General features: G+C 46.6%; 8 protein-coding genes across 21 annotated transcripts; 3 read left to right on the forward strand and 5 right to left on the reverse strand.

The window, feature by feature from the left end:
* The first annotated feature begins 4,464 nt into the window (after positions 1-4,464).
* IQSEC3 (IQ motif and Sec7 domain ArfGEF 3) lies at positions 4,465-111,218 on the forward strand. 7 transcript variants are annotated; one of them, XM_074583640.1, is made up of 15 exons: positions 4,465-5,078; positions 50,843-50,923; positions 71,708-71,996; positions 78,428-79,521; positions 87,599-87,760; positions 99,200-99,322; positions 100,015-100,181; positions 102,271-102,410; positions 103,278-103,403; positions 104,537-104,636; positions 106,697-106,858; positions 107,650-107,742; positions 108,388-108,431; positions 108,515-108,594; positions 110,673-111,218. In XM_074583640.1, the coding sequence occupies exons 1-14, from the start codon at positions 4,561-4,563 to the stop codon at positions 108,587-108,589; spliced, it is 3,174 nt and encodes a 1,057-aa protein (XP_074439741.1). In that variant the 5' UTR covers positions 4,465-4,560; the 3' UTR covers positions 108,590-108,594; positions 110,673-111,218. The 7 variants fall into 7 exon arrangements, with proteins under 7 accessions (XP_074439741.1, XP_074439753.1, XP_074439731.1 ...); XM_074583652.1 differs by having other exon boundaries at positions 110,690-111,218; XM_074583630.1 differs by lacking the exon at positions 108,515-108,594.
* Positions 111,219-116,992: 5,774 nt separating this feature from the next.
* On the reverse strand, positions 116,993-157,101 carry LOC141742146 (sodium- and chloride-dependent GABA transporter 1-like). Of its 2 annotated transcripts, none has more exons than XM_074583710.1 (14): positions 156,859-157,101; positions 151,508-151,639; positions 150,705-150,805; positions 147,077-147,186; positions 146,561-146,693; positions 145,231-145,365; positions 143,303-143,406; positions 142,887-143,011; positions 141,947-142,059; positions 135,065-135,196; positions 134,220-134,322; positions 133,702-133,802; positions 132,745-132,912; positions 116,993-118,313 (listed from the first exon to the last, which is right to left on the reverse strand). In XM_074583710.1, exons 1-14 carry the CDS (start codon positions 157,094-157,096, stop codon positions 118,245-118,247), a joined length of 1,764 nt encoding a protein of 587 aa, XP_074439811.1. In that variant the 5' UTR covers positions 157,097-157,101; the 3' UTR covers positions 116,993-118,244. The 2 variants fall into 2 exon arrangements, with proteins under 2 accessions (XP_074439811.1, XP_074439803.1); XM_074583702.1 differs by lacking the exon at positions 116,993-118,313 and adding an exon at positions 128,013-130,099.
* A 22,453-nt stretch (positions 157,102-179,554) lies between these two features.
* On the reverse strand, positions 179,555-223,690 carry LOC141742156 (sodium- and chloride-dependent betaine transporter-like). Of its 2 annotated transcripts, none has more exons than XM_074583733.1 (15): positions 223,569-223,690; positions 214,064-214,260; positions 210,003-210,137; positions 208,727-208,867; positions 207,061-207,148; positions 205,292-205,424; positions 202,268-202,402; positions 199,971-200,074; positions 198,405-198,529; positions 198,013-198,125; positions 196,538-196,675; positions 195,033-195,135; positions 186,595-186,695; positions 184,891-185,061; positions 179,555-180,880 (listed from the first exon to the last, which is right to left on the reverse strand). In XM_074583733.1, exons 2-15 carry the CDS (start codon positions 214,254-214,256, stop codon positions 180,737-180,739), a joined length of 1,824 nt encoding a protein of 607 aa, XP_074439834.1. In that variant the 5' UTR covers positions 214,257-214,260; positions 223,569-223,690; the 3' UTR covers positions 179,555-180,736. The 2 variants fall into 2 exon arrangements, with proteins under 2 accessions (XP_074439834.1, XP_074439823.1); XM_074583722.1 differs by having other exon boundaries at positions 184,869-185,061.
* Positions 223,691-232,266: 8,576 nt separating this feature from the next.
* Positions 232,267-271,291, reverse strand: LOC141742172 (sodium- and chloride-dependent GABA transporter 2-like). 2 transcript variants are annotated; one of them, XM_074583787.1, is made up of 16 exons: positions 266,264-266,429; positions 266,097-266,162; positions 264,294-264,512; positions 259,628-259,762; positions 258,450-258,590; positions 257,754-257,838; positions 254,646-254,778; positions 249,896-250,030; positions 240,458-240,561; positions 237,451-237,575; positions 236,764-236,876; positions 236,482-236,619; positions 235,227-235,329; positions 234,459-234,559; positions 233,849-234,019; positions 232,267-232,775 (listed from the first exon to the last, which is right to left on the reverse strand). In XM_074583787.1, the coding sequence occupies exons 1-16, from the start codon at positions 266,277-266,279 to the stop codon at positions 232,656-232,658; spliced, it is 1,905 nt and encodes a 634-aa protein (XP_074439888.1). In that variant the 5' UTR covers positions 266,280-266,429; the 3' UTR covers positions 232,267-232,655. The 2 variants fall into 2 exon arrangements, with proteins under 2 accessions (XP_074439888.1, XP_074439896.1); XM_074583795.1 differs by lacking the exons at positions 266,097-266,162; positions 266,264-266,429 and adding an exon at positions 271,030-271,291.
* A 9,742-nt stretch (positions 271,292-281,033) lies between these two features.
* KDM5A (lysine demethylase 5A) lies at positions 281,034-332,213 on the reverse strand. 4 transcript variants are annotated; one of them, XR_012586611.1, is made up of 29 exons: positions 331,744-332,189; positions 329,752-329,829; positions 328,583-328,705; positions 325,394-325,564; positions 324,764-324,898; positions 319,577-319,682; positions 318,943-319,031; positions 315,788-315,946; positions 313,562-313,681; positions 312,310-312,468; positions 310,637-310,818; positions 308,677-308,839; positions 307,738-307,857; positions 306,313-306,507; positions 306,019-306,200; positions 305,626-305,750; positions 305,223-305,373; positions 302,095-302,212; positions 298,519-298,874; positions 297,887-298,025; positions 296,771-296,950; positions 295,095-295,256; positions 293,540-294,091; positions 292,597-292,740; positions 290,315-290,374; positions 289,035-289,194; positions 288,523-288,743; positions 285,961-286,371; positions 282,110-283,531 (listed from the first exon to the last, which is right to left on the reverse strand). XR_012586611.1 is itself a non-coding variant. In XM_074583748.1 (28 exons), exons 1-28 carry the CDS (start codon positions 331,906-331,908, stop codon positions 283,319-283,321), a joined length of 5,079 nt encoding a protein of 1,692 aa, XP_074439849.1. In that variant the 5' UTR covers positions 331,909-332,213; the 3' UTR covers positions 281,034-283,318. The 4 variants fall into 4 exon arrangements, 3 of the variants coding, with proteins under 3 accessions (XP_074439849.1, XP_074439858.1, XP_074439873.1); XM_074583748.1 differs by lacking the exon at positions 290,315-290,374 and having other exon boundaries at positions 281,034-283,531; positions 331,744-332,213; XM_074583757.1 differs by lacking the exon at positions 290,315-290,374 and having other exon boundaries at positions 281,034-283,531; positions 302,095-302,209.
* A 2,387-nt stretch (positions 332,214-334,600) lies between these two features.
* Positions 334,601-349,074, forward strand: CCDC77 (coiled-coil domain containing 77). Its single transcript, XM_074583832.1, has 11 exons — positions 334,601-334,999; positions 336,616-336,805; positions 338,114-338,256; positions 340,285-340,381; positions 341,703-341,769; positions 342,511-342,605; positions 343,875-344,023; positions 344,373-344,616; positions 345,491-345,616; positions 345,702-345,854; positions 347,643-349,074. The coding sequence occupies exons 1-11, from the start codon at positions 334,953-334,955 to the stop codon at positions 347,787-347,789; spliced, it is 1,458 nt and encodes a 485-aa protein (XP_074439933.1). The 5' UTR covers positions 334,601-334,952; the 3' UTR covers positions 347,790-349,074.
* An 8,334-nt stretch (positions 349,075-357,408) lies between these two features.
* Positions 357,409-425,099, forward strand: B4GALNT3 (beta-1,4-N-acetyl-galactosaminyltransferase 3). Of its 2 annotated transcripts, XM_074583809.1 has the most exons (20): positions 357,409-357,681; positions 398,537-398,640; positions 399,281-399,358; positions 406,772-406,867; positions 407,380-407,470; positions 408,355-408,455; positions 408,806-408,873; positions 409,429-409,507; positions 409,937-410,003; positions 411,493-411,636; positions 412,051-412,160; positions 413,067-413,167; positions 414,463-414,539; positions 415,111-416,113; positions 417,641-417,939; positions 418,329-418,482; positions 419,216-419,288; positions 419,774-419,927; positions 420,668-420,794; positions 421,613-425,099. In XM_074583809.1, the coding sequence occupies exons 1-20, from the start codon at positions 357,528-357,530 to the stop codon at positions 421,719-421,721; spliced, it is 3,189 nt and encodes a 1,062-aa protein (XP_074439910.1). In that variant the 5' UTR covers positions 357,409-357,527; the 3' UTR covers positions 421,722-425,099. The 2 variants fall into 2 exon arrangements, with proteins under 2 accessions (XP_074439910.1, XP_074439920.1); XM_074583819.1 differs by lacking the exon at positions 406,772-406,867.
* A 1,495-nt stretch (positions 425,100-426,594) lies between these two features.
* Positions 426,595-475,693, reverse strand: NINJ2 (ninjurin 2). Its single transcript, XM_074583845.1, has 4 exons — positions 475,392-475,693; positions 430,227-430,458; positions 428,684-428,868; positions 426,595-427,811 (listed from the first exon to the last, which is right to left on the reverse strand). Exons 1-3 carry the CDS (start codon positions 475,422-475,424, stop codon positions 428,705-428,707), a joined length of 429 nt encoding a protein of 142 aa, XP_074439946.1. The 5' UTR covers positions 475,425-475,693; the 3' UTR covers positions 426,595-427,811; positions 428,684-428,704.
* Between the last annotated feature and the right edge of the window lie 11,894 nt (positions 475,694-487,587).

The raw sequence follows: 487,587 nt of genomic DNA on the forward strand, positions 1-487,587 counted from the left end.
AATGGGCTCAAATACAAGAAATAGAGAGAAGACTGCCTGGATTTGCTGTAAGGAGCTCCTATCCAGGAGAAGGAGATGGAGCATAACTGAGAGGAGGGAAATGCCTTGAACAGAATTTCAAATGGAAAAACACGGGAAGTCTCTACCTGTCAAATGACTGGAGAGATTTGGTCACATCAAGTTTCAGTGAGCTGCTGCAAATTAAAGTGGGATTAGGACCTCTCAGAAAATGTTACAAGAACACTCTGCAGTGAAAATTTTTCTGCAGATGAAACACCTGAAGATGTTACTACCTTTCCTATCGTGTATGCTTATTAGAATACCCTTATTTATGGATTCGCTCTGCTCTGACTGAATTAAATAGCTAAACAAATATAAAATTAAATCATGTAGTATTAGACCTTTCCATTAAATCCTGGGGCTTGAATCATTTGCATTTGGGTTTGTTTTTATAATGCATGCTTATTTTAATTACTACTGCTGCACTTTATTTGTAATTGTCTATGCAATGCCCAAGCACCTTGCTAAGTAGATAAGGGAAGCACTTTATTCCATAATAACATAATTAATCCATTATTATTCATTATTATTTTTTCTGGAATGGACTGAAAAGAATCAGGACTTTGAAAAATACAATACCAACAAATTTTCTATGGCAAAAATAATTTTAACAAAATTCATACTTTTCCTTATCTTCACCATTGTTTCCCTCTAGATATCATCTCTCCTGAAGAGAGAAGGAGCAGCATTTAATAACCCGAAGATTGGGCTAAATGCCAAAGATGCTTGAAATCAGAGACCTGTTCCCCCCGGCTTCCTGCATGGCCTTGGACAAGTCACTTAACCACTCTGTGTCCTTATTGCCCTGGTTTTGATCACTACAGTCCTAACATTCACCTTCTTTGGAACAGTAACGCTTACTTCACTGATGTGCAGAGCTTTGCAAATGATGTATGCTAGGTATTGTGGCAGCACAATCAAAGGGACACAATGATGGCCGCATAAAAGAGGAGGCGTTTCCTAGCTATGCAGGATTCTTGCTTACGGAACGAAAGAAGACATTCAGCTTCTTCTGATATCCTTGCAGATTCCTCCTGAATGAATACTGTGTCTTCATTGAATTTTCTCATTATGGAGGATTAAGCAACTCTATTACATCTTGAAGTTTTGTAAGGAGATCCCTGCATACTCTTTCATGTCAGGCACAAAAGCATTCCGCTGCATTTTCCTTTGGCACGTGCTCTCTGTAGAAACCTGGAAGGTCAGGGCTGGTCTTACCATTTTTGTCTACCAGTCACCTCACCTGCATAGAAAACAGGTTTCTTTCTGATTCTGATAGCCTTCTTGTTTTTAGCTTACCAATCCATGGCTGTAGGTCTCTGTTTAATTTATGACAAAGATTTATTAGTAGAAACTAGGCTAATGAGGCTGGTCAAGCAAATTAAAGGTGCAGAAACAGTGAATGAATACATTGGGTTCACTCTTTGCAATAAAAGTCACATCTTCTGATAGGCATTCAAGCACCGTGACACAAAACTTACAAGCTGTTTTTCGCACCCCCAGTTATCCAAACCAGGATGATTTTTTCTTTTTAGTTCATATTCCCTTAAGAATACATGCAACGACCTGGCTGACTACACTTGGACAAGCCAGTACTATGTCTACGACCCGTATTTCTTCATTGCTTTTATCCAGCTGAGCTGCAAAGGAATATGATGTCCACTGCAAAGACAGAACTCTGCACAGGGCTTGCCTGAAGAGTTAAAACAGCCTCCTCAGTTCTGCAAGATAAACAATCTCTGCCTGAAGTCTCTCCTTACAAGGACAAGGTAACATGGTGTATGTATATGTGTGTGTGTGTGTACATACATATGTGAGCGTACCCATAGCCATCCTTGGTTGTTTCCCAGAATGCATTAATGCCAAAAACATGTTATTTCCATTGGTGTCCCTGGACTCTGTTCCTCTGAGGCAAGACTGAAATGGTGCTGCTCAGCGGTGTCTCTGAAAGGAGGCAGCATACCGGCACAATTTCCCAAACGATCACTTCCACTCTTCCCCAAATATAGCTTAGGTGTTTTCACCTCCCCTCTCTTTCTGTGTGTGCCTTTTTTTGCATTCCCCTATAACCTTGCTAAATTCCCCTTGCTAAATAATGCCAATTACTGCTCAGTCAATCCCATCACAAAACATTAATGACACACTAGGCAATGAGATGGAGGGAGGTCTCCCATAAAACTCCCCAATAAAATCCTAAGTGTGTGGGGTTTGAATGCTCTTACTCCTTAGAGTTCACTCTGGGGTCTTCCCCCAACACACAGGGGACATATGGCAATGTTTTGCGATCCCCCAAAGCCATCTCTATGTGCTTGCAAGAGAACTGTGAATAGCAGTTCTTTTTTAGGAGGAGTCTGTGAACAGCTTCTAATCCTGGTGATCCTGTTTGCATCAGTTTACATTCCCAGGGCTATCTGTGAACAGAAAAGACTGGAAATACACCTTTCAGCTCATCTGAAACAGATTCTCCTTTACATTGCTTGGTTCCTCACTTCAGGAAATCCTTGCTACGGTGCAGTTTTTACTGATCTGAAAAGGCAAAACAAGAGTAGTTCTACACTCAAAATCACCTACTTAAAAATTCTATGGCCTTGCACTTTTTGTACACTCAGTCAAATCTACTGACATGCTTGCCTAAAATCAAGTCTGTCTGCTCCTGAATCTTCAGTGTCCACAGTGATTGGAAAGGATGCCACTTTTTTACCCTTTACTGAAATAATCAAAATTGCTCATGGATTTACACAGCAGTTCCTGAAAGTTTATGAACCTTAGCCAGGTTTCTTATTGATGAATATAGCAGAAGCACACAGATAGTTCCTCAGACCCAAGGTTGTAAGTTTGTGAACTCTTAAGGCTGTGGATGAGGAAAGGCAAGGGAAGGTATTTCTTGAGAAATTAAGAAAATCTGCACGGAGTCTAACAGCAAAGGCCCTGCCTGTCACTTCTGTGGTTTTACATCCACAGCCTCCACACATCCCAGCAAAACTCCACAATAAGTCCTAGTTTTCTTCTGAAGAACCTAAAGGTCACCAAAGACTCAAAGGAGTGACAAACTTGCAGGGAAGCACCAGATACCTCTAACATTCATTTTCCTTGGTAACTCCTTCAGTTACCTGAATGAATACATTCAGGAGGTAATTCCTCAGGTTCCGATTTAGTCCTGCCTTCTGCATCCTAACAAGGTAGAGTGAAAAACAGGACCGTTTTCATCAGGGCTGCCAAAACCAGCTACAATTATTCAAGTCACTTTTAAGAAAAAAAATCACTAAGTCACCCTGGAAAAAAAAGAGAATAGAATCATAGAATGGTTTAGGTTGGAAGGGACCTTAAAGATCATCTAGTTCCAACCCCCCTGCCATGGGCAGGGACACCTCCCACTAGACCAGGCTGCTCAGAGCTGCATCCAGCCTGGCCTTGAACACTTCCAGGGATGGGGCATCCACAGCTTCCCTGGGCAACCTGTGCCAGTGTCTCACCACCCTCATAGTGAAGAATTTCTTCCTGATATCGAACCTAAATCTACATTCTCCCCATTTGAAACCATTGCCCCTCGTCCTGTCACTACATACCCTTGTAAAAAGTCCTTCCCACCTTTCCTATAGGCCCCCTTTAAGTACTGGAAGGCCGCTATAAGGTCTCCCCAGAGCCTTCTCTTCTCCAGGCTGAACAACCCCAACTCTCTCAGCCTGTCCCTATAGGACAGGGGCTCCAGCCCTTTGGTCATCTTTGTGGCCCTCCGCTGGACCCGTTCCAACAGGTCCATGTCCTTCTTGTGGTGAGGACTCCAGAGCTGGATGCAGTACTCCAGGTGGGGTCTCACCAGAGCAGAGCGGAGCGGAGGGGCAGAATCACCTCCCTCAACCTGCCGGCCACGCTACTTTTGATGCGGCCCAGGATGCGGCTGGGTTTCTGGGCTGCGATCGCGCATACACCTAGAACAGCAACACCCAGAGGTGCTGTTCAGGGAGGAGCGAAGAGCGGGCTGTTGGAGAGGCGGCGAAGGGCTCCGCAGAGAGGCACGGCCAGGCCGGGTCGCGCCGCCGCTTCCCACCTCCCGCCGCGGGCTCCCCTCAGCACCGCCGCGAGGTCGTCACCACAGGGAAGGGGCCGGAGCTGCTCCCGCCGCCTCGCCGGGGCCGGCGGCGGGTTAACGCCACGCCAGCTTTCCTCTCAGGGACACCGGCCCAACCCCAGCAGCTCGGCGAGACCCCCAGCCCTCTGCCCGGGCGCCCTCCCGCGCTTGCGCGGACCGGCGCGGAGGGGGCGGAGGGGGAGGGCGGGATCCGCCGCAGAGACCCCACCCCCCGCTTCTCCCCCGGTCCTCGCCGTGCCTGGCGCGCGCGCGCGCGCGGGCGGGCGGGCAGGCGCGCGCGCGAGTGAGCGAAGGAGCGAGCGGCCGTTGGTCGCGCGCGCGCGCGCGTGGGGCGTTGAGGCGCCTCCCCGCAGCCCGGCGCCTCTCTCGCCGGAGCGCCGGGCAGGGGGGCCCCGGCCGGCAGCCGGGGCATGGAGAGCCTGCTGGAGAACCCGGTGCGCGCCGTCCTCTACCTGAAGGAGCTCACCGCTATCGTGCAGAACCAGCAGAGCCTCATCCACACCCAGCGGCAGCGCATCGACGAGCTGGAGCGGCGACTGGACGAGCTGAGCACCGAGAACCGCAACCTCCGCGGGCAGCAGCCGGCCCCCGCCGAGCCGCCGGCCGCCCCCGCGCCGCCACAGGGCGCCCCGGCCGAGCAGACCCCGCCGCCGCCACCGCCGCCGCCGGGCCAGCCCGACCCGCTCCAGCACCACCAACAGCTCCCGGCGCAGCAGCCGCCGCCGCAGCCGCCGCCGCCGCCGGCGGGCAAGCCGGCACCGGCGGGCCCCGGCGGCAGCGGGCGGGCTGCCGGCCACCAGCACCCCCCTCTCCAGTCCCACCAGCACCCCGCGGAGAAGGACGGCAGGGAGAAGGGCTGCTGCGCCGCTCTGCTCCAGCACAAGACCCCCCAGGCCATCGGCAAAGGCGTCCTGAGCCGGAGACCGGAGTAAGTGAGGCGGGGGGGGGGGAGGGGAGGAGAGGGGGGCGGGGGGGGGAACGGGAGCGTAACGGGCTCTTTCCGGGCCCGGATCCAAGAGGGAACTGGGTTATACCCCCTGCAGCCTTGCACGGAGAGAGGCAGTGTGTGGGTGGGTGGGGAATCCCTCCCTCGATGCGTTCTCGGGGAGAGCAGGCAGAGTGCAAAAGAAGCAGCCTGGATGCTGCTTCCAAGAGGCATTTGCCTCCCAGTTCACCGCTTTTATTTTAATGCACAAGTGTCCGTGGCCCGTTTGAACCCACTCGGGCTGCTCGCCCGCCGTGCTCACCCACAGCATCGTGCCCTCTTTGTCTGTCATAAATAAGTAAGTCTTTGATCAAAGATGAGTGCGGTTTAGCCCAGGCAGGGAGATTTGCAAAGGACAGCAGCATTGTGTCAGCTTCTGTTTGCCTTAAGTCCCTGGTATCTGTCAAAAAAACCCCCATCATCCCTGAAATGAGCTGGGATTTCCCTGCCCTCACTGATGTAAGGGATCTAGGGTATGCATTGTATCACACATGATGCATATATGTTCATAGAGATATAGATGCTGTACATATGTTTGACATTTAGGATGCTTATTGCACTTGTGCGTGGGTTGTCTTCTTGTCGTTTTTTTTGGTGAGTGGCACCTGACACTGATCCAGCTCTTCAAAAGGACAAAGTATTTGCTAGTACTGAATACTGATAATGGTCTATGTGCATGCATGTATAGTAGTAAACAAGGATGAGCATTCCAGCACTATAGGTGGTGGAAGAGGCTACTATTGAAGAGTCACGTTTTCTTGGATTACGCATCCAGTATATGGCAACAGTTCACCAGCTGGTAATTAGAACTGCACTCAGGATTGTAATTTCCTTTGTTTAGGCACTTTGAAAGCAGGGGAATGCTTTCTGGTTGTAAGCCAGAGTTAGTGAAGTTAGGATGAGAAGGAGCATAGTTTCTGATGTGGCTTCCTTTATGTAAGAAAAGCTAATATAAGTAGTAAAAGTAGATTGGAATTTCCTTCCTAGAATGAACTCTATTGTTTTGGTTATAGTAATGTCAAAACAAATGAAGTACACAGCACACTGTATAGCCCAAAACGTCTTCCTTGTCTCTTTTGACACTTTAAATAAAAGGGACCCTTTTCTCTCATGTTTGTTTTCAATAACAAGCATAGCTACAACATGGAGCTGGATTTTCATCTGGTGTTGAGTTACATTCATAACAGCTAAGCATCTATCATGTGATTCTGTGAAAATCAGCGGAGAAATTACTATTGAAAGAAATACTATTAAAGGAATATGTACGATGAAGGCATGCTTGAATCCCAAAAGGCAGATCCATACTTGTAAAATACTGCACTGTAAGACTCAATTTTGCAGTCACAACTTAAAGGAAGTGAGTGGGCTACTCAGAGTATTAATATAGGTAGTAAGCATGTGCAGGATCTGGCCCCTATTCATCATGCAATAGATGGAGTTTTAAAAAGACATAGGGACAGAGTCTGAATTCATGCTGATTGGTGCAAATCCAGAATTGCATAGTTTAAGTCACTGGAGTCAAACCGGTAAGAAACCCATATAAAAATGCATAATCAAACTCATTGTTTTTTCAATAGTGAATCCCTGCAGTGAAGGCTCTGTTAGAAATACTGTATCAGCAAGGGCTTTCCTTTCTTCTGAACAGAGTTTCTAACATACGTCATTACACAGATTGAAGAATCAGCTTCTATGCATAAGTCTAAATACCTCCTTCTTATCTGAGCTTTTTTGGCAGTGAGGTTTGATTGGGGGAAGAATTGTAGATTTTTTTCTTCATACCAAAATGCACAAAGAGAAGTGGATTAAGAACACAGTTGATCGCTGGTATATCGTATGATAATCTTTATATTTCAGATAAATAGATGGATGGATGTAGCCTTTTTGTGGAAAGTCAGGGCTGCTGCTAGGGATAACAGAGCAATCCCTGCAGCGCTCTTCACTCAGGAAGATTAAAATAGACTGCTTCTGTTTCCTTCTATAGCTTAGGCAAACCAAAATCTTTGTATAGAAAAGGAAACATGAGAGAGATGCAGAACAGTCTACATTTCTCAGTCCTGCAGGTTCTTTTTTTCCCCCCATTGATTGTATATGCTGGGTTTCATCCTCTCTCATCTCTGACTGTTAGAAGGAAATCAAAGAGACCGCAAAACCTAACTTAAAGACAACTTGGATGGAGGTGGGGGAATCTTTCATCACCTATTGACAGCATGCCCAATATCCCTTATGATCCAGCTGGCCAACCTGAGAGTTGTATTTTTGCTTTTGTATGACAGCAGGAGACATATACTTTAATACATACATGGAGGAGGTACCCGCACTCCCTTCGTTCCTCCCCACATCTGAACATATTTTTCTCTATGTTATAAACCCTGAAACTCATTGTTATCTAATTTTTTTTCTCTTAGCTGAGAGCATAGGAACTGACTGTTCACTACAGAAAATGGCCACTCTAAACAGAACAGAAATTATATTTTAGCATGTCAGGATGCAGCGGCTGAAAACGAGGGTTAAAGCAGCACCCAGGCAGTGCCTGGTTGTCACTGCCCAGTAATGGAATTTCCTTCGCCTCTCACAAGACAGGAGGTTCTGGCAGCATGTTTAAGTGTGCTTCTGCTGGCCCTTCTTACCTGAGTCACGGCCCTGGGATTTTGTTCATTTTGAGTCAGGATTGAGGTTTGAGTTTTTTTGCAGCCCAGCTCACCTCAAGCCCTGGACAGAAGTGAAGACCTGAGCTTTTGGACACTTGTGACTATTTCATGTCAACTGGGGCAGTCTTCTGTAAGGGACTTGGAATAAAAAGCAACTGAAGCAGCTCAATTGTTTTAAAGAAAAGTTCAGTCTTATTTTCGTCATTTGCTTTTATCAGAAAATTGATAAGTTTTCTTTTTATAAAGCCCCCCCTTTTTTTTAAAAAAAAAAAAAGTGTACATTTTAAAAGAGAACAGAAAACAAGCCCATCTCTAGAAAGGGAAGAATTCCTGAGTTATACAGAGGCCCACTAATTGCTGCTGCATGTCATTGTGTGAGAAAGGTAGCACTGAGCTTACCTATGAAAGGAGAGGCAAGGAGAAAGATTTTTGCAGAGATTCTCAGCAAGAATTAGGCTGATTATTATTCCGCGGCATCTGTCTCTTTCTACCTTAGGAGTCTATTGCATAAGCGCCTCATAGCTTTAAAAACAAAAAAATAAGGTCATTCGTCATGGAATGTTTTGCTTCAAAAATACAGGTTACCAAATTAGCATAGCTTAGATCACCCTTACAAGGCAGCCTCTTGTCTTAAGGGACCAACCCAAAGTATTGTCAAATCCTGTGAGTATAAATTTTCCTTCCCTCCTTTATCAGAATACTACCTCCTTTGATAATCCCCAGCACCCTTCACTGAGTATCAGGGAAACGCCACAGGGTTGAATTTAGCAGATTAAGTTTAAATGGCCCAAATCCTGCTGGTTTTTATCAGTGAAACTCTCGGTAGGAGCCCTGCCCATGGAAGGGCTTCAGATTTTGAGCCCATGCATTACCTGGAAAACTCACTTTGATAAATACAATTAGAATAATAGCTAATAATCCATGGTAGTTCATTCCATCAAAAGACATGGGCGCAATTTACAAACATTCTGCATTAAAGTAGCATTAAAGTCTTCTTTTAACCATGTCACCAACAGTGAAAACAAGGTATAGAAACAGTATTTGTCTAGCATGACATAAAGAATCTTAGTACTGCCTTTAAATTATTAGCCTGTGCTTGCTCTACAAGATATCTCATCATGCAAAACAAACTGTTAAAACTCTCAGAAGAAATTTCCTAAAATTGCATTTTCCCAGAGGTCTTAAACCTCATTTGGATTTGCATTGGGCTGAAAACTATTTTATTTTATTTTGTATTGGTTTAGGATAGTATTTTTTATCTTAGTAAAGAGGCAAGTGTTAGAGTCACTTAGTTGCTGTTGTGGTCTGAGGCTGTTTGCTATATTTTGTTTTAATTTCAAAAGCTCAATTATGTAACTTTAACATTAAGATATTGCATATGCAGACGTGCTGTTTTCCATAATTTTTCTTTTTAACTATGCATTAATGTTCTATTCTATGGATTATCTCCAGGGTAAAGGCATTAGACAAAATCCCACTGATTTCAATGGATACCAACAATAATTGTAAATATTATGGCTTACTATTAACATATTTTGCTATATTTGCGCATTGCACCAGCACAAAAAAAGAAAAAAGAAAAAGAAAAGAAGATGACCAGAACAACTCTGAATGGCTAGTGCACCCCAGATACCCACTCCTTTCACTTAGGGTGCACAAGGAATGCTACGTTTGCCCTCTGCTTTCATTCTTTCAGATTCAGATTTCCCCCAGCCTATTTCAGAGTTTAACTCCTTGAGCTTTCACACACCAAAAATAGTTGCATTGGTGGTGCAAATCCCTGCTAGCAATGTACCGTTTCAGCATCAAAAGTTATTTGGAGTAGAGTGCTGTAAGCTGGTTTCAAATGACAGAGGTCTGCATTGGCATAGCTACACAGATGCTAAAGCCCTGCTTAGATGATTTTGAAATAAAGAGTATAATGAGAGGAAAAAAGAACGTAGACTCTTGCCCCATTTAAAGATATATCCATACTGGTTCCATTCACATTGTAGTGTAAGACATACTTTATGACGTGGACGTACCTGTGTCACAGGTATCTACATCAGGGCCTGTAAAATCCCGGGCAGAGGAATATGGAATTAATGATTCACAACAATATTTAATAAATAACAGATAAGTGAGAGAAGGAAAAAGTCTCAGCTTAGGAACGGTTCAGGATGAAGTTCTAGGTATAATATTGCTGAGTAAAGACGGCATGAGGAATTCCTCCTACAGGGACAGCACCTCTATATGATGCTGTATAAGGTCCCAGCCCGAGCAACACAGTGTCAAGGCTGAAAATACTATTGTGGGAAATCTCACTGGTGGGATGGAAGCTTCAGGAAGTAATAACAAGGAAGAAATCTGTGTGAAATACTGCCTAGTGGTGCTTTGGATAGATACTACCTGTGTATCTGTCTCCTGAGCCCAGTTAGAGCAGTACCTTGGGTAACAAAGACTCACAGTGATCTTTTAACAAGAGAAGCCAAGGACTGAAAGCAGCAGCAAAAAAAGGTGAATATTTAAATGCTTAAATGAGGAGGGATGCAAATGCATTATTTTGTTTTTCTGATAAGATGGTGATATTTTTATGTCACTCGGCTCTATGTTCTGTTGCAATCAGGCTGCTCTTCTCTTGTGGCAAGGGTGCCTTTCTTCCATATGTTTTGTATTGACCCATTTGGTGTCACTTCCCAGGCAGATCCAAGGTAAGGCTCTATGAGAGGACTTCAGGAGCAATGGATTGGAAGAGGTATAAATGGAAAAATGTCCCAAATGAATAGGTATTAACAACGCCCTTGAGAATTCCTGCCAGGAACGCAGTGCCAGGTGACTCTAAGGCTGGCTGTCCCTTTCTTTGCAGCATGTACAGCATGGAAGGACACCCATTGTTCTGAGATTGCAACAAGCAACTGACTGATACTTCCATGTCCTTCATAAAATGGTGCAAACAGAGGAATATACAATTTAGGCATGGTTCATACAGTTTATGCACATGGAAAGTGGCTACCCATAAGAGGCATAGACTGTACACATTCCCACCTACACCATACTTGAAATTATTTTCACTTTTAGTCAGAGTAAGCCAGAGAAATCTAGCCTTGGGATGCTCTCCTAGTCCTTAGCTGATGCCAGACCAGAGCCTGTCAGCTAGAAGTCTGGTCTTCTATTAATTATGGCTTCTACCTACTCGTTCAAAAAAAGTGTTCACATGATAAAATGCAGTACACTTCTGCAAGTAAAAATACCTCTAGACAAACAGATGTATTAGACTGTAGAAATTTCCCAGTTTTATTTTTTTCCCTTCTGCCTTGGAATCCAAGTAGAAACAGTAAAAAAGAGCTACCGTCTCTCTACCTTAATCTTTCTGTACGTAGTGTTTACCCATCTTCTGCTTTCCCATTATTTTCCCAATAAATGCCTTGTTAGGTTGCTTGTTTTTTCCTTTCCTAGTTCAGCAGTGGTTTATTTGTCTTTTTCCATTCTTGATTATGAAACCTTTTGTTATTTCCTCCTTAGGAAAACATTATAGAAAGCCAGAAACGTTCCTCTGTTTAACAGATGGAAAATATTTCACTTATTATAGAATTACCTATAGCCTGCGAACATTACTTGGTCCACAATCCATGGAACCATATAAGAGCAAATAAGGAAAAAAGAAGAGAGTCATTTATGAAGACAGAGCCTGAAATGTGACCATTTGCCTTTCTTTTTCATAGTTTTAAAAAAAATTATATACATGTTTTTTCCCTCAGAGAGGTATATCTTGAAGCAAACTATTAATATTCTTGTATTCATCTATACTGGAGTTTGTAATTTCTTTTAGCTAAGCCCTAGGTGAGAAAATGAGAGTCTTGGCTACTGGATTTGTTCTGCCCAGTGGCTCTGTTTAAGATCTCTTAGTTAAACCACTGGACTAACAGTCTTAAGATCGAAGTTTAATTCCTCCTAAATGTATTTTTAACAGACTTGTGATGTCGGACAGTCCCTTTCATCTCTGTGTATTTTAAGATCTGCAGCAAAGCAGTTGGAGATCTATTGTTACAGATAAGAGTGGGCAGGTAGATCAGGAATGATCTTTTTTATAAATTTCAGCATAGGAAGCAGCATAAAGCTCCTGTCATTACTTGCAATGTGTACTGCAAGGCAATATGTGTATTTACACATAGAAGAGAAAATGTATTTGCATGAGCATTTGTCTACAGTAAGTGTCTAAGAGCGAAGTTGAAACAGTACCTAGTTTCTGTGCTTTTTACATACAGAAAAGCAAATCGTCTGCTGGAGGAAATCAGTGTATATTTACTGACGTCAGTACAGCCATGACAATTTACATCACCTGAGGATCTGTACCAAATTTTGCATAGCTGTCCTCACACACAAATACACATGCATCTGCTAGTGTAAATGAGTGTTGACAATAGCAATGGATAGCAACTCATCACAGAAATAACAGTGAACAACGAGAAAACCATTAAGCAACATTCTGATTCTTCGTATAATAGGTTTGTAATGTTTTCATATGGTACTTTAAAATAAGGTGGTAAGAGTTTTGTTGCTGCAGGGTTATAAAAATATATTGGCTCTGTCTGATAATGTTTTTTCTTTTCTCTACTCTTTGCATGAACCTTAAGTCTGCTTCTCATACAGGTATTATTTTTATTGCTTTTGCTAAGATTATGCTCATTGATCAGCTGTTATCTTCATGCGCTCTGAAGTTGCACTTTCTGAGAGGAATAGAAGGCAATCAATATTTTCCATGATTAGTCACATCTAAGAGGGGACATTTTGGTGAAATTGAAGTGATTTTGAATAATAAATTAAAAATGGCAAACCTTATCCTTCCTGCCCTCTTCTAGCTGAAAACAAGGGGGTCTGAGAGCGGCAGAGCTAATGAAGCTTGGTTTCCAGAAGATTTGTGTCACAGTTACATTTTCTGATGCCTAACAAGATGTGAGTTCTGATCTAAGCTTCTCCTGGTGTTGAGGCTTTTATAACATTTCTCTCCAACATGGAGACTTCTGTGTGGAGTAATGGCTTCAGTTCGCTCGGCAGCCTTTCCCTTAGTGGAGAACCTACAAAGTTCCGTCTGTTACACCCTGCCAGTGATTTTCATGGAACTTGTAAGAGGTTAGTATCTTTGAGATCACTGTTACTCACTCAAACTGGGTTGAAACTCACAGTGGGATCTGCAGTTACAAAGTAGGAAGTAACATAGACACACACACCGACACAGAGGAAGAGGGAGTCACACATGCATAGAAGGAAAAAGGAAAAGATTATATGGTCACAGAAAACACATTTTGCTTAAGAACCCAGGCAATAAAGACCAACTCCTACATAATTTTTTTATTTAGCTCACCAGTATATCAAAATGGCTGAACAGTCCACTCCAAATCGTGTGATCCTTTCTTGGAGCTGGTGTTCTATGTGTAATAGCCCCTTAAAAGTCTTGGAATATTAAAATTATAAAGAATTGTGAAATTACTGTAGGAATTCAGGGCGAACCTAGGTGAAGGTTTACCATTGACAAATGGCATCTGTTGCTTCTCCTGGCTCTGCATCTGGAGTTGGTGAATCGTCTTAATCCACCTGCCAACATTTGTGTGGGCATGGGCTGCTGCTGAGACAGTTATTACTAGAGAGGTTAATTTATATTTGCTGAAGCACACTGAAGCATCTATGTAATTCTCAAGATTAGTAGAAAGTTGACACTGAAAATACTATAGATCTTTAGGAGGCTTGGAGTTTTCTTTAGGTTTTGCTGTACTCCGATGTTTGTTCAAATTCTGACCTTTCTATTAAAATTCAGGACCTTGCTGTCAATCTGTTTGTCTCTGTGATGTCGATTTCTAGGCAGTCCTCCAAAGTGGCTCTCACTAACCTGCTCCAGTGGGAGAGTTACTCTGACAGCACCTCCTTCAGCCTCAGCATCCAGCATCTTGGCGTTGCTGTGCCTGGGTGGGCACTGCCTACACGCGACATCTTCAGATCTGCCTTCCAGAGCAGTGTGGTTTTGGTCCTGAGGTTCTTAACGGACTTTATACATGATAGCATTTTCCAAAAGAGAGGGTACCTCTGCAGATTTGTAGAGATTGTTACCTTTCTACTTCAGTTATGGAACCAAGCTCAGACCTGTCTTTCCTTGGTTTTGCCCCTCTGTGAGAAATGCTCTTTCCGCCTGTCTTGGGCTGTTCCAGGAAAAGTTTCAGCTCTTCACTTAGTTCAGAATTCACACAAATGTCCTTGTCTTTCATTTGCTGGTTTTTAATTTGCAAATCCATTCCCAGTAGGACACCAGTAAATTGCCTGTGTCTGCCTAGGTACTCACATGGCCTCCTTCACCATAGTAACTGAGTATCTGTATTTGTCCTAAGGGCCCATGTTGATATCCATGCACACTGGACCACTAACCTTCATCTGAACTAGCAAAGAATCTGAGAAATCTTCTCCCTTTTCTCTGGGCATTCCCTGGTTCTTATGCCAAAGGCCTCTCTTCAAGCAGTTTTCTTCTATAAAGCTTTATGCCAATAAATCTATATCTAGTCAAACTCCTGATATAGATAGACTGATCAGTCTATCTATAGATAGCACAGCTCTGATCAGTAATTTGCAGTATTTTACAATCATCTGGGTAAGTCTAAGAGCCAGATTATGTTACCACTTAACTGTAAATCTGAATGGCTGTACTCACTTAGTTAAGTGGCTTCAAATTTGAAGGGACCTGAGAGAACATATAACTTCTGATGTTACGGATCTTCTTGGACTGACTTCTGTCCCACCACGGGAGCTCATTAGTTTGAGTTAGCTCTTAGCCTATTAGATTCTGTGCATACTTGCCATGGCAATCATTTGGGATGGCACAGCCAACTGCTGTAATGTTTCCCCCAAGAATTCTTTATTACTCATTTGGGAAAATACTGATCTCCATGTTAGCTGCAGCAACATCCGCTGCTGGTCCCTTGTTTCTGCCAAGAAAGGAGTGAGCTTCTCATCTTTGTCAAGCTGAATACATAAATATTGACTTCACTAGACATGCTCTGACTGGAACTATTATACCACCTTTATCACCTCATTTACCATGGCTCTTACCCAGCCAAGCAGATAGGGAATACCAGATTGTATCCTTGATGGATGAAAAGCATTGGCACAGAGTTTCAGTCTCAGACATTTAAAGGTATTTAGCCTCCCAAAGGTGGAAGAAAGAATCTTCTTGTTTTTAAGGGAGGGATCAGACTTCAGCCAAATTTCGTTTACTTTCAGGCAGAAAAAAGGAGATATTGGTGACAGGGGAAGAGGTTGAGAGGCATCTACAGTGTTTCTACTCTCTGCTAAGAGCAACCTTCAGGCTGGTTTTAAGTCTATATTAACCTACGCTTCAAATCCCAAGCCTGAAAGCATGGCTGGAGCATTGCCTCAGGACTACATCCCAGGGGTGTGCACATGTGCATGGTCTCCAAGGCCTCTGCAGCAGTCACAAGATAGGGTATACCATACTTCTGGGTTCCGCAGAGGCTGTCTGTGCAGGGAGATACAAGCTGGTGGAAGAGTCAACAACAGTGGGGAGGAGTTACAAGGGGAAGGGGAAAGGCCCTAGTGGAAACTGTAGAATGCAAGAGAGCCAGGAGCCCCATAACCTTATCCTGCAGAGGCTGTGAAATTTTTGAATGCTTGATTCATTTACATGTGCGACTGTAACGATGCTTCAGTGTAACTGGGGGGAGGGAAGGAATGACAGGGGTTTATGTTCTATTTTTATGAAGCTTCTTTCTGAGGAGAAATTAATAATAAACAACACACACTGAACATTATCCTTAACAGATACTGATGGAAGCCAGCACCCCAGCAGGCAGCTCCTGGGTTTAAGAAGGGAGCCCACTACTGTATGCTCAGAGTGTATGTGGCTAGTTCTCATTGCTGTGGGATTGGAGGTTTATCAGATCTCATAAAGCAATGCAATTTAACCTGGCCAGGCAGTGTCTGGGAGATCTCCAAGAAATACCCAGAGTGCTAGGAGAGGACAGTGGAGTCCATCTGCAGATAGCATCCTTTTCAGGGTGTCTCTGCCTGGTGTTAGCACCTTTTTTTCAGATTACATGTTGGGGACATTGACCACCTGTGTCCCTTCACAGGAGTTACACACACAGAAAGCAAAGGTGTTATCCCTGTTCACATGCTGGCATAAATTTGTTATCACATTTCTCTCACTGTTCTTCTTAATTGACAACAGGCTCCATTCTTCATTGTCTTCCTTCTTGTGAAGTTATTTTCTTTTGTGGGACATGGGTTTGAAATGCTAGCAAATCCTTGCTGAGCAATTTACATCCCACTACCTCAAGCACAAATGATAATATGACTTATAAAGCATAAGAAACCAGGGACATTCCTCTGCTGCAGTTTTTTACAAGGCTTCATTGCAGGCTGCCATGGCCAACTGTCATATCTAACACCAGAAACAGCTGCATTTCAGAGATGAGTACATGCACACAGTAATGTTATGTTTTCTAAAGTGCTTTGGGAAGTAGTGCACTTATTCACGGGTGGAATATTGCTCATATGTGTCCTTATCGATGTCTAAAAGTGCAGCAAATAGCAAGTATGTGAGCTTTTCCTCTAGTACACCTCTAACCGTGGCAAGATCTTGCTGCAGGATGAATGATAGAAATACCATGCAAAAATAGGTGGTGGTAGTAGTAGTAGTAGTAATAATAATAATAACACCATCTCTTCTAGATTACTCTTTATCAGTAGACCTTTCAGTGCTGACAATGGTAGTCCTCATTTTACTGAAGGGGATGAAGACATGGGAAATGTTTTGCTTGCGTTCACCCAGCTAGTCAAAGCTGAGAGTAAAACCTGTGTCCCAGGGCTCTGATCTGTCAAGTAGGCTACAATGCCTTGAAAGAAAGACACAAACAGGACAAGAAGTGTTAAATGTTACGAGGTCACTTCTATGGCATAAATAACATTGCTCTAAATCCTGAAATTTGATTCACTCCCTGGACAGCTTGATATCAGGAAAAGTTTTGGGCAATTAAAGATCCATAACTTGGCCAAAACCCCTTAACAGCCATTCATGATTGGTGTCAGTTGTGTACACTAGAAAGAAAGAGCAGTGGATGCTGGAGGTAAAATTGAATATTGAATTTGGGGAGGAATTGAGACACATGGTTTCAGGTTGGCAAGGCTGTGAATGCGTATTGCATGCAAGTCCAGCAAGGTTTACAAAAGCAACTAGTCCAGCAAAGAAATGTGTCAGAGTAAAAAAGTGGTGTAAATGTATTGACGCAAAAAAATGGAAGAAACCACACACGCGTGCTGGAGCGTGTTTTGTTTCTTGCAATGTACAAGTTGCACAGAACGATGAAGGGAGGGGGGCAGCGAGAGAAGGTAGGTTAAGTCTCTGATATTTCAGTCTGGTTTGATGGGAGAAAGCTCACCAAGCACATAGAAGACACCAAAAATACTCCTTTTGTGGGAGCGAAAGGAAAAGCCTCCCACAGAGGTAGGCTCTGCATGTGAGCTAGGGAAGCGGAAAGCAATTATCACATCTGTGCATGTGAATAAGTTGACACAGTACCTTCTCCAAAAACCACTGCCTTAGGAAGACGCAGTTTCTTCTTCCCACAGCTATATTTTCCCTCCCCCAGTTCTCCTATTAAATACAGAGCCATACTGGGGTCTGCTGCCTCCATCCCCTCCTCCCCTGACACGGTAACAGCAGTACATGCAATCACCAAGTCATGCAGACAGTCTCAAAGTCTTGCTCTGTCAGATTTTTCCTGCCTCACCCGAGGAGATCTCTTGCATGACTGATATGTGTGGCTTAATGGATTCTGGGCTGAGGTTTTAATTTCCAGTAATAAGAAGAACATTTGTGTTCCCCTGTCCCTCTTGTTTGTGATACAGAGCTTCACTAGCTCAGTCTGATTAGCTGTTACCTGGGGACATCACTTTGATAGGGATCCTCCATCCTGCCTGGTTCTTCATTTGGTGTGGGGACAGGCCCCAGTGTTTTACAAACCCAAAGGGTGCTCTTTGGCACACTCTCGAGCATGTATGAGAGGGAGGGGGGGCATGCTCTGGGAATTCTTTTCCAACTCGAATACATTTCCCACAGTCAAGGGTTGCATTCAGTATAGACCTAGGCTGCATTTAGTAATGACAGAGATGGCAAGGGAGATCTGGAACAAGGGCAAGAATGCCTTCAGGATGTGAACGTGCCTTGGATGTTTCTGGAATTCCTTTCTCTTACCAGCAAGGAGCTATTTACGTTGGTTGCTTTTCCTCTCAGGTTGTATTGTAGGAGTATACCGATTTCCTCGATTTGAAAGGACTCAGCACCTCAGAGGATCAGGACCCGTCTCTCCTTTATCTTCCAGCTCTATTTTTTATTTCTCCATTCTGGTTTTATTTGCTGCAGTTTTGAATTCCCTGAGGTGAACACTAACCAGAGGCACAATTAGTAACTGTTTCCTTGGGATCCAGTATGCCACTACTTGGAGATACATCACAAAAAATAGCTAAACTATGACCAATTTAATGACATTTCTGTATTACTACTCCCTTTATTAAAGTCATTGTCCTGGTTTCAGCTGGGATAGAGTTAATTTTCTTCCTAGTAGCTGTTATGGTTTGGATTTAGTATGACAATAATGTTGCTAACACATATTGTTTTAGTTGTTGCTAAGTAATCTTTATATTAAGGCAAGGACCTTTTCAGCTTCTCATAGAAGCTGAGGGGGAGCATAGGTAGGACAAACTGGCCAAAGGAATATTCCATACCATAGGCATCATGCTCAGTATATAAATGGGGATTGGCTGGGGGGCAGGAATATGCGATTGCTGCTCAGGACAGGCTGGGAAATCGATCATCGAGTGGTGAGCAATTGTATTGCATCACTTATTTTATATATTCTTTTACCATTATTATTTAACCATCTTTATCTCAACCCATGAGGTATTGGTTGGTTTTTTCCCCCCCTTTTTCTCCCTCTTCTCCCTACCCTCCTCGGGGGTGGTGGGGGGGTGGGGGCGTAGGGGGGATGGTGAGGGGAGTGAGTAAACAGCTGCATGGTCCTAGTTGCCAGCTGGAGTTAAACTATGACAGTAGGTGAGATGTGCTTTATGTCACATATATCCAGTTTTTACATCTGGTGACTTGCATGGGTTTCAGGAATCCACTGAATTAACAAAATCATCAGTAAGGAAAGATGAAAGAGAAGATTTGCCCAATGTTTTTTAAAAAAAAACTAGAAGCAGCTCTGAGTAAGCAAAAAGGAAATCATGCTATAAGAAGGAAAGAACTAAGTAGAGGCTTCTAAGCAAGAGAATGTTGAGCTTGGGAAAATTTTGATGGTGCACAAAAAACTACAGGTGGGAGTGCTGAGGAGGCAAGCAAAATGCAACCTATGTACCTGTTACACAGTTCCTACTATACATTGAAACAAAGAGCCATAGTTACATATGCTACTAAAATCAAGCATAGCCTTCATCAGTATCAACCGTCAGACCACAGTCCATGGAACTGAAAGATGTATAACCTTTTTTGCCGCTCCATTTCTGAGCTGTTGTAGCAGACGGTGTGGCAGGTGCTGTAGGATCATCAGCAGTCACAGGTTTATTTTGACACAAACTTTAGAGATGTATTTATTGATTCCAACACCATAATAGGGGATGCTCCTATTTAAACTGAAAAAGTACATTTTGTCTACTGCCACTACGCTCTGCTAGGTGGGGAGAGCTCTGATGGCAAGAAGTCCATACAGTGGCTATCATGCTAGAAGACTACTATGGGTCTACCTTAAGATAAAGTAAACTGAGCTTAGTGATGTTTTTGTACCCTTTATGTGGGTATTTCCCCAGATGGTGAACCCAAACCAAGCAGAGCCGCTGTGCAAGTCCAAAACTGCATTTATGAGATAGGAGTTGCTGGGCAGTATTGAGATGAATGCAAGAGCTCTGCATTTTAAGGAAGAGACATGGAGAGCTGGAAGAAGTGACGCTTCAGGACTCGGTCGAAGACTGAGTGTTGTGCAAAGGACTAGCAAATGCTGCACGTGGTCAGACAGGTGAAGGAGCAAAACTGCAATAACGTGGGAAAGAGTAAGACAAGATTCTAACACGTCAGCAGAGCTGCATGAACAATCCACACTGGAGCAACAAACGATAACATAGGCAGCTTTCTGCATCAGCAGCAGAGTTATATGGATGAAAACGTCTGAGCTAGCAGGGTTTGGGTGTACAGGCAGCTGCATGGGTGCTCAGGACTAGTGGAGGTTCTGCAGGTGAGGAGAAACTGCAGAGCTGCACAAAGGAAGCCTGCGCTGTGCTTGGCACCAAACAGTTGCTATTAATTTTTCACTTTCCCAAGCACTGGTATTCATACAAATTAGGAAGAAAAAAAATGGTCCTCAAATGCAGCAGGAAAGGCTCTTTAGCTTTGTATTTCTGAACTTAGATAAAAGAGAACTTGGTGTGAATCTGGAAAAGTGACATCTCAATTTTATCCTGACCATCATTGTGATGTGTGCAAGTGTGGGTTGTTTACTTGCTACTGACCCCTCCCTTTCCCTCATCCTTTGTAAAGTTCTTTTTCTCAGGGAATTCCTTTTCACTGAGTAGTTCAGGCTGTTCTTTGTCCTTACAGCCTTGTGATTTCCACTAGCATCAAGCCAGAAATCGCCTCATTTGCTAATAGGTATTCTAGTTAATAATAGCAAATCCATCCACTGAGGATATTTCTGGCCTGCTTTGCAAGATGGGAATGGTGTTTTAATGGCACAATACTGGCACATGAGTGGGAATGCTTGCACCTATTTGTGTAGCCGCATGTTGCACACAGTTGTGCCCCTGAGAACTTGTGATGCCCCACATTGCTCACCAAACCGCAATTACGTTGGTGGAGAGAGAGTAACAATTCCATAGATAGCTGAAAATCTCCTGGGTATAAAGACTTGCTGAATTTCCAGGGCACAGGATTTTTGGATTTGCGTTCATTGGCTGTTTGGGGATTTGACTATGAAGAATCCAAACAAATTTTCTCAATCAGGCTTTTGATGTTGTTTTAATTATTAATTACATAAGAATAGGTTTTCAAGAAAAGATAGATCAAGCCATGTCCCAAACAGCATTAAAAGCAGTCTCCAAAACTGATTTTCTACAGAATGAACTATAGATCTAAACAAGAAAATTACTCACATATTTTGTGTGTTCCCAATGTCTTCTAGACGCTTAGCATATAATTCCTGTTTTGTTTACCTTAGCACAAATGGAGAGTAACCATTAAAGGCAATGAAACCAATCCAGAAGAAGCCCACAGCCATGAACGGACGTAAGTGAGGAGAGAGCAGAGGCCCTTGGAGTTCTAATGGGCCCACAGGCAACGATGCAGATTTAATTAAACTTTCAGTAGCTGGATTGAACAGTTAATAGGGAAGGCTATTTCAGCCTTGGTAGAAATACAGGCTGCATTGCTAACTAAAAAAATATGTTGAATAAGCAACAAGAAGAAGGGTAATGCTGTAGTCAACAGTGGCTGCTGTCTGTAAGAGAACAATTGGACATGGCATGGGTCCCAATGCCACAGCAGCTGTTCTGTGCATTGCTGCATATCTCAAAGTTCATGCCCATCCTGGTTCTATCACGAGTGAGACAAAGATGCATTGAAAAACACTTTTTTTCTTTTAACTTGATTTTTTTAGCAATCTTTTCACAACAGATTTTATTTTCCAGACACTCAAAGCATGAAGTCTTCGTTCCCCTATTTCCTCCTTTTTGTTGGATTCAGTCAAGGATACTGAAGAATCACATATAGGAACATCACATGAAGCCAACAGACGGTACTACTTTCCTTCCACACTCCGGTATTTTAGTACAAAAAACCTCAAAGAAAATAATTATCATCATCATCATTAAAACCCTCCCAAAATGGAATAAAAGTTACCCTACCTTTATCCCTCATCCCCTACTTCTTCCCTGACATGCATTGTCAAGACCAAAAGCCCCACATTCCATTCAGTAAGGATCTGACACAAAAGAAAAAGAAGATAAGTTTGAGTAAAAACTGCAAGAGGAAAGGAGGTATGAAATTAAAAATACAATGTCATATGCAGTAGTCTTAATAAATGCTAAAGAAGTAAAAAACAAAACTCTATTTTGCCTTGCATTTCCCTGGACAGCATTTGTAGGGCCATGCAGGTGCAACAGTCAATCTGTTGTAATACTTGTGTAGTTTTTAATACACTTACTCAGTTGCCTTCATTTTGCCTCCTTCTTTGACAGACTGAGGGTCTTGAGGCAGACTGCAAGCCTTCCCAAGGAGAGATAATAAAGAGAACATTGATACAAGAACTTGTTAAGACAAATGAGTTTCGGGAGAGTGATTTATGTAAACGATCTTGTAATCACTGCAACCCCAACACTGTCTGACAGCAGCTGTTTTTATGAAGGAAGTTAAACACAAGAGTGACTGCTGCATAGCCCTCTCCTTCAGAATGCTGGGTTAATTTAACAAAACAAAGTGAAACAACAAACAGCTGGAAAGAGAAGACGAAGTAGTAGCTAATGCTATCAACTGGTAAGACCTGCTGCATTTCAGAGGTGCGTGCTATCCAGGAGTCTCAAAGACTTAGCACAACTCAGCAAGATGGTGTTTGATCATCAAAAGTTTCTGCTTCTGGGCCAGGTGGCCTTATTGCTGTTGCACGTTAAGCAATCTATTCTCAGATGCCAGCATTGTTGTTTTGCGGAGAGCTAAGGATGATGTGGCAAGTTTCCCATTCTCAAATGTGCTAGTCTTGCTTGATCCTGGAGGTTAACAATTACCTCACAGCTTACTGTATTTCATATGGAGACCATCAGTGAAGGAGCATGCAGATTTGTCTTTGCGGTCCAACCTTCAGATGCCTCTGAATTTCAATTCTATAAGGTTGTACAATTCCCCCTTTTTTTTTTCTTCATGACTGTATCTTCCATCTCCTTCCATTAACAATTCCTTATCTTATCTTTCATTGGAGCACTCCTTGGATTGATATAGAAGCCCTAATATAATTAGTCGCCAAGGCAGAATTAGGATGCCCAAACCCCATGGTAACACTCCACATCTACCTCTTGTACTTCCATCGCATTCTGTTCCTTTCCTTTTTTTATCTTGCTCCTTGTAGGTTTTTCTTCCTATGAATCTCCCATTGGTCAAAAACATCACATAACTGGAAAGACAGAGGATTTTTATTTTGTCTGATATTTACAATGAATGTAAGTGCCATCTCCTTGATCTTTTTGAGATGCTGAGGCTGCCACAGTCTTTCTGAGCCATAATAGGCAAGAGAAAGGCTGAGGAAGGGGAATGAAGTGCAAGTACCACCTAATTTCATCGTTACACTTGGAGCTCTCAGTACCAGCTATTACAAAGTCACCAATTCTAGTTCCTTGCAGACAAAAGAAGCCGTGGAGTAGGTGTCTAGTAACAAAAATCCACAGCACTTCTATTCCATGTACATTGCAGACAGCAAAACACTTTCCAACAAACTTGTAGCCTCTATCAAAGGAGCAGAAGAGCAAAAACCAGAAGTAGAAAAAGTCCCAGAAAGAGAGCAAAGGAAATAAAGAATACTATGCAAGTCTTAATTATTGTAGAAGTAAGGTGTGGTAAGTCAAACGCAATGACCCTAGAAAGCAAGCCGTGTTGTCCACTGGAGAGACAGCTGATTAGAAAATAATAATAGGCTAAGGAACATCATGAAAGAATATGACAAATGCTTTGGGTTTAGAATCTCCCAGAAAAAATCAGAAAGTGGCACAGATTTACATCTCCTCAACCTCCCTCCTCAACCCTAACACCTCAGGAGCCCACAGTTATGGAACTTGAGTCTGTTTCTAAGCATTCACAGAATTTTGTTCAGAGCACTTAGCACATGAAAAGACGAACCTGCTGCATTGGACTAAGAGGGCCTGCATCTTTTATGTTTACATGGAGACTACAAAACTTTGGGGACTTTATAAAGGAGAAAAAACCAACCCTGTAGAGATTCAAAACACCATCACTCCTTCTCTGCTTGCTTGTGTCTCATTAGCTGCCCTCAGCTGTGGTTTAGCTTCTAAAAGTCGAGGACTCAGTCTAGTTACAGACATACTTTCAGAGGTTTAAGAGTTCAGCTCTGGGTTATGGAGAAGAGGGTGATAGAGAAGGGCCCAAATAATTGTCTTTCCCATTTTAAAGTTCATGAAGGAAAATTTAAGGCTATGACACTGAACTGTTAAGTAAAGAATATTGAGGAATATCCTACCCACCTCTGATATCTTACCCATTCCAGATAGCCACCATTAGACTTACAGCCAGATTTCCAGAATGAGTGTAATGTAGAACTGTACACATGTGAAAGTTCAGCTCATCCCTTAGTCTCTTTGCTATTTAGTTTTCCTAAGGAAAGTCTGACATGCACTTCCCTTCTGTGCATGGCCCTCAGCAGTGCCCAGCCCGACGGGTCATCCACAGAGCATCCCCTTGACACAACCATGCTACACCATCTATTCCAAGCATGCTCTCAAGGTGTCCGTGACCATTCCAATGGATTTCACGTCTGCTCTATGGTCCCAATTCTATGGTCTGCTAGAGGATTTGGTGTGCATTTCACAGCAGTGCAATTGAATTTTTATGTTTTCGATAGTTGCATGAACTTTAGAGGGGTTCTTGGCGTTCATATCCTGCACTGAAGTGCTAGCTGAAGCAGTTAAGAAATTCTCTCTCTCCACACACAGCCTTAACGAGGCTTTTTAGAAGCGTTATTACCCCTAGAAAAAAAGAGTTTGTGAATTAAGGAGTTCAGAGGGTATGTAATTGGAAACAATTCCATCAAATAATGGCTGTAGACTGGAATTCCCTTCTTGCCCTGAGGGACGTTGTACTTTGTTTCCAAGCCAGAAGAATATTAATTTCCATTGACAGAACCCTTCTTCTTTCTGAGCACTCAAACTGACCATTACCTGCCACTGAGACACAGCTGCCTCTAGGACAGAAGGCAGCAGTCCCCTGAGATCAGAATTGCCATTTCTTACACAAAATCTGTTGTGCAGGTGTTAGGCTGACCAGCTGAGACCAGATCATTAGCTGGTGCATATGACCATAGCCCCAGTGATTTCTGTTAACCAGATGGAGTTTGACAGAAGACTCCAAATTTAAATATACAAGCATGGAACAACAACAACAAAAAATCCATTTAGTCTTACTAGGAGTTCTAGTGACTTCAGCATTACATCTTGCTAGGGACACTGAACCTTATAGCACCGTGCCATGACACTGGTGCAGTGATGACTCTGAAGGAAGACTGCCACTTACTGCAGCACTCCCTTCAGTTTTTATTGGAAGTCGTCAATCCAACTGCACACCTAGACTGACTCAGTTTACAATAACTGATGTGAGTGCAGCCTGAGGAAGTGTAGCTGTAGGCCACTGAGCATTCCTAAACAGAATTTTTGAACTCGGTGAAGGAGGTCTAGCAACTGCAGTGAAAACTTGTCACAGTCTGTCTGCTTTGGAGTCACCCTGAATCTGACTCTGCTATGAATTTTGTCATCCTAAACACAAGGATCTCACTCCAATTCTTTTTAAAGAAGAGAAACATATCTTTGCAGGAGGTGAGAATACGATGCGAGCAATGTCCAGTCTTATTCCTAAAATATTGCCAACTGCCAGTCTTGAACTAGATGAGCCTCAAGTGGTGCCTGTTTCAGTATTTTCACATTTTTTCTTATATAAAGGCTCCTCATGCTGCATTTTCTACTGGTGAGAGGAAACTAAGCTATCAAACACAAGTGAAAGGGTAATTTCCTTTTTTTTTGTAATCCAATCAACTGCAATAATTTAGTCAGAAGTGCAGAAAGACTACTGCAAAGTGATAAAGTATCACGTAGAAGCTTATGGAGGCTCTAAAAGCAGCAGAATGACATACTTTTGTGGGAACTCATATAATCCAGCCTGTATACTTGCTCTAGGACAACAGAATAAGCTTAAGGAAACCATTCACCTTTCAAGGAACTTTGGTTTCTGAGGACATGCTGCAGTCATATGTAGGATCTTCAGCTTACCTGCAATCTATAGTCAAGCAAGACAGCTCTTAGTTCCTATCCAAAATGGCTTAGTGATCTGAGCATTTATTTTCGAAAGGGTTTCATTTCAAAGGGAAAGAAACCGGCTTCTCAGGTGCTCACAGTGGAGCAGCAAATCTCAGATTTGAAATCTGAACAGCAGCATTCCCATCTGCTTTGAATTAATTAAAAAGGTTGAGTCTTCCGAAGTCACCAGGAGATTTCAAGTGCTTAGTTTCTGTTAACACTTATGGAAAAGGAGCAGTTAGATCCTTCTAGGCAGACTTGAATCACTAAATGATCTTCTGGTATATTTTGTAAGAGAAAAGGTTTGTTTAGATATCCCTAGCTCAAAGCTCCTCCTTACACAGCTGTGCAGAATACTGACTGCCAAATCCCACCTAAGAGATGGCTAGACATCAGTGGCACTCTCTCTGATTCTCTCTCCCTCCTACGCCCCTTATAAAGAACTTAGGGGATTAATGGAAGTATTTAAAAAGTTGCTTATTGTTCTTATTCCAAACAGCTATTCTACCTTAATTTTACAAAAGACATTAGTGGTGCCACAGGCGGCAAGGTATCTTCACTGCTTTCTTTGACCAGCTACGCCCCTTACACATGTTGGGGACTCAAGACACTTAAGTTTAGCATCAGGACATTAATTTTTACCTTTCTTTCACACCTTCTCCAGCAGTCATGTTTCTAATGCTTTCCCCTCACCAATATGAATGCAGTCACATATATATCCATGGTTACCACTACTACATGAGAAAGAGCGTATGACATGTCCCAGATCAATGAATAGCACTGCAATGTCTTTCTCACAGCCATAGCGTGAAAGCTGACATCCTGCCAGTACATGGGGTGGGTGGGGGAGAGGAGGCGGGCATGTCTTCACAGGTAGTTTTGAACTGTACTAACACTGTTTTACAGGGAGGTAAACTTCACTTCTCAGGTGAAGTTCAGCCACCCTAAACTGAGATGGATCATGGTACGAAATGAGGGAGAAAACACTGCACTTAGTCCATGGTGATGGAATTGTGCTACCAGAATAACAGCATATAGTGGCTAGTCTCCAAGAGGATAGGTTCTCCATGTTAAGAAGTAACACAGATTAGTTAGAATTCAGAAACCCTTTCCATTGAGCACAAGCATAAAGAGTTCTTGTAATCTCTCTCTGGCACCATTTGAGAATATTTATGAACACTAAAACTGGCTAAGAAACCACCCACACATTTTCAATGTATGATAAGGTCTCATGAGAACCTGTGTATTTCAATAAAGTGTGACGCTTAAGAATCAGCAAAATGGCTTTTTGTTCCTGGATTTTCAATTGGAAGGTCGTTAAAAAAAGTTAACCAACATTTTAAATTTTTTAAGTGATCCTTCTGGGCAAGAAAAGCACTTCTTGTCAGGAGAATGTTTGGACTCCAGCAATTTTCGACCAGTTGTTGTTTAATGAATTGTCATTCAGACAAAAAACTTGAATTCTTTGACTTCTTTTGCTTCAACCAGGAGTGATATGGGTCATGGCATCTTTGGAGCAAGCTGTCAGGAAACTACTCAACAATTTTACCTCTAATTGTACCCATTAACAGAGAAAGGAAACTTCCTACTCGTTATTCCAAGAATAGCAGCAATGCGTTTTGAAAGAGGATTAGCTGAAATTTCAAGTGTGCCAGTATTCCTCAACTCAGAAAGCTCTTCCATTGACTTCACGCAGCAAGATTAGTCTGCAGGAGGAGGGAGCCTGCGCAGCAGTGATGTGGTGTTCAGAATTGATGACATAAGTTGCAATGTGATGAAAACTCCTAGCTATTCCATATGAGTAAGCACAGTTATAACAAGATGGCCTTCCTACTGGCAGGCTCAGCAGAACTCATGCCTGTGGGAATCTGCAAAGGCTAACAACCTTCTTAAACCTAAAACCAAAGACAAGGCACAATGCTAGAACAACATGGAAGGGGGGAAAAAATGCTGCTTTCCATTCTGTGTGCATCATATGGTCCGTTGCTTTCATGTTCTTCCCTTATAATGGAAATTCCACATAAAGGAATATGTGCTGGGATCAATCACAGAGGATGATAAATCTCATTATGTGGGGGCTGCATTTTGTTTGTCTATGTTGTTCGATGCAGAGAGAATGTCTCAAATACGTACATGAAAGTTTGTTGGTGTTTGTTCCTGTTGGCTGGCTGAGGCTTCTGTTTTGCTGGCTCTCCATTTTATTTTTTCCTTTGCTTGCAGTAGCTATTAGTGACAATCAGTTAGTAAAAGAGATTTATTATTGCCTGTTAGGCATGTTGGAACTTTTCAGTCTGATTATTTTATTATATCAACCCAAATTAAGTATCTTGCTTATGTGATGCTTCCCACCTCCTGATATACCTTCTGCATGAATGGAAGCGGGCAAGGTGTGAGGACTCAAGTAGATTGTTAATGTGTGCCTTGGGGAAAGTTAACATTTTTAACAATCCCATGAAATAGACCCAAGTTCTAGACATATCCTTTATCTGTAGGGGTTTTTTTGTGCATATGTGCCATCTGCTTTTTGCGGTGTAGTAGGAGAGATGGGGAATGTTTGGTTTAAGTAAGCCTGGAGACTGGAGGAAATAATCCCAATGACACCTACGCATTCTCACAGAGATCCTCTTTTAGCTCAAGCAGGAGAGGGTTCTTTCTCCATAAGAAGACATCAGGGGCTCAATTTCTCTACTCACAACATAGAAGCAGATGTTTAACCAGGTGCTGCTGCACCCATTTGTATGCTGCTGCAAGATTTTTATGAGCTTTAGTGGTGATTTCAACAGAAGGGTGCTGCTTATTTGGTGTGCTAACTAATAACTGGAGGTTCTCACTGGGTTATTGAGGCTATATGTTCTCTTCTGGAGAGGAGGAGACTGGTTAAAATACCTGTAGAGCCAGCCTCTTAGTAACAACTGAGCAGTACAGGTCAGCATCATTCCTGTTCCTGTGGTTTATTGGTGATGTGAACCATTTCATTCCGGTTCATTTTGTGTTGCCTTTGCTACTTGTAATGAATAGATTGGTTTGCTCAGCCTGGAAGGACCAGGTTTATACTGCTTAGGTTCAAGCCCTTTTTCTGGTTATGTGAGCTCATTTGCTATTCCAATGACAGGCTACATAGCATCTACAGCCCTGTCAGATCTAGGATAATACTTAATTTAGATATGCATAGCATAGTGCTTCTGATACAGGCAGACTCTTTTGGGACCACAGTTCAGGCTATGTAGAAGAGCACCAGGATTCGGATTCAGATGCCATTCTTTTCAAAGAGAGGTGACAAGTTCTGTTCCTCAGGGCTGCTATCCAGTAAAGGAACTTACCGTGACCTTTAGGGGAGCACCTGTCCAGCTGAACTAGTGGGCAGAAGTGACTTGCACTCTGTTCTCTAGAAAGTTTCTCCTCATTTAAAGGGGCTTTTTGCTCTGGGTATTATCACTAATCAGGGCAGGGGCAAGCAGTATGGGAGGGCTAGATTTGACAACTACAAGCTTTAGCAGTTAAGTGTAGGTTGTTTCTGTCTCTTGACCAGTACACATGTTCTTCACCCCGCAACTTGTTGAATTCTTTGTGCTGGTTTCTTCCTTTCCTGTGAAATTAATTCTTTTGGCTCCTGTTCAATATGGTGTTAAGTACCTACTTAATCCTTTGCAGTAGTTTGCTGCTGCTGAATAGAGAGGAAGTTTGGGCTATTGCTTAGAAACCAGGATTGAGGCGTTAGAAAGGTAGGAGCTTCATGCTACAGACAAGCTTGCTGTGTGACAGTTGGGCAAATTGCTTTGCCTCACTTTACTTTAGCATCCCCCTGTGTGACTAGAGGAGTGTTACTCATTTCCCATGCAGGGGGTAGCACGAGGTGTCTGCCAGTGGGGTTTGTAAAGAGCTTTGAGAATGCTGCCTTTGAAAGATGAGCAGTTTTGCTGCAGTGAGTGCTGGATGACTGGACATGTTTGACAGCACTTTGTGGAGCAAAGAAATGAGTGGGACTGTGCATTATTGTCACAAAGGGGAGACAGTTTCTGAGACAGCTTTTGAAGTGGAATTCTATATATCATTTTAATGCAAGAATATATTTTAATTTAGACACAATACAAGGCGCCACAACTTCCAAAATTAGAGTAGATGCTGAATCAGGCAGCTGTACTGGAACATTCCTAGTGCTGCCCCAGAGCCAGCACTGAGCTTTGGGTCTTCATAGCCTGCGATGGAGAGAGTCACATACTGTGCTTAACAACTCCATTTTCTCTTTCAGTCAGGTTAGGTGGAGCACTTTGAGGTACAAACACTTTTTGGTGAGAGAGCTCTTAGGATGGCAGTTTTAAACTGCTTACCCACTTTCCTATTTTTCCAGCACCTCACAGCACGCATAGTGATTAAGACATATGGGTGACAACGCAACTTCATATCCCTTCCTATTCCCAGGTGGAAGACAGACTCTGAAAAGAGGCAAGAGTTGCCTGAGAAAGCTCAGTGAAAAAAAAGCAGTGAGAAAGTTCTGCTAGTCTTTGACAAAGATTAATAAATTTTTTGTTATTTAAATATGTTTTGGTGATTAAATGTGTAGATGGGTATGGCATTCCAAATACAGTGATACAATTTGCTAGTGAGAATACTAAGAAAAAAATTTGGAGGCTGAAAATTCAGATCCGGCTTAGCATTTTTGCAAGTAAGTTTTTGGGATTCAGAGCTGATTTGGGAAGGGAGAGAGGAGGCATAGGTTCAAGTCCCGGCAGATTCAGAGCAAAGGTTTTTCTCTCCAGTCACCCTGAGTTAGGTAGAAGAGGAACACAGCTCACTCAGTCTTCCACATGCCGTATCAACAACTGGAAAAGCCTGTTATGCAGGTCATACACGACAATCAGAGGTCTCCTTTTGGCCTTCTGGCACTCTCATGAGAGGACGATGTAAGACAAGATATGAGATAACTAAACATAGAGATCATTCCTGCTGCTCTTTTCCCTTCAAACGGAATTTAGCCTTGGTGAGAAGTTCAGAATTGACGTTACTAAGGTCTGAGATTTCCTGTTTACCTCAGAAAACAAGCACAGCACAGGCTGTGTTAGCTCAGGCTTCCACGGAGTGCCTCAACAAATTATCATCACCCCTCACCCAAAGGGACACGCCGCAGGAGCGCAGGGGTAATATACTTGCAGCCACCACCGCTTTGCTCTTTCGAAGTGTCTTCAGCCCAAGCATCAAAGGTCTTTCCAGACATTCCTAAATGATGTGCCTAGCACCCACCAAACGTTCACCGATCTCAGGGAGGAGATGGGGCAGCTAAGAACTACTGTGCTTTTTTTCCTGAAAAGTGAAGCACGCACTGCCTTCTCCTGCAAGCTGTGCCTGCTCTCACCATCAACTTAGTGGGACACAGTAAGTCATGTAGAACTTTGTAATATTGGCACACAGACTCTGTACAGATAAGTGGGATAGTTCACACCTCTCTTGCTGTTGCTTCAGTCTTTTTGTGGCTCGTGCTGGATCATATGTTGTGGATTATATGTGAGCCACAGATTTTTCAGAACTGCATGCCTTCACACATAATCTCGCTCTAAACCCACATTCAAGAACTATTCAGCATAGAGTCATTAAGGGCTCTTAAGATCAGCCTGTTGATTCTGCTACCCATAAAAAAATATTCCCATTTGAAAGTGTTTAGTTACAAATGTAAAAAGATTGAAGACAGAGAGGACAACATAACCTAGGGGAGGCTACCGTGTGAGAAGCCATATTGTTTACTGATTCTCCAGCTTGAAATGGCAATAAATGACATTTCTCATGCAACAGACACAAGAATAAGTTCTGTTCATAAGTAGGAAGAGCCTTCATTTGAATGCAGATAGTTAGCATTTGAGTCAGGACAATCCTTAAGAGCTGAATTGGCTAGGATTCACTGCATGGGACTTGAAATCAGATCACATATAAACTCAGTGGAAATACTGTTTTAGTGGTAGTTGGAGGAGATCCCAGATGAATAACAATCAGATTCCATTTCAACCCTTACTCTTGGACAGCTGCTTCTTTTGTATGTGCTGGGAAAGATTAAAAAGTTTGGAAACAGTATTCATGTGGCGCCGTATCGCAGTTCTGGGGCATTCTCTGTCTCTCTCACTGTACAACCAGAAGTGCTAACAGTTTAAGAAGACCAGGGTTTGGGGTTTAAGGATGTGATGTTAAAGGATTGCATATAGCCAGACAGGGTACATTCTGTTTCAAGCCCATTCTGCCTTGAGAAAACTTCAAGGACAAAGGATGATTAGATGTAGAATTGATGCCTACACAAGCAAGTAGGTGGTCAAAGACATTACAGGCTTTATTTACCCTTTTCTGACTAGCGTATTGATAGCAGTTATTATACGTTTCCTCTGAAAAGAGTAAGAATTGCACAGAGGCCTCAAAACTTCTCCCTTATGTTGTGTACCTGGGACTCTGTACAGAGGTCTTCCGGTGCATCACTGGAAATGTTTTGGTCTTCTGGAATCCTTCCAGTCTTTTTGCTTATGGGGAATCTCCTAGTACATTTATGTTCTGTTTGTTTTATTGTACAGGGCATCTTCTGATATGCTTAACCTTTACCAGAATCTCTGATCCTGTCTCAGAACTATTGATAAGTGGATTGCATGGAAACATTACCATTACCATGGCACCTATGAAGCTCTCCAATAGAGCTGGACAAACTGATTCTAGAGTAAGAAATATCACAAAGTTCACTGAATATATTACTCATTGATTTTCACTTTATTCACACAGCTACAGAGTGAATAAAAACAGTTAAAGTCATTTGCCTGGCTACTGCATAAGAACAGAATCCTGCTTCTCCTGATATCGAGGGCTGACATTCCCATTAAACTTGTTGATTAGATAGGAGCTACAAGTCTCCAAACCAGATCCATCTGTGCATAGGCTACGTAAATGCCATTGATGCCAATAAATTTACAGTAGGGTTCTATTTTGCCTTAAGTGTCCTTTTAGATGATTCTTCTCCACAAAATCCAGAGTCCCATTAGTACTTTAATTTCAGAGTAACACAAATCCACCCTGGGTTTGACTACTGATTGTTTTAAAATAACCTCGTATCTTGAAAACACACAAACCAGCTAGGCATTTTCAGCTATGTAAGCAGTGACAGCTGACTACTCCAGACAGCATCTTAACAATGGTACCTGAAACATGCATGCAGCTGAATGTTGGATGAAGCAGCAAAACTCCCCTATTTTTTTCTCTATTGATGCCTTTTATACAATTCAGCACTGTTTTGCAAAGAGGCTTGAGCTGTCCTATGACAGTAATCACTATGAAATCTCAATAAATGCTAGAAAAGCATAGTCCATTCCAAGTGCAGCCTAACCATGAGACTCCAATCCATAATGCAACCTGTTTTTCAAGATGGGAAATTCTGTCTCCATCCAACTAAGAGTAGATCACTGTTTGGAGGTGAATGTGGGAACAGAATCCAAGTCTTGCTATCATATGACTGGAAGAGAAAGACCGTCTCTTCCACTTAAGTTATTTGAAGAGCATTCTTTTGGCAAGAAAGGAAAAATCATTGCTATTCTGAGACATTGCAGACGAAATAATATCCCTCTAGAACATCCCAATATACTCTTCCAGTGAGCCTTGTCTGTGCTGGGTCAAAACTCTGGCAATATGAGTTTCACTGTCTTAGTACTGTATAGTGTAGACATAAGTGGTACACAAGAGGAAGATTATTAAGGCAGTAGTTGTTCCTAGAGATACAGGAATTAAAGCACCTAGTAACTGAGGACATAGAAACAAGGTCTGAAATGTCTTGTGTGTCATTCCATTAATTTATTTTGGAAAAAAGAGATCTTCATGGTCATGGTCATGGTCAAGTCATGGTCTTCAACATGACTAAAAGGGTGAAAGAATTCAATTGTTCTCCACAAAGGTGCAAAATCCAAGCAAATGCCCTGAAATTCACAGTGGCATCAATTACCCTGAGCTTGAGAATTTGGAAGACATGCTTCAAATAATGGAGTAAAGCAGAAATAGAATAAATAATACACAGCCAGGTATGACATTGCCCTTAACAGACAGAGAGTCATTGTGTGAAGCAGCAAAACAGATGATATCACAGTTAACCAGAGGGTAATTTTGCAAGGGGAAGAGAAAAGGCTTTTAGAATCTGCCCTTTTCTTAAAGAGACAAACCTAAAGCTTTTTATGTACTTGCTTCCCTAGCCTCCACACTCTGCTGTGCTTCCTTAAAGGTGGGAGCCTGGCACCAGCGGAGGGAATTCCAGAACAGCACAATTAATAAATGCTGTCAATGAAAGAAACTTCTGACTTGCAAGAATCAACTTTTTTTTTCAGTATTCAGCTTTATACAAAATCTGTATCTCAGAACTGTAATATACTGCTTCTTTCTACCACATACAGACAAACACCAGTACTTTTAATGACATCTCTTTGGTCATTTTGTAAATGTCACCGAATGCATCCTTGCTTGCAAAAGCAAAGTTCCTCCAGATAGAAACTGCCTCTCAGAGTACCCCACCACATAATCTGTAGTGACCACTGTTATTGTCATCTTGCCAAAGTATCTCTTGCTTATGATGATTCAGATCCCAACAAGGACCACTGTGCTGACCCCCATCCCAGTTGTATTGTGGGCATAATGGCTGCCACACAGACCAGAGAGATTAATTTGTTAGCATCAAGCTTAATTTGAAAATATGGTGGGTAGAAGGAGAAACAAACGCATCAATGAAGTATGAGTTTATACGGCTTGAGTAAGCACTGGCTGGAGTGATGGTGAAAGCCATCAACATTCAGCTGTGAAACAACTGCTAGGAGATGTACAATGAGAAGGGGAATAAAATGCAATGAGAGTTAAGTTTAGACTGAGCTGTGAGATAGAAGCATAGAAGCATAGAATCATAAAATGGTTTGGGTTGGAAGGGACCTTAATGATCACCTAGTTCCAACACCCCTGCCGTGGGCAGGGACACCTCCCACTAGACCAGGTTACTCAAAGTCCCATCCAACCTGGCCCTAAACACCTCTAGGGATGGGGCATCCACAATTTCTCTGGGAAACCTGTGCTAGTGTCTCACCACCCTCATAGTGAAGAATTTCTTCCTGATATCGAATCTAAATCTACATTCTTCCCGTTTGAAACCATTACCCCTCATGCTATCATCTACTCCCTGATAAATAGTCCCTCCCCATCTTTCCTGTGGGCCCCCTTTAGGTACTGGCAGGCTGCTAGAAGGTCTCCCTGGAGCCTTTTCTTCTCCAGGCTGAACAACCCCAACTCTCTCAGCCTGTCTTCATAGCACTGGTGCTCCAGCCCTCTGATCATCTTCGTGGCCCTCTGCTGGACCCATTCCAACAGGTCCATGTCCTTCTTGTGGTGAGGACTCCAGAGCTGGATGCAGTACTCCAGGTGGGGTCTCACCAGAGCAGAGTAGAGGGGCAGAATCCCCCCTCCCTCGACCTGCTGGCCATGCTTGTTTTGATGCAGCCCAGGATGCGGTTGGCTTTTTGGGCTGCAAGTGTGCATTGCCTGCTCATGTTGAGCTTCTTGTCCACCAGCACCCGCAAGTTCTTCTCCTCAGGGCTGCCCTCAAGCCGTTCTCCACCCAACCTGTATTTTTGCTTGGGATTGCCCCAACCCACATGCAGGACCTTGCACTTGGCCTGGTTGAACTTCATGAGGTTGGTATGGGCCCACCTCTCAAGCCTGTCAAGGTCCCTCTGGATGGCATCCCTTTCCTCCAGTATGTTGACCGCACCACACATCTTGGTGTCCTTGGAAAAATTCCTGGGGGTGCACTCAATCCCACTGCCTATGTTGCCAAGAAAGATGTTTAACAGCACCGGTCCCAATACCCACCCCTGAGGAACGCCACTCATCACTGGTCTCCACTTGGATATCAAGCCATTCACCAGAACCCTTTGAGTGTGGCCATCCAGACAATTCCTCATCCACCGAGTGGTCCATCCATCAAATCCTTGTCTCTCCAATTTAGAGATAAGGATGTCATGCCAGAAGTTTCAAATGCTTAGTGTTATTTACTTGTTGGTTTTGCAAGCAATGCAGAACAACTTTTCTCTCAAAAATAAAGAGGATGCCCCTTTCTCACCCCATTTAGGTGGCTTCTGTCAGTTTGCTCCAATTATGGATGTTATTTAGTATTACCTGCCTTCCACTATGAATCACTTCTGATTTTTTTTTAATCAGGTGACTGCTGACTGTCTAGCAAGAATGTCACTTTACAGATGGTCGCCAGATCTCTGTTCAAAATGACCTTGGAGGCCTCAGCCTATAGAGACTACATAGTGATCTGCAACTGCATCTCAAATTCTGCCTTTCTCAAGGGCACACAGGCAAGAGCCCAGGACAGCATTCCTGCTTCTTCATACATTTCAAGAGTATTTCTGCTGCGTGAGCATGCTTATCTCTGCTAACCGTGTAAGGAATCAGGTACCAATTCTTTAGAAGAGGAAGTATAGCTGTGGGAAGACATGAATTCTGGCAATCCAGAATCAAGACATGAGGCACTAAGAGTCATATCTCCCTGTAGTAGCATATGACTGGTGTGGACCATCAGAGCTGCATGTAAACAGCATAGAACTAGACAACCCTGGAGGCAGAGTACCCGTCCTAACACAGGAGGGAGGGTATTTAGCCTCCATGGCACATTGAGTGGCCTCTATTTCATTGCCATGAAAGAAATCCAGTGACTAATGAATCTCTGTCACAATTTGTTTGCTCTGGAGTCACCCTGAGAATAACATCATGTGTAGCTACTCCCTGGATGCAGGGGACTGCGTTTCAGCTACGAGCGAGGCTGACCCTCCTAGCCTAGGGCTGTGATAATTGCTCTTGCCTATTTATACCTTAGAGAATAGGAAGGAAGATGGCTCTCCTTTCTAATCCAGAGTTCTACCTCTGTGCTTCTCACTGTTTGACACTTGTTTGACTAAAATCTTATTTTTACTAGGTTGTTTTCCCTGTGAGAGGCTTTATTGTCTCTTCCCAACACCTTTTCTACAGCTCTGGCATCTCTTAATGCACTACACTCTTTTTATACAGAACAGCAGCTGCCAAAAGTGGAATTTCCCCCACCACACAGCTTCCAAGGTTAACTAGAGTCTAGGAAGAATCTGTTCATCACAAGAATCAAGATTTCAACAGCTCCTAGTGCTAAAGTAACCACAGATGCAGATACGGCCACTGCTGTCGCCTCTTACCAAGAAGGGAAGCATTGTCACATCCCAGCATCTAGGGTCTGGAACCATCACTGATGTAGCTTCACAGCTGAAGTGTGAAAGCACAAATAGCACTGCCAGTTTATGCTGAGCCACATGGTGTCAGCTTATGCTGCAGCCCTGTTGGCGCCAGGGTACTGAAGCAAACTTGTTAAATCTCAGTTGTTAGAGGAGATTGCCCAGCTGTAAGTACCACAAGGTTCAGAAGGTCTACATCAGCCATCTTGTTTAAGGAGCAGAAACACAATCAGTGCCACAGTTCCTCACTCTGATTTCTAGTAATTGCTTTTGAAACTTTCCTGAAATATCTCTGCAGAAATCAGGCTCCTGTAGTACAGGAAAATCTCTTATGTTTATGTTTCCAGAACCACACCTTAAATACAGTTTTTTACAAATAAAGGGAAGGAAACAAAGGACTCCAGCACATGGTGGGAAGCTCAAAGCTTTACTAAGTAGAGAATAGTAATGGATTTGTAAGTCAGATGCTTTAGCAAGTTAAGGCTCCCCACAAGGCACAAACTAGCTGCAATAAGGCACTACAGAGAGATCCAGTAGCATAGACAGATATAAGCAGCTCATTTAATTCAAAATGAGCTGTACATTTGGTTGCACATGCAGGCTATTTAGGTTCATATAGTCAACAGTGGCTGAAGAGCTGTTTTTTTGGCCAGGTATAAGAGTGTAAGCTGACATTTGTATGTCAATTTTGAGATAGGGTATGGATGAACAATCAATATATGCAAGGCATCAGGTTAGGAAGTGATGCCTTCTCCATTTTTGTGGTGATTTTTTCCCAGTGCTGCTGCACCCGACAGGGAGTATAAAATAATCCAACTCTTGGGACTAAGACTAACTTAAACTCTTATCATCTTGATAAATTGACTTGACAGTACATTGTCCTACTGGTTTTAAATCCCAGGAATTATTGAGCAGTTAAGAAGGGAACAACTTCCATAGCTTTTCCAAATCTTAGGTTACCTCACTAATTCCACATGCTGTACTGCTACCTTAGCAAGGTCAGGAGTTTATGAAGCCTCAAGAAACTGTGAAATCTCCTCTTGACCCAAACCCAAGTATCTGTGACAGTCAAGTGCTGAGTGTACAAGTTGCTTCCTCTCCCCACTTGCATTAGTGCCAAATGATACTTTCCTTCCAGGGCAATTACATATGCAAATTCATCTGGTCTTTGTGTCAATCAGCTGCTTTGTCCACAAGCAGTCTTGAACACTGCCTACTTTTCATGTGTAAATGCCCTGGTGGAAGCACATGGGTATGTGTGAAAGGGAAATAGGGAAATTAAATTTCTCCTAAATCAACGGTGACTATTCCTATCTGTCACCTGAGGTATCAGATCTGCAACTGGTCCTGCCCGTTTCTTCTGCTCTTCCCCTCTCACAGCAGAAGCAGCTCAGCTTTGAAGCAGCAGGGAACAGCAGGCTTTAGTCTTGTGTGTGACACCAAGCAGCCTATGTCTGGTTCTGCATTCCTAATTCTCCTTGTTGTCCTTACCAGCTAGGAAACCACTCCACTTGCAATTGTAGGTGTCACTGATGCAACAGCCCCAGATGCCTGCAGGTTTGGTAGTAACTGGGTTTCCATAGCCAAGGGCCTGAAGCAGCCTTCTGCAAGCCAAGCCAAGTCATGATCTTTTTCACCACATTCAACTGCACTCCTTTTGTTATACCATTTTGTGTCAAGCTCCAACATACAGTAAAGTCTGAGCAGCTCAGTACTAGCCAGCAGGACTTAACCCACAGAATAATCTTGGTAATCATTGGTGAGTGCATAGAATAAAACCACTACTTAAATTTAGTGCGTCAGCCCAATGTGGTAGTAACAAGCTTTTAAACTTGTCTGTAATAGGTGGGCAATTCACTGTCGTGCTACTCTGGTATCCAGCATTGAATACAGAGCTGCCAGCAAGGGCACAGAACTGCTGTGATACAAGCAGCAAATCTGGCCGTGCATTTCCATGCAGGGACAAGTCTACAGAAGACAGTGTTGCTAAGGTGCATGAAGAGTTCAGTGGTGAGCCATTTCTGTGTATGCAGCTAATTTGCATGTTTATGGGATTCTGAATTATTAAACAGCACTCCTTCATATAGCTTTGTCATTCTTCACTGCTGAGGGACAGTTTGATTTTAGCATCTAGAAATTTCCAGGGCTTTCTTCCTGTACTAAGGGGTTAAACACGAGTGAGAAGCCAGTAAGAAGTCTAAGCCTGATTAAAACCAGGTCTAATACTCAGTCATAACAAAAATCCTTTCACTGAGTCCAATCCTGATACTTATTCAAAAAGTAAAAATAATTTATTCTTACTGAGGAAGAGACCTAAATTCCATTTATATCTCACAGTTCCGGTAATTGTGAAAAGGGTTGCCAATTCCACTAACACAAGCCTTAGCTTTTTTATGGTGTTCATACATATCAGCCCAAAATAGGAGAGAAGAAAAAAGGTGTTTACTGTGCTAGCAGAGCATTCAGGCAGAGTGCTATTTCTTGATCTCTTTAGGAGGACCATGTACTCACTGGTATTAGGCTGACAAACTATAATTATTATATGAAGAACCGGAGGGGATTTGGACAATGCTCATCAGTGTAATTAAAAGTGAGCTTTTGCTAGCTATTTCCATTTTATGTACTTATAAATCTATTATTTGAGCAAAGAAGAAAGGGTCTTTGTATAGTACAAAACAAGAGGTATGAAAAGATGTTTTAAAGCTACAGAAAGGTCGCTACCAGCATCCATTTGCAGACATGTAATTATTCCATTACATATATAACCTTTAAAAGAAATGAAGATATTGAAGATAGTTGGAAGTGAGGGATGCTGTCCTGGAAAAGGTCACATGTTGTCTTGGAAAAGTAGTTTTCTATGAATATACCATCTTTCCACTAAGAAATTAATACAACTTCTGTTTATGGTAATTATTTAATTGAAATTATTTCAGGAATTTACATAAACTCCGCCTCACACATGCTTCAGATTTACATAGAAGCTTCCTAGTTGTGATATCCGAAGTATAGTTTTGGTTACAACTAACTAAACCTCTGCTCACTCCCAATGTGTTTTGCATGTGTCACTAGAGGATCTCCACGCGATTAGCTGTGCACGTATATTTAGAATATCAGATTGCTCTCTGATACAGTAGCTGTTTTTCCTGAGTACCTGATAGCAAGTCAGAGCAAGTGATGTTGTGACTTGTCTATCACAAGAAGTCATCCACTGTTTTCACTGTTGACAGAGGATCTAAACAAGACTGGTGGTGCGCATTGGGGTATTGCATAGTCCAACATACAGCATTTGCTCCCATCATGGCCGCTTTGCCTTCTTCCTCTCAGTGCTTACAAAGCGCCAATCCGATTAGCAGACAGCCATGATGTCTGCAGCCAATGTTCTTCTGGAAGAGAGAAATCCAATTTAAATGGGGTGAATGGACTCCCCACTCACACGTGATTCGAAGACATTTCAGGAGAGGCAGCTCCGCCAACCTCTGATAATAAACTCTTCCACCCAAGAAGTTTCTTCCTGGGAATTGCATAGCAGGTAGAATCATTTCCCTCATCCCTGTTCCTACTGTGCCTTAGGAAAAGAATTAATTACAAGAAGAGAAGCTTCTGAGCGAATCACTTCCACTGGGCCAATATGAGAGTATGAGAAGCAACCTCCATAAACCTAAAGAGTATTTCCTCAACTAGTAATTCAATAAGACAACAACATAGCTAGATCAGAGATACAAGTACCCCTCTACAGAGAGCTTTCAGCAATGCTAGCTTCTCGCAGGCCATCCACGTGTTCCAAATCTGAAAGTTTTGTTCCGTCTGAGTTGAATACTATTTCCAAATCTCTTCAAGCTGCTGTTTACTGCTTTAAGGATCAGACTTCCTTTGTATAGCAGATACTTGATCTTAAGTTTCCTCCCGTGGACAATTTCTGACACCTAGACTGACTCTGGTTATAATGAAGTTAGTCCACAGATAATTGAAAGTGAGTGTATCACACGTAGTTCACCTCAAGTTAAGTTATTTTATCCCACTGTAGCTGAAGCACCAAGAGCCACAAAACTGTACAAAGAGTAATGCACCACCTAGCATGAAAAGTGCTGGAAGTTGGACCCAGACTTTGCTTCTGGCTGTCACAAGGAGATTATCTGGCAGACTTGATCCAGAAGTCATTGTGGACTCTCCCCCTCCAGTTGATTCCTGGGGCGTGTATGAATACCAGCTGCTCCTTCCATTCCTTTTTCTGCTCTTGCCTGCTTCCAGCACGTAGGGGAAATCTGACAGTTAGCCCAACCACTCAGTGTAGGCTTGACAAATGAATTAGATTTCCTTCAAGTGTTTCTGGGCAACAAAATGGAGTTGTCAGCAGGAATTTTCACTGAATACAGTGAATCCACAGGTGACATCTTTCTGGTCTTCCTCACTCTTGCCAGTGATGTCTAGAGCCTAGATCTGCAAGTAAGGAAATTTCTGTCAAATAGCCTGTCACCAACAAGAGAAAACAGAGTGTCTAGGTCTACAGCAAAGGAGCAGAACCCACTGAGCCAGAACACAAGAGGCCACGGCTCATTTTCACCATCTGCCAGACACTTTGCTGAGTCTGACCTTAAGCCCATGAATGCCAGCTCAAACTATCCCTTCATGCTCAGACCCTCTTTAGTACACATCCACACACATTTGTCCATGGGTCATGTTCTTCAGGCTGAAGTTGGTGCAAAACACCCCAAATTCTTTCTGAAATCCATGCACTCATCTGCCAGTCATGCCTACACTTTTTCCACAAGAATTTCTTCAAGGTAAGAGTGAGGATTTACAGGAGAACTGACTACCACATAAAAGGAGTAAAGGAAGCTGAGAAACCAACTGTTCAGGAAGATATGGCATTAATATCTCCATCCCTAGAAGCAGATGGTGATAAATGAATGGCATATTTGACATATCTGTTGTAGTCACCCAACTAGTTAACCAAAAAAAGATCAGATCACAGCAGCATTGGCTTGGATCTTCTTCCTCCAACACAGGAAATTCCATTTCCTCAGCACGGTGCCTTGCGCTTATCCTTCCAAGCTGTGCTGTTCTGAAGAACCCACAATAGCTCAAAGACACACACTTGCGTCAGCATGTCACATTGAATTTCTGCTTTCCAAACAGTAGTGTATGCGTATGGTATTTTATACTATTGAAGTGAATTTATTTTAAGATATTGTATAGGGTCTCTAAAATGAACATATTCTGGTGAGAAAATGGAAATACTCTGTCAGTAGGAATCCCTTTTTCATGCCATCCCTTCTACTAGAAAAATAAATTTATAGTAGTGCTGTACAAAGGATGTATGACTTAAAATGTGTTTGTACCAAGAAACAATATGATGATTAAGCAGGTACTTAGTAGGTTTTTGATCTTTTGATCATCAAAGTGCCAGAGAAACATCATGGAAGAAGACATTCTCTCAAACACTCATGAGGTGTTCCAGGCCAAGTTCCAGACTACAAAACATATCTGATTTTTCATTTTTGGCAGGCGAGCAGAGAAGATTGGTGCGCCTGTTAAGTTCTCCCCTCTTCACCCCTCCCAGCATGACTTTTGGGGGGCGGAGGAGGGAAGAAGGAAGAACCGCTTTCAGAATGGTAAAGAGCGAGTTGTGGAATGATAGGCACTCAAGTGGACTGAAAGAAGAGCTACCATGAATCCTGGCAAGGCTGGGCATGTATGTGTATGTTATACATTCATCCATCATGCTGACACTGCCAGGGTGTTTCTTCAGCAATTTGTTTTTGTAGGCAGTAGTTACGTCCTGGCATCTAGACATCATCTAGGCACATCTTCATTTTTTTCATACAATTAATTAGATATCTAAGCCTGTGAAAGGTTACAGGCAGAGCTAGACAGTCCCTGATCTGAAGTAAGTTAAGAAAATCCTAGATGTGGATGATGTAACTGGCACTCTGCACACAGATACATAATGAACATCTACCTCTGTAGGCAACAGACCAGAGAGTCGATGACAAGTATGTGGAACAGATATAAAGTGGTTTTGCATAGACTATAGTGGCATGTGCAAACCCTTTACAAATATCGCACTGACCTTCCAGATAGCTAAAGGACTAAGGATAGACACTGTCACTTGAGAGGATGTTTTTGATGAGGAAGTCGACGCAGTGATGACTTGGAAAGCAAAGTAAATCTATAGCCATAAAACTATCATATGTGGAGTATTGGAAGAGGCAGAGACTAAGAAGTTAGGGAAGGGAAAATAAAATCAAAGTAGCCTAAAAGTGTTGGTAAGAGCTTGCTGGGTCAACACACACAAATTCCAAATCATCTTCCTATCATCTTTTGCTCAATTCTTCTCTCTGCTTCCTTTGTTGTAGTTTCATCCTCAGCAATCTTCCGTGCAAATCTGACTCCAGACTGCTTCAGTCTCATTCTCCTCTTTGGGGATTAATATTGGGACATTTTTTGACTGAATACAGAAGTTTTTGACAATTTAGAGAAGTTTACCACATCAGTCCATTCCAAAGAGGCATCCCAAGGACACTCAGGTTGGGATTTTTGTAGTTACTGGTAACGTAAAATAAAATGACAGTCTTAGACTTGTTTCACTCTCATATATCAGTATCTTGGCTACTAAATCCCTTGCCCTTTAACACAGGATTTCTGAGACAGTCAGATTTGTGAATCTGTTTTGTGTAGTTGTTTTTCAGAGACAGCCAACATCAGATGTTCAAGATGGAAGAGCAAGGAGAAGCACAGTAGATAGCCATGGGACACCCATAAAAGCCGCCTTCTAACGCTGAAAAGTTTGAGTGCTATACATTGGCTTTGGGAAGGGTCTGCATTAAGTATTCTCATAGGATGGTCTCTAAAATCTCCAGTTCCTCTCTGAATCTTGTCAAATTCTTGCCATCTACAGTATCCCATAACAGTGAGGAGGCCATCAAACTTACAAGGAGTTAAAGAACTTAAATTTCAGAAAATAACTTGAATTTATTTTTAGTCATGTATGGTTTCCCTACAACATAAACTCTGACCATGCTTGTTGTCCCTCCAAAGCACCAGCTAATGACCTAGAATTGAGTTGAGTAATTAAGACAGCTAGAAAGTTTCAGCAAGGGTATTTTGGAGTGAAGAGTGAAGTACCGGGGAAGAATCAGCTAGTTGCTAGAAGGTACACTTTTGGAAACACTGTCTCTTTCAGATCTCACTTCAACTGTCAGTTCCAGGTTGACTGGAGTCAAAAATAGATCTAGTTCAGGAGGGAGATGATAGAAAGAGTAAGACCTGCAGCTAACATTAGCTAGGTTGTGTCACCTTCCATTGGTAGGTAGAGGTAGCATTGAGCTATACATTTTGGGTGAGTCAGAAGACTGTGCAACTGGCCTTTCGTAAACTTAGCGTTGCTAAATAGAACCTGTTTGTGGTTCTCCAGTCCTCATCTTAGGAAAGATAACAGCCAGTAAAACTTCATCTGAGATTAATTGAGTTCTCCTTTGACTCTTTCTGCCTTTAATCTTCCACTTCTAGGCCGTGATTTTCTGTAACTCCATCTGTTCTGTTGGCAGATATCCGAAAAAATGCAAGATAGAGACAAATAACAAAAGACTCCAGGAAAGCTGAGACATCCAGCACTACAAATAATGACTTTTGGTCGAAACCACTAGCATTTCTTCAAAAGGTGGAGTTTTAAAGAGAAACAGAAATGCTACGTGAGTTGGACTAGTTATTTACTGATAGAACACTGCTTGAGGGATCACCGTTTGCCTTTTAGCATGGTCAGATTTCTAAGAACTGATGTGCACTTAAGCCAAGAGCAAGGCTACTGAATATGCAGGCCAGTAATACCCAAGTACCAGGCTACAGAGGTTAAGCAAGTACAGGCAGTTGGAGGACCCAGTGATCTTAATTGTTCTTGCAGTAGGGGCCATGCCAGCTATCCTACATAACTGACCAGGGCAGCAGCCATGGTGGGATGCAGGGGTGATGCAGCACATCAAAGAAAAGCACGCTCTGTGTACTCATAGTGAGAGCAATTTCCATTCTGTCTTGTTTTGGCATTTCATGTAGTCTAAAATCATTCGTGCAGAAAAACACAGAGCTGCTCTTTATCTATGGGAACAGGCCACACTGGATATTTGTTTAATTAAAACTGACTGCTGGAGAGCAGGGAGCACCACTGTTTTCCATATGCTGTCTGGGCTGGGGGTTTGCTTTTGCAGGGGGCAGGAGAAGAAGAAAAAGGGGTTAGACTTGTTTGCCGTAACACAGCTCTCAGCAGCCAGGCATCTCTATTTCAGGACAGCTGTCATCAGTGCTAAACTAGTGGGCACTGATGCTTAAGACGGGCAACAACACTGAATAAAGATAAAGCCCCAGGCACTTGTCCTAAGGGAAGATACAGCATTAAGGCAATTTGAGGAAAGTTTGGACTCCGTTGGCCCTGTGATGTGCAATCTAGGTAGCTTACATAGACTTTCAATTTTTGAACCTCAGCTCTTGTACCCTCTATGACACCAGTTTTTAAGAGAAAGAGGCTTGGCTCTTTGGGATCCATAGCTGTAAAGACCAAGGCAGCACAAGTCAGGCTGCCCCTTTGCAGCACAGTCCAACTTTCTAGGAAGCCAGAAGGGTAGAGCTAACTCCTGAGCTGACTAGACAGCTTGTGCTAGCCAGGAAGTGTGGCACAGACCTCTCTAAAGTTCATCACAGAGCTGGAATTGCTGTGGCCGGACAGTTCATTCACAGATACCCACATGGAAGCTGCAGGCAGCTGGCTGGAGGATACCTTTTGTTAGGAGCAACGTTAAAGACAACTGAATAAAATTCAGTCAGTTGTTTTCTCTCCAAGGAGAGGGGGATAATGTTTCAATTGACAGCATGGGTTACTACTGGGCCAAGCACAGCTTTCTATGCATTTAAGATAGGTCTGGACTGTCAAATCTTCACCTGTGGAGCATGCGTCCCAGCTAGACAGAGCAAGGCAGTGACAGGCTTAGGCTGTTTCCAGTCCTCCTTTTGCATCTATGCTTGCCCTTGTCCTCTGCTGCTCCTCCACACGTAACTCACATACTGCTGGCAACACTTACCTCAACAGGCCCTTCAGCATCCCTCCCTCTCTGTTAGCCTCTTCCTCTTCCGTACCACCCAACTTTTCACTCACTCAGAAGACCTTTTCTTCTTGCTGGCTTTTCCCTTCCAAGCTTTCATTGGGGTGCAGCCCAAGAGATAATAATTTGGTTTTAAAGCAACGACTTGGAAACAGAACACTTAAACAGCATCCTGACAGACGGGAGAAATCATCTCTCTTCCCAGTCACCTACCTGATCTGCCCACAACGGTTTTTGTTTAGCTGCAGTCTCTGTGATGCAGTCTGAGGAAGGTAAGGTAGAGACAAGTCTTATGCTTTCTGGTGTTTAACTCCTCAGAGGCTGCACATTCAAGTTTTATGTAGCCTTTCTGACTTATGAAGTAAGATTTGTTTAAAAAACAAAATAAAAAGAAAGCACAGAAAGGAAATAAAACCCACCATCAAAAGTCTAACACTGACTTCAGACAGATACTAAATATCTCAAGACTCACTTTAAAGCTGCAAAGGGTAACAACACCAAAAGGGAATGAAATTCCAGGTAGCCACCAGCCATTACAAGCCTGCCAGGCCCTCTTGAATCACAGCAACAAAAATAGCATCTTACCTGAAGACTTCACAGGTTAAGAAGAGAGCTGCTTTCCTAGAGCACTTACTTTAGGCTTGGAAGTCATAGTAAAGCCCTAGGACACTTGCCTTTTGCGTCCAGATGAGAGCTGCTTTGTCCAGATAGCAATTAATACAGCCTCTTCAGGCAGGGAACAGGTGCACTTCTTCCACAGCAAGTTAACCCTTCCTCTCCCAGCTCCTGTCTGGGCTTTGTATGCCATGCTACAAAGGCGAGGGCATAGCTTTGCAAAATATCGGATATATGCAGGATCAAGAGATGGAAAGAAAGAGGAAAATGAACAGGGATAGACTCTAAGGTGGAACCCCATCCCTGTGGCGTATTCCTGGGTAGCACAAAAGAGACAGAGAAGCAAGCTGTAAAAGAAGAATGTAAATAGACACAGAGCTCCAACTGCTCGTAGGCATTTGGGGAACTCAGATTTAAAGATATCCTTCCCTGCCCTGAATCAGCGGAACAGCTTTCAGCACAGTCTTAGAATATCCATTTACACCTCATATATTTAGCCTGTTTTTCACCACCTCCCTGGTGGCTTCTCCATGGGAGTCATGGCCCCCAGAGAGGGAGTCAAGGATCCCAAATGGCTTGCAGGCAGATTTCTGCCTCTGGGCATGATCAAGATCTAGTAGTGGTACGTAAGGTGCACAACTACTCCAGAGATCTTGGGATCTCAGAGGTTCCAGAGGACTCTGGTTTGGGCAGAAAATACCAAAGGTTAGTGTTAAACACATGAGAAATCATGAAAACTAGAGTAAACAGCTGACTGTGCAGCTGCAGTGCTCAGAGCATACTGATTCTCCGAAGAGTATCTGTGAGATGTTTTTTCCTAAAACGCCCACAGGAGACTGAGCTTAAAGTCCTGTAACTTCACACCACCCTTACTTTTCCTGTTTACCCTTTACTTTTCTCTTTGTTTCTATCCTCATAATTAACTAGCAAGGCATTGCATCTCTATACAAGCTTCTATTTCTCAGTTTTTTGTCTGACCTCATTCCTTCCTCTTTTTCCCTATGTTTTTCCTCCCTGTTATTTGCTTTCTTCATGTGTAATTAAGAATTGGAATGGTGCATCTGCTGTTTGGATAAAAGCGGAGGACAGTGTAGCTCATTTAGGGAAGTGTTGAGATTAGAAATGGCTGAAATTTGGGGTGTCCATTTTTTGGAAGACTCCGTTTGAACTCCAGTTGGTGAAGGGTCTAGAGCACAAGTCTTGTGATGAGTGGCTGAGGGAACTGGGGTTGTTTAGCCTGGAGAAAAGGAGGCTGAGGGGAGACCTTATCACCTTCTACAACTACCTGAAAGGAGGTTGTAGAGAGGTCGAGGTCGATCTATTCTCTCAAGTGACAAGTGATAAGACAAGAGGAAATGGCCTCAAGTTGTGCCAGGGGAAGTTTAGATTGGATATTAGGAAAAAATTCTTCACTGAAAGGGTTGTCAAGCATTGGAACAGGCTGCTCAGGGAAATGGGTGAGTTGCCATCCCTGGAGATATTTAAAAGATATGTAGATGTGGTGCTTAGGGACATGGTTTAGTGGTGGACTTGACAATGTTAGGTTAATGGTTGGACTTGATGATCTTAAGGGTCCTTTCCAAACTAAATGATTCTATGATTTCAAAATACGTTGTTATTTTTATCTGGAAGTGGGCCCTTTTTTTCCCAGCGGTTCCTGTAGAGACGAAATTCGGTAAGAAATGCCAATATATAACACTTCTGAAACCAAGCATGCTCTTCAGAATGAATGCCAGCTGTTGTTAAATCATCTGAGAGCCTTGTGCATTTCCACACTGCAGCCGACGATGTCTGTGACTCCAGGGCTGCTCTGCAGAGCCGACTGCCTTGGCACAGGTGCTCCACACCTCTTGAGCTAGCCAACTCCCAGCATTGCTGCTTTAGGGGTTGGGCAGAACAAAGAGCTGGGTGGAAAACCTGATGGCCCCTCTCCGAGGGACTACTTGTATGGCATGACTGCACCAGAGATGTGGGATATGGAGGCATGGCCCTCCAGCAGCTTACCAGGAAATCCATGTAAAGCCCTGTAATTTGAAGAATCTTTGTCAAACCCAAGATGTTTTCACCAGGCAAATTTGATGAATCAGTGTTTTTATGCAAAACCAAAATTTTATCAGAAAATTCCTGACAGATTCTAGCTGGAAGCAGAGTGACAAGATGTAGGAGCTGGAGTATTTGTGTGAGCCTGCTTGAACATAGACTCCAATGTGATCCCACCACTTGCTTTAGTAAAAGAACAACACAAGTAGTTTATGGACACACCAGTCAGGTAGGTACTTGCCACATGAGAAGTTTAAATTAGAAACAGTGTAGTGAGAACCAGCAATAACCAGGCTGGAAGGAGAGAAGGTATGTGAACTGGGTAGTTACAGAAATGGAAGACCAGGAGATGAAATCGATGCGTCATGCAGACATGTCCTCTGTTTACCAGCAGGTTGCATGTCACAGGCAGGGACTGAGGGCATGGGCAGAGGTCAGTGAGGCAAAAGCTAATGTTTTTGTCTTGCCCCTGCTGTATTGCTCCTGCCAATCCTGTTGTTTCTAAGGACAGATTCCTTTTGAGAATGCATTGGAAGCCAAGGAAGCAGAAGAACTAAGCAGTTTGTTAAATTAAGCTAGCTGAGAGGACAGAAGGAGGTGTCTGGGAACAGTATCCTCATTGCCTGTAATTTAGCTATCTTTGTGGCCATGTCTGTCGGATTTTGAGAAAGAAAAAGGTGATAAGCTTCACATTTCAGAGTGAGGGAAACTGTGGCAGGGCCTTTGGAAGAATCTGAGACTCCATGACAAGCCAGGAGACTTAGCTTTACTGTTTCTGTCTGGGTTAGAAGCTGCAAAAATATTTTTAAAAGGAGATGACCCCATTTGAGCCCTGGGTCTCTGCAGTAGCACTGAAAGCAGAGCTCTAAGTGCTATTCCACTGACTTGGAGACAGGGTGATTTTATGCCATCTGAGGATTCAGCCTGCTTTATCTGCCCTGCTTTTCTTCTCCTCTTTTAATTTTCTTTTACATTCCCCTATTACTTTACCCCCTTGACACCGTGTCTCTTTTCAGTGACTCCTTTTCATTGATGAAGGGCATTGCGTTCAAAATTGGCTGTTGATTTGTTCTGCCTATGACACCTCAAGGGCCTCCCTGCAGGTATCTTAAAAGGATCTCATTTTCAGAGATGCTGAGCAGCTCTTACTGTCTTCCAATGCTGTGATAAGTACCCAACACCCCTGAAAATCAGATTCCTTATGTTTCCAGGCAAGGGACCCAAGAACAAGTCACTCAAGACCAGTGAGCAGTTTTGGAAGTTTGGTCTAGGATTTCTTCCTTCCGATTAATTCTTTTGCCTTTCTTATCTAATAAACACATTTTTAGCCTTTTGTTCTCGTGTTTTGCTCAGGTTTATGGTTTTGCTTTTCTTTGCCATGATATCTTCCTCTCGTCATGATCTCAGCCCCCCTACTTGTGCTTGTCCTGTAAGTTTTCTGCTACTGTTTCTGGTAATGCACAGTGCTGATGTGCCGAGGCTATCTCTGTGCCCTAGAGAGGTTTCAGGAGAAATGTCTGCGGAGTTAATTTGCTCACTGTCAACAAAAAAATCAACTTCTTTGCATAACAACGTATAGGAAACATACCTAAGGAAACACATCTAAAGGGAAGTTTTTGACCCAAAAGAAATAAAAGTTAGAGACAGGGAAAACTGTTTTTCATGAGATGTATGGGCTCATGAGACAGATACTGATAGAAGGAAACCTTTTTATTTGGGTGCTTTTGCCCCATTCCCTACAGCTTGACATCAGCAGCAGGACAGGTAAGGCAGGGGAATAGAGTTGTCAGCCCCCTACTCTCCTGCTCCCCACCACCTTGGAGTGCAAAACGTTCATGTAATAATCAGATTTCTGTTTCAGCATCACTGGGAGTCACTCTCCCCTTGGAACAGCCCTGGGAAAGGCATTTTCCCTTGAATTTTCTGCTGAGTGAGCTGAACACTGACCTGCTATGGTGTTTTTTTTCTTACAGGAATGAAACTGTTTTACACCAGTTCTGTTGCCCAGCAGCTGATGCAGAGCAGAAGCCTTCATCTCTGGACTCCTCACCAAGGTGGGAAATTGCTGCCAGCAAGACCTTTTCTTTTCCATCCCCTACTTCCTTTTCATCCATCACTAATCTTCCTGTCCCAGAAAAAAACTCACGTATTATACACGCCTATCCTCCTACATCCTCCCTTATGTCCCAAGTCCCCAGCACTGCTGTCTCTCTCTTTTCCCTCCCAGAGATTACTGTTCGTAGTGTTGTGTAATTGCTCACAAACCCATTCTGGCCTCCACTCACACACACCCATGCACCTCCAAAAAAATACTTTCAGCCTCTCTTCAAACGTCTACTTCCATCAACCCGCATTCACACTTGTACCTTTCCTTACCCTTCTGCATCACTTTGACACCGACATACACATGCTTCACTCTTGTCCTTCAAATCAGTTATCCCACATTATAAGGTGCCTGGACACACACGAGTATAGACCCATAATCTTTAAGCTACAGCAAAAGTCACCAAAAAAACTCAGGGTCCTGTCTCATACGCTGAGACAGGGTGGGGGGGGCACAGTTTTACATGTGTTGAGATGGTCTGAGCTTGCCAATGAAGGACAATTACAAACAGGTACTATTAGCTATTACCAACTTGTATCCAGTGCAGCCAGGTGTGGGTACACCAGCAACTGTCATAGCTTTCCCTCACCAGTGAATGACATCAGTGCCAAGACCAAGGGGTCCAAGGAGCCTCAAAAATACTTGAGATGTACATACTGCGTATAGCTTCCATGCTTGGCCTTGTCCCTCTATTCTTGCCATCTCCTCCTCTCACAACTTCTTACACCTCCATCTCACAGACCTACTCCTTTTCCTCATGCCTCATCACCCTTCTGTCAACAGTAAACAGGTTTCTCTTTAAAGGTTTTGCTCATCACACTGCTAGACTTTTACATCTGACCTTTGGCATCTGTATAAGAAGCCTGAATTACTAGGGAGAGCTCTGGACAGAATTGGGCAGCTGAATTGCAGTAGTGAGGCCGCAGCATTTTTTAAATGATATTTCTCTTGTTTGTTCTGCTCACTGGAGTAGACTGTGGTTTCTGATTTCCTTCCAAGGAAAAGTGTGAAGAGAACAGGGAGGGGTGTGTGTGTATGTTCAAAAGTAGGGTTCAGCCACACTTGGAGACAGGGTAAAGAAGCAGGACTCCTGCTTATTTGTGTATGAGGATGGAAGGGTTAACCTCCATGATGTCTGTGCTGAGGGCTTTCAAGCATTGGTAAAGTTTCCATGACAGCCCTGTGGGACATCTGCACTTGCACCTCTGTGGCAGATGGGGAAATGCTGGCAAGGAAGAGGAGGAGACAGCAGAGGTTTCTGTTGTAGGGACAGCAACCTCTCCCTTGCATTTCTAGAGAGAGAGAGAGAGTTTTGCTTATGATGTGCTCTATTTTGTCTGAACCAAAGCTCAATTTTGCCATAGTGTTCTATCTTCATACTCTGATCCTTGACCCTGTCCCTTTTTTGTCCTAGCCTCCATCTTATTTCTGATTGGTTCCATTAGTTTCTAGCATTTTCTTGTCCTACAAGGCTGTCACTCCTACAGTGAAGACACTCTAGTGTCATTTTTGTCATGCTCATACTTCAGGCCTTCCTTTTGTCCCAGTGACTCCCAAAAGCCGTACCTATCCTTTGAGCCTGAGTTTTCCTGCCTTCCTTGTGCTGGGAACCACCAAATTTCTCACCTTGGAGTTGGCAGGTAAATTGAAGAGGAAGCAATCATTTGTTCCAGTAATTTAACAACTTTGGCAGGTTGCATCCAAAGATGAGTCTAAGCCAGGAAAGTCAGAAGTGGGAATGAATGGCAATGACCCCTACAGCATGTTGCATCTGGGCTTCTACTTAAGGGGCTTCTCATACTGATCTGTGCCTGTCCATTTTATGTCTTTTGTAGCTTGTCCCACTCTCCAGGCCTCCTTCTTTCCTTACTTTTTTTCCCAAGGCTTTCTCTTGTCCTCCCCATTTCTATTGCCCCCAGACCCTAATAGCTGTCCTGAATCTGTCTGTGTGTGACACAATATTCTATGTAGAGATAGACATGGTTGAAGCCACCATGGCTATTTGAAGGTGAGAAACAGGCATGCAGAATTTTTGCTTTTTGAAACAGAGAAACTTTTATTTGTGATCTCTCTATGTGACTGTCTCAGGCGAGAAGAGCATCCCTACTTCACACACTGTGCCGGAAGAAAGGCAGAGCACAGGCAGGACTATTAAACTCACTGGTCAGCTTCATGCTGGACAGAAAGCACCTCCTAGCCTCTGACAGGTCCTGCAGTCAACCATGGGATTCCTTCATATCTGAAGTTACATATACAATGCAGTGAGGAGGACAAAAAAATGCAGGAGAGGGAAAAACACAGGGTCACCGTGGAGCAGATGTCCATAGCTCATAGTTATGCTGCTCTGGAATGGCACAATACACTGCTGGGAGAAGCTCATCAGATCATTTGCAGAGCCTGTCACCCTGCTCAAATCATGAACAGGCTACCCATTGAACCAAGGCAGAACAAAAGTCAATCAAGACTGAAATATATGGGTCAGACAGCCTGAATAGGCAATCAGTTCCTGGGTGAGCCAAGCGTATCCCTAAATAAGCTCATCAGGGCTCCTGATGGGAGAGCCTGGGACACAGGGGCTCCCTGTGCAGCTCTCCTGAGCCCTATTGAATGGACAGCCAGTCACAAGTGGTGCTGTGGTGAATTTGATAAACCAGCTCGGGTTTATTCTTTCTTTTCCCCCTCCATGATCAGGCATTTCCCTAAATGAGATAAATCCTGTCAGAACTGATGCCACTAATAACCATCAGCCGTCTAGTTTTAATTAGAGTTTGCTTCATTAATGCCTCAACTCCTCTCTGCGCAGCAGATTAAATAATGTACTTGCAGCTCATTTACACAAACCCCCAAACTGCAGGGCTGAGCTGCAATCCTTTAATTAAACAGCCTGGCTGATCCCTACCGCTGCCTCGGCTCATCAGTCTAAGCCGATTAAAGAGAATAGGGACTAATAAAGAGCATAAACAGGGAAGTGACTCTCGTCTCTTCAAGGGACTTGGAGACTCCAGTGGTGATCGGCTGCTTTCTCCTTCTCTACCAGGAACCTTACCTCAGCCCACATCACTTCCTTCTGGGACCTGCAAAAATAGTCCTGCTTTCAGCAGGAACCCAGCTTTATCTTGTGGGACAAGAAATCCTTTGGGAGACTGAGGGAACATTGGCAGCAGGAGGGTAACACAGCAGGGAAGGTGAAGATAAAGAGGGGCTTCGAGGCAGTAAGAAGAGTGACTGCCTGACTGCATGAGAGACCAACAAGAGCAGCCACACTGCTCAAGTGTGGGGCAGAAGCAGAAGGAAACACAGGACATAACAGTAGGAGGTTGGCTGTCAGGAGCAGTCCGTGACAAAAGTTTGTCTCTGCTTGTGGTTTGTGATGGTCATTGTTGTTCTTGTGTGGTCCTTCATAATGTTTGTCCTGCAAGATTTCTGACTCTGTCTTTACTACCTGTACAGCTAAAAATGCGTTGGCTTCACTTGGGTGGGAATGATTAGGAACACGTCAGTGTCTAACCACTCAATAGAAGCCAACTCGATGAGACAGTTGTGATCATTCCCACTCGTATTGTTCTGCTTTGCTTCACTGACTGCCACGAGCAGCGCTAGCTCCCTTCTCTCCTCCAGCATATGAATTCCTTGTGGGGGGTTACAACTCCATGAGTTTAGCAATACAAATTTCCCACCTGGCTGCATAGCTGGGTTGCACCAGCAATCAGCAAGACTGGTGCCATAGGCCATGAATATTAGGAGACAGATTTGATCCCAGAATCTGCTCACAAGCAGCTCAGAGCCAAATTACAGTATGAGGTGATGGCGGCAGCAGGCAGATTCCTGTTGCTAAACTCTTAGGGCTTCCCCATTTCAAAGTAGAGTGTAAATCCTGGACATGGACCACCATTGGACTTGTACACCACTGGCTTCATGACCATAACCCATCTTGCAGGTTGGGCTTCCACTGGGGATGCCAAAGATCAGGTTGAGGGGAATGAGGGGACTCCATGGATGGCAGTAGAACCTAACCCTGCTCCTTTACTGAAGTGCTGATTAGACTCTGATTTAGCCAAACCCTATAATTTTATAAAGCAACTGCTCTTTTTCTTGCTGGCTTCTGCCTGTTAACAGCAGCATTTCATTCTAGGGATTTGAATAGCCTAGTAATTGCATTTCCCACTTCTCCCAGTCTCACACAGTGGAGACTGGCATCCCAGAACAATGACCTTAAAATGTGTCCAGCAGCAGCCCAGCTCTAACAGGATTACATACCATTTTCCTTTGTGTGAGGTAATAGGGCTGAGATGAGAAAGATTTGTTTCTATTAGAGTAATGAGAGGAAATGATGGAGTCACAATTGGAGGGAACAGTATATTCATTCAGTTGCCTTTCATAGGCTTTTCGGAGCCTGCCTCTGGCTCGCCTGAGGTGCTGAATAGGAAATCAGCAGAAAATCACCTCTGCTCCAGTGATAGGAAAAGTTCTACATAAAACTTTTAAGCACCTGGGGTAGGTCCACTTTGGCAATGGACGTGGGGATAGCACTGGAGGGCTGACGGATCATGTCACAAAGGAGGCTGGACGGGATCCGGGTGCATTTGTGTGAGGGGCAGGATCAGATGCCAGATAGCTCTTTGGGTAGGAGGTATGTTCCACCTACATTTGTGGGAGAGAGAAGGTCCTTCCTATCTGGAGGAAGTGCAGATGAGACCTGACCTGCTTTTAAGGCAAAGGAGACAAAGAGTCCTCCCAGGAAGAGGAGAGGTCGGGGATCTGAACAGTCTTCTGGAAGGACTTGGATGTGTACTGAGCAGAAGAGCTAGGGCCTGAAACATCCGTGGAAACATCTATGGAAAAGTTGGGCAAACTCTGCTCGTCTTTTTCTGTAATATTTCCTCACTTTCCAGTAGGGAGACTGCTGCCTAGATCAGGGTTGAAACACAATTAGTGCAACTAGCAAGTGTTTACTTCATGATTACGGACCAATTAAATTGTAACTCAATATAGGTTAGACTTCAAACAGCTGTGTACTCATTTCTAAAGTGCCTGCTGGATTAGTCACACTCACAGATTGGTTACTGCCTGGCATCACAGCACCAATTAGTGGTAAGGAGACATTTAAGTCATTGGCTACATCTCCAAGCCAGCCTTCCTTACAGTTGTGGTGAAATTCCCTCTTGCTCCACTCCTGATTTACCAGAGTACACAAATGGAAATACGTGTTCTTACTGGCAGGAGTCCTTTGTGCTCATTGCTCCGTTTTTACATGTGTGAGGGTGAAAAGTGGATGGACATATTTTAGACAGTTCTTTGAAATCAAGCCTTCAAACATCTTTCTTCCCAGCTGTCTGAGCTGCGTAAAAGTATGCTACAACCTAAGCAGCACATGGTTAAAAAGCAAAATCTGACTTCATTTACTTCTGGAGATCTGCTGGAGACTCTTCGTGTCTCTTTACCTGAACTCTCTGTTTCCATTGAACATGTGCTTGTTCTTTGTCCTATGAAGTCATACTGGGAGGCACTGGCACAAAAGAGCCATGAACATTATCCACTGCACAGTCACAGCATCATGTCCCTCTTTGGCTCCCCACTGCTGTAGCCCAGGAACATCTTTCCTCCCAGTACAGCTCTCACTTTGCCCTTGGGTCACTCTAGGTCCTCTAACAGTTAGATCCTCCTGAGAATTCCACAAGACTTTGTTTGGATTGTGAATGCAATAGCCCTTAAGACTGAGACCCATGAAGCTGATGAGAACTGAACCACTCTTCAAGCTGATTCTCCTTTTAGATATCACCAAAGCATCTTGATAAAAAACAGGTGGGGAATGATAACAGGTGGTGAATGATGACTTTCCACCAGTACCCATCGCTCTTTAAGCATTACAGAAAAACAACTGAGCTACCCACCTTTTGTCTGAATTTGTAAAAGATTGACCTTGCCTGACAGAAAGAATGCAAATCCAGTTCATGAAATGGGAAATTAGCCTTTCTGGTTTAAGATTGCTGGCAGGATATTGGATATATAATCTGGAGGTTAGTGCTTCCGCTCAGCTCAGAGTTACTCAGTGGCTCTGGCCCGGGTGTGGAACATGATAATGATTCTAGTCTGTATCAAATCAGATCTATAACCTACCACACAAAACATTATAACAACTCTGACTAATTGGCCCCCAGCTGTCAGTGTCAAGTGCAAGCTCCTCCAGTTAGTGGACCATGGACGCTGAATTCTTCTCTGATTCTTAATGGAGAACACGCCAGGTCAGGCTTACAGCACCTGGACATGCCAGTGCAAAGCAAGCCTCTACGCCCATGGTCTGTGCCTTGTGTGCTCTGAGGACAAATAACTCCATATGCAAAGCTCTTCAGACTGACTTCTTTCATTCGTGCTAAAGTCCTCCACAGCACTTTTTTTGAAAACACACAGGAGAAGTTTGAGCAGCATTTCTGCTTTGTTAGCACATCTTGTTTGTGCTTCTTTTCTCATTTCTTTTCCTTATTGAGGTCACAAGCATGAAGAGAGGATTTTTTCTGCTTCTTAACAGGTCATCTACTTATTCTTTCCTCCCTGTAGACTTGATAATCCTGTTCAAGATATTACAATTGGAGGTTGTGGGGATGCTGCAAATAGGCAGGGATGGGTCAGCAAAGTTCACATAAATATTCCCCAGGTTCATAGTTGTCAGAGTTTTGATTTTAGTCTGACACAGAGATGTGGGTGAGGAGAAATGTCTAGACCCAGATTTGAACTCTTTCTAAACTTGGGAGTGAGTAGATTCCTTGCTTTTCATGGGTATTTTGTACAGTCAGGACTAGCAGATTTAATTGCTTTGCAGCAGCCTAGATACAGAACCACAAAGGTACTTAGTGCGTGTAGATTTGGGGGAAACAGGGAAACACAATTATAAGCAAAAACTGTTTCAGAGAACACCCTTAACATCATAGTTACCAACAACCTTGGGAATCTCTTGCAGGGAGGTATAGGTGGCAATTCTTCTGGTACTATGACCTGGGAGGAATGTCCCTTTCTGGAAGCATCCAAAGAAACAGGAGGTGAGTTTCAGTTGCAGCATCTCAGTCCTGTGAAGGAGATCCACTAGGACGTTTTGGCACTATCGCCCACACAGGCATTTCTCTGCTCCTTCTCTCCAACAGCTGCTGCGGCCACTTCCAGGCAAGTTTGGAGAACATGAGGGTGGGGAAGTAAAGTGAGGAATAGATGGGCTCTTCAAACGGAAAAAAAAAAAAATCTCTGGCAGAAACTGGAGTCTCCCTGTGATATTGGTTGCTTGCTTTGCCCCTGTCAGCACTTTTCTTTGGGAAGGAGGAAGATGGCAGGAGAGAGGCCAAAGAAAACCCATCTGAAGTATCCTTTTTTGAAACTGCAAAGATACCCATCAGCCACATGTTTTCCGAGAGCCTGAAGCTGTATACAGTCTTGACTGGCCACATGTTCTTCCAGTCCTTCCTTTTCCCCTGTTACGCCTGTTGCTTACATGGGTCCTGCCCTAGAGGAATTCGGACTTGGAATCAAGTATTTTTCTCCCACATGTGACATGATCCTCATGTTGTCATGCATTGCAAAGAATTCCCTGCCCATAACATGGCAACTTTTTAAAACCAGTGGAATGCAACATAAACACCTGATATATCCTGTGTTTTCTGTGTGATAATGCCACAGAGATGCATGAGAAGAGGCTATGACAGCTTTGGAAATAGTCCTGTACCTAGCACTGGAAAATGGGCACAGACGGTTGATGAAGTAATAGCAGATGGACTGTGGTGGAGCTCACACTATTCATTCTAATCCTCTACTGATATCATCTGACCTGATCTGCATCAGTCAAGATGCAGCCACTTGCAAAATTGGGCCATTCTAGATCTTGGGTACGCTAAGGTGTGTTCTGTTGAACTTGACAAGGTGGTTGCTGTGGACCCTCTGTCCACACACTTACAAGGCAGAGAGAGATAAGGCAAAGGGATGGAAAAAAGAGCCAATGAGAAAGAAAGGGAGACAGACTCACCCCAACAAAGATAACAGTGCTACTGTAAGGAAAATGGATGGCAAACATGCTCTACAGAGAAGGAGAATGACAGGAGAGGAGTAGGAAAAGCAGGAAGTTAAAAAATAGTGTAAATGAAAGAAGAAACTGGAGGGAACAAGAACATATGAACAGGAGATAAATGAGCAGGTCCCTTGGCTGGAATATTCCTGTTCATGCCAGTATTCTTTGGCAGTGACAGCAATGAGGCTGTGGCCTTTTATTACACATATTCTTGCAGTGTCCTGTCAATACAAAGGCCTTTTGTCTTTTCTGTGCTCTGCAACACTAACTCATTCCTATGCAGGTTCATCTTCTGACCACCCCCATGGGGCAAGCTCTGTGCTTAAATACAATAAGCTCTCCCTTTGGAAAAACATGTCTGTGCTCCAGAGTTCCTTCTTCTGCATGTGGCCCTGGCAGGCTTTCATATGCTCCAGGAAGAACTGAAGAGTCTGAGATGCTGAAGAGAAGCACACTGTAGAGCTGCTTAGGCCACTCTATATGGGCTCTGCAAAAAGCTAGATAGCTGAGGGAGAGGGTGTAAAAAAGTTGTGAGATTTTTGGGACTCTCACCTGGCTTGTTCAAAAACTGCAGAAGAGCTGGAGACCTCTCCATCTTCTGTGAGGAAACATCAACCTGAAGAAAAATATCAAGACATAAACAGAAGCTGAGTTCAGTGAGATTTTTCTTTTGAGACTGAATAACCTGACTCTGGCCACACCATTTGGAAGTGTGTTCTAGTAACTTTTAACCATCTCTGGTTGGCACCTTCATTCTTTCCATACACAGACTGTACCATCATCCCACCAGGAACTGTATTTGCTAGTGACTAGAGACATGTGTCACCTTTGTCGTGTCCCACACTGGTATGTTGCTGCTTTCCTGTAAACAGGTTAGGATTCTGTTATTATTGCCTGTGTATCTGGGTTGACTGCAATCTCTCTCATTCCATCTTTTGGGGAAAGTGGGAAGATGAGGACAGACTACCCTATGTACACATTGCTGGTGTTCTTTTGCACGTGTCTTCTGGGGTGACTGGCAAAATATAACAGATGCCTGTAAATTCCCAGAATACACTAATGTGAGAGTGATAGGTCAAGATGCACAAAAATGGATGGTGCAGAATTGCATTATGAAAAGTATTGCTGGGCTGTTACCCCACAATTGGTTCTTATAAGCATGTTACATAGTGTCTTAAAATACAGCATATTGGGATAGATCCTCCATTACTTTGGTGCAGTCCACTGGCATAATGCCATTTAGCACCAGCCGTAGTTCTGCTCAACACCACAGTAGGATTGGTTTTGTCAAGTCAAACTCCTATTTTTCTTAATGATCTTGCCCCAAAAGGTCCATGTCTGAGTACAAATTATAAGGATGGGAATCATCTTCATAGGGAAGAAAAGTTCGAGTGACCCTAGGGGAATATAAGCTTGTATGACCAAATGTTGAAGCTGCTAAGTCATCCTGTTTTCCAAATGGGAATGAAGAAATATGGAAAAGGAAATAAGGCCTCAGGGAAGAGAAGTGACATGAAATGGATCAGAGTGTGAGTGAAGCACCAGTGACAAAATAGGTTAGAACTTGGAGATGTAAAGCTTTGTGCCTGCTGTACAAGGCTGGGGGGTGGTCACTGGATTGGGGAAAAGAGGAAGGAATGCTAACCGTGCTGTTTCTCTCTTGGTCTTCAGCCATAGGCTAACCTAAAACCCTAGATCTGAACACACTGGCAAAGTTAAAAGCTGTATCATATCTGATTTCCTAAAGCTGGTGTTTGGACGGTATTGAGGATGGTGATTTGAGGCTGTTACCCTTTATGACGAGGAGGACCATCCTTTCTTCTCTGTGGTTTGACACAAGCAGTGGCCTTCTGCTGGGCTGAAGTGATCACAAGAGATGAAATAGCCGAGATACATAAGAACAGAAACAGAATTTATCTGGGTTGCCCAAAGATCTTCCTGTGAAGCAGCTCACTTGCTGCCTTCATAGAATCATGGAATCACAAAATAGTTTGGGCTGGAAAGGACCTTTAAAGGTCATCTAGTCCAACCCCCCTGCAGTAAGCAGGGACATCTTCAACTAGATCAGTTTGCTCAGAGCCATGTCCAATGTTTCCAGGGATGAGACATCTACCACTTCTCTGGGCAACCTGGTACAGTGTTTCAGGACCCTCAGCATAAATTATTGTTTTTTTCTTATATCTAGTTTAAATCTACCCTGTTTTAGTTTGAAACCCCTTGTCCTATCACAACAGGCCCTGCTAAAAAGTTTGTCCCCATCTTTTTTATAAGCCCCCTTTAAGTACTTGAAGGCTGCTGTACAGTTTCCCTGTAGTCTTCTATTCTCCAAGCTCAACAACCCCAACTCTCTCAGACTGTCCCTATAGGAGAGGTGCTCCAGCACTCTGATAATTTTTGTGGCCCTCCTCTACCCGCTCCAACAGGTCCATGTCTTTCCTGTGCTGAGGGCTACAGAACTAGATGCAGTACTCCATGTGGGTCCTCACGAGAGTGGAGTAAAGGGGCAGAATCACCTCCCTCAGCCTGCTGGCCATGCTCCTTTTGATGCAGCCCAGGATATGGTTGGCCTTCTGGGCTGCGTGCGCACTTTGTCAGCTCATGTCCGGCTTTTCATCCACCAGTACACCCAAGGCCTTCTCAGCAGGGTTGCTCTCAATCTCTTCATCCCCCATCCTGTATTGATACTGGGGGATGCCCCGATCTGGGTGCAGGACCATGCACTTGGCCTTGTTGAACCTCATGAGGTTCATACGGGCCCACTTTTTGAGCTTGTCCAGGTTCCTCTGCGTGGCATCCTTTCCCTCAGGCCAGCCACACCACTCAGCTTGATGTTGTCTGCAAACTTCCTGAGGGTGCAATCAATGCCACTGTCTGTCACTGATGAAGATATTAAACAGTACTGGTCCCAGTGTGACCCCTGAGGGACACCACTTGTCACCCATCTTCATCTGGACATTGAGCCATTGACCACTACCCTCTGGATGCAACCATCTAACCAGTTCCTGTTCCACCGAACAGTCCACCCATCCATTTCATACCTCTCCAGTTTAGAGAGAAGGATGTTGTGGGGGACCATGTCAAAGGCCTTACGGAACTCCAGATAGATGACATCCATAGCTCTTCCCTTGTCCACTGTTGTAGTCACTCCATCATAGAAGGCCGCTAGGTTGGTCAGGCAGGACTTGCCCTTGGAGAAACCATGCTGGCTCTCTCGAATCACCTCCCTGTCCTCCGTCCTTAGCATAGCTTCTAGGAGGATCTGTTCCGTGGTCTTCCCAGGCACAGAGGTGAGGCTGGCAGGTTGGTAGTTCACAGAGTTCTCCTTTCTACCCTTTTTCAAAATGGGTGGAATGTTTCCCTTTTTCCAGTCACCAGGGACTTCACCTGACTGCCGTGACTTTTCAAATACCATGGAGAGTGGCTTGGCATTCAGTATTCAGTTACCCTGATCCCTTAGGAAGGAACTCAGAGGTGCAGTCCAACCCAGGGTCTGTCACAACAGGTGGAAAAAGAAGACCACAGAAGCCCTTCCTTGGGTCTATAAACGCCAAGATTTGCGTCCCTAATCCAGCTTACAGGTAGCTGGAATAGGAGAGCAATGGACTGAGGAGATATGCAAGGTTTCCTTGCCTTGTAGAGGCTCTGCTGCCTCCCAGCCCTAAATTCATCTCATTTTAGCAGTGAAATTCTATCTTCTGCATGATTGCACCAGCAGGCTTTTGTCAGCGAATTCGGTGCTGTTCAAACCTGCCTCAGGGATGAGGAGCCAAGAGATCTGAGTTGAAGTGGCAGAAAGACTGCTGCTGAGAAGCCAAGTTTCTCTTTCCCGGGGTGCTGAGTGGGCAGTTACACTAATGCAGGATGCCATCTGTTTTTTCCTTCTCTAAAAGGTCGTGTTTACCAAACATTGCAGAGGCAAGAGAAGTCTGGGGTTAAAGTAAAAGTAATTAAACCCTGCAGAGCAAGACCCCCCTGTGCCTTCACTGTCCACTTGGTGCTTTTCGCACCTCAGTGATAAGCACAGGTGCCCCGTTTGACACAGCCATAAGTAACCCCCTCTGCAGTGACAGGCTGCAGGACCTCCTCCTAGTCTAACCTGCAGGGACAACACAGCAACTGGCCTGGGGCATCAAGCACAGAGGTGTGGTGGGCAGCTGAGAAAGGGGCTCTACTTCCTGAGCTGAGTCCTGTGCTCCTGCAGCTGGTGAAATAGGATGCGGGGCTGGGAAGAGAGGAGGAAAGAGGGATGTGCCCCAGAGATGGCCCGAGTCTTATTCTGAGGTGTCACCCAGACACACATAGGAACTATAAGGAAAACACTGTGTGACAACCACACCACCCAGCACAGACAACCTTGCACCTTAAACACCACTTCTCATACAGCGAGAACCGGTTTAGCTGTTCCAAGTCACTCTCTGGAGGAACCTGTCTGTCTCCATGAAAAAGCGGAGATCCTAGTCCTCCGGTGGCTGAAGTTACTCATGGAGAGCCGGTCCCTCAGACAGGCAGCCAGCCCAGACTGACACCTGGACGATCATCTTTGCACCACAAGGGCGTGGGGTGCATCAGAAAAGTTTAGCCCCTGTAGCGCTGTTCTGTAGCAAAAGGTACAACGACACAACAATGTGGGAATTACACAGCACATGGGGATCATATTTAAATACCAAATCTGAAATAGAGGCCCTGACGTTGGCTTGTTGGACCCTGTGGGACTTGAGACATTTACTAGTATTATTACATTTTCTGTCTGCTTAATACACATCTCACCGAAAACACTTTAAGCAATGTTGAAAAGATGTTGCCTCGTTCAGTCTGTGCTAAAGGATGTTAAATTTAATTGATTTCCAATGTATTTACCGTACTGTACTGTCAAATCTATTTTACAGGTGTGCGTGCCAGCCTTTCTATGAAACAAGTAATATATTCTGGGATGGGTAATGAGCTTGGCTAATTATCATTAATTCCTCTTGGGTAAAACTAGTGTGAGAAGATGGCTTGGTGCCACTGCTTTGCAAGGTGTTACGTGAATGTAGACAAAATCAGAATCTTGTTCCTATATTTGTCTGTGTTGGGGGAGACTGTCTGAGAAAGCTGCAGCTCGCCTGGCAGGGGATGATTTGCCAAGATCGAGTTCCAAGTTCCCTGCCTCCCTGGCAGGAGAGACTTTTGCCATCCATCATTTTCAGCATGCTCCCAGAGAGCATTGCCTCCAAGTTGCCCTAAAACCTGAACTTAAAAGCAAATCAGAAGCGATTCTTTTGCACTCAGACCCCCAGCATGTCAGAAATTTCTGAACCTTGAAAAGATCCCATTATATATTACCAAGCCTGTCTCAGCCACTTTTTTTTCATTGAATTCTGATCAACCCATCCACCATATGTTATGGGTGTCCTCAGGGAACACTGAAATGAAATAAACTGAAAAGGCACTTTGGACCCTGCTAACTCAGCAATTGATTTTATTTTTTTATTTTTTTTATGAGCAGAGAGAGGAGAGAGGACAGCGGAAATGCTGAAATATCTTAAGACAGAGGGAGCACAGGTTCTTGCAGACTTGGGGTCTGGACTCTGTTCTCTTGGCATTAGCTAGTGACCTCTTTGTCTAATTCTCCATATGTCACTTTCTAAGGGTTTTTTATTCTGACATCTCTGAAGCTTTGAAGTCTCATATGGCTCTCAGGCCACGGTAATACTAATTGCTTACAGCACTTTGGAGCAGCTTATATACAACAACCAATTGATCCTCATAAAGAGCTCTGTGAAATGGATTCATAAATTTTTGTGGTCCTTCACAACCAGTCCACGTTGTCTTTGCCTCAGTTACAGGTCACAATCCTGCATACTGACCTTGAATACCATGAAGAAGGAAACAGCCATGTCATCTCTCCTGGAGTGACACAGGGACACAAAGGGGAGGTGAATCAGCCTCCGTAGTATTTTTGTCACACCTCACACACCATAGCTTCCTCCTATCCAACCAGCTAGATTTTTTTGCGTAAGCGTTATACCTGCCAACAGGGCATTTGAGCATCCTATTCTTGAGTGAGTGGTTTCTTACACTGCTGTCCAAGTCCAGAAGGGCCATTGCTATTTTTGTTACTCTGTTATTACTCTTATTTACCTGCAACAATTTTTCTTCTTGTAGGAGAGAAGAAACAAAGAGATGAGTTTTGTGTCTTGACCGCATGGGAGCTGTGTAGCTACGGAGTGATCAGTGAGAAAGCTCAGTTTTAATTTTTTACAGGACTAACATTACTGTCCTTGAGCTTTCCTGGCCCTAGAGCCCTGTTTAATCACTCAACTACGCTGTAAACACCTTTCTGAGAGCTATGAAAATTACTCTTAGATCATGAACTGATTCTGGTATTTGACGGTGAGGCAATGGAATCTAATGTGTGGAGCATCCAACTTTTGTGCTCCTGCCTACAGGTCTAGCTTGAAATTGTCTTGAAATATCTGGGGGGAAGGGGCTGCATGTTCTTTCTCAAGTCATCAGGATGGGAATATTTAAGATTTAATAATCTGTCGGTCAAGATCCAACAGATAATCATGGCTCAGCTCCACATCTGACAATTAGAAGCACAGATCCTTGCCAAGCTGCAAATGTGTGTTTCCAGCAGCAAGGAGATGGTGAGGAGCATGCAAGAAAGTGCACCATCCTGATACTGTAGGAACTGAAAAGCAGTCAAATCTCTCCCAGGACAGAGTATGATACAACAGCTCTGTACAGACATGGGGAGCTGTTACTACTAGGAATGGATGTATGGGCTTCTCTGGTTTGATAATTTATTATCACTGACTTGGGCTTTAAGTTTGCAAAATGCCAGGAAGGGAGAAAAAAGGAAGTCATAAAAAACCTCTACATAATACCATTTTTCCTCTGGCATCTCCCTACATCCTTCCCTCAGTGTACTCCTTATAGACAATCTTTCTGAGAAATCTGCACATAGAAGTTAAATATCAGAAGTCTCACCCATGCTAGACAAAAATAATTATGGGTGCCCAGTTGAATTGTCTTAGTGAGAACTTTTTCACCATCCTGCTTTCTTGAAACAAACACCAGGATTCAGCCCAGAACCCAAATAACCCTGTTTTGAAATGCTAGATTAGCTATAGTATTTCATATAAGTCCTCAGTCAGATTGTCTGTTGTCACCATCTTTGTTAACAAAACGGGTTTCTGTCTGCAGCAGGCACATACAGGTCAGCAGTGCAAAAGTAGCGGGAGATATCTGAAACATGGGAGGTGTTTTCTGCAGCAGATGAAATCTCTCTGTAATAATGACTAAGCTAGTTGCTATGGGTCATAAAAGTCATGTAGGAACATCTAGGAAGAACAGAAGAGCTGAATTTATAGTCTTCCTTTTTTATCTGATTGCAAGTGATTTACATTAATATTACAACTTTCAATCAAACAGAATTCAAAGATGTTACAAAACCTTCCCTACCTGATTGCATGACTAGCAGAAAATTGCTTCATTTATCATGCAAGAGTAGCTGTAAAAACTGTGAAAGATGGTGGTATATGATACTTTAGGGCAGCAAGTAAAGAACAGTGATTACAGTTGAAACTGCAGGGGTGATGCTGGGATACAGAACTAAATTAACCTAGTTGGATTTTGGCCAGGACATTGGGATTCACACCTTAGACTCTGCATGGGACTTTTAATTATTACAAGTGGTTAGAAAAATTTGCTCATCCAAGAAACAGAATGTGCAATGGCTCCATTCCCTTCCTTCATCCCACAGCCAGGGAGGCTGATTGCTCACTGGCCAAGGGAAAGAAAGTGGATCCCCATGATTTACTTAAGAACATTTTTTTCCCAGAGATCTTCCATGCTGTAGTGTCTATCCTTGCCCTACTAACTTTTCTTGCTGTTGGGTTTTTTTGTTACTATGATTACAATAGCTACTGAGCCTTCACTTATTAACAAAAACTGTGCTTTACCAATGCAAATCAACTATGTCACTCAGGACAGAGGGAAAAAAACAGGATTGTTAAGATTTTAGCCTATATTTCAATCTTTAGCAGTGTGTTTTGTCACTCATATGAGGATTTCATCCATTGCTGCTACTGGACAACAGAGAATAGGCCTTTTCACAACAGTTCCTCTAAACAGGTTCAAGGTGGGAGTAAACCTGGGGGAAATACAGGATGTTAAGTGGAACCATAGGGCCGTAATGCTAGCATTCAGGCTGCTAAGCAAACTCTGTCTTTACCCCTTTTTTCCATTGCCTATAAGTCACTGAAGTTTACCAGCTGAAGCTGAAATTTCCCAAGTTCGATCTCTTGCTCAAAGGTGAAGTAGGTTTGTCCTCCTTTTTGGAGGCTTTTTTTTCCCCACTGAGTAAAAGTAGTTCAGCCGTTTTATTTTTTTTTTCTCACAAAAAGAACGTGTGGAAACTACTCCCACTTCAGCAAGACTATTTCTTATTGCTTTCTGAACAGCACAACAGCCGAACCAGCAGGGGGTTAAAAAGTTTATATTTAGCATAAAAACGTCCAGCTGAAAAATGCCTTTGAGTGCTTTACTGGAATCTGATTTTGATTTGACCGAGTTTTGACCCTCAGAAAATCCCTTGCATAAGCACAATACATTCTGTATGGGCGTATTCACTGGGCTGAGAGCATGCGTGGAGGAGGAAGGCAAGGTTATACGTGTCCGTGTGGTTAGCTTACATCCTTATTCTAGCACAGTGTCTTTAGGAGCTTCAGTTATGCTCTGTGAGTGGGAGAACTCAGCTTGGTGGTGCTTCTCACACAACCGTGACTGAATGTGTGCACTTAGTGCTTGCAGTCTTAGGGCCCTCCTGTGTCTTGAGGAATGTCCTCAATGCCTAATGAGTTGCTGAGCATTTTGGGTTGGTCCAATGCCCTCTGTCTCATTGTCCAGGGTAAGAATCAAGTCCAGCGAGAATACTTAGGGTCAGACAGAGCCCAGTGTTCAATGGGTAGGTCCGTGGTGATGAGACAGGTCCAAAGTCAAGCTGGGGAGTCAATCTGCAGGTCAGAGTCCAGATCAAGTGGGTGCATGGCCATGGAAAGGGGAAGGAGTGCTGGAGACCAGCACTCTTACAGCCTTGCTGGGGGAGGGACTGATGGCTCTGGGCTGGGCTGAAAAGGGGGAACTGTGCAGGGGATATTTGTGGGGGCCCCAGATGAGGCGGGTCAGACCATTAAGGTCTATTAGTGCTCTAAGGGCCCTGACAAAGGCTTTCCAGAGAGCCTGGGGAATCTTCATATACGGAGGTATTCAAGAATTGACTGGAGAAAGCCCAGATCATAGAATCATAGAATCATAGAATCATAGAATTGTTGAGGTTGGAAGGGACCTTTAAGATCATCGAGTCCAACCTTTAGCCTACCCTGACAAGAGCCACTTCTAAACCATGTCCCTAAGTGCCCCATCTACCCTTGTTTTAAACATCTCCAGGGATGGTGAATCCACCACCTCCCTGGGCAGCCTATTCCAATGTTTAATAACCCTTTCAGTGAAAAAATGTCTCCTAATATCTAATCTAAACCTCCCCTGACGTAACTTGAACCCGTTTCCCCTTGTCCTATCACTTGTCACCAGGGAGAAGAGGTCAGCCCCCATCTCTCTACAACCTCCTTTCAGGTAGTTGTAGAGGGTGATAAGGTCTCCCCTCAGCCTCCTCTTCTCCAGGCTAAACAACCCCAGCTCCCTCAGTCGTTCTTCATAAGGTTTGTCCTCCAGACCCCTCACCAGCTTTGTAGCCCTTCTCTGGACACGCTCCAACACCTCAAGATCAACCTTATCTGTGTTTGGAAACGGCCCTGCTTTGAGCAGGGAGTTGGAATACAGACCTCCAGCCTTCCCTCCCAGCCTGGGTTATTCTGTGATTCCACAAAGCCTCCTGGCTTTTCTCCTGTGTTAGCAGTGCATGCAGGGTATCCTGTCGCTGTGAATGTTACTCACTCAGACTCTAAACTGTGTGCGACAGAAAACCAAATAGGTAGCATACACTAGAGGTGATGTACAGCCTTACAGAGCCACACGCCCGAATGCTGCAAACTCTTACGCACACGCGTCACGTTCTACCACGGGCAGTCAGTGGAGGCTGAACTCAGAAAAATAGAGTTAGGCCTATGTGCAAGTGTTTAGAGGACCATCACGTCAGGGAATATTTGCTGGCATTTAGAGTCCATTCATGCTCGAAGGGAAGTCAACTAGCTCTCTAGTCTACTGCCTCAGGCCCTGATCTGCCCTAAAGAAAGTCTGCGCAGCACACTGTGCACCGTGGCCTTGACTCAGCAGAGCAATTTTGGGATATGTGGCTTGCTGAATCAAAGATTATGCATCTAGCTGAAATTGCTTTGTAGGGCACAGTCCGGTTCCCACTGAAATACTTGTGAGGCTTTTGGCACGCACTTCAATGAAAACATGATCAAGTCCGTGTTCACCTGGTCATCCCTTGAGCCGAGGATAAAAATTACTGCTCTGCTGGTTAAAATGAGAATGGATAGAACAGAGGCTGCCAATAAAAAATGTTGCAGTGAGGGCTGTAAGAGAAAAGTCTTTTATTAATGTTTCCTGCAACGTGGATGGACATAGAACATAAGGAGTTAAAAATAAGTACACGCTTTACATGTACGTATTTAGGTGTAGAAAAAAAGAATGTTCCATTACATAGTATCAGGAATAGAACAAGGAAAGATTTTATAAGTTGTACAACCTAAAAGGACAGTTTTATGCCTCATTTTAATGGTGGTATTTCCTGGTTGATGAGTATGCAGATATGTCATTTTAATATGCTTTGACAAAGACTGGTTTCTTCTGTGAATTTATTTTTTAAGTCTAACTGGTGACTACATGCATGTGTGTAAAAGAAGAAACTTTTTACCTTTAAATCCTTAATTTTTCTTAGTTTTGAAGTTGTGATACTTTATTTTTAGAAACTGTGGGTTCTAAGTTTGATTCTTAAATCTACTGAACAGAAGAGCTGCCATTGGAGAGAATGAACTTCCTTTTAAAGTACTAGTAAGTATGCACAAGTGGTCCGAGGCTTAGGAGGCAAAGTCTATTTACAGGTAGAAGATTTGGGCTCTTAAGTGCTTACAGCACTTTTGAAAATGAGACTTAAATGCCTCTGAGTAATTTGGGCGCTACAAAAAATCATATCTAATTTCCCTGATTTTGCTCAGACATCAACACCAATCATAAAATGATTTGTTATCTAGATGACAGCAGAACCGGTCATATGTGGAGCAAATCCAAGAGAGAGAAATATGATTCAGAAGTGAATTAAATAATTTAATGGTGTTTAAATATGGGAGGCAGTACACATCCTTGATTTCAATGGAATTAAACGCATTGGTTCTGTGGTAACTATTTCCAAACTAGATGTTGCTCTCAGCTAAATACTCCTCCCCTGGAAATCGGTGGAGCTGTATCTGATGGACATAGAATCATAGAATCATAGAATCTTCATGGTTGGAAAGGACCTTTGAGATCATTGAGTCCAACCATATACACACACAAAAAAACCCCCTACAATCTCTGCCGCTAGAGCATGCCCTGAAGTGCCAAATCTATACGTTTCTTAAATACCTCTAGGGATGGTGCAGTAGAACCCAGAGTCCATGTGGACTGGCCTGCACACTCTTGGAAATACCTCTAGGGATGGTGCAGTAGAACCCAGAGTCCATGTGGACTGGCCTGCACACTCTTGGAAATCATAAATTATTCCTCTGTAGCCACTGGAAGGTGACTAATGTAACAACAAACAAACACTCTCATTGTTCAAACAGTCCCCCAGAATACCAAAATCTTGTTTGAAATTGGATGAATCTTGAAAATATTCAGCAAGAGAGGTTAACAGACTTCCTCAGCACTTCAGTGCATCAAATGTGCTAATCCCATCCTGTCTAGAGCAACCTGTCAGCTCTCTTAGAGTGCACTGTTGCCAGACCCTGGTTTCACACAAGCACTGCTGTGGCTGACAGGAGAAAGGGGTGTTTTCCTTTCTCCACAAGATCTCAGTGGCACAGCAATCTGTGGGTCAGAAAGAAATGGCTTCTTTCATGGAAGTTCTGCAGCCTGCTACAGCTGTATTGCAGACTGCTTTAAAGACTCAGGATCTCAGGGCTGGATGGCTGTGTTGCATCTTCATACTTCCAGGTCTCCAAGAGTTTCTCTGGAAACTCTGCAACATTTAGCTGCCCCTGCACCGTTTCCCACATGCCCTTAGAAACTCCAGGGGAAAACTGGACCCCTGGAATCCAGGCTCCATGCCAGGTGATGGAACTCTGGGATGCACAGGGGGATGCTGAGCAACAGGCAGCAAGGGCACAGAGGTGACTGCTAGCTGCTAGCTGCTCCAAGGAGCAGGAGAGGTGTCTGTAAGCCATGACACCCTCCTTGGTGCCTCACCTCCAACTGCAGTACCTTGAGCAGAGGCAGCCGGGCAGCTCCAGGAGTCACAGGACTGGTTTGTACAGTGTGTGCAGCACAGGCGCCTGCTCTCAGGGAGGGAGGTATCAGAGTTTTGGCTGCATCAACTTAAAGTCCTGATCCATCTCTGAGAGAGACCCCTCACAGCCCAGGCTCTCTAAACATTTAAAATGCAACTCAGTGAATGAGTACAGAGAACAACAATAAACATAATCATAAATAAAATATAATAAAAACAAATAAAAAAAGCGAAACATTGCATTTTGTTCACAGTGATGATCCCAGCGGTTCCACAAGCAAGAAAGCCGTGTGTGAAACGGAGGATCCGAAGGAGGCCGGCAGACAGAGTGGCCAGGAAGGCAGGTCCGACACCCTGACGCTAAAAGCCCAGCATGCGGAGCTCCAAGAAGAGCAGGCAGCGGGGTGTTCCCCTCTGGTGCAGAAGGCGAGCCTCCACCACACGGGCTCCCCAGTGAGAGTGCAGCGCAGCAAAGGGACGGCCTCGTGTTCCCATGCAGCTGCCTCCGATTATGAGCTCTCCCTTGACCTAAAGAATAAACAGGTACAGAGGCTTCCTCCTCAGGCTGTGGGAGAAGGGGACGGGGTGGGTGGGACTGCATTCGCACTGTGGTGGGATGTCTTTCAGCAAATACTTTAGCCTTTTGTTCACCTTGAGCATTTGCCCCGCCTGAACAGGCCTGGCCCTTTGGCTACGTGGGGCTGATGGAGGAAGTAGCTTCCCCCCCTCCGACCATGACACCCTTTCACCCAAACCTGCTGGGCTCTGCTCCTCGTTGCCTGGGTTCTGTGGTCCAAAATGGACCCAGATACTCAGTTGTGACTGTAGGCTTAGAAACAGGTTGCGGGCAGGCAAGAGCTGTGGCATCCAGAGATACTGCCTTGCTCACAAGCATACAGTGCTTGTAGAGATCCCAGCAACTGATTGTCCCAAAACACCTTCCTCGTGGGGTGGTCTCCAAGAGCCATCTTGCCCTCTTGGATCACACTGGGCAAGTCCCCAGAGCGCTTCCGCATTAGCCTCTTCAAAGCATGTGCTTTCAGGGGCAGTGGGGTTTATTCAATGAGTGTCCTACACAGTGTCTACCACAATGTTTGTGTATTGCTACCATCCCTGCCTTCAATATGGTGATGGATGCTGGAGAGACAGGCAGGTGTACCAGGCTGAGAGAAAATGATTCAGTTCTTGAAGTTGGAAGCCTTGCCTCCTGTGCCTGAGGCTACAGCCTGGCTCCAGAGCACAAGTCTACCCATGTCTAGCGGCACCTCCTGATGGGATCCCAGCAGGGGATAGCGGGACGGGGCTAATAGCAGCTGGCCTCCTTACTCAAAAGCAATGAGGTGGAATGTGTGCGTGTTTATTGTCCCCTTCCCCCCCGCCCCGCCTCATGTCTCTACAGATTACAGCCCATGAGAGCTCTCTTGTGCCAAACAAAACCTAAAGAATCGTTTCTGACTTTTCCCAGGTATGGCAGCTCAAACAGAGGCTGTTTGATATGCAGACCCTGCAGTATGTGAGATGAGGAGGACAAGCAAGTGCTAGTGACGGTGTCCAGATTACGTTCAGTGGGAGAATTCAGTGGGAGCTGTGCTATTGCAGATGAAGGGTCTCAGCGAATGAGGTTCACACAGAAGAAGCTGCTGCTCCTGGGACATCTCTGCCACTTCCCTCAAGGCATAGCTGCTGTCCTTAAACATACATATCAGATCAATGGCCCAATAAATTCCTGAGCAAAAAAGAGACCTCGGCTCTTTAGCTCTGTCTTTCTCAAAAGAGAGAGAATGCTCAACTCAGACAGAATTCCTGCTTCACACCAGGAAAAGAAACAAGAGACTAATTAACTGGCTTCACAAGCTAATGTGATATATCCTCAGGGTGGGCCAGATCTTGGCTGCTATATATGGGCTTAGCCTCCTTAATGTCCTGGAGCTGCTCTGATTTGTCCTGGGGAGCATCTGTCCTTTGGTATTTTAGCTTTAAGGTCATGTTGTCCTATCACTGTTCTTGCAGCAGAGGCCAGACCTGCCCTGGCTGCATGTGAGACAGAGAGACATGGTAGCTGCTTGTTCATTAAATTCTGGTGCCTCGCAGTGCTGACCTTGCAGGGACCTAGCCTATCTCATAGGTGAAACCACTTTTCTCACAGCAAAAGGGGCTTTACAGTATGTGTGCTGCTCTAGCCTGATGGATGTCCTCAGTGGATTGCCTCCAGCTTTGGAAGGGGAGATTTTCAGGCAGTGAAGAGTATTACTTCTTCCAGTCTTGCACTCTAATAAGTGTTTTCATAGGTATTCCTATCAACTTTCTTGTCAGTTCTCTTGAGTGGGAATAAGGGTGATAGGACCCTCACAGCGCTGTCCCAGTAGTTCCCTAGTCATAGCACAAATTGTAATACATTAATAGAGCTTACAGTAAGAAAAACAGGTGGAAGGAGACATTTTTAGTCTCACAGTGCAGCTGAAGTCACATTTAACTTTCAGGAGAGGACTGAGTGCTAGTAAGGAAGAAGGGTAGCATACAGCCTACTCTGCAGGGCTTGGAGGTGCAGGTCATCTACCCGTCATTACTCCTCAGCATCATACTAGAGGGTTGGTGAGTGGTGTCATGGCTCTCCTTGCTCTCTGTCCCATGAAACAGAGCATGCTGACAGTGCGCAAAGCAGAAGTACACTATGCTAGGAGGCTGGAAAGGAAACTCAAGCACTAAAGTTTCCCTAGGCTTAAGCTCTATTGTATGTTGGGAAAATGGAGGGGATCACAGAAGACAGGAGCACGCTTTCAGTTGTACATAGTCTTCTGCTGTGCTGAAGGGCGGCAGATGTCCCATGTATGAAGGAAAATGTCCTGTTAACACAGGGCCCTTAACAAGGGCAATATCCTTACATTGTGAAAGGTTGGTGGGAGGGAGGGGTGTTAAGAATGGGTGATAGAGAACATGTATGCTCTGTATGTCTTTTTTTTATATTATTTTTTGCAATGCATGCATTGACTGGAGTGACTCAGATTCTGTCACTGAGCCTGATTCTCTTCTTGCTAACATGGTGGCATGTCACCATGCTCAGTGGCAGTCTGGGTGGAAAACCAGTGCTAACTGAGAATAAGATCAGGCTTATTTTCTCCTGGCAGATTTATGAATTTATGCCTATGGGCAACAAAGCCATGGGGTGTGCACCTCAAATGTTTGGCCATATTCAGGCTTGGCACTTTGGCTTGCCTTAGGCTTGCCTTGTTAAAGCTGCCTTCATGTGCAATCCCTCATGGCAATTGATATTTCACGGCCATTTCTAATTCAGCCACAAGGCCTGAGTTGCTCAGACTGAGTGGTCATATTGAGGTCCAGAAATGTATTAAGCTAATTATTCTTTGAAATCCCTCCCGACCCCCCTCCCACTTTTCCCTTCCTTTGGCGCCGGCTGTCGGATCATTCCCCAGAGAAGAGTAGCTTTAAGTAGGCAATTATTTGTGATTCATAGGGTTTATTAGGAGTGAGAGAAGGCCAATCACGTCTGGCCTTTCTCGCCTCTCAAATGGGAAGAGAAGGTTCTTCCAGCAAGCCAGACATACATCTCCATTACCTGTGACTGCTGTGGTGCTAATGGATGCCCTTTCCTCCTCTCAAGAGGAAGAAAACAGGCCAACAGCTATGTGAAATCCTTAATTCCTCTGGAGTGTCAGTTAACTTGACCTGATAGCAAACATGAATGTCTCAGACATCAGTAGAGAGTAAATGGCTGGGGTTCATCAAGGAGAGAGAGATGGAAACCCACTCCTATCAAGCCAGGGTGGGGAGGGGATTTCTTCACGGGGGTGCTAGTTCTGACTTTGCCAGTCTTCTCAAGCACCCTTTGGACCGGTCCCTGGTCCTTGTTATCCCAGCCACAAGACACTGTAGGACTCCCCTGGCTTTGGACAGGGCCGGATGGCAGTGGACCACATGCAGAACCTGTCCTTGCACTCCTGGTTTGAACTGGAGAACAGACTATGTTGGGAGTCCTCTCACTTTACATCTTCTTCTGCTCCTTAATGCCTTAGTCCTTTGGGAGGACTGAGATAATGGGCTGCAAAAAGCTGGTTATGTTTTATCAAGGTACTGACAGCCTGCACCGTTCTTTTAGACTTTTAGAAGGATCTCTCCTCTTAGTAGTTATTAAAGTCTGCCTTTTCAGGAACTGTCCTTGCATGAGATAAACTGGCCTTTTACATCAGATCAGCGATGACATCTTGTCTTGGCCTCTAATAAGATCAGAGCATATGAATTTCATGTTTTCAGAACGGCTGTCACCTCCTTGGAAACCTCAGATAATTATAAGGCTCTTGCTTCTGCATTATTTTGCATCTTACTATTATTCTGTCCCTCAGATAGCTGTGTCTGTCCCTCCCATTTGTTCCTCTTTCCCTCCCAACACAATTAGCTTTACATTTTGATTAACCAGACTGTTATATTAAGTGCTCATGGTCAGTTGTCAGTAATAACTGTCTGGGCTGGGCCTGCACAGGTTATTGGTTTAATTTGCATTTATCTGCCTGGCCTTCCTCCTGAAGGGAAGGGCCAAGGGATAATCAGTCTCTTTCCAGGAGTCCAACTTTAAAGAGATGTGAAAGGAGTGCTGTTTTTATGGTGGGATTTAAGATAGTCATTTTGGAAAGAAAGATAAAGAATCTCAGCAAAACCCTTCTGCTTGTTACCCAGAGTCTCTTCTTGTCCTTGTATTCCTCTTTCCAGCCACATCAAACTCCGGGGATAAGCAGGTACCTTGTTTATCCAAAACACCTACTAAGGGGTCTTGTGGTGAATGAACCTGGATCCATGGTCATTGTGTGGGTGATTTTTAGCACCAGTTCTGCAGACCCTTTCTAGGAGGGTAACAGGGCAAGTATCAGGCCAATGTTTTTTAAATTAAGGGTAAGCTGAACTCTGAGCCAGCTACCTCTATAACTGCAGCGGCCAACTCCATTGCTAAACAAATTGCTAGTATTTCTCAGTGCTATGCTTTGATACTTGCTTTGGACAGATGTAAATTCAAGGGCAGGACAAGGCAAACAGAAAACAGAAGCCTACCCTATGTTTGAGTACAAGGCAAAGGGTCCCTGCTTCATTTCCAGTGAGGGAAATATGAAAAGATATGCCCGTTGTGCTCCCTTCCAGAAATGGCAGCCTCTCATCCAGTGTGCGGCAGGATCCCTAAGACTTGTTGCTGCCTGGGGTGATGGGGTGCCAGTGGGCAAAGCCTTCAGTACTTACTCCAGCAGCCAGGATACCAGTGCTGGGACAGAATGGCTGGGGTCATGTTGTTCCTTACTTTCTGTCATCTCCCAAGGTCATATTGTCTTCACCTACTTCCAGAAGAGTTAGTATTGGAGAGATGCCAGAGGTGATTTACTTCTCACAGCTGCCATTCCAGGGCCTCACTTGTACCTAGATCACTCACTGATGGTTTTATCTGCAACTTCACTGATGGTTTTATCTGCAACTTACATAGTGTTACAAAAAAGGAAAAGAGGAAGCAGATGACATGACATGACTCTGCGAGCTGAGGCTCATGCTTCAGTCTCACTTTGACTACCAAAACAGTTTGCATTTAAACTCAGATCTTCTGTGAGCTCAGTCCTTCATCCTGTGAGTGCTGGGCCAGCAAGGCATGGTGAGGGGCGAGTGGTGTCTGTCTGGGGATAAGGATGCAGTCAGTAAAACTCATCCTTTGGATCTGCTAATGAGCTCATACCGTATGAATGATGTAGTGCTAATAGTTCAGGACTGATTTTACCAGCACTCCCAGTCCTGCGCTTTACCTCTTTTTTTGGCTTTTCCACATGTGCACACACAGATCTAAACACTACAGTCTGCACCTGTGAAGTGCCAACAATGTAGAGTTTAGTTCATAGTTCAGGCAAAACCTCAGTGAAGGCAACTTGAGTTCATCCTTCTTTTTTTCTGCAAGCCCATCATCCACCATCATCTTCACACTGCCCCTCTTGTCCTCGGTCAGTCACTCACTGGAACCAAGTCATCTAACATTCTCCAGTAGCATGTTAGTGAAGGTCCAGCTGCAGAGGAGGGGTGAGGGGATTACTGGGAAGTATAAATACTAGACTATGGAAGAGAAATTACCATACATACTTGCTTTGTTGAAGCCGGTTGAGATGCCACTTAGCTGTATGTGTATGTATTTACATATGTGTTGTTACCAGCTCAGGAAGGAGTAAATCCTCCTACTTCTACTTGTTCTTAATATCTTGTCTCAACATTTAAAATCCGAATTTTTTACCTTTCAAAACCGAGAGTGTTCCTTTTCTTGGGTAGTTTTTATTTCACTGCTGTCTGACACCTGAAAAACTCAGGTATCAGAAAGGAACACACTTTGGGATTCAGAGTGCTTTTTAAAAGACACTGAACAAACCCAGCCTCTGCTAACTTCTATGGAAGCTGATGTTTCTCACTAGCTCCTATGATCAAGCCAGCATTTTTTGCATTTAAAAATTAATTTTTCTTTCCTTTTTCTGAATGGTTTCTCCTTTCCCTGAGAGTATTTCCTGAGGTGACTAAGGAGAGGAGGAGCATTAGCAACACTCTGAGACAAGGGATGATGCTTGACATTACCAGAGCACTGCTGACCAGGAAGACACGTTGCTGAAACGCTGTATTTGCAGTGATGAACGTGCCCTAAAGGCCATCAGAAGTGGGTCTGCAAGGGAAGCGCAACTCCAGGCTCCAGCTTGTATGAGTGATGCTCTAGGAAGAGGCAAGATCATGTTACAGCTGTGAGGAAGCTCACAGTACTGATGCTTTAGCCTGTGATGCCCTAAGGGGGGCCTTATGTTGAAATCAAGGGCTTGGCAGTGCAGGAAAAAGCTAATTCGGTGTTAGAAGTTCCTCTGACAGTCATTATTCACTAATCAGTGTAGGAACTGGTGTAACAGAAAGCCATCAGAAGTCAATTAGCAAAAAATAACCTCTCCTGTTTGTATGTCTTTCAGATCGAAATGTTAGAGCACAAATACGGAGGTCACCTGGTATCTCGAAGGGCAGCCTGCACCATCCAGACTGCTTTCCGTCAGTACCAGCTCAGCAAGAACTTTGAGAAGATCCGCAACTCACTGCTGGAGAGCCGCATGCCACGCCGCATCTCTCTGAGGAAAGTCCGGGTCCAGAACTCGGAAAGCTTCTCCGCTGAGAAAGCCCTAGTGGAGGGGTACAACTTTGTGGGCATCCCATTGGTGAGGTCCCCATCTTTGCCAGCCACCATCAGTGGAGCACTGACCGAGCTGGAGGACTCCTTCACAGAACAAGTTCAGTCCCTGGCCAAGTCTATTGATGATGCCCTCAGCACCTGGAGCCTGAAGACCATGTGCTCACTGCAAGATGGGGGCTCATACCAGATAAGGGAGACCTTCAGTGCCAGCTCAATGCAGCCAAACCAAGACTTAGAAGCTGAGCTGCAAGACAAGGAGAAGGAGGAAGGGCTCCTGCCAGATACCCTACCCAAGAGCAGCAGCACTCTTATGATGGCTTTTCGAGACGTCACAGTCCAGATTGACAACAAGAACATCTCTGTCTCATCGTCTACCTCGGTGTCCATGGCAAACTGCCTCAGCAGCAATGGCCAGGCTGGGCTCTCTCAAGCTACCAAGGCTGAAGAAAGCCCAGGAGAAGGGGAGGGAGAAGCCAGTGAACCACCATCTGCCCCAGAGAGCTTACCTGAATCCGGAGCTCTCCAGAACAGCCACACTCTCACCGAGGTGAATGTCAGTACTAATGGCACAGGAGACAGCAGTGCTGAGCCTGGGCAGATGTCAGTGCAGAAGCTCCAGTTTGATGCTAGCAACGAGATGGGGCAAAGCAAAGGCTCTGAGTCTGAGAATGCAGACAACTCAGAGCAGCTGAGCAGCAGCAGCACCTCCACTTCAGCCAAGTCAGCCTCTGAGGTGTCCTCAAAAGAAGCACTGCAGGCCATGATCCTCAGCCTCCCAAGGTACCACTGCGAGAATCCAGCTAGCTGCAAGTCCCCCACACTTTCCACAGACACCATGAGGAAGCGCCTCTACCGCATTGGGCTGAACCTCTTTAATATGTAAGTGACTCTTCCTCTTTCGTGTTTCCCAGCCTATTTCATGCCTCACAAGAACAGGTGACAGCAAGCTCTTAGTCTAGATCCATATCTGGGGAAGTTGTTTTGTATTCAAGGGCATGGCCATCTGGGTATGCAATGCAGAGCACGAGTTGGCTGCCCAGAAGCTTTTTTCCTAAAGTCCCCCAAGTGCTGTCCTGATCATCTGCCTAACAGAGGAGCAAGCCCAGTGCCCCATGAGTAGTGCTCATGCTCTCCTGAATTCTGAACCTTCAGTCCCAGTTGCTGACCATTTGGCATCCACCAGCTGAGCCTGGGATCTAGGTTCCTGCTCCACTCTGTTGCAAAGGAACAAGGATAGCTGGGGATGTAAACCCAGCCCTGGTTACTTAACATGGAGCATTCCCAAGTGAAGGGAAGTAGAGCTGAGCTTGGCTAGCCCGGTATCAGTGCTCCGGCTGTCATTTTCCTTATGGTATTTGGGTAGATTTTCACCTGACAGACCAGGTTTAGTCATCTCAGTCTCTCACACATCTGAGTCTGATATCCTATGAAAAGTCTGTAGGTGTGAAAGCAGAAGCAGAGCAGCCCAGAGATTACCGTCAGAAGAGGTTAACTGAAGGGGTCACACATAGTCTATTTTGGATTGGCAGAAAGCATCTGAACTGCTATAAGGAGCTTTAGATTTGCTCGTTGCCTTTCAATGAGACTTTTCTCATCAAAGCAAGCCATGAGAAATACTGGTTTTTGCTCCATCATCACACACTTATCTTCCGCTGTCTTGGTTTCCATTTGAGTCCCCTGATGAAGATGCTGGGGATGTAATGCACTCATACTAGAAGAATGTTTTGCCACACATTAGCATGGGCCTTTTGGTGAGAGTGAAGACTAAAGATTATGCAATCCTAGGCAGAAGTTTTGCACAGACAAGAGGGCAATGCACAGGGTTTATGTATGTGTAGCATGGAGGCTGTGGACTCCAGGAGGCAGGAACCTGGAAGAGAGAATTTTAGGGCTGGGCTCAGACTGCATCCAGAACTGAAGTGATGTTAGAGCAGACAGATTTGGAACTCTCACAGAACTGAGGAGGTCATTTTACTAGCTCTAAGATCAGGTTGCTAACAGGTGGGTCCATGTTTATACATCAAAGTCAGGCTCTGGGCGCACACAGATTTGCCTGATGAACACAAGAACGCTGGAATGAGAGAAGGTAGGCACCAAACACAGGTGGGGGTTGATTATGGTATAATTCCAGGTCCACCCAGATGTTTTGGTGTTTGTGTTGGGATAGGTGTACTTCTGGAGGGGACATGGGGCTCACAGCTCTGCTACTAAATGTTTCAGTATTCTCAGCTGTGCTTGGCAGGAGTCCCTCCACCCAATGCGTTTTCCTTTGGTTCTTGCACAGTCGACATGAACACTGATGTGAAGATAAAGCAGGAGTGAAAATGCTTTTTCCTGGCCTCTCCTCCTTCACTAGTCTGCCTGGCACACATTCATGTGACATATTAGCAGCACCAGGTCTGTCTTGGGGAAGCAGCTCTGCCATCCTCCCTTCAGTGATCTGAAGGTCCCTGTGGGATAGAAGACTTAACGTGGAACTCCAAAACACAACTTCCTAGCCAGACCTCTCCTGCACCCTTGAAACGATCTACTGAAATAATGTGCGGTAACCTGTAAGGCTCAGTTTTCTTGACAAAACATTGGAGGATAGGGAGGCAGGGAACTGACCATAGCCAAACAACCAAAACCACTGCAGTCTGCAGTGAACCCACAGCCAAGCAACAAAAAACTCCCCCACCAGCACACACAGAAGGGAGGGGGGCCAATAATGCAGAAGAATGGAGGCTTGCAACAGCAAGGACCATCGGGAGGAAGAGACTTCCCCTGAAGCCTGAAGTGCCCTTGCAGAACCCCTTCACTGCTCTGCAGACTGAAGAGGAAAGACCAGTCACCTGAGGAGAGACACTGGAGCTGAGTAAGGCAGCCTGATCTGCTCCCCAGGGCAACTAAGAAAAGGTGACAGGTGATAAGTAGTAGGTGACTCTCTTCTGAAAAGTATGGAGGCACCCGATGGAACCTCAATCCATCCCACATCCAGTGTGAATGCCAGTGCCAGCAATAGATGCCCAGAGCCTGGAGGAGGATCACAGTTCAGCAGGAGAGCACCTGGAGTGCAGCACAAAGGAATTCCAGTCACTCCAGCCAGTAAATTAGCTTCATCGGGGGCCCAACTTAAATGCCTCTATGCAAATGCACGTAGCACGGGGAATAAACAAGAGGAGCTAGAGACGTGCACACCTGCAGGGCTATGATCTTAGTGGCATCATGGAGACGTGGTGGGATGGCTTCAATGACTGGAGTGTTGGAATGGAAGGACAGGCAGGGGAGATGAGGGGGGAGTGTAGCCCTCTATGTCAAGGACCAGCTGGAGTGCATGGAGCTCTGCCTGGTGATCAATGAGGAGCCAACCAAGAGCTTATGGGTCAGGATTAAAGGGAGGGCAGGGACAGGCGATGTTACAGTGGGGGTCTGTTACAGACCACCCAACCAGGAAGACCAAGCAGATGAGTCCCATTATAGACAGATAGGGGCAGCCTCATGTTCACAAACTCTGGTCCTCATGGGGGACTTCAATCATCCCAATATTTGTTGGAGGGACAACACAGCAGGGCATAAGCAATCCCTGAGATTCCTTGAATGCATTAATGATAACTTCCTTCTCCAAGTGATAGAGGAGCCAATGAGGGGAGGTGCCATGCTGGACCTTGTTCTCGCCAACAAGGAGGGTCTGGTGGGGAATGTGAAGGTAAAGGGCGGACTTGGCTGTAGTGACCATGAAATGGTGGAGTTCAAGATCCATAGGGCAGCAAGGAGGGCACATGGTAAGCTCACTACCCTGAACTTCAGGAGAGCAGACTTTGGGCTCTTCATGGATCTGCTTGGTAGAGTACCATGGGATAAAGCCCTGGAGGGAAGATGGGCCCAAGAAAGCTGGTCAATATTCAAGAATCACCTCCTCCAAGCTCAGGAGCAATGCATCCCAACAAAGAGGAAGTTGGGCAAAAATGCCAGGAGGCCTGGATGAACAACGTGCTCCTGGACAAACTCAAACACAAAAAGGAAGCCTAGGGAGGGTGGAAGCAAGGACAGGTACCCTGAGAGAAATACAGAGAAATTGTCTGAGCAGGTTAGGAAAGCTAAAGCCCAGAGAGAACTAAATTTTTACAGGGATGTCACGGGTAACAAGAAAAGCTTCTACAGGTACGTCAGAGATAAAAGGAAGACTAGGGAAAATGTGGGCCCTCCCTAGAAGGAAACGGGAGAAGTGGCTACCTGGTATATGGAGAAGGCTGAGGTACTCAATGACTTTTTTGCCTGTTTTCACTGGTAAGTGCTCTAGCCACACCTCCCAAGTCGCAGATAGGGACTGGGAGAATGAAGAACCGCCCACTGTAGGAGAAGGTCAGGTTTGAGACCATCTAAGGAACCTGAAGGTGCACAAGTCCATGGCACCTGATGAGATGCATCTGTGGGTCCTGAGGGAACTGGTGGATGAAATTGCTAAGCCACTATCCATCATGTTTGAGAAGTCGTGGCAGTCTGATGAAGTTCCCACTGACTGGAAAAGGGAAACATAACGCCCATTTTTTAAAATGGAAAAAAGGAAAACCCGGGGAACTACAGGCCAGTCAGTCTCACCTCTGTGCCCAGCAAGATCATGGAGCAGCTCTTCCTGGAAACCATGCTAAGGCATGTGGAAATAAGGAGATGATTTGTGACAGCCAACATGGCTTCACTAAGGGCAAACTGTGCCTGTCAAATTTGTTGGCCTTCTACAGCAACGTTGCAGTGTTGGTGGCTAAAGGGAGAACAACTGATGTCATCTACCTGGATTTGTGCAAAGTTTTTGACACTGTCCTGCATGACGTCCTTGTCTCTAAATTGGAGAGACAAGATTCAGTGGACAGGGAAATGGCTGGATGGTCGCACCCAAAGATTTGCAGTCAATAGCTCAATGTCCAAATGGAGACCAGTGACAAGTGGCATTCCTCAGCAGTCAGTGTTGAGACTGGTGCTGTTAAACATCTTTGTTGGCAACATGGACAGAGGAATTGAGTGCACCCTCAGGAAGTTTGCTGATGACACCAAACTGTGTGGTGCAGTCGACACGCTGGAGGAAAGGGATGCCATCCAGAGGGACCTTGACAGGCTTGGGAGGTGGGCCTGTGCCAACCTCATAAAGTTCAACCAGGCCAAGTGCAAGGTCCTGCATGTGGGTCAGGGCAATCCCAAGCACAAATACAGGCTGGGCACAGAATGGTTTGAGAGCAGCGCTGAGGAGAAGGACTTGGGGGTGTTGGCTGATGAGAAGCTCAACATGAGCCAGCAATGTGAGCTTGCAGCCCGGAAAGCCATCCTAGGCTGCATCAAGAGAAGCGTGGCCAGCAAGTCGAGGGAGGTGATTCTGCCCCTCTATTCTGCTCTTGTGAGACCCCACCTGGAATACTATGTCCAGCTCTGGGGCCCCCAACATAAGAAGGACATAGACCTGTTGGAGCCAGTCCAGAGGAGCGCCATGAAGATGATCAGAGGGCTGGAGCACCTATGCTATGAGGACAGGCTGAGAGAGTTGGGGTTGTTCAGCCTGGACAAGAGAAGGCTCTGGGGAAACCTTGTGGCCTTTCAGTACCTGAAGGGGACCTACAAGAAAGCTGGTGAGGGACTTTTTACAAGGGCATGTAGTGATAGAACAAGGCATAATGGCTTTAAACTGAAAGAGGGTAGATTTAGATTAGCTATTAGGAAGAAATTCTTCACTATGAAGCACTGGAACAGGTTTCCCAGAGGAGCTGTGGATGCCCCATCCCTGGAAGTGTTCAAGGCGAGGCTGGATGGGGCTTTGAGCAGCCTGGTCTAGTGGGAGGTGTCCGTGTCCAGGGTAGGGGGCTTGGAACTAGGTGATCTTTAAGGTCCCTTCCAACCCAAACCATTCTATGATTCTATGACCTGTTAGCTTTGGGGAATGAAGCCTTTGTTTTATTCTCTGAGCAGGATTAAGGGCCACATGGCTCCCCTTGTGACACTGTAGCGCACCTCCATCCAAGGGGCTGGGAAGGCCATTCAGCTTTCTGATCTTATTTGGTTGCTGGTTTCCTTGTCAATTTCCAGCAAGAAACCATTTTACTATTGTAGGATTTGCGATGTGGGCACCATCCCGCAGGTCATGGAGCTGAGGCCATGCTTGCATGTGCACACATCCTTTTTGCTGACCAGTCCCCTGGACCAAGAGCTGAAAGCCTCCAGTTGCTAGCACCGTCTGCCATAGTCTATCCAGCCTTGCATTGCCTTTTCAGCAAGCAGCACTCTGGCTCAGAGCAGGCCCCTGGGAGCACATTGATGCTGCGCTGCCGTGGCACTTTCCCCATCCCCACTCTACAGTGAGGGGGTGGAATCCCTGGAATGGAGAGTGCTTCATTATGCGGCGCTGCTGTAATAACTCAGTGTGTGTGGGCAGCTGGCTGCGTGGGCAGAGGGAAAGCCAGCAGGACGTGAGGAATCCCGCAGCATTTGCTGGCTGTGCTTAACACCCCTGCAACACTAAAGAAAATAGCAGGGACCAGGCTCAGGAGAGATGGAATTGGAGTTGTCTGCTGCACATCTGGGCAAAAGCCGCATGCTGCAGTACATGGGATATATATGCAAGTGTTCAGTGGCAGAGGTGCTGTATTGCTATCAGGATTTTGTGGGGAACAAATTGAATTCAGGGAAAAAATGATGAAAGGCTGCTGTTAGCAAAAGAATAGTGTATGCATGTATATTTGAGTTATAGTCTAGGCAGTGCAGGAGGGCTGTCACAGCCGGACTGTTTTATCCTACATCCTTTTGCATCACGTGTGCCATCTCTACTGAAATCTGCACATCTGTGTGAGTGTGTGAGCTGTTTTTTTCTGGCCACATTCAGCTCCCAGCTCCTCTGGAGTGAATCCACATTCAGTCCAGTGGCTTTGGAGTCACACCAGTGTAGCTGAGATCACCCTTGTGCTGTGAACACCATCCTGTCCCTCACCAAATACCAAAGTGTGCAGGTGGAGGTGTATTTCATGAATCTCTGTTGCTTAACTTGGCTTTATCCCTGACCATATGACCTCTGCACTTAGCAGAGAACTTTGCCTATGCTCTTCAAAGGTGAACCAGGAGATCTGTGTGATAATACGGACGATACATTGTTGCTTTTCCCTGAAGAAGGCCTGGGTTTTTCAATATCAGATCTTGCAGCTCTCCTGTTCATAAATGTCATGGGCCGACTTGTTCTCCCAGCCACTCTCCCTAGGGATGTCACGCTGCCCAGGATATTTCCTTTGTTCCATTGCAGAGTAAGCAGAACTATTTCAAGCCTGCCTACTTTTTTGTATCCATGAGGCCCCTGTAAGGAGCAGACCATTCTCCTGAATGCCGATCCCCCTAAAGCTAGACATATGTTGCTCACCCACATCCTTCACCACCTGACAGTGTCACAGTCTGTGCCTGTGCATATCATGCATTCACGTGCTCTAAGATCTCATGCTATCCTTTCCTCACCCCATGAAACTGCCTGAGCAAACTCACTCCTTGAGCCTTGACAAAAATCCCTGAATTTGGGTTAATGATGGAAATACGGCATCCCTTCATGAAGAAGCTACCCTCTTTCCTCTCCATCTCACCAGCTCAGAGAACCAAAGGAATGTGGAAATCTTCCTGGTGTTGCACTAATTCCCCTCAGCAGGAGTGCATCATGACAGACACCCTTCAGTGGGGCAGACTGAAATATAGGAAGAAAACCTCCTGCACAATACACACATACACACTCATTCCTGCCTGTACTGTGGGACAGGCACCACTCATAGGCTCACAGACACTCCCAGGATACATAGGAGCATGTGTGCTCACAGGAGACATGAGGAAAAAGGCAAAATGTGCAGACACAGGGTCTCTGATGGACATGTATGGTGCAAGAGAAATCTGCATGTACAGGACATAGACACACGCAAATGTGTGCTTGTTGAGATACGCGCTACCCACCCACCCCCCCCCAGGAGCTGCATATGCGGGCACAGACACTGGCGCAGTAAGAAGCAGAAAATCCCTCCCACAACAAGGCAGTCAGGCCCACTCAGCACCAGGCCTGCTCTCGGAGAGGCACTCACAGCCATGGAGGGAGAAAAGCCCTCTGCCTGGGAGCTGCTCTCAGCTCTCTCCCAGCTCTGACAAGGCATTCTCCAGGTGCGTGCTCTCATCCACCCACACACAGAGATTTCTGCCTGAGGGGGTAAATCAATAGAGAAGGGAAGAACAATACAGCCAAAGGTGGGGGGAGCGGAGGAAGAGATAAGCAAATCTGAGCATGGGATTTCCGTTCAGGCAGCCAGCATCAGGCTCAGGTGAGGAAGGTAGAAAGTGTCACTCAACACTGAGCACTAAAAAATGTATGAAAAAGAGATGCAGGAAAAATGCCCACCTTTGGTCGTCCCCCTTGTCTTGAGCCTCATTTGCCCATAGTCCCTGGCAGCAATGTCTCCTAATGCTGTCCACTGTCACATTTTTGCCTTTGTCTGCCCTACAGAAGGTGCAACCCCAGCTCCCCTAAAGCAAAGGGTCACGTGCCCAGCTCTCAGCTCCTGGGGGGAGCTCTCTGTGGGTTGCATTTGGAGCAGCTGAACGTACTGATATTTCTTGTGCTGTCTGTGTGGGACACACAGTCTAATCATGTCCTCATGAGAGTCACTGATGTGACTGGTATTGTGCAGCAGGGTCCATTGTAGCAGTGGTATGGCACTTGTGATCACCAGGTGACAGCAGGTGCTACAAGCGACACGACATGTCCCATGGCATCTGATTGTCCTTAGCGGCAACTGGGAGGGAGTCCCCCAAGTGACTTTTCCTTGCCCCCCACCAATGTCAACCCTGCCACACACAGGAACTCATAGGAGCCCATGCACATAATGGGGTCTGCATTGCTGCAAGCCATGAGGTCAGGCAGAGGCAATAATGCCTCAATGAGATCATGCAAACTCACCATGTCTCTGTCCTTCCCTTTCAGAAACCCAGACAAAGGCATCCAGTTCCTGATCTCCCGAGGCTTCATCCCGGACACCCCCATTGGGGTGGCACACTTCCTGCTCCAGCGGAAGGGTCTCAGCCGCCAGATGATTGGGGAGTTCCTGGGTAACAGCAAGAAGCAGTTCAACAGGGACGTCCTGGAGTAAGTGTGGAAACTTCCCCTCCTCCCTGCACTGTAAAGGAGTTGCCAGCCAACTCTGACCCTGGCTGCACCAGCAAGCACCCCATCCTCCATGCGCTTCCATCCCCCCTCTGCAGGAAATTCACCGTCCCCCCTCTCTATTTGACACCTCTCAGTGCATTTCCCAGCAACGTGTTTCCCCCTTAATATCAGCAGCTCTTTCATTTCAGTCTCTCCTCAGAGGGCCTGCAATCATCTAGCGGGAGCTCAGCACCGTTGTGTGGTAGGACTAGTGATGCTGGGAAGTTCTGTGGCTGGGAAACTCTGTGACTGGGGTCTCACCCCATCCAGATAAAGCACCTCTGATGCTCTCTGGGAAGTACTAAGAGAGGCAGAGGAGGAAAAATATCTGCTCCTTGCTGCGAGACCAGCAGGGGAGCAGCGAATGCTGGCTCCACACCTGGTTCTATTTCTGTCAAGTTTTGAGATGGGTGACCTTTTCAGTTTGTCCAACTGCATTACGGGGGTAATAAGAGGGGAGTTGGTCCTGTTTGTGGTAATGAAGAGGCCTGCATGAGGAAGCATGCTACTAATGGTTTATCATTACCTCTGCAGTCACAGAGCACTGAGGAACACCCACACTCCAAAAACTCCAATGGGCTGAGCTGACCCTTTTCTGAGCAAGATCTCAGGTTTCCTCCCTGCTTCTGTTCGGTGGCTGCCTTTGCTGGATTGTTCCCTTCAGTTCTCTCACCATGGCCCTCTCCTGGTTGCACAAGCCATGCATCTCTCAGCCTACACTTCTCTTCCAAGTCTTGCAATTTGGGCTACAAAATCCTGTGAATATCTGACACCTATACTACCTCAGCACCTGCCTGTTGCTCTGCCTTCCGTATTGTAACCTTTGCTAACTTGTTAGCGCCCAGCGTCACAGGATCAGGGTCTGAATTATTGGGAAGGAAAGCATCTTACCTGTTTATCTGAGCGTTGTCCAAGATGACAGGCATTCTTGCAAAGATAGGCCTGGGGAACTAAGATGAGCCTTCATTTCCGAGGGGACGTCAGGAACAGGGACAGTGAAAGCAGGGCGAGTTTGCACCAGAGTGTGAATGTGAGGGTTGCCATGCAGGGTGATGCGATGTGTGTAGTCAGGGGGCAAAAAGGTTGTTCAGAGACCTGTTTCAAGGGATGACCAGCACTCAGCTGGGTCGTTTCTTTTATTAGGCAAAAGCACGGTTCTTAGTAAGAGCAGCCTTTCCATTAGGCAGGAAGTCCTTTGCACTTGATCCTTTATTATATTCTCCCATTCTCCAAAATGTTTTCTATCTATCTCCCTTGAATTTGCAGTGGCTTCTCTTGAACCAAGCCAAATGGAATGCTAAATCCAATACACACACTATTTCTACTCCAGGGAAAGACTGGAGGATGCCAGTTCAAGAGCCAAATCTGGGCACAAATTTCAAAATTCATTCCTGCTGAAATTGCTGCTTATTGCTGCAAGTACCTGACCTTTGGTCCAGCTCTTTTTTTAATATACTGTATGGGTATTGATTTGGCCAGCAACGAGACACATGTTCTCTCCAGTCTCTTCATGCTGAGAGCTACAATTAAAAGTAATTGCCTCTTTTTCTCCACCAAGCAATGTGTGGGCTGCTTCCCCTGACAGATACTCTGATGAAGTCCAAACCTTGCCTCTGCACAGACAGGGAAATATTGCAATAGCAATAGGCTGGCACTTCCTTGTAGTCCTAAATTTGCCAGCATCCCGGCAAATGACCATGTTCTTCTGCCTCACATGTGACTACAAACTCTGTAGTCAGCAGGTCCTGGGAACAGTCCCTATTGCAAAGCTTGGTGTCTGCCTCCCAGACTCAATGCCCAGGAGCTGCTGTGTTGTAGTTGCCTGCCTCCTCCATGTTGTAGGAGGGCCATTAAAGCAGGTGGCCCTACTCCATCATGCTCATTACTCTTAGTTTCCACTGCACTTCTCAATGTAGCACTCCAAGTGTTCGAAGAAAGAGTGACCCTGCCATCCTATTTACAGATGTAGAAAGCAAGGCTCAAAGATGGTGTCATGGTTTTGGCCGGATTGGCCAATCAGAATGACAGATGGCCCTCACCCACTCTATCCTCAGATAGGAGAGGAAGAGATAAGGAGATCTATGAGTTTAGAAAAAGAACTAAACTACTTTAATGAAAAAAAAAATAAATAAGGAAATAAGAAATAATGAGAAAATAAAAAAAAAAGTATACAATACATACAAAACCGTACCCAGCTCCCAGGATGATGATCGCGTCACCAGCAGACACAGGGCAAGTCCCAGACTGGAGTCAGCAATGAACAGGAGCTGAATTCTGGATCTGGAGTCAGGAGTGCTCAGATCGGGATCAAAGGCAGACGAACAGGCAGGGTCCTCGGATGTCAGCCATTGAAGAAAAAGAGCGAGCCACTTGCCCCTTTGATCCCTCAGCTTTTATACTGAGCGTGATGCATATGGGATGGAATACCCTGTTGCTCAGTTTTGGGTCACCTGTCCTGTCTGCTCCTCCCAGCAGGTGGGACCCCTCTACGCTTCTCCGCTTCCAACCCTCTAACGGGGCAAGCAGCAAAGTTAGCTGACCTTGGTTGTTATAGCAATAAGTCTAAGCAAGAGCCTCTGTGCATACCGTTCCTTGGTATAATCAGGTCTTATCACTCTCAGAGTGAACAGTTTCTGAACAATATGCTGTTAATTTCAGAGTTTAGTCAGTTAGAAGAGGCCCAGCTAAAAAGTAAAATTACAAAACAGAAAATGGGTTCTGTTTTACCTCAATCCAGGCCAGATGGGAACTGAGCTATTGAGGCTGTGTGTACGTGGACATATCTTGGACATGGCCTGTGTGTACGTGAACATATGTCAAGAAACTGGGTCTGAATTCGGGGTTCAAACCTGTGTCTGATCTCTCCAAGCAACAGACGATGTTCTTGCACTAACAATCCATGCTGCCATCCCCTCTTCACAGTAAATTGCTGATTTGTCTTCCTTAAAGGCAAAAATAAAAGTAAACGTAAAATATACAGAAAATGTTTTAAAGCGGGAAGGAAAAACACACACAGAGCTGGTTGTAGCTGTGCTGTTTGCAGGTACTTTTACTCTCTTCCTGTGTCAGTTCTGAGCTTGGGGATAGCAATGGTTGTTGGGTTTTGCAAGCAAATTTTCATCAAGTGCTTGTGAGAGCTGGATGGGTAATGACTGCACACCCAGTGGTGTGACATGCATGGAAACAAGAGAAATTCTGACCCAGGATTATCATCCTGGGTATTTTTCCCATCCATGCTGCAGGAAGAAGAGGGATAGCAGTGTAGTATAGTGTGCTGGCATTTCCAGTGCACTATAGCTCAAGGGCTAGTCACAACTTCTGAGCTGTTTGTGTGGGAGCAGAGGCAGCTTAAGGACCTTTTGGCATTCTAGAACTGTCTAAGACATAGTCTGGTTCTCATTCCCCATCCAACTCCAATCAAATTAGCTCAGGAACACTGGCACAGGTTGGGAGAATAGACTCTACAAGGGCTGTCTCGCAGTCCCCATATATACCCACACTTAGTAAGCCAATGTTAGGGTGCGGGGTATTTCCTGGCGACCATGTGGCAGACAGGATAGCTCCTACAGTAGCTTCTGCACAATATGCCTAATTCCACAGTCATTTTTGTGGCCCACAAGTGCAGAAGAATAGGCACTGCTGGTCCTGGGAAGCTCAAATGCCCAGGCAGGGTGGCCATGAGCAGGCAGTAGTTGTTGAACAGGCACTGAGCAGCTGCAGTGAGCAAGCCTGCGTGCAGGGGCAGTTGTCTCTCATCTTTCATGTCCACGACGTGGCCCTGGAGCTTTCCTGGCCCATCTTCTCCCTCCCAAAAGCAATTTCAATTATTGATGCCACTTGCTGTGTTAGTTTAGCTTTCGCTTGATATGAAAAATTGTGTTAGAATTGTGTATTGTAAGCATTGTTTTTATTGCAACCAGGTTGAATTAACCCAACTGCATGAATAAATAATAGGACAGCTTTTAAAACATCTGCAAAAGTGTCAGCCTCCCTTGTGCATTTGGAGGAGGGGCAGAGCTGCCCAGGTTACAAACTCCAGACTCAGCTGTAAGTCCAGCCATTAAGTCTATATTCTGCAAACTTCTCTTGGTTTACATAGGTATTAAAGCTGTGCTGACTGACAAACAAGCCAACCACTGCCTATTCCTGGAGTCAGGCAACAGAGCTCAGGAGTGCACAGTGGCATTTGGCACTGTGAAGATGATCCCTCTTTACTGCCCACCTAGTAAATGCAAAACCGCAGAGAAGTGCCTTGCTGGTCGCAAAGCCTCTTATGTACCCAGGCAGGGGGGGCGAGGGTTAAGCATGGTATGAGGATTGAGCACTTTGGTATGCTATTTTGCCTTCTCACAGCTGCATGCCCAGTGCCTAAAAGCCCTGAAATTATATTCTCCCTTCCATCCTCCTACTCTATCTTTCAACCTTTAACTGATTTTCTTGGAACCCAGAAAAGGTGTCTGGATAACTCACAAGTAATTATACACGCTAGCCAGAGGAACAAGGGAGAGAGCAGGGGATTTTCAACAGTATCTGACTATACTTGGCACACATCCTTTGATAACACTAAACTGTTCAAGCCTATCTGTTTACAGTGATGCAGTATGTCATTTCTCTTGCAGAAAAGGATTCAGTCTTTAAAAGCAGGATTTATCTCACCTGTTGTTAGCCACTACCAAATTTAGTGTCTTCTATCAATTTATGAATTCCTTTAGTAAATGGAGAGACACAGGTCCCTCTAGACCGTTGTTTTTCTCAATGTGCTAGTTTAATCTGGACATACAGCTTTTAGGCATTTTATGTTACAGGGGATGTAACATAAAATCATCATACAGATAAATCCCATCTGTAACCAATTTTGAGCCACCAATCCCACATTAACAACCACTCACTGTGATCCAGCCTCTCACGGTAAGATCCAGCCTCTTCTCCGGGAAGTCTGCTTCCACAGCCTGCCCTGCAGCCAGCCGCGAGGAGTCACTGGGGACCTACCCCAGGGTTTCAATGTCTACTGGTCCAGGGAATACAGCTGTAAAGAGGTATCCTGGGCACTGATCTGGTGCTGAGCAGTTTTTATCAAATCTACTTTGCAAGTACTGCTGAAAAGTCATGTTGTTACTTTGAAAAAGCCAGGCCCAAGGCATTAACACGTATTTTTAAAATGAGACATACCATCATTCTTGCATCCTTTCTTCATTCCTTTCTTTTGTATTAGATGCTCAGATGTATTGTTTATTTCTTTATGTACAGTCTTCATTCTGTCTTTATTTGTTGCTTTTGTTCTCCTTCATTCATGCTTCCCTTCACTTTAGTTCATTCTTCCCCTCCACCTGTTTCTGACTCAGGAATTGCTTCCATTTATATTTCATTCATGAAGGGGATAATGTGAGGGAGGCCATGAATGAAGTCAGCTGTGCTGCTGGTACTGGGTGGTTTGTGTTCAGGTCGTGGGACTTGGAAGTGCAGAAGTGGCTGTCCTGGTGCATTTGCTGTCAGAGGAGAAAGGCAGGGATTCAAGCAGAGGAGACACCGTGCTGAGTTGGGGGCTGGTTGGTGTTAGACTGTAAGTTGCTGTTAGACACACTCTCCCTGTGGGTGAGCAGCTCTCCTGTCTTGACAAGTGTGTATTGTCTTCTCTTTCTCTCATGGGAAGTCAGGGGGAGAAAAGCTGCTCTTAGGACTGTAAGCGCAGAGCTGGGAGCCCAGCAAAGAGACTGTCTCTCAAAGAAGTGTTAGATTCCTCTTGGGCTGTCAGAGTGAACTTGACAGGTTAGCCCAAACTAGCCTCCGTTCCCGTTCTCACTGAGGGCATTACAGAGGATCAATAAGACACTTGCATTACAGGAGGGTTTGAGCAGCGCAGTGCTGCAGCTTGTGCTGTGGAGCAACAGATAAGGAAGTGATGGAAACAGGACAGAGGGAAGAACGCGTTAGGCAGTTCTGACCTCCTGCTGCAGGCAGAGCTGTGGCACAGATCAAACTTGTGAACAAGTGCAGCTTTCCGCACCAGGCTTGCAAAGGCTGAAGGTGCAGCCTTACCATACCTAGGTTCCCAGGAAAATAGTGTTTTCCCTTGTCCCTCCGGGGACAAGGGTTCCCAATGTCCCCTGGAGGGGAGGGTGAAGGCTGGGCAGAGCCCTCCCCTGCACGGCCGGCGTGCCTGAAGAGGGAACAGCTCTCTACCTTGGGAGGTGGTTCTGGTCGAAGTCATAGTACAGTAGGCAATTTCTCACTTAGGAAGGAGTGGATGCCCAAGTGAGTAGCCATGTGAGCTACCAACAACCCTGGGAGGGCAAGTAGGCGTGACTCAGACCCAGAAAAAAACAGGCAATACATGTAGTGCAGCATCCTCCAGAAAGGGAAGACTGGTGTGGGCCGTGGTCTCCATTGTAGAGAATACCCTCACACAGGGAGGGCCTGGAAAGCAGGATTGGGACACATGCCCATGCCCACTGCTGCAAGGAATCAGTGAGTCCTGTTCACTCTTCTTTCTGTGAGCCTCAATTAACACGTGCAGGGCAGCCTCCTCACAAGGAGCTGAGCTCTTCCTCTGCCGTCCACCCTAAGCCTCGTTCATCCTTAGAAAGCTCGTAGGGTTAGGGAAGCTGAGAAGAGGGATGTTTTTTATTAATGTCTTTGTGCCTCGTGGTTTTAAACTTTCCATCTGGCTGCCTCCCACCTTGCTCCCTCCCTGAGCGTGGTCTGCAGGTTCATTACAGACGCTTTTAGTTGCAGCCCAGCTCTTGCTGCATTGTCACCTGAGCGGAAAAGCTGGAAAATAGGTCATTATGCTTGGGTGAGCAGATCCCAGCCCCACACGATACAGCTGCTTCCTGCCTTCACTGAACCCTTTCGCCACAAGGCTTTTATGCCATGCTTAACCTTGTGCTAAATCCTTGCAGCTCTGATGCCACTATGTCCACCCCCTTTTGGGGGGATCTACGCCCTGCTGCCTAGGAGGCGGCATGGCCACCACAGAGGTTATGGCTCAGCAAAATGATCCAACTAGGAGAGCACCCTTTGGTCCTGGCACCTGGTACCTGGCATGCAATTCTCTGCAGTTGTGAGTTGCCTGTCTGCTGAATGCCTCAGGACAGACCAAGCTCCCCATGTATCCAGGTGACACAAGAGTGTCCAAACTCCACCACCTTATTAGGCAGGGTGTCAGCACTTTTCCTTCAGCAATATGATCCAAACATTGAAAGTCCTACCCCTGCGGGTACTGGTCTGAATGCACCTCTGGATGCACTGTGAGCTCAATTCACATGGCTTGTTACGAGTCTGTGGGGAGGAAGGAGTTGAAACAGGAGGAGATTTTATAAGGTGATTACTCTGCCCCTGCTTCGTTACCCTTCATGCCTCCTGGTGGTCCTGGAATAGGCATCTCAGAGGCGTTCTGCTGTTTGTGGAAAAATGAACTCAGCACTGGTGTTGGTACATGCACAGAAGCTGCTAGTTTATTCTTTTAATGCAGAGAGCCATCCACTCTCACCTCAAGCTTTGTCTCTTACATTGGCAAACCTGGTTGTGGGGAGAGACACCTCCATCATGCATATGGTTACACTGCCTTTTACATTGCAGCTCTGGAGGCTGACAAGGTCAATGTACTTTTTGCAGTATACTTGCCAAGATATCCTATGTCAGCTTCCAGGGTCTCTACCTTGGAAAGAAAAGACCTCTTTGCTCTGGTTTCACAAAGAATAGTTGCATTGCATTTCAGGGGAGCTCTGACATAGGCACCACAGTGCATTCGGAAAGTTAAGAGGAGTCTGTACAGGAATCTGAGGTCAAGTAAGGCAGCCACCTAGAAGAGGAGCAGGAACATGGCAGCCCCATGGCACAAGGCTCTTTGGCTCTTTGAATGGACTTTGCTGTGTCAAATTTGCTTACAAAAAATGTCAGACCACTATGATCCAACCATTCTTTCTACTGTCTGTCTAGCAGCAGAAAGTAGAAGCATACCTCATGGCTCCTCTAGGAGCTATTCCTCAGACCTTTGGCACAAGCTTTGTCAGATAAATCAAATGCAAGCTCAGGCTGACTTTGCTTGCGTCAGACTTTCTTCCTAACCTGTCCTTTCTGCCTGGTCAACTTTTCTCAGGAAGCAGGGTGGGAGGCACCCTTCTTTGGGCCAAGAGACAAATGGAAGAGACTCCCAGGAGTTCATTTTAGAATTTACAAAGCAAACCTGCATCTCTCATTCTGTGAAAGAAACTCTCAAAGGAGAAGCTGAACATAACTCATGTAGCAACGCCTGTTTGAGTTTGAAAAGAGATATAAACAGCTGCCTTGCCCTACTTGTCCTAATAAAGGCTTGATGCTTTCTGTATTAAGGGCATTGACTTTATTATTTGAGATTTGTACAGAAAAGGGACGACATGTTAGAGCAGCCTGTGAGGAGGGGGAAGGATTGATCAATGAGGGAGGGAGCGAAAGATACATGAGTTAGTGCTGGTGGATTGGGGTTACTAGGGTGACCTTAGCAGGTCTCACTGGCGTATGCAAAGACTCTGCATTCACACGTCTGGAAGCAGACAGTTACAGCAAAATCATTGGGGTCAACGCTGACAAACATCACGCATTGGAAAAGATTAAAAAATAATAACAAAGGTACAACTGCAGAGGTGGTTGCAGCTGTGAACACGATAACAACTAACCAGAGAAAAACTTTTCTTACTGTCAAAGATAAATTCCAAGAAGCAGAATGCCTTGATGTCAACCCAAGGGACATTTGAGTATAAGTATCAGAAAAATAAAAATAACAAACGAAAGAGGCAGTGGAGGAAGTTTTTTGCTGTTGCCGGAAACCATTTGTGAGTGTTTCTGCAGTCCACCTCTTGGAAAGGAAAAAGAAGATTTCATGTAATATTTCCTATGAAAGCAGCCCCATTGATTCTCTGTCCTTGCACCTTACCAGTTGTTCCTACATTTTGATTATATGGAGTTTGTGCAGGGAAAGAGCCCGCATTTCCTAGTTGAGGTTGTAACAACTTCAACTTTAGAAGGTACTGAACATTCTGTGTTCAGCCAGAGCTCTTGGTAAGCTATTCTCTGTGTGTCCCTCCAGTTAAACAATGATATCTCAACTCTTGACTCAACAGGGGAATGGAGAGACATCTCTGAGAATTTGAACCCTGTCTCTCACCCATTTGAGGCATCATGCAATTGATTTTTGTTCTAGCAAGGCTGCACACGGTATTCAGCAGCCTAGCTCACAAAAGACTTCCCAACAGCCTTGAGCAAGCTGCAGCGCTATAGAAAAAGACCAACAGACAGATCTCCAGTTTGTCACTTCCAGAAAGAAAGAAGAAGAAACTGATGACAGCACATCCCTTTATTAGCAGAGATTTGTTTAGTAAAATTTCCAGATAATCCTAGGAAATTGAATGATCCAGATGGCAGCTAATCCACTCCCCCTCTCTTTTCCCTGTACTACTACTCATACAGTCCCAGAAAACCTGTTTTGGGGAAAATTTCCTCCTAACCCTAAATTTGGGGTCAGTTTATCCTTTGCAACATGAGAAAGCAAACCAAACACAATGCAGAAGATGAGATAAAAGCGGGGTGAGAGTGGTGGGGAAGAGACAGAATTAGCATCCAAGGTATATAGAAGCAGAAAATATGAAGTCCTTGAATTCTTAATACAATTTTAATGTCCAGGTGGTGCCATATGAGTAAAGATTAGGAAATTAGTAACTTTGTAGTTAAGGAAGGCTTAAGGAAAACAGGATTTTGACACCTGCAAATTTCTTGGTCTGTCAGATAGAATGGCAGCTTTGAGGACTTACTTATTTATGGGAAAGAATAATGGCAGATGGGAAAAGGTAAATGGTACATAACAAAGCCAGTGGAGACTAGATTAATTCAATGTCTGTCTTTGTTAAAATAACTGGTTTTCTAGTCAAGGGACATGCAGAATGTAATTCTAGACTTCAGCAAAGCATTTGACATGAGAAATTGTTAGTTGAGAGTAGAAGAGAGAGAAATTAGGAGAGGAATCGTAAATGCGGGAGAGAATTGGTTGATGCAGACATTAGTGCCTACATACTCTGCTGAAATGGGAAGTTGGGCCTAAGGGAGGTTATGAGCAGAGTTTTCTGAGTCTAGTCTTTTGATTAATGCTTTCGGTAATGACCTGGACACAAAAAGTAGGAATATGCCAACAAAATGTGCTGAACGTCACATGGGGAAGGTGTTGTCATTACAAATGACCAAAATATCATGCACTAAGAACAATTAGATTATTTGACTAATCCAAACAGCAAGAACTGTAGTAGTAGGTTTTGGAGACTAACAGGAGGACTTTTATAAGATGAGAATATCTTAGTGGGAAACAAAAGAGGTTTCATCCCCTTCGTTGGGTATCTAAATTGTCTATGAATTACCAGCGTGCAGTGTATCACTGTAAAAGGAAAAGCAACACCGGATGTATGAGGTGAAGGATTTCTACCAGATAACAGGAAAGCATGGCACTGGAGTATGGTGGAAATGGAAAAGATTGTGTGGAATTGGTAGAAATGTATAAAATGAGTATCAGTTTGGACAGAATGAATTGTTGAGGAGTCCTGGTGTTTGACTACATGGGCAGAATTTTACCCAGCCTTGATGTTACAAGCCGGCTGATGTTGCAGAGTTATTTGTGTAAAACAGCTACCATTTCCTATTTTCTCTGAGCTGTCTCTGATCTTTAAAGACATAACGAACGTTGCTGCTGCAGTGGTTGAGTGGGAGTGAAGAGTGGTGAAGGTGGTGCTGGTTGCAAATGAGGATGTATACTGGACAGAATGGAAGGTGAGGAGAGGACAAGTGCAGGAACAGCCCAGTGAATAGAGATAAGAGAAAGATGGATAAGTGGGTAGTGAACAATTGCATGTGCTGAGAGCGAGGGAGGAATGGACAACGTGTGAATGATTGCCAGATGATAGGAAAGGGAGAAATAGATGGAGCTATATCTATATTGACATTGGTATTGATATAGGTGTCTAAATATCTATGTCAATATAAATGTCTAGATATCTGTATCTATATAGATACAGATAAATATCAATACATATATGTATGCTTTCTTTGTATATGTATATGTAAATGCTGTGTATGTGCTGTATATGGTATAATATATATATCATGGTATATATACATACACACATGCGCATATATATGTATGGTTCGGCACAAGAATTTCTCACCTGCTGTAGAATGCAGGAATCACTTGTCTGAAATTACTGCCCATTTTAAGTATGGTCTGGGCAGCTATAGTGATGTCCCAGGGCCTCTCCCATGGTATTTTCTTTGGGGACTGAGCCTTGGCACTGTGGTGAAGGAGTCTGCCTAGAGTCCTCTGTGGGAAGAGGTGCTGATGAAGGCTGTGTCCCCTTCCCACAGCTGCGTGGTGGACGAGATGGACTTCTCTGGCATGGAGCTGGACGAAGCCCTGCGGAAATTCCAGGCCCACATCCGTGTGCAGGGGGAGGCGCAGAAGGTCGAGCGGCTAATTGAGGCTTTCAGGTAAGAGAATGAGTCCTGCAGCCCCACTGCTGCAATCAGGTGGAAGTATAGAGCACACCCAAGGCATAAAACATGCAGCAGCTGTGGAGCGAATAGCCAGGGACCTCCCTTCCAAAGAAGGTGGTCCTGGAGGTGCCTCTGAAGGCACTCTGTGCCACACACCTCTGTGCCACTGCTGCAGCAGAGACTTGTCATTGTCGGATATTCAGTGGCATGAAGGGCACAAAGGGCCAGAGTGAGGCCAATCCTGACATGTCTGCCAGCAAGGGATTCCCTGTTCAATCCCTGTGACTCACAGGAAGAGCAGCAATGGGGCTTGCAGGGTTGCTCCCTCGATGCATCCAGAGGAGTGGTTTGCCCTTAGCAAGGCAGGCTGGAATAGACATCTCCTATATTACCCTTTCATAGTGACACCAGCCTCAGTAGTCCTCTCCAGTCTTGCTTGGTTTTTTGGTTCCTTAAGACCAAGAGAATGGGTTCCTTAAGACCAAGACCAAGAAGGCTGAAGTTTCAGTCACCTACTTCAGCCATTGGTGGGTAAATCTGCCTTCAGAGAGCAGTCGGGTCCTTCTCATTTGCGTGAGAGGTGGAGTAAAAGGAGGAATTGGATCCACCTGTGATTAAGCCATTGCCACCCTGGAACAGAGGACTTCCATGTTCCGTATTAAATGTGTGCATCCCTCCTGCTGCAGCCAGAGATACTGCATGTGTAACCCAGATGTGGTCCAGCAGTTTCACAACCCGGACACCATCTTCATCTTGGCCTTTGCAATCATCCTCCTCAATACGGACATGTACAGCCCCAACATCAAGCCTGACAGGAAGATGATGCTGGAGGACTTCATTCGCAATCTGAGAGGTGAGGGTCTTGCTTCGATTTTTTTTGCCCTCTTGTTGCTCTAAATTCTGCCTAGGTGAAAGCAGCAAAAACCTAGTGGAGCTGCCTTTCTCCAGGGGTACTGCTGCACCCTGTGAGCTACACATGGAGGGCCCTTTGAGGTGTCTTCTAGAATGCTGGGGAAGGGGAAAATCTAAGCTTTCTGTTCTGCAGAAAGCTGTCCGGCCTTCTCAGAAACCAGCCGTTTTCCGTGAGAGATGGTTTCATCTTTTAATAGATCTCACAGCTTGGATGCAGTCCATTGTATTACATTTTCCTATTGTTCAGCTCCATCCTTCTTAGACCCTGCTGGATTGTGCTAAACAAGACCTTCCCGTCCTTGCTGCTTTGAATATATGAACACATTTTCCTTCTATTCAGGCTAAATCTTCCCCTTCTTAATTGCTTGCAATTACTTATAGTAACTGTAGGCCTGACAGAGTTCATGCATACATTACCTCTTCACAATTTCTGATACTTCAGTTTCCCAAATCAATTTTCTTCTGTTTTTCAAGGTCAGTCCTTCCCATCTTGGTAATAGGTTGCTAAAAGCACTTTTTCATATGTGGTCACAACATATTCATATATAGAGCCATTGCCTCCTCCTTATTTTCAGATCTGCTAATGCAGCTTCGTATTGTTTGGCCTTTTTGACATCATGTCTAGCCAAATTCTTGTCTAATTTTCCAGCCATGTTCACTCCTAGGTCATCCAAGGTCTGACGTCTTCCAAGTGTCTTTTACTGCACATCTGCAATTCAGATGAAGCTCCCTCAAAGTTTTTCCAGTGTAAATCCCTGTCTAGATTTTGAACTTCTGTGGGTTCTTTGACTTGTTTCTTTGTCATGGCTGCTGTTCAGAAAGTGGTGTCTCAGCCTCCCACACTTTCCCCAATTTGTCATCCACTTCAGACTGATATAACGTGACACTGAGGCCCTCTTTCAAGTTATTTCCTGAGATACTGAATGGGGCTGATATCTGCCATCATTCCCTTTGGTATTACTGCTGGTAGCGCTAACTCAAAAGGGTTTTTTATATTCACTTAGAGTTATTTGAAAATCTGCCACTTCACATCACAATGAATTCAGCCAACGTAAGGATCACTCACCTCTAGTATGTAACACACCACAACTCACTAGAGCAAGTGAATGTCACCCCATTACAGATAAGGGGGGACAGTTCATCCCAGACTCACCTGCAGGCCAGTGCCCAGGTCAGTAGCCTCACCAGCCTGTGTTTGAAAAAAGACAGATTATTCAGGCTATATTTGCAAGGATGTGGATGAAGGAGCCAGGAGATGACAATGCCTCTCCATTCCTCAGCAGTTCCTCACCTGCATCACTCAGGGTGGTACATCTCAGACCAGGGAGCTGGAGGGAAAGCAGAGAAAATCAATACAAAATAACTGAAGGAATTTGGTTCAGAGAAAAGACTGGCAGTTTAATTTGTGGTGTTTGGATCAAGAAAAGGTAAAAGAAAACTTTTCTGTGAGGCTCTGCAAGGGTCAGACAGCAAAATTTGAAGAGTTATCTAAGGAGATGCAAAAGAGGAAAGGGACAGGGCCAAGACAGAGATATCACAGATAGAATAACGGGGAAGCATTACTCCTAGGAGACATCACAGAAGGAAAATGGTGGAGGCCACCAAGCAAACAGGAGAGCTGACGCTTGCATTGGCAGGAAGAGCAGCTGAATCCCGTCATAGATCTCCTCCACATCTAGCACTTCTGATGATGTGAAATCAATGCAGGGGTTGCTGCTGAGTGGCCTAAGATATATGAATGTGAAATTGTGGCTATAAAACCTTAGGGAACACATGGAAAGGAGCCACCATGCAGAGCAATGGAATAATGAAATCTTCTGCATTGGCCTTAGAGATGTCATTTGCTCCTGCTGGTGCATTAGATGTGTTAGAGCAAGAAAGAAGACAGCCTAAAGCGAAGTATTGCTCTTTCCTTTCAGCCTTCCCAGCATTGCACAGTGCAGAGACAGTAGTTACCTGCCAGGGACCATCGGTTCTTCCCTTTCCTTTTCTCCCTGCCTAGCCTGCCCAACATTTTCTGTGTTTGGCAGGGGTGGATGACGGTGCTGACATCCCACGGGAGCTGGTGGTGGGGATCTACGAGAGGATCCAGCAGAAAGAGCTAAAATCCAATGAGGACCATGTGACTTATGTCACCAAAGTGGAGAAGTCCATAGTTGGAATGAAAACGGTAAGCACCCATATCCCCGCTGACACCCACTCACGTCTCTCACACCCACCTCCCTCACTGCCCTCTTTTCTGCCTTTTTCCTCTATGCGCCTACTCCTCTTCTATAATACTTTCCTTGCTTGTATTGATGAATTCACTCCTTTTTCTCCAAACACTTTCTTCCTTGCTATCTCATTCTTTCCTAATTTTGGAGGATCTCCTTGGCCAGAGTTTACAGTATCTAGTGCAGTAATTGTTTGCCCAAGAATCTCACTGCAGGTCCTGCCTGCCAATGCAGGTCTTGCTTGCCAATACTCCAGTGATAGCTCTGCAGTGTTTCAAACTTCCAGGCCTTGTGAGGGTGTAGGAAGCAGAAGGCAAAGTGGTAGAAAACAATTTCCCCCATCTGTCTCTAGTGAGTTCCCAAAGGATTGCTGGGGTTAAGAGACCCCCAAATGCAGAGACAGCTTCTTAGCAGTAACTGATCTCTAGTGCAAAATCATGCATGCTGTTTACCCAAAATGAGCAGAATAATTTCTCAAAGTCCAGAAAACCTGCAAAAGTCCAGTGGAGTGAGAGAGGATGAGCAGTCACTCAGTGACTGTAAGCCAGATGTATATGAAGATAGGAGGTGTGAGCAAGAGGGTTGCCTATAACCTGTGCCACTCCTCTGATTTATCCAGATCACAAAGGCATAGGTCTCTCTGCTGTTGCACCATCAGGAAAAGTGATGGTGAGGAGTGGTGGTGAGGAGATGATTTGAGTGGGCAGAGTGGGCAGAATTGGCTCGTGCTGCTGTCACTGGGCAGGGTTGTACAGGCTGAGGGTGGGGGAGACCCACAGTTGCACCTCCCTCAGCCTCTGCATGCTCTTGTGGGTCTTCTGCAGGTTCTGTCCGTGCCCCATCGCCGGCTGGTCTGCTGCAGCCGCTTGTACGAAGTGACTGATGTGAACAAAGTGCAGAAGCAGGCAGCTCACCAGAGGGAAGTTTTTCTCTTCAATGACCTGCTGGTGGTGAGTGTACTCTGGGACTGAAGTGATAAAACTCGCCCTGATTTCAATGAAGAAATCTAAAACCAGTCCACAACATCCATTTCCCCCTTGTCCTGAGGACAGACCATCTCCTGGTCCATCATTATTTTAAGACACAGCTCTGGATCCTTCACTGTTAAAAAACCTACCAAATCTAAAACTCCCTTGAAAAAGCAAACTGTCACCTCCCACAGCCATCCAAGCAATGTCATTGCTCTCTCTCATGCCTTTGCCAGCAGGGAGGTTCATTTCATGAAAGGGAGGTTCATTTCTTTGTCTGTTTGTACTATAGTAGTCAGAGCCCTCCCATGCACTTTAAATCTTTCGTGCCAGACACTTTACAACCACTGCCTTTAACATTGCAAAGGCTGCAGGAGAGTAGATATTACTTACTGGAGTCCCAAATGTGTATAGTACTTTTAAAAGTGTTCTGCCCCAGCAGCCTTGCAACTGAGTTCAGACAGGTACAAGGAGGGCAGAGATACACTGAGACTGGGAGAAGGCCGAACAAGATGGAAGTTCTGCTGAATTTAATGGCAAAATGAAACTGTGGATGTTGCAAATGTAAGGCTAAACCCAAACCCTTTTGTAAGAGCGGAGGACAAGAGAGCTTTCCCCACCTGTTCCTTTGCACCCGTTTGTACAGTTGTGAACTTGGGGGAGCATTCTGCTCTTTGATATCCTTCTACTCCATGGGATAAATCAGATCCATAAGAACCAGTGCTGAGGGAGTGAGGGCAGCACAGCATTCACATATGCTCTTGTTCCCAGCTCTAAGGTATTTCTGACAGGCTTCCCTTCGCCTTTTGATCTGGCCCTTGGTGAAGAGAATTACCCTTGCAAAGTCAGAAATGTGGACATCAAAAAGCCAGCACCCCTGGGAGACAGAGAGCTGAGTGGGCCCCAGGGCTATGCATACAGAATTTCAGAAGTGTTGTTACAAGTGCAGCATGCCAGGCAGCTTTCTGGGCACAGTGCCTGTCAGTCACCCAGTGTTACTCCCATGTACAATTAACAGAGCTTGCAAAAAGCTTTTTTGCTTTGAGCAGTTTGCATTGTTCTTGCCTCACTATTCCCCAGTACCCTGCCCAATGATGCATCTCTCCCTCCAACAGATCCTCAAGCTTTGCCCCAAGAAGAAAAGCTCCTCAACGTACACATTTTGCAAGTCGGTCGGCCTGCTAGGGATGCAGTTCCATCTCTTTGAGAATGAATGTAAGTCCGTTGCTCCTTGGTTGCCTGGTGCAGTTTGTCAGAGAAAAGGAGAAGGAGGGAAGGGCCTGTGTCACCCAGTGTGAGTTTGCATCAGAAGAGAGATTCCATCAGGGTCAATAGTGGAGGGGAGAAAACTGAGGCTTAGTGCTGAGGACATCACTGTGCGGTAAAGTGTGATGAGAAGAGGCTCCTGGTGGCAGGCTGAGGCTCCATCTGGCTTGTCATGGTGGCAGGAAGAGCACTAGTGAGGAGGAATGAGGGAATCAATCCCCATATATATCTCACTGAGCTCTCAGGAACCAACTGTAGGTGGAGAACCTTGTTGACAAAACTGCTGCTGACAGCTTTAGCCCTTCTCCCCTCATGCCCAAAGTCACAACTCCCTCTTCTACCTTTGACATTGACAAAGGCTCAGGTGTTGCTGTCACCTCCCGCACTGTGCCGTGCTGTGCTGTGCTGTGCTGAAAGCTTCCCAAGACAGAAGCAGAGCCCTTGGACCAGCACCCACCAAAGCATGGCGAGAGGCCAGCCCTAGTCGGCCTGACCTTGATGGTCTGGGAATAGAGCCATGATATGTCATGATTGAGGCTGGTTATGTGGTGGAGGAGTTCCAAAAGCAGGCAGGCTTCCTGCTGGCGCAGGCAGAGGGGCTGCACAGTAGTCCCAGGCAAGCATGGCTGATGCCCACTGGGGTTTTTGTGAGCACCTGCAGAACATGCTGCAAGGAAGGAAGACCGTGGCAGCACTGTGGCTATACTAAGTTTTTTACATCCTCCCTCTACCCTATTGTCAGCATGAGTCACTCTCTCAGTACCCTGCCCTCTGCAGCATGCAGAGGCTTTCACATCCCTATATGTACAAGAGTCATTCACAACAGAGCATCCCCAGGAGACATCATCAGAGCTGGAATCAGGGTATCGTGATGATCCTGGGAGTGCCCAAGGATCTTCTGGCAAAGGCATCCTGTTATGTATCCCCTGCAGAGGCAGAAAAGCAGATGTCCTAAAGAGCTCGTGATCTGAAAAGATGAGACAGACACAGGGTGGGAAAAGGGGCCTGGGACACAAACAGGGGGAGCTGATGTCTGACAGCAAATAGCAGGTTGGTCCTTTGACTTGTTTGGTAAAGACTGATAAAGGAAGAGGGTGGTGAAGGCTGGCATATGCGGGAGCAGTGGAGGAGAAGAGAAAACAGGACAGGGGAAGAGGGAAATTAAATGTAGAGAATGGTGAGAGGGGAAGAGAAAAGGGATTGAAACCACCAGCCATTGAGCAAAAGGTAGAGAAAGTCCAGTCACAAGCGTAGCAAGTTCTCTGCACACTCTTGTTCTCCTGCTTCTGTTGGCTGAATCTCCAGCCACCCCCTCCCTACACCCAACCTAATCTTTAAAATGCAAGCCCTTTTGTTACGATATTTTCACTCTCTGGGCATGTCCTTTCATTTACATTCCCACGTGTTTTGCCTGTTGGGGAATACTAAGCAGAGATCTACAAACCAACATCTTTCTCTTCACCGTTCTCTCAGCACAGCACAATGAGCTCCCCACCCATGCTGTGCTAACACCCCTGCCGTGTCCTCTGCTAATGGAAGTAGAGACCAGGGAGAAGTCCTGCCACTGTGGATGTTAATGGCTGTTCTGGCTTTGAGTCGAGGAACAAACCTCTCCTGCTGCATCTCCCGCAGGAGAAGAAGTGTTGTTGGCCTCTCATATATACTGTTTACTCCTCCACAGATTCAGAAGGGCTTTACAGTCCTACCTCTGTGCTCAGGTTCCCAAAGCCAATGTTGTACTAAGTGTAACTAAGAGTTAGTGTTTTCTGATTTTGGCAGCACTGTGGTGCTGGTGGCACTTGCCTTGCTGCTTCAGCTTGGCCATTCTGTTCCCTTGGAGGGCTGCAATGCTGCAGGTTCCCACAGTTTGCACTATGACGAACGCTAGGTGTGCCATTCCTTTGGGCTCATGTTAGAAATCCTCTGTCCTGCAGAGGTACCAAAGCAGCCAGCTACTCCAGCAAGAATGCCTAACGCCTCTTTATTTTGTTGACACACCTTCTTTACAGATTACCCCCATGGCATCACACTGGTGACTCCAGTTTCAGGCTCAGAGAAGAAACAGGTACTACACTTCTGTGCTTTGGGTGCTGAGGAAATGCAGAAGTTTGTGGAAGATCTGAAAGAGTCAATAGCAGAAGTGACAGAGCTGGAGCAGATACGAATTGAATGTAAGAGCCTCTAATACAATTCACACTCCAATGCCATCGCACTGCATGTGTCTACAAGGGAGAGAGGGCAAAGGAAATGGGTTCTTCAGGAACAGGGGGAAAGAGGATGAGTAGCACATGTCTGCACAGGATTGTTCTTGTGTTTGCCAATAGGGTAAAAAAGCAGTCAGGCTCTGTGCCTACCTGCCCACAGGAGAAATGGAAGAACTTAAGTACTTATGATGCTTATGAAACAGGGTGTATGATACAGTGGCCTGGAACAGTGAAGCTAGACTGTCAGACCCAGAAGACTCTTCTCCATCCCATACTCCTTTGACTATGCAAATATGATCTGTATGTAGCTGGGAAGTACAAGACAGGTCTGGTAGCCTTAGCAGAGTTATCCTTCATTCCAGGAATGTCTAGGGGACAAGCAGTCTGTATTGTGTCCCTCTGTGGCCTGTCTTACACAGATTAGGTGTCCATGTAGCCTTTGATGGCCTTTCCATGTATAAACTGATGAGCCAAAGTAGCTCAGCATCAGTGATCCCCTCCTATGCAGCAATAACCTATTCTGTATAAATGCAGATCATACATAGAAGGTCGTGTGGAGATATGTAAGTTCCTCCACATGTCAAGCCCTCTCCGGTTTCTTTTTTTTTTCTTGGCTGTTCCTCTCTCCCTCCCTTTTTGACATTCCCTTGTAATTTTCTTGCATTAATTCTCCTTGCTGACTTCCCATATTGTTCCTTCAATATGCTGATGTCCTCTTCATCCCTCTCCTTACTCACTTCCATATATCTTTCTTGCAGGGGAGCTGGAGAAACAGCAAGGGGCAAAGACTCTGTCATTAAGGACCAATGGAGCCCAGATGGAACTGCAGTCTAAGCAAGGCTCTCCAACAGGTAAGAGGACACCCAGCTTCTCTTGGTCAAGCAGTGCTGCCTTTGCAAATGTGTTCTCATTGATTCCTGTGAGAATAACTGAAAAATTAAATGTTCAGTTTTGTATCCTTTAGCCTTGGGCAAATAGTGGAAATATGAGAATATATGCATTCTTCAAATACCCTAGAAAAGCCATTAAAGTCTGTATCCAGTCTGTAGCCGTAACATCTAGCAAAGAGACATTACTGATGGAGCATAGGAAACTGCTGGAGAACCTGGCCCACTTTTTCTTTCCTGAACTGATGCAACACAGTAACTGTGCTATTAACTTCCTCCAGCCTCTTCACCAACACTTTGGACCAGCCTTTTTGTATGAAAGGCTTTGTGTCCATTCGTGCCTTGGCTTGTATGCCAGCAAAAATCAAGTGCAGAGGTGAGTGGCTACCAACTCACTAGAATGGCACTGAGATCAGCACCTAAGGATAGGACCCCAAAGGGCCCACTAAGCAGCTAGCAGGTTGCAAGGGGGTCTGGATTTGTTCTTGCAGTCAAGACTCTTGTTCGGTCCTGCACCTCTCCCTTTAGCTTTCCAGTCCACAGTATAAGGGACAGCTCTTGACTAGAGGTACAGACCTCATGAGTGAGATCTTTTCTTTTATTTCAAAGGCAAGAAAGATTTGGGGGAGAAGGTCTCGGACAGCACAGTGGAGGTAAGTAGAGTGCAGAGCAGCTGAGGTAAGTAATTCTCTCTCACTTCAGCTCTTCTCACATTCTCTGTTGTTTCTTTTCTCAGGTTTTAATCAATGCCTCCCCAGCCAGACTGACAATTTTACCAATTTCCAGAGATACAATTAAAAGTTACTGCTAGGACGGGTAATACAACTTTCAAATCCAAACTAAACTTCAAAGCATTTTCAATCCGTTTTTATAACTGTAACATCCCTCATAGACCAAGCTCCCAAACGCTGTAGACTAACCCACCCCACTGCTTATGGGGAGACCGAGAACCCCACTTAAGATTTTTCTGACATGCTAACTCCATGCAGCATCACATGCAAATTCCCCACAGCCCAGCTTTCCTGCACAATCTCTGCAACTCTGTCTCTCCATCCCCCCATGAAGGGGATTAAGCATGGCCTTTGTATACCAGAGTCTTTCCCTAGAGCTTCTACCTTCCTAGGTAGGGAGCTTGGCTGTCCTGTGTGCATCTATCTTTGCAGGGATGTCTAGCATCCAGTGGGTTGCCTGTTTCTTCACAGACACCCATACTCCCACTGCCTGTGAGGAAACAGGAAAATGTGATCTTCACACTGAAAATCTTATATACTACTTCCAGCTCTCTCCCTGTCTGGAATATCTCCATTGTCCTGAATTTGCCTTTTTCCAGGGTAGTTCTTTCCCCTCTTGTCATAGTATATTTACTTAAGGAGTCCAGCTTCTCTGTGGGGAGTGGGTGCTGCTTCTTTTACCTGAAGGGCACCCCATTTCCCTGCAGACAGCCCTTTCCTTGGGAAGATGCCTCTCCCAGCCAATTTCCTACTCCTGTTGGGAGGAGTGTTTCCATGTGGAGAATGGCTTCCAGGTGTCCTAATATCATTAGCACGTCATGGCCCAGCAACCAGTTTTTCCTATGGGATGCTCCACGACCTGAACAAATATTGACTCATTATTTTGTCCTGCTGTGCAGTGAGTCTGAGCAACCTCCATGCTTGAGTAGGGACAGACAGCTTATCCTTGTTCCAGCATGGTGGGAAGCTTGACCACTCCACAGCTTCACCTTCCCAGTTGCTGGCGCTGCTGCCCAACATGCCAGACCATCAGGGCACCCCCACTCTCCCTTCTGCCTGTCTGCACCCCTGCCTAGCTGGAAGTGCCATACCAACCTGCAAGCACTTGTTTTCTACCCAGGGTTTGTCACTTGACTGACATTCTGTTTTGAACCGGCAACTTTGCTCTAGTTTGGGGTCTCCATCAGCCCATATCCTTGCCAGGAGGAACTATAACTTCATCCACCATTCGGGAAGCACCATTTTCCTGCTGCGCTTTCCCCGCTAGGGACCACCAGTCCAGGCCAGCTCCTCCTTTTAAACTGGCTCCCTTCAGTGAGCTCCCTTATTTGACTCCATTATCAGCATCTCTCTGTGGGGACCCTGATGACCTCCTGCTTCCTTTCCCCCTTTCAGCTGCCCAAGTAATACTCTGCCAGCAGAGGAGCATTTCCATTTCTTTGAGATTATCTAATCTGCTGCCATTTCATCATGAATTTCTTTTATCATTGTATGAGCTAGACGGGCATTTTTTCTTTCTTTTTTCTTTTTTTGAAAATCATTTCCTTTCACTGACAAACCATCAAATGGATCAGAGGGAGCTGCCTTTTGCTAGAGTATGTCAGATTTCTGCTTTTTCCTTTATAAACAGATTATCCAGTCATGTGGTGTACCTTCCTACTCAGAAAGGCAGGGAGCTGGGAAAGGCTTGAGTCTCTCTGTCTCTCTCTGTCTCAGATTCAGCTACTGTCATTTTGCTGAAATGTACAACCTCGATTATCTGAAACCTTGCTGTCTGGTTCCCTTCCCCTTTTTGCTGGTGGGGACAAGGGCATGACCTCCAAGGTCTGTTCATTACCATGAGAATTCATGGACACCTCCACTCCTAGAATTGATTTGCGTTCCCTGTGCCGTTTGGATAATCAAAATTGCACTGCATTTGGGAACGCTGGCCCTGCCGCCTTTGACGTGATGGAAAGGACAGGGGCACTTAGGCCTAGATGGGGACGATGGGGCTGTTGGAGGGGCTGTGCAGCCAGGGCTTCGCCTGTTCTGTTTTTTTTTAAAGGGGGGAGGGTTTAATGCATGTGAGGCTGACTGGTGGCGGGGGTGCAGGGCAGCCAGTAGCAGCAGATGGGAAAAGTCTTGTAACATTTAATGCTTCTTTGGCTGTTTCTAAACTAGGTGTCAATTCACAACAGGCTTCAAACGTACCAGCACAACTCCGCCCTGGGGCCCGAGAGTGGAATGCAGCCCAGCACGCGTCTTAACATGCCACGGGAGCGGCTGGAGACAGCACTGGTGCCCTCGCACCCCGCCTCGGCGGGGACACTTGTACAGTGCCAGCAGATTGTCAAAGTCATTGTCTTGGACAAGCCGTGCCTCGCTCGAATGGAGCCGGCCCTCAACCAGACTCTGACACGCTACGTCACCTCCGATTCCTGCACCTCCACCCCCTGGCGTGGTGTGGGCAGTGGGCTCCCTGGGACCCCCATGAAGCTGGTCCATCAGCCTCCCCTCCCACCTCCACCACCTCCCTACAACCACCCCCACCAGTATTGCCCCCCTAGCTCCCTGCTTCAGAGGCGCAGGTACTCCAGTGGCTCACGCAGCCTTGTGTAGCCACACCACCAGCACCAAAACAGCACAGACTTCCCCGCTTCCCTTCCCCACCGCCTCCCGGGGACCCTTTCTGCCTACAGAGATCTAGTTTGTGATTTATTTTTTAGTAAAAGAACAAAAGAAAAAAAAAAAAGCCGACTGACCTAACTCTTACCCTGTCTCCCCTCAAGATGATGCTAATTGTGAGGAGCCATCTATAGAAACTGCCGACCTACATGCCCACACATCCTCACACCCTGCCAGCCCTGCTGGCCTCCTGTGCTCGTGCCGTCCCCATGTAGCACTTTGCTGCCCTGTTCCTGAGAGGCTTGATGACCTGCTGCTTTCTAGGCACTGTGTCTTCCGTTTGCTACTCCTTGACCTCCTTCCTCACCTTGCATTTACCTGGCCATAGATTTGTACCCACCCCAAAACTTCACCAGCCTCGGAGAGAAACGGACTCACCCGTGCCATGGACCGACCTTGGGGCACTCCCGGGGATGGAGTTCCCCCTGCCGCCACTGCTGCTGCCTGCTAAGCTGGAGCTGAGAACTTGTACCACTTGCCATGCTTTCTCCTCATCGCTCTTCAAATATTATCTCCTTGCAGCAGCCGGTTCCAAGCGAGGGAGTGCACGAGTGAAAGAGAGCTCGAGAAGAGGAGAGACTGTCCTGAGCTGCAGTACAACGCAAAGATGGCCTCACTCTGAACACCAAAACTCTTTCTGTTGTTATTTTGGGGCATTGTACCAGAGACCTCTGCTGAGACCTAGCAGACCTCATCACATGTAAATACACCTGTATGGTAGCGTATGTATGGCGCATGCTTACTAAAGGAAACACCAAGCAGTTCTGAGGGAGCAGAAGGGAGGGATTAAGCTCGAGGATCTTTCTGGAATGGATGAGTACTTTTCCAAAGAGATGGCACCAAGAGGTGCCCTCCCACCTCAACACACACACACACACACACACACACACACAAAGATTGTCTTCTCTAGCATAAACCAGACCCACCTCTGCTTTCCTCCTTCTAGCTGGTTTTGTGTTTCCTGCCCACCTGCTTTTTTATATTCTGACAGCAAAGCCAGGTGGTACGTTCACCTTCTAGGGTGGATGTTCTCTTCACTTGGGCTCCTCCTCCTGTGTTAGAGGGAAGGGGCTTTTTGGAGACCACCCACGTGAGATCCCATCTCTATCTCTTGCCTGGCTATACTCTTGCTTCCATCAGCTGTTCCTATAGGAAAGCTGCCCAGATAGCAGACTCCAAGGCCTCGTCTCCTCGCTCCCTCCCTATCCCAACTTCAAAGTGAGGGGTGGGGAAGATCCTAAGATAGGGATGACAGCTCAGCTCCTCTGTGTTATTGGGGACATTGATGTGAAGGAAGATGACATTAAAATGGGCTATGGATGTATTTTTAGACAAAAAAAAAAAATCTCTTTGAGCAGTAGGGAGGGGAAGGTATTAATTAGCTTAAAGGCTTTGGTCTCACTCACTCACTCTGTCTCCCTTCAAGGCTTAAGAAGATCAACTTTAGGATTTTAAAATAGGACAGAATGCCTTTTAGGGCCTTTATTTTTATTTTATTTTAAGAGGGAAAGAAATGCTCTTCCTTCCCATGCAAGGCTGAGACTTGAGCGCTAGGTGCTGATGACACAGCCGTTGGGTGAGGAGTGGCAGGAGTTGTTGGCAGCAGTGGGGACGTGCAAAATGTCAGGGAAAGGGGGACAGTGAAGACAGAGGCAGGGCTGCGCCAGCGTGCGTACCTCTGGGGCTATTGCCAGTGGCAAAAACCACAGTGCATCAGGGACTGTCTCCCCTCAGTGTTCTTTGGGTGTCTGCTGGCTCTGCTGAAGCGTTCAGATGAAAGAGTTCACGTATCTGACCTGGGCATGAGCCCAGCTGGAGTTAGGGAAGCAGAGAGGGGCTGGGGTGCAGCCCTCCAGGGCAGGAGCCTGCTCGCTTCCAGGTCCCCTTATTTCTGAGCCTGACCCATGTACCCAGGTGTGCCAACAAGTCTCTCTTAAGTTGTTTGCTTTGCTATCTGGAGCAGGGCACTAGGCTGCCACTTCTATATGCAAGAGCAGATGTACTGACCAGGAGCCAACAGGCACGGCCTCAGGGAGGACTGTGGAAGCAGAAGACAGAAAAGATTGTAAGAAATCCTGAACAGAAGCCCAGTCTCCCTCCAGACTAGAGAATCTTTCTTCTAGCCAGCTGCCCAGGGCAGTGAGGAAGCTCCACATCTCAAAGCTGGGCCCAGGGAAAAGTCCTCCCCCCCAGCCAGGGCTCAGCCCCTCACCCCACAGACAACTATGAGGCACAGCTGGCCTGATCTGCAGCTGCCTCCCTCCAACGTGACACCCCGCCGCCTCACGGCAGCCGGGATCTCATCTGACCTGCCCGTAGCTTCCTGGGAAAGCATACGTGTGGCATCTGCCATTGTCACAACAACATAGCACGTGGCCGACATTTTATTTTTACTCGAAGGTGTGGTATCCAGGAGGCACTGACACTGCCCTCCCTTCTCAGCGGCTACTTTGCTGTCTGAGAGGAATGGCAGTATTTGTTTGTTTGTTTTTTCCCAGAGTGCAGTGAGCCACTGAAGATCTCTCTGCGTGTTAAAATAAATAAATTAGATTTTACTTGACATTTAACACGAAGTGACAACAAAAAAAACCTTAAGGTACTTGATGAAATAATTTTTTAGATAAAATATTTATAACAATGTCTATGAAGTTCCTCCAAGAGAGGTTTGCTGCTTTAATAATTGATTGGGAGAGCTACAAGAATGTAAAGAAGGAATAAGGAAGCTTCCATGAGACTCCCTTCTTCCTGATGGATGAAGGACGGAAGTGAGTTAACCGAAGTGCCAAGGTACCTGAGGCACAGCAGTCTCTCAGGGGGAGTTGCCTGCATTTCCCTGACCTTGCAAAGGATACTGCTGGCCTTGAGCTTTGGACAGAGAAGCAAACGTAGATAACCCTGGCTGTCTTCTAGCCTGCTGGCTACAACATCTTCTGTCAGGTTTAGCTGGAGAGACGCCAAACCACTGTATTCCAGGTTGTCGTGGAGCAGGTTGCTCTAATTTCTGTTGTGTAGCTGAGTCCTTTGGACTTCACTTCAAAATACCAAGCTTTTTTTTTCCATTGAAGGTTTGTCTTGAAGGATGACAAGCACTTTAAAGCATGTCTACACCTCATCTGATCTATTGTATTGTCTGCTCCCACAGCCCTCCCCCACGCAAGCAAGACATACAGACTCGGTGTAGCTGTAGTACTGTGAATAGACACCCTTGCACACAGACTGATCCTTGACAGGGTGCAGGCTAGAAGGAGCATGTCAGTGACAACCTAATGAAGGACAAAATGTGTACCACAGCTTGCCCATGGGGACCAGCCCAAAGAAAAATCAGCAGCTTTTGACAGCAGTGATTCTGATCACGAACCTAGCACAATCGTTCGGGTGGAGGGATGAGGCAGGAAGCTGCCGCAGAGATTAGATCAACCCAAACGTACCAGTGGCTTTTTGTTGCCAAATTCATATCCTTCTATATTAAAAAAGGAAGGGGGAGAGAGAGAAAAGAGAAACCCAGTAAAAATTATTCTGCAGTGAGTCTCGGGTATTCAGTGGCCAAATAAGAAGGTGGCTCTGCTGGACGGTGGGAGAGAACAAGGTGTTACTGAGGTCTGCAGAGCTGCATTACACACACCGTCAGGCTCTGTCCCGTTTCTCTCTTGCTTGTGCTACTGCTGGTCCAGGGAAATTAATCTGTTTACAACAGCAGCAAAGGGACGGAAAAACGTGAGACGGGAGAATCAAGCTTAATGCAAACAATTTGGGTTTAATGCAGTGTTCGCTGCTGTAGTACTTTTAATGCCATAGTCTAGGCCACTCTGGTAGCAACGTCTCCTGCTTTCTGTAAGATCTTCAAAGCATCCCACTGTTCCCGTTTTCTCTCCTTCCTGTAGATGAAAGGTGTGGGTATGGTCCACAACCAGAATTTCATCAATACGCAAACTTCTTCACAAAAAGGTACCACCACATTTGGAAGTATTTGAGGGCCTCTGAGCTGTAAGAGTTTGAGTTTTGTTACATGTTTTTCAGAAGGCTCCACCTGCAACTATCTGCACGTGTTTGTGAGGTCTCCAAAACAAATCTGAGCCCTAAATCAAGGAAGCTGCTGCTTGGCAGAGTCTCTGCTTTGAAATGCAAGTTGCTGAGCAAGCTCCTCCATCTCCCACTCCACCAGCTGCCACACTGTGCTGGTGGAGGCTCCAGGGACTGCCAGCAGTGTTTCGTGAGCTAGAGCTGTCCTTGTCCTGCCCGCTCTTTCACAGCCACGCCTGGGACAGCAGCTTGGAAGTCACCCAGCTCTTCAGAACTAGTCACAACCCCATCTGAATGTGTCTTTTTAAAAAAAACTAACAACAGAAGTGTTACCTGTGTGTAGGCTTTTGAAAGCACCTGTCTGTCTGTACCTGTTTCCTGCTGTAAATATCACCAAGAAAAGCTTCCTTTGGGAAAAGTGGTGTGGTCACACCTAGCAAAGAGTCCAAATGGCTAATATTTTGTAACAAAATAACAAAAATAGATCAGAGGTATTTTATCTGTTCGATTAATAGAGTTTTAGAAATTATATTGAGATATGTCACTTGTGCGCTAATGTCTTCTTTGCCTCAGCCCCCGCTCCTGTGCCACAGCGCTCCACCGGCGTGCGCAGGCGCACGGGCGACACACCAAGGCCGCGCTCCCAAGGAGTGCTGGGCATCGTGGCTTCCTGCTGGCCTCGGGGCCAGCCCACTGAGGCTACTGCTGATTTTTCGTGGAATGCAGCAGGAGCTAGCTCAGCGCTCGGGCTCTCTGAGGATCAGACCCAGAGGAAGCCAGGAAGAAATAATCTTGTCCAAGAGATGGCAACTCAATGTGAAGTTCACCCCTGCAGTGAGGCAGAGAGGAAAATGGTGAGGGGGCAGGGGAGAAGGCAAAGCCCTTTGGTGCTGCAGCTCCTTCCTTTCCATCTTGCTGGCACACAGCAGAGCCGTCCCCAAACCCTCTGCTCACGCCTGTGTAGCTCTGCACCCGCCCTGGGGAAGGAGGCCCGCACGCCCCTGCGAAGCGCAGGCTGCTGCGCGCTCCTGCTGCGGCGAGGAGAGCAACCTCACAAGCCGCACGTGCCAACGCGTGCGTTGGGTGCCAGCTGGCCACAGAGAAACCCCTGCACCCAGAGACATCAGCACATACACTGTGCGTGAACGCGCACACCCTCCGCCAGCACGTGGGACTGTACGGCAGCTAAGATGTAGGCACCTCTACTCTCCCCACAGCTGAACACGCTGTACAAAAATATCAGGCGTGTGCAGCCGTGCACTGCCTGAGCGGGACAGCTGTGCTGGCTGCTCTCACCACCGCGGCACATCTCACAAGCTACGTAGGCTGAGGCTTGGTTAGCATTTGGATGGGAGACACGTAAGGAAAATGACATTTCCCATGCAAATCAGATATACACGCCTATTTACACAAAGCATAACCCCAAGGTTAATGAAACCGACCTTTGCGAAGTTCTGCACAGGGATGAGAGAGATGAGCAGAGACAAACACGTGCGCACAAAGCAAAGCTCTCCTCTGCAATGGAGGGGGGAAGGCAACCTACTTCTTTGCAGCTGAGTCGAATACATGCTGGTTTCAGATTGCTCCTGCTAAAAAAACTCACTGTCTATAGGTTGCAAATTCTTTGCTGGCTTCAAAGAATCTCTTAGACCCCCAGGCCCATGGTGAAACTTGGGAGGACAGAAATCCCTCTGAGAGGCAGACAGGAAATTTCCCAGGAATGCAGAGGCTTCCGTTTATGTTTCTGTGTGCCATGGATATATTATAAATCAGCCCATCCCAAACAGTCATTTTCTATGATGGTTTGAAACAGGAGTTTATTGGAGAGGTTTCTGCCTGATGTTTAGATCACACACCTGGCTGTAAAGATGAAAGCAATAAAAACAGATTGTCTATATGTGAAATACTACTAACTTGCTCCGATGTGCAGATACTGTTATTAATCGGAAGATGGCCCGTCCCTTTGGGACGGATACCATGTAGTCACATATAGATAGTGCTGGTACAAAGAGATTACAATCCAAAAAGCATATACCGCAACTGTCACATTGTATCTGTACACTGTTGCGTCCATACAGTGCACATAATGTGCAATAACATACACATGGCGTGTTCGGAGTTGAGTTCTCTTTTCCACAGAGAATTTTGAGACGCAGTTTTTCTCTGAAACTTTTAAGACGGGCTTTAAATTAAGCGCATCCCGCAGGGGCTTTGCTGTAAGCGGGTTCCACCCACCCCCTGTCAAGCAAGATGGAGAAGACTTGCCGCTGAACGCAGCGCTACCCAGCCTGCTCTCTCCCGCTTCACCGGCGGCGTCCCTGGGGTCAGATACCCATCCCCAGGCCAACGCGAAGAGCGGAGCCCTCGGGGAGCAGAGCGGCGGCAGGAAGGTTACCGCAAACTTGTCGGGGACGGTGAGGGGCCGGTGCCTGCAACGTCACTGCTGCGTGCGGGGCACGGTGGGCCCCTTTCCACCTCACCTGGGCGACTCAGAAAGGACCGTGCTGGTGCCTCAGGGGTGCCTGGGGCACAGCTGATCGCGGAGTCGGGCTCCACCATTCCCCACAGATTCAGGTTTGCTGTCACCGCCAGCTGCTGGGGGAGAAGTGCCCCTCTGTACGTCACTGCCCCGATCCTGAGTCTAGCAATCCGTAGTCGTGGCCATACTCCTGCCCGACCTAAGAAAGGTGGCTGGAAATAAGCAGGTGGCTCAAGGATGAGGATGACTGGTGAGTAAGGCTGTGGGATTTAACCAGTTTAGGAGCTCTGTCACACTTTGCCAGTCTTGGAGCATCTCTCTTGCAGCTGACGAGTGCAACTGAGGTTGAAAGCTGGCTGAGGAGCTGTATTCTCTGCCTTAATTCATACAATCCACGAGCTGGGATTGTTCTCAAGCATTTAGGGTAGGTTCTTATTTTATGCAACACCCGTGCTCCAGCCTTGGGGTGTGACAGTGTGGCACAGTCATCAGTGACTTCTTGAAAACAAGTGTCCCATCTTCCTAAGCCTTTCTGCTCATGAAGAATAGGGTCTCCCAAACAAGTTCATTTAAAAAAAAAAAAAGGGAGTGGAAGGGGAGAGGGAAGGATCTTCCTCCACAGGACTGCAGGGACAAAGCTGTAGAAGCAAAAACACTTTAGGTGAAATGTGCCCATCCTGATATTCCATGTAAAGCTTCCTATTCCTTCCCAGTATGGAAGGCTTGAACTTTCAGTACATTTCAGCTCCTCATCTCAAATGCGCAGAAGCCTCATGCTGACTACTCAGACTTGCTGATCAAATAGGACTCACACAGTGCCAGCAACAGGAGAAATTTCCTCTCTCCTCTACTCGCACGGCTGCACGCTCAGGATTTCCCTGAGCTGGTGGCCCCCTCTTTGCCACTCTCATGAATTTACAAGTGCTAAATCAGAGAGAACAGGGCAGCCTCCTCCCACACCCCGCTGCAAACTGGTGCCCACCCGCGGGGCGCTAAAGCCGTCCGTGCCCTTCCATTGCCACCTCGTGCCATTTTGCACAGCTGGCTGGGAAAGAGCCAGGTCAGGCCAGGGCGACGTGTGCTGAAAGGCGAAGGCTTTGCAGGGCTCTGCTCAGCCGATGCGCAGCCCGACAGACAGTACGGTACCGGGATGCTCACTCGTCCCACGGCCACCCTCTCACTGCTGGTAACCCCCCGCCACAGCTGCCTCCGCAGCCTCCTGCCTCCCGCTGCTGCCTGCGACAGGGGAACTGCTTCCCCTTCCCTCCCCTCGCCACAATTTTGAAATGAGCTATTCGTTGCATCCCATAAAAAAAACTTGGAGCAAAGCACTTGGGGCAGCACAGGAGGAGGAGGACAACATGTTCCCTGGAGGAGAACACAAATCCATATATTCTGAGCAGACATCTCTGTGCTGGCTCTGGCTAAGCCCAAAAAAGCTAAGCCCAGTGCAGGCCACGCCAACATGAGGACGTAGCGGGGGGGCTGCCAGACGGCCTCTGACGGCAGTGAGCTGGATGCTGGCCCTGCTGGGACGCTACGAGCAGGGCTTTTTCCCCGCCAGGACAAGAAGCCCTGGCAGAAATAGGAGCAACCTGGGACAGGTGATGTTACAACCAGTGTAACTATACAAGTAAAAGGCAAGAAAAGCCACCAAAACTTTCTTCAGCTTCCCAGGCAGAGGGAAATAAAGGTAGAGGAAAACAAAACAGCAAGCTGTGCTGCAGCCCTGCCGTGCAGGGAGCCCAGACCCAGGCTAACCCTCTTGCTGGTTAGGTGCTAGGTGCTAATGTTATCAATTCCCCAGGACACTTGGCTTTGAAAAGTCTTTAGGAAATCCAAATGCAGAGAAAGCCTGCTAAAAACAGGGAAAATGTCCCTGAAGTGAGCCTGGCCCTACCAGGGCCTGGTGCCCGGTGCTGGTGTCTCCACTGAGGCATTGCCAAAAAGTGGCTGGTGCCCAAAGCCTCCTCCCGTTTCCCCAGTCTTCGCTCTTGTGCAAAGGGAAGCTTTCCCATTGCTCCTGGAGCAGGCCCAGAAGGTTTTGGACCCTTGTACATCCCCTTCAGAGCCCGGGAGTCAGCAACATTGTGTGGGGGGGGAAATCCCAGCTTGAGCTTTCTGAAAGTGAGCTTTCAGCCCCATTTACTGGCTGACCGATCCCTGACACCTTAGCTCTCCTTCGTCTTCCCTGTCACAGCCTGTCACCCTCCGCCTACAGCGGGAATTACCTTCTTTGCACCCAGTGGGCCACAGCAAAGCTGCACAGCCGATGGCAGCATGAGCCAGAGCACGGGTCGGTTCCTGTGAGACGGATTTCAGCCGCCATGAGCGGGCAGCATGCTGGTTTCAGCGCTTACATCGGCTTTCTGCACACTTAGGATATGCCTCGTAGGACCCAGCATTTGACACAGCCCTTCTCACCTCCCTGTGGGGACTGGTTCTCCATCACATCTTTTTGTAGAGAGGGAAGAGCATTGTGCAGTAAGGGCCACATGAGCCCAGGTAGAATTATCTTCCCTTTCTAAAGGGAAAGAAAAAAACCCATCCCCTGGGATCTGACCTCGGCCTTCAGCCTCAGCTCACATCTTCTGGCATCCCCAGTGAAAAGGACAACCCATCCAGCAGCTCAGGACAAGCAGCCAGGAAAGAAATGTGCAAGGGAAAAGCAGGAGCCCTTATTAAATAGCTTGTTCAAAGATAAACCCCCGGCCATCTGTCGACTTGCCCTAGAAGAGGCATTGCTATAATAATTAGCAGAGGGAAAGGCAGCAGAGATGCCAGGGGAAAAAAAAAAAACCAGCAGTTTTCTAACACTTCACACGGGTCTGCCATGAATACAGTGGGAGGAAGGAGCAGAGGGAAAAAGTGCAAAGGAAGGAAGAAAGATCACGCTGCCTTGCCAGGGCAGATGCTGCCAGCGGTGAGGGGCAAAAGCTTCCCCGGGGCCACAGGACACTTTCAGCTTGTGCAGTTTGTCACTCAGCATCCCAGGAGCAGATGCTGCCGCAAGGGACCAGCAGCATCCACTCTCTCTCAGATCCCGGGGTTCTGCCCTGAAGAGAGGTCCCCTCAGCTCGGGGGTGTCCTGGGGATTGTGGTGCTACTGGGGATGGGGGATCCCCGGGGGGGGGCTGGATGCATGTGGCACCCCACGGGGCAGTGGCTGGGGCGCTGTCAGGGGGACCGGGCTGCGGCACATCTCTCACCATGGCTGTGCTGCCCACCCAGCACGCTCCCATTTAAATGGTGGTGGCTAACGCAGTGGCTAATAATGCCTTCCACTCCCAAAGAAATAGACCCTTCTTTCTTTTCAAAGATCAAAGCATCCAGAAACCCCTGAAAAATCCATCGGCAGCACCTGCCCAGCACTCAGACACGCTCCGCAGTGCCAAGGCAGATGCCCAGCCACGGGACACCCCCTGGGCTGCAGAGCCCCTCGCTCTCCCCTACACCCTTCTCCTTGCCCAAGCATCACCCGGTGCAGCCCCTTCTAGATCCCAGTGGGCACCACTGAGCTTCAGCTACCCAAGCACCTGCAGCGGCTGGGGCTGTGATAGCTGCTCTGTCACCCGGCTCCCCTAGGAGCATCACACTGAAGTTCCCCTCACAGAGCCGAAAAGCCGCTTTAAAATAAGGCTCTTGGATTATAATTCCTAATCCCCTCATTTGCTGTAAGCGCAGAGGGGGGACAGAGATGCCGGCTCTCTTTCTCTCCTTCCTGCAGGACAAAATGTGCTTCTAAAGCACATCGACGGATCCCTGCCATGGGGCTGGGCTAGCACCGACCTGGAGCGGCCGCTCGGCTGGGACGTCATGGCACTGTCAGGAGAGGCAGAGGGGGATGTTGTCCCCTTCCCACCAAGAGTGCTTGTCCCTCTCTGTCTCTTGTCCTTGTCCCCACAGAGGAGTTATTTTTAAAGAGGCATCCACTGGCGTCCACCAGCATGTGCCAGAGAGGGATGCACAAGCAGGCGTGGAGGGCTTAGCCATGCTGACAAGGGCAAGCTGTGGCCGAAAGCACACGAGCTCTTTGGGGATGGGCAGGTGGCCAGCACTGCAGGCATGCTGAGGCCTGGGTGTCCCCGTGTCCTGCCCCTCATCCCCCAGGGCTGGCGCAGGGGCTGATGGACCTCCAAGACTGTGTATGCAGCTTTGGAGCCATTGAGCAGATGGGAGGCACCGCTCTTCAGGCTGATGGCAAGGGCTGAGTTTACACTGAAGAACCCCATATCTGGACAAATATGGGGCAGGTTTTTGTCTGAAGCTGGGTCAGCAGCGTCAGCACGAAACTCATGGGTGCTTTTCTTTAGAGGGTCATGGCGGGGGTGTTTGTGTTTTCCCAAACAGCACAATGCAGTGCGAACGGGCCAAAAGCCTTCTCTGAGCCACTCACCCTTCAAAGGGAGAAAAACATCCAGCCAGGCAGCCGTGCCCTGCTGTCCTGGTTTCAGCCTGGACAGAATTAATTTTCTTCCTAGTGGCTGATGTGTTTTGGATATATATGAGAATAATGCTGATAACACATACTGGTTTAGTTGTTGTTAAGTGATGATAACATTAGTCAAGGACTTTTTCCCACAGAAGCTGAGAGGGAGCATAGATAGGACAAGCTGGCCAAAGGAATATTCCATACCATAGATGTGTATAGATGTATGTTATTTATATTGTTATGTCTATTAGTGTATAAATGGGGGTTGGCCGGGAATCTGTGATCACTGCTCAGGACGGGCTGGGAAACTGATCATTGGGTGGTGAGAGCAACTTGTGTTGTATCACTTTATTTTGTATATTCTTTTACTATCATTATTATTATCCTCTTCCATTACTTCCATTACTGTTCTATTAAACTGTCTTTATCTCAACCCATGAGTTTTTTGGGTTTTTTTTTCCCCTTTCTTTTCTCCCTCTTCTCCCTACACTACTCGGGGAGGGGTGTGAAAGGCGTCAGTGAGCAGCTGTGTGGTCCTAGTTGCTGGCTGGAATTAAACCATGACACCTGCTCTGCTGGCGGATGCAATGTCCAGGCAGGAATGTCCCCCAGGTAGGTTACTTGCCCTGTGGTGTGGCTATGGAGCCCTCTGAGGCCAGCCCCTCCCTGCTATCATTACACCAGTGACTCAGGCACCTTCTGCTGAATTGGGTTTTCTCATCTGGAAGCACAAACACCTGGACTCCCCCACAGGTCCCTGGAGAAAGCTGCTGTGGAACAGGAATACGGCCAGGATGAACCCCTCCATGGCTGCTGTGCACAAGCCTACAGCCATGGGGGTGAGGGCTACTCGTCCCCATGGGCCATGGTAGGGACATGTGCTCCCCTGTGAGTGGCTGTGGCTTTGCCCCCGTGGCCAGGCTGCAGCGAGCCAAGGGGCCAGGGCTGCTCCCCAGGGCCCCAGCCATGGCCGGTGCTGTTTTCTTGGCAGCGCAGCAGCATCATGCCGGGCTGTCGGGAGGCATCTCCATCAGCGTCACGGCTGTCAGGTATCGGCGGGGAGAGCACTAACCTCTCCTGAGCGTCTCCAGACATGGACACTTCCTGGCTGACAGCATTGCAGGGTTGATGGACGGCTGCTTGGCAGGAGCCCCATGCTGCCCTCAGCAGTGCTGCTTCAGCCAGCACTGTGGTGGGGACACCAGGATGTCAACCCTGTCCCCTGACACTCACTCGGGTGTCTGCGCTGGGGACACCACCTGGGGCTTCCCCATGGGCATGGCCGTGGGGCTCAAAACATTTTATCCAGCTGTTAACAGCTGCACATGGGTCCCAGCCCCTTGGGATGTGCCAGGGCAAGCACTAGAGCCAGGGAAAATGCCACATGGCCCTGCAGGCAGCTCTCCTGATGCACACCACTGGGGTATGGGTGGGGACATAAGAGGACCTATGCTGGAGAGGGCACCTGATGCCCTGGAGGGAGAGACACCAGCCCCGGGGGTTGCTCCTGATGGGGTGAACAAACCCTGAGGGCCAGGGTGGCAAAGCCACTGCCCCTGTGCAGCTCTGAGCATGTCCAACACCTGCCTGGACCTCTGACCACAAGCACCACTTTAACATACTATTAAAGAAGCAGAAAGTGGAGGAAAGCTGTTAAAACATAGAATCGTAGAACCATAGAATCATAGAAAGTGTTGGGTTGGAAGGGACCTTTAAAGGTCATCTAGTCCAACCCCCCTACAGTAAGGAGGGACATCTTCTACTAGATCAGGTTGCTCAGAACCTCATCAAGCCTGGCCTTGAACGTCTCCAGGGATGGGGCCGCCACCACCTCTCTGGGCAACCTGTGCCAGTGCCTCACCACCCTCATTGTAAAGAACTTCTTCCTAATGTCTAATCTAAACCTACCCTGCTCTAGTTCAAAACCATTGCCCCTCATCCTATTGCTACACGCCCTTGCAAACAGCCCCTCCCCAGCTTTCCTGTAGGCCCCCTTCGGGTACTGGAAGGCCACTATAAGGTCTCCCCAGAGCCTTGTCTTCTCCAGGCTGAACAACCCCAACTCTCTCAGCCTGTCCTCATAGGAGAGATGCTCCTGCCCTCTGATAACTTTTGTGGCCCTCCTCTGGACCTGCTCCAACAGGTCCATGTCCTTCTTGTGCTGAGGGCTCCAGAGCTGGACATAGTACTGGACACATGGGGTGTACAGCGCTGTGGCTTTTGCTTTCACAGCATCCTCGTACTCCTCCTTTGAGGCAACGGAGTCTGTCAGCAGGGTAGAGGACAGCATCTGACACCCCCTGTTAGATGCCAATGAAACAGCACTGGCTGCCCGCACCAGGCAGAAGGGCTGCTAATGGAGGTGGTGGGAGTCTCCTGGGAAAGAGGAAGCACGGACCCTGCACAGGAGTGGCTGGGTGAGCAGGGAGGGGGTGGCACCCCAGACTCTGAAGATCCTACCCCACTGCTTGCTGCCAGCCTGCCCACTGTGGCCATTCCCTGGCCCAGCAACCGGCAGTGCAGGAGATTTGGGGCTGACCAGTCACTGGCACCAAGCAGGGCTGAGGAGAGAAAAGCTGGCATGGGCAGGCAAGCCTCTTGCTAGAGAAGGTGAGACAGGAGAGCGAGAGGATGGAGCTGCTGCTGTGGACAAGATGGTGGAGGGGAGATGGTAGCCAGCCCCCACAGGAGCCCTCCCATCTTTCAGCCCTCCCTTGACATTGCTTCTCTTGCCTTTCCAAGGGATTTGAAGCAGTGCAATGATCAGCATGGTCCTTGCACTCATTTTTAAGACCTAGCTCCCACGTGTCATCAGTAGATTTCAGAGCTTCCAAGCTTTTTCGTCCTACCCCTGAGCTGCTCAGGTAGACTCTGATCAATACCTGGAGCTGTACACAGGCGGGATCAGACATCGGGAGAGGACAAACATGCTGTATGGACACACCACCTGGCCTCCAGTGCCAGTATTGTCATCCAGCGCTGAGCGCCATGATCCATGCTCTCAGCTCCTGAGGAAAGCAGGCAGTGCACTTGGTGCAAGCTCTGTTGCCATGAGTGACCTGGTAGCCCGTGGGGCCACTGCCCTCAATACAAGCAAAACCACAGCGGCTGTGCCCCTTAGTGGCATAGACCCCCCTCCCCATTTGTCCATCACCACCAAATGCAACCAGGGTCCCAGAGAGAATTCCCCCCGGGACAGGAGAGGGATAAGGACAAGTTGCTCATCCAGAAGGACGCTGGCTTTGAGGGTACCCTCCGACGCACAGCACAACTGCACCCAACACATCGTTTAATAGAGGTGTGGAGAGACTACAAGCAACGCGGCGGTCGGCTAGCCGAAGCCTTACAGCGCCACACGGCATCGGTATCCTGTTGTGGACGTGCCACACGTGTTTTACAACCAGCTGCCAGCTGTTGGAGAACATCTGGGAGAATGGCAGCAGGAAGAGCTCCCCTCTCCAGGGGGAGAAGATTGCACCCACATCTCCAGGGGGAGCGGCTCTTGAGCAGCAGCAAAGCAATCCTGCCTTTCCCATCGCCCCCCATCATCCCCCGCTGCTGCAGTGAGGGTGGGGGCAATGGCATTTATTTTATTTTTCACAGCCCTCCGGGAAAAGAGGATTTTGGAGGGATTTGAGTACAGCTCCCTAAATAGCTCCTTAGAATTAAGAGGTTTCACGGGGGATTATTTTGAGCGGCTGCCCGTGGTGGGAGGAAGAGGCCAGCGGGTGCTGGGGGGAGGCAAGGGGGCAGAGAAAAGGCAGGAGCGAGGTAGGTGAGCACAGGGGAATGGGATCCCCTTCTGAACCACAGCATGGGGGAGAGGGGAGCGTCCCACCCACTGGCCACGCACGTGTCCTCTCTACTGGGTGGGCCAGAAGGAATGAGGAGCAGAGCGGCGGTCAGCAGAGGTGATGCACCGTGGGAACGGCACGAAAGCGGTTCTTACAGAGGAATCGCTGGCACCGAGCACGGCATGTGCCTTTCAGCTGCTACCCGAGGCCTGACATCAAAAAGTCAACGCTCCAATACGGCTGCTTTGCTGGACCTGCCCATAGTGGCATTTCTGAGGTGTGAGATGAGCTCGAGGGGCTGATCCCACCCCTGCCTTCTCCCTAGGAGGAAACCTGCGTGCGATGGAGGTGGGAAGGCTCTTCTAGCACTAAGGATGGGATGAGTTTGAAATGCTGGAGAAGAGGATCAGTCAATCAGACAGAGCTCGAGTAAGGGCAAATTCCTCCCTGCAAGGCTAGGAATGCCAGACTTCACAGATCCAAGCATTCATGGTGGAAATAAAATAGTGCAAAAACAGGAAAGGCCACAAAAACCTTCAGAACAGGCACAGCTCAGCAGAGACTGGTGGAATATGGGTTGAAACGTCTCTTCTAGTAATACCCAGAGACAGCATTGCTTGGCACAGCACTTTCTGGTACAAAGAGGAAGAGAAGATAGCTGGAACTTCATTATAATTTTGATATTGGGATGGAAATTGGTTCTTAGGAACAAGATCCTGCGAAAAGCTGAGCTCCTCCATGGGGTCCTGAGCTCCTGAGCTCCAGCGTTCAGCAGGCAGAAGTGTTGAACACGCACACAGCGAGAGTTTGAGCCACAGGCATGCAGGAATAAGTAATAAGGCCGGAGGGAGAGCGCATGAGAGAAGCAGGGAAGTGAGGCTGGCAATAGTAGAGAGAGCTAGAAATGAGGAAAGAACATAAAGGAGAAAATAAAGGAGGGAGAGCTGTGAACTGACAGTAGTAGAAGCAAAAAAGTAGGAAGAAGCAAGCTGAGGCAGATAATTTCCACTGGACGGGTGACAGTGGGGAAGAAGTGAGGCAAGAGAATGAAAGGGAGCAGGGCAGGAGGGAGAACAAAGGAGAAGGTCACAGACAGAAAACTAAGCAAATGTTTAAATATCATCAAACACTGTTATTATGAGCAGCCCGTATGTGGGGTAGCCCCTGCTGCTACACCTGGAGTGCACCTGCCACACACAAGGCCACGAGTCAGAGAGATTCTGGGACTAAAATCCCAGCAAAAAGGAAGTGTAGATTTAGGGATTTCCTCAGGAACCAGGAAAGGGACTTTGTTGTCTGGACCCTTCCTTCTCCATTCCCCTGGAGGAACAACCTGGACACTACAACCTTTTGAAAAGGCTCTCCCAGCAACGAAGCTCTTTGGCCAAGAGTTTCAAAAATAACTGTTGACACTGATTTGTTCTACCTCAGACCTGAGCTGCCCCAATGAAGTTGGAAAAATTGGGGTCTTCCATGGTTTTAAGGCCTCACTCAAGAATTGACTCCTTTGCCCATCACCCACCTGTGCAACTCTCAGTCTGTATTTAAGGGCGGTGGGGGGGGATACGTTATCTGGATGTACAGGCAAAAGTAGGTTTCTAGTAAAGGTCATTACTGAAAAAATCAGAGGTTAGCATCTGTTTTCAACGCAGATGTCCCTCTCAAAGTATATACATGTATATAAAGAGTGGTTTCCTTTATCCCTCAGTTTATAAAAATAGGTGAAATGGAACAGAAAATTTCAGCTATGCTAGTGCTGGCAATTACGGGACAAGGAAAAATGACACGTCTGTGACTAGATGAGATTAATTGTGATGAACTATGATTGCAGCTTTCGGTGTTTGGCTTTCGGCATTACAACCAATCAAGCCTGTAAATTCAGCATTTCCTCATGTCTATTTAACAGCTATGATTTTTTTGAGGCAAACACTCTAACGATTAGATGCGGGACAGGGCGTGATCGTGGCTCGTGGTGTTGGGGACTTCCAAACATGCACTCAACGCCTGGCAGCCATGACCCCTAAGAGCTGGGACACAGGATGTGCCACGTGTACAAACACAAATTGGTTACACATCTAAAGCAACTTTAATTGAGATGCATTGGTGAGTTGGCAGGGGACCCAACCCCAAAGGTTCTTCAGCCTTAACCACACAACTTCTTTCCTCTTTACATTGCTGATCCTCAGGCTGGAAGGCCAGCAGAAGAGCAGGTTGGCCCCGTGCACTGGCTGGTCCCAGGGACAGGCAGCACGGGGCCAACCTGCGTCATTTTGAGACATTCAAAACCTGCCTGGACGTGATCCTGTGAAATCTGCTCTAGGTGAACCTGCTTTGGCAGGGGGGTTGGACTAGATGATCTTCAGAGGTCCCTTCCAATCCCTACCATTCTGTGATTCTGTGATTTTGCGGCTCCTGTGGGAGTGCAGGGCAATTGCGTGAAGGCTCATCACTCAGCTGGCACCTGGGGTGGGACCCCTGGGGGACTTCAGCATGTCACCTACAAGACCAGACCCTTTGGTAGGAAGTGTGACTGGGACATACCTTTTCTTGGACACTCCTGTGTGAATTTACTGATTCTGAGCTGAACCTGGAGGTGCGAGCAGATGTGGTGATGCTGTCAGGGTGTCACAGGAGGGGAGAGACTAATTGGCACTGAACCACGCCGTGTGTGCACACGTATGACGGGTGCTCATCAAATGCTCTGAGTACACAGGTGTCTCCTTGTGGGGTCACTGGGAGGCTGTCACAAACGGGAGCATCACTGTCACACCTGCACATGGTGCTATGATGGGCCACCTCCTTTCTCAAGGCTTTCTAGCCAAGAAATGTGCTGCTGCTTTAGGACTGCTCTGAGACACTTCCCAGCCTTCTCCGGCATCTTCTACAACAGCTCACGGCCGCCTGTGATGCGTGTGCTGCTGGGAGTCGTGATGTGCCGGCACCAGCAGCTGGCTGTACAGGCACTTCCCAAGGGAAGTCAGCACTGGTTCACAGGGGTGGGCTTAAGCATGGTGTCTACGTCCTACCAGCTCCCTCAGGAGCTCCTGCTTTCCACCAGCTGGGATTTAGATGTTGCCACTTCCTGAAAAAGGTATAAGCTAAACCACCCGTGGGCACTATGCTGCATCTTACTGCTTCCCACCCAGGGAGGGTGTTTGGCAGGAACTACCCTGTTCCAGTTGGGGGGAGATTTGCACAGTGCTGGAAAGTCTCCCTGTCACATGGGAAACCTCTTGCCTCTGCACAAAGCCGACTGCAGCAGAGCACGGTCAGTATAGGAGACCAGGACAGCCTCCAGCAAAAACTCCAGCCTCCAGCAAAAAGCCCTCTTAAATGCATTTTAGGGTCAGGGAGTGGCTACTGCACACAGCTGGTGAGGGCAGGACGCTCCAGAAGAAAAAGGCTGCCTACTCTGCTAGGCTCTACCTCACTGTGCCAGCCCCGATGGATGTGGTGATAATGGCTGGAGATTGCACAGGGCTGAAACATGGCACCCGTGAGCAGCACTCACTGTCCTGAAGCCCTTTTCTAGTTTTGGGGTGATGTTCTACAGCTACCAGCACGCTGGACTCCTCACTGGAATCCCTTGTTCTGCCACATCCCCTCCAGTTATACATTTGCTGGTGTTGGATTATGCAAGATCAGTCAACAACAATCTGGGATTGAACCTGGTGCCAGCTGGCTCTCCGGGGTGACAGCACAGCTGTGTGCTATGGGATGCTCTGCAGAGGTTCACATGGCAAGGCAAGAAGAAGAACAGAGAAGTGGTCAGCCATCAGTCTAAGCTCTCTAGAAACATCACCTCTTGTCAGGAGAAGGAAGACCTGGGCACTGGCCGCTCCTGCCTGAGAGCCTGGACCAGGATGTTGCAGGATGAAGACGGTCACCACACAACCCCCTGGTGGCAGCTCGTGCAGGGCCTTGGTAAGCCACGACGGGAGGAAGAGATGCAAGAGTGTTCCTCCGCCAGGTCCTCTTTTCGACAAGCAAAAGCCACCACGGAGCCGGGGACAGCGAGCTGTGCCGGAGGAGCTCGAGGGACAATATGGCACGAGCAGCTACGGGGCAGGGCGAGGAGGTCCGAGCTCTCCTCCTAGACGGGGGCATCCAAGACCCTCCCGTTCAAGGACGTCTTCAGCTGGAGGCCATTGTTCTGAGCGTGCACCTCTGGCTTGGGTTGTGTCATCTGCTGCAAACGCTGCCCAGGAATGAAGGGAGAGAGAGCATCAGCCGGGGGACCAGGGGAAACAGTGGTGGGACAGCTGGGGCATGGCAGTGTCTGAGGGTTGTGATCCCTCACCCCAAGCCTCAGAGGTGGCCCTAGTTATAGGGAAGGGGACAGTGTGTGTGGCAGGAGTTACTCCTCCATCAGCGTTCAGCAATCCACCGCCTGCCTCTGCCAGTTACCTCTGCTTTGGTGCTGCACTCAGCACAGCAGCTCCTCCTTTTATCTGAAATACCCTTAGAACACAGGCAAACCGTTACCAGGCAATAGCAGCTGCAAGTAGGACTGAGACCTGCAATGTCACAGGCTTCAGGGCAGACCCGTTTTCCCAGTTTCCGTAATTTTTCAACTGGGATAGACTACAAAGCATCGCTAACTAGCTACAGCAGGCTGAGAAGGCTGCGGTCTGTGCCGCTGATGCAGATGAGACCGGTCTGCCTGCACAAACCTCTGCACCAGCAGCAGTTCCTGTCACCTTGAGCTGATCAAATGAAAATTGCAGAGCCAAGTAAAGTGAAAGAAGAACCCAGGGAAATATGGTGGGGCAAGTCATTACTGGAGGCGTGGGGACCGAGCATCAGGAGTGATGAAGAAGAATGAATCACTTTTCCCTGTCAGGGAGGGACTAATGCCGCAAGTTGCAGAAGAGAAGGCAGAGGAGGATCGAGCCTGACCTGAATAGACATCACTAAGTCAGGAAGAAGCTCTTCCCAGCAAAGGGAAACAAGCTCCTGCTCTCCAATACCGCTGAAGTGGCTGTTGCTGGGTGAAGTCCCTGAAATGTTCACTGAGCTGTTTCTGCCATTCATGGTCTGTCTTTTTTTTTTTTTCTCCCCTCACATTCATGCTCAGTAGGATCAAAATGACTTGTAATCTTTCCTGTCTGTCAAAACCACTTTATTCAGCGTTGGCATCTAATTTCCCTCCAGCTCCAGCTCTATTACAAACTAATCCAGGATCTGTGCATATAAAAGGCCAAAAATTCTCTCTGTCTCTCTGGTACTGACACACGCACACACACAGAGAAGCCTACTTTCTTCCTGCTGCCATCTGCTGCTCACTCCTGGGTCTATGAACAGTGGGGAGGAGGTCTGGGTCTCCTGACATGTGTGGGTGCTGTTAGAGGGAGAGCGGGACAGAGAGGGCGCACACCAGCTGCTGACTGGTACTGCTGGTTTGCAGGAGGTGCTGAGGGCATGGGGGGAAATACGCTTGTGAGCTGCCCCTGGAAGCCAGGACATGTTCTCACAACCCCTACTGGAAACAGGATTGAGCCCAAGCAAAGGGTTGAAGCCATATCTGTATTTGCAGTCTTCCCTTTTCCCTCTTTTCCAGCTCATATTATGAGGGGATAAGAAGCCCTTGAAACAGCTGAGAAAGGACATACTATTGGAATTGCCTCTGGCCTTCAACACAAAATGGCAAGAACCTAAACTTGGCCTCAGATGAGAGACCAGAAACTGAAAGCAGATCTGAGACACCAAACCCGCCCTGTTCCCCCTCCAGAGCCCATCCAAATGGAGAGCAGGGAGGACGGAAAGTCAACGCCACCTGCAACTTGACCTCAGAGGCTGAGACCCTGAAGCTGACCTCAGTCCAGCAATTCCAGCCAAAACCTTTCTGAATTAAACCTTATTCAAAATACAGTATCCACGAAGCAAACTCATGGGATTTAGATGGCGTCTGGCGGCTGTTGCAGCTGAGCTGGGAAAGCCGTAAATCAGCACCCCAGCGGTGACTTCTTACACCTGTAGCTCGCAGCAGACAGCATCGAGCCAGGGACTTTGTGCTCTCAAGACTGAATGTCAACACTGTAAATAAAATCTTAACAGTAATTACTAGGTATGACATACAGAGACTCATGATTCACTGCTACATAAAACCCTGCTCAAATTATTTTTAAAAATGTTTTCAACAAGATCAGAGTTGTTGGTGTTACGGGTCCTCAATAAAAGTCTGCATTGCTTCTTAACCCCGTGTTCACTGAGTGCCCTTTACAAAGCACATGACAAACTACTGCTGTGCATATTTGTCACTAGCAGGTCCTAGCCCTGAGATATTTCAAGCTTCACGCTTGGAGGACACTGATCTCTCTGCTGAGACATGTCAAGTAACCACACTCATAGCCAGGGACTTCTGGGAACTGGGATTTCTCTGGGTTAAGAAACCTCAAAGATTTCTTCCCAGTCTCTTCCAGGGCTCCAGTCGCCTGCACCAAAGAGATATCCAGGCAAAGAGGGCTCCATTTTTGTGATGGTGACAACATAAAGCTCAATGAGGGACAACAGACTGACCTAAGGGGAAACTACCTGGAGGTCTACCCAGTTGGCCAGATGCAGCCAGTCACGTGCTGCCCAGCAGTACTCCCAGCCATTTAGACATGTTAGTGCCTAGTTGTGCCTGTAAGTCCTCTCCAGCAAGCCTATGTCACCAGAGACCATCCTGTGTGCTGGGGCTGATTTGAGACCTCCTGCAGGGAGCAGAGCTCCTGCGGCACCGACCTGAAGCATTCTGACAACTTTGTCAGAGCAGACTCTGCTTGGTTCTTCTTAGGCTTCGTTCAGCGGGGGGCTTACTCTACGCAGACAGCATAAGAGGAGTGGTGAAGACGTTCATACCTGCCGGAGAGTCCCCGTTGAGGTGAAGAAACAGTACAGCATGTATCCTGGAATCAGTACCATGGAGGACAGAGCCATAAGCCAACCGATGCCTTGTCCCCACGCAGGATAGACATATTTTCCCAGTGTCAGGGGGGTCATTTCTACCACGCTGAAGAAGAACACGCCCTGGGAAAAGAGCACCAGCCATCGCAGGTGAAGGCAAGCAAAATCAGCGTCCATCCATCCATTCTTTCCTTCACTATGCTCTTAGCTCCCAAGAGTCTTACAGCAACCTAACAGCTCCTTAAACTAGTCTAGATGCTCTCTGCCCACCAGCTGGTAATTTTAAATCATTTCTCCCCCAATGATCCTATGTAAAAAGCTAGAACTGGAATACCCCTGATTTCCTTCTTCACCAGACTATTTGGACAATCAGTGCCCCCACACCAGCTCCTAGGCAAGTTAACAGCATCGTCACACACGGTCTCAGGAGTCTTCATCTTCCTATCATTGGCCTTTTCACGCCATTCTCTGTACGTCTGCTGGAAGTGCAGGAACCAGCAAAACCTAAATTGCTCTGCAGTCAGCTCTACTACATTTGCTGATGTCTTTTGCTCTGACAAGCCTATCAGGGGCTGAGGCTGGAACTGGAGTAGCTGAGAGTCTTCACCAGAACCAATAATACCTTTTTAAAACAGTAAATTATTTGCTTATCTTTTGGCATCTCAGGAAGCAGAGTGAAGAACTGATGGCATAATTTCAATTAAAACAATCATCTAGAGCTTTTCTTATGGGTGGTTTGCAGCAGGCTGAGTGACAGAGGCTCCTGCATTACTCTACCCATCTCAGGTCTGCCTAGAACCACCTTGTACCAGACCTATACTGGGTTGAGAACACAGTGTTTCCCCTACAGCCCATCCAAAGTAAGAGGTCCTTCTGAATCCACTCCTGTACATAAGAAGCCTCTGTTCTTACCAGGCAGACAAGAGGAGTGAAGAAGGCCCAGCAGATCTTCCACCAGATGCAAGGTTTGTAGCCAATCATTTCTTCAATGTTTCTGTAAAATCTGTTCACACCTACAAGAAGAAATGAGCGTTGAAAGAAACAATCCCATCACAGCACCATAGTCATCACCTCTTCTCGTGACACAGCACGGGCCAGCCACAGCAAGAGGGTGATAATGGTGTCGCATGAGAAGCATTAACTGGAGGGGATGGGGTAGGCGACACAAAAATTTGTGCTAGCAGCTTCCATGTTCCTGGTGTCCTCTTGAAGGACCAGAGGGCAGGACCCTAGGCATCTGCCAGTTTGCGCAGAGGCCTTTGCGGTGTCCTGGAGAAGTGTGATGACAACCTCCCACTCCTGATTTTCTGGAGTTATCAGCCAAAGCTATTTTCAGTTACAAAGTTTTCATTGGCTTCACTGTGGGAAGCTTCTGAATTAACTCACTGTGCCCATGGAGAAAACAAAGGAGCACGGTCTTTTGTGCTTACCATAACACCAAGAAATCGAGATGGTCTCAAAGAAGACAAGAAAGAGAAGACACATGCCACTGGCTGAGTAGTAGTCAAACAGCTTGAAGACATAAATGCCACCCTGAGGAGACAAAACCAGGGTCAAGGAGTTTAGTTATAGATTATGGTTGACAATATCAGCTGGCTCCTTGGATTGCTATTAACTGTGTCTGCTGGCTTTAATGTTAATTTCCTTGGACAGTAGAGCCAGAGTTCCAATTCTTTCCACTGGAGTCTTGTTCCCAGCAGCAAAACTGATGTGCTCTTGCAGACAATTAGCTGGCCCGTTTAGGCATGGCCAAGGGTAACGAGAAAAGCAGAGATTCACTAAGATTTCTTACTTTTCTCTGTTTTAGATGGAGTCACTTAACTTAGTAAGCTCTGCCCCCCGCAAGGAGTTTTGCTGCCTTGCCTCCTCATGAACGTACAGTGTTCCACAAGTGGTCTCCAGACCACTCAGCCCTAACCTCCAGATATGTGAACCTTGGCTTCAGCCACAGAGGTTCAGGGCCCCAACAGACTCGTCTTCTTTATGTTACCTTAACCCTTTGCACCAAGCGTTCCCTCATCTTGGGCTCTGGTGGCTTGAACCCTTGTTGCAGAGAGCAAAAAAACGAGCCAGACTGACAACAGGATGGTGGTAAAAATTATGGAAGCATCCTAAGTCAGTTGAGATGTTGCAGTGATGAGCAAGCCCATTTATCCAGCATTAGGATGGCTCCCAGGTGTGCTGACACCTCTCCCTAAGCTTTTGGTGCTGCTGTGCTATGCCAAAGTGACTAGAGAGGTGCCATGAATGGAGCTACAAGCAAGGCTATCTGTACCTGGGTGATGTTGGAGAATCCAATGAGATAAGAGATGAAACAGACTACTGCGATGAAGACCTTCTTCCTTGCTCTCAGGAGATGAGGATACTCATCCATCAGGGCTGTAATGAACCCTTCCACAGTGCAGAACTATGGGAAAACATATACACCAAAGACATATATAAGTACCTTAGCCTGACATCATAACCTCCTACCTTTAACTCCAAAATTGGGAGCCTCATTGCATAACATGCTCTCTTCAGACAATAGAAAAGGAGGCACCTCTGCACAAAATTGGTCCAAAACACCTTCTGAAAAATGCCTCTCTCCCTCCTCCATGAATACAGAGGGAGCTAAAAGCACCAGGGTTAAATACCTAAAATCTTAGCCGAGATAAATCTCCGCTTTCTGCCTCCTGTGGAAAACCTCCTCTTCCTTCCCCCGAACTCTCCCCACCACCGCCTTGCTCTTGCGTGCTACAAGGCTCTCTCTGTCCCAGCAATGCGTCTGTCTGCTGCTGGGACACGTGTAGGACCTTGCTTGCTCTTACCTTTCCCATGTGTGTTCCTCCCAGCATATTGCAGCAACTCTTGTTCTGTTCAATGATGTAAAATACTCCTTAAGGAGCTGCATTACCCACTGCCCAGTCCTACATGCATGTACATAATAACAACATCTCCGACTACCCATCCTTCACTTTATTTCACGTTTTTTCCAGCACACTGCATTAAGTTCATGCAGTACATTAAAAGCCCATCCTCACAGCACATGGTCTTTCTAAAGCTGAAAATACCTGGCTTGTGCAGTGCTATACCCAGAACAGTGTATTAATGCTGTCTGCACCATAACAAATAAAGACGTCCCCGTGGGTGTTACCTTCAGATCAGCTTTCCTACTAGTTCTGCCCTATGGCATGAGGACAGTTGGACTGTATATATGCGAAGTGCATCCTTCCCTCCTATTTCTTGTTAAATTGTGAGATTCACTTTTATATTTCACTCGCAGAGACCACTGGTAACAGAGAGTTCTGGGAGAGCACATCATGCCTCTAGCAAAAATAACTGGGAAGTTTATGAGGGCAGCAAGCTCCTAGTTTCCCTGGTTGCCCTCAGTAAATGTACAAGCCACTGCAATGAAAATGAAAGAGTTTTCATTGCTCTTGGATGCCAGGGACGTCCCTGTCCCTGGGAGAGCGCTTTAGAAAGTGCTGGCATTTTCAGATTCAGCTTTGAATAGGGAGACAAGAATTAAAAAAACCCTAGAGTGGAGGTAGAGGTAGAGGTGTGTAGACTAAAAAGAGCACCGGAGGGCTGGAAAGATGTATGGAAGAAAAACAGGGAGTGTGAGCCTTGCCTATAGCTGGGAGGGACAGTGGAAGAGCTTGGACACCTCTAGCTGCTGGGGTTGGCTTCCATGTGAGACAGAGAAAGGCAAAGGGTGATGTTTCTGCCCAGGCTTTTATATCTGCCCAGTGCAGTGTGGAAAGCTGGCATTCCCACAGCATCAAAGCTCAACTGCTTCAACTCGGATTTTTAACGAGCTAAGCTTTTTATGTTGGACACAAGTGCTATTAAAGTATCTTTTGCCATTTGGGCATGGGTTAAGCTGCCTTTATACTCATTGACAGTGAGCTCTTCACCCCATCCCACATGGCTTGTTGTCTGGAAGAGTCAGGACTGAGCTGGCACCACAGAGTGAAGAGCCGGCATGACAAAAAAAACACTGTCGAAAGCTATTCCTTCCATGTGGATGCATGGCCAGGTGCTGCCTGAGACATGCGCAGGGCCAGGAGGTTTAACACCAGGCAAGACAAAGAGGGAAAAGGGTTTGGAGGGGAAGCAGAAGTGGTCAGGGGCAGAGGGTGGATGTCAGGGGTGTCCAGTGGAGAAGAAATGAAGAAAAAGATGCTTCAGATAACGAAAGGGAGTAAAACCAACAGCCCTTTGGTGCAGAAAGAGGGATCAAAGTCAGGGAAAGCACAGAGAGAAAGACAGGGAAATGGGTGATGGGCACCAGGGCTACCAAGTGAGTTGAAATCTCTTTGCCTCACATCAAAATTAAGCTGGTGTGTAATGTGTAATGGATGAGGTGGGGAAACTAATGGCGGTATGCTGCTTTTTCTAGCCATAAACGAGGCGATGGCCTTTGTACCATTTACTGAAAACTGCCTCATGCCAACCTCAGGCCTCAGAGATGATGCAGATGGAGCAGGCTCACCTTCCCAGCCCTGGGGACGGTGGCTCCCTGGCTGGCCTGGTGTCCACATTTGCCGGCTTGCATACCCAACCTGAAATGCTCACACAAGATAAGTAGGCACCTGGGTGAAAGCGTGCTGCTTTCAGGAGTGATGGGAATCCGGGTCACTGTCATGCCTCCTGATCTCAGCCTTGCCCTGTGCACGCACTTCTGCGTGCAGGTGGACACAGACACGTGCGCACACACACGCGTGCATACACTTAAGTCAGCTTTCCAAAAAGTTTCGTTTTTCTCACCTTCTCCAGCCATAATCTTTAGCACATATTCTGTTCTTCCTCATGCCTCGCCCCATGACACTGCTTCTCTCCTAAAGATTTTGTTTCCATTCACTTTTCTCCTTTGCTCTTTCTCCCCTTCAGGGGGTTAATTATTACACAAGCTCATGGGTCAGATAATCTGGGCTTGGTAGTCAGTATAGGTGGCACTTTAGTGTGAAATGGAAATCTGTCTCCCATCCTCTCCTAGTGTCAGGGGCTTGCTATCTCCTCCTCAGCCAGGCAGAGCACCCTGAGCGGGACCCACAGGGCCACGGGGGGATCGACCACAGCCGCCAGATGTGCAGCAAAGGGCCAAGAGAGTGGGTCTCGCTGCTGGCAGCTGGAATTCCTCATGAATAACCTGTGAGAGGCGGCCTCACATGGGACAGACGCAGGCTTGCAGTCACAAGGCTTGCGAGCTCCCCTGGGGAGAAAATGACTGACCTGGAAACTGGTAGGTTAAAAGAAAGCATTAGCATATTATGCAAGAGGGTCTAGACGCAAGAGAGCTAAAACCCGGATGGATGGGAGGCAGAGTGAACATTAAGGCACACGAGCGGCGAGTGGGGCCACAGGAGGGAGGCGCGTGTCTATCAATATAGGTCATCCATCCCCTTCAAGTAGCTGCAGACGAGACGAGCACCCTGGCAGAAAGAGGCAGATGTAGCTGCGCTGCCTCTGCAGAAGACTCGCTGTCGAAGCTAATGGACATGGGTGGACCTACTCCCACCATCGTTGGGGCTGGTTGCTGCATTGCAAATGCAGATCTCAGCCCTGCCTTCCTTCCCTGGCCGGGCTCCCCAGCATCTCCGCTCTGCTACAGCCCCGTGCCCGGCTGGTGACAAGGGGCAGCCCCAGCACAGCAGCCCTGGGGGCGCAGGGTGCAAGAAACGCCCGATGGCCCAGCCATGAATGACCAAATGAAAAACAGCTGCTCACCGTCTGCCAATACCACAAATGGTATTTAACTGGACACTTCAAAATGTAAATGTGATTGCAGCCGTTGTTGCAGCCTGTGTGATTTGTCTTATATGCATAAGCTGCCATGTTATTAATTATGTCTTTGATTGAATCAGAGCTCCAGCATGCAGACACAAAGCTTCTTCACATGTACTTATCTGTGCTTTTTTTAAAAGCTTGTTTTCCTTTTGATGCTTCGTTCCTGCCGCCTTCCTCCTCCTCCTCTGGGCAATGATAACCCCCCACAGACTGCCTGCCCTCCGAGACTAGCTGTCAGAAGGGACTTGGAGAATTTCAAATGTTTTTTTTTTTTTTTTTTGAGAAGCAAATGCAGCAAATAAATTCCACACAGTGCTTAGCGGGCTTATTGTCATGTATCGAACTATTTACCAGTGCTGAGTGAATAATCCATGGAGAGTAATTTTTTTTTTTTTTCTGTAAATGTAGCTTCTTTTGGAACATTTAGTTGTTATTTGAAATTATTTGCCAAATAATGTCTGTGGTAACGCAGACGTGAACTTTATGACGTGTTTATGGGAGTGTGCCATAATTGAAAACCAGATTTGGTTGATTAGATTTTCCTGGAAACCAGGTGTGACTTTTCAAGAACAGGCCTGAGTCTGACGGCAAACTAAATTTGGGCTTATGAAGGCTACCTGTAATCCACGAGAGCATCCATTTTGCACTGGTGGTTTGCACTGCGAGGAAAGAGCACGCGGGCACAGAGAAGGATGTGACAGACCAAGCATGGGCTTTTGAAGGAGCCTTTGATTTTGACGCCCTCCAAAGGGAGGCACGCTGCAACGCACTGCTTCACTGGGTAGCTACTTTTATGAGGAATTATCACAAAAAAGCTATCACCGCTTGTAAAAACACAGAGACCGTGATTTCTTTTATTTTGTGAGGGCTCTGCGGGGGGCTTTTGCTACGTCCAGCTGCTTCCCCCTCAAATATCTTGTAAGAATTATCTGATGGCAAAGCAGACAGGGTACCCAGGCGCCAGCCTTTCCCAAGGCACGGCTCCTTCCTTCTGCCAGGATCTACCTCCGCTCACCCATGTGGAATATGGACTATGAGGTGAAGTCTCTGTGCTCAAAGAGCAATTAAGGCTGGCTTTGCTATCTCTTGTGCAACCCAGGGGAGTGAATGCTTGTCTGGCTATCACAGGATACATAAATGACGGGGTAGTCTTGGGGAGCCAGGACAGCCCTGCTTTTCGTCAGCAGAGACAGTAAAATCAAGATAACAGAGACTTTGTGTAGTTCTTGGTTTCCTTGAGAGGCTACCATGCCCGATAATTGACCTTTGCCTCGTAACCTGTGAAATGCATATTAAAGTTGACACCCCTGTATAGGCTAATGAGGATTTTAGAGATCATGCTAAACATATATGACTATAGCACTCATCTCTCCACCCAAATCATGCTACACGTCACCTAGGGGAGGGAAACCTCGTAATTTGGGGGATAAAAGGATGGAGAAAATGACTGTTAAATTGGGAGAGAAGAAACTTGATACCTGGTGGACCAGTGGATGGGCTGTGTTCTCTTCCTCCACCCCAGGCAGGGACGCCTTTCTGGGTAAGCACTGCGCCTTTCACCCTCCACTGAATGTTACCCTGGGTTGTTGTACTAGCATTATTTTTGCTAGCAATACTAACCTTAATTAAGTAGCGCTATTGTAGTTAGTGAATTTATCAACGGCAATCTCGAATCTGCAACTGTCGGTCTCAATAAAAATAACTAATTTCAATTATTTGTGAATCTGATTCAGTGAAAGTCCTTTGGTGGGACTCTGACAGTAAATCAGTGGAAGTCCTGGGACTCTGACAGACAAATATCGCAACTACAGTCCTCTTAACGTGACAACCCACGAACCAGGCCAGGCTGCTTCAACTCTGCCTGGGGCCACTTTTGTTATCAAGAACAATGCCAAAACAACTGCATCACACTGCCATCCTCGCAGCCCTAATTCAAATGCCGCATCAGTGCTTTTCTCAGCACAAGCTGTGCATGCTGCGCCAGAGCACTGGGTCTGGCTGGAGACCAGTATCTGGTGCAGAGATGCTCCTCCCAGCTCCTGGGAGTAGAGAAGATGGAGACTTTCTACCCTAACCTGTGAAAGTATGCCAAAGTAACGACATTTTCTTGCCTCACAGGAAATGCAGTTTGGTCAAGGTGACACCGTAAAGAAATACAAAGCATCCAAACTGAGCTTCTCACAAAATACCCAGAGAGCTGCCATGACTTGAGGGAGGTCATCCTCCCCCTCTACTCTGCCTTGGTGAGGCCGCACCTGGAGTACTGTGTCCAGTTCTGGGCTCCTGGGTTCAAGAAGGACAGGGAACTGCTGGAGAGGGTACAGCAAAGGGCTACAAAGACGATTAGGGGATTGGAACACCTCTCTTATGAAGAAAAGCTGAGGGATTTGGGTCTTTTTAGTCTGCAAAAAAGACAACTGAGGGGGGATCTTATCAATGCTTATAAATACTTAAAGGGTGGGTGTCAGAAGGATGGGGCCAGGCTCTTTTCAGTGGTGCCCAGGGACAGGACAAGAGGTAACAGGCACAAACATGAACACTGGAAGTTCCACCTAAACATGAGGAGGAACTTCTTTCCTTTGAGGGTGGCAGAGCACTGGAACAGGCTGCCCAGAGAGGTGGTGGAGTCTCCGTCTCTGGAGACGTTCAAAACCCACCTGGACGCGTTCCTGTGCAACCTGCTGTAGGTGACCCTGCTCTGGCAGGGGGGTTGGACTAGATGATCTCCAGAGGTCCCTTCCAACCCCTACCATTCTGTGATTCTGTGACCACAAACTGTTACCATGAATGCATGGAATGAAGCAGTTAATACTGATTTCCCTTATTTCACATACCGATTTTGGGGGTGAGGTAATCATGTTTTATGAGAACAAAGCAGTTATTACTTGAAAGAAATCATTTTCCTTTTTTCCTTGCCCCAAAGCATTTTGGCAGGGATAATTTCCTGCTAGCTCTACTTAAACCCTGTGAGCAGAGCTGCCAGGGTCACCCAGCAAGGTGGGGACATGCTGTGCCCAGGCAGCAGCACCGGCACTTCACTAGGGACAAAAATTGATCTGAACGGAGAATAGGGACGTGGTGATTGTCTCTTATACAGCTGACTGGTTCTGCTGGGCTGCTGGAAGCTGGTCATTACTCTTATTTTTAATTGGCAGCAGGACAAGGACTGGTGCGTTGGGTAGTGGTCAGATACCAGTATATGTCTACCTTAGGGAAGAGCACAGAGGCGATGACCACACAGGACCTTTTGTTTCATGCAGCTGTGTCTCACCAGAAAGAGCAAGAAAAGACCCTGCTCATCACTGTCCCAAGGTGCAGAAGGGGACAACACCATCATATCTGAAGATATCTTCATATCTTACCCCACTTTGTCCCTGGGTCGTCTCACCTGACTATCCAGACCCAACATCATCAGCATGGAGAAGAAGAGGATCGACCAGAGCGGGGACAGGGGCAGCTGCGTGACAACCTGCGGGTAGGCGAGGAAAGCCAGTCCAGGGCCTGTGGTAATGAGAAGAGGGATGAGCCCACGTTTATAAAGCATTTGACGGGAAGTCTGAGCTAAGGGCCACAGCTGAACAGAGAGACAACGATCACAGTCAAGAATTGCAGGTATTTGATATAGGAGCTAGAAACACCTGAGCCTTCGCCCATGACACACCAACACGGTGGGGTGCGGAGGGGTAGGCTGGTGAGGCAGGAATGACTGGCAAGGCTTTGCCTTTTCTCTTCCTGCAAGCAAGACAGTCATTAAATTACTGCTACCAAATGGAGCCGCAGCACTTTGCTAGAGAGATAAACTGATATTCAGAGCTGTTTATAACTTTCCTGATGTCTTTTTTTGTTTTCCCGTCACAAAATGCTGTTTCTTGAGATAAAAGCCTTTTCTGGGAAGACAGCAATTTCAAAATATGTCAAAAAGACACAGTCCTATCCTGGTTAAAAAATTATTCTGAGATTACAATTTCAAAATTTCACATGGAAGAGGGACTCCAAATTTTGAGCACATCTACTGAAAATATAGGCAGTATCTATTCTCTGTAGGCAGGCCTCAGAAAGCAAATGTCCTAAATATTTCACTGCAGCAAAAGCACATGAAACTTCAGCATTAAAAGAAGGTGAACATTAAAAGCAGGAGGAGATGCCCCTTGAAGCCATACTGCAATGAAGACCAGCCACAAGTGCGTGAGACACATCTTGGTAGCAGGCTGTGCAAAAAGGGCTTACATGTTTGGGTCCTGGTGAGGAAAGACCTGGGAGCATCCCATGCTCACTGGCAAATTGCTCTCAAAGGTTGCTGGTGCAGTAGACCCTGGGTTTTTGCTTACCTGAGGAGGCCAGCTCTGAGATCGACTTCTTCGTGATGTGCGACATGAAGCCAACAATAGAGAAAATAACAAACCCGGCAAATACACTTGTCGTGGAGTTTACACAGCAGACAATAATGGAGTCTCTGGAAGAGAGAAAGAAAGAAAAGAAGCCACCTGCAGGTCCCTAACAAGAGGCCAGGAGTGAAGGGTGGGGTAAACAAAAACCCAAGCCCTGTTGAGAGCAGTTCCTGTGCCATGGAGAGGCAGCATGGGGATTAAGTGTCCTGCGGGTGGGGAGCCCTGCTATGACGATCACAGAGTCCCCTAGGGAGTGAGGAGATGTCGGAGATCAGGCACCCCAGACTCACCGTGACCCCCTCCCCCACCCATGAGCACTCCCCACCACGCAGGAGGCTGGAAAAAACCCAACAGACCTGTAGACATTGTTGTGGAAAGTGTTGTAGCTCCCCAGAGCAATCAGGGATCCCAGCCCCAGGCCATAAGAGAAGAAGATCTGCGTGGCCGCGTCCATCCAGACCTGTGGAGAAGGAGCCGGGAGAGGAGTGCAGCAGGGGACATTGCATGTTGCAGATATTTGTCCTGCAGCAGCTCAGTGCGGGGCTAGTGAGGGAGCTAGATGGAGACTGTGGGTCTATGGGCTTGGCCACCCAGCCCACTGGGGTGTTAGGACGTGTGAGCACGCTGTCACTAGGGCCATGGGTGCCCACAATGCTGGCTGCTGACCCAAGCTCCAAGGAAATGTTTGGGCCAGTGTCTGGAAGTGTCACAGCAGCCACCTTAAAGCCTGTAGCTGTGCTACTGCCAACCGGGCTGAACAAGTCTGAAGAACAGACTTTTTTCTGCACCTTTCAGAACATCTCTCTCCAGGGCGAGGTGGGCCTCCGAGATGGTGGTGGAGGCAGAGAGGAGAGCAACAGAGGTGTTTGGTGCAACCCTGTTTCACCTCTGGGGTGGTGATTCTGTGCCTTTGTGTCACACAGACACAGCTGGAGCACGCTGCCTCCTGGAGCCACCACTCATCCTGCAGCTCTGTGGGGTCAGCAAGGACCCTGCACCTCACCCCATGGGAAGGGGGCTGCCAGGGGCCTTTAACACAGGGCACTGAGTCAGGGATGTGGGATATGCCTCTCCTGCTTGCACTGTCACGAAGGAGTGTGCTAGAGAGCATTGCCTCCCAGAGGAGGAGGAGGAGCAGCAGCAGGGGCTCTGCATCCTCCCTATGTGGCAAGTGCATCGAGAGTGCAGCCTGGCTCAGCACCAGTCATACATCCCCAGCCCTCCAAAACCCATGGCATGAAGCTGCTTCCAGGAGGGAGGAAGCATCATGCATCCCGTTTTCTGAACCATGTCCCTCCGCCCCTGGTGCAGGTCAGAAATTACTCGTGCATCATCTGAATTTGTGTGTGTGTGCCTGTGCCCGCTTTCTCACAGCCGCTCCCCCCGAGGGGTGCTGCTCCCCTCGGAGTCCCACATCCCGTGCTCACCCCCTCCATTCCTCTTCACTAGCGTGTCTTTGATTTTCCAATGTGGAGTTTCTTGTGCAAATAACTCCAAAGGACACCTGGCAAAGCTGGTCCCGGTGCCTTGAGGGCTTAAAGCCTAGAAGGCAGATGAAAAGGGGACAGACTGTTCTTTTCTTAATTGCATAGTATTTAAACAACTCTTCTGATTTTGAGAGCCCTATTTCTAGTGCAGCTGGCAGTACGGTTTCAGTGAGTTTCCTGCAAGAGGGATCACTGGGACTCCTTGGGAAATTATGGGTGTCCTGTTGCACAAGTGACTGGTGACCTTTGGAGCCACGGGAGCATCACTGCTGCAAAAGGCAGAGTCTGTGTAGCCTGAAACACTTGGCTCTTGCAAGCCTCTGCTCCTCCTGGGTCCCTGACCTCCTTCTGCTGACCAAGGCAATGTTACTGGCCACCACTCCTCATCTAAGCACCTCCAAAAATTGCCGCTGTGTGCACTGTTGCGCTTGTGTGGCTTCTGAGCTCCCCACACCGCATCGTCCTTTCTCTGGGACTGCCAGATCAAGATCAAATCACCAGCCCTGGGACAGTCAGTGAAATGAGGTGTTCCCAGCCCAGAGGGCAGGTTCCTTTGCTGGGGTAACTTCTCAAACGCCATGAATAGCACTGCTCAAGTACAGCAGAGCTGCTGCACGGATTTCCACCCACGAAGGGCCTGCCCTTTAGTTTTGTCTCAGCCTGTGAGGGTTGTGACTGCTTCAATGGGGAAATACTCCATTTCATTTTTAATACTTAAAATATTCAAGGAAAGTGCCCGGGGAAGACTAATGTGGAGACAACCAGGAGGTAAGAGCTTTCTGCACTAGGCTACGAACCTCGGAGTCGGAGAGCCTTCTGAAGTCGGGCGTGAGGTAGAAGAGGATCCCCTCCTTTGCTCCCGGCAGCGTGACTCCCCGGAAGAAGAGGATGAAGAGCATGAAATAGGGATAGGTGGCCGAGAAATACACCACCTGCGAAAGACACCATGGGAGAGAAGTCCTCAGTCCGCCAGCGCTCAGAAGCTTTCCTGCCTGTGGCAGTGTGTGTCCCTGCGAGGGAGCAGGGTCTCCCCACACACCACCACTTTCGGCGGCTTTTGCTCATGTTTTCTGTCTCCCGTTCCCTTACTAGTAATATTTCTGGCCATTTGAGGTTTCTCCCTGCCAATGACACGCAAGGACGCACTAATCACAAAAGTAGCAGGCTAAAGTCTGGATGAATTGCCCAGAGACAAGGGAATTGCACAGGGATAAATTTAGTCCACAAAAGTAATCCCTTTAAGTCATCGCATCCTTATTTTGCAGAGCTAAAGCTGGCGTTTCTCTAGTCCAATGCATCAAGCAACACAAGTCGTCTTGACTCCACCGCTTGCTTTTCAGCATCGTTTCAAGGGAGTGGGAGGTTTGTGGCATCCCTCATCGTGAGGCCCGTACCGGCAATCACCAGGGCTTTGCTGCGGCTGCGTCGCTAAAACCTGTTTGAGAGCCATCAGGAAAGTTAACAGCTTAGGTGACCTACGCCTGAAGCCCTTCTCTCTGATTATTCCTTTCATAATATTGTCCCGCTATGCCATGCTGTGTTCTAAATAACACATCTCAGTATCTCAGCATCGCCGTTTAACTAAACTAAGCAATTGCCTTTCTGCTGTGCTAGCCTGAAATGCTACACAGTGAATAACAACGTGCTTCTGATCTGAAGGTCTCCCACCAATACCTAAAGGGCAGCAAGAAAATTTTCAAAGGAGGTGGTGAGGTTTTTTTCACACCAGCAGCATTATAAGACACCATGATTTTCAAAAGGGTGAGCCCAGAAGAGACCTTGCTCTCTCAAAGGGCTGTCCCCCAGCTGGAAATGTAAGTAATCTCCAAAAATCTCTTCCCAAGTCCTTCAGAGAGACTGAGTGCTCAGACCCATGACTTTACAGGAGTAACAAGAATTATTCTCTACGCTTAGAATGAAAATTACCATAAACATGGTAGCAATACTTACAACCACGAAAGGTAAATGTCAGGAATTTAACAGCATCTAACACAACTCTGCCTCGAAACGCCATAACCTAATGTTATAGGCATTCAAACAAAAATGAGTCACGAGGACATTTCAACAGCCGAGATCCGAGCGCGGCAATGAGAGGCAGCACTGAAACACCCGGTCCTCGCGCCGTACCTTGCCCGTCCACTCCACGCCCTTCCAGATGGAGAAGTAGACCAGCAGCCAGGCCAGGGCCAGCGTGCCAGCCAGGGGCCAGCGGACACTGCCAGGTTCCCCCAAGCCCCCAGACATCTGGTGCATGTTCCTCCTAGGGGTGGGAGAGGTTGCGTTAAGGGGAAGTCCGACCCTTGGGGGAAGAGGGACAGGAGATCCTGGAGGTGGCTGGAGGGCGAAGGGCCAGGCGCAGACAAGCATGAGAGCCCACAGAACCCTAAAGGGACCTGAGGCGCATCGTGATGGGATAAAGGAAGGAGAAGAGAGGCGGAGAGGCTGTTATTCCCTCTATCCATCTGACCCGCGGCTGCACAGAGCACCCCATGCCCATGTCCATGCCCACCCTGGCCGATGGCCAGCTCTGACCCCCTCCTGCCAAGGCTGTCCAAGGAAAGGTGCCAGGCTCCAGCCCTGGCAAGCAGGTGCGATGGCCGCGGCGAGGGGGAGAAACCTGGTGTAGGCAGGCTGTGGACATACTCCCAGAACTCGGTGACGGCGCTGGTGAGGTTGGTGGTATCTTCCAGGGAGTAGTTGGAGAAGCAGCGGTCGGTGTTCCAGGCGTTCCCACAGCTCTGCCACGGCAGGTCCTGCACCAGCACAAGGACAGCAGGGTTACCATTAATGTGCCCTCTCCGAAGGGCCATGGAAAGAATGAAAATTGTCGTCTTCTAAACTGAAACACCCCCCCTTTTTCTTTGGTTTTTTTTTTCAAAGAGGATGGGTGGCTCCTCTGGATGGGCAGGAACCCTGCAGCCAAAAGCACGAAACCATTTTCCAAAATAATGATAAATTGGGACACGGATTTTCCAGGAAACAATATCACGATGTGATTAGGGCAATGCTGTAGCGCTAATAAAATGTTAGCAATTCCCCAGATAGAGAGCCATTTCCAATTAACTGTTGGTAATTAATAGCTACTAATTAAAATAGCTACCAGGGGGTTATTGTGTTTATAATCATTATGGCTTTTGGCTAGCTTCATTCAACAAGTGGTTAGAATTTACTGCACAAAGAATAAACACTGATTTGTTTCTGATCTCCCATGAATACCGAGCTTCAATGCTTAAAAAGCCACATGGCATTGAGGGACAACGGTTTATCTACATGAATAAACTACTGTAACATAAGCACAGGCGTAAATTTAAAGCACAGTAGTTATTTCAGGCTGTCCCTTGGTCTGATTATAAGCGGGACAAAGGGGTTCCAGCGAGATGTTCACTGTAGGTAGCGGTGTGACGGCAGCACACCCGCTACAGATTTAATACAATCATCTCTGTCACTGCAAGCGCTGAAACCGCAGCGTCAGGGGCTGCACGAGCACACAAGGTAGCTCACCCATGCCCTGCAGTGCCATGCCCAAGGCAGGCCAACGAAAGCAGCTCAGGTACATCTCCATGTGCAGCAATCTCATTTCCCGAGCACAGTGCATGTTGATAAATGCAGAACGGCTATTCTGGATGATTTCCCTCTGCAGAGAAGACCTGAGTCCCCAGCTCAACAAAGCTTTAAGAAGATGTTTGTATCCATTCCTATTCATCCACGTACACAGACGCCTTTAGAAATATTATCTGTGTTTTAAGTGCTTTTTGGCATCAGTGCCTTTAAGTGCTGCCTTCACCCCCCATCTAAATCAGCACACTCCAGCAGACGATACCTCCTAATGCACACGCTGCCTTGGCAGAAGAAGGGCTATGGAGGGGCAGGCGGGGACAGCCCGGTGGCCACCCAAGCTGTTTGCACCCGCCCGCTGATTTCATTGTGGACTTGCTAATTGCACTGAAGCAAAGGCAATGGCTCAAGCAGCACCACGCAGCAGCCCGTCAACCAAGCGGTTTGCACGTCAGAGGCGCCGCGCAGCTCTCACAAGGAGGGGCAGGCGGGGGGATGGTTTGTTGCTGCTCCATTTCCTCCGAATTTCAGAGGACAGAAACTGCGGAAGGCGAGCTGGGCTCCCGCTCAGGTTCAAAACACTCCTCCTCAAATATAGGAGGAACAGGGGACAAGCATCAGCCTAGATTTTTGATCTGCACCTTGGCTCCTTTCGGGAATCTGGAAGTATCCCCAGTAAAAAAAAGGCCTTGAGCCAAACACCTGGAGCTGTCTGTGTAGATACGAGCACTGGCACCAATCGGGTCTGTGACACCTGACTGTACCAAAGCCTCATCCTAAAACGCACCCTGCCCAGGGTGTAACGGGGATGGGTTCCTTTGGGAGCAGACTTCTGTTCATTTGGGAATCCCCTGAGGATGCACCTAATCATCCACGACTGAAAATTTTGTTCTGGACCCAGGAGCCTACAGTGGGTATTGTCAGTAGAAGCACAGCTGGGAATGCTAAACACAGTATTTTAGCAAAAGTCTTGATAGATATTTGAAATTTTTGATCAAACTAAAAGGGAAACTGAATGCACAATTATCATAACAGCATTTCAGGGTTATACCTAAATGAAAAAAAAGATCCCATTTGAACTACGGAGTTGATGTCTTTAAAGCTGCAGGTTGCTCAGAAAGATAAGTTAAGGGAGGTTTTCCCAGCTGCTGGGCTGAAATAAGTCATTCAGCTACCAAGAGGTTAATGTGGGGCGTGATTCTAACCTTGTACGGTAGAAGATCCCGCTGTGGGAAAGGAACAACCTTTAACCTATACACAACCTATAAACCACAACGCCAAAATACACGCTAATGTTTTCCACATCAATTCAAGCAAATTTGTTTAAATTCAAAGTTTAAATCTAAAATATATATAAATCCAAACTAAAAAAAATAGCACTATGCTAATAATTTTTCTTTAACTTCCTAAGCAACTTTGGCTGAAAATACTTATATTCGGATTATATTCCAGTATTGTCTCTCGGAAGTTACAGGGCATTTTTTTCACTTCAGTGCTATTAATTCAGCTTATGTCCTAAAATACTTCGTTCCTGTGAATTCATGGTGTGAAATGTGATACAGAATCTCCTCGTGCAATGCTGGGTGCCTTGGGCATGGTCCTTAGAAACAGGGCAAACAGAGAGTGCCTAAGCTTACGAGGGATGAACAGAAGGGGAAAAGGCACATAATTAGACCTACTTGAAGATCCACGTGTAATCATAGAATCGTAGAATGTGTTGGGTTGGAAGGGACCTTTAAAGGTCATCCAGTCCAACCCCCCTGCAGTAAGCAGGGACATCTTTAAGTAGATCAGGTTGCTCAGAGCCTCATCCAGCCTGGCCTTGAATGTCTCCAGGGATGGGGCCTCCACCACCTCTCTGGGCAACCTGTGCCAGTGTCTCAAAAATTGGGCTAAAAAATCCCAACTTGTTGAAAAGCGCTAGCATAAGTACTCTAGCACAGCTCCACATTGTCTGGTCATCCCAGGAGAAAGAAGTGGGTGTTTCCAGTCTCTGTGGGTAGCTCTGTTATCGTGTTATTGATGCCTTTGAAGTTATCTGCCATGCTTCTGCAGAGACTGGTGTCACTCTAGCAATCACAGGCACCCAGTCTCCTGAGGACGTGTTGCTGGGGCTGTGATAGCCTGGGCACATACTCTTGATCTTTAAACACAAACTTTCTTCCGCGAGCGAATGTCTAAGACTGACTTTCCTTTCTGTTTGGGGTTTGTTTTTTTTTTTGTAAGACACAGTCACAAGCAAATGTCTAAATGCTTTCTGAATCATTTTCCCATCAGAAAAAAATCCCCAGGATTTCATTTATCAAGAGAAGCGTAAATGAAGACTAATTAAGGTCAGGACTGAGTGCTGGGTAATAAGAACATGTTGTGACAAAACCAGTTGTGGAAATGTGCAGCTGTTAGATTCACAGAGCTCTAGAAATAAGACAGAGACACGGGGTGGGTTTTAAAGACTAACATGAGTGGGAAACAGTTTCCAGAAAGGGAATGGGAACATCCCCTCCAGGGGGGCATCAGTACCCATCAGCACTGCACGGTTGCCTTCAGGGCTGATGGACCTCTTTGGGAAGACCCAGCAGGGCACTGATGAAGGCTCTTTGCTCAAACGGCAAGCAGTCGGTGCATGTTTTGTGGATAAACAACCCCTCCCCACAAAGCAGGGAGTAACGACCCAGAACACAGCCAATGCCGTGCTGCAGACACGTCTGTGACTCACCGCGGTGAAAGAGTTGAAGAGATAGTAGAGAGCCCAGGCGATGATGACGATGTAGTAGATGTTCAGCCAGAAGGAGAGAACCACGGCTGCCAGCCCCACTCCTGCGAACGAAGGCAGAGAGCAGCATCAATCCAGGTGTCTGGTGCCCAGCTACGCTCATGGATGTCAAAACGAGTTTTGTTTTGTGGCAGAACCAAAAAAAGCGAACCAGCTCATCAATGCAGCACCTGGTACAGCTACACCAAACTGGTCAGCAAGGGAAGCTTGTTCCGCCACATCTCTCACCCACCCATTTCCACTGGGTGAGCAGTGCTACCTTTCAATATGCTACAGGTACTGTAGGGAAAGAGCTCCATGAAAACAGGATCTGGTCACTTTCCTGGCAGAATCGCTCTTTCCCATAACCAAGGCATTTCTGAATCACCACTGGATTCCAGAATGCTGCTAATCCTGATACGGTGACAGGTTCACATTCCCTATCTACAGCTTTCCCATGCAATTAAAGTGAGTCCACGTAGGGAGGCTTGGGGCAGGTCTTCTGCAACCAGAGCCCCTCCATCGCAGTCCCTGCTGCTCATAAAGTGCATTGTCACCACACAGGACTGCTTGAAGAGAGCGCAGTGATGTTAGTGACTGCGGACATCGGGGCCAAGGACAGCTTGATAAAGACAGAGGGGAAAAAATTCCCCTCACCTGCCACCCCATCCCAATCCCCAGGGAATTGCTGATTTGCTTCCCAAACCATCGAAAAGTTTTTATGTGTTGTTATGTGCCATCGCCTTCACAAACTTACAGTACAGTACCTTTAAACATGGGTGCTAATTTCCAGACTCCCAGGCCGCCGACAGAGGTGTACTGGCCCAGAGCGGTTTCCAGCAGGAAGAGAGGAATCCCAGCAAACACCAGCGTCAGGAAATAGGGGATGAGGAAGGCCCCTGAAAGAAGGAGCAGTGTTACCAGATGGCTCCTGCTTTTACCAAGAAGTAAATGCCTCCAGCTGTGGTTTCTTGCTCCGCAGCACCCACGTGATGATGAGCAGACTTGCTCGGAGGTGCCAGTTTGCAGCTGGAGTTGGTGTGAGTCTCCCATTGAGATCACCACTGCCTTCCCCTTATCGGTTCCTACCACTATGGATATACGTGTATCGTCATATACACGTATATATATTTATATACTGGCATCAGTAGCTACGTGTCTCACTTTGTCATTAGATATTTAGGCACTGCTAAGCCCAACCTGACAACAAACCCAAAAGCTTGGACACAGACATTGGTAACTTGTTCTTGTCGATGTTTTCTGCCTTACCTGCAGCAGCTCCCAATTCCTCACCTTGAGGGAAAAGGGCACAAGAATGTCTGGCATTGGCTACTACTTTGTTTATAGCTATTTCAGTCTTTTAAGAAAACGGTGGCTAAGACTGTATTTGCCCTTGTAACAGCCCTATACACCTCCTCACCCTTGTTCTAGATTTTACCCTTAAAGTTCCCAGTGAAAACATTATTCTTCTCTACAGACCCATGGAAATAATCTCGTCACTAGAAATGAGGGAGTGTTGCCATTCACTAGAGATATTACTTGCAACCCTGTTATTAGAGGAGCAAATAGAATAGGAGAGCCTCTCTGTGTGATTTGAAGTCTGTACATGTTCAGGCCAGCCTGACTTCTAGGACTTGGGACAAAGCTCATTTTCCAGATTCCTCATGAATGTGCTGGATCATGTCTTCATTCCTGAGGAGGACAAACTCTTGCAGAAGATGCTGGCTGGGGACAGAGAGGGGACACTCAGTTTGCTCAGCAGCAGCTGGCCATGTTCGGGGTGGTGCTGGTTTCTGCACTAGCCGGAGGCCTGAGCTGTCAGTTTGAGTCGTCTTCTCCCGGTATTAGTGGGAAAGCAAACACGGAGCCAGCGAGCAAAGCCACACTCTGGAGAGCTGCAGCCCGGCTTGCACCTGGCAAAGCCAGGCTCCAGCAGCTGCTCTGCGAGGGCAGGGAAGCAGCGAGGCACAGCCAGGGATGCTGGCTCAGGGGACACCCAGCTGGGGACGCCTGCCTGCCAAGCGGGGAGCTGAGCCCAGCTGGGAGAGGCAGGCGCCAGCAGCCGTCATGGGAATCCGTGGGAGGCAGCGTGCAAGAGGAGCTGGCGGCGGGTGGCGGGAAGAAAACACGCTCCAGGCCAGCAGCTCGATGACCACGAGCCTGAATCACAAGCTGGCGTGGAAGCGCAGGCTCTCGGCTTCACCAGCAGCCTGGCGTGGAGGAGGGAACAGCTATGAGCATGGCTGCGGGAGGAGCGCTGCCCGCTCGGCATCCTCCCCTGCTCTCTCGCTAGTCAACGCTGCCTGCAAGGTCCAGACCCCTTGGAGCCCTGCAGAAAGCCAGGGTCTGTTCCGAGGACACGGATGGTGCCTCGCTACCGGTGCGCCTCATCGTAGGGCTTGGAGACTGAGCTTATCAGCAGTCACAGTGCCTTGGTCGCTTCTGTGCAAGCGGCTAATGAAATTTGGCCACAGCTCCGATGATCCTGCATTTTTCACCTAAAACAGGCCAGGAAGGTTTGTAGGTGAAAGATTTTATTAGACTATTGAGAAAAAAAACAGACAAACTTTTGGACCCAGGTCATTTATCCTGGCTTGACTAAAGTCCTCTAAAATAGTGGAAAGTCTACAAACCAGACCGCAGCCTTGAACTGAGGGCTGTTGGCAATGAGACCACCACTCTGGAGGGTCAGGTCCCCAGGCAGACATGGATAACATCCCCTTGTGCTGCACAGACAGAGGGGAAATCAGATCTGAAATTTGTACCTAAAGTTTGCATGCCTGTGCCTAAATCCTTGGCACAGAGAGAAAGGGGTGACCTTTAATCTCTGGCCCTGGAGGGACTGTTGAAAGGTCTGGTTCAGTTCCTGGGCCGGCTACAAATGACCTTGGGAAAGTCCAAACCTTTCTCCAAAGTCCATGGGTGAAAAGAGGTGATGGCGTTGGTCCTGCCCTGCCTGCTGAGGGCACTGGCCCTTGGAGTCAGGGAAGGACCACACAGTGCCTGGCTCTCCCTGTGTAGCCCCAAATCTGCCTGCTGTCTCCAGCTCCTAATGCCATACAGCAAGGAATAATAATTAATCCTTAAAACGGCAAACCGCTGCCCACGGATCAAAAGTTGAGCATTACAAGCTGTTACATGCCGTTGCTGGGAGTCTCGACGTGTAAATGAGAAAAGCATGACGCTTATTTAAAGAAACGTTCTTCTCTCAAGTTATTCAAGCTCAGGATCTCACAGACAATTTTTAGCACCTACTGAGCCACATTTAGAGTCAATTTAGAGTCTGGTAAAATCCTGTTGACATCAGAAGCATGAGGTTAGGAATCGGTGTAGAGGCTGGAGCGTTAGTCATCGCTGGGCACATTGAAGCTGGTCGCAGAGCCAGCGGGGAGCCCAGGCTTCACTTTGGGTAGAGCCTGCCCCTGGCCGCGGACGGGCCCTGCGCTGGGCTGCCGTACCCCGGCTGAAGATCCCCTAATTATATGCTCGGTTACAAGGCCGAGCAAATCGGCCGTGAGCTGATGCGATGTGACAGCGGTAAGTGAGACGACAATATTTCCATTCAGTTCAATTTGCCTGTGCGTAATGGAAGCAGCGCCCACCGCCGCGCTCGGAGCAGTGCACATGCAGGAGGCTAAAATTAGACTCCCACCCACGGTCTGCTCCGCTCCGCGCCGCTCCGGAGGCACCTCCGTCGGGGCAGAGCCCAGACGGTGCCCACCCGATTGCCAATCAGATGCCGTGCGACCCTTCCTCCCTGCTCCCCATCGGCTCCCAGTGACGCTTTCGTGCGTCAGCTCTCCTGCCCGGCTCCGGCAAGCGGCAGCCTCCACTTTTGCTGCTCGTTATTGCCGGCTGCGGGAACAGTCGTGCCTGCGAACAGCCAGACCGCGTAGGGGTGAGAGGAGCGGGCGACACAGGTGGCCATGAACTGCATGAAGGGGCAAGCGGGGCAGGGCGTTTGAGAGGGGGCAGGCACCGATTCCCGCGTTTCATCGGTCCGGCATTTTTGCTCGCAGGCGGCTGATCTCTCTGCATCCCTGCAGCTGCCGGGGCAGAGATCACTCTCTGCGCCTTTGCTAGTGCTAATAATAGCCCTCTGCACCTCCACAGCACCCAGGATCTTGGCTGACTTTATAAACAGGGTCGATTTTAGCTTCAAAACACCCCTCATCTAATTATAGATATTGTCATCCCCACCTTTCTGTGTGAGGAGGCAGAGCCACAGGCAGCGCGCACCCGGTGTGTTTGAGATGGCGCAGCAATCACAGGCAGAGACTGGGCTAAAAACCAGTGCTGGGACTTAGCCACAAGGCTAACGTTGTATGAGGATGGCTAGTGCAGTCAGGTGCCGGAGCGTGGCTGGGTAAAAATGGCAGGCCCACAGTGTGTCTCTGGAAATGGTGGCACGGGCTCCTGTAGGTGCACCTGGCTGTTTGCCATAAAGCTCAACGGGCTCAGACCCACAGTCACGCCTCTGCACGAAATGACATACTGAAATAGAAATCTTTTTGTCCATATGGATAACTGCCTGGTCTCCCACTCAGACTTGCCCCATGTGCTTCAGAGAAAGGCCCGAGATCCTCCTAAATGCCATGAAGCTATATGGACAGACCGCTGCAGGGAGCTAGTCCCCTCTCTTCTTTCCCAGGGTGGGGGGAGAAGAGCATCCTATGCAAGGATGGCATGGACAGCAGAAGTGGGCCGGTGATATGAGGAGAAGTCATGAGAGCCAAAGACAAAGGGGGGTTTGAAAAGGGAATTCAAGGCAAAAGGAAAAGAAAAAAGATGTGGAGAAGAAGCATAAGAAGAGAGCCTCAGAGCAGCATGAATGAAGGTGGCACTGGGGACAGGGACTCTGGGCAGTGAAGAGCTAAGAGGGAAGGAAAGAAAAACATGGGAAGACTAGCAGGCAATACTAAAATCATATATACAGCCTTAAAGGTGAGGCAAAGGGGTTTCGACTTGGGTGGGAAGTCTGAGAAATGGTTCAAGGAGGTGAGCAGCACTTCAGGGGGGACAGAAGGTTATTTTAGTAACAGGCACAAACAATGTCAGAGCTGGGCATGGTGGGGGAGAAGAAAAAGCCTCTGCTCTGCTGACACCAAAGCAGCTCACACTCACCTCCACAAAAGCATCTCCTTGCCAAGGCTGGAGAAAGAGTACCATTTTAGAGGGGAGCTGAGGCACAAGAGTGTATTTTCTGACTTGACCCAAGACATGCAGAAAGTCTGCCCCTGGGCAGGGAGGTGATCTCCCAGATCTCTTGATTTCTAGCCCAGCACTGTTTCCCCGTCTGCCTGCCTTTCTCTAGCCTTGCAATGGTTTGGCAAAGTCTCAGCTGAGGACTGGTAAGGAAAGGATGTATTGGGGCAATAACAAACAGAACAAAAATGGCTGGTGTCAGCTGTTCACAGAGGAGGGCACTGCTACCAGCTGCATCGGTTGCTATAAGTCCTTTGACAGCTGCCCACTTCTCTTGTGGCCTCTCTTTTCCAAACATGAGGATGGAGATGATAACCGTGACCGTTCTCACAGCACTGTAGTAAATCAAAGCTCATTTTCTTCCATAGATGATGACATTTACATGTGCTTGTGTACATGTACATATGTATGCGTGCTTGTATATATGTCTACACAGCCCTGCTATGGCCCATGCAAAGCTTCTAATGAAAATACCTCAGACATGTGACCCAAACTTAGACGCAAAACTGTTACCCCTTGAGAATACGCTAGTCTGAAGAGAAACCCACCATTAGCAGATATAAACTGATTTCCCTGGGAATGCCCCAGCATCCAGCTGGGTGCCTATGTGCGTAGCCCTCCTCGTAAATAAATGAGGTCCCCAGACACTCTTTATTTTAGCCCTGCAAATTTGGACTGCAGAAGCTTGGCAAAACTCACGCTTCTTGATATATTTCTTCGAGCTGCTTCTTCCCAACCTGCACTTGCTAGTAAAGCCCTCAGACTGTGTGTCCCGACAGCTTAATAACTCACATCGTTAGGGAGCGCTCTCAGCCAGGGGACCAGCTGCTTGCCCGGACCCACACCAAACCGAAGCCCGTTCAGGGGTCAGGGCTGCTCAGGGATGAGTGTAGGTGCTGTGCATTTCTCTCACCTCCTCCATTCTTGCCGCAGAGGTACGGGAAGCGCCAGACGTTGCCCAGCCCGATGGCATAGCCCACACAGGACAGCAAGAAGTCAAATCTCCCCTTCCAGGAGCCTCTGTCTGGGATCTCCTTCTTCTTCTTGGTGACCACAGCCTCGGGGGTGATGGGCTCTGACTCTTCCAGGGCTGCCTGCTTCACCTCAGTGGGAGAGCTCAGCTCCACGGAGGTGTTGTCCATCTTGCCCATCGTGGCTCAGACGTACGGCTGCTCTTGCTCAAGCGCTGGAGGAGCAGGAAGGGCAGCCTCCACCCTGGACGAGCACGGATTAAATGGGAAGGGCTGGGCAAAGCTCCTGATGAGAAAGTAGAGAAAGAACGTGTCTTGTGTTAGTGTGGCGGGCTTCGGGGAGGGCCCTGCTGGGTCTAAAGTGCACTCACTGGATAGACTGGTGCACACCAGGGCAGTCTATCCGTGTTTCCCTGCTTTCCCCAGAGAGAAAAAGGAGGATAATTTTGCCTTGCTCCACAACTGCCCTTCTGAGGAGCCATGGTCATGCAGACTGCTAACAACAGGCTCAGATCTGGCTGTTACCAGCACATAGCAAACCCCTCAACTCTCATCTTATCTCCTCTTCATCCCAGCACCTGCTCTGCGAGAAAAGCCCCAGGACCAGTATGCATGCAGGGAAGTCACAACCTGTGGGTGACCCACCACAGAGCAGTCCAGGCAGAGAAATATATCTAGCATGTCTGAGTGACGATGGAGAAGGGCATGATGGAGGTGCCACATGCCCAGCTCTGGGGCCCAAAACCGAGTGCACCGGCCACGGAGCCATCTGAGAGATCGCGTGGCCCAGGCAGCTGTGCAGGGCTGTGACAGCGTAGCTTTGCAACGGCATCTGCGCTACGGACATGCCCCACATTGTAATCCCATGGCCTAATCTCCCCTCACGGCAGTGACATGGCCGTGATCACAGCTGTGCACTTGCAATGCCTGGCAAGAAAATCAGTGGTCTGCTCAGCACCTCCTAGTACAACATGTCACGTGTGATACTGTAATTGCCAGGGGTATTGAGATGATGCTTGCTAGTGACTATAGCCAGCCTGTGAACCGCCGAAATCTCACCAAGTCAGGTGTCCAAAGTCCTGAGGACTAATCGGACAAGTCTGACTAAAAATGTAATGAATATTTCCATTGATTTTAGGCCCTAAGAAGTATATAACCAGCACACCAAAACAACTCCGAAAGAAAGCAAGAACAGGCCATGTTATCACACCGGTGTCAAAAACAATATTGCATTCACACCTTGAAAACTAAATGCAGTTCTCCCTTCACCTTACAGAAGCTATTGCGAAGTCAGAAAAAGGCACGGAAGAGAGCCAAAAGGATGCTCAAAAGTGTGGAACATCTTTCTTGTGAGGAAAGGCTAAATGAACTAGAATCCATCGTCCTGTGGAAGAGGTGACTGACAGGGGCCTATGAACATATCAGTGTCACAGAATATAAGTATTCAACATTTCTGACACAAGAACCACAGAGGATTAGATCAAGACGGCAGGTGGTAGGTTCAAAAAGAGCAAAAGGTGATACTCCACAAAATGCACAGCTATGGAGTGAGACTCCCCACCCCAGAACATGCTGGATGCTAAGAGTTTACATGACTTCAAAAAAGGGAATTAAGAGGAAAAATAAGGGAAGGGAAATCCATCAGGAGCTACCACCGCGGTTCAGGAAATCCCTGAGCTGCAGGTTGTTGGACGTTGAGGGACTCTTCCAAGGACTTATCACTCCCTGCTCTTCCTGGTTTTATCCTCTCCACTCAGCATCTGCCCTCAGCCAGTGCAGAAGACGGGGTCTGGGACTGGCACAGCATTGGCTCTCATCTGGTTCTCAGCCCATTTTACACAGAGCCGAATTTAAGGGGCTGCAAGGGTCACCAGTGAGATAGTCTCCCAGAGAAGTCTGTTGACAAAAACATTCCGATATGTACACATAAAAAGAAAAACAGAAAAAACCAACAAACAAAAAGCAAACATGACGAACACAAATGAGTGGGTATGTCAGGAAACAAAGCTATGCTATGAAGAGGTGGCATGCTCTAGCACTTAAAGCTGGTCTTACTTGAGCTGTTTACTCTTGGCAGTCTTGTCTCCTAGGCAAACAGTGCCCATTTGCCCCATGGGATGCCTCGGGGACTCATTAACTGACATTTCTAAAGCGTCCTGACCAGAGATGGTCTCCCAAGCCCAGGCTCAACAGCAGTATCGGCTCCTGCTTGCTACAATTGACACTCCGTGATTACAGCAGATGGATTTCGTCCCCCTCCAGAATTTGTCACTGAGGCTAGAAAAACTGTGTTAACTGTGAAGGGAATAGCTGAACCAGAAAATAACTGTAATTCATTCTGATATGTCAGTGGAGAAGCCACAAAACTCCTTGCTGCGGGCTGAAGGCTGTAGCCGAAGCCCTCTGAGCTATGGAGACAGCTCCGAGCCTCACAGCTCCTCTAACCCGAGGATGGTTGCAGGTAAGCCCAGAAGTAAGTGGCAGCACAAAAAAAAACAGCCTTCTAGGGAGAAGAGACCATTTCACATTGCCCATGAGGCAGACGCCAGAAGAAAGCATTGCTGGACACCTGAAGCAAAGGCTTTGATTAATGGATCCTCTTTCTGTTCTACACCTTCTGATGGCACTGCCACACCGGCTCCCGGCTCCTCAGCAAGGCAGGGAGCAAAAGGATTATACAGAATATGTAGGAGGAAAGTAAAATAGACAATTTATAAATCAAAACAGAAGAAATAGCACCAAAACCCCTGGGAAGAATTCAGAGCTGGGCTAAGTCAGGATAATTAGCTATGCCTGGAGACATAACAAATTAGGCTCAGCAGAAGCCATTTTGCCTCACTTTTTTTTCTGAGACAAAAAACAGTAGGTGAGCTGCTATTTTAAAAAAGTATGTATATATCCTGCTCTCCCTGTGCTCTTTCCCCTGTGCTTGCTGCCACAATTCTGGAGCGATACCGCAGCTAGATGATCACACTTCATATTTCATACACTTGGGGTAAAAAGACAGAGGAGCAGACCATACTGGCAGATGCTTCTTAACTGAGAAGTAAAGTCCTTCATCTCGAGCTCATAAAGAATAAACTAGATTTATAGAGGTTTCTCCACAGTCAAGAAACAGAAAAACAGTCAGGACCCACTGAAGGTTCATCCCACTTACTGTCCTGTCTTCTACAGTGATGGATGATTAGGGCAGAAGGGCTCATGTGTGTCCCGCAGCCCGGCCACGCCATGTCCTTCCTCAGACACACAGCTCTGACCAGGAAAAATACAGACATTGGCTGCTCCAGGCTAAGTGTTTGACTTCTATGTTTAGACATCAGCTCACACCCTGGACAAGTGGTCCTACTGGGACAAAAACGCACCTGCCCCTCCACTTATCCACATGGGTCTCCTCCAGCTGACAGCCTAGAGAGAGCAGAGTCGGTTCGGCAGCTCTCTGTCATGTCACATTATTCCTTCTGAAAAGCACACGGTGCTTTGGGCACAGCAAAACGCCCCAAGGACTCAAAATGATAATCAATACGACCAGAGATATAAGGCTGGAGGTGGGCTCTGCTTCTCAAGGACTTGAAAACAAGGTCAAAGAGTTTAAACATGACACTACAGCAGGTTTCTCATTCGGCTTCTTCTAAATACTTCTAAATATTCTGAAGCCAAGACTATCAAAACAATCACTAAACACCAGGGTCATAAATCTCTGGCAGTAAAGTAGTGACCCGAGTTCCACTGAGTCGTGCAGAAGGCCTGGTCTTCTGCTGCTCAAGTCAATAAAAAAAATTCCGTGGTCCCCAGTGGGTGCAGAGCCAGGCTGAAACGCATTCCGAAAAACAGTCCTTCCCCTCTTTTTTTTGAGGAATTTCACTTCAAATAAGAAAATAGCCCTGAAAAAGTATTACCTACACTTGAAACGCTGCTGCCTGAAAGTGCTAACGACGGTGACCTTTTTGCTTTCCTCTGCTTTAGTGTGAAATATTAACAGTCTCCTCAAATTTGACAGAAACCAAAAATTTCAAGGGTATAAGATTGCCTGAAATGAAACAGCAAAATTACCTGTGGAAACGTGTGTAAGAAATACTTTCACACCTCTCCGCCTCTTATTTGTCAGTGCTTTAACAACCACACAAATCACTTGTGACCCATGCAGGTAGAGCCACAATTAGTTTAATTACACAGCGCAGGCTGTTGTTCAGTCAATTAGACTTTTCCTTCCATCCACACCATTTTAATGACAGCCAAGTAGCCCCAAGGCTCTCACATCTTGTTTAGAGCCGTGACCGGCTGATCAGGGCACAGCAGACTCTTGGCCGATTTTCTGCTCGCTGCATATGCTCGAGCTTCCCGCATTGGTGAAAGCCAGAGGGACTGGGGAAAAGCCCCCGCCGTGGGAGCTGGAGGATGCTGGTGGGGCACTGGGCCCACGTAGAACCCATTCTGGGCTGGAGCACCACTGTCCTGCCTGGCTGGGTCAGGAGGACAGAGGGGCTTGTGTTTCACAGCCCTCTCCATGTGCTGCCTGAGAGGCAGCCACCACAGCCACCCAACCTTTTGTCTCCTTTCTCCTGAAGAGAGGTGATTGCTCACTTACAGGAGAAACCAGCACTCACAGAGGACACGAGAAGAAAAATAAATCAGGTCTCCTGGGTGATAGGGCTGCCACGTGGCCTCCGCCCCCACTTTTCCACCCTCCTGCATGAGATTTAGGTTGTTGATATCTGGGTCTGACCTGTAGCTGTTGCCCAACCTCTATCCTCCACCAGCAGCCCCAGGCAACCCATGTCGCTCCCAATAACATGGCAGGTGAAGCTGGCACCACACCACAACCCTATCCAGATGAGCAGAGGGGGCAAGGTGGGCATGAGCCGTGTTTTGTAAACCATTAAATGAAGAGGACACCCACATGAGGCCAGAACACACCTCACAGCCCCTGGCCATGATCCTGGGAAGGCTGTGGCAGTCCATCATGGCCCTGAAAAACGCAGGTGAAGAACTGCTGAGCTGCTGGCACTGGCTGCAGCCTGATGCATGGTCGCTTTGCCAAGTGGCACCTTGATTTTTGTGTTATTCAGGCAAGAGGACTTGCGTCAGCTATCACAATGCCCTCCCTGGTTCCACTTGAATCTCCTCTGGCTCCTTATCCTGCAGTGGAAAGCGGGATCAGATCCTGCTCCTGGCCGCAGACTGTGCTTCACCCACCACTGCTGCTCTCGCCGCGGTGGCCGGGACCACTTCACATTGCCTCTACGGAGTTTTGTGCCTTTCTCGAACGACACAAATGATGCAGCCTCTGAGCTGTTTTAGAGCTCTCGTTTAAAGCTCAACTTGGCACCTGAGAAGCTTCCCCAAGGAGCAGCACTCATCCTTGGCTCCCACCCACCATCCAGACCCAGCCGCAGCAGCATGAGGACCAAGGCTGGACCATGTCCCTCTCCCCTCGTGGCAGCCCCCACGCAGACTGCAGGCAGCTCCCTGAGCCCCCCACCTTCTCCGAGATTGGGAAAGACAGACAAGTGGCTTAAAGGCATCCCTGCCTCCATCCTACCCAGAGAAACTACCGTATTAAAAAGATTAAAGGCCTGTTTCTGCCCATTTTAAATGTGCTGGTTAAATTAAGAAGCATTTTCCTTTTCTTATATAGTGCAAGTTGGCACACTGGGATGCCAGTTTCACGATTCTGGTAGTTTATACAGTTTTGCTGTTATTCTTTTGCCCTGCCTGAAGCAATGTGGAGATTTTTAGCCCAGACCCCTGCACCCATTCCCAACCCCAGTTACTTTTTGAGCTCACTGGCGAGTTTCGCCCACCCTTGAAAAAGGAGCAGAGCCCTAAAAGACATCCAGTTCCTTGAGAAGCAGGGAATGCGGAGAGGGAGACAGGCAGGAGCACTGAGGATGGGCTAGTGTGGGGGGACTAGGGAGACAGTAAACACCACCATAAGGGACCTGTCGTGAGAGGTGGAGGGACAAAGGACATTATGAAGAGAAAAGCAGGTATTGTTAGTCCCGCTGAACAAAAAAAACCCAACTCACTATTCATCCTCTAAGACAGAAGCTGCTGTTTTGCATATATTTCTGCACTTTTTTGTAGGCACAAACCAGGAATAACATTCATTGGCCTCCTCTGCCTGCCTTGCTCCTTGCTAAGGAGCAATCCCTCTCCAGGGAGGCTAATGGAAAAAAACTTCCAATGACTTCAGCGAGAACATTGCCAGGACAGAAGCGCCTGCAAATGAACACAGAGGGCATTTCCAGCTGAAATTTCTCACTTGCCTTATACTTCCCCGTCCCTTTCATTTACAGCCCAGCATGGTGTCCAGGCACTGCCACCACGGTGTGGGCAGGCATCCCCGATGGACCCTTCATTCTTTCCCCCAGAGAAGCTCAGCCGATGCAGCATGAGATACTGCTCCCACCGGCCAGTACCTTACCAAAACTGGGCCTCTGAGTGAAGATTTTAGCTAAAACCCTGAGCTGCAACAACCATCCTCAGTGGCACCATAGGCCTTCACAGGGGTAGATTTCCCCATCTCGCCGGGAGTCACAAGTACTGTGCAAAAGTCATGGCTGTGCTATGCATGAGAGGGGGAAATAGTAATTTCATATATGTAGAGATGCATTTTCTGCATCTCCAGAGACGATGCAAGCAATGTCAGCGGTTATTTGCTATATTGGGCTTGATATGTTTTGGGGTGTTTTTTGGTTTTTTTTTCTTTTTCTTTTTTTTTAATGAAGTCATTGAACAGAGCAAATTGGGCAAAATTGGTCTTGCAATGGAAAGTGATGACCTTCACCTAAGAAAGCCACCTTGGATTTGTTGCCACAATTTTATAATGAAAAACTGAATAAAGAAAAAAAAATGACAAGGAAAGAGCAGAAACAAGAGTAAGAATGATCCAGAGACTGCCCTGAAGTGTCCAGCATGGCAGGGCAGCGATCCCTCCTCACCTTGCGTGGCGGAGGAGCAAAGGGCTGGCCACTGTGTGTCCCCTGTGGCCAGGACGCTCGCAGCCGGGGACAGGACCCATCCACAGGGCACAGATGAGTCTAGCCCGCTCCACACTGGCCAGAACACGCAGCTTTTGGAGATGAGCAGGTAAAATCCCTGCACTGCCTCAAAAATCTCTGCTACTGCATTCAGCTGAAAGTACAAAGGGGAAGATAGATGGGAGAAGGAGGACACAAAACGCGTACCTTCTCCAGCTCCTTCTGGGCAAGGTCACAGCAGCGACCGAACGCTGCATCAAGTCACCAAGAGCTCATCCAAAACATGGCGCCTGTGAAACTGCCCGGCGCCACTCCAGCACACGTAATTCAGCCCGCATAAAGACCAGAGCCTCACCACACTGAGGACAACATCATTTTCCTGCTGCAGCGCAGCCAAGCCAGAGAGGAAATCTGTGTCCCACTTTCAGATGCCAAACTCTTTGTTCTTCTTGTCTATGAAAACGGAGAGATAATCATGCCCCACAGCCCCAAGGCTGCTGAGAGCCTCCACTTGTTCATACCCTTTTTTGGGGTGGAAAATAGAGAACAGCAGATCCAGCTCCCTCCACAGGAACCACGCACGAGCATTGTTAGCCAGCAGCCCCTTGGCTGAGGTTTTCCTTGAAACAGCCCAGAAAACATGCTCATTACCCAGTAAGGGCATCATCCCCTGCCGTCTAGGATCAGCCTGCAACTAGCTGGGCATTATAATCTCTACTACTTTAACACTCAGAGCTCCTTTCTCCTCTCCCTACTTCTTGTGCTAAGTGCTATACAGTGGTGCAAAATGAGCATCTCTTCCCCTCGCGGCCTGTGATATCAGGAGATAAGGCAGGTGAAGGAAAGGCTGTTGTGCCCATGCCTCGGCTGGAGACCCAAGCCACAGCTCACACAGCCGGACCACACCAGGGTGCGGATCCTGACCCTCTGGTGCCAGGCGCAGCTTTTACTGCATGAGCATCTCCACAGGGGCCAGACACAGCTCTCACTTGCTGTATCCCCAGTGAACAGGACCCAACGTCATGGGGAGGTTCACCCCCAGTAGAAGGACATTAGTTGTTTGCTCCTTGTGCCCATTCAGTTTTTCTAGAAGAAAAACACATTTGCAGCTGCACGCCTTCAGCCTGATTTTTGTTCTCCTCAACACAAAATCCCAAAGTGTGGCAGAGCTTCTCTTGGAGGGAGGAGAACCACAACTAAATGTGCCCCAGAGGTCTCCACCAGATGCTGGGAGAATCACAGCAAGGTCACCAGCAAACTGGGGAGCCTTCGTTAGCCAGGCTGCAGCTGTCTTCCTCCAAGCAGTATTCATGGGCTGGGGAGCAGGGAGAAGGTAGGAGAGGAGGGAGGGAAGGGGCAGATGAGTTTAGCCCATTCTCCAGTGCCATGGAGAGTGGGGAGGGCTTCACCTAGGGAGCAAGGCACCTCCTTCAGGGTCAGAGTCTCTTGGAGATAGATCGGAAGGAAGGGCACATACATACTCCCCTTGAAACTCTCCTGCAGCTGTACAGGCAGGGAAGCTCAGCTCCACTGTCAGAGACTGTCAGAGTTTGCAGAACCCCTGCAAAGTGGTGCCAAGAGCCTGAAACACTGTGTTTCGGGCTGATCCTTGGGACTGCAGCACACAAGGCTGGGAAGGGCAGCCCCAGCTCCAGGCAGAAGCAGCTGTACCTATTCATCTCCTATGGATGCCACCTAGCCTGCCCCCAGAGCCCTCCTCACTGGAGACTTCTGTCCAGGGAAACCTGCCCAGGGTTTCACCTAAGTCCTGTTACAATGTCTTTACTGAGCCATCATTTAAGCTCACTGCATCTCCCTCCAGCCCAAAGGCGCTGTGAGAAGCTTTCCACTTTCTGGGTGCTGCTCCAGGACCACCATCCTCCCCCTCGCCCTGCCTGGCAGCACCGGTTCCCCAGATGGGAGCAGAGGGCTCACGTCCTGCCTCTCCACTGCAGCAGAAATGCCCTCCCCAGCCTGGGCTTTTGCTCGGGGTGAGGGGGTTTTGAAGTGGAGGCTGGCTGCTGCAGCTGCCCATTAACACCAAGGGGAATCCAGTTGGCTCCACATGCCAGTGGCAGCTGGGAAGGACACTGTCTTCCCAGCAACTGGCATCTTTCTTGACCAAGGGGACATTCTGATGTCAGTGGCAATGGCAACTGAAGAAATTTAGGCATAGCAGCGGTGCAGCTGATGGTAAAGCATAGACAACGTCTGCTCCTGCTTTGGGCAGCATGCCCACTCCATGCTGCCCAAGTTGAGCACCAGGCAGGCCTGTCTGCCCCTATTTGCTCACCTCTCCAGCACCTTTTGGGAGGCAGAAACCATCCTCCACCCTGCATTGTCCTCAGGGTGCTAAGCCCCTCAGCCCCACATCCAACCCACTGTGGATGGAGGAGAGCTCAGCATCTGCAGCAGCCCTTCCCCAGGGACGCTCACGGGGGCAGGTGGCTCTTCCCCACCACTGCTGCAATGCTCCCTCCCCCGACCCCAGCACTCACATCCCCAAGACCAGACACTGCTGTCCCAGTGGATGCACCTACCTGACAGTGACGGCCGGTGGTGGGTCCTTGGGGTGCACCGAGTTGCTCACAGAGACACCAGCCGGGGGAGGCACATACTGACCTGCTCCCGCATGCAGAGGGGAGCTATGAGCCCCTCCTGCCACGGGGCCCCTCTCCCCCTGCCTCACCCCACGCAGCTCCTCATTGCCCGTATCGACGAGCCCTTAATGAGCTTTGAGCTCACGTCCAGTCAAATCAACACCCTGCATGTCGCGGGTGTGGGGCGGGGGGGTACCCAGAGCCACTGGAAAAACACACGTCGCTGAGAGAGAAAAGGCTCCAAGGGCATGGGCAGGAGGGAGGGCAGGAGCATGGGCAAAGGGCCTGGGGCCAAAAAATGGGGGGAGGCAGCAGGCGAGTGGGTTTCATGGGGTTGGTTGCACCCATGTTGCTGCAGCAGTTCCTGCGAGGGCGGCTGCAGCAGTTCCTAAGAGGCCATGCTAAAAGCACCGTGCACACCCCTTGCCCTCCATGTTTGTGGTTGGACAGTGGTCTCCATCTTCTCCATGAGCAGGGCTGGATGCAGAGGATGCAGAGGTCCGGCACGCCGTGGGCGGCAGGGAGGTTGGGTCTCCGTCCATGAGCTTCTGCTTTCACACAGCCCTGCCCAACGTGGCCCTTGCACAGGGCCAGGCTTGCGAAAGCACAGCCCTGCGAAGGGGGAGCAGGGCAGGCAGGGCCCAGAAAGAATCATCCCAAAGGACACCATGGTGTCATCGACCAGGTGCATGACTGGCTGTGAGTCAGGCTTTTGGAGTGGAGGGGGAAGGGGAAGGAAAAGGGATATTTCTCTTTTGAAGCATCAGGCACCAGCCACCAGGCAAGGAAAGGAGCCATATGCGAACGACCAGTTGCTTAGTGTGTAAATCCTGTCATTTTCTCTAAAAGGGGTTGCGTTGAGTCTTTATTTCCCTTTTCTTTTTCTTTCTGGGGCCCAAGACAATTTGCAGCCACTGGGAGCATGGAGAAGTCTCTCAAAGGCAGCGTGCGGGAGCTGCCGGCTCTGCCAGCATCGCCTCATTAGCAGCAGCATTTTCAGAGGCACAGGGGAAGGAGCCCAAGTGAACTAAAGTATAATTCTGCCCAGAGATCGCCAGCAAAAATGACACCTTCTCACTTACCAGCTCCTCTCTTTGTGTGAAAGCAGAGCTAGGTATGCCTAAATTAGCAACAAAAGTATACTTAGCAGCTTTCACTGCCATGGAGACAATGTGGCTGGTGACCTGGATTCCCCCCATAACCCCCAGTCTGTACCCAAGGGCTTGCTCCACCCCAGGCATGACCCCACACCAGCTCCCCAGGTGCTCAGGTGGGCTGAGGGTACCCCAGTAACCCCACATGTTTTGTCCCTCATTAGCAAAACTCACCTTCTTTAAAGGTCCCTGGTGTCTCCTTAGAGCAGGCAATCACATCCATAACCCACCACAGCTAAACCCAACGCAGCTCATCTGCCAAAGCCCTTGACCCATACGGATGGGAGGGGAAACATCCTGCTGTACATCTTTGCCGAGGTTGCTGCCTGTGGTCCCATCTACATCTGTGCTAATATCCTGCCAACAGGCTGTGTTTAAAGATCACGTTTCAGGCTAAGCAGGCACTAGAGGAGCACGGGCGAGGCAGTAAGACACCCACCTGGTTATTTTGGCCATTAAAAGAGAAAGACGGTAGTGCCAGGAGGGCTGGCAAGGCTGGCAAGGGGGAAAATGGAGAACGAAAATTATTTTTGCTGAGTAAACCCAGGAGGGTTTGAGAGTCGAGTGGGAGGATTGAACGCAGGATGAAGGCATCCTGAGAAAAAGGCATCCTCTCCAAGCTGAAGCAAATGCTGTGAGCAGGAATCCCTTCTGAGAGCGAGCTGTGGGTCCGACAGGGCACCCTGATCCCCCTCCCCTGCCTGTGTTCCCCATGCCACTCTGTGATCTTGAGTGCCTCCTATTTAGCAGCTAATAAAGTTAAAAGAAAGGTAAACTACATCTACGTCAGAAATCTTTCCTTTAGACTCTTGTCTGGGATATAAAACAGCCAGTGAAAATGTGCTGCCTGCGCTCCCTAGAAAACCCATTCTGCATTTATGCACGCGAGCACAGCCTTGCACTGGCCAGACCCGCAAGGACAGGGAGCCTGTAGTGCAGAGCAGAGAAATCATTATCGCCCATCACACCATGGAGCTCTGCTGGAATTGCTGCCGGCAGAGTCATAGAATCATAAAATAGAATGGTTCAGGTTGGAAGGGACCTTAAAGATCATCTAGTTCCAACTCCCCTGCCATGGGCAGGGACACCTCCCACTAGACCCAGGTTGCTCAAAGCCCCATCCAGCCTGGCCTTGAACACTTCCAAGGATGGGGCATCCACAACTTCTCTGGGCAACCTGTTCCCAGAGTCCCACAGGAGCAAGATCCTGTCCCTGCCCAGTGAGCCATGGATCACGGTGTTTCGGGGAGCTTCTTCACAGCTCCTGGTGAAAGCGGGACCAGCAGAGGTGGGCTTCCCCCGTCCCATGGGGAATGCACAGGCACAGCCCTGGATGTGCTGGACCATGTAGGAGGCTCAACTCTCCCTCACCTGCCAGGCTTGCTTTGCAGCCACCACGGGGCCCAAGCCAGGAAAGGGCTTTTTGAATATAATGCTGTGTTACCAGGTTAGATTTGCTTCATCCAAACAAACCAAATTAGAGCAGGTACCTGCAGATGGTAGTTTCAGTGACGAGCCAGCAGCAGAGCCCCTGGCCTCCTTTTGTCAAAAGAAATTAAACTTCAGCTACCGAGATATCATAACTCACCCTTTCCTGAACACGCCGTGCCTGGCATTAGCCTGTCCATCACTGTTCCCTCTTGGTCTTCAATCTCTCCTCAAGCCCCACTGCTGATGTGACACCTCCTAACATAAAAAGACAGAGAGAGACGGTAGCAGTTTGCTTGCAGAGCAGGTGTAGATCTCAGGCCTGAGGGAACCAGCGTGTTATATGTGTTTTCACAGCTCCCCACAGAGTCCTGGCTGAGGAACACCTGAGAACCACAGCAAGCTGACTGGAAACACTATGTGCCATAGGCAAAGACATTCTCTCCTTTCACTGGAAGCACAGCAAGCCATCTCCTCACCTCACACACTGCTGGCCTGGAGACAAAACAGGCCAGAAAGCAGCCATTGCCACTGAAGGGATAAAAAACTGATTTTGAAAGCAACAAGTGTTTTCTCTACATGATTTGTTGTGCAAACAGGCAGCGAGTATCGAAGGCACTGGGGAGCAAGAATTTCTCTCAGCATCAGTCTGAGCAACACCTTCCTTTCCCAGAAGAAAAGAAGGTGGGACCAAGAAAAAAATAGAGGATATGGATATTTCATACTTGTCTGGAACTAGACACGGACTGGTAAACCCAAATGAACTTGGGATCATGCCTTAGAAGAGAAGCGGAATTTGTTTGGAAGGGTGGGATTTGGAGCTGTTCTCTTGGTTGTTGTCCATAAACATTCATGAGACTAAATTTTGATTCACCAGTGTGTTCCCAGAAAATGGGAGCTTGGCAGATACTCAGACAAATACTCGCTGGCTTGAGTATTTGCATTTGAAGCATTTGGGCTGCCACCTCCAAAGCTTTTGGTGGCTTGGGAAGTATCCAGCAAAAGAGCCCAACCCCACCATATAATCTGGGTGAGTAAACACAAGTGCAAAGAGTGTTTTCTGAATAACAGCTATTGGATGCAATGATAGCAGTAAAAGCAGCCAAGTAATCAGGCTAGCCATCTCTTGGTTTAAAATTCATTTGCAAAAATCATTAGCACAATCATTGTAAAATAAGCAGAAGTATAATCACTTGAGGATAATTTGCAAAGAGGAAGAGGGCTGCACTCACTGAAAAGAGCTGCTAGTAGCTGTGAGGTGGCCTGGCTCTGACTCAGCCCACTAAGTCCACCACCTCCACAGGGAAGCAAAGCTGGCCAGCACAGCAGGTCTGGCAGGTATTGCTTTTTTGAGCCCAGTCTAAGGCATGGCCTTCTCCTCCACAACCCCAGCAATCCTGTCAACCTGTTGTGGGGACCAAGCTGGCTTGCCTCCTTCCTCCCTGAGCAGGCTCAGAGCTCAGGTCTGGTCTGACTCCTGCCACCCAAGTCATCTTCCCCAACACGGTTGTCAGTAAGGTATAGACAGGGAAAAAGTGGGAGACCAGGGTAGGTAAGAAGGACAATTCCTGTGCTCAATCCTTCCACCTTCCACCTTCCACCCACAGGTGCTATACAGGACTCCCAACACAGGTGGCCTGTTGAAAACTCCCCTGGTGGGGTCTAGGGTTGCTTCATCAGCAGTGGCTGAGCTGTTAATACCCAGTAACGTAATCGCCTCCCAGCCTCGCTGGCCTCTTCTCCACAGGAAAGCTGTCAGAACCTGGGCTCCTCCTGATTTTGGCCACCTTGTGCAATTGCTCCCAGTTAAGGTGGGATGAGCCAGTCCCACGGCATAGGGAGAGGTCTTGCCCCATGCTTTTATAGTTCTCCACAGGCTGCCAGCCATGCTCCCAGGGCACACAGCTTCTTTGAAATATCCTTCCCCCAGAAACCTGTACAATACTTTCCGCAGCTAGCACTTTTATTTACAGTTGCCTTCACCCACTGGTCTTAAATCTACATTTATGCCACTTGCCCCTGCAGCTGCTAGGAGCCCTTGGGAGCAATTTCATCTAGAGATCACTTGTTTCAAAGGCTGGGCATTTTTAAATCACTTCCACGGCCAGCAGCGCAAACAAAGCAGAACATGGTGGAAGAACAAAAAGTGTACAAGAAATATAGTAAGAACAAAACTGAAAATAACTATGAGAAAAGAAAAGGAATTTCCACCCTGGAGGAGATTAAAGGTGACCCACAAAAGAAAAATAGATTGGATTGGAGCACTTTTGTTCAGGGCTCGCCTATTCAATTTTTTCCCCTGGAATACTCTGGAGACAGGGAGAACTAGTGAGATAATGTCGCTGGAGATACCAGCAGTAAGACTTCATCATCTGTGAAACAGACAAGTTCTGTTAAGCTCAGTGTTTTTTCTGCTGTTTGTCCTGTGCACTTCACCTTAACTCATGTGGTTGAGAAACACCTGGGAGAAAAGCTTCCTCTGCTAAAGATTTATCAGCACTGAGCTTTTGGTCAGCAAGTGAGACCTGAAGGACCAAGAGTCCTCCAGCACAAAATGAAGAAGATCAATCTGACAACTCCTGAGATGTCTTATGGGAGGACGGGGGGTATTGGGTAGAAGAGAAAGAAAAGGCCACTAAAATAAAATCCATGCATTCAAAGAGGTCACAGTGGCATTTTCCCTACTCTTTCTTTCAGTGAAGAGCATTCACCTCCAGTTTTTTTGGGTAGAGTACCCCTAGGGGTACAACTGATTTTTCCACTTGATTGAAATATTTACTAAATAGGGCTGTATGAAGTTTCTGAGAGGAGAGAAACACACTGCTTCACACAGGGTAGCATGGCTACAGCTTTTGGTAACGGCTAAAGCACAGTGAAAGCTCATGCCTCTATACCTTCACAACATCTCCTTCCCTGGCCACAGCAAAGCTGGTGGTGGTGCTTGAGGATGGCCTGTACCTGTGGGTAGCCCAGCCCGTTCATCTGATTGTGCTGATAACTACAGCACTTCACTGCCACGCAGATTCAGTATCCTGCTGGCCAAAGCCAGACCTGACTTGCCCTTCCAAAGTGAGAGGTTTAATTACCAGCACCTGCCTCCCAGAAGCTGCCAGAAAGCTCTCGAGCTGATTGCTGGTCAGTCTCTAAGCACTGGCAAGGGTACGACACCTGACTGTGGAATTTCAGCTTTCTCCAGAGGTGCTTTGAAGGCCAGAGTCCCCAGAGCGCGAGAATGCCTGGGGCCATGTGACACAGGGACACTGGTGTCCCCAGGGGGGCCCAGAGGACCCAGGAGGCCATGTACCACTGGTGTCTGCAGTAGGATTTGGGAACAGACTCTGAACACAGCAAAGACTCCCCTTGCCTCCATCTTCCCGGCTATCTCCCCTGCCACAGGGCTGTCTGAGTGAAACTGGGTGGCCCCAGGAACCGGAAACGAGAGCTATCACGGATCCCAGCCATGGGATTTCTGCAGGGAGAAGGATTTCTGGCAGGACTTGTGTAACAGCAGGGTTACAGTACCTACCCGCTGCAGGGAGCTCTCTTAGGTCTTGTCCACGCGTAAGCAATCGGTGTTGCCCATCTAAATCAAAACCAGTTAGGCTAAATTAAACCAGAGCAGCCCACTTTGCAACCATGATTATTCCAGTTTAAAGACCATTTGGGTGATAGGTGGACGCGGTCATGTTGATGAAAATGTGCCTGTGCCTGCAGGTTGTTTTGATGAATGTAGTTAAAAAAACTGAGCATCTTTCGATCAGTGAAACTGCTCTCTAAGGGACTGTGATGATTTAGCTCTATTGCTTTTAATCCATCCAAAGCAGCGTGAAAAGTAACACTGCATTCAACTTAGCTCAAACTTGATCCTGATGGACTTAATATAAATTAAAGTCAGTGTGAATGGAACATAAATAGAAGTGTCCTCACATACTTTGGAAGATTTAACTCAAATCACATACTGTGTTAAACCAACCTAACTTTAAAGTAAATGTGCCCTTAGGTCTAGTTACATCATTGGTATAACTCTGCCAGGAGAGCGTATGAATTTTTTTCCCTCTTTATTAAGAGGCTTATGCTGATAAAAGCTCTGAGGTAGGTGCTTTAAATCAGCATAAGTACAGTTATACTGATAGAGCTTGTGCTACTCCCCAGTACAACTGTACGGCAATGCTCTGCTATAGGGAGAAGCAGCCTTCTTGCACAGCTGTGTTTGACCTCAAAATCACAGGGGCGTTGGGAAAAATGTGATACAGGTGGAGGAAAAAGAAGACAGATATTGGTATGACGTGCAAGCCAGGGCAAGTTAACAACAGAGGCAGTACAATCACTGCCCACTGCAGGGCAGTACACGGGCCCTGGGGACAAGAGGAGGAGGAAGAGCAAAGGCCCGGTTCCTCTGTGAAGTGCCATGCAGCTGCAATCTCATTTATCAGCACGTAGGAAGGGACGGTGCCTGCAGCGAGAGGGAAAACGTCTCCAGCCTGCAGCCTTGCTGCTGCTTGCCCATGTGATGCACACAACCAAAATGAGCCCTTGTTTGCAGCAATCGTGTTTCACCGCGCCCCGGGGGATTTGTTTCTATTGATAGAATCGGACGGTGGGAAATTGCTTTGCTGTCGTTCGATGTGCCATACGTCAGCCCGCCCGAGGGACTTTGGCCAGAACACCCCGAAGATGCTGCTGACACCTCTGCCCAGGGTCAGTAAAGCACCCTTCCCTTCCTTCCAGAGAGGGAAGACATTTTGGGAAGTTTTACCAAGATTACAAATTACCTCTACTTATTGTCAAGGTCCGGAGGCTCACAAACTCAAAATGCCAGCAGCAACAAATTTACTTACCAGTCTCTGTCACATGGACATCAGTGGTGTGATTTAAGACACAAAAAATACCAAAGCTTAATTGTCCCCCAGATGCCCTGACACACATGCACCCATGTGGAGATGCGCAACATCTCAGACGAGTATCTCTAACTTTCTGAAAGGGACCGGCCCCCTTTCGCCTTTTTTCTCTTCGCAGGAAGCCTCGTGGGAGCGCGAGGACCAAATAGCAAAGGTTTCGCTGCTGCCTCCCCTGACCGCAGGCTGTGACAGCTGCTTGGAGAGACGGAGAGATCCCTCAGAAGTAACCCCCAACCCTAATAAAGCCCAGTTCCAACTCTCTGGAAACCAGGGAAGCTGGAAAGGGGGATGGAGCTCAACCACCCCCAAACGCAAGGGAAATGCTGCCCCTGTCTTGAACTGCAAAAGAGGCTGGGGTGGGTCTCATATTGAAAATTACATTATGTAAAATCTTAAGCACCAAATAACTGTTAAAAGCTGGATCTTTTAACTGCTGGCTAGGGCAGGTAAGTCAAAAAAAAAAAAAAAGGAAACGAATTCCTGTCATTTTCCCAGCTTGTCACTGTAAAGTCAGTATGTTCTGAAAGCATTCAAGTATCCTCCACCCACAAGCTCTGAAAAAAACTATCTGTTCCTGACCGCACCGTTTGCCCACGTGGAGACACATACTCCTGCGCTTGGGCTCCTGGACAAGGAGGTTTACAGGACTGGACAACTGGAGGCTGCCCCCAGGCTCCAGTTTTACTTAGCTGGTAGCTTACGCTTTGGCTGAGCAGGAGGTGTAAAGCCGAGCCCTACAAAAGCAACCGGCAATGAGAGAGCACAGTGCTGGTGGCAGGACAGGCACCCATGGGACAGGACTGCATGGGGCACGGGAGAGAGGACTCCACCACCGCCTCCCTGTTACGTGACTGACATACACGTCACACCGGTGCCAATGGGAGCCACAGTCCCCTGGCCTGTCTGGGGAATTTGTACCTTATCCAAAAGTGTAACACAGAAAACTAACACTGCCTGGACATGTCTTCCCCAAAGTAATGAGACTGCAGCATCCCAGCACAAAGCCCTCTGCTCCTAGACAGCCTGGTCAAGAAACACTGGGCTCCAGCTCTCAGGTCATCCCCACTTCAAAGCTAGTGCGTGGGGAGGGAGGCGTGTGTCGCACGACGCGGCAACGGCCCTTCTCCAGGACGTGGGAAGGTGACAGGTTGCTTTTTTGTTTGGGTGTGAGTTTATTGCTCCATGAGAAAAAGAAGCTCATTTCATCTCCTGTTGAAATACGATGTCAAGAAAGGCACCAGACTGCCCGTAATCACTCATCCTTCTCCAGAGACCACTATCCACACTATGGCACAACAAAAGCCTCACACTTGGTAAAGCACAATTTAGAAAAGTCTAGTGGCCACTGGCAAATAACAAATAAGCATGAGCACGCCTCCAGTCTAGAGCAGCCATCCTACACAGCTAGAGGGGTAAAACTCCCCATCCTGGCTGTAACCCAGGCTGGGGAGGAAACTATTCTACAGCCTGTAAAAAAAAAAGGAAAAAAAAAAAAAGAACTCAAGAGACCATTTCGCAGCATGGTCTTGGCACATCACCAAAACCAAGACAGGAGAGAGTTGCCCATGACTGGCTTTGCACAGCCATTGAAAGCATTTCTCTCTGGGAATCCCTTTCTTTTCCACATAGCTTTCCAAGCACAGGCTTGACAAACCGGAACAGACAGCTCCGAAAATACGTGTCCTCCTTTGCAGAGAGAGTCATGGGTCAGGGATTCTAAACAGAGCCAGAATCATGCTCCAAGAGCAGTCAAGGGGGCAGAGCTTATTCTGGGTTTCAACACAAAATGGCACTGTTAGCCACGTTTTCCCTCTTCCCTTGGCCCCCGCAAGAGATCCAGGAATAAAGTCTTTGACTTTGACGCCCCAGTCCTTCCCTGCAGCCCCGCAGGAGGAACTGTACGGTAGCATATACACATCTCCTCATCCCCCCAGGTCTTACATTTTAATCTTTATTTTTTGAAAGCTTGTATTGATCTACATTAATTCCCTCTTACCCTGTTCAAACCCAATTTAGCTAATTAGTAGGATGTTACTGTACATAGGCACATGCAACCTAATAAAGCAAAGAACAGCAAGATGACCTGACGCTCTCTATACCCTCATGACTGCAGACCGCCTCTTTCCTGGCCCTTCTTGGCTGTGCACCCAAGTCACTCTGCTTCTGTCTCTTATTTCTACCCGGGCAAGGCCCACGCCCCTTCAAGATCAGGAAAGCACCTCACCAAACCCCTCCTGCCACACACCAGGGAAGCAAAAGCTCAGGAAAGTCCCCAAATGCAAGCACAAACCACACAGCCACTGCAGAGTACCCGAAACTCACACAACACAAACATGACCTAAGATGTGAGAAACCAGTCTCCCCTCGTCTTCTAAGGGTTTTCACAAACAAAAATGCACTATTTCCTCCAGCTCAGTCCCTATTGCCCTTTGTCCTCTCCTGGCCTTGGCAAGGTGCAATACATGCACCAGGATCAAGGGAAAATCAAGAGCTTTGATCAGGATGGAGCTGTGGCTCCAATCCTTGGTAGATAACCCTTGCGCTAGGGCTATCATGGCCCTAGCTTCTCTCCACCCAAAAAGCTAAGATGAGGGCTAGAGGGAGGGCACAGCTGCATCTCCAACTCATTGAGAGCTACAGCAGATCACTGTTCTTTGCCTGAGGGCTCCCATGGTCATCTGGGGCAGAGAGAAGGTTTGAGACCAAAGCTCCAACCAAGATGAAATGCCACTGCCATCCTCCTCCTCCCAAAAAACTATGTTGAATGTTGGACTCGTGAAAACTGAAGACATCCTGATGATGAGAAGAAATACATATTACTTCATGCTGGACAATGGTAGAAGTGCAAGAATTCCTATAAGAGTCCTCCAGAGCTTGGATCCATCCTCCAGGGCCAGGATGGAAAGGGCTGGCCAGCTGCCTGCAGCCCAAGGCCATGCTAGGGACACCATGGTGTCTCCCTTCCTAACCAAGAGCAGGGGGGAACAGTCCAGCCAAACCAGGAAACACGTTCATCCAGATGAGGATCTCAGGGAAGAGGCTCAAGAACGATGCATTTCTCTTTGGGAAAAAGAAACTTGCCAGCAGGGCATGGGAAGGGGTTTGATTGGTGCACACAGGGATGGACACAACCTCTCTGGCTGGGAGGGTGGATGAGCGGTGGCAGGAGCGTGGCAAGCAAATAACTTGTAACAACTTGTTTGGCTTGTTTGCCATTTGTTTTATCTTTCGTTTTTCAAATTCTGTCCAGTACAAGTTTTCAGCTATCATTTCCTTTTTTTTCCCATTTGCCATTGTCGAAGGAAGAAGGGAGGGAAGGCTGAAGGGGAGGAAACACGAAAAATGGGAAGAAAAGAAATAGAGAATGAAGAAAGGAGAAGGAAAATACAAGAATCTTTGGCTTGATTTCTTTTTTAACAAACTATTTTCCTGGCTTCCCTTTCCAGAGATAGGGGTGAAAATGGTCTTTTAATGAAAAAAAAACCCAAACGTGAAAACCCAGAAGTGGTAATTAGGTGGTTGACAGAAGTCTGTTCTTTCTTCTATATACAGTGTTTTTCCTCCAACCAGGAGGAAAGCAGGTAGCATGGCTACCTCGTAACTTCCCTTGGACTTCAGCTTCAAATGCATCATGTCTTGGCATGTTACCAACAATTACGGGGGGAAAAAGTCTCTCCCTGCCCTCCATACCATCCCTTCAATGGCATATTTACACCCTGGTGGTGCGCAAAGAGGGAGCAGTTTCCTTTCAGACTCGGAGATCTCCGAAGTGCCCACTTCCAGGGGATGATGGAGACCTCTCAGATCTGTCGTACGCACACAGCAAAGCCCGAGATGTTTGTATCAGTTTAACAAACCAGTGCTTGGTCCTTCACCACGCCTGCATGCTGGGGGTCTCAGAGCAAAAGACAGCCATTGGTGCCATTTTCCCCTGTTCCCCCCTGCTGGGTGTACCTGGGTCACTGAGCTTTCCCTTAAGCTTCCTGAGACTGTCAATCCCATCCGAAGCATCTGGATTAATTTCCTGATCCTGGGAATTTTGTTATTGCTTTCCATGAGGACAGCAATAACTCCTCTGACTTTATTAAAATATGCTGCTTCCTGGCAGAGTTGGGACGGGACTATCAGATTGTACATCGGCAACAGAGGAACCAGTTCATGCAGTATTTATTTTCAATAACACAGCCCCACTTTTGCGCTCAGAACTGAAAAGTGATTTATTTCTCTCTAGGATTTTTGCAACGTTACCCGACTACTCAGAAAAAAGAGTGAACACATCTCCACCACTTCTCTGGCAGTACGACACTACCTTGCATCTTCAAGACATGGCCACAGGAGCAAAGGGGTTAAATGTCCCACCAAGGGTCGTCCAAGAAACCTGTGCTAATGCCTAAGGGTGGATCTGGATGGCAAGCCCCAGCCCTTTAACTTTCCTTTCTCTTGCTTGAAGACGAGAAGGCAGGTTTCCTTCTCAAAACAAATGCCACCATTGGACTACGGGTGCTGCCAAGGCAGCCGCAGCCCACGCCTGAAACCAAACCTCTCCTGCACGACCCTGCCGCAGCTCCGAGCGTGGGGAGGCAGCCGCAGAGCAAGAACCCGCCGGACACCCCAGCACCACCCCAGGGCCAGTGATTTCTCCAGCTGATGGGGCCGTGCCACCCTGTCGCTGCTGCTGCTGGGTGGCAGCCACTGGGTCCATGCAGAGACCCACTGCGGGGAGCTGCTGCCCCCACCAAATCGTGAGCAACACCGCTGGGAAGGAGAGGAAAAAAACCCAACAAAATACTTACCCACCAGGCCTGACTGCAAGCCTCTGGATGTTAAGCTCTTCCCCTGACTATGGCTGCAATGTGACATTTAGCGCCTTATAAAACAAAAATAGAATAAATGGTGCCTTATGTGATGCTGCAGTCCTTTGCAGGCAACAAGAATGAGGTTTGCCAGCTCTCTCTGCCTTTTACAGTAAATCATCTCCAATCAAACGATAATACCTCAGAGAGGTAGAAATTTTGATACTTGACTTTCACCGTTCATTCCGCCAGCAATTTTTAGGTTTTAGTTTTTAAAGGAAAGGAAATTAGATAGGGGAAAGATCGCCCTATGCTAATTCACCAGTTAAACTCACAGGAAACCGCAGAAGATAAGGTTCCCATAGCAATTGGAATAGGTACCGCATTGCACAGATGAGGCCCGATTTTCCCGCTTACTTTCAGCGCTGGTGGTTTATCTCCACACAGCACAGGGAAAAGCAATTACTTGGAACAAGGAACAAGGGAAAGGAGCCTGTGACATCTCTGATTCTTTTTAATGGCCATTCTCCGGCGTGGTTTGATGCGCCACTATTGCAACACAGCCACGCACCGGCGCGTGTACCCTCCACCACAGCAAAGCTCCTGGGGGGGATCCTGACACTGTCTTTTCCTGTGGTTTTAACTGTGAAATTCTGATAGGCGTTCAAGTAGGTTTTGGCAGGGAGGTTTACAGCCCCAGCCTCCACAGGACAGAGCTGCGTGGCACCGCACCAAACACCGCTTCCAAGCGCAATCCCTCCCAGCCATCGCCTCGCATTCGTGACTACCCTGGCAACGTGAGACCTTTAATTCAACAAAATCTGCTTCCAATGAACCCATCTTACCTATTAATTATCGCTTTATCTTGCCTGAGCGTATGATTATTGCACCCGATTATGTCTTCCTCATCCCCTGAGCAGTCATCTGCAGCACAGCCGAGGGAGCGCAATCCTTCTCCCACCTTCGCCCCAAAGCTACTCTGCAGCACAGAATCAGGCCCATCAACTCCTTCATTAATTCCTCTACAAAATGCCCCAGCAGTGCAGTTAAATTTGTGGGCGTGCAGTCCCCGGGGTCTCATTTCTCCCTGCTCTGCTGCAGCTCTTTTTTTTTTTTTTTTTTTTTTTTACCAACTGCTCTGGGACTTTTCCTGCACTCCCTGAATTTTGTGAAAGAATTGTCAAATATTCATCTGTTTCACTCTCGGATGCGTTTTCACTAAGCCGTGTAGTTTTGACCAAGAGTGAGCCCCTACACAGTTTTTCCTCAGCCCCTTTCCAGCCTGAGACTGTGTTGAGAGCCATCGTCAATAACTGTGATTGCATCGAGCACCCTGTCACTCTCTTCCCTTTCAGTGACAACTGAAGCCGTAACTACTAACGCTGCAGCCTCCTTTTATCACCGCCTATGATATGTTCCTGGCTCCCTCTCCCTCGTATGTAGGTGACCTAGCAATGCACTTTCCTTTGTCATCCTCCAGCTTCTTATGTACTTCTGAACCAACTTCCTTACTCCCTGCTCTAAGGCCCCGTCGTTCTGTGCCTTTGCATCCCTAACTTTGCTCCTGCACACCTTTATTCTCTGCTCTCTCTCACCACTGTGGTTTCCTTTCCTCCTCCAAACACGACCGCTTTTTTTTTCTTTTTTTTTCCTTTTTTTTTTCCTTTTTTTTTTTTTTGTTAATAAGTTGTTTTTCTCTTCCCCACTAGTGTCAGTAATGAAGGACTCTTCTGAAAAAAAACCTTGTTGCTCTCTCCCTGGCTGCTGACAGGGAGAGTTGTCCCCAGCGAGTCAAAAGAAATGCTGTCCCTGGTGGGTGCAACCAGCTGGCTGGAAGGAGAGGGTGTCCCACATGCTTCTGTCTCAGGTGTGAAGGAGAGAAGGGAAGAGCCCGGGAGAGAAAAGAAACCACTTCGGGAAGGAGAGAGCGAATCAGTCCGGCGTATGGAGGAGACTTCCCCTGTGCCTTAGAAATTGGTTTCTCTCTCTGTGACGCTGAGCACCTCCTGGACTGGAGGGGACCATCCCTTGCGCTTCAGTTCGGATAGACCCGCCACGTGCTTCTTCGGCTGCGGCAAATCCTCTGCTGGGGAAATCAGCTGTGTCAGCCGCTGCGGAGAGGAAGTCTCTGTTAATTAAGCTGATAAACAAACTGACACCCAATAGTGATCCACAACCATTGCTGGGGGCAAAGGCATCTAGAGAGCTAACGTTCTCAGCTCCCTGCTCCTTTCCTGACGAATGGCTGTGAAAAGGAGAGAAAGGAGAGCAGGCTCACTTTAACTGCTCTCAGTGACCATTATTCCACCTGTGGGCTCAAACCTGGGCCGTGGATTGACAACCCGACATACAGGGCTCCTCACAAGCATGGTTCTGGGAGAAAGGATGTTAGAGAGTAGCCCCACAGACATTTTCTATGACCATGGAAAAACCACCCAAAGCTCCCTATGCCAAGGAGCTGTGCTTCCCACTGATTTTTGGTGGGATCTGTGGAGCCTTCCAAATGGTCTGGCCATCAGAAAGTGCCGGGCATCTCCGACTATGGTCCGAAACAGGGTGGCGGGTGATACCTACCCCTGTGGCGCTTCCCTGGTAAAGCAGCCCTTCCACAGACTGGTTCCTGCTCCCAAGCCATGCCAGCTCCCTCTCGCAGCCAGGCAGGCCATGGTGGGGCAGGCACCAGCAGGGGCTGTGGGGCAGCTGCCTGCCCTCAGCTCCCCCCATCCTCCCCAATGCCACCAGTGCTGCAGGCTGTTCCACACACACGGACGCTAGTGTTGTCTCAGCTTTGGGGCAATTTATCCTTAAAAAAAAAATGCAAAGAACTTGGAGCTCTTTGGGCAAAAGTTGCCAGCCCGCAGAGAGAGCTGCTGTGAATTTCTGGGTTTTCTCATCCCATTTTTGAAGCCCCTCTGGTACCTCACTGTCCTGGTTTAAGGTAAAACAGAACCAATTTTCTGTTCTGTAATTTTACTTTTTAGCTGGGCCACTTCTAACTCTGAAATTAACAGCATATTGTTCAGAAACTGTTCGTTCTCAGAGTGATAAGACCTGATTATACCAAGGAATGGTATGCAGAGAGACTCGTGCTTATACTTATCGCTATAACAACCAAGGTCAGCTAACTTCGTTATTTACTTTCGGAAGCAGAAAAGCATAGAGGGGTCACACCTGTAGGGAGGAGATGACCCAAAACTGACCAACAGGGTATTCTATCCCATCAGCATCATGTTCAGTGTAAAAGCTAAGGGATCAAAGGGTCAAATCTCTTTCTTCAATGGCCGATGTCCTAGGAGGACCCTGTCTGTTCGTCTGCTTTTGATCCCAATCCGAGCTTTCCTGACTCCTGATGTGGAAGCCAGCTCCTGTCCAGTCTGGGACTTTCCCTGTCCCTGATGGTGACGCGATCATCATCCTGGGAGCTGGATACGGTTTTGTATCTATTATATACTTTTTATTTTATTTTATTATTATTTATTATTTCATTATTTATTAATATTTTCATGAAAGTAGCTTAGTTCTTTTTTCTAAACTCATAAATCTCCTTATCTCTTCCTCTCTTTGTCTCTCTTTGGAGAGAGGGGTGGGGAAGGGGCCATCTGTCATTCTGGTTGGCCAATCCGGCCCAAACCACGATGCGCACACACACCCCTTCCTGAGCACTTAGGCTCATCCCAAAACCAAGTAACATGCCGTTTCCTGCAGCCACCTGCCCAGCTCCGTGGGCCAGCGTATCACTTCCCTGCTGAATACAGACTTTCACAGCTACTTTTTCGTGTTCAGGCCAGTGCACGCTCCCCCCTTGCAGAGAGCATCACAAGCAGAGCGGGGCATTCATCTGTGACTCGCTGGATTAATTTCAATGCTTTCACTCCTTGTGAAGTGCCTGCCAGGATCCCGGATTTTGCTCATTTATTCAAAAGTATTTGCCCAATGATTTCCGAAATCAGCCTTGGCCTGCAACTGCTCTGTGAGCAGTTCATTGCGAGTTTTCGGTCTTTGGAGCTGGAGCTGTCTTAATCAGCCACATTAGGAAACAACATTTGTGTTTCTTGGTCGGTCAGCTGTAACAAGAGGAATCAGTTCGTTGCAGTGACTGATCATAATTACCAATTACAAACTTGCTTTCAGTGAATATTTTGCAATATTCAGTTGAAAGGCACTGTGTCAGGAGCATCTGTGTCAGGAAATTAATTCACTACATTTCTGGGGTGTGACTGGAAAAAAGGAACAGGTAAGTTTTGAGAAAACCTGTTTTCAAAACAAGAGCTACTTTTCCAGGATGTATCATGTGATTGGCTTTGATTCTCCCTTGAATCAACCCAGGCTTAGCAGCTGATTCCTTCCTACATGCCTAAACCACATCCTTGGAAGTTTCTTCATGTTAATGTAACTGAGAAGTCCGCGGAAATTACAACTAATATCATCTAAACCAGGGCAAATATAAAAGCCCTCAAACTGAAATCAATTTCTCGGATGTGCTGTAAAATTAGCATTAACACTACTCACAGCCACATTTAAGTCCAAAGGCTCAAAGCACTTTGCAACAGGTGAGAAATGTTGCTTGTGTAGCAGGAAGGACATTCTGGCAACTACTTCACTGACGGCTCCGAGCCCTCATTTAGACATATGAAACATCAGAGCTGTGGGGAGTCAGACATTTTGTGAGCCTCCCAGTCAAACTCTTCAAACTGATCACGGGAAAGGACAGATGCATTACCCCTAAATGGCTGGGAGCACAGGAGAGGGCTGTAAGAGGCAAGACTCAAGGTCTGAACTTGGAGGAAATCACATCACAGCACAAGATTCACCTGGAGTTCCTCTTATTGGGAGGTGTACAGCTCCTAGCTCCCTCCTAACCTTGCCATCTCTTCATGGCTACCGACAGCAACCAGAAGGCCCAAGGGCCAAAGGCCGCTGAACAGGAACTGTTTCATAGCATCGTACTTCTCCACCTCCTTTGCCTGCATGGCTTGTGTCCCTCTCACTGTGTCACTGAAGACTTCTTGCTAGTGTCCCTGTCTGGGCATTGCACTGTATCTTCTCCTGAGCCTGAGATGGGCATTAGCCAGCTCTGCCACAATTCCTGTCACTCCTTATTAAGTCACATCTCCCAGCCAGCAAATAAGAGCCCCCGTGGGCACAGATTCACCTTCCCTGAGGCAATGAAGCCGATGAGGACATCCTGCACCCATCCTGGCCCTGGCTGTGTTGGCAGTGCAGGTTCCTCTTCCCCATGACCCCACAATGTGACTGTCACACCTACACCACAGTCACAGGGATGCTCCTGTCCCCTGTTCACCTTCTGCCCACCCCAATCAGCTGCAGATGAGCCTACAGTCAGTGAGGATGAGGAAGGACCAGAAGAGAAATTGTGCAGAACTTAATATGCACTGTACACCACTCAGGTCTTTCTTCATGGGTCAGGTGGTGAGTCATCTCTATGACATTACCTTCCTAGACATGCATCTTCCTAGGACAAGGTGTTTACAGTGAAAGAGGACAGATTTGGGCATGGCACAGGGTAGACCTTTACAGCTCTGTGAGTATGTCTTCCTTAATAGCCAGATGTCATTTCTTCACAAAAAATAACACAGTCCTGACCCAGGACTAAAAGGGGATCAGGGCCAAAGGACAAGAAGTAAAGGCAAAACAGATCCTGGTTTTGCACCTGGATTGCACTGGTAGTAGTCAGTAACGAAAGAGGAGACAAGGGTGGTGGCATGCCATCTTTACTTACATGGCCAGCAGGACCACCTGAATCATAAACCAAACAATCTGCCTGTCACCTCAGGTAGCTCACACTGAGGGGGTTCTCTGCCACCCAGTGGAGCCAGTGTTAGAGATGCTCTGCATATGTCTACACGCTGCCCAGAGCATGGTGGTGCAACGTCTCATGGGAGACTCTGGACATTTGATGATCGCCCTGGAAGCTGTGCTGAGACTCTTCAAGCCCTCCAAATTGCTAGCTAGAGCTACAGGGCATTCTGGGCAAGGGCCACTCTCATCCAAGTTGTCTTCTCAGAGGAGAAATATGCCATGTACATCTTCCCTGCAGCCCTTCCCATGAGACGTCTGGGGGAAGCAGCAGCAACTCACCCAGTGACCACAATCCCAATACCTGCTTCAGGGGTCCTTTGGTCTTCACGAGGATGAAGAGGGCGTAGAGAGGAATGCAGACCATGGAGGAGAGTGCCATCAGCCAGCCCACCACGTACCCCCAGGGTGGGTACACGTAGAAATTGTTGTATTTCAAGGGTGTGTACTTGATCAGGGAAAACAGGAAGACAGCCTGAGGAGCAGAAAACACAGACGTAGCCAGAGCAAAGGGAACAGCAAAGCTGGGCAGCCTGGCCACCCTGCAAGCACCAGCTGGGTGGCAATCATAGAATCATAGAATCTTCATGGTTGGAAAGGACCTTTGAGATCATTTAGTGCGACCATACACACACACACAGAAAAACCCTACAATCTCTGCCCTGAAGTGCCACATCTAGACATTTCTTAAATACCTCTAGGGATGGTGACTCAACCACCTCCCTGGGCAGGCTGTTCCAGTGCCTGACCACTCTTTCAGTAAAGTAATTCTTCGTAATATCTAATCTAAACCTCCCCTGCCACAACTTCAGACCATTTCCTCTGGTTCTGTCATTATTCACCTGGGAGAAGAGGCCAACACCCACCTCCCTACAACTTCCTTTCAGGTAGTTGTAGAGGGCAATGAGGTCTCCCCTCAGCCTCCTCCTCTTCAAGCTAAACATGTCCAGCTCCCTCAGCCTCTCCTCATATGACTTGGTCTCCAGACCCCTCACCAGCCTGGTAGCTCTCAATGAGTGTGATGTCTTGCACAAGCTACCATGGACCTTGCTAGCTGCAGCGAAGCAGAGCTTGGTCCATGCTGACCACTCAAGGAGTTATCTCAGAGCCAGGACCAGGCTTCTCTGCAGTGTGAAGCCTTTAGACTTCTTAAGGTTCAACTTAAGCAAAGTTGGCAGCAGCTTTGAGAGTCCAGCAACATTGAGACAGCCATTTATTCATATCAAAGTCAGGAATTGTTGTTGTCCCTGGCAGAAGCCCTCCAGAAGTACCACGTGGGCACAGATTTACCCCTCTTGGGGCTCTCTAGCCACAGAACTCTAGATGATTTGGGCTGGATCAGGCTTGCTTTGAAAATGTCCCTGGTATTGAACTTCTGCTGGAGCCTGAGGACAGAGGACTAGAAATCTTTTTTAAGCTGTAGCTATAGATCCCACCTGTGTTCCCACTGAGGTCAAAGAAAACAACTCTCAACACCAGATGCGGGAGCAGAATTTGGCTCAGAAATCATGTAAAAATCAGTGGAGCAAGACTGGACATAAACTCAAAACAGGCAAGAACTCGCCTGACTTAAGGTGCATTTTCTTTAAACACAGTTGTCACAGAAGTTTTAAAAGAGATTTAATAACATAGAAAGCAAATGGCCGTGGAAAGACATTTCTGAACCACGGGAGGTCACAGGAACACAGGCTGAAGCAAGTATCTCAGAACAGGGTAATTTTCACTGCTATTCTATTCAAAAGTAATTTGGCCAAACCTCTCCAGACTTTGAGGATATATTTCCCTTTGCCTTTGCAGTAAACAAGTTGCTTTTCAGGCTCAATTAATTTTCCAGGCAAAAGATAAGGCTTTACAAAAGAAATAAATTACCTCCTCAGCTATGGACAAGCTTCTGCTTCTCCATAGCAGTTTGAAAAAATTACAGCAGCACCTTGAAGATAAATCAGCCTTTTCTACTGAGAACCAAGGGACCCAGAATAGTATGCCATGTTGTCATAATTGCACTTACCAAGCACAGACCTGGGGTGAACACCAGCCAGCATATCTTGATTAAAGGCCAGGGCCGGAAACCAATCATGTCCTCAATGTTGTCGTAGAAGCGGTTGGCACCTTGGCCACCAGCCAGCACAGAGACAAAGTCAGAGGTCAGATCATTGTTGTTTCCTCAAACCGCTATTCGCATCAGATCCCAATTTTCGTTATCCTCAGTGTTTAGTCCCAGCAAAAACATGGCTATCCTAATAACATAGTAGCAAGTAACAGGCTTTTCTGGCATTGAAAAGGCCCATCTGTGGCTAAATACAGATTAAGGTCTTTAACTTCAGCCATAAGTTATCAGAAAGCTTGACGAAGAAGAAATGCCCTGTCCCTCAGAGAGCAGCAGCTGTAAGTGAGAGGATGCAGCCCGTGCACCACTAAGAGCTGGTGAGGACTGGCACAAGGCAAGGAGGGGTGTCTGGTTTATAGGTCATCAAGGGAAAGCTCTTGCATGTTGAGCCCACAGGATTGTGTGAGCCCAGAGTGCTAAATGGAACAAAGAGAGTAGGGGACACCAAACAAAACCCTCTCTTTGTAACACATCAGCACACCAGGGAAGTCATGTCAAGAATCTGAACTGAGCTGGGCATTTCGCTTGTTATCAAGAGCCTGCTTTCCACAGAATATTTTATTTTTGGCCTAAACGCGGAAGACCTGGCAATTCAAACTCTGCTGGAAACCAAATCTTCTGTCTGCAAGTGCTGCTGTACTGTCCAATGGGAGATGTCTTGCGGGTGCCTGATCTCCTTCTCTTCTCATTACTTTCACTTACTAGATTATGTTGTTCACAGTATGTGGTACCCACCTGAATCTCAAGGTGCACCAGAGTGGGATATACATCTGAAGAACACCTAAAAGTCCTGCCACTGGCCAGACCCTAACCATTGACTCTTCCCAACCCAAAGCACAAAGAGAAAATGCCTGCAATGGTATATAGAGGAGATGATGTAACACAGATGGACTTCAGCAGACCTTGTAGTAAGCTCTAAGATGTCTTCAAAGATCAAATGTTTAGTGTTGTCCAGAAAGAGATGTGAAATTAAGAAGAATCAAAAAGTCATTCATAAGATGCTCTAACATCTTCCTAACTAGAGTTAACTAGATGTACTATATTGTACTGCCTCAGGTGAAATAGGCAACAATATTAGACAAAAAAATGGGAGAAAGCCTGTTCAGTTAAGCACCTCTGGGATAATACCATATTTATCTTATCGAAGTTTTGTCACAGTGCTTAGCTGATAAAGGGATCTGCCTTCAGGGGTGTTCATCCAGCTGTGAACTTATGGTCATGCCACGGTTCCCACCTGCAAGCATGATGAGATGAGACCTGGCTTCTTTACATCTTAACACCAGAAGGCTGGGGTGGGGAAAATACACGCCTAGAGGATTGGCCTCACCTGCAAGTGTTTAGGGTTTCATAAAACCATGTTGAGCTTCTTGTCACCAACACTCTCAAGTCCTTCTCCTCAGGGCTGCTCTCAAGCCATTCTCCACCCAACCTGTATTTGTGCTTGGGATTGCCCCGATCCACATGCGGGACCTTGCACTTGGCCTTGTTGAACTTCATGAGGTTGCCACAGGCCCGCCTCTCAAGCCTGTCGAGGTCCCTCTGGATGGCATCCCTTCCCACCAGCATGTTGACTGCACCACACAGCTTGGTGTCGTCAGCAAACTTACTGAGGATGCACCCAATCCCACTGTCCATGTCACCGACAAAGATGTTTACCTGCACCAGTCCCAATACCAAGCCCTGAGGAAGGCCACTTGTCACTGGTCTCCACTTGGACATCGAGCTGTTGACTGCAACTCTTAGAGTGAGACCACCCAGCCTTATCCACTTATCCACTGCATAGTCCATTCATCAAATCCATGTCTCTCCAATTTAGAGACCAGGATGTTGTGCAGAATAGTGTCAAATGCTTTGAACAAGTTCAGGTAGATGATGTCAGTTGCTCTTCCCTTATCCACAAGCACTTGTAAAAGGCCATTGTAAGAATGTAAAAGGCCATTGTAAAAGGCCGGCAAATTTGTCAGGCCCATAGTGAAGCCATGTTGGCTGTCACCAATCACCTCCTTCTTTTTCATGTGCCTTAGCATAGTTTCCAACAGCATCTGCTCCATGATCTTGCTGGGCACAGAGGTGAGACTGACTGGCCTGTATTTCCCCAGGTCTTCCTTTTTCTCTTTTTAAAAATGGAAGTTATATTTCCCCTTTTCCAGTCAGCAGGAACTTCACCGGACTGCCATCACTTCTCAAATATGATGGATAGTGGCTTGGCAACTCCATCCACTAGTTCCCTCAGGACTCACAGATGCATCTCATCAAGTCCCATGGACTTGTGCACCTTCAAGATCCTTAGATGGTCTCAAACGTGACCTTCTCCTACAGTGGGCGGTTCTTCCTTCTCCCAGCCCCTGCCTTTTCTTTCTGAGACTGGGACAGTGTGGCTAGAGCACTTGCTGGTGAAGACTGAGGCAGAAAAGTCATTGAGTACTTCAGCCTTCTCCATATCCCAGGTGACCAGGTCTCCTCTTTCCTTCCTGAGAGGGCCCACATTTTCCCTAGTCTTCCTTTTATCACTGGCGTACCTGTAGAAGCTTTTCTTGTTGCCCTTGACATCCCTGTCCAGATTTAACTCTCTCTGGGCTTTAACTTTCCTAACCTGATCCCTGGCTCCTTGGAAAATTTCTCTGTATTCCTCTCAGGCTACCTGTCCTTGCTTCCACCCTCCCTAGGCTTCCTTTTTGTGTTTGAGTTTGTCCAGGAGCTCCTTGTTCAGCCAGGCCTCCTGGCATTTTTGCCTGACTTCCTCTTTGTTGGGATGCATTGCTCCTGAGCTTGGAGGAGGTGATCCTTGAATATTAACCAGCTTTCTTGGGCCCATCTTCCCTCCAGGGCTTTATCCCATGGTACTCTACCAAGCAGATCCATGAAGAGCCCAAAGTCTGCTCTCCTGAAGTTCAGGGTAGCGAGCTTGCTCTGTGCCCTCCTTGCTGCTCTATGGATCTTGAACTCCACCATTTCATGGTCACTACAGCCAAGGCTGCCCTTGACCTTCACAGTCCCCACCAGCCCCTCCTTGTTGGCGAGAACAAGGTCCAGCATAGCATGTCACCTCATTGTCTCCTCTATCACTTGGAGAAGGAAGTTATCATTAATGCATTCCAGGAACCTTCTGGGTTGCTTATGCCCTGCTGTGTTGTCCCTCCAACAGATATCGGGGTGGCTGAGGTCCTTCATGAGGACCAGGGTTTGTGAACGTGAGGCTGCCCCTATCTGTTTATAGAGGGACTCATCTGCTTGGTCTTCCTGGTTGGGTGGCCTGTGGCAGACCCCCACTGTAACATCGCCTGTCCTGGCCCTCCCTTTAATCCTGACCCATAAGCTCTTGTTAGGCTTCTCATCCATTCCTGGGAGGAGCTCCATGCACTCCAGCTGGTCCTTGACATAGAGGGTGACACCTCCCTCCTCATGTCCCCTGCCTGTCCTTCCCGAAGAGCCTGTATCCTTCCATTACAACACTCCAGTCATAGGAGCCATCCCACCACATCTCTGTAACGCCCATGAGACCATAGCCCTGCAGGCACACACATCTTGAACTCCTGTTGTTCAGTGGTGAGTTTTATTTTGGTTTGTGTTTTTATGTCTTAGAATTAAATTCTTGTATTATGTTTCCTTTAAATATTTGAAATCTACAAAATATGTTGTGTGGGCTTTTCTTTTTTGTAATTCTTTGCATTATTTTCTATATCCCATGACTAATGCTTGCAGGAAGGCTCTTTTAAACCCAGCTTTTTGAAGTATTTAGGCTGGGGGGGCAGGTTCTTTGAACACCTCATTGTTCCCATCTTGAGTTGGCAAGTTAACAAGCAAGTAGCCTCAAGCAAAGACAACAAGCTGTGGCATATCAAGGGACACAGCCTTGTGTGGGAGCCCAGCCTACACCAGAGAACAGAACCCTAAATTTCCAGGCTGTAAATATCATGAGGTTTCAGATAGCATTTCCGAAAATATACTGGGGATGAAAGGGAGATGGCATAAAAAATTTATTTTGCCAAAAAGACAAAGTCTGTCACAGGGTGAAAAAAAAAAAAGGAGAGCGATAAAAATGATGTAACTTGCAGTTTAGAATATGAGTATAGCACAGTCTCTTATACCATACAGTGTTTCCACCGAAACACTGTGATATCAGATATATGACAGATAAATACATTCATAACACAGCTTTGTGGAAGCCAAAGTTTCACTACAAATTTGGATCTAGGATCTAGTGGAAGAGACATAGCAATTAAAGAAATACAAAGATGCCAAACAAAAAGAAAGATGTAACAGACATCCATCCTCCACCAAGAAAATAACCCAAAATTTATGTTGTTAGTTACGGTGTGCTACCAGTCCTTATCCCTATTCTCTGTAGTACAACCATTGGGTCCTTCATTTCCACAGCCACTATGGCAGCAGTAGGTGATGCGAAGAAACACAATGGGGACTGACATGAACGTCCTCAGAGGGTATAAGAACAGGAGGTTTTAAATGCTTTATATTTCGCAGGCAGATGAAAAAGTAATCAAGCTTAAGAAGTCATCAGTTCAATCACTCAACATTGCCTTTTGAGCAAATTAGAAGCTGGAGGACATGTGCAGTCCCCCTTCCTTCCCAGCACGTTAGAAGGGTTAGATAAAGCTCCTGCAGAGAAAACCATAAAGATTTCCCCAATGAGATTTTTGTTGGAATAAACAAAGATGCTTGCTGTTATCCCCAATATCCCAAGACAAGGAGGAATGGTACGCAGGCACAGAGCAGTTACTCATGCACGCTGGTACCACTTCTCTTGTGCTGACCAATCCCATATACCTTCAAAGCTGTTGCAAGCTTTTCTGACAAATCATTTTATTTTATATTTACAATATCCAGAAACAGTGAGTTTCACAAGTCTGCTAGTTTGGAATCTGTGAAAAAGCCCTCCCTCTTAAATCCTTTCTCCCAAGCTGCATTTATTTGCATTCATCTATATCAAATTTCAGCCACAGGATTTCAATAGGTGCTGACGCCGGCTCTATGCCATAGTGCTAAGCTTGTGTCCGTTCCCTCTCTGTCCCAAACCTGCAGAGCCAACACCTGCGCCAAACCTGTGCAAAACGCCAGCAGCAGAGATGCTGTGGCACCGCAACAACTGTGCACCCTTTGGGTACCAGGTGCACAGAGCAGGCCCCTTATGGTCCGTAAATAAATGTGTAAGATTGCCTATAGCCGGTGCATCCGAGAGGATAAAGCACACACGGCCGGAGCAAGCCCGAGAGGCAGGATCCAGGCAGAAGGAGGTCGCCGCTTCTGGTAGCCATGCTGCACGTGAGCAAGAGAGCGAGAGAAAGATTTATACCAGCACAACACGGGTTCACCCTAGAGCCACCCACAGATACCTGCTGGCATCAGTTTGCTTTAGCTTTGTAAACAGTCCTAATGGTTTCAGCCCCAGCTCTCCTGCAGCGATGGAGGCACTCGCTTTCTCCTGGAAGAGATAATCCTAATGGGCATGCTGTGACTGCCTGGAAAATATCCTCCCTGCAGCACATTTCGGTGGCACCATGTTGCGAATCCCAGTGCTCAAAACCTGTGCCCGCTTACATGAGGGCTGCCTGTCCCAAAGTGGAAGGGAGAGAGGAGACGGGGGAAAAAAAACAGCCAAACCCCCTCCAGCGATCCCCTCTAGGGAATGTCATCAGCAGGTCCGATGCTGGGCGATCCTTTCCCAGGCAGAGTGCAGTACGCGAGGAAATCCTCAGATCTTTGCGAGAACAACTGCCTGGCAGCAGAGGGAAGCTGCCAAGTGGTGGGTGGTTGGCGTATGTGCTGGGAGAGGGGAAACTCAGAACGCATATTTGTGTTAGCAAAAATGCTGTAATTCTTCACAGTGTAAGCAAGAGGCTCAGCCTTGCCAATTCTGAGGCTGGGGAAAAAAACCAGTAATTGGCACCAGGCACTTTTTTTTTTTCCACTAAGATGCCTCACCTTGGCCTCTGACTACATTTCGGACCAGAATCAGCCCAATGAATGCAAAGCAGAACATCAAGAGGATAAAATCCCACTGTGTGGAGTGGGGCAAATGAACCCATGGTGATGGGGGAAAGGGCCATTTCTCAGTCTCCAGCTGCTCCGTCCCCTTTCCAGGTTGCTGAGGCAACATCACCTCTCCTGCTGCTCATTGTCTGCCATGGCTCCTCTCCGTGGGTCATCGGAAAAGGCATGTGGCCTGAGCGACCCTAAAAATGGCAGGGGAGTCCCATACGTTAAAGCATAATTCAGTTTAATGTAACCCAGCACGGTGATGATGAAGGCCTGTCACAGATGGATGGGAATATCCACCCCCCTGTAAATCCAACGGGGACTGGGTAGAAGGAGACTCTAAATTAAAATCTGGCGGGTCTGGTATTGCAAGCCCTCAGGTAAGCTTCCCTTGTAGGACATCTCTCTAGAATAAATCTCTCTTACAGGTCTGCTTCTCTTGCCTTCCCCAGAGGTCAAGTCCATGCAGCTGGACCTTCTACCATTTCAGTAAGACAGGAGTCCATCCAGACCAGCAATTGGCTCCTGCTGTACATAAACAATTTGGAGAAACTGATAACCCCTTCATCAGCAACTGCACTACAGCCAATGCAACCTCTATAAAACTGTAAGCACCAAAGAGAGCACACAGGGACTGACCCCTGTCTCTTCTAAAATAAGACAAAGGTGGCACCAAATCAAATTAGCAGATGGCAGATTCAAAACCAGGAAAAGAGAGTGACTCCTCACACAACACCTGACCAAGCCATGGAGCCCCTTGCTGCAGCATTTTCCGAGTCAACAGGAAAAATTAACAGAAGAAAGATAAATAGATTTGGCTTCTGGCTCTGAAAATCCCTGGGAAACAAGATGAGTATTGCATCTGGCTCTGGGACCTCCAGCACAAGACAGACATGGACCTCTTAAAGTGGGTTCAGAGAAAGGCCAAGAAAATGATCAGAGGACTGGAACACATCTCTTATGAAGACAGGCTGAGAGAGTTGGGGTTGTTCAGCCTGAAGAAGAGAAGGCTCCGGGGAGACCCTGTTGCAGCCTTTCAATATATAAAGGGGGCTTGTAGGAAAGGCAGATAAAGACTTTTTACTAGGGCTTATAGTGACACAACAACGGGTAACAGTTTTAAACTGAAAGACGGTAGATTTGGATTGGATGTAAGGAAGAAGGGAAGAAATTTTTCACTATGAGGGTGCTGAAACACTGGAACCAGTTGCCCAGAGAAGCTGTAGATACCCCATCCCTGGAAGTGTTCAAGGCCAGGCTGGGTGGGGCTCTGAGCAACCTGATGTAGTGAAAGATGTCCCTGCCCATGATAGGGGGTTGGACTAGATGACATTTAAAGGTCCCTTCTAACCCAAACCTTTCTATGGTTCGATAATAAGTCATTAGAAGCTGTAAGAATATTCTCAGAAAGTATCATTGCTAACTTTTCTGCTATTATACTCCTTCCTGAGCATCCATTCTTGGCCATTGAAAGAGACAACATGATGCTCATGCCTGCAATCTTTTCCTTAGGTTAGGATGGCCATGCTGCTTGGCGCGGCTAGGAACCAGCAGACGCATGATCGTGGGATGTTGAGAGTCTGGTCTAAGCTGGGATCTTCTACATCTTTGCATGATCCTGACAGGTACTGAGCTCCTGTAGCTTCATGAAGGTAAGAAGAGAGAGCATCTTCTCTGCATCACACACAACTAGACCCCTTGCCCGAAAATGACCAGCCTTGCCGTGTGCTTCAGGGAGATGAACTGCAGCCTGTGTGCTCAGGCACGGTTCAGCAGGGAAGAGATCTCCCGTAGGACATCACAGGATCCTCTTCTTACTGCACAGACTAACAAGCACTTGGTTTCCTTCTGACAGTTCACGGAGCTCAGTTTAATCCTGCTCCTGAGTAGTTTAGTTACAGACTTCACTGAGAGCCAAAGCAGTCCCTTCCATTTCTTTTAGGAGTGCCGGCACAGCCCCTGCAAACAGGAAGCATTGCAGGAGTCTGCATCCCAGCATTTTGTGTTAAATTAGCTGACAGGACTAAACTAAAGGCACAATGTAAGCAGACAGTAACAAAGACCAAAGAACAGCAGTCGCTCCTCTATAGCTGATTTTCTAATTCAAAGGAGAGATGGGAAGAGCAGCAAGGTAGTTCAACATAAGGAACCTTCAGAGAGGCGAAAAAAGCATTCCTACTATAAATGTGGAGCAATTAAGAAATGTTGCGAGGAAACACAGTGGAAACCAGACAAGAAAGAGGGTAATTACAGCATTCCTTTGCCCCCTTAGGATCTTTTCTGTCTATTCCAACTTCTCAACACCCCATCCTTGCCTTGAGAACAGGTTTTTGTCCTCCACTTACCATACACCCATCCTACACAGATGACTTCAAAAATTGCCAGGAAGAGCAGGCATGTGCCACTGGCAGCATAGTAGTCAAAGAGCTGGAAGATGTACATGCCACCCTGTTGAAGAGACAGAGAAGACAGAATCATGGCAGGACTATTCCATGTGAGGGGAAAAATGACCGAGGGAAGCAGAATAGCTGCAGAAGCACTGCATGTAGACCAGGTGGGAGAAGGAGAAGAGCCTTCTATCGGGGCTGCGCCCTCTTTGTACCAAAAAGACAGTCAGGTTTGGTGGCAGGAGAGCTTTTCATGCTCATTTCATGATACTGCTAGGCTAGGCTGGTCTCTGTGTCCATAAGAACAGGATCCAGTTTGTTTGCTTGTTTTAAATCAGTTAGCAAGTTTCCAGCATCATTTCAAAACCCCATGTGGAAGTGCAGAACTTTGCACCCATGAAACTGAGATCCTGAGGATCAGGATATTCAGATACCTCATTTTTGCTGCATCCATCTTTACATATTGCTCAAGGTCCAGGCCCTGCGATGGCAGATGCATGTGACTTCCCTGCTGCCTTTGAGCTGAATCCTGCATAGTTGCCATCATCCACCTCTACAGGTCAGTGGATGACTCCACTCTCATACTTTCATGTGCTTTCACAAAGAGAAAGCCTCTCCAATACAAGTCAACCAGATGCTTTCAAATAGTGCTGAAGGGCTCTAGACACTGTCAGTGTAGCACAGAAGTTACTCCTTCATCCCACTACGTATGAGGTGACATTCTGTGACAATGGGAATAGATGCCTCCATGCAAGGGGGCATGCAAAAGTCATAGGAACCGTTAATGAAGTTTCACTCGAAGCTCTTGCGATTGCAGCGGGAGCTGCCCAGGATCATTCAGCAGTGCCTAAGAAGTTTAGCAGGACTTAGACGTCACTACACAGCACACGGAGGCAACACAGAGGAGTTCTAACACCCCACAGTGCAGCACAGCACAGCAAACCACTGTGCAGGAAGAGGTGCTTGGCTATTAGCTGCAGAGCAGGGCAAACACTGTGCACATAGCATCGCACTGACACAGCTCTCCTGCTTCTGGTCCCAGGGATCACAGGGCCCTCACTGGCTCAGACAGGATTACAGTGCAGCCACTATCCCCAGCCTTCCCTCCCACTGCTCTGCTTCTTGTGGAAAGCAGCCAGCAAATGATTGCTGCCCTTAGAAGAGCTTCTGCTCGTGCAGCTCGGATTGTTTTAGCCACCAGGCCTGGTATTTGCACAAAGCTGTATGTCAGGCAGCCTCTCTGGACTGTGGGACCGTCTCTCTGGAAGGCTCAGTTATGCAGCAAGAACAATAGCATCACGCAGGATAAAACCAGCATTGTCTGTGAGAGACACGGGCTAATGCATTAGAGATGAAGAACAATTAGCAGCATCAAAGACGAGCTTGCTGTGTCTACCCGCTCCTCCAGAGCAGTCTAGCAGGGTTTCTGGTGCTCAGCTGTACCCCAGCTACTCCTTTCTTACCTCAGTGACCAGCAATAAGCCCAGCAGGTAGCATATGACCGCGATGGCCAGGATCAGCAGCTCCCGACGCCCCTTCTTTCGAAACACGCTAGGGAACATGTCAATAAGAGCTGTCACCATGCTCTCCACACAGACAAACTGCAGAAGACAGGTTAGAAAAATCAGTGTCTCTCCTTCCCCAAGCACACATTCCCTCTCACTACCCTTTTTTCCTCCAGCCACCAAAATACTTATTTTTTTTGTTTTCTCTTTCTGTCTGTCTTGCTTCCAAGTGCCAGCGGCAACTGCAAGGGACCCAAACACAGCTTGGTATATCAGTGAGGTCTCCTCTGGAGCTGCAGACTGCAGGGGTTAAAAGTACAGCCCCATGTTGGGGGGATGAACTGTGAGACGTACAAGGAATTGCCTCAAACCCAACAGAGCATGCGGCTGCACAGCAGGAATGACCAAGGTGTGGGACAAGACTGTGCTCCTCGAGCAGGGTGAGGAAGCATCTGAGATGGTACAAGGAACCCTTGTGACAGAGGGGCGATCCCCCTGCCACCGTGAAAATAAGGGTAGCCAGGTGATTGTTGGGGGCACAGCTCTAACATCAAGCACACCCCTTGTACAGCAGGACCAGCTGTAAAATATGCCATGACTGCCTGGGACAACCCAGTAGGGCGGGTGGCCAGGGGTCCCACAGGTGAATCTCTGGCTTTCGCGGCTGACCATGGAGCAGGATGCTTGCTCATCACTACGTGGCTTTTGGTCTCACAGTGCATGTCACCCATGGGGTATGTGAGAAAGCATCAGCCATTCCTAGAACAGCCCGGACAGCATGAAGCAGAGCCATAAGCCGAATGAGACAGGAGGGGACCTTGACCCAGAGAAACAGAGGAAAGAGACCTCATTCTCCAGGCACAGGGGCTGCGGTGCTGCAAAGTGGAGCCCGAGCAGAGCACCCTGCCTGGCAGACTTGCCAGGGCATCCCCTGCTGCTCCCCTTGTGCCAGCATGCCAGGGTTGCACACTGTGCTCCACAGGGTGCTCTTACTGGGTTTTTCTCCTGGAACAGCAGCTGTATGGGAGGGTAAGAGATGGGCCCACCAGCAAGGGATTGCTCTGCTGAGATGCAGTTGGGAGAAAACAGCCCCATTCCCCTTCCCAGACTGCCCTGCTCTGTGCTGGGCCTCAGTCCATAGTGTGCACAGTTTTGGTGCTGGCACAGAGGTGGGAGAGGATGTAGCTGGGACACACTCACATACACACAGGGAGAAGGATGCCAAACAGCGGTGCCAGCACACAAAAACACTAGCCTCCCATCAGCCCTGGCTCTGAGCTCCCACAGTGTGAAAGTGCTGCTGACAACGTGGAGAACATATTTGAGGTACCAGCAAAGCACATAACCACCTTATCCTTTCTCATGGCCTTGGGGAGTGCTCAGGGTAGGGACAGGCACCTGGGCGTTAGATGAGGAGGGGGCATTTGCTGTACCTGGCTGTCCAGTCCCAAGAAGATCAGCATGAGGAAGAAGAGGCAGGACCAGAGCTGAGACACAGGCATCATCGTCACTGCTGTTGGATATGCTATGAAAGCCAGCCCAGGACCTGCCAACAGACCACAGGATGACCACATGTGTCCTCCACACCACTGCCTGCCACCACCACCGTGCAGCATGGACTGAGCTTCAAAGCTCATCTCACCATGTCTCCTTGCCCACACAGGGCTGAAAGCTGTGTCCAGGAGCACTGGCCCTGCAGACCTCACTGCAGACACCCATAGTGATAGAGGATGTAGATAACATCCTGGGCTTCGCTTCAGAAAATTCCCCTCCCCTTCAGGCTTTCTGTTTTGCCTTGCCTCTGAAATCTCCTGGAAGAACCTACCTGATTCAGCCACTTCTGCAATGGGTACACCCTGCTCTCGAGCCATGAAGCCCAACACAGAGAAAATGGCAAAGCCAGCAACGAAGCTGGTGGCACTGTTCAGGAAGCAGAGCATGATGCAGTCCCTGCAGGAGGGGAGACCAGAGAGAAGTCAGTGTTTCCTGCTGCAGAATGGGTCCACTTGGCATCGTGTCTGTACTCAGCTTCAGTCAAACAGCATGGTCCATGGTCCTTGGCATTGACCAAGGAACAGCAATGCTGCTCTTGAACTCCCTCAGAAATAAAAAGCCCAGAACAGAGGCAAAAATCAGCCTGCCTACTTTATACCCCGCGGCTCAAGAGTTATAGGATTATACGTGGCACAAAGAGAGACATAGGGCACCACCAGTGGCTTGTGAATAGGATGCCACAATGATATATGTAAGCATGGCAACAAAAAAGTTGACAGGAATCAAGAGAATAAGAAAAACAACAGAGAAAATGAGAAAAGCAGCAAATTAGAAAAGGGAAGAGGTTGCAAAAGCAAACATAGTCAAGAAAGAGGAGCATCTGAAAGCGTGAACATGTACGGGTTCAGCACGTCTGGTAAACAAGGACTAATAGGGCCCTAACAGGGTATGAGTTGGCTGGGTTGGAAACCCCACACGCCGGGATCCTGCCTGGGCAGCTGCCAGAACCAACCCACAGCATCAGCGGCTATGGGACAGTGTGGACACCCAGCACATCTGGGCCACCCAGAGCTAAACTGCCAGTCCAAGGCACCTAAAGCATTAGAGGAAGGCATCAGTGCACAGCTCCATTGGTGACAGATGTGTTTTGGGAGAGCCAGGGGAAAGTATTAATTGCCTGACCAACAGCCATGGCAGCATCTATTTGAGAACAGAAGAGGAGAGATGATTGATGTCTCTAGAGTACCATTACATTTTCCCATCCACGCTGGAGCAACACATGAAGGAATAACAAAGCCCCCGCTCCTCGTGGCTCTTTGGAAGGTGTCAGAAATGGTCCTGATGGCTTCACTGAGCTCCATGTCAGGCCATGGATAAAATAGATCTGTAATCCAAGGGCAAGGAGGAGGCCAGACAGACCTGATTAATCTCTGTGAGAAGATCAAAATGCCACTGGCAGTACGTTACCCTGATGTCAGTAAAGCACTGGAGACAGGGAGGCATCATCTTCCTACCATTTTCCCTGCCTAGCAAGTGACAGCAGAGCTGGCTGTGCCACCCCTGCTCACCCACCCTGTCAAAATAGCCCATGGTGTCTCCACAGTGGCTGGAGACACTCTCCATTTTCACTCCCTCCCTCTCCTCTCATCTCTCCCGTTTCCAAGCTGACTCATGCAAGAGAACAGTAGTAAAGCCATTTTCTGGATCTCCTGTGTTTCCCTCAGCCACTCTGCCCCACAGCGAGTCCTCTGCAGGTTCCACACTCTGAGCAGCTCATTAGTCAAAGTAGCATGACCCAAGGCCTCCTGTGGGGACAGAGCCTGCCTCAGATGCAGCTCTGTGCTGTTTGCCTCTGAGCAAAGTTCCAGAAGGATGTGAGGATCCAGGCTCCTCTTACCTGTAGCAGTTGTTGGTATACTTGTTGTAGCTGCCCAGGGCTGTCAGGCACCCCTGGCAAATGGCATAGGAGAAGAAGATCTGAGTGCCTGCATCCATCCAGACCTGGAACAGAGAAGGTCAGTGGTCTCCAGACCTGGCAACAAAATAAGCAAATGGCTATGCCCTGTCTAGAAGCAGTCCCTTGATCCATGCAGAACAAACTGCATGAGACAGAGAGGGGCTCAGTGAATGTAGAAACTGGGATACCTCTCTGGGAAAACTGAGCTATAGAATGGAAAGTCCTACAGTAAAAGGCTCCTGAGGGGACTGTATTTTCATATCCCACTCAAAGAGTCACGGGGCACACCACTCCCCCATCCCGCACCTTTACTTTCTGGGTGGAGACGGCGTCCCTGATAACATGGCTTTGGCTGACATTGGTACTGCAGGTGTCTGTGGTCCATAAGTGGCTCAGGGTTCACAGAGCCACTGGTGAGATGTCCCAAGAGAGGGCCAGTGAGTCCTTTGCATGATCAATGTACTCCCCTGCTCCCAAATCTGGTTCCCCACATCTCTGAGGCCACGGTGCAGCGTGAAAGGGGGATGAGCGATATCAGGCTGGTGGGGTGTGGTGGACCCAGGTTCCCCTTTGCTCTAGCATTGCACGGGAAAAGCTGAGTGGGCTTGTTCACCGCTGCTCCAGCCCTCACCCCCATGGAGGAGTCCCTTGTTTGCTCAGCGTGTTGGGGGCTGACCTGCAGCACCAGAGTGGTGCCCTCCCAGGGAAAGCCCTGAGCTGCGAGTTAGCAGGCCAGCAGGAAAAGAGCCCACCTTTCTGTTTGCCTGTGCGATCCCTCTCATCCTCCTGTTCCGCGAAGCAGCCCCCCCAGCTGCAAACATCCAGGCAGCTGCAGTTTGGCAGCCTTCAAAAAATCCCAGCCCAGGCATCGCTGCTTAAATTCACGTGGATATCTCATAGATAGGCACGTCCATGGGAGCCCTTCAGGCATGGGCACACATCCCGCTTTACCCCAAAGCCCCATATTCTGCCTAAACTCAGTAGCAGGATCTCTCGCTCCTGCTACGCTGGGTTGCAGCAGCCTGGAAAGACCATGTCAGCTTTATAGTTAGGCTGTGAAAGATAGGGAAGTTTCCAGTGAATAAGCTCTGACCATGAATAAAACACACTCAGCCCAGTCACCCCCCTGTTATTTATTTTGATATTAAAATGCCATTTACGTTCAGCTGGCTCTTTGCGTTCAGCACACCACAGATTTTGTATTGACAACACATAATTGCATCTGAAAGCCATTTGGGGGAAGACAGTGTGTTTGGCAGCTGGTTTGGGAGCAGTTGGGGCTTTGGCCATCTGGGAAGATGCAGGAGGTAAACTGAGACTGTGGGTTAAGCATATTGCTTGGCTGCCTCCGCAAAAAAAAAGGTTCAGCGGTGGAACAACTAGCAGCAGTGTCGCTTAAATGCTCTTCTGGGGGGCGGTCCATTAGCACCTCCCTGGGATGAGGGAGGCAGCCTGCACAGCATTGCTGAGCCCACGTGAGGAAGGGAAGCAACCTGCTGTTAGAGAAAGGTGCCGGAGCAGACACCCCCAGGGGAATCGTCTGGAGGGGGGTGGTCCTGCTGTCTGCCCTGTGCAGACCCCAAAGGGTGCTGCCCACCTCCTGCCAACTTGGGCAACCTTGCAGGTCCTGGGTTTGGCTGCTCCCCCTGCCCTAATCTGGACTTGCCCTCCCTGGGGACACAGCATCCTCCCTGCCAGGGGCTGTTACCATGAGCTCCAGCTCATGGTCCCTTCAGCCAGACGCTGACCCAGTGAGTGGGACCAGCCCCTGGGACGGGTGAAGTGAACCTGCTGCACAGGTTACCTGCTTCCATTCAACCTCTGCAAGCACAGGGGCCCTGCACTCCCTGGGAGGGCCCTGTTGGAGCCAAAGTAAGTGCTAACCGGGCCAGAAAAAAATGAAAAGTGATAGATTGTTTCCCCCCGCCCTTCCTTAATTATTTGCATTTAAGACCCGGTAAAACCATCTGTTACATGCTGAATATTTCATATACTCTTCTGCTTTTGCTGAGCCCATGAGGGGGAATGACCTAATACGCCCATATGCTGCAGATGCACGAGCAAACAGGCTGTGCTGTGCAGGGGCACTAGACCCCTCTCAGCCCTTTTAAGGAGGTCTAAATGGTCCACCAGTCTACTTTCAGAGAAGACAGCTAGATCCTCAGCTAGCAGCAGATCCCAAGGGCCAGGGCGCTGGAAACCTTCCCGTGGAGAGCACTTGCCTGACCCTCGCTCACCTGTGGGTCTGCCAGCCTGGAAATGTCCGGCTTCAGGTAGAAGATGATCCCCTCGGCAGCACCCGGCAGCGTGACCCCTCGCACCAGCAGGATGATAAGCATCATGTAGGGGAAGGTGGCAGTGAAGTAAACAACCTGCGGACGCAGGGAGACAAGAAGAGAGAGGGTCAGCGGGGAGGGGGGGGCACAGGCATCATCTCATCTCATCTCACCTGCAGGCCCCCACCCCAGCAAACATCCCTGGACTCTGCTCTTAGCTATAGCTGCTACTGCTAGCGTAGACGAGGGGTGGTAAAGAAATTAATCAGGGTTACATCTCACCGCTGATTCAGTTAATCTACATTTTGTTCCTCACCCAAGACCCTGCCACTGGTTGCTCTGCTTTATTTTCTCTTTGCAGACACTGTAATTTCCCTGCTCTCCAGCTGTTCTCTTCATCTTTCTAGCGCTGCAGAAGAAACCCAGATCTCTTCCTGTCGCTGAGTTTTAATGAGGAGTTATTAAAATGGTCCTGCTCCCAGCAAGAGTTTTCCAAATTAAATAGGAACTTTTGCTGCCCAATTTGAGGCTCCTCTAAGGGGTCTCGTTTCCAGGGGTGTTCATGCAGTGCTCTCATCCCTTCAATGCCTCTGAGCTCACAGGTGAAAAATGGGGGCACCTCAAAGCCTTTAGAGAAAATATAGAACATTATTTTTGTAAAACCTTCTTTTCGCTTCTTCTCGTGTGCGATGTAAATAAATATTATCGTAGAATTAATCATCTCTAATCCATTGCCTAATGTAACATATATTTTTTTCTGTTTGCAAAATATCCGTGAGCAAGTTGCAACTTCCTAACATTTATTCATTATTAAAATTCATCCAAGTAATGCGAAGGCTTGTTTACTCTATGGATTCATAGTGAGGGGCCTAAAATGACGTTTTTTCTGCTTAGTGATAATTGGTTGAGTAAGTCACAGTACGTGGCACTTCTGCTGTTCCCCAATTGAATGAGAATGCAAGCACTTTTGGCACAAGGACTAAAATCTACCTTCAGAAATCACTTCTGGGGAATATTTATACACATCAGCTGAATGCATAAGGAAAGGAAACGTGAAATAGTACAAGAGTGGGCAAAATGAATAAAAGAAAAAGGCCTTTAAAGAAAATGAGTCTTCATGGAGTTACTTGAAATTATTTTCCGGAGGTTGCTATTGTTTCTTTAAGTTTGGACTCCTTAAATCACAGAAGCATAAACACAAGGGTCTGGCAGAGTTCTCCCATTAGAGCAGCCTTTCAGTCAAGCACAACATCCTGTTTACTCTGCAACTGTTGAACAAAATTATGCACCTAATCAGAATACCTGAGACCTCCCTACTGCTTATTCTAATATGTAGGCAGTGAGGAAAAAGGAGGAAGGCGTTGATTTTTTTTGACAGTGCCCCTGTAAAACTCAAAATGACTACCTGCAGAGAAGACAAGTGGCCTGTGGTGTGTCTCAGGACAGAAAAACCCACCCTGTATTGCTGCACCATGTTCATAACATCTGGCTGGTAAAAAGTAAGCCCTGTACCCTAAAACTTGTGATGGAAAAGTCTTCTGTGGCCCCAGGAAAACCATTCCAGCTACTAAGTACACTTACTCTTTCTTCTCACGTTCGTGCCTGACTTTGACAAACCCAATTGGCCCAACCAGCTTGACTGAACTTCTTTAACTTTCCCCTTGTGCAGGCAAGCTCTGCACACCAGGGCAGCACCAGGCAAAGGACAGACTCAGCGGAGAGGGCTGAGAGCTGAAGGGAACCCGGGATGACTTAATTACACTTCCACGCGGATCAAACAGCCTCTCAGACCCAATCTCCCAAGATCAGAATGATACCTCTTGTGAAGATGGCACTGCGATATTCAAAGCAGGGAGCATCAGAGATTTAAGATTTGAAATATGGAGCATCCCCCCTCCCCATAGATGTGCAGCCTGGTTCTCCCTCCTTGAGGAATGGTGGACAGCAGGTCAGCACCAGCAAGAGCCAGGGTCATCAGCAAAGACTGGGAGAAACCAAGCGAATAGACCAAGCTATTGTTTTGCTCTGTTAAAATGAGTGCCCAGTGTGGTTTTAAGGTGGGACATGGGATTTGACACTGGAACACCAGTGTCCAGTACTACAGGGAACATCTGCCAATACTAGGGATAGTGATTTGAAGGAAGAAGTCTGTTGCAGAAATTAGTTTCCCTCCCTTTGCCATTGGGACATCCCATGGATGCCCACAAGACCCAACCATTAATGACCCACCCATCTCATTGCAGCTCCAGGAAAGAAGGAGGTCCTGAACAAGCCAAGGCCATAGCAGCATCCCTAACACCCACCCCAAGGCATCACATATTCATTCACTCCAGAAGGATAACCAGCCCACCTAATCTTCGGGACCAACATCAGGAGGGAACACTAGCTCCAGCCTCACCAGCAAAAGGCGGAAAGTGACCCGCTGAGCCAAAACCCACAGAGCCAGGAAGAGTACAAAGGAGAGCACAAAGACACCTCTCCCACCCCAAGTATTTTTCAGGATAAAGACGCAGGAGAGATTCATTATCTATTCACCGAGCTGGTTACAGGCAGCAGCCTGTCTATTTTGCTCAAGTGTTTAATTATTGCCAGGGATAGGAAGTTTGCTACTGCAGAGGATCTTGTTAAAAAATACCAGCAAGCCACACCAGGGCAACACACTGGTGAGTGGATGATTCCCAAGGGCGCTTGGTAAGTATCCATCAGCCACTGTGGGTATCTCCAAGGGAAAAGGTGACCCAAGATGACCCTCAGTTCCCAGGTCTTTCCCTGTTTTCTCCTCCCTGTTTGACCTACTCTTTTACTCTTCTTCTTATGGGTCAGACACAGCTGGTGTAAATCAGTATGGCCCACCAGGCTTTAGATTTGACTTTGGTGCTGTGTGTCTCCTGCCTCTACTTCATGAAGAGGGAAAAGAGATTGAGGAAGAAATGTAAGACGGGTACAAAGAGGCTTATGGACCAGGAGGACAATCTCCATTCCTACTTTGCCTGTGGACTTGACCCCTTTCCAGATGCAGAAGTAGCAGATGATCCACGCCAGCAGGAGACACAGAGCCAGCTCCCAGCGCACAGTGCCCAGTTTGTCAATACCATCCGTGAGCCCCAGGACTCGCTTCCTGCCGGTGTCCAGGGACAGGGAGAGAAGCATTAACACCCCAGACCCCAGTCATCTGTACAGACCTTTCCCGTATTACCCCATCCAAAGACTTAACAGACTATCCACAACACATCTGCCCAGGGCTCCCAGCCATGCGAATTACCCCAGCTCTGCCTAGACCTCCCCTCTCTGTTGTTCCTGATGCTGCTGCTCCATCATGTCCTGTTGCTGGCCCGAACCCTCCCAGTCTTCAAGCCCATGGCACCATGATGCCTGTCAGACCCACGCAACACGAAATTACCACCCACTCCCCATTATTCCCCCACCCTGGCAGCTGCCCAGCAGACACTACTCAATCTGAAGCAGGCCACCAATGCCATCATCACCCCACGGCCACCGCTCTTCCTCTAGCCTCCCGATATACTATGGACACCCTATATATAAGCATAAATGGCCTTTATGATTCCCATGCCCTTCCTTCAGCCTCATTCCTTGAAGACTCACCATCATGAGGGTGGGCCACATGAGAGCTCGGCACCGTGGCTCATGCAGTCCCCAGAAGCCTGATCCCACACTTAGAATTTCTCTGCACACCCTTTTCCAAACCATCCCCCTCATGGTCCCCTTGCCCTTGCAAGCTCTGCAGAAAGCCTGAACAATCGTTTCAGAGGGGTCACAGGTCTCGCTAAATAGTACGTGCAAAGAGTAGGGCAGGAGAGGGGGTTCACCACTGGGCATTCTCTTTCTGCACCCATGGGTGCATATCATCTTCTAGGTGCCCTGTGGCAGCTGCAAGGGACAAATGACACTCAAGCCTCTCTCTCAAAGGCACCTAAGAAACATAAATGGAAAAAAAAAATTCTGCTGAAGCTGGGGAAAAAAAAAATTCTGTTGAAGCCAAGCCCCTGGCATCCCTCTTCTTTATGAGCCCTTCCTCAGCTGAGTGTGGAGAGGTAAGTGTGGCCCCAGCAACCATTTCAACCTCTCCAGGCTGCAGTGATGACACTCTCCAGGACACTCTCTTTCCTGCTGCTGAACCACTCCCTCAGAGGTGTTCTCTTGCCTCCAGACCCATGACCAAACCTCCTCGAGTCCTTCTCTGTCATCTCATGCATGTGCCTCAGATCCCTGTTCTCCAGGGAGGAGCCTGACCAGCCTGATGGACAACTTCTCTGAGGCTCCAAGCAAGACATGGTCAGAAGAAGGGAAGAGGCAGTTTTGTCCCTTTCTGTTTCACTGTAGAGGACTGTTCAGTCTGTCCTGGCCTCTCATGCTTGCCTGACAACAGGAGCCTGCAATACTCAATGCAAGCTCCCCGGCGGCTTACAGCAAGTCCTCATCTTCTTTTGGTGCCTCTTTCTGTGGCCACACTCACCCAGGCACCTTAGCGCCCAAAAGGGACCATGCCTCTGTGTGTGTGCACACCAGCACCCCTGGGCAGGCAGACTGCGAGCAGCCTTCAGGGTGTATCTAGTCCTCACGTCCCTGGGCTCTGTGCTGATTTCCTTCGCAGCCCAGGTGCTCCCCATGTTTGCATCTGACATGTGAGACCTCACTTGGTCCTACAGACACGCACGGCCCTCCACCCAGATACTCCTACAGCAGCAGCCTTTGGATGAGAGAGGAGCCTGAACAGAGGGAAAGTGATCTCATACTCCCAAAACTCAATCATGGGGGAGGTGGCGTTCGCAGGCACGGTCCTGTTGTCCAAGCTGGAGCTATTCAGAATGTCCACACAGAGATCTACCAAAAGAAAAGGAAGCTGATGAGCCAGAGAATTTCTCCAAGGCTCCTCCATGAAGGATGCGCCTTCCCCTCTGTACCCTAACCCTCACTCTGGCAGCACACAGACCCTTCACCCCATGCTATAGAGCATCTCATTAAACTCTAGCATCTCATTAAGCATCTCATTAAACTCTGGCTCTCCCCAGCTATGAATCCCAATCCAGCAGTAGCCAGAGGGCTTCATGAAGGGGAGAGGGGAAGGAGAGGAGGCATTCCTGCCAAATGGAAACCAGATGCCTGCAAAATATACGTTATTGAGGGATAGCCACTATAAGTAGCCAGGATAGAAAATCCCATTCTCCTCCCACACCACGCACCATTCCCTGTCCACACATGCACACATATGTTCACACACACCACAGATGCTTTCATTTTCCACTCTACCATCCCTAACCCTGTCACATAGCGTGAAATTACTAAAAACAGAGGAGATGCTGTGCATCCAAGAAATACACCTCATCTTGCATTTGGCAAGCAGAAGAGAATCCACTGGAAAACCGAGGAAGCCCAGCTCTGGCTGGGAAGCTTCTGCCTGTTAAGAGAACATCTGTGGCTTGCCTGACAAACCAACCCATGCTGGGGAAGCTGAAGGAATCAGATCCACTCTTTAAAAGCCTGGTTACCTCTGCTGGGATGAAGGGGCAGGGGAAGCTGTGAGTGAATGGCCCATAGAGTGGAGAAATTTAACACATCACAGAAATGAACCATCTGACCCAAGAGGAAAAGGGAGGGAACAACACTGCTGCCAAAGCTCTTTCCAGCCTGGCTTTCCACTGAAAGCAAAACAACCGGTTCAACATGGTAAAAAAGGCCTGTCAAGGACATCAGATCCATGAGGATTATCTCACATCCACCCCACCTTCCCAGGCACAGCCCAAGTGCCTTGAATAAAACCGAAGCCAGGTCTTCTCTGCTCGGCACAGTTATGTGAACTGTGGGCATGAGGAGATGAGATCCCTGGCCAATGTAATGGTGTAAAGGCTTGTATGGATGCGACTGGACCAGAAAACTGTGCCTTTGGAGTTTTGTGTTACTGCTTCCTACACTGGGAGACCTGTACTGCCAAAATCTTCCAGTGCAGGCTTAGCCTGATTTAGCCAAAAGCTGAATGCACAAAGGAAATCGTTTAGTATGTGGCAGCAACTGTCCCAGTGACTCTGAAGGAGTGGGGTAGAGTTAGATAAATTGTTGTGCCAGAGCTCCTGCCGCATGAGGAGGACTCTAGATATTGGCTTGAAAACTCTCCCAACCCACCTATCTCTCCCACTTGCCAAAAAATGCGGATTTTTCACTGAAAAAACATCTCCGTGCAGAAATAGTTTTACTGTCCCCTGCTGCTAGGCATCAGGTCATACCACTCACCCTGTCTGACACTTGGCCCGTGGTGAATGAAGACAGTTGCCTTTGCAGGAGTCCCTAACCACATTGCAGCTCATGAGAGCTTTTTATCTGAATAAAAAATATTTATTTTCTACAAACCCCAAATAATTCCTGCCAATTAGGTAAGCGTTGGAAGCTGACCAAGGGAAGGTGTACCTGAGTTCCAGGGGTTATTGCAGTTAGCCCATGGTAGCACTGTGGTGAAGGAGCTGAAGAGGTAGAAGAGTGCCCAAGACAGGATGACGATGTAGTAGATATTCAGATAGCACTCGATGACTTGTGAGGCATATCCAATTCCTGTGAAGGAAAGCAAAGGAAGTGAGGATGGGGCTGCCAACCAACTCCCAACGTCTGGCTCAATCACAAACAAAGACATGGACCATGCCATGGTAAGAAGGGTGCAACACCAACAACATGGCTCACTAGAGAATAGGGCAAGAGAAAACAAAAGGATTTTGAGGGTGTGCATGCAGACAGGAAACATTGTTGGTATCTCTAGATATGGTGGAACAGAGAGAAAACCTTTTGCTGGTGGGAAAACTTTTTTCTGACCGCTACCATGCCACTGCATTACACTGCCAGTCCTGCAGGGAAGCCAGCTGTAGCCTTGAAAGAAATGCCACTGCTGTCCTCCAGGCTGTGTGCCAGAGCCCAGGGGTCTCCAGCTCAGGAGGTCCCAGACTCCCCAGGGAGTTTCAAAAAGCATGGCACGTCTGTACTTGAGCAAACTAACCAGGCCTTTAATCTGCCTGAGCACAAGTGTCTCTGTCTGCAAAGCTGGGGTAATAATAAGGTCTCCTTTGGATGGGAGAATTGTGGACATTAGATTCCTCAACATATTAAGGCCATTAAACAACTTTTCGCAGAGCCCCAGGAGTCCTGGTTCTTATACCTGTGCCTTAACCACAACCCAGCCTATTTCCAGGCTGTCAGACCAGTGCGTGGAGCGTGATTCCCCCAGTTTGCAGGACACCAGCCTGCCACAGCAGCTCCGAGCACAGCGATGGGCAGGGGAAGCGCCATCAGCCAGCCAGCCTTCCTCATCCTCTTCTCTCTTCTGTATTTGTCCTGGATTATGTGCAAGTGTTTGTATATTGACACTTCCATCATCCTCCCCCTTCTTGCTGGCCATCGTGCTGCTTCTCTCTCCCTGACTCTGAGCGTCTCGAAGCAGAGCTGGTGGCTCAGGTGGCCCAGCACAGCCCCCAGCCAGCACCACATGCCCTCAGTCACCTACGGGGGGCGGGGGGAGGTCAGTGCACTGCCCCTGCACACACGGCAGTCACCAGGAGGCATAGCAAAGCTGGGAGAGAGAGGAAGGGAGGGCGGGAGAATGAAGGAGAAAGACATAAACAGAATAACTTTTCCAAAAAAGGCTCTGAGTCACTAATTGTTAGAAAGCGTTGCCAGCAATTCCTGTAATTTGACTCACCTTCAAAGATGGGACAGATCTTCCTCCAGGCAGTGACCCCTCCCTGGCTGGTGTACTGCCCCAGCGCCGTCTCCAGGAAGAACAGGGGGATCCCGCAGGTGAAGAGGAAGATGAGGTAAGGGATGAGGAAGGCTCCTGCAGAGAGGGGTGAGATGCTGCCTCAGGAACCTCTTTAAAACCCTACCCTCATCACCCCTTGCCAGGTACCTGGGGCCACAACTGGACTCAGCTAAACAAACACAAATATTTCTGCGAATTAACTGTGCAACCTCTGCTAAAAAAAAAAACAAAACAAAACTAAGGTCTCCAACACCATAATTTCTTGGAAAAAAATACAAGCATGGTCTGTCTTGTGCTACTGCAGTACTTCTGAGTTTGGTCTTGGCCACAACCTGGAGGTAAGGAGTAGCAGAGCCGCGGCAGGAGTGGTGGGGGGGAAGACAGCGCTGGAGAAGTTCTCCCTGCTTCGCTCTCCTGACCTTGTTCTAGCTCTCAGCCGGAGTCGGGCAAAGCGAAAGGAGTCCTTGTTTCACATAACCACATTTGTTCTGCTTTCCCCAGGAGTCACAGCAAAACTCCCACTTGCCCAGAGGATACAAACCTGGAGGCTGGTGACATTTCTTGGTAAGACATAAATTTCCCAGGACATAAATTTGCTTGCGACTTATTTCACGTGAAATTTGAAAAGCAATTTGCAACAAAAGAATGGATGTAGGGGAAGGGTAAAGCAGTTTGCACCAAAAGAATGGAAATAGTGGGAGGGCAACAGAGGATCTTTCCAGCATTTTCAAAAAGGAAAAGTTTAAATTCTCTCTTCAAATTCAATTTTTTTATTAAAATATAGATTAAAATAAATCAGCCTTAAATAGCTTTCAGATTAACAATTGATAAAATGGAAGAGGAAGGGGAGAGAGAGCAGGTTTTTTTCCAGAAACAATGACCAACAAAACCAATACATCAGAAAAGACAAGCAAAACAAAACAAAACAAGTGTTATGCCCTGTTCAGCCGCCTGAACTATTTTCCCCTTCTTTTCAGTTCTGCTGCCGAACCAAAACACCCAATACTTTTCTTGTTCTGCTCAAAACTGCTCCTGAGATCTCAGTTTCACTGCTGACCTTCCTTCTATCATCTCACAGTCTTTCTCTCCACAATTACTGTAGGTTTTCACACTTTTGCTCCCTTCCAAACAGGCCAAGGTGACTGCCTTCCTCGCTGGAACAACTGTCGAGGTCTTGCCGTCCCATAGAGGTCATGAGCGTCTCCCACCGACAGTGCCTGGAGAGCATCTTCATCTGTTTGCAACCAAGATGAGGGCCCCTTTCTCAGCCCAGCCAGACATTGTCCCCCAGGCCCTCTCCTCCCCTGCCAGCACAGGCACTAGCAGTGAAATTCCTTCCCATGACAATTAGCAACTAGGAACAATTCCCCTTGTTTTTAAGCCAACAACATTACAATAAAAAGCAACATCCAGATCTCCCCTAAACACAGCTGTGCCGTAGCTGCAGGGGAGCCGGGGCTAGAGGGAGGGAGGCTGGTTCACAGCCCAGGTCCAGGTTTGCAGAGCAAGGAATGGGAACAGCATATGCTAAACTAGAGGCAGCTGCTGCTTTTGGTGCCGCAAGACATCTATCTGCATGCCAAATCTGCAAGACGGCTTTATTATCCTGCACGCAGATGAGCCTTTCAGCAGGTCCCAGACCCTCTCCTCTGATATCGTTTGTCCCAGAGGTTGAGCCATTTTGGTCCCTGAGTAACGAGGGATTTTTTACACCTCTATTGTCTTGCGTTTCTAAACTTTCCCAGAGCAGTTATGAGCTGAAACTCCAGTTGTGGTCTCCTCCCAGTTTGCTGCTCCACTGGAGGAGACTCAGCCCGGAGAAGGGCCCCCAAAACCAGACCTTCTTTCCTGACAAGTCAACAAGTTTAGGATGCTGAGCAATTAGATCAGATTTGAAAGTGCAACCATAGATAAGTTTACGCTCAGTTGCTTTACAGTAAGTTAGCATAGCATTTTTATGACATCTGTCTTTACAGCTTTATAACCATCTCACTACATCTGGAAGTGGAGAAAGGTGATAAGACAGCAGTCTCCAGTTTGGGTTGGAGTGTATGTGTGGGAATTTGTAAGTGGAAAATGTCTATTTTGCAATTTCAAGGACTTCTCCAGTGGTAACAATATCGTTGAGTGTCATGGGAAAGACAGTGCCTTGTCCCGTACGAGTTTGTTGGCCGTCTGGTTCCCTAGAGCACTAGAGAGAGGTGTGCCTTCTACAGTAGTAGAATACTTTCTGCAATGACAGTGTGTGAGCTGTGAGGAAAGGACTCTCCCAGCCTAATCTTTCCCAAGCCTAGCCTTGTTGGCTTCTGAATCTCAACCTTAGATGTTCCAGAGTAGTTTAATTTAAATAAAAATAATAAAAAAAAAGTTATTCAATAGATATCTAAAATGAACAAAAGTAGCCTTTTCACTTACACTAATTAGCATACAAATTGCAAGGACTACTGAACCGGATACGATAGGCATAAACTATGCAAAGATATCATCTGAGCTGAGGAAGGAATTTTCCATGCCAAAACCACAACTTCTTTCTCAAACTGTCACTGCAGAATGGGCTGTTCAATCAGATGCACCACCAGTGTTTACTAACCCATGCCAGTCTGACCTGCTTTTGGTGCCTCCAGTGCCTATCATCAAAACCTCAGAGAAGGAGACTGGAGGATCTGCTAAAAGCCATCCCAGGTTCAAGAAAAACTTCCGTTTTCTTTAACCATCCTCTTATACAACACCCGTTTTGTTCAGAGGAGACATTGTATTGACTCCTGCTTGATTTAGATAAACTCCAACAACAGCACAGGGGACAGGAATTTGGTAGTCCTGGGATGACAAACAGCTGAATCACTCATCCATTGGTGACAGCTCACAGCACCTTGGGAAAGAAAGGCCTTTTGTGGCATGGTCTGCAGAGAAAGGAATTTTAAAGTGGGGGGAATATGCAAGTTCCAAACTGTTATTTCAAGGTGTCTCTAGAGAACAAGGGAAAAAGAGAAGTTATTGCTGTATTTGACACGTAATTTATTATTCCTCCTTTTCTTTTATAAAGTTAGATTTTGATTCACCAAGAAAAAGTTAGTGATGCTCAATTATTCCCTTCCTCTTTCCCAGTTTCATTTTATTGTTATGAAAATGTTTAATATTTAACCATTTAATGATCTTGTTGCAGTGCTATTGGAAAAGGAGTCATGCAAGAAACAAAGGGCAAAAGGAACAAATTCTTCCTGGGGATGGATTTTCCTTACAGTGGAGTGAACACTGGGACAACTGTTCCTGAGGAAGAAGTAGCAATGTCCTTACTGTCCTCTGAGAAAAATCTTTCACGTGCATGTTCTCAAAGATGGCCCTTCCGTCTTATGTTTATCTATATGACAAGCCAAAGTGCTTCAGTATCAGGTATCTGATACCCTCCCTCATCTCTGGAACTGATCGAGTTCTGCTGATACAATAAAATAGTGTGTTTCTCTAATAACGACAGGGCAGTCAGCTCTGTGAGAGGAGCTGGTGGGAGATCAAGTGCCCTGGAGAAGGAAGCAGGCTCCCAGGCACAAGGAAGAGAGTTCCAGGCCTTGGTAGTGATACCAGCACCATCAAAGCCTTTCCTCCTCTGTAACAAGGACCTGAGAGAGCTGCGGGTGACACAGAGGGTGGGAAAAGGGAATTACGTAGGAGGAGGTTGTTGCTGGCTTTTTTGACCACTCTCACTTTTCTAATGGTTTTGGAAGACCACCTGTCTCTTGAGGTGCCCAAGAGCCTTGAAGAGTTACTAAAGTTCTATTCAGCATCCAAACTCAGGAAAGCTGCTTTGAGAAACAGTACCCGCTGGGGAACTGGATTCACTCCTCAGTGCTGTTCCTCTTGGTTTTGTCAGGAGCTAACTTGCTGGAGGAGAGGGCAAGGGAGTGCATGTAGGGGCACATGAGGCATAGGAGAAATGGGCCCAGGCAAGCGTGTATCTCTTGTTGTGCCTACAGACCTAGGACAACTCATGTATGCCATGAACTTACCACCACCGTTCTTGTAGCAGAGGTATGGGAACCTCCACACATTACCCAGACCGATGATCTCCCCCGCCACAGACAGCACAAACTCCATTTTGCTACTCCACTGGCCTCTCTCTTCCATTTCCTCCTTTTTTATCTCTTCAGGAACTGCGATGGCCCCATTGGGCTCTCCTTCCTTAGCCGCAGCTCTTGTCATGGCTCTGTGGGGCAGAGGAAAAAGAGAGCATAGGGAGCTGCTGTGGAACATGTTGGTGGGAAGAGGAGGGAGGTGTCCGGTCACCACAACGGATGTGGTCCTAGTATCGCCATGAGGTTCTGCTCATCCTTGGGAAAATGGCTAATTTAGTGTCAGGATGAAGCATTTTCCCCAAGTTATGTCTGTGGTACAGAAGGTCTATTCTGAAGGGACAGAGAAAAGGTGACTGGTCAGCTGAGAAGGACCCACCTGCATCATCCCTTTACTGGGCTCACCCCTGAATTCACCCTTCTCCTCCACAGCACCCTTCCTCATTCTTCCCAGACCACCAGCCTTACTGTACCTCCATCTGCCCTTCTGCACGCTGACTAAATGCTCTGCATCTCCACCCCTGCTGGAAGCTTGGCTGGGGCTTTGGAAATGGCAGTTCAGAGGAAGAGAAAAGGAGCTGGAGCTGAAGCAGCGTACAGGGTCAGGAGTTTCCCTTCCCCATGTGCTTTATACAGCAAATGTCTCCTTCCGGAGCGGTTTCAGAGAGCCGGATAGAAATGTTGCAGACTAAATCTGAACGAGAATGGGCAACCTACCATCTTATTTCAAGGCATTGTCAGGAGTGCTGTTTTTGACCCCCTGGACACCACGTTACACTACCATACAGCCTCCCACCTCAGCAAAACACATATGCGTTTGTTTGACCGAGACTCCCTTCAGTAGCAAACCAGGCACAAATAACAAACCTCCCCCTCCATGCCCAACCCTGCAAAGAATACAGAGCGAGGAAACAACGCCCCTGAGATGAAAAAAAGGACCTCATACTTGTGAGGTGTTTCAGGTCTGGGCAAGATTACTAAGATTAGGCAAGCTCAACTATTTCAGTGAGAAGGTTAGTAGGAAAAAGCCCAGCTACGGAAACACAGAGTGAAGTCACCGTTGGAGGAGGCACCTTGAGTGCAGCTGGACCCGTGGGGTGGTACAAGGAAGACATTCTCTGGTCTATACTACATCCTGAATTACGTTTAGCATCATCTTAATTAAGCAAAGTTAGTGGCTGTTTGTTACAAGATACAATTTTCTATCGTACACGAAGTCCTTTAATTGGTTAGTTAATTTAAACTTAGCCAAAATTCACACAGACCAGATTGACTCTCCTTGTTGACAACATTTTCATACTGTTTGCAGGCATTCGATTATGAGAAGAAACTAAAGTGTGAAGAAAGAAAGCTCCCTTTGACTTAGCTATAAACATTCTCCTCAAAGGCTTGGTCTAATGAATTACCTAAGGTAGGGATGCACAGGTGAGTCCAGACAGAAAGCACAGATCTAACACGATCAGGGTAGCTGATGAACTGTGCCAGGGAAACCCTAACTGTAGCTACATCTTGCTGGTGGCATTACTGAGCAGAAGCTGGCCTTTGAAGGAGTGATTGGCACCAGCAAGGACACAGATTTCCATGCTGGGCTTAGGAAACTACACTGGAAACAAGCTTTTGCAAAGCAGCAGCATCTCTGCTATAGGCTTCCATTCCCACCAGCTGCGAGTGCTAAGAAATCAGGTTTTTGTCCCTTCACATTAACTTACAGATTTGTTTTGTTGGTGATTTGATAGGGCTTTTTTTGTACCCTATCTATCACTACCTCCGCCTCCTAAGGGGACATCCCTATCTCCAGGGAGCAGCAGGGACAGGAATCTGCATCGCCCACACTACTTAACTCTCCTTCTGCCCCCAGATCTGCTCTAGACCACATCAGCTTGCTCTCTCCCAGGCAAAGTCCAAGCACGGCTCTGGAGGTAGCTCAGTCCAGGGACCCCCCCCAGTCAGCACAATGAGCAAGACCTCACCACACTTGATGCCCTCTACTTTATAGGACCACCAAATCTATCCATCAACCTTTTGCACCAGGATGGCGCATCAGGACTGGGATGGCAAACTATTCCCTCCCTCCTTGTGCCTAGTCTCTCTCCAGTCATTTCCCTCTGGGCTAGCATCAGGGCATGAGCCATCTCATGGGGACAAGGGACTACCAGGGCGTGTGAGCTTACTGGGAATAAGCGCAAGTGTGGTCCTAACATCAAACTGGCCCAGTAGCCTAGAAACACCATGGCAGTTGTTTTGGCGTAGCTTTCAGTGAGGCAAGGGGGAAGCAGGAGCAGGAGCTGGTTGGCCATTCTTGTGCTTGCTCCACACAAGACAGCATCATTACCACCGTGTCTCATTTGTTTCTGTAAGTTGCCCAGTGCAAACAAAATTATTTCCTAAATGGTAACCCTCTGGATATATCAGGCCCTGGGGCAAAGACAGATGCTTGCATATGAAAGGAAAACTTTTATTGAATGCTCACAGCAAAGCAAGCAGTTTTTGGCACAAGGCTTGTTTCCTCCCTCTGTCATTCAAGTAAAGAAAGGAAACCAGATCTCACAGTATAGTACACCAATTGCTCTCTAAATGCCGAGGGCAAAAACAGTCTTTGTTCCCCCATCTGCCTTCGTGCTGGAGGGCTCATCCTATTCCCTTTGAAATCAGCAGCAGATTTCCACTGACTCTGAATGCAGAGGGCTGAATTCTATGCAAGGCATTAACGCTGCCTTTAGTAAGAGGGGCTGCAGCAAGAACAGGGGAGCATAAACCATGGAGGAGGGCAGTCAAGGGTCAGCAAAGACCATCCGCTGGGCTATATAGCTGCCTCTTTAAAAACATTGCAGAAAGATTCTGGTCCCCTATTAAATTTGAGAAGGTTTTAGAGTTATTTCCAAGCAAGGCTTACAGATGGGCAGAATCGATGTGGGCACAACCAGTTTCACTGCCAAAAGCAGATGCACCGGGGCACTAAGAAATCAACCTCCCTCTTTTCCCCAGCCCTTGCCTTTTACGGTCCATATGCCGGAAATCACCTATTTACTGGTATGGCTTGTGCTGTCCCAAACCGACCATGTACTACAGCACACGTGGATCTACCCTTGAGTGTGCTGCTGAATCACTCCTCTAACAGGCTTATACAAACCTCAAGCCCCACATTTAAAGAAGGTGGTGCAACCCAGAAATCAAGGCACACACCCTAAATGCTGGCTGACGCAGAGCTAGCAGCTCTGCAGCTCACCAGCAGCTCACCAGCACAGAGGTCTTCCCAGTCCCAGCTTTGCCCCCGTCACTTAGCTCGCCTGCTGGGTTGGATGGGGAGGCGGAAACATCAGGTCCTCCCGCCAGTCTTTTCTCAGCTTCTGAAACCCAGGCAAGGCTCCTTTCCCCACTGCCTGCCTGCAGCAAGGCCTGCCAGCTGGCTAATCAGTTCATTCAGATGCTGCAGCACAGCCTCCTCATCTTTGAGAGGAGCAGAGCTCCACGCACTGTCAAATGTGAGCGAAAAAATAACACATACTTAATGAAACGTGTTTGATCTGCCACAGTCCTTGGCACATTCCAATTTGCTGCAGTCCAGGGCACATTATCAAGTACAATGACGCTTAAGTCTGGGCTTATTGAGGATGTCATGAGAAGCTGACAGGAGAGGTCTTAGCTAATTCTTTGCTTTTATTCTTTTAATGCAAGGTGGATCCAAGAGCCAGACGATTTCTACTAATATTTATGTTTTAACTGGTTTTGTGTTAGACCAGGTTCACACAGTGGCAGGAGAAGATCGCAATGAGGGAGTCACCTCCTCCCACCTAACCCCAGCAAGGGAACGCCCCGAGTGCCAGCCCGCAGCCTCAACCCTGTCACCAGCCTCCAGCCCAGGGATACCCAGACCTGTCCTCTGACTCCAGAACAGGCCAACAGGAAGGACAGAAGCTGGGATGCTGCAATGGGGAACAGGAATGGGACAAATACAAACCAGCAGGGAAGATGAAGTGATTGTGACTTCGTTTTCCTACTTTAAAAAGGGGGAAAGCACCCCACTTCTGCAATCATACTTTTTCAACTGGGAACAGGTGGTACATTAAACTGGTGCCCAAAGTCTTGGCTCTTCATGCCACGAACTTCAGCTTCTCCCTTCCCAGACAAAGTGATGCACAGCGCTACACACCCCTACTACTTCCCTCCTCTGCTTTGCCTGCTGTTTCTAGGAGAAAGCCTATTCACACACCTCCTGGCTCTTTTCCTGAACATCTTATCCTACTGTGCCCCTGCCCTATTTGTTCTGAGGCCAGATGGGGACTCAAATTTAACTTCTAGTTTCCAGCTAGGAACAATTTGAGTCTCCCACAGCAGCCATAGCCACCCACTGTGTTACATCCTTCCCGATGGGCAGACATTCTCTTCTCCCTTCAGACACCTCTCTCCTCAATACACGAGTTTGGAGAAAAGACACCGCCCCTTGCTGCCTGCCTTCACTTTTTCTGCTGTTCTTTCACCACAGTTTGGAGAAAATAATCCTCTGACTCCTTCGTTCTCAGCCTCTTTTTTAACTCTGCCAAAAAGTTTTTCCCCTTGTTAAGATGCCACCTGACACAGTCCGCAATCTACTCCCTTCTCCTGAACCCACTCAGCCACCACCACCACCACCTCCTCGGCTCCCTCAGACCTTACCAGTCTCTTCTGGAGGTGCCCTGCTGTATTTTCAGCCCTCAAATCTTTGAGGAGGTGCCTTTTTCCAGGGCTGAAGTACCCTTTACAGACAGGACCCCCAGCCTGTTGGCTTCCCACAGGAAAGAGCGGGCTTCCCCTCTGCCCAGTGCAACAGGCAGCTCTGTATGAAATCGCTGGCTTGGTACTGGGCTTGGTGCATGGAGGCAGTCACATTTTCCCCCATGAGATTTATTGCTGAGAAAATAAGAATACACGTGGATTCCCCCAGGCACTGAAAAGAGAGCAGGCAGCCATAAACACAGACCACACCAAAAAGTTCCCTTCTTCAATATTTGAATGAGGTAGCCCAATCTCCCCTTGGTCATGAATTTTGGGCTGTGTTTGTTCCACACCTACCACTGTGCGATCCTTCAAGTATGGCCACAAAAGGCAAGGAAAGCCAAAGACACCTCTGAAGTGCTATGGACAGTCGCCAGATGTGCAGGAGAATAGCATTTGTTGGCTTTATTTGGGAACAAGCTGGCACTAAAGGGGTAAGGCAGGAAAAAGGGAATGACAATGGCCTTTGAAAGCAAAATGCAGTGGTACCCTCAACCTCTCCCAGGGCAAAAAGGGCTTATTCAGGGCTGCTCAGGTGAGACAAGGAAGAAGAGGAAGAAAGAAGAGAAAGAAGCGGGGGAGGGGGGAGAAGAGAAAGAAGCCACCTGGGGTTTTGGCAGCAGAGGAAGAAGCCCTCAGAGATTCTTCTAAAGCTTTTCTTCCCACAGACCTGCTGCCTGTTCCCGACTGCCATCACACAGGAGCTCCTACTGCTATCACACAGGAGCTCCTACTGCTGGGAAGTTAACATCCTCCATTTGACCTCTTCTGCTGTTTTATCTTAAGGCAAATGAGAGGAGGACTATCTCAAGAGCGAACAGAGATGTCATCAAAAAGCAGACGATAATGCTTATAAAAGGAAGCACAGTTTTAATGCACCTTTGGACACTCGTAGGTGCTGCCTGAGCTGCAGAAGGCAGAATTGCAGGTGATGCTGCAGACAGCTGTGCTGCATTTACATTTCTTGGTTTCATTCTGAAACAAGCAGCAACCGAGCACGTAAACTGCAATTTAATGTGGCGAGGGAGGAATCAGAAAGCAAGCAGGCTGGGCTGTGTTACAAAAGGAGGAGCAGGAGGACGCAGAAAATCCTCCGGTTGCACAAGATGAGCCAGCAGTTAGTCGGCAGCCGAAATCCTGCGTTGCATTTCGATGGCAGGAGGCGGGGGCGGTTGTGGGAGCAGAGAAAGAAAATCAAGGCTCAGTGAGGAACAGCAGTGCCAAGGTGCAGCCTAAAGAACAAACCCAGTTAGATTAGTGCGTGGGGGCTGCTACTGGAATAGGTCGTATCTGCAAGATGGACAGGAAAATATTAGCCGTAGAAGTAAGTGCTTTCCAGCCAATCTAAGAGCAGCTACGTGAGCAGGGATGGCTGCTTCAACCACGGCTGCTTCCCAACCCGAATGCTGCTGCGGAATGGCTCACTCCAGCTGCAAAAAGGAGAAAAGCAAGGAAAGATGTAACAAGAGAAAAATTATCAACTCTGGGACCACAGTAGAAATTAAAATGCCTCTCATTTCAAGCTGTTGAAAGCTAGTTGGCTTTTTTACACCTTCTAATTAACTTCCAGGTTGTGTGGGCTGCAGGGCATTCTCAAAGCATCTGTTCAGCAAGGTTCATGGGGCACAAGAGATTGTGACAAGGATCAGATCCTGCTTACATTTTCTCCAACGTGAAATAAGAGCAACGCTTCCACAGTCAGTGAGTTTGCTGCTTATTGACACCAGCAAGAGTGAGATAAGAAGCAACTGTGAGTTTACTAATGACATGTACATCTGTGTTACAAGCTGCAAAGATTACTGAGCATTATCCTTCAGAGCACACACCCCCACGTCAGGAGGGGACCAAATGGTTCCTGCTCTGTCCTCTGCTGCCGGGACAGGAGAGCCTCCCATATACCTAACGGTGGCCGGACGTTCCTGAGGGCCAGTGACAAATCCCTTGTTAAAAGCAGTATAGGCTGTTGTTCTCAGTGCCAGTTCAGTCTCTGTCAGGGTCTGCAGCTCAGGGTCTGCGGCTCACCATCCCCGCTCTGGGCTACAGAGACACAGAGGTGGTTTCTTATTTCAGCCTAGAAAAAAATCAAGACTGACTTATGAAGTCTGTAAACGGGGTGTAAATATGATCAGAAATCTGATACTGCTTTTGCAGCAAACGAGATATGCTCCAGACCTTCACTTGTCCCATAGCCTGACTGTATCTGCTGCCACATAGCAAAGGCCCCGTAGCACACAACCACAGCAGGACCCATCTTTCTTACAGAGCATCACAGTGACAGGAGTGCTGCAGACACAGAGCCAGTCTGGTCCCAGCCCCGCTGGAGCCCCGACAGCCACCCATCTGGTGGCCAGAGGTGTCTGTGCGAAGTCCTGCAGCTGCATCAAGCTTGTTCAGAGTTCCCTGTGCACAGCCAAAGCATGGGGACAGCACAGCTCCCATCGCTGGCTGGAGGAGCCGAGCAGGTGAATGGCACGGGGGGGACGACAACCACGCTGCTCCAGTGCCCGCTCTGCAAACAGGCGCAGTAGGGTCACAGCAGGGCAGCGACCTCCGGTGCAGCCCAGAGGTACCCCCCAGGGACAGGACAGAGTCCATAGGAGGGGACATGGTGGCTGTCACCCCACCAGGGCAGCAAATTCACAGAGCAAGGCACGCTACTGAGTAGTCCTGGGCAGGTCAGGTGAAGGAAGGGAGGCTGCCAGCCCCCAGCCCAACAGCCCAACAGGCTTAGCTGCCTGTTGCTGATCCAGCCCATCCTGAGGCTGGAGGTTGAGGAGTAGGGAAGGGTGGGCAGCAAAGAAACTAGCTTTTGCAGGTGCATGCAGGGCCCCATGCATCCTAATCCCTGCAATGCCTAAAATCTGAACCTTGCAGTCACCCTCCTGGGGTTGCCGCTTTGGGGCGGTGGAGCAGAGGAGCCAGCGCCGCTGGGAGCCAATATCTCCAAAAGTCTCCAATTCAGAGGTGGGACAACGGCACAGGAGATTTGGCATCACACTGCTCTAGGCACTTCTAGCTAAACACCCCCAGGCAACACCCTGCTCAGCCTCCCAAAAGCACAGCCTGGGGACACCCACTGTCGAAGTGACGAGTGATGGGGAGCATGAGGGAAGAGTACTCATCAAGCAAAACTCTTCCGAAAGGCAGGTGAGGCTATGGCATGAAATGTTACCTTACGTCTCCCAGCACAGAGGAGGAGGGGAGCCGTCAGATTACTTGTCAGAGCAGAGTGCCTGGGCACAGATGCGTGCGCAGCCATCACGGAGCAGCAGGGCCATGCCGCACGGGCTCCCTGCTGGAATCCTCCCCGCAGCACCGAGCTCCCTCTCCAGCCCTGCGCAGGGACCCCAGCACCCCGCGTCCCGCTCAGGCGCGGGCTCAGCATCTGCCTGGCTGACCCAAGGAGGCTCAGCCATCTCCGGCTGGTGCACAGGACAAGACACTGCATGGGAAATCGGGACAGGCAGAGACACGTGTGGACTATGACTCTGAAAGTGCTGTAACCCCTTCCTAGCTGTACCTGCCGCAATGCACACACAGTCCTGGGGACCTGGCATAACAGGGACAGCATCCTACCTGCACCCTCCAAGAGGAGAGGTATCTGCTCTCCAGCCTGGGGCACCAAAACCTTCCTATATCCCTGCCCGGGAGCACGGGCAGGTAGAGATACGGCACAGGGCTCGTTACCCTGCCCTCTGCAAGGACCACATCTGCACCCATGAATCCAGCAAAGGTGAGATGTTGCAGAGCTGCAAAGGTCAGGTCCAAGGTTCAGCCTCTCATATCAGCGGCTGTCAAAGAAGAAAAACTGGGGCAATGGCATTTCCAATGGCATTTCCAATGGCATTGGATGAAAGCCCTGATTAGCAGTGATTACTTTAAAAGCACTGTTGATTTAAGGATACACATATCGGGTGTTATGAAACCCTCACGTGTTCTGCCCGAGTTTGCTCACAAATATACCCACAGATCCCCAGGTTTTGGCACATGCACAAACTGTGCTGTCTCCCTGCCTCACCCCGACACGGGAGCAAATCTGATGAAGCCTCTGAGACAAGAAGAACAAGGAGCACACTCCCAGACACATCTCTTAGAGCTGCAGCCCTCAAGTCAATGCGCCGGGGCCAGCACCTCTGCAGGGCAGCACAGGAGGAGAGGGAGTCACTGTCTCGTGTTTGCAGGAGGTGAAAAGCCTACAGCCTACTTCACTCCTAGCACCTTTCCTCCTGTACCTATTATCACCTAGCCATCACTGCTCTCCATCCCCACCCCTGTCTGGCCCCCTCTCATCTCTCTTGATCTTTCTGCTGTCTGAGTCCTTTTATTTCTCTCTCTCTGCTGCCGCAGCCTTCAGTACCAATTAAACATCCTTCAGGCATCCCTTTGCTCCGCAGCTTCCCGGCAGCCCCCAGCAGCATCGCTGCCTGTCCTCTCCTATAGGAACCACTGAAAGAAAAACCTCTTCCCTGGCTTGATCCAAACTGATTATTCGCTCCCCATCCTCCAGCTCTCTCTTCCTTTGCTTAACGTTGGGAAGTTTTTCCCCTTGCAAATTTGCTGGCCCACCCCCCAGAGCACGGTAGGCAGCCGGCGCACAGCAGCTGGCTGTGGGAGGACCGTAGACTCCAACAATCCCAGCGTGACACGCACATCCAGCCAGATCTGCTCAATGAGCAAACGCCCAACTCACCTGAACCCACCGCAGGTCTCCCACAGGCAAGCCTGTCCCGTCCCGTCCCACCGGAGTCCAGACAGGTGATCCACTGAGTGCCAAAGAAATACAGCAGAAGTTAAGGCAAAGACTCCCCTCTCTCCTCCTCCTGTCCCTCCCCCTCCACCAGCTTTCCCCACCAAATTATCACCCAGCTCATGTGTGGGTGGTGGGATGGCAGGAAGGGAGGTGCGTTGGGGCGGGAGAACTTTCTCCCCAGCTCCCTTACAACATAAACCTCTCCAGACCTTGAACTGGGGCCCTGACAGGAAAACAAAAAAAGAAAGGGGCTATGGTCAGGCAGGGTAAAGGCCCAAAGTTTGCAAAGATCAACCACAGCAGTCAGTGGAGCAACTCCAGGTCCTCTTGACCTCAGCAGGAGAGAGCTCGCCCCTTGCAGACCCTGCGACATGACCCAGGCTGGCTGCTGCATGCCCCCACTGCTCTGGGGCTCCAGTACTTTAATGGGATAGTGGCATCCCTTAAAAATGTACCCCAAATGTGCAGAACAAATCACGTCCATCTCCAGGGACCGCTAAAGCACTAAACCTCCTTCAATGGCCAAGCTCAAGGCTCACCAACACCATCAGGCAAATGGAGCAACAGGCAGAAAGGGGGTGGAACGTTTGTCCCGCGCTCACAGAGACCCCTCTGTGCCTATGCCGTACTCTGTGAGTGCAAACACAGCTCACAGGAGAGAGCTCTGGCAGCAGGGAGAGATACTGCCAGAGTCTATTTTTACAGTGTCTGTGTGCTCACTAGAAGTGAGCACTCCCTCTGTGCCTTTGCCTTGGCAGCTTTCTTTGCATCCACCTCAGCCCTGACGCACTTTTCCAGGGCTTCTCATGACCAACACCAGCAGCAGGCATTCCAGTTATACCATTTTTCTCGAGATAGTTCAGCTCATTTTTTTTTTAATGTTATGTTTAATGCTATTGCTCTTTTGTCTTTTGCTTTGTCTGTGAATGTGCCTGCCAAATTCTTATTGACCTTTTCATGTACCCACAGCAGCAAAGTGGGATGGAAGCTAGGACACATCCAGCACACGCTCCAATCTGCTCGCCTGTGTCAGAGCTCATCAGATGAGCATTCCTTGGCCCCTTCAGTGGGAAACCTGGGAGCTGACAAAAGCCCTCACATCCACAGAGTGGGGAAGCGATACGTTTATGTGCCTGCAGGCTCTATAGAGGCCGTTTGTAATGTGGTCTCAAAAAAATCCTCCATGGGTGCCAGAAGTCAGTGAATCAGATGACAATAGAGCATGCCAGATTGCCTTGAGGACAAGAAACGCTAGAGCTGTGCGTGAAGGGAGTCACCCTTGTGCCTGGCGGGATCCTCAGGATAAACCACTGAAGCCAGCGCTGGAGGCAGTAGAAGGAAACATCTCCTTCTACTTTGGGGGTGTTTATTTACTACCTCAGCTGACACTGGGGGCAGCCAGTCTGAGCCCACGCTGCTGGGCAGTGCAAAGACGGGGCAGAGGAGCTCTGGGTGAGCATTGGGGGGCACCCACAGGGCTGGGGATCTCTGAGCCAACCCAGCCCCATCCCAGAGCTCCCAGCCGGGCAATGCGGACAAGAGGGCAGAGGGCTGGGGTGGCAGCCAGCACAGGCAGCGCCTCTTCACAGGCAGCCAAAGACAACATACTCTGTTTCCAGGATTAAACTTTCCAAATGTGCCATTTTTCAAAGCCCTGGCTTTTACCTGCCACTTGGGCTGGTTGAGCGGGTTGGTCCAATACCCAAAGAAATACAGGCTGATTCTTCCCTTGCCTGGCCTGGCATCAACATCAGAGGCACCAGGCTCCAACTTTTGCCTTTTAGTGGCTTTCTCTGAAGTCCCGAAAGATTGCAAGGTGAACGTCATGTGCTGGCTGCGCAACACAGGCACCGCACTGCCTCCGTCCCTACGGATGAAGGACAGTGCCGCTGCCTGTCCTGCCACAGAGGACTGGTGTGACCCAGCACAGCTGGGGAAAAGGTGCAATAGAGGTTATCCAGATATGAAAAGGGGATTGAGATAAGCCTAGGTAAGCAGAGCTGACCTAAAAACTTGATTTATCCACACTGAAGTGTTTCACAGGAACATCACGGTTTTTTGCAGAACTGTAGATGGGAAATGACCTGTGACATTAAGGTAAAACAAGAAGAAAGTCAACCTAAATGAAAACTTTATCCAGCAATGTGTGAAAATCATTCTCCAGCGGGAAAAAAGCTGCTATTTCTGCTTTCCAGCCCAGAAGTTACACTCAGGCTTCAGAGTTTCCCACCAGGCAATAATTCACTCTGGTTTTAAACCCAGGTACAGGCATGGGGCACGTTTATCCCACTGCGGCAGCCTCCACGTCAGGGATTGCGCTAGTCTGATGGCCCAGACTGAAAACCAGAAATCGCCTTCTGACCAGTTCAGCTGTGGGTGTACGAACTGTACTCAGCCCCATCCTGGGAGAGAGCAAGGGAAGGGGCCATGTACTTCCTGATCATTAATTGCCACCTTTGCTGGCAGAGACAGCCCCTGAGCAGGCACCCTGGGCTGTGCAGCTGCACGGGTGGGACAGGGCTGCTAAAGGATATGGCAATCTGTCTGTGGGTCTCCCCACAGCACGGGTTCCTCCTCCATTGCCACGGGCAGAGGCAGCTTCCCATGGGGGCTCGCAGAGGGATTTTCAGCAAGGCACAGATTCACGAGCAAGTGTAACAAGAGGAGACACAACCAAGGCTGGCACAGAGGTCAGACACTTGCGGGAATGAGCCTGGGGAGCTTCTGGGAGGGAGATCAATGACAACTCCAGGAAGAGCATCTTGACACAGGGATACGTAGGGAGCTGAGGGGGAAGAAGCAGCCCTGCAGGCAGCAGGGATGGGAACAGCGTGGGTGAGGATGCTCTTAAATACTCTGTCCCCAAAAGGGAAGCACTTCTTGCAAGAAATCCTGGAAACATTCAAAGCACCCCCTCCCCAGGCAGCATGAACCCTTCTCAGAGCAGGGACACCCCCCCTGCCATGTGTGGTTCTGACACCGGCAGCACCCATCTCTCCATAGCCCTCCCCATAGTGCACCTCGAGGCGCTTTGCAAAGGAAGGGATTGCAGCATCCAATTTTGCAGGCAGGGAAACCAAGACAAGAGAAAGCCCCATTGTCATGTCAAAGGGCCAGCAGCCTTCTCACAGGTAGGTCCTGCACATGGCCTCGAGCTCTGAGATACTCCCCTGCCTTGGCATCAATGGACTTGCCACATGGCTGGTCCTCCCCCTGCCCAGTGACTGAGGTTTGACTGCCTTTGTCGTTTTCAGACATTTTGAACCCACTGGCTTGAGGATCTAAGTGATGGGGATGGGCTTCCCCATATCACTGAGCTTTCTGGGAGCCACCTCAGGTCAGCAGGAGCAATTGGCCCTTGTAGGAGAGGGCTGCCCCAAGTACACTCAGGGTGCACAGGAGGAATGGGAAAGTGCTGCTGTCCCACCATACAGAGGGACCTGCTCCCAATGCAGCCACCAGCCCAGGGCCTGCCACATGGGTTTCCATCCCCTCCTGTCAGCAGAGAGGGAAAACCCTTCTCACGATGACCTGATTCCCTCAGCCTGCCATGCCCAGGGCAGCTGGAGACCAAGACTCACCCTGCCACACCAGCCTTTGCCCTGATAGATGGCTGACCCCAACCTCAGAGACATCCTGCACCTCCAAAAAGGTCTCCTCCTCCTCCTCAACCCGCTCACCATCTGCCAGCTGACCGTGCACCCTTGCCTCCATTTTTCCCTTCCCGTTTCTTTCCTCAGAGCATGTTTTGGTTTTTCCCATTATTCCTCCCCACCATTTCCTCCCTTTCGTCCAGCTCTAACATGCCGGCCAAAGAGCCAGCCCTAAGCACCAGGCTGCCAACATCAGCCCACGCCGGGGCCACACTGCCCAGCATCAGTGAACCTTGGGCCCCATGACGCTTCCATCCCCCAACAGCCAGCGAGACAGAGCTTCAAGCCAAAACAAGTCCATTTCCCCCCAGCCCAGCTGCTGGGAGAAGTCTGTCAGCATGACACCCTCCTGGTGCAAATCCAAAATGTTCTTCTCCTTTCCGAATGTTAGGGGCCAGGGGAGGCAGACGCTGGGGTTTGATGTTGGAGACAGAGAAGCCCGCAGCCCTGGCTGCCCCCCTGGCTGGGCCACCTGCAGGAGAAGCCACCACTGTCCTCGCTTGTCCAGAATAATGCCACCTTTTGGCACCTTCACTAACAAAACAGGAGAAACACCGATTCCCCCGCGGGCACAGCACTGCTGCTCCTGTGGTTGGGAACTTGCCTCGCCGACTGAATGCTGTGTTTGCAGAGGAGGTTCCCCTAGGCATTCGTATGATTTTTTTTTTATGTTTATGGCTAATTTCTGCTTAAGTAAGCCTGTGACTTCCTACAACAATTTCACCATAACTAATCACAAGTGAACATAACTCAAGTAACAAGCACTAACGAGGCCCCACAGAACCGCGATGGGCTCCGGCAGCTGCAGCACCGCTCCTGCGCTGGGCTTCTGGAGAAGAAGAGGCTCTCAGGAGCCTCCACCTTTAGAAGGACAGGCTGGGTGAGACATCCCCTATCTCACAGCATCGCCGGTGGGGGAGAAGATGAGGCAAGGGCGAAGAGCTTAGGAGCCCAGTGTTGGCAATAAAAGTGGTCAGGAGGGAGGATTGGCGATGCTGGGGAGATATCTGTGATCTATCAGCCTCTCTGAGTCTAACAGCAATGCTCGCTGTTGATCAGAGACCAGGGAGGACCACAGAAAAAAAGGCAGGCAGAGGACACATGGGTACATGCCTAGTGGCTTCTGCTTTCCCCTCTCTGCTACCCCAGGACAGCTGAGCCTGTTGCTGTGGGACGTGCGTTGTGACAGCAATCACCTCGTCACGAGGACGCAAAGGGCAAGGTCTGTCTGCAGGGACAGAGAAGCTTATGTTGCTGCCCAAAGAGATGTGACTCTGGACAGGTCAGATGGAGATGTGGGTAACCAAGTCACTGGCAACTTCTCAGAAGTAATGACTTCCCGAATCCGCTCCCCAACACGCGCTTCCCTTATCTGCACCATGCAGATCCCCCTCCTGCAGGCTGCTAACCACATTAGCAGACAAGGGCTCAGCCAAACACCCGGCTCTGAGGGATATGCTCATTTGCACTGGCCTGTAGGACACACTTAGCAGATTATTTGGGGATCTCTGCTTCACAGGATTTAGTATCCCACGTGTTAAAATGCTAATCTTACTCTGTTCTCTCCATTTATACATCATGGCCTGTCTTCTCCCAACACATCCACCTTTCCTGTCGCTGAAAAGTGCAACTCGACTCACACAACATGATTCTTCAGTAGCCACAGAAAACTGTCGTGTATATCACTAGTAGAAAAAAGGAAGGACCTCTCAAGGCATCTGTTCAAACACACTGTGAGCCCCAGGGTTCAGGATGCTCCCCACGGGAGCAGATGCATCCTGCTCCACAGGTCCATCCTTGAGAGCTGAAGTCTCTCCCCTGCCCTATGTGGGCATCTCCATCCATGGAGGAGGATGGCAGCGTCAACAGGGGACTGATGAGGGACCTGAGACTCTTCCCCAGGCACCACTGACACAAGCACCGCAGCATGGGAAAAGCAAAGCCTGGTTTTCACGGACGGATGGGCAGAAAGGTCAGTCATCCTTTCCAAGCACTAACGATCTGGGGCAGAATCTCAGGGACTTCTTTATTTTTATGTGAACTTCTCATTTGAAACTAAAAAAAAAAAAAAAAAAACCCACCAAAATATAACCCATGAAAAAACCTGGGTCTTTAACCTCATCCCCATTTTCCTGAAAATAATGGGTTGAATTCTCAGGCTAACTTGCAGGTTTTGGATTCTGAAGGTGGGAAATTTCCAACAACCACACATCTCCTCTCTAAATGGACATCAGCATCTTACCCGCTGGACAAGGTAGGAATAGGAGTAAATTCCACAGACTGCAAGAAGAGTACTGGGCTGATCTTGAATGCAATGGAAATCCCTTTCACCATATTCCAAATCACGAGCAATCACCACATGCCAAAATCACCATATTCCAAATTTCACCAAAATTCCCTCTAACCATGGGGTCTCAAAAAGTTCTGTGAAAAATGTCGTGCCTGGAAGTTTCAAATATATTAATTTCAGATTTAGTCCATCAACCTTCACAATGAACAATACAGAATATACTTGATTCATATTTCAAGCCAGGCATCACAGGTTCCAATATTTTGTCTTAAAGTCTTATCAGAAATAAGACTGATTCATTTAAGAATGTCCAGCAAAACCTTTGGTTTTCTTGCTTATTTGGCCTGCCTAGCTCATCCAAAGCTTTACAGCAATCGGGTCATGCGAGAACACAGGCTTGGGAGGTTTCCTGGCTCATATATAACCAGATCAATAAACCACATGCCCAATTCACTGGACACCAGACTGTTTTGAAACAAAACAAGTCACAAGCCTTTCATTAGACTCCCACTTTGCCTACATGCAGCTGAGCAGATTTCCTACGTCAGCCATATTTTGGAGATAGCTATGGACAATTACTGTTTTCTGTTAGGGTTAAAATATCTTCCCAGTGGGCCAAACCTCTTACAGATATTACTGGAAAATGAAAGTATACTTCTGTTGAAGATTAGAATTACATGAATAAAAAAAAAAATCTGTTGCTGGAGCTTCTAATATGATTCACACAAAAAGCCAACAGGAAAAAAAAAAACAACTTCTGTATTGAACTCCATTCTCTCATTTCTAGAAGTAATTTCTACCTGCCAGTACCATATCCAAGTGAGAGGGCAGCTGGATGGCTCCATCCCCCATCACACTGTGGATGTCTTTCCCTGGGTTTCTAAACTCTTTCCTACCCTCAGCTCGCTTATGAGCACCACGGAGTGCTGTGGCAGCTGGGGAATTTGGAGCTCTGAGACTTTGAGGCTACCCAGGAAAACTGTGACAGCCAGTTCAGCCCTGACATCCCGCTCCCCAGCCCTATGCCTTCAGCATCCCCGGCATTCTCCAGAGGTAGGGAGGGAGGCATGCAGAAACCCCGTGGCTGAGATTTTGATAGGGGAGGTGCGGGGCTGACCATGGGGAGTTCACCCATGGTTGCACACACAGCCTAGCAAAGGAACCTGGCCTGCCCCAGAGCCCCCATGGAAAATAGACTGCGAAAAGGGAAAACAGGTTGGAAATGAGATGAGGTTTCTACAGCTACACTAGAACAGAGCCAAGGAAGCCCCAGGGGGCTCTCAGTGGGCTCTCCGTCTTCGAGGTTAAATCTGCACTATCACAAACCCTCCCAGCAGCAATCCCCCCAGCACTTGGTGCTCATCGGAGTTTCACAGTCTGTATGAGTGAAAGCTCATGACCCCTTTCCATCATCAACCTGTCTCCCATCTCAGGTCACCAGGCTCCAAGCACGCTAAACTGGGGAAAACCAAGCCCAATAATTTGCCATTGCCTATAGGTCCTCGGGACGCTAAACCAGTATGTGCCACAACTGGGGTCACCGTTCCCTGGGGGAGGGCATCGGTCTGCAGAGAAAACCGAAATGGGCAACCGGAGGAAAAAACGCCCGGGTCATTGTGACCCAGGGGAAATGTTTGCCCCCGGCCCTATGGCTAGTGAACAGGCAGCCACCGGCCCTGCGAGCAGAGCCAAACAGCCACCCAGCTCAGAGCATCTTCCGAAGCGGGGGAGGCGGGTTGGGGGGGGGGGGGGGCGGATCTCGGCCCCGCTGCGAGGGTGCCCACCGCCCCCCAGCCCGCCCCGCAAGGGACCCTGGCGCCGCGCGGCGGCCGTAGGTGAAGTCCTGGGGCCACCTTGTGGCTAGTGGCGTGGATTGCCGGAATTTGCGCCTCCTTCTTCCCCCGCGGCACCGCAAGCCCCGGCCGCAGCGCGGTGCCGGCTGGTGTCCGTGCGCGCTTCGGGCAGCCCAGCATCTCCGGCTGCTGGCTCAGCTCTGCCCGGGCTCCAGCTTCCTCAGGCTTTCCTGGGAGCCATCCAGCTTCCCGGGGCTGCGTGTCCTCTGGCTGCCCTCCTCGAATGCTGGGGCTACAGCACTTAAAACACAAGCTCTTTGATTTTTTTTTTAATTTATTTTGGTGTTGGTTTTTTTTTTTTTTTTTTTTTTACCCAAACAGCCTGGAAACGAGGGGCCCTGTTTGTTGACATAACATGCGGATACTGCTGCAACCACACAGCCCTTCTTCCATAGGCAGGAAAACCAAAATGACCCGCTCTAGAGGACCTGGAAGGCAGTCAGCACAGAAAAGACATAGATCTGCAGAGACGAGGGACAGTTTCCCATGATCCTTCACTCGCACAAAGAAAACACAAACCCACGCGCTTCTCTCAGACCCCGGGAATAGCCCAGTGACTCATCAGCCAGATGACTCTTTTGGCTGGGAGCTGGCAGTGGCTCCAGCAGAAGGTGGCATTGCACTCTCCACTTCACCTACATACCCCAGGCCTACTGCTTGTGGGGGCCTCCGAAATGGTGTTCCCCGTTTTCCTCCCTACCCTAACCAAGCTTGTTCTCCTCTGGCCACTCTCCCATATGTGCCAGTGCAACAGAGATCCAGAGCTGAATGCCCAGCACATCCCACCAAACATGCTGTGAGCAAGGGATGCTGGTGAGACAAAACTGAGACAGAGTGGATCTAGAGGGAAAAAACAAGGATTTAATGGAATGAATGGAGAAGCTCCCAAAGTCCACACTGGAGCCACACCTCTGAGACTCTCTAACACCCTCCACTCCAGGATCAGTCCTTCCATTCTGCCCACCGGAAGGCTGAGGATGCTCAGGAGCACCGGTGCTTGATCTGCCGCTTCAGAGCCCTCTCCAGGGAGAGGATTAAGGTGCATTGCTAACTCCACGCAGACCATGTCCACGGCAGCCCTCTTCCTCAGCCCTTCGAATCTTCCAGGGATGGGAGCTCAGCCCAGAAATCCCTCTCTCCTTGGCGAGCGAAGAATCCTTGTGTTAGCCAACAGGTGGTAAAGGCTGCATAGAAACCGTCCTGGGGGGAAGGAGGGAGAGCCACACTGGTCCTAGCAATGAGATTCGAGCTCTGTCAGCATCAGGAGGCCAGCTCTGGTGGAGGGAAGGGGCTGTCCTGTGCCCAGCCTGGAAGGCAAGTCCTCAAGTGGGCAGGTGAGTTGGCGGAGCCTCTGGAAAGCAAAGGCAGGCATTGAACACAGCTGCAAGGACGAAAGGTGACCTGGGCCCTCCCCTTCCACTCATCGGTATCATTCAGCCAGCCAGGCAGGGCTGGTCCCTAAACATCAGAGATGACCCAAAAAAGGACAGTCAGCACTTCAGAAACTGAGGGGATAAACTCATCTTTGAACCACTTGTCCCAAGGCAAGCGCTGAACACATGAGACCTGAGACAGTAGAAAAGCTCTGTCCTCTGTTTGCTCCAGGCCAGGGCTAGAAAGTAGTCCAAAGACAGGTTGCTGCCCAGGAGCCTCCAGGTCATCCCATCCATCAGCGCAGACTGCAAAGGGAGACCCTGACTGGGACGGCAAGTGCGTAAGGGGCTACCCTCTACATCATGCAGTGTCGACCTTGCTATGCTCCTGCAGCTTTGTCCACTCCTCCCTGTCCGTGCTGGACACGGGAATAAGGGGCCCATTGCTGTCACAACCCATTCCTGAGCACTTACAGGAGGTAGAGAACAGGTGGGATCCTGGGCTACCAGGATGTCTGTGAAACCTCCAGTGAGCCATGCAGGGACAGGATGCCTGTCTGGAGCAAGGTCTGCTTTGCCAGGTCCCTGGCTCTCCCAAGGCATGTTCAGGGCAGCCAGCAATGGATCACAGCATCTCCAGGAGCTGGGCAGGCTCAGGCCGCTGACACTCAGCTGCCCGCAACGCTCATGGGATCTGGAGCTTCCTCAGAGCAAGTCCCCACGCTTCAGTCAAGGGCAGCCTCCAAATTGACTCAAGGCACTGGAGATCATTTTTATCCTCTCCATCTAATGAACTTTTTCCTAACAGTGCTTGCAAAGAGACAGAAGCAATAAACAAAGGGCACCAAGAGGCAACAGCCAGCTTGGAGCAGCCCTCCAGCCAGGCAGAACTTAATAAAACCAGCAATCAGTTGTAGCAATGGACTCACTCAATCAATTTATTCTAGGCTCCCTGCTAATTAACCTGCAAGACACAAATGATCCCCCTTGCTAGGCTGGACTTCAACACAGAAGCACAGCCCATGCCCTGATCCCAGAGCACCAGCCTCACCTCTCTGAGGGAGCCTTTGATGGTGGAGAGTTTGTAGACGATCCAGAGAGGGATGCACACCATGGAGGAGAGGGCCAGCAACCAGCCCAGGGTGTCCCCCCACCACGGGTACACATACTTCTTGTTGTAGGTCAGCGGGGTGTATTTGATGAGAGAAAATAGGAAGGTTGCCTGGCAATGTGGAAGAGACCGAGAGAAAAAGAGCAAGAAAATCAACACCATTAGCCAAGAGAGGTCTTCCTGGTGAGTCCACACCTGCGCAGAGCCTCATGGTAACAAAGAGCTCCCCAGGACAGCAACGGAGGAGACACCAGTTAAGGAAGTTGTGCTGGGGCATCTCCCGTGTGCAGCACTGGGCAAGGCAGCAAGGAGCTTGCCCCACCAACATATGCTGTTGTCACTGCTGAGCTGGGCCCTTCTCCCCCTTGTTTAGCCCCACACCAGGCCCCAAAAGCCACAAACACACAGAATAACAGGCTCCCAATGTACAGGTCACATAACCCCCTATACATACGCGCATCCCTCTGTATATAGTTGGGTATCTATATCTCAGAGGCGCCCAGCTCTGCCCATCTCCCTCCCCATGGCTCCTGTTCCTGTGGGCTCTCACCATGCAAACTGCTGGGGTGATGAAAAGCCAGCAGTATTTGATGATGGGCCATGGCCGGTAGCCGATCATATCTTCAATGTTATCGTAGAAACGCTCAGCACCTGTGGAAGATGGGAAAGATGCCTCACTGCTGCCAGGGAAGGAGGGCAGAGGGGTCAGCATGTCCAGGGGAGGATGGTGAGCAGGGCCCTGCTCCACCACTCTTCGGGTGCTCCCCAGAAAAGGAGGCAGTAACTTCAGCATAGCCAACAGCCCAGTCACGGAGCTCACCAGGAGTGTGGACAGCTTCAGTCTTTGTCACGGACTAACATCCTCTTGCCCCCCAGAACAGTCTGGTGGGTCAGCAGGGACCACCCCTCAGTGGCATCTCTCAGGCTAGGACCTAAACCCAGGTGTTACCCATCACTTGTGAATATCAAGGCGGAGAGACAGCTCTCAAAACTGTTTGAGGGTCTCAGATTCCCCTATACTTAGGTTGGGAAAAGATTTCCCAGACAGCCCCAAGTCCACACAAGAAAGGAGGGCCTCAAAAGCAGCCCTGGGTCTGCACATATGAACATGCTGGGGATATCTGCCAAGCAGATCCCCCAGGGCGTTGCTGTGAGAAAGCCTCTGCCAGCTGATTCCACAGGCACCAGAGCAAGGGTTTAGAGGTCTGCCTTGCACTGCAAAGCGATTGCCAAGAGAAGCTACGGACCAGCATTTTTAGGATGGACCAAGCGAGAGCCTGAGAGACCAGAGCTGGGGACCACGCTGGTTCATACTCACCATAGACCCAGGCGATGCAGAGAGTCTCGAAGATGGCCACAAAGAGCAGGCACATGCCACTGGCAGCATAGTAATCAAAGAGCTGGAAGACATACATCCCACCCTGGGAAGGGCCAAGCGGGCAGCGAGGCGAGGTGAGGAGGGAGAGAGGGGAGAGGAATCAGGCACAGGCAAAGAGCTCCAGCCAGAGCAGGAAACAAACTCAACATCTTCCCCAGAGCCGGAGGCACCTTCCTCTCTCTGGGACACGGTTTAAGCCAACAGCAAAGCCCATGTCCCCTGTGGTCAAGGACTGATGGAGACGTGCAGCCACCTCAGGAGTCTCTGCAGCCCTTCATTCCAGGGCAGGGCAGGGGAGGGCAAGTGACTGCCAGAGGTCGGGGGGATATTTTAGGAGAAGGCCAAAACAAAGCAGCCCTTGTAGCTAGAAGTGAGGGCAGAAACCCCCTTTAGAGACACAAGTAATCTAATTTACTTTAGCCCCGCCCCCCCCCCCCCCCCCCCCCCACCTTAATTTGCAGAGGGAAGTAGCTGTGCATGCAGTTTTGCAAGCAGCTGCTGCTGTGGGCCCAGAGGCTGTTTCACTGCCCAGGTCCGCAAGGCTGCCCACAGAACGGGCCCGCAAGGCGAGTCCAGGCACGCAGCTGCAGGTGCAACGTCGAAGGCAGCTTTGTCAAAGTTACGCCCGAATGAAAACACAAGATGCAGAGAGCACCGTACCAGCATTGATCCACACACACGTAAGTGCTAGCACGAGTTAAAGGTTTTTTTAAACCAGAACAGTTTAACTCCCAGGCAATTAATCACAACAAGGGGAATATATATGAAATCAGTGTAATAGATGTGGGCACGCTCAGGCACACCAAATTTCCTTACACCAAGTGCTCACGTAGCTCCATCCAGGAGAAAAAAGAAGGACAAAGGCGCTCCCCTCACAACGCAACAGGATGCAGCTGTAAAGGTTTGGCTCACGTAAAGATAAATCTATACCCAAAATATGGGCCGTCCAAGAGCTCAAATTATCAGTCTTGGCAGGAGAAGTGTCAGTGACTGCCACAAGGGGTGAGGGCTGGCATGGAAAATGCGAACACCACGGGGAGGGAAGGGCAGCCTCCCCCAGGCACTGTGCAGCACTTTGGGGCTCACCCACAAGCTCTCGACCCCAGCACGGACCCCAGCACCCACCAGCCCCGTCTCTGCCAGGGAGGCACTCGGACCCAGCAGGCACCACACAGGTGGTCTGAGCCCAAAATACCTCTGTGAGCATCACCAACCCGACCAGATAGGAGAGGACGGAGACCAGCAGGATGAGGGTCTCCCGGCGGTTCTTCTTGCGGAAGATGGTGGGGTACATGTCCACAAGAGCTGTGACGAGGCTCTCCACGCAGACAAACTGCAAAGCAAAGAGACGCCGCCTCTGTCAGCCTGTCCTGACCAGCTCCCCAGCCCCACTGTTTCCCCCTCAAGCCAAGTTCACTGTCCCAAAGGGACAGTGGCTTTCGTCTGGCAGGGAATTGCCCTGCCCCTGCGCCTTTACCTGGCTGTCCAGTCCCAGCAAAACAACCATCAGGAAGAAGAAACACGCCCAGAGCGGGGAGAAGGGCAGCATGACCACAGCCCGAGGGTAGGCGATGAATGCCAGGCCAGGCCCTGCAGGGAGAAGGGCTTTCAGAGCAGGCAACGGCAGGGCACGGCTGGCACACACCTACCGGAGGCAGCCACCCAGCCATGGCACAGCCTGAAGCCATGCAGCCCTCTCGCTCCAGTTATACCAGCGCTGTGCATGAAAACCCAGGCTCCTCGAGGAGCGGAGGAGCCCAGCAGGAAGGGAGGGAAATGGGGACACAGCAAGCTCCGGCTGCATCGCCATGGCAAGTACTGGGAGCCTGGGAAAGCCTCTGAGCCCAGAGGAGCGCGGCACAAGCCTGGGCATATGCCATGCAGGCACCTCACCCCCGCACCAAGAGACAGCAGCTGCCTAACCCTTATTGGCATCTTACATTGACCTCAAGACACGGCCATTGCATCTTAATATTTCATGAACGTGCATTTGTGTCTCCCTGGTTTTTGGAGGCAGAAAGCAGAGCTGCCCGCCAGGATGGGAACCTGCAGCTGCAATATGGTTTGCCCCATGGCGGGTATCCTGTGGGCACGCTCCCTTTGCCGAGGGGGGCCAAACAGCAGCATCCCGGCAGCAGCCCCATCCCACTGCAGCCCCACTCACCCGATTCGGCCACCTCAGCGATGGGCACACCCTGCTCCTCCGCCATGAAGCCCAGGATTGAGAAGATGGCAAAGCCGGCCACAAAGCTGGTGCCGCTGTTGAGGAAGCAGAGGGCCACGCAGTCCCTGGGAGGAGGGGAAACAGCATCAGCCGGGTGGGGGTCCAGGTATGACCCACACCCCATGGCAGGCCCCCCAGGCAGCACCTGCTCTCCCCTGGCAGCCACTGTGTCCACGGCAGCCCCTCTCTCCCAGCACCCCCACAGCTCAGCTCAGCACCAGGAGCTGCAGGAGGATGTCCCAGGGTAGGCAACACAGCAGGGTCTCCCCCAGGGAAAGCCTTCTCCAAGGACAGCATGAGGTTGCATTCCTCACCTAAGCTCCTCACTCATAAGATAGTCTTGCTACACATCTAAATGCCTGATTTTTTTTCTTCTTTCCTCTCTCTCTTCTGGTCCTTCCTGTAGCAGAGAGTACCAGAGATTACTTTTTCTGATAAGGGGACACGGGGTTTTTTTTGGTTAATAGATTTCTCAGACCAGTTATAATCTTCTTAGTTCTCAGCACTACTAGATATGTCCTGGTCCTGGCATTATGAGAAAAAGATGGACAGAGCCATCCAATTTATTTTCTCTGATCTATTCCCTTTTGTCTCTGTTTCATCTCGTTCTTATCCATCTATGCTTTAAACTAAGCATCTTTTATCTATCCAATTCCTCTTCATGCTCCAGTCTCCCTAGTCCTCTTGTGACTGCAACCCTGGGGACAACAATAACATTTGCAACATCTTTCTGAGATATTCTGAACCAAACTGAACGCATCCCTTCTGGCATTTCATGGCCCACTCCAACTTTATTAAATGCTACTCTGCAAATCCAGTGTGATTTTCTGTATCAGTCTTTAGGTACCTAGCATTATGGGGGCTTTGTGCTCCTCCCTGCACATTAAACTAGATCTATTCACAGTCTGCAAACATTTCTAGAGAGAAATTACAGTTCACGCAGAACCCCTACACTGTAAAAATTCAGATTATTCCTTCCAAAACACAGCTCTCTGCATTGGCAGGGACTGCACAGCACCTAACACCATTGCTCTGCCTTTGCACTTCTAAGGCAGGAGAGACTGAAAGAGACCTACAGGGTGAGTCCCCTCAGATCTCCTGGCTGGTAAGGAGGGTGACGCTCCACCAAGCTCAGCTAACCCAATGGGAAGCCCACGCCAGAACCTCATTTCTCCAGTTGCTATAAACCGCCTGCTGTCCACTCAAATTACATTCTCAGTCATTTTGTATAAACTCACATTTGTTTCAAATAGTTCTTCTTCCTTCCCAGTATTTCTCCCTCTTTCCCCTGGACGTATGCATGACAGCTCAAACCCTCCTTGGAAAGGCATGGGCTGGGAGGTGCTCTCCAGTCACCTGGCAGGTGGGAAGGGGTGTCATGGTGGAGGATAACATGTGGGGAATGGCCAGAGGAAGAGGTCTCTCCAGATTTTAACCCGAAAGGGAGCCAGGGAGCACTGATGATATCCCTTACTGTCCCAGAAAACAAGAAATGGTCTATGCTGTTTCGTGCCATCTTGGACTGCTGCCATATGAACAATGGTTCCTTCTTCCCACTTCCTTTTCCAGGTCACCAAAGGTTACACCTAGCCTGGGATAACTGGGTGAGGCACCATGCTGGTATCCCTTTGCCCTGTTAAAGCCTTGTCCTGTCTTCCACACAAACCAAGGCTGCAGAGCACAGGACCGACTCATTAAAACTGGGTCCGTGCCTGGGAATGGGCTGGTCGGAGGTTTGACACCAAAACTAAGAACAATTTCCCTAGCAAAGCCAAACAGCACAAAGGATCTGTGAGAAAACAGACATCTCACCTCTTTCTGTAGCACTCCCAGCTGCAGCTACAAAAGCTCTTCATAACCTCGCTGCTAAGCAGCCCCTGTCATCATCTCCATGCTACACATCTAGACTGGAGATGGAATGGGCTAATTCCCAAAGACATGCAGCAGGCCAGAGGCAGATCCATTATCTCTTCTTTTCCTACAGCTTTTTCTCTCAAAACTGCATCTGGGAGAAGGGACATGAAAAGGAAGAGGAGTCCCAGCCCAGCTGCTGTTGGAGAGGCATCCCTACAGCAGGAGTGAACATCTTCTAAGGTGAAGAGAGAGAAAGATGCCAAGCAAGGACCATGGAGCCAGTGTTCTGCCTGGCCCTTCCATTGCAACAACCACAATTCTAAATTTAAAAGATGGGAGAAGAACCCAGTGCCAGGAGCAACGTGGTCAGCAGAGAAAGGGTGGGATGAGAGATGAGTAGTTTTATCTAGAGGCGGCGTCTTCCACTTACCCTAGGCATTTTACTCCTGGGAATGCAGATCATCCAGATGCTGCACACATCTACAGCAAGGTGAGTTTATTTTCACCTGACCACTTCAACTTGACAGCCTGAACCTATCTGGCAACCTGGCCCACCTCTGTTCAAGGGCGGTCCAGCATAGGGAGAGTACGCAAGAAACAGAAGTCATATCTGCAGGCTTATATATAGACCATAAGTAACACATAGGAATCCAGAGCACTGACAACTCTGCAAGACGCTAGGTCCAAATGAACCTAGGAAGGACAAATCACAAGGTGAAAGGACTGCAGTCTAGACCCATTAGATCTCACAGCTCTGCTTCCTCTATTGCTACTCATGCACCCATGTAATAGGGGAGGCTGTGGTGTGGGCTGGGGCCACAAAGCTACTGAAGAGGATCTGACTGTGCTGGGTCTCAGATAGTGTGGAAGAGGGGTTTGTTATCCATAGTATGGACAGCAAGTTCCCTTAGGTAGAAAGCAAAGAGAGCTGGATTTGGAGACAAAACACCTGGAAAGAGTTTTCTTATGCCTTGAGTAGAAACAGAAAACACAACACTTCAAAAGGCCAGTAGCCTCCAGCAGTTCACCAGCCTATGTGCACTGATGTTCAGGGAGGGGAAGGCTCTAGGCAGCAGAGCCGTGCTCCAGTTACCTGTAGCAGTTGTTATGGTATTTGTTATAGCTGCCCAGAGCTGTCAGGCATCCCAGACAAATTGCATACGAAAAGAAGATTTGAGTGCCTGCATCCATCCAGACCTGCAAGGGAGATGCAAACACAGGTGAGAAGACAAGGCCAGCACAGAGCACAGACACTGCATGGATGCGAAGAGGCAGTGCCCCAGGGGCCGCCGTAACCAGCAGAAAGTCCAATGATCAGGAGGTCAGCAAAACCCAGCATTTAGACGAGTCTTTTCTAGGGGCAGATTATACAGTGCCGGGAATTACAGTGCTCAGTGAGGCACCCAGGGGGTGCTAAAAGTGCTAAAGGGAAGGGATGCACCAGGAGCCTTGCAAAACCACAGCACATATAGCTCTTCATCATCATCTCTTTCTTCCTTGGACAAATCTGCAGAACCCTGAGACCCCTCAGAGCCTCCCAGCAACAGGAGACAAAACAAACAGTTTCCAAGAGAGCTGAAGGAGCCCTCTGCTAGCAGAGGAGGTGGCCTTGCTTTGGGCAAGCCTGGTCTCCCACTGGGTGGCACAGGTACATAAAGCTTCTGATGGTGGCCCTTGTGGCCCTTCTCTCCAAGACCTAATTTAAAGTCTCCAAAACTTAAAAGAAAATTAACAGGGGAGGTGAGAAGCACTAGAAATAAACAGAGTTGTTTGCAAAAGACAGCTCCTAAAAGAAAATACAAGAACTCCGTTAGTCCCACGAGGCACCTTTGAACTCCACTTCGCTCTCACTGTCAATAACACATCCCAGTGCTCCGAGGCTGACATTTGTCAATGCCAAATTTGATCTGAAAGCCTAGCTGTGTGCAGTCACCAATGCAACCGCCCACCACTGCCTTCTGCAGAGAACAGCAAAAGCAGGAACCAACAGTGAGAAATGGAGCAATGACAAAGATTATTAATCAAACCCTCTGTTTCCTAAGATCTTTCTTCCTAAGGGGTTTATAAAAGAGAGATAAGACAATCATTCAACCAACCCTGAAGGGCAGCCACATTCTAGACACAGAAGAGAAGCTAGCCAGGAAAGAAAAACAGAAGTATTACCGGGACAACTTTAATGACCAAAGCCTCCGTTTGGCCATACCCTTGTTCTCCAGAGTAGCAGTGCTGGTGAGCACTGGCAAACACCAGTCTATTTTTTCCTATTTACCTCTTCTCCTTGCTACGCTGACCGGCCTTACAAAGGGATGTTACAATCCCATTAGCTGTGATTTTCTGGAGGAAATTCTGTTTTTAACTCAAGGGGCAGCTGCAAGGAACGAATCCTCTTGCTGCCCATAGCTGCAAGACCCAGCAGCGCTGTCCATGGGGAGAGAAAGCAAAGTTCTTCTAGGGCTAGATTTGGTTAAACTGCTCTCCCTGACTGTCCTGCAAGCAGCTTCAGCCCCACCACCTTCCCTTCGGACCATGAAACCCCTGTTCACAATTTCACAGGGAGTCAGATCAAATCTCTGATTTATAGAATGAAAAGGGACACTTGATGAGGTGGGACTGGGACTGCTAGTTCAAGGCACTGGGTCATTGAAAAAGTAATTGGTCTTGGTGTATTTTACTCTTTTTGGAGGAGCTGCATGGGGAGGTAAGTTTAGAGAACAGGGTTTTAGGTCATTTTTGCATTTCAAAAAGATTAGAAAGAAAAACAAAGCCTTTTTTATAATTGATTCCTAAAGCATCACTGTGTTTGTGGGCAGTAAGGGCAGAGCCTTCACTTTTCAGCTACTTTTTAGGCACAGTAAGGCACTGAGGTGAGAGGGACCAACTGACACCTTTGCATCAATAATTTAAGCATCTTTGCACAGATCATGGTGAAATGTTTTGTTAGGTCTGCTTTTTATTTTGCTGTTCATTGCTAGAGCTCTGTTTTTCCATCAAATTCAAGCTCAAATCACAACCCCTCATGGATTTTGGAGCCCTTGTATTCCAATTTGTCAAGATAACAAGACTTTTGCCATCAAGCTGCCTACCCCATGCTTGCCATAACATTGGACCCACTTGACAAGTTTCAATCAGATTTAACAGTTGGTAGAAACCTCAAGGATATCAACTACTTATGAATTTCAAAACAGTCAGGGAACTGTTCAAAACAGGAAAAAGACAGGAACCCAGCATCCCCACTGAGTAGAAAGCTACAGGGAGGAAGAGTCAACCAGTGTTAAATATCAGATAAATTACACAAGCAAGAGACATGAGAAATATCCCAGGGACAGGAAAAGAACTGGTGCTTTACCAGCCATGGTAGAAGCCAAACATCAAGACACCATGCTTCATTAGCTCTGTGGCTTATGAAGTGGCTCATTTCTAAAACCCAGTGATACCCCCGACCGTGCAGCAGAGACCAGCGTGGGGTCTGCAGGCTCCCTGCTTCGCTGCCTGCTCTGCTCAACACAACACCCGTGGGGTGCACACTGGGCTCTGTGGGAGCCCAGCCCCAAAGGGATTTCTTGAGGGAATACAGCACCTGCCTTAGCATATGCTCCCATTTGAAGCAAGGCAGCCTGTGGCTGAAACTGTAAATAAAGCTAAGCTTGGCTTGCAGAGCTTATGATCCTACTTAGTCAGCACAACTGTGACCATCAGCTCAGGCTGCATGCACTTTATTTCCCATTTTAAAAGTTAACTGCAGCTCTTCAGCGAAAGACCAAGCCACCTTTCTGTCCTTTCCAGTCCCCCGGCAGTTCCCAAATTGCCTGGGGGCCAATGGACTGCAACAGGGCTGATGCCATGGGTGCTCCTGACCCACTAGGGATGGATCCAAGCAGTGGCAGCAACTCCCAGGACCGCAGGATCACTGGGGTCAGAAGGAGCCTCAGCCCATCTGTGGTCCAGCCTCCTCCTCAAGCCCCTCATGAGAAGCACCACTGCCCACCTGGCCCTGGGGGTTCACGGAAGCTACACAGACCACTTGCTTGCAAAAACAGCAACCCAAATCTTCCCTCCCCAACCTGCTGCCTGTGCTCACTTCTCTCCCTGCAGTGACTCAGAGAAACGTTTTTTTCAGCCCTTCCAAGACAACCCCCCTTTCCCTCCTGTGCTGCTGATCAACAGCCTCTCATTATTTTAATATTTCCACTCTGACTAAAGGGGCTCGCTGGGGTCAGGCAGGGCTCTCTTTTCCCTGCAGATGAAAGTGTGCTGCTGTTCTCTGGCCACTGCTCCCAAAGAGACCGGTAAAGTTTATCCTGTTCAGATTTCGCTGGCACATTGGCAGCATGGGTATTTTGATTTGATTGTTGTCTGCAGTTTTCTAAGCCATCCAGTTTATTTAATTCATAATTCAATTTCCTTGAACATGTTGTTTACTCCCCTTTGTAATAGCCTCCTACTCTCTGTTTTTAGCCAAAGCCTTCACACCTGAGCTGCAGTTATCCAAGATGGTTATGGCCTATAAGAGGACATATTCCTTCACCCCTTAATTTTCTCAGCAATATTCGCTTTATTACATGTACTGGAATTTAATAGCCCCCTGTACTGAAACAGATCCTTCCTTAGGAAGAGCTCAAAGCACTTACAAATAACAGTAAAGACCATTTCAAGGAAAATATTATTGAACCCCAGTGTATCTCATACATCAAATACAGGTGCCATGCTGAGAAGCGCCAAACTGTCCCGATCAGCAAGCAGAGATGACACAGCCCAAAGTGGGTACACAGAATCATAGAATGGTTCAGGTTGGAAGGGACCTTAAAGATCATCTAGTTCCAACCCCCTGCCCTGGGCAGGGACACCTCCCACTAGACCAGGCTGCTCAAAGCCCCATCCAGCCTGGCCTTGAACACTTCCAGGGATGGGGCATCCACAACTTCCCTGGGCAACTGGTTCCAGTGCCTCACCACCCTCACAGTAAAGAATTTCTTCCTGATATCCAATCTAAATCTACTCTCTTTCAGTTTGAAACCCTTACCCCTCGTCCTGTCATGACACTCCCTGATAAAGGGTCCCTCCCCATCTTTCCCATAGGGCCCCCTTTAGGTACTGGAAGGCCACAATAAATGTCTCCCTGGAGCCTTCACTTCTCCAGGCTGAACAACTCAGTGTAATGCAGAGCAGAGAGCAAAGACCACCCCAAGTCTTGAGCTGCAGTTCAACCAGTATTTCTTTCCCTCCCAGCACCACAGCTCACAGCTCAGCCCATGGCGCTAGTGCTGCCCACCAGCCGCACCATGCAAACACCTCACTTCAGCCCAGCCTTACAAGGGGAGATCTTGATTCCTGAGATTTCACCTCAAGACGCCCAGAGCTCCATTCCCAGATTATTGCCTTTTCCCCTTCATTCAGGACTGGCCCACAGGCCCCAGCCCAAAGACCCAGTCCATATCCCACAGCACTGCGGTGGCACCAGGCTGCGCAGCCCTGGGGCCCTGCTGCAAAGAGCCCACCGCTGTGCTGCAGAGCCCAGGCCAGCACCTTCCCTCCTCCTCATTTACCCCAGAAGAGACGAGGCAGGGAACAAGACACTGACATTTCCGTAAAGCGTTCCTGGTCCTTCTGCCCTCCCTATGCCAAGCAAAACATCACATTCCCAGCCCCAAGCCCCAGCTGTTTGGAAAATACATCCTTGGACTCCTTGGGAGTGGGGGACGGGGCACTTTTTCCCCAGTTTTCTTCCTGTGCCGGCACTCAAGGACCTCATGATGCCCTGACATCAAGTAACCCCTCCACCTCGGGGCACCCGCTGACCCACAGGGACATTTTACACCCAGAGAGCCCTCCCACTGCTGGGTTTCTTCAAACACCACAAGAAAACAAACAGGTTTCTGGTTCATCCCGAAGAGCACAGCTGCCTGCCCCAGGGTGGCGCAGAGGGGTGAGGGATGCTCTCAGGGATGCTCCTTGCTGACTGGGAAGCCAGGCTTTACTGTCCTCCCTGCCCTGCTGCTTGCAGGCGGACAGTCAGACAGCTTTATTCTTTCCTGCTATGTCAGCGCTGAGATCAGACCCAGCAGGGCTGCCCCAGCCACATGGGTCCCACGCCAGTGGGGCTGGTGAGAGGCTGGGAGGAGGAAGCCCCGCAAGGTAAATACAGCTGTGGTCCACCCCACGAGGATGCGCTGCTCCAGCAAGGGGGAGGAGAGGACTGCCAGCGCTCCCTCCCTGATGGCCCTGTACCTGCCCTCCGTCCCCCAGACAAGGACTGCAGCGGTGCCGGGGCTTGCAGACCCTTTGCGGACCCTCTGCCGGGGCTGTGGGGCACGGGGCAAGTCCACGGTGCCAGCAGCAGCCCCGCCGGCACACGTATCCACGCACAGGCACAGCGGGTCACCCTCCGGCACGAAAACAAACACACTCGCCTTCAGGAAGGGGAAGCGGGGGGCCGGCAACAGCACAAACCGAGCGCGTGGGGTCAAGTTAAAGGCTTGCTGGGAAAAAAATAAATAAGGGGAACAAATAATATTTAGCAGGCCCACAGTCGCCCTCCCCTCTTGCTGGGAAGCAGCAGAGCTCGCTGGCCACAGAGCAGCGGCAGGAGGGGCCTGAATTTGGAGAGGATCTGGGGGCGCTGACCCTTTCCCCAGCGTGGCTACAGGGGCCCATGGTTAACCCAGCAGGTCACAGCCCTGCAAGATGCACACACCTCCCGTCCTCCCTGTGGTGGTCCGAGGGACTTATCCTCAGCGCAGCCTCGGCAGCAAGAGCTGCTCCGGTGCAAACCATGAGGCGGACGCCAGCAGCCTCCCTCTCCGGCCACAGGCACAGCGGGCAGCCCCCCAAAGAGCCGGGGGCATCTTCATCTCTTGCTTCCCATTCCTGCCACATCCATCAGGAAGCAGGAGCTAGCGGGGACCCTGCAGGGGCAAACGCTTCTCCAGAAAGCGATCACCACGGAAATGGGTGCAAGAAAATGAGAGGGACGTAGGGAAGGTTATTAGAAAAGTAGTCCGGATGAGAGAGGGGGAGACAATGATTAGCAGAGGTTGGATGAAGGTAACACTCTGAATTTAGCTGCACAGAGCAAGTCAGGGCTCTCCGGCATGGCTCTGCGCAGGGTCAGGTGTCCAGTGCCGTGGTGGGGACTGCTTATGGGGTGTCTGCAGAGCTGTAGGTCCTCTGCAGGTCCTCAGCACCACCGGTGCTTCCCTGCCACCAGGACCAGGGGCACAGACCCCACCAGTTCCTTTGGCACATCTGGGCTGGATGGGAAGCGGCTCGTCAGAGAAAATTCTTCCTTTATATGATAGATAAAGTACAAGCATATACAGCAAGGTGGTGGGTTTTCTGGAAATTTCAAGAGGAAAACAAGAGTGGGAGGTTTTGAGAAACATTCGCTGCTTTTCCAGAGGGGGGTATTATACTCAGAGGCTGCTGAATTTAACTCCTCCTTCATTCTCACTCATTAAATCTAATGAAATTTAGCTAAAATCACTTGAGACGATACCAGAGTGAAAGAAGACCGTTATATTTCTCCTCTTTAAAGCAAACCCAAACACGCAGCCGGCACTTTCTCCATCAAGCCCATCAGTCTTCTCTTTAAATCTGTCTATTAAAACAGTGCCTGGTTGTGGTATGAAAGCACCAAGCGACGGAGAGCCTGCCAGCGCCTGAGAAAAGTTCTTCTAATGAAGTTTCCCACACTTAAACCTTATTTCTACTCTGAATTCCTCTCGTTTCAGCTTCCTGCTAGTGGATCACACTGCGCATCCCTCTCCTTAATCACATCCGTAAATCCCCAGCGTTATCTACTGAAATAAACAATTGATAAAACTGCTGCAAAGATAATTGCAACGGATGGAATGATCGAAAGTGGGAGTGGTGAACAACCCCGAGACCCCCTTTCGGTTAAAACACATCCCACACTATGAAATAAGTAGGAAGCTTTTAGAGCACAGAAAATGCAATCAAGGAGGGGGGGGAAAATTTGGGCCTAGTAATGGCTGACATGCTAACATCATAATACTAAATATTATACAAATAAAAAACAAACTATGGGGTTGCTCTTTTGACTTTTTAGTTCAAAATAGATCCCCTCTCTGGAGGTTTTGCTGTTATCTGCTTGTATTTGAGCAGAACTGGACTTCATTATTCAAAAGTTTTGTTTGGCAGTTTCTCTGTGTAGTCTGATCTACCTATCAACTGGCATTTTATTTACCATTTTAATTATAAGCATTTCCTAGATTTAGAAAATGAAGGTGCAGGAAGATTTAGGGCACCGTAGACTTCGTGGCTGAAGAGACCACCATCAATCAGCTAGCCTGAGCTCTCGTAGACAGGATTTCCCAGTTTTGTCCAAGGTCGTTTGGCAGGTGAAAAGCAATGATTTTCACACACCAGTCTGATATTCTGACACTTACTCACATCTCGGCTGCTGCTGCTCCCCTGGTAGAATCTGCTAAATAATTCATCCCCTCTTTTCACCTAGTTTTTCATATACTTTAAAGGAGTTTTGATTTTGTCTGCTTGTATATTATTTGCCCTTTGTTTAAACCTCCCCTTGAGACAACTTATCATAAGGCTCAGATTGAAGAGGGTATTTTTTTTTATTATTATTTTTATTAATTTTTTTTTAATTTCCAGAATCCCTTCCCAGGCACTATAGAAGCTTCTATTTTTCCGGGCAGTGCAGGATGGCGGGTAAACAATTACAGCTCGCCGTCCTCTGAGCACAAATCAATTATAATCGACTTGGCCCCGATGGGCTGGCAGGACTCACGCTGTCCCTGCACAGAGAGAGGGGGGCACTGCCGCACACGCGTGGGCCTTGGGGCACTAACCCTTCCCTTCCCTCTCTGATGGGAAAACACAAGAGAAACTCCGAGCCCTGCCACTTGGTTCGGTAGGACAGTTAAAGCACAGTGGAGGAAGGCAACCACCGCTACTGACTCCGGCTTTTCTCCTGCAGAAGTGAAGCGTTAATCCGGGAATGGAGACGGGGAGGCAGGAGCCAGTTTTCCTCCCCCACTGGAGGACAAGCCATCCTCTTGCTCTGAAGGGTTACTCTGCCTTTCCACCAGCGCATTAGCATTTTCCAGGCTGGAAGGAAGCTGTGCTTCTGAAGCTCAGGCTGTAATTGGAAAAGTTTGCCAGGACGGACCTAATAAGGACACAGCTAGTACCAGCAAAACCATGCCATGCCTGAAGTGGTTTAATTCAGTCCCCCGGGCGACACAGCCACAGTAACAACAGGACTCTTCATAAGTGAATGAGCGCCGTTTGAAAACGTTGTTTCATTTTAGAAGCCTCTCGCACCTCTTTGGCGTGAATGGAGCCACAAACACTGCATACACAGACCTGTCCTCACTCCCTTCTGAGCCTTGCTGCACCTTCACACCGAGGAGCAGCTCTCCTGCCCACCTCCTGTCCACAGACAAACCAGGAGAGCAGCCGACACTGTAAAACGCGGGTTTTCACCCCCTGCCCAGGCGCAGCCTTGACCAGAGAACGACTTCCAGAAAGCTGAGCAGGACCTCAGAGTCCTTCCCATGATAAAAACCAGACCGCCTGGAGCTAGAATCCAGACACTCGTGTTTAGCTCCCTGGATCGGAAGCCGTAAGTCAAACTGACTTGCACAGAGCCACACTGCACTGGTGGCACAGGGCAGACACAGGGATGCCCAGCAGCCCCTGACACGCTGCTACCCCCACCCACAGGGAACGGGGATCCTCTCTCCTCCATCAGGGAGGGCAGGATCAGCCGGAGTCAGTCCTCCACCAGCAGTTATGTCCCCATTTGCAAAATTAATAACGAAGGCAGCACTGGGACTAGACCAGAAAGAGTTAATGGGGTTACAAAGGGTTTTGCTGGCCTATTTTCCAGGCAGGCACCCTTTAATCTCCTTTGGAAACACCTTCACACAAAGGCTGGTACAGCGGCTCAGCTGGAGCCAGGATTTAACATGGAAGAACTTGTCCCAAAGAGATTAAAAGCAGCAGTCGGGCACTGACCCTCCCATCAGATAGGCAGGAATTTCCCACTGGGGACTGGGAGGCAAGGAGGGCAGCTGGGTCCCGGGGAACTGCTGCAGCGTGCCACTGCTCCCGCCATCCATGCACCCAGCATGCTTCCCAGGGAAGCTGGAGTGAGCATGCCAGGAGCAGGGCCGGCATGGTGCAGAGCAGCACGCCGTCCACTGGCTGCCTCCGCAGCAGAGGAGTGTCCCCAAGTGGAGGGGACAGCTGGCGCCACTCATGATGAAGGGTTAAATCCCACTGCCCGTACCCCTGGGCAATTCAGACCCAACTCAGACTAGCAAATACGGTAACAACAAAGGTGAAGGCTGAGGGTGAGAGAGCGCAGGGACAATCAGAGTACACACCGACATCACAGTCCCGCCTTATGCCCACAGAGGGGGAAAAAGAGGGGACAGAAAGAAGAAATTGGGAGAAAGAGAGTGAGAAAAGGAAAAGGAAGAGAAGAGGACAGCCACAGGCATCCATGCAAGTACAACAGCTCAGCCATTGGGTCCCCCCTCCACCTTACCTGGGGGTCCCCAAGACGACTGAGGTCTGGATAAAGGTAAAACAGGATTCCCTGGGATGCCCCGGGCAGGGAGACTCCCCTGATCAGCAGAACGATCAGCATGAGGTATGGGAACGTGGCCGTGAAATACACCACCTGGGAGGAGGAGGAAGGGACAAGTGTGAACAAGCAGTACAGGCCAGAGCACACAGAGCCGGACGGCAGCACAGCACCGACCCCTGGGGTGGGGAAGACGGGCAGCGGCCGGAGATGGGTCAAGCTGCCTCGCCGAGCACCTTGCTGTCACCTGCAGTGGAAAGAAATGCATTTTAAAATGCACCCAGGAAACTTGTGACGTACCATGGCATGTCTGGAGACAGAGAAAACCTTTCTAGTCCTAAGAGCGATCCAGACCCCAAGCCAGGCTGTCATCGGGTTGGAGTCAGAGTAGCTCCACCGAAGCCAGCGGTGTGATATCTATGTGCCTCGGTGGAGGAGCTTTCTCCAGTATCCATCTGCGCATCCCTACCCCAAATAGAGGCCTGAGTCACACACAGAAAGTCTCTTCTCTGCAACATTTAGTGGCAAGGGTAAAGAGGTGTGCAGATAAGAGATACACCCTGAAACATGATTGCTACCAAAGGGCCGCCAGGGACAACACTGGGGGTCCCCAGCTCAGGGCTGGCACCAGCAACTGGCTTGTGCCCACCACTCCCCCACCGCAGCGACTCGCAGCTGCTGCCTCAGGTCGACCCCTTTCAAATATCCAACATGGGCACTTCAGGCAGAGCAGGGCAGCGCGCCTCAGACTTGTCACCAAGGACTCAGACCCGAGCAGGACCTTTAGCTTGTGTCCTCTTGCTTTTTATGCCCCTGGGCAACACAGACGTACTCAGGTAGGGTTGAAATCCCTTCCTCTAGCAAAGGAGCTGTGTCCCTTAGGGGAACACTGCAGGCCAGTATCAGCTAATCCTTTCAGGGACTGCACATCTGGTAAATATAACATTTAATTTGGGGATTACTGGGTTATTTTCAGGACTGCAATGGCTAATTGCAGTAGTACACCTCAACAACAACACGCTGTGGTCTGTGGTTCCCACACAAACAACCCAATGTCAAGAGCTGATGCAGCCTCCCCGGCAATTCAAGTACTGTCGTTAATCCCTTTGCATTTTGCTCCCGCACCTTCAAGATTTATTGACCACCTTGAAAAAAAAAAAAAAAGTTGCTTAGTCTGTTTTATCATCAAGATGCATCAAGAAAAATGTGGCCAGCAGGTCAAGGGAGGTCATCCTCCCCCTCTACTCTACCCTGGTGAGGCCACACCTGGAGTACTGTGTCCAGTTCTGGGCTCCTGGGTTCAAGAGGGACAGGGAACTGCTGGAGAGGGTGCAGCAAAGGGCTACAAAGACGATTAGGGGATTGGAACACCTCTCTTATGAAGAAAGGTTGAGGGATTTGGGTCTTTTTAGTCTGCAAAAAAGACAACTGAGGGGGAATCTTATCAACACTTATAAATACTTAAAGGGTGGGTGTCAGGAGGATGGGGTCAGGCTCTTTCCAGTGGTGCCCAGGGACAGGACAAGAGGTAATGGGCACAAACTCAAACATTGGAAGTTCCACCTAATCATGAGGAGGAACTTCTTTCCTTTGAGGGTGGCAGAGCACTGGAACAGGCTGCCCAGAGAGGTGGTGGAGTCTCCAACTCTGGAGACGTTTAAAACCCGCCTGGACGCGTTCCTGTGCAACCTGCTCTAGGTGACCCTGCTGTGGCAGGGGGGTTGGACTAGATGATCTCCAGAGGTCCCTTCCAACCCTATGATTCTATGATCATGCTAGGCCAAAAAAGAAATGTTGCTCCTTCAGGTTTTTCCTGTGTGGATGTGCAGAGTGAGGATCCACATCAGCACGCTTCCCCTGAACATGACCCCACAGCTCTTTTCTCAGCTTGGGCAGTTACGCACCAGAGCGCTAAAGCTCATCTCTTGAGGAACCGCAAGATGTAATGATGTGAAATGATCTATTTCTTGTGCCTGCCCATCCATCCAAAATGAAGTGATTCAAAATCTACCTAAGGCCCACCATCCCTGAGCAGAGGTTACAGGGTCTGCCACAGCTATAGCAGTTTCTGCATTAGAGGAGGTCCTACTAAGAATGAGCGTATGGTTTCCCTGGACAACACAACGAACTTCGCTCTGCCCCTAGGTACTCATTATGATCTAAGTAGCGATTCAAAAAGAGATTTCTTCTGGATCCACTCTGATGTACTCCATCTGAATAAAGCAATGTCCAGAACACCTGACCCTGCAACGCGAGTCCTCCTCTAAGTCAAGATACACACTCTTCAGTGATTCAGCATTGTAATGAGGAAGGACAGAAGGATTTGAGAGATCCTTGAAAAACACCACTACCAGATTATCATCACTGCCTGCAGCTCCAGGTTTTCTATGCATTTCATGTGCTCTGCTCTATATATCACAGCAGTCTTGGGTAACGCCACAGAGGTTGGTGACAAACACCTCCTTGCTGGGGCTCACGATTGCCTGAGACGTCTGTGTGAGCAGACCCATCTGTGTCCCTCGAATCTGCATCCTGAAGGCTGAAGGAACCCAGGGACAGCTTCGTTCAACACAGGCAAACACCATCATTCATTTCCCTCTCAAATTTTCAAGGAGTCTCTGATTTAGAGCTTTTCAGTGACAGTTAATCAAATCTTCAGGACCTACGAGTTTAACAATCATGCCTGTATTTACCACACAACCAAATTCTTCCTTCGGGAAATGACAGGATGCAAGTCTAATCTTTCTCAGCTCATGAAAGCAAGATTAAAACCAAAAATCATAAAACCAACCCATTGCCTTTAGATCCTAGTGCACATTGTTCCCGGATGCCAGTTTGCACATTCTCGGTTGTATCTCTACATAACATCAATTTTCGGAGCTCAGAACACAAACTGGTAGTTGTCTGGCACATGATTTGGATTCACATTTTGGTGACATTCTATGTGTTTTACAGCCTGCATGAATTAGCACATAAAGCTTTTCACTCACAGTGAACAGTCACTCACATCTGCACTGAGACCAGAGGCCTGAATTTGGAGAAAGTTTTGCTGGACTAAGGGTGCCAAACTTCTATCTAACAACAGGAACATCTGGATCCAATGAGATATTACTCAGTGCTTGGCTTGGACCCAATCTTTTTATTTCTTGGGCATTGTTAGCACTAACTACATCACTAGGAACCTTGCCGGGATCAGTGTGATCGTTCTGTCACATGCTGGTCAACAACATCCAGGGTTTTTATTGAACCTGATCCACATGCCTCGGCAAAGTGGTTCCATCTGTGACAACCTCCTGCATCTGCAAGCGCTCTTCAGGGACAGGCAGTCCCCACGTGGGAGGATGCGAACTGCTGCTGCTCTTCTGAGTAGGGTAATTTCAGCTCGCGGTGTTCGCCCTTCCGCTGGCAAATCCCCAGGACTAAGGTACATCTCTCTTCCCCAATACGATTGTATGCCCACAGACATCATTTTAGCTGGATTATTATGCAGAGGGTTAATAAACCTGTGGACACTGTTGCTTTACTAAAAGGTTTCTGTTGTCAAGGAGAGAAAAATCGCACCATTGCTAGTCCTTTTTGGTAAAAAGCACTTGCATTTAACCTAGAACTTGTATCTAAAATAGATGGAATTTGTTCTCAGCACTTCCCACACTATGTTTGCTGTATCTTAGTATCATATTTGCTGTTATTATACTGCCTCTGCTTTCTTTTACCAGGCCACTACAGCAAGCAGTTGCTCTTTTCTTCTAATTTTACTCCATGGAAACAAGAAAACATCATGACTGCAAGCTGCTTGATTTCCCCGTCATGTTTCATAATCCCAGACCATTCTGGAAGCAGGAGAAACTGCTAACATCCATGCCATCAACTTGATGGAAATGGAAGCAGCTAAAATTTACACCCCATCACACATGATGTCTTGTTCAAAGCCTGCTTGAAAAGACACCGTTTAGATGACATACTAAACCTTTTCATTTCCATCTGTTCTTGCTGGCTCCAGACAAAGCTGGCTGAGAGCAGGTCAGGAGGCAGCAGCGGAAACTAAGTGATGGGGTCAGTGCAAATGACAGTGGCACACTCTGCAACAGAGGGAGCATGAGATGGAGCTGGACGGTCACACCAACCCTTCCAAGAAGCATTCAAAGAAATATCTCCGTGGTGACCACTGTGGGGGACGGGGGGAAAGATGACCTTTATTGCAGGGGAATATGAGTGATTCTAGGAAGAGTTGTGATGAACAAAAAGGAAAAAAGATTATCCCCATGGAGATGAGGCGGAGAGCGTTAAGGCCATCAGAGTTACCTTTGTTAATATCTAATGAATTTGAAGATTTTCCAGCTGCACTTGCCAGCAGAGGCAAAGACACACTGCTTGCTCACACTATGGTGGGAGGGAAGGGAACACGCAACCACCCCATGAATAGGAAGATTACAGGGTCTCCTGGGCCTATGGATGGAGAGGGATCAGATGGGGATGTACATCTTGGAAGTTAACGCTCTGAGACATCTCAGTACTCCCATCGTTTCCCAACCAAACCACAGAGCCTGGCTTATATTCCTGCTGCAAGTTGAGACCCACAGGCTCCTGCCAGATTAGTCAGAAGGCGGTTCCCAGGGGATCACTAGGACCTCTCTGACCGTACAAAAGGTGAGTACATCAAGCACTCCAGCTGTGATCAAGTGAAGAGTCTTGATGTGAACCAAGGACTCACCTTGCCTGTGGACTTGACCCCTTTCCAAATGCAGAAGTAACAGATGATCCACGCCAGTAAGAGACACAGAGCCAGCTCCCAGCGCAGGCTGCCCAGGTGCTGGATGCCATCGGAAATCTTTAGTACTCTCCTCCTGCATTGGGGGGAAGCAAAGGAGCATCCAGGTGTCACTGATGTTGGCCACTAACATTCCCAACACTACACTGGTTCTCACCACACCTCCACAGCACCTGATGGCTTTGGGGAGAAGAGCTGTCTTACTAACAAGACCCAGGTCTGAGCTGCAAGCCTTAGAGGAATCAAGCTGTGCTCCCCTCTTAAAAGTACTACAAGCCTGACAAATCAGTCATGGACACTCGCTTCTACGCTCACTCCAGTGCTGGCCTGTTGGGCCAAGACATTTCTTCTCCTGTCCTCCTCCCACCCTTCACCTGTCCTGTCCTCTAGAGTAAGAGCTCTCTCTCTGCAAGAACATGCAGCACTTTGCACACACAGGCTCTGCCTGAGCCTTTTTCATGCACATTACAAAGTTCACCTACCTTTCTGACATGCTTCAAACGTCAAAAGTGAATGATACATTGAATTTACCATGCAGAATCCATCAGAACCACCCAAGAAGCAATGCTGTCCAACCCCTTCTCCATACCATACTTCTGTCTTTAGGAGCAGCTACATGCTTCACCTCAGGACACAGAACAGCATAGCAGCCCATACCATGACTAAGACCCAACCAAGACCACAATAATCCCCATTGCACAGTCAGAAGAGGCCACCTTGGGCATCTTTTTTCAGCCAGTGTGGAGACAGGATCCTGGACTAGATGGACTTTGGTTCAGCTAAGGTCTTATGGTCTCATCCTGGCCATATAGCAGCTTTCCATGCCATGTGTATGTCAAATCTTCCTCATCAATTGCAGAAGTACAGACTCACCCGCCTCCATCTCCTGCACCGTACAGATGGATCTGAGCCTGAAACACCATTGTGCAGTCCCAAAAACCCAAGCCTGAGACAGGCAGAGAGGGACACGCACTATTCTGGAGCACAGCAGCAATGCCCACCCTGCTGCAAAAGACACCAATTACCCCAAAATAAAGGTCACGTTTCTGGATAACAGCGGTCGAAGACACACTGCCTCTTTTTCCTGCCCCACCGCCTCGCAGCAGATTGAGAGGATGAGAGAGGGGTTGGAAAAATAGCTCTGCTCTGCCAGATACATTTTGTCATGTTGCTCTGTCCCTGCTTCTAAGGACACGGACTCTGTAACCAGTGGGGAAAGGGTGTCAGCAGACCGTAACTAACTGGGCACTGTACTGCAGCCAGAAGAGGCCTCAGAAGAGGCCACCACTGGAAGGTCAGTGCTTCTCGAAGAAAGGGTGGCCTCCTACCTCCCCGCCCAGGGTGGGCAGGAACAGATGCTCCATGGGAATCAATGGAGAGTGGAAATTTCCAGTCCTGTGTACCGATTCCCTAGTAAACGGACGTGGTCACAGCAGCGATGGGAACACAGCTTTTCCAGCATCCAGCCTCAGGAAAAGCAGTCCAAGGCAGGCCACCATCTAATCACATGTGAGCAGCAGGGAGAGGGAGAGTGCAGGCTCAGAGAACACACAGGAGACAAAGAAAGTTCAAAAACTTTGAAATTTAACAACAGTATCCCTGTGCTGAGCCAGGAGTGCGTGGGAGGTACTGTGTGCTCCCCGCGCTGACAGCACCCGGGAGCGCTGCCGAAGGCAGAGCCCTCCACCCATCTAAACGCACAAGGGAAATCCACGGTGGCAGCAGAGGGGTTACTTGCACAGTCTGATAGCCAGGGCTCAGCGCTTAACTGTGCCCCTTCTCCCAGGAGATGCTGAGGATCATCGGAGATCCCAAGCCAGCAAGCCTATGCCTTCGTGCCATAAACAAAGTTACTCTGTACCTCAGGGTAACTAACACAAGGGGAGAAAACAATGAAAAGGAGGGAGCAAATTTCACCGTGAAGTGAGTTGACATCAGCACTTCATTTCAATTTTGGTGAGCTTCTCCCCTCAAGATAGCTTGCATATTAGTCGCTTTAAAATAAAAACATCACTTTTTCTGCTTTTAAGATGAAGGCTACCCACATACAAAAGTCGCCATCCGCCATGCCAGAGCCTCCCAGGAACCTGCTGGTATCACACAGTAGCAGGGATTCAAAGGAAAGATCACCTACTCCATCACCAGCGTGAACGCATGCAGTACACCACAGGGCTTTAAGGCCTCCTCTTCAACAGCTGACCATGCTACAGCTTGCAAAACTTGCAGACAAAAACCCATTGCAGAGCTGCTGCTCTGTGGATCACCGGAGACCTCACCCCACTCCCACCTATAGCCTTGGCACCTGTGTCCTGAGCAAGAGTTAGACTGGATGCAGCCACCAGGCAGGTCAACGGCTGCATGGGGCAGACTGCTCCAAACAGAACAAGAGCAACGGATAATCCAGCAGATATATAAACTGTAATTCAAATCACAGGGTAACGGCCACTGAGCGAGCGCAACTAATTTTGTTGAGGTTTGCACCCTGGGTAAGTCTGAACCAAAGCTTCAGGATGGGGAGCAGGCAGCCAATTCACCTACTTTGCAGGAGGAAACAACTGTATAAGGAAGGTCACAGCCGGCAATGAAGAGCAAGGGAGAAGGCAGGGAGAGAAGCACGCACAAATGAGAGTTCTGCACAAATGGAGAAAAGGAGAATAAATGAAACATCAAGGACCAAAGAAGGCAAAGCATCAGTGAGGTGAGGTAAGGCCTCGCACAGTCAGCTAGCCATCACTGAGGTCAGTGAGACCAAGAAGCCCAAAAAGTCCAGAGGAACAGGAATGCAACATCAGAGAAGGAGAAAGTCAGATGGCTCTGAGGCATGCCAGCACAGCTCCAGACAAACACCACAAGCCCAGCGATGTTACCCTCACGGATGGCACTGCTGCCCCTGAGAGCCTTCACCCTGACCTGCCCAGCTTCCTCTCTTGTGTCCTCTTTGGGCAAGGATGGGTTAATAGGAAGTACTGCTGCAGGGTTTGTTCCTTGCCTAGGGAAGTCCTGGAGGAAAGGGGGGTAGAAAAAGGGGGTACAGGCCTGTCCTTTACTTACTCCCAGAATTCGATGACAGGGGAGGTGGCATTTTCATTGGTCACATTGAGTGTTGAGTTTGCCTTCTGGAGCTCCATGCAGTTCCCTGCGGGAGAGGTCCAGGGAAAAAGGGAGAGTAAGTAGCAGTGGCTGGAGTACCAGAGGATCTGAAAAATCCCTCCCATTCCATCCACAGTGTCAACATTCGTTGACATTGACTCTGAGACAAATTTTGTGTAGTCCCAAAAATGCACAAAAGCAGTCTCCTCCAGGGTAAGACTAGCAAGAAACCTAGGACAATTCAGATGATGACATTTATTTTTTCCTTCTAGTGGGCATGGCGAGCAGTCCTGACTAGCACTGGGTCTATAGCTAACACAGAGCATGGGATGACTAGCAGATGCTAAGAAGGAAGGTGCCCACAGTGGCTGGAGCCCAGAGCAGGAGCCACTGGGGAGGCCACCACTGCACAGCCCTGGGCAGGAGCTGCAAGTTGTTGGGCAGTGCCAGCACTGGTGCTCTCTAGCAAAGACACAGATCAATGGAACCTCTTCCCCAAAAGCACCGGCATCACCACAGTGACCCAGCACTCCCCACCCCTACCAGCAGTCCCACCCAAGCAGGGGCGAGCCGCTCTCCTGAGGTTTGGCCCTGGGCAGCAGCAGGTTTCCCTCTGCCAAGAGCTGGTGGAGGACTGGGTGAGGGCTCCACACCCACCTGTGTTCCACTCGTGGTCACAGCTGCCCCAAGGGAGGTCAATGGTGAACGAACTGAAGAGATAAAACAAGGCCCAGGCCAGGACAATGATGTAGTAGAAGTTCAGCAGTATGACGATGACCTGTGAGGCGTAGCCAATTCCTGCAGAAAGTGAGCCCCAAAGGCAGGTGACCCACGTGCCAGGGGCCAGGAACAGGACTCCCCTTGGGAGGTGCTCACCCAGTGTTTTCATCTGTGGCTCCACGTTTTGTCTGCACTGCCAGATGAATGCCACTGGGGTGGCTGCCAGAGCCATCATCCCCTCCCCAAAGCCCACCATGCTGCATCAGCAGGGGTCCAAGCAGGGGCATCAAGGACCCCCTCTTCCTACAAACCCACTACAGCCTTCCCTGGTGAAAGGGTGGCAAGGGGAGGGAGTCTGGGCAGGGGATGGGCATATTGTGGTTGGAAAGCCACAGGGGGACAGAAACATATGAAGGTGCTCCATCTGCTGAATAACACCCCTTCTACCTAAATTCACTTTTTATTTTGTTCACTCATCCCTTTTCACTGTTTGGGAATGTTTTGTATTAACACCACACACCTTCTCTGGCAGGTGTCAGGGGAGCACCTGAAGGTTTTGGTATATGGAGAGGAGGCAACTGAGACTTTCAGAGAAATCATGGAAAGTGGCTTGAGGCCGGATAACTGTGCTGAAACAGTGCTACAAGTGGATCTGACGGCTAACAATTTATTAAGACAGCTGACACCTTTCACCACTAAGGTTTTAAGCCATTTGCAAACTCAGGAAAATGACATAGCATTGACTTAAAAAAAAAAAAACAGTAGCATGTTTTAGGTTCTTCATAACCTCTAGAAGCATTTTCATCAATTAGCTCTTGGAGGACAACCTTGATTTGGGTATGAAGCTCCTGGCCAGAGCCATGGCAGTGAAGAAGTAAGCTGGGATGTAGCATAACAATAGGAACTTCTTGGTTGGAAAGGCGATGAATTTTTCCAGTGTAATTTTGGAAAGGGTGCAGCTGGCAGTCCTCCTAGGCTGGGATCCCCAGGGGTGGGCAGAAGATGCATGGAGGTATGTAAGGAGCTGGGCTGTGGGGAGACCCATCACTGCTCATCCCACTGGGGCCCCACGATCCCCCCACCTCGCTGTGCCCTCCTGGGCTCAGCCCACTCACCTTCGAAGAGGGGGCAGATCCTGCGCCAGGCTGTCACCCCTCCCTGGCTGGTATACTGCCCCAGCGCCGTCTCCAGGAAAAAGACGGGGATCCCGCAGGTGAAGAGGAAGATGAGGTAGGGGATGAAGAAGGCACCTGGCAGATTCAAGCAGCAGATAGGCAAAATAAGCCCCATGGGGTGACCAGGGTCAGCCCATCTTCAACCTGACATGGAGCAGGTTCCTCTTGGTGGGGGCACAGCCTGGGAGGGGTGGGGGCTGTGGGGGGAGAAGGCCATGGACAGGGGTGCCAGGAAAAAGGGATTTTCCTCACGTTTCATCTCCCAGAGTGATGCAATTGCACAAGAAACTCAACATTTAGAAAAGGTGGAGAGGAAAGGAAAGTTTCTAGGCCTGAATTTCTGCAGAAAAGAGCGGAACAAGTTCTCAGTAGCTGTATAGAAAGAACACCCTGTTCCAAAACTATTGTGACTTTTCATCAAGTTGGTGACTCCTTTCAAGTTAGTTATTCTGACTGAATAAGCTGACAAGCCCACAGATGACACCACCAAGGCACTGAGGAGCACATAGAGACCGACACCTTCACCCAGGCTGTGTGTTTGCTCAATCATTTGCTCACCAAATAGCAGCAGACACCCAAACGAAAAGCAAGAAGTGCAGGAAAGTATGTATGTACCTCACGCCAGCGGCCAGGGCTGCCTTCCTGGCCAAGCCCTGTCAAAAAAAAACAGGCAGGGAGAGATAAAACGCATCAGGCTTTTGATTACCCCAGGCTAATGTTAAATGCAGGAATGGCTTTTACCCCGCAGAGCACAGGAGGCAATCCTGCAAGGTGGTCCGCGTTCCTTACTGCACTAACATGCCACGAAAGCCGCTCAAAGGCAGGGACATGGGGCAGGAGGAGGAGCTGGCATGTAAAGGTGTAGCCCCGAGTGGTAGCAGTGGGGCTGCGGCAGGCTCGGAGGGACACGCAGGGTCAGAGGTGACAATCCAGCCAGCCACTAAAACACTTTTTCCCTGCATAGGCCTTTTCTGTGCCAGCAAGATGCTAACAGGCCCTGGGGTCGGGTCTGTGGGGTTGTATAGGAAATAACAATCCCAGTGCACAAGTAAAACCCAAGAGATTTCATTAAGAAGCTTAGCTAGCATGCAGGGGCAGGGAGAGGGAAAGACGGACTTTGGGGACCAGCCATAAGTCCCACCCCGCGCTTTTCCCAGAGGGGTACAGAGCCACAGCCCTCCCCTTCTTGCAAAAAAAAAAAATGCAGCCAACAAAATAGACAGGGAGAGCATCTCGGCAGCTCCCTGTGGGCAAACAGCAGCTGAAGGGATGCTGATACCTGGCAGCCCCGGGGGAACAACGAGCACCTGCCCACAAGCTCACTCTCTACCAGTAAATAGAAGTTGGTGAGGGCAAAGAGCAGGGGAAATGGTTGTATCAATGCCATCCCCTTCACTCCCAACTGGCGTGCAATCATATCATCATAAGTTTTCCTTTTCTCGTATAAAAGTTTGTATTTAACTCAACTGCAGCCAGGGGATCCCAGGGACAGTCTCTGAGGTGGCAGGTCGAGCTCCCCAGCCTGGGTTTCCCGTAGGTGCAGCCTGCCCTCTGGCCCGTCACCCTTCTCAGCACCTCCAATTATCCCAGGTTTCACGCAGTTTTCATGCTTTGGGAGTCTTAACTGGAGGGTCCCGACATGCGGGCTGTGAAATAATGCGAAATTACAATGGGGTAAAGGAGGGATTTCCAGAGACATGTTTGGACCAGGGGCTGTCATCTGCCCTGCTCCTCTCGCCCCCCGGTTTGGAGGGGGACAGGCAGGGTGGGACGACCCCAACGCCAGCCAGCCCCGCTGCCACCCCCATCTTGTTGCAGCTGTCAGAGGGCAGGGAAGGGCAGCAGGCAGGGAGGAAAAGGCCAGGAGAGGTGCCCAGCAGGGCCACCCTGCCCAGACACCCTGTTCTGTGGGGGCCAGGGAGGGCAGCCCATGGCGGGGGACTGCAAGCGATGGGGGTCCAGAAGCACAGCCCCCCCGGCGCTGTGGTGTCCCTGTGGCGTCCCTGTGGCCCAGCCCCATCCAAACTCCCCGGGGGTGAACGCCAACACCTGGCAGAGGTTTTCCTGCAGGGACGGCGGTGGGCCCTTGGGACCGGCCGGTTTGGGGAGCGCTGGGGAGGGCGTGCGGCACCGGCAGCGACACCACCAGACAGGCTTCCCCGGTATTTCCCAATCGTCGGGGCCAGCTTGCCCAGGGAGGGCCTGACCCCAACATGGGAAGCAAAAGCCAACAACAGCAAAAAAACCACTTTTTGCTCTTTCCCCTCCCACCACCACCACCACATAGGACCTAGCTATCAAACACCAAGCGCTAAATACGTAAGGGAACTACTCTTTCTTTGTTATGTGGGAACATCCCAAAAGAAAGGAAAAGCAGCCAGCTGCCTCTCTCTGCATAGCTCAGATTTTGCAGATACCTTTTTTGCGAAGAGCCTGACTTATTCAGGGCAGCAAAGCAAGAGCTGAGAGCAGTTATCGCCGCTGCCTGCGCACAGTTCAGCCAGGGGAGGAAAAGTCAGGCAGTGGGGCAGAGATATTTCAGCCGGACGCTAACGCTGGAGCAAGGCTGTACGTTGGCCGTGGTTGTAAGCTGACCATGATTGACCTGGAGCTGGAAATTAAATAAGGGTCCCTCACCTTTATTGATGGACCAGAGAAGCAAATGCCCAGACTGGCCTCCCTAAAGGAGTGCAGGAGAACACCTCTGGCAGCTTTTAAAATTAATCTCGAGGCATTACAAGGGATGTGACACAGCACCAGCAGGCTGGACGCCGTGGTGAAGGAGGGAGCCCCAAGTCCTGCACAGCCTGGTCACACCACCCATAAAAACCATATGGGAAACCCTCTCCTCTCTGCACAAAAGTCTCGTGTGCCATCCTTTCTCCAACCTCATGGGAAGGGGGCCGGAGATGAAAAAGTTGCCCGAGACTTCAAAGTCCTCATAGTCTCTGTTCCTTCACAGGGCTTTGCTTCAGGCCCATTTCTTGGGGGAAAAAAAGGCTGAGAAATCGCTTTGCGTCTTGCCTCTGCTGTCCAACCGCACACAACTGCTCCCCTTTCCCCAGAGCCCTCCCTGAGCTCTCCCATGATGCCCAAGGCAAGGGGTGCCGGGACAGGATCCCAGGTCCCACTCCCCCTGATGGGATGGCACTTGGGAAGGGTGCAGCGGTGGGAGAAGAAACGGCTCAGCAAGCAGACAAGAAACGTTCCCCGTGGAAAAAAGAAAACATGATAAATCCTCCTTTCTCAACAAGGGGAAGAAAATGCCCGACCACCTGGTGAAAAGAAACAAGCGCTGAGCAAAGCACGGCGTGAAAGTAGCTAAACAGCGATTAATCCTCTTTTATGCCACTGGGATGAAAGCAGTTTAGTGAGGCCCATGAGACTATTCCAAGCTCAAGCCAGGGGATTTCAGCCCTGGGTCCCCAGCGCTCGCTCCCTGCCAGCTCCCAGCCAAGCACCGTTTCCCCTCTCCCCTGCCCTTCCGGAGAGCCCAATTAGCAATTAATCAGCAGACAGGGAGAGCAACTCCCTCTTCTCCATGGGCCTCCAAGCCAAGCTCAAGAAAAGCTTTGAGCTTTCATTTTTTAAATAGTTTTCTCTCTTAAAAGGCAACCACAAACTAAAAGCAGGCACAAACACCTGGAAAAGCCCACGGCAACCCTCCACCTGCAAAAGCAAGCCCAGATCTGTGGCCAAGAAACAGGGCAGCCTGGACTCACGGAGGATCGGCCACCGGTCACTACTGGGCACAGCCTGAGCAGCACTGACGTGCTGGCACCTTCCCGGTAGCAGCGATGCTCCGCTCCCTCTCTCTCCATCAAGCATGTCCATCCGCACACCTCACAGCCCTGCTGTGTGGCTCAGAGGCTCATGTCCCCTCTCCCACATGCTTGCAGCTCCGGTGGATGCTCTGAGGGCATCATGGGGTGCAGGAGGGGTGCTGTGCTTCTGCACCAAGGCAAGGAAAACCCTCTCGCTCTGCCCTGTCCCTGCTTCAGGACCAGTCCCTGAGGGTGACCCCTCCATGACCAGACACCGGACCAGGACCTGTGGTCAAGAGCCCCTCAGAGGCTCCCCAAGCCTCCAGGAAATGCTGCAGGTCCTCACAGCATCCATGAGGACTACGATGTCCTGCATCCTCCTGCACTGCTCCTGGATGCGTTGCCGGGACTTGCCACCTTGTTTGCACAGGGTGCCTGATGCTTCTCAAGGAAGAGGTGCCTGGGATGAGTCACATTGCTCAGTGAGCCGAGCCCCCTACGCGGGTTATCCTGCCTCCTTCTGCTGATGGACACCCACCTCACCAGCAGGACCAAGACTCCACACACCTTGGGGAAACAGGGCCAAATAGGAACCCTGGGACATCACTACTCGGTCACCCACATCCCACAGGGTCAAAACAGCCCCCATCCATGGCCCAGACAGCAGCACCACACCAGTAGGTTGGTATCCTCTCTTTAGACTCATGACTTGGTCATTGCTGAGAAGCTGCTGCCAGCAGTGAGTAGGGCCAGACACCAGTGTCGCAGAGGCAGGAGGGACCGTGGAGGGATGCTGGTGACCAGGGATCCCTGGGGCTGACCGGGGACGGGGCTGCACTCACCTCCACCATTCTTGTAGCAGAGGTAGGGGAAGCGCCAGACATTTCCCAGGCCGATGATCTCCCCAGCCACGGACAGGACGTACTCCAGCTTGTTGTTCCACTGCCCTCGCTCCAGGGTCTGGTCCTCCTCCTCCTTCTCCTTCTCTTTTTCCATGCTGGGTTGTGTGGGCACCATTTCACCATTGCTGACGGCTCCAGGGACTCTGCAATCCATCGCACCTTCAGAAGGAGTTTCCTCCATTACGTTCAGCACAAGCCATACAATGAGGCAGAAGTTTGGGCTATGGGAGGCAAGAGAGGGGAGAGGGCACATGTACACACACACTGAATCATGCCTCTCTTGCTCCTTATAATGATTCCCGCTGGCAGCAAGGCACTAAAAGCATGCATACACTTTCATTTCTCAGTCCAAAACTAGTCCTTAAAAACCACTGTCAGTTTCATTATTTTTAATTGACTCATCTCAGAACACTTCTGCTTCTGGAAGCCCATCCTCTAAGCACAGCGTTACATGGAAGACCCAGTAGTTCAGCCAGGCTGGAGCTCCCACTGCAGCAGACATGGGGAACAGACTTGGGGCTGGAGGGGGATGAGAGCAGGACCAAATACTTGACAAGATATTTTATAAGGGTTTCTCTTCTCCCCTATTGTTGCTTACCAAGGTCTGGTTTTGCAGACCATGTAATGAAAGTGACAAAACACAGAGAAGTCTTAGATGCAGGAAGAGGACAAACTGAAGTATGAGGGAAAGAAATTTCTGCTTTTGGTGGTGGTGGCTGTTGCTGGAAATCTACTAGGGTGCAAGAAAAAGTAATTTTTCAGGATGGTGCTGTCCTTGTAATTGCAGGAGAAGAAAGAGTGCAGATGCCATCCATGGCCATGTGGCATCTCTCCTCTCCCAGAGTCTGCCCCTCCAAACATCTGCCTGTTGCCTACAGAAGGTCCCCACGGCTCTTGGGAAGCTTTGGTACTGTGAGAGTTTCTCCCGTCTTCATATAGATCTCTAAGAGAAGTAGAGGATCAGCACGGAGTAGGTGGGCACCTCTCCTGCGGTCCCACCTTCCCCCCAAAACCGCCTAGAGGACACCTCTCCTCCAAAGAAAGCCAGGGCATAGCATAAGTGACTGCTGGTTCACCACTGGTGCCTCAGAGCACAGCGAGGAGACAGGCACGGATGGCACCAGCTCTGCTGCAGCCATTTAGGAGTCTCAGGGTGTATTTGAGCCAGTTCCTCATGGGCAGGATGCCCTTCTGGCCGCCGAGCCCCGTGGGGCAAAGAGTGAGGACTGTGGTTCCCACCAGCGCCTGGTGCCAAAGCTGGGATTGCTGAGGACTGTGTGCCAAGGAGGCCACCTTCCTTCTGCACGGTGCCAGCCCTCGAGCCTGCTCGTGTCCCGCAGAGGCAGCTCCCCCAGCCCCAGCCAAATGCTGCCATTCATTCCCGCCTGCAACCGCCTCGCCAGGAGAGTAGGAAAAGGCACTGGCAGCAAATGACACTCTCCCCCATCCAGGGAGAGAGGAGGGGAAAAAAAAAAAAAGAAAAAAAAAAAAGGCAAAGCAGCACTTTCAACCTCTTTTCAACCTCTCCCCTCCCCCTACAAAACACTTTGGGACGTGAAGAGGAGCAAGAAACACTGGCAGGCGTTTGACAGCGGCTGCAAGGAAGGGCTGGGAGGACCCCTCCACGCTAGAAAATGATTAAACAGGCAGAAAGCGCACCGTGACCTCTCCTCCACGGCAGACCCGGGTGGGTGCGGGGCGCGGGGGGAGCAGGGCAGAAGAAGACAGGGGCAGAGGTGTTACCTTGCGGACGGCGCTGTCGGGGCGCGAGCCGAAGGGAGACGCGAAGGCAGGACCGAAAGGTGCTGGCTATTTAAAGTGTGGAAAGAAAAATTCAGCGGTGGTGTAATCCTAGACTTTGCCCAACCCACATTCCTTCCCCCACCCCCCAGGGCTGGACAAAAACCTACACATGACTGATTTCATGGCCAGTGCAAAGGGGCTCGTTCCCCCCCGCCTGCGAGAAGGGCTCACGCCGCCTCCGCCAGTGCTCTCCCTCCCGGGCCGGGGACCGCTCGTCTCCCGCTCTCCATCGTCTCTCTGCCCAACACTGTCCCTGGAGGCGTGGGAGAAAGGGGAGACCACCCCACACCGGTGCCCTCACAGCCCTGCCCAAGGGAGACGAAGCCCCGAAACCTGCTGGGAAGAAGTAAAAGCCAAAACTGGAATTCACGGTGAATTCACTTCGCGGGTTCTCCCCTTGGCAGGGAGGACACGGACACAGGGCAAGGTCCTGCATCGCAGCCTGACCTGTGATGCCCAGGCTGTGCCGTGGCCGGGAGCAGCGGCAGGCAGCAGAGCTCTGAGCTGGAAATAAAGGCTGCTGAACTCTCTGCTGTTCCTTACAAATGACCCAAAACAGCCTCATTCAGAAATTCAACAGGTTGCAAACTCTCTTCCCTCGCACACAGGGATTTTTGCCACTGGTCTTTCCCAGGAGCAGCACTGCCCCATTCCGGGACATCACCCCAGAAACCACAACAGGAACAGGCAGTCAAGCAGCAGATGAAAAAATCATGCAGCAGGGAGAAAACCAGCCCCAGTTGTGCGTACCCAACATGGGGTTGCAAAATTAGCTGCGGCTTGTTGGGAAGGAGGTCTTGGGATTACTGCAGGTAGTTACTTCATGGCATTAGCTACATGCTTTGAGGCCATAAAAAAGGCAAACAGAACAAGATATTGTTCAAGGTAGATGTGTTACAGCTGTGATGGTCCAAGGATGTAAGCAAGGCAGGGTTTTAAAATATTTTTATTACATCCATTGATGAATACCTGGGGCAAGAGAGAGGAAAAAATAAAAATCACACTTTTGGGTTCAGAGTCCTTGTATAAGGCCTGCAAAACAGCGGCAAAACCTGAGCTGTGTACAGGCAATGTGAGGAGGTATTAGGAGGACGAGAGGAATGAAGCAGCAAAAAACTGCAGCGTCACCACATCAATTTATGATGTACCCACACAGCACCGGACTTCCGACAGGAGAAATAGGGAAAAGGAAGAGGGACGGGCAGAGGTGACACAACAACTCCTCGACTCGGGAAGAGATGCCTAGGATAAAAAGAGGATGACAACAAAGGTCTAGGAAACAAGGAAAAAAGGAAAAGAGAGAGGATGAATATACCATTTATTACATCTGCAAGAACTAATGGCATCTGATGAAATATTCAGATTTAAACCAAAAGGAAATGCTTTTTCGTCCCACTGTGCATAATTAATTAAACATGGTACCCATGGCCCTTGCCACAGAATATCATTCTGAAAGGAACTAGGCAAATTCACAAAGGGCTGCTCCTCCTCAGCAGCAGTGATTAAGCAGGATGGCCCAAATAACACACTCAGCGCCAGTCCTCAAATTAGTGACTGCTGGAAAACAGGGAAGAGGTTCCACAGGAGGAATTAGGCAAGATGGAGAGAATCGGAGAAAATCCCTGCACAGAAACCATCTCACAGCAAATAGCATAGTTGTTAAATTGGGTAAGGATACAGGGATTAAAAAACACCAGCAAGGTCAAATAATACCTTGCCTTGTGCAACAAATTGGTGTAAGGAGAGAGGAGATTGAATATGGAAACATTTAATTCATGAATACGAAAATATAGAGATTCTAAAAACTATTGTGTGCATCAGCATCACTGCTCAAATATCCCTGGATAACAACCATCACCACAGCGCACCGATGGCAATAATCTTACCAACAAGACAAGCTAATTGGCAGGAACTAATAGACTATGATAGGACACCGTGTAATCAATAACAAACTATTTGACTTGCGCCCGGCGAGATAAGACTGCACTGAACACAACAATAAGTTGAAAATGAAAACAAATGTCCAGTGTAAACATAAGCAGCAGGGGGAAATATTAAATCTACAAGTGCAAAAGCAAGCTGGAAAGTCCTGAGCAAAGCATATTTAAAGTAAAACATCACTTTACACGTCTTCTGGGGTGAAACAAGAAAAAGTCCATATGGTTTCGGGAGATGTTACTTGAGAGATTTAAAAACAAAAAATTCATCTTTTTACTGAAGATAGGAAGAGAAGAGAACCACCAAATAATGCAAAGGATCACTTAAGACGACAGAAAAAGACTTTTTCAATACACATTTTTGAAATTGCAGAGGGCAAAGAAACTCGGAGGGACTTGTAGTCAGCCCATCGGGGCAATGAAAATCTAAAGGGAAAAACGCAAAGGATGAAATCTTGATGTCTAAGATTTTGAGTCTGTAACCATATCTAAGCCAAGTGGAAGAAGGGGACAGTCAGAAACAAAACCTTAGGAGACAGGTTTTCAAGAAACAAATAAAAGAGGTAGAAAAATGTGAATCTTTAAAACAAATAATAAAGGAGCAAGCCGAGATGACATGCACGCTGTAGTAACAGGAAAATAATTTTGCCCTGAGACCTACTGAGATAATGCCATTTAAAAATATTTGGATAGATGCACATACATATATTTATTTATACGGATAAGGAGAACACCAGGGAAGGGCTTTCACAACAGCCTGTGCCACCCGGAGCTGTGCAAGCTGAACCTCACCGGGTGGCTGCAGAGCATCTTCCTCCCAGTGCCACAAGCGCTGGCGCCCATCCCACGTGCATTGCGTTCATGCCACCCCCAGGATGGCACAAGGGCACATTTTGTGAGTGGCTTCCCCTGACGGAGGTACGAAATGAAAGTCTGCCTGTTTAGCAACCCCCCAGAGCGCAGGGCTGAAGACGGTGACAGCCGAGCAGCCACCGTCCTCCCAGCCCCATCCCAGGCAGCTGGGCCCTGACCCACTGTTTACTGGGACAGCCTGTGCTGGAGCGGTGCCGCCCTGAGCGGGTCCCGAAGCAGCTCCCGCGTCCGGACAGGCTGCCAGGCTGCCCTCGCTGGTGCAGAGCAGCACAGTGCTGGTGCACGGATGGCTTAGCCCCTTCTTCCCCAACAACCATTTTGGAGAAGAGCAAGAGCACTGGACCAGGGCGTCTCTGCCAACGTACCTGATGCCTCAGCCAGGATGAGGGCTGGATAATCCTGATCCTAGAGGCTATTGCTTCCTCTCCTGATATTTACATTGCATTTTGCTTATCTTTCTCTTTACCTTACAACCTGTTGGAGCGAGTCCAGAGGAGGGCCGTGAAGACGATGAGAGGGCTGGAGCACCTCTCCTATGAGGACAGGCTGAGAGAGTTGGGATTGTTCAGCCTGGAGAAGAGAAGGCTCCAGGGAGACCTTATAGTGGCCTTCCAGTACCTAGAAGGGGCCTACAGGAAAGCTGGGGAGGGACTCTTTATCAGGGACAGTAGCGATAGGACGACGGGTAACAGTTTTAAACTGCAAGAGGGGAGATTTAGATTAGATATCAGGAAGAAATTCTTTACTGTGGGGGTGGTGAGGCACTGGAACAGGTTGCCCAGGGAGGTGGTGGATGCCCCATCCCTGGAGGTGTTCAAGGCCAGGTTGGATGGAGCTTTGAGCAGCCTGGTCTAGTGGGAGGTGTCCCTGCCCATGGCAGGGGGGTTGGAACTAGGTGATCTTTAAGGTTCCTTCCAACCTGAACTATTTTATGATTTACCGCAGCTTCTGTCTTCAGCTTTGTCCCATTCTTCTACCAGCAGCTGAGGTTCTTCTGAGCAAGTGCTCGCAGCTCAGGCAAAGCAAACCTGGAATGAGCTTCCTCTGGAGATAACAAGGTTCTTAGACATTTTCTGGGTCAGATGTGCACAGGAACTGGCCCCAGCCCATCACACCAGCATTGGCTCTGCATGCTCTAGTAGGAACCACAGGACCCACTCCCAAGTCTGGTCTTGCATCTACATCCAGCTGAGCAGGGAACAACCGTTAATTAGACTTTTCTCCTCCAAAGAACCCAGACACCTCCAGCCACCCAGAGAGATGGTTCAAACCTAAAAGGAGGGGTTCAAAGGCACCCACTTAGAGGGATGATGAGGGGAAAAGAGGAGAGGAAAATGGTTACTGGGAGACATACACAGTCTCTTACTGCTCTGCAAGTAGCAGCAAGTTTCAAATGAATTTATGCTCTTAACCCACCAAACCACTTTTAGGAGAGGGGCTAGGGCACAATTGCTGCTGCTTCAGCGTTCCCGAGGTGAAGAAGCCATCAACCACATGACCTTTGCTGAGCACCGAAAGCAGCCATCCTCCCCACTTCCACCGCCCCCTCCGCGCCTCTGTCACACATGACAAACTGCCTCCATGTGTTTTGGGGCCGTGTAATCTTGCAAGCCACCCCCCAGCTTCCAGGAACACAATTTGCCGTTATGTTATCTGGGAACCAAGGGCCAGAGCAAATACGACGCGTTTCCTCTATCTGATAACCACCCTGCTACTGGCTTTTTCACAGCCTGAAAATATTATTCGGCTTAAGTGACCATGGCTGTAGCAAGCAAAGTTGTCACAAATATGCAGAGAATGGGGATAAATAGAGGCTGATAATGGCTGGCGCATTACAGGAACCTGGAGACCGCTCAGTAAATTAAGAAGCCAAAGTAAGCGCAAAGGATTGACTCCTGCTTGAGCCACTAAGCTCCCTCCCAGAAAGGCATATATGTTTGGAAACTACGACGGCAGGAGCCAAAAGCCATTGCAAGAGCCTGCAGATCCCACAGTGACAGAGGATGCTACGGCAGCCATTTGGACAACCTCATTCGGATGCAGACTCCATAGCAAATACCCACCTCCAAATAATGACCAGAATCCTGATGCAAGAAAAAACCTGTCCCCACTGGATGCCTGCAGAGCAGTGGAGGCCTCACTTTTGTGCCTGGGCTGCTTGTGGGGCAAGATACGACTGTCTCTGGACACCGTGTTCTGCATACAGGAGATAAACGGATGATGCTCCTGCGCTGGCCAGAGCGCAGGGACCAGCCTGAGCGCAGAACAGCACGCTCACAGCGCGTACAGCACTGGAGAACCCTCTCCTGCAGATATCGCTGCCGAAGCCCCGGCTCCTCTGCACGCAGAAGCTAAGGGTGAAGCTTGCACTGTGCTCGGTGCACAGGCTGACAGCGTGCTGGTGAGTCCCTCTCTATGCACCTCTGATGAAAAGTGGTAGAGCACAGGGGGAGATAAGTTGAGACCAAAAGGACCGTGCTCCCAGATCTGCCTTGGCCGTAACATGAATTCCTAGCCACAAAACAGAGCTGCCCATTCCCATCGCTACTGTCTCAGCTACATCCAGTGCCGATGGTTGTTCTCCCAGAACAGGATGGACACAGCAGTGCTTCTCCAGTGTGCACCTGCTCTTCTGGAACAGCAAACCCAAGACTAAGATGGGAATGTGCAGGCATTTGGGTTGCACACACAAGCGCGGCAGGAGTGCCCGGGCAGGCAGATCTGAGTGATTCACGTCTTACCTCTGCTTTGACTTTTGCTTAGTAGCTCGTCTCTGTTAAACACTTTGCACACATGAGCAAGGAACAGGGTTTTTTTTCTGCTCAGAATTCCAAAGTATCCCCATTTCATTTATGGACAAAATGAAAGCACTACAAGGTTATGCAGTTATAAGAACATATATATAGATACCTATATATATGCTGATAACATACAATATAACGTACAGTTGACTAGCAAGCAAAGACTCCTGCACCTGAAGACTTCAAATCTTTTTAGTATCTCCTTCTGCTTTCCTCCCAACTTCAGCAGCTACCACCAGTTCCTCAGGGCTCTTCCCTAGTTCCACTTTAGCAGCACCCGGGCAGCCTGAACAAACTCTTGCAGAGTAACTGCAGGAACAGAGCCTGAGCACGTTTTAGGGAGAGAGCAGGAATCACCACCCTTCTGAAGACTAGTCATCAACCTCCTGATGTGAAAACTGACGGTTTGCATCCAGAAAATAAAACGCGCCAGCTTGTTTTCACAGACAAGGAGCTAATTAGAGGGCATTTTCCTATCAAGAACCACATGCAAAGCAGATCATAATTTCAGGCTAGTAATGATAGCGATATTGCTTAAGTGTCCCAGAAGCGAGATGTATAAGATCAGCAGATTGATTAGGTACAGGGTAGACTAGGGGGTAGAGAAGGAGCTTTATAATGGGACCACCAGAATGATGGTCTTTCCTTATGCTCTGCACACCTTACTCCTCTGAGATGAAGATACAAATCTGAAACAGGCTGTCTGCAGAAAGAATGAAATCAAAGCCATGGATAGGACTGAGATTTTAAATGCCCCTCTGCCCTGTCTGCCTGGAAGAGGGATGTTCCGGCAGGAAAAAGGAAAAGCTTTTCTCAGAGGTAAGACAGGGTTGCACCCGCTTGACTGATTCTTGCACAGAAAACCCATAATCTGGTTTTAAACAGGCAAAGTCTGGGTAAGTTTCTCAGAGAATCTGTTCATACTTATTAACATACACTAAAAAAAAAAAAGGATACTTTTTAATTCATGAGACCTACTGGGCTGGTAACTACTCAGAATACAAAGTTTCCATTCTGGGAGAAAATCCAATAGGCAGTCATTGGTGGGCAGAATGAGAGAAAGTTTTCTTAAAGTTTCTCAGAAAGAAGTTTTCCAAGTAAGAGATGGCAAAGCGAAAGACTTTGGCATTTCAAAAACAGTCAATAAGAATAAAACATGGGTTCAGTTTTTCCTGAAATCAGAAATACAGGAGATTTTTTAGAGAGCCCCTGCCTTGCCAGGAGGCATTGCCTCTTCAAAACATCCCAGGCAGCTCTCAGCAGGCATGCCCCAGCTGAGCTCCTGGGCAAGCACAGGGAAGCACCACCTGAGAGTCCACAGCCCACCCCCAAAATGCCGCCAGATCCAGGGCACCCCACAAGGCTCTGCAGAACTTCCCCACCATCGCAGAGCACACACCTGCTCCCAGCTGCTGCTCGTCAGAAGCAGTTTGTGTCTCTTGTTTTGCTTCCGCAGTCGCCTCCAGCCTGAGGCAGGGCAGGAGGAAGCGGAGGGACCTGTGCTGCCTGTCTTCTCTAACCTCCCCCTTGGCTGCCCTGCGGAGGTCCCTGCAAGGTAGCGTAGGTAGACACACAGAGCGCAGAGTTACCCCTGCAGACAGCTTAAAAAAGGAGCTCACGCACTGGAAATGTGCTCCCTACCACTCGTCTACCGAACTGGCTCAGTACTTGGTGGGGCTTTGAGACATAACACGAGCAAGACCTAGAGCCTTTAAGACATCTTCCCAGACGGATGGGATTCTGCCTGAAGCAAGTTTCACACCGAGGCTCATCTCCTGCCTACAAGTCATTCCTGTTCTGGTGGTCCGTTGCAACATATCATGACACTCAGTCTCTTTCTTTCAGGGTTAGACATTTTTGGCTCAAAAAATTTAGGTAAGGAGTCATTTGCGAGTTTTGATAACTTAAGGCAATCTTATTTTTCTATTGATGAATACCAGAGATGAAAAAGCTAAGCCTCAAATCAGAGCCAGCTGATGCCTGAAGAAAGCTAACCCTTCCAGTCAAGAGGAGGAAGGGCAGCGGAGCAGGGGGTTGGTGCCCAGGCACCGAGTTATTAGCAAAGCCATGCGCTTCATGGAGCAGGTAGCTTCTTGGCATTGCTTGGGAGCAGCCGTCTCCCCGTGGAACGAAAGGGGTGCTGCTGTTCATGTGCTTCACTCTTTGTCATTTTTGAATACCAAATTCCAAGCTACCTTACCCTCTTGCCACCATGAATTCAAATGCTGCTGCCCACCTGAAATAAAACACACAGGGGCTGACCTGACCAAGAGGTCAGAGGGAGAAATACGCAAAAGCGCAGTTTTCCATCATGAACTTTAGTTAACTGATTAATTAACTTCCTTCAGCCAGACAGGCTCAGAGCATCATTCCTCTTGCTAGAAGACACTTCATTCCTGGCCCCTGCAAACTAAGGCAGAGGGTCCGTCACTGCTCGCAAATCATCTGATGAGTGCTGGCAATGTGGTTTAATTAAGTCAGTCACAGCCCAGGTGTGCAGTTTTCATGGCAATCAGAGAAAAAAAAAATAAGTGTAAAGCATCCATGATGGTGTATCCAGATGAGAGGAATAATTAAAAATATGGAGCCAATTAAACCTTTCATCTTGGTATTCACCATTACTGGGATCTAGAGGAAAAGGAGACTGGTCTTATTTACCCTACAAGTTTCTTACCGCAACGTTTGAGCTGCGTAGCAGCACCAGCATACATCCTACTGCTAAAGCAGAAGCTGTGGATTTACACCAGAGCAAACCAGAAAACAGCCCTTTTTTTATTGCGATCCAAATCTGGTCCTAATAATGCTAATGGACATAGTGCTCGGCTTGCTGAGTAGGAAAGACAGAGGCTAGCGGGACTTCAGGAGGGAGGAACTTACTGGAGGGATAAAACCAGGCTTTGTCTGCCACGGTGAGGGACCCAAGCGACACCCCACGCAGCCCATTGACTGCAGCAGCGCTGGGAATGGCCCACAGCCACTGTCAAAAGTAGTCTGAAGATGCACATGCTCCCGTTCCCTTCCCAAGCTCAGCCCGGCACTGCCTGGAAGGCTGAGTCACACAGAACCTCTCCGCTTCCAGCAACTGGCTGGTGGAGAAGCTGGAGGATCATCCAAGGCTGACAGGACAGCAGGAAGGTGCTAACCTGCATGCAGGACGCTCCGGCTTGGAGGAGGGGAACGGCAGCTCCATGATTCCCTGCAGCGGGGTAAGGAAATGCTGAGCTGTGAGGTAGGAAAAGCTCCAGCAAAGCAGTTCAGTGTCCCACAGCTTCTCTGGAAGTAGACAGGCAGCCCTGTAAGGGCGGGAGGTGAGACCTCCCCTGCTGGGAAGGGAAAGCGGTTTGGGAGGAGAAAAAAGACCCTGCAAAGGGATTTTCTCCTGATTTCCTTTGGCCTCACTTCCCTGGGAGCAGGGATTTCCCAAGGTGTAATGGGAAGGCCCTGCAGGAAGAAAGCAAAAAGCACAAGAAACAAAAGTGTTTCTTTGAGATCACGGAGCTGAGAGAGAAACAGGGACTTAAAACAGCTGTTTATTAGAACAAAGCGAAGCAAGTTTCTTTTTGCAGAAATCCCAGGTGTTGCTTGTGTGGGAGCACTCTGCATGCTCTAAACAGGAGTTACAAAAAAAAAAAAGTGCCTGCTTTCTGCTCCAGACAGGAATCTGACCCATCATCTTCCTAGAATTGCCTTACTTACTCAGCAAGAAAAAATAGTTTTGGGGTTTTTTTAATTAAGTTGTAAATAGCTTTTCTGTTGCTGTGTACTCTCCTCCATTATTTGTTATTTGTTTAGTTTTGTGTATTCTCTAATTTTCTAACACCCCTCAATCCTGGGGCTTGTTCATTCCAAGTGTATTCCTACCAGAAGCCAGGGAAAATCAGTGTTCTAGACTTCAATTTCTGTGCACACGTGCACATTCAGGAACAAACGTACACACAGAGAGAATGGTTTGGGTTGGAAGGGACCTTAAAGATCACCTAGTTCCAACCCCCCTGCCCTGGGCAGGGACACCTCCCACTAGACCAGGCTGCTCAAAGCCCCATCCAGCCTGGCCTTGAACACCTCCAGGGATGGGGCCTCCACAACTTCTCTGCGAAACCTGTTCCAGTGCCTCACCACCCTCACACTAAAGAATTTCTTCCTGATATCCAATCTAAATCTACCCTCTTTCAGTTTGAGACTGTTACCCCGTGTCCTATCATGACACTCCCTGATAAAGAGTCCCTCCCCATCCTTCCTGTAGGCCCCCTTTAGGTACTGGAAGGCCGTTATAAGGTCTTTCAGACCACTCTATTGCCTCGTTACTATTTAATCCATAACCTGTCACTCATTCCCTTCTAACAAGTGCGGCTTACAAAAATACCAGAGGTATGACAGGCCACTAAAACATCACAAACATCATGGGGAGCACTCTCCTAAACCCCTTATTTCTTCTGAAAACCACCTATGACCTACTTACTTCTGCACCTACATTCCCTGCAGACACAGTGAGTGATAATCCAAGGATTAGGGCATCAGTGCCGGACTACTTCAGCTTCTTCCCTCCTTCACAATCATCAGACACGCCACGCACATGTTCATTACCAGGAGGTTTTCCCACTCCACAGGGCAGACTCTGGTTTCCCTCTGGAAAGCTACTCCATGGGTCTCCTTTCATACAACAGTAATTGTGAAAGAGAGTTGCCAGAAGTAAGATCTGCCAATCTTGGTTAAAAACTATAGAAAAGGCCCCAGTGTGAGGCACAACACCCAGAAAACACACAGCCCAGCTGTCTTTAAACCTTCCCAGTATGGATACAAACCTGGATAATGGTTTGCAGCTGCACCAGTAGAGCACCACCTTCCAGCAACAGGTGAAGGACAGAAGTACCATGCACTCACCTGGGGGTTCATCAGCAATAGGCAGGGTTGCTACCAGATGATTCCACTACTTCTTCACCAGGTACCCTCACACACTGGTGTGCAGCAGTTTTCTCTCCCAAGAATGTTTCTAGGCAAAGCTAAGGCATCTGTCTCCTGCCTCCCTCCTGCACGAGAGACTATCAGGAAAGCCGGCGAGGAAATAATGGGATGCAACGCTATTGATACACTGATGTCTCGATTTTGATCTTTGCAGTATTTCGCTCTGATAACGCCATTGCAGGGACACACACAAGAGGCGGCTAACTAGATTTCCAGCTGTATAAAGGGAAACGTTAAACCATTAGCTGACAGAAGCGAACAGAATGCGCTGTTCATCTCACATCCCACTAAAATCTGAGCCGCTTCTCAAATTTGTAATTTGCATTTGTGTGGGGCCCACCGCTATTATCATAGAGCAGCAAACACCCCCTTTCTCCAGAGAGGAAAGCGGTGTGCCCCGTTCCCAGCGGGTGACTTGAGCTGCTGCCAGACTGAGCAGGGACTGCGGCAACCTGGGAACAGAGGCAGCGCTTGGATCTGGCGCATCACCCACCCAACAAAAGCGGATGCCGGGCTGGGCAGTGACATCAACCCTCTCAGGAACCGTGCGTTCAGAGATGGCTGCTCTCCTCTGATATTAACACCCACAGCAGCTCCCTCGGGCACTTGGCTTTAGAAGGCTTTTTTTGAGGGGGGTGGAAGGTGATGTATGGAGACTGCCAAAAATTGGCTTCCGAAAAGCCTTCAATTTAGACACAGCGTCCCACCTAGGATTGAAACTATTCACCGCAGCAGGGCTTTTGTTTCAAACATGTTTCCTTACAAATATTTGTTTTTCAATAAATCTTTCCTACTTTCATTGCCTTTACCTCGCAACTTCACATGCATTTGTATGGAGCCATCTCATTACATAAGGCTCAATGCTCTCCACCTCTTGCTGTGTGGTTTCCAGCTGTCCCACGCATTTATCGCCCTTCCAAAGCCAGCACGGCTAGAATTTTGATAAGGGCTGGATTTATTGCATCTCCCCGCTGACTCAGTACTCCAAGAGGAGTTCCTGTTCGGTTCAGGCAGGCTGACCAAACACATTCTTAGTGACCGCAGCTGGAGAGAACTTGAAGGAGTTCCCTGCTTTTCATTTTCAGCTAAGTCAAGGAAGCCTCAAGTCTTGCTTTTAGCAGACCACAGTTCTCAACTTCTTACAGGGACGTTTGAGGGAGAATGATTTTAAGACACGTTTTCCCCCCTTTTAAAATCTTTTGTTTCCAACATACAAAATGACTGTTAATGTACAGCAGTTCTTTCAATCAGTCGTTATTTTCAAAGGTATGCAACATGTCCCTAGAATGACGACAAGGCATGTCTGATAAGCGATTGATGAATACCTGAATAGTTTTTGCTTTATTGTGCTACAACTCTCTGTTGTGCTTATTCTAGCTGTTATTAGAACACCACAAAATAAAGGTGATAACTGTCCTTGGAGACCTGCCTAGTAAACAGCCTACTGTTGAATGAACAAGGCTGTAGCCTGCTTCATTTCTCCTAGAAGATCAGATGACCCCATTGATGCTCATTCATATTACGCCTTTCTTCCAGTGTGAAGAACTGTGTACAAGAGGACCATGCATCAATAACAGTGACTTCAACCAGACCAGCCTGGACTTGTATCTAGATGTATGGGACTGACACAACTGCTCAGTAACACAAATGGAGTTCAGGTATGAGCAGCACTTGCAGAAGCTTGGTTCTGCCATCTAGATGTCCACACATCTTACAAACATCAGTTGAAATAGGTTATTTTTTTTCCTTCGAATCTTAGATACCACAATGGTATCTAAGATACCATTCATTCACAATGGTGAACAGACCCTAGGAAAGTGTCTGTATGGAGGATCATTTTCTTGATGGATTGTGATCAACCCTTCTGCACATCATGCCCATTCAATGAAGAGGAAGAAATAGGTAACTACAGGACAGGGGGCCTCACTCTGGTCCCTGGGAAGATTACAGAACAAATCCTCCTTAAAGACGCATCCAGGCCCACAAGGGATAAAATGACCGGCAATAGTCACTGCTATAGTGCTAGCCCAATCTGGCTGCGTTCTGTGATAAGTCCTATGGAGCACTGGCCATTTACCCTGACTTACAGCAAAAACACATTTACGGAGTGGATGGACACCCTACAAAGGGGGTGAAAAACAGGGTGGACTGCTGTGCTCAGACTTTAGTAGTCAACAATTTAAAGTCTAGAAGGTGACCAGCTGCAAGTGGAGTACCTCAGGTGTTGGTATGGGAGACAATACTCTTATGTCTTACCCACCTGAGTGATGGGACAGAGCACACCCTCATCAACTTTGCAGATGATGATGCAGGTAGGACAACCCAAAACAGGGGAGAGGGCTCCCATTCCATTGGATCTTGACTGGCTGCAGTGATGTGCTGATGGAAAATTTATTAGTGCTGCATCTGAGAAATAATAAACCAAGGGACCTGAGGCTTACAGTGGACACACTAAATAGGAGTCAGCAGCGTGTCACCTTGCAGCTATGAAGGTCAACCCTGTACCAGCTGCAGAGCACGAGCATGGCCAGCAAGTCAAAAGAAGTTATTTTCCCCCTGTATTAAACACTTGTAGGCCACAACTGGAGTACCATGTCCAGTTTGGGCTCCTCAGTACAAAACCAGTCATTGACAAGCCTGAAACAAGTCCAGCTGAAGACCACCAAGATTGTTAGAAGGCTGCAGCACACTACATGGCTCAAGGGAGGCTGAGCTAGGTTTGTTCAGCTTGGAAATTAAGGCTGCAAGACCTTCAGTCTTCAACTACCTAATGGATGGTTACAGAAAATACAGAGCCAGATTCTTCAGGCAAGATACAGCAAGTGAGTATCTGACTGTGCATCAGACAAAAGTTGGAAGATGATACAAAAAGGGGAGGGGAAGACAGAGAGGTTCTTGAATGCCCATCCCTGGAAATACTCAAAATTTGATTGGGGACAGCCTAGAAAAACTTGACCTACTTTCAAAGTCAGCCCTGCTTTGGTCAGGACATTGATCCGGATGACCTCCAGAAGTCCCCCCCAACTTAAATTACTCTATGATTCTAAAACTGAAAAAGATCGATGCAAGCTTCACAGTGTGGCTAACAAAACACACAGGTATCAGTTTGTTATCTTTTGCTGTGTGACTGTATTCCAATCACTTAGGATAATTTCCATCACTTTTACCTTAAGCCCTCATTATCAAGCAGTCCAGGCTGCACAAGCATTCAGGTACAGATGCTCTGTCAAAAGCATAAATCCTAGAAGTAATGGTACTGAAGTTCAGGAGTGATGTTTATGCAAGTAAAGCTGCCCAATTCCAGGCCCCGGTTATTAAAAAAAAAAAAAGCTGGAAACTGCATGGTTTGGATAAGATTTACAACTCAAGTCCTGGCCATTTTTACTTCTAAACAGCTCAGGTCTTTTCTTTCACCTTTTGTGTCAGACACATGAAGAGAAATAACATGAGCAGTGGCTAGTATCCTTTGTAAAATACAGTGTTAAGACATGTACCTTTCTAGAAACACAAGCGGAAATTTTGTCCCCAACACATGAGAGATTTTTTCCTACAGCTGTGGCAGATCTGTAAGAAAATTATTTCCTTAGCTTAACTTTGGCTTGCTTCTTTGCATATGTTTTTCTAAAAATTCAAAGCCCTAAGATCTGGAGACGATACCACAGCTTTAGGTTTTTCAACCACTAACTACATAGCTACAGATTTTTCCAAAAGTTAACATTTATTCATAAGTTCATACTATCAGCAAACCTGTGAGAGGAATTATGCTCTTAAAAAATAAGCTTAAACAATAAGATGTAAAGCTAATAATGGTCTTCGGTTTATGAACACCTTACCCAAAAGCAGATGAGACATCCATTACTAGAAGAAGCGTGGCAACCTCCTTTCAACAGTGTAATAAAGAGCCTCTCCATGTGATAATATGAAAAACAGCTACTAAAAGTGTGACCTTTTGCACATCACTTGCACATTTCTTTCTGTTGTTTACCCTTTTCTATGCTTGTTACAGGCAAAATGATTGACCGTTGCATTGTATATCTGTTTGTTTCCTTCTCATTGTTACTAGTGCTGCTGTTAACATTCTCCACGACACATTTCTCCACAGAGAAACAGGAACATTCAATGCAGATTTACTAAAAGATCTCTTTTCCAGTTGATGGTAATTACATATAACAATGACTTTATCGCGACAGAGAATGTAGGAATGGTTAAGAGGATATGCTCAGTGGCTAACAGGATATGCTAACCATATTTTCCCTGTTGTGTCATGGATTCTAGGAGTCAGGAAAAAATACAGAACACTGGGATTCTTTAAGAAATCTTGTACTAGTCTACTTCTGGAACGATTAAACATCTGTGACAGATAGTCTATCCACTCCATATAGGGAAACATTTATGTAGTACCATCAGTTAAAGCTTGAAGGAAAGTAACATCTGTTTAAAACCAGTTTACCAAAACTAAGCGTACATTGAGAAGAAAAAAAAAATGTAACTGGAGGCAAAAAGAGGGTATGTCTAGCTATAGCATAGACTCCTTCATAAATAAGTAAACAAATAATACTCTTATGTTTGCTAGGGTGCCCGTTCAGCCATGTGCTCAACCACAGCTTCTTTTTGCTTTTAACACCATATTAGTCTTTAAGGAGCAGGAATTAGAAGTCTGTGCCCAATTTGCACTCCAAGCTCCCAAGACTTTCTGCCCTCTGTCTTGGTTCTTTTTCTTTTGCACCATCTTCCTCTTCCCAGGTAGCAGGCACAAATAAAACAAACCAATAAAGTTAATCTACCTGAGCTGAATTTTTTTTTTTGGATGGATGGATAATTCTGCCAGATAAATAAACTTCCAAATATTCGAGAACAAGAGAAGGGACACAGAACAGTCAAGACAGAACACTTTTGTTTTTGTCAATATTTCTTTAAATCCCAATCCAGCTCCTAGTAAGACTGGACACTACTTACAACACTCCTAGAACTGCAGAAGAATGGAAACACAATAGGGAGCGAGTGGAGAGGGGGGACAAGACAGCCCAGTGGCTGGCTTCAGACATTCACATACACAAAGCCAGCATCCACCGGAGTCCTTAAGGCCCAGATGCCCCACTAATAGGAACAAACCCAAACACAAAGGTAGCACATGAAATGTATTTACCTATTTAAACACAGGCAGCTGGTCAGGCTAGAATGGGGAAGGTAACTGCTAATTCCTTGTACTACAAGGAAGGAATGGAGTAAAAAAACCCAAGCCCACGGGCAGGTTTTTGCTTTGTGAACCTCTGTCTGTGCTGCTGGTTAACAGTGGTAAGTATAAAAAAATCAAAGAAAAATAATCTATTTATAGAACAAGTCAGTAGTCTGAGACATTTAGAAAAAAGTAAAAACAAGTCCTTCTTTAAAAATGGATTTACTAAAACAACTGTCACCCAGAATGACCCCAAGCCCTCTGTTCCTCTGGCAAAGCCAGGGACAACTTCAACCAAGAACTGTTGCTGATTGTACACTGGTACACATCCAGCAAAGCCAGCGGGGAGGGGGATTTGCGCTGCGAACAGTATCTGCAGACTGCTTGCTGGTATCGCTTGAGGCCATGCCCGTAGCCTGGTGATACTGGAAATAGTTGAGAGTTAAACTTTTCACAGAAGCACATGTCAGTGTAACCTCTGAGGTAAGTGGGCTGTCTTCTTTCCTTCCCATCCCTGGGTACAGATCACAGAAGCCGGTGCCCTGGGTGCTGTACCTCCTTGCCAGCTCCATCCTGCGTGAGACAACTTTAACGTGCAGGAGTGCAGAACTCTATGCAAAGCCTAGAACAGGAGAGGGCACCCCTGTGGAAAGGGAAGCACTCTGCTTTTCCCAAGCTCTGGTCTAGCTAGACATCTTCAGCAATGTTTTCTGGCCCTCCTCAGGACAGGAAGATCAGCTATTCCCCACTAAGGAAAAGAAAATTTTGCCTAGTAGAGTAGAGTTGGGTTTCTTTTTTGGTAAACAGAACCTTTGCTGATTTCTGAGATCATGAGCTCCTCTGCTCTTTAGCTACAAAAGAGAAATAAAAAGAAATTCATCCACTTGCTCCCATCCTTATAGTGTAGTGTTAGCTGCCTGGATATGGAGGCAACTTAACCCTCCCAAGACACCGCCCTACTCACTGGGTTGGCACGGGGAGGCAAAAGATAACTTCCAAAGTCACCTCCTGAGGGTAACCTAGCATGCCTAAAAGCTCCAGCCTATGCCCACCAATTCCAGGCCAGCTCCACTGCCAACATGTACTTCTAACACCCTGAAGTGTCTAATCTAACAGCCTCGGGTTTGCTCAGTCTCTAAGAGCAACAGCCACACTCCAAGATGGAAACACTCAAAGTCAAAAAACACTGGCTGGAGCTCCTAATCAGGCGGTGTCTGCATAGATGAGTCGGTACCACTGTGCCTTGACGTCCCCATTGTATGAAGGAAGCCAGCTGTAAGGAAGGGACCAACTCTGCTGCAGGTCTGTACATCCTTGGAAATGAAGCTCAGTGGCTACATTAGCTTCAAACCCTCTCTTTCTGTAGGGTTTCAGTGGTCCATTTCCCAACAAGTTCCAGGCATTGAGTAGTTGCTAACTTGTCTCCTTAAGATCTTCCATTGGTAGTTTGTAGCTCAATAAGAAAGGAGGAGGTGGTGCATGAGCAGGGCTACTTGGTCCTTGTATTGGCTTCTTTGCACAGTTTATACAGATGTAATCCTCATTCTCAGCCATTTCTGGAGAGACACCAACACAAACTTGATGAAACCACTCATCACAGCCACCGTCACACTGCACCCAGTCTACCTGCAAGAGATCAGATCAGCAACACATTGTACATCAAAAAGACAGACAGACATCATTTCTATGAAGACAATACTATTTAATTCTATTAAATCCACCTGATATACCTAGAACATAAAAGCTTTTGGGCACAAATTAATGCTTTATAGAGCTTGTTTTAACAAGCTGCTTCAGTTGAACACTCTTGCAAGAAGCCTTGCCCATCCCAAGACCACTAAAGTACAAACATGCACTACTACTACTGAGGAATATGGTACTCAGCTCTCCTCAAATGAAAGACAGGTACGCTAGAAAACATTTAAAATAGGAGCTTGCTCAGGGGCAGTTTCTTCAGCATAGATGATATTCTACAAATACACATCCTAAATTACATATATCCCTTTAGACTCCCATCATCAAGTAGTAGCTTTTGCAACTTAAAAATTACAGAAGACAGGACTTGATTACTGCCTTTGGCCACAAAAGCCACATGACATCAGCAGCTTTAACACTTTTCTACCAGCCAGATACCAGGTATACAGCTGGCCACTGAATGCCCAAGAAAATGCGCACAGACTGTACCTCCAAAGCGTCAGAACACTTCAGCAAAAATACTTCAAACTTTGAGCTGAATTTGCTACAGAATTAGGAAATGCATGAAAAGTAAATTTAAGCTTAAGCAGGAAAAAAGTTTAATTATTAGATTTCTGTAATGCCCTGAGTAAAAGTATGTGTTCATTCCAGTCAGTGGGCAGAAACTGAGTTCAGCAGGATAATGAACACAGACTCTTAATTTTAATGACATACGCTAGTACAACTATAAAAGTTGTTACTATTGTAGTTTTGCTTTCACCTTAGAGGAATGCAAAAATAAAAATATATTAGAAAAGTAACAGCAGCAGCAAACCTATCTAAAAGGAAGAAACGTGATCAGCTCAAGATTTTGCTTCATTTTGTAGAAAAACTATTCCTGAATAAATTTTTAAAAGCAACTATGAACGGACACTAAGAATTGCAGCTTCGGTCATTACATTCCCGTATCTGCCATTTTTAACTTGTATGGCATTCACCTGTTGAATGTACAAAACCATGCCCAACCTTAAGACAGTCATTCCATTAAAAGCTTTGATTATACAATCAGGAATTTTACTCAGTTTCATTTATGCAAGTTTGACAAACTTAGTATGACCTTCTTTATAATATGAATTTAAAGGCACTCTCCTCCCTCTTGCAATTTCAATTTCTGTAAAAATATACCAATATAACCTAATTATCATCTGTAAAGAGAACAGTGGTACAAAGACAGTATCATCTTTGAGAGATTCATCTTCCAGTCTAATTTCTAACCTTGGCCTAAGATTCAGACTTCAAAACTCATCTCTTAACTGGTCTTTTTAAGCATTCAGATGAACACTTGAACTTCATGGTTCAATTTTGCAAAACAAGAAATAAGTTACTGGTATTTCAAAGAATCACAGAATCGTAGGGTTGGAAGGGACCTCTGGAGACGATCTAGTCCAACCCCCCTGCCAGACCAGGGTCACCTAGAGCAGGCTGCACAGGAACGCATCCAGGTGGGTTTTGAATGTCTCCAGAGATGGAGACTCCACCACCTCTCTGGGCAGCCTGTTCCAGTGCTCTGCCACCCTCAAAGGAAAGAAGTTCCTCCTCATGTTTAGACGGAATTTCCTATGCTCAAGTTTGTGCCCATTACCTCTTGTCCTGAAATCTATTTGAACCTACTCTCTCTTGTGCAAGGCAGTGCAATATAGTGCCAATCCCACAGTGGGTTTTTTTCATCTTTCTAAAAAGCAAAAAAAAATCCAGAAAAAAACCCCCATCTTTTTTTGACCATCAATTAGTCCATGTTGAAAGCTGACAATCAGAACAGGCAGTACCATAAAATGAAGCAGATCAAGTTTCTTTTGTAATAATCTGACCAGGTCTAAAATCACTGATGGTTTATCTCCACTGAGAAAAGTGAAGCGCTGCAGTTTGTAGATACCTCAGTCTGCAACATCACTGTTCACAGACGGCATGCAAGAAATACAGAAAATGTATTTCATTCAGGAGTACCAAACATCCCCCACTTCTGCTCAGAAACACACTTAAGTCAGGAACATTTCCAGCTGAGTCACAGCATTGACTCTTTGAATCAGACAACGCATGTTGCATAGCTGGCAAAAAAATTACACAGCTTGAAGAGGTTGAACTTCCCAACCAAGACACAGTACCTTTTCCCAGATTCTAATTTTCCATCACCATCTTCTGTTTTAAAGTACCTAAGAGAACAAGCCACAGCATCTATGTACCTGCTCACATACGACTCAATCCTCTCTCATTTCCAATCACACCACTTCTGTTGCTCACGCTGTTCAACCTAATTACTAAATTTTACTGGGGTTTTTGACTTCACATGGAATTGCCTACAACAGAACTAAGCAAAAACTCACTTTGTCCTTGCAGGGCCTCTGGCAGTTCTGCGCAGCACACACAGCGTTCTCGTCATCTGACTCCTCTGCTCCTGACCAGTCGTACTTAGAAGGAATATCTAGAACCTTCTTCTCTCTTTTTTTCTCTGTGCTCTCCTTTGCTAGTTCCACCTTTGCTACAACTGCCTTCTCTCGCTTTTTCTTCCGCTCCTCTTCCTTAGCCAGTTTCTTTGCCAGCTTGTTCAGCTCCTTTGTCTTATCCATGGTGAGTTTTAGCTTCTTCTTCTTGGGTTTTTCCAGTTTTTTCAGATCTTTAGATTTTTGTTTCATATCTCCAAAGAACTGCTCTGCTCTCTCCAGCTTTCGCTTCCGCTTCCTCTCAGAAGAGTCCCTCCCTCTCATTTTCAATGGTTTCTCATCCATGCTGTCATCCTTCATAGAAAAGGTGAAAAGAGATATTTTTTTTTCACATGCACATTTCCATATACTGCAAACCTGTGGTTCGAGAGGTGTTCTTACTTCCACCATTACCCTGACATTGTACGAAGCAACCTATTCAACGACATACTGTTACAAATTCTAAACAAAAAGGGGCTCAACTTTATTTTCACCATACTAGAAAAAAAGTCATAAGTGGTATTGACTGTGTCACAGTCCAATGAGTCAAAAATGTCCAGTGGAAAAAGTAAATCATCAGCAGGAGTAAGGAGGCAGAATAAGCAATAATTACAGCTCCCTTCTAACATTGCTTCTTAATAAAAGTTGAGAAGTTTAATCATGTGTTCGACGCTCTCACTTATTTTTCATCCTAGGTCAGTCTTGCCTGTAATTATTTTTGAGAGAAAGCAATTGCTATTCTGGAGATTAAGAAAGAGCAATTGGTGAATTCTTAAAATGTATCATCAACTCAAGCAAGAAAAGAAAGTAACAGATCTGTTATTTGAATAGCTTCCAAACTGGCACATATTGTAAATATCCTGGCGTCATTAACAACTCTTAAATGCCAGATTCAGATCAGAAGTGGGGCTTAAAATTGGCAAGCTCTGTCACTGCAGGTAGCGTCCACAATGACAAGTCCTATTTATATCTGAAAGATTCACATGTATAGCTCCTTTGTACAAACAGGACTGACTCAATTTCAGTTAATCCAGCTATATACTTTAACCTTAATAATTATTAATAAAGGACATACTATAAGCCAGTAAAAAAAGAATCTGTTTACTACACATTACTTAATATAGCTACTCCACCCAAAACCAAATCCTCTAAAGATTATTTTACAAGAGTCTACTTACTTTACGTGTAGATAGACATAGAAAAGTATTCAATTTGAAATGAGTAGTTCTGGTCAAACAACTATAAGGGTTAACCAGAAAGTGTCATAACACACACACACACATCCCCTCTTAGCACCCCACCCCCCAAAAAAAGCTATGTTCAGTAATATAACAGTATGGCATACTATTTATAAATTGCTATTTGCTGGCATTCAAACTGTTCTTCAGCCAATTCCTTGCCAAATCCATTACATTAAAAAAGCATTAAGCTTATGAGGTGAATTACTTGGGTCAAAACACGGTAAAGCAGTACTTCTTTGGAGGCAGGGTCTGCTTTATACTGCTGTCCTAACTGATGGCAGTTTGGCAACACTTTGACTTATCCATTGTATATGGATGGCACTCAGAAAATGAGACAGCTGATTAATGTGCCCACCTTCCATCTTACCTTAGTGTACGCTACCAAAAGGTCAAGACAGACCCATATTCAATATATTTCCTGCCCAGTTCAGTAACATAAAAAGCAATCACATACTCCATAACTACACATGGCCAAACTGACTCCCATCTTGAGGTGACAGATAAAAGGATGGGTTCCAGTACAGCTCTTCAGCACAAGAGTTTACCTCCTCTTCCAGTACATACCCCTTATTCACACACACCACTTAGCCACTCAGTGAATGAGGACAAGTAATTTGGACCAGACCTCAGAATCAGCACATAAGCCTGCCTCATTCACTGTCAGCTGAACCAAGAGATCAGCACGGCTTCACAGTATATTAATAAAAAAAAATGCTTTATCTGTTAATCTAAGGAAGAACAGGAACCTTATTACCAAATCATGTTTTATTAAAAAAGGTGTTATTTTCCCAGTAACAATGGAAGTTCAGCAACATACAAGTACCAAGTTATATAAGCTAAGTGTATACTTTCCATCTTTCTAAATGTTTCTTGCAATTCTTTTGCAGATCAGTTCTGATTCTGAGCATAATTAAGAACAGCATTTCCTTCCCTAACCTTATCTTTTCTAAAATAAGGTTTGCATATGGAACTGCCTGAGAAAACTGTTCTAAATATGGTTAATTGTGGAGGACAGTGCTACGGCATGAGTGATCAAGAACTGAATTTTTTGGATCACTTATTCTGTTATTTTCTGGAATCCACTATTTCCTGGTTGAAATCATGTCAAGTCAAAACATGTCAAGTAACTAAGCAATCAGCTACCCAAAATTATATTTTTTTTTAAAAAAACACCAAAACGATGTCATTTTTTTTCTATACTGAAATATTTCTTCAAGCTCCATACCTCCATGACATGAAGGAACCTGTCCTCAGAAGGTGGATGAGTAGCCTGTAAAATCCGCCAGATGTGCTGAGTCTCATCCAATGACACTTCTAGTAGATCTCCTACCATCATGAGATCTTCTAGCTGTGCTTTTGCTCCGGGTGACAGCTCCAATACAGGGGGCTCCAAACTGCGAGGTACCAGTGGACTCTTCCGAGGCTGCTTCCTTGGAGTGCTAGAACCTTTCAGACAGGAGGCAGGTCACAAAGATAAAAGAAAGATCAAAACCAAAAGACATTGCATACTTTTTAACACAACTATCTAAAGGAGGGAGAAAATCCCAAGCAAAAGAACGGTGACACAAGTTTGTATCTCAGACATCAGGAAATAACTGCAATGTAACTCTACTATACCTTCTTACAGACAACACATCCTCTACAACCAGCACAGGTAACAGAGCAGTTCCCCTCCTTATTGACTGCTCATCCCAGCTATCTGTTCAATTTTATCTCAATGTATGGAAAAGCAAATACCTTGAGAGCAGCTTTTAGAAGCAGACGAATATGCATGTTCAGCACAAAATGAGGGAGCAGTCCACATGTGTGTCACCACTTCCTCTGATTTAATGGGGATTTCCTCATCGCAAAACAAATTGGGCTCCAAGCTGCTAGAAGATTTTACACTGGCATTGTCCTGAAAAAGACCCACAGAAAACATGCAACATCTGGATCCAGAATATACCTGCTTGAAAGTAAATTCTACTAAGACCAACCAGTCTGCTGTTTCTAGAATCCTACTTTGAAGCACTCCACCAGAGACACCAAGACCACGTGCAAAAGGTACAAGTTACACCCCTACTTAAACAGTGGATGTCTCTATAGAGATAGGTCAATAGATTTATAGCCAGTTTCTGAGAAACACTTGACAGGTTTCCTCACTAAGCAGTCACTCAATTATGGTCCTCAGAAGTCAACATAATGGCAAGAGGCTGACTGTTAGCCTACATATTTTTTTTGCTTGAAAATGTGACTGCAAGACCCTAAAGAATGGTATCTTTAGTAAAGAAGGGGTATGCTGAGTAAATAATGGCTACTTATACAAAGAAGTGATTAAAGATCTTACAGTTGAGGAAAAAACAAGACGCTTACAGGCACAGCAACAAACTGTAATCAGATGGATGACCACACAATGGCAAACAATCAAATGTTGCCCTGCGATTTGGACTTTTATGTTAGTCTTAAACCATTTTAAATTAGGACCAAACACCAAAAGGAAGAGGGCTGTAATACCCAAGACTGTTGTGAATATTTTCGTGAACAGAATAATGATGGCATCGGCTTGTGCTCAACGCACGGTGTAGGACGGCTGCTTGGTTTTCAGATGTATCACACTGAAATGGGACAAATGCCTTCAGATGCAGATGGATCCATTAAGAGGAGAGAGATCAGGAATCTCTCAAGCAGCAGGAGAAGCTCTGTTTGACTTTGCATTACATTAGGCAGAAAATCCAGAGAAGGCACAAGCCCACCTGAGTAGATTCCCTGATGTCTACTTAGTACTTATTTGTCCCCTCTTTCTCCTCAATCCTGCAGGTGAAATTAATAAGGATAATCTCCTCAACCAGCTGTCTATATCCATAGTGCTTTCCAGAACTTATATACCCCATCACATTTGCGATGAAACTGATCAACAGTTTTAACATACTTAGCATGCTGTGTAAGACTGAAATCTTTCAGAAAACAATAAAATAAAAAAAAAAGAAGCTGGCTTAAAAGAAGAGAAAGGCTGTAGAGCAGTTATTGACAATATTTACCTGAAGATTAGCTGTATGGGTCCCAATATGGCCAACTCAGGAAATTGTACCACCCAGACACTGTCATTTCATGACATAAAAAGGGAATTTAAGAATAGTAATCTCTCTGGCTTTCAGTTACACGTTTAAAAGGAAGTGCACACTAATGATTTCAGTACTAGAAATCGGAAATTCAGAATTAAATTGCCCAGATGAAACTAGAATATATACATTCAGAAAGAGGAAGATATTTCTCCCTACACAGTAAAGGTTATATGTAGTACAATATCTTGTTCTAGATATCATATTATACTAGTTTAAAGAAAGTTCAGGACTAATAGGGAAACTAATAAAAAGATATCACCATTTGTTGGCTATAGGCAACAGAGGTGTAAAGAAATGAGAAAAAACACAAGACAAAAATGAAGGCAATTAAAGGTGAAGAAAATTTACAGTAAATTTGACCAGTGAATCAACCTGACTGCTTGGAGTAAGTCTTAAAGAAGTCTAGCTATTGCACTCATAATGAAGTGTTTGCTGGTAAGAGTCATGTTTTAACTACAAGAGGCACAATATAATCAAATAGGCTTTTTCAAATGTGTTTTTGTAACCACTGTTGTATTTGAGATACCCAAGACAGTGGTTTTTGAAACACAGTTTATGGACCCTTAGGTATCCAAGGATTACTGCTACAGGGTCCACAAGAAGTTATTAAGATCAAATTCATACATGATGTATCATAATCTATAATTTATTTTTTTTAAAATACATCGCTCCACTGGAAAAGTGTTTATAGGACTAAAAAAAACCCAATCCTTGAAAGCCAACAGTACAAAAATAATTAAATTCTAAGCAACTTTGCTATACCTTTGGAACTTTGCTGCTTTACTTTTGTTTTTTCTTTTTACTGCCTTTTTTTTCTAGTTTAGAACTGAAGAATTTTGTTGCCTGAAAATTTGTCTTCTATTCCAACCACGTTAGTTGACCTAACAAAAGACATTTCTGGTCCCTTATCAGCTTTGACAGATTTTTACTTTTAGGTTTTTACAATTACATAGAGTGATAAACATTCAAATCAAAAGGGTAAGTAACAGATTTTGAAATCATGACAACAGAATCATTAAACAAATGAAACCATGCTCCTGCAAAAACCCCAGATCCTGACAAGCATATGCCATCTTTCTCGACACAGGCTTTATCACAGCCTCAGAAAATGCCACATCTTTCAGAAATGCCTTATTATGACTCCTGATGCAAACAACAGTTTGGAATTTTTTTTAAATAAAACTAATTTAATTAAAAGTGGTAACATCCCATTGCAATGTACTCTTGTTGGCATTTCACATGGGACTAAGACAAACGTGTATTTGCATAAGGCTGCGTAGAAAGAAAATACTAAAAATAGGAGACTGAGGCAAATCATACCTGGAAAATTTGCTGTCCCTTCATAAACCAGAAATTCTGCCTTTGAAGAATTTACGTGAACATTGTCTTTTAAGTTAGATACAACACTATCACTAAAAAGAAACCACTGCATAAGAAGAAAGAGTGGCATTGCTTTTGTCTCTACATATATCAAAAGGACATTTCAGAAGTTCTGAAGTGAACTACATCACACTGAGAACACTTGGCTCTCTATACAATTGACTTTTCTCATGACAGTTAAAATATTTTTAAATTCTAACTCCAGTTACAATTTCTGAAATGAATCCAGACAAATTTCCAACACGATCCATTCATCTAGTCCTGAGTATATCCACACATCCAAAGTTGAACAGATGTACCTCCTTTATATTAGGGTTAAATGATTAGAAAGGTATGAAAATTTGAAAGAAGCTCTGGCATCAGGAAACTTCTAACAGGGCATGCAGTTTTCAAAGACTGATTTTTTTTTTTCGCTGTAGCCAAAACTGTTGAAGAGCTCTCCGTATAGACGCTTACTCATATTTATGATTCATAGTATCTCTGAATGGGGCATAGAGACAACATTCATCCTCTATGTTATTATAAATACAAATCCCTTGAGAGGTGTATCTTTTTCCTCAACACTAAAACCCACCTTTTGAAGCTCAACCACAGGACATTTGGAAATTTTGAATAAAAACATTACAAAACTTCCCAGTAGTCCAGAGCTGAGACATTCAAACAAAATCAAGAAGTACCTCTTCTGCAACAGCAGCCCCAGCAGGATATGCAGAGACAGCTCAAGATAAAAAAAAAATATTCTGAAATACATTGAATTAATAAAAGAAAAAGGTGCTCTGGATTAATTCCACACAGACAAGCCACACTGGATTACTTACCTTTATGTCGTAGCCATACGTCTCCCTGATATCTTCATCAGAGTCTGTCTCTTCATCATCATAATCCAAAGTCTGCCGTGGGGATGAGGATACACTCCCTATCACTCTGTTAAAGGCCGATTGCTGGAAACTAGTCAAGTGTCCCTAAAAGGAAAATGTAATAAGAGAATTAAACAACAACAATTCCAGTAAAGTCTATAAAAAAGCTGAGTTACTAACAAAGAACACAGCGGTTCTTTTGGCCTGAGGATAACTGCCTGGACAGTCATAGAAAAGCCTAGTTACAGCAAGATGTGAAGAAAGATAGGGAAATATCCAAGGAAAAGGTACTATTAGATTTTATTTCCATGTTTATGAATAATAGTGACGAGAAAGATCTATATACTGCTGCTCCGTGCTACCAAATTATAGTCTATGGTGGTACAAGCTTCTTCAGCACAGCTTCATCTGATTACTGGTCTCAATCTCAAGATGAAGGAGTCAGCCATAAAAGCACCAGTGATTGCTTATAGCCCTTGCCAAGATTTACTAACAAGACACTAAAGGCCTGAGAATCACAATCCATGAGAAATTATAAATATTGAGACCTTTGGTCCTGTCAAGATGGAAACAGCATTTGGAGACCAAAGTAACCACTGCTTTACACATCTTCAGGCCCTTAGACAGCTCTTATATCCGAACCAATGCTTCTTACAAGTACCTTCAGCAGTTGCTATTGACAATGAGTACAAAGCAACGCGTCGGTTCCTGGAGCAGCGTGTAACTGACTGAAGCCAGCCATAGCCTGAGGCTAAGGAGCACTGAATTAAATAATTTTGATACGTCTAATTCTCAGCTTTTAACTGCCCTCCCCTCTTCCCCAAGCTTCTCCAAGAAAGATATGGCATTTCAACACACTGAAGAAGGACAAGCATGGTAAGGAACAAGATAGCCACATCCCTACCTGCAGGTCTGGGTTAGCTGCTGCTTTCTGTAGCTCTGCACTGATTATTTTCTCCGTTTTCTCTCGTGCTGCCTGCTCCACCATGCGCTGGCTCAGGACAGAAAGCTTAGCCAAAGCAGAAGACAACTCATCAGTGGCCAAAGCCTGCCGTGCTCGGTCCTGCCAACTCATGGCACGTTCTGTCAAGCACTGCAATGCCTCCCCTTCTGGCAGCCGTACAGGCAGCTTCTGCAGGGACACCAGCAGAGACAGTATCGTCTCAAGCCGTGGCCTTCGAGAACGCATGCAAAGTGGACACAGAAACTTCACTTCTTTGGCCTGCCAACTAGAGCCCTTCTTCTGAGAACTTGTTTTGGGAAGGGGCACGCAGCCACTATGAAACCAGTCTTTGCACAGCTCACACTGTAGCATGAATCCACTAGCTGTTTTGCGGCAGATACAGAATTTGACTTCTTCGATCCGATCCACCATAGTCATCTTGGCCAGGTTGGCTGCCCTGAGAGCATGCATGGCTTCAATCTCCTTCTGTTCCCTCTCCTTGAATATAGCCACCTATCCAGCAAAGACAAAAAAAAGTTCATGACCTTCACAGCTAAGACATCACACTGTATTAGTAATGCAGGAAAAGAAAAAAAGAAGTTATCTTCCTAGTTAAACTAGCCCAAAATTTAGCAATCCTGATCTAATGAAAAGTTTAGCTAAAATACCTCCTCCTCAATCACTCATTACTCTCCTAAGTCCTTCTGACAGAGATTCTATGTAAACATTAGGTAACCATCTCCATAGCTACAAAGTTTCTGAAGTTCATAATTAAATCTGTCATAAGGCCACCAGAAGAACAGGTTTTGACTCCAGGAAAAAAGTCAGAATCAGTTCCATCTAATTTGTGTACCAAGACAATGCAGATGAGCATTGTTTCAATACTGACTTAGCACCAGGAGCCACTGAATGACCACGCGTCTTCCTGAAGCAGCTTGCATTTCCTCAGTGTCTCCATTCAAGTAACTATAACAAAGCATACTAAGGTAAAACAGACTGTGTACAAGCCACATTAATGAGTTTGCATATATTTTCTTTGTTGCCGGAGAAAGGGCAGCCAGATGACAGCAAATTCCTCTGATAAGCCGCATCAATATTCACCCAACAAAAAAAATCAAATACAACATCCCTTCCAGTCCAGTTTTTATGGCCAAGCATGTACAGACTGCCCTCAAAATCAACCTAATACATCTTGGTACTGCCTCATCCCACGTTATTTTGATCTGATTTCAATAAATGTTAATAATATTAGATGAACAGCTACAGATATTAACCCAAGAGCACTTAAGTCTTACACGTAGCCCAATACATATTAAATAGAAGCACTTACACTCTGAACTGTGCTTCTCTCTACTTTCACTGCAATTAAAGCTGAACTATATTCTTGCGTCAAACATCGTATTATGAGATATTCATCTCCGTGAGATTAATTCATCAGTTCTTCCATAAGGTTTCTTCTATACAGATCAGAGACAAACCTACGTAATAGGAGACACCATCTTTCATTGCTCCTTACCACAGCTGCAGCGTCCCTGGCCTCCTCCAACCCATCTTCCAGTTCACTTAGGGATTCCAGGTCAAGATCTTTCTCCTTTTCCTTCTCCATCAACTCCTTTGCCCTCTTCCGCCTATTCTTACTGCTCCCATAAACACCAATATCAGTCCGAGGGCTCAGAACCTGTAACCACCAAGAAAATTTACACTGTCAGAGCTAAGGATGCCAAGAACAGAAAAAAGTTCTAATCTATAATGTTGTTATGATTTCAGGAACATATATGAGAACTTGTAATAAAATCATTACAACAGTCACCAGAGAGCAAAAAATATTCAGTAATCTAACACCTTTGATATCTGTCAATTAATGCTAGGAAGAGGAGAAATAAACAGAAAACAATACAAGTATTTCATACATACGGAATTTGAATGTAATCAGCACCACAGTGAAGTGGCAGGTCAACTCAAAAAGCCACTGTTTTCGTAATTAAATTACAAAATCTGTTCAGATTAAGTTGCAGTACATATAGCTAACTGAAATACTGTACACAGTTAAGATACCAGTAGTATAAGATTCACTTCAAGCGCTTTCATCAATTGCAAGTCTTAAAGATCTGTCATGATTTCATATTTACATCAGCAACTTGGTGGCTGAAACAAAACTAAAAATATGCTATAAGTCTTTTAGTATCAAACATGTGAGCCTGCAAAGCATTTCTAAGGAAAAGAATTAAATTTTAAGTCATCTTGATTAGTTGGAAGGCATACTTAAACACAAAATCTAGCAAACTAAATTTAATATAGAAAATTTCAAATTAATACATTTAGGAAAACAGTCAAATGCAAAACCAGAATATAGTAAATAACTAGTTAGGCAGAAAAATACAGAAGAGAAAAATTTGGACCTACAGCGCATCATAATCCGAACAAAAATCAACATGATGTTGCAATAGGGGCAGGTCCCATTGGGAAACATTTAACAGCAGTATCCCCTTTGAGACACAAGATGTAATTATTGCACTTCACATGGCCCTAGGGAAGCCATAGTGAGAGGATTCTGTCTGGTTTTGGACATCACGCTAAAAGTGAAGACAAACCGCAGAGAATAGCAACAAGATAAGAGTATGAAAAATACAGCCTACAAGAAAGCGTTGAGAGAACTGGAATTGTTTTCCCTAGAGAAGGGAAGCCTGTCAAGTAGATATGATAAATCTTCACACACATGAATGATTTTTATTAAAACAAAGACAGTGACTACATCCATTGAAGTGAAACAAACAGTAGCTGACTTAATTTTTCTTACAGTTACACAGCGTATAAAGTATCTAATCTATTTTCTTAGAATCTAAGCAGTGGAACTAGTTGTAACATTCACCAATTAAAGACAGCTTCTATGTCCATTTCAGGCCTACATTTCTACAATTACAGACAGACATCCTTTTCTTTCCCTCCCAAAAAGGAGAGCTTTAATCTATTTCTTCAAAAGTAACAGTTGAGGGCATCTATACGTAAAACATGACTTGCCAGACTTTTTGCCTTTTTCATTCTTTTAATCTGAGAACAGCTGCAGTTTTTTATTATATTCTATTCTCAAATGGAGCTGTAATCTATTGTAATTGAACCAGCTGTTCCCTCCAGACCATGGAGGGCCATCAAGATCAGGTTCTGAAGGTTGACACAGAAGTGCCTGTTGCTCACCTGTAACAAACTGTAGCTCGAGTTCTTCTTCAGGAAGGTTCTTCCCGTGCGCTCTCTCCAGGCACGTGCTGCAGCTACCTGTGACTCCAGCTGTGGCAGGGCATCCAGACGCACGGGTATTGGGCGGCCTTTGGCAGACAAGCTCTCCAGTTGCTCCAGGTAGGCATAGTTGCTTCCATTCTGAGGTAAAAGAAATTTTTCTAAGCCAACGATTCCACCATTGTAACAGTGGCTAGCTTAATTTCAAGCCATACACTATTTTCTCACTGACTAAAAGAGAGTTCCACAGGAAAGGAAAGGAAGTTTCAATATTACTGATATTTTAAAAACTCTCTCAAGAGTTTTTATTTTAACAGCCATTCTGACATGGCCAGCTGTCTTACAGAGCAAGACAATATTTCATTTCTAGATGGTTGTCACGAATGCTGTCTGCTTAACAGCAAGCTACAGTATCTGAGAGTTGTACAGGGGCTGATGTGAAATCAATTGGGATTCTCACTTCAGTTCCCAACAAATATCTGATACAAGAACAGCAGCTGCAGTCCAGAGATCAACACCTAGGAATATCACAGAAGTCATGTCCCATATGGATCAAGTTACATGGGTAGAGCAATAAAAGGGGGGAACTACTGAACTAGCAATTTCACAATTTCACCTATTCCAGATAGAAAATTTCAGTCATCAGTACTATTAAATCTTACACCATTTTGGGAAGAACAAAAAAACCCACGCCATTTCTATAGCCAGCTCCAAAACTGAAGAACTGTAAGCAGAATATATTCCACTGCAGGTAAGTATTTCCAGTGACAGTATGCAGAACAGTTTCAACACCAAAGCCCTTTGAGAGTTACATTTTTATCACAATGAATCTGCCAGCTTTTAGATCCCCCCACAAAATGCATCAAAGGAAGGGAAACAGAAACTGGATAGCCAATAGGGAAGCAGCAGCACAAAAAGATAAAGAAATTCAAGCACACGAGCTACAGTAAGCACATTTAACAGCTATAGTAACGTTTCCCTTCAGGTCACCTTTGCGAGTAGAGGGGCTAGGAATAAAGATCATGTCTAAATAAGAAGACGCAAGCAGAAGATTCCAGTCCCTGCTGTAACCCCTACCTGAATGGCCTCCACTTTGGCTGTCCAGTCTCTAGCCCGCTGCAGGGCTTCTTTCAGTGCCAGCACATTGGGCAGGTAAGCAGGGATGTTCTTTGCTTCATTCACGATGCCCTCCAGAGCCATCATACTTTGGCGTGGTCTAGAGTAAGAAAAACCCAATTCCAGCCTTGTCTCAAAACGCCAGTCAACTAAAGACATAAGTTTGACAGGCTGGTGATGCAACTTCATCGCTACGCTGCGGTGTAGGATACCACGGCTCTATTCTTGGAGGGTGCTACTTGCTACCAAATAACAGGAGAGGTGAGAAAGCTGATGGACTTTGTACAATCAAATTCAAAAGGGCACAGCATCAGAACTCCTTAACACCGAGGAAGCTACCTTGTGTAGCATACTCAGTGTTTTTTGTTGAAGGGATGAATAGCAAAGACAGCGGCAACTCACAGCCTCCTGCCACTGTGCAACATGACAGGGAATCAACGCTTTTGCAACTCAACAACCTCAACTCCAACTCTTGAGCAATCAAACTGCTGGGAGGTACAAAAAAGAACTACAGCTTCACCACACTCCTGAACAGAGGCTAAGAGTCCCTGAAGTGTGTGATCTATAAGAACAGTTTGCAAAGGAACACTCACCTGGCCTGCAGGCAGACCTTGGCCTTCTCCTCCCACCTCTCCGAGACAGTAAGCAGCTCCTGCAGCTCAGCCATGGCTTTCTCTACAGCGTGGTGTGGTGCCAAGCCCACGCCCGAGTCAATCAGCTTCTTCATCACATCTAGGGTGACCCTCTGGGGATCCAAGAGGGTGGACCTCACCTCATCCAGCCACCGTGCCTGCTGCAGTTCTTGCTTCAATCTTGGCAGTTCAGGAAGTTCTACATAAAGGCCAGAGCCCATGTCTATCAACTCCTGCAGCTTGGAAGAGTCTGGGATCTCATCCATCATAGCTTCTTGAGCACGCTCGTGAAATTCTTCCACGTCATCAAGCAGATTCTGAAGTAACATATAGTACAAATCAATTAGGAAAAAACACACACAGAATAAAAAGGGAGAGCTGACCAAGGGATCAGTCAGCTGCGAATTTGTATGTGATCATCACATAATCAGTCAGAGCTTCTACACGGAATGCCGGCTAGTCTGTCACAAGCCATCAAGTCTGACACATTAAATAACAGACCGTCTAAACTCATTTGGCCTAATGTTCCATACACTATGCACGTTAGGTGGATGAAACTCTGCACTTAAAATAGTACAACTGCAACTAACTACAGCTGCCAACAAAACAGAATATTAAGCACTGCCTGGTCAACATTAATTTTAAAATAGTGGGGGGAAACAATCTGCAGACAGGATTGTTCCTTCAATCTAGTGTCAGGGGCATTACAGTAACGATGGTAATACACAACAGAGCACGACATGCTGAGGAAAGCCAGAGTTATATGAGGACATGAATACCAAAAGATCGTTAAAGTAACAGTGGTCAGGTTTTAAATTACTATTTCCTAAAGGAGTCCCTCTACTTAAACACACTTGGGTTTTATCTAAAAAAGGAAAGACATGAAAATGCAAAATCCTCTAATGAAAGGAGACAATTTCACAGAAATCCAACTGCACTGCTGCAGTTGTCCTCATCCTCATGTTTTGGCACTGCAATGAAAAAATGAATCAAAGAAAGCAAACAGACAGGAAAGAATCTCCGCAGGAGATTCACTCAAGGACATTCAATCAGTATACTCAATTGATTCACTCCTGAGTCTCTTACAAAGAGATGGGTATTTCCGATAGCAAGTCAATGGCACAAGGAGGAGCAAACCCTGCATTTCCTAACCCTTAGTTTACTGTCCTTTTTGTCTAATGCTGCTTTTCATGAGTGTCTGGAAACCAGCAGGCATTTACAAAAAAGAACAAGATCCACATTATAGGATTTTGATTTAGGGAACATATGCTGAATGCTTCATTGTGACAACAGTAAGTTATTACTGTTTAATAATTAATAATGCCTTTTGTGTTAGAAAATACTCATCATCCAACATGGCAATTATTTTGCAATTCATTACAATGGATAATTGCACCCAAAAGCCAAATGCCATGCTGAAAGTTAGTGAGTGCTTCGGCATAAGTGATCATCATCTGACTTCTTTCAGAAACTAAGAGACTATGGTTTGTAACCAGTAAAGTGATAATATTTATTTTATTGGTTAGTGATTATGTTGAAGCTTCAAGAACAATACACATGCACAGAGTACTTTAACAGAACCAGTTTCGTAAGGCTGGAGGGGAAGATGAGAGACACTATCTGGGTGAAAATGCTTAAGACAAAAACAGGAATTAATACTGTTGAGTTTACTGTATGCCTTCAGCTCTGTCATCTACTAATTATGTCTTAATTAGAAGCAGGTTTTAAATACACTAGAAACAGAACTCCTTTGAGAACAACCTTAATGGTCTAATAATAGATGATGATAAAATTTCATGAATAAATATTAGTAAATATTTCTGGTTTGTATTTGGAAAGAAATGTAGTAAAATCTTCCTATCCTACGAGGATGATAACGTGCTTTCCACTCTATTAGCTGCTGGGAAACACATTAAAGGACATCTTTGAAGGATAAAGATTAGAGTCAACAGGCCTGGAAAATCCGTATCCTGGAGTTCTATAGTTTTCTGAAGGTACCTGTTTTCAGCAACAGCATGCCAGTATCAAAGACAAGAATAAAGTCTAATATAAAGTCTCTCCATGATATCAACAATGATATCTTAAACACCAGTATCTATCATATGTTTGGTAATGTTTATAATTTTAGGACCTCAGTCTAGCACTATAGACCATTCTTCTTAAAACTGTATCAGCACAGAATATGTGGGTTAATAAACGGTTAACATGCATCTTAAGAACCATTTCTCAAGGTAGAAAATCTTTATTTATTAAGGGTGTTTCTTGAAGGAGTTTTCCAGAAGTTAGTTAGTAGGCGAAACACTATTTAGCATTTCATCATCAGTGACACAGAAACAAATTAAGATTACTGCTGAAAACACTTGCTATGATACGACTGCCAGAGTGATAAATGATAATAGCAGCCAGAGGAATCAGTATGATCTGGATTACTTATTAGTCTAGATTCATTCAAAGACAGGTGAAAAGATATATATGAAGGACAAGAAATGCAGGCCATGCATACAGATTAAGGGGGCTGCAACCAAGAAAGGAAGGCTGAGAAGTATTTACTGAACAGTTGCCAATGTGGTACTGCTTTCCCTCTCCCCTGAAGCAGCACACCAATATAACCTTCAGAAGTTTCTACCAAAACATATAAAGGGTACAATTTACCTGCAAATTCCACCATTACAGATAGCATTAAAGATGCTGGAATAAGAGTAACTGGTTCAGAAAGAGAAAATTGGGCCGCCTGGACAGTGACAGGTGGGGAGGACCCTTTATCTTGATTTAGCTACAGTGAGACCACCACATCTGACCACGTCCACTGCAACGGGTACCTTAAAAAGTGTATGCATAATCAAGTAAAGCGCCCTGTTCCATTGCCTAAACGCTGACTGCCATGTGCAATACCCCACTCTGTCTCAGATTGCCACAAAGAGAGCTAGGGTATTCTTCCAGAACAGTAATGGAGGCCAGCTGGAATACTTTAGAGCATCTCACAGGTCACTAGATATCCATGCTCAGGCTACCAAATTGAGCCCTACGTCATATTCAGCTGCTATGACTACACCAGCAGAAAAGTACAAATGCCATCGTTGCCCACTTTGAGACATGTTGCAAATGAGCAGGAAAACGAGCAGGAAATACGTGTTACCATTCCACTATGGACAGACAGCAACACATCATCAGCAAAACTTCAATGACAACAGCAAGATTACCCAGTAAAGCAGGTAGACACTGAGCTAGATGTATCCAGAGTATCTTACTTCCTTTCTTGAGGCCACAGATATAACTACAAAGCAACTACTTGCTTTACATTAGAAGCTAGAAATGAAACACCCCATTAAATCCATCTCTGCAGTGCAGCACTCATTCTTAGGGGGAAAAAAAAAAAAAAAGTCTTTCATCCTTTACATCAGGCAATATTATCTGTTTCCCCAAAAAAAAAACCACCCCAAACTAAGAACCCACAACCCACCCCCCCAAAAACCCCAAACCAGAAAAAGTAAAGAGGATAACACTAACAACGTATCCAAGGAGCAGATGCAAACTTACCTTTACTTGTCGGGCCTGGCTGATAACACAGGGCAGGCTAAACAACTGCTGTACAAATGCTTTGAGCTCCTCCATAGTTAGCTTGGTCCGTGTCCTTCCACTATCTTGGCTCTGTCTGCTGTATGAATGGACATAATTAAACAATATTACGTGAGAACGATGATGATTTACTCCCAGTGACTGAAAGCTATCAAGATTACTGAGAAGTTACAAAAAACACTCCACCGCTTGAACTCAAAAAAAAAAATCAAGCTCCACAAGAATTCCAAAATCTTGCAAACTAAATTTAATGTAACTCCTCTAAGCATCTTCAAGTGAATTTACCCTGCTTTTCAGAGGTAGGAATGTCTAGATGATTTTCAAATTGGGTTTGTTCCAAACAGGTAGAAGAACATAGCCCAAAAAGCTTGCTTCAGGCAGCTCAAGAAGTTGACTGCTATGACATGCACTGACAAGATGTCTCAGGTATGTAACAGCAATAAGCTCTGAAAAGAAGTCTTATTTCCTAGAGCACACTCGCTTGCAGCCAGAGAACTGCTGAAACCCTTGCAAGAGGAAATACTGCTACCAAGTAGGACATGTTCTGCAAAGATATTTCCATTAAGTATCACTTGCAGCAAGTCCCACTGAACGCAGTAAAAAACTTAAAAGTGACACACTGCACAAATTAAACACTTGGTATACACATCACTGACAGGCACAGCAACTTCACAAGCAGGACAGATTTTTAAATACTGAAGAGCTGTTCCTTGCTAATGAATCTACATTTTATTACTATAGAAACATTAAAAACAAAATCCAATCTTTCAACCTATGGACTTAAATATAATTGTAAGAATAAAATTCAGATTAATGATCAAATATAATTACACACTATCTAAAACTCAAAGGGGAAAAAAAGAATACTGCAGGCTTTGACTTGCTCTGACTGTTGTGCCTCCAATACTCCTACGTGAGAGTGAATGGGGTGCTGCGCTCCAAAAGACACCACTGCGGGAGGAGACACTCTTTGCAACATGGCATTGGCATTCCGCCCCTAGGCCAACCATGGACTGCCACAACATGAGATGCTGCGCGAAAAGACAAAACTACCCCCGCCTATGGAAAACTCCCAACCTTCCGCAGTGGGGAAAGAGCTTCACAGCTACGCATTACCTATTTTTCAGGTTTATATATGATCAGATGCATAAGGGATAAGATTTTCTTTTGCTACATTTGACCATGAGTTTGTTGCTGCTTTAATCCCTGCCGAATTGTTCTGTTTGAGCACTCAGTTTTAATAACCTGCTCCTTTGTGTAAATGTGATCCTTCTCAATGTATTAAATTTGAACATAAATGTTAAAGAAGCTGAGAGTGACCTCTGCGTTTAAATTTCTTACCACTGTTCACCAACGAGGTTTCAAAATATTTCTCAAACCTCCATTTTGTAACATATTGCTATTTAGCATACAATAGCCTTCAGATGTATAGACAATTCCTTTTTTTTTTTTCCACCATGGAACTCCTTTCAGCTTTAGATCAGACACACTTTTCAAAGTTGTCAAATCTTTCTACCCCTTGTGTTTCTTGGGATAGTGCTGGAAATCCACCAAACAATTAAGTGACAGCAAGTGTGCTGAGAGAAGGCTTACATGCGCCAACAGCAGGAAGAGGAGGAGGAAGCAGCAACACCAGGAACAGCTGGGACCTACCAAAATAACTAAACTTCACTAGGAACACAGCAATGTGACCCCTGTAGCATTGCTTCCCTCACCCACACCACAGTTCTAAGTGACCATACATCTATAGTAGTGGAATCCTAAAAGCAATAAAAACCAAACAGGAGAGCCTTCTTTCCCCTTCAAATACAGCAAAAACGCTTCTCTATTTTATAATAGCTTTCCAATTACATCAAGTATTATACTTGGATCTATGGTGTAACTCTAACATTTCAGTGTTCAAATTCAAGCAATTATGACATGCATTATGTTCTGTGTAGCAAAGTTGAGTATTATAATTAACAAGGTATTTACTCTTTACTCTCTCCCTTGAAAAGCCTTAAGTTATACACAAAAACAACACATGCAAAAAACCAACCAACTACAAAGCCAAATTTGAGGAAATGTAAGCTATAAAAGTTTACCATACAACTGCTGGCACAAGAATTACGGTCAACTGATCAAATTCTTTTCTATGGGACTTTTATTCAGTGCACGGAATACATAGCAGAGAAAGAAGAACATGCTGCTGAACGTTCATGACAGCAGGACAAGGGGACACATCCAGCAGATTGCTGAGGTAGGAGCAGGGGACAGAGTAACACTGAGGCAGCCACAGGCAAGGAGGCAACACAAAGAACTAAGGGAGTCTAAACTGCCAGAAGTCATTGAGGCAAGACACTACTTCTCAGCAACACCTCACTGCCTCCCATGGTCCTTCACAAGTAGAAGACGACTGCCTCAAACTATGGACTGTTTTTGCTCTCTCCACCACTCTGTTCCCCAAGATCCTTTTGTCCCAGTCAATGCTGGCAAGACACATTTCCTTTGCATCTTCCAGTAACTCCACCAGCATCACAATGCATTCTGCAACTTAAGAACAGCTGGCAAAATTAGAAATACTTTTGAGAAATGCTGTACCAGAAGATACAACTGCACTTGCCTCACCAACCACAACTGGTATTTCCTACTTTTCAAGCATTTTGCTTTGCAATCCAATGTTTTAACATATTTTCTTTCCATAGCTGTAAGTTATGGACTTAGCCACGCTACCCAAAATACGCACATTCATGTCAAGACTTAGCTTCATTACATTTTTTCCTCTAGTTGCCTTTCCTTACAACTCTGCTGCACATTCAGAGAAATACCTGATCAGCAACCAAACACACAACTTCTCCAAAGCATTTCATGTTTTAGTACATGAGTCAGCTGGAAACAGTATGTTTAACACATTCCGACCAGGTCCACTTTTTCATCCCTTTGTGTCACTGTATCCACCTCCCCTACCTCTCAATGAGTCACAGCACTAAGAGCAGGAAACACTGAGAGAAGTTAGTAGGCATCAAGAGACCTCAGGGTTCTTACATTTCCAGGTCCAATCAAGCAACAAACCAGACAGATGGAAACTGTTGAAAAAATGCCCGTCCTACCTGTGTTTTTGCTTTTTGCTCAGAAGCAGCTGTGCTACTGAAGCACAGGTCTCTGCTTCTTTCACAGCATCTCTGAGCCTCCGGAAAAGATCATTCTCTGGATATTTCCTGTCTTCAGCATCCTCCAACATTACTCGCAGCTCAATCACATCTGTAATAACAGTATATAAATAATTTGTATACAAAAAAAAAGAAGATATTTTAGACTGCTTCAAAGGCTTTCAACCAAGGTTCCAACAGGCTAATTCAATTTGAAACACACAATGATGAGTTGCATTACACTCTCAGATGAGCTAATTTCTTTTTTCCACTAAACAATACACAGTGTTTCTCTCATTAAATGAGAACACAGAACAAATGTAGGAGTTTCAGGACATCCTACTACGAACAATAGAAGTCTGACCTTTCTTGTGGTTGAGATTGGCAGACAGAGCCTCTGTAACTCTACTGACCCAAGTGTCATAAGACTGTGCTCTAACTTTCACTCCATATAGCAAAGAAGGAAGGTCTTCTAGTGGGTACCGGTACCTGGAAATACAGAAAGAAAATTCAGAAAGAGTATTAATGCCCATACAAAAGCCAGCATATTGCTTATATTGAGTTTTTCCAGCTACCACAGGGCCAGAAAGACAGAACATATATAATACCTGCTGCCTTGGAACGAAGAAACAAGCAAAGAGGATAAAAATACTCCATAAAGGAAGAGAGAAGTGTAGCCAAATGTTGTATTTGGTCACTGGTCTCCAGCAAACTACTGGATACGGAAGAAAAGTAGGGGAAAAAAAATCCTGTGTACCTTAGACACTTCTTCTGCATGGGACATGGACATAAATCAGACGGATGGTATAAGCACACCAGACGCTCAGGATTACAGGAACATGTAAGAGCTGACAAGAAGCACGTGGTTCTGCAAGCTGTGCACTGACGCTCATCATCTGGAACCAGTTCAAACACCTCTTCTTCAGACATCAAAACTCCCTAACAAAAAAAAAAAAAGATTGACACTTGCTAAAAACTCTAATCCAGGTGGGGGGAGGGGGATGCCAAACTCCTTTTGCAAGCAAACTAAGAGAGTTGCCTTATTACTCACCATCTGCACAACAGACTCCCTTAACCGTGTCTCTTCCTCTATCATTAGAGTCATCTCCTTGCAGACCATGGCAGCTAGCCCAACATCCAAGCACTCTGGATCCGCGGCCATTTTGAAGATCAGCTCTTCATGGGAGAAAACACAATGACGTCCCAGCCTTCGGTAATGACTCACACACTGACGTCCAATGGGAAGCTACAAAAAAAACCACCACCTATCATTTTGGGAAAAGACATTTCAAGACGATCTCTTAGCTCCCACCTTCCTTCCTTTGACAAAACCTGGCAAAAGAGAGTTGTATCTTATCGGGCACAGTCAATTATAACAGCCTTAAATCATGTCACAGGTGATGACAAAGAGGATATCCATGCTGGGGCAGGATCTGCCATAACCTTATGTGTCTGATTTTCAGACAGAAGTTTAAGAGCTGTCCTAAGCTCTTTTTACTTTCAGTGGAAAGAAAATGGCACCAAAAGGAAGTCATCTGGTCTATGCTAAGGTGACTGTATTGTCCTCTAGATACTACTATGCTTGAACTTAGACATTTAACACAAGATGCTTAGAGTTAGCCAAAATTAATACCATTCATTTTGTCCCTTTTAAAGCAAAAACCACAAAATGGTAGATGAATTTGATACACAGATTTTTGGTTACATTTTGCATAAGCAAAGGAAATTTCATGTGGCTAGTGTGAGTTTAGCAGTTTTTCACAGAGGCTATACGCAGATTACATCACGAGCACAGGTGAAAAGAAGAAAAGTGAGACACTTCCAATCCTGCAGACAGTTTCTCTGATGAATGAATAACCTTCTCTGATTAAGGTCTAGAATTCCTATTTGAACATAACAAAACAGAAGTTAGAGATAGATAAACCAGGGATGAGATCTCAATTTCCAACTGTAAACCCTGGATAGCGATAGGACACACTTTTGACAACTTACTGAAGAATCCACACAAGCTATGCTCTGGTGTGGCATGACTCTTAGAACAAGCACTGATATGATTAAAAGGTGCAATGATCTGGCACAAAAGGAGAACAAAAGACTGTTACATGCCTACCTCCAACATTCACATGACAACAGCTGCTCAAAACACTACATTAATCTGTATCAAATTCAGAAAGAGGCACCACAAATACTAGCTAAAGGTATTGCGAGATGTCACTTTTTGGTTAAATCTATACCTAAAAAGGAAGGCCACAGGCCAAAGTTTCAATTTGAAGCTGCTTAAAATTATGTGCTTATCGAAATTATTTTGTGCAATGGAAACTCACATCAGTCTTTAACTGTTGTATGTACCAGGAACTATAAACATAAAACATACTACGTAACATAAAAAACTACTCTTCAGGTAAGAAAGTTGCTAACGCTCTCCTTGCAAAGGTGACCTGGCAGAGACATAGCAAACATACACAAAAGAACACACCCAGTCAGCAGTGCAGAAGTTCACAGCTTCAGCAAAGTTATATCCCTGGTTAAATCCAGAGTGATAGGCACGAGGAAAGGTCACAACAAATTCGCCAGCACACTGATTGGTCCTGTACACCTAATACAAGAGGATAAAGGAAAAAAGAAAAGAAAAAAGATGAAATTTGCAATACAGCTTAAGACACAATTACAAGAAATTTGAACACCACTTTTTTTTTACCTATGGAACACCACAGGCAACAGCTGCCCCAGAATTGGTAAGGATTGGTTCTGTCTTCTTAAACTGAATCCTCAGCCTCAAGGCTTACTCAAAAAGGCTAAATATATAAGCCAACAGTTGAAAATGCTCTTTATGAATCCCATAAGGGATGTTTCTCTATCATCATTTCAACCATCACACCACAAAGTGCAAAAGCTTCTGGAAATAGTTTATGGTTTGCTTTGTTGGGATATTTGCCAGATAAGCAATTTATCCTAAGACAAAAGCAAAAGACAGTGACTGCTGCTTGAAGGTCTGCAGTCAGTTATGTTTGGTCAGAAAACCAGTTAATAAAGCTGAGATTTCTACAGAACACTTGATAGGTACTTCACTGTCAAAAGATATTAAAACCATTTCACAGACAAACTTGCTGCCATGGCAGGGTTTTTTAATTAAAAATGAAATTTAACACATAATGTACACTTGTTCTATAAGATATTTTATGTAAGAATCTTGGCTCATTTCTGATATAATTTGAACTTCATGGTGAGTCTAGAGAAGATTCTAGAAAATAGCTTTAAAAAAACCCACTCCATAACTAATGAATTGAATATGCAAATGTCCACCATAAAAATTCTTCAGACTTTTAGCAAACAATTGTTACGCAAATCTGGCACAGAATGAAAAAAAGAGAGCACATAGGAGTACTTCTGTAAAAAATGCTCATGTGCTACTCACTGGTACACCATGTTCCATCAGCACATTGGGGTTCATAATAGTGACCAGCTGATGCAGGAGATCAGGCTGGGATTCAAATAGCTCAGGAGCCAATTCCTTCATCACATCCTCTAGCTGCTCTGCTGCATGAGAGGGCACACCATACCACGTCTTCGGCTCTCCCCTAACAAAACACAACCACAGCAGTAAACACATTACTTAAAGAAAAGTAACAGTGCCACCCAACGACAAAGCACACCTTAAATCTAGCACCACTGTCCACACAAGCAAAGTAATTTGCACATAGACACAAAAAAGCCTTTAACCAACAACCGTCTTCTTCAGAACTTATCATTCTAAACTGAAAAATCAATTATACTACAACACAATTCTCCACATACCTGACAGATTTGCCATGACAAGCCTAACATGGAAGATAATTGTGATTTACCATGCACTAAAGGCATGAAATGGGCAGTCATTTTCCTTTAGGAAGAAGAAAGATTAACAAACAAAACCTTGGCCATCACAGCTACTCTTTAAGAGAAAAGAGATCATGGTACTCCTCCACTCACTTCTTTAGGCTTGGAGTAGTCCTATGTCTGAAACCAATGGAATAGTATACCAGCTAAGCAGAAGTGCAAAGAATAAAACACCAGGGAGTGAAACCAAATATAAGCAATCCTTCAAATATGCATAACCAGTTACCGAAAACCAGTGGTCCACTGGACTCTTAAGATAAAAAAAAATACCTAAAAATATGAATTAGTTAAGTATGAGGGAAGAATGAGATTAACAAGACCAAAACTAAACAGAAAGTTACCTGAGAACATATTATTCTAGTCCTTCCAGACCAGCCTTAACCAAAATAAATTGTAATGATCTAGAATCTATAGTGCTGGGGTTTATTTTTAAATTTTATTTTATTAAGGAGTACAAGCAGTATTCTGCTGAAATGTCTGAAGCTATTTACATAGCACTATTTAACTGTATTAATAATCTGTCACCAGCCATCCTGAAAGTTAAAAGAGGAATAGTGCAGCGTTTTGTGTGGTTCCTACAGGCTTCAGTGACACCTGCTGGCAGGACACAGCTAGTAAACCCTAGTAGAACTATCTGGGCTGTTGGAATTCACCAGCTAACACAAAACCTTCACATACTGATCTAGTTAATAGCATGCTGAGGACAGTAACTGAACTCTAAAAAAAATAAATTAATCCCCCTCTTGAGCCTGTGTGTCAGATCTTACTAGCAAACATGCTTCTCCAAAAGCGTGCAATCACGGTCTAAAATTTATCAACTCTTCCTTACCAGATGTACTACAAACTTCCTATTCTAAAGGGGTGCTTCCTGCAGATTCCCCTTCCTTCCCCCCTGCTGCATCCACCGTGACTGAGCATGATGAACTGAGAAAACTACAATGCAAGTAGCTAATCTGTCATGATTCTTCTTTTCAAACCCAAGAGCCGAACACCAGAACGCTTCCAGGATGCTTCTGAAAGTCAGAATTCCTCTTCAAATTTCTCTTCTCTTGAATTCCTGTGCATACATAGATCTGCTGCTGAACTGTCAGCTCTGATGCCTGTGTGAGCCAATAGGAGCAGCCTCCATTGCCAGCATAGGGGCATATCAACTTTAAGTCATAAAGCAGTGAACTGGTGAACTGTAACTCAGTTCAAAATCAAAAGTTTTCTTAAAAAAGATGTGAGCCTGTAAAGCATGATTTTACAGTGACATTTGGCAACACAGGATTTTGTCAACACAGGATTATTTAATGAGTTAATGAAAAATACTGAAGGTATTAAAACACTATCTGTATACTCTTTTAATGAGCTTCAGTTAAGAATATGGACTGATCATCACATTTACTTTTTTGGTTTAAAAATGACATCGGTGTGCACAAGCGTTTTCAAGTAGAACTACAAATTTACTAATGGCATACAAGGCAGTATAAGGTAGATGCACAAAGGAGTGTCCATACCAGTGCAGGTAGTTGATGGAATAGCTCCAGTGATCCTCAATATGCCAGCAAAAGGAGGAGAAGCACATCCCTACATACAGCCAAGGAACCTTCATGCCAGAGATATCTGCATTGATGTGAGCAAGGACTGACTGTTCTAGAATTGGCATGTTATTCAAGTTCCAACCAGAAAGCGCATAATCCTGCCAAAAAAAAGAGAAAATTCTGTACAAATCAGAAAATAAGGACACCAACTCCAGAAAAGGAAAGTACAAAGGAAGAGGTCAGCCTATTCATTTCTGCAATAGACAGTGGGTAACATTCTGCAACAATGAAGCATCAAAACTAGGAAATAATTCCTTAAATACCTTAGTCAGCAATTAATCAGACTAAGATTCAAGGCAAGTCCTAGTATTTCAACATACATAGCCTATCTTAGTCAGATTAAGGCTTATGCACTTAGACTTTGACTTTTTTTTACCTCAAAGTTTATAGGTTTCATGCTTTCCTGGTAGAACAAAATACCAGCAACACTAGTAGAGGAACAAAAGATAGAAGTCTTCAATAAAATAGGATAACTTTAGAAAGTTTTCTGGAGAAGAAATTCCTACACACTCATTTTGAGAAGACAGCACCACCAGTTAACCAATCCCACCTTTAATTTCAAATATACACAGTTTGTATGAAAAATGAGAATTCAAACAGACTGCCTTAAAAGCTCACTACTGTGCTTTAATACTAGTCTACTTTCCACCTTAAAAAAAACCTGTAGCACAGATTCAGTCATTCAAGGCATATCCCATAGTTGCTGAAAGGACTGGTCGCACCCTCAGCTCAGCTGTTCCTACTGTTTCCTTTGCTCTAGTGCTGTAAGACAATGAAGTGAGCCAGATGACTTAAGTGATCTGGCTAGAAAATGTTTTTTTAAACTTACTACTTTCATACAAATAGATCAACAAGCAGTTCTGACTCACTAAGCAGCTACACAATTACTGCAGCAACAAAGGCACAGGTAGAAAGGTGCAGGTACAGGTGGTAGACAATAGTGAGCAGAATTACCTCTTCCAGTGAGCAGTATAAATTGATTTGCAGCTATGTAATCACAAAACCACACCTTTACTCTCATTTTGTCTGTATTCAGACATATAAGCATCCAGAAAATTGATATGCTACAGTAAGGTCTGAGTCAAAACAGGTAACATACTTACCAGATGTTTTTTATAAAGTTTTCTGTAATAGAATGCTGTATCTACATCTTTTCATTCTCACAGTCAGAGAAACAAGCTAAATCAAATTAGTTTGGTTTACCTATTATGAACCTCCTAAGGAGGTCAGAATCACGTTTCTGTAGCTAACTCAATAACCAAAAGGTTTGGAACGAGAAAAAAAATCTTATTGGTCTCCTCATACTTAGACATACTGTAACAATTTGCACATCTTTGCCTGCTAAGATTAAGTGATAAAAAACAGGTGTGACTTAAATCATGAAAAGCAGCTTAGCTATCAGCAACCAGATCTGTAAAAGAACCTAAAATATCAGATTAATGCCCTGCTCAAAAGTAATGTTAAATGCATGCAAAAGCCTTAAGCAATTTCTTCATGAAAAAACCCACACTGATTTCTGACCTAAATTCTTAATGTGAAATCTTATGCAGAGCAAAGAATGTGGTCAGTTTGCGTATCCTGTTCCTCACCTCCTCCTCTGGCATCAGCTTTCGTCGGCCATCCTTCACTGGGAAGCCACTTCCAAAGTCCTTGGATGATATATCAGCCCCATATTCCACAATGACATCTTCTTCTATGCTACTCACCAGTCGCCAAAATTCTTTTTCTACAAGCTCAGTGGGAACCATCTGAAAGCAGATAAGAATTACGTGCAGATAAGACCCATCATAAAAGTTATCCTTCAAACAGTAAATCATTACTAATCCCCCATGAATTTTCAAACACCGAGGCCACTCCCTCTCTCTCCTCCATCTCTTCAAAGGCATACAGTTTGGTCTGTATTCCTTAGTAGTGCCTGCAATGTAACAGAAATAGGATGCCACATCATAAAGGACGGAACAAAAAAAGAGATGGGGTTACCACAAGTACAGCTAAAAAGACGGGGAGGAGACAGCCAGCAAAAGCCAAGCAACAAACAGAATGAATAGCATGCAAATTCCAAATTATTTCAGAGGATAATGACCACAACATCTGAGTAACAGTAAAGAAATTCAGATAAAGAATTGTGTTCAAGAGTGTAGTCTTCATATAGGTTGTCACAACTCTTACTTATATGCATTTATTTGTGAAGCTTATTTGTAAAATAAGCTTTGTTCAGTGTCCCAAAGTTGTATAATAAATTGGAGTCCTTAAAAGGTAGAAGCTTTAGCAAGAATGTCCAAAGAACGCTGAGAGAAGGAGCTTGGGGCTGCATGCGGTCTACAGGAGCAGTCTACAGTACAGTGGAATCGTGGAAGTGTGCCAAAGCAGAAATGCTAGTTTTAAAAATGCTGCCGAGATGCAGAACAAAAAAGCCCCTGATTATCAGACTCACTCACTCTATGGACATGTCTACAAGCAAAGACTACAACAGGGAGGAAAATAAGGATTTATCCCCTGAACAAGCTGACAAAAGCCATAGGAACGGCAGGAGAAAGATCCCTCTTGCCAAACAAGAACAAGATACTTGGTTCAATTAATCAAAAAGGGGAACAACTGTACTAGAGTACAGCCAATCACATATACCCTAACAAGTAATAAAGCTATCTGTCCATCACATAAAAAGGGTGAAATGAAGTTAAAATGAGACCAGATGCCAGAAAGCTAAATCATTTGTTTACATGTTTGAAGCTTATGGTGCCTCTTTAAACAAAGCTAAGATGCCTCAGCAAAAATCCAGGATCAGCTGAAACCTCTTCTCTTTTTCCCCTACAAGGAATCACAACAAAAGTTGAAACTCACATGGACCGGCATGTTGAAATAATCAGACTTGAAGTTGTCAGCCATTTCACCAAAGCTCTGGAGAGTATATTCCCTGACAGCTTGTTCAAATCCAAAGGCCTCACGGGGTTTGTTGCATTCCTAGGAGACAGAACATAAAAATATTGTTCCCTGCAGCAGATTATGACATAGTTAAGTTTTTAGCAAAAACACCCTAGTGTCCACCTAAGTCCTAACCAAACACAGTAAGCTATCAGTTTTGAGTGCTCTTCTCAGCTAAGGAAGTCCTACCATAGCGGAAACAGAACAGAATTAATTGTACAGAAGCTAATCTAACACGGTAAACCCCAATGCTACACACTTCTGCTTTCCCATCCAAAACTAAGTTTCATCATCTACTGCTGCCAGCCAAAGAGTAAGACAGCACACAAGATGCTTAGACAACCATGAGACATTTCTTAGACACACTGGATTCAAGCACCTGCATCATCCCACGAGTGCAAAAAATACCAGTTCACATTTCAGCTACTCTCCCCACCCATTTCTACAGCATCTTTTTAAGCCCCTTTGTATCTATCCAACACAATGTTTATATATACACAAGACATATTTGAACATAAACATGACATAGAAGTATCTGATAGTCAGCTCCTCAATCATAAAGAAACAGGACTGGAAAGGAATTCAAGATCAATAGTTTCTTTTTCTTCAAGAGGAACTATCCTTAGACTATGTCCAACATTTATCAAAGTAATTCTTAAAAGGAGCATGCAACAGAGAATCTACAACATCTGTAAACACTGTCAAACAATGCTGACCTGAATACATACGAAAAGCCCTTACCCTATTCTTCCTGCCTTCTGTTCCACCACTCTGCTATTAACATTACATTAAGCATCTATGCACAATTAACACTTAAAGTAAAAATGGAGGCAAAAACCACTACTAAGCATTTCAAATATCTTTCTGCTATTATTTGTTTACTCTCTATTACATAATAGAGTGATGTTTTTTCCCTTTCTTCCTCTTACTTTCAATGTATTTCCAGAATTTTTCAAGTACTTTCTGTATCATTTGCTAGTAACAACCTATTTGGTACCTTAACTTTCCTGATTTTGTCCCTGCACACGCTTATTTTTTCTTGGGGACAACATATCCCTGTCCCTGTAGTAGTAGTACTGAAATTTCTTGTGAGTTTCCATATTCTTAAGCCACTGCAATCACTATATTTACTACTATATTCTCTAAATTACCTTCACATTGGATTGCTGTAGTTTGCTAATATTCCTTTATTGCTCTCTCTTAAGGGAACAATAAACAAGCAACTTAATCCACACTGCGAGCGGTGGCCCCAAGGGTTAGTTGCATCTTTTTCCTTGCCTGTAACTATGAATTTCCACCTCTTTCACAACAGCATTTGCCCGAGTTCATCTGACCACCTAATCTCCCTTGGTGAAGGGTTAGAGAGCAGCGAGCTGATCCACCTCATTATGGGGCTGCACAACTATTCATACACCACCATAAAGAAAACAGCAGAAACCCACAGCCAGGAAGGGTGTGAGGGATGTGGGGGAAATAAGCATATACACATGAGCGTGTGACTGCCCCTTTTGGAAAAAACATGGTCTAAAAAGTTAAAGCCAGTCACAAAATTAAAGATTTAGAAACGGTAAACTTTCTTCCTCTGAATCCTACATCGACCCATTTCCCAAGCTTAGAAAATTTTTTTCTTAAGACAAATACCAAGACAATCAAATGATGTTTGCTGCCTTTAGGCTGTTGGAACTTGGTAGCTCTTTTTTTTTTTTTTTGAACAATGAAATTCAACTAGCTTCCACTTTCAGAGCCTCAACAGTTCCTTTTTTAGTCTAAACAAAACCTAAAATAGCTAAAAATTGTTATGTCTCATTGTTATGCTGAACCACCTATCACAACCCTACTTCTCACCTTAATTTTCCACTACCAGCTTATCAAATTGAGTTTCACCTCTTAGCACACTAAGGCCAAAGTTTTAGCTGTCACATGGCTGTATAATAAACAAAGGTTATGCCCAGGAACCCCAAACTCTAGAAGGAACATTTCTCTCTCCTTATGGCTCATCAGCCAAGAACAGCTGGAGATTCATAGCTCATCTTGACAATATTCCAAACAAAACTATGGCTCCTACCTGGACAGAACAGCACTGAGCTAAACTGCTCTTCTGATCTTTCCAGGAACACAAGCATACATACAAAGCTTGAACCGTACCTCAGCAACACACTTCGGACACCTCCAGTCACCCTTGGGTACATCAGGTAAAGGAGGAATCAAGCAAAAAGTGTGATAGCTGTCATCACATCCATCACACAGTAGCAGTTTGTCCTCATTATTTCCTCTGCCACAGAATAAGCAAACATACAGATCAACCTGTGGGGAAAAAAAAAAAGAAAAAAGTTACAAAAAGTTTCCTCATCCAGAACCTGCCTTCCTGAAACTAAGGAACAAAGTATATAATCCTGAAGTCCGATATATGAACATCAACCTGGTCTTCTCTGTTTTTTGAGAAGCACTGATAATGAATGATTATGCTTCAATTTCCCAGCACCGTAATACGTGCGGGGAAGGGGCCTTTGGGGGCTGCAAAATAACTATCCAGTTCCAGTGAATAATTGTTTTCTATATATTTCTCATTTACACTATTCTAAGGCAAAAGAATACATTACAGTTTTTAGAACTTTATACTCTCCCTCTCTTTGGGCCTCTATGACGGAAAACAATTCAAACTAAATCCCTACAAAGCACACATGGCTGAGGAATCTCACCAAAAACGATTTCAGAAACATACATGCCATCACTTGCAACAGTACAGTTATCTTTGCAATGAAAATAATAAAAAAAAAAGAGATAACAAAACCAACAAATCTAACAGATTTCAATCTAAAAATCCAAGGGGAAGGGAAGGAAACAGCATGTAGAGGTACCAACTTCTTTCTCATTTTCTCCAAAATAAAGGATAAAAACTCCAAATGATGAGAGAAGCATTAATCCCAATACAATAGCAAACAATTTCTGCAGATGTTTCTCCAAGATAATCTCTCAATAAGAACAACACTCCCTGGGAGATATTCTCAGGGACCAAAGAGAAAAACTGTATCAACAGCTTGCAAATTTTCTTTGCTGTTGCTTCCTGCATTGTCCAAAGGACTTTTAATTTAATATAAATATTTAATGTAGTATTGAAAACCTGTAAGATAATCTAAATGAAGAAACTGTGTATTACTTTATCACAGCTAAAAATTACCTTATGTATAAATTTTTAGTAACATGAACTTCATGAATAACACTTGCTCCAAATTCTGTTTTTACTCCCATCAGTCACTGGGCAACTCAGGCTGCGCACAGTTAGTTCCTTCACACAGCTCGAAACAACACCAGAAGCATTGCAGTTGGTTTTTTGGGGTCTGTTACTTTCATCAAGATGTCACAAAAACATGTGCTTTTCAGCTGATTAGGTTCATATCACTGTGTTAAATACTTGATGTCAACCCCATTTTAGTTATACCAGCCTAGTTAAGTATGCAACTTCCTAACTATGCAATAATATATTTGAAAAGATCACTTAGGTTTCTTAAGATACAATTCTTAAAAAACATGCAGTTCTATTAAGAAACATATAATTTTCCTGTTTAAAAAAAATCCATGCACTCACCCTTATGGAATATCATGTCTGTCTGAAACACCAAACTAGTTGTTTTTATTGCAAGTATATAAAAGGGTGGGAAGGTACCTTAGCAGACATTTCTAGGTTCTTTTCCCAAAACTAAAAATGCATTAAAATGGCGATCATAAGAGGAAGCTATTCTACAATATTCACTAGTTACCTATCACTGATAATACCTTCTCCTCTTCAAATTTGTATTAACACATGCAATCTTTTTTATGTTAGCCCAAGCGATGATTTGAAAGACTGCATTGAAAGAGATATTCACAACAAGCAGATCTGTGATTACACAATAACCACAAACAAGCCTCCTAGGCCATGTAACAAAACAGAGAAAGACTATGATGATATAAAACTATTTGTATCAAGGGGGGAAGGGGATAAAAAGGAAAACGTGTATTTTATTTCACAGTTAGCATTTCACAACGTTTCACTAAAAAGGTAAGTGAATGAGGGAGACGTATAAAAAAACTGCACCACAGTATTTTTCAGACAAAAGCTGTATCAGGCTAAGGTATCACCTGCGCACTTCAAAGACTGCTTTCCTTGAAGATCTCCCATCCAAGCATTAAAAAAAAAAAGTGTGGAACCAAACAGTACTAAGTCACAGAATTTCACAAGATTACAGTTACAGCAATACAATTTCAAAGTAACAGTTCTGCTGCTATGGTATTTTCATTTTTCTCTTATAAATAAAAGAGTAAACATTCTATAAAGAAACAAAGACTAGATAAAATATTTTTAAACGAAAGCATACGTAAACTAAACAGTCACAACACTTACACAGCCTAGGAACACCATATACTCAGAACTAGTAGTACAATAAAAAAAATCAAGTCGCACAAATTCTAACTTAGCTGCAATGGCACAATGATCTGGTTTTTAAATATCCAACTTCTCTCACTTTTTTTTCCCCCAGAAGACATTTCCACATATAAAAATATCATTACTAGAGACTTTTAGAGACTTTCGGATGCCTTGGCCTTCTATGGTTGAAATTTAAAATAAGCTCTTGTAAGTGTTCTCAGGCAAGAAAAAAGAACAGCTCAATTACTACTGAAGAGTCTAATTCTTAAGACATTAAAGGCACCTATCTTTATTCATGGTTGCGTATACACGCTAACTTATGACACTTTAAAAGTAAGAAGTCATGTGCTATGAAAGACATTAAGAACAACACTTTTCCATGGTCAAACATCAGAGCACTAAACATTTCACTTTTCCCCTTAGGGGTTTCTCTCGCATGGACTTGTATGACGACTAGTTTAAACTCAAAATAGAAAAGACATGAAAGCCAGTATTGCTAAAAAACAAACTCCTGAAGTACTGGAGCACCTCAAAATATCTTTTTAAGGAAGAGAAGCAGTATTCCAATTGTTCTACAAAGTGGAGCTCAAATACAATGCGAGCTACTGAAGGCATGTGAGAAGTGTGTGGCAAAGCAAGCCCTCAAACCCACGATCGGCAAGTACCTTCATGTTGCAAGATCCTTCCTGACCAAAAAATTAAAACAGAAACCTAGAGCATAGATTATTTTTTCAAAATACTGTTAGTTTTTATAACAGTATCATCTGCTGCAGTGTCCATCCACTCATCTGGGGGAGTGGGGGGTGGGAAGGGGCACGTTTCAGAAAAAAAAAATCTCTTAGTAAATTAACAAATTTCCTATTATCAGAAGTCACCGCAAAGGAATCAAACTTACAAAGTTGACGGAAAGAGTTCCTTTGCGTTGCCTCATCTGCATTCCAAATGCTTCTGATCTGGTTCCCTTGCGTCTTCGTGTAACCTCATCTTGAAGTAAAATAAAGTTAAATGTTATTAATATCACATCAAGACAGATTTAACTTGCAAACTCAACTCAGATGTCCGGCCTGGTACCCTGCCATTCATATCAGAAGCTACCTGAAAGGCCAAAGAAAGCAAAAATGCCTTGTTATACCTGGTCAATCTAAAATAAACTTTTAAAATCACTTTAAAAGTAAAAGTTAAAGTGATCCCCAACTGCCTCATGAAACAGAGCGAGTTACACTCATAATTTGTGCACTCAGCTGGTAGGATCAGTTTCAGTATTGTCAAATTTTGTTTTCCCTTCCAGTCACTCAGTTCATGCAACAGCTGCTTAATTGTTGTTACTGTATAATACATAAAGAGCTGAAACTATGCCAAGTTACATGAAGCACCCTGTAAATCTCTCCTATGAATGAAGTCCTAGAATACTTAGCTTTCCTTTTCCAGTTATAATGATTTGCTTGCTTCTTAATGTTGTCTCTAGAGACACGCAGAAAGATTGAACAGCCTCGTTACTTTACAAAGCGATGAACCGAAGATTTAATTACCCTCTTTATCCTTTGCTCCCAGTGCCAGTCCCATCATCTTGGGTCCAGCTCCAAAGATCTGCAGCTTCTTCAGTTCAGTATTTCTACTCATTTCTCCTGTCTCTGCCTAAAAATAAGAACAAGACCACATCAGCACATACCATCAATACTTCCCCATCATGTTTCTTCATAATTCGTTTATATTCTATTATCTCACAACATTACTTCATCAAAAGAAAGAAAACAGAGGCACAAAGGGACACAGTTTTCTGTTCCTAAAGCCAATGAACAAATGCAATTGGAATACAAGACAGAATTTGTCCCACCTTTCCAATATGCCACAGTACTATTTTCCAAAATCACCACGATTCAGTCAAGTGCTTGGATGTTAACACGTACACCGTTTCAACAGGATTTTTTTTATCCACTTCCTTGAGTGGACACATACACATGACACTAATGAGTTCCAACCTACTTCCTTAAATTTGGCTGCTCCTGGATTTATTTGTGATGAAATGTTATGAGTACAACTCTGGAAATGACAGCCACTCATGCTGCCCTTGCAACCTCAAAAATCAGAGACGAAAAGACCCATTAGGAGACAACTCCATGCCCCTGCCAGCATCATTACCTGAAGTGTCCTATTCAACTGAACTTCCCATTTCCCATTACTCACCTACGTCATTTTCCCCACAACATTGCCACTAATCTAACAGCACAAAGAACCTCCGTATTCTGTTTTTATCTGCAATGCAATCACCTTGGTATTCTTCTTTATGTTGCCTCCTTATACTTTGAAAGCCCTTTCTAAGCTGGTATAGAAGGCCACTAAGTTCTCATCATTTGCAATCTTCCTCCTGAAATTCACTCATCTTAAAAGATCTCAGCAAATCTAATTCCAGAACGGTTATTTTCATGTAACTTACTGATGGTACTTCACCTGTCATTTTCGACAGTTAAGGCATGATATATCGCACATGAAATAAGCTCCCTTGGGCTGACATGCATTCTTTTTTTAATCAATAAGAAAAAAAAAGTTCAAATGCACTTGCAATAAAAATAAAAGAGAGAAGATAATTTTCATTTATTCAGTCCAAATCAGTTGTTTTTCTTGCTTCCGGAACACATTAAAAGAGATATCGTTTCCTAGGCATTATTACTCTTTAGTGATATCTAGACTCCCTGTTCACACTGAACTGTGTATGCACTATGCTAACCGGCATTTTTCCAAGCTGATTATTGCTGATATTCTAATTTTGAACACTGATGCATTCTATGTTGCTATCTGAAATTGCACACTAACTCCTAAATTTTTATCATAAATTCCTCACTTTTTGGCTAAACAAGCCATACAGAAACACTGACTTTTTTGCTGTACAGGAAAGCCTATCACCTGGAGACTCCACAGTCCCTCAGTTCCCATTTGAAATTCATTAACATCTCATTCATTCTCTCAACTAATAGAACCTGACAGAATCAACCCACATTAAATTTCTCAGCCAGTACGATTTTCCATCATTTCAGCAACATTTATGAACAATCTCCACGATTTCTCTCTCCTGCTATTGTGACCTAAGAATTTTCTCAATGATACCTGAAAAAAAATTTTGCTATCATATTTACTAGAAGTAAATCATTAGCATGCAGCAACCTCTCTTCAGTTTTATAGTTTTGTTTAGAAATGCATTGCCTAAATATATTTTCATAACTCCACTGCCCAGATTTATTTGGATTCCACCAAACCTAAGTGGATGCAATCCATTCGTGCCCAGGTGGAAGCTATACAGTTTTCAAAAAGAACAGGTTGCATATTGAAATGTTTTTAAAAATCAGATTCCTATATAACCTTAAGAACACTACCACGATACTGACAGTTCAAGTTGTGAATGCCAAAAGCATTCAGAAGCCTCACTAAGAAGTCTTTCTGTGGCATCCTTTAAGATTGCATAAAAACACTAAACTCAAAACTCTAAGTGCATGGAAGTAGAAACCTCGCATTCCTTGCCATTTTCTCATTGCTAACAGCACAAAACTCCATCAAACTTTTGCATTATACTATTTTCCATGTAACAAAAAGCAAAATGAACTTGATTAAACTGCAGTTCTATTCTCAGCACCTCTTCTTCCCAAAGGATGCCAACAGATACCTCTGTTTGATTTACCTACTCCACTGAATGTAGAATCCAAAGGCTGTTCTTCTATATGGATGAATCCTAATAACATGATGCAGTTACACTGGATTCACACACTACCTTTTTTCTGCTGTCCTACCCTCATCACCTTTGAAACATTTGCATCCCCATCCCTCCACCCCCAATACACAACATAGAATAGTTACAAGCAATAATCAAAATATTTATGTGTTTTGGGCATCTGTCAGCATCTCCTAGAATTCCTTTGTTTCACACAATTACTCCCATAGAAAGAAATCTTTCAAATTAAGAAACAGAAGCTTATTTCATAAATTCTGTTAGTCTGAAACCATCAAATTTGTAGAAGAAACTTGAAAGCAGATATGTCACTTAGAATTATTTTTAACTTTTCAAAAGAGGTCTCTGGATATTAAGTTAATATCCTCTGAAAAGACAGCACTTCATTATCTTTTTGCTCCAGTACTGCATTTCTCTACCAGAAATCATCATGATGTAACCTCATTAGACAAATCCCTTGCCAGTTAAAATATAACCTAACAGATCATCTATGAAGATATACTACTCTAAGGAAGAAGTATTCTCCTAAACTTAACCTTTCCTTAAGGATATTCCCCTTTCCTAATCTGAATTCATTCTACTTTTTGTTGCCCTTTTCTTTACAAGATTTTAGAAATTCAGTTGCCCTTCTCCAGTTTTAATTTGTGGTAGCTTTCTTCAGAGAAAATAAAAAGAGAATGAAGCATTAAGTTTATTTTTGAGCAGAATCTCTCATCACCAAATTATCCTCTTCCAATTCAGAGGCATTGTATTCAACTGCCATTTGACTGTAGTATCCAAAGATTCCCAACCCATCTTTCACAAAGGAGAATTCTCATTCCCTATTTTCTTTAATTTTTCACTTTCTCTAAAAATTAAAAAGAAAATGCTTTTCAAAAGTCTGCCACCCCCTTCTACTGCTGAGGATCTTTGTTTATCTCAGTAATTTCTGATTACTACCTTGATGCTTTCTTATGCATCACCCATTCTTAGGTAAGTTATCTGCAAGAAGATGATGCAGAGCATTTTTGGAAAGTACTTTTAGCACTTTGAAGAAATCTACTGAGATGCAGAGGTCAATATAGTTATCGATGCTCACTACCCAGGCATTGGACTGTTTAGCACACTACAAACAAATAATTCAGATGTTTCAGCTAGCGCAGAATGACATTTATTTAGCAGGTTTTTACATTACTTGCATATTACCTGTTCTCTGAAGACTATCTAGACAATCTCTGGTACAATTCCAGGCAAGCATTGCAAACAATAAACAGAGTCCTGTCTACAATAAGGAGGTGCACTGAAATCTGAAAATTTCTCGGCATTCTCCAGATATTTACACTTCCACTATTTGGGGCTACTGAGGACAAATCTGTTTCTAAATACAGTTCCAGAGTTGACTTAAGAGTTATACACAGCTTCCAACACAGCCAAAAATACTTCTGTGTGCTATGTAAGTAGGTTGAGTTTTTCCTCCATTAAAGAACTAATTTCAGCCACTTAAAAAACTGTCATGCTTAAAAGACTGCGTGGCTGCAAGCCTAATAAAAGGCTTTTAAATATATATAAATATATATATATTTACTTTTTGCAGATGATCCAAGTAAAATCACCTCTCTCATTTCTGAAATGCAGCCCCTTTAAATGAAATTAAGCAGCTATACTGTGCCAGGATCACCACAGAATCACTTTTCCCAACAAGGAGAAACGAGAAGTATCATTATTCCGCTGAAATGAACAGGAGAAGAGATCCCACAGGGTCTTAATAATGTAGTGACACTTTTATACCACGTATGAGAAAAAGGTCATACTGGAATTATCCCACAGTATCTGTTCAAAACCAAAGCAGAATTCCACATTACCAATGCTGCAGGAACTGAAGCAGTCGTTCTCAGTGTTTCTTGATAGCTCACTAACAATATATGAGTCAAGAGATCTGGTAAGATCACAGTTTGGGATTGCTTGTGTGATGCATTGTTATATGGCTACGATAAATAACATCAAGTCAGCTTCAGTAAGTTGAGAAAAAAACAAAAAAAGTTTATAAAGGATATCCAAATATCTCAGTGACAAGAAAGATGGATTTGAAAAAAGCAGTTTAAGAGCATTTGAAAAAACTTTGCAGTGCCTAAAATAAGTCTAGAATGGCATCAAGCAAGTATTAAGTTTGCCACATATAAAACCAGCTTTCGCCCACATTCTGCTGACTGGCCAGCAGGGAGCTGAGAGGAGCCTTAGGATGCTGCCTGCAATAGATATCTTTTGAGAAAGGTGAAAGCCTGCTTTAAACAGTGCAATAGAAGCAATGGAGCCATCAGGCCTCCAAGATTATTTCTAATGGTATAGCATTTAAAATAGTGGTGATTCAGTTTGAATTGAGATTTACTGGAGGGTACTCCCAGGATTTAATATCGCCTGGTAGAACATCAGATGTTCCTGTAACACGACTAATCCAGAAGAAAATAAACTGCTTTTTAGTAGAAGAACTGCGGAAATCCTATATAGTTTCAGCCATCACCGAGCATCTGCCCTCATATCTGTTTCTTCAGAAAAAACAAGTCTGTCCAGCTTGAGATAATTAGTCCCAAGTGCAGTTTCCACAATTAATAAAGACTTATCGGCACATATTTGCATTCATGTAACTAAATGCATATTTAAATAAGTTTTAAAAAACTTTTCAAACTTTGCACAAGCAGAAACTTCAACATCATTTCATAAATGGCTTTTTATCCATTTAGTTTTCACAGGTATATTAACTACCAAGGTACATAGGCCACCTGTCAACAAACAAAAAGCAGGTTTTGAAAGTTTTTAGATAAACAGAACATCTACCGTAAGCACATCAGTCCCCATAGAGACAGACATCCTTCTCTGGATTTTATTTAAATGAAGACTGTTTCCTGGTGGTGCTTTTCAGCAGGCTCCCACAGCCAGAAAAAAGCTGTTGCACTGCCAGCACCGATGCGCTGGTGCAAGGACTAAGTGTTCTCTGGCCATAACAGCCAATTAACAGAGGTACCTGGGATTTGACACGCCTGGTTCTCTTCAGCACAACGTTCATTCTTGAAGCCTGCTTTGGGGAAGCCTGGGCATCTGAGCCGAGGTCCTCAGCCTCCACTTTTTCTTTAAGGTCCAAGTTTGGCTTTTGGATGCCCTAAAGGATCAGAACACAAGACACCAGGTTGATTCATCAGGCAGTGCTGATCATTCCGTGGTCTGTGAAATCATTCCATTTGCTAAGAAACAGAATGAGTGAAATCACACAGTGTTACACATGCCATTTGGACAAGAGGCCAATTAATCCACACACCCTTCAAATAAGGAAACTGAATCTTAACTACCAGCTTATCAAGAGAGAGAGAGAAAGACATCTTTCTACTTAATATCATCTTTTGTCCTGTTTCCTTCCCAATAGGCTTGGCCCCAGTCCTATAAAGAAACAGCTATCAGAAAATAACTACACAAGGTCACATTACAACTTCTAGCACTATTCTGTCACAGCTAAGTATGAGGGTGGTTCTAGGTTTGTTTACATAACTGAAACTTCTAAAAGCATAGACCCTACATCCTAGTTTCATATGCAATAACAAGTAGTATTCTATGCGTAGTTTTGGTCCCCTTTTCATATCCTGAAAGAGAAGCATCTCACCATAAGGCTGACCCCAGACTGGAAGAGCTCATAGGGGTATAAGATCCGTTCATAATGAGACTTGAGTAATGACCCCGTGCCTTTTCCTGGCAGGTAGCCAAGCCGACTTGCCACTTTAGACCATTTCTTCTCTTTAGTGACTACTTCAAAGCCTCCTTTGCTGGCAACAATCTGAAACGCATAAATAAAAAAGTTAAGGGTTTTGAGCTGCTCTCACCACCTTCCATAAACCAAGAATCAATTAAACCAACCAAATGTTAAAAAGTTTTATTAAATAGTGACAGAATCCTGAACTTAGTTTTTGTTTCCTGAAGGACTAGTACTTTAATAACTAAGCACTTATTTATCCTCATGACTTTATACATTAAACATGACAATTTTCCTAGTAAATGTAAATTGTGTACTGTCCAAGAGAGGAGGAGTCCAACAGTTAAGATTTATGACATGTTGGAAAGAATACAAACCCCACCATCAGAACAAACTGAAAAGTTAACTCTCACCAGACTTGTACTCTGATGCAAAACACAAGCCTGGCCAGGAGTGAAGCCCATTCTAACAGACCCCAGGCAGAAGGGAGCACTGGAGCTCACAACTTCAGTGTAACAGAAACTCTCAAACCCTGAATGGAAGAGAGACTACTGTAAAAAGAGGAGAAACTGAATTTACCTTTCAATTAACTCCACACAGTTCTTACATCAGACTTCAATTGGTTTCAGTCTAGTAATTCATATACAGAACTATCATTGCTTACAAGTAACTAATACGTACACTGAATGAAAAATGACAGACCATTTGCCTCCAAGCAATGATCATTAACAGCACATGACTTGCTTCCTCAGAAACACTGGCCACATTTCCACTGCTTCCATTCCCTTTACAGTTTCACTGTGAAGTAGCTTAAAACCCAAATGGATTGTAATTTCATTTATATTATTGTAAGACTAATAGCATTTCTACAACAGTGTAGTTCTGCATTACGTTTCTTTAGACATGAGGACTAAATTTCATGCTTAATGCTTCAGATCGTTAGAAACCTCAATGCAAAAACATTTTGTATTTACAGTGAAATTTATAGTTTACTTCTGAGGCTGAAGGTAAATTCAAATGTCTAATTGTGACAGCGACAAATAAAACAGTTAATTCTGGTTCCTCCTATAATCAGAGTTAGCTGCACTTAAAGAAAACAGTAATAATATTGTTGATTATTTTTCTCACATTTACAGCAAAGTACTAGAAAAGCCTTTTTAAATGAAACTATTCCTAAATTTCAACTTATCTTCAAACTGTCCGTGAATAATTGATTTCTAAAATTATCTATACACGAGCAATGGCTACGGAGGCCACTAACTAACTCAATAAGCTTACACCTGCTTATCTGCAGTCAACTAAAATGTTCCAGCTCATAACAGTGACCCAGATATTTCCCAGTACCACTGTAATATTCTGCATATCCCAGCAAATCACCACAGATGTCAAAATAATAAAAAAATACAAATACTGTAAGACATTTTATCAGCTTTTCTCTGCATTTTATCAGCAATTCCAGACTGTCAAAAAGAATCATATCATAGAATACCAGATTGGAAAGGACCTCAAGAATCATCTGGTACAACCTTTCTTGGCCAAAGCACAGTCTAGACAAGATAGCCCAGCACCCTGCCCAGATGAATCTTAAAAGTGTCTGATGTTGGGGAACGCACCACTTCCCTGGGGAGATTATTCCAATGGGTGATTGCTCTCATGGTGAAAAATCTTCCTCTCGTGTCCAACTGGAATCTCCCCTGAAGTAACTTGTACCCATTACCCCTCACCTTTTCCATGCAACTCCTTGTGAAAAGGCAGTCTCCATCTTCTTTGTAGCCACCCTTTAAAAACTAGAATGTGGCGATAACATCTCCCCAAGCCTTCTTTTCTCAAGACTGAACAAACACGATTCTCTCAGTCTCTCCTTGCACGGCAGTCCTTTGATCATCTTTGTGGCCCTTCTCTAGACTCCCTCCAGCCATCCATATCTTTTCTGCATAGTGGGGACCAAAATTCAGCACAATATTCCAGGTGTGGACTCACAAGCGCCAAGTAAAGTGGGATAGTGACTATCTCTGCTGATGATGCCCTTGTAGACGCAGCCCAGCATCCTGCTGGCTTTCTTTGCCACTGCAGCACACTGTTCACTCATACCGAACTTGTTGTCCACCAGGACCCCCAGGTCCCTTTCCACTGAGCCGCTCCCCAGACAGGTAGATCCCAGCCTGTGTTGCACTCCTGGATTACGTTTTCCCAGGTGCAAGACCTTATACTTGTCCTTGTTGAACTTCATTGAGGTTCTTGTTAGCCCACTCTTACAGCCTGTCCCAGACTATGACTTATTTCTTTAAAAATAAAATCTATTCAGATCTTAACATTTTTACTTATCCAAGAGAAAGAAACCTTGATGGGGAATGGAAACAGATGCTCTAAACTAGAAGCACTAGAACTACCATATCTTAATTCCTTACTTCGCAAGAAGAAATTTGTATTAACAATCCATCCTTAGCAGGTAGGTTTATAATGGTATAGATTTTGCCAGTGCAAAAACAAATGCCAACAGAGATTTAATTTATGTGCAAACTTAGAAAAACAATGCACCAAACATAACTATAGGAGCATAAATTTCTAGCCGGCCTTAAGTGTAGCCTGTCTTGGAAATTACAATAATTATTCCAGAAGTTAACATTATAAATTCTCAAAGATCCACGTTTATGTCATGTGGAGAACCTCTATTGGGAGAGAGGAAGGAGCAATCACAAAAACAATTCATTACAGAATTGCTAGGTCAGGAGCTGAACTGCACGCAAGTATACCACTGCCTTCTGAGAAACTACCTCAAATTCCTGCAGCTCTGCCATATGTAAAAAAGGAGAACTAAAAAGCAAGTGGTCAGGTGACATCAGGATGTTCAAGCTGTACACAAGGTAATGAATACATGCTGCATAGAATCTAACCAAAGGCAACTGATTTAACTGTGCTTGACATGTTTGCCTTAAGCATCCAATTTAGAAATTTTCTTTCACTATAATTTTTTTTCCACTCATTTAATCTCCATATTAATGAGACTAATGCTGTAAACCAAGCCATCTCTGTTGCTGGCTTCTTGAGCTTGAATGAAAAACGAGGTTCCCGTCAGACCAAGGCCTACAATTGCTTACTCACCTTGCTCAGACCATAGAGATCCAGTATTTTTCTCTCCACCACAGGGATTTTTAAATTGGATCCTTGGAGTTCCCAGAATTTTGCTAACTGATCCAAGAAGTCCAGCTTAACTCTTGTCATTGCCTGCAATCAATAAAACCAAACCCGTATGTCCCAAAACAAGTGTGACAATACCTTACAGTCCTTAGAAAAAACATGACAAATATTCAGGGTTTACATTTTCGAAGTGCAACTTGGCAAGTGAGACATTTCTTAGTCATGTAAAAAAAAGCAGAAATAGAAATATTGATAAAAAGAAAGATCTTTACAACCAGAAAATTGTATATGCTTTTCTCTCTGCATTTAAGATCCTATAAACCAAACTCCTACCTAACAATTTCCTAGTTCAAAACTAAATACATACTTATGAAAAATCAGCATTCCAGGGAGAAACACAAAAGCAATTATTAAAATATACATGGGGGGGGGGGGGGCGGGGAGGAGAGTTACAAACAGTTTTTATATATGCCTTAACCATACAGAAGGACCTCCTCCCTTGAGTATTTCTGGAGTACTCAAATCACTTTCCATAAGAAGACCCATTTACAAGCCAAGTGATTCGTGACATTTCGGTATATGAACAGAGCAATGCTTTGAAAATGTTGTAGAGAAAAGGAAAAACCAGGACAGAATGGGACCCCTACTGCTGTCAAGAAAGCTCCCATACATTTTTGAATCGTAAAACTAACCAACTATAACAAGCCAATAAAAAAATCAGTTCATTTTAAGCCTTAAAACACATTATCAAGACAGTATAGGGTAACCAGGGGCTTCAGAACAGCAGTAGGAATTTTAAGAAAAAAAAATTAATTGCCTGTGGAGCTCTGAAGGCCAGACACTGGCTGCTCTTACTACACAACATGGTACTTGGCATTCATTTAAGACATTTCCAGTTGAATGTGAAAAACTCTTGTGGTTATTTTGGGTAATAAAATAAAACCCAGACTTTTCTCAAAGCCATGGAGAGTTATTTTATATGAACTCTGCCACTGCCAAGAATAAACATTGATGTGGTCTATGGGTTTCTGAAGTCTCCCCCATCTAGAAACCTGCCAAGATGCAAATCTCAAGCACGGAGACCTACTGCTTTCAGTGCAAACACAAAATTATGTCAACAGTTAAAAGCTCACCTCCAGTTCATTCAGGCGCTGAATTCGTGGAGTGAAACGAAAACTTTGTACTTCACACGCAAATGGAGGCTGCCAGTCCTAAACAGAGACAGAAAGACATTTTATTTCTCCAACAAATGCACAAAACAGAAGACCCTAACAACATCTGATTAAACAAGTTCCCAACAGTAAATGTGTTTCTCAGTACAACTGGTGATATCATTTTCCAGTTTTATGACGTTCTTGTGCTTTTAAAATAATGTTACCACAATATTTTAGTTTGAAGAAAGATATGCTCACAGAATTAAAAATATAAAGGAAAATAAGCTTCAAAGCATTTCAGTATCCATCACCTCACACTGAGTTTAAATATAAGAGATACCCTATACTTTGTTTGTTATTTATTTACTTTTTTAAAAGTTCCCTATATGCTGCACATTGCAAAATTCTCACCATCAACAGTGACAAACACCAAATAAAGCACATTATTACACACCTAACTTTTTTCATCTTTGTCTACAATCATTTCAATAAAGATGAGACCACCACTCAGGAGTCCAGCTCTTTAACAGAAATGCAAGCTTAATTAACAACTTTCTCAATCCAGTCAGTAGTGGGTTCAACCACAAGTGTCTCCCAGCCCCATTTCTGAAAACTGTGTTATAACATCAAGAGAAGTATAACTCAGCTTTTTAGTACTTTTAAAGAAAGCATAAGTTATAGTCGATTGTCTACTTGGCAGTAAATACAACAGAATAAGGACACCCCATTCCAGGTGGACAAGCCACACTAAATATTTATTATTTGCACTGCTGCAGCATATAAAGGCCTCAAGCACGATCATAAAATATTTACAGCTTCTAATAATGTAAAAGAATTGTAAATCAGTAAGGTCAGTATAAAGTGTCTGATTTAGTCCTTATTGCAGGTTGCAAATCAACCTGATGCATGCATCCTGCAAAACCCTGCAATGCAAACAGCTAAGCAATCATGGAGAAATACAAAAGCGTTCAGTGGCCAGGAAAGTTCTAGTTATTCTCAATGAACAGTGTCTGGATCAGTTTCTTGTGGCCTCTCAACCTAAGCCATTCTGCTTATTTTAGAAAGGGCAGCCCCTTGGAGGTCAAGTTTTCACCAGGTCATTAAACCAACTAAACAGATTCCAGCAACCCAGACAGGTCAGAAGGAGAGGAAGGATCACGAAATCCAATCGGTAACCCGTATCCAAGTTGTTCTCAGTTACACGCTTTCTTTCCAGGTTTTTTCCGCTCTCAGTGTTTTAAAGTCTCTGGTTTTACAACTATATTTAAAGTTCATTTGTACTTTAATTATGAAGTGATCTAACCACCTTTTGCCAAATTGCCTGACATTCTCATCTAAACGGTTTACCAGGTCACAGGGCAAGTCATCCTAAAATAATGATCAAGTCATCAGAGAGATTAAGCTTCTACCTTTTAAACTGCTACGTATAAACACAATTCCCCTGCCCAAACAAGTTGGCCACCCTTCTACTAACAGTTTAAAGATTACGTTTATAAACAATGATCTATTAAAAAGAAATACCCTTTCTCTCCTCCCTCTCTCCCCACCCAGCACACACACCCGATTTCACCTACAATGCCTTCGCAGTTTTCACAAGCGGGATGGTGGGCTTTTTGTGCTTGGGTTTTTGTTTTCTGTTGTGGGTTTTTTTTTTTTTAAAGTAAAAAGGGAGTGAAGTCCCGGACAACGCCACGCACTACTAGTTTCTCACCTGCTCCGAAGCAACCTCTACAAAAGCCAGCTCTGAAGTCTAAGACCATACAGGTCCCCTGGCGCCCCCAGCACGGACACCGAGGCCTACAGGACGACGACACACGAAACCCCAGCACCGGGAGTGGGGGGAAGGGGCTCCCCCGCTTCCCACCTCCACCGCTCAGCCCTCAGAGAGCCCGAGGCACACGACGAGCCCCTGCCGGCCCCGCCGGGCCCATCCCAGCCCCCCGCCGTGTCCCCAGCCCAGACGGGCGGTACCTTGGGGGGCCGGATCTTGCAGATGCCGGTTTTCTCTGCCAGGCCGCGAATGCGGCCGATGAAGCCGAGTGGGTCGCTGAACTCCTCCCAGCTGGGCTCGAACACGGGGCACTCGGGCGGGGGGACGAACTCGGCCGCATAGCGCGACCCACCACCCCCCGACATGGCCGCAGGGGGTGGTTGACGCCGACGGGGGGGAATGGGGGAGGGGGAATGCACCCGGGGCCGCGGCGGCAGGGGGGCCCTCAGGGGCGGCCGGCGGGGCTGGGCCGGCGGCTGAGGCGCATCCTCCAGCGGCGGCTACCAGGCAGAACGGGCGCCGGTGGAAGTCGGAAGCCGTGCGGAGCGGCGGGGGCGGTGGCTGATGCTGTTGCCGAGTGTTGTTGTCCCGTCCCCCGAGGCTGCCTCCCCCCACTGCCGAGCCCCTCTCGCTCGTTTTCCAGCTCGCCGGAAATTACGCGTCTCCTTCTAAGCCCTCCCCCCGGAAGCGCCAAGCGCTGTTGCCTTCCGACCCAAAAAGTAGTCCCTCCCCGGCTCTTCCGGCCAGGCGGCTCACAGACGCCCGCCACCCCGGGCCCGCCGCTCCACGGGCGGCGCTCCACCGGCAGAACCGTCAGCCCTTCAGTCCACCCTTACGGGGGTGGGGAGGAGAGTCGAGGAGGGGCGGGGCCGCCTTCACTTCCGCCGCGGAGGAATGTGCGACGAAACTCGAGCCATTCGCTTCCGGTGCCGAAAAGGGGCCGGTTCGCCCATTGTCTGAGCCGGACGTCAGGAGGAGGGGCTTAAGCCACGCCCCCTTCCCTTAGGCCCCGCACCTCCATCACAGGCCCCGCCCCGCGGCAGCTGCCGCGGGGCGGGGCCTGTGATGGAGGTGCGGGGCCTGTGAGGGAGGGGGCGGGGCCTGTGAGGGAGGGGGCGAGGACTGCCGTTACCTCAGGGCCAAAATGTCAGTTACTCACAAGGTAGGATGCACTTAGCACCTCTTTTTACCGCGTTACGACATAAATCTTTTTTAAAGACTGCGTGGTTTGGGTTGTTTTTTTTTAACCAGAAGCCTGCCTTCGGCGTTCGCCGTGCTCCGCGCCTCACTTTCCCCGTTTATTCCCGATGCACCCTTTCGGCGGCGGGTAAAAGTTATTTTCCGTTCATTTTTCCTGCTACCGTGAGGCGTTTTGAGACCTCCTTCAGACAGACCCAAGACGTTTATCCTCATCGCTCCCCCACCGGATCGAAGAGGCATCACCTGCATGTGGCATATGGGAAACAAATGGCTCTGACGCAAATGGGTTAATTTTGACAAAAGTTATAGGTAAGATGCAAACTGGTCTTATAAAATATGGAGTTTGCCAGTGATTATTGGGTTGTCGCAACATATTCTTACATTTTTCTAAGCGTTTCCGACATGGATGCCTGGTACTTCACGACTACGAAGCATGTGTACTGCAGATGTTTCCTTATCACTCTCTAGAAATTATATTTCGAAGTACTCCTGCTATTTTTATTTTTCTTTTATTATTTGGTTGTGTCTCTCATCTGATGAGCTATACGAGATTCTTTTAAGGAAATGTATGTGTATATTATGTATATGTAATATGTATCTGTATGTGTCTACGTTAACATATGTGTGGATGTGTGTTATGGTTTGAAGAACCCACAACAATTTATTGTCGTTTAGGCAATTATTCTATCACCTGATGACCCCTTCCTACCCGGGAAGGGGAATCGGGGAAAAGACAAGGAAACCCAAGGGTTGAAATATAAGCAAATTTAATAAAATAAGACTGAATAATTAAGGTTACTAATACTAAAGAGACAATATTGATCCAACACCAATATAAAATATACAAGGATTATACTCTGCCCACTCTATCAGCAGGAAGCTGTGCACTCCCAGCAGTGGAGAGCAAACGTCGGACACTGCGAGCGCTGCAGCTTCGGAAGGAAAGGAAGGGCTCAGGGGTCCGGCATCAGGGCAACAAGTTCTCCGTATTGCAGCCATCGTAGGAGAGAAAGAACTCCTCAGCAAACTTTCTAATTTATATTGAATGTGACATTCATGGTATGAAATTACCCTGTTGGCCAGCCTGGGTCAAGTGCCCGGGTCTCGCTCCTCCTCATCCCTGCGCCTGGTGAGCTCGAAAACACTGAGACCTTGAAACCCGCACCCCACAGCTGGCTGCAAAGTAAATATTTTCACAAAATCAGACGGTAGAGTTTTCTAAAAGTGCAGTTTTCCCAAGCATTAGAAGAGACTTCACTGAAAAGTAAAATTACTGAAAGATAAATTAGCCCTGTGTTGCTCAAACCGGGACAGCCTGTTCTACGCCCAACAGCGGGATCGCCAGCGCACCCCATTTCCAAGATATGCGGTGACTGAGCCAGGAGGGAAAAAACTCCATGCTGGAAAGCACCTAATCCATGCAAAAGCTTCACTTTGACACCCACCCGGTCTTTTACCGACCTACCCTACGCTTTTCTCTCTTTGATTGAGAAAATTGGTAAGAAAAAATGGACGTTTGGGTGGGATATTGCGCCGCCCTTGATGTACACAGTCCCCACTTGCAGACTGCATTTACCCTGACAACATAGAAACAGGATTTCTAACCCAAAAACCCGCGTTTCTCCCCAAAATAACCCCGCTCCCCCCCTCCCCCCGCCCACCGAGGGCCGGCGGCGCTGCCAGCGGCGCGCGCACCCGCTACCCCGCCCACTGCGCCGCCCGCGCACGCGCAGTGGGCCACCCACCCCAAAGGACTACAACTCCCAGAGGCGCCGGCGCGGGAGCCCTGCCGCCCGTGTCGCCAGCGCTGATTGGTAGAGGCCGTCGGCGCCGCATGGAAGGCTGCCTGTGATTGGAGGAGGCGGCGAGCGGCAGGCTGTCTCGCCGTTTAAGTTGCTGTGGGTCGGTTGTGGCGGTTGTTTTGCCGTTGGGGGCCCCTCGTGGTAGAGGGCTTTGAGGCGGCGGCGGCCCTGGCCGTATGCAGGTGGTGCCGGTCTCCTCCTGCGCTGCCTCGGGAGCTTGTCCCTGGCTCGTTTGGTGGGGGGCTTGTGAGGGGCTTTCACGCCTGGCGATGGCCGTTCCCGGCGCGGCCTGCGGCGCGCCCTAGCCCGTGTCTCCGCCGGCCACCTCCGCCAGCAGCCCGGCCGAACCCCGGCTGGAAGCTTCTGTCCCCTGCCCGCGGGGAGCCCGGCCCTTCCGCAGGGGAGCCATGAGCGCGACGGACCGCCCTGCGGGGACCTCCCCTCGCTCCAGAAGGTAGTGTGGGGGCTGTCTCCCTGGTCACCCTGTGCCCAAACTGCTCTACGGCCTCTGGCCCCCGAGCTCTTCCCTTTTTGTCCGGTGGCCAGGTCTTAAGGCACTGCATTGTCTGCTCTTGTACCTGCTGTGCTACCTTATGCCTTTCCATTTCTGCTGTTCTTCAGCTGAGTAATAAAGTATTCATCTTGTGCCTGTTACCTGTTTCCTTCTGTTGCTGTTACTTGTTTTTTTACAAGTGTGTTGTTTAAGGCGTTTCTGGTGAGAAACCTCCTACGTTAAATAACCGTATTATTGCGTACTTAATACTTTCCTGCTAAGAGTTAAAGCTTGGCATGTTTTCATGGATGTAGCACACTGAGGCTGTATCTAAGCAGCTTTGGTAAGCAGTCCATGAAGGTTACCATTGTCTCAGTGTCACCTGCCAGATCATTTTATGATCAAAGTTCTGACACTGGCTCCAGAATCAGATTCTGGACTGTGTTTTTCTTAAGCAGATCTTCGGTGAAGAGGCCTCTTAGCTTTAATTCTGTTACTCAAGGTATCATTTAAAAAAAAAAAGTGTTTGTCAGATCAACATAAATAAAAAAAAGTGCTCCAAGAGAGTTTTGAACTCTGTGTGCAGCTGTATTTGCAAATTTGTTGCTTGTTTGAGCGGATTAAATGTTTGAATTCAGTCAACATTAGTTAAAATTTAGATTAGATATGAGGAAGAAATTTTTCACTCTGAGGGTGGTGAGATACTGGAACACCTTGCCTAGGGAAGTTGTGGAGGCCTCATCCCTGGAGGTGTTCAAGGCCAGGCTGGATGGGGCTTTGAAAAACCAGGTCTGGTAGAAGGTGTCCTGCCCATAGCAGGTGGGGTGGAACTAGATGATCTTTAAGGTCCCTTCCAACCCAAACTATTCTATGAAAATAAAAATCAGATATATAATTACACATACATGTTCTTGACCTGATTTGTGTGGTGTTGACATGCTTTCCATCTAGTACCTCAACATAAGATTTGAGAACTTGGAAGCTTCTATTTCACTATCAAGGGTGGACAAGCTGTGTAGATAAGAACATCAAGTACGCAAGAAAGGAAAGCATGTAGACTCCTAGACCTACACCTTAAATTATGGTGGCTGGTGCTGTAGAAAGTGTTTTTCTCTCTGGGTATCAGGAAGTGATTCTGTCAAAGATTATGTCTTCCTGTGTATCTTGCAGTGGCTGCTGCTTCTAATTGCACAACAATGGACTTTTTTGTCTGCTTTGTTCTCTCTTTCTTTTCGTTCCTCCTCTTCCTTTCACATTCACTCTCCCCAAATAATGTATGAGACTTGTCTTCCATAACATTTTTGTTTCTCCCTTTTCCATCAGTTGTCCCCATCTCTGCAGTATAGTAACCCTGCAAGCTGTTCTACATCAGAGCTTTTGGTTCTCCTAAATGCCGCAATCTCCTGGTTTAATACCCAGAGCACAGACAAGACAATCTGTGTTTAAAATTGAATCTGTGTTAAAACTGAAAATTTATTTTTAACTATTTTAGAAGGTTTTTTATTTTATTGTCTGAAGCTCACACGTAATTAGAAACTGTTTCTGTCCCGGCTGGCAACCCGCCATGTCTCCTCCAGATACGCTAGTTCTCAGTCTCCATGTCAGGAGGACCTTACTCCTCTCCCTTCAATCAATGAGCGTTTGGCCTTTCTCCGCCCTTCCCGGGAGCTGCTAGAATACTACCGCAGGAAGATTGCTGACTTCGATGAGGAACATGAGGATTTGGTAAAAAGGCTGGAGAGATACAAAGAAACGTACGATGAGCAGGTTAGGAAAGAGTTTTTGAATGCTGATCCTTATACAAACATAATTTTAGTATTTTTCTTCAGTTGAAAACTCAGCACAGGTGGTCTTAAGATTTACCAGTAATGTGTTAGAACTCAGCCTAAGAAGAAATAAGTAGATATCAGGGTTTGATTGTAAAATATAGCTTTCTGTCCTCTGTCAAAGCAAAGGAAAACATGCCTGTAGGATATTCTTCTATTCTTATAGTTTGGTTATATCTTCACAGGGAGTTGTTTTTGAGTTTTTTTTATTTAATTAAAGCCTGAGTTTAGATGTTCCATTCCAGTGTGGTCCACCTTCTTTCCCTTGTTTCTCACAGTGAAGAGTGAGTGCTTGTTTGTCCAGATTTAATGAGCTTTGAGGTACAGATATAATTCGTATTTACTGCAATGGAATTCATAAGCTTGGCCATAGGCTATTAAGCAGTAGTACTACACAGCGAATAAATGTGAATTTAAAAGAAACTCCAAAACCTAAAAGTCTTTGCCTTTTAAGAGGAAGAAATCTTACAGAATGTCTGTAACTTCAGTGCTCTGATATGCCTTACAGCATATGTCTCTCTAGCAGTCATGTTTGTAATTGTGAATGACCCTTTGGGAATAGAATGATCACTTCTGAAGTGGTTGAGGTGCCTCCTCAAGTACTGGCCATGCTTGAAGCAGTCCGAAAGCTCTCAGGAAATACGTGGTGCACAACTTTCAACATAAGGGGGAAAAAGAGGAGCAGGTTCCAAAATACTGCCTTCTCTTCTACGGGCATGGTTTTCTGAAAGGTTTGTTAGTTTTCCATACCAAGTAGAAAATCATTAATGAAACTTAGTAACTAGCCAGATTTCTCACTACTAAACCATACAGATATTTTAATGTTTATTCTTCAGTAGTCTCTTTGTAAGCGTCAGTGCTATTACAGAGGCTTTGCTAGGTTTTTGTTGATGTCAGACTCCCCATACCTGTGCTGCTCTGACTGCCAGTGCAACCACTGGAAACTGGAGACCCTAGCTTAGGCCTTAAATTTGACTGTTGTATGACACTGACAGTGGTTCTCAGGGCTCAGAACTCCCTGTTGAAACATATTTTTTTTTAACAGTTTTTCCAATACTGCCCTCGTCTGGTCAAATTTGGTAAGAGAATAAAATAATTCTAACAATTATTTTATTCTAACAAATAAAATAATTGAACTGGCAGCTGTTCTATACCAATTAGTTACAGGCTCAGGGCACAAGCAATTTGAAGCTTGTAAGTGTTACCCAATGCTCTGTATCATTTCAAGTACCTCATTCTCTCTGTCTAGCACAAATTGCAGCAGGAAGTGTGTCAGCGGGAAGAGGAGATTGCAGAGTTGCAAAAGGCTTTGAGCGACATGCAAGTCTACCTCTTCCAGGAGAGGGAACATGTCCTTCGTCTTTACTCAGAGAATGACCGGCTGAAAATCAGGTGTGCTGTCTTAGGTGGTGGGCTGGGTCACTGGCAGTGGCAATTGCATGCGTTATGTTCTAGTGCTCATCTAGATTTGGAGTCTTCAGAGAAGCAATTGCACAACACTTCCTAGGGAGGGCTCCTATGAAATTGTACCAATCTTGGAGGTGGAACACGATCTACTGGGCTGCTAAATAAGTTTCCACTTACTATTATTCCTCCTGTTCCAGTAGGAGAAGGAAGAGCAGAAGTTGTACATAGATTTAGATTTGAATTGTGAGTTGACAGTTTGAATGTGGAGGTTCTGATTTAAGCAGACTGTGGTGGGTTGACCTTGGCTGGATGCCAAGTGCCCACCAAGGTGCTCTATCACTCCACCTCCTCAACCAGACAGGGGGAGAAAAAAGTATGATGAAAGGTTCATTGGTCAAGATAAAGACAGGGAGAAATCAAGACAGTAAAAGTCAAATCAGAGTAGGATAATGAGAAATTAAATACTAAGATGCCTTCCCCCACCCCTCCCTTATTCCCACGTTCAACTTCACTCCCAATTTCTCTGCCTCCTTCCCCTGAGCAGTGCAGGGGGATGAGGAATGGGGCTTGTGGTCACTTCATCACATATTGTTTTTGCAGCTCCTTCCTCCCAGCTGTCTTCCCCTGCTCCAGTGTGGGGTCCCACCCATGGGAGACAGTCCTCCACGAACTTCTCCAATGTGACTCCTTCCCACAGGCCGCAGTTCTTCATGAACTGCTCCAGTGTTGGTCCTTTCCACAGGGTACAGTTCTTCATGAAGAGACAGCTCCAGCATGGGTCCCTCCCAGGGTCACAAGTCCTGCTAGCAAACCTGCTCCAGCATGGGCTTCTCTCTTCCCATGGGTCCACAGGTCCTGCCAGGAGCCTGCTCCTTTGGGCTCATCCACTTGCTCCTGTGTGGGGTCTTCCACTGCAGGTGGATATTTGCTCCACTGTGGACCTCCATGGGCTGCAGGGGGACAGCCTGCCTAACCATGGTCTTCATGGGAATCTCTGCTCTGGTGCCTGGAGCACCTCCTCCCGCTTCTTCACTGGCCTTGGTGTCTGCAGGGCTGTTTCTTTCACATGTTCTCACTCTTCTCTCTTCCAGCTGCTTCTGTGCAGCAGTTTTCCCCCCCTCTTCTTAAATGTTATCACAGAGGTGGTACCACTGTCACTGATTGGCTTGGCCTTGGCCAGCAGTGGGTCTGTCTTGGGGCTGTCTGGCATTGGCTTTATTGGACATGGGGGAAGCTTCTGGCATCTTCTCACAGAAGCCACACCTGTATCCCCCCAGCTACGAAAACCTTGCCATGCAAACCCAATGCATAGACCTTGCACCTGCCTGGCAGAACTTCCTCCCTCAGCCCTAAAAACACTTGAGCTCAAATAGAAAATACAGACCAAAGCAAATAGTTTCCCCTCACTCTATGAGATTGTGTTGACAGCTGCTACTTTTTAATGCCATTTAGTTGGTGAACTGGAATATAACCTGCTGTACCAGACTAGCTGCCAATGGTAAAGGGGTTCCCAACCTTTTTCAGAACATTTGTGGGTGATAAAGTTTTGGTTTGTTAAAGGTTTAAAAACTTAACGTCGAAATGTGTGTTGGTGTGCTTTGGCACTTCTCACAAGTGTGATGAAAAGTCTAATACAGCCCTTACTCTAGTTTGCTTTAAGAACAACAGGCACTTACAATCTGTTGAATGAAGTATCTGAAAGGGTTTTAGGTAGTTCATAACTCTGGAATGCAAACTCTTTGCCACCATGTGCTATTGCTCTATCAGCCTGTGTAGTATTGTCATATTTGAAAAGACAAGAGCTCCCCAATGCCAGTGGAATTGGTGGTGTTCTTATTATATTGGCAACATCAGTATTGTCTTTGGGAGTTTGTTTTTAAAGCAGTATTCTCAAGACCTGTAACACTTTGGAAAACTTGTAAGCATTAATGAGTAAACTAGAAGGACAGCGTGTCACAATGTCTTGATCTCCTTAAAAATAGCAATGTGCTGACCACTTTCTTTGAATTCCAGGGAATTGGAGGATAGAAAAAAAATTCAACATCTCCTGGCTTTAGTGGGAACAGACAAAGGAGAGGTTACATATTTTCACAAGGAGCCTCCACATAAGGCAAGTTCCATTTTTCAGTAGAACTCTGCTTTTGATGGTAACATGAAGATCTGTACCCTAAGGCTGACCACAGACCAGATCTGTCCCACAAGTCAGAAGTTGCTAAACGAGCCCAAAGCAGGAGGCATCTGTAGTTCTTTAGCAACATCAGGCTTTAGTATAGCTGCTGACAGGTAAGTAGGAACAGGCACACTGGAAGTAGGTCCTCTTAGCATCAGTCCCCTTCTACCTTCAAAACATACCTCCAGATCAGCCTTCTAAATCTCAGACAGGAGTCCGAAGCCATCTGGCAAATGGTCATTGAGAAGCTGGAGAGAACACCACAAAGAGAGAAAGAAAAAAAGGTAAGTGCAGAAAATGACTAGGTGTGGTGTTTGAAGATCAGCTATCTCAGAGTGCCTGTCTTCTTAAGGCCTCAGTAAAGAATAATGCAGTGTTGAGGTTGCTGCAGCAGTTTCCTGGGCAGAAGACTGCAGAAGAGCCATCCTCTCTAGGCAATATTGTATCGCATATTTCAGAAGTAATGTCAAATTGATTAAATGGCAGTGCATATGAAGCACAGTGTAGTTCAATCTACTTAGTCATGAATGATTCGGACATACGGAGACTATGATGGAATATAGGATTTGTCTTGGAAATAAGGTGCAGAAAAAGGATTAAATATGCTGGATTGTGGTTCTTCTGCACTTCTCAAGCAGTTCAAAAATCTTGCAGAAGCTTTAAAATTCCCTAGGGTAGCTCTAAAATTAGGTCTATTATATAACATCAACCTCAAGATAAGCATTGAGGTTATAACCTCATGGCCTTTTGTTTCTGTTAAGTGGGTTTCAGCTCAACAATTGAGTTGTTTCGATAGTTTTATCGGTTAGCTTTTATCCCAAGCTTGTTCAGTAGCTTGAGTGAATGTGCTGTTAAATCAAGCTTCATGTTTCTCTGTCTTGCTAAGGCAAGTAGGAGTATGTAAGAAGGAAATAACATAATCCTCATCTTCACCTTCCCTCTTCTCTCTGTTCCCAAAATGCTCCTTTTCCTGCTGAGGGTTCTGATTTTCATCCTAATGAAGCCAGCAAGGGCAGGATTACTTTCCATTTTTTCTGGTGAAAAAAAAAAAAAAAAAAGAGGGAGAAATGGCAAAACTCAGCCATGATAAAGGAAATTTTTCAACGTGGACATTACACTTGTGAATGTCTTCCATGTCTTGTGGTAGAAGTAAGGTAATACTGTTCTCTTGGATATCTCTCTTTACTCTTTAAGATTTATTCTTGACCATTGCAACTTTAAGTCAGCTGTTCAGCTGAACTATTTAATCTTTTTTCTATAGGTTACTGTTCTGCAAAGGCCAGTTAAATCCAGAGATCCACATGAACGAAATGATACTTCTGCAACAGGTACTACACCAGGCTGATCTAACAGCAGCTCAGCTATTGATACTTGTTTCTCTGTGTGTTTTTGTCTTACTGTGAATACTTTGGTATGCCTTCATTAAATTCCTTAAATGTATCCCTGTGTACATACATGCAGTACTCTTGGCTTCCCTTCAAAATCTTTTAAAATAACTTGAGCTGGTTCTCATGTCCATCATCCACTCAACTAGGGAAGAGGCTGGTATGCCTGTGGAATGGCTGTTCTGGGACTATACAGGTACCAACTGGACAGGCACCCTTATCCACAGCTATTCCAAGGTGTGGGGTTCTGCCTGCCTTTAGCGTAGACAGCGGTGTGGATCTGTGTGCCTACTTACTGATTTTTTCTTTTGAAAGAACTGCCTTTTCCACATTGACTGAAATTAGCTAACAAACTCAAAACTCATCCAAGGCTAGATGCTTGTGCACCTGTGTCACCTGCCTATTCATCATTCATTTAAGAAAATTTAAGATTGCTTTCTATATATGCCAAAAAGATTAGCAAGTTGCCTAAATATTGTGGTGTGATAGCATGGGATAAAGTTATGCAATCACCCTAAGTTCTGAAACTTTTCATCCAGCTACTCCTTCTGGAAGTCCTTGTGACTGTAGCACTGTCAAGCTTTTTCCTGTTCTTGTAGGCCAGTCAGCACATACAACATTTGATCCTTGGAAGGGTGCTGGATTGGAAACCCCTTTTCTACTTCTGTTAAATTTCTGCAATAGGCACCAAGAGGAGCACTTCAAAACCAGCAGCAAAAGGAGAGAAACCAGAAAGTCCTGAGAGATATCGGAGAGACAATCAAACACTCCTGCTTCAGGTAAAAACATTTGCTAACTGATGGACATAATTCCTGGCTGTCCAGGAAATTATGATAAATATGCTGTTTGCTTACATAAGATGTAGACATAGCAATTTTATCAGTCCCCACATTTTATTATGGGTTTACACTTTCTGTCAGTTTACTTAGCTGTTTCTTTGTGATGAACATAGGCTTAGATTTAAGAACGTGCATCTGATTATGGAAGATTTACATAAGCAGATGTTCCAGTAATGTCAGCTGGAATGTGTTACCCTTACATACAGAAAGTGTAATTGATGTTATCTCCCATAATTTGATTGTGACTATCAATTTACATTAAACCTACAGAAGATCTGCAGGGTCGGGTATTTTGTGGAAGTCTGACAAAAGTAATGTGTCTGAGTCGGAATTAGGCAGCCCCAATAAGATGCGCTAGTATAATGAAGTGCTCACTTCAGTGAAAGATAGGGTGTAGATAGCATGACAGAATGAAAGATAAAATGTATAGAATCATTGGGGAAGATACCAGAAGATCTATGGAAAGCAAGAGAAACCATGAGTCAAGAAAAGCAAATTAAAAAGCAGACTTGTATAGCAGATAGATTTATTTTTATTTTTTTGGTCACGAGCAGTGGTGACTGACCTAGTGGCCAGTTAGCTGTCTAACAACACTTACTCTGGAGCAAAAGCATCATATGAAAAATAAGCGGTCTAAATACACACCAAGTTTTTTCAGATAGTTTCTTACACATAGGCCAGATGGACATTTTTCAATTACTTGCTCCAGTTTGTCTCCCTGTGTGCCTTAGATCAAGATTCTTTGCATCCCTCTCCTTCGCTTATTATCTTGTTTACATTTAGTGATTCATTCTGGTTGAGTAATTTCTTTTGTTCAAGATACATGGATTTACTGCCTTCCTAGTATTTAGATATTTTTATATCACCATTTCATTGGAAGGTGGTAGCATAGGGGCAGAAGTGTATCTGCATATTCCACAGGATTTGTCACATTCTATGTGCAATTTAAATCTTTCCTATATCTTCTATCTATTGTTGCTGCTTATAATATGCCTGTCTTGCTTATAGCATTTTTTTTTCTTCAAATGTTTTAGTTGTTTGAAATACTTAGCATTAAAACAAAAATAAAAATTTGAGAAATTCGAAGTCTCAAAGGTATTATTGGGTAGAGCCTTTGATCTGAATCTTGGAATTTAAAAGAGACTTGCAAGGATAGGAGCAGAACTGTTGTGAGGTCTTATTCAGTAATGTCTTTGTATGCCTCTTCAGGTGGAGGCCCTGCAAGCTCAGATAGAAGAACAGACACGATTATCCAAGGAACAGGTTGAGGCACTACTAGAGGACAGGCGGATTCACATGGAGGAAGCCCAGGTCCAACATCAGAGGGACCAGGACAAGATCAAAACTATAACAGATAAGTGAGTGTGAGAGAATGACTGTGATATAGTCATGAGATGAGAAGAGAGGGGAACAAAAGAAATGTTTTGGCTTTCAGTATGTTGCTTTCTCCAGCAGTCAGAAAAGCAAATTATGCAGCCATCTGTTTGGTAGTGTGTGTGTGGAAGGAGACGAATGGAGTAATCTACATATTAAAAATCCTTTTTCACATTGGAAGAATATTACTTCTTTCATTAGATGAGAAGAGCTAAACTCATTAGGAAAGCACCTTTTCTTTCTTCCATGCTTCTTTTAACTTGCAATGATGACTGAGGAAATTGAGGAACTAGGAAAGAAGTTAATTAACTCCACTGGAATCCCTTTTTACAGACTCCATAAGACTCAGAATCTCTTATATGAGAGTACCCGTGACTTTCTCCAGCTCAAGTTTGATGCCCGAGCTAATGAGAAAGCATGGATGGCAGAGAAGGACAGTCTGTTGAGGAAACTTGACAAAGATCTGGATCAGCTTATTATCAGCAAGGAGCCAGGGAGAGAGAAGAAGCAGAGAGACACCAAGAAGATACTTCGCGCAGATGATGGGGCTCATAAACTCCACAGCAGAGAAATAAAGGTAATCTTTTGTCCTAGGTAGAGGCTCTTTAACAGTTGTTGACTAGAAGATTGCAAGCATCTGGGTTTTGCCAAGATAGGCAGTAGCTTGCAGCTGTTCCAAAGCTGTACTGGATTGTTTTGGTTGATACTAATGTAAAAGAAAAATCCTCTCCTGCCTCAAAATCAACATTGCTTGCAAATTTCAGGTAAAATGTATAGTTAGGATTTATGGTAGCACTTCACTGTCCAGGTTTTTTTATGCCCAGAACAAATCCCTACTCTGCAAAGCCACGTGATATATGGGCCAACAGTTCTTAACCTGCTTGTTGCATATGCCTTTCTTTTAGTGTAAAAATGCTCTCAGCTAGTGGACTTAGAATTCAGTGCCTATATCTTCCTTGCTGCTGTCAGGGCAGAATAAGTCCTTTCAATTGATGTCCCCCAGCTCTTCTACAGTAGTCAGGATTTTTCTTCCACTTCTAGTATACTTCCAGTGAGAAGTTGGGAGATCTGAAGTGGGTAAACAGGCAATAGGGAGTTGTTTTTATCTACCACTGAATGCAGATGCTTTTGAAATGCAGTACTGGGCAAGCAGCTGTGAAAAGGGGAATTACAGCATTAGTTGAATATTACTTTTAAGGGGAAGAGGAGAGGGTTCTTTAACTGATTGATGAGCAGTCATGCAGAACTGATAACCTAATTAAAAGGTTTTGTTAAAGGAAGTGGTGTTAGAATATTGTCCTTACCTAGTTATTTCATTAGCTATAGTGCCAGTTGTTAATTTTTTTTTGCCTGTCATATTGTCAGTCTATCACACGTGCTTTTCCAGAGCAGTGTGAATTTTGTGAGCACTGGCTCTTGAGCTGATTCTTTTTGTTCCTCCTGTGTCCTAGTCACTGCAAGAACAGCTAATGCAGGAACAACGCCTATCAAACATGTATAGAGAGCAGTGTGTCACCCTGGAAAATGAGCTGGCTAGAATTCGTGAGGAGGGAGATGTTGGCAGAGAGCTCTTCAAGGTAATTAGTCTGTAATCATCTGCTAGCTATGTGATGATCTTGCAGCCTTTATTTTGTATACTCTATTGAGTTTTCATCTCCATAGGAACGCTCAGAAAAGATGGGGAAGCGCCTGAAGCTGATGACTCAGCGATATGAGGCCTTGGAAAAACGTCGTAATATGGAAGTGGAAGGCTTCAGGAATGACATTAAACAGCTTCGGCAGAAGCTGAAAGATGTAGAGAACCAGCTTTTTAAGGTAATAGCTAAGCATTTCTGAGGTAGACTGTTACAGGATTACCCTATAGAGATGTATTCTCCGTATTTAAATGCAGTATTTCCCTAGAGTTTAGGAAATAATTTCTTTCCTAAGTGCTCCTTTAGATACTAGTATTTGACAAAACTTGCCCTCTTATGTATTTTATGAAGCAAAAAAGATTTGTCTTTGTTAATCAGTCAGGCATCAAGCTTGCCAGGAACTGTCCTGATTATACATTAGCTGTGTATTTTTGTTGCAACTCTGAAAAGTTCTTATCCGATACCTGTAGCCCACTTAGCTGTCTCAAAATTGTAAAGCAGTAAAGTAGTTTGTTTCAGAAGTATAGCCTGCAAAGAAAATGATGATTGTTTTTTTTTTTTTTGTGGGCCATAGCGTTTGGTTTCATTCCACTAAGAGGTAGATTATTGACTACTAGATATTGTGAATATTCTATTTATTCCTTTGTTAATATCTTATTTGTAACTCTGCAAAAATCACTGCAGAAACAATGGCTGGAAGTTGAAGCTATGTACTCTGTAGTAGCTTCCAGATGTGTAGATGAACATCAGAACAGCTTAGGGAAGCCACAGCCTTGCTTGGAGTTTAGCGTGAGGTATTTATCTGAGATATGCTTGACAGGATGATCCAGGCATAGCTTTTGTCCAACTGACTGTCTCTCAGGAGTCTGGCAGTGCCACTGATTCACTTGTTTCCTGTACTTCTGGTGCACAGTTCAGTTTGCTTAGACTAATGCATTTGTCTTCACAAAGACAAATGTCTTTGTGGCAGCGGCTATAAGTTTTTAAACTTTATTCTTTAAGGACTAAACAACATATGTGAATGGGGGTAAAACTACCTATCTTTCTACAGAACTGTATGTTCTCTAACTGTGGGTGTGCTCAAAATTGTATTCTTAATTTCTTCACACTTTTAACCACAAGAGGGCAGAGGAACAAAATACTTGCTAGAAGTCTCCAGAGTGATCTTTAAATTCTTCGTATCACTTGAGGTCAAAATGACTACAGATGACTAAATTTCCTGATTTGCATATTAAAATCTTTGACCAAGAACTACATGATGACAATAAGACACTCGAAAGGGTTGATGGAAGAGAGGGCTCGGAGAACAGCTTCCAAGGCTGTGCTGCTCTGCTGTTTAAAGTGACTGGGCTGGCATGCTATCCAGTTCCAGGGTGACAGGAAATGGCAGCAGTGGCTAGCTTGCCATCAGGAATTCTGATTATCCAGCAGACTTTGTTCAGCTCGGTATGGGCCCTATGGCATGGCCTGAGACGAGGTGTTGTACTTGAACTGCTCTTGAATCGTGCACAGTTCAGAAGGCAGCAGGTTGGCCACAGTATTTAAACCACCTCTAGTTCTAGCACCAAAAGGTGATAAAATGCCATCATATCAGGTGAGGTACTTAGAACTAGATAAAAGTTAGTTGCTAAATGTTTTAACTTGCCGCTTTTTGTGGGTCTCTACATAATACAGGAATTAGAAAGGAGTCAATAGGCTACGGGTAAACTTGATTATATTCTATCCAGATTTCTTCCCTGCCAGTAATATAAAACCATAATGTATGAAAGCTTTGTTCTTTGTTTCTGGTTCTGGAGCACCTTTCTGTTGGTGACAACCATTAGCCTAGTGATATTAGCTTAAGCTTCCTCTTGGCTAGCTATGAAGGGTCTCCTTTAGAGGTCTCTCCTTCTTATTATCATCATAATACTCTAAATTGTATTCTGTATAGCTTTGTTTTTCTTAAATCTGTTTTTCTTTTCCTTTTTAGGTGACTTTGAATATCGGACCAGACCAGGATCTTGCAATTCTACATGAGGTCCGCCAAGGAAACAGACTAACCCGTAAAATTCAAGGAGAACTAAAAAACTTAAAAGCTAAAATCTATGGCTTAGAGAATGAACTACGGGTCTGCTGAAGCTGAGGTATTAGCTGACATCCTAGTTTTAGGAATGGGACATTGCTAGGCTGGAGTAGTCATATGTGAGAGCAGCTCCTGCCTGTCTGTTTCCTGGTGTCCAGTGATAGGAGGCTTGAGGAAACCTGCAGTTAATGTCGTAACATTTTACATGAGCCGCTCCTAACATGCCAGATTATATTGCTGTTTCACCTGAGAGATGGCACCTGATAAGACTGACATAGAAAATACATGACTAATACATAAGGAATATGCTTATGACTTACATCTTACCTTCACATCTGTGGTACGGGTCAGTGTATACTGGCCTTCACCTTTATTTGGAGCTTGTTATAAACCATACATGGTTATAATGAAATTAATAATCATGGAAGGATCTAGTTCAAGATCTGAATTGCTTGACTGACCTTTTCCTATGTGAGAAGCAGCTTTTAAAATGGTTTAAATTATTACTGTTTTAGTGCTTAGGCACTTCAGGATGTAACTGGAAATTTTCTTTGAAAAAGACCACATATAGAAAGTATGTACTAAATTTTATTATGTCTGACTCTCCCTTTGACAGTATAATTATTTTAAAATTACTTCCCTTTGCTTGGTTCTAAGCTAATTGGGACAAACGTGACTGATTTAATATGGTGGGAAAAGATAGCCTGTTATAGAACTCATCTGCCATTACCAGCAACATCTATGCTTGTTTTGAATGTTTGAGGGGGAAGGAAACACTACACTGAGTGTCATATTCTCATCCCCTTCTTCGCAGTTTATCCTGACGCACAGAGGAAGGCCATCATAAAAGGCATCTAGTATCTTCCTTAACCACCATGTTCTCTATCTTTGTAGCTTTAAACAATATCATGGTCATGTAGCAACAAATCATGGTCAGCTTTTGCTACAGCAGTTGTTGCTACTGAACTGGAACTGAAATTGGGGTGGAAGAGCGGGTGCCTAGTTGCTACATGATAAATATAACTCTAGCTGTGTGATGATTATCTTTGTACCAGACATCAGGACATCGCAATTCTAGAAAACAGATGAAATCATGAAAAGGGTTACGACTTGGCTTCAGTCCAGTTTATAATTGCAGGTATTCATGCTTTTACTGTAGCATCAGCAAATCTTGTCCACCTTGTAGACTGAGAGCAGATCTGTGTTGGAAAAGGGATTTCAGTGCCTCTGTTTACTCCTGTACCTTTCCTACCTCATTAAATGTGACAGAAGCAGAATAATGTATTTCTGAAGTATACTCCTATAGGCTACCAGCACTCCCTTTCCCATTGAAAAAAACTTAGTGTGTGAGAGCAAGCAGTTTCTTTTGGATGTGGTAGTGGCCATGGAGGTCCTCATTCAGTGTTTGGGAGAGGTGGATATGCAAAAGATGGTTTTGTGCTGTCAAGATTTGGAGAAAGAATTGCTTTTACAGTACTAGCTAAAGCAATGCAGGAGGAAAAATACCCTTAAGTCCCACTTCAATTGTGTATCTTTTTTGTGACAAACTTGCTGTCCCTTATGGTCCTGTGCTGTGGCTTTTATTTTCTATGTGTTCTCGAGGTCAAATTCATCACAAACAGACTTTAGTGTGGGTGGCTGACAATCTGTACCTAGATGCTGAACTACTATTACAACTTACAAGAGGCTGTTTTAAAGTATGTTGCACTAATTAGTTTAGCTGAAAATGCTGAACTGGTTCAGAGCGCGATTCATGAACAACTTGTATGTTGATGCTATGTGGACAGTTGAGGAAGGTTATTAAATAATGCTATCCATCAATTAGTCTCACTCTTAGTTGACTAGTGCTTTCTCAGATAAGTCTAGCTAATTAAAGCGAGTTTGTATGTGAAATAACATGCCACTGGTTTGGAGATAAGATATCAAAGTTATCACAGGTCCTGGAAGGCTGCTTCTGAAAATTGCTACGTAGTGAAGTATTAGCCACTTACTCAGCAAGATCCATCTACTTAAATTCAGCTGATGGGACGCTAGCAAAAAGGTCTCTTGAACCTATAGAAATCAATGTGTTTCTGTTTATTTTCAACTCTTCCAAGCTAAAGAATTGTCTGTGAAATTACTTTTTCCTCACTTGAAAGCCATGAAGAGTGTCTGGATAAAGACTGTAGGCTTTGACATTCAGTTTGTTAACACTGGGAGGAAATATTGGGGGAAGAAGGATGTAAATGTTTAATTTCCTGCCTTCCTTACCAGTATTCCTTATTATGTGAAAGACTGAACAGAATAAAATGGCAGCATTCCTAATATATCTGCTGGTATGTCAAAATCAAAGTGCAGCTTGAACTTTATTCTTACTTTATTCTTCATTTGTCGCTAGGCTACAAACCCTTCCTATTTGGGGAGAGGGGTGGTGGGGGAAATTATGGTAGTGCTGATCTGTAAATCCACTTTATTTGGAAGCTTGAATATTTGTCCAAGGGCAGGAAGTGCAAAGTATTGTACATGCTCTTTCTGTGTGACATCATGTGATCGTGTGAAATGTTGCTTTGTGTTGCCAAAACAAATGAGGACCTTCAAGCCAAGAATTGCTTTAAAAAGCCAAGTGCTTTCTACCACTGACAACTACCCTTTAAGATGTCAGTAAAGAATTATTGGTATTTCCAAGAGGGTTTCCTGAAAAAGTTTCCAAGACCCATATTAGTCAATTTTCTTCAACAAATTTTGGGTAGAAAACAAAAAATGGCCTTTACTCCAAAGACTGATCAGCTTTTTTTGCTATTTTAAGTTAGTAATATGTGACTTGTATCATTTCAATACAACTAAATGGCAGATTCTGTATGTCGGAGCACAGAATTTGAAAGATCTCCAAAATGACTGATTCTTGGAATACAGAGACTATCCTGCAGAGGATTATAGGTTAGAACTGGACAAATGTTCTTATTGTGAGCCAAGATACTAAAATGTTTCTTGCGTAAATAGGAGAAAAGTGAGCAGTAGGGTAAAACTTTATTGTTGTGTAGGTAAGGAAGGAGCGCATACATTTCAGAAAGGATGTTGAAATATTGGGTAAAGTACAGAACCACAGATGATTCAGCAGAAGAGAAAAGGTTGTGCAACAGCTCATATTTTATTACATTAAGACTGATTAATATACACGTATCTTGAAGATGAAAAACTACCAAAGGCCTCTCTATCCCAGCAGAGAAAGGCAGAACAAGAACCAGTAGCCTGAACCTGAAGTTAAAAATGTGTGTTAGTTTTGGTAGTTGTTTCTTTTTTTATTTTATTAACAGGAAGATTGGGCTTTTTCCCCTCATTACAGCAAGCTGTTTGTGGAGGTAACAAATTTTCCGTCTCTGTCTTCAAATAAAAAATGATTGCAGCTCTGGTGAAGGTGGCTTGTTTTAATAAGTTACTGAGTTTTACACGTTAGAAATTAATGAAATATAATGACGTGAACTAACAGGAAATCATTTAATGGTCCCTTCTGGCTTTAAACTTATGATTTATTTATATGCAATATTTGTAGGAGTTTTTCAGCCCTCATGTGGTTGCCTTAATTATAATATATGCGGTGTCAGCTCACCGTAGACAGCAAGGTTACACAAGGTAAAAAACTGAAACAAAATTTAAAAATCCCTCATGATCTTCCTATACCTCAACTTGCAGTAATTCCCAAATTAATTGATGCTGTGACTCTGCTTAGAAAGGCAGATTAACAGCAGCCACAGATATGATAGCCGTCAGAATAAATCTAAATAATAGTACAGTATATACTTGTATGCAATGGCTGTACTTAAATTGTTTACATAAGTAGTAATACCAGTACAGAAACACACCTATTTTATCGGTATGGATGGACTCTGTGGGCAGCCTAATATTCTGGAATTGTAATGTCTGTGTGTAGGCCAGGAAGTAATTCTTTGATAATCAGATACTTTTTTGAGGCTAGCTGGGACCAACATCCCTGTGTATTTTGTTCTGGTAAATCTGTTCATATTTATGAAAAGCAGTGTCATCAGACTTTTAATTACAGCTCACAAACACATTTAATTCTGCTACACTTGAATGTATTTGTGCCTGCTGAGTCAATATGCTAATAAAGATGTCTCATTTGTCCCTATTCAAAGTGGTATCACAGCTCAAATTTTATGTAAGGACCATTTTAAGATTTTTTTTTTTCAAATTCTGGATTCTACACCTAGGACAGAGTAATGCTGGGCACAAGTATAAACTGGGAGAGGAGTGGCTGGAGAGCAGCCCTGCAGAAAGGGGTCTGGGGATGGTGGTGGAGAGGAGACTCAACAGGAGCCAGCAGTGTGCCCTGGTAGCCTCGAGGGCAAAGCTGCATCCTGGGGTGCATCAAACACAGCATGGCCAGCTGGTCAAGAGAGGGGATTATCCTGCTGTATTCAGTGTTGGTGCAACCTCACCTGGAGTAACGTGTGCAGCTCTGGGCCCCTCAATTTAAGAAGGATGTGAAGGTCCTTGAATGTCTCCAGAGGAGGGCAACAAAGCTGGTGAAAGGGCTGGAAGGAATGTCCAGCGGCTGGAGGACTTTGGGTTTGTCTAGTTTAGAGAAGAGGTTGAGGGGTGACCTCATTGCTCCCTACAGCTTCCCAAGGAGAAGTGGTGAAGGGAGGTGCTGAGCTCTTCTCCCCAGTACCCAGTGGTGGGACGTGTGGGAATGGTTCAAAGCTGCACCAGGGGAGGTTCAGACTGGACACGAGGAAGCATTTCTTTACCAAGTGGGGAGTCAAACACTGGAACAGGCTTCCCAGAGAAATGGTCAACACCCCAAGCCTGCCAGTGTTTTAAGAGGCATTTGGACAATGCCCTTGACAACCTCCTTTAACTTGGTCAGACAGTTGGACTAGATGATCATTGTAGTTCCTTTCCAACTGAAATATTCTATTCTTTCTATTTTTTCTGCAATATTTTGCTTTTATATTCCCAACTTGCTTTGATTTTTAAAAAATATCCCCTTTACCCCCTCAACAGTTATTCTTAAATTTGCGAGTCTAGCTGTAGAAGTATATGCATTTTTTTAGCATATGGACTGGGATTATGTACCAAAGCGAACTTGGCTGTAGTGTAGAAGGCGTGAGAGGTGAAAGCTGCAATGATTCCTTTTGGCTGCTGTATTCACAGGACTTGGGCACAAAGAACAAAGTTTGTTTCAATTCTTATGTTGCCTCAAAAGTTTAGGACTTTGTCTGATAACAGGCCATCGGAGGTAACTGGAATTTAACCCACTGGCAGGAAACATTTCTGCTATGACTGAAGTATTTGAGAAGAATCAGATGGAATTCTGGTATTTCCCATTTAGCACCAAATTAACTGTTTGGAGAAAGGGCATCTTTGATTATGAGTTAAGAGTGGCTGCCCTTCAAGTAAGCTCCAAAAATATAGCTTTATAAATGAGCCCTCAATGGGCTTGACTAGTCACTTACACTGACTAAATTGCATGTTTTAAGAATTACGATGCTGTTGGATTGTGGACAGATTACAAATGTGTAAATATGGGTTTTGGTTGTTTGGGGTTTTTTTTTATTCAGGAAACCCAGAGAGGCTTTCAACACAGAAGTCTTTCAATGTTAAAGCAAGACAATGATTAACTACGCAGGCATGAAGGGTTTCATTGTTGAAATGGATTCGATTTGAATAAAAAGCTCTGGATTTACCCTGGTGAAGCATGCCCAGGATGTGCTGGATTCTCCTGCATTGATTCAGAGAGCAAAGTGCCTTTCTTTCACTGCAAACATTTATCTCCATAGTGTGTCACTCCTAAGTGTCCAGTAAAACAGTATTTTTCCTCTTCAGTGCTAGCATGGGTGGATAGAAGTCTGCTCAGTGTTGCCACCTAGAGAGCTGCTCAGCGTTGTGTTCTGTAGTGTCCCTAATAAAATGACCGTGACACATCTTTGGAACTTCTTGAAACGTAAGGATGATGAGCGCAGTCACTTAAAATATAAAACAAGTACTGGCACTTTTAAGACAAGGAAAGGAGGAAAGTTAGGCAAGACTTCAGTCAGATTTGAAGAGAGATGGATTTCCAAAATGGGCAAAGATGTAGATATATCTTTCATTATGGTAAATGTCTTATCTTTTGAAAGTTCTCAGCTTAAAGTGTATAAAAACTTTTTTTTTCTGTAAGTGCAAATGGATGCTCTAGATATTGCAAGACTCTTCTGATGTGCAGAAAGCAATTTGGGCCAATTCATGGGGCAGGACCTGCGATGAGGAGGTGCTCCTGGAGGTACTGGGTGAAGTTCATGTAAAAATGTGTCCTTTGTAGAGCTGAAAAGGAAGGGCAGGCCATTTCTGTGTCACTTTATCTGGACAGCTAGGGCTTGAGACCTAGGAAGAATTACATGGTGAAGAGACAGAGGAACAAATGAGGCTTTCCAATCAGACAGGTAAATTGTAGGAGAGCAACGGTGTGACAGTGATGCTGCTGTCAGTGTCAGAACCGAGAGGGCACAGCCATGTGAACAGGGAAAGCGAGAGGAAGTCTCAAACCGTGGCTCAGGCCAGTTCATACAAATGTTGTCAGCATAGCTGCATGTGTAAAAATTACACTGTTGATTAATATAACTGTTTTAGCAAAACCCACCATATCAATATGACTTAACTGGGCAAGAAGGTCCTTTTTGCGAAGAGTCTAATTGTGCGACCGCGCATGCCGATTCCCTTACTGTGATGTTGAACTGCAACATCAACAGGGCTTCTTCTGTGACAGCTCCTCCAGTAATGCCTTTTAGAGCCCAGTTTGTTCCTGAGGAGCCAAAAAAAAGGGAAATAATGGGGAACTGTATCTTCAGAGACTGCCTTTTCCTCTTAGAAACGCTTCTGCCTTTGAGCCGTTTCGATTATGAAAGTTGAGATGAAGTCATTGTTTGTGATTCAGAGCATGGCTGAGGTCAGGAAGAGGGGTATGGAGCCACCAGGGTGGTGAAAGCTTGGGGACAGTATTGGGTATCTTTGGTGTGGAGCTGGTAATTAGTGTTAAAATGAAAATTACACAAGAAGAAAGAAAGGAAGGAGCAAGCGGCAGATAATTGAACCTTTGGGGAGCCTACAGAGAAAAGATGTTGGCACAGAGCTAGAAGTAATTTACAGAACAGAGAAACAGTTGTTAGATAACTAGAAGCAAAAACATAACAAGAAGAGGCAGGGATGCAGATTGGAGCTAGAGAGAAGAGCCGGGAGGAACAGGAGATGCGCATCGTTAAGTGCTGCATTCATATCAAAGGCTGCTTTTATCACAAGGAAACATAGCCAAAAAAGAAAACAAACAAAAACCCAAACAAAGCAAAAAAAAAAAAAATACTCCGGTTGGCTCATCTGGCAAATGGTTTCTTGGAAGCGGGTATTCAGGGTAGGCTAGGAGCGGGGTATCCTGAAGTGAGCAGCGATCTGTCCCGATGCTCGAGGATGGTCCATCAAGGCAATCGGCAGTGTCAGCTCCCTGGTCTGAACCATCTCACTGTGAGACAGCCCCGAGTCCTGCACGACTTGCTCCCTGGGGGAGCTATCCCAGAAAAATCCCTGTCAGCGCTGCAATTCAGCATCACAGTAAGGGAATCAGCATGGTCCTATAATTAGACTTCTGGCAAAAAGGACCTTCTTGCCCAGTTAAGTTGTATTGATATGGTGGGTTTTGCTAGCACAGTTATATTAGTCAGCAAGGTGATTTTCACTCATACAGCTACGCTGCCAACCTCTGCATGTGGGGTTATCACAAGCTGTAGTTTCCACTGCTCCTGTAACGCGCCCAGTGAAGGTGAGAGATGTGGAAGTCTGAGCACACACTTGCGCAACTTGGGATGCTTGAGAAATTGGGAGTATGGGACTGCTGTCAGACTTGGGATTTAAAAAACATTTAAAAACATTCATAGAACTATAGAATGGTTTGGGTTGGAAGGGACCTTAAAGATCACCTAGTTCCAACCCCCCTGCCCTGGGCAGGGACACCTCCCACTAGACCAGGCTGCTCAAAGCCCCATCCAGCCTGGCCTTGAACACTTCCAGGGATGGGGCCTCCACAGCTTCCCTGGGCAACCTGTTCCCATGCCTCACCACCCTCATAGTGAAGAATTTCTTCCTAATATCTAATCCCAATCTCCCCTCTTTCAGTTTAACACTGTTACCCCTCATCCTATTGCTACACTCCCTGATAAAGAGTCCCTCCCCATCTTTCCCGTAGGGCCCCCTTTAGGTACTGGAAGGCCACAATAAAGGTCTCCCTGGAGCCTTCTCTTCTCCAGGCTGAACAACCATACCGCCTACACCATACGTGTTTGGAAAGGATTATTCTGGACTAACTCCCCAGCTGGATGCATTACGTACATCCCAGACAGCACTTTCCAGTTTAGTTTCACCCGGGAGGAATCCAGTTTGCATCCTCTGAGACCACTTGGTGACGTGAACTGAACCAATAGCATGGGGGGGACAGCTGGGAGAGTCATTTCAGAAGTGTGCTCGAGATGTGAAATGAAACACTAAGCACGCTCAAGGAAGGTCCTGATCTTCATGTGGGCCTCCAAAGTCCTCCCTCTCGTGGGTCTGAAGGGTGTAACATCCCATCTAGTCAGCTGCTTCAGAAAGCAGATTTGGAGACTTTGTGAGCCCTGTTCCTCCTGACTGAGCAAAGCACTTCAAAGTAAATACACTTGCTGCACCAGGTGAAAACCATTTTGAAATGGATTCAGCTGTGTGTAACTGGGAATTTGAATTGTCCTGCTCTTATCCTGCTTCCCTCTGCATAGAGGAGGTATCACTTCCCATCCTCTCACCGGAGGGATCCACCAATGCTCCTACTGACAAGAAAACCAGCTTCAACGAGGCTTTGAGGCTGGGGGAGGGCGCCCACCTCCTATGCCACTGAAGCAGCTTTCATAGAATCATAGAGTGTTTTGGGTCGGAAGGGACCTTAAAGATCACCTAGTTCCAACCCCCCTGCCATGGGCAGGGACACCTCCCACTAGACCAGGCTGCTCAAAGCCCCATCCAGCCTGGCCTTGAACACTTCCAGGGATGGGGCAGCCACAGCTTCCCTGGGCAACCTGTTCCAGTGCCTCACCACTCTCAATGAAATATTTCTTCCTGCTATCTAAATCTACCCTCTTGCAGTTTGAAGCCATTAACCTTTGTCCTATCACTATATGCCCTTCAAAAAGTCCCTCCCCACCTTTCCTGTAGGTCCCCTTCAGGTACTGGAAGGCTGCTATAAGGTCTCCCTGGAGCCTTTTCTTCTCCAGGCTGAACAACCCCAACTCTCTCAGCCTGTCCTCATAGGAGAGGTGCTCCAGCCCCCTGGTCATCCTTGCGGTCCTCCTCTGGACCCGCTCCAACGGGTCCATGTCCCTCCGTGTGCTGAGGACTCCAGAGCTGGACGCTCCTTCGCCTTGGCAGGAGCGGCGACCTCCGGCAGCTCTGACCCCGCGGGACCCCCGTGGCCGGGGTGGCTCCGGGCTCCGGTCCCGGCGCCCGCCAGCCCCTAGAGCGGCCCAGGGGCGGGGCGGGACGGGGGCAGCCCTGCCGCCGCGCAGCCCCCGCCTCGGCCCCCCGGCGGGGCGGAGGCAGGTGCGGGGGGCGGTGGCAGAGCCCGCCCGAGAGCTGCCCCCGCGGTGGCGCGGCGCCGCCCCCGCACCTGGGCCCGCCCCGCGGAGGAGGAAGGCGGGGAGGGGGGTCCGAGGCGGCGGCTCCGTGCCGGTGCGGCGCGGCGCGGCGCGGCGGCGGGAGCATGGCCCGGGGCGGCAGCGGGGGCCAGGCGCCCTGAGCGGCGCCATGCGGGGCCGGCTGCTGGCGCGGCTGCGGCGGCGGCGGCTGCGGCGGCTACTGCTGGCCCTGGGCGCGCTGGCCCTGGGGCTCTGGGCCGCTTACCTGGAGCTGGTAGCGGCGGCCGGCGGTGTCGGCGGCGGCGGGGCTCTCCCGGACCGCAGTGAGTTACCCCCGTGGGGCGCCAGGGAAGGGGAAGGTGGGGAGCGGGGGGGCGGGTCCCGTCCCGGTGCAGAGCCCGTCCCGCTCCGCTCGGGATCCCGATGCAGAGCCCCCCTTTCCAGGCCGGCGGGGGAAGAGTTGCGGGGGGGGGGGACCGCTCCCTGGGGAGCCCCCGGGGGCGGAGGTGGGTCCCGTCCCCCGGGAAGGAGGAGGGATGTTGGGGGGTTCTGGCTTTTCTGCCTTTGGCCTGTCGGCTCTCGCCCTCCTCCTCCTCCTCTCTGTCAGGGGGACCTGTCAAAATGTGACCTTGAGCCCGGAGTCGCGGCTTGCGGGTGGCTCTCGCTCTCTTGAGCTCTGGTGTGAAACTGGGAAGCGTCAAAGATGCTTTGAATATCACTGCGATGAGAGAAGAAGGGTATGCAAAGGAGGAGGGAATGCGTACCCTGGAGATGCGCTGCTCACCTCCTAACGGGTTCGTTCTCTGCAAACTTTGAGGAGCGCAGCGGAGCGGATACTAAGTGCAGTTAGCTGCTTTCTTTTTTTTTTTTTCCCCACGAAGTAGAGGAAAACAGTTATTTTCTATCAGTATCGTGTGAGTTTTCATGCTTCGCTTCTTTTTTACAGTTACAAGAAAGTTTTGAATGGCCCAAGTGTTTTGTAAAAGCCTGTGTTGGTGTTGCCGCTGGTTTTTAAATAATATTAGTGATGGGTGCGGATCTAATTTGATAGTAGTTTTTTCAAATAGATGTGAGTGTTTAGTCATACTCTTCGGTATCATAGTCCCTTCGTTATACACTGTAAACCCCTGATTATTACTCCCGTGAGCCAGGCTTGGTTTCAGTCTTAAAGCTTTAGACTGTGGCTGTGCAAGGAGCTCCATGGACATCTACTACAAAGTCCATTACAGGACTTCAGCTTGTCCATTTGTTCCTTATTATATGTGACGTTAAGGCTAAAAATGCATATTTATCGTTCCGACAGCGTAAGAGATCTGGTTTCTTTGGCTAGGATAAATCCTCTAGTTATAATCTACCTTTTATGCCTGGTGGAATTAGTTGGGACCTGAGAAGATGGGTTGCGCTACGCATCTACTTTGTGTTACACCTTTCATGCGGTCTAGCCAAGCCTCTTACTGTACCACTTTGCCAGTACCCCCCAAAGATCCTTAGAGAAGACTGTGGAGGTATGTAGAGGACTTCTGCGGTGCAGCAAGGGAGAAAACAAACCCCTCGGAGGTATTTAAAACAGTGGTTATAAGGAGAGAGGGGCTGAGGCAGGTGTTTGGAGCCGTACAGCTGACGATCATTTTGCTGACAGCAATGCAAAGGGAGAGGGAGGGGATGGGAGAAATGGGCAGAGAGTGTGAGGACAGAAGAGATGCGCAGGAGCAAACAACTTTTCTTATTAATTGGGTTCTTCCTCTTTGGTTTTAGACGCAGCTTTACATCTCTGCTATAAAAGTCATTCTGTTTTAAGACTGAAACTGGAAACAGTGACATGACTACGGTCACTACCAACTAAAACAGAAGATGAGGAAAATAATTATGTTATATTAAAGCTCAATTATATAAAAGTCCAGATTCTCCCACATCGACCAGAGACCTTGCCGCTCATGGTATGCGGAAAGCATTTCCAAACACTGCTGGAAAGGGTGGGAGGGTGAAACCCTCTGGCAGGCAGCTCCTAATGAGCTCTGGAGCATCACGGAGGGAGAGCAGCTGTGCCTAGAGAGCTGAGGCTCTGCGGGCATGCTGGGCACTTGGCATCATGTTTTCCTGGCCTCAAGGTCAGGATCCTGGAACCTGCTAACAGGAGAAAGTTTAATTTTTGGCCCTCCCCACCCTTCCTCTTGGCCCCAGTACCTCTAAAAGCCTGTTTTGTTTTAAGAGAAATGAGAAGTTGGAGTGAAAGACAAATGGTATTTGTTTTCTTTTGGCTGTTAAAACTAAGTAATGTTTTCTTCTCTTGGGACTGGGGCGGCTGTGTTTGTATCTCCACGTGGTGACTCTTTCCAGAGATCCCGGGGAGCCGGCATAGGAGGGAGTGATTCTCAGAGCAATTAATACTTTTCCGCTCTCATTTCTGCATTGTTTTCTGTCACATGTCCCAGGTGGGAACCCTACTGTAAGTCACACCTGGGACCAACCAAGAGCTACCACCTCAACTTATCTGATGCAATAGCCTCCCCAGTTATTGCTGATAAAATACAAAGCGTAACTTTTCTGGGCAATGGGTAAGAGTCTCCCTCCATTAGGGCCAGAAAGCTGAAGAGCTGCTGGGCTTGGAAGGAGAGCTACAGTCCATCTCCTATGTCCATAACAGAGCTTTCTTCTTACCTCCCTAAAAGGCATTGCAGAACAGCCTGTGTATGGTAAGTCAAGTATGTTTTCTCTTTCCAGAAAGGTGAGCCCTTCTTTCGCAAGGCTGTAAGGAGTCACAGAAAATATTCCCTTTCCTCTCAGCCATGCGTGGGATGGAGCACAAGCCGCTGTGATGCCCCCATGCCACCCCTGCTCCTGGGTCAGCGCCTTAGAGCAAGTCTTCAGGCACAGTGGTTTCTCCCCAGCTTTATGCTCCTTTGCTCCTCTGACCCCACCAGATCAGCGTGGTGGAGGAAGCAAATGTCAGATGGCCTGGGTGTGGGCGTTCACGTAAGTGATGCTTAAAAATTGAGGCCGTGACTGTTGTCCCTTGGTGTACATGTAGCTCTGCCATGCAACAAAGTTAAGCACATAAATAAGTTTAGATGAAAGCAAACAAAGGGCCTAGGAGAGTATACTGTAATCATTGGTACCCACTGGCTTCCATGGTGCTGCATCGCCGTACGCTGGGAGAGGTTCTGGCCATGAGGCTCGTTTCGCTGTAACGTTGAAGTCAAAGGTTGAAACACCAGCTGGAGGTGCAGAATTTGTGCTCAGTATACCCCATGGGTACTGTGGGATTCGCACATTCCTAAGTTGATGCAGGCCCTTTTCTAGCTGTCAGGAAGGTTTGGGGTAGGCTGGACAGGGATGGATGATAGTATGGGCGCTCATGAGTGATAGCTTTCCTTTGAAAGCGATGCTGAAATGAACTGTCAATCTGGTTTAAGAAAAAACAACACACGCACACACACAAAAAAAAAACCATAACAAAACCACCACCATATCACTTTTTTTCTTGTGATGTGACTAAATCAAGGTATTCCTACCAGGGAGCCTCATTGGCAGGACTGTTGTCTCTCATGGACAAGAGGGTGTTTCTGTTCCTGTTGTTGTTGAGGGGCTTGCCTTTTTCTTTTTTTTTTCTTTTTTTTTTTTTAATTGAGCGTATTTGGCTGGTCTGCTGCCCAACAGGTATTTATAGGAATCTTAAACATGTTTACAGCTGAGTGAGGAAAAGCAAGCAGGCTGATGCGAGCTGAAGATGGGCACAACTCTCCTCACATGAAATGTGGCCTGTTGTCATCCAAAACGAGTTGTAACAGGCAGGGCACTGCCTTCCTGCCAAGAAACCCGAGGAGTTGGAGACAGTGTGTTTACTCCCTCTGCTGACAGGCACTAACCTCTGTGGAGTGGGCTCTCCAGCAGAAATGTTTTTCTCGTCTTTACTAGCTGCTACACAGCACCCTTTGCTCCTGCAAGTGACCGCTGGAGGCGGGAAAATTTTCCTATTTCAAGGGTGAATGAGGTGTTGGGGAGGGAGAAAATACCAGTAAAGCACAGAGCAGCCAGGTCTGGAGAGCGAGTCTTGTGCCCTGCCTTTTCTGCTGTACTGCCGTTGGCTTGGCAGCACGGCTGGAAGGGGCAAGGGCAGGGACGGGTCTTCCTCAGGGAAGACCCCCACCCCAAGACACTCTTCCCAGAGCTGCTGCAATGCTCTGTTTGGATGGAAAGGCTGGTGGGTCGGGGACCTTCCCTGCTACCGCTGTTTTAATCTTCTGCGCCCAGTAGTGCCTTGTCTTGCCCGCCCATCCATACCCTTCTGAGTCTGAGGGAGCCAAGCTGGCATCAGCGAGCTGTGCTTGCAGGTAATGAGGATGCGTAACAATCCACCTTTGCTTTAAAACCTTGTGTCAACATAGTAAAAGCAAATCCTGAGCCTTGAAGGAGCTTGGAGGTGAGGTCATTCCCAGCCGTTGCTGTGCAGACTCTGTTTTTTTTCTGCTGCAAAGACCATGGTATCTCGGGAGGCTATAAATCACTTGCAGTAATTTCCTTTACTACAGGTGTGAGCGTCACAGTGAGCCAGGCGCAAGCAGGGTGTGCAGGATTAGATTAGATTGTCAGAGGTGCAGTTTGTAGGAACAAGGTATCAGGGGCCCATTAACCTGCCTCTCCCAGCTGCTTCAACCTGTCCCCATTCCTCCGCATTTTATTGTTGCACGTAAATAACGCTGGGAGTGTCTTATCTTCCTTTCTTGGGTTGTGACAAGTGGGTTTTGTCTCACATCTAGTGTCACAGAATGCTGCTTTTCTAACTCAGTTGCGTGCAGCTCCACTCTCTGAAGTGGGAAATAGAAGGGGTTCAGAAGAAACCATGCAGATGTGCGAATGAAAAAGTCCTTATGGCAAGACTTCCACCTCCCCAGTCCGTACATCTTTAGTGTCCCTTTCCTTTCACGGAAACTTGGTCTGTTACCCCCACCACCACCACCACCGTGGTAAGCTCTCTGATCGTCAGGCATCCAGGCTACTACAAAGCCGTGCGAGTTGCTTAAAACCTGACCCGAGTGTTGGCGTGAATGGGCAGGTGTGTGTGTTTGTGTGAGAAAAGTAGCTGGCAGAAAGCTCAACTTGCTTATTTAATGTAATGCACCAACTTCCTTCTCCAGCCTCCCTGCCCAGGCACCCCCAGAAGCACCTATACATATGGCTGAGCACACCGAGGTGTGCAGGTCCTTTCACATGCGTGTGGGCTGACTTTTGCAATCGCTCACACGCAAGCTTACTTGCCTATACATGCACAGTATCGCTCTTTTGCATAGCTAATTGCTCTAAAGGTTACTGAGTGCCTGTGGTGAGAGAGGCGACCATGTGGCTCTCCAGCGGTGGCTGAAGTATCTCTGTTTCCACTCGGTGTAACTCGGAAACTGTTAACCCAGAGGAAAATTTAAACTAGATATCACCCCCAAAGCACCTCATCCTGACCGAAGAAAAGTGTTGGCAGCCGGGGAACATCCATACCATGAAGTGTGCATGTGACACTTCTGTGTTTTTGAAGACATTGAGACCTTCATTCACAGGGACCTGCGCCAAGCAACATCGTTCCCCAAAGCACATTGTGGGCCACTGTAGCCATCAGGAGAAGGATGGACACTGCAGGTGGGGCAGATTTTTCACTTCCAGGTGATCTGTTGGTTCTCCCTGGAATATGATGAGAAGTGCTGTCACATCTCTGCTCTGCACTGGTGTACGTAAAGTGAGTCAACATCCCCAGGCCCACATTCACAGCACAGACCACTATCACAGACCCAGCAGAGAAGCCAGGGCCGCTGAGAGCGATTTGGATCATACTCTAGCTTGGTTGTGAGATTCATTGACAGCAGCCAGGGGATGCCTGGACCTCATGCTAGCTGTGCCATGCTTGTCCTGGGCCAGCGTATCCTTTTGCTGCTGCTGAGGCATGTACTGCAAATCATTTGTGAACTTGGCTTTTTCCACCTCCTGACTTGAAGTCTCGTAGGGATTTGACTCTTAAATAACCCTTTTTGTGGGTTATTTAAGGGGTGCTTGGGTCCCTGTGCACCGCATGAGAGTGACAAGTGTTTGTCTTCTTGGAACCTGGCCTGCCGTTTGTCTGGCCCCAGAAGATCCCCAATTTGTTTGCAAAGATTACATGTTATCATTATAAATAAACTCTTGCATCATCCCTTTGTGTACACATTACCTTTGACAGATTTGTGTAGTGGCGTGCCAACACAGCACGTATTCCCGCACCACGCCTTCCTGTCTTGAGTCAGGCTGGATTAGGATGACTCGGATGTCATGGACCAGTGCCCTCCTGTGCTTCTCCTCCGTGCTGTGGCGTTGGCGGAGGAATGCTATTGTCCTCTGGAGATGTGTTTCTGCGTATGGTATAGTAATGTGAAGGCTCTGCCTTCTCTTGCCTGCAAGTTAAGGCAGATGAGAAGGCAGAGTGGCGCTGGGAGAGATGATGGTCATTGTCTTTCATCTGGTGGTTTGGCATTGCTGATGTCTGCAAATATGGTAAAAGGCAGGATGTTTTCCAGAAGGCAGAGGTTACCTTCTAGGTCGTGGCCGTGGTCCCCAGTGATCCATCCCCGGATCCATCACTCCATCCCCGGAGTGATGATGGGGTTCTTTCTCCAGCACTTACAATAGCCTCAAGAATTTATGGGGTTATAGATTTTGTTGTACTTTGAGTTTCCCTTTCCTATTTGTTCTTGCTGTGCATTGATGTTCCCTTTTCCAGCCACTTCCCAATTCAATTGCTTTTTTTTTTTTCAGGCTTGCAGTAATAGCTGAGAAGGGCTTTCCAGAGAAGGAAATAAGCTGTCTTATTTAGATGTGGTGTGAGATTTAAGAAAGATCCTTGTAATGCCTTGGGTGGAAACAGATGTGAACCTGGTCCTTAGATACTTATGCTTTTCATGATGTTAGAAATTCATAGTCTGTGCATGTAATCAGCCAAACCAAAATACACTGGGATTTGACCAGAGCTCCTCTGTACTTCTGTTTTCCTGAGAAGACTTTCCCAGGCCAAAGCACAAAGGCTTTGATATTCCTGATGTGGAGAGAGTCCCCTACACTTTGAGATGCTAAGATGGTCTGGGACAATGTTGTTAAGTAAATCAGCTTTCTCCAAAGACACCTCAGAACAATAATTCATGTTGGCATAATAAAGAATTTAAATCAACTCCACAGAATAATGATATTCAATTAGTCTTTGACACGTTTTCATTTCAGACAATCCAAAGATTGTCAGGTGGACCTGTGAGTTCCCCTGAAGCATCAATGCCCCTCTCAAAAGGTCACTAATTCTAATTTTATCATTTCCTAAGGCTTATTTATTTCAGCTTTCTGTGACTATTTCCCATTTGAGATTTTTTTGAGGGGAAAAGAAGTCAATGTGGCTTCTTATCCCTCTTGTTTTTAGAAGTTGGAAAAGCTGTCACCTATTACTTTATATTGTAGGTCTATTGGATCCCCTTATGTGGCAAAAGTATTGCATCTTCTGCTATTCTTTCTTTTCTGTGTCACTGTTTTCCATCAGAGATGCAAATGGTACGTCCCCGGCCCTTCCATCATCCATGGGGATTTTCCTCCTTCCTGGTTTCCACCTTGGTGACCTTGATGTTGATTTCAGACAGTCTAAACATTCTTGGGTTTTGTTTGGTTTTTTTTTTTTTCAGTTGAGCCATTAACAGCCAGTGCTACTCAGTAACGTAAAAACACTGAATACAGATCAGAGGCTTGACTTTGGGGCTTTCTGTAACAGGCATGTTTTATCTTTTTAAATTTATTTTCTGCTAGCCCTCTGGACTGTGAGTATTAGGAACTAGTAGGCTTATATGGAAGCCTGTATTTCACTGAAATTGTGTAAATTCGTGCACACTAAACAGTAGGGTTTTTTTGTCAGATACTGTTATATCCCATTTACCAGTAAAAATATTTGATCTGCATCATCACCTGTTAGGCTGCAGAATTGCCTAGTAGAGCTCTCTTGAAGAAAGGATAATCTACATTAATGATATGTGTATTTTTTCCTGCCATTCTAAATAAATCTGTTTCTGCCTTGCTTCAAGAGGCCACTTGTTTCCATGTCATTAGCGTGGGCTGTTTGACTTGGCCCGTATATTTGGTGTTGGCAACTCCGACAGCTTCCTCGGCGCTGCCGTTCATTTGAGCCTAGTTAAGATATCTCCAGCCCTTCTCATAAATACTTCACTTCCTAAATTAGTTTTATTTGTATTTTGTAATGTTATTTTCTGTTAAATTGCAGTAGTCATGTCTGGGTGCTATTAACCCCATCTAAGCTGCAGAACAAAATTTATAATGGGCTGAGAATATCCTGTCCAGACCACCCTGCACTAATAGTCTCAATTACCTGCTGCGGCAGCTTGCTGTCAGCATTAGCTGCCACAGTCCATGCTTTGTTGTAAGCAGGCCAGTTGGAAGGGTTTTATTTGTTTTCAATAAAAAATGCAAAATAAACCAATAATCTGCCAAAACCAAGTTTTTCTATCACTTCCCATAATTTCCACAGAGGTGTACCTTGAAAATAAATTGTCTGCCTTACATAAGGAGGAAATATTTTGCCATTGCTATGTCTTGAAAGTATCAGTGTATGCCTGTTTCGGAGGAAATTTTGTGAATGGCAGTTATGACCCCTAGTCTGTACTCTTGTACCAATGGGAGGGAGTAGTTGCATCTACTAAAAAATTCAAAATAACACCCGAGCCAAGGTGTTAAAGAATGAACGCACTATTAAGGTCTTTCCTACGACATATGTTGCCTCTTTCTATTGGAGGGGGGAAGCAGTGAGAAGATGTGCCCTTAAAACTAGGGAACAGAAGAAGGGTGAACCTTGGAGTGGAAAGAACCCCTGCTGCCTCCAGGCCCCAAGGATCTCCCTCGGTGTCCTCCAACATGGGAGGTGGAGGGCAGTCCCTGTGCCCAAGGGGCAGCAGAATGGTGCAGGGGAGCGATCCCCAGGAAAGGGGCCCTTAGTTCCCCCGACCCTCCTCCTTCTCCCACAGTAGGGCATCTTTCAGGCCACAGGCCTCCCAGTGCCCAGAACAGCCATCTTGGGATGCATGCATCGCCATCACAGTGGCCTCCTGATGTCACAAGCCACCTCACTGCCTTCTGTTCTGGCCCCTATAAATACGGGGACCCCGGCTGCTGGCCCACGATTCACTGAGCTTTGACGCCCCTGGGTTCCGAGGGTGATTGGAAGAAAGAGGTTCCACAGCAGCAAGGCGAGTGGCTGCCCACTTTTGTGTGGGAAGGCAGGTAGGCGGTTGCAGGAGACACGGAGGAAAAGGAGGCAGCGTCAGAGGGGAGGCACCATCAGCTGCGTGGTAGCGGTGGCCATCACTCACATGGCTGATGGTGTGGAACCTATGGAAGTAGACCTTCCTGAAGATCAAGAAGAGCTGATGGAAATGGATTAACCTGCAGCATGACTCACCTGGCGCCACGACACCATGCCAGGGGTCCTCTCCGTGATTGCCATGGCAGCAGTGTTGCAGGAATGCCTGGCCAGTGCCCTACCATCGGCTCAGCCTCTGTGTCTGGCCATCCTGCAGGCTCACCCGTTCCATCTCCTGACATTAACGTTATTTTGTTGATTGTTACGGGTGGTGTGAGCCTTTCCCATCTATCCGCACCCTCATTCCTCCTGGAGGGGTGGCATCTCTTCTGCTCTGAGTCCCAATAAAAGCGGATGAGATGACGTGGCTTTTGCTGGGCCATTGTGCTGGGACAACAGGAGGAATCCCTCAGAGGGGCACTGAGGTCCATAGGGCCTGGAGGTGGATTTTCTTCAGTCAGAGGATGAGAAGGCTACCTGATGGATGGTTGTAGATGAAGCCAGACCCTCTATGGTGGTGCCCAAAGAATAACAGGTCAAGCAAAGAAGTCAGAGGGATGGCTGTTCCTGTGGAGAAGCAGGTGACTGCTGCTTCATTAGGAGTCCTTTTCAAGATTGGGCAATAATTGATTAAAAAAACCAAACAATAAAACGAGAACAGTAAAAATGCTTTAGTTCTCTCTTATTTGGTACTTTGGTGACTGCATCTGGACTCCTCTGTCCCCCTCCTGGACTCCCCAGTCCAGGAAGGACACTGGTGCGTGGGGTGTGGGCCCAGCCCAGGGCCTTTGGGATGGTGAGGGGCCGGGGCACATGAGGGCATGCTGAGGGAAATGCCTTTGGGCATGAGGGTGGTGAGACGCTGGAACAGGCTGCCCGGGGCAGTTGTGGATGCCCTGTGCCTGGAGGTGTTCAAGGTCAGGTTGGATGGGGCTTTAAGCAACCCTCTAGTGAAAGATGTCCCTGCCCATGGCAGGGGGGTTGGACTAGGTGATCTTTAAAGGTCCCTCCTAACCCAAACCATTCTATGAGACAGGTGATAGTATAATGTGCTGCTGTGCTCGGTTCCCCTGCATTTTTGTGGCTTATGCTAGCAAAGGTCTGCAGTTGCCATCTCTCTCTTATATTCAGTTTGTACAGCAAAACCAACCAATGTATCAGCTGCGGATCGCTGAATGACTGCTTATTCTCGAAATACTAAGCCCGTGTTGTTTCTTTTTCAGTTTCTCATCTGAAACTGAAGCCCTGGGCCCGTGGGATGCTTTAGTTCTGAAGGACATTTTTTGAGGCGTTTATAATTTGTCTGATATAATTCACTATTCCAAAAATTGTTGAGTCCCTTGACACTGATTTTGAGACAGGTGCCCAGACAGCAACCTCGGCCTTACTGTTGCCAACTGCTTCACCTTTCAGGTTTGGGGTTTTTTTTTGGTTTTTTTTTTTTTTCCACATAGGTTATATAGACTCTTTTGCTTAAACCCAGCAGGTTTAGCTTTTCCCAGGCCTCGGGTGATGATCCTCTAGGACCGTCCCCCTGCCCCGAGTAAAAATCTACATGGAGCTAAGTTCAGGTGGGTCCTAGAAAGAGCTTTATTGCCAAACACAGCTCAAATGGTGGTCTGTGGAAAAGGTTTTGACAAGTTGACGCCTGGTTTGTCTCCATGTGCTGACCAGACCACCAGCTACGAGCACCTCAGGCACCAGAAGTGGTTTGGTGTTGGCCATCGTTCTCCACTCCCCTTGCAGGCAGGGGAAAAAACTCTCTTTATAAAGGTGTTTAATTCTTCAGGGCCTAAGCAAGCAGGTTTGCGGGAAGGGAAACATGGGAGGGTGTTGCTTCATCACCTCTTTCTGCCGAGGCATCTGGGATACTCCAGCTCCGTCACCGATTCCTGGGGGTGTTCCCGGTCCCATTCCTCAGGGCAGGAAGAGCTTTGTAAGGCGTGTGAGTTGAAGGACAGTTGTACTGCTCCGGGCTGTGCTATGTTGGGAGCTTATTTATCCTTGGATAGGTGTATTCTAATTCTGTCTCTGCTGTTTTGATCTCCTGCCTCTTCAGGGAATTGGGCGCACTTTGTGAGACCAGGGTTTGACAGACTTTAACCTTGGTAAGGAATGTTTTCCTTTCCCCCGTAGTTACTGGCCATAGCTGCTCATGTGTATTTACTTGTCCGTGTTGTTCACCTGCTGTAGTAGTGGTGCTGAGATCGCTAGCATTCAACCTGAATTTAATTTGCTTTTCCTGCCGGTGTCTTTCATTCGTTGGCAGTTTCTCGGTTGCAGGCGTGGTGCTGCTCACCTGCAGCTAATAAATGCCTCTGCCTTTCATGTTCCTTTTCCCTCCTGCTGAGCTGTTGTCTTCATCCCTGCTGCTCCTCTGAGGAAGTCCTGATGGTGCTAATGCTGCCGCCGCTCCGTAGTTGTGCTCTCTGCACTTGCGATTCCTCTGAACGTGCCGCTGTTCCTTGAGGGTCTCGCAAGGTGTTGCCAGGTGCGTCTCACTGACTCACACCGCTTGCTGCAGTGGGGATGAAAGTCTTGTGTGTGTGCTGGTGGGGCAGGGGAGGGTGCGCTCCCTCTTTAAACTCCTACTGTCCCCCTGCCTCAGTCTGACTAGTATTATTTCAGTTTGTCTGTACTGTCTGATCGCTGTCTGCATTCCATCAGCTCCAGCCATGCGGCTGATTTCCTTTGCTTCGCAAATTGTAATTGCTTTGCCAATTAACTCTGGGTCTTCCAGTACTCTCTCTTGAGTGCTTTGTCCCAAAACCCCATGTTTCCCAAATGACATGATTAGTTGGGTTTTTTCCAAAGCTTAGATCCTTTGTAAATTCTGTTTTCACCTTTTTCTTGTAACTCTCTGTTTAAATTAGATATTTGACATAGGCACATCAAGGAGGGGAAAGAAATATTTTAGCAAGTCTTGCAGCTAATGCAGAAGAAGAAAGAAAAGTGAAAGACGAGACAAGCAGGAGAGAAGAGGCAGCATTGGCCAATAAAGATGACAGGGATTATTTAACAGAAGTAAGAAGCAGCCAAAAATGGGGCATAGTGAGATGAGTGTCGGAGGAGAGTGATCAGAAAATGCCAATGGCCTCTAAAAAGTTGTAAGGGGGAAGGAACTGAAGGCTAAATTAGAAGCAAATACTTGGGATTTCAGTGGAGCGGAGAGGCTGGAATCGACAGTCTCGGGTACAGAGATAAAAAAGAGAGGAGATGTAGAAAGGAGTTGGAGGGCACAGAGTAAACCACTGTCTTGGAGTTTTAAAGGGGGTGGAGGAAAACGCAGGGGTAATAATTACAGAAGCTGGTGGGGACCCTAAGCAGCTCTGCTGAGATGGTTAACAACATATTTGGTGTCATAAGCATGTTTGGTGCCTTGAAAATTAGTACCATGGTGGCTTTTTACTGTAGTCAATGTCTGCCAAGACATCTGGTTTCCCTGTGTAGAGCATTGTGCTCAGTGCTGCAGCTGCTCCGCGTGATTTGCAGAGTGTGGTTACCTGTTTTGTCCCTGGGTGTCTAGCAAACATTCAGCCCTTTGCCAGTTGTTTCTCTAGAAAAAGGATTTGATAATGTAGTCAACGCTTTTTTCACATGTCCCTCTTTATTTACAAGGGATGTAAAGTCCCTTTTCTTTAGGGACAGTGAAAATCAAAGATGCTCGGTTTGGGCATGGTCCTATAGTCCATGGTCAGGTAGGATTTAGTTCAGAGACTCTCCGGATTTGCAGAGGTTCATGCTACCTCTGCTACTTTCATAATCCTCAGGGCTCCATTACTGTCTTTCTTTCCATGCCCTTTTGGGGTTTTTCCCTTACACAGAGGGACAGGTGTTTGCTGGGACCAGTGCATGTTCGCATCCAGGCACAGGGGAAAACTCACCTCTCTCAACTCCCACCCCAAACACTGACTCCCACAGCAGAGAGTGCGATGCTACAGCTATCAGCCTCAGCAGCGAGGGCATCCCACCGCCCCCAGGTAACCCTTCTGTAGTAGGCAGTGTGGTGGAGAAAAGACCATTACGGGAAGGAGCTCGACCAGACTCTTGAACAAGTGGTGTTTGCAAAGTGGTGCTTGCTCGGCATGGCGTGCTGGGCTCCGAGATGCATCAGCTCCAGATATGTCCAAAAATATGTAGAACACACGGACCCCTATTGCGAGTTTGCAGCCCAAATTATCGCTTTGGGCAGAAAGCGAGTCCTGTGAGTGCTGCCCGGGTCCAGGAGCAGATCCCCTCGGGAGCCACAATTTTTCCTTGCTTTGTCTCTGGGTGATGGGGGAAGGATTTGCTTCATCCCGAACCAACGTGGCTCCCCCCTGCCCCACCACCCATTTATATTTAGCTGGCAGCATGTGGCCGTGTGGGCTGTTTGAAGGTGGCGTCTCCCAGCCCTCACCTCCATGCTGCCCAGCTTTCCATAGTGGTTAAGCTGCTGCTGCTGCCTGGGTGGAGAGCCGGAGGCTAAAATTAGCAGGGAGCTCTTCTCATGCCAAATGCAGTGTCTGACCCAGCCAAGCCTGGCGAGAAGGAGAGGAAAATGGTCTTAGATCTCTCCAAGCAGAGCACCTGGCGTGTGCCTGCCCGCTTCTTGGGGGTCTCCTGGTGAGGGGTGGAGATGCCCTGCCAGGGGGGTTGCTGAAGCGGTGGAGAGAGTAGGGCATTGCCAGGACAGTCTTGGGACATAGTAAGAAATCCTGATTCTTACTCCCTTTGAGCATCATATAAACAGTCGCGGGGGCGGGGGGGGCAGTTTTTGCTCCTGGATGTCTTCGGAGCCGCAGGCGTCTCCCTGCTTAGGGAGAGGTTTTCTGGGCAGATGTGGGGTTTGGCTGCTGTAAGAAAGCTAGTGTGTATTCCCTGCTCCCACCCTGACAGAACAAGCTGCTGAAGATCTTGCTGCCCCCAGTAGCTGCCCACCCTAAATGAGCACTTGTAGGCTCTCTATTACAGAGTGGGCTTCCAGTAGGGCGGGCTCCAGGAGTGGCTGTGGTCTGGTGGTTACAGCACAAATTTGGGGGAGCAGGGATGGACGCCAGCCCTGTCTCTCTGCTGCTGTGCAGCCAAGGCTTCAGAACGAGCTGCTTCAGCAGCTCGTCCCTCAATTAGCCTCTACGGCACAGATGTCGATGTTAATTGTTATTTATCCTTTTGAAATACTTGATGTCCATGAGTGGAAAAGCATTAATTGGGCTCCAAATTACTTCAGTGCAAGGGGAAAGTGTGTTGTTTCACTGTTGACTATTCTGCCAGACCCAGCCTGCCCTGCTGGTATGGTCCTGCTGGTTTGGCCGCCCCAGGCATGCCACTACCCCGTCTTTTGAGAAGTAGCTTTGCTGGTGTGTGTAACCCGGTGGCAGGAACTCATCTGGGCCCCCAGAATACAGGTCTCACCTCCGGCCTTTCCCGTTCATTGCACTTGCCTGAATTGCACAGCCTGGGGCAAGAAATGGGTGGAAGGATGCAGCAGAGGAGGGGACTCGGTCCCTAAACCCAATTCAGCCTTTTATCTGTGGCCTTTGGAAAGACCCGTCCGCAGTATGTGCAAGAGCAGCACAATGGCAAACCATGACCTTTGCAGGGGGAATTGCAGAGGTGGGCATATTATCGGTCCTGACAGCTCAGGAGGAGGCAGTCTGAGGGACACCATGGGTGTCGTGAAGCAAAACAAGCCCCCCTGACAGCCTAATGAAGCTCAGAGTAAACATAAACAAGGTTTGCATTGGGATTTCTGCTTTATCAGCCAGGGTGTTGGGCACTGCTCATGGGGAAAGCTTGGGCCAACTGCAGGAAGAAGGAAAAAAACCCAGGAAGGCATGTTCATGGTCTGCCTGACAACTGCTTCTGCTGAAAGGGAGGTGAAATTCTCCTTTTCCTACAAATGGCAGAGAAATGAGAGTAGCTGTGATAGCTGTATCTTATGCATTCAACAAGCTAATTCGGAAAGTGGCCCCTCCAGTTGCGTGTGGAGGTGTGTACAGAGGACGTGTGCTAGCCGCCTGCCCATTACGTTAGGTGTACGGGAAGGAGAGAGCTAAAGGAACCAGAGGGGATGTGGTACCGGCAGGGTCTGTCCTTGCTCCCGTCTCAGCTCCAGGCATAGGTGCCTCTCTCCTGTGAGCACCGCTCTGCAGTTTTCATGCCGGTGAAGTAAAGGAAACAAAACTTTCAAGCGAGTCGCTGACTTGCCTTTCCTTTCCCCTGCCGGAGGTGGAATGAGGGGTATCTATGTGAAGGACATCAAGGTATTTTTAGTGCGGGTAAAGAAAGGCAAAATAAAAAATATATGGGAAAATATGCTTCCTGCAGCTGCAAGAGGAATTGCACTCTGTGTCAGACCAGCTCAGGGCTACTGTTTTTGCTGGGAAGGATTCACTTGCCTGAAACCCAGCAAGGTGGAGAAAGCATCACCAGCTGCAGACTTACTGGGGAGCTGGGGGTGAATGCAGCTGTGTCCTGCTATTTCCCCTTCGTGCAAATCTGGCAAGTCCTCTAGTACGAGATTTCTTCCCGGTGCTGGCACCCGGCACTCCTGGCTGTCTGTGCTGGCACCAGGAAGGCACAAAGGCTGGGGCTGGAGTGACCCTGCGGGGCAGTGGCGTAAGCCGGTTGTGTCACTTCAGCTCACAAGCCTGAGGGGATGGACTTGTCTTTTCCCAGATGAATGCTGTTCTGTGATGGAAAAGTGGCTTTTTCCTGCACTTGCTGGTAATAATAAGAGGGACCTCCTCACTCTTAATAATCATCATTTGCTGAGGAGAGTGGGAAATTGTTCTTCCATGTTCTCTTCCCCTCACTGAACTCCGTTCTGGCATTGACTACTGGCAAAAATACTAATTTCTAACCAGACAGCCACTTGAAATGGCCTGCCTTTGCTGTCTGGGGCTATCCAGGAAGAGTCTGTCTTCCAGCTGCAGCGCTGGGCTCCTCTGTCCATGCTAGGCAGGCTGTCAGCATCCCCGCCCGAGGCCCTGCAGAGATGCTGGGAAGATGCTACATGATAGTAAGTGCTTGACAGTAGGTGCTTTAGGTGCTGTGCAGCATGGAGGCTCCCCCGCTGCCCTAGAGAAGGCATTGGGAAGGGGCTAGTGCTCCCCTGAAACTGGGACAGCACGTATTGCCAGCACTTTGGCAAAGGAAGGAGGGCTGGAGTATGATTTGGAGGGTGTCCCCATGTCCCTGTGCTAAACTTACTGCTGCAGCCAGTCTGTTTAAAATCCACCGTTGCAATATTCTGCTGCCTCCCCTCTGCAGACCCGGGCATTTGCAAGGTCTGCTGAGATCTCTTCTCAAAGTCAACCTGCGAAAATCCACAGAGATGCCTTTCTTGGGCTCTGCAGGTCTGGAGACTGCTTATAATTCTTGTCTGAGACACAGAAACTGGAGTGGTTCAAGTGGGGTGACCTGCCACTATTTCCCCAGGGTGGGTCATTACCAGGCTGAGCAGGACCCCCGTATCCTGCTGTGTTAGACCTGGGTGTACTTCTTAGTTGATGAGTGATAATGGTGCAAAGGCAGCTTAAGGATTTAGTTACTTGAAAGCTTTTTTTTGGTTGGTTTGGTTTTTTTTGGTCAGGGAAGTGGGGCTTCTCATGTTGCTTCGCCAGGGTTGAAGTCCCTGAGGGGAGGACAGGTCAGGTGAATGATACCAGGCTGGTCCTCAAACTGGGCAGTGCTCAGGAGGTTCTCCCAGAGCAGACATAGTCAAGTGAAAAAAGAAAAAAAAAAAAAAAAAAAAAAAAGCCAAACTGAGAAAGTGGTGATGGGGGGAGGAAAGGATTTGAGCTACCTCCTGTGCTGGTCACAAATGCTCAGGAGAGCCCTTGTCCAGCCCTGGGAACCTCAGCAGTTCCAGCAGAGCTGCTCTGCTCCAAGGACAAGGCGGAAGCATGCAGCATCAGTGCTTCTTCTCATGAATGTGGTAGATATGTATGTACAGTTGCAGGCACGTAGGCTAGGATTCTTCTTTCACACTTCACATTTTACCAGCTATGTCTGTTCTGGGTGCTTGGGATTTGTCATCTCACTATATGGCTTAAATGAAACCATACAAATCCCTGTGTGCGTTTCTTTGCTTTCCTTTGTAAATAATCCTGATTTTTTACATTGTTATTACTTAAAATGTGTGATGGTACTGTCTGAATCTGTAGCTTTGTAAAGAAATGTCTGTAACTTTACTCTCTGCAGGTGTGTGTATTTCAGGTTCTAAAGGCATTTCCATGTGTAACATTTTCCACATAGAGAGCGTCTCTGTGTGCTCCAAGTACTACCAAATCAGCCCAGAGTCCAGAAAACTAGCAACTGAATCTCCTAGAAAACAAAAGTCTAACCCAATTTTGCATTGTATGCTAAGATAGTCTCATGATAGTGCCTTTTAAGTGTCCTGTGCTCCGAAGGCACCTGTGCTCGTCATGGTTGCTGAGCGTATCTAACCAAACCTGTTTGCTCTGGGTTAAGAACGATTATTTCCCAGCAGAAGAATTGCAGCACATGCACTTCACTTTGGGTTGTTTCAGGTGACCAAGGAATTTGGTGCTGAGCTCCATTGCATGGCAGACAGCTGGGCTAGTGCTGGAGCAATTTTACATGCACTTCATTGACCCAAGGTGGCCAGCATGGAGCTGATCTGTAACGAACACCTAGTTGCAGCTCTTCACTCCGAGCCTGAGGCGGCCACAGTGTGAAGTGGATGTTACGTGAGGTGAGGGTTTTAGCAGCTAAGCAGTGTGTTGTTGCTCTTAAACGACCTGCTGACAGTGCTCGGTGTATTGTTTTATAGACCTGAGGCATGTCTTCCACGCCAGCTTTACTCTTCTGCATAAAAGCCTTGCAGGCCGCAGTGGTTTGCTTTGTGTAGAGCCAGGGTGTGGGACACTTCATTACACTCTACCCCAATGTCTTAACATTAGGATTAATGTTAAGACCCAGCTTGGGGTTTGTGAGATCACAGACTTGGATGCTGTGTTAAAGCACCCTGAGTGACACAGGCTGTGTTCTGCACTTGCCATCAACTGGAGGAGCAAGTGGTTTCAGGCACTGTTAAATAAGCCTTCTCTCCAGTGTTGGTCCCTTGTTGATGTAAGGTCTCTCTTCTTGTCTTCCCTCACTCATGGTGATAGCCAAGGATCCTTTCTGTGTCAGATACTCATGCAATGAAAGTCCTAGAGGCGCAGTAAATAGTATTTGTCTAATAGGTGCTGCTGTCTTCCCATGTAAAAGTGTCCTAAGGAATCACTGTACATGTGTAGGCACTTCACGGATGTGTGCTGCAATTTCTGTTCCCGCTCCCTGCCCAGGAGAAGTCATCAGCACCTGGATGACCCCAGCGTGTGCATCAATTCTTGCAGCACACGCTCGATCCTACGTGCTGCCGCACCAGTTTCCCTCACCTCCCGCCTTCCCCACCGGCACCGGCGTGGAGGCACGCCCAAAGCCCCGCTTCGCCCTGCAAAACGTCTCTCCTCCCCTCGAAAGGCTCCATCCCTTCATCTCTGAGGCTGTCAACCCGCCTCATCTCACAGCTTCACGCTCCTCACTCTGCTCTCTGGGCGTGTAGATGTGCTCCCCATCCATTCACTCCTCTTCATACATATCTGTCCACCCCAGCATGCGAGGACCTGCATGTTGCTGACCTCACCTACTTAATGCTCTTCCATAGTATTCCTTTGCATGTTTTTGTGACCTTGAAAGCCTTGCTCTCTCCTGCCAAGCTCCTGAGACTGCACAGCTTGCTATGTATTACAGTGTTTTTCCCTTGTGGGCTCCTTTAAGGTGGAGAGCAGTGTTCGCCAATGTGGTAGGTCAGATCCTGGAATAAATAAGACATGACATCGCCATGGCCCTTGCCAGTTTCCTTTCTAGGGTTGCAACCCTGTATTTCCATTTCAAATTCTGACACCATCCCACAGCGGTTCCTCACCGACTTGGTCTGTGCACCGCGGAGGGGAATCGCAGCCTCCCCCTGCCCTGCTCTGCCAGTGCCTCAGTCCCCTCTCCTTCCCCTCTCCTCCTCCTCTGCACAGGCCACTCTCTTTGCTCCTGCCCTTTCCCACCCGTGTACATGGCTACCAAAGCGTGTGCCTGTTTGCACCTCAACATGTGCTTTGGCTGCAGTGAGCTAACTCTGCTGAAGTAGCAGAGCTGGAAGAAGGAAGAGCCTCTGTGCCCCTGAGGAGAGCGCAGCAGAACACGGGCAACGTATTGGCAATATACAGTCATTTGCCATTTTCTTTGTGGCCCCCTTAGCTACTCAGTGCAGCTTGCCTCAGGGCTTTCACACAGCTTTTCCTCTCCTTGACCTGCAGTATTCCTTGCTTTTCCCACCTTGGGGCTTTCTGTACCACGTATGTGCCTCTGCAGTCCAGAACTATACCCAGAGACACCTGTATATTTAGAGCCTGTAGTCAATCAGGGAGTGTACCCATGTTCTTTTTTAGTATCCTGTTCCTCAGTTGTTTTACAAAGGCTTTCTTAATCTCGTTTTGCTCAGTCAAAGCTGCAAGATCTTCCTGTTTCTCTCCCCAGATGTTTCTGTAGATTTCAAATGCTGGCAGGTATGCAAGTACCTGAAGGTGTTGGGCACCTTCATAAAGAAAACACAAAGAAACTATTATATCTCAGAAGGCAGAGATCTTAGAGCAAAGAGTTGTCACTTGTAGCTCACTAAGATAAAAAGAGTATTGTAGCTGGAAAACAAAGTTTAAAATTCTGAGAAATCATTCTTAATTTCTAAGAGTCTTCTTTGTGCTCCTGTTAGCCAAGATAACAGATATTCTTATTAGTTGTCAGTCACTGCAGGACCTTCTTAGAGGTTAACAGGGCATGGCAGCACACAGACAGCACCAAGGCAGTCTGTAGGGATCTTGAAATTTCAACCCTGTAACAAAGTCTCCCCATTTTTCTGTATAAAACTTCACAACTTCTGCCTCACTGATGCACAGGGGAGAGCCAGGTCTGCCTTGTCTGCATCTGAAGGGAACTCATGCAGAGGGTCTCCTTGACAGCCCCTGTGCTCTGCAGTGTTTGGCAGATTTCCCATCCTGGCACAACCCATCAATGCCGGAGTCGGTAGCTCTCTTGCAGGAAGGCTTTGATGGAGAGGTCTGTATAGGGAGTTGGTGTCAGTTATTGTGTGCTGCTTCTCCACTCGCCAGGGAAGGCTGTACTGGCTCCCAAGAGCAGGGTGTCACAGGGAGCCTTTCTGCCTTCTCCCAGCTCTGGCTTGTGGTCTTTCCCTGCCTCACCTGAGAAATTTAGCTTTAGGAATTGTAGATAAAAAGAAGCAGGGGTGCTTGTGAATCTATCAAAATGCACGATGTCAAAACCCCTCTGCCTTTCATTGTGGTGCTGGAGGTGCTGCAGAGGGGTCACGGCCAAGGGAACTGGCTGTGAAGTGGGTGACGCTGGCTGAGGACGGGTGGAAACAGAGAAATCAGGGGGATGAATCCAGACCCCAGCTACCCCCCTGTCTCAGACTGGGTTGCTGCTGGCCTCTGGGGTCCTGCCTAACTCTCCTAATGACCCAGAGGGACGTGCAAGTGAATGATAGACTTTGTTCCCACAAGACCACTGTCACCTGCTCTTATCCGGTCACCAGGTCAGTTCTGCCACTGTCCCCACTCAACTTGTCTTGGATGGAGCTGGCTCCTAGGCCAGCTGCAAATGGAGTTTAGCTACTCCTGTCGCAAATAACAATGCCATGGGCAGTGCCACAATTTAGGATACTTCCTCCTGGCCATACGCATATGGTTGTTTTTATCCATCTACTCAGTCTGAGGGCAGGTGCTGGCTCTATCACATCATCTGGGCTTCTTTGCTTTGTAGGTAGCTCCTAGAAACCTTCTTGTGTGGCCATGGGCTGCTGGTAAGCAGCAATAATTCTGAGGTACCCTGTCACGTACCTGGCCTGTATAAATGCGACCTGTACCACAACACTGATGGGCAAAGGTCTGCAGGGACTCAGGTAACAATCCTGAGCAATTTTCTTGGGGATCTGGTAGTGGTGGAGGAAGAAACTTGGTAATCAAGAAGGACTCAGTATAGTTAGAGGTTAAAACATGATGTGAGAGAGGGAGTTACAGCTGGACTGGGTGCTAGCATAAACCATAATATTTATGCATTTCCAGGCACCCAGGCTTACCTTTCAGCAAAAAAGCATAAGCCAAATGGTTTTCCTGTGGACATCAGTGGCAAAAAGCAGCTTACTGCAGCTGGTTCTTCAGTGCCTTGTGTGAAGGGGAGGGGGCAGGTAAAGCAAAATGGAGCTCTTTCCTTCCCCCAGGGTACACTTGGCTTCTGCTAGGACAGACTATCAAACCTGCAAAAATCATAACTGTCCACTGTGTGGGCCTAGTAGGAACATTTCAATGCTGGTTAATTTGAACGAGACCTGTATTCAGATGCTTCAGTCTGATGTTGTTGGAGTTGCATGGTTTGGGAGAAAAAGCTATAGGTGACACAGGTCTTGGACGAGTGAAATCACTCACGGTGTTGATAGGGAAGGCACTGAGGAGAAGGCTGCCATGCTTGGACTGTGTCTCCTGCAAAGGGTTGCAAAGGGAGCTAGACACAGGGAGGCCAGGCATCAATGGGAAATAGCTAGGGCATGAGCTAGGATTAGGGCTACAGATAAGCATCCGAGGAAACAACCGCAGACCAGTCAGGATTAGTGGGTAATGGAAAAGACTAGGACTGGGGCAGCTGGGTGGGGATAGTCAGAGGCAGCAGGTCAGCGCCATCCCCGAGGTGGATGAACTAACCCCTGGCACCCCTTTTGGGATGGGGAGCTGGTGAGGAGCTGTCTGCAAGCGTGTTTGTACAAGTGTATTTCCTATATGGGCAGCCAAGTGCCATCGGTTGCTTCCAAGAACCTCATGTAGTTTCCAGACCTTCAGCAGGCCCGTACCTCAGCCAGGCTATTTGTGGTGCACAAGGACATGGTAACAGTCAAGCAGCCCACGCTCTTCGGATAGCTGTATGAAAACAGCACTGGAGTGGCAGGAAGAGGTCCATGTTGCAGCAGCATTTGGCAGCATTATGCGCTACAAGGGCAAGAAGGTCCAGGTTGCTGCTCGTGTGTCCTGCAAGGCTGTGGGCCAAGCACAGCTCTGATTTGAGCACGTGAACCTCCGCTGGGATCCTCATGTACATACTAGCACTGAACTGAATCCAGGAGGAGTAACACCCTTTGGCTGCACCCAGCTTCAGCTACTCTGCATCAGGGTCATCTTTTACCCTCTTGTCCTTTGCCCTGTTGTCAAGCCAGGCTGAAATGCCTGGGTATCCCCAAGGATTGACTTTGGGCAAGCCCATCTCATCCCCAAGAGTTTCTAGAGGAGAGAAGCGTAGGATGCTGTGGCAAGGTCCCGACTGCCATAAGTGCCCTGCTTGACGTGGATGAACTTGCTGGTTTTGGGGCACCTGGGTTTGAAAGCTGATGCCTGGAAGTCTGTTTTTGCCCAAAGCTGCTCTCATGGCCGTTGACTGAGCAACCCTCACAGGAGTGTAAAGAAGGTCAGAACTTCACCACAGGGGCCAAACGCTGTTCTCAAAACTCTGCTTCTCAGGGGAGTTACTCCAGATTTACCACAGCGTTTCTGAGATCAAAACCAGGCCATAGGGAGCTAATTAAAGTCAGGCTAGTATAAGACTCGATATGGTCAAACCAATACATCCTTCATCTGCAGAACTGGATCCCTCTGAGTTCCTGGAGTTGTCTGGAAAGGCCACCATGAAACCAGACACTATTTACCTGCAACTGAAAAGTCCAAGCAAACCTCTTTCAAGCATTGTCATGCAGGGGGCTGCTCAGGAGGGTGAGCAACCCAGGAGTTACACACAAGGCTGCATGGTATAAATTGGCTAAGCAACAAAGCCGTCTGCCTCACTTGCTGCAGCTAATCAAAACCTAAGTAGAGTGAGGGCCAAGGGCTGGATCTAAGCCCACAGAAGCTAGTGGAAGGGCTCCCACTGGGTTGAAGCCAATGTGGTCCAGAGCGGCTTTGTTTTAGAGGTGGAAGAGAACATAGAGAGGCATGACTGAGCTCTGACATTCCCTTGAACCCAGACACATCTCCCTCTGGAGCAGAGCAGCTAATTCTCTGTGCTTCAGTGCTCAGGGATATCATGAGGTCTGAGAAGGACCAAGGGGAAGGAACAGCAAAGGTGGCTGAGGCGGAAGAGATTCACTTGTGACGGGATTTACTTTTGTAAGACATCTATATCTGCTTTTTCTTTTTTTTTTTCCCATGAAGAGAGAAGGCTTAAAGCTGGTCCTACAGCAGAATTCGAAGTGGCTCTAGAAATGAAATCAGTCTCTTGGTTTCCTTCAGCCCCGTACCATAAGGGAGTTAAACCATTAAATTAAAAAGCATTATTTGTAAAATAAGTCTATCGTGTATGTACTGGGTAATTTCAGCATAGTTAATTCAGTGCTGCAGGAGCCAATGATGCAAGTGGCGTGGCTGGATTTTTTTAATATTTTTTTTAAGGGTTGGATAATTTTATGACTAATAGTAACACTTGCAACTGCACACGGTAAGAGAAGAGTAATCACAGTTTGTGCTGCAGGGCATAAGCTGACTGTTTGCATAGGTCATGAGGATGCTTTTTTTTCTCCTCTGTAAAGTAATACAGCTAAAGGTACTTTTGAAGGTTGTTTTCTTCTGCCTTTTAAACATTAGATGTTGGCCACTGGTCAAAGGTAGATTATCTGATGGGATGAACCGATGGTCTGATCTGCTAATTACTAAATTCCTACGTAAGCCTTTTATTTCCTGCACAGGGAGGTACTGTGCCTACGCTGCGCCTTTTCAGAGAGACCTTTTTTTGTAAGACGGAATTAAAGCACCATCTCGGGTCCCTAATTGAAACCAGCAGTATTCAGTAGAGCTTGGACCGCATCTGCGTGCTAAGTAGCCCTAGGCGGGCCTCTGCGGTTTGTGTTCCATGGACGGGAACTGTATTTCTGGCAGAAGCTCTTACGAGTTAAGACATTGCAATAAATAATCTACCATATTTATTTCACTTTGTGTGTTTGCTCGTGGAACTTCTAGGAGCAGATCAAAAATCTCCTCACATGTACTTGATGTTGTTTAGAAACAGTTCATTACATGGGCATTGCTCTTTTTTTTTTTTTTCTCCTCTTGATTTGGTTAAGGCTAGCTCTTTGATAATCGAGGCCTGTTGTGAGTGCTTGTAAGAAGTGAATTAAAAATTGGCCCTCTCTGAGTAAACAAAAACATGGGTTGGAAATACAGTGGGGTTGATTCTTCCAGGGTGGTTCAATTGCCCAGAAAACTGGGAAAAAGCTACCTTAATTACTGGGAAGATGAGTGGTAAAAAGAATCTTTTTAATGTTGCTGGTTGTGGCAACTCGGTTTTGCCCTGTTCCTTTCACTCCTGTAGCCGTACAGCTCCCTACAAATTGTGTACAGCTGTGCACACAAATGAGCAGCTGGGCAGTTTTGACCATTGGGCAAGATCCCTGCTGGGTGGTGTTTTTAGTTTGGTTTTTTTTTAAGAGCAAAAAATAACCTGGCTTGTTTTTTCAGCTTGTGGTTTGCAGCACCATCGGTTAGAAAACATCCTTTTGATTTAAAAACTGAGCGAACTGGAGCAAGCCACTAAAAGAGAGAAAATATGGGATACTGAGATGCTGTCCTATATCACCTCTTTGACTGTAATTGCATTTTGGTGTCTCATGGGTCCTGATTAGAGCCTGCACATCGTGTCGCTGAGCAAGTGTGCTCTGCTGCAGCTCCTGCCGTGCTAGTGGTGTTGAAGCAGTCGGGATTTCACCAGGGATTTAGTCTTCCGTCTCAGGTTCACAAGTACCAGGGTCTCCCCAAATCCTGCTCCCACCAGTCCATTTGAGTTCAGTGCTGCATCTTGTCAGACCGGCGAGGGGAAAGGACTTTCTTTGCTGGAAGAAATGTGACCCTACACCGTAAGGACATTAGGACTAAGGGTTGCTTAGGCCCTGTCCCTTGTAGCATGTCAGGAGTCAGCAGGTCTGTTTGGTGTCTGTCGCACCCAGCCCTTGCTGGGGCTCTGCGAGTCTGCTGGAATGGTTTAATTGGTGCTTTTGTCATGTCTGAGATGAGGAAGTCCTGGGTGGGAAGAAGAGCTTACAAATTTTTCTCATATGACAATTATTCTTTTCTCTATCTCGTCATTGCTTGTTTTCTTAGCTTTACCCTGGGGTGAGGGATGAGTCACGAAATCTCATGGGTTTTCATGAGAAGAGCCCTGGGCACAGAGCAGGGAAGGACCCGGGAGCAGGGAAGGACCAGGGAGTGGCGGCTGATTTCTTGGGGGCTGTGACGGAAGCAAGAGCTGTCCACAGTCACCAGATGAAATGTGGTGGTGCCTTGAGCTCTGATGGCATGGGAAGCTGCTGGGGAAGCCCTCTCGGTGGAGTTGTCCCCCAGGGGATGCTGGGCTGGATGGGAAGCCCTTGTTGTCCCTCATGCAGGCCCCATCAGGTCTTCTCCACCCAAGGTGCGGCAGGAGGCTGGGGCAGGTGAGGAGAGCAACGTCTTGGCTCGCTCACCAACCTGCTCAGATGGCGACCTGGCCTGGAGTCAGCCCTGGGGCTTGACGTGGCATCACCACAGCCTGGCCCGGGCAGGTGCTTGCTTCTTCCCTAGCAGCAGACAGATTGCTTACAGCCGGGGAAGAGGAGACGAAGGGGAGAGGAGGGACTGACTAGCTATCATTTATTAATGCTTTCGCATTGCATTTCTTTCCAGTGCTGTAAGACCGGGTCAGGACTTGCAGGCAGCTGATGAAAGAGGAGACAGAGCTCACCAGGAAACACGAGAGAACTTGAAGGAGGAGCTTCAGGAGGGTCACTGGGAGATGGGAAGGTCTGGGCGCTCCCCAAAAATACTCAGAGGTTGGAAGAGTCTGAGAGGGCAAGGGAATGACAGGGGGAAGGAAACTAAATAAAAAGCAGGGGGAGGCCAACTGAGAAACTGGAGACAGTCATCTTGTTATTGCAGAGTTGGTAGAAAAAACGTGATTTTTTTTTTTTTTCTTAACTTCTGTGATGTTTCCTTTTTGCTAATAATTTTAAGATAGTGTTATGCCTGGAACATCTTTCCTGTCATTTGAGCTGTTGCTGGGTGCGAGCTTACCTATACAGAGACCCTACCACATTGCTAGCATGAGTGAACTCAGGTTTTATGAAGAAGACCTGTAGGAGTTTCTAGGGTTAGCTATGTGGCTCAAAGTTAGAAGCATCCTAAAAATTTCTTTAGAGTTTGGTGGAAAATTATGCATGCTCTACCTGTTTTTTGTAACTTTCTTTAACAGTCTGTAGCAGGGATAAAGTTGCTAATTAAACTCTTCTTTCGTTTGAGACTGCCCAAAGTAGTTAGAGATGTTCATAAAAAGCATCCCTCCACAAGGGTCGCTTACAGCAGCTGGCTGCTTTAGCGACCAGATTTCACCAAGGGTCTGGGACATGCTGTGTGTCTCATCTGGTTTTGTGACAACCATGCTTTTGATCATATGCAAGGATGCATAAAAAAATGCTACTCTTGACATTTCCCAATTATGCAAAGTTACAAGCATTTGAAGTTAAATCCAGTGAGGCTTACTTTGCCAGCTTCAGAGCTGGAGAGATGGAGAGATTCCTAGATGAGAATAATTTTTTCTTTCACTAGAAAGCATTTTTACGTATTTCTAATGAGGCTCAGAGTGCCCAGGGGCCTGATTTTTCCGATAGGACCAGCAGCATTTCTGTAACAAGTCCATGTGAGCCTAAGCGCGCAGATCCTGAATCAGACTCAACATCCTTGTAATTTTTGGTGTTTTAGAAAGTGAGATATTCCTGGTAAGCAAACAGCTTTGCATTATTCTCACCATCAAATAGTGACTGAAAAACAGTCAAGGAGAGCATGCCAGCATCTAGGACATGCCCGAATCTCACCTACTGTGTGAATGCAGTCGCGTACGTGGGCTAATATGTCCCTATTGACACTGGTGCAGTAATGGCTTGTACTCATTCCATATTTACTCTTCACGATGTTTGTCCTGCTACTCCATCGGTGCTGCCATTAGGATGACTGCGTTTTGACACATCAACATAGCTGCTTTTCAGATGGGGTGAAAGCCCTGTCTTTGCAGTGATGAGATGTCAAAACCAGTGCTGAAGGAACACCCAGTATCTCAGTCAGCATTGCAAAAAAAAAAAGCATGATAAAATTCAGTCAAGCAGCCCAGATCCTTAAAAGCAGGTAGAAATCAAGAGCGCGAGGGTCACTCCTGGTGTCTGCTAAAAGAGGGGAAGGGTAAGAGAGCCTTTTTGGGCCATTCTGAACTAGTGCTGTCTCCATTTCATGCACTACGCCAGGTCTTTCTCCTGTCCGAACTGCCGGCGAGACCCAGGGCAGAGCAGCAATGAAATGAACCTGGCATTTTGTTTTTTCACCAGTTTACCTGTTAGCATATTGCATCACAGCAGGACTTTTTTGGATGGATAAGCTCCCAGACAATAGGCTGCTGACAATCCCATTGCATCATTTTGGCATCAATTCTCCAAGCAGAACAGCGTGTCTAACAGTGGCAGTTACGTGTATTATAAAATATAATAGACAAAGCCCTAACATCCTCCAGCAAACAGGATTTACATTCTGCTCCAAGTTTTCTGAATCCTGTGAAATGCTGATGTGGTAGCCTGAATATTATTCTGTGGTTGCTTTATTTGAATGAAAAAATCGGTATCTCATTAGTATAGTAAGGACATGAATAATAAACTTAGCTTACAAGACCTCTCATTATTCCTTCTAGCACTCAATCTCTTCTCTCTTGTCCCTCTATTCTCATTTTTCAGGATCACAAATATTTTTGATAACAGACTTGAAACTCGCTGTGGGGAAGGTGGATTTCTAATGGGGAGGCGGAGACCACAGAAAGACAGAGGAAGGCTCACAGAGATTTTGCAAACTCTGAAGTAGTTAATTGTATTGCCATTTTAGGTTGGGCTCTAAAAAGGCACATGTGTGGCTTGGCTCAAATCCCAGCACTTTCCCTTGGGACTTCTGCTTCCAAGGTACTTACAGGCAGATTTTTCAAAAGCAGTGACGTTGTAAACTTTTGGGCTTCAGAGTTATCGATGTATTTAGATGACTGGCTGGTTTAAAACTACTTTCACAAATAGTTTTTGCCTCATGTGGTGAACAGACTGGAGTTAACTTAGAGCAAGGCAAATAACAGCCCTGGACTTCAGGAGAGCAGACTTTGCCATGTTCAGGGACCCGTTTCAAAGAATCCCGTTGGAGACAGACAGTCTTGGGGAGCAGAAGAAAAACCCCACGTCCCCATACAGGCAGCTGTGAAGGAAAGGACCTTGGGATCCTGTTGGACAACAAGTTTGAACATGAGCCAGCAATGTGCCCTTGTAACAAAGACCAACAGCCTCCTGGGCTGCATTAGGTCAGATTGAGGGAGATGATGCTTCTCTCTGCTCGGCCCATGTGAGACATCTGTATCACTGTGTCCAGTTCTGGGCTCCCCAGATGAGAGAGATGGACATGCTGGAGTGCCAAGGGCCATGCAGATGATTACAGGACTGGAGCATCTGACATGCAAGGAGAGGCTGAGGGAGCTGGGGCTATTCAGCCTGGAGAGCCTGATGGGAAGAAGTAAGGAATAAGGAGACGGACTCTTCTCAGTGGCATCTAGGGAAAGGGCAGGAGGCAATGGGCACAAAGAAAGCCGGAAGAAATTCTGTTTAAACATGAGAAAATCATTATTTTTTTTACTGTAAATGTGGTCAGACTTCGGAACAGGTTGCCCAAAGTAGTTGTGGAGTCTCTGTCCTTGGAGGTATTCAACACCTGACTGGATGTGGCCCTGCACAACCTGCTGTAGGTGGCAGTGACCCTGCTCTGAGCAGGGGTTTGGAATAGAAGATTTCCAGAGGTGACTTCCAGCCTCAGCCAATTCTGTGGTCTTGTATTAGCATGCAGAAAAAATAGATTAAAAGAGTATTCAAGAATGGACTGCCTTGGGCTATTTGTGGAGCCTGGGAAGTCACAGGCACACACAGTCCTCATCTCCATCCCAGGAGACACCACGTTAGGAACTCCTCCCATAAAACAGTGAGTAGCATATAAACTGTACTGTAGTGTTTCAGGGCACCAGAGCTGAGGTCTGATGCTCTCCTGGCTATGTAAAAACTGGAGCTTTGTGAGTTACTGGGGTCAGAGGCACACAAAGGACAGATGATGAACAACTAGTCCTTTGGCAAAACACGGTAGAGGGGCCAGCTGCTTTCACTCGCCTTCAATTTTGGCAGAACATGCTAGAAATGGGTATTTTGACATATGTGGTTAAGTTGTATAAGGCGGTACACTCATACCATCATGGAAAGGGAATGAAATAGAACAGAGTCAGTGGAGCTCAGTAGGAATCACACCAGGAGCCTGTGGAAAAGGTCAGTAAAACTTAGCAAAGAGGCTGAGAACAGACTTTGGATGAAATCTCAGGTCAGCATGTAAATAACCAATGTCATAGCATTTTCATTGGATATTTATTCTGGAGCCAGTGCAGGAATTAGTGTGTGAGTTTCCTTTACTGAATTACACAAGAGGTGGATTGGACAGTCGTTACGGTTTCATTTGTCCTTAAGTTCATTAGGTGCTTGCTGGACAAGCGCTGGGCAATAGGAACCCCTCTTCCTTGACTTATGGAAATTTCCAACACGTTGTAAAGAAAACAATAATTTTGCGATTAGTCCTCGCAAGCCACCTTAAGCAGTTGGCAGGGTGATTTTAATTCTCTGGTAAAAGCTGTAGCACAGTTAAATATTCCACTGAAACAGGATAGCTCTGTAAGGCATGCTGGCCCAGCTCCAAGGCGACTAACCCGGCCGTCTCCTTCTGGGTGGAGGATCACCTCCTGAAAGCCCTCAGGAATGCCTGCTGGTGGCAGGGATTGCTTGCGGAGAGCGGGGGCCCCACAGCAGCGTTTGGACGGCCCCTGCAGTCTGGGCTCCGAAAAGTTCAGCTGCGTCGCAGCTTCTGAATGGTTCCAGGTTTGTTCTCTCTGGGACAAAGAGTGATTTCTGTGAATTCCTCCTAGGTTCCCACTTCCTCAGTCGCTTTTTTGCGCAGGCTGGTTTGAGACCCAAAGCGGGACATTGACATGAGCATTTAGTCAAGAAAGCGGAGAAACAATATTTCAGAAGTTGGTATTTTGGAATTATGTCATTGGGTAATGGCTCTATAAAGCCATAATATAAACCCTGATTCTTCCCCATAGCAACCCATGTTGTGTAAATAAAGCCAGCCCAGAAGTGTCTGGGCCTTGCAGCCCTTCCCATTGCACAGTCTACGTTTGCTTGGAGGCAGCATGCCCGAAGGGAGGACTGGCGGCTTGTTTTGTCCATGCCAATTTTGAGCCTGTGTCGTGGAGGAGCTTGAGCGTGCTCTTGTCCCCCTTAGTGCTCTGAGGCTTGAAACCTCTAAGATACTGAGGCTTGAGGTTTTTAAGATATAGGTATATAGGATTTTTTCTAGCATATCAAACTGTTATTCCGTCTTGCATGTTTATCTGCCCTGACTAGTAGCAGTATTTGATGATGATTCAGAGGAAATCAGTGGTGGAAAACACACCTTTGCTAAACAGAGGTGGTGGTGTTGGGTTGAGAGGCGCATGCACAGTTCCTCTGCAAAGAGAGATGTAGGCTGGAATTTAGGGTTAGAGGCCAAATAAAGCTTTGGGCTTAGATTTGGTCTTGTCAGCATCTGATGAGAAATTTCAGACATTCTTGAAAAATATCCTGAAATTCCATCTTGCTTTTTGCTGCCATTTTAATGAACATTTGATTATATGTAAACCTGAACCAGAAGCGTTTTTTAATTTTGAACCAGAATCGTGGAAGTAAACTTGTACACAGGGATTGCATCCAAGTTCCTGAAATTCTTGGAGTAGTTTTAGAGCCTCATCCAAAACCCATTAACATTAATAGAAGGACTTCATCTGACTCAAAATTCAATCATCGAATTGTTTCTAATCTGACGTACCTAGAAAGCAATGCCTCAACCACTGCACTGTTAGTTCCTCTTTGCTATTTAGAAGACTTGTTATACGTCTCTGGTTTTGATATTCATCAGTACGCCTGCTTTTGATTCCTCCTCAGTGTTGCTGTCTAATAACTGTTCTGTTGTTCTGCATTTAGGGGTATCTCTGTCTTCAGGGCTTTGTTCTGTGTCAGAGCAGGATGTCCCATGCAGAGCCCTGGGAAGGCCAGTTGTTGTGCTAACCTCAAGCACATAGGCAAATGAATATCATTTAAACAAATCATAAGATATTTCTGGAGTGGCATTCAGGAGTGTCGGTTTAGCTTGCTTCCTTGCCTCGAGGTCAGGTCAACCCTACCTGCACCATTTCTGGCAGGTGTTTGTCCAGCCTGTTCTTTATCTTAATTCCTCTCTTCATGTAGTCTCATCCCTAGACTGCCTCCAGTCACCACTGAAACAGATAGCGGAGGGTAGTAATTTTGTCGCAATGCTCTCGGAGACCATGGAAACAATACATTTCAGCAGGAGCAGGTTACTGCTTCTGAGGTGAATTCAGGGGAAGAAAATGGCTACAGCAGCTTGGAGCAAAATGGCAAATAGAAATGGCAGGTAGAGAAATAAATAAGGTGTGGGGGTTTTTTTCATAGAAGCAGTGGATGACGCTTTCTACAGCACAAAGTTCCACAGAACTTGACTGAAAATCAAGCTGCAAGCAGATATTTTGCTACATGGAGGTGGCAAGCTGTTGAGTCTTCAGGAAAATCCCCATCCAAGATATAAGACATAGTGCGTTAGCTATGTTCAATAAAGCAGTAACAGATGCTGACTTGAGGGTCTATTGCACAGTTGATGTCCAGCTTCACATCCTAGACAGCTCCTGTATAAAATAAAAAATAAATCTCTTGGCAAGCTCTTTGAGCAGGCTATGTGCTGCGGTGTTTGGACCAGTTGAGAAAAATGCACTTACCAAAGTTTTCTGAAAGCTGTGTGGATGACCTTCTTGAACTTTCTTGGGTACAGCCTTGTTGCAAAAAGAAAAACAGATGGTAAAGACTGCTGAATATAGAATTGCCATTTTCTTTCATTCTTTATTTTTGCAGGTACCTCCCAGTGCTCAGGGGAGGGAAGCCACATACATATGTTGCTTTTTATTCATTGTGTTTATTCAGATACCATGGACATCAAAGCAACAGATTGGTTCATGGTTGGAAGCATTTAGAAATGTGCTTCTTTGTGCAAGAAGTCCTTACCATTGTTAATGATGACGCTGTACATATGAATAAAAAGTGAGCAGGAAGCCTCCCAGGTCTGTCTCCGAGTGCAGTGCATATGATTTGCTGCACTGAGCTCGTGATGTGTGGAGGCAAACGTTACCTTTAATTAACTTGTTACCACAGTAGAACAGGCCTTTATTGCCTCTCATGTCTCCAAGGGCATGGCTTTACCAGCGCCTCCAGGCAAAAGGGAGAGTGCCAGGAATACCACTTTCAGTGATCATAACAAGGCGGAACATCTGCTTTTCATGCTAGTCACCTTAAGGGCCAGACAGGAATTTTTGAAGTTGTTATTATTAGTTTTATTTAAATAAAAACAAAAAAGCAGGCTGCATAATGTGAGTCAGCAGTTGAGGATGTGGTTGCTGGGAGTGAATTGGTAGAAACCCATGTAGATGTTCCAGGGTTAAAGGTATTTTTGCTCCAAAAATAATGTCAGATGTTACCATTTACCAAAAAATGAGGGGAGGAGGGAAGAAAACCATGAAACTGGAGTCCACGAAGTAGCAAATTATTTTGAGCTTAAAAGCAGGAATAAGAATCAAAACTTAGACTTGTATCGAAACACCAGATTCAGTGGTGTCCTATTAACCTGCCAGTTTTCCCAAGCGCTGCAAGTATTGTAGTTCAAGCAAGCCAAACATCTTGATCTCCCATCAGTAAATGGTTTGATGCAAATCCCATGTTTTCAAGGCAATGACTGGCAAAAGCCTGGCTTGGTAAGTGCGATCCGTGATGCGAGCTACTCAAATACCCTTAATCTTAATGTGACTGGAAGCAGGTCTCTTTAACACCGGCTGTGGCTGTTTTGAGAAATCCGTTGCTGTGCGTGAAGAATGTGAAAAGTGAGAGACCATTTGCTTTTGATGGCCGTATCCGACGAGGAGGCAGATACAGAGTCAGCCTGCGCGCAGCGCAGCGTCTCGGGGACAAGCACACCGTAATTGCGGGACAACTGCCACGCGTTCTGTAAATTAAAGAGTTGAACTTGCCAGCGGTTAATGACGTTAACTGCACAGCTCTTACGGCTTTAATATTGAAAACATATTTTATTATTTAAAAGCTTCTACGTGTGTTTTCTGTGGTTAAGATGACCTGTGGATTACTGCGAAAGAGAAACAGGATGGAAAGCATTTCTCCCCGCTTTGCTGTGGAAGTTAGCAGTGCCAAAATCATGGTCTTTATCTTAGATATCTAAAAGCAGCAGTAGGTGCTCTTCTTCTCAGGCTTCATTTGAGTCAATGTTGCCTCCATCCCCTGAAAAACCAAGTGCCCTTTCCCCAGTTTAACCCTTCAGGGCTCCTTAGCCCAGCTTTGCAGAGGCAGAATAGAGGAAGGTGAGGAAGGATTAAGTTGCGTGGTCAGAGAGGTGAGGATGGGCAGGAGAGGACACATCTCCATTGCTCAGGGCTCCTCTCGGCTGTCATCGCCCCAGGCAGGGGATTACAGCTGCGCAGCCGAAGCTGGGTCTCTGTGGCCGAGCACCTCAGCTCAGCCGCCCTTCCACGCTGGCATCAGCTCTTGAACCTCCTCTGCCTTCAGCTTGGCAAGTGCAGATAAGTAACAGTTTGCATTTTTTTTCACTCTAGCACACACTAGGCTGAAACAGAGGCATTTCTGAAGCTGACTCATGAGCTCAGCCCCGTAATTTTGAAGGATAGTGCAACTGGCAGCAACATCATGGGCTTCCTCACTCAAATCCAGCAATGAATCTCCTTGTGCACATATCCTTGCTGAGCTTTCAGGAGGCAGGCAATATTTGCCGGTTAATCTTGTGGCATAGTTGGATTTTTCGATTCAACTAGGGCAATGGAAAATTTTATTGGCAGCAGCAGGATTTGAATTTTATCTTCCACAAAGCAGGTTGGTGCCCCAGACGTTGCTTATCAGTTCCTCCCTTCCTGTATGAAATACATTTCCTATACCTAGAGGGCAACAGCAGCAAGGTATTTATTTGGTGGGTGAGTCTGGAAGTCAGACTGCATGAGTGCCCTGGGTGGTTATATCTGCTCATTTTCGTCTTGTTCCCGAGTGCAGCGCTTTGCCTTTTCCTCTGTCATGCTGCATGTACTTTTAGTGTTCTGCAGATTATCATCGGAGTTTGCAAACTCACAGACAGCAGGGCCATGCAGTTTGACAAAGCAGTGGATCAGAGTTGTAACTGGAGGAAGAATGGAGTCATTTATGTCTGCACACACGGTCTCTAACTTGTGATTTATCCCTGGAGAACGTCAGCAATTGTATTTGCAGGGTTCTGCACTAACCAGAAATGGAAAGGTTTGCAGGGCTCCCTCTGTAACACCAAGTTTCATAACTTCTTGAATCCTTTTAACTCCAGGAGTGTTCTGATCTTGATCTGAGGGCAAGGAGTTCACTTTTTACTGCCTATGCCTTTTAATGACTTAAATAAGTAACCAGAGAGACTCTCTTGGCCTGGCTCTACCCTTGAATGATTTTTATTTTTTTTTTTTGGTAGTTTCTCTGGCCCCTTGTCTGTGATTTATGACTTGACCTAACCTTCACTCACCCCTATGGCCAGAAACCATTGACTTTTCCTTGTCACGTTATCCTTCCCCCACGTCTCTGTTTTCAGGAGGTCAGTTTCCACCTCGTCTTTATGCTTTGTACACTTGGTGTTGTGAGGCTGCATACATGTGTGGGTAGATCAGGAGGTGGGTGTTGCTTCCCCCTACAGCACGGCGCTAGCAGTGGGGGTTTGTTCTGGTCAGGATGTGTGAAAGACATGTCAAACTCTCTAATTCCCCTCTTCCTCGGAGCACAATGCAGCGCTGCCTTGGACAGGTGATAAGAAGATGGCTGCTACCAGGCTGCAAACGGGAAACTATGATGCCTGGGGTGCAGCTTGTCCCCAGGATCTCACTGGACAGAAATATTTGGTTGCTGGACCACAGCCTCCCTTGCCCGGCACACCCAGCATCATGTGGCGAGGTGAAGGCACTCCCAGTGCGCTGCCCGTGTGAGTGGGGTATAATCTAAATGGGATTTACTGGGGCAGGAGATAGAGGTGTGAGGTGCATGTTCAGGGCAGGAGGCTTGATGCATATGCCTGTGAGAGACTGCATGGCTCCCTGACTTGAACTTCTATGTCACGTTCAGTTTCAAGCAACCTTCCTCAATATCTTTTGGACTAGTATGTTTTCAAGGCAACTAATGGTAATATTTGGGGGTATTGGATAGTGCACCTGCATACCTGTTCAGCCAGGAAAAATAATACTGGGAGAGGCCTCAAATCACACTGAAGTCCCTTGGGATGAGAGCAAGTTGAAAAAAAAATCAACCAGGATGACAGGAGAAATAAGACTGTCCAAGAGAGAGTTGAAACACCATGCCATGTTGAGGGGTCTGTGGGCACTGCGGGTAATGAAGAACAAAGCTCTGCTTCACGCCTGCCAGTTTTTCCTTGCCCCGTCCCTACAACAAAAGAGGAGGACAGGGCTGGATCAGGAGGAAAACACTTTTCGTGGAAACTAGCCTGTGGACCTGCTGTTTCCTGAGGCTGCCGAGTGGAATCATTTAGCAGGGTTACAAAAGGGCTGGATAGCATATGGCCATTAATAGCATTTGCAGCTATGTAAGCAGCAGTAACAACAGCAGGGAAATCAAGTCTCATCCTTCAGAGGGGAAGCTGATCACCTGAGTGGGTCTGGGATTTCCCCCTTGCACAAGTGCCAGGTACCTTCACAGACTAATTGAAATGTCGGGTGCCGGCTGGGGCCAGGGGCACGACAGTGGCTTGATAGATCTAATCTCCAAACCCACAGAGCAGCTCTGGTCACACTCCTGCCCCGAGGCCTGATAGCTCCCCGGGTACCGCTATCTGTTATCTCTGGCTGCGGCTTTCTGCTTTTATAGGTTTTTATTTTTAGGGTGTTTTTTTTTTTCTTTTGAGTCAGGCTTCAAGTGCATTGCTCTGGCAGAGTCATAACTGCTGGGTGAGATCTCCCCATCACCACTTGCTGCTCCTGCAGCTTCCTTTTCTGACTTTTAACTTGAGGGCAGTAAAAGACATAGCTGAGAAGAGGCAGACATGCCCCTGGGCTCTGAGCGGACCCAAAGCAAGAAACATCTTCGTCTTATTTCCTCTTGTTACAGCTTTTCTGCCCCTTAACAGTGGGTCTTCTTGCTCTGCGGGAAACTGCCCCCAGACCGGCTGCCTCTTGCAGGAGTTTGTGCTCTGTGACACGTCTGTCTTAGCCTTCTCTTCAGCCTCTTTTCCTTTTCTTTGTGTCCTCCTGCCTCTAATTCCAGAAGTGAGCTCAAGTCTTGAGGGCTTCCTGTCTGAAATCCAAAAGGGGCAGCTGAAGCTCAGCCCCAGCAGGCATTTGAGTCCTCAGCAGGCAGCTGCCAGCCTGCCTGATGGGAACAGGGAGAAAAAGGACCTCTTTTCCCCAAAGAACCACCACCCTCACCTTCCTGCTCTCTGCTTGGAGAAAAGAGAGTCATTGCCATGAATCTGTCTGCTCTTCTGCTCCTCCACAGTGCCTTTGAGAACATCTCCTTGCTCATCAGGTCCCTCTTGGCACAAAATCGTACAAATCTCCCCATCCATGATGCTCTGGCACCAGCTGCATCTTTGCAGTCAGGGCTGGCAAAAAGGCAGGTTTGAGGTCACACCATGTGTGGTATAACCATGGGCCGCTGGAAGCATGGGTGCTGCTCCACCCTGGCTACTGGGGTCTGCTGTGGTGCTTGTGTGGCAAGCTAGCCCATCAGAAAGCCCATGTGCCTTTCTTTTTCTGGGCTGGATTTTGGGTGAGTCACAGCCCTGAACTGTCTGTTGCAGCCATGGAAAGGCTGGTCCTCATGCCAAGGAGGGGGAGTATATGACAGCAAGGCTGGCTGCCGCTTCTGGCAAGCTGTGCCTGCACCAGGGTTGCCTCCCTTGGAGGTGTTCGGGGTGAAAAAATAGCCTTGGAAAACAACTGTTGTGCTTCGGGAAGTGATGGGAGGTAAATACCCAGAGGAGAGAAAGGCCAGGCATTGGCTGGTACGTCTGTCTGACAGGCTAATGGCAACAAAGCCTGGCCCAACATCTTCAGCTATTCATCTGGCTGTGGGACAGGCTCTTCCCAAGCCTTTGATTTCTGCCTTTACAGTTTTTTGCCTTTTCTGATCCCAACCAGAACCAGGTTTGTAGAGGGGCTGGAGCAAAACCATCAAAGCTAATAGTTCTGGCATTCCCTCTTAGTAATACTGAAGTGTTTGCTGAGGTATTTTAGTTCCTGCCTACTCCTTTTTTCCAGGTGTATTCTTTTTGACTTAAATAGCCATCAAGAAAGTGCTCCAGCATCTGGGCTGCTGTGCAGAGCTGATGGAGACCTCAAGGACAGGTAGAACCTGTGGTGAACGACCTTGCTCTGGTGCTCTTCAGACAGAGCAGTGGATGTAGCTGCAGGGCTCTGCTCTCTGGCTGTCGCGCAGGAGAGGATACCTGCAAGGTGATGTCTTGAATCCCGTGGCATGTGCTGGGGACAAAACCTTCAATATGTCCTCAATCAGCAGCTGGCCTCGGCAGGTCTTCTGGCTACAGGAAGCTGGAGGAGCTCTGTCTCTTTTCTATAGCTCCTTCCCTCCTCCTAGTGAGGAACGCATGTGCAAAGCCAGGTTCTTTTCCAAGGGTGCCACATGAAGATCCCCAGGGAAAAGACGGTCTTTTGGAGAGGAACTGGAGCACCAAGAACTTTCTCTGAGGGGAGTGAGTGTTTATCCCATTATTTTCTGGAAATAATTTCCTACCACATTGGGGAATTAGCCTGCCAGAGTACAAATTACCCAGCAAGGAAATCACTACCTCCAGATTAACTCCTAGCTGTTTTGTCTCTTCCGTGTTTGGCTGATGTAAGTGTTAGGTAAATATTTGTACAACGCAGAGAATTGCCACGCTTTCTTCTCTTTTCCAAGGGTCAGAGAAATGTCAGCTGTTGGCACTGGTGTGCAGCCGGGCTTCTGTATTTGCTGCGAGGCGGGCTCCATGCCAGCCGTGCGCAGGAACCAAAGCGCAGACAAGCCCTGGAGTCGCCACTGTGGAGCAGCTGGCTGTGGTGGCCAGCATCCTCTTCCCAGGAGAGGCTGGCTCCCAGCGCTTCGTCCTGAGCTTGTTCCGCAGAGAAGTGAAATCCTGAGTTTAACAATGAAACCAAATAATCTCTCCCCGCTTCCCAAAAGAAAAAAACCTACTTCTCTTGGTGTCCCCTCTCAGTGAATCACTGAATCGACTTTTGCTGCTGTTTTTTTATTTTATTCCTGTTTTACTAGGTTTCTCTCTAATTTAGCCAGTCACACTCTTCTGGGTCTCTCCTCTGAAAAAGTGTGCTCCCCTCTCCCACTAGTACAATGAGCCCTTGAAGCAGTGAGTGATGAATTTCATGCAAATAACAAAGTCCCATTGCGAGTGGGGCCGTGCGTCCTGCTGCAGGACACTCGGGAACCATGGCTCCTGCCTCGTTGCTCTGAATGAGGCGGAAGCTCACCAGTAATACATTATTTTATGTGAAGACACAGTCCCTGAAGCGCGAGATATGCTTAGCTGCATTAATCAGTAGATTACTCACCCAGAGTGTCTGAAAAATCTTCTGCAGAAGGTAGATGTCGATATTTTTAGTCATAGACTTAAACCTGTAGCTTCAGATCAGAATCCAGGGGTGGGAAGACCTAGACCAGAAGTTTGTGGCTGTTCAGCATCTAACAGGGCCTGAATGAAACCCACACATTGAAGCCAACACTCATGTCAAGAAAACAAAACACTCTAGTTGCCTCTGAGTCTTATCTCTCAGTTGCATCTCCAACTACTTACTTTCACATTTTCCACATCTCTTGCACATTCTTTTCATTAATTGTCCTTTTTTTTTTCACCACGTCATAGGAGGCAGCTTCAACATCTTTGCCTTCTACTCACCTCTGCCAGACCCCGCAGCACCCATATTCAGAACCAAGTAGACACAGAGTTTTGCAACCCTGTTTGTAGGTGCAGTAGAGGACAAGAGCTTAGCACGGACAGGGGCAGGGATCTGTCCAAGGGTCGATGGTGAATTCTAGTTCCTGGGGTTGTTTTGGATTCACCTTGGCCTCTACGTAGCTCAGAGATGTTTTGGAGCTGATCTGAGTCACTTCGCTTATAAATACCCCAACCAAAGCAAACTGATGGAGCATGCTCCTACTTATGCCACAGTGAGTCTCCTTTGCTGCTGGGCTGGGTGGGCAGGGTGAAGGGGTGAAGATGGGCGGGTAGGGTGAAGATGGGTATGCTGGCCCCAAAACAGTAGAGGTTTCCCAAGCAGTGGGCTGTGCTGCCCCCGCAGAGCACGTCGCTGCCCGTTCTGGCTGCAGGAGCAGTGCAGAGGGCTCAGACCATTCGTCTCAGTGCTCGGACTTGAAGCTGGCAGGATGGTTCCCTTTTTATACCAAGGCAGCCAACTCCTCAGGACCTCCTAGAGCTTTGGGGATGATTTCCGTTGTTAAAGAAAATGGGCAGAGAGTCTGGCTCTGCTCCCGTGGATATTAAGCTGGTCTGCCACCAGCCTGGGAGAAGCAAGTGCTTGCGGGGGTTTTGGCAATCGCTCTCTTCACAATTAAGCTATCATGCAGCGTGGGCACGGCGCTGAGCTGCTGGCAGCTTGGTTAGTTGCTGACTCAATCCCAAAATGTTTAGCAGATCTGAAAACCGCATAGTGTGAGCCACCGTAACACTGCTGGGAGGCGTGAGCTCTGCTCACCAGCGCTGTCTTGTTAGTGATGCGGACGGCAGTTATGGATAGCCACAAGGTTATGCTGCGTCTGCTCGTCTTTGTCCCTTCTAAGCCCGGGAGGCCAACGGAGCCATAGAAGGAAACCAAAATTGATCCTGGCTCGTGGATCGAGCAGGCTGGGAGGGATGGGGGTGTCAAACGAAGTCGCTTTGAGCCTGGAAGCTGACTTTACTTAAATAGCAACATCCTCAACCGCACCACTGCTAATATTTTAGGCATTACAGCTGAATGTCCCATCAGATGCATTCTTTGCTGTAATTTCCTTCAAGAAAAGAAGATTGAAAGCTTTTATTGTGCAAATAGGTGCATATTCAGGATAATGTTCTTTTGATGGTTAAACTAGTTAGTAATCTGGTTATTGTCTTACTTATTTTTGTTTGGAATTGCTAATTAAAAAAAATTGATGTTCTTTAGTTTGACCAATAAGATTATCTGGGGGATCCCCAAAGAGGTTCCCAGTACTGTGGTGATTAATGGAATCTCTGACATGTATTTCAGAACTATGATGAATCTTTAATATAACAAATTAATAAGGAGGAGGGAAGAGCTTTTAAGGAAGACAAAGCCAATTTCTTTCTCTGTGTCAGTGTGCCAACTTTGAGTAACGTAAACAGCTCCTGGTCTCTGCTGGACTGTTCCAGAGTGTTAGAGGTCTCTCAGCCCTGTAAAGGACCAGTTTGTTCTGGTAACTGCTGCAGCTTCTTTTTTTAGCCTGTACTCTGACATCTCTTTCTGTTTCCTCTGCGCAGGATACGAAAGCTGGAGGGAGCTGGCTAAGGCTCTGGCAGACACCAATGTCCCAGGTGGGGACCCAAGCCTTCACTTTTACTATCCACAGAAGCTGGGACACCAGGTGAGGAGGCTTGGAATGTCTTCTGAACATTTCAAAGGGCAGACCGTCCTTTCTGATGCTGGCCCCAAGAGACAGTTCTCTCTTCACGCAGGAAAGAGAGCATGCCACAGGGCAAAATGCAAGCTGACTCACAGCAATGTGGATGTACAATGATTTCACTGTACTCAATTAAGTTATTTTAGGTATACTAAGCCGCAGCAGTGGGCTGAAGCTGGCTGGGTATGTGGCACAGGAAGGTAGCACTAAGGAGGGAGCCTGTAGGTCTCTATTGAAGCACATCTCGGTACTGTTGCCTGAAGGAAATGTTGGAAGAACTATTGCGTGGACCTTTTTGAAACAAGGATAGGAAAAAATGAAAAGGGAGAATGACCTAAGTTTTAACTCTGTGCTAGCAGACAGTTATAAAGTGCTCGTGTCCTTTCCCTTCAGTAGCTCACGATGGAGATTTGCTGTCAGTAAATCCAGGGAGCATTTTCACCCCACTATGGCCATGAAAGCTGGCCTGTCCTTTGGAAAGGGAGCTTGGGAACGTGCTTTCTTTCTCACATGTTCTTGTGACCAGGTTTGAGCCCTCTTGTGTAAGTGCCAGTGCTGGGTCATTTGTCAGGTTATTTGGACTTTTTCTCTACTTGTATTTCAGAACCAAGAGCTGCAAAGAGGTGGGAGGAATAAATTGAATTATGCAGCTGTGGACAACCCTGTCCCATGGATGCCAGAGGTGGGTGCCTTCCTCCATCGTTTTTGATTAGACTGCTGTAGCTAGAGACCTGTGCGGTGATAACAGAAGGTAGGGACCTCTGCCTGGAAATTCACTTGCTTCACTAGAAGTTCATTCCCTATCACCCTTTCCTGGCTTAATGGCACTTACAGACCTGAGTAATCATCTGGAAAGACAAGAGTGTCCAGATTCCTGATAATTTGTGGTGTCCACCAGCCATCAAGGCACCAAGCACCCACCCATAATTCCCTGAAGCCTGCTACCTTCCTGAAAGGTGAAGTTTATTCAGGGCTGGGACTGCGTAGAGCCAAGCATTCAACAAACAAATACACAACCATGGCATGCAGAAGTGTCACACTCTGCAAATGCTCTGGCATTTGCTTGCCATCAAACCCCTGTGTGTCATACGTAGAGATTTCTCCACTTCAGTGACACTTCTGATGAACAGAGACCTTCTCTGGTGACCCCTGAAGACTGGGGTAAACATTCCCTTTTGTTTCCTTCATGCCTCGTTTATTCTTTCCTCCCTTGTTCCCTTATCTCACCGTTCCTTTTCAGATAAGGGAGCAATGTAGCCTGCTGATAATGAGAGGGCCACCAGCCAGGGGGCATTTAGCTAATGGAGTCAGCTTGCTAAAATTCCTCTAGGTGATTAGAGACCTGCACAAATTAGAAGGGCCTCTGCGGCTTCACTGGGGAGGGAGCAGGCTGCTCTCCCTGTGCTCAGGGCAGGAGATGATCAATGGCCGGCGGAAGGAAAGTGCCTCCCTCCAGCCATCGCACTGAGCATTTTAGGTCCCTGCAGCATGAGCTAAAGCTTTCCTGGTGCTGGCTGTTTCACAGTGCCCAGAACCAGACCAGCCCATTGATCTGTTCTGCTGCATCGGCTCTGGCAAGTGCCAGTCCCAGCTGGAGCCTGGGGGCTGCCTCCTGGGTGAGCAGCTGCAGGCGAAGGGCCAGCGGGGTGTCGGGGCTAGGACTGTTGCTGCTCACAGGGACAACACGGAGCATTTACTGCTCCCCTCTCCCACGGCACCAGGTGATACAGGCTCTGCCTGGCATCCCTCAGCTTCTCTGAGGTTTTGCCTGATGTCTCTGATCCCCTCCTTGGTGATTTCTGAAAAGCATGTTAGTTTTGAAACCTGACAGCTGTGGTGTGCAATGAGCCCAGGGAAGTTGTTGAGGGCCATCCCTAGAAGTGTTCAAAGCCAGGCTGGATGGGGCTTTGAGCAATCCGGTCTAGTGGAAGGTCCCTGCCCATGGCAGGGGGATTGGAACAAGATGATCTTTAAGGTCCCTTCCAACCCAAACCATTCTATGATTCTATGAGCCTTTACTATGTTAGAAATGCAACTGGGGGGTACGCACTGTGGCTTGGGAGAAGGTACGTCTTTAGCACAGGACTGATCTGCAAAGCCCTCTGCTTGGCTGGTGGGGCACCTTCATGCCCTTGCATGCCCTGGTTCTGGGCAAGGCACCCACCAGCCTGCAAACCTGCCACCCTGGTGTGATGCTGTCAAGGGGCGAGTGAGTGGAGAGGTGTTCTGGCCAAGGGGAAGGGGTAGGAGTTGAGGTGTGCGGTGCCAGATGGCCCCACACCTGGAAGGGTGCTGCGTGCCTCCTGCCTTGTCCTGCACTGCTCCCTGTTGGGGAGGAGAGCTCTGCCAGGTAGCAGGGCTGTTGCCTCAAGACGGGCTGCGTTGGGAGTTTGTGGGTACCCAAGTCCCTGGCTGTGCCCTGTGTTAGGTGATGTGCGGCAGATGCACTATGAGAAGACTTTTGAGTCCCAGGCTGTACGGATACCAGACTGGGGAGCTGGTTTGGATGGCCTTGCCCTACTCAGACTCCCTGCTTTTCTGCCCCATCGGCCCTGCTCTCTGTGAAGCACCTGCCTCCTTCACCAGTTTTCTCTTTGTCTCTATAAAGCAAAGTTTCCTTTGCTGCGGCACTGTCTGTACCCAGAGGGACAGCAGAGCCACCCTGACTGCAAACAGAGGCCAGCGGTTCACCAGTACTAGCTGCAGGAGATGGAGAGGGATCCACGGGCACAGCTCTGTATAGAGCTGTTTGCTGTCCTGTTAACCACTGGCTGAAATTTCTCCTGGCCTGAGGATTAAGTTTTTCTGTAACCCTGCCCAAATTAATTACCCAGGGTCTATGATCCCATTGTGCCCTCCCCACAGCATCTCTAAGAACTTAATTGCAGCCTCATTCCTGGGGTGAGGGGCGGCAGGTTGCCTCTCACAGGTCAGAGAGCAGGGCTTTGTTTGAATAGAGAGTTATATACCTGACAAACATAAATAATTAACAGGATTGCAGGGTGAGCTGCCAGCCAGCATGGCCAAAAAAGGACAGGTTTCAATTTTCCTCCTTCATCAGGAGATGAAGTCGGCGGTTTCAGTCTTCAGCCTTGGATAATGTGGTGGGAAAGTGTGCCTGTAGGAAATCCCTAATGAAGTTATACCATGCGTATGGGGCAAAGCAGGGTTCAGCCTCACTCCTGGGTTCTTCAAGGTGCCTGTGTAGATGATTCCTACCACCACTGTCCCTTCCAGGCACCAGGGCAAAGTCTTCCAGCTCCCAGCATCACCCACTGCCTCCTCAGGCTGGAGAGAAGTGGGGCGTTTTGTTTCATTGATTCAGCAAGGTTCCCGGCGATCACCAGGGCAAACCTGCGCTGTGGGACCGTGAGTGTCATCGTTTGGCACTGACGTAGGTATGGGGGGAGGATTTTCAGAAATGCGCCTGGTTAGCCTGATTGTTCTCATTTACCTCTGCAAACCCCTCAGTTTGGCTCTGAGAGGAGAAAGGTCTGGGCAACGCTGCGTGGCATTTAAAACGCGTCCCCCCTCTTCATGTCTGCGCAGCTTCAGGACTTCCTCCTTGCTGGAAGGAGGTGTGAGGGATGTCCGGGAGCACAGACCCTTGCAGGCAGCGCTTGCGTAGGTGCTGCGCGAAACCAGAGCGTTGTGCTAGGGCATCCTCCTGCTACCGAACCCACCCCAAGAGGAAGCATCCTTTCCTTAGAGGACTACAAGACAAAGCTATGGCTGCTCGCTCTGTCCCTGCTCACGTCCCTTCCTGGCCGCTCGTGCCCATCAAGTGTCAAGGCTCGGTGGGACAGGGGGGCTTTGTCGCCCACTTGTCTTGATGGATTCCCACAAGTGCCCAGCACGGCAGAGCTTGCAGCGAAGCCCAGCTGCTGGCTGCTGAATGTCACTCAGTCAGGGGAGCTGGGCCAGGCAGGAGGAGGGGCCGCGGCCGCGCTGCGGAGACAGAAGAGTCTTATGAACTCAGGAGTTTCCAGTTGGCAGCACAATGTCGCCTTTCTTCCCTGGCTCAGTCCCTCTCTGTGCCCTGTTTATCATCCCCGGGCGCTGCGCTGCACGCAGCTACGCAGCTGATTTGCCTCCGTGATGCCAAAGCCACCGGGGATTAAATTAGGAAAGACCTCTTTTCTCCATCCTGCTCCAGTTCCAGCGCAGCAGGTCATGTCTCCACTGCTGCAATCCTCCCGGCTTTGCTGCTTGCCCCGGCCTCTGCTGCTGCTTTGCCTTTCTTCCTTGGGCCTCCTTGCTCGGGAGGCGCCGCTGGGTGTTTAGTGCCACCCCCCTGGGTGGTTTTGACATGATGGGGTTTGGACGCGGGAGAGAGGTCTGTGCTCTCTGTGCGCCTGATCCTCCTTTACGGTCTGTTTTCCTAGGAGGGGCTGATAATCTAAAATTCCTCACTAGAAGGAAGCGGAAATACCAAAGTCACTTAATCCAAAACCAGGGCTGCAGGCGGGTGTTAATTCAACACGCACGGGGGGAAGGGTCGGCGCTGGGGCTCGGAGCCTGAAGCCGCGGAGGCTGCTGCATCAGCACTGAAGCAAGAGCCCGTCCCAGCTCTCACCTCCCTGCTCTTGTTAAGGTTTGGCTCTCCCTTCCCTCGGCAGCGCTGTCACTTTGTGTCCGTGGTGTTGCGCTCAGGAGGGTACCAGCCTGCCCAGACCTCCTTGGGGAAGAGCAGCTCGTGCTCGCGCCATGCTGACTGTGTCCTTAGTGCATGACCTGTGCCCGTTTTGGATCCGAGCTGAGTTCTTGCAATGCTGCTATTTCAGCAGGCTGGAGATAAGCAACTGGGAGGTGGGGTTGGAATGGGGGGGAAGCCGAGGGCCAGTAGGAGCCCTCTAAATGGGAAGGCTCAGACCACGTAATACCAGCTCCCACTGAAAGCCCAGACTCTTGGCTTCTATTCCTGGTTCTGGCCAAATCAGTCTATCCAAAATTCTCAAAGCAGGTGTTTTTAAGGGGAGAGGGGGAACTTAGCTTGTTGCTTACTGGGTCCTAAATTTCCAGCCCTTTGAAAATCAGGGCCAGGTGGCTCCAAGCTGGGAAGTCAAATGCAGTAGCCATGTTTTAGAAAGTCCATCAAGATTTCTCAGGAGCTGTGTGCATGAGTTGTGAACGATGGTGCCGTTTATCTATCGCTACAATCTGCAAAAGCCCCAAGCAGGGGATTTTTACTGCATGTTCCAGAGGAGGCCCAAATAGCAAACAGAGGAATTTCTCAGCTGCCTGCAATGGGCAGCCATGAGTTGAATTGGAGGGACAGAGGTGATAGGGTTTCAAAACAGCTGCTGCTCTGATGACTTGTGGGGACCTAAAATTAAAGCCCAGCTCAGTTTTCAGTCCCAGAGTAGCGCTTTGGGCAGCCAGCACTTATCTGTCAATAATGTTCTTCTTTTTCCTTTCAGAGGAAGCAGAGAGTAACTTACGCTGCTGTAGTGCAGGAAAAAATGTGTTGCTTTATAAAAGACTCTGAAACCACATGCAAGAAATGCTTATTATTTACCAGTTAATTATTTCTAATAGCTGTGAGTGCAGGAAAGTGAAGCAATCTCATTACCTCCTTCTAGAATCTCCTCTCAGGTGGCTTTGTAAAGACTTTGGAGACAGGAGTGTCAGGCTAGAAATCTCAGGGACCATCTCTTAGAGCACTGATGGAGCATCTAGTATGGTGGTGTCTGCCTGATTTTTTACTAGGCTGCCCTCTCTTGGGCAGGCTTGATGAGGCTCTGAGCAATCTGATCTAGTTAAAGGTGTCCCTGCTTACTGCAGGGTGGTTGGACTAGATGACCTTTACAGGTCCCTTTCAACCCAACAGATTCTGTGGTTCTATGATTCTCTCCCTAATACTGCCAAACTCTACAGTGAAGTATTGCATTAGAATGGGAGTGGTCCAGGTTTCCTCTGCAAACATTTGAGCAAGTCTAGCCACTCTTTTTGGACGTCCCTCATAGAGATCTGGTTTGGCATTTGGGCTACCCCATGCCAAAGCCAGCCCAGCTCTGTTGCAGTCCTGAGCCCCCAGAGCATTCCCTGGGTCTGTCTTTGCCAGGAGGGGACTGCAGCACCAGCCTCTCCACAGTGTGGGAGTGTTGTGCTACATTTTGGTAGAGATCTGAGCCTGCTATCTGCAGAGTGCGAGCAGCTCTCTAAGAAGAAAAACCAGCATCACTGGATAGCAGCAGACTGCCGTAAGACTCCGTTTCTGGCAGTGACTCGCTGTGGGAGCCCAGCCTGTTCACTTCAGTTCATGTTCCACAAGAAACAGCAATTGTCATTATTTGATTTGACTGAGAAAAGTAGTGTAAGACCCTTGAGTGTGAACCTGGGTTTGGCCAAGGGGCATGGGACTGCCCGGCAATTACATTTCAATTCAGTGTTTGTCACACTTGCCGTGATTTATGTGTACTGCAAGACCTTACAGAGTCCCAGGTTTCTCTTGGCTGCATCCATCACCCTGAGCCCTCTGCATAGTTCCTCTCTGATTTTGTGCAGCACCACTCTGGGGAATTACATCCACTTTGTCTCACTGCTTTTCCTCTTGCCTGATGGGCAGAATCCAGGCTGAGGGATGTCAGCAGAGGAGGAAAGAAGAGGAGATGGTAGCCGGGGACAACATGGGCTTGCAGACATCAGTCAAGTCCTGGCAGTGCAGACACTAGTGAGAGAGGGCTGACGAGAGACCACTCAAGAACAGCAGTGGTTGTGAATGTGTTTTGCCTGGCACACAGAGATGGTTTTCACGTGCATGACTAAAGCCCACAGCTCGCAAGGAGCATTACTGCATGAGCTGGTGCCAGGCCAAGTCTGCTCTGCGTCCTTCCTTCAAGCCATGGTTTATTACAAAACGAAACCCCAGCCCGCTATCCTGGGAAGATTAACTAACTCTGTGAAGCAGTTTCTCTGCCAGGAGCGCACAGAGGGGTTGGGCCCTCCTTCACGGTGCTGCTTCAGCCCTGCTAGAGACTCCCCAGCGAAAACTAAGAATTTGCTGCCATCTGTAGACGTTTGGGTGCTGTTCCAGCAGTTTCCCCAGCCCTGCTCGCACAGCCCTTATATAGGCAAGACAGCCGCGGCAAAACCTCCCCAGTCCCAATGCAACCTATTCCTTTCTTCAGTGTTTCCCCATCTAAGGTAACTTCTACAATCTCCAGCTTATTTATTCTCTGCTGTTGGATGCTGGTCCTGCGAGGAGGGTTTCAGCATCCAGCTCCACTGGTTGCAGGCAAAGAGCTCGGTCCTCCCTTCTAAATGGCTCTGACAAAAACAAAGGCTGTGCCTTGAGGAGCGTATCGCTGAAATCCCACGGCGGTCAGCAAGTTTTTCCCAGGAAAGCTGTGCTCCAGGTCTCCACTGGGCACTGACAGCCTCTCCTGGCAGGGCTGGCTGGGTAGCGGGGACACCCACCCGTACCTGGACACCCATGCTGTCCAGGAGGGAACCCTGGCTTCCCCTGGCATTTCTGTGCCTCTGCAGGCATGCAGAGGCCATGCTGCCCACTGACCTGCTTGCACTGCTGCTCTCCACCCTGCTGAGCCCCCATCTCCCTGTCCCCACTGTCCTCCATGAGCTTTACCTTGCAGACATGCTTTGAGAAGGTCATCTGCCATCACCGCTCCCTAGGGTGTTCTCTCTTCCTCGGGTTAGGAAAATAGCCCTAAATGGTGAGGGAGTCCAGAACACCACCTTGGAGGGCATAAGACCCTACACTCTCTTTGCTTGGTCATGGGGGGGTGCTATTTGCCACCCTACAAGGTGTCCCACACCATGACCTCAGAGCACAGCTCTCTGGTTAAACACCTCCTTGATGGAGCAAAATGAAGTGAACCCCGGTCACTTAACTGAGATGTCACAGTTCCCTAGTGCCATTCAGATTGTCACCTGTGCCAACCCCAAACTCTCAGCAGATGAGAAACAGGGGTTTGGAGCCATGTCTCCTGCAGACCAGCCTGTCACAGCAGCGGCATCTTCCTTTGCTGTCACAAGTGCTCCAGTCCCGGGGCCGTGACCAAGGTTGGCAGAACAGGGGAGGGATGCAGGGGAGGGACACAGCAATTCATGGTGTCCCACTTCTGCCCCCCAGTTCCAGGGCCAGGCCAATCTGCACGTGTTCGAGGACTGGTGCGGCAGCTCCACTGAGCAGCTCAGGAAAAACCTCCACTTCCCCCTCTTCCCCCATGTGAGTAAGACCGCAACACCCTCTGTCCCACACTTCCCATCTCTGCTTCCCAGCTGTATCGCCCCTGCTCCCTTCACATCCTGTCCCCATCCCTCTCCATCACCTCCTCTGTCCTCCTGCTGAGGGAGTAGGAAGCTTTCACAAGGGTTCCACGGTAGCAGCTCTTCTGCTGCATGGGGGAGGCTCATTTTACCCCTGCTGCTCTGCCAGGTCTCGGACAAGGGGTGAATGAGCCCTGTATGTGGTGCTGTCCCTTCAAGTGGCTAGGGAACACCACGTCCTGTCCCCACCATCCCACCGGCATCCCCCATGCAGCTCTCCCCTCCTCAGTAGCACTTGCCCCAGTTTGTCTCTCACCTGGCCCCCTCTTTCCCTCTGCCTTTTCCAGACATCTCCTCCTAGAGGAAACCTCATACTTCCCTCTACCAACCTGTCCCAGGATTTTTGCGTTCCCCCTTGTTCCTGTCACATCTAATTATTTTTATTGTTTTTTTATTCTTCATCTACTTCAGACACGAACTACACTGAAGAAGCTGGCTGTGTCCCCAAAATGGACCAATTATGGTCTCCGGATATTTGGCTACCTGCATCCTTTCACTGACGGTGAGGGCTCTGAGGCTGCTGTGCCACCACTCGTGTCTCTTCTCACCTGCCCCTCCCTCCCCTCCTGGTAATGGACACTGGTACCTTCACCCCAGCAAGGCCAATGCCAGGTCCCTCGCTGGCCCAGCTAGCTGTGCGTGACGGGCTGTGGCCTTGGCATGGGTAAAACACATCTGCCTCCCCTGTAGGGTGGAAATGAAAAGCACAGACGAAAACAGATGGGAAGTGCTAGATAAAAAACAATGCTGTCATGAATGCGCAGCCCCATGGCGTGTATGTGGGCATGAGCAATCCCCCAGCTTTTCCTCTCTCCCTCGCATGCGCAGGACCGTACATGACATCATTTATGTTCCTGCTGCTCCCTGGGTGCATGAATGCCATCTGACAGCAGCTGACATCTGTATCGCCCAGCTGCATGCTTTTGCCTGGAGCAGCCTGCTAGCACTCACCCACGTTTTCTGGTCCCCTGGCCCTCAACTGCCATCTCTGTAACCCCAGCCAGAACAGAGAGACTCAAGCACCTCTGTCTCCCTTCATGGCTCCATGTGCACGTTCCTCCATCCAAACGCAGCTTCTCACACAAAAATTTGCTCTGGAAACAAAAGGGGAGGCAGGGAGACTTTGCATCGACTTCTAAGCTTTCCAAGGTAGATGTCAGGTGAAGCCAGCGCAGGGGGGATAGTTGCATCTGTAAAGTTTTGTTTTCAATCACAGCAGAGCTAGAGAATTCAGAGAAGGTCAAAGGGGTGGGGGTGGTAATATCAAAAGGGAAGGTATAGTCTCACCAGGAAAAAGGGTGAAGACAGCGTTTTAGAGGAGCAGAATCCGTTTTGTACGCAAGCCCTTACCCCAGAGTCCTACTTATTCCCTCCATCTCTCGACAGGGGAGTTTCAGTTTGCCATTGCTGCGGATGACAATGCTGAGTTCTGGCTGAGTCCAGATGAAAAGACCTCTGGTCTCCAGCTGCTGGCCAGTGTAGGCAAGGTACAGTGCATGCTGCATGGCTTCTTCCATCAAGGCTTTAAAGTTTCTGTGGGGATGGGGACCTTCCTGTCTCACATACTTCCTTGGATTACCCAAGTTTCTTTTCCTGCCCAACTACAGACAACACCACAGATGCCAGATGGGTACGACATACCTTAAACCAGTTACATGTTGGTGGTGCTGTTGGGAGCCCCACGTTCATGATTAAGGGACTTAAATCTGTTCACAGGTCGTGGATCTCACAGACAACTTACCAGGAGGAGTAGCTCAATTTTCCCGCTTCATCACTCCCAGCGCAGTAACCAGGGAAGAAACTCATCGTAACTAGAGCATTTTCTGTCTCTTCACAGACAGGGAAGGAGTGGACCGCGCCAGGGGAGTTTGGGAAATTTCGCAGCCAGCAGTCAAAGATGGTGAGGTGAGTGAGCAGGGCCCCTCTCTCCCAGCCATCTTTGCACATGGCCAGGAAATCACAAGGACAAGGAAAAGGAACCCAGGCTTGTTCTGAAGAATTTAGCAATATAGAGAAAGGGATTAGTCTGGGATATCGCCAAAGCTGAAGTGACACATCCGTACCTGTGCCAGTTGCTTTGCTGATTTACTGCAGGAATGCAACACTGACTTTTTCTTCCCTGGAGGAAGCAGCCACCAGCAGATCCAGACTCCTCTATATGAACTGTATCCCGAGCTTCCTGCCTTGGAACTGGCCAGGATTCACAGAGGCCAAAACCCAGCAGGCAAGACTGAAAGGGAGTTATTCAGAATTTAACTGAGAAGGGTCTGGAGTGCTCCAGGTGCACAAGGGAAGCTACCTATCTCGCTGTCAGCATCTGGATTTTCTTGGCAGTCCTAACGCTGCTCAAGCTGAGAATTAGGTTGTTTCATGGGTGGGGTTTCTCTCCACTCATTGTCTGCTGACAAGCTAAGAAATGTTCCTTAATGCTTTTGGTGACAGACACGTTTTTCTTCACAGGTTGTCAGCTGCAGGCAGGTACTATTTTGAGGTGCTGCACAAGCAGGATGACAGAGGAACAGACCATGTGGAAGTAGCAGTGAGTCTGTGCAAATGGCCGTGCTGTATATGCATCCCCGTAGTGCTCAGGAATTATATTTGTTAATGATTTCCCTCCTTTCCCAGCCCCCAGTTCCTCTTTGCATGGGTATCTAATCCCTTCCAGAGCTCTTACCTACTTCTTTGTGGGATTGTCCTGGCCACATGTCAGGGCTCTTTCCTCTGCTTGCTTGGGATAGTTCTGCCCTCTCCAGTCTCTGTTGCAGCACTTTGTCCTTTCCTGCTTTAGATGTGTCCTGGGGGATCTCAGCTCATTCCCAGTCTTTTGCTGCTAGATAAACTCGGTCATAGTAAGGAGAAAGAGGAAGCTGCGAGCCCATCTGGTGAAAAAACATCTTGTGCCTGTTCCTTTTGTTCAGGCTTGATTAACTCCATAAGCACTTCATTTTAATGTGTTTCTCTGTTCCAGTGGAGGCTGAATGACCCAGAAGCGAAGTTCAAAGTCATTGACTCCCAATACCTCTCTCTTTATGCTAGTAAGTATCCTCACCACAGATTTCCCTGAGCATCTCCCCATTCTTCCCAAACATATCAGTGGAGTTTCACCATGAATCATAGTCTAGGCAGGCAAATACCATGCGTACAGATCATTACAAAAAAAAAGAAGTGGAGACAGGTCAGGAGAGAGATCTCTGGGCTCATTATTAAATATAAGAGAATTGGAAGTAGGATTGGAACATTATTTCAGGGAAATCTAGAGGCAGTGAGGAAGGGCAGAGCGGAGAGGCTGCAAGCGTGAGAACTGTTCCAGATGTGAGAGTAACACGGGATGGAGGTTGCCTGCAGAGAACTCAGGGGAACGTGAGGCCCATAACATGGGAGCTGTGGGGGTGCGCTGGCAGCTGGACATGACCAGGGAGAAGGGGCCACTGTGTTACTTCCAGGAGATTTCAATCTGTGCGGTGGACACAATGGGATACACTAGTGATACTGGGGGATGCTGCTTTCTTCTGTATCAGTCTCAAGTCTCTTCAAGTTGCCGCTGGATCGCAGCAAGCACATCAGCCCATTTCCTCCTGTTTTATAAACCCATCTTAGCACATCAACTGACTCCTTTATCAGTTAAGGAGCTCCTTAGTCCTGTTTACCCTTATCTAGCTTTGTCAGTATTGCTTTCCGCTGCCAGCTTCCCCCTTTCCATATCTACCACTGTTGCCTTACAATATCTGTGGGCTTTTTGTCTTGCCAACACTTTTGCCCATGGAATACTCCCTGATGTAATCGAGACATCTGTTTGCTGTATCTTGGATCGCAACCTGCTGCTGTGTTTTCTGAAACCTGCCATTTGGCCAGGACTAGGCTTTCCATTAGTCTTCTGTCTCCATCCTTTTTCCTTCTGCTCTTGTCTTCTTATTAATTCCCTGTAGAAAGGAAGACTCAAATCCCAAAAGATCCCTTTGTGGCTGGGCACGGTGCTACAGTCTCATCTTTATCTGGTTATCTTCTGCCCATACAGTGTTTCCTTCTGCCATGTCAGCCTCTGGGTGTATCACATGTCATCCCTTTCCTTATGGGTTCCCATGTTGTTTGGTACCCAAAAGTTGCTGAGAGTAATCCCAGTGCCCTTGGCAGCATGTTGCCTTTCCCTCCTGGATATTTATTCAGTTCTCCTCATCTCAGAGTAAGATCCATGGAGACATGAAGTCCTCGGGCAGCAGCACCCAAGAAAAAATGTAACCAATAGCCAGTCTTGAATTTAGGCTTCCCATTGCTCCTGGCCTCCATTCTCCTGCTGAAGCATCGTCCTCCTCAGCCACTGAAGGACTCACCCCTTTTCCTCCTTTTCTAGCACAGGCGAAAGCTCTGCTCAAGTTTCTCCTCCTTTTCATCTTGTCTATCTCCTTTTAAAATGAATTTAATGCTAATAATGCTGTTTGGAAAAGGCTGACACTGGGGAAGGGCATTTTTGGGGACAAGGGATGAATTAGCCCTTCCTCCCCCTTGCGTTCTCTCTCTGGTTTCTAGATGAGACACTTTTAAAGATGGATGAGGTTGGGCATATCCCGCAGACATTGGCCAGTCACACGAGCCGGCCTGCTGACAGCGCAGGCAGCAAGGCGCACCCAGCTGACATGTTGAAGCCTGACCCCCGGGACACTCTTTACAAAGGTAAGACTTGCAAAGCACTCGAGGAGGGAGCTGCAGCCTGTCACAGCACGTGCAGTAGCACAGCCGAGAAAAATTGCCCTCCTACGCCACCGTTATCAAAGGCCACGCTTTTTTGCTCCCCAGTGCAGAGGAGAGGGGCAGTATACAATATCAGTCACTGTAGGAGACAAAGCACAAACTAAACCCGGCTCCTCCTCTTGGCATCCAGCTCACACGACATCCCCAGGTGTAATATTTTAGTGTAAGTGCTGTAGAGCAACGTAAAGAGATGAGCTGTGGAAGATAGTTTGCTTTATGTATCTGTTACTATTTCACATGGATAAATAGAAACCAGGCACAGAAGTAGCTAAGCTGGCGCATCGGTTACAGCAGGGCTCCACCAGCAACGCTTGCCTCTGTGTTTCTTCTTCTCAGTGCCCCTGCTCAGCAAGTCTCGTGTGCGCCGAGCCTTGCCAGACTGCCCGTACAAGCCCAGCTACCTGGTGAATGGATTTCCTCTGCAGCGCTACCAGGGACTCCAGTTTGTAAGTTTTAATCCTTAAGCAGGTACTTGCCCAGGGGAACACAAGGAGGAAGGAGGGAGACCCCATTAACCATGGGGGCCTCTTCATCGATCTGAAGTTCCTGGGCAGATTTGACCGTCTGCTGGTCAGGTCTCTGCATCCTAGTACATGTAAAAGGTCAACACCAAGTGCTAGCCACTGCTCATGGGCCTCACTGGGCTACAAGCTTGTGTGTCTTACAGAGCCCCTCAAACCTCAAAAGAGCTGCGCTTGCCTTCACCTGGAGCATTACAGTCACCGAGGATTTTATTGTCCATGGGGTGAACTGTAGTCTGTGTGGACTACTAAAGCCCCTAACAAGCTTAAAACTGGTCTTGAGAGGGAGCTCACATTTGCGGGTCACGCAACGTATCAGGGATTAATCCCCTGCATAGCAGAGCAGACTCTGAGGTCTGCTGGGGACAGGTCACCAGCACAGTTTGCCTTCCCTGGATGCTAGTACAAGCCTACGCTCTCCAGGGGACTTGCATCCTGGGTGACCCCGGCTCCCTCAGCCTTGCCTGAAGGTCTCCCCCACACGCTTTCTGGGCTTCTGCGATCCCTTGCATCTCTTCAGGAGGACTTGCCCACCTCTCTCCCAGCTAGTTCTCGCTTTGTTGTAGGACTTAAACACACAGGTACGGAGATGGACAGACAGATGCTGAGAGAGAGAGAGAGAAAAAGACATATCCGTGCACATTTCCCGTCACTCTTCCTTCTGTTTTCTATTCTCACAGCCTGCTACCAGGTGCCTTGGAGAGGCAAATAGTAAGCAACCCCTGCTCCCTCTCAAAAGGGCTGGTCATCCTGCAACCGTGTCTGGGTCACCTTGTGGCTGATATCTGGCATTTATAGGGGTTTTACTTTATTTTCCTCCCTTCTTCCCAGGTTCATTTGTCCTTTGTTTACCCAAATGATTACAGCCGCCTGAGCCACATGGAGAAAGACAACAAATGCTTCTATCAGGAAAACCCTTATTACTTGGAAAGGTAGGATGCTGCAAATGTGGGTTTACTAGCAGGGAGGGAGGAGATGGTTTGAAGGCTAGAACTGGAGTGGAATTTCATACTCATTTCTCTAGGACTCTCTTCATTCTTAAAGATCCCCTAAGCCTTGCAAAACATTAAAGCATTTATGGTTTCTTTCGATAACTTATGCTCCCTTTAAGTGAAAATAAATTTAGGTCTCAAGGGGAAGCTGCCGCTCCTTTTCTTGCTCTATTAACCCAGTAGCTGGGTCAGAGCGCGTTTGTTCCACTACATCAGGGAGTGTATTTCCAGCAAACTTTGCCTGCCAACAGCTGGAGCCTCCTGATGGCTGTCGCTGTGAAAGCCAAACCGTGCTTACCACCAGGCATCTCTCCAGGGGAAGAAATGCATGTCATTCGTCTGCACTGGAGTCTGGCTCCCAGCTGTGGCCCTGCGAGGGATCCTGCCGTTCGCATGCTCCCCCCTGCCAAAGGCAGACACCCTTGTGTGAGGACTCCCCTCCATTCAGGAGGACTTTTTTTTGCAGGATAAAGAGAGTCAGTTTTCCAGTGAGATAATTGATGGTGGCCTCCCTGTGCTCAGCATCTTCTCCCTCCCTACAGGACTATTTTGAGGGCTGGAACAACAGATCATATTGTAGGTTTGGGAGGGAACTCCTGGGACTGGGGTTCATGGTGAAGGATGGAGAAGGTGGCTGCCGTGGGCTGGAAGGTGCCACTCAGGTTTATTGCTTTGACAATTCATTTGTATTGTGATAGGATTTGGGCACTGGGGGTCCATTTTGCTTGGCGTCAAGCACACATGGAGGGACACGATCCTGGAAATCCCTCTCAAAATCTTGAAGCGCAGACACATGAGGACAGCGCATGGACGGTGGTATGAGAGAAGAGAGAGGGAGGTCATTGCAATTACCTGCCTGAGCCGCTTTTGCAGCATGATGACTTGCATTTGTGAGCACTAAATCATTAGTGAGCTTTAAGGAGCAGCTTAAGGGAGGCTAAAGAAGTGTTTCAGGGTATTGGGATTTCCTCCTCTGCTTATGAGAAAATGTCTGAGAGATTGGGATGATAGCAAGGAAAGCTGATGTCTTTGGCAGTTCAGAGTAAGGTCTGATTGCCCAAAGATTTAAAAGATAAAGATGATGATAGCCTATGATTTGCTGGGAAAGGAGGATGTAGAGATGCTGGGTAGATGAAATCAGAGTAATGGACTATTACCTCTGAAGCAGTGGCCATAATTTATTTGGAGAGGGCAAAGTAACTCATCAAACTTGTGTTTTGCCCTTCCCTCTGCAGATTTGGATTCTACAAGTACATGACAATGGATCAGCCAGAGAAGAGCCTGGACTCTCGAGAAAAGACAGAGCAGCCAGGTAGGGGCCCTAATGTCAGCCCAGAGGATGCTTTTGTCGGTCACTTTTGTGTGTGATCTTCTAGCACCAGCTGCAAGAAGCTGTTGACTTTCTGTACCAAGGAGGTCACAGTCCTTCTCTGCCAGATTGCTGTGGCTGGGAGATTTTTGCAGCCACTTTTACTTCTCGTAAGGGCAGGCTGGGAGGTCACTAAACAGTGGACTGTAGTGGACAACGTGACAATTGCCTCTCGGGCCCGCAGCTTAGCTGAGGTGCAATTCCAGCAAAAATGTGGGCAGAAGTGACAGAGCCAAAGGTGTGCAGCATGGCAGCCGATGCTTGCACCTGCCCTGCAAAGCTGTGGCCAGAGAGACAGCTAAAGGCAAAGGCAGACCCCTTCACGGCCTTTGGCAATGCTGGCTAGTAGGTCCTGAGGAGCTCCTGTGTGTGAGAGCATCCCTGTCCCTCTAAGCAGGAGAGACAATGCTGAGATGCAGCGAGAAGTAGCTCCCCCTGGTAGGGTGGGTGCCTGGATCAGGACAGGGAAGGCAGCGGGAGGATGCCAGAGGTGTAACTGCGATTACTCCTGCAGGCTCCCAGGAGGGGAACCTGGATGACCTGCAGTACGCGGAGCAGGACGCAGAGACTACGAGCCCGCCCAAGCGCCCCGGCACGGGGAGGGCAGAACCAGCAGGCAATGTTCCCAGCAGAGTGGTGGGTAGCGACAAAGTTCAGGAGGAATATTCCCTCCGGGAGCGTCGTCGGCTCCTCTCAGTGACGGGTGGTGACGTAGGAGAAGGGCTACAGAGGAGAAGGACGAAGAGGTCTGGTGTCAAATCAGCTACGCTGGCCTCTGCCAACCAAAGCCTCATCCAGGCTGGCCTAGAGGGGAACCCAATAACAAAGAGACCCCGTTTAAAAGCTGGCATCAAAGACAAATCCAGGAGCCCTCTGCAGCACGCCAGGGCCATCCAGGGGAAAGCGCCTGTCAAAAAGGCGAACCCTCCTTCTAGGACCATGTCTCAAAGGCAGCAGCGTCTCGGCGGCCCCAGGAACTCAAGGGTCACAATTCCCAAAGGGTTGAGACCACAAGGAGACCTCAGCACCACTAAAGATGAGCTGCAGCCAGCAGGCACCGTGCCAGCCAGGAAAGGAGGCCGAGTCTCCAGCAAAGCCGGCAGACGTGCTGTGAGTGCTGCCAGCCCCAGCCAGCAGCCTGGGCTGTCGCAGTGGCTGAATCAAGTGGAGACCTACATTGCTGAGCATAAGGCAGCCAATGGTGGGGACATGGGTGAGGGAGAGGCACAGGTGGTATCTCCTGTGAAGGACAAGTCTGGACCTGTGGCAGCAGAAGAGGAAGAGGTGGATGGGGAGCTAGAGGAAGAAGATGAGGATGATTTTGATTACGTACCAGTGTTCGACCAGGCGGTGAACTGGGAGCAGACCTTCAGCGCGAGCAACCTGGACTTCCATATGCTGCGCACAGACTGGATTGACCTGAAATGCAACACGTCAGGAAACTTGCTGCTAAGAGAAAGGGAGGCTCTGGAAGTCACACGTGTCTTCCTGAAGAAGCTCAACCAGAGGAGTAAAGGGTAAGGCACAGTGTAAAAACCAAGGGGCAGTGTCCCAGAGCTGGTGTACCACACTACACAGGGAATACCTGTCGTGTGAGGAGCTAGTGGGAATCAGGGGGTAAAATAGATGTGAGAAATAAGACTTCAGGCAAGGAATCTGTGTAAAAACTCAGGCTTTACATACCTCTTTTGGCTGAGAAATGGGAATTGTTGGACACCAGACCATGCCTAGGGGCTGAATATCGCCCTCTAACAGGTGGTGGCAGTAAGCTTGAAAGATTGGAGGTTTCTGTCCAGCTGGCGTCACAGGCCTTTTGCTGGCTTCCTCCTTGCACAGTGTGGATATTGGGAGCACATAGGAGCATTTTATCAGCTGAAGATTAAGAAACTCTGCTGATATGATGTAGGACTGGAGCTCCTTGTGCTCGTGGTTTGATGCCTGCCACATCTCACCTTATGAATCACTTAGGACATAGGACCAGAAGGGACCTGTCAGATAACGTGGATCAGTACACTGACCTCAGAGACAACCAAGTACCCTACACTGTCATCTGAATGTGTGCACCTCCATCATAAAACTAGCTAGATTTCATGGTCCTAGTACTGATTTGGGAAGGTGTTTCTGCTCCTCGCTTGTTTGGTGACCCACTGGAGATCAGGTTTTGCTGGTACTCTGTTTTCACATGATCTTGATATGGTTCTTTTTCTTCTCAAGACTTACCATCTTGATTGCCTTTATGGCAGACGTACCTCCTCTGAGCCTCTATAAGCTATACAGTCCAACTCATGACCCTTCTGTTGAGTTAGCCTTTATTTCCGTAATTTTCCTGTATGTAAGTGACCAGTATCCTGGCTGTTTTATAGAATGGATGCTACTAGTTCCCAGTCCCTGCTGGAAGTAACTCTCACACTACATCTTAAGATCTCTTTTGTTTTTTCAGGGCCACATCAAGTCACAGTCACAGTGTAATTGATAAGTGCACGCAAGCTTTTTTCAGCATTTTTATCTGATGAGTGTCTGTTTTACAGCAGAAATTCTTGTTATGACCTGAAAGGACATGACCTGGCATTTCATCCTGTTTTGACCATTCTGAACCTACAGCTCACCCCAGTTTTTACTGCATGATTGCTTGGTCCTGCTCCATGTTATTGGCGGATAAGCTGTCATCAGCCAATTTCACTAGCCCAAACATACTCCTTGTGCCAAGTTCGTTGTAGGAGGTGTTGAATACACTCACTATTACCAGCACTACAATCATTCAGACACATATGTTATTTTTTGTGTCACCTTTATTTCATTTCCCTTGCCAACTATTTTCTCTTGGCTGGAATCCCAGATCTAATCCCACATGCTTGTGGATTTAGGAAACAGGTGCTAAACCTTCCCATGGGACCTTGGAAGCGGTGCAGCAAAGCGGGGGGAAGCTGGGGACAAAAAGGTTTGTCCTAGGCAGGAGGGGAGAGCCTGACAGAGCTGAACAGGATGGAGGTGGGAGAGGGGCTGATGTGCAGGGGCCATGCCCACCCCAGCCATATCTTCTGCAGGCGGTTTCAGCTGCAGCGTATCGTGAATGTGGAGAAACGCCAAGACCGCATGCGGGGCAGCCGCTACCTGCTGGAGCTGGAGCTGCTGGAGCAGGGACAGCGGCTCATTCGCTTTTCTGAGTACATCTTTGCGCGAGGCTGGCAGGGCGTTGGTGGCGGTGAGGAGGAGGAGAGGAAGATGAGGAACCTGGCATGGGGTCGCCGGCGGCACCTGATGGCTGTGGCGAACGAGCCAGAGCTGTGTTGGCCCCAGGGCTTTTCCTGGAACCACCGGGCCATGATTCACTTTGTGGTGCCAGGTAAGGGGGACCTGCCTCCCCGGGACATCGTGGGATGGCACGGAGGGTGGTTCCCGTGAGGGCAGTCCTGAACAGTGGGTCTGGGTCAGCCTCAACCGTCTTATTTGGATCACTTCCAATTTCTGTTCTGTCCAAGTTAAACCCCCTCAGAAATATGACAGGACCCAAACTCCTGTGGCTCATAAGCTTGGAGAAAACTCCTGCCACACTCTGGGAAAGAGCCCACACTCATTGGCTCTTTGGTCCAGGTTTTCAGCCTGAGCCTATTTCAGCATCCCTGCAAGATTAGCAGGGTTTGAGAGGAGGCAGGAAGCCTTGCCTGTTGAGAAGCCACGCCATTCTTTGAAATCAGTTTTGCTTGGATTCTCTCCCTTTTGCAATATAACCAGTGAAAAACCAGGCACGTTGGGTGCTGCAGTTCATCTCTGACATGGAAGAGCTGTTCCGACTCACTAAGGATCCATACTTCAACATCATCATCACGGACTACAGCAGCGATGATATGGATGTAGAGAAGGCTCTGAAAAGGTCTAGCTTGCACAGGTGAGAGTACTGCTTGGTCACAAAAAACTGCTTACATGCATATGCTGGCAAAGACAGCACATCTGCCAGTCGCTGTGTGCTGACCAGCCACAGCATCCTGCAGCTGGAAACCCAAAGATGACATCCATCCATACCTTGCACATATACGTGCATATATTGCTGTTAAAATGTACATGCATGTATACCGCATATAATCGTGTTATAAAACTGTAAGGCAATACCTATTGTAGTCATCCATCCAGATGCATCTCTTTTCTCCTGGCTTTTGTTCAAGTTTGAAAGAGAGGACAGAAAGCAAGTCTCCCGGTGATGGGGCAGGGGGAGGACAGAGAAGACAAGAAAGCTGTGAGAAATGGAACAGAGTGTGTGGAGACCTCCAGGGACTCCACTTGCTGGAATAGCTCTCTGGCTAACCCTACTCTGACCTGAACCAGCCTTGGCTGATCCTTTCCTTTATGTGCCAAGGGTTCCCAATAAGACGTCTAGTCCTAGGATACAGCTGGACTAGAGCTGAAAAGGCTTTCACTTGGGAGTGCCCTGTCCTCAAGTGAGAAGACCCTCGGGGCACACTGGGCCCTAGAGCAGCACTGAGCTTGCACAGTGGTACAGCAAAGACTTTCCTCCTTCTTACGAGGGTGCACGGCAGCGAGGGGCGGCTCCACAGTGTGATGCCCACAGTGTAGCACTTGCCAGTGTGCATGCACTGATCTTCTCTTTCCCGTCTGACCCACAGCTATCAGTACTTGAAGCTGACGGGGAATTTCGAGCGTTCTGCTGGGCTGCAGGCGGGGATAGACCTCGTGACGGTAAGCCTGGGGGCCGTGGGGTCGACAGGAAGGTTTCTAGTATGCGTCCGGTGCTACCTCTTGCCATTCATACTGAACACACTGGGTTTTAGGGAAGGAAGTAGCCTGGCAAACCAGATCAAACATAGATGTGTTTCCTGTCCCTTTAGAGTAAGCAACTCTTCCCTTACTCCACAAAGCCTGTGGCTCATTTGCTTCTTGGCCCACCTGCTGGGGCTATCAGACAGGATAGTAGTATTCATGGCTGTTGATATCAGCAGTAGCAGCTTTGTGACACTGGCTGTGCCAGGTCATAGTTATAGTATTTCACACCCATCATAGAACAGCCAGTCAATGGCTGTTTTGGCAGCCCCTAGGACCTCAATTTCTGATCTAGCAACAAATGGCTCTTTAATTCACTCCCATATCTCTTGTCTTCTTCCCCTTCAAGAAAGACTTACTTAAAATCAGCCTATGTTTTTCCCAACTGGTGTTGTTGGTTCCAGGACCCGCACAGCATCATTTTCCTGTGTGACCTCCACATCCACTTCCCAGCTGGAGTCATTGATTCAATCCGGAAGCACTGCGTGGAAGGCAAGATGGCCTTTGCACCCATGGTCATGAGGCTGCACTGTGGCATGTCCCCACAGTGGCCTGATGGTAAGAGGGAGCGGAGTCTCCTTGTCTCAGACCTCAGGGAGCGGGGAAAGGAGAAGGGTGCTTGCCACCTCTAGATTTGTTCCTCTGGTTGTGTCAAGGTCTGGAGCTTACCAGGGCTCCTAGGTGAGAGTGCAGTAGGCATAGGATGGGGTTTGATGGTATCAGGTACTTGGAATTTGAGATGAAAGACCCAGCAGAGCCCTTTATATGATGTTTCTCCTGGTCATCTTCTAGGGGCCTCTATGGATTTGAGGACCTTGAAAAAATCTGCCTTTACTCCTTTCTGTCTATTTCTCTCTTTTCTTAGGGGGCGCAGCCTGTCCTGAGCAGAGCTGGTAGCCTAGGGGTGGGGGAAACCAACCCAAATCAGAGGGAGGAAAGTGACACAGATCATCTGAGCGTAGGATTTCCTTTAGATGGAGGTGGCCATCCTGAGCCATCCAGGCACAGGGACAAACCCCTTGTAGCTGGGACAGTCCATGTGCATCAGGTACTATGCTGCCAGGCAGGAGATGTGAGAGGCTCTGCTGGCAAGTTCACAGGGCAGCTCATGCCATCTGTCCACAAGCCTTTCTCATTTCCCAAAGATTCAATATGGTTGGCTCTGCCGTGGTGCTCAGTTGGCTCTCTGGTGTCAACATCATGATAGAAGTAGCTTGAGTCTCACTCCAGCAGCCCTGCTGGAGTCATCAATGGTTCAACGCACCAACATGCCTGTGCCTCTTTTATGCTGTCCTCAGGCTACTGGGAGGTGAATGGGTTTGGTCTCCTGGGCATATACAAGTCTGACCTGGACAAGATCGGAGGCATGAACACAAAAGAGTTTCGGGACCGCTGGGGAGGAGAGGACTGGGAACTCCTGGACAGGTAGGCATTCATTGTCATCATTCATATGCTCAGGAGGGAAGACCCATTAGATCCTGGAAGACCAATGACCAGGGGAATGGGGATCTGAGGAGACTGAAGTGACTAATGCCACCATAAACTTGGTCAGTGAGGGCCAGTCTTTGAGCACATTCTGACCTCAAACCTAGTAGGCGAGTGGACCCAAAATACACTACTAGAGCCACCAATAAAAGAACAGAGAAGCCGTTTCCTGGTGCCTTCCAGCCACGCTGCTGTTGGGCACAGGCAGATAACGCACTGGTGATGGTGAAGACTTTGCCCTCTTCAAGCAGCGCAGTGCACAGTGGGTCTGGTTTGGGTCCCTCAGACTTCCCCTACTATGTATAGCAATTGCCCAGACAAGCAGTTGTCAGAGAGACATTTAAATATTATCAGGTACAGTTACAATTTCTGAGACGTTTATAATGAGGGATCCTGCTGTACAAATCCTAGGCCTCTGGGTTTGTAGTTCTAGGTTTTGGGGCCTCTCCTCTCTTTTCTGTCAGATGACTGCAGAAAAAACTAGCATCCTGAGCAATCCCATGTTGCCAGCTGTCTTTCCTCATAGCCTGGCGTGTGCAGCCCAGCCACTCCTGACCAGTCCTGTATAAACAGGGGTGCATAAACACTCAGCAAGTGTCATTGGACACCTGCTTATGGATGTGAGATACGTCTGAGCTATTCTGGACTCTTCAGTTCAATCGCAGTCTCCTGACAACAGGACAACTTAAAAGAGATTTCCTGGGGCTGAGCCCACTCAGCATCATTGTGATCAAGTTTCCCCTTCTCCTTTCTGCCAGGATTTTGCAGGCTGGGCTGGAAGTGGAGCGTCTCTCCCTGAGAAACTTTTTCCACTGGTTTCACTCGAAGCGGGGCATGTGGAACCGGCGCCAGCTGAAGACACTGTAGCCTTCAACCCCAAAGCTGCCCAGCAGCGCCGTCCACCATCTCGTCTCGACGTGCACTTTATCAAGGCACACAGCCGAGTGCACAAACTCTTCCTCTGCCTCCAGAGCCCTCTGATGGGACAGCACAGCTGAGGAAGGGATAGTCAGACTAGGGGAGCGGGAGCTTCTCTGGTGAGCCATTGTATCCAAGACGTGGGATCCGTGTCTTGCTGGGAAGGTGTGCGGGGGAGATGTTGACAAGTGAAGGACTCCTATTTCCTGCCGTGCGGTCTGGCGGATGGTACAGTGGGAGAGGTGCCATATTTCCCGTTGAGTCTTGCGTGGTGCAAACCAGGCAAACAAATCCCAGCTAATCCCAGAATGGTTTATTTGCAGTAACACAGCTTCTCTTTCAATACTTGAAGGGAAAAAAACCCAACAACAAAAAAAAAAAAAACCCTCCCCATTTCCCCTCCTTCCCCATCTCTCCAGTGTCCATGCTTTTGGACAGAGGACCAAAATAAGTTCTCTGAACTGTATTGTGTCCACACGCCCATGTGCTGACCCAAGGAAATCTGGATGTGGAGGAGCTGATAGGCACTTTAGGCTGCTGGTGCTTAGATGTTTCTCTGTGCTTTTTACTTCAGGCATTTCGAAAAACCATGTTCACATTCAGCAAATCGTGGGCCATAGTTGGAGACTCGAGTACACATCCCTTATGAGAGCCATATTTGCCTGCAACTGGGCAAGGTGGCAGGGGTTGATGTTACAGCTCCACCTCCATTATTGGTCCACTGCCTGAGGATAGTGGAGGGGTTATACAGAGAAGCTAGGAGGTCATCTCAGGAGGAATTTTGCAGCCTTATCTGACAGACATGTGTGTTTGTCGTAACGATATCAGGGAAACCCTAGCAGGGAAGAAGTGGCAATATTTTATTAGTTGAAACATTGTGATTTTGTCAGAAAAAAAGAGGAGACAGAGTATTCTGCTCTCTAAATCCTGTACGTTTATGCAGCATCTAAAGGTTAATTTAATAAGTTATGGCCTCACAGTTATGTCTCGTCATAGTTTGACTTTTATGTAAAGAGCAGGGTTCTTGGTTGAAGAACTGGCACAGCTGTTGGTGCTTCGTCTCTGAAACAGCCCTGGGAGCTCTGGCCCAGTACAGAGGAGGTGGCCTCAGGCCTTGGCACTTGCACTGAGTGCAGGGAACAGCGAGGAGAGAAGAGGGTTGAGTGAATAAAAGGATGGGCAGACCCATGCCAGCATTGATCCAAGACCTGTGGAAAGAGCCTCTGTCTGCAGCTGGCCTGATGCTATGGGGAATTCTCAGCCCCTGAAGCTGCTATTAACGTAAGGCAAGACTTTTTACCCCTACAACCATTTTACAGGACTATAGAGACCCCAGCGCAGTCAGTGCTTTGCACTGGGGCTTTGGTGTCCACATTCTGTGCTGAAAAAGCTGCTACTGGTCCCACGCTTCAGGGAAGACCGTGCCGGAGGATGCTGCTCATGGCACCTAGCCCTGGGGGGAGTTGTTGAAAAGTGAGTAATGGAGTTATCAAGGATACAAGCAATGCTGACATGGTTCTAGAGGTTTTTTGCTTTTTACACTGATAGAGTGGATGCCAATTCAGAATAGGCATTCATTTATTATTAATTCTGTGGTGCTTGACAAGTCCATCAAGTTCCCCTATTGGAGTACAAAACTGAACGTGCAAGTCCTGGCACGTGAGATAGAAATCTTGTCAAGTCATCTGCTTGCCTCTGTCTGGGTTTTGTGACTGGTGGAGTCAGAAAAAGACAACTAGATTTCAGAAAGTTTCGCTGCAGAGTGTGCAGCGATGGTGAGAAGTAGACGAGAGAGAGCTGTGTCTCTGAGTCTGCGGAGCCTTTGCCAGAATGCAGACACTGAATATCTCAGAAGAGGCAGCCTTAGCCTTCTGCCCAAGCCAGAGCAGTCTTTTTATTGAAGGAAAGTGTTTTACTCATGTAGAGACTGAGAAATGAAACACTGCAGTTGGGGCAAGAGGGAAGAGGCTGACAACAGCCAACACTATTATTTTTTTAAAGAATGTATTATAGGAGTTTAGGAGGCCAGAGCCCTGTGATGCAACGTTGCAGTAAGCTCTGTTTCTGCCTGGAATGTGCAGCGTCAGTCATGCCCTCGGTGCGTGTCGGAGCCTGTGCTTCACTCAAATGCAGGCACAGCCCCGCGAGTGTGCAGGTGAGCTGCTCTCCAGGCTCCGGGGCTGTGCCTCCACAGCCTGTCCGGGCTGGCTCTGTCACGCAATCCCTATGGAATGGGGAGAGGCTGGCAGGGAGGGTGAGCGCCGGGGCGTTAGCGGGACCCGTCTGTTTGGCCCCGTCAAGCAGAGAACGGCCTGGTGCCCATTTTGCAGATGGAGGGCTGATGGATTCGGTGGCGGCCCTTAAGTCACGCACAGGGAGGAAGGGTTATTTGTACCGTGTGCATTCACATCTGGCTTAGATGTGGTCTGCAGCACCTAAAGTTAGCAGCTGGCGTTCATCTGCAGGCACTGGCAATAACTGGGTGCATCCAGAAGGTAACTCACTCGGCTTCAATGATACGAGTAACCCCTCTTCTTCACCATAGAGGACAGTCAGCAAAGAGTGGACTGCAAAGTAGGGTGCAGCCCTCACTCCAGCACTGCCACCAGAATTTGAGGATTTTTCCCCCATACTTTAGCTGTGACTGTGCTCCTTCTTTCGTACCTTGTAACCCAGGCCAGTGGCAAGCAGAACTCTACCTCATGAGGACACCTTGGTGGAGATGTAAGGAGTTAGTGGGTTCCAGTCCAGTTTCCTGATGGCCAGTATCCTCACTGTCAAAATTACCATCACAAATGTTCTTCCCTTTCTAGCACAGTGGGGATTCTTAGTTGGTATTCAAGCATTGCGGTAGTAAATGTGATTAAAACTAATTGGCGCTAGTTGGCAGCCTCCATGGAGGAGCTTGGAGAGAGCCCATGGGGACAAAAGCTGTGTTCCAGCCCACATGCTCAGAGACCACTGTGGGCTGTAAGGGAGAGATGGGGCTATACACACCTCGGCTTGCCGGCCAGCAGCAAATCTTGCAGCTATTATTCTGAGAGAAATGTATTGTGTGAAAATTATGATGTGACTTGTTTTGTCGTTGTCTTTAACATTTGCCCAGTATGAACATCTCGCCTCTGCTCATTGTCTACAAATGTCTGAAGTTGATTGTTTTTTTTAGATACCGATGCCTTGTGTTAAAAATCTGAATTGTACCTTTGAATTATCTGCCTTAAAGTGGCTCTGTGCCTTCAAGACGCCTCCTGGGCCACCTCTCTCTTAGAGCTGGGGGATATACTGATTCTCCCTCATGTTTTATAAATACCTTGTCTTCCTACAAGAGCTCAGTTCTGTCTGTGTGTTACTCACACCCGCCTCGCCATGCAGCAGGGGTTAGAAACCAGGTGTTGCTCCTCTGGCTTCACATAACTGAAGGCGTGGGCAATACCAGAGAGACAGGTCACTGCCCAAGCCAGCGAGGACTCGGCAGCCAGGGGTGGGTGGGAGATGCAGCGAGCAAGGTTAGCCAGGAGTGAGACCTGTTTCAGTCCCTTCTAGGGCTGTAGAAGGTGGGGTGGCAACAAAACCATTTTTCTTCCTGTCTGCCTGGGTTTCTCATGTGAAACAAGGTAGAAACATTGGAAAAATACACATCCCGGCAAAGCAGAAGTGTGATGCAATCATAGAGAGGGAATGTGGAGAACAAAGTGGTCCCTCTTGCAAGCAGGGGACAATTCCTGGAGAAGAATGCAAGTGAGGGACTAGACCTGAGCTCAGTACTTGGCACAGCCTACACAAATGGGATGTCAGCTCTTTCACGGCAACTGCTTATTTAGATTTAAATTTGGCCCCTTTTCACTTCAACTGTGACTCCTTTGAGTATAGAAAGCTTGGCAGAAACGGGAGTCAGACATGGAGAGGGAAAAAGGTAGCCAAGGTTGTTAATGAGTCTGATTCCATTACCATGAGAAATGATTATTAAAGGTGATGGGGGGGGGAAAGTGTTCCAGTGGGCTGCCCGTCTTCTGCTCACCTGGGCTGGGTGATGGGAAGCCCTCTCTGCTCGGGCAGGCCTCGTGCGCCGCCGTACCTGACCTGGCAGCTCTCTGAGACGATGGTGTTGAAGTTAAGATCTGGTAATGAAATTCCCCTCACTGCTTCTTTCCCTAGCTGAAACTTTTTTTTTTTTTTTCTTTTTCTTTACGTTCAGTCATCAATGCTAATTGCTTTGCCTCCTGCTCTGTGAAGCAATGAGTCACAGGATTTGGGATCTGCACACGGGATGCATAATTTTTTACCTTTTCATGAACCCAGCTGGCCAGTAGTGGCTGAAAGCCCTTAGCTGGTGGTTTTGCACAGGCTAGAACTAGTTTTGCTGCCTCTACAGTGAAGCCTTTTTCTAGAGAAGAGCGGGATAACAGAGGCGTCCCAGAAACAGTCACCCCTGTTGACTGTTGGTCTCAGCAGAGACCAAGGACCAGGATAAGCACAAAACTGTGTTCCTGCAGACCTGCCATCCCCTGGGACAAAGTGGGGGATGAGTCCTTACCTCCTTCACCAAACAGATCCCAGGCTGCGCTCAGCTCTGCGCATTTAAATTCTGCTAAATGCATAACTGGCGTTTTCCACCCTACTCTTTCTATGCAACTTTCCTTCAGCTGCAAAAAAAACCAACAACCCACTGTCATTTGCAGGTACTGGCTGATGCTGGCCCGTAGCCTCACCCAGCAGGCTTTGTGGGCAAGGTCATTCAAACCCTCTCCAGAAAAAAGCACCACCCGTGACTTAAATAGAAGTCTGGTTCTGTAAAGTCAAATACAGAGTACAAATGAAATCTGCCCGTATCTGGTTTTTTTAAGCGTCAGAGATTCACAGTGGCTCCTGAAAACCAATATGTGGATGTTTTCATGACATTTCTTTCTCAGTGGTGGCAAGAGTATGCAAAATGAGAAATCCACGTTGAACTCTGATTCTGCCGTACCATGAAAAAAATCATTTAATAATCAGAAAAGCATGTCATTATTTAAATAGGCTTACACCAGGCTATTAAAATACCAATTTTTTAGCATGACTACAGAGTTGCAAAATTTAGGATCGAAAAATTTTACTCCTTCAAAAAAAATCTGAAAAATCATTAATTCAAACACTTTTTTTTTTTTTAAGGAAATAAATTGTTTCTAGTACAAAAGAATTCCCGCATTGTCAATATAAAAATGATATATTTAAAAACATTCATGTTAGTGATAAGACCTTAAATTATAATGGTGATTTTTTAATAAAGTCATACACTATGCACCTGTCATTTCTCATTGTGGCAATAAGCCTAGAGTGTTTCCTTGTGTATAATCTTCCTTCATTTTCTACTAAATATTGTCAGGCTATTCTGACATTATTCCTTATAGGTCCCAGGCGATGACATCAGACCAAAATATCTATTTTCTGTCATTGTTAATTTTCCAATGCTGGAAATATGTGATTGTTTTCTTAACTGTGTCGCATTTAATTTTACTTTTAAACAACTAGGAAAACATTTGAACTGGTTTTAGCTACGTTGACATACGCACACTTTCCTATCCTCCCATGAGAACTTTTTTTTCAGTTTGAGAAACCCATTCCAATATTTGGGAGGTAAACTACTGGGTAGCACTGCTTTAAGTATAGCAACTTGTGCTTGAGACAAAAAAGCTGGACTTTTCTTGCATATTTAGCCTACAAAGTAAATCGTTTGGTCTTCTCTACAAAATGAGCCAATACTGAATATGTGAAGCAGGCAACTAAAAGAAGAGATGAGATTTACAGAACTGTGCTTTGAAATTGTGTGCCTGCTGCTTGTTCCTGCAGCTCTCTCTAGCAAAGTTTGCTCTAGCTTTGAAAGGCGAGGTTTTCACCCCTTCAGAACTGCAAAAGCATTACAGTAAGGGACCGGTATACCATGACACGCACACGGTTTTGAAAATTTTAACCCAGTTCTCCAGATTCGTCGATGGGCTCCTGCTGAGGTCAGTGAAAACGTAGAGGAGGAGAGCTTTCCCCGCCAGCCGCGCTGCTCAGATCCTGCAGGGAAGACAAGAAACACCAGGAAGGTCACGGCAGGCTCCTCCATGCTGCATGGGCAGAGAGGAGCAGTCACTCTGTACTGGGTCATTTGGCACCAGGGCCACCCTTACGGATGTGGGGTGCTGCTCTTCAGCACTCACACCCTTCTGGATCCCAAGCCAGCAGTGGTTTTATAGAGGCTTTTGGCCTTTGCATCCTGCCTATTGAGCTTTCTTGCCAGCTGTTGCCACAATGTATTGCATTTAAACTATGTTTACGTGTCGTAGGTCATGTAAGCAAGAGATGTGAACTTTGCTTCTTGACCTGAAGGACTTTTGACCTAAGAACATGTCACTCGCTCGTTGACCTGACATAGGAACCCAAGCATTTGGTTGGACCCTTACTCACAAAACTCTTGAAAATGAGAGTTAGATTCTTAAAACAGCCCGGGCCAAGCCACACTGGCTGTTGTGAAGAGCTCCTTCACCCCCACCTCAACAGCACCTTCCTTTTCTTCTGCTCAGATAATGCTGCCATCTTTGGATACCTCGCAGAACGCACCTCATTTTCTTCTCTGAATTTAGCTCCCATCCACAACTGCTATCAGTATCTAGCATGAGGTCTGCAGCCTTCTGAAAACCACTTGCTGCTGATAAATCCCAGCAGTTGGGATGTTTGGTGTTCTTGCTTTAAAGACCGAGCAAGGAGAAATCCTCCTCCTCTGAGGGAATTTGTTCAATGGCCCCAGATGCTTGTGGGACAACAACATGCCTCTGGAAAGGCTTTGTTAATCTGTGCAGCTTTGCCTTCTCCTTCTCCACCATGCAATGATGTTTTCTGAGACAGCGCTTCCAGGGGCTGGCAGTGATGGGAACTCACCCGTTTCTTACCTGACTCCATTGCCCCGTGACTTAATAAGGTCGAAAATTCCTGGTAGGGTAGAGGCCAGTCTTCTGCACCCCAAAGGCTGTGATGAAGATGTTGAGGATGACCGTGATGAAGATGAGAGCTGTGGCAGCGTTGTTGAGTATATTCAGGCGGGGTTGCTTTGCAACATCATTCAGGTTCAAACGAGCTGTGTGATACAATACCAAAAAAAAGGGAGATTTGTAGCTTGGCTCCAAGTCCTCCAGCCCCTGCAAGCCTTCCCTGCCTGGCAAATGTCCATGATGCCCCTGGGCATGTGGCCACAGAGCTGGGGGAATAGTCCCAGGAACTTTACAGGGGCCACAGCTTGCCCCAGGACAACATGGGAGGACAGAGCAGAGGAAAGACATGTTTTTTTTATGTCATGTCATCATGTCTTTGTTTTGCCATGGAGTTGCCATGGCCCTCCCATGGGCAAACCCTAAATAGCCAAATTACTGCTGCATGCTAGCCAGGCATGTGCCATGTGATTCGCCCCACTGCATGGCCATGGGACATGGCAAGGGAAGGCCAGGTGACATGGGCGACAAAGTCAGCAATGTCGTACTCGGGTTGGGAAGCCAGTTCCCCTTTGACACCCAGATCTCACATATGTGCTGACACAGCTATCAACACCCTCCTCGCCCCTAGACCGAGAGGTATCTGCGTCCATGAGTGGGATCAGCCTTAGCTGATGGGCATTGATCAGTTCAGACACAGGAATGCGCCAGTTACTGGGGCCGTCTGGCCAATGAGCCATGGAAACGGCAGCCTTGTGGCTCCCTGCCTTCGGTTGTGGTCCCCTGTCCCCCTTCTCTTCGCAGCTGGCTCCAGCCACCGCAGCTGCCACTGGGAAAGGCTGTGCCATGTCAGGCAGGGGAAGGAACATGTCACAGGATTTCCTGTAACCTGTGATCCTGTGTCCCACATGAAAAAACATATAGGATATACAGGAAAAGACAGCATTCTGCAGACTTTAATACTGGGCATGTGTTGGAGGCTGAAATACAGCAACTCCTGTATCAGATGGAGCACTGGGCAAGCCTGTCTGAAATGCTGGTGTTAACATACTGTCTGTATGGCACTAGAACTGTGGGATTGGTTAAATGTGAGGTTAATATAGGGAATATCTCTGCCTAAATTGTTATGTTAGGTCTCAGCTTGAGTGAGGCGAAAGATACAGCTAAAATGTAGTATCTGCAGGAGCTGCACGAAGGGGCACGTTACAGGATGGGCAGCAAGGGGCCCGAAACCCAGCTCTCTCCCTACAGCAGGGATTCAGCAGTGGGAAAGTGAAGGAAGAGTAGTGCTCAGAGCTTTTGTGCAAGAGAAAAATCCAACCCCCTCCCCACTTTGAAGAGCAGTAACACAGAGCTCCCCACTGCCCGCGTCGAGCTCTCTTCAAACATCCTACAGCCCTGGTTGGGGCCAGGGGAAATGGTTCAGGGGAAGAGGCTTCTCCTTCTCACCCCCATGTCGGCCAAACAACACCCTACAAGGGTGCACGTGCCTTGGCGGCCTCCTTACCCGTGATGATGAGGAGAATCCCGATCATCACCTGGAAGAAGAGGGAGATGCTGATGAGCACGATGAGGGTGGTGTAGTACTGGAAGGAAGTCCCCTGCTCCAGCACCGCTTTGAGCTGCGTGACATTCGCCATGAAGAGCGCCACGTCCAGCATGCTCTCTGCCACGCTCTTCTTTGTCGCATAGTGGTTGATGTTCATCGGCCCATTAATCCGGAGATGAGGATTCACGCCCTGGGGAGACAGGAGAAACTGCATGAACTGGTAACAATTGCTAAGCCAACAGACCCATCCATGTCGAACAGGCTGCTGCCTCCCCACGGGGTTTATCTAGAAAGCCGGGGAAAGAGTCAAAGTTGCGTGTTTTAAAGGTGTTGAGAGCATCCAGTTTCCCCTCACACTCACCTCGTGATATTAATAGGCACGAGATATTTGCAGTGATCAAGAGCTCAGCAAGGTTAGAAAAATACTGAGTATTTTTGTGAAAAACAAGCTTGTTCAGAGTTACAATAATGTAGATTATCCATAGCTAGGGATTTTGAAAGGAATATTAAATTCTCTTCCTTCAGGGCACAGACAGGCCTCAAACTTAGAAGGGATCAGAGTGAGATCTTCTCTTTGGGTCGGGTGTTCAAAGGACTGTCAGTGGCTAGGCTTTGTATCTCCTCTGAACATTTTTTGCTGGCTACTGTCTTAGATAAGATGCCAGAGCAGATGAGACAATCCACATTTTTGTTTCTGAAACCAGGGGCACTATTTCTTCAAAATATCAGGCACTGAAGTGCACCAAGATGAGGGGTGGGATCCATCACACCTAACTTTAACTAATCATTCAGGCACGTTTTCTGTCAGTGGAAAGAAATAGGTATTTACAAGGGGTAAATCACCTGGTTGCCCTTAATCTAATTACAGCGGTGGGTCATTTGGCTGCTTTTAGCCAGCCACCTTTTCTCTATCTTGTTAAGCGAGTTCCCCTGTTAGCTGTTTTGACCCAAATGATGGAAAAAAAAAGATAGAAAAGGTTGTTCTCAATTCACCCAGAGTGTCATGAGCTGGTAATAAACCACCAGTAAAGGCAACAATTACAAAAGATTTGGATATATTTGCAGCAAGCTATGATCTTCTTTCTAAAAAAGGAAGAAAAACAACACTTCCACATAGCAGATAGATAGGCTTCAGCTCTGGGTAATCAGCCTCTTGTCAGCTGGAGTGAAGACCAGCAGCCTTGCCCTCAGCGCTGTCTGATGGATAACCCTTTAAATTTGGGTATAAGGAGTATGTGTGAGCCTGAGGTAGCCTTTTTTACCAGATGGAGTACAAAATATAACCTTTCCTCTGTGCTTCAGGTATGATACAGAAGGTTTATGGCTACTGCTTCATGCTGCTGTCTCTGGTTTCTCTGTGCATCCATGGGCAATAGTGGCTTTCTCTGTTCCAGGGTGGGAGCGGGAATAAAGCCAGTGATCCTGGGAGAATGCTGCATGTGGTTGTGTGTCTGATACTGAAATATTGGGGCTGAATTTTGGAAGGGGTTGTGCCAGCAATCCTCCTCATGTGAGAGAGATGCGTAGTAAAAAGCAGGCAGGCAGGACTGTGTCCAGTTTGAGCTACTGGTGAGCTGTGATCCCTAATAAGGGGCTGGCTTGGGGTAGGAGAGTGCTTTTGGGGATTCTTTTTTTTTTTAATAGCTTAAAACATGTAATTCTTGGGGTTTCTAACAGTAAAGTCACTGTGGTTAAGAGGCTTCTTTTAAAAAGCGTGTAATTTCTTGCTGTGGAAGGTAGAAGTTAAAAGATACTGGAAGGAGATAAAAGTAGAAGTCTAGAGAGCCGGTAAGGACTCAAAGGCAATGCGTAGGGGTTCAGGACTTCTTAAACATTACTGTCTGGGGTAGAAGAGAATTATCTTGCATCTCAGGGAGAGGAGGCCAGCAAAAAGTCTGATCCTGGGAACGCATCTAAAAAACCTAGATTTAGGTACTGCCCCTTCTCAGCTGGCTTAAAAGCATGTGATCCTGTTGCAACAGAGTGGTACCCATACCAAGTGGTGCAAGGTTTGAAATATGATCCCTTTCAAGTGGTTTTTGTCCTTATTCCTGAAGAGTCAGCCCTCGTCCCAGCAGCGTCACAAAGCTGGGCATTGATTGTTTATCTGTGTGTAATGATGAGTTAAGGGTGCCAGAACAAAGACGCTGTACAAACAAGACAGAGCTTTTGTTAGATGAGCGACTGGTACAAGGAGGCTGAGACATCTGTTCCCGGTTGCTTATGTGAGACAAATAAAGCAAGTCAGGAGCTCCTGTTGAATGAAAACACAACCTCCTCCACCTGGCGTGTGAGTGCTCTTTTACCTGGAGGGCAGAGCTGCAATTTACCGAGCTCTGTGTCCCAGATGATCAGGCAATGAAAATAGACAGCTTTCACAGGGGCTTTTCTCATCTGGGTGAGCACAATGGCATGTTCCCCTGTCTGGGACGTGATACCACAGGCAGGGGATGGCCACCGCTCTCTGATGAGGAGTCATAGGATCTGGGAAAACCTTGCACTGAGCAATGAAAAACTGTGATTCCTGTTTCAAAGTTCTGTCAGCGCAGGCTTAGTAGATTCACAAAGGCAGCCAAAATGTTACTGGATGATGAAAGCTGGACACAAAGCTTTCAGTTAGGCAGCTAAAAAACATCAACCTGCAGGAACCCCTGTGACACAGGAGCCCCTGTGCCACCAGCTGAAGTTAGAGAAATCCAGCTCCTCTGTTGATTTGGCCCTTACGGAGTATTCTGCCTAGTCCAGCAGCTATGAATGCAAGCCTGAGGCCTCAAACAACATGAGGCTTAAACAAACCAGGAGTCTTCAGAGATCTGGCAATTCGATGAATGCAGGATGGCTTTGCTTCGGATGCCTGGTGCCGTAGCTCTCACCAGCTAACCGCTGCATCTGTGGGGTGTGAACGCGTGGCTGTGACTTGTTTTTTGAGCTGCCACGATACATCCAGTTTTTTTCAAAATGACACCATTTCTGGTTCTGCTTTGTCTTAAAGTTCCATCCTGTAAACTGCTGTGTCTCAGGAGCTGATTCACAAGCAGCTCTGGTTTCCCTGCAGCAGGATTGCCTGCACAGCTGTAGGGGGTTACGTGGGATCACCGGGGAGATTAAATAACTCCATTTTGGCAAACAGAGCCCTAAGTCAAGTCCAGACCATACCTGAAGGCTCATCAAAGTGATTTATGTCATCAGGCTAGAGCTGGTGCCTTTCCAGTCACTTTGAAGAGTGGGAATCACTGCCTTTTCTTCTCCATGTTGCGACAAAGAGAGGAAACCTGGGCCTGGCAGTCAGACACCAAGTTCATCGTGCAAGCTTTGTTGCACAGCCAGCATGTCTGCTGGAAAACAGCACCTACCAGTATGCAGTGCTTTCCCAAGACAGGGATGTATCGTTATTGCCCACTTCTTAAGGGTAGGGAAATTAGGACTTGAAAAAAGTAAAGCCCAGTCACACAACAACACTGGCTGAACTGGTGCTGGAGCTCAGCTCCCCTGTCCCGTTCCCGGATGTTTTGGCTTTCCATATGAGACAGCCTCTTTCCCTGCAAAGACTCTGCTGGCTTCAGTCTGACCTCAGGCAAATCCCCTTTCTGCTTCCTTTTGCGTAAATGTGGCACAGCGATACGGATCACAACAGGGGCTGAGTGAGGCACCCGTCTACATTTCATAAGTCAGAGGCTTTATTCTTACTCAAAGCACCCCCACCCCCAAATATTTAACTCTCACCTCTACTGTTGTTTTTATTTTTTGTATGAATTCTTAGAGAAAGAAGGATGAATATCACCACAAGTACGGAATTATTTTTATTTTTTCTCCCCTCCCTCTTTTTAAACTCGATCTCTGGTTTTGCTGCAGGGAGCTGGCAGGTCCCAGGGCCTGTGAAACCTGGCTCTGGCACCAGAGGGCATGCTGAGCTCCACAGCTCACTGAAGCCACCTGAAAAATTTCCACTGAAATTAGTTTTCGAGGGAAATTCTTTGCTTTTCAGTGTGCCTTTATTTTTACAAGAAATAGCTACTTTCCTCTGAAAACTTTTGGAGGGGGTTCATCGAAATATTTCTTTCGAAAGCTTGCAGATTTTAGGCCGAGGGGAGCATAGAGCTTTCTTAAAGCTACTTGGATCATTTCTACAAAATCTACAGTTTCCCTTGTATTTTTCAGGGCACAAAAAAAAAATAAAAATTACAGAGCAGATCTAATTGCAAATCTGTGGGCTTTGTGACCCTATCCCCAGGGGAGAACGGCCTGAAAGAGACAGTGGGACAGCATGAGGCTTGCAAGTACAAGAACGATAATCCTCTTCATGGGAGCGCTCTGGCAGAGGGGGGTGTCTGAGGAGAATCTCTATTATTGGCCATTAGTTCCAAGGGAAATGCTGGAAGAGGCCAAAGAAAACAGAGACGTGAATGCAGGCCCTGCGCTCAGAGGGGTAGGTGCAGGCACGCCCGCCATGGGGATCCCGGCCGATGAACAGCCAGCCCCACACAGGCGAACACGCGCACGCACACACACACACACGGCATCAGGCACCGGAGAAAATCCAGAGTGTTTTTCCACGGTGTTTGCCAGTTGGCGGCTTTAGAAGCACTTTTTAAACATCAGTGGGTGAAGGTTAAAGCACACAGAGAGTCATCATCTTGCGAGGCAGGAGAGGAGCACAGTTCCCTTTCTGCAGGCAGAAAGCAGGGAGATTAAAGGCTCTGCTCTCAATCAATACTGCTGCTCTTAAGTGTACGGTTATTAGCTACTCTGCTTTTCCAGAGAAACTCACTTCCCTGCAGCTCCTGGCCGCTTCGGGGTGAAGGCAGCCAATCTTAATACTTTTTGGCCTAGGTGCCACGCCGAGGCAGAGACGGTGGCAGGGGCAGGGTGACAGCAGCGATTACCAGATGTCTGCTACCCCCCCGCCCTCCGGCGGGTGGGACTCCCCTCGCGGAGCCGTACGTGCCAGCCGGCAGGCGAGGAAGCGGGATGGTGCATGGCCGCACGTGCGCGAGGGAAGGGACACGCCGGGAACGCTTTGGTCAATACCAACTGCGTTGCGAACTGTGGGAGGCAAAGGCGGTTTCTCCTCCAGCTTGGCACAACGGCAAGCGTCTTGGCTGCCTTCCACCGACGAAAGTAATAGTAAACCTCGCCATGGATGCTGCCGGCAAAAGGAAAAGTGAGTGTTCAGGGCCAGTCCCCTTCTTCGGCCTCTGTGGAGGCTGTCAGCTAGTCCAGTTGTGCTTAGGGTTTTTTCCTTTTAATATAGCCATCTGTTCTGCTCGGCAGGGGTTCTGTTCAGAGCCAAATGGTTCTGTTGCCTTCAATTCACATTGGATAAATCCCAGAAAATAAATCAGGGATGCTTTCCTGGTATCTCAGGCTCTCCCATGCATGGGAGTGGTCCTGATGGAGATCTTTTTCTGACATGTTCCTACACTTCTGCTCAGCGTAACAGAGGGCTCACTGACACCAATTGTTTGGATGAGAGCTCTCCAACCAAAAAGTAACTTCCAGGAGCTGAGGGCCAGCACCTCTTCAGAAGTGGAAGCCTAGGCAAATGGCAGGCACAGATCCTGTGTGCTTGCAAAGCGCTGTTCGTGTTCTCTGCTTTCACCAAACTCCCACTCTCCACTTGCTTTATCCACCTCCTGTGTCTTGTTTCCCACCCGCAAGCAAATTTGGTGAGTTCTCTTGGGCAGAGATGTCACTGCGGTGCAGCACTCAGGACCCTCATCCTTGAGCTAAGGGGTGCCCAGTTAGGACACTACTATTGATAAAGGGACGAAAGCGCGGTTGGGTGAAGCTGCCAGCAGCGCATCTCTCGTTTACCCAGCTGAAAGGCTGGCCTCACATCCCCCCTTGCAGCTCCCTGAAATGAGGACACGCAGGAGCAGGAGACTAACAGCAAAACCTAACGCAAGGTAGAGCTGAATGGTTGGAAGCGGGTAGGGAAGCTGGGCAGTCCCCGTGCTGTGGCTGTCAGGGAGAGCAGAGGAGCGGGGGTAAGTCGTGAGGTAGCAGAGCCCCACGAGATCCGGGGCACCTCTCCTCACCCTTGCCCTCCAGCCAGCATTGCAGTCGGCTTCTGCTTCCCAGCTGGCTGTGGCACTCACAGCCTGCAGAGACCTGCTTGTCGCATCAAGCATACATCCTCTGCTCTCCACTTCTCCCTTTCTATGCTCCTTCTTGTCTCCTATTCATCCTGAAGACCCCCTCTGTCCCCATCTGCATCTTCTGTTCAGCTCCTCCTCTCTCCTTTCATCCTCTCTGTCGGTTCTCTCCTTCTCCATCCTTTTCTCACCCTGTGCCTTTCACCTTGTCTGTCTTTCACGTTTTTTCCTGCTATCGAGCTTTTCCCTTCCTTCATGCATCCCCTTCCTTGGGTTGTTGTCTTTTTTTCCTTTCTTTTTTCTCTCCCCACCCTTTTCCCCCTTTGGCACTCTGTGCTGCTGTATGGTGAGTTTCTTGAATCCGTTTGCTCTGTTATGCTGCTCACGGCTTCCTGTGCTACAGGGCAGCATAAATTATGTATCGCTCAAATAACTGTCTTACCAAATCTATATTAAACTCCCTCGTTAAGTGTATTTATGATACTGAATTGAAGGGATCCAGGAATCGACTGGCAGGCTGCAGGACTGAGCTGGAATAGAAGATAACTTTTCTTTTCCAGGTAGCTGGGAGGAGGAAGAGGCGGAAAGGGCGGTCACACTGGTGGAAGAACCTCTGTCCATAGCTTGGGAGCAGTTAGTGGGTTTGGGGGCTCAAGAACTGCTTGGCACCAGCAATTACAATGTGCTGATGCATGATCTCTGATTGTTGAACAGAAGCAATTGGGTGTGTATGGGGGGGGGGGGGCGGGCAGACGACAGCTCTTTGAATGTATGGAATTGGGAGTGCACTCAAAAGGATTAGTGGGAACAATTATTTCCAAAGCCAGGATATAGAAGCTGGAGCCAATTCAAGTCACTAGCGTTTAGCACCCAGAGCAGTTTTATCCTGGTGGTTGCAGGGGGAGGAAGCAAGAGAAAGACTCAAAACAGCTTTACAAGAAAAAATTAAAAGTAGGTTAGCAGAGAAAATGTGTTTATAAAAAATGGAAGAGCAGCCGGGAGGCACAACAGTAACTACTGCATTGTGCTTACAAAGCTAAACACGTTAAGATGAATAAATCCCCAAGCTGGATGGCTTATGGCCCAAAATATTAAGAAAAGCTGGGCCTGATTGCATGCTGCTGCCAGATCCAAAGAGCAAATGTGTTCACATAAATCATTTTAATACAAAACATTCCAAAAGCAAGGTCCTAAATCTAACTCCTTCCAAGTCTAAGGGTGTCCTTAGACATCCAATGCTGAGGATCAGGTTGATTTCTAAAACCTAGGGAACACAGTAACAGCTGTAGTAGATCATACCAAAGGTCCAGCTCCCCTCTGACTGTGGTTTGTAGCAGATGTGTAGGGTAAAAACAAAAAAAATAAAAAAAAATATATATCTATCTTGGAATGGGACAAGCATATAGCAATGGTCCCTTGTACTCTGTTCACCCAGTGAACCTGCAACTCTGTATACAGAACCATCCCAGCTCTGGTCTGATGTCGCTTTTCATGTACGGAAGCCCAAGTTTAATTTGTCATTTGCTGTGTGGCTTGGGCATCCTATTTGCTCTCTCTGGATCTTGGTTTCCCCATCTGTAAAATAATGAGAATGCTCACATAGGTGATATCTAGGAAGGGAGCTAGCTAAGATCTACTGTCAATATATGCCTGTGTTGTGTATATAATACACAAGAACTGAATTCATTATGCAGGTAAGACACTGAAGCTGATGAAATTAGGTAGGTGATTTTCTTATTCCCGGGGGCTTTGCATCGTGCAGTGTTTCCCCGGTAAATCTCACTCTAAGGCACTGGAGTTCAGGTTCATCTGCAGGTTTTGACAGGTGTGTGCCCCCTGGTCACCCTCTGAGTGCTCAGGGCTCTCCATAGAAGGGAAGCTGTGAGAGTGCGGGTGGGAAGAGCGGAGAACATGACTGAGGGTTTCCACAGAGGCACGGCTCATGAAATCGCATCCACAAACAGTGGAACTCGGGCGTTTTGGTCACTCTATTATTTATAAGGTCTTTCATCCACAAAGCATTTTTTCCAGTTTCACGTGTACTGACATTCAGTGTCTTTGCCCTGTGGGTCAGCATCTGTCTCCTACTGCAGTGCCCACCAGCATCTCCAAACAGGCCCTGCTGATTTAGTCTCACCTGCGTGCATAGTATTCTCTTTCTTCAAAAACTGCCAGGCTTAGATTCCTTCTTTGCCAGGAAATGGAGCCAATCTCTGGATCTAAAAAGGCTGAATCTGCTGATTTTGTTGAGAACTGGCACCCTCTGAGTCTTGTCAGTTTGCAGCTGAGCATCTGGCCTCGTGCCACCAGGAGAGGTAAAAAAAAAAATAGGTGCTGTTGCTGATCTGAACTTTCATAAATCCTTAATCCCGATTGTTTATATGGGTGGTTTTTTCAAGGCTGGCCAAACTAGGTATTGAATACAGAAACTGGCAAGGTAGTAACTGGAGTTACAGGGGCAGATACTTGTAGTCAGCAATAGACTTCAAGATAGGGAAGTCTGCAGAGCGGCATCTCGGGTCTGTGCTAGGCTGCTTGGGAATGTCAGGCTTAGAAACAACATCAGCTGTCACTGGAAAGACTTTTAAACACATTAGGAGTGCTCTAACAAATGGCTGTTGCATTTTAACATGAGAAAATGCAAAGTGATGCATGGCTATGGCTGTTCAGATTCAATTAGCGTTAACGCCCTTCCATTAAGCTCTGGCTTGCGGGGCTGCCTCTTGCTTGGGAGCCTGCTGTGCCAAGGAAGAGCCCTTGCCAGGGCTGGGGCGATGGGTAACCTAGAGAGGATGTGAGGTGCCACGCTTGAGAGGAGCATGGCTGCAGTCTCCGCAGCGTGCGTGGGAGCACCTCTGAGGATGTCCATGGCGTCTCTCTGAGCCTGGCTGAAGAACTGTCATGTGTGTTTGCTGTGGGTTTGGTATTGCTTTGTGTGGGGTGAATACATTAACATTTCTGCTTGTGGCTTGGTTATTGTCTGACTGAGGCTATTGCTCCTGTTCTTGGATTGATTATGGCAAGTCATTTAGCTATGCTTTAGAGGGTTTCACTGCTGCTGTGGCTAAAAAGGACAAGAATGGGATTGTGTGGGTAAAGGCACTTCTAGGAGTTGTAGAGGTCTGAGCTTGGCTCTCAGCTGTTGCGTAATGTCTGTCTTTGGATCCTTGGTAAAAATGGGGATAAAACTATTCCAATTCTTATTCAATAAGAGCTTTCCAGCACACAAAAATGCCTCCTTTTGTGTGTGTGTGTGTGTGTACAGTAGCTAGCACAATGGAGCTCTGGTCTCAGTCAGAGCCCCTTATCCTAACTCTACTAGAGATAAAAGGTGGAAGGTTCCTCAAAATTTAACTGAATTTTAATAGGATTAATTGCTAGCTTGTGCAGAGTAGAATCATAGAATCTTCATGGTTGGAAAGGACCTTGGAGATCATCGAGTCCAACCATACATTTACACATGTAACTATTACCAGTGTTTTAATAAGTGAACCAGCTGAGGAGCCAAAACACATGATCAGGCCAGTGACCGGTGTCCTGCCTTTGAGTCTTTTGCTTTTGCTACAAAGCTTCACCTACCTTTCAGCAGTTATGGGTGGCTAGCAGCAACTAGAAGCACTATTTTTTTCATTACAAGATATGAAAGTAGCTGATTTCTAAAGTACCCAATATGGGGCATTTCCTTTTCCTGCACTTGCTGTGTCAGCCCTTCAAGGTGTATATTCAAGCTTCTTAATTGAGCATGGATTCACTAGCTTAAATTTCATTTATCCGTTGCGTGGCAAAACATTAAGCAATTGTTTAGGCATGCATTGCTTCAAAAAGGGTCAGTATGAAGCAAGACTGAATCAAGAAGGTACTTGAAACAAATTCCCACTAGGGAAGGCATCTGTTTTTCACCTGTATTTTATGGACCATTGGAGATGTCTGCTTCTTAGGCATCCTCAAAAGGCGGCTGAGAGAAGTGAGCTCACGTGTTCAAGAGGTGTCTTACATATATAAGTGACATCTCTGAAGTGGTCTGCCGCTCTGCTGGGAAACATTTATAAGTTCAGAGTTTTAAAGCAGTGGAAAACACTGAGTGAAATCCCTTGGAGAGGCCTAGAGGTATTACCTTCTACGCAGCTAAGGTCAATCTCTTGCCGCTCTGAAGCCTGTGAGCAGGTAAAGCGTTGAATAAAATGGCTCTTTGCTCCGCTCATCTTCTGGAAAAAAACCTGTCGCTGTAGAGCAAGTCAGGAAGGAGATATGCCCTGCTTCTGCAGTTGAGTTATGTCCCACAAGGAGGGAAAGCTATTATTTTCTGATTTAAGTGACACCCAGACAGCACATCACACATGGGTATCCTGTTACGACAGGCACAAATAAACTTGCTTAGGAGCACTCAGGCAGCCCGCAATAGAAGTAACCCAGGATTTGATCTAGTTTTCTGAGAGATGCAGCGTTTCCTCCCTTCCTTCAGACTGCAGCTTGCTGAGTCCTTGCCCACTGTTGGAACCAAATAATCCCACCCTTCAGCTCCTCCTCTCCGATCTTCCTCTTTCATTGGCACACCTAGTGTCTTTTGTTTGAGGGGACGCAGACATTGTTCTGGGGACTATATTGCAAAGGAAGCGCTCGGGCTTCTCTGCAGTCTTGCTGCTGTTAGCTGAAGTTACATGAATCTGAACGAACAGGAAAATCCAGACAGGGTCAGGGTGAGTTTTGTGCCAGAACCTGTTTTTTTGGCCATATGTGACAGAAACCTGAAGCAGCCAGAACCTTGAGGTGGAATCGCCTCGCATCAAAAGGTGGGAAAATAAAAAAGCCTCTAGTCTGTAAAACAGGAGTTATGAGAACAGTCTATTAAACTAAAAAAAGGGTAATTCTTTAATTAAAGAAATGGTGGGGCGAGACATTAAATTTTAAAACAGAGTGTCTTTGCATGGTGAGTCTATTCCTTCAGTCTTGGTTTCCTTCCCAGCGACTTCCCTGGCATACCTGTGTGTGTAATGCTGCTGGTCTCCTTAAGGGCCCCTGGAGAGCCTTCTCCCTGATGCTTGCTGGGTTACTCGCGCTCTTGCCCCTGCATAGCCCTGTGGTGTGTGCTCTGGGTGCCCTTTGCCCTCTTCTAGACTTCTGATGGCCAAGGGAATAACAGCTGGCATAGGGCAAACGGGCAGCCGTCCTCCCACACAATCCCCAAGGAGGGAAGTGTCCCGGCCCTGCCCTTTTTTACTGAAGCATGCAACTTACAGTCCCTGTACAGTAAATTGGATGCAACCAAGCAAAGCAGTTATGCCGTCTGCTGTAATTAGTGTTAGTGGAACTGTATTCTGGAAGAAACTAGGCCTGTGCAAGACCCAGCTCCCCACCCAAGCTCACGTACCAGCCTACGTGACCCGTCCCCACGTGGAAAGGCAGCAGCACTGGGCTCTGTGGGATATTCTCATGTCCCGTGCAAGTCCCTGGAGGCAGCTGCTTCAGCAGGCTGACCCTGACAGTGGGAGAGAGTGAAGGAGTTGGGGGCAGCAAAAAGATTGCTAGGAGCAATTTTTATTTTTTTTAATTTTTTTTCCTTGGTGCAGATTTTTCCAAACCACACAGACCCAATGAGATCTCACACAGAGGGTCCAAGCTCTGTGACTAAGCCCTGCAGAAGCTGAACTCTTGTAGGGGACCCAGCATTCCTAGGCAAGGTGTTGTCACTAGAGAACACTGGGGCCCAGGGACACAGCTAACTCGGTCACCAAGGGAGCCCTTCCTAAATTCAGAACAAAGGAAAGATCCAACACGGCACCCTTACAAAACCCTCGGTACAGGAGGAAAATCTGAAATCAGCATATCTAGTGTCGTGGTGCTTTATATGGGTTTAACAACTTGAGGCATGTGAGTTGGGAAACTTTGACTGTATTGTTCCTATTAATAATTTAATTGAAAGTTGGGCCAAGGCCCTGCCTTAGGATGTACGGTAAAGCTCAGGGAGGAGGTTTAAGGTGGTTATAGAGTGGAAGGTTTTCCTTGGTAATTAGAAATATTAGGTTTGGCTTTCCCTTGTCTTCCTGGAGGAATTTCAAGGGTGGGGTCATCCTGTTGATTGGGTTTATAGCTTGCTATGTTGACAGAAGGATTCAAAGGATGAGGTTGTTTTTTCCTTTTTCTTTCCATCCTTCAGTGCAGCTTGATGGTGTTGCAACAGCCACAGTAAATTCAGGGCAGTGATATAGTGTGCTATAAAAAATGGCCATCGGTATATCCGTACATTAAACATAAATCGTGAATTACTGTTGGGCAGAGATCAGAAGTGAAAGAGCTTGTGGCCAGTAATATCTCACATTTCTGAAAAATGGTACTGGGACTTCCCTGTCCAACTTCCAATGAGTTCAATGAGAGTTAAACAATTAAAACACTTATCTTTGGCCGTTTCAGCTCAAGTTCACAGTATTAAATTAAATCGTACTCCAACAGTGTGGCTCTGGACGCATCTCCATTAAGACACTTTATAAGATCAAAGTGGCAGAATTGAAGTGCCAGGATCAGGGGGTTTTTTATAATAGTAGGTAACAGGCCTGTTCCTGGAATAAGTAGTCAATGTGTTAATTTTGGTTAACCAATGGTTAACTGGAATAAGTAGTCAATGTTAAACTGAGATCACCAAGTCACTGGCACAACAGAAGAACTAGATGAGAAAATCATCAACTTGCATTTCAACTAGAGGATACTGGAGAGGGTAAGGCGAAATCATACGTTTCAGGAGAAATCAATTAAAATGAGGAGGGTGAGGCACACAGGAATTCAACAGAAGAGGAAAGGACCTCTGCTGCTTTTGCTCTTTATTTAGGAGTTAGTTGCTTTGTGTTGGTCTCTGAGACGGAGTGGGGAGGGCTATTGCCCCACTGCCCTCCATGTTAGGGGGCTGCAGAGTTTTGTCTCCCTCTGACGGCTGCTCCAGCTGTGGCATCACAGCTGCCTCCGCCTTCGTGCCTTGCCGAGTTCAGAAGCTCAGCTTCGAGGTCTCATGTCCCGTGTTACAGCCGTCACATCTACATCAGTGTGCCTTCCTAACAGCTGGCCTCTGCTCTCAGGATTTACTGGGAGGAGGGTGGCAGGAGAAACGGCCGAATTAGATGAGACAACCAGCAGGTGGTGCTCAGTTGTAAATGCAAAGGGTTGCTCGATTGTTAAGATGGTAGCAAGAATTTTTTTCAGTGCAATCGGTTATCCTACACCTCTGCTAATATGCTAGCATTTTTTTTCTAGTGGCTTATGAATTTAGATATAATGATGACTCAAAGGGGTTATATGCTACCTAGATAGAGTCCTAAGTTATGAAGTATTGCAAAAGTGTGTTGTATAATTTGGAAACTTCTCTGACCAGCTGCAAAGTAGGGATTGGAATCTAAGGGTAAAGAGTTCAGGAAGCATAATTGTTTGGGCTTTAAAGATGCCTGATATAACTTATCTAAGATACAGTGCTGTGGGAATCCACACAGTAAAAGACATAAGCAGCAACTGTACAGCGCACTCTCCCTCCTTTTCCCTCTATTAACCACCTCTTTTAGAGTTCATTTTGTGCTTTTATGTTGTGTTAAAATAATACACAAGACCTTGGACTAAGTTGTGACTGGAAGATTATAGTGAGTAACGTTTACAACAAAGCTCAGGAAGGGAGCTCTGTAAAAAGAGCTACTTCAGAAGTCGGTCATGCATGTAAAACTGGCTCTTATTAAATTTGATATATTTTTTTTAATGGTTGCTGTAGCCCTAGATTGTATATTCTTTTGAATATTGAATACCAACCACCTGACACACATTATTCCAATAAAATTTCTCTTCAGTCAAAACTGTCTCTCCTGCTTTAACACTACATACCCTGAATGTCAATAGTAGCCTTTTGAAGTGTTAAATTTCTCTTCCTTGCACCACAGGAAGGGACACTGAAGTAGAGCTTGGAGAAGTATTATGTTTTGGGCTCAGTTCCTCATACAGCTGTTGCTGTGGCTGTTCAGTTTTATGTAAAAGCAATACTAAAGGACAGATTAGATAGTGTTTTAGAAATAAAACTGGCCGTGGCCCAAATCCCGTGCAACCCCATTTACTCATAGCGCACAGAATGCAAGCGAGCATAGCCTTAATCTTCCTGTTTCAGTTTTTAAAACAATGATTTAGAGCAATCATGCTCTGAAGGGAGTGTTCCTGTATATCCTTAAATGGTGAAGGTCTATCGGTCTCAAATCTGGCAGGAGAAGGAACATACACCATCACTTTCTACCCCAAGACACAGCCAACAAAGCTTAGAGAACAGTACCTCAAAAATAGACGGTTTAAGCATCCCAGAGAATGGGGTTTGGTGATTCCAAAAGTGTTGAGGGCTTGCTATAGATGATTGAATAAAATGGATTAGTGAGTATTCATTGGCTACCAAAAAAGCTCATGTGGCTGAAGTCGCGCTTGTGAGGGCTCTGCAAACAGCCCGCATGTGTGGGGAGGAAGCTCAGATTGCTGACTCCTGTCTTGGTAGTGGAGACAAGGTGTCCTGTATGGGTTTGTCTCCAATCACAGCGGTAGAGCACATCAGGCCTTGTTGTTAGCCATCCAGTCTAGTGTTCCGTCTCAGCCTCATGGAAGCGATAACTGATTTATAAATCCTCTGCTTCAAAATTAATAGTGGTCTCTGCTAACCATTAAGCTAAGTGCTGTTCCTTTTAATGAGCCTAACAGGGCTGGAACTTCTAGTATAACCAGTGGGAACTTCTCAGCCACGGTAGTTTGCTTAGGCAGCCGTTCCAGGCAACAGTGCGGCAAAATGCTGCTCTCCAAAAATTATACTGTCTGAGGCCTTTCTAGTCACTTGAAAGGAGGTGGATGGAAATAAACGTTGAGGTCCATTATGCTGATATATCTAAAGTGTCACAGGAAGCGCTTTGCATCGAGGAAGCCAAAGCAACATTTAAGCAAATTTTGGCTGCAACCAGCTTCAGCCAGGGACCTGTTTGACATGTACCTGACTCGATGGCCAGTTGTGTCCCTGTTGAAAGCTGTGGGGAAGAAAGCTTCTGCTGACCTCCTGGGGGGAAATAGAAGCAGGCAGTGCCGGGGTGTGGGTGTCTGTCCAAGGGCACTGATTAATAACTCCTATTGGCTTTGGTGGATTTGGCACGCGCTCAGCATTTCTGCAAGTCAGACTGGGTTTACGTGCATTTAAGGCAATCTTTTCTAGTGTAATTAATTCATTAAGAAAGATGCATTTAATTAGGCTGCAGAAATAAATTAAGACAATCGGAGCGCAATTCAACGGAAGCTGTGCTTGCTTTGACAACCAAAACATTGTCTTTGAAACAGTTTCCTGTGAATTAATCTCATGAAGGAGTTTCTCTGTTAAGTATCCTTGCTGACAGCAGAACTGTCAATTGGGGAAGAGTGCTACATCAGTACATTGGAAAAAACAAAACAAAACAAAAAAAACAAACAAAAACACCACCAAAAAAAAAGCCCCAAACCAAAAAACCCATGAGATTAGAGAAATCTAAAACCATAACCTGGTCACTTGGATGCACCTCATAGTTACAGGAAGTTTAGTTAGTGATGTCTAAAATTGATGTCTAAAATTATAGAAGCAACTATGGATGCTCAAACTGAATGTGAAATTAGCATTGCTGACAAGCCAAGAGAACTCAGATGGACATCCAGATCTGTCACAGAGGTTGCATCACTCAGATGCGTCATATCTTAATGCAGAAAGTGAGATGAAAAATGCTAACTGTGGCCAGGAAGAAATTCAGGAATGGTCATTGTCTCTAGCTCTGCTGTCAGGTCTACTCCAGCTGCTGATACGGCACCTGCACTTTTGAATTTGTATTCTCTTATCACTGACGCGCTCAAGGGTTTGGCAGGTGATTCATGTACACTGATTCACAATTCATCCTGGGTGATGTTTGCAGCAAAAGGTATTATCTTTGGCGTTGTATACATGGGGGGGGGGGGCGGTAAAAAACACCACCCATGATCAGATTCTTCCCTCGCATAAATCCTCTTCACTGTGACCTACACACTCTGCCTGTGAAGTTGGAATCGAGATTTTGTTCTGGCAATTTACACGCCATCATCTCTCACTTATCTCTGGGTGGTTTACTCAGGTTACGGATTAACTGAGCAATCATTTGGCAACACCCTGCTCTCTGCTTCTTCCAGTCCAACTTGGTACAGCTGCATGATGCTATGCGGGGCTGCACAGACTTACTGACTTGGCTCAGTGCTAATTTAGGAATCTCCGCTGCCCGCTGTCTGCTGTATTGCTGAGCTTTGCGTTTCTCCTTTATACCTTTAGTGCTTGCTCGCACAGCCTGGACACAGCAATGCCCTACTACAGCAAAACATCAGTTATAACAGTTACCTAGAAAATCATGACCTAACTGTATCAGCAAACAGATTTTTTTTTATATACTTTTTTTTTATTTTGTGGGAAGCCTATCGAGGTCAGAAAATCCCAGCAGCTCTTCCCTTTTCAGTTACTTTTGATGGAGGAACTGTGGACTGACTGCACAGGAGGAGGAAATGGCCTGCAATAATCATCGCCTCTCAATCCAAGGACTCCCAAGACCAAAGCCAACAAAGCATCTCAGCAGTTCTCAGAGTGCCAGCACAGTTGGTGGTTTTGAAATGCCACAAGAGCCGTGCTGGGGCATCGTCCCTATTTTCTTACAGACACCAGAATGAGAGCCACAGGCATCTCTGAAGGGCCTGGAATGTCCAAGTACCAAATGCACTAGTTCTGGAGTTTACATTTTTTGTGCAGGGGGATTGTCGCAGAAGTGGCGTTACTGTCCTGTTCTAAGCCTTGAGCTTCTGTGGGACTTATACGTGAAGGCTCAGGGCCACAGCCAGACTTCACTGGCATTAATGGAACATGTAATTGATTTTGTGGTGAGGTAAAAAGATGCATCCTGCAACCTTGTGAATAAAGAAAGGCCTGTTCATTTAATGAGGCAGGATTCAGATGCACACAGTCCTGGAGCACCTCAGAATGATCAGCCACTTTCCCAAAGCCAGCTTACACTATCATTCTGAATGTTTACCTTCACAGTACAAACAAAAAAGAGGTGTATTTATTGACAGGGTAAACAGGTACACTTCTCTCCAAAGAAACCAGTCGGGTTAGTCAGCCTGGGTGTTGACAAGAGATGGAAGGAAATCATTAAAAGAGACTGCATAGTAGGTATGATAATTAGCCATGTGGTTGGTACCAGACAATAGAGGCTTATGCAGAGCCTAGGGAATGGGGAGAGATAATTTTACCTTTCCAAACAGGAGGGCATCAAGCTGTGCTTCCCTGCCTGGGAAGTAGGTCAAGAGGAAGTGCACTTTCAATTCATATTCATCTCATAATTATTTCACGTACTGAAAAACAGCATTTCTGTCAAGGGGAAGATGCCTCTGTGGCTAGTCTTATGGAAGAACAATCCTCCACTCAAAGCAACAGCATGCATATTTGACGCTTTCAGCATCAGTGCCCATCAGCAACTGCCTTCCACATGAACTCTCATTGCACTTCTGCTGTTAGTCCTGACCTTGCCAAGCTTCACAGTCTCCAGACACCGCCACCAGTGGATCTGGAGTGCTAGATCCTAGCATGAGAGTGTGCTGCTTTACATTTGCCAATGGGATTCAAATCAAGATGTGATATGCTGTTGCTGCTGGTACTAAAGCCAATTGTCATCTTTCACTGGCACTATTGGAGAAGCAAATCCAATGGTCATGGCAAAGCATTTGTATCAGGATGCGTATGTCAAACAGGAGACTTTTAGAAATGTCTCTCTTTGAGTCTTAAGAGGGGAAAAGCGAGTACTTGTAACATGCATTTGCTTATTTTCATATGTAAGAGAGAATAACTTAAGTTGGAAAGGACCTTTGAAGGCCATCTGGTCCAACCCTGTGCTCGAAGCTAGGCCAATTGTGAAGGTACCCGAAGTTGCTTGGGTCATATCACTAAAGTGTTAAATGGATGAAGTGTCCAAAACCTCTCCGAGCAACCATTGAATGTTTGACTGCTGTCATAGAGGCTTTTTTTTTCCTTAGCAATCTCAAAGGTGTGTTTTAAAGATGGATGTCAAAGGTTAAGTAAGGATAAATCTACATTTGTCTAGGTAGAGAACAAGTGTTGTATAGTCAGCTACAGTACCTGTTCTTGTTTTTTTGGTATATAAGAACCACTTCTGAAGTAGAAGAGAGCCTTTCCCAGCAAAACCAAAATCAAATACTTGTGTTTAAAGTAAATTTTCCCATGATTAGAAGAATGTGTAAAGCAACAGCGAAAGAAAAAAAAAAAAGCCAAGCAACAGCATCTTAAAGAATGATGACAACATGGTGGCTCTAATTTAGCATTCAACTATAGAGAAATGTAAACATAAGACTAAATACTGCCACCCCAATTTGACAAATCTTCTGTTCTATGTTGAAAAACAATGTATGTAGGATGTGAAATACTGCCGTTAGAAAGCACATTGCTTTCAAGCTGCAGTGTGCAATTTCCACATATGCCACTGAGTAATGTTTCTCAAAAAAAAAAAAAAAAGAAAAAAGAAATGACCTAATTCTAAAAAAGTATTGCCAATAGCACAGAAAACCAAATCTGCTGCACCAAGTTGTATATCTTCCAGATCTTTTTCTGTAGTAAAATATTTAGTAGCTAGTTCTATTCTCTGCCCCAGATAAACCATTTGTTTTCATAAAACTTTCTTGGTTTCACCATAACTGAGAAATAGTTGCAGTATTATTTCATCATCATGTTTTCAAGATAACTAAATCGAACACTGGTGGAGATAGGACACTATGGGGTTGATTTTAGTCCAGAAAGTTGAGACTAATCCTTTATGTTAATTTTTGCCCGCTAAGGAAGCCAGTAAAGTCGGAAATTTCTGAACCTCTTCTTACCCAAACTTCAAAATGAGCTAATATGAGGAGGCTGATTTGGTGGAAAAAACCCACTTTTTTGTTCCTCTACTGGAATCACTTTCTCCCTAATACTATGCAAAACATAAAACTTGGCCCTTGCATCGGTTTTATTGCCTGAAGTAACAGTATAACTGCAGACATGCCCGGGATGAATCAGTCTTTTCTTAAGGTTAACAATTGTCATTTTCCCACTGACAGACCCCTGACTTCTGCATACCCCAAATCCCTGATTTCCCCCTGCTGTATTCTTATTTCTTCTCTGCTGCCAGCCATCTTTACCTGTTTTCTGCTATAACTATTTTATTTTCCTCACTAATAGCAGGACTAAAATCAAGTAAGTAGCGATAATGTTGCAGCAAACTTTGTACAATGTTTATTAGCAAGACTGTTTTCCCAAAACTTTTTTCTTTTTTTCCCCTTCCTTCTGATTGCAGCACATCTGATTTAAGAAAAACCAAACCAAAACAAAACAAAAACAACAAAAAAAAACCCAACAGAAAAGCTATTTAGGAGTTGTGTTTATACATGGTTGGATGCTTTTCTTGTTATGAGGGTATACTTACCCTCAAACAAAAAAAAGTCTACCAAGAATTAGCTTTATATTCATAGCACATCTTCGCTAAATCAACGCTCAATTGTAATCAAGACTCTAGTCTCATAATCATTAGCTCTTTCAGTTCTAGTAAACTTCTTTATCATCAGGAACATTTGCACTTTGCTTCCTTATAATTCTCAAATGGCAGCATTTAACAGGAAGGAAGAGCATCAACTAGATAACTTCATTCATCTGTTCTGTTCTTAGTTTTTTGGGTGTGCTTCACACATTTTGCATCCTTCACCAAGGTAGTCCAAAAAATCTGGCAAGCTAATGGAAGCTCACTCCCCAGTCCAACACAGCTCACTAACAGCACATCTAATCATCATTACTGTTGTTTAAGCACAAGCTTCTGAAAGATTTAATAGGAGTAAGTAAGTAAGTACTCAGTATTTTAGTGCTCCTTTGAACTTCTAGTCTTTTTAATCTAACTTTCCCAGTAGCCTCTCATTTCTTTGCTAATAGTGCCTAACAGATTTCCAATAATTTTCAAGCTGAGTAGACCTGGTTAATTCCTAGAAAAGTGACTGCCAGGGCAAGCCTAGTAACTTCTGCTAATGACTAAGTAATCAGACTAAATTAGAACAGGAACTGAACCCTACTCCAGTATATTCTGAAGAGGCATTGAAAATAATCACCTTTTTTTCTTGTTAGTATGTTAAACCAAGAGTTTTCCATCCTGCTTCTAACATGCCCAAGCAGAGACACAAGATTTACTTTCTATTCTGTTTACTAGATCTCTGTCTAGTCATATATTTGGTGCTCCTAAGTGGCTTATTTCACAAAGCGACACGGAAAATGATGAATGAAGGTGGTTGGGAAGAGAAATTTGGACAGAAGTAGTGAGAATTAGACAGGAAAATGTGAATGAAAACTGGAAATTATTCTAGGAAAGTTTGCTAGATGACTGAAAACCACAATTTCATAATTGTGAATAACGACATCTTTGGTTAGCGGCACCTCCTTATTAAGTGAGGAAGTAAAGGCAGCTATTAAAAATATATCAAATAAATGGAGAAGAGGAGAAGAAAGAGGAAGGAGGCAGCAATTATGTAAATTGGAGACTGTGGAAATATAAAGAGGGGAAAGACTTGAGAGGGAGCAAAAGAAACCTCTATCTCACAGCCTAAGGACAGTCAGGCATTTTAAAGGATAACAGCAATAAAATAATTCCTAACAATAGTATAGCCCACTTGCTAGCAGATGGTGAAAGTCTTAATGACTCAGGAAAGGCAGAAATACTCAATAGTTCTCTTTTGTGTTTAGAAAGAAGCAAGATGATGTAATCAGGCATCATGGGAATGCAGAAGTACCTTCCAAGCCTGCCAAGTAACTATGAAAGATGATAACAGCAACCATAAAGTATTAAAAAGTAAAACACAGCGTGCTTAGGTAGCACCAGATAAGCAAGGGAGTTGTGTGAAGTGCATAGCCTTGTCTTGCTAACTTGTCTTTGAGTAATAAGGAAACTTTCGAGTCTAGAGGAGAGTTAACTCAAGGAAGAGCAAAGCAAGATGTCCTGGATAATCCTGGCCCAGCTTTTTTGATAGTAGGTGGCAAATATTGAGAAAGCTTGATATGGGATTCAACTAGTAGAGGAGGAAAGAGAACATACCATATTGTGCCCAGTATAAAGTGAGATCTGGATTTTTTGGCGTTATTTTTCATTTCAGAAAATATTATTTGAAAATATCCATTATGTTATATGATACCCTGCCAGGCCTATTGCCCTTTACAGCCCTATATCAGCCCCAGTGATGTGTTCTGGTGGCTAGAATTAGTTGGTGCTATAGCTGTATTTGGCACAGGTATTGAGTGCTAGAGCTGGAACCATCCAAACTAGGACCAATGTGTTGACTGCTGCTGAGACAGTTCAGCATTTTTATCTGTGTTAATTCTTAAGCCCAAAGTTGGCTTAAAACAAGTGTTACGAAAGACCCTTGCAAGCCTGTAGAATAGAATATGTGAGAGTTAACCTGTGGTGGAAGGCAGGTGGGCCGTGAGGCAACAAATATGGCTAAGGGAGCATGTAAGTAATATAATTATTTTTTTTTTATAAAAATTTATTCATTTTTATTTTTGGAGATAGGGAAGGCAAGAGGACATCATTTAACTTCATTCGAGGCCAGGCTTGATGAGGCTCTGAGCAATCTGATCTAGTTAAAGATGTCCCTGCTTACTGCTGGGGGGTTGGACTAGATGACCTTTAAGGGTCTCTTCCAACCCAACATATTCTATGAACTTGATGTGTTACAAAGTGAAACCAGCCTCAGTTGAACCGATATGGGTAACGATTCTAATCAACATGGTCATATGCCAGGTAGCTTTGTCAGGCCAGTTTGCATTGGTTCGGCATGAAGTAATAGATAAAGGTAACTGTAATCAGTTTCATATCTATTCTTTGTATTAATTGCTAGGTACAATATGAGTGAAGTACATCTTATGAGCATTAAGAACCATAAAACTGGAAGGCAGTGATTTGGAAATGGATTTAAGGGTCCTAATGGAAACAGAGCTGAACATGAGCTTGCTGTGGGACATGGCAGTTCTACAGCCATGCTCCTGTCATCACTGTGTTCATAAGATTCATTAGTTTAATATCAGAATAACATGAGAAACTCTCTCACAGCTGAGAAACCCATAAAATCTGGAGAGTGCATAGGAAAAGAGCCATACAAATTATGCAAATACTAAAAAATGCCTTACAATGGGAACCTGAAAGAGCTCCAGCTGTCCTCCTTAAAAGAAGACTTGGTTCAGACTTAATAAGTAGCACAGAGTCTAGCTGGTACTAAACCAACTTTGCGTTATTGCTGGAGAAAGCACATTAAAAACCCTATAAAAGGAAGCTGAATCAAGGTAAATTTAAATTAGAAATGAAGACAGAGGGATAACTTGCCAAGAGAGAGGGGTAAATTCTCTGTCTCTTGAAACTTTTAAATCAAGATGTGACACCTTATACGCTCTAGTCAAATACCAGTTGCTGGATTCAGTACAGAGGCAGCAAGGTGATACAGCATCAGCCTTACACAGAAGGTGACATTAAATAATTCAGTGATCCCCAAGGACACATGAGTATCTGTTACTCTTCCTAAACTTTTGAAATGTATTGCTCTACGCTGGTAAACTTGAGTCTGCTTTGGTGCTGTTGTAGCAGTTACTCTATCTATTATGCTGGGTGTAGAGATAAACTTCTTAGCTTAATCAAGTAATCTATGTAACATTTTTGTTCCAACAGCTCTGTGGGATCAGGATGCTGATGCCAAAAAGTGTAAATTTAAGAGATTCCAAACCTAAAGGGTACTCATAAGGACCTTGCCATGTGATGATGATAAAGTACATTTCTCTTAGTACTGGATTTTTTTTTTTAAGGAAGCTGTATTTTCCCTGAAGTTACTTCTCTGCTTTTGCTTAGCTTCCTGTCAGAGAATAGCACACATTCTAAAATCTCTCCCATATATCTGTATCTTTTCTTATTTCCTCTCTACAAATAATCTAGTGTGACTTGAAAAGACAATAAATTGCAGCGTCAAATAGCCAGTGAAGGCGGTGTATCATTTGGATCCAGTTATGTTTTGACTTCAAAAGTTTCTTGTATTGAATTGATTCACCTAGCTTTAATGAAATCCCAAAGATGTAAATGGTTGGTCAGTGGGATTATACAAGGCTTAAGTAGATTTACGTCCCTTGAAAAGGCTGTGGAACTTTACTAATGCTATTGCAGTTGCATGACAAGCTGGATGGGTATTGAACCACCTGAAGGATCTTCCTGTTTTGTCTTTCCCTGTAATGGTTACTTTGACAGAATGCAACTATGGAACAGCACCTGAAGGTGTTGTTATGTCCAGCTCTTGGCCTCAGCATTGTGTGACCTCCCGCAGGATCTTTCAAGTATGTGAATAACCACAAGCATCAGAGGGATGTCGTATGTGTGGCTCCATGAGCATAATCATTTGTATAATGAGGAAAACAGTCCCCTGCTTCACTCTTCTACACCAAAGCCACCTGAAGCAATGCATGGATAGGTTAATCTCTTGAGAACAGATCAGAAAGAGGTTGATTCTCAGTATATGTTGGAACAGTGTGAGCGCTAGCTGGCTTTGGCTGGTAAATTTGCAACTCTTCCCAGGGCTTGCCTGTAACAACCTCAATTACATCCTAGCAACCATCATTGAATTTCTTGTAGTGTAGTTAAGACTGTTGTATTCAGCTGGAGAAAACTTGCATCTCAACCAATAGTTATATATAATCAATAAATACATAGCAGGTAACTGACTGCTTTCTGCTCTTCCTCTGTTTCCGAGACAGGGAAAAACTTTATGCAGAAAATCTCAGTTCTCCACCCAAAAGTCTCATAAAACCTGAAATCTCCCATTTTATTAATTGGTGCACTATAAGTACTAAGTGTTTGTTCAAAATATCTTGCTACAGAGTTTGGAATTTGCTCTGTGTTTATTAAGACCACACACTTGGTGGGTTTTACAGCACTAGGATTACAGAATCTGGTGAATATAGATACTGTTGCGATAGCCAATGCTTTGACACTGAAGTCTTAACTAGAGAATGTCCAAAGTTGAGCATGTGAGCCCCTGCAGCCTGAGGTGAAGAGCCAAGCTTTTCAGCAGAAAGCTGTAACTGATCCAGATCTTGTGTGGCTCGGATCCAGAGGAGAGTGCGTAATATGCACTGATTACTTGGTTACATACAGTTTATTTTGTTCTGATCTGGAAAGATGGTGCTAACTTTCAAAATTGTCTGGGAAGGAAAAGTCAAAGGGAAAAAAATATCTGTATTACATTGAGAGAAAATGTTTTAACTAATCCAACAATATTTTAAATGTTTTATAGCATAAAAAACCAGGACAATCAAATCCAAAATAAAGAGCTATTTCAAAGTGAAAAGATGAAACGTTTCATTCTGAAACATCTAGGTGGAAAATTTTCATGAATTTTCATTCAATCAACACAGTTTTGAAAAGATTTATTAGAACTGCTTTTTTTTCCAATGCAAAAGAAATCCATATCAAGATTTTTTTCTTACTAAAACTCATGGCTAAGCTGTTATATTTGTCCAAGTAAATGTAAATGTTAACAACGGTTGTTCAATATTTCATCATCAGCTCTTTCAGAACAGTGAGCTGCCTGGGGGGGCAGGAGGGGAGGAAGAAACCAAACCAAAACTTTCCTGTGACATATGCATATGTCACAGTTGTCAAACGAGCAATAGCAACCAGCTACCCTTTTTTGACATTTCTTGTTTCAAGGGTATTCTTCATTCCAAAGAAGACTATAAAATCATTCCAGACTAGATTTTTAAACCTGGAGAGAGGAAGAAATAACTTCCCAGTATGACTTGCTTTGTAATGAACCCATATTGTGCATATGTGTAACCCCACTTGATAACGTTAATGCTCAATGATTTGCAGATCATAATCAAAAAAGAAAATGAAGAATCACTGTTTGAGTAGCAGCTACCCAGGACAACATCCATTAAGTTTAGATCATGACTCAACAATGTGGTTCAGAAAACATAGTTCAGCAGTTGAAAACACATTGGAAATGGTTTAAATTTTTTCTGGTTTTTCATCTTGGCAAATACAACCATAGAAAAAAAAAACCCACTACTGGCCAATTGCATAGAGACATTGAATACGTGCCACTGGTGAATAATAGCATATATAGTGGATACTGATTCCAAAGAAATTTTAATTGGTGCTCAGCTATCAAACTCTACTCTGGCAAAAGCTCAAGTGGTTAGTATCTTATATTTTGTGGTCAAATGATGTCAGCCTCTGTGGACCAGCTGGGTCTGCAGGATGAAGAATTAAGGGCTTGCTATCAAAAATACCCTGTCCCTGTGAAGAGTCAGGTCAGTGGAATGTTAGCAAAATCACTGCAGTGGGTCTGGGATTTTCCAGCTAGGGTAAGAGATGGCTACTACTTCGAACAGATCATGAGTTCTTTTAAAACTGCATTTAATCACATGGAGTACATCTAGAAATGGAGAGGAAAACAGAGAAAGCACTTCTTACATCAGCTATATATTTGACAGTTAAATGAACAGGCAGCCCCATTTGGACTACCTAGTGTTTCTGGACAGCTTGCAAGTCTGTAGTCTCTGGAATATATCATTGAACTGACTGAGAAATCACTGCACTGTGGAAATGACCCATATGAAAGAAATTATTCCAGCTACCTGGAAAATGCACAGAAAGGATCTTCCTGGCAATTCTTTTCCTTTGGGAACCCAGGATCCCATAGAAAGACAGACCATAATGAAATCTAATAGTAGTGTCTAGTACAAATGGTTTTCATTCTATTCACTTTTTTCCACTTCAAAGACCCCCCCAAACCATTTCTGGTACTGCAGCAGGGGGCTATGCAATGTGCATGCCTCACAGATGTGTTTGAATGTCCCTGAGTAACAAAGTAGATGCCGCCCCACCACCATTTTTCCCCCATCCCTCCTACATACCACAATCATCTTTAGAATGAGTTTTCAGTCAACGTGCCAGTGCGTCTTGACACTGAGGAAACAGAGAGAGTAGACCGTTCCAGTATGGATGTTTACTGTGTATTGAAGATGCCCCAGCTGAAATGATTTAACTATCTACCTTCAGAATCCCTTCATCAAAGTCAATAGGAAAAGGGTCACGTGGTTCCCTGTGGAACCCCTCATGATGGGGACATGGTCGTATGTGACTAATTTGCCTAATATCTGCCTCCAGGCCTGCCCCTGCTGGTGCTATGCTCCTGTGCACTTGCCGCATTCTGCCACTGCCTTCAGGGTTATCATTCATCTCCTCTTACTCACATCTCTGCACCTTTCCATGCCGCCATGTATTCTTGAAAGCTTTCCTTTGGTACAGCAAATGATCTTGTGTGCTTTTAATCCTTTTTTTTTTCTTCTCCTTTTTTAAGAAAGGAATTCTGCAGCTACAAAGGGATTACCAAGTCTTGGTAGCATGAGCGGACAAAGTGAAAGTCTGGGGGAAAATAGTCAAGGCTATTGATGCAACTGAATCAAAAGTTGGCATCAAATTTCATAATTCAAAACTGCTACCAAATCCAGTTCAGGCTTAAAGAAATCAGGAAATAAAAAAAAATTCTACAGAGTACTGAAGTCAAAGTTAATCACATCTTCCTTAATAATACATGATCAGAAGAAATGTTGTCTTAGTAAAGCTAAGCTATGATCCCAGCCATTCAGAAGCACTATCAAACTCCATTTGTAAGGCAACAGACTAATATCCAGCAGATGCGGTGGACTGAACCTTGTAAATTATCTTCTTTCTACCATAAGTGTAGCTTTATTGGGACTGATAAATAAGTAGGTTTCATTGAAATCTACTTTGGAATTAAAAACTGAAGTATTTTTTTTTCTTTCTTAAATAAGATAGCTAAACTATTTTCTTTTGATCTCCCTTCACAATAAACAGAGAGTGTCTTGGGATCTTTGGGAAAACCTACATGAGCTGAAAAGCAGGGTACCTGTTAGGTACTCCAGTGAAAGACTGAGACAAGATTTCAAATGAGTTCAGAAAGACTTTATACGCGTCAGCTTCGCATGTCTCTGGAGTACTTCTTGCTTTCTCTCCTATAAAAGTCATCAGAGGGAATGGATAATTTCAAGACAAAGCCCTCACAGGGACAACAAATAGAGTCAAAAGGTGAATCTGCTTTGTACCCACAGGAGAGGAGTCCCCCTGTCATAGAGCAGAGGTTGATGTTGAAGAGTTCCAGATGTCCTCCAGGTTATAGGTTGAGGCACTGCATGTAAATCATGCCTTTCTTTCCAGCCTCTGTGGGTTTGGCTGGAGATGCAAATGTCCTTGCTGTTTCACACTTCAGATATTTAGAAATGCTTCTCACACTGAGAGAAGTTTTAAATCAGCAATTTAAGAACCTAAAAGAAGAAAGGCTAATACCCATGTTGTTCTTAATTAGGAAGCCATAGTTATTGAGTATAACTAAATCAGAGCCTGGAGTGTGAATTTTGCGGGAGTTAAAAAGTGATGATTAATCTCTAAATGAAGTTTCCTCCCCTGTTCTTTAAACTCGGGGGTTGTTCTCCCTGTTAACAGAGGAAAGGACTTTGCTAAGTTATGTTTGACGAATCTTACTGGCAAATATGCTGGCTGGTAAAGACAAAAGCTGTTGTGTTATTAATGCATCAAAATTAATTATGCTAGTATAACTGGTTATCTTTGGCACAAGTACAGAGCTTGAGGGACCAGACATGGCGCTGCCCTATTTGTTACCATGGTAGGCAATTATGAAAGAGGTACAGATCTGGACTTGCATAACTCAAAAGCAGTGCTGAGCAGATTGTAAATTTCCAGGTTAAGAGTAAAGGAATTATTGCTTTCCCAAAAGCTGTCATTTAGGACCCAGAAGGAATCTAACCCACTTGCAGGGGGAAAAAAGTACAGTTTAAGGAACTATGATCAATATTGTACTGACTAATGAGTTTTCACAGACCACTCTAGAAAATTCACTTGATGTGCAGTTAATGTGGTACAAGGTGGCAAGAGCAATCTAGGTGTGGCACGAGTTTGTTATTTTTAGCTTGGACTTCTCTGGCCATATCTTCTGTAGTTGGGCTTGAATATGCAAGCAAAATAGTGGGTGAGCAGCTTCTGTGAGACTGTAATAAACTATTAAATCTGGGTCAGAAGGTATAACTACTTACTGCTTTAGATAGCCGCTTTACTTGAAATTTGGGCTTGGTCAAACTATGCAGTTAGCTTAGGAACTGTGATGGCTCGTAAGTACTGCTTCGAACTTGTGCAGGGTAAACGAATAACATCTGGGATGTGGAGATAGATAGCTTTTCTACTTCCCAAGAGTGAAAAGTACCTATTTTGATAATCCCGTGGATGCAAGGCCACAGAAGCTTCAGCAGCAAATGGCAGGCAACAGTGAGCATCTTTGATACATAAGAATATCAGCAAAATACTCAGTAAGGTTTTGCATCTCCTGACTACAAAGAAACATTTTCAAAATTGTCTGCAGACCTGAATGCAGTCCAGTAGTTGAAGCACATTTAAAGAGTGTGCCAAGCAGTGTGCTCTCTGCGTGTGCCAGATGTAAGCAAGCTGTGATTTATGTGTGCAAATGCCTCTGTGCATACTCGCATATTAGCTCTGCCGGAATTTAACATGAGTGCTTTTGAAAACTTGAATTCTGAGTTGCGCTTCCCATGTTGTTTGTTCTTTCGTATTAGAACAGGCTCTGCTTCTGAAAAGATACAGCGTGAGGAGATAAAAGTTTTAGCTCAGTAACAAATGGAGGTGAGTGCTAGTGAGTCATCTTCTAAGTTTTGAGGGCAGATGGCTGGACGAGAAATTCCAAACCATTCTTTTAACACCACAAAAATCTCTCTAATCTCTGACCATAACCATGGGGTTGTTCAAAACCAAAATCTGGAAAGATGAGAACAGTTCGCTTTCTCAGAGCTTAGCTTCCAAATGCAGCTGCTTAGGCCAAGTTGTAAACTTTTAACCTGTGTCCAGTGATAGCAGTTACATTTCTGACACCTCTGCATGGAAACTGAGTGCTGAAAGGAACAAATGCACATGTATTTGTCGGGAGGCAAAGACACTCCAGCGGGGGTGGCGTTGAAGCTTCTTTGAGGATTCTGACAAGGTGCCCTCCAGGCCCAGGGCAAGCAAAGCTGGACAGAGAAAATGGACTTGAATTCTACGGTGACTCATGACCCTTGGTGTGTTTCTGTGTGTTTTAGCCTAGTGATAGATGATGTTTCAAGCCACAGGGAAGACGTGTGGGTATATCTGATAGTGAGTAAAGCATTACACAGCTCTTAGTGGCTGTGATGCCTTGCCATCATGGTATGTTCAACCCATAAAAGCTATTCCAGTTGTGTGTGTCATCAGTTCTGATTGCCTGTCTTCATTCTTTTGTGGTATTGTATGGTACAGCTCTAAGAGGCCAGAATTATTCTCTCTTCTGCCTTTGTAGCCGAATACAACTTCTGAATTACACCATTTATTCTGCTAATCCCCTTTCTGAATTGACCAAATTATCTCAGAAATCAGCTATGGTCATCTATATGAAAAAGTGAAACTACCAGCAAGAGAGTATCTTCTGCATAAATCTGGGGGTTACACCTTGTAGCTATGGTGATCTGAGAGTTCAGAACAAACGCTCCTGCTATGAGTCTTATGCTCTCTTGCTTTCACAAGACCCTGTTCTGAGCCAATTCAGCTCATTAAGCCAAGCTAAATTAAAAAAAAAAAAAAGAAATGAAAAATAGACCATTTTCTTCAGCTTTAATGAGCTGAATTGTTTGTGAGAAGGGTTTGGCAAATACCAGCACAAGGACAAGGTGGGATGTTTCTCTGGGAGCAGGAGATAAAGAGGGAGCAAAGGGTCACAGGCTGGAGGGGAGCAGGACCTCCCCCTTTCAGGAGCAGCAGGCTATTAGATCATCCTGATATCTAATCTTTCTGGTTGTTAGTCATTGCCTTAGACTGGGGGTGTCATGACAAAACCTTCGTTGCTATTGTTGTTACCCTTATGACACAGAGGAAGCATGACTTGTTGCGCATAATTTCCTTCATGTAAACAGTGAGTAGGAATTTCAAGTCTCTGTGTGTTCGGGGCACAGACAATGACTTCTCAACAGCTTTTGCTGTCTGATGAGAGTACTGGGCTGGGAAATAAGAGTGATGTTGACTCTGGAAATGACTACAAAGAGCAAGATGAAAAATATACACTGAGAGACCCTGAGGATTATCTCAATATACGTTGTCTCCTTAAGGTCACTTAGGTAAGGTCAGCACAGCAACATTTCATGGTATACTTGTGCCAAAAAGTCGTAAGCAATTCAATTAAGCCATAAAAGCTGTTAATGATGCTGTAGAAGCTGTATTTCCACCAGAAGCGTTGCTAGTATAACACCATCAGCAATATCTTCACAGTATGGTATATGAAGTATAGGCTGAGATTCACATGTGGCCCAGAGTGTTGCAGCATTTTGGTGAAAGGCAGCTGCACTGTGGAACGGTTCCCCAGCAGAGAAAGGCTACGAGTGCAAAGTGTGGATCTGGATCCAAAACTTCTAGCAGTTCACAAGTGGCCTGCACCAGTCTCTTATTTCTAATCCCTAACTTTTCATATGCTTAAATATGGCTATATATATGTTTAAAGCTCCAGACTAGTGTCAGAAAACATACAAGAGCATGCCAAGCAGGAATTGCAAGCATAGTATATAGAATTTCACTTTAGAGTCAAGTAGCTGTGCATGAACTCACCGACTACTTTGTGTATTTGCACAATGTAATCTTTGGTTACCTGATTTGTGTACAGGTGCTCAAATTGTGTATGTGGAATGTCAGCAGTTGATTTACTGAAAACATTAAAAAATAGGTTACTATGTCTATGCAAGTTCACTACAAAGAATGCTCCCAAGCTTGTCTGTATGTGTTAACTCTTTTCTTTCTGTACCCTCTCACACTTTGTACACAATAACCTATCTTCTAAATCACTGAATCAGTGGCAATCATCTACAGAGCATCACTTTTCATTTACCCCTCCTCAAGGACCTCGTTCACCATATGCAGAAGTCTTTTGTGACCCTTAGATGAAAGACACCGCCTCGTTTGTGTAAAATATTATTATTATTGTTGTTAGCCTAGTGTTTTCAGTGGGTTTTATTGGGACCTGATGTCCTGCCAAAAGTAACACCCTGGGAGTCTTTCAACAACTGTTCCTGGGTGTTCTGTAGATTACTGCTGTTTTCTCATACACTGTCCCTGGGAATTACATTCTCATATCAGAAAAAATGTCAGTCCTCTTCCCTCTGTGAAAAGAACTGCTGTTCAGGCTCTATATTAAAAGATTAGGCTACTGCTTTTTTTCTAGTGACTTATTATTCAGGTTGTGTTTTGTTTTCTCATTAACCCCTTTGCAAAACAGGTTCAAAATGTTAAATAAGATTGATGTGAATGATCTTGTTAGCATTATGCAAACACTTTGCATAGCTGAGAATGGCCAGTTAAAGGAAGACTGGTGGAAAATTGGACGCAGACATTCAGTCAGCAACTTTCAACCCTGCAGAGACAAAGAACCTTTAAGAGCTAACTTTATAATGAGGAGCTATAGTACAGCATGGCAGAAATTAAAGGGAGGCCCAATTCCCCTTAGTGACAATTGTGTTTTTCAGAGATCTCCTGGGTAGATGTTGCTTTGAGGGACCTTTGGGAAGGAGTGTAGCAAATGAGGCCTTCCTAGGAGACTGTATTGGGGAAGCAAATGCCTCTGGGCCAGAATAGGGAGGAGATTAAAGCAGAATAACCATTCCTCTGACAACTGAATGCCCAAATTCTGCAAATATAGTCTTCTTCTGAAAAGCATTCGCATTCAGCCATTCAGCCACTGAACATGTAAGTTTCTGGAGTGAGAAAGAAAATTTTGCAGGAACTGAAATTTCTTATGATTCCTTTGTCATTGTATCGGGTGTTTGTCCTGTAGTTTCTCACTTCAAGATGGACAAGAGAACAAAAGAAGTGGGGATCACTGATGCAGAACAAATGCCCTGGATTTCAAGTGGGGTTCACTCATTATGCATTTTGTACCAGAGCTGGATTCTTATAAGGGAGTCACCAAAAAAGTTGTGTCCAAATGAACTCCTGAATGTTTGAGGATGGACAGAAGAGTTAGGGAGAAGGAGGGGAAAAGAATACCTGGACCCTGTGGACAGGACTAGGCACTGGATGCCCGTGTTTGGATCGCCATGGTGGTTGTGATCATCATTAATTGGCATGGGCTCAGAGAAGCAGCTCATACCAGCTCCCAGTTCCAGCTGTGCATTGAAACATTTACACATACCTAGCACAAGGTGATGGAGGACTTTATCCCTGTCGTTTCTTCACTTCTGATCACACTTTTCCTTTTGTGGTTTCTGCCTCCTCCAGCAGAGCTCACTGTCATGGAGCAGCTCAGCTTTATTGTCAATATGTTGTGCAGTGGCCCTGTGAAGGGGTTTTGTGATGCCTTTCTGTGCACTCACTATAGTCTGTTTCTCCGCAAAAACAAAACCAAATGCCACTCTGCCCCTTTTTGCTTATTCAGAGTTTCTCACATCCTGTTTGGGCACCCTGATACCCTGTTTGATGCTGTTGCTGACATGACCGGAGAGGGTGCACAAAAGAAACTCCTTTCCACCTATTAATATCATTACCATGACCAGTGACTCCTAATCTATACTTATTCCTACCTGACAGGAAGATAAATATTTAGTGAAATCATTACAACTGTTCTCCTCAGTTCTTGACCCTGGCATCAAATATTCTTGGTTTTGTTGGACCTTTTGAAGAGGTTTTACTTTGTAATCTACTTCCTGAAGAAATACTGCCTCAAACGATACCTCTTTGATCTTCAGTCTTGAAGGCCTTCACTCAGCTATACCTACTACATCTGAATGTAGCTGTGAAGTCTTTCCTCTCCTTCCATGCCCTCTCTACCTTAATATCATACATCCTTCTAACACCTCAGCTCCTACAGCATTTGAGTACGGAACATGAATTTCCCTCTGCTCACAGGTATCAACACGTTTGCGTTGATTGTGTACGTAATACAGGTGCCTTGGGCAAAAGGCAGACCGAATGCTGCTTGGTAACAGATACAATATTCCCACAGTTTTGGGGCCACCAAATATTATCTATAGCACAACAAAGAGGAGTCAAAGAGTCCCACCTGCCCTTCACAACGTACCAGGAGAAGAGGGCCTTCGAAGGACATAGATTGTGATCAGTAAATCACAGCCTTCTCTTAGCCTGTGTATTTTGCTGGTCCCAAGACAAACTTCCCACAAGTGCTGCTCTCATTTCTGCTGAATCAGCCTTACAATTACGCCCACTGAGCAGATGATAACAAATGAAAAAGTACTCTGCCATGTACAGGGTACAAATGTACCGTGTATGGAAATGGCTGATATAGCTGGAGGAGTTACTCATCTGGATACTGGCCCTTATTTCTCAGAGAGGTCAAGAATAATGCTAGAGACAGTGTCTTTTGATTGAAGGATAGTCACTGGGACTGGTATCCTTTCAGACTGCTCCAGCCAGATCTGCAACAGTAGATACCCACAATGTACTTCACAGACAGATTTATCAAGTCCTAGGACATACGTGGTTAATTGTACAGGGCTTAGGGTAAAACTCAGTGCTGCTTACTCTTGCATAACTCCTCTGAGGTTTAGTTGGCTGAACTTCACTTTTCATAAGTCATTTGATAATATGTAAAATAAGAAAAATGTGAGGAATAGAAAGATTATGTTAGGCACACTAATAACAGACAGAGTGGGCTCCTAGCTGGGAAACAAGTTCTCATCAGATAGGAAAAAACAGGGAGGGGAACAAAGGAAGAAAAAAACTGCTTTTGGATCAGAATAGAGAGGAATGTATTGTTATCATTTGCAACCACAGAGCCATCATGCATGCTTTTATTTTTTAGCTATTCTTTGCTGTTGGTGGCTACAGGGACACCTTTCCCTGCAGCTGGCCAAGCATCTGAGTCAGTTGCTCCCACAGGAGACATAATGTCCCTGGATGTACATTGTGCGAGTGAGGCAGGAGGAAGCGCTTTAAAACGACCCTGCCCCACCCTGGCCGTAAACACCTAAGTTCTCCACCATGCTGGCCCTCATCCGAACCCTCAGCCCATTCCCCCACCTGGGGATCTGTAAGAGAACTGCCATTTTGCCGCGGCTCAAAAACATGAACACCGTAAGATTGACCTAGTTCAGTAACTCAGGGTGATGCCTGGAGACTTGTGGCTGAAGGTAGTGCAGAGTGGGTTGGAAATGAATCAGAGGGCTACTCAGCTCAACATCACTAACCAAAAGCTAACCTAATTAGTAGCCACCAGGACCTGTTGCCATCTGCTCTTGAGCTGCCTGTCTGAGCCTGGTCCTGAGTTCAAATCTCTGCATAAAGATACAGATCTACAGCATGCCTGCAGCGCTGTCCACATCAGAGATGGCTTTAGTTATCTCTTTTTTTTCATGGTCTCAGCAGAATAATTGAGCATTAGATCAGCTCAGAGATGAAACACACCTCTTGCTATACTTAGTAGCTCAGGCTAGGATGGAGTGGGGGGCTCCATCACCCCTGGTTTCTGGGGGCAGACACCTCCAGGACTCTCCGTTCTCAGTATCTGTTCCTTGCATTTGGCTTACTAGCATTTATAATCCATCATTTTGTGGACCACACCCCACTGGAGCTCTCTTCTGAGGCTGCGCTTTTCTCTCCTTCATGATTTGCTTCCTATACCTCAGTAGTTGGTTTTCAGTGTGTTTGACTTGGGTTTTTTTTCTTGATAGTTTTTTTTTCTTTTTTTTTCCTTTTTTTTTTGTGGGATGCTGAAGATATTGCCTCCTCTGAGTGTGCATTAGCTTTTTTATTTTGGTAGGCCCATATCTCTTTCCCCCAAGATCTGTGTAGCTGCACCTGGGTAGGAGTAGGTTTCTCCCTCAAATTCCATTGTACCCTGCCTCCTCATCTGAGGAGGAGGGAAGAGGGGCTTTTATTGTGCTGGTGGACTTTGCCCATCCCTCTCTGGATCTGAATAGGCCAGCATTATTTCACAAGTGCTAAATCCACACACAATGGTTTTAAATGGTTGAGCTGCTGAGCCAGCTGAACAGCAAACACCAGAGGGGAAACCACATTTCGTGAGCGCTTCAGATTCCTTCAGACTGTACGTGGAGCCATTAAGAGCAAAGTAAAAGCCCTTTGACACAACTCCCTTCGGCAACTTTTTCACAGCCACATGCCAAAAATGGGGGCTGCCTGAGGAATTGGTCCAGAATCAGATCCCAGGAATCCAGCACATGAAGATGGAGTTCAAATCTGTTTCTGTTAAAAGGGAGGAAAACAGCAGTATATATTTTCTTATAGCATATTAATCCTTTGTGGATGCCTCTCTGATCAGCGTGGATTGCAAGTCAATGTACCACCATGGGCAAAAGATGAAAAAACCCAGGTGTTTATGTTATGCAGGAATATTTTTTATTGTATCTGTATTCCTTATTCTTTATGTCTAAGTTAAGAAGAACCCAGGTTGTAAATCTCATGGTCTTCTGATCTTCCCAGAAGAACTAGATCTTCATCTAACACGACCAGCCAAGAAATATCCAAGAATGCCAACAATTATCCCATTGCAATAAGATGGATGAAGGCTTATCTAAAGGAGCTGCTATTTCTGTCTCTGTCCAGACTTGTGAAGACAGGGGACTCGGTTCTTCCTTAGAAGACATAATTGCATATTCACTAAACAAGTTCTTTCACAATGACTGGGTTAGTTTAGACACCCAGTAAGGGAAGTTTCATAGCCCAGACAGTCTTGATAGAGTGATTACTTTGAGCAGTTGCATCGAGGCAGCAATAATAATTGATGGTGGTGACGAGGATGAACCTTCCCCCTTCAGCGCTTCAGCTCCAGTCAGCAAAAAATGTGTGGCCACAGCCTGAAATCACACAGGGACAGGCAAGAACCTTTCATCTTGAATCAACTAAGAAAAGGTGCAAACCTGAAGTAGAATAGTTGCATCAAGAACCTGTACGGTCATTCTGAGTCAGAATTTGTGTTTAATATAATTTAGCTTGTTTCACTTTGGCTTTGGGGTTTGCTTCCTACACCAACACGGTTGAGCATGACTGTAGCTCCACCAAGAAAGAGGTACAAACACAGCTGTGTGCCTGAGCTTTTGAAAGTCTGGCGAAATTTGTTTCCAATTGATCTTGAAGTTACATTCAGCAGGGAAGGAATTGTGTTTGTTCTCTTATTGGCAGCTTCAATTAATGTTCTTCTTTACATTGTGTGAAGTAACGGAGTGGTCTCTGATGACTAAATAAAACAATCTTTAACGATTTCTTAAAAAAATAATGGAGATTAAGAATTTAGCCAGTGAGAAGTAGAAATGAAACCACAGAACACACTGCCGCTGCGTGGCAATCCACCCATCCAGAGTTGCTCAGTCTTTCCTGTCTGCTTCTCTCACTTTCTACTTGCGTGTCCTTGGGTACACCAGTGGCCATTTAACTGTCTCTGCCTTGACCTAATATCTGTAAAATAGGCAGGAGAACACCTCTTGCTCCATATGGGGATTGTGAAATTAAATTCACTGATATTTTAAAAATGCTCAGACAACGAGGGACAGCAGAACGTGGTTCTCACACAAGTCCTGCGAGAGTACCACGTACTGCTGTGTTGTTATTTTCTGCAGAAACATTCCTTCAGTAAAGCATAGGCTACCGAAAAGTGGTTGGTTGCTCTTTGGCTCTCGTTAGATTGCTAGGAGCAGTTATTTTTCTCACGTAACTAAGGTCTGTGGTGAATTTGGGGCTTTTTTTAAATCCCCCAAAATATCATTTGGAGTTGCCTGAGTGCAAAGAGAAAACTCATGCAAATATGCATAAATATTTGCAAAAATTAAAAACCTTAAAAAAAAAAAAGAGCCTGAACAATCCACAAAGCAGTACATCATCTCATTTTCTTGTTCTCATTTCTCTAAACCTGCTGACAGGATTCCCCCAGAATTTCCAGCACTCGCTGAACCTTGACCTAAGCAGTTTCATGAGAAATTTCTCCCCCAAGGGTTATTTTGGATAGAAAGTTCTAAGATCCTGAGTATAATGGTTTTCACAGCTGTAATTACAGAGTCACACATCTGATTCATGTAATTTGACAAGGAATTATAACTTGCCTGGTTCAAAGGAGTATGTCAAGGTGTATGGTGATGTGAATCTTGCTGCATCTGCACATGGGCTCTTCCATCATTCTGGTATCCAGTTCAAATGTCTCTGTTACGTGTTTACATACCTGGGGCAGTCTAGATTACGGTATTCTTGTATTGCCTTTTCTCAGAGAGAGTTTTATAAACATTTGACTCACAAGCCAGGGATGGGGAAATGGCAGTGAAAATGCCCATGTGCCCTTTCGTACTTGAAGAAGCTCACACTTCTGTGTATGGTTATTGTATGCATGCAGCATTGCCCATTTCTGGTTCTTGGAAGAGAAACCTAACAAATGAATACGTGTTTTTCAGGAAGGGCTGAAAAGTGGTAACTTAGGCTGAAAGCTTCCATTTTTAGTGCCTAAATGAGCAGAGGTGCTGTACTTGTTTGTCGGCTGAGGGTGAATAGAGAAGCAAGTGCATGGTTCAGCTCTCAGGCGTGGGCTGGAATGAAGCTGAGAGAGGCAACTTTTTGACAAAAGACACAAAAATTGGTTTAGCTGTGGTTTAGCAGGTACTTCAGATTGCAGGGGACTCCTACTCACAAAGACGTCTCAGTGGGAGGTTTCGTCGTTGGCCAACCAGGAGAATTGTGTGTTACCACCACCATAACCAGGTTTATGATTACTCGCTAAATAAAACCCACTCCTCATGCACTCAGATCTGCAAGGTGCAAGTGTGGGTGAGATGTAGCTGTATCTCAACACATGAAACAGATACGTGGCCAGAGTTGGTGCCCCTAAAGGTTGTGGCTGAGGAGGAGACAGTGGAAGGAGGGGTAGGGGGTCCTGCTGGTGGCCATTGTGTGGGTGCTGTGAGTGGGCCAGGCCAAGCTGGTGGTGCAACACAGGGGCAGCAGGAGGGTTGTCCTGGGATGGTTTGCTGTTGCTGCTGACTGACCTTGTCTTCCAAGTGGGGTGTAGCCACGCTGACCTGCTGCCACTCTCAGTGGGGCATGGACCCACCATCACACAAAGCCCTGAGCATCCCTTGGCGCCTGGTGCTGCGCAGGCACCCTCTTGTCACCTCAGGTCCTGTGCCACTTCATCCCTTTCCCACCCCCACAGGGAGACCTCATGTTTCCTGGGCCTTGCTCCTTCTCTGCTCCCCCTACTCCAGTTGTACGAGCTTTATAAAGTAGGCACAGAAATCTCTTATTATTAATAAGCTTTTGTAGCTGCCAGCCTCTGGCGTCCTCTACCCTTACCTCAGGGAAGGTGGCAGCACCCAAATGACTCCCTCCTTCCCTCCCAATCTTCTCTTCAGAAATGTCTGGGCTTCCTCAGATTATTTTATACAGCCCGTTTCCCTTCCCTCACAACTTTGATGATCTCTAGTTGTGACCTGAGCTCCGGCTCTGCTGTGGTTACCAGACATGGAGGTGAGGTGCTGTGCGCTCTGGTCTGTGATGAACAAATCCTATGAGGCAGTAGGGGAAAATGTCCCGTAATTTACTGTTATGGCAGCCTCAGCTCTGAGTGAAACTCAAATGTCTAGTGCCACACGTTGTAGACCAGCACGCATTGTCACTGTGGACCTATATGCAACAGCAGGCAGAGCCTCTCATGGAGCCCGTGGAGATCTGGGCACCCCTCGCCCCTGCGAGGCTGATGAGGCAGCACCGCTCGTATGGCAGCTTCTCCCTCCGCCGCAGACGGGCCCAGGATCCAAGCACTCTGCAGTCAGCGTGCTCTGGCAGCACGGCCTCCTTGCTGTAGCTTATAGTCCTGGCAGGCAACTTTTCAGATACATCAGAGGAAATGACTGTTCTAGCGGCACGTCATTGTCTTTTGCTTTCTGTTGCAGGGCTATCTTAATCCTAACCTAACCTTAAACGCAGTGGAAAAATCCTATTTAACAACAGTCCCTTGTGCTCTTCTGTGGGAGGCCTCTGCATGTGTATTGTTTCAGCGAGAGCAGATTTACTGATCGATGGGTCAGTCAGGCTAATTCACTATCTGATATGCTCTCTATCAATAGCCCCTTCTCCCCTTTCCCTTCTCTGCCTTCACACACAGGGCTTCACGATGGACACAGCCTGCCCAGTGCACCGCATGGGACCAGGCTCCCCCTCTCAGAAAGACGCCGATAACTTTTCTTTCACCACGCCTCAACAAGGTGGAGTGCGAGGGACCAGATCAGCCTCCGGCGTAAGGCCGCCAATTTCCATGGGATAACTCCAAGGATATATTTGGCTCCACATGTGCCTCATTTCCCCCAGATACCCTAAAACCTGGGGTCCGGTTTCTCAAGATGAGAAAATGCCATCCCCATGTTAGGGAAGGGAATAAATGAATGTTCACCCTAAGTGGGAAGGCTGTCCATGTCCAGGCACAGCAGGCAGGAGGAATGTATAGAGGAGAGGAGAAATGCCACATCTGACTATAGAACAAAGGACCAATTAGTACTGGCTATAAGAAAAAGTCTCCTTCTCAGCGTGTTGTGATCGCGCTGTCTGTCTTCTAGTGTGAGTGCTACTGGTTTCTGGGACCGGCACAGTTAATGCTACACAGACTTCCAGGTCCCTGCAGCTGGGCGAGAAGAGCATAGGATCATTCTCGCTCCTAAGTATGATGTCCTATTTCACACCTGTTTTTTGACCAACGACGGCACGGTGAATCTCTGCCTAACCCTCTAGCTAGCCCTGTAAAGGCTTTACTCTCACCTAGCAGCCTGAAATCTTGCAATCTGAGTGACGTCCAATCATTGCTACTGTTTGGGCCTTCCCTGCTTCTTCCACTGGCTACACCCAGGCTTGGACCTTCAGCTAACTGTTCCAAAGTGAGGAGTAGCTGACACTGAAAGGAGAGATCCTGCTGCCCCTACATGTTCTCGTGACCACACAGTCCTAGTCATTGGCAGTTGTCCGATCCTCCTGGGAACCACTGCAGGACAGCGAACCAGAACACTAACCCTGCCAAAAAGTGGTTAGTTTTCTCTGAGTTTAGCTCCCTGAAACAGCTTTACCAGGGTCAAATGAATGGCACAGGCGGTGGAGTGCACACCTGGGAGTGAGGAGTGGGATCCTGTTTGAGAGGCTGTGGTAATTTGGTTAGCTTAGTTAAAAACATGGTGAGATAAGTTCCTAAAACCCTTGATGGCTGAGTTGCACGCACCATACAGGGATGTCACAGGAATGGGTCTTTCTGAAGCACTTGCGATTTTCTTTCTGAAAGGCTCTTTCTCTCTCTCAATGCAGACTGTCATTATCCAAGCCTGAATTACAGAACTCATATAAGGCTACTGAAGTCCGCTGGGGCAGGTACACTTCTCGGTTGGTGATGTTAGATTGTCACCATTCTAGGAAATTGCTGAAGGAGAGTAAAGGTCCTACGGCACTAGAAAGCACAAGCTGTTGCTGCAGAAGCAGGCAAATACGTGCCCAAGCCAAGAACTTGTAAGCACATCACAGCCCCGAGGCACAGGTTAAAGCCACAAAAAACGGCAAACCCAAAAATCTAACCCAGTTGTGAACACACTCCCTGTGTCCCCTCATCAGGCTCAGACTGAAAGTGGGAAGTGGGAGGTGGGATTTACAGTGGTATGTGGGACTTTCCATTTGTTTCATGGGCCTTTTGGAAAAGTCCGCACTGTCATGCCCATGGCTAACTCTATTTATCGGTTTGTCTAAAACCTTCCTGCTGTAGATCTGGTCAAAAACTGAGCACTGGAAGTAAATTATCCAAGTATTTAAAATCTTTTTTCCTTGCAAGTTGCTTCTAAACCTGTCTTTGTTTCTGCAGATGTATTTTGCATTCAAAGTATTCACCAAGCGGCTTCTGCCAAAATATTTCAGTGTAGGGTCTGTTTTCCAGAATGATTATTTTATCTGTTTACTCCTTTTACTTTTGATGTATGAATGATTCCCTAAATGGTGAGGTATTATTTCTGCTTCTAGTCCCAGAGGATTGTAAATTTTTTTTATCCAAAGGGTAAGACACTATAAAAAGAAAGATGCAACATACAATATATAGCCTTTTCTGCACTACGAATATGGATGACGTTCATCTGGTGCACATCCCTTAAACACCCATTTATACAGAACATAACACCCATTCATGAATAAGAAAATATAAAAATACAAACCGAACGAAACTCTGAAGCCCTTTAGTATCAGCCCCAATCTTTGCTCCGTTCTGCAATATTCATCTGGGGCTCTGACAGACTTAGCCGTGGCAATAATGTGTGTTACTGATTTCAGCTGTCCACAGACTTTCCCCTGGTTACTGCCGCGGTGGTGGGAGTGGTGGAACGGATGTTGTCTCAGTCGCTCCCATTCAAAGTCTGGTACATTAGCTTAAATCATCGATGAAACAGGGTTGTGTTAAGGTGCCAGATCGTGAACTGCAGCAGCTGAGGTACACAGCTAAACAGATTTAATGGGTCTTTTGCTGCTGAAAAGAACGGTCCTGTGTGGCTCCCTCCTCCTCTCTCCCCCCTGCAAATCTCTATGGAAAGGTTGGAGGCGAGAGCCAGAGGGAATAATAGCATAAAGAAGTGCAGATAAATCAGCCAGGGTATGACTATCAAAGCCATACTTCTATTCTAATTTATAAACTTTTGTTTCCTGAAGTAAAAAGAAATCGGTGATGAGATCTTGTTGGGTTGTTTTATTTGTTTCTACCCCAGATGCATTTTTCTGATCCCATCTATCTCAGGATCTACTCTGTTATATCTCATTAGGTTACTGTTTGCCTGTCTGATTTCTTGTCAATGGAAGATGCTTAATAGGGGAAGGTGAAAGTTTTACTTGGAAGCCACAAGTAGAGATGTCTGGGAAGAAAAATACATCGTTCAAGTGAACTCACGTGAAAGTTTTATCTTTTAATAGGTAAATCAGTCTTTTTAAAGAAAAGATTTTAATTCAAGTTTTATCTCTGGTCTTAGCGCTTGGCTGGGTGGCATAGACCTGGTGAGGCTGCTCTACAGCCTGGTGGCTTTTTTTTCCATTTCAGCGCCATTTCCTTTTAGCATCTCTCTGTGCACAGTTTGAGGTTTGGTTGGTCTTCCTAGAAGTCAGAACTGGAAAACAGACTCCTTTGAAGCACACAGACCAAGAGAATTTTTGTAAGGGAGAAAGTGAATTAATGGGAGACACTTCTTGCTGTTAAAAAGCAGCCCTAGGTCTCACTTACGGATAGCTGGCTTATAACTTCTCTAATGCAAGCTACCACTTTCAGTCTGGTCAGCCATTGCCTGTAGGGAACTGGAAAGGGTGTTTATTTTTATCCTGTTATTGGCTTATGGGATTTGAAAGTACCTTTTTTAGCTTGCATAACTGTAAATATTGTTACTGGACCTCTAGACCTCTTCTCAATGCTTGCTCCAATATTTGACCTGCTGACCTGCTCCAGGAGATGGCAAATTCCACAGGCTGATGACACGCTGGGTGAAAGAGTGTCTCCTGTTATGGAGACTTTTAATTTTGCTGAGTGAGCTCCTCTTCTCATGCTTTAGGAGGAGCAAAAATGTTGGGGGCTGATCAGTTCTCTTTAGAGTTGTCTTAAATCTTGATTGCCTCTTCTAGCCCTCTCCTATGCTAGGCCAGAGGCTCCTATTGTTTTCATTCTCTTGTTACCTGCCTAGCCTGGCCATGTAAATGTTGTATAAGAAATGCTAGTAGGTGCTGTGCAACTGCTACAGGCACAGGACCCTCTCCCTACAAATAAAAAGACCCTACTTCTGCATTGTATAATAGTCAACTTTCAGGACTGTTCCTGCTGCTCCATCCAGGAGCTCCTTCAGGAGGAGTGAGTCACACATTACCACCCCACAGTGCGCAGTGCACACTCCCACAAGCTCTTCATAAACCCACAGCTGGAAACTTCCAAGAAGACACCTGTTCTGCGTTCAGTGCCCAGAGCAGGGACTTAAAAGAGGCTTTTAAATGTACTTTCAACTGAAAGACTTCTTTTTTTTCTCCGCCACTGATCACTTCTTCCCTTACCTCACACTTGCCAGGTCACGTCATTGCCAGGACCTGCTGCTTGTCTCGGCTATGTGGTTGAATGTAACTTTCCCTCCCCTGCCAGCACTGTATATTTCCCGGTCGTAAGCATGGAGGAGTCTGTGTGCATTCACCTATATTTTGTACTGTCTGGTGGCTCCGTGAAACCCCTGTGAGGTGTCACAAAGAAAATCCCTACAGCATGATTCTTCTTGTGGCAACATGCGTAGAGGTGGACAGACACACTTCACACCTTCCTGATCTAGAAACAGATAGGTATGCTCTTTTCAATTTTGTAACGCAAGGAACCTTTGACCTTCTGGACTTATTTATTTGAGTATTGTAAAGGCTGAAGATGCTGAGGATCACTTTTGGCTCTTCACTTAACTTCAAGATGGGTTGAAAGAGAAAAAACTAAACCCCAGATTTTTCAGAAGTTTATAAGCATTTTAATTAGTTGAGCTGTTTTTTCTTTTCATCTGTGAAACCTGGGCTTCAAATCCACGATAGACCTGAAACTTTCCACGGGGTGGAATGATTTAATATACAAGGAGTTCATTTGACTTTTTATTTAGCATAATTTTCTTGTCCTTTTTGCCCTCTTCCCCCAGTTCCTGGCTTACTGATTTCTATATTTTCCCCCTTATTATCTAGTTCCAGGAAAGCCTAACCTCTCTCTTCCTCACTCCTAAATAGAGTACATTTTCATCAACTGTCACAGCTACCTGTGTATCTTCCTCATTTATTGTGTCTCTTATCTGAGCATAACTGTTCCCAGGTCTCAAAAAACTGCTCTGCACCTCATATCTCAGTGGAAATATGCTCTACAGGATCAGAGTCTCAGTCCTTTTTTCTAGTTAGGGATAATTGTCCTGATTATTTCCAAGGGCACAAATCTTTCCATTTTAGTTTCTTTGACATGGGCCAACGAAATAAAAATTGAGACCCCAGAGGGACTTCCCCTCTTTTGAGTCTGAGGATAGTTAAGACCATTACAAACAGAAAAATTAGATGCAAAATTTGTACCCTGCTGCTGCTGACCGTCCCAGGGCTGGAAGCTGTGCCCTGGGCAATGCTTTATATTCTCCTCTTCTCAGAGTTGTCTGAAGTGTGGATCTGGACTTGAACTTCTGAAGTTTGACGGGTGTTTGTGATCTGGGGTTTTGATTCCATTTCATCTCTAATAGTTTCTTTTTCCAAACCCTTGGGTAGTTGCCCTTTCCTAGAACACACGCTGAGCACAAGAAACACCCTTCTTAAAAAACACAAACACTCAGAAGAGGAACACAGAGAACTGAAAGAGCTTCACCAAGAAGTTTTGTTTCTCTGTAAACCCTACATAGGAAACCCTGGCCTCCGCGGTCCCTCAGCATTTGCTGTATTTATTTCTTTTCCTTCTCTCCAGATTGGGAGCACTTTCTGCCAAACAGAGAAAGGCTTTGTGAGATGAGGAATGGTTCAGATTTTTGCAGCTTGTAAAGTATATGCTGCATCCTTCTGAGAGCTGAAGGCTAACTTCTGCCCCTGCTGCCTCTCCTTCCCCCCAAAAGCAGCTCTTCTTACCCTCACTCTTTTGGAAAAATGCTCATAACAACTCCTGGCAGAACAGGGCAGAGATCCTGCCGCTAGCTTCTCTTCAAAGGAGAACAGAGGAAAAAAGCAGCACTGAGTTTTCAAGTGAAATTGGCTGCCAAAGCTGAGGAGCAAATGATAGGGGTGCTTGGCTATTTCCCCCAAACCGGGGTTCTCCCCTCCTTCTTCTCCCTCCCACGGCTATTTGCCCGCAATGGACTCACTTGAAGATTGATGCTCTCCCCTTCCGAGGCCATCCTCTTGCTCCCAGGTCTCTTCCTCCACAGACCGTGCACGGAGCGGGGCACTCTGTGCTCCCGGAGACTCTCTCTTCACTGGACCGGGACGTGCAGCTGCCGGAACAGACCTGCTATTCATCTGCCGGCGGCCGGCCGCCCGCCTTGGCATCAGCTGGGGGGGGCGAGAGAGGGGGTGGCACGCCAATTCTTCATTGTCCGGCTAGCCCGTGGAACAAGCGTCCCTCTTAGACTTTCCGTGACAGTTGTGTTCATTACGTGTCTGTGCTACCTCCGTGAGGCCAGCTGAGCCCCATGAGCTCACTTTGGGCTGGGAGGCGGCGATGCAGCCAGTGTACCAAGAGGTTCCTGGCATGGGCTGTGCAGCCGCAGCAGCCATCCCGATCTCTCCCTCTCTCCCCAGCCCACAGCGGAGCGCAGGGCTGAAAAACTAACGGTTGAAGAGATTAGGTCCAGAAAGTTGTGCCTGATGCTGCCGCAGCAAAGATATTGTTACGGCTCAGATAAAATTTCCACTTTACTCTGTTTTATAGTCCTGTCTTCTCATTTTTCTCCCTAGCCAAAATGCCCTTCCTTTCCCCTCCCCAACACTTTTTTTTTTTTTTTTTTCAGTTGAATTTGATACGTCTGGTCTTAGCTGAAACTAAATCTTGCTTTTTGCTTAAGTTAAAAGCAACTCTGAGTGACACTGGAATGGAAACGCATGCAGCCAGAATTGGGTCACAGTGTAGAAAAATACGTTGTTATTATTAGGTGGAGTTCTCAGGCAGAAAAATCAGTGTAATTCTCTAGATTTTAGAGAAACTCTGCTACTCTGTACTACCTGGAGATCAGGTAGGCGTGTTTGGCTTTTGAGGGATGATTTCTGTAGTTACTGTAGCATAGAAAATTTAGGGTAAGTAATATATTCTGTTTAAACAGTTTAGTCAAATGCATGTTCTAGTACTCCAGCCTGACTAGAAGTGCTGACAAGTCTGTCAGTAGACAATCCTGTTGCATTGATGCTTCCCAGCAAAAGGCCTTGTTTTGCAGTGAAAATACCAGTGCTTAGTACTGCAAGTTCATTTCAAAGTGCTGATGAATTTAGCCTCTCTGCGTTCCTCTCAAACAGTTTTGTTTTTTGTTTTTTTTTTTTTTCAACTTACAAATGTATGAGTTGAAGCAGTGAGATGTGTTTAGGGACCGGGCTAATGTCACACAGGAAAGCAAGGCTAGGATACAGCTCATTTCATCCTTGGGGTTTGGCCTAAGGCTGAAAGCCCATCAGAAACCATGAGGCTGATTCTACAATCAAAAGCCACCCTCATGGATCTTAATTTTGAATGAAAATTAAGATCCCTGTGTCCTGTTATCACTGAAGTGATTGAATCCTACAGGGAAATGGAGGTGAGGGGAAAGAGGCCACTCATTGCTACTTTTCAGCACCTGTTGGCTCTTTTTTTTTTTTTTTTTTTTTTTTAATGTAAGGAGCATTTAAACCAAAATGCAGCCATCTGCTGCTGTTGCTGACTTGTTCTCCTGATGGGAATCTGTATGTTAACTAAAAACTCCCTGTAAGTATACTATTGCACAGATGTTAATATAGATTATTACCTGTTTTAATTTACTTTTCTTAGTGTAGTCTATAAAAAGATGCTATGGTTGATCAGTTTATAAATAAATATTGTTTATTAATAGATAATTTACACTGGGTGGGTATCCACTGTGTTTGTTCAGGCACTCCTGGGAGTTAAAAGCACTTCATGTTGTGCAGGTCCTTTGTGAACAGGCTCCCAGCAAACGTCCCCTGAAGTCTGGCCAAAGTTTTTGAGTTCCTATATGTGCCATAAGCATAAAAACAAGTCCAAAATATCTTCTAGTGGTCAGACAGGAATGAAGTATCTATCATTTTGTTTATTAGACAAACAAATATCACCAGGGTACAAATTTCATACAAGACTGCATGATATGTAACAATGTGTTTTTTTAAAAATATTTCTTCTTAGTATATCTAAATATTACGCTGGGGCTTTTTTTTTTTTTACACTCTCTACAGAGCGGTATTGCAAAGAGTAATAATCTTGCACTATGCCCTCAGAATACCTGCAGGAATCAGTCAGACCTTGCAGTAACCCTTGTGTCCTCGTAGACGCTTCAATCAAACCAGGTTTCCAATGCCCTCTCCCTCAAAGAGTCAGAGTTTTTCTGCAAGGTGTGTTAGTAGCAATGGCTGTATCAGCCTCCCTTCAAGTGTCTGGAGCCAAGCACATTGGAATGAGAAAACTTCAAATAATCGAATTTCTCCTGGAAGTAATTTGTCAATGTCACTAATAGCAAAGCTCAGAGACAAAAAAAAAAATGTGAGAAGAGAGGGGAGTGGGTTTAATGTAACTTGAGTTGTAATAGCTGCCCAAGAAAGCAGTGCCTTAATGAACACAGTTATAACTGAGATTTACTTGTTACTAAATGCGATTACAAAGAACTACATTTTTTAGACTATCTTTCTAGTAACTGTTAATTATGATACAGGAATGCATCATTGTAATGGTCCAAAGATTAAGGCATAGAAAATGCTGCCCGACTTCTACAGGGGATTCTGTGACATGAGTGGCAGCACTCACCAATTTTAGACTCGGCAGCCCCTGAACTCTCTTCCAGTCTTTTTTTTTTTTAACGCAAGGCAAGTGGGAGACCTCTGAAACCTGGCTGTTCTAATGGATGTTGATTGATTAGAGAGTCTTTCTGGTAACGCATACTAGAGACAGATGGGGAAAGTGCAGTGTTCCTTGAAAGGAGGGTGGGGAGCATCTGGGGCATGACGAAGAACAAGTATGTGATTTTCCTTGCAAGATCAACCCACGCTAGCCGAGAGTGGAGGGGAGGTTCTGTGGATCAGCCACATTCACTTGGGAGGAGCACGCATGGCAAAGTTGCTTATTTCCACCCCCATCCTCTTCCCTCCCTTATGCCAGCCAAAGTGCTTGTGCAGTCACCCAAGAAACCAGACAGAACTCCTTCTAGCTGGGAAAAAACAACAAAATAAAATAAAATCGCAGGCTATTTTTTTGGCTGGGATCAGATCCCTGACCTGGTTCTGCACATAACTGCACAAACACTTAGCCTGGCAGTAGGGAGGGCGCCCGGCGGGAAATGGGAAAAGCAGCTGGGAGTGGAGAAGGGTGGGGACAAGCCGGTCCAAGCAGCATTGCTGCTGAATGTGTAACCACAGCGTTGCAGTGCTGGTGCCACCAGTGGGGCTGGCCTCTGCAAAGGGGACATGGGGAGAAGAGCTGCAGTTCTTGGGCTTCAGCACTACCCAGTAGAGGCTGCTGGCAGCAGAAAGTAGGCCATGCTGTGTGAAGGCTGATGGAAGAATTGCTCTTCCCCACTACTCTGAGGTTTGTTGCGGTACTCGAGAGACAGCCATAACCGAGACTGCAAGCGTTTTTGTAGGATATCTACATTTCTCACAGAGCAAGTAACAGGGCAACTTCACTTCTTAACTCTTCCCAGGCCTCGATTTTGTGTTACAAAAGTGGTTTGGTTTGGTTTTTGAGGCTCCCCTTCTCAACACTGTAATTTTGGCCCACGTCTTCTCTCAGAAGTGTGCTGCTGATCCATTATGGGTGCATTCACCTGATTCTCTGAGAGGGTATGAAAGGAGCTTGACCTGTTTAGCCTTACAGAATGAAAACCAAGAGGGATACTGATGCCAACTGCAAATCCACTAAACTGGAAAACTCCGGGGACATGGAAATGCAGCATTAGCACAGGAACTAATTAATAAACTGGCCAAGAAAAAATGCTAGGTTAGAAATTAGAGGAGGGCTCTTGGCTGCCTAAGTGCTGATGTTCTGGAGTAGTCAGCCAGTGACAGCAGCAAGGACAAGAAACTGAACCAGCCTGGAGATGCAGTTTGCTGAGCTTACCAAAAGGATTACCTGAGACGGCTGCCTGTGACAGCCAGGGACTGACCCTGCTAACCACTTTTGTCCCAGGTCCCATTTCCCATGTTTCGCTGGTGGTTGTCTCTGAAGAGCAAAACTCAGCAATGCGGTAGTGCATGCTGCTGCAAAAGTGAAGGCAAGTGACTAGGTAGCCAAAGGCTCATTTTTTGCAGTTTCTTTAGGAGCATTAGTCCCATTGTCTTTCAATTAATGGTAGGGTTATAGCTCCTGGTTGGCAGGACTAGCTTCACCTTTTATAGGAGAGAACCACAGAGCATAGCCTAGTGTTTGGAAAAGTAATAATCTTAAGGAAGGTGCTGGAGACAAAGAACACAAAGATGCAAGTAGTATTTCTAAAATTCTCCCAGAGGTGATAAATGAACGTGTACTTATCCAATGAATCATTAAATTATATGAAAGCAAGGCTAGAAGGGATTTTAAGGAGTCACCAATTCCTTCTCCTGCTCCAAGAGCACAGCAGGTCAGTGGTACCTGTCCCGTTAGCACAGACATTGCTCCAGCCTGCTTCAAAAGCATTCCAGATGTGGAGATTTCCAAGGCAGACTATCCCAGTGCTTCAATAACACCATCCTAACAGCTAGAAATGGTTTTGCTAATATCTAATCAAAAAATGTCCCTGCTGCAATTTTAGCCTGTTATTCTTATCCTTTCCACGTGGGAGAGAAGAGATTATTTCCTTCCTCATTGTTGCAGTCGTTTACATTTTTGAGGACTGTTATCATGTCTCTGTTCGGTCTTCTCTTTTCTATATTTAAGAAAACAAAAATTCCTTTGCTGTTTCCTCATAGGTTATATTTCATAGATCTCTGGGTGCTCTTGTTGCTCTCTGAACTCTTTCCTGTTGAATTATTGGGGAGTTTTGAACTCTTGGCAGTCTGTATTAGCACAGGTGAAAATAGTCATAGGGTGCAAGTGAGAGAAATAATGGAGAAATAATCTTCTGTATATTTGGATTGATAATGGGAGTCTGGAGCACAGACTGTAATTTTTGTGGGGTCTGACTAAGTGCAAGTTTTCTGTCTGTCCTTGAGAAAAAAACACTACTTCCCACTAGAAAGCCAGGACAGACGCTAGACAAGAAAGATTATTTTAGCACTCTTCAACTTTTTAAAATGTTGTGGTAAGCCACAGTCAGAGTGAGAATAAAGGTGGATCAGGCTGTAGGGAGTCCTGAGCACCAGCTGAAGCTCATGTAACCAGCTACTAATAATTCCCAGAAAGCCTAGCAGCCCAGACTTGCTTTGGTTCTCAAAGGAAGGATTTGGAGCAATGAAACCATGTCACATTTGGAGAATAGTTTCTGAAGCCTGAATGTTCTTTCCTGGTTGCTAGACTTTTGGATTTTGTCTTCCTTAGTCAAGCACCTGCACTGGAAAGGTACATTAAGAACATTAATTAACCACAGGCCTCTCAGGAGAAGATATCACTCAAGAACCAGGGAGCTCGGTCAGACTACAGCCTGACTGGCACTTCCTTGAGCCCTTTCAGAGCTCAAGTGGACAAATAACTCCGATGTCAATCCTTATCTTCTACACTGGAAGGTGCGAGAGGTTAGAAAAGGGTTATGTGCATTCCAGTACACACCCCCACTCTTTAACAGCTTAGCCACAGCCTACAGAAATTACAGGTTGTTTCATGCTCTCTTTTCGTCTCATTAGTTCAAGACAGACTGATACTTGAAGCTTTTTCAACACCAGTGGGTCAGGAGGCACGCACGTGCACGCCCACACACACAGGCACACTCCCCATTACATGATCGTTGCTAACATTGCGTGGTCCTTTAGAGAGTCATAATACATACTTTTTTTCTGAGTCCTCCAGTGATTACCAAAGCGTCTTCCATGATACTTCTGAACCTAAAACTTGCTGCTATCTAAATTTCGTTGTGGATATTACTACTGACTTCAGTGCTTACGGCCTTGGTCCATATCTGATTTTGGCCTCAGCAGCACTTCCCAGCCTTGCTGTGCCTGGCAGCTTTGAAAGCCATTTTCCAGGGTAACGCTTGGAAAGCTCATCTAATTAAGACTCCCTCTTTCATGCTCCTTTGCTTTTCTTCTGGAAGTCTCATCTGAACCTGGCCCTTCGGAACTGGGCAAAATAAGGATCTCCCCTTCTTGCCCCTTTCTGCATGGTACTTTTCCTGGTGTTCCTCTCTGCTTAAATGGAGTCTTTCCTGAGTCTGACCCTGGCAGCTGATGTTGCCGTGGGCATGTTTTGCATGCTGTGAACAAATGCTGCGGATTTCCCTACGTGGCACTTAACCTGTATGACATTTTCCCAAGGACCTAGAATTTGAAGCTCAAACACAAGCGTGGATTACTCATACAGACTAATTCATAATATTCGGATCACTCCCATTCGCTTCAGCTGGAGATGAATATACTTTGCAGAAAGCGAACAAATCCTCTACAATGAACAACTCCCAAATTCCCTCTCTTGTACCCTTCCTCCTTCCAGTGTCTGCCCCCATCTCCCCACCTACTGCTGCAGAGAACTGGCTGAAAGATAAGCCTAGAGGTAGATCTGGAAATGGTATGTTAATGGCATTCCCTTCTGCCACCTTTGTTTATTCTCATCTTAATGCCACTTGTTAAATATAAAAGAAACCCTCAGCCTCGCTTACTCTCTCCCTTCCCCCCATCTCTCCCCTCCTGACAAAGTTTCCAAATAAACCTTGAAACCCACTATCAGTTGTAAAACGTCTAATCAATGGAAGACACAGGAGTCAGTAATATGAAACCCTTTGCCTCAAGATCTGAGGGTTTCTTACTGAACTTCAGTCTCTAAGGTCAGGCATTCTAGCTGCTGTTTGGCTTGATGTTCATTGAATACAAAGTCAAACAAGGGGCAAGCCTGAGTAGGTTATTCCTCTGTTGACAAAGCAAGCAGCATACAGACTTCTGGCAAAGTGGACATTAAAAGGGCATCCTCACCTACAGGACAGCAGAGAAAAACAGGGACAGATTTTGCATGGCAGGACCTGGAGCATCATTCTCTAGTGGGCTGCTTTGTCCCCGAGTATTGAACTGCAGACAACTCAAGCAGCAACGACTGCAAGACAGCGAAAGACGTAATTCGCAAAGAAGTGTTTTAAAAGCCAAGCATGCAGGGGATAGCTAAAGTCAGTACTTCCTACAAAGCCCCTTTAAATCCACAGAAAGTCCTCTTGTCTGCAGTTAGCTTTACAGCAGCCCTGAAGGGAGACAGCAGGGGAGGGGGAGATTCCACCAATGTTTGAAACAGGAGGGAGGACGGAAGTTATTTAAGGAGGTAAAAATATGAGTACAATGGGATGAAATTAAAACAGCAGCACCTGACAATCATACAAAATTTACTGAGGTTTAGGCATCATGTCTCCAGAAAGAGGAAGACCCATATTTTTACAATGGTTCTAATTTGATGTGATTTATCTCTGAGAAGTGTACAGCAACAAGACAAAACAATTGAATTTTACGGTGAAAGGTAGGATTAGGAAATGTAATGCAGTTATTGGTTCTGTGTCTTGCATGTACTTTTGCTTTCTTGCTGTGGGGTTCCAAGGGAAAACAGAATTTTCAGGCTCAAAAATAGTTTCTGCACAGACGTTTATGGATATATTGTTCCTCCCTGCTAGGATCTCCCTCCAACTAATGGGGACTAAGAGGTTTTAATGTCTGGTGTCTTCAAACAATTTTGTCAACAAGCAGCTGAGATCCGTTTACACTTTAAAGACAGTGTATTCAGTTAAATTGCCAAGCGTTACAAGTGCTGTGGTTATGGCAATGCCTCAGGTCAAGACTAGAAATACAAAGTGCAATAACGTATATTATTCAGCAGGTTGTGCTTGTGAGGACAACCCACCCTGCAGTCAGTAGAAAGACTTTCTCTGTCTTTAAAGGGCTTAAAAGCAACCCAGTAACTACGTGCAAAATATACATTTATTTGCTGTCAGACTCCCTTTTTGTGCTGCAAATTGCAAATCAAAAACTCGTGCTTAATCTGGTTTGACGGGTATTTTACATTATGTGGTGCGGACAGAAGAGCTACTAAAGCGCTTTTGCTTTAGCTTTGTCACTTCCTCAGCATTTGTGATATTTGTGAGAAGCTCTTTTAAAGACCTTTTGCAGTAAAATTTCCCAGTGGAATGGGAGAATTTCAGGCCTGACAGTGAGTCTTACTTGATGAAAATTACTGGTCTCCACAGTTTTTGATTCTGAATCAGACACAAGTATGTCACTGGTGTGGTTCCAAAGGCTTTGCTGGAATCCCTCTGATTTACACCCATATGAGATCAGCATTAGGCCCCAGTGTTTTCATTTTTCATTTGTTATTCTTGGCCCTAGTGTCCTTTTACCACTGTTGAATACAATGTTCCTAAAACACCAGATGTGCTTGTGAGATGAGGGAATACGGCAAAAAAAAAACAGATTGCAGGGATTCACTAAACAACACATGATCTTCTTTTTGCCCTGTAGTCTGAATTCTGGGCTTTTACACTAGTGTAACTGCATTTATTTCTGCAGGACTGTTTCTGATTACCACTGGGAAATGAAGTTATAAATCCTTCCTAATATAAGTACTTTTGTTACGGTAGCTCCTTAATATGATCATTGTGCTATACTCAGTATTAGCTTGTATAATGACTGATGCTTAACATACAACATTGGCCACAGATTTTGTACAAATTCTGGGTTTCCAATCACTCTTATAATATTTCAATCAATATATTACTTACCGGTTTCAAAGTATTATGGGCTTTGCGGCTCTTTCACTAGAGGCTAATCACTTAGTGCTCATATTGGGTGCTTGGAGATCTTAAGTAACATAGTTATTACACATAGTTCATATCAGTTATCATATAGTTTATACCAGTTAAAACTGGTGGGAGATCCAAATCTGCTCCAGTATCCAGATTCTTTTGATGTGGTCAGAAGAACAGGTTCAAATCTGCAGAGTGCTGGCCACTCCAATCTTAAAACAGCAAAGCATTAAACAAAGTGCTGAGCTTTGATTGAATGAGTAATGTGACCAAACGACCCATCTGCTCTTTAACCTGCACAGCCAAGCCCTGTGTGAACAGGGAAGCCAAGGCTCTGTGTGATCACCCGCGTTATTCTGTGCTTGAACCTGACACCTGGCTACTATAGCCAGGCTACAGCGAGTTACTCACAAACTCATCTCTTTAAAAGGTCTGAGGCATCTTCACTGATTATGGATGCTACAGGCAATTGTTTTCTCCCATCTTGAAGTCATTGATTCGCTGTTGCCACTGAAGACCAGGCTGCAGGTAAGGGAAACGAAAGAATGGAAAAAAACAACCGGAGAACACCAACAGCATTCTACTGTGTATCCCATCAGAAATTAACTTTCAATCTGTAAGGATGAGCCATTGCTAAATTAGTCTTTTGGGATGGTAAATGTTTTGAAACACTTCTTAAAGTGTTGACAGTCACGCAGGCAGCAACAGTAAATTTAGTACTCTAGAGTCATGGTTTGTTCTCATTTGTACTGCAGTATATTGGAGTAGATCACTTGATGTCAGAAATTTACCTCAAATTAACACTGGTACAAATGATACCAGAATCTACTCCAGTGAGTATCCACTTTTTGCTGCACCCACTAAATCACACCGAAATCAAGCAACGGGAGCAAGATTCGCCCTTCCCTGCATGTGCATGAATAAAAGTATTGATATTTCCAAGTGACAGTGTGTCCATCATGGTTGAGCCATGAGGCACGGGTCTGCCAAGGCAGAAGAGAGGGGGAAAAAGGTGCTGCTCTTGATCCCAGCTTTGCTTCCCGGGGACCGACAGCTGACTCGGATCCTCTGGCAGAACACAGAGACCTTGTGGCAGACACTTACCGTTGGCATTACATCCGTATGCTCATTTATTATGTCTGTTTCTCCAGGCACAAATTCTTCTTATGAGGTACTCAAAATGCAGGCAGGGTTAGTCCCTCTTCTGCTAAAAAATATTAGAAAACAGTGCTGGTAGTACTTTCCTCTGAGCCAATCTCCAATATGTTATTTAGCAGGCAGAGTGATGGCGGTGGCTTTCAGCTTAGAAGTAAAACCAAGGACTTAAATAATTGTGTCAGTTAAAATCCTATATCACTTTCTTTGTAAACCTCTCTTATACAGATAACATCCTCAATGGGTAATTAATTTCTGTCTAAAGTTCCCTCTTACTTTTATTAAGAACATGGTATTCCGTACTTTATGCTTAGATGCCTCAGGTAATACGTGCTCTCTGCCTAAAACACTGCCTTTCATCCCGGAGGTGGCTGAATTGCGACGATGAGCAAAATGCTCTTTGTGCATACAGTAAATAATCAGGTGGTGAATTTCATTAGGTGTTTGGAGATCTTTGGACAGAGGATAGAGCATGAAGTCAGTCACTCCTTGGCAGGAGTATATGTGGGCTCTGGATGATGGGTACAGTGAGAAGGCCCGGAGTGCTGAGAATCTAACAACATCAGCTGGAGTCTTACAGTGAGCCACCCTTTCTCCTCTTTTCATGATCAGTTTTTCAGTGTTACAAAAGAAAGTGCATTTAAAAAGGATTTTTCTATCGCGTAAGTAAAAGGTGTCAAAGACATTAAAAAACTAAATTCTTCTCTGTGGCTTTACAAAAATTCCCCCTTTCTGCTGTCTTACCCAGTGTATTTCATCTGGGATCCGAAGAGGTTGCTCAAGGAATAAGAGACAACACCATACCTACGTTCATGTTAAAGTCTACTAGGGTGATGGTTCTGTGACATGGATCTTAGTGACAGGTGACCAAATACCTGTGTTCCAGAATTTCTAAGGACTTGATCAAAACACGCTGAAGGTAATGGAAACATCCACAGTGACTATAACATAGCCCCAGAACTTTTCACTCTGCCACCACACTTGTGCAATCTCAAATGTTTGCTCTTTATGCTGTAAATCCTCCATTCCAGTAGGTTAATTTTGTATCAGTATTCCTTAACAAAGTGATTGGGAGGCTCCTCAAGGTTGTAAGCAAAGGAAAAATAAATATACGTTATTTTTCAGTCCACCATCCCATGCTTAGTTCTAAGTGAATTTCATGTCGTGAAAAGTGTCAGGTTGATGGCCCAGGCACAGGCGTTCTCCTTTCATCTACAAACACTTACTCCAGCAGCAGAACAAAAGCCTTCTCCATACCGATCCCTGACAGTACATCTTCAAACTGAAGAGACTTCAAATGGCAGGCCCTCTAAGCCCTTGATCTGTCTGGCAGCCTCTGTAACAAAGGGGCAAATTTGTGATGGTGCTTTTTATGATACGCTTCTCTAGCAGAAACCCGACTGGGAGTCTCAACTTGTCTCTGAGATCAGTGCTGTCTAATATTATTATTCACTGGTGTTCTAAAAATAGTTCTGATTAGATTATAATAGATAGAAACCCACAGAAATGGCTTAGAATGCTAACAGTTTATTTTGGAATAAACAGAATTTTTTCCTAGTGAAACTTATCATTATGCTAGAAAAAAATTGCTCCCAAAGGAAAATAGTTTTGTTTTTTTATATGCCCATTAACTAATATGAAGGGTGTTTTGTTTTGTTTTGTTATATTTTTTACAAAAAAGCCTGGACTGTGGAAGCCAAGAAATATGATAACAAAACCGTTTCTCACAAATATCACCAGGCTTGTAGAAATGCTGACCGTGATACCTGATTATATCAGGCATCTGTGACTGCCCATCGTGTAGGAGTTACAAGGTCACCATGACCTAAACAGGCAAAGGAGAAGCATAGTCTTTCCCAGTATATAATCCATAGCAAGCGCAAAGCGATTATGAGCTAGCGTGAGAAGGTAACCATCTTGCTTGTAGATGCCTGAAACAGGACTTCCAAAATCCACTATTTATAACTATAAAATTTCATCCTGACTTACTTTTTTCCTTCTCTTTATAGTAGAATTACTGTTTCAGGATCAGTTCTTCTTTGAAAACTGATTTAGAAATTTTTCCTGTCAGGCAGCACCAGCCATCTGAATGAAAACAGCATCCTTAAAAACTGATATTTTATCCTATTCACCTGCAGACAGAGGTTCTGAGCCTTCACTACCTGTTCCCTGATTTGAAACATCACAACCAGATGTTTTTCCTCATTACTGAGGGCTGCTGACAGCGTGCATCCCTCAGTCAGGAAGGAGGAAAGGGAGGGAAGAAAGCGGAATAGCTTTACAAGCAGCTTGGATGGAGTGATGCTGATAGAGGAAAGTT

This window comes from Larus michahellis, chromosome 1 (genome assembly GCF_964199755.1).
Source record: "Larus michahellis chromosome 1, bLarMic1.1, whole genome shotgun sequence".
Classification (NCBI taxonomy): Eukaryota; Metazoa; Chordata; class Aves; order Charadriiformes; family Laridae; genus Larus; species Larus michahellis.

What these genes read in the sequence shown, in the direction of transcription:
- IQSEC3 (XM_074583630.1), top strand. Translation starts at nt 4,561, where the DNA reads ATGGAGAGCCTGCTGGAGAACCCGGTGCGCGCCGTCCTCTACCTGAAG. An exon ending in TTCAACAGGGACGTCCTGGA is followed by an intron (nt 87,761 to 99,199) that starts GTAAGTGTGGAA and finishes CCCTTCCCACAG; the next exon opens with CTGCGTGGTGGACGAGATGG. An exon ending in CCATAGTTGGAATGAAAACG is followed by an intron (nt 102,411 to 103,277) that starts GTAAGCACCCAT and finishes GGTCTTCTGCAG; the next exon opens with GTTCTGTCCGTGCCCCATCG.
- LOC141742146 (XM_074583702.1), bottom strand. Translation starts at nt 157,096, where the DNA reads ATGGGCAAGATGGACAACACCTCCGTGGAGCTGAGCTCTCCCACTGAG. An exon ending in GCGTGGAGTGGACGGGCAAG is followed by an intron (nt 145,366 to 146,560) that starts GTACGGCGCGAG and finishes TGTCTTTCGCAG; the next exon opens with GTGGTGTATTTCTCGGCCAC. An exon ending in TTCCACAACAATGTCTACAG is followed by an intron (nt 143,012 to 143,302) that starts GTCTGTTGGGTT and finishes TCTCTCTTCCAG; the next exon opens with AGACTCCATTATTGTCTGCT.
- LOC141742156 (XM_074583722.1), bottom strand. Translation starts at nt 214,256, where the DNA reads ATGACAAGAGCTGCGGCTAAGGAAGGAGAGCCCAATGGGGCCATCGCA. An exon ending in CCAGGCTGGCAGACCCACAG is followed by an intron (nt 200,075 to 202,267) that starts GTGAGCGAGGGT and finishes TCTCTGTTCCAG; the next exon opens with GTCTGGATGGATGCAGGCAC. An exon ending in GCTTATTGCTGGTCACTGAG is followed by an intron (nt 195,136 to 196,537) that starts GTAAGAAAGGAG and finishes TCTCTTCAACAG; the next exon opens with GGTGGCATGTACATCTTCCA.
- LOC141742172 (XM_074583795.1), bottom strand. Translation starts at nt 271,168, where the DNA reads ATGCAGAACACGGTGTCCAGAGACAGTCGTATCTTGCCCCACAAGCAG. An exon ending in GGGTCAAGTCCACAGGCAAG is followed by an intron (nt 250,031 to 254,645) that starts GTGAGTCCTTGG and finishes TCCTCCTCCCAG; the next exon opens with GTGGTGTATTTCACGGCCAC. An exon ending in CTGCATCGCCTGGGTCTATG is followed by an intron (nt 234,560 to 235,226) that starts GTGAGTATGAAC and finishes CATCTTCCACAG; the next exon opens with GTGCTGAGCGTTTCTACGAT.
- KDM5A (XM_074583748.1), bottom strand. Translation starts at nt 331,908, where the DNA reads ATGTCGGGGGGTGGTGGGTCGCGCTATGCGGCCGAGTTCGTCCCCCCG. An exon ending in CCAGGCGTGTCAAATCCCAG is followed by an intron (nt 319,683 to 324,763) that starts GTACCTCTGTTA and finishes TCTTATTTTTAG; the next exon opens with GCAGAGACAGGAGAAATGAG. An exon ending in AAGGTCTGCCTGCAGGCCAG is followed by an intron (nt 298,026 to 298,518) that starts GTGAGTGTTCCT and finishes TTCTTACTCTAG; the next exon opens with ACCACGCCAAAGTATGATGG.
- CCDC77 (XM_074583832.1), top strand. Translation starts at nt 334,953, where the DNA reads ATGAGCGCGACGGACCGCCCTGCGGGGACCTCCCCTCGCTCCAGAAG. An exon ending in ACCTCCCCTCGCTCCAGAAG is followed by an intron (nt 335,000 to 336,615) that starts GTAGTGTGGGGG and finishes TGTCTCCTCCAG; the next exon opens with ATACGCTAGTTCTCAGTCTC. An exon ending in AATGACCGGCTGAAAATCAG is followed by an intron (nt 338,257 to 340,284) that starts GTGTGCTGTCTT and finishes TTTGAATTCCAG; the next exon opens with GGAATTGGAGGATAGAAAAA.
- B4GALNT3 (XM_074583809.1), top strand. Translation starts at nt 357,528, where the DNA reads ATGCGGGGCCGGCTGCTGGCGCGGCTGCGGCGGCGGCGGCTGCGGCGG. An exon ending in CGGGGCTCTCCCGGACCGCA is followed by an intron (nt 357,682 to 398,536) that starts GTGAGTTACCCC and finishes TCCTCTGCGCAG; the next exon opens with GATACGAAAGCTGGAGGGAG. An exon ending in GACTGGGAACTCCTGGACAG is followed by an intron (nt 420,795 to 421,612) that starts GTAGGCATTCAT and finishes CCTTTCTGCCAG; the next exon opens with GATTTTGCAGGCTGGGCTGG.
- NINJ2 (XM_074583845.1), bottom strand. Translation starts at nt 475,424, where the DNA reads ATGGCCTCGGAAGGGGAGAGCATCAATCTTCAA. An exon ending in GGGAGAGCATCAATCTTCAA is followed by an intron (nt 430,459 to 475,391) that starts GTGAGTCCATTG and finishes CTGTCTCCCCAG; the next exon opens with GGCGTGAATCCTCATCTCCG. An exon ending in GATTCTCCTCATCATCACGG is followed by an intron (nt 428,869 to 430,226) that starts GTAAGGAGGCCG and finishes TGTATCACACAG; the next exon opens with CTCGTTTGAACCTGAATGAT.